The following is a 567,677-nucleotide window of genomic DNA, read 5'->3' as shown; positions in this document are numbered from 1 at the left end:
GGAGAGCTGGGCATTTACTTTGTGTCACAGACGTCCAACCAGAGGAACTTAGAGTTTTGGTTTTGTTTTGAAGTAAGAGAAGTTACTTTTTAGACGTTGTATTTCACTTCCTAGTCCAAACGAACTTTAAAAAGTCACTTTAGAGCAAATTACGGTTTTTTACAGAAGAATTAAGTGCCGCCTCTTAGTTTACGTAAGCCACTAAGTTAGCTTACCTAAAAAGCAAGTGTGGGGGGTACCGATTGCCTTGGGAGAAGATTATAAGGGGACCCACTAGCCCATCAAAGCTCATGGCTGGGGAAAAGTTGGGAAATTCTGCCAAACTACCTCCATGGGCACATGGAGTAGTCAAGATCCCAGCCCGATCTCCTTAGAGATTCCACTACAGTAAGCCTGTCTGCCAGTGGGGTGTTCTGACTAAAGACCCCTCGCAAGAATGGACAGGAAGAAATCCCCGTGGGGCATGGTGACTCACGCTCAGTGCCAGGTCTGTGCTGTGTGGGTGGAGGGAAGCCTTGGATTGCACCCAAACTAGGAACCCTGGCATGGTGAGCATGATTTGGGGGTAACGGCTGACCACAAGAGTATATGCCACAGCCTCGAACCGTGTGGGACAGTGCGGTGGCCAGTTCAAGGATCCGGACCAGTGAGAACATCAGCATGGAATCAGGTTGCACCAGACCAACGTTCAATAGAAACACGCTGTTTCGGGCAGAGGCAGAAATAATCCCAGCTAAAAACTGGGCCCTGCTCTCTTTCCAAGAGTTCCTTTGTGGGAGGGAGCGGAGGGGGAAGTTCCTGTGAATTGCTAGAGCAGGTAATTCCTCAAAGTTTTCCTATTCAGGAAGAGAAACAACTTATCTAGTATATGCAGACTCAAGTCTATTTTAACGTGAAAACTTACAGGTAAACCTCATCTGTACTCCCAAACTGCTATATTAAGCACAAATTACCCTTAATTTTGTTGTTAAATTGTCTTTTCAATGATCCCCCTCCCCCCAGTCATTGTCCCTACCTGAGGTTTCTCGTTTCCTTTTCTTGTTTGCTCCTAGGTCTGCAGCTGTGACTGCAAAATCATGTGTTTCATTGTTGGGATAAGGCTTAATTACCTCCCACTTGAAATAGAAAGGGTAAACTTGGCCAGGCACGCATCTAAGGTAATTAATTCCAATTTTCCCCTAGCCTCGGCATCCATCCAGGACTGTCAAGTTGATCACTTTGTCAATACATCTGAATACCCTCTAATCACAGTTCAGTTTCCCAGGAAGCCTTGGTTGTGCTGGAACTTTGTGCAGGGCGAGGGAAACTCCAGATTTGGGGATGGTGGAGAGGTGATGTCCTCAAAGGGCTGTGTCCATGTTGTTTCGGGTATCAGAACCCTCCCTTTTATTTACTGACCTTTCAATACCCAATCTTCCTTTTGCTCAATCCTCTGTACTGATTAATATAAAAAATTGGCCCCTATAACAGAGACACCAGAAGTAACAGCAAGCTTAAACTAGCTAGAATTTTATTTCCCTCTGTCATAAAAGTCTCGGGGGGGGGGGTGGTCCAGAACAGGTAAGCCAGCTCAGGGATGATCCAGGCTCTAACTGTTGCTCTACCATCCTCTACGCATGGCTCTTTGAGTCTAAAAGAGGTACTCCCTCTGCCCTCACCGCGCCCCACTCTGGAAACGGACAAATGCAAGAGGAAAGTAAGCGCCTCCCTCTAAGAGAACAGCCCAGAAGCGGCTCACAGACTCTACTTGTATACTATTGGCCAGGAGGCACTCACATGACTCTGCTTACACACTATTGGCCAAGAGTGGCTCACATGACTCTGCTTACATATTATTGGCCAGGAGTGGCTCACGTGACTCTGCTTACACACTATTGGTCAGAAGCAGCTCACATGACACTATTTACACACTATTGGCCAGGAGTGGCTCAGAGGACTCTGCTTACATACTATTGCCCAGCACTTAATCACATGATCACAATTGCAAGTGATTCTGGGAAATGTGTTTAGCTGGGTGCCCGCCCGCGGGGCTAAAATATGTGGATGCTGTAACTAGGGCAGGAAGAGTAGAAGGGTCCTGGGGAATGAAGGGTCCTCCCGACCACCCCCGGGAAGTGGATTTTTGATGAGCGTACGTGGAACTGCCCCCTGAGGAATGCAGAGGCACATTCTCTATTGCGGGTTGGGTTCCCAGGGAAACAGCCTCTGAGAGGAATATTTGTGTGCAGGTTCGTTCAGGGGTGCCTTGGGGAGCGACACCCGGGAGGGCATCAGGGATTGAAGGAAGCAGCGTTGGGTGTTGGGAGAAATACAGCTGCCACACAGTTGCCGAAAACCCCTCAAGGGATGCTAGGGTTGGGAACAGGTGGAGGAGGGAGCACTGAAGCCACAGCATTCATTACATCCCCCCCTCCCTTTCCCCACCAGCCCAGCCCAGGGAGCATAGAAGGGCATGGAATTAGCTTTGGCCAACCCAGTGCTGTCATCCAGCGTTGGCTCCTTCCGCAGGAAGCCGCAGTTACAGACAGTTGGAAGCTGTGCTGACTGTGCCGGCATGGGGACGGGCGAGTGGTCCACTCCTGCAGCAGGACCTCTGCTAAAGATCCCACTGCCCGATCCCCTACCCGAACCTGTACTCTGGGTTCTGGCCCATTTTGCAAGCCTGTTCCTCCAGGCTCCCAGACCTCCTGGATCTCCTAGAATCCTTACAATAGGCCCCTCTTTGGGATTAAGGCAGCCAGAGTCAGTATTTGGTCTTTGCAACCCAGAAGCTTCTAATCCACTGCACCTCCAAGGTGGGTTGGAAGAAGAATGTCAGGGTGTGACTGGGTTTTTTTTTTTAATACATTGTGGGGCCCAGTAGGTGGGATATAAGCCGAATTACCTTCACTCTTTCTTACAACTGCCCCTTTCCAACCAGCTCTGGGGACTTGTGTCTCCCCATCCTTTAGACAGATCTCATAGTTTTTGGTCACTTTCTGGCTTAAAAAATCCCAAACTATGCGCTGTCTGATAATCACACGCCCCTCCAGGCCTTCCTACTGAGGGTGCCCTCCCTCAGAAGGAAAGTCTTGGATAGGGCTTTCTAACAGCAGCTCACGGCCTCGCCCCTTCCCAGGGATCTGCATCTGGTCCATGGGGAGCACACTTTGCCTTACTAGACCCAACAAGGGCAGGAACCCCACCCCAGCCACCACCAAGACTGGTTCCCTGTGCTGCCCCATAGTCAGGGTAATCAAATCGCTAACTCTTTCCTTTAGACCTAACAAAAGTGAATAGTGAGGCACTAGTCCCCTTTAGGGTAGAGTTTGTCTAAGAGTTTGTCTAAGGGCACATCTTGCTCCTACTTTGTGAGGCCCAGGGAGCTGTGGAATGCAGTCTTGCCCTGGAGTCAGGGACCTGAGCTTCCAGACAGGAAGTGGTTTGCCCCTGGGGTATTGCTCACTCGCAGATAAGGAGGAAGCAGGTGACTGGGTAAAGCAAAGGAAAATGCGGCTTCCAAACAGACCTAACAGAGCCGGTCCAGACGCTGTCCTCTCCTTCCCTTGGCTCCTCATTGTACAGGTAGTGGAACGGAGGCCCAGAGAGGGAAAGTGACTTACTGGGTGTAACAGAGCACAGGAATAGGGAACAAGAAGGAGCCACACAGGTCTGTCAGAGTCAGGGCGTGTTACTGTGTAACGCTCACCCTGCCCTTGCTCAGAGTGAATCACAGTCTTCACGCACATCTGAATGTGTGAGCCTGGCTCATTGGTAATGCATCCCCTCGCCACAAAGTATCGAGTTGAGATTTTTCCACCATGCTAGCTAGGACATACAGTATCCAGCGTTCTGCCTTTCAGCCCCAGACTCTTCATTTACCTGCTGTGTGATTCCAGTAAGTTACTTAGCCTCTCTGAGCCTCGGTTTTCTCATCTATTGAACGAAGGTGATGATCCCTATCTCGCAGGGCTTTGAGGGTCAAATTCCTTCATTCCACAAATACTTTGTAAGCGTCTTGTAGCTACTGGAGATAAAGAAATGGACAAGGACAACAAGACCCAGACTGCTTCCTGCCCTCTAGGAATATGTGTCTAGGTGGGAGAGACACACAAAGACACTAAGCAAATTAGTCAATACGCTCTGGAAAAGATGCAATAGGATCGTGTTGACACGGAGTGAACTGGGAGCACTTTATACGGAGCGATCAGGGACAGGGTGAAAAAACAGAGCAAAGAGCCTGAATAGACATTTTTCCAAGAAGATATATGAATGGCCAACAGGCACATGAAAAGGTGCTCAACACTGCCAGCTGTCAGAGAAGGATAGGGGAGCCTGGGTGGTCCAGTCAGTCGCTTAAGCATCTGCCTACAGCTCAGGTCATGATCCCAGGGTCCTGGGATGGAGACCGTCGGGATCCCTGCTCAGCAGGAAGCCTGCTTCTCCCTCCGCCCCTCCCCCGCTTGTGTGTGCTCACTCTCTCTCTCCAATAAATTAAATTAAATTAAACCAGAAGGGATAGCACTTCACACCTGTTAGAATGGCCATCACCAAAAAGACAAGAGACACTCTCCTCAAGGCTCATTCATGTTATAGCATGTGTCCGTTTTCCTTTTTTAGGGCTGAATAAAGTTCCGTTGTCTGCATAGACCACATTTTGTTTATCCGTTCATCTGTCCGTGGTCACTTGATTCACTTTCACCTCTTGGCGCTTGTGAATAATGCCGCTGAGAACGGGAGTGAAGACGTCTCGCAGGTATCTCTTGAAGGCCTTGCTTTCTTGTGTTTGGAGTACGTACCCAGAAGTGGCATTGCTGGATCATACGGTAATTCTGTATTTAATTTTCGGTGGAAGCACCCTACCATTTTCCACAGCGGCCGCTCCATTTCACCTTGCCGCCAGCAGTGCGGGAGGGCTCGGAGTCTGCACGTTCTCGCCAACACTGGTTATTTCCTGTCCTTGTGATGCGTGCGAGGTGCCATCTCGCTGTGGTTTGAGCTGCGTTTCCCTAATATCTGTGCCTTTGCCGTGTGATGGGCACAGCCTCCCGTCAAGAGGCGGCGTCCGTGCTGGTTTACGCCTGACTTGGGTGGTTAGGATACCCTGCCACTAGCCAGCCTAGGCCAAAAGGGGCCTGACGCACATCTGCGCTCATCGAAACCCAGCTACTATGTGAACAAGCCCAGGCTAGCCCACCGGATGATGACAGGCATGTGGCCCAGTTACTCCCGTCGCCCAAGCCAACAGCCGGCTGGCTGTCAGGCACGGGCACGTGGCCGTGATCGACCTGCCAGCCCAGCCGAGCTGCCACGTGACTGCAGCTAGGGTCACCCAAGCTTGGTTCAGCTCAGAACCATCCAGCTGACCCACAGCATCATGGGTGGGTGTTCAGTAAGTGATTTTTTTGTAAGCGACTTATTTTAAGCCACTAAGTTTAGGAATGGCTTGTTATGTAACAATTGCTCCCTGACACAGCAGTGCCCCAGCTCCTGCCCCAGGGCTTCGTTCTCCACATTCTGTGGACTCTCCTGATTTAGGACAGGTGAAACCTTCACCTAGTTCCTGGAAGAAAGCAGCCCCACTCTTTCTCTGGCATCTAGCACATAGAGGTGGAAGGGCTCTTTTGGAATACCTAATCTTTTCCCCCCAGTTTCGTTCAGACGCAATTGACGCACGTCACCGTATGAGTCTCAGGGGTGCAGTAGAAAGGTTTGACTTTCGTACATTTTGAAGTGATCACCACAATAAGTGCAGTTAACATCCATCGCCTCGTGTGGATACAAGACGAAGAAATGGGGGAAAAAAGAAAAAAAAAGCATTTCTGCTTGTGATGAGAACTCAGTTCTCACCAGCTTTCATAGATGTCACACAATGGGGGTAACAATAGTCACCACGTCATACATCACATGCCTCGGATTGATTTATCGCCCACCTGGAAGTTTGTGCCTTTTGACCAGCTTCCTCCAATTCCGCCTTCCTGCCCTCTGCCTCTGGTGACCACACATCTTTTCCATAAGGTTTTATGCTGTTGTTTTAGGGTTCCACATCACAGACGTCATACAGTATTTGTCTTTCTCTGACTCACTTTCACTGAGCCTGATGCCCTCAAGGTCCAGCCATGTTGTTACAAATAGCAGGGTTTCCTTGCTTTTTTCTGGCTGCGTAATACTCCATTGCATATAGAGGTGCGTGTGTGTGTGTGTGTGTGTGTATGCACACACGTGCCACAACTTCTTTACCCAGTCATCCGTTGACGGACACTGAAGCTGTTTCCATGTCTTGGCTATTGTGAATCATGCTGCACTGAATGTGCAGATATCTTTTCAATTAGTGATTTCATGTCCTTTGGCTATATTCCCAGAAGTACAATTACTGGATCATATGGTGGTTCTATTTTTAATTTTTTGAGGAACCTTCACTGTTTTCCATAGTGGCTGCATTAATTTACATTTCTTACCAAGAGTACACAAGGGTCCCCTTATCTTCACATCTTTACCAGTATTTGTCACCTCTTGTCTTTTTGGTGACGGCCATTCTAACAGGCGTGAAGTGAGGTCCCTCCTGGTTTTAATTTGCATCTCCCTGACAGCTGGCAGTGCTGAGCACCTTCCCATGTGCCTGTTGGCCATTGGGGTATCTTCTTTGCCCCCCTCTTTTTAAGTAAGCTCTGTGCCCAGTGTGGGGTTTGAACTCATGACCCCAACATCAAGAGATATATGCTTCACTGACTGGGCCAGCCAAGCACCCCATTTGCTCCTTTTTTAATTGGATTTTTTTTTTTTTTTTTTTTGCTATCAAGTTGTATGAGTTCTTCATGTTCTTTGGCTATTAACCCCTTATTCGATATATGGTTTGCAGATATCTTTTTCCCATTCTGTAGGTTGTCTTTTCTCTTTGTTGATGGTTTCTTTTGCTGTGCAGAAATGTTTTAGTTTGGTGTAGGCCCTCCTGTTTAGTTTTAATATTGTTGCTTGCACTTAAGGTGTCATATCCAAAAAGTCATTTGACCTGGCCAAGAACCGTGTCAAGGAGCTTTTTTCCTATATTTTCTTCTAGAAGGTACATGATTTCAGGTCTCATATGTAAGTCTTTAATCCATTTTGAGTTAATTTTTGTGAGTGGTGTAAACTAAGGGTCTAGTTTCATGCTTTTACATATGAATATCCAATCTTCCCAGCACCGTTTATTGAAGAGACTGTCTTTTCTCCACCGAATACTCTTGGCTCCCCTGTCCCTCCAAATATTAGTTGACCAAATATTCTTGGGTTTATTTCTGGGCTCTCTGGAATCCCAGTCTTAATGATTGCTCTTAATGGGATGCCGTTGGTCCAATCCTCATGTGGGCCTGGAGACTCTCTGACACCCGTCACCTACTTACCTTCCTGTCTTCCCAGAAGGCAGCTAGTCATTAAGCAAGCGTGACTGAGATCCATGCCAACTTCTGTGTGCCCCTTTCCCAAAAGATGAATGAAAGTTAGGAAAGAGAAGAACTAAGTCTGGTGAACTCCCTTTGGATGCTGCTTCTTTCAGTTTCGAGACCCTCCATAGGGGCTGGAGGAATCTTTACTATTCATATGCTCCCAGACGGATCCAAGATGCAGTCTGGTCTGGGAAAGGAAGTCAGGATGCCTGCGAAAAGGCTCCAGCAGGTGAGACACCAGGTCAGATGTACATTTTAGGAAGACTCCTCCTGGTGGCCACGCCCCAGGTTACTGGGTTCACAGGGTTCTGCCACCTCACCCCTCCCCCTTCACCCTTCTCCCTGGTGGAGTCAGGCCTTGCCCCCGATTGCCCCCCTTGGGCCCTTGATGCACTCTTCGGTTGTCACACACTCATGTGCTGTCTCGTCCACCAGCGAGAGGCTCACCGAGAGCTCCCAGCAGCTAGCACAGGACCTAGGACAGCTAGTGTGGTGACAAGAGCACAGCCCATGTCCATCAGACTCCCAGGGCTGCACGCCCTTACCTGCCTCCCCTCCTTGCAAACCTAGCGCAGGTGGCCCAGGCGTCCTGCAGCTGTGTTTTCTCATCGTAAAGTGGGGATGACAATAGCTCCTGCTTCACCGGGAGTTGTGAGGTTACAATGATGGCAGCATTCAGGAAGCAATACATGGACGGGCGCTCGGTGTCCGCGTGTGTTTTATTGATTCATTATTAAAATAAAATTTAAAATTTTAATTCAGGTGCAATGCACGGATCTTAAATATATATGCATGTACTCATTCGCCGGATCAAAGCATGGAGCCTGTCCATCACTTCAGAAATGAGCTGTCCTTTCCCAGTTAATGTCCCTCCCCACTAGAGGCCACCACTGCTCCGATTTCTGAAAGGACAGATTGCTTCTTGTCTGTTCGTGGACTTCAAGGAAATGGAAGCATACCGTTTGCACTGTTTTTGTGTCTGGCTTCTTTCATTCCATGTTATGCCTTCGGGATTTGTGTCCTCACGTTTACTCCGGACTGCTACTCCATTTTTTGAATGCACCAGTATTTCCGCATCCTCCCGTTGATGCACAGGTGGGCTACTTGCAGCCTGGAGCTATTATGAATAAGGCTCCTGCGAACAGTTGTGTACAAGACAGGTTTTGCGGACATATCATTTACCTGGGTAAATCCCCAGCGGTGCAATTGCTGGGTCATAGAGCTGGTCGAATTGTGTAAGTAACTGCCAAACAGTCCTCCAAAGCAGTTGTCCCATTCCATACTCCCGCCAGCAAGGAAGGAATGTTCCAGTCGTTCCTCGGCCTCGGGAACACTTGGGGTTGTCACTCTCATTTGTTTCAGCGGGTCTGGTGGGTGGGAGATGGTGTCTCATTGTGGCATTACTTGACATTTCTCTGATGACTAATGACAGCAGGCACTTCTTCGTGTATTTACTGGCCATTTGTGTATCTTTTATGAAGTGTCTGTTCATTTTTACCCACTTTTTTTTTCATCACATTGTTTGTCTTCTCAGTATTGATTAGTTGGCGTTTTAAAATAAATTCTGGAAACGGTCCCTTTGTCAGATACAAGTATTGAGAATATTTTCTCCCAGGGTCTGTCTTGCTTACTCACTTTTTTTCACCTTTTAAAACAACTCTGGCGTGTAATTGAAAAACAACGAACTGCACATATTTTAAGTGTATCGACTGATACGTTTTGACATATATATGACATATATATATATATATATATATATATATATATAAACACGGTGAAAACCATCATCATAATCAAGACGCCACACCTATCTCACCCCCCCAAAGTCTTCTGGTGCCCCTCTTGATTCTTCCCTCCTGTACCCCCTATCGCGTGTCACCCATCCCCAGACACCCATTTATCTACTTTCTGTTACTATCAATCAGTTTGCATCGTCTAGATTTTTGTATAAATGGAAGGATACAGTATTACTCGTTTCTGTGTCTGGCTTCCTTCACTCGGCAGAATCGTTTTGAAATTCATCCGTGTTGTAGTGTGTCAAGACCTCGTGTGTTTCATTGCTGACGTGTTCCACTGTGTGGGCATACTGCCCTTCGTGTATCCACTCATCCGGTGATGCGCGTTCGGATTGCTTCCAGTTTTTGGCTTTATTAACCAAAGCCACTGGGAACATTTGTATATAAGTCTTTGTGACAAATGCTTTCAATTTACTGAGTAAATACCTAGCCCGAACATGCAGTAGGTGTATGTTTGAGTTTTTAAAAACTGCCAACTTGATTTCCAAAGTGGTTGTGATGTTTTTCATCCCCACCAGCATAGGGGTCCAGCTCCACCACAGCCTCATCACCATCGGATGGTCTCTTTCATCCTAGCCGTTCCGGTCAGTGCGTGCTGGTAACTCTCTGCCGTTTTCATGGGCATTTCTTTAATGACTAATAAGGTTGAGTGTCTTTTCATGTACTTCTGTGCCTCCCGTTTGTCTTTGGTGAGGTGTCTGTTCAAATCATTTGTGTATTTTCTCATTCGATTGCTTGTTTTCTTGTTGAGTTTGGAGGGTTCTTTCTGTATTCTGAGTACGTAGTCCCTTATCAGATGTAGGATTTGCCAATACCTTGGCCTGGTCTGTGGATCGTCTTTTCATTCTCCTACTAGAGTCTTCAAAGAGCAGAGATTTTAAATTCTGCTGAAGTTCGGCTTATCCATTTTTTTCTTGTTTGGTTTTGGTATTTGGGAATCTCTGCCTGCCCCCAGGTCACGAAGGTATTCGCCCGTGTTTTCCTCTAGAAGGTTTATGGTTCCAGCTATGCGAGATCTCAAGTTATTTTTTAGGTATGGATTTGATTACCCAGTTGTTACAGCATCGCCCATTAAAAAGTTTTCTTTTTTTAAAGAATTTTATTTATTTATTTATTTACTTATTTATTTGAGAGAGAGAGAGAGAGAGAGAGCGCATAAGTGGGGGGAGGGGTGGTGCAGAGGGCGAGGGAGAAGCAGACTTGCTGCAGGCTCCATCCCAGGACCCTGAGATCCTGACCTGAGCCAAAGTCAGACACCCAACCGACTGAGCCACCAGGTGCCCCAAAAAGTTTTCATTTCTTACTTGAATTACCTTATCATCTTTCTAAGTCAATTGGTTATAAACGGCAGGGTCTATTTCTGGACTGTCCCGGTTCTACAGATCTATGTGTCTATTCTTACATCAATATCTTAAATGCTTGATTACTAGCTTTACAGTGAGTCTTTCAAAAGTTTAAGACATCTGAATCTGTTCTTCAGAATTGTTTTGGCTATTCTAGACCCTTTTGCATTTGCATGTACATTTTAGGGTCAGCCTGTCAGTATCTACTAAACAGCAGCGCTGGTTTTGTTCGTTTCTTGGATTTGCATTGAAATTTTTGGTGAATTTGGAAAAAATGGACATCTTTAAATTTTCCGGTCCTCTAACACATGAACACACTGTATCTGCCATTTATTGAAATCTTTAATTTCTCTCACTGTTGTTCTGTAGTTTCCAGTGTAATGATCGTGCACTTCTTTCATTAAATTCATTTCTAAATATCTTGTTTTTGTTGCTATTAGAAATGGTGTCCTTTGGGGCGCCTGGGTGGCACAGCGGTTAAGCGTCTGCCTTCGGCTCAGGGCGTGATCCCGGCGTTATGGGATCGAGCCCCACATCAGGCTCCTCCTCTGGGAGCCTGCTTCTTCCTCTCCCACTCCCCCTGCTTGTGTTCCCTCTCTCGCTGACTGTCTCTATCTCTGTCAAATAAATAAATAAAATCTTTTAAAAAAAAAAGAAATGGTGTCCTTTGACATTCTTTTCTGCTTGCTCGTTGCTAATATACATAAACACAAGTTTTGTAGACCGATCTTGTGTTCTGCAGCCTTGCTAAATTCACTTAATTTTTCTAAGGTTTTTTTTTTATTTAAGATTCTTTAGGTTTTCTGTATACAAGATCATGTGGCCCGTGAGTAGAAAGAGCTTTATTTCTTCCTTCCAGTATGTGTTTTGTTGTTACCTTGCTGCACTGCTTAGAATTTCTGGATCGATGTTGAATAGAAGCGATATTACACATCCTTGCCCTGTTGCTGATGTGAGGAAACCCTTCATGTTTCACTATTTCCAGGTTTCACTAACACTAAGTATGTTGTTAACTACATGTATTTCATACATGCACCTTATTAGCCTGAAGATGTTTCCTTCTCTTCTTACTTTGCTGAAATTTCTTATCACAAATGGGTATTGGGGGGCATCGGGGTGGCTCAGTCAGTTAAGTGTCTGCCTTTGGCTCAAGTCATGATCCCAGGGTCCTGGGATCAAGCCCTGCATTGGGCTGGGCTCCCTGCTTAGCGGGGAGTCTGTTTCTCCCTCTTCCTCTACCCTGCTGATCGCCCTGCTTGTGTGTACGCTCTCTCTCTCTCTCTGTCAAATAAATAAATAAAATCTTTTTTTTTTTTAAAAACCACAAATGGATATTGAATGCTCTCAAATGCTTTTTTCTGCCTTGAGGAGATGGTCCTGTTATCTTCCCGTTTTATCTTGCTAATGGGATGATGTATACTGATTGAGTCTTGAATGTTAAACTTGCATTCCCAAGATAAGCCACTGGATTCTATTTCCTAATATTTTGTTAAGGATTTTTGTGTTTCTAGTTATGAGGGATATTGAACTGTAATTTTATTTTCTTATCATGTTTGGTATCAGGATTATGTTAGCCCGCTAAAAAGAGTAGGGAAATACTCCCACCTCCTCTATGTTCTGGAAGAGATTGTGTAAATTAGAATTATTTCTTCCATAAATGTTTGATAGAATTCCCACAGAGAAGCCATCTTGTCTTGAAATGTTCTTTGTGGGAAACTTTTTTATTGCAAATTTAATTTTTTTTAGCAGTCAAGGGTCATTCAGATTTTTAATTTCTTTTTGTGTGTGTTTTGGTAAATTGTGTTTTTCAAGGAATTTATTAATTTCATCTAGGTTGCCAAATTTATTAGCTGTTCATGATATTGAAGATTTTAATGCCTCCTTTCCATGGACAAGAAAGTAAAATGAGACATCAGTGAAGATATGAAATATTTAAATAACACTATCAACAAACACGTCTGAATTGGTAGGTATGGAATGTTTTGCTGAACACTTACAGGATACAGATTCCTTTCAAGTAGTCATGAAATATTCACTGCCTACGTACCACGTGCTGGTCCATCAAATACATCTCAAAAATTGTATTAATTAGGTATTAATCAAAATAAGCTGTTCTTCATACCTGTTAGGATGGATGCTCTAAAGAGAAAAACAGAAGCTAACAAGGGCTGGCGAGGATGTAGAGAAACTGGAACCCTTACGCACTCGTGTAACGTGATGTGACGGCTGTGGAAAACAGTACAGCAGTCCATCCAAAAAGTGCAAATAGAATTGTCATAGGACCCAGCAATTCCACTTCTGGGTGTATACTCAAAATAATTGAAAGCGGGGTCTCAAATCGCTATTTGCACACCCACGTTTATAATAGCGGTACTCTTCACAGTCGCCAAGAGCCGAGAGGTGGAGGCAAGCCAGGAGTCCAGCAGCCGGTGAATGGTTAAACACAATCTACACGTATGACGGAATGTCATTCAGCTTTAAAAAAGAAGGGAATCCTGACCGTGCTACAACACGGGTGCACCCACAAAAAGACAAATCCTGTACGATTCCTTTCATATCAAGTTCCTGGAGATGGGCACCTGGGTGGCTCGGGTGGTTGAGCATCTGACTCTTGGTTTTGGGTCCCGGGGTGATGAGCTTGAGCCCCATGTCGGGCTCCCTGCTCAGTGGGGAGTCTGCTTGAGGGTCTCTCTCCCTCTCCCTCTGCCTCTCCCCCTGCTTGCTTGCTTGCTCGCGCTCTCTCCCTCTCTCTAAATAAATCAATAAATACAATCTTAAAAAAAAGTCTCCAGAGTCAAATTCATGGTGATGTGAAGTAGAATGGTATTAGTCAAGGGCTCAGGGGAGAGGGCACTGGGAGGTGTTGTTTAATGGGGACGAAGTTGCAGTTATGCAAGATGAAGGAGTTCTGGAAAGAGACGGTGGGGAGGGTTGCACACGACTGTAATGTACGTAGTGCCACTGAGCTGCGCACTTAAAGATGGTGAAGAAGGTGGTTTTCCTGTTATGTTTACTGCAATTAAAAATAAAATTAGCAAGTGACCTACAAAATGTCAAAAATACCGGACTCTTAAACAAGCCACTTTTAGACAGTGATGAATGAAAAAGTCACAAGGGAATTTGGAAATAGTTTGAACTGAAAGCAAAAACACAGCATCTGGAATTTGTGAGAAGCCAGGAAAGCCGTGTTTAGGGGAAACTGGCAGCTCTTATGATGGTTCACTTTTGCGAGTCGGCTGGGTGGGGCCACGGTGGGGGGTGGGGGGCACAGACGTCCGGTCGAACAGTGTTCCAGGTGCGTCTGTGTGAGCGTGTTTGTGGGTGAAGCGAACATCTGAACCAGTACCTGAGTAAAGCAGACTGCCCTCCCCAGAGTGGGTCGAATCAATCAAAGACCGAAGAGAACAAAACACTGAGTAAGAGGGAATTTCGGTTGCCTGATTACTTGAGCTGAGACCTCGATCTCGGGTCCTCAGACCAGAACTTACACTTGGGGGCTCTTCTGGTCTCAGACCTTCAGACTCAGACTGCACCTACACCAATTCTCTCTTGGGTATCTAGCTTGTCGACCACAGATCCTGGGATTCGCAAGCCTTCACAATCATGTGAGTCATTCCTTATAATGAATCTCTTCATACCCACGTACACAGGCATACGTACGTATATACACGCATATCCTATTGGTTTGGTTTCTCTGGAGAGCCCTGCTAATACGGCTCTAAACAGTTATATCAGAAAAGAAGAAACTTTTAATAAAGTACAGAATGAACTCTGTAAGGAGAGGCAGTCCTGCAGTAAGTGCGTGGAAGAGCGGGGTGAATGCAGACAGCCAGGCTCCGGAGTCCTGGGCTTAACCCCCAGGCTGCCTCTTGGCTTACGTACCTTCCATTGGCTTGTGTCAAGCTTGCAGAGGACAGCAGTCGGGGAGAAGACGGTGTCAGTCTAATCCTGCGCGGTGCTCCCGAGGGCAGAATTTGGACCAGTAGATGGAGAGCAGCTCTAGCTAGCAGGGCAGATTTGGGATTGACATAGAATGCATGGCAGGCTGGGTGAGATGGCAGTGAATCCCTTGTCCCTGGAGGTATTCAGGAGCAAAGTCAGACAATAACCTGTCTCTACTCACAGTCGAACCCTGTAATTGATGTTCAAACCAGGATTTAATGGACACTCTTCAAAAAGCTATCATGTTCTGCCTAATTTATCTTGGTTCTTTTTTAAGGATTATTTTTTACAAGCCATAATTTTCTGGTTCTTGCTCTAAAGACCATGAGGCTATTTTAAATAGGAACATGGTCCATTTCCCTGTCTGAACAGAAATGTTTAAACAAATAAAATGGTTTTGCCCTCAGGAGTATGGAGAGGACATTCTGACTTCACCCCAATCTCAGCCCTCGAATACATTGGGCCCAAGTTCTGGGTCAGGCTCTGTGGGGTCACGGGCATGTACTTTACGCGCTCTTGGTCTCCACGTGCTCATCTGGAAGATGGGTATAATAGCGGAAGTGTGCGTTTGCTGGGTCTCTTCAACTACTTTCCCAATTGCTGTGTCCTCTGCTTTGATTTTCAGCGAGGATAAAAAGATCACAGATGAAAACAGCATCTGAGAAGTTAAAAGCTGAGTGCACACAGAGGGTGTAATTTTCTCCTCCCTGGGAGGGAACGAAACCCAGGATATCATCTCCTTAGCATCCCAGTGCGGCCCCTTTTTGCCTAAAGATACATTTAGTTCTGCGACAGGCAAACACTGTCCCACCTGAGGGATAAGAGACTGGCATTTGAGAACAACAAAATGTTTTTCACGGCAGCTCCTGGACAAGCTTTTTACTTTTCTTTCTTTCCTTTTTTTAATGACTAATATCCTTGGGTCAGGATGTCCCTGAGCTGACCGTCGCAACATAAAACTGAGACTAATTAGTGTGGAGATAATACAGATGGGTCCAGTTCCTGTTTTCATGGACATCTCAAACTCGGAGAATAAAAACCAGAAAAGAATTATAATTTTTAAAAAATATGTCATTGGGAATATCCTTGGCGGTGGCCTCATGTCAGGAGAACTGGGTTTCAATTCTTAGCCTACCCAAATCAGAAGAGACTCTTAACTCTAGGAAACAAATTGAGGGTTGCTGGAGGGGAGATAGGTGGGAGGATGGGGTAACCGGGTGATGGGCATTAAGGAGGGCACTTGAAGTAATGAGCCCTGGGTGTTACATAAGACTGATGAATAACTGAACTCTACCTCTGAAACTAATAATGTACTACATGTTAATTAATTGAATTTAAATAAATAAATTAGTTAATTCTTAGTCTACCCACTGAGCGGTCCTGTGACCCTTCAGAAGCCACTAATCTTGCTCAGTTTCCAAACCTGTAAAGGGGGTTGGTTTTACTTACCTACTGTGACATGACATAGAAAAAATAAATATATTGAGCTCTGCCCCCAGTTCCTGGCACAGAGCTCCTAAAACCTTTGTGATTTCCTATGTCATAAGAGTGCTAGGAACATCTTCGTTCTAATATTTGGTCTTGGACTCCGGTTCCTGACACAGAGCTCCTAGGTCTCTAGGCATGGCCTCGATGATGGAGGAGTGTCTTTTGTTCTAGTGAGGTGACTCTTGGTGGGTTCCTAGATGGCTTCAGGCTGGAGGCTGGTCCCCAGAAAGACAAAGCCATGCTTAGAAGCTTGGAACCTTCAGCTCCCCCCGCCCCCAAGCCTCCAGAGAGGGGAGAGGAGCTGGAGATTGAACTAATGATCTATCACGCCTGCATGATGAAGCCGGCACAAATACCCCAAATCGGGGTGTTCGGAGAGTTTCCGGGTTCCTGAACACACCCACGTGCCAGGAGACTAGCACGCTGCAATTTCACAGGGACACAAGCTCCTGCACTTGGGACGCTTCCTGACTTTGCCCCACGCACCTCTTCATCTGACCGTCCACGCGTAGCCTTTACACGAAACCAGTAAGTAGTTGTTTCCCTGAGTTCTGTGAGCCATTCTAACACACTGATCAAACCCAAGGAGCGGATCATGGGAACCTCGGGTTAGACCTGGTCAGTCTGAAGTTTAGGTGACAAATTGAACTCGTGATTGGTGTCTGAAGTGGGGACAGTCTCGTGGCACTGACCTATGTCCAGGTTGATAGTGTCAGGGGTGAATTGGATGGTAGGACCCCCGGATGGTGTAGACTTACCTGATATGCGGAGAATCCACACATCTGCATCAGCAGGGAGGTGTGGTAGCCGTGTGAGAGTGAAGTGGAAACCCAGGAGTGCTCTGTCTACACACCTGTTGAGCCGTGAGGAGGACATTATATTAGGAGAACAGCTCTAACCCTGCAAAGAGTTCAGCACCCAGCAGAAAAGGTCCATGCTGCTTGCTTTAGAAGGATCCATTGGGACACCTTTCCCCCACCCCCACCCTTACTCGACACTGGGTTGGTGAGTGTCAGATGGGTTCCCAGAATGTCCTCTGTTTTCCACTGTTTCTGGAGCAGCTTGCATTCTATTACTTTAAACTTTCATTTATTTGTGCTTACAGCCATTAGACATGTTCTTGCAAAAATCCAAACTCTAGGAAAATATATAGGCAGAAACAAAAGCCTCTCTGCTGTTCTATGTTCCACATGAAAACCTTGGTTGTCAGCCTTCCCCACTAAACTGTTAAAAGTTCTGGTTACCAGTTCAGATACGGGGAGGGAGCAATGCTCCAACGCCCACTCAGCGTCCTAGAGTTCAACTCAATTCGGACACTCCCTACCCAGGGATAGCACCAGATCCCACAGGTCAAGGGCTCAGTCCCACCAGACTGCCGTCCATTTCAAATGCCAATCGAAAGTCCAGGTTGTCACCTGTGCTTCTGATCAATGGGCTATAAATTAGAGATTCCCACAACCCACTCCTTGAGGGACCATTAATTTGCTGGAGCAGCTCACGGATTTCAGGAAACCTGCTTACTCACTAGATTGTGAATTTATTACAAAGGACAGTAAAGGAAACAAATTAACAGTCAAATGAAGAGATACCTACAGTGAGGTCCCAGACAAAGAAACTTCTGTCCTCACAGAGTTTGGGGCACAGTGGTACATGGAAGTGTTCTAGTCCCCAACCTGGATGCTCTGAACCCCCTCCTTTATTTTTATTTTTATTTTTATTTTTTATGGAGGTTTCATTTCATAGGCACGATTGATTAAATCATTGACCGGTGGTGATTGATTCAACCTCCAGCCCTTCTCCCCTCCCTGGAGGTCAGGAGGTGGGACCCAAAGTTCCAACCCTCAATTCCTGGTTGGTTCCCCTGGCAACCAGCCCCCCACCTTAGGTGCTTTCCAAAAGTTACTTCATTAACAAAACCCAGTTGTGGTGGAAAGGGGCTTGTAATGAATAACAAGACATCTATTTCACCATAAGGGCTCTGAAGCAATTTTGGGAACCGAGGGCAAGAGACCAAATATTATAACAAAAGTTGCTCTTATTGGTCAGGAGATTTCAAGGGTTTGGGGGGCTGTGAGCCAGAAACTATGGATGTAGACCAAATATATATGAGAAATATATTTTGATCATCTGAAAGATAAAATATGTATTTCCTATAAATTATTATATCTCATGCACTGTGAACACCCTGAGACACCATTTTATCCTTCTCTGTATTTCCCAATTCATCCATTGGAGGAGCGGGCACCAGGGCACTCCACAAATATCTGCTAGATGAATAAATGCTCCATTGACATCATTGTTTCCTTTTTTTTTTTTAAGCATGCTTTAAGGAGATGTCTAAAGTTAATCTTTCATATAGTTACAAGAGCTTGAAATCATTTTCCTCACGTGGTTACAAAAATTCAACTAAGGAAATTTTTAAGATCTTATTGGCTTCATTCGATGAATCAGGCAACATCCCATTTATTTATTTATTATTTATTTTAAAGATTTTACTTATTTATTTGACAGAGAGAGAGACAGCCAGCGAGAGAGGGAACACAAGCAGGGGGAGTGGGAGAGGAAGAAGCAGACTCCCATCCGAGGAGCCTGATGTGGGGCTGGATCCCAGGACTCTGGGATCGCGCCCTGAGCCGAAGGCAGACGCTTAACGACTGAGCCACCCAGGCGCCCCAGGCAACATCCCATTTAGCAGATAGGAAGGAGCTGTGCAAAATGAACGATTTTCATAGGCAGAGGGAATAAGGAAGTTATACTAGGCAAAAAAGTAGGTTGGTTATTGCAAGGGTTACCTTCCTGGAGGGTCTGCCATACCAGGCAGAGGACCGCACTAGGGCCGATCAGGCGATTTCTGACTGACTCGGTTTAAGATTCCATTTCTCAGAGAGCCAGCACTGTATTGAAGTCTCGGTTTAGTGACGTGGGGCTTAGCATAAGTGACTCTACTTGGGGCCTGTTGTCTTGTTTTCACCAACATGGTATTTCTTCCAAACTATAGCATTCATATAAAATTAGGTAAAAACAAAAACAAAACCCAAGAGCATCCCTATTATGAAATTTTATTGTGAATTTAATACAAGGGTCAATGAATATTTGGAAAATTTAAAACAAAAGAAGTGTCCTAGCTTTACCACCCTAACACCAAAAACATTTGTATTTTGGTATATTCTCTTTTTGGTAAGTTCTTTTTCGATTGAATTTTTAGAATCTATTTTTAGATTTTTAGACTTTATTAGATACTTAGAATTGAAGAAGATAATAGAAAATATACATAAGAATACAGCACCTATAATCCCCAAACTTAGAATTAATAACCATTAATATTGTATTTGCTTTGACTTTAAATTAAAGACGCAAACTATTATAAAGTTGACTGTAATCACTATCATGACTTGGGTGGAACTCCTTCCTATATAAACAATAGATAGAATCTTTCAGCTGTATTCCTGCCTTTCCTGCTCTCTGCTTTATCATATGGGGCTAGAAACTTCCAAACCACACATCCCTCTCCTTTACCTGCTGGTTTTGGGGCATCACTGGTGGGACTGTAAAGCCAGAGGCAGAAATGAACTATTGTTACTCTGTGGCGCCATCTCTGGTAGGCTGGTGGTACTTTCATCAGCGGCTGCCAAAGCCACGGCAAGAGTGTAGGCTTCTGCAGTCAAGGTCAAGGGCAGGACCTCTGGCAGATCAGCACAAAGTGTGGATTCTGAGCTTCAGTCCAGGGATGGGGCAGCCTCCTGATGTCTGAGTACTATAGCTTTTTTCCTGTTATTTCTCCATCCTTTTCAACATACTTGAAATCACTTATTTGCATTAAATACCTTTCTGCTCGAAATCGGTAGAATGACTTCTATTTTCCTGACCAGGCATGGATGGGTACAGTGCTACTGACGGGCATGTTCCTAAAATTTATGTAAACAGCATCATGCTACATACATATATCCTGCATTTCCTTAAAAAAAATAAAATTAACTACAAATTATAAAGATACAGAAAATGTTCAGTTTAACAAAAGTTTGCAAAGCAAACCCTTAAAACCATCACTCAGGCTGAGAAACGGAACACTAATGACATCGGAAATACACAATCCTTACAACTTGCATTTCCATGTGACACAGTGAATTTGTGACCTAACCGTGTCAATCTGTAGCTTTAGTTCATCTTTTTTATTTCATGAATATGGTTTACTCATCCATTCTTGTACTTAGTGAAATTAGAGATGCTTCCAGTTGGTTCACATTCACACAAAAAATCTTGCAGTAGACATCCTTCCTTACATCTCCCTGTACACGTGTGAGAATTTCTCTGTAGGCGTTTTATCAAACTGGAGTTGTAACCTATTAGTGTGGGTTGAGAAATCAAGGTAAGAGGTTTTAACCAATTTTTTTTACAGTTTTAGTAAGATGCATGTCACATATCATAAAACCCACTGACTTAAGACATATAGTTTTTTTAGTATTTCAGAGTTGTGAAATCATCACCGTAATCTAATTTTAGAATATTCTCAAAGCCCCCAAAACAAACCTTATGACCACTAGCAGTCATTTCTCATCCTGCTCCCCACCACAAGGCCCTCCCCAGCCCCAGGCACCCACCAATCTATTTTCTGCTCCTACGGATTTGCCTATTCTGGACGTTTCACATAAATGGAATCAGATGATCTGTGGCCCTGTGTGTCTGGCTTCTTTCACTCACCATAGTGCTTCCAAGGTTCATCCATGTTGTAGAATGTATTGGTACTTCCTTTTTATTCTCGAATAATATTCCATTGTGTGGATATACCACATTTGTTTATCCATTCATTGGTTGATGGATAATTAAGTTGTTTCCACTGGCCGTTATGAATGTGTGAAGGTATGTTGTCATTTCTATTGGGAGTGGAATTACTGGATCATATGAGAACTCTAGATGTTTACGTTGAGGAACTCCATCATTCTACATTCCCGTCAACACTATGTGGAGGGTTCTGCAATGACCCGCCTGAGCTCACCCCCCTTGTTTCATTAACCATAAAATAATTTGGAGATTATCTTAAACCAAACACATTTGAGATTCAACAAATGCAGAAAGAGCATTTTTGGAGCTTCCCTTATCTGATTAAAAGCAGAAACTTCTGGAAGTGAGGCTGCCATAAATCTCCTCTCCAGGGGAATTTTACTGGCCAGAAAGAAGGCAAAGAAGATCACTCATATCTACATAAACAAATATTGTCACAAACTTTATGTCCTGTTTGTTCCCCTAGAAACTCATTTGCTCTTCTCATAGAAATCTTTTCTTTCCAGTCCCTCTACCTTATTAAGTTAGGTATATAAACTCCCATCTTACACTGTTTAGAGAGTCATGTTTTTCTGTGAACTCCACATACGTATGTTAATAAGAGTTTTCTTTTCTCTTACTAATCTGCATCTTGTTAGTTTAATTTACAGGCCTCCAAGAACTGAACCTAAGAGGGTAGAGGAAAAGTTTTTCCTCCCCAACAGTTCCAATCTCCCCAGATCCTCACCAACACTTGTTATTGTCTATCTTTTTTGTTATAGCTGTCCTACTAGGTATGAAGTGGTATGTTATTGTGATTTTCAGTCACATTTCCCTGATGGGCAATGATGTAGGACATCTTCCATGTGCTTATTGTCCTTTTCTATGTCTCCTTCAGAAAAAATGCCTATTCAGGCACTTTGTCCATTTTTTAATTGGCTTATTTATCTTTTTTATCATTGAGTTGTAATCCAACAATTTTTATCATTGAGTTGTAATCCAACAATTTTTTAAAAATTGAAATGTAGAAGAATGCTTAGAACTGGGCAGGCATGTATTAAACTGTGCACTGAAAACATGAAATCTGGAATACACAACATCAGGGCAATCGCCTATAGGAAGGGTGGATACTGTTTCATGAAACTTTGGTTTTAGTCATACAAATGTGTACGGGAACTGTATTTCTTATTGTGGATTGCATTCAAAAAAGGTCAAATCCCATTATTTTAATATGTCTACTTAGGAGAGGACTCGCTGGGTCATAGAGTGTACCCACATTCGAGTTTACTCAGTACGGATCCCTGTTCCCCTTCTGCAATTCTGAGGGCCAAAAAATTCTAGAAACCCCTTTTTCTATAACTTTTCTATAACTTTTCTATAACAGAACAAAGTCCTGTGGCAGTGAATGACCTCAAATGAGCGACTGCTATTTGAAGTTTATATTTATCCCATTTAATCTGAATATTCATGTTTCACTGCAGACAAATTGATGTGTTGACATTGGGTGCTGCCCCTGAATTCATTAGGAATAGTAATGTAAAAATGGTATCTGTACCTTTTACTTTCAAAGAAAAAAAAAATTCCAAAACACATCTGATTGCAAAGATTTCCAATAAGAGATTGCAGTCATATGTACCAAAAAGCTCTCCAAATTGGTTGAACCAATTTACACTTCTTCCAGCAGCATGAGAGAGTTCATGTTCCCCCATCTTTGTTCAGACTTGATAGAGTCAGACCTTAAAAGTTTTGCCTGTCTGATCAGTGAGAAAAGACAGCTCAGGGCTGTTTTAATTTGCATTTTCCCTGGTTTTTGAAAGGGATGAACAGGTTTTCTTACGTGTACTGGCCATCTGGGTTTCCTCTACTGGGAATTGTCCACTCACATGTCTGTCTCTTCAGTTAAGATTTCTTTATCGTGGCTCACCGCAAATGGACGCCAGCACTATATTCAAGTAATTGTAATTTTCAGCTGTTGGAGAACTTGGATTTATTCTGACAAACTATTGGGGTTTTTTCCCTCCTGAGATAATAAATATAGACGAGAAACTAAGAAATTGTGAATAAGGATGATTTCTGCCTTTCTCAATACAAGACGTATTCAGGGCCCATAGTGTAAAAATGGCAGAAAAAGATTTTTCTTCTCCTCCCCCCAGATAATTAAATTTTGAACTCACTGAAGTTTCTACTGGATGCAAAACCTAAATTATTCAGGCGAGCCAGGTTATGACTTAAAGGCCACTCCGGTTTGCCACAGTCTAATGTGTAGCTTTGCGATGTCAATGTTGAGATAATGTCAACAGTTGAGCTAAATATACCTGGCTGGTCACTTAAATGATTAACTTAAGCAACTTCCTCCACGGGCAGGGAGGGAGACTGGAGCATCTCACCGGAAGTCACCCCCCCCCCCCCACTGACAGGAAGTCGCCTGCCCACCACAGGAAGTCTCAGGTGAAGGGTGACCGGTGGAAAACTGCAAGGTTGGCAGAGCTAAACCTGGGGCTTCCTCCTTCAGTGGACATAATGGAGAATTATGGAAAACCTGAAGTTCCTCTTGATTGCTGTGTTGGTGAGGCTGGGGGTGAAACGCGTTGCCTAATGCATATTTTGTTGTGTGGGTGTGAATTTTTATTTATGGTTTACATGCAGTCACTCATTGTGGATGAAAGGACTACACTCAGAAAAACGTAATGAGTAGAATATTCTGGCTGCATCTTAATCAGAATAAAAAATCATTCACACTTGAAGAGTCCTTTGCTATTACCAAATTTTTTTTTAATTTACTTGATGGGGGAGGGGCAGAGGGAGAGGGACAGAGAGAATCCTAAGCCCACTCCATGCTGATACCAGAGACCCGAGCACGGAGGCTCTATCTCACGACCCTGAGATCACGACTTGAGCCAAAAATCAAGAGTCTGACGCTTAACCAACTGAGCCACCCAGGCATCCCTACCAAATGCTTTTATATTAAATATATTCCTTGATATATATAATTTTTAACATTTTATTTTTAAACAATCTCTATACCCAATGTGGGGCTCAAACACAACCTCAAGACTGAGAATTGCATGCTCTACTGACTGAGCCAGCCAGACAGGCACTCTTGATATTTTTAATACTCCCTTGAGGTGGAAATTGTTAGTCCCGTTTGTCAGTCCAGAAAACTCAGACTCCAGGAGAAGAAGTGGTTTCTATTTACTTCACCTAAGGGGCAAGTCTGGGGAATAGGGCAGGGGGATAAGTTATAGATGGGTCTTGAACAAGGGCCACATACTCAAAGATCTACTGGGCTGGCAGGTAGGGAAATGATTAAAGCCGACTGGGAGGCAGTAGGGAGTGGTGGGGACTGTGGCAAACCAGAGAGGTCACAAAGCCTTCTTTTTAGAAGGTGGCCGCCACTGATTTCCAGCATAGCGTTGCCATGTGGGAATATAGGTAGGTCTGAGGTTGCCAGAGCTTCTGAACTTTCAACAAAGATTATAAGTCCAGGTGTTACATCAAATACTCTGATTTTTAAATGTTGGCAAACAATTCCAATTAAAGAAATCTGGATAGGTGTTTTTGTCAGTTGATGAAAGGGAGTAGAGGACTCCTAGCAGAGTAAATATTTGAATACATGCTGTTCTAAGCACTGTCCTAAGCACCCTGCATGTATTATGAATCCAATGCTTGTCCCAACGCTGGGAGGGAGATACTATGAAGGTCTCCACGTTACAGATCGCTGAAAGTATAACTAAGTAACTTTCTCAGGGCCACACAGCCAAGAGATAGCAGAGCCAGGATCTGGCCAGCAAGTGTAAGGGCATCAAAGTAAGCATTATCTGAAGGTGGGCGGTGGGAGTGGTCTGCTGTAGCGGGAGGATGCATTATCTACAGAGAATTTAAAAACAGGAATAAAAATGGACTGAAGGTCGTCTGCTTTTTATTTTTATTTATTTTTATTATTTTTTAAAGATTTTATTTATTTATTTGACAGAGATAGAGACAGCCAGCGAGAGAGGGAACACAAGCAGGGGGAGTGGGAGAGGAAGAAGCAGGTTCATAGCGGAGGAGCCTGATGTGGGGCTCGATCCCATAACGCCGGGATCACGTCCTGAGCCGGAGGCAGATGCTTAACCGCTGTGCCACCCAGGCGCCCCTGCTTTTGCCCATTTTTAAATTGGGTTATCTGTTTTGTTTTTGTTATTTAGTTACAGAATTCTTTAACCCCTTATCAGTATATGCTTTGTAAATACTTCCTCCCATTCTGTAAGTCACTTTTTCACTCTGTTGATCACACATCCCTTTATGCGTAGAAGTCTTGAAGTTTGATGTAGTCCAATTTATCTATTTTTACTTTTGGTACCTGTGCACTGTTGAATTTTAATAACATATAAGCTCTAAAATAATACACTTACAAAACTTACACTTTACTAAACAATGTGTTATACATGGATGTTAATTCAGAAAACTCCTAGTTACGCCGTTGCCTCCTCAGACACATGGATTTACCTCATGTGTTTGTTTCCAGAGTAAGTGTGTAACATTTTCAGCATCATTTGAGTTTGTTTTGGGGATAGTTCTTGTCTCCAATCCCTAAGGCAATACCATTCCTATGTTTACACAGTAATTTCAAAATAAACAATGATAGTATAGTGATTGTGAAGACAAAGAAAAAAGCCCTTTGTGATTCAGCCATTCTGTGCAACCACTTATAATTCTAATTTGGCTTAAATTTTATTTTAAACTTTTTATTATTTATTTACATATTTTAAAAAATATTTTATTCATTTATTTGACAGAGAGAGAGGCAGCAAGAGAGGGAACACAAGCAGGGGGAGTGGGAGTGGGAGTGGGAGAAGCAGGCTTCCCACAGAGCAGGGAGCCCGATGTGGGCTTGATCCTAGGACGCTGGGATCATGATCTGAGCCGAAGGCGGACACTTAACGATTGAGCCACCCGGCGCCCCTAAATTTTTTATTTTTTAAAAAGACTTACCCATTTATTTATTTTGGAGAGAGAGAGAGAGGCAGAGGGAGAGGGAGAGAGAATCTCAAGCCGACTGTGCACTGAGCGCGGAGCCTGACTAGAGACTCGATCCCAGGACCCCGAGATCATGACCTGAGCTGAAACCAAGAGCTGGACATTCAACCTACTGCACCACCCAGGCGCCTTATTTGGTTTAAATTTTAAAATGTGAAATGGAGTGCCAACTGCAAGGGGTGTATTTTTGATAAGTCCAAGTCTTACCCTATACTTGCACTATTTTACTTAATCTGCATATTAGCCCAAAATGGAAATTTATGTTTTCACTGTTATTCTTTTTTATTTAATGGTCAGTACACTCTAACATTATTCATTATTGCAACAGGCCACTATGTAAATGTAAGTTAAAAATGCATTAATGTAATTATCAATTCACTGTCTTTCCCTTTTTTGATGGTAATATTTATTTTACTTTTTATTAAAAACTTTTTTTTTTTTTTGCTGGCTTACTTAAAGTTCAATAAAACAGCAAGAAAAAATTTTCCCCAGCCATTATTATGTTGCATTTACTGTTCATTACTGAAAATAAATCTAAAATGATCCTCGCTAGGGTGTCAGATACGGGAGACACGAGATATCTAGATGTGTCCAGGCTGGGGGAGGGGTGTGGGAGGTAGAAGGAAGAGGTGACACTGTACGGTAAGAAGGGACATCTTTAGGGCCTGACGACCATGGGAAGGAGTTTGGATTCTCTTCCAAAGGCATCTGGGAGGCTCTGGGGGGCCGGCCGGGTGAGGAGTGCGCTGCGATCTGTGTTGACTATTCTGTGTGCAGCTGCGTGGCTGGCTGGGGCAGTTTTGGGAAGCCAGGAGTAGGATCTGCCCTCCTCCAGTTTGGGTGCCCCGGAGATGTCCGAGGACTCCCTTGTGTGTCCAGCCAGGGCTGCCAGTGTCAAGCTTCGCTAACTGGGATGATACACACGGGCCTGAGCTTCCGAGAGGGTCTGGCAGTGTGGAGCTGCAATCAGCTTACTAGGCGGTCCCGTGCTTGGGATGAAGGGAGGGAGGGGTGAGAACGCAGGGCTCCAGCAGCCCGCGAGAAGTAATTGGCTGAAGTGAATGCCCATGGATTCTGATGGAGGATGAATGTTGCAAGTGTGAGATCTTCCCGAGTGAGAGTAAACGCATGAACAGAAACTGAATCCACGAGCGTGTAGCTTGTCTGCACATTGATAAAGAACAGCAATTTCTATAATTAAATAGTGCCATTATCTTACACATGATGATGTTTTGGAAATCGTTTTGCAAAGGCTGAAGCCATTCCAATGCTCCCAGTCTCTTTCTTATTTTTTTATTTTTCCAAAATCCTGAATTTTCCAGCTCAGAGGCCCCCAAAGATTTGTGTTGGGTCCCCCTTTCCTAAATTTCCATGACCGAAGCCTCGCTGCAGACTCGTGCAGTAAGGAAAACCCTGCGGCTGTGGCGGGGGCCCACGAGTATGGTTCAGGGCAGGCTCACTCAGCAGACGCGTGGTCTGAAACACAGACCTCTGCTCCGAAGATAAAGGGGAAACACACAAATCACCAGGGGAGAAACAGAGATAAAGGGGGAACCTATAGATTAGAGGCTTATTTCAACCAATCGCAATATACGAATCTTACTCGGATCCTGATTCTTAAAACACAAACTATGAAAAAAGATATGACATTTATGAGATGTTGGAAATTTGAACTGACTGGATGCGACTGAGGAATTATTCTTAATTTAGGTGTGATAATAGTATTGTGGTTACAGTGTATGTATAGAAGGCTCCTTATCTTTTAGAGAGACACACACTGAAATACAGAAGAAATGATAGGATCCCTTGAATTTGTTTCAAAATGATATGGGATGGAGCCTGGGGTTATCTGCAGAGGGCACAGGATCGGCCATGGATTATGGTCATGGGACGGAAGGGTCATCGGCTTCATTATACTACCCTATCTACTATTGTGAATGTTTGAGATTCTCCATTGCAAAACTGAAAAAAGGTATTTTTGCAAAAAGATGGTGGGTAGGCTCTATTATGACAACATCTCACTAGGAAAAAGTTACCTGCCTCTTATTATTTTTTTAAAGATTTATTTATTTAGAGAGGCAGGGCTGGGTGGCTCAGTCGTTACACGTCTGCCTTGGGCTCAGGTCATGATGTCAGGGTCCTGGGATCGAGCCCCGCGTCGGGCTCCCTGCTCAGAGGGAAGCCTGCTTCTCCCTCTCCCACTCCCCCTGCTTGTGTTCCCAATCTCGCTGTGTGTCTCTCAGTCAAATATAGTTACTTATTTTAGAGAGAGAGAGGAGAGAGAGAGAGGGAAGGGGCAGAGGGAGAGGGAGAGGGAGAGAGAGCATCTGAAGCAGACTCCCTGCTGAGTGTGGAGCCAGTGTGGGGCTGGATCCCACAACCCATGAGATCATGACCTGAGCCGAAATCACGAGTTGATGCTTAAATGGCTGAGCCACTCAGGTGCCCCTTACCTGCCTTTTAAATGATCTCACCACCCTTACCACCCAAGGAGCAAGGCCCTTTGATTGGGCCAGTCTGTCTAAGTGCTTGATCATTATCCCTGTTGAAGGAGGAGAGCAGGCCTTGGGCTCTGAGCCTTTGGCAGGACACAGTGTCTATTTGTAACGTGATGGCATCCCTTTGTTTCATTGTATTTATTTTTTGGCTACTTCTGTTTTTTAAACCGATACTGGTTTTCTATTTACAGAAGTGACAACGTTTTCTTCTTAAATACATGTATGTAAACAATTTGATTTAAAGACAATAGTACAGAGGTGCCTGGGTGGCTCATGCAGCTGTGTCCAACTCTTGAGCCCAGCTTGATCTCAGGATCGTGAGTTCAGGCCCTATACTGGGCTCCGTGCTGGGTGTGGAGCCTACTTAAAAAAAAAAAAAAGAAATACTACAGGACGTACTCAGATATCGTAGGATTTTTTAGGGTGAGGGGAAATGACAGAAGTGTGGGAGGCACTGATACCAGTCACAGGAAATATTTCTTTATTTTATTTACCACACAGACAACCATCTAACACAAATCTGAGGTCCCTTCCATCCCGGAGGTTCTCTGTGCCTGGACCAAGATGGTCTGCTCAGGCCCACTGCCGCCTGGAATTTCAGATAAAGCACTTGACACAGAGAAGAGGGGCCAATGGCAGGCAGTGGAAACAGATCACACAGAGAAGGCTGGCTGCCAGAAAGGACCCCAACTGGGCCCAGACACATCCATTACTGGGTTCAGAGTCAGCTAAAACAAAGGAGGGGGACGAGTGTAAGGACAATCAATGTAAAGGGGGAAATTAAATGGGAAGATGTTTTATCCATCATTTTGTCATTTCCCATTGGTTGTTTTCTGCTGGTGGAAATTTCCTGACTGTCTGGAGTGAAGCATACAGGTGAAGCTGTGTCTACCCAGACGACGACGACTTCTTCTTCTTCTTCTTCTTCTTCTTCTTCTTCTTCTTCTTCTTCTTCTTCTTCTTCTTCTTCTTCTTCAGATTTTATGAGAGAGAGCTTGAAAGCTCACAGGAGTGGGGAGGAGGGGCAGAGAGAGAGGGAGAAGCAGACTCCCACCAATGATAATGTTTTACAAAACCAGAGGATAATACTGCAACCAGAAAACGGACACAGATACAGTCAAGATACCGAACATTTCCATCCCCACAAGGATTTCCCCTGTTGACCTTCAAGAGTCACATCATGCCCGGGCCCACTTGGCCAGACCCTCACCCTTGGCAATCACCCAGCAGCTCTCCATTTCTAGAACCTTCCCACTTCGCGGATGTTGCATGAATGCAATCATACAGTATGTAACCTTTGGGGATTGGCTGTTTTTCACTCGTAATCCCCTGGAGATTCATCTGAGGTGTCCATGTATCCATAGCTTGTTTTCTTACTGCGGAGAAGGACTGGGTGGTGTGGGTGGCCCCCAGTCTGCTTACCCGTCATCCACGGAAGGACCTCTGTGCTGTTTCCACTTTGGGGTTACTCTGAATACACCTTCTATGAACATTTTATGTACAGGTTTGTGTGAACATAAACCTTCATTTTTTTCTGGGATAAGTGGCCAAGAGCGTGCATGTTTGTTTTTAATGGATTAATTGCCATATTTTATAATCAGGATTTTTCACCTGGAAAAAAATCCATGTTCCTGATTTCTCTTCAATAATTGCAACATCTGGAAAGATGGGCCACAGCAATGCATGATCCTAATGGGCCAGAGAACTCCAGTCCCCTAATGCCCGGCCCCGTCCCTTTTATTTACTTACCTGCCTGGCAAGGCTCCTGGTTTACCAATTTAAGCGGGCAGAATTGGAACACGATGAGTTTTATATATATATACACACGTCTACAATTTCTCTGCTCAAGCAGAAAACACGGGTGGCCTATGGGGAAGGGTATCCGGTTATGTGACAGTGAGGGGCACTTTGGGGCCTTTTTAATTTTAACCATCTGACTGTATTACCTACTCAAAAATGAATAAAATGTGAAAACAAGAACACTAAAATTTCTTCACAGATACCCGCTCTGGTGCTGCTTTTCCCATACCGCCTCTTCCGTTTCTTCAGAGAAGAGAACGCATTGGAGTTTCCCCTCCCAGAGCACCTGGTTCTGCACAGGGAAAACCCCTAGCTCTGGGATCTAGTTTGCCCTAATGCACACATTCCCTGGTCTGCGGTCTTAAGGCTTTGACCCCAGAACATACCTCATCATCATCCAAAAGCCCGATGATCCCGGGGGGCAAGCACAGACACATGCTTGCCTCTCTGAAGTCCAGGTAGGTGTCCACGCCCAGCCCAGGGGCCACCTCCTCCAAGAAGCCTTCCCAGCCTGACCGAAACGCAGCGTCTCCTTTTGTCCCAGCAGTGGCATTAATGTGTGCCTTTCAGGTTACAATTCAGTGTACCCTTCCTGAACCTTTTACAAGAGCTGGGCTGGTGCACCCTCGTCCCACCCCCTTCCCGACCTCCCACTAGACTGCCCCCACCCCCACAATAGATGAACATTTTAGAGGCACTGGTGTACGCTGTGTCCTTGAACCCACCGCTCATGCAGGTCATGACAAAGACATCTACAAACCACAGAGCACACCATGTAGACTGAATTTAAGAGCTAAGTTTTCTGCATGCAGATGAATTCAGAGATGCCGAACTGAGGGGAGAGGGGCAGAGTGTGCTCTGGCAGGGTTGGTGGTCTAAATCCACCCTTTGGGTAACCTCCCTAGGACTTACAGAAGACAGTAGGTGTAGCGCAGAAAACAAGGGCTTTGGGATCTGAGAGCCCTAGCGCTGCCCTTCTTGGGTGATCTTTGGGCCACTCAATCCGTTTCCTCCTGAAGAAATGGGGATCATAATGTCTCTCTGGCAAGGCTGTGTGGAGATTAAAGTGGGAGGAAGCACCCAGCTGGCCCTCAGTGCTTCAGGAGGTCGCTGCCGCTTAGGGAACCCGGGTCCCTCTTCTGGAAAGTACGACCGGGACGAAGTGCACCTCGGCACTCCGCATCCCAGATTTCCGGGGTGCCTATCCCTTTGCGTGTTGACGGTCAGTCTCGCCCAGGTCCTGCTCGATCGCCAGGGGCGCTGAGCAGAGCCGAATGAATGACTGCACGAATGGCCGGAAGGCTCCACACTGGCGCCCAGTAACAGCCAGAGAGTTGGAAACCACGGGGTATGAGCGTGTAGACCACAAAACTGCGCAGTGATTCCCGCGAGGTCGAGGGGTGGCCGGCAGGCGCCCGCGTTCAGGCTGACCCCACGTGGACGCGTGCCCTAGCCCTTCATTCCCCGCCTGACCGTGGCTCCGGCGCGGGCCCCATCCCCCACGTGTCCCGGGGCGCGTGCCCCATCTCGTTACCCCGCCCGCACTGCTTGGCTCAGGGCGCGCGCGCTCCAGACCCTCCCTCCGCCCCGCGTGGTCGAGGGCGCGCGGGCCCGGGCCGGGGGTGGGGTCGCCGCGGGCTCGGCCTCCTCCGTTCCCGCGCTCGGGCCCTGCCGGGGCCCAGGAAGTGGCCCTAGGCCGCGGCCCTCGCTCCGCCTCCTCCCTCCCGCGCTTATCACCTGCTGGCCCGGCGCGCGCGGGCGGGGAAGGAGGGCGCGAGGGGGAGCGCGCGGGCGGCCAGGCGCCGGGTCGCCGGAGGTGAAGCGCGGCGAGGATGGCGGCGCGGGGCCGGGGGCTGCCGCTGCTGCTGCTCGCGCTCTCGGTGCTGCTGGCGCTGGGCCCCACCGCCGCGGCGGCCAAGCTCAACATCCCCAAAGTGCTGCTGCCCTTCACGCGGGCCACGCGCGTAAACTTCACGCTGGAGGCCTCGGAGGGCTGCTACCGCTGGTGAGGCGCGCGGCCCACGGCCGGGGGAGGGAGGGCCCTGGGGCCGGGGAGGACGGAAGGCGGGAGCGCGCTGCAGGTGCGCCGGCGCGGGGAGAGCGCGACCGCGGCTAGCGGGGCTGGTCCGGCGGGGCCTGCGGGCACGCGCGGCTGCCGGGCCGGGGCGGGCGCCGGGTGGGGCGGGGGGCAGGCGGGGTGGCCGGGCGCGCCCCCAGCAGGCCCGCGCGCAGCAGGTGCTCCGGCGCGCGCTCCCCGGGCACCCGGGCGGCGGCCAGGCGGCCAAGGCCGGCCCGAGCGACTGGCCGCGCCGGACTGGGCGGCGTGCGCGCGGGTTGCCGCCACTGCGCATGGCGCCGCCTGGGCCTCCGCGCCGCTCCGGCTGGAAGGGAGCCGGGCCTGGCCCGCAGCTAGCTGTCTGTTTGCGGTTTGTGCGCCAGGAGGGGCCCGAGAGTCGGCCTGACTTGAGCAAGGGCGTCCGATGCTGCGGAGGGCCCCCGGGAAGGCCCTACCAGGGATAGGGGTCTTCAGGACTTCCCCTGTAGGGAGAGGAATGCACTGGAGCTCCTGGGCCCGGGCCGGGGATGGGGGTCCACGTGGTCTTAACTTCACCTTCTCCAGGACTCCGGGTAGCTGGTGGTCAAGGCCCTGCAAAGCCCTGGTCTGGAGACGCAGGTTTCTTGATTTTGTCTAGTGATGGGGGAGTCATCCCCGGCGCCGGACTGGTGTGGGAATTGGGTTTGTGGAGAAGCCTGAAAGGCATGTGTGGGAAGAATAGTACCCGTTCAACCTCTCTGGGAGGAACATAAACCTTGATTAAAGGTCTTGGGGAGGAAACCCTAGGGACCCATTTTACAGATGAAAAATGAAATGCAAGGAATGATTGGTGATTCTCTCCAGGTTGTCCAGGGTGGGGTTAGGCTTTATGCTCAAAACTCAGGCTTTTTTCGACAATTCCCCCCCTGGCTTCCTGGGGGAACTCAGGAATTCTGCATTCATTGTGGGGGATGGGATCTTGGAAACCTCAGAAACTAATGAAATTAGAGCCCTCTGTTCCCTTTTTCCTCCTAGACAGAGAGACCTGGCTAGGCCCCTGGCCGGGCGGGGTAATGTGGTCCAGGCCTTCTGTCCAGCAGACTGAGAAGAATGCAGCTTCTACTCTGGTGGTTTGGAGACAGCCCTGGGTGTGACTGAGGCCCCACCCACACCTCACAGCCCCACCTTGCTTGAGATGCAAGGAGGCTCTCTGGCCGCTGGCGTCCATGAGACACTTCTGCCTCTCCCTTTCTTGACCTGTTTGATGCCTGGGTCAGCGTTGACGCTTACCAAGGCGTGATCGCTGTTACCGAGAACCAGATGTGTGTGTATGTTTTAAGTCTGTTTGCCTATCAGTCTGCATAGATGCAAGGATGGTCCCCAGAGTTCAGAGGAGCATTCTTCCTCGGTAGTACTACTTGCCGCTATTTATTTTTGGAAAGTCAGCCTCCTGAAATAAGGCCATGCTACGTCAGCCAATTGTATTTTGGGTTTAGTGCATTATGCACCTGGAGGGTCTCGTTCCTGGTTTGGTGTCAAGGCTGAGCTTCGGCTTAAGGTCTCCTGTGTCTCCGACTAGGGCCTTGTCTTGTATGGGAAGATGAGCTGTTAGCCCATACGTTCAGGAGATACGTGATCGTTCTCTGGTGGAAGTTGTCCTTGATATATGGGCAAGAAGGAGGAAGCCGGTTATTAAAAACAGCCGGCTTCAAATGAACCCCTTCGGATGTATTTGTATGCTACTTCCTTTGAGATTCTATAGCTGTCCTTTTTTTTTTATTTCCCCTGAAGTAACCTTTTTTTCCCCCAAGTACATTTTCTTTTCTGAGGGAGGCTGGTGGTTTTTAATTTACTTGTATAGTTTCTTAGGAGGAAGGGGGGAAAAAATTCCTAATCTCTTATGCATCAGAGAAGTGCTAAGTACCTTATAACTTGTTTTGCATCAGATGCATAATTTTTATTGCAAATGTGTGACTGCTTAGCCTAAGTGTCTCCTCAGAGGTGTTTTGTGGTTGTGATTTTCCCCTTAACTTCACAGGAAAATCTCCCATCAATCAAGCACTGAAAATACTTATTTTTTAGTAGTGCTGCTCCTACTTGAGTCCTCTGTTGCTTTAGTTTTTGAAGAATCTCCTCTGGAGATTTTTAGAGTTGGCATGCAGACAGGCTGTATAACCACAATTACCTCAACCTGGGAGGAAAATATCCCCTTCATCCAAGAAGTTCATTGTTAAGTCTGAGCTGAAGAACAAAAAATAACTGAAACTCTCCTGGACGGTGGGGGAATTTTTGCTCGATCCTTTGAACTTGGGGCCAGGCTCCGAGTTGACTGAAATCACCACGTGCCTCACCCAGTGGCTCGAGGTTCACTTTCCCTGTTTCTTGATTTTATGGCATCAAATAATTGGACAGTTTTCGGGCCCTACGAGCCATAGAGATCATGTAGTGTAACCTGCCCACATTGTCCTCTGAGCCTCAAGAAGGAGGGGCTCTGTGTGATGTCACATAAATACAGGTGGCCCCCGACTAACGATGGTTCCACTGACTTTTTCAACTTTACAATGGTGCAAAAGCGATAGGCATTCCGTAGAAACTCCCGGAACTTTGAATTTGGATCTTTCCCCAGACTAGCGACATGCAGTACGACACTCTCCCGTGATGCTGGGCAGTGACAGCGCCAGGCCAACCACGTGATCACAGGATCAGCCACTGATCCCCTCACAACCATCCTGTACTCATACGACTTTCTGTTTTTCACTTTCAGCACAGTATCCAGTAAGTTATGTGATACACTCAGCACTTTATTATCAAACAGGATCAAAGGATTCAATCAGCATCCAGCAAATAACACCGAGGCCGCAAGTCCCTGACTGGGGTGGGAATGGGGGCGTCCCTGCGAGCTCCCACACTATCACCACAGATCTTCCTCGACCTGTGATGGCGTTAGGCCCCGATAAGCCCATCCTAAGTTGAAAGTATCATGAGGTCCAAAGTGCCTTTAATACACCAAACATACCGAACACCATAGGGTCGTAGTCTGGCCTGTCCTAACTGTGCTGGGAACACTGCCGTGAGCCTGCAGTTGGGCAAAATCCTCCAACACAAAGCCGTTTGGCTGCTGCTGGGGGAAGGCGGCGTTGTGCATCCTCCCGGGTCTCCAGGTGAGGCAGGGCTCTTGGCCAGGGGTGGCTGACCAGAGAAGGCCCTAAGCGTACACCATGAGCTGCTGTGCTGCCCCCGGCTGAGGGGAGATGATCGGCCTCGTAAAGGGCACCCTATAGCCCTCACTAAACTGCTGTGCCCAGAATTCTCCCCCTTTCCTGTTCTGGGAAGTCTCCCCGGGGCACCGTGGAGCTGCCTGGCGTGTTTGCCAGGCTAGGTCCTGAACCAGGGTGCACTTCTCAGCCACGGGTATGAGGATTCTTGGGGAGGCAAATGGGAGCCCTTCTGGCTGTCTGGGTCCCCACGCAGTGGAACTTGTTCTTGGCGTATGTTGTGTCCCGCGCACCGCAGGCCACCCTTGGGAATCCGTGGGCATGAAGGAGCCAACAGCCCCTCTGTCCTTGCTGACCTGTAACCGCGTGAGGGCCAAGGTCAGCGGCTCCTCCTGGGGCCTCTGGGCCTGCCCCCAGTGTAAGGGAGCAGCCAGTCCCGTTAGAGCCTGGGGGAAAGTGGGAAAGAAAGGGTGAGGGGAAGGGTTTCCTCTGGCTCTTCCGAAAACCCCTCCACACACTGAGCCACGCTGGAGAGTCGTCCAGCCCGGCCGCCTTCTGCTGAGCTCCCGGACAGGCCCGAGGCTGTCCACATGCTGGCAGCTGGACAGGTGAGGAGGCAGGAGCACCCAGGGGAAACTGGAGGATCAAGCACTAACACTGAAACAGGGTCACAGTGTGTGAGCTTAACCCAAAAAGTGGGTTTAATTCGGCCAGAGGCCCACCCGTCCTCACCGTGGAGAAGCATCCTGCCCAAACGCCCTGCGAGGGGCGGGCGGCAAGCACTGGTCGGCACCACGTATCTCACTGATGAGGGCTGGGGACCCGCTTACCTGGTGATGAAGATTTGTGACTTAGAACTGATCCCGCCCTGTTCCTGGTCCTGGGTCAGGGGGAGTGAGGAAGCAGAGGGCGCGCTGCTTGCCTGGAGCCTGGAGCTGGTTGGGGGAGTGAGATAAGCAGCTAAGGTGAGCGGAATGGCTGCATTTCACGTGGCAGTAAGTCTGTGAAGAACATAATGCAGGGCGCCCTTTCTGAAGCTGACCCGGGACCTGCGCGGGTACGAGCCGGAGGGAGCAGCAAGTGCAAAGGCCCTGAGGAGGGGCCACGCTTGCCGCCGGAAGAGCACAGATGAGGCATGTGTGGTGAGGGGAAGGGCGAGGTTAGAGAGGTTGGCGGGGGCCGGGCCATGCGGGCCCCTGTGGGCTGTGGTTAGGAGACAGGGAGGGGCTTGCCAGGGTCAGGACTTGGGCCATGTTAGCCTGGGACCAATTGGTTCTCAGGGCCTTGCTCTCTGCTCTGCATCCGTCTCAAGGGCCGCCTGCAGCTCGGTTCCTGCAGGGCTGGTGGGGCCTTGCTCAATTCCCTTCAACGACCCACGGAGGGAGGTGCCGGGGAAGTGTGTGTTGACTCGAGTTGACCTGGTGCTGGGTTGTTTTCTTCCTGCTTCCTTTGCGGTCTGCCCTGCCAGCCCCTCTGGGTGGCTTCCTCCCTGCAGGCCCTGCTTCTGCCTCGGAGGGGCTGGAGCCCGCAGGTAGAGGGTGGGGGGCTGTGTTTTCCTCTGCCCCTCCCCCCACCTCTGCTCTTTGTACATCTCTCGCTTCTCCTTTCTGGACTCTCGCTTTCTGGCCTGACCCTCGCACGTCCTTGGGTTGCCCTGCCCAGCGCCTGTTCCTGTGTTCTGAGCAGTGGGGAATGGCTCCCCCAAGGTAGTGGGGCCCCACAGCGCCCAACACGTGGCGTGGGAGCGGCCCTCATGTCACATTGGGAATGGGAAAGAGTTACCCTTCCAAAATGCACTGTCAGTCCTTTAGAGTTCCTCAAAATAAAGGTTTATTTTTGGTGCCAGTATGCTATTTACCTTTTTTGCTTTTTTATAAAATTGTGGTGAGATACACAAATTGTAAAATTAACTGTCTTAATCGCGTGTAGGTGCACAGTTCAGTGGCTTTAAATATGTTCTCATCGTTGTGCTACCATCACCACCCTCTACCTCCAGGGCTTGTCCGTAATCCTCAACTGAAACTCTGTTCCTATCAGACAGGAGCTCCCCTCACCCCGCCCACCCCCACGCGGCCCCTGGAAACCACCATTCTGCTTTCCATGACACCTTTGGCTCTTTGCCTGTCTCCTGAGAGCAGGCAGATGGGCCCAGAACCTTTGCAGGCAGCGGTGCCTCCCTTCCCCCACAGTCTAGAAACATTGTTTTGATTCATGTTTTCTTTTTATGGTTACCTGAGATGTATGGCGAATGATATGGGTTTTCCATTTACACTAGTGATATAAGGTTTCCTTTTATTTATTTTTATTTTTTTATTTTTTAAAGATTTTTTAATTTATTTATTTGACAGAGATAGAGACAGCCAGCGAGAGAGGGAACACAAGCAGGGGGAGTGGGAGAGGAAGACGCAGGCTCACAGCGGAGGAGCCCGATGTGGGGCTCGATCCCGCAACGCCGGGATCACGCCTTGAGCCGAAGGCAGACACTTAACCAATGTGCCACCCAGGCGCCCCTAGGTTTCCTTTTAAAGTACTTTTTCTTTAGAGAAGAATCAATTTTTTTTAAAGATTTTTAAATTTATTTATTTGACAGAGATAGAGACAGCCAGTGAGAGAGGGAACACAAGCAGGGGAAGTGGGAGAGGAAGAAGCAGGCTCATAGCGGAGGAGCCTGATGTGGGGCTCGATCCCGCAACGCCGGGATCACGCCTTGAGCCGAAGGCAGACGCTTAACCGCTGTGCCACCCAGGCGCCCCTAGAGAAGAATCAATTTAAAAGAAAAAAAAAATAAGAAAAAGATACAAGAGTTTCCTGGCTGTGACTGGTCCGGGAGGGCAGCATGCAGAAAGGGGCCTGAGGTGGGGACGGGTGGGCAGACGAGCAGGCGTCCAGCCAGCTGCCCCGCAGGCCCGAGATGTGCGTCCACAGGCTTCGAATGTTGCAGAGGGGTGTGTGGCAGTGGGAACCAAAATAGCAGAACCAGGTTTTGGTTTTGTTTTGTTTTTTTTCTTTTGCTAATCCCTTTGTATTATTTCCCCCACTTAATCCTAAAAACGAAACAAATGACTACTCACTGGGCAAATGGGCAGCCACAGATTAGGAGCCAGTGTTTGGAAGAGCCACATTCAAAACCAGGTCATTGACCCCAGAGCCAGCTTGCTTCTGGGGTGCACGCGGAAATGTGCCAGAGCTTCTCAGCCAGTGGTTGGTTTAATAAAGCCAATGACACTTTGCAAAAGCAGTATGAAAGATATAGGTGAGGTAATGATTCAGGAGAGGGTTGAGGCCATCTTCTGCCAGAATCTGGGAGCCCAGGCCCTCCACATGGGCAGCCCCAGGTAGGGGCAAGCGGCCTTCGGCCCTGTTTTGAATAGTTGTGCATTCAGCACAAGGGAGTAGGGCAGTGTCCAGACCAGGAGTCCGGGACCAGGCTGGACTGAGCTGTTTTTCTAGGACTGTGACCTTGGGCTGGTGACTTAATATCCATGTGGAGGTCTCCTCAGGTATCAGATGGTTTTTTTGTATTATTTTTCAGTAGGCTCCACACCCAACGTGGAACCCAACACGGGGCCCGAACTCACGACCCCAAGATCAAGACCTGAGCTGAGATCAAGAGTCAGATGCTCAACCAACTGAGCCCCCACCCAGGCGCCCCTCAAATGGGGGTTTTAATACGATGTTTGGAGCAAATGAAACATTTGGGGTGTGTTTCGCTCTGTGCCTGACAGAGAATAAGCACCTAATAAATACAGGGGGCTTTTTGCTTTAAAAAAATACCAATAGTCTGAGAATGACATCAAGCAGTAAGCCTGAAAGAATTCAGGCAGGGGTATTTCTTTTGTCTAGACTCTTCTGACTATATGCAACAGGAAACTCAAGCCGAAATAGTTTAAATAAAACAAAGGACTGTTGCGTTGGCTCCCAGAACTGGAAGCCCTGGCGGAATTTGTTTCCCACTTCTGTCCTGCGGCGGTTTATGCAATTATTAGCAGGACCTTGGTTCTCCGTCCTCGTGTCTCAGCTTTGGCCAGGTGCTCTCCTGGGGTAGCAAGATCACACAGGTCCAGCCGTCCAGCCCCCAGAGTCAAGTCTAGTGGGGCACAGGCTACATCGCCCATTCTGGCTGCCTCACCTGGGTACGTGCTGGGTCTGAACCTCTCTCCAGTCTGGTGAACACAGAGCCCATTGGCCAGACCACAGCCACCTTGCCTCCTAGTGTCTGGAGGAGTGTGAGCACTCTGGAAAAGCTGGGTGCTGTTACTGAAAGAGGCAAGTGGAGGCTGGGCAGCCAAAATCCAACACAGGTCCCCTATGGGAATGACATCCTTGCCTCCTGCTCCATTTAGGACATTTGGTGAAATTAAGTTTACAATTAAAAACCTCCTAAAGAAAATTCCAAGCCCAGATGGCTGTAAATCCTATGAAACATTTAAGGAAGGAGTAGTACATTTTTATATGTATATATATATATAAACTCTCAGGAAAGAGACAAGGAGTGTTTTTTCCTAGGTCATTTTTTATGAGGCCAACATTCCACTGATTCCAAACCAGACAAAAACATTACAAGAAAAAGAAATCCACAGGCCAAAAGCACAAAATTCTTTCACAAAATAATAACAAATCAAACCCAGAAAAATATTAAAAATGGTGATGAGTCATCGTGACCTACTGGGGTAAATCCCAGGAATGCAAGGTTGGTTTAACATTAACAATCAGTGTAATTCACCATATCCATAGAATTAAAAGAAAAGCCATATAACTAATTGTCTCTATAGGTGCAGAGCATTCAGTGTCCATTGATGATAAAAATCTGTAGCAAACTAGGCATAGGAGAGAATCTATAACCTGATAAAGGGCATCTGCAGGATCTTGTACCAGAGTCTTGTGCTAGCGGCAGTGGGGGCAAGAAATGAACAAGCCACGGGCTCTGTCCTCACACTGTCTCTGAGGGAAGTTGGACAAGGAAGCGGGTCATTGTTGAGCCATTGCCTTGAGCCACTTGGGCTTGCTGATCCTTTTCTTCTCCCAGATATTCAAAGAGCCAACGTCTGCCTCTCCTTCAGAGACGTTTGAGGCTGTGTTCATGGTGCCCCCTCTGCTAGGCTTCCTCTGACCACCCTACTGAAAATCACGACCTTTCCTATCCCTGCTTTCTGTCTGCCCATAGCCCTATTGTGTAAGATCCTATATTTACTCGTTTTGTTTATTCTTCTTTCCCACTGAGATGTAAGCTCCGTGAAGGTGGGGATTAATGCATGTTTTGTACTTTGGTGTATCCCCAGGGCTTAGAACAGTACCTGGAATATGGCATATGACCCGGTAAATATGGATTCGATGAATGAAAGCACACATACATGCATGCATGCATTAGGGACCCCAAGGAGGACCAGGGGGGCTGTGGGGGCTGAGAGGAGAGGGGGAGGAGGCTCGGGGATGGGTCCATGGAAGAGCTGCCATTTACTGTGAGCCATGAAGGCTGTGCAGCTGGAGAGCTTGGAGAACGGCGTGTGAAATGTCAGGAACAGCAGCAGCAAAGAATTGAAGGTGTCAGAGCTGAGAGTAAGAGGGGGGGAGCGGGCTTCTGAGCAGAGGTTAGACTCCAAGTCCAGTGGCTTGGGATCTTGCCAGTGGTGTGGCCTTGGGCCAGCAACCCTGCCTTGGGCCTAAATCTTTGCTTGTGGTTCTGAGGATATCTGCTGTTGGGGGTGGGGGACCCACGATGAAGTTGTCATGGGGGCCCTGACAATAGGGACCAGGGTCAGGCTTCACTCAGGGAAGGGGATGGACAGGGTGAGGCATCAATGATCACAATATAGAAGGACCTGCATTGCCTTCCTTCCATCCTTCCTTCCTTCATTTATTTTTAAGATTTCATTTTTAAGTAATCTCCACCCACATGGGGCTCAAACTCACAACCCCGAGATCAAGAGCCACACACTCCGCCATCTGAACCAGCCAGGCGCCGCTGTCTAACTTCCTTTAAAAAGCAAGGTTCTTGTGGTCAGAATTGCACCAAAGACCCCTCATTTGGGAACCTCCTTCTGTTTCCTGAACTTGGGAGCTTACTATGTACAAGGCCCATGATGAGAGCTTTATAGTTTCTATCCCATCTAATCCACCCCAATCCTTTGTGGCAGGAATGATTTTTATTCCATTGTGTAGATGAAGAAACAGAGGCCCAGAGAGGTTAAATCATTTGCTTAAGGTCACACAGCTGGTGAGTGGCAATACCCCGCTATCTTAGGACTTCACCTTGCAGCAAGCAGCCTGCCACAGACGGGAGAACAGAGTGAGGCCTGTCTCCGGCACCAAGTGCTGCTTACCAGACTGCCCCAGGGCCACAGGGAAGCCCTGGGAGCCTGTCCTGGGGGCCCCGGGGAGTGCTGGTGTGGGGGAGGGTGGGGCAGACCTGCTGACCTTGAGATGTGCAAGCTGGAGCACCACGAATCCTTTCTGCGGAGTGGCAGCTAATTTAAACCGGGGGGGGGGGGCAGAGGCAGGCTCTTGGGCAGAAAAGCTGCACGAGCCAGGACCTGTTTCTTGGGTGGAACACGATGCTGTATGCAAATGAATTGGGCTGCGGTAGCAGGGACCTGGCTTCCGTGGGTGGCAGGTTACACGGTGGGCACCTCAGCTGTCAGGCCTGCATGCAGACCTGCCTCCCAGGCGTCGTTAGTGCTCGTCTGTCTCCAAGCCCTGCCCCCCGCCCCCCACCTCCTTCCTGAGGATCCCCTCGCGCCCTTGCCCGGGCTGCGTGCAGCCGCTATATTAGCTCTTGGGGCACGCGGTGCACCGTTCATCCTTTCCTCCGTCCCTCACGGGGGGACTGACCCAACCAGAGAGGGGACTTCCTGGTGTTCGGAGCTGTGGATATTGCTGTGCAATGTACCGTCCTGTGTTTCTGGAAACCTCGAAAATGGCAGCGGATACAGTAGCACCAGAGAGAAGGTGTGGCTGGCGTGGCGAGGCTCAGCCCCTCACTCTCCCTGGACCCCACCACCCCCCGCTGTCAAACTGCAGACACTTCCTGCCTCTGTCAGGCTCGGGCCTTTTTTATGTACGACCGGTATTGGAATTTACAACTTCCTACAAAATGGCTCACGTTTTTGGATATTGACATTGTCTTCAGTATCAACATCTATGAGTACATGAGTACTCATATATATTTGTTTTTCCTCCAACGCTTTAAAATGAAAGAACAATAATCAAAATACATTGAGTCCATTAAAAATAGTTCATCTGTGTAGCCTCTCCGGTGTTGTGTGCGTCCTGCCCTGGGGAACACACTCAAGAAGTGGGAGAAATATCTGACCTGTTGTTGCACGGACCTTGCTGTGATCCCTGGCCCTGCCACTTACAGCTGTGTGGCTTTGGGGAAATTGCTGCATCTCTCTGAGCCTTAGTTTCATTTTCCCAGATAGGCCTGCTGGAGGATAAGTAATCTGATGGTTATAAGTATTCAGCTCTGGGTTTAACACATGGTGGACAGTTGTTATCTTCTACCCTCTCCCTGTATTAGTAAGGATTCTCTGAAGAAACAAGGACCGGTGGTATACAATTTTGTTATATATAAAGAGATTTATTATAAGGAATTGGCCCATGTGATGACAGAGGGTCACAAGTTCCAAGATCTGCAGGGTGAGTTGGCAAGCTAGAAACCCAGGAAAGCCAATGATATAACTCCCGTCCAAAGGCCGGCAGGCTGCAAACCCAGGAAAAGCTGATATTTCAGTTTGAGTCTGAAGGCAATAAGCCAGTATCCCAATTAAAGGCAGTCAGGCAAGAGAAATTCTTAGTTGCCGGAGGGTCAGCCCTTTTGGGTTATTCGGGCCTTCAACTGATTGGGTGAGGCCCACTGGCATTAGGACAATCTGCTTTACTCAGTCCACTGGTTTAAATGTTAAATCTCATCCAAAAATACCGTTGTGGAAACACCCAGAATAATGTTGCTCAAGTAACTTCTTGGCCCAGTCAAGCTGACACATAAGATTAATTATCATCCTCCCCCAGCACACTTATATATTTTTTTTAATTTTTATTTTACTTTTTTAAAAGTTTATTTGAGAGAGAGAACGAGCAGGGAGAGGGAGAGGGAGAAGCAGACTCCCCGCTGAGCAGGGGTCCTGACAAGGAGCTCGATCTGAGAACCCTGAGATCATGACCTGAGCTGAAGGCAGACGCTTGACCGACTGAGCCACCCAGGTGCCCCCATATATATATATTTTAAAGTTTTATTTATTTAAGTAATCTCTACACGCACGTGGGACTCAAACTCATGACCCCAAGATCAAGAGTCCCATGCTCTTCCAACTGAGCCAGACAAGTGCCCCATACTTTCAATTTTAATCAAAAAACGGCCCCCGCGGGTCTTAGCGCTAGCCAGATCTGAGGTGCTCCTACCTGTCATCCCCACTCTTATCTCCTCCAGCACTCCCTGTCTCTGTCTGCCTGGCTCGGTGTGATTAACAACTGTGTCTCAAGAATTACCCGTCCTCCCTCTCTGGAAAAGGCGATTCATGTCTTGCCAGATTCTGGAAGCAGAAACATTCCAGAATTGCATATGTGTGGCCAGTTCTTCCATGCCCAGCCCCGGAAGGAGCCAGCCTGACTCTCCAGGAGCGTGTGTCAGTAGGGTGTTCTGAGCCCATCTGGAGAGCTGTGGGATGCAGACCGCACTTCTATGGAGCCGGGAGGGAACTCCAATAGCAGAAGACACCCAAATTTGGCCTTGGATGGCTTATGTCCCGGCCCTGGCCCTTGGCATGGCCCATAACCAGTCCCCTCTTCTTTCTGAGCCTCAGTTTACTTCCCTGTACAATGAGGGCACAGCAATAGTTCTCTAGGTTATGTCCACTGTCGGGGGGAAATGTTTGTATTTAGAAGTTGACATAGGACAGAGGAGAACAAAGAATAATCTGATGAATACCTATTCTCCTACCCTCAGAATTAGCTGTTGTCAACAATTTCTGTCCTCGTTTCTAGTCTGCGGCCGCTGCCCGGTGTTTTCACCCCCCACCCCCCCAACAGTTTCTAGTTGGAGTTTGAGTCCTGAGGGTACCTGCCCGACAAACACTTGCGAGTGTGGTTTTTCATCTGTATTCCGTTCCGACCTCACCATGACGGGGGGCACATCATTGCTGGAGTCTGTGCTCTTTTGTGCCTCTTAGAAGTCCGGCCGGAGCAGCAGGCCTCAGGATGTCCCAGAAAGAGTCAGGTAACTGAAAAGAGCCCTTCTGCTGGTAACAGAAACACCACTTGAGGCCCTCGTAAACCGCCCTGTAGGGGGCTGGCCTGAGCCCCTCCAGGCTCAGACGCGGCATCCCGGAGCCCAGAGAGAATTCATGGGCCACAGGAGTGGGCGGGGGATGTGGCACAGTCTGGGGGGGATGTGGCCCACACCCTGGCCGTCCGCCACACCTGCTCATGTTTCTCAGCACTTTGGCATTTCTGATGAGGTGCTTTCTGGCCCGCCCAGCTGCCCCGGGAGGAGGGAGTGTGGCTCCCATTGTCCCCGCTTAGCCGAGGCAAGCAGGTGCAGGGACTGGAGGCAGCCTCCCCTGTGCGGGATCCCGCTGTCTTCTGGCTGGGACACGGGGACAGCCTGCACGCTGCAGGCCCCAGAGTGGGCTGGGCGCCTCCTTCTGGGCAGCTGCGTTGTCTTATCTGGAGGCTGCACTTAGCGCCCTTGTATCAGCCCCAAGTGCGAAGAGGGGGAACTTTCTCAAGAGGTGCTAAGAGCACTCAGTGCCCGCCCACTCCCAGGCCGGTCCTTGGCAGGGCTTAGAAGATAGCCCCGGGACACGTGGTGCACCGAGAGTAGCGTCTGCCAGCCTGGCTGTCCCCCTGCAGACCGGTCCTCAGAGCTGGTGGTCCTGTGCCTTCGCCACTCTGCTCGGGTGGCAGTGAGAGCCTGCAGGGCAGCCGGGCCGTCTGTCGGCATGATGGCGTCTGGGATATGTTGGGTTACATCATAGGTATAGTTAAGATGAATTTGCCTATTACTTTATTTTTATTTTTTAAATTTATTTATTAGAGAGAGAGAGCACAAGTGGTGGGGAGGGGCAGAGGGAGAGGGAGAAGGAGACTCCCCACTGAGCAGGGAGCCCGATGCCCAACGCGGGGCTCGATCCCAGGACCCTGGTATCACGACCTGAGCCGAAGGCAGATGCTTAACCGACAGAACCACCCAGTTGTCCCTATTACTTTAAAAATATGGCTTTTTAATAGGAACTTAAAAAAATAGGGATGGCTTGGTGGAGCACAGGACTTTTAGGGCGGTGAAGCTGCTCGGTGTGAGGTTATGGACGGTGGGTACACGTCCTCATACGCAGACGGTACGACCCTGAGAATGAAGCCCCGCATACACTGGAGGCTCTGGGCGATAGTGATGTGTCAGTGTGGGTTCCCAGTTGTCACAAGTGTGCCCTCCCTTGAGGCATGTTGACAACAGGGAAAGGCAGTGTGTGTTGGGGGTGGGGAGAGAGTATGGGAGCTCTCCGTACTTAGCACTCGATTTTGTGCAAACCTAAAACTCTTCTTTTTTTTTTTAGATTTTTATTTATTTATTTGAGAGAGAGAGAGCACAAGTGGGGGGAGGGGCAGAGGGAGAAGCAGACTCCCCACTGAGTAGGGAGCCCGACATGGGACTCGATCCCAGGACTCCAGGATCATGGCCCTATCCAAAGGCAGCTGCCCAACCATCGGAGCCACCCAGGCGCCCCAAAATTGATCTAAACAATAGTCTATTAAATTCATTTCACCTGTTACTTTTGTTCACAAGGTGGTTAAAATCACATAAATAATGTGATCTGCCATACTTCTCTTGGACAGGGCTGCTTTCAGGCCCGCCTCTGGACTTAACCTGGCCTGGAGTGAGGGGTGCGGCGTCTCCAGCCAGGCACTGAGGCTGCCGGGAAAGGGCTGGGGGATGCGGGCGAGAGAATCTCCGGCCTCTCCAGCTTCACCTGGGCTAGCTCCGTTCTTCTCCATCTCTGAGGAGCTCGCTGCTGTGAGGCAGCGGGAGGAGAGGTGGCTGTCCCTGTTTCCTTCTCGAGGGGACTGAGATTCAGAGAGTGGGGAGGTGTTTTCAGCCCAGACCGGGAGCCCCGAGGTCTGGCCCCCAGGGGCCATTGAACAAGACATAGACCACACTTCCTCAAACGTAGAAGCAGGAAATCTGAACTGTCTTTTGAGGCAGACTTTATTTTTTACAGCAGTTTCAACTTCACAGAAATCGAGCCAAAATTACAGAGATTTCCCATACCGTGTCCCCTGCCACTGTCCCCACCGTCAACATGCATTGCAATCGGTGCACCTACATCTGCCCATCATTGTCACCCAAAGTCCATAGCTTCCATCATGGCTCATACTCGGCGTCGTACGTTCTGTGGGCTTGGACAATGTGTGACGACTTGGTCACCATATAATATACAGAATAGTTTCATGCCCTAAAAATCCTCTGTTTGCCCGTTTATCCATCCCTCCCTTGTCCTTTCTTTTTTTTTTAAATTTTAGATTGTGGAATAATTTTAGATTTACAGAAAAGGTGCAGAGATAATACAGAGATCTCCTTATACCCTTTACCCAGCTTCCCCTAAAGTTCACGGGTTCCACAACCAGGGACGTTGGTCTAGACTGTTTGCATGTCTCAGTTTTCCCGGGGAAGTTCTTCTGTTCCTGGATCCTGTCTGGGATCCCACATTGTCTTTCCTTGTCCTGCTTCCTTAGTCTCTTCTGATCTGTGTGAGTTTTCTAATTTTCTTGTTTCCACACTCAGTTCTGTGTGTGTACACGTGTGTGTGTGTGTGTGTGTGTGTGCGCACGCGTGTGTGGTTTAACGGCCTTTGAAAACTGTCTTAGAGGGGCGCCTAGGTGGCTTAGTCGGTTAAGCATTTGCCTTCAGCTCAGGTCATGATCCCAGAGTCCTGGGATCGAGTCCCCCATCGGGCTCCTTGCTCAGTGGGGAGCCTGCTTCTCCCTCTGCTCCCCTCCATGCTCGTGCTCGCTCTCTGTCATGCTCTCTCTCTCAAATAAATAAAATCTTTAAAAAAGAAAGAAAGAAAGAAAAGGAGAAAAGAAGACTATCTTAGAGTCGCAGAGCTGCTAGCAGCTCAGTGGGGTGCATCCCCAGCCTGCTGTGAGGCTCGCTGCCGCAGGCGCCTCCTCTCACCTTCTTGCCCGGGTGTGTGTCCCTGCCCCACTTTGTCGTCTTTCCTTCATCGCTGACATGCTCTTCTCTCAGAAGAAATCCCTCTATGGGGAGACCACAGTGCATTTCCTCGGGCTCGGGGCTCCTTCTGTGACGGCGGGGGAGCTGTATGTTCCGGTACTTTCAGTGGAGGTGTCGCTCCGTCTCCGGGCGCACCGCCAGCTGCCCAGCGTGGGTCTGTGATGTGCGTGCCAGGCCGGCGTCCTTAGGTGTGTGTGGCGATGCTGCCGTGCCTACCTGGCCCCAGGAGAGACGCTCGGTGACAAGCCGGAAGACTTGGAGATGTCTTTTGGCTGCGTTTCACACCATTTTTAACACCAGGCATTTTTTTAAATAAGTTTCTTTCTGAATACCCCAGATCGATGGTGTTCCAGGGAGGTTAAGCCAGGGGCTGGGAAGGAAGCAAAGACGGGCAGTGCCTGCTGTGTCCAGGGCACTGCGGAGTGCAGCCCCTAGCAGGGAGTGCTGGACACTCTGCACAGGGGACACCCCTTCCCTGGGTCCTGGGTTACACGGTAAGCCCCCCCCCCCGAGGGCAACACCTTGTTTCTGCTTGTAGAGTGTGCGGCGGATTAGATGGGGGACTTGCTTAAGATCCCCTGCTGGGTGCTTGCTCTCAGAGTGCATCTAAGCTCTTTGCCTGTGGCCTCCAGTGCCTCCCAGACCCCAGCTCCTGCCATCTCCTTTAAGGACTTTCCCCCCCAGTGTTATTGAGCTATAATTGACGTATAACATAGTATTAGTTTAAGGTGTGCAGCATAATGGGTTGATACATGTATCTGTTGCAGAATGACCATAGTAAGTCTAGTTACCATCCATCACTATACATAGTTACAGTTCTTCTCTTGTGTGGACAACTTTTTAGATCTCTTTCCTTAGCAAAGTTCAAATATGTAGTACAGTAGTGCTGACTATAGTAAGCATGCTGTACCTTACATCACCAGGATTTATTGAATTTACAACCAGAAATTTGTGTCTTTTGATCCCCTTCGCTGATTTCCTTCATCCCCCACCTCCGGCAGCCACCAGCGTGTTCTGTTTCTATGAGTTTGGTTGCTTTTTGAGTCCACGTGTAAGTGAGATCACACAATGTTTGTCTTCCTCTGATTTGGTTCACTGAGCATAACACCCTGAAGGTCCATCCATGTTGTTGCAAGTGACAGGATTTCCTTCTCTTTTTATGGCTGAGTAGTATTCCACTGTGTGTGTGTGTATGTGTGTATGTGTGTGTATGTGTGTATGTGTGTGTGTATGTGTGTATGTGTGTGTGTATCTGTGTGTGTATCTGTGTGTGTGTATGTGTGTGTATCTGTGTGTGTGTGTATGTGTGTGTGTATGTGTGTATGTGTGTGTGTATGTGTGTATGTGTGTATGTGTGTGTGTATGTGTGTGTATGTGTGTGTGTATCTGTGTGCGTGTGTGTGCGTGTGTGCGTGTGTGTGTGTGTATGTGTGTGTATGTGTGTGTGTGCGTGTGTGTGTGTGTGTATTCCACGTTTGCTTTATCCATTTGACCATCGATGGACACTTAGGTTGTTTCCATGTCTTGGCTATTGTGAATAATGCTGCAATAAACATGGGAGTACAGATATCTTTTCAAGTTAGTGATTTCATTTAGTTTGGATATATTCCCAGAAGTGGACTTGCATCATAGGGTAGCTCTATTTTTAATTTCTTTTTTGAGGAACCTCCATACTGTGTCCCACAGTGACTGCACCAATTTGCATTCCCACCCACAGTGCGTGAGGGTTCCCTTTTGCCCACATCCTTGCCAACATTTGTTATCTCTTATCTTTTTGATGATAGCCATTCTAACAGGTGTGAGGTGTGAGGTGATAATCTCACGTTGTGGTTTTGATTTACATTTCCCTGATGATTAGACTCCATATTTTGAAAAATTCTCATCGAAAGCCATTAGCAGCTTGGGGTGGTGGTTAGGAGCACAGGCTCTGGCCAGCGCCTCCCATCTCCTTGACCTCGGCCCCTGTGCATCTCCTTGACCTGAGTCCCAGGCCTCAGGTCGCACTAGCCCTCCTGTTCTGGGAGCGCTCCTGGCTGCTCCCGGCTGCTCCCACCTCGGGACCTTGCCCGAAACACCAAATCTTTGTGTGGTAGGCACTGAGAGGCCTCCCTGGAGCACCCTGTCTGCAGAGAACTATAATGGCACACGCTCACTCAGCACTCCCTGCGGATTATCCGCTCTGCTCAGACCCACTCCTTCCCATCCCGCCTCGACCCCGAAACTGTCGTTAGCCTGTGTCGTAGGTGAGAAACGCTGGCGCTGACCTAGGGTCACTCCCGCGGTCACGCCGTCCCTCCATCGTGTTGCTGTCAAGCCCTGTCTCTCTGTGGGAAGGCATAAGGCATCGCATAGATTTTACTGGTCTGTTTATGTGTTAGCTGCCTACCTCCCCATCTTCACCTTAATGTCGGCTCCGGGCACGCCGGGACTTTACGATTCTTGTTGCCTTGGCAGTCGGTGATCTCCCTGTTTGTGGGACTTACTTAGAGGTGGCTAATGCTGGGTGCCTGCCACGTGCCGGGCCCGGCCCAGAGGTCAGCAGAGATACACGGCGGTTCCTCCTCACCAGACACCAGAGGCAGTTTTCCCGCTGATAGAGAATTATTTCTAGTTCCGCAGACCATCTACCGAACATGGAGGTTACTCCCATGTGTTTGGTGTCCTGGTTAATTTCACAGTGGAAGCGTGCGTGCAGAAGTCCCCTGCACTCAGGCGGTCATGCTCTTAGGAGAGGGGTGTCAGGCAGGCCCCATTTCTCCCCAGCTGGGGAGATCCTGGACACTGCCCACCTCTATTCTGTGTTGGACGGTGGGACGGAGCCCCAGGTGGGGAACTCCAGCTTTGGCTTCACGGCCCAGCTATGCCTCTTGGGATAGCTCCGGAGGGTAAATAGCCCCAGAGGGTAAATTCTGACCTTCTTGCCACAGGTCATCGACCCGGCCGGAGGTGGCCAGTATAGAGCCACTGGGCGCGGACAAAGCACAGTGCTCCCAGAAGGCAGTGGTGCAGGCCCGCCTGTCCCAGCCTGCCCGCCTGACCAGCATCATCTTCGCCGAGGACATCAGTAAGAGCTTTGAGGGCCCTGTGGGAATCCCTGGTGGGGGCAGGAGACGGGAGACACCCCACTGAGACCTCGGCCACCAGCCCGCCAGTGAGCGAGGCAGTGCTCTCTCTCCTGTTGGGTCAGAGGATGCTCAGGCAGGACCCGCCCGGCCCCTCCCCCCATCACCGTGTCCTGTTTTCCCCCTCGGGGAGGCTGCCTTTCATTTCTAAATTATTGTTACCCAAGGAACTCCTCAATGGGTATCGAATCAAAATGAAAAAAAGGTTTGCAACACCTTTTACTGCCCATGTTTAATTTAACATATCATGGTTGTAAACTGCTTAGAAGACAATAATGTCATTTTCTGTCATGCTTCCTGCCATGTAACATAATACGAAGTTTTCATTTTTATGGGGTTATTTTTAATGGCTGAATACCATTCCTCACAGGGGGTTGTCCTGTAAGGGTCCCCTTCTGTTGGACATTTAGATTATATAGAAAAATAAATATATTTGTACAGAGAACAATTTTGGGTTCTTTTAAGTTATTTTCTACCAAGGATAGATTCCTAGTTTTACATATGAGTAGTTTATTTTTTTTTTAATCTTATTTATTTATTTGACAGAGATAGAGACAGCCAGTGAGAGAGGGAACACAAGCAGGGGGAGTGGGAGAGGAAGAAGCAGGCTCCCAGGGGAACAGGGAGCCTGACACGGGGCTCGATCCCAGGACCCTGGGATCACGCCCTGAGCCGAAGGCAGATGCTTAACGACTGAGCCACCCAGGCGCCCCTACATATGAGTACTTTTAAGGCTTTTGATGTAGTGCTTTCTAAGAAGGTACCAGGAATGGTGCACGAGAGCTTTTCTACGGTGCCTAGAGAATGGGCAGGATGCTTTTGTGTCACCTGCTGTTATTTTTACACTGGAGAATTCCCCGGGTAATGCCATTTCTGTATCTTACCTATGGAGGTAATAAAAACGTCTGTGTGCTTCCTCACCCAGCCCTTTCATTCTCTAGTACGGCCGATAGTCTTATGTAAAGACACCAGTGTAAGCCAGCAAACTGCGGGTGCAATCCCTAATTTCAGCGTAGGGACAAGCATTCAGAACAGTATTATCTTTCTGGATGCTACCTCCTCATAGTGTATCCTGCCCGGTCTTCTAACTTAATGGCCACACCCCAAACAAAACCAGAATTTCTCTGAGGAGTTTTCTCGCACACTGCTTTAAGGGACTGAGCCACCCAGGCGTCCCTCGCATGCAGCTTTAAATGCTGGTGCCTACGTGGCCAGAGTGCAAGAGGGGCAGTGAAAATGCCTCTGAGCCCTTACTCCGCACAGGTGTGTGCTAACTTTCAGAAGGCCCGTGTGCCGGTCAGCGGCTTGGACGCTGAGGGTCAGTGTGGTTCTCCCTGCTGCATTTCATGGTGGTGGTTTTGTTCGTTGCTCTCACCTTTGCCAAAGTGCGAGAGCACCTGACCCAAGAGACCCCAGCGGTCGGGGGGCGGTCGGGGCACCGTCTTGCGTGCTGACCCCTCCATTCCCGTCCCTCCAGCCACAGGCCAGGTCCTGCGCTGTGATGCCATCGTCGACCTCATCCATGGCATTCAGATTGTCTCCACTACCCGCGAACTCTACCTGGAGGACTCGCCCCTGGAGCTGAAGATCCAGGCTCTGGACTCAGAAGGTGAGGCTGTGCCCCTGGCAGTCTGCTTCTCTGTCCCCTCACGTCCAGCCCTGCTGTTCCCCAAAGGAGGACGGCTCCAGCCAGGTTGGCTGAGTTGGTGCTGGACCCGTCTGAGGGGCCCCCAGGCCCTCGGAGGGCTGCACTCCTTGGCCTCTGCGGCAGGGCCCATGAGATGAGAGGTTTGGCAGTCCCCGGAGGCCGATGCCGTGCCTGTGCCCAGGACCGTGCTGGGTAACGTGCATCTTTGGGAAGCTGACATCCGGTGTCTTGGAAGCAGTGGGAAGCTGGGAGAGGCTCACTGGGTCACCACGCTGGAAACAGTGGGAGTGTTCTCCTTGCCCGGCTTTGAGGGCTGGGGTTGGCTTCCTGGTCCAGACTGCGGGGCGCACACGTGCGCACGTGCCAGTTCACATCTCTGCTGGCCCGAGCACCATCATTCACTTTACCTCACTGGAGTCCAGTACTGGCTTGTTCTGGGGTTCTTAGACGATCTCTTCTTGGGCTGTCTTGGCTGCAGCCTGACCTCTTGGGAAGCTGAGCAAAGGGAAATTTGTAGGTTAAATTCCCGTCGGAGAAAGTAACTCGGCAACAGATGTCTTTCCGACGAGGGATCTCCCAAAACTTAAGCCCGGTCCTTGGTTCACCTTGTCTTTGAAATCTTCCCTGACCACTGCAGCTCCCTCTACTTAAAAATAAAATTCTCTAGATTAGAATTTCCCAGCCTAGGTAGTACCCACACTTGGGGCTGGGTGATTATTTGTGGTAGGGGCTGTCTGGTGCATTGTAGGGTACAACATCCCTGGCCTTCGCCCACGAGAGGTAGTAGAATTCCCCAAGTTTGTTTTTTTTTAAGATTTTGTTTATTTATTTGACAGAGACAGAGAGCACAAGTAGGCAGAGCAGCAGGCAGAGGGAGAAGCAGGCTCCCCGCTGAGCAGGGAGCCCGATGTGGGGCTCGATCCCAGGACCCGGGGATCATGACCTGAGCCAAAGACAGACGCCCAGCCGACTGAGCCCCCCAGGCGCCCCAGAACTCCCCAAGTTTTGCTGAGCAAAAGTATCTCCAGCCATTGCCAAGTGTCCCCTGAGGACAACATCGCTGTTCTAAAGCATTAGTCGGGTTCCTCCTTCCCGTCTCTTCCTTTACCAGATAAGCTGCCTTACCTCTCTGGACTGTTTTCTGGTCTATGAAATTGAGATTGTGGTGCTCATGCGGGGTTGCAAGGATTTGGTGAGAAGTGTGTACAGGGCTTAGCGCCGGGCAGCGCGGAGCGGGGCTCAGTGAGCCAGGTGGCATCTGAGTAGCTGTGCCTGCTGGTCATCCTGCCAGGTGCTGGGAAGGAAGGGCTGGCTTCTGCCCCAGCGGCTCAGGCTGTAGGGGGGCCCACATGCATCTCAGTAGCTGCTGCTTGTCAGCAAATCAGATGTAAGGCGACCCGGGGAAGATTGGATGTTGGGTGTGGGGGACAGAAGTCAGGACGGTTTCTTAGGGACATGTTTGACCAGGCCATGAAGAGCATGGTGTTTGCCCACTTCAGAAGCCCATTTGATTCTGGAGAAGACTAAACTCACAGCAGGGCGGCAGGGTGGGGCAGGCAGGATATAAAGGGTCTTATGTGTCCCACATGGGACTTGCACTTGCTCTTACAGCAGAGGGAGCTGGGGAAGGGGTTCGTGCCGTGAGATGATGGGAGCCCCTCTGCAGGGCTCTGCGGGGATGACTCATTGACCGTGGGAACAGATGACCAAGCTGGATGCCACACCGGGGCCAGGCACTCCTTTGAGCTCCTTGCATGCTCTAACCTCATTCACGTCCAGATCATGAGACAGAGGCACAGAGTGTGAACACACACACGTGCGTGCAGGGGGATGACATGTAGTTAGTATGTAGCGGAACCAGAGTCTGAGCTCCAGCCTCGTCCCTGACTCCACTCCCCTGGCCCGGGCTCAGCAGACTTCTCCTGTGAAGGGCCAGGGAGTACATGCTTTAGACTGCTGGCCAGACCGTCTCTGCTACAGCTACTCAGCCCTCCCACTGTCGCTCTAAAGCAGTCCTACAGGATGCATCGTGGCTGTGTTCTAATAAAACTTTATTGACCACCTGCTCTTGACCACTCTGTTTTATTTCCTGTCTTAAGTTACTTAAAAAAAAAAAAAGATTTGTATACCTTGAAATTCATCCATTTAAAGTATACAGTTCGATGGTTTTTAATATGTTCACCAAGTTGTACAGCTATCACCACTAGCTAATTTTAGAACATTTTCATCACTATGGAAAAGGACCCCAGTACCCCTGAGCAGTGACTTCCCGTTCTTTCCTCTCTCCAGCGCCTGGCAGCCACTACGTTTGGTGTATATAGATTTGTCTATTGTGGACATTTTCTATAAATAGAATCATACAATGTATGGTCTTTGAGCCTTTCTTTCACTTGGCGTGTTTTCAAGGTGCATTCCTGTCGTACCGAGTATTTCCGTCCTTTTTATGGCCAAGTGCCACCCCGTGGTATGGCTGGGGCACATTTGTTTATGCAGTCATCTGTTGATGGACTTTGAGGTCGCTTCCACCTTTTGACTGTTGTGAATAATGCTGCTGTGAATATTCACGTGCAATCTTCGTGTGGACGTGGTTTTTCATTTCTCTAGCTTGTATACCCAGGAGTGGAATTGCTGGGTTGCAGAGTAACTCTGTGTTTTCCTAAAAGTAATGGCAAAGACAGCAGCCCAGTTTTCTGGAGCTTTTGCTGAGCGCTGCTTCATTTGGCTTCTGAGATCTCACGGGGGGAAGGGTGGGGGCAGGACCTGGGGCCTGCCTGACTCTAAATGCCTTGCCCTTTGCACTGTAGAAAGAGCTTTTCTAGACCCCAGATGTTCTTATTTGGGTTGCTGGCCAGACAGGGAATATAGATGAAGACTAGGGGGCCGGGGGCAGGAAGCAATAGGGCATGGTGGGGAGTGTGGCAAATCCGAGACCATGGTCCCTTCTAGCAAGGCTAAGCCAGCCACCAGTCCCCAGAGGGACTAGGGTCCAGGAGGTCGGCTCTGTAGACTTTTCAAGAGAACTTAGAAGCTGGATTTATATGTTGCATTTCTTCATTTGAAACGATGGGAAATAACTCAAAAAATGTAAAAGCAGCATTGCCTAGGTAAAAGGAAAGCCGCAGCTCCTCAGAGATCAGACCTCAGAGCCACCGGTTTCCATCTCCCGCTGTAGCGCGGGACGCGGAACCAGACCTTGTACTTAGACCAGAGTGTTAGGACCCACTCTGAGTCCTGTCTCCAAAATCATTGTCCGGTCCCTGGTTGGGCTCACTTGTCCTGACATCCTGTCAGAAGGCTCACAGACAGCAAGCCGGACTGCAGAGCTATGGCCAGCTTGGGTGGCCTGCCCACTCCTTCACGCTGGCAGCCTGGGAGTCTTGGCATCCAGGCGAAGAGACAAGATGCTGCCCTTCATCCCCGGCTTCTTTCCCTGAAGAGGGAGAGTAAGAAGGAACGAATGACTCAGGTCTTGGGAGCGCACCTAAACTGTAAAGTCCTTACAGACCTGAGGGGTGGTGGTGTTACACGCTGCACGGAGCCTGTTAGGAGCCGTCAGAGGCTGGAGGTACTGTGGGAAGAATCCAAGTGCTTACCTGAGGCAGGTTTGAGTTCGCATCCCGGGAGAGCCCCTCATGGTCTGATCCTTTAGGTCTCAGTTTCCCTTTCCTGAAATGGAGGCATAACACCTGCTTTGCAGAGGGGTGCCGCTGAGTACCTTTTTCCCTCCCTCCTGGCCCCAGGCGTGAACTCTGATGCATTTCTGCTCCCCCTGCCCTCCATCTGCTCTTGCAGGGAACACGTTCAGCACCCTGGCTGGGCTGGTCTTTGACTGGACGATCATGAAGGACACGGAGGCCAACGGGTTCTCAGACTCCCACAACGCCCTGCGGTAAGAGGCGCCTCACCTTTGCAGGAAAGCAGGAAGGGGGCTGTCGGTTGGCTCCATGCAGGCTGGGGGCTTTTATCATCATCACCACCACCAGCAAGGAGCCCAGGGCAGTTCCCGGGATGCTGGCCAGCATTCCCCGTGACTGAGGAAGGAAGAGCATTTCGGCTCCCACAGCTGTGAGGGAACCTTGCTGCTTCTGCAGCCCCCTGGGGTGCGCTCTGTGGGACGTTGTCGAGGAGGCTGGCATGCCCAGCTGTGGAAGAGAAACCTTGCTCCAGATAATGGAAGCTGGTACAGGGTTCTGGGAAGTGTTGCACGTGGCCTCAGAGGGCAGCACTCCAACCTGGGGTGAGTTAAAGGGGAGACAGGTTGTGGCTAGGAAGGCATTCCAGCAGTGACAGCCCTCACGGGTGCAAGAGGCTGTGTTAGGAGATGGGCTTGTTAGGCATCTTGACTCCCTCAATCCTCCCAATAGCCATATGGGCTCTGTACCACCATTTTTGCCATTTTTCAGACATAGAAACAAAGGTTTAAGCCACTTGTCAGGTTGGTAAGTGGCGGAGCTAGAATTTGAACTCAGATCTATATAACTCTTCACTATCCAATATGGTGGCCACTAACCCAACCCAACCCTGGCTATTTAAATTTAAATGGGAGAAAACGAAAACTCCAGTTGCTTGGATGTACTGGCTCTGTTTCACGTGCTTGTTAGCTCTGTGACTAGTGGTTACTACACATTGCACCGAGCAAATGTGAAGCAGGAGTCCCGTTGGCCAGTGCTGGTGCAGACGCAAGGACTGGGCTCATATCCCCTGCTATCCTGCATTGCCTCAGGCCTTATTAAATAAAATTTTAAAGTCTCTTTTAAGGGAAGAGGGTCTAATTTTCTTTAATATTCCCTTATAATCTTTATAAAATTTTATTTTAATTTCAGTATAATTAACACACAATGTTATGTTAGTTTCAGGTGTACAATATAATGATTCAGCACTTCCATACATCCCCCAGTGCTCCTCACGACAGGTGCCCTCCTTAATCCCCACCACCTATTTCACCCATCCCTCCACTTACCTCCCCTCTGGTAACCACAAGTTCTCTATAGTTGAGTCTCTTTCTTGGGTTGTCTCTCTTTCTCTTTTCTTTTTCCTTTCCTTGTTTATTTTGTTTCTTAAATTCCACTTATGAGTAACATCATGTGGTGTTTGTCTTCCGCTGACTGATTTATTTCACTTAGGTTTATGCTCTCTAGCTCCAGAGGAAGACTTAATTTAAAAAACAAATTTTTTCGAAGATTTTATTTATGTATTTGACAGAGAGCGAGCACAAGCAGGGGGAGCGGCAGCAGAGGGAGAGGGAGAGGCAGGCTCCCCGCTGAGCAGGGAGCCCGATGCGGGGCTCATCCCAGGACCCTGGGATCATGACCTGAGCTGGAGGCGGACGCTCAACTGAGTGAGCCACCCAAGTGCCCCTTTAAAAATTTTTGCAGCTGTTTTCAGCTTACAGAAAAGTCGCAAGTAGAGTACAAAATGTGGTGTCCCTGAACCATTTGAGAGCCGGCCTGATGTCCCTAGTTATTTTAATGTGCATTTACTACCATTAAGGGCATTTTCTGGCATTTCCGCAACGTCATCAGTGTGAGTGAGGAGAGGAACACTGATGCCTACAGTCATCAGACCTCATTCACTCCTTGCCAGTCTGTCCCAGCTATAGCCTCCGTATGAGGCAAGAAACCCAGCCAGAGTCACCTGCGGTCTGTTGTCCTGTCCCTGTCAGCCTAGGACAGTTCTTTGGACTTTCTTTGGGACCGTGATACTTGTGAAGATTAGAGTCCAGTGATTTTGTGGACTGTCCCTCATTTCGGGATTATCTGCTGCTCCCTCCTGACGAGACTCAGAGCTTTGCGTCTTTGGCAGGGGGACCATGGAGGTGAGCTGCCGCACTCTCCTGACTGCCTCTTACTGTGATTTTGTGGGTCTATCACGGGTGACGTTCACTGTCATCACTTGGGTTGGGTGGTGTCTGCCCAGGTGCCCCACCGTGAAGTCACTGTCTTACCACCTTGCAGGTAATAAGTATTTTGTGGGCAGTTACGAATCTGGTCTTTCATTTACACCTTGAAAAGTCCAGCTCGGGGCTTCAGGAAGCATCACGGCTTAGCCCGTGCCTGTCCCCGTGGCAGACATCCTCACGCCCTGACACTGCAAGCTGGGTTGCCCTTTTGGGTCAGAGCTCTTTGGGGGGAATGGGACCCTCAGCGTTTGTCTTCTGAATGAGCTCTGGAATTTCTGGTGTCTCGCGAAGCCAGGAACCTGGGCCGTACAGTCAAAGAGACCTGGATTCCCGGCCTGGCCTGGTCACTTTCTGCCTGCCGTCGCCATCAAGGAACACGGGGCATCTGGGCGTCCGCACCTTCCTCTGTCGGAGGGAGGGGTTATCGCGGCTGCCCGTGAGGGTGGCTGTGCGGGTCAGCACGGTATTCGGAGCCCCTCTCTGGGCCTGACACACGCTAGATGTTCAGGGAGCGCTGGTTCCCTGCCGCAGGCCGTGCAGCCGGCGTGTTCCTGAGCTCCAGGCCCTCCGTCCGGGAGCTGAATGCTAAGCGGAATCGAAGGCACTAAGGCAGGTTGCAACCAGAGTGTCCTGGGTCTTCATTAAAATCAGGACGTGACACCTGGTAAAACCAGACAAGGAAATCAGTCACCGCGTGCTACAGCAGCCGGCAGATCTTGGGGAGAGTGGAAGCGTGTCCAGTGCGCTGCTCTCGTTGAAGCGGAAGGCGGGCTGACCCGTAAATCACGGGCCGCAGGACAGAGACTGCTGGGAAAGGGTCCCTCAAGCCAGCCCTGCTTCCCGCCTACACTGTGGGGTCACTGCATCCCTACTGCTCTCCCGACGTGGGGCTTCTCCCCCCAGCCCAACCCCAGGGACGATACAATGGATGTGATCCCCTCTTCCTGACACTGGAGGGAGGGTCACGGAGCACCATTTCCCAGTGGCCGGAGCTGGCCCAGAGGGGTGGGCAGGATGTCGCAGGGAACCCTGGGAGCCTGGAGGGCATTGCTGGCACCACCCCGGCTGGGTGTGTGCTCTCAGGCCTGCTTCCTAGTTTCCGTGGGCCTCACCTGTCACACCTGTGAGAGTGAAGCATTTTGACTAAGCAGGTGGTCCTCGTAGTTCAGGGTCTACCATAACCACCTGCAGATTATAAAGGCACAGCGCCAGACTTCGTGTGGACAAAGGCCTGGGCCAGGGGCCAAGATTCTGCATTTTTCACAAGGAGGTGGGCAGTTCTGACGTAGGAAGGTTCAGGGACACATTCCTAAGCAGCACCGAGTAGCGCACCACCTCCCGGGAGGTGCCAACAGACAGTGAATCCGTCAGGGTCTTTGCTTCCACAGTCAGGTCTGATGACACATTCCTTTTCCAGAATCCTCACGTTCTTGGAGTCCACGTACATCCCTCCTTCCTACATCTCTGAGATGGAGAAGGTGGCCAAGCAGGGGGACACCATCCTGGTGTCCGGGATGAAGACCGGGAGCTCCAAGCTCAAGGCGCGTATCCAGGAGGCCGTCTACAAGGTGGGGCCCCGGGGCTCGGGGGCACGGGGCTTCCCGGGGTGGCCCACACGCGGCACACACTCAGGAGTGCTACTGTGGAAGTTCCACTGCTCATGAAATGGGCACTTTGGGGTGTGATTCCGTATTTCTGTTTGTTGAGTTTGGTGTTTCGGGGGCCACAGCTTTCGAGAGAGGTAGTTGGGGGACCAGAGTGTACCATCCCCAGAGTCACGAAGTAGTTGGTCCGTTGTCACTTTTGAGGGAGGTCCAGGAGCAGTGGGATGCTCATTAACCCGCTGGTTTTCAACAAATCCCCCCGCCCCCGTCCCAGTGGACAGAGGCATCCAAGCATTTGGGGCTCTGAAAAAACTGGGGGCTTCCAGATATGTGCCACACTGTCTCTTCCTGGGCCCCACTTTGAGCCCCACTGGTGGTCCCATCTGTGGAGGGCTAAGGCTCCTCACCTCACGTCATCCCACCCCGGTCGGCCTGGCCCCACTAGCACCTGTTTCTCGTCAGCACCCGACCGCGGAGGGGGGAGGGGGAGGGCAGCAGAAAGGAGAGGCCCTGGTTCTTTCCCTGTTCTTGTGGGCACACATCTGCCCTGCCTCCTTTGAACTACAACCGTGACATCTTCTCTTCGTTTGCCTGGTCCCTGGAGCTCACGCGGGAGGGTGTGGTACTCCGTGCGCCGTTGAATTTCTAAAGTGACAGATGAGAGAACACCTCCTGATTCACTGTCTAGGGGTTTAGCCAGTAGGCCGGGGGTCCTGGAGGGTTTTAGAAGCACGGGACATGCCGTATTTCAGGGGTTCACCCTGTGGCACCCTGCAGTTACATGTTTGGAGACCGTTTGCCTCTTTGATTCTGGGCCCGAGCCCAGCCCGCCCCACCCCTGAGCTGGAACTCCCCCTTGTCCTGCCTGGTGATCCGGCACGGCCGGCTGCCCTGCCTCGCTGGAAAGCTCCCACCGCAGAGCCCAGGGTGCTTTTGATCTTTGGGTGAATCAAAGATGCTATGTAACTTACTAGTAAGTGAGGAAACCTGTAAGATGTTACAGCTGGGGCAAAGGAGAACCCCAAGAGTTTAGGAACAGAAGCAGGACCGGTCAGTATCCACAGGATGATAATGGACCGCACCTCCACCTGAGACAATGTATTTGCATTTCTGTGGATGAGTCATGCTCTTTGCTGAGTTTTCTCCAACTTGAAGAGTTGCCAAAAGATCAAAGGCAGGGGAAGGTGCAGGCCCCCCCAGACTTCAGTAACCCGAGGGGTGCGCTGGACTCGAGACTGGTGGTCTTTCTCCCATGTCAAGTCTCTCATGCCTTTTCCTGATGAGGAGGTCCCAGCATGGCGGTGGGGGGGGGGGGCATCAGACAGGGGAGGGCTGAGCATTCATCAGGGACATGCGTCTCTCCCCCTTTTCAGGTTTGCCCGTGGCTTCCCAAGCTCCCTGGCCTTTGGGCTTTTGTGGGTGGAGTCCCCGAGCCCCTGGTGGCCACAGTATCCGTGGATATCACTCCTCACTCTTCTTTCTGTGTAACGGTGATGATGGTACATTGAGCTATAACGTGCATAATGTAAAGTGACTTGCTCAGTACTGTTCAGTGGCCACTGAGCACACAGGGTTCCCCTGCGGCTTCGAGGGTCTGAAGGTGTGGGGCTCTGAGCATATTGCCTTGTTTTTTGACCCCTAACTTCTCTGTCCCCACATAAGCATCCTGAGGAGTTCAAAATTCTCTTCTCTTGCCCACACTGCTCCCCGTTCCCCAGCCCCACCTCACTTTTTCTTTTCTTTTCTTTCTTCTTCTTCTTCTTCTTCTTCTTCTTCTTCTTCTTCTTCTTCTTCTTTTTCTTCTTCTTTTCTTCTTCTTTTTTTAATAAGTAGGCTCCTTGCTGGGTGCAGAGCCCAGTGTGGGGCCCAAACTCACGACCCTGAGATCAAGACCTGAGCCGATATCAAGAGTCAGACACTTAACCGACTGCACCAGCCCAGCACCCCTCCCCCACCTCATTTTTTCTCCCCTCCTCTTTCTTCCAAGCACGTGCGCCCCGCGGAGGTCAGGCTGCTGATTCTGGAGAACATCCTTCTGAACCCAGCTTACGACATCTACCTGATGGTGGGGACCTCCATTCGCTACAAGGTGCAGAAGATCAGGCAAGGGAAGATGACAGGTGGGTCGCTGACTCAGCGTGGGAGTCGCGGCAGAGGCTCCCCTTTTGATTACTGTGGTAAAATACACATCATAGAATTACCATTTTAGCCATTTTTAAGTGGGTGGTTTGGTGGCACTGAGTGTACTCACGTTGGTGCACAGCCATCCCCACCATCCATCTCTGGAACTTTTTCATCTTCCCAGAATTGAAACTCAGTTTTCATTCAGCACTAGCTCCCCGTTCGTCCTCCCCCAGCCCCTGGCAGCCACCATCCTACTCTCCGTCTCTATGAACTTGACGTCTCTAGGGACCTCCTAGAAGAGGAATCCTGCCGTATTTATCCTTTCGTGACTGGCTTATTTCACTTAGCCGTATGCCCTCAAGGCTCGTCCATGTTGTAGCGTGTGTCAGAGCTTCCTTCCTTTTTAAGGCTGAATAATAGTCCGGTGTATGTATGTTCATATTTGTCAAATGCTTATCCATTCATCTGTCGATGGGCTTGGGGTGCCTCTGCGCCGTGGCTATTGTGACAATGCCGCTAGGGGCATGGGTGTGCAAGTATCTTTTCAAGATTCTTGAAAAGTATCTTTCAGTCCTTTTGGGTGTATATCCATCCCTTTGTTTTGACAACGTCAGAAGCTGTGAGCTTCACATTGGAGCAGGTTATGCCCTTGGTCAACCACAGACTGCTGGCCAGCCTTGGCCGGCCACTGCGCCCCCCCTTAGGGCTCAGTTTCTCCTTCAGATACCTGGCGGCCTTTCTGCCTATGCTGTGAGGGCAAAATTAATTAGCGGATGTGGATTTGTTCTGGAAATTCTAGAGTGCTCTGTGCCTGTGATGCATTGTATACGGTGAGTGTTCTTCATGCAGCCTCCAAAGAACGATTCCTATTATCATTTTCAAAAAAAAGCTTATGTTTCATGGCCAGAGCACAGGATGTCAAGAGTCACACATCTGTCCGAGGGCTTTGCAGGCAGGTGCCTCCCCAGGCTGGAGGGTCCCTCTGTCTGTGATGCAGGGTGTTGTGTAAGAACTGAATAGATGCTTCAGTAGCCAAGAAACTTGGGTTTTGTTCCATAGATGGCATGAAAGACACTGCCTCACCTGGGAGCAGTGGATCTGGTCAGAAGTTACCGTGGGGAAGAGCCCTCTGCCCCTCAGACCATGGAAGCTGAGAATAGGCTCCTTCTGAGTAGGAAGCAGGGCGGGGGCGCTTGGCCAGGGATCTGAGGGCTGCGCCCCAACCTGGGAGGGCAGTCGGCTTGGTTAAGGGTGGGTGATTTAATGAAGAGGTCTTGAGAGCTCACCCTGGATTAGTTCTGGTGTCATAGTCCAGAGGAATAACACATCCCAAGGCCCCCAGAAAACTGTGTCGGGGCACACGAAAGATAGCCCAGGGCAGGAAATACGAATGTTGCCTCCCTTTCATCAATGGGGAAGCAAGGTGGAAAATTCCTCCAAAAATGAGCACACCTGTGTGATTGATGGTTCTGGTTGACGTAAGCGTGGAGTGGATTCCAGATGGAAACCTTGAGAACCGAGCCAGCAAAGGTCTACCGTGAACTAGTCATAAAAATGGAAACTCTGGTCATTTGTTTTAGACGGATTGGGCTTGTTTTTTTTTAATTGAGATATAATTCACATCACTGTCATTTTAAACAAGTTGACTAGACAGGGAAGTCAGGACTGATGGCATGACCGGGACATGAATTTCAGCTTCTATCTCATGTGGCATCCCGCTTTGGTTTAGAGAATTCTAGGTTAGAGGCCAGTTACCTGGACTTATTAACACGCAGAAAATTATAACCCCACGTTTATTCTTTCTCTTTTTTTTTTTTCAGTTTTCCTTCTTTAAAAATGTAATTTTTCTTCTTTTCTTCCATACCTTTATTTCCCTTCTGTCTGCCTCCCTTTATTGGGTGACTCACGTTCTTGCAAGCCCATTTATTAAGCACCTACTCAGTGCTGTGGTCTACTGGAGGCTGCGTATACAGCCCGGATTCCTGCCCTCCTGGAGCACAGAGCCCAGCAGCCAGTTCAGTGGTTACTCTGCAAACATCTTACAGGTGGGGACAGGAGAGGGTGGAGAGGGGCCCTTGGAGCTCATCACAGGGGGATGTGTGTTTCCTGGAGGGCAGTGTTTCCAAGGGCGGTGGCCACAGGTCTCTCCCCTCAGTTCTCAGTCCTATTGGTGTTTGTACTGCTTGAAGATATGACTAGCATAGTAACCAAATTATCAGACAGAACAAAATGTGGGCAGGCCATGCTGACTGAGGGAATTGGTGTTGGAAAGAGTTTGAGCGAGTGGAACAGAAGGGACAGAAATAAAATGCACTGAGGCTGGGAGAATCACCTGAATAGGCTGGTGTCGGTGACCCAGGTGTCAGAGGGGCTTGGAACTCAGCATTCCCCTGAGCCGTGGCTGCCCAGAAATAGCTCACATGGGCTGCGTGAGCAGGGGCCGGAGCCAGAGGCGGGCAAGTGAGCTCTCCATCCTCCTGGGCTCAGATCCACCACTCTAGGAGCTCCATGGTCATCCCTGGAACCTACCTGGGGTGGGGGGGATTAGAAGCACATCCGGAGGGTCAGCCAGGGGTCAGGACGGTCACAGAGCCTGTCTCCTAGAAGCACGTGGGCCTCTCGGCTTACAGAAGGGAAGCCTCGGTGATGGCCCTTTACCCTCTGCAGATGGTAGATGGGTTGCTCTGGTGTCCCAAGAACAGCCTTCCTATTTTTACAGATAGACAGTGACCCTTAGCATCTGCAAAGCCCTCCGCATTCAGTGCTTCTCACAAGTAGCGAGTTCTGCATTATAAGAGGTATTTAAAGAGTCAAACAAGCCCCTTATTTTCATTGTCTTAGGATTTTGTAATTACGTTGTTGTGCAAGATCTTTTGTGAATCAGTATATTCATTTCCCAAAATGGCCTATTCGTTTGGAGAACTTTAAGTAAGGGAGGAAGCTAGTGCTTCATAAAACAGCAGGAAGGGATAGTGCTTCATTGCGCAACGGCGTGATCTTATTACGGCGTGGGCCCTTGATGCGCTGCTGCCGTGTTCTGAACATATCACCCTCAAGAAGCGAAGCCCGGTGCGGCCGCACTTCCCGCAGTTAGAGCACAAGGAGATGGGCTGTGTGTATGCTAAGGGATTCTCAGTTCCAGCGGGCACTGGAATCACCCAGAGGGCCTGTTCAAACTCAGAGCACCGGGCCCACCCCCCAGAGTTTGATTTAGCAGCTCTGGGGTGGGGCCAGTCATTTGGAGTTGGCAGGTGACACTGATGGTCCAGGGGCCACACTTCGAGAACCCTCTGCTGTAGGGCAGATTCTTGGGATCTTATTAGAACACACAGAAGACACCCTAACACAGGAAGTGGACCAGTTGCCTCCCTTTTAGAGTTCCCGTCGGAATTCTTAGGAATTCTAAGGATGTTCTAGCTGAAATTCCTCCTGGCCCTTGTCCCTGACGCCTCCTGGGGCAGGCCCTGAGCGGGGACCCAGGAGGAATGTGAGCAGGGCTGCGGTCTCTGCTCCTCCCTTCCTCTCTTTTGCTGGCGGGTGGGGATGTGGCCATGCCCACAGGCTCCGGGAGCAGGTTGCTTGGTAGGAAAGTCGACGGACAGGACTAGGAGGGTCCAGTAAAAGTGCTCCTGCTCTCTTTGTTTCTGTTTGTTTGTTTGTTTTGTTTTTATGTCCACGTAGCCACTGTATAGGACATCGTTAGTTTTCGATGTACTGTTCGATGATTCATCCTGCTGTCTTCGGTTTGAATCCCAGCTCTGCCACTTCCCGCTGGAGGACCCAGTGGGCTTCTTGTCTCGATTTCCAGGGCACAACCATCTTGTAGGTGTGGGCACCGGCAGGGCCCGTGTCCAGGGTGGTTGTGGGATAATATGGGGTGACAGGCCCGTAAAGCAGCAGGCACAGTCCCGTCACTTCTTTTTTTTTTTTTTTTTTTTTAAAGATTTTATTTATTTATTTGACAGAGATAGAGACAGCCAGCGAGAGAGGGAACACAAGCAGGGGGAGTGGGAGAGGAAGAAGCAGGCTCATAGCGGAGGAGCCTGATGTGGGGCTCGATCCCACAACGCTGGGATCGCGCCCTGAGCCGAAGGCAGACGCTTAACCGCTGTGCCACCCAGGCGCCCCTTGTCCCGTCACTTCTTGATTTTGCGGTCAGAGATAGCCATGTATAAAAGCGTTCGTGGTCACTACCCATAGGGTGTGGAAGACTGACGCGGAAGAGGCTGGTTTTGTAGGGTCCCTTATTTCCTGGGGAAATTGCTTTTCTTCCCGGCCCAGATTGAGTTCTTTTCCACGTGACCCCGAGCTGGGAAACCTTGATGGATGGTCAGGATAGCAGCAGAGAACATTCTTTGCGGATCCTAGACTGAGCTCCCCAAACCCGGTGGGAGACCATGCGTTAGCGCCTTTTCAGAAACCCCCCAGACGCTGCACGGCTCCAGTGAGCCCCGCCCCAGATGCCTCGGTGCAGCGGCAGAATTCAGTGAACCCCTGGATTCTGCAAGCAGCCCGCAATTGGCGTCAGAGGCTGTGCTTAATTAACAACAACAACAACAAAAAAAACAGTTTATGACAGTCACTAAAAAACTGATTGCTGCTGAAAATTCATGGGGAGTGTCAGTTTTGTCCACAGGCATGGAGAATAATGTTAAATTTTAAAGTGTTGAGAAAATTATAACACTGTATGCTAACTATACTGGAATTAAAAAAAAGTGGGGAAGAAACTAAGCAAAAAAAAAAAAGAAACAAAGAAAAATCAAGCAGTCATTCTGATGGCCGGGTCCAGGGATTTGGAGTGGGGCGGACGTACTGGTTTTTAACATTGCCTGTCTTTGCTCTTGTCTCCCCCACTTTGTTGTTTTTGATTCTGGGCGGCCAGAGCTGTCAATGCCTTCTGAGCAGTATGAGCTCCAGCTTCAGAACAGCATCACGGGCCCCGAGGGAGACGCGGGCCGGCCCGTGGCCGTCTTGGACCAGGACACGTCGATGGTCACCGCCATGCAGCTGGGACAGAGCAGCGTGGTCCTGAGCCACAGGAATATCCTTTCCCCGGCCCTCCTGCAGGTGCATGCCCTGCACAGGAGCTCTGCTGTTTAGGAGTCGTTTTTCTCCCGGAAAGCTTGGCGAGGCTAAAAATAACCCTGTTTTCCCTCAAGGTCTGAAAATCAGAAAGAGCCGAAATAGCAACACGGCTGTGTGGAATCGCTCACCTCTGTGGGTGACTCACTGGAGAGGCTCTGGATGGGGGGGGTGGCAGGAGCAGAGCCTCGCTCCTCGCCTCCGGAGCCTTCCCTGGCACGGGCAGCCTCTTCTGAGGCTGTTTGCACACCGGCGTGTGGGTTGTCCCTGTCCCGGCCTTGTTCGTGCGGTCTCCAGCGTCCCTTGCACAGATTCTCCTCTGCTAGTGTAAGAAGCGTGGTGTGGCCTCTGATTCGGGAACATGGCTTTGTTCTACTTGGCCTCAGGCTAGGGGGTTTCATCCTCTCGCCCATGCACGGGATGTCAGGACGGTACTCGAGCCACCCAAGCCAGGCTGAATCCCGCCAGCTGTTCGGTTTGCCTTCTCGTGTCTTGTTCCTTAAGTAAGAATGCAGGTATCCGCATGCAGGGTGCTTCCAGGTTACCCAACAGCACCGTCTATGTGGTCGAACCCGGGTACCTGGGTGAGTTCGGCCATCATGGGTTCTTTTGGATGCTATGGACAGGAGTTAAACAATAAATAAAGGCAACAGCAGCTCCCGGAAGATGCCTCACCCTGGCCAGCTCGGCCAGCTCTTGCCGGGGCTGCTCCCCGGTCCTTCCCGAACTGGTGTACAGAAACAAACAGAGGGTAGGCCAAGCTCGGGGTAGGTGGGCAGCGCCAGAGCGAGAGAAGTGTTTGGGTAGAGTCCGGAGGGCTCTGTCTGCTCCTGGTTTCTATACCAGGACTCTGTCCAGACCTGACTGTGGCTGTGGATTTTTGGAGGTCAGAGGCCCCAGTGGTCAGCTCAGTGACAAAGGAGCCCTAAAGCAAGGAGACACTTGGTGAAAGTCTCAGTGCGGAGGAAGGGGAGGCATTTGACCAAGAAAGGAAGGGAGGAGTCTGCGGTCATGGAGGACCCATGGGGGCAGAGCCTGGGCCCAGGAGCTGCTGTAACTGATGACTGTTTGAGAGATGTCCAGGACACTCGTGTCACCCCAGGTCATAGAGGTGATGCTCCCTTTGAGTTTCCTCCAAGTTGATGCACCTGTTGGGTGTACTGAATTGGTTCAGGCAAGAGACCATTTGACCGACATGCAGCAAACCCCTAGGTCCGTGTGAGCTTGCTGATTGGTTCAGGCCCGAGCTGACAATGTGGTAACACCAGGCAGGGTAGCCCTGTGGGTCTTAGGGGCTTCATTTATTTGGAAAGGCTTTCTTGGTACCCTTCCTTTCTCTGGCCTGTGCTGGGCCTTGGAGTTCTGGAGGAAGGAAGCTTAGGGCCTTGTGCTTGGTTTTGCAGGGAGAGAGCTGTATAAACAGATGGTGACAGTAAAGATTTAGTCAAGGGGAGTGCAGAAGAAAGCCTTCTGGGAGATGAGAGTTCAGGCAGGCATTTTCCAGAAGCTGCTTCTTTGTAGGTAGGTCAGCCTGGCAGAGGGAACAGCTCGGGCAAGGGTGTGGTGAGAGAGTGCGTGGCCTCACGGGGGTCAGCGAGCAGCCCGGAAGGCATCATGTGTGGGGGCACAGCTAGAGGCCTGGGAGGGAGGGCCACTCTCATGGGTAGAATGCACAGTGCCAGGCCTCAGAGCCAAGACCTCCTGTGGATTCAGAGCATTACCCACTGTGGATTCAGAGGACAGACCTACTGTGGATTCAGCTGTAGACTCACTGTGGATTCCGATGTGGACTCACTGTGGATTCACATGTGGGCCCACTGGATTCTGACGTAGACTCGCCGCGGGTCCGATGTAGACTCACCGCGGGTCCGATGTAGACTCGCCGCGGGTTCCGATGTAGACTCGCCGCGGGTTCCGATGTAGACTCACTGTGGATTTGGAGTGTAGACCTACTGTGGACTCGATTCATACAACTACTGAGGATTCAGAGTCTAGACCTTCAGTGGACAGGTTCAAACTGGAATGAGCCCTGGAGCAGTCAGTGTGGGACGGAGCAGTCAGTGTGGGACGTGGTCAGGGTGGTGCTGGGGAAGCCGAGAGCTCACCCCAGGTTCTGCGGGCTCAGCGCCGATGGTGGGCATTAGGTCTCCCCATGATTAGCAGCTGTTCTTTCTCCTTGGAGGAGTGCAGGCAAGCCGTTGCGGGGTCCTACAGGTAGGCCTGGTGCCATCCTCTTCCTCAGCGGCACGCCTCTGTGGCCCGAGTGGTCAGGCTTTGTTGCTTGCCTGTTTTGTAGGGTTCACAGTCCACCCCGGTGACAGGTGGGTGCTGGAGACCGGCCGCCTGTATGCAATCACCATCGAAGTGCTTGACAAGTCCGGCAACAAGGTCTACCTGTCAGACGTGAGTGCCTGTCTTGGGTCCCGGTGGGGTGTCAGTGTGGGATGTGTCTCTGGAGCGGCCCCCCCAAAGCCGCAGGGCCCCCACGCAGGCACGCCAAGTTCAGTGATTCCTGGTGGTGATGCCGGGTCCACAAGGGACAGCACTGTGACATCCCTGGGGCCTCTCAGGACTTAGTGAACCTGTGAGTCTGTACCCCCAGCCCTACCCCTGCGGGGCCCGAGTGGGGAGAAGGGCTCCAGGCAGCACGGTTCAAGGAGGCGGTGATGAGACAGCAGCGTCCGCCAGCTGCCTTCCTGCTCCCTTGTCATTAGCTGGAGACTTCACGGTGCTGAGAATCCGTCTCTTCCTGCTCTCTGGAGGATCTGGGAGCACCTCCTGACCTTTCCCTGCGGGGCTGGGAATACCTGTAACTGTCCGGAAGGCCCGGGTGATGTAGGCCAACCTCGGTTAGCTTTCTGGCTCTAGAAAGAACGGCAGACAGAGGCAGAGGGAGAGGAGTCTCGGCAGGTTTTCATCCGTCATGAGAGGTTCCAGGATCGTCAGTTGGAACGTCCGGGACCTTCCGAGTGGCGTTTGAGGTTTTAGAAGGAGGCAGGGTTCCCCCTTGGGCAGCTTTGCAGGTCATTGCTTTCCTCGTGTTATTCAACAAAGACTGTCGACCACCATTTTTTTGGGGAAGAAAGCTCTGACAGATATCAATGACCTTTTTTTGTGTTGGGTGGTTTCCTCGTTGGGACCTCAGGGTCTGAGAAAGCTGACAACAGTAGGCTTCGGGCTCCCTTGAGCGCCACGTGGGTGATCACAGCAGGAGCGTTGGCTCATCGGGCCATGCAGGGAGGGTCGTGGCTTGGGAGGGGGTCAAAGGCCAGAAGGGTCAGTCCCCGGTTCTAGGGCCTTGTCCAGCTTGTCTGCTGGTTTTGTTTTTTCTTTTTTAGAAGGTTTTTTTTTTTTTTTTTAAGATTTTATTTATTTATGTGACAGAGAGCCAGCCAGCGAGAGAGGGAACACAGCAGGGGGAGTGGGAGAGGAAGAAGCAGGCTCCTAGCGGAGGAGCCCGATGTGGGACTCGATCCCGGATCGCCGGGATCACGCCCTGAGCCTAAGGCAGACGCTTAATGACTGCGCTACCCAGGCGCCCCTGTCTGCTGGTTTTGGAGGCCTCTGGGCCTCAAGGGGCCCCGCGGCCCTGCTGGCTGCTCTTTGTGGGTCACGTTGCTCCTTTCCTGCATTCTGACTTTCTGACTCATCCCAGAAACACCTCTCTCACCCATCCTGCTTCCCTCCCAGAATATTCGCATCGAAACTGTGCTGCCTTCTGAGTTCTTTGAGGTGCTCACTTCTTCCCGGAATGGGTCGTACCATCACGTCAGGGCAACAAAGAGGGGCCAGACAGCCATTGAGGCAGCCCTCACCTCCGTGGTAGACCAGGCAAGTCGGCACCTCCCTTTCTCTGCCCCCTGTGCCCTCCCAGGCTGGACATGAGCCCCAGAGAGTCGGGGGCCCCAAGTTCAGCCTGGTGCACTGCTCTCGTGGGTACAGTGGGGGTTGCCTCCTGTCTGGGCTCATGGGGGGGTGTCTGATGGGGGGGCTTTGAGCTTTCCCTGTCCCCCGTGTTCACACTGGGTGCCCCTCCTCCTGTGCCCTTTGTCAGCTCTGTAAAGGTGAGCCTGCCCTTCTGGGATTGGGGCGGAGAACTTATTGGGGAAACGGTGTTGGGCCCAAGGGTCTAGCTATGCTGTTTCCAGGAGCCATGAGCATCCCTCTGGCTATTTTAGTTCTTGGGTCCTTTAAGTCTTTTCATTTTCCCCCTTTATTTAAAAGGCCAGTCAGTTCCAGGTATGAGCAGTTTCTACTGACTGGAGCATCGGCATGGATGTCCTCATCTTCCTACCCTGCACAAAGCCTGTCCCAGTGATTCCTATCAGTCTGTCACTTCAACCCTGGGGGCTTTGGGCAAAGTTGCTGCAGTGCCCATGCCTCAGTTTCCCCATCTGTAAAGTGGGGTAACCACAGCATCTCATCTGGGGTGCCGTGAGAATGAAATCAGGCAGCATTTACTTGAGTGGCTGTTACAGAGCCATGGAAAGCTGTCTCCATGGAGACAGAGAAGGCTGCAGGGTATCTAGCATGTTCCTTCCTGCTCCCCAACAATCACAGAATCTCTTTGTGACCTGATCTCCTGGGAGGGGCGGGGGTCTGCTTGACTGGAAGACTTCTAATGACCTGGTTGTCATGGTGACGTGCGGCACCCTCACCCCCTTGTAGGACGGAGGGGTCCACACGTTGCGGGTGCCCGTGTGGAACCAGCAGGAGGTAGAAATTCACGTCCCCATCACCCTCTATCCGAGCATCTTGACGTTTCCGTGGCAACCAAAGACGGGCGCCTATCAGTACACAATAAAGGTAACCGTGACACCCCACATCTGGATGCATTCCTTTGGGTGTTTCCATGGGATTGGGGCTTTTCGCCTATCCTCTTTCTTTTAATCTTACCTTCTAGTGGTTGGAGAGAATTTAAAATCGGAGAGTTTTAAGCTTTTTATATTTTCTGGGGTTTCTATCACAGCATTGTATTTTAGTAACCAGAAAAAAACCCCTGAAAAACAGAAAAGAAAGCATAATAAAGAAAACCTGGAATACAGATTTAACTTTCACCTGCATTTATTTTTGTTAAAAAAAAAGGATTGTTTTCTACAAGTAGTATAACTATCCCTGGAGAAAAATGTGAAATTCAAGGGAAAAACATCTCTAACTCTGTCACCTATCAAGTGTTCTTGGTCTCTGATATTCACATGCTCACCTGGCCTTCCTCGGCAGGGACTGATTCCCATGGGGGCTTGAGCCCCTGTGGCCAATAGAGTCCCCATCAGTCCCCGCTGCCTCCCTGGCAGTGATGACTGTCACTGGGACCCACTGCCTGTTCATGTACGTGTGTCCCCTTCCTGGCCTCTCTTGGGCTCCGGGGTGGTGGCTCCTGAGCCGGGAAGCCACCGGGCTGTCTCTGTTTCGTGGTGGACGACCAGGAATGGCAGGAGTGTGTACCGGGAGGGAGCGTTGCGCCTGGTCAGGGAAGCAGCTTCCTGCCCCTGACTCTGTGGCCCAGGGTCCTCCCGGTCCAGGCTGTAGGTGCTCCCGGGTCTGGGGCCACTGTCATGGGCGTCAGTAGGTGTCAGCCACAAGGCCCCCAGAATATGAGGAACAGAAACGAGGCAGGGGGGAGAGATTGAGGCGGGGAGGTGGTCTCCAGCCAGATGTCAGCCGATGCCATAGGCCTTCCATGGGGTGGGAGACCACTGACCGTGCGCGTTAGAGAGTGAGACAGAAGGACAGACAGAGAGACCAGGCGGGTGGACTGATCTAATGGTTTTCCTCTCCAGGCCCACGGTGGGAGTGGGAACTTCAGCTGGTCTTCGTCAAGCTACATGGTTGCCACGGTCACTGTCAAGGGTGTGATGACCACAGGCAGTGATACGGGACTCAGTGTGATCCAGGCACATGATGTGCAGAACCCGCTACATTTCGGGGAGATGAAGGTGAGACCTCAGGGGCCCGGAGGCTCAGGATGGTCTCTCGCTGCCTCCTCACATCCAGTCCTCAGGCTTAAGCACTTCAGCCCTCAGTCTTGGACTTGGTGTCGGTGGCGGGCAGGGGGATGGACGTGACATTCCCCCACCAGGCAGGGGGTGGGACGTAGTTGGAATTTCTGGAAGGGAGATCATAGAACACAGAAGACATGAGATCCTTAAAGTAGTCATTCTAGAAAACTCCTCAGACCCGAAAGTTCTGAATTTCCGAATCGGAAGGCAACCGAGTTTTGGTAAATTCACAGTGAAAGGGAGGCGCCGGACTCCACGAGACCTGGCTCTGACTCCTTTCCTTTCCCTGTACTGGGGCCCTACAGCTGGCTCTTGACCCCAAGTGATGCGGATACGACTCACTGAGCAAAGGCCTCGGGGCCGGGTGGGGGGAGTGGTCACCTGCGGCTGAGCCTCTGCCAGCCACGCCTCAGCCTCTTGACTTCTTGACCCTGCCCTCAACCTGCATTATTACTTCATTCAGGGCCTAAGTCAAAGCTGCACACACGGGGTGTCCAATCGCAATCTGCTCTTTCATTATCTGGGACGTGGATGGAGGGACGGGTTATTCTAGCCTTTTTATTTGGATCCGTATAGACAGACACACGCACACACACACACACCCCTGTCTAAAGACTGATCTTATTCTCATATAAAAAAGGTTGTTACTGAGACCCCTTAGCTACAGCATAATTGTGGAAATACGCAGATAAATTATGACCACCTTGCTCCCCCCCCCCCCCCCCCGCCAACCTTCTTTATCTCAGCAAATGCGCCACCTTCCACCCAGCTGCTCAGCCAGAAGTCTGAGGACAGTTCCTTGAGAGACAGTGTGTGTGAAGGGTAGAGCCTGCTTCCTGGGGGCAGGCTGCCCAGTCCAGACTCCACTGTGCTTGGCAAGTCCCTTAACCTCCCGTGCCAGGCTCTCCATCAGGTAGAGGTTGCTAGTAGAATCTTCTTAACAGGCTGAAGGAATTGATTTTAGGAACGTTTTTAGAACAGAACCTGGAGTGTGGAAAATTTTGTTTTATAGAAGCGTTAGCTGTGGGTGCTGACGCCTCTCACCGCATCCCGTGGCCTTCTTTACATTCCTCCGGCAAGCTGAGCTGGTACCTGGCTCAGGACCTTTGCACACGCTGTCTCTTCTTCCTGCAGTCATTTTCCCCCACGCTTCTGTCTGGCTGCCTCTGACATGCCTCTCAGGTCTGAGCTCCTGCGTCGCTGTATCAGAGGCGTCTTCCCGGACAGCTGTGTCCCTGAACTCACTCCAGTCGCCGGCACACTTGTCTCCCAAGCTCAGTCTTCTCACTGACGTGTCCTCAGTGCCCAGTGCCCAGCAGCGCTTAGTAAATACTGGCGCAGGCCCTTCCTCCCCCCGGAGCCTGATGACTCCCATCCACGCCCCTGTCCTCCAGGTGTACGTGATTGAGCCCAGCAGCATGGAGTTCGCCCCGTGCCAGGTGGAGGCACGTGTGGGCCAGACCTTGGAGCTGCCCCTGAGGATCAATGGCCTCATTCCTGGCGGGGCCAATGAGGTGGTCACCCTGAGCGACTGCTTCCATTTTGACTTGGTGATCGAGGTGGAGAACCAGGGCGTGTTCCAGCCCCTCCCAGGTAAGCCAGCACTGATGAGCAGGTGGCAGACAGGGGGATCAGGCCGGACCGCCTAAGTTCTCAACACGGGCTGCCCCAGATTCCTAGATGGCGGGCTTGAGGCAGCAGGGGGTTACAGCATCAGGAATGGCACCTGTCCCCTTGTCCACCATCAGCAATGGTCCAATCTGGCTCTTGCCCACTGTGTGACCTGTCCTGTGACTGGACTTTCAGAACCTCAGGTTCCACATCTCTAAAATGGGTGTCATCCTAAATAGAATTGCATGTCCTCGTGCCTATTACGGTGTCTGGAAGGTAGTAGGTGCTCAGAATACACTGTTGGTAGGGATTTTGGCTGGCAACAGAATCCTGACACCTTGGTGGCATGCAGGGTCTGAACCCCCCCCCCCCAAGCAGTCCAAGCCGTGCACATTGCCCTTTCCTCTTGGGCATGCCCTGCAGCGTTTCAGTGGTGATGTCGGTGGTGATGGTGGCCGCGGCAGTTAGTTTAAGGGACGTCAACCCTGCCAGGTGCGGAGTGAGCACTCGGTATGTGTGACTCATCAGACTGCCTGGGGTGGGGAGCCGTGGAGCTGTGGTTGGGCCACATGTCATATGAAGAGACTGGGGCTGCCTGGCTGCCCAAGGGCACACCAGGGCACAGGGGGATGGGATAGAGATCGGGGTGGGTCTGACACTGACCGTGAAGCCTTTTGTCCCCTGAGAAATGGTGCCTCCCAGGGGAGCCAGCCGGGGGCAGCAGGGGGTTCCTCTGTGGGTAGAGAAAACCAAGGACTGATGGTTCACTGAGGGAGGAGGAAGGTTTGGGCGGGGGTCAGAAGTAACAGGTGGGTAGGGTCTCTGTGGTCAGGGCCCAGAGGTGGGCATGTCCAAGGGCACGGGCACATACAGCAGCCCTGGATGGGAACTGCTGAATCATGAATCATAAAGGACTTGGACTTCAGGGTCTGGGCTGTAGGGAGCCACTGTCGGTTGTTGAGCAGAGGAGTGACCACTCGATCGTGAAGGGTTTAAGAAGTTTAGTCGGCAGCGGTGTTTGTAGGATTGCCTGCGGTGCCAGGCGGCTTCACGTGCCCCCGCTGTTGTGGTTACTCGTGGGGCCATGTGAACCCGAAGCTATGCAGAGGAAGGGGGCAGCGTCTCCGACAGGTCACCAAGCAAAACACGTTGTGTCCTTCCTTGCACGGTGCTGCTGTGCCCTCTCTGACCATCCAGGAGGAACAGCTTTATGAATATTTAAGTGTCCTCACTGAAGCGACCAGTTAGGATGGAGGCAGACATCAGTGTAAGGGAGAGAGAGGCCTGCCGATGGCTCCCCCTGTGGCACCCCCCGACAAGTGTCTGGGAGGAGAGTCTGCAGACCATGGCCCCAGGTGCTGGCTCTGCACCCAGGAGGTCCTGGGAATGAAGGACAGGGTTGGGAGCTCCACAGCCATGGGTCTAAGCACTGCTTCTTCTGTATATCAGCTGTGTGATGGTGGACAAGTTGCCCAACCTCTCTGAGCTTCGACTTCTCCATGTATAAAACAGGGATACTAACTCCTTACTTGCTGTGACAGTTACAAATGAATGTCCCTCAGCCCAGTGCAGAAGCATTTTTCAAGGAGTTTGGTTCTGAAGACGGCAGCCGAGACCAAAATCCTGTGGCATCAAAATTTCCCTTACAAAGCCCTTGAAATGTCCCTCAGTGTAGAGCTGATGTGGCGCTGTGAAGCCTGTGTGTAGGGTCCGGGTTGTATGAGAGCTATGTATCGTACAACCTGGAGCCCCGTCTGGGCAGAGGGGTGCTGGCATCATGGAAATCTGTGAGCCTAGAGACCAGGTGGGGACAGCAGATTGGGTGACATCTGTCTGGGGCACTGGAGACTCATGGGACAGGTGCTTGGGGGCAGAGGGGATCCCCACATTAGGGTTCCTTCTCTCCGTCTCCGTCTCTTTCACAGGTAAGTTGTGCAGGTTGAGAGGACATGTGACGGGACTCAGGTCCCCCATTCTTAGGAAGGGGAGGCCCCGGGCCCCCTGCACCCTCTGGGTCAGTTTGAGGCATCACCCTGTTCCTATTGGAGTTGGCTGCTGGGGTCCCATTTCTTCCTTGTCGTCATCATCGAAGCCCCCCAGAAAGTCCTGGGGCTGTAGGGACTGGAAGCCTCTGATGGAGCGTCTGGTGGAGCGCAGGGCTTTGGGCTTGGCTAGGCTCAGCCCCCAGGGTGGTGACCTCTCAGCTCTTGCTCCGCCCTGGCCCCTTCTCTGCTCCCGGCCTTGGCTGCTTTTCAGGAACCTGTTCACTGCGCACCTAGTAAGTGCTGTGCTCTGGGGGTTCCTGGTAAACACGAGAGGTGCGGTGTTGCCTCCACGGCCCACACAGCCTAGTGAGACCTACGGTGCCTAGGACGGGGTGCCCCCGCGGGTGAGCACAGGTGCCGGGACTTCCGTCCCACTCCTGGGGTGTCCCCGGCAGAAATGCCCGAACATACTCCCCAGCAGAAATGTGCAGAAGATGGGTGCCTAAGCCAGTTTGGGGGTGTCTGGGAAGGCTGCTTAGAGGAAATAAGAGCTGAACCCGAAGGATGAGGGCACAAACTGGGAGTGTCCTGAGGAGCATGAAGAGTATTTCGGGAGCCAGAGCCCACAGAGGACGCGGCAGGCTCCGAGTTCGGCCGCAGGTCCGTGCAGGTGGATCTCTCACTGCCGGGGCAGAGGCCGCAGGATGGGGAGAGCCTGGGACTCGGGGAGCACGGAGCCCTCCCACCGGGCGGGCTGGGGCAGAAGGCGGAGGGCGTCATGCTCAGGAGGCCCCTCGGCCGAGTGTCAGGACCCCCGTTCTCCAGCGCCCTCTTTGCAGCCATGCAGGGGACCGGGCGTCCTGGCTCGTATTCAGGGCCTTGTCCAGAAAAGCATTTGCCCAGCCTCCCAGCCAGCAGGGTCCACACTCAGACCTCGCATTTCCCCTCCACTGTGTGCAGTTGTGAACACAAATAGGCCCACTGGGCAGAGTTGCAGTTTCCCGGAGCTCGGGGGTGCTGCACGGGGACTCCATAGCCTGCCTGCCCGCCCTTTCTGGCGGTGCAGGGACTTCTGCGTGGGGCACAGCAGGCTCTGCTCCTTGGTCGCCCCAGCCTGGAAACAACCCCAGAGCTCATCAGCTGGTGAACGGATGAGCCAACTGTGAAACAGCCTGGCAGTGGAAGACTCAGCAGCAAAGAGGAAGCAACTCTCGATCACGGCACAGCATAGAGAGATTTCAGAAACATGCTGCGTGAAACCAGCCAGACGCGAAGAGCCCCTCCACCGCTGTGCAGTGCGAGGCAGCCTGGTCTACACCGAGAGAGATGGGTCATGGATGCGGGGCTTCTGTTTTGGAAGATGAGATATCCTAAAATTAGGGGTGATAGCTGTGCAACTCTGTGAATTGTGAGTGCCCTCTAAATGGGTGATTCTCTGGTACCTGAGTTATAGTTCCATGAAACTATTATTTAAAAAGAAAAACTAAACGATGGTGGAAAAAAATCGGAATGCCCCAGTGATTGCCCCTGGGGAAGGGGTGAGCGGGGATTGCCCGAGAGGGAGCAGGAGGGAACCGTGGGGACAGGTCACGTCCCGCATCTTGGTAGAGGTTTGGGTTTCACGGATGCATGTGTTTGTCTGAGCTCATGGCATGGCCCACTTGAGATCTGTGCATCTCACCTTGTGTAAATTTGACCTTAAGGAAAAAAAAAAAAAGAACCAGGAAGAAATATTGAACTGGAGATAATTATGCATAACTAAAGCATTTCGAATGAAGTGTGCCGATGCCTGCAACTTACGTTCAAATGCATTGATAAGTAAGATCGGTGGATGGGTGGGTAGGGGGAGGATTGATCTGCAGTAAGAGAAATACAGAGACACGTTCTTTGTAGAATCTAGGGGATGGGTACGTGGGGGTTCACAGTAGAATTTTTTTTAAACGTTTGGAAAGAAAACAGTAAGATACCGCTACCCTCCCCCTAGAATGGCTTTTTAAAAAATTGTGGAAAATACCAAGTATTGGCGGGGGTGCTGCGTAGCTTCTCATAGCAGTATGACTTGAAGCGTCCGTGTTGGGGGAAGGTACTTGGCAATAATGATGAAAAGCGAGCATGTCCATGGTCCTGGCAGTAAGGACTGGAGGCAAACATACCGCACTCTTAGGGACACACGTGACAGAAATGCCGGAATGCATCCGCCCCAGAAAACACGCACGCACGCCCATTCACAGCAGCACCCTGCGTCAAAGCCCCGCGCCGCGAACAACCCAGATGTTTGCAGTAGCAGGGGGACCTTAGCCGCTGTCTGTTCACACAGTGCAGTCATACTACAAATGTGGATAAGACGTCTACACCGTGCAAGATATAAGGAGGCCCCTCAGCACCGATATTGAGCTTAAGAGGGCGGACGCAAAGGAGTTTACGCTTCGTGATTCACTACGTATAAAACGCGGCAGCCGTGGGGGGCGCCTGGGGGGCGCAGTCGTTAAGCGTCTGCCTTCGGCTCAGGGCGTGATCCCAGCGTTCTGGGATCGAGCCCCACATCAGGCTCCTCCGCCATGAGCCTGCTTCTTCCTCTCCCACTCCCCCTGCTTGTGTTCCCTCTCTCGCTGGCTGTCTCTCTGTCAAATAAATAAATAAAATCTTTAAAAAAAAAAAAAAAACAACGAAAAACACGGCAGCCAGCAAAATTAAGCTGGCAGTGAGAAGTAACAGTGGCTTTCCTTTGGGAAGGGCTAGTGACCAGAAAGATCTATGGGAGATTCAGGGATCTAGGTCATCGTGTTTCTTGATCCTAGATACAGGGTGTGTTAAGTTTGTGTGTGTGGGGGGGGGCATCACTGTGAATTGTATGCTTATGCTATGTGTATTTTTGGTATGGGACTTATACTTCAAATTTTTAAGTTGCAAAAATGAGATTGCCTGTCAAGCCCAGGACGAAGGAGGGGCTGTCAGCCTGTCATGGTTTCCAGGCAAAGACAAGTTCACGGTGACCGTTTGGCTCTCTTCTTGCAGGGAGGCTGCAGCCAGGATCTGAGCACTGCAGTGGGGTCACGGTGAGAGCAGAGGTCCAGGGCTACACCACACTCCTCGTGAGCTACAGGCATGGCCCCACCCACCTGAGCGCCCGGATCACCATCGCTGCCTACCTGCCCCTGAGGGTGAGCCCGGGGTCCCTGCCCTCCTCCTCCTCCCCCGATGCGAGTAGTTCATTTGCTCTGGCAAATTCGTATTAAAACCCCGATTGGTCAGAATAGCTTTTGGAGTGGCTGCCGCTCCCTCTTGTCTGAAGTCAGGAAGGATGTGGAAGGAGCAGGGCCTCCCCGATGGCAGACGGTGAGTGCTAACGTGCGTGTGGATGACACGCTCTCTGCAGGGATCAGGACGGGAGGGCCTCTGGTCCACTCCAGAGCCATCCTGCCGGGTCTCCACGGAACCCTAGGATGGCACGGGGTGCCGGTTCTGGGTCTGGGAGACGCGGGTCAGGTCTGGATTCTGCTGTGTGCCTGCCATCAGGCAGCCAGCTGGAGTGTGAGTCTGTCTTCGTCCATCTGCGGCCGGAGGCAGCTAAAGTCTCTGCACTTGGAGCTCACTGCCTCGGCTTGACACTGGCTCCCCAGTTTGAGTCCGGGTCTGACACCAACTCTGTGGCATTGGCTAATTTAATTTTCTGGGCCTCCCGTTTCCCTGCCTGTAAAATGAGGCTACTACAACACCTGAACCATGGGGTTGTGGTGAGGGTTAGCTGAGCTAATGAACGAAATAGGCTTAGGACAGTGCCTGGAAGGTAGTGGAGTGCTCAGTAGGGTTCGTTATTAAAATGCAGATAAGAGAGAACCAGACCTTCCTCCCAGGGTGGTTGGGAAGGGTTCACACAGCGGCTGCCCTGTAGCAGGATGGCGGATCTCATGAGAACAGGCACAGGGAAGGTGAGTTGGCTTGTCCTGCAGGGGAGGCCAAAAGGGTTGTCCTGGGGGGCCTCCCAGGCTGGCCAGTCAGGGCCGCATTTCCCTGACACCCAGCGTCAGGCTCTAGGACAGCTCTGGTCCCCTTGGTTTGTGGTAGCGGGTTTCTTTCCCCTCTTACTCATTAGAAGCGGGTTCGGTGAGGTTGGATGGAGCCTTTCACCTCTGAACTCCTGGGTTCCCATGTCCCCAGTCAAGGTTTCCTGACTTGACGCATTATAGGAGAAGGATATAGATCTCTTCTTTTATCTTTTTTCTGTTGATTAATGGTTAAGATCAGATTTATGTACACATAACAAAATCCAAAACAGTGGCTTAGCCAATAGAGGGTTTATTTCTCTTTCACATGAGAACCTTCACAAGGGGATAGTGTGGTGGCTCCATAGTCATCAGAGATCGAGGTTTCTATCTTTGATCATTCTAGTACATGGCTTTCATCCTCAAGTTTGCCTTACAGTCTAAAGTGGCTGTTGGAGCTCCAGCCATCACATCTGCATTCCATGTAGCTAGAAGAGGAAAGAGCTCTCCTCCCAACTGAGTTAGTTTCTTCTAGTAACCTTGTCAGAAGTTTAAAGGAACAGTTTCTACCTGCATCCCAATGGCCAGAACTTAATCCGTTGGCCACACCTATCTTCAGCAGAGGCTGGGAAATATTTTAGCTGGACAGTTACCTATCCTATCAAAATGGGGTCCTTTCTCTAAAGAAGAGAGGAGTATGGAAACTGGGAAAGCAACTCTTAATGACTGCTTGTCCATTCACCAGTTTTCTCTGCAGATCATCCCTGGGTAGGTACACAGTTGGTACACAGCCCAGGCTGGGGAGATAGAGATGCAGGGAGAAATCCCACACTGTGCCCTGGGTGGGATTTCTGTGGGGAAGGCGGGTGCTCAGACAACTGCAGTGAGCATGGTAGAGGGAATGCAGAGCCCCAAGGGGGACAGGTCACCGATGAAGACAGAAGTAGAAGGAGGGCCTGGTTGCAGGAAGCTTGGCTGGCGAGGGCACTAGAAATAGTGTCTCTCGGGTGATGTAGGAGGCTGTGAAGGCTTCCTGGGTCAAGGAGGTGTTTGAATGCTGGGTTAGGCGTGGGATATTCTCTTCTTACCTAGCACTGGACAGCTGCTGAAGGTCAGGGGAGGACAAAATCAGGTCCACACGTAAGATGGGCACCGCTCAACCCTGCCCCTCGACGTACATGTAACCTCCTCTGTTTGGACCTTGGAGGGGCTGTGTTTGCCGGCTACCTAATTCTCTCTGCCGTCAGCATGCCGGTTACTCCTCGTCTGCTGCAGGGATTTGGCGTCCCCCGACCCACGTGCAGGTTACTCCCTGGGAGTCCCTCGTGCTTGGGTCTGGGGACCCCACCTGGCTCTCCATTCCCGCTGCATCAGTATGACTGAATGCAACAACCCTGAGCCTCTGGGACAGCCAGGTGCGGTGGGGCCCTAACTTCTGCCCGCCCCACCCCTCTCCTTCCACCTCTGGATCCTAGACCAAGTGTGAGCATCCCTGCGAGGGGGCGCGTGGATGCCGTCTGCCGGAAGTGTAGGCTGTCCGAGCGAAGGGCCTCCTGATGTCTAGACTCGCGCTCTTGTTCTGCAAACCAGGATGCCAAGGCCCCGAGTGGAGGTCTCTTCTGAGGTGCAGGGCCCTCTCCTCTCTGGGGCGGCCAGTTCAAATATCTGCGCTTTCACAGTCACCGAGGAGTGGCGTGGGATTTCTGAGGGTCCTTCAGCAGCGGTATTGATTTTTCACCTTTCTTCCCGGCACAGGGTTCTCTGACACTTTTATGCCCGAATGGGAAGAGAATTACACGTGAAGGTGATCTCTCATCATTTTCCAGCTGTTCATTCTAGGCCACGTGGTGCCTTTACACAGTCTTCCCCTCTGGGCTGGTCATGGGAAATAAACCCTTTGGCCGCGTTTCCAGTGACCTGCTTTGCCCACAGCGAAGTTTTTCTGGTTGTATTATTGAGACTTGGGGAAGGATAAGGCATCTGAGTCGGAGCAGGCTGGGTGAACTTGGGCATGTTTCACTTTGCTGGGATTCATGTGTTCTGTCTATAAAATGGGGATGACAGTTAATGGTAAGGACGGTGGAGAGCAAGGGCCGTTTATTGAGCATGCGCTGGACATGTATTTGGGGCTTTCGTTCATGGTCCCTTGAATCCACACAGTAATCCCGTGAGGCTTGGGCTCTTGTCGTATGCATTTTACTGGATAGGGAGGATGAACCTTATAGAGGTTAGCCTGCTTAAGGTCGCACAGCTGGCCAATACCAACTTCATTCTAGTGGTGGGGACAGAGAAATCAATGCCTATATGGAAAATGGTGGCAGGTAGTGAGAAGGGGGGTTGAGCTGGGACAGGGGGTAGCCAGGGACAGGAGGTTCTTTCTGAAGGGGTCAGAGAGGGTCTCCGAAGAGGCGAAGTTTGAGCAGAGGCCTGAGTGACGCAGGCCATGAGGCTGTCTTGAGGAGGGAAAGCCACAGCCCTGATGATGCTTAGCCAGTCACGTGCAGGAAAGGGCTCTTCGGATGGTTTCAAGACCTGGGCACGCAGCAAGCTAGAGTCTGTGGGAGGGGGCGCCCCGGGTTTTTGAAACTGGGTGTGTGTGTACACACGGGCACACGTGTGCATGGAGGGACGCCTGGAGAACTGGTAAGCAAGAGTAAATTCAGGAAAGCATCCATATTGTACAAAAAAAAACAAGTTCAAAGGATAGAATTCTCATTGACAAGTGATGTCCTGTCTTTGCTAAGGGTTTAGTGTAAGTACCCAACCCAGAGGACCTGTGCCCTATAGGCCTCAGCAGGTCATCACCTTGCCCGCCTGTCCCCATCCTGGAGGGTGGGTGCACCTTAAAGCTGTCCCGCAGGTGACTCCCATCCATACGGAGGTGGCCACTGGCCAGGGCACTGCTCCAGGGCTGGGGCTGCAGGTGACAGCCGAGTGGTCATCAGTCTCTACCTGTGAGGACTTTGGGCTCCGGGCATTTGGAGGATGGGGATCCAGCCACTGTGGGGGGTGAGCACATGGAACAAGCTGGGTGGAAGTTCAGGGGCCCTGGTGAGTGGGTCAGTGTAGACTCCAGTCCAGTCTACACTGACCCAATAGTCCTTATGACATCGCAGCAACACATTCTGGTCTCTGCCTGCAGAGGGGTCTGAGCCTGGGTGTTCGGCCCAGAGTGGCACGAACACTCAGGGCTTTAAGGGTTCCAGGAGAGGAGAGCCTGGGGAAGCCGGACCTGCACGTAACTCTGCGTGTTCTAGGCAATAAACTGAGGACTCACTCGATGTGTGTTAACAGCAGCCTCCACACTCCCAGCATGCTAGCCATTCTGCACTAGAAGTAGCCCCCGCCCGTGCAGACTCTAGTCTGACGCAGACGTGGCACCTGTGTGTATCCGTGCCCACAGCAGACATTGCTAATCGATCCTGGCGTCCTTGTTTGGCTGGTGCAGATTGCACCTTAGGAACCAGCTCCACACACGCCCACCCCCGTCCTGCCAGTGGTTGCAAGGCCGTCAGGGTGACAGGTATTTGCAGCTCTTGTTCTGAAAGATGTTGGGAATCGTGAGAGGTTAGGGGTCATTGAGGCCAGGAGCAGGGGACTGGTGCGGCTCAGTCATTGCAGCATTACAGTGGTCAGTCCGTCAGATCGGTCTGTTTCCATTGCTTCTCCGCTTTAGGGCTTGCTTTTTGGCGTTGTTTTTTTTTTTTTTTTTAATTTTGTTTTAATGCCTATGTAAGCTGTTTCTGTGGTTCCAAAGTTAAACCTATATCAGAAGGATCCTCGGAAGTCTTGCTTCCATCCCCTTATAGGGGAGTCAGAAGTTACACATGGACTTTCAACTGCTTGGTGGGTCAGCAGCTTGAACCCCTCCATTGTTCAAGGGTCAACTGTACATACAAATATCAGATTGTTATGCTATACACCTGAAACTAATATAATGTCCTATGCCAATCATATCTTGATAAAAAAGTGAATTAATTTTTTAAAAAGGGTGCACTTTTCTCTCCAGATGCGCCTCAGAGCATATGCTCAAACTTTTAGATTTTTGCTAATTACATGGTTAAGAACTAGTATCACCGAGTTGTCATAATTTCCTCCATCTTTTTTTAAACATCTTTATTTTCTACGTGGTCTTTCATTCCTCATACGGTTTGCTCACTCTGTGGATACAGAAGGAGACAGACACGCCCTACCTTTCACGAGCCCATCTCCTGGTGAGGGAGACAGACACCCAGACCCATCATTTCCTCAATGACAGCAGGCGAGGCAGGGGCCAGAGAAGAGACCGTCGGCCCTGGCAGGCTGGACATCACTGGGTGAGGGAGGAGGCAGGGGCTTCTTGAAGGAAGAAGTGGGTAGGGGGACCAGGGCAGCAGGTAGCTTCTGTGAGGGCCTGGAGACAGGCTAGACTGAAGGTGGGACTAGGAGAGCTGAGGCGAGTGCCAGGCTGGGGGAGCCCGAATCCGGACTCACGGAGCCTTTCTTTGAGGGCAGGTGGGGCTACAGATTGGTCTCGTGCAGGAGTGACATGGTCAGATCTGTATTTTCGGAAGGGACTTCTGGTGGCTCTTAGAGGCTAGAGTAGGGGTGTCCAACAGCGAGCCTGGCTGACAAATAAGGACTCGGGGCGACCTCAGTGTGACCCTTTGGAGCAGGGGATCAGACAAGCCCCAGCAGGGAGCGAGGGAGCAAGGCTGCAGGACGAGGGCCCCCCTTCTTTACACCCCCACTGTGTCTGAGGGGAGATGTCCTCGTGCGCAGCAAACCTCATCTTCCTGCAGGTGCTGTCCCCCTCCTGCTGTTTCCCACAGACCCTCAGTTCAGCCACCATCCCGTGCAGGGCGGCCCGGGACCCTGAGCACAAAGACCCTGAAAGCAGATGAGAGCTTTTTGTAAAAACAAATGTAATTCATCCTTCCTTTGTTGGGTACTTTTAGGACTTAGTGTTCACTTTCTCCTTCAACAGGTAATGACTGAGCACTGACTACGTGCTAGGCACTGTGCCAGGTGCCGGGAACAAAACGGGCAAAAAAAGCACCCCCCCCCCCCCGCCCCGGCCCCGAAGCTCCTCCATACGTTATAGAAAGTGTGGGAAACTCATGGAGTAAAGAGGAAAACAAGTCGCCAGCAAAGACAGGCCGTCTGCGGATCCCCCCCATCGTCTGGTGTATTTCTCTGTAGGATTGCTTTATGCTTTTTAAAACACGGTCGTGATCACACTACAGTCAGTGTTGTATCAGGCTCTTCATAAATACTGCTTTAGGGACCCGCGTCACCTCCTGTTGTGTGGACGGACCAGGTTTCCTTAACCAGCCCCGCGTTGTGGCTTTTAAATTATTGGCCTATGATTTGCTATAATAAATAATAGTGTGATGAAAGTCTCCTTGGCGTGCACTTGTTTCTCTCCTTCCTGTTCTGTCGTTAGGCTAGATTCCGGAAGAGTTCCTGGTTCAAGGACTGTGCATATTTGCAAGGGTTTTACCGATTGTTTTACAAAGAGGCAGATCAGTTTACCTCCCACCCCCAGCAGTATATCAGAATGAGCACACCGTTCCTTCCAGAGCACTCTTATGCTTCGGATCTGGCTGATGAGCAGACGGAGCTCCAGAGGGGGCTGGGGCTTGTCTGACCTCCGCAGGGGCAAGTCGGTGGCAGGGTGAGGCCTCCCCTGCACGTGTCTTGCAGAGGAATGCTGACTTTCCTTTTTCCGTCCCCAGGCTGTGGATCCCTCCTCTGTCGCCTTGGTGACCCTTGGCTCCTCCAAGGAGATGCTGTTTGAAGGAGGTCCCAAACCCTGGGTCCTTGAGCCTTCCAAGTTCTTCCGGAACATCACTTCCGAGGACACAGACAGCATCAGTCTGGCTCTCTTTGGGCCCTCTACCTCCCGGAATTACCAGCAACACTGGATCCTCGTGACCTGCCAGGCCTTGGGCGAGCAGGTGAGAGGGTGGCCATCCCTAGATGCATCTTTTCCAGAGGGAGGGGTGTAAAGTCCCGTTCCCTGAGTACCCTCCTGTGCTTAAAGCACCATTTCACAGACAGACAAACTGAGGGTCAGTGAGGTGGCATGCCTGAGTGGATAGGCAGGTTGATCGGGGTACAGCAGTTGGGGACCCTGCCAGTACAGGACAGCTTTGCTAGAGCTAGCTAGTGCCCTCTCCCTTTCCAATACTGGGGTGACCTCTTCTCTCTCTGGGCTTCATCACTGCCCGCCACCTGAGTGGGGGATGGGATGAGACCCAGGCGGGTCATCGTCAGGGGCCTCCAGGGTCAGGCAGATAGCATTAATGAGCGAGACTTCAGCCCAGGTTTGACAGATCTTTTCGGTGTTTCAAGATGAGCCAGGAACCCCAATATGTTTTTCGGTGAAATCCCTCAATTTTCGTTTCTCACAATGCTGAAAACCGGAGAAACTCGGAGACTGGGTGGACTTAGCACGTCTGTGGGGCTGGAGGGGGCTGGAGAGAGTGGCAGCTAGCCCATCCGGCCCCCGTGCCTGCCACCCTGGAGGCTCAGGGCCCAGTGCTCACTCTGCTGATAGTAGGGGTGTAGCCTGCCCTTCACAGGGTGTCCCGGAGCCGGGAAACAAAAAGCAAGGTGGGAGGCCAGCGAGGATCAAGAAAGATAGGAGAGAGCCCATGTCTTTAGGGAAGTGGAGAATGCCCTTGCACGTGCAATAGTGCAAAGACTGTCAGTTGCTGTTAAAACACACACACGCACACACACACATCACCCGAGGTACCCTTGTGAAGCTCGCCACACCCAGACTGCCTTGGTGTGAACAGAAAAGATGCACAGTGAAAGGCCCTGATTCCCACTGGCTTTGTTTTAAAAAAAAAATTAATTAAATATTTTTTTAAAAAATTCAGTATGAAAAATGATTAAGAAAATAAACTTAGTCCGGAAGTAAGTTAGAGAAGTGTCTCCTCCCTGGCTGGCTTGGTCACCCGTGTCCCCACTGGGCCATAGGAGTCGGCCCTCTGAGCGGAGGCACTTCCGGGCTGCTCCCACTCCCGTGCCCTGGGCCGCCACTTCCTTGGGGGCATTGCGGTGGAGGCCGAGGGCCTGCAGGTCAGTGTGGAAACCACGCCTTGTCCTGCCTCGTGGTCAGGAGGGGTGAGGGGCTCTAGGACCGGACCACTGGGTCCTTCGAGAGCATGTGTCCTTTGAGGGGCCTGGGGCACTCCCTCGGGATGGGTCATGAGCTGGGGTGCTTGCAAAACTCAGGCCTGGGCTTGACTTCCGAGGCCCCAGCTCTAAAAGCAGACTTAAATTTTCCTCTTTTGTTGCATCTTTAATTGTGGCCCCTGCAGCAGCCAAGTGAGCTTCTCTCAAAGAGAAGGAGGGTGCGCAGGCTGAGTCCCCCCATCCTCACAGGCTGGGCCCCCCGCAGTGCTTCCTCCGGTCCGTCTGCCGTGCAGGCCTCTGTCCATCAGTACACGCCCCCCTGCACCTGCACCTCATTGCAATGATCTTCCAGGTCAGCGTGGGCTCCTCATTTGAAAACCCACAGGCTTGGGGATTCGCTTCTACAACTATGGGGTCTTCGGAGGGTCCCGGGAAGCTGTGAGGCATCTCTGCTCCCCCTCCTCCCTGGGTCACGGAGTAGGCTGTGGTTCGGCCAGCATTTGTAGAGGGCACGAGAGCCCCTGTCCGAAGGCCTCTTTCATGTTGAGAGAGCACGCCCCCATGCATATGTCACTGGACCTTTGTAAGCCCCTGATGGTGCAGGTCTCATCTGCCCATTCTACAGAGCAGCAAACTGAGTCCAAGGGAGCTGGGTGGTAAGGCCAGACTCACAGTGGAGCAGGCACTCGGACTCTAAGGGCTCCTCTGCTCTACCAGGTCATCGCCCTCTCGGTGGGGAACAAGCCCAGCGTCACCAACCCCTACCCCGCGCTGGAGCCTGCCGTGGTGAAGTTCGTCTGCGCCCCGCCCTCCAGGCTCACCCTGACCCCCGTCTATGCCAGCCCCCAGCTCGACCTGTCGTGTCCACTGCTACAGCAGAACAAGCCGGTGGTAAGTGAGCAGTTCTCGAGGAGGGCGGCGGGTCAGCGCTGCACCCTCGCCTCCGTGCTCAGCCCCCCGCTCAGTGCCTGCTCCTGGCCGGCTTTTACATATCGGGGGGCCGAAGGCCCAGAGAGGCGAGGGGCTCACCTAGAGTCACAGATGCTCGTGGCAGTGCCAGGTGGAGGTAGAGCGCCTCTGGTCCCAGACGCGGCTCCCCTCTCTGCTTGGGGGCTTGGGGACGTTGAGGTGGGGCTGTGGTCTGTGGGCAGTGCGTGTGCGGTCAGAGCGGGGGCTGCTAAGGCGTGGTGACCAGCTGCAGCATTCTCCGTGGGCAGGGGGCACGTAGGGGGGCTGTGTTTCAAACGTAGACGTGGGAGGGGGAAGACAGTCACTTGGGGGTTGCTCTGACAAGCAGGGATGGAAGGTGAACCCCACAGGTCTGGTCCCCTTGGGCTTGTGGCTAGTCTAGCCCTCCACCCAGGACACCCAGAGTCCAGAAGACAGATGTAGAGGACTTTGAAGCCCTCCTGTTCAGGGTCAGGGGCACGAACACCTTCCCGGCCAGCCCCAGCCCCCAGTCCCTTCTCAGAAGCAGAGACCAGGCAGGGTGCTTTTTCCGCATTCCTTCACCACGTGCTTGTCCAGCACCTTCTGTGTGCCGGGCATAGAGCTCTGGGTTCGAGAATATAGAGTACTTAGGACAGGTGAGGCACCCGGAGGGGACAGGAGACCAGGAGGCCCACAGGTAGTAGACAAGAAGGACAGAAGGTGGCAAGTGCCGTGGAGCGTGGGAGGCGGTGCAGGACAGCTACCAGTGGAGGCCACGCCAGACGGAGCCACGAAAGGCCTCTGTCAGGAGGACACCTACCATGTCAGGCCCTGTAGTCAGGAGATGCTGGCCAAGAAGAGCTGAAGTTAGGGTGTCCCAGGCAGGTAGAATGGCGAGTGCAAAGGCCCTGAGGCTAGCCTAGGCTCTCTGCGTCCCTGCTGCCCACATGGTAATCAGAACAGTGGTATGTGCCAGGAGCTCTCACCTGTATGCCTCGTTCCCCATCACCAGGACTATCCGGGAGGCCAGGCTTCTTGCATCCCCTTCATGGGTTTGCCCATGAGGCTCAGAGGTAGGCAGGGTCCCAGAGGCAGAACCCAGATCTGCCCAGCTCCAAGTTTTCAGTGCCTCCTCTGTAGCCCCTGCAGCTGCTTCTCTCCTCCCAGCCCTGGCCTGGTGATCAGCCCTGAGGCATGTCTGGCTGCCCTCGGCCTCGGTGGCTTCTGAGGGGCCCTGTGTCTCCTGGAGCCACCTCTAGGGATAGGACCCTCTTAGCTCCTTGCTGTTTGCCCTGAGAGGACTCCGTGCACACGACGGAAGCTTTCCGAAGCTGTTTATGTGGGCCGCCTCTCCCACTGGGCAGAGAGATTTGGGTTTGACTCCCCTATGGGTAAAGAAGCAGCACAGCTTTGTGTCTGGGCAAGTACATTTCTTTGAAGCCCTGTGGGGGCTCCCAGACTCCCGTGTCTAGGACTTGGCAACGTTTCTGCCTGGCTGGTGTGTGTCTCTCTGCCTCTCGTCCTCCATGTCCCCTGCAAGTTCAGTTGACTTGTCTTCCTGCTGTTCTGGTGGGCTCCTGCCTTCTCTCAGGCTTCCCTGGTTGCTCAGCTCTGAGGTGCATGGCCGGGGGAGCCCCTCTGCTGCCTCCTATGCTGGTCCCTTAGGGGTCACTGCCTTGTCAGCAGCCAGCACAAAGCGAGGATTCTTTGTGCCCAGCCTCGGAGCCCTCTCCCACCTACCCCACCACCGGCCAAGGTGTACCTACCTGTGTTTCCTCTCGACAGGTGAGGAGAACCGGCTCCGAGCCGAGAGCTGCTCCAGAGGCTTGTCCCCACGAAGCCGCATTCACTCCTAGCTCAGGCCTGGGTGTTGGCGGCGGGGAGTGGATGGCTGTCACTCCCAAGCTGAAAATCTGTGTGTTCAGGACTGAGTTCTTCTCCTTGATTTTGGGGGCCCTTGAGATGAATGTCCTGAAAGCTTCACATTTTAAATCACTTTCATGTATTTAGCCCATTATCCCTGAAGAATATAGTCATGCTAAGTCTGGACTCTTCTGGAAAACCTGGCCTGTTGGTCCACTAGGTGTGAGGCCAGGAGTCAGACAGCAGCTGACGTCATTGGGGACTGAAGGCTGGGTCTGGATTCCTCCTTGAGTGGCCCTGGGTGACAGGGGTCTCCTAGGATTGTAGGGGACAAACGTGAGCAGACCGAAGGTGTTCAGAGTGGCGACTGTTAACGCTTCTTATCTTATTCTCTGCTTAGACCCGGCCAGCGTTCCCATTCCCTTGGAGCAAAAGCCAATCCCCTTCTGTGACCTACAGTCCCTGAGTCTTCGCCCCCGTTAACCCCCCCACACTCCACCCATGCTGGGACGCCCCATCATGCTGCGAACACCCCGGAACCTGCCCTGCCTGCACCCCTGACTTGCTGTTCCCCCTGGCTTGACTTCTGTCCTCTCCTATGGCCCCAGCCCTCCCTCCCTGCCTCCTTCAGTTCTTTATTCAAATGTTACCCCTTGGGAGGGCGTGTGCAGCCTTTAGACCTCACCCAAAGTTTTTCCCTTTCCTCAACATTTCATATTCTGGTTCCCTTCTCCCCCTGCCCCTGAGCTCTTAACATCGTCCGTTGCTGTAGAATTTGCACGTTTATTTCCTTCTTTGTGAGTCTCTGGACGAGGGCCCAGCTCGTGCTAGGAGATCAGTAATGTGATGGATGAATGAACACAGGAACGAGCACCCGTGCCCACATCCCCGTGTCTTCTGCCCCTGACTCTTGCAGCCCCAAATGCCCGGAGGAGCCAAGTGGGGTGCTGCTGCAGGAAGGAGGCTGGAGGTACGGGGAGTGGGGGGTACAGACTGGAGAGCAGGTGCCCCCTCAGCTCCAGCCCGTTCGAGCCCAGGCTGGCCACACCTTCTCATTATCGAAGAAAAAAACGAGGCAGATCGACGGGCATCTTCCTTGTCTTCACACGCGGGGTGCTTGCCAAGTGAGCTGTGTCTGGCTGTCTGTTGGCTGTGACCTCTGGGTCAGCGCAGGGTTGTCTCTCTTGACTGAAAGATGACAGTCAGGCAGCGGAGCACAGCTCTGAATGGGCTTTTGCGTGTCGTAGATCTCACTCGCCAGGAAGTAATGGACCTCAGACACAGAATTGCTGGGCCATCCATCAGGCCTGGAGTTGCCGAGCTATGAGCCGCTCGGGCATGGCCCCTGCGATTTATGACCTCACTAGGGGACCTTGAGAAAGATCTATCTGTGCCATGCATCCCGGGTGCAGATCAATTTAATTTTATACCTCTCCAAAGCCAGAGGCCACCCAAGATGTGTTTGCGGAGTAAATTATGGACGAGGCCAGACACCAGAACGGAGCTGACCCGTCAGAGTGACAAAGTAGAACCAGACTCCGGCCTGACCCCAGTCCTCGGCACGGGTCGTCCTGTGTTCAGCGCACTGCGGCTGAGCGCCAGTTGTGTGCCGGGAGACTGATTAGCCGGGGCTCGCGTGGAGCCCCTGCCCAACTGGTGCACCGGGGAGGGGACGCACAGTCAGGGAGGCCGCACACTCGCAGGGGAGGCCTGTGGGCTTTAACATCAGACCAGCAGAGTTCCACCCCGAAACCTGTGTGACCTTGGGCAAGTTGCTGAATGTCTCTGAGCCTCAGCCTTCCCGTTTGTAAAATGGGGATAATGTGGTTGCCCCAAACGCCCATTGGAAGGATCCAAGCATGCTTGGCACAGGATGTTAATGTCCTTCCCTGGGAGCACAGGGGGAGGGAAGGGCATTAGTTTTCCATCCAGGTTGCTTCTAGGGGAAAGAGTGGGACATCTAGAAAATGCCACTTCTCCTCCCTGTCCAGAGTCAACAGCTCCTGGCTCGAATCCAGAATTGTTACAAGATCCTTTGCATCCCCGGGGGATTGTGCTGACCTGTGCTGACCTGCATTTAAAATTTGCGGCATGCTTTGGGTCAGTGTTTGGGGGGCAGGAGAGCTAGAAGGACCTGGGGAGGAGCCCTCCTGGTACCCGTCAGGAGTTCGGGGATGGCCTCGGCCTGGACAAGCGAGGCTAGGCTACGGTCACAAGCACCCCCAGATCCCAGGGCCTTCCCACAGCACAGTTCTCTTCTCGCTTGTGCTGCACGTGCATCACGGTGGCTGGGGACCCGGCTTCGTGTCACTGTTCTTTTCCTTCTGAGACACAGCTGGTGGGGGGGAGCTGCCGTGTGGAATGTGGCCAGACAGCAGGAGAGCCTGGCAGGTCGCTTCGCCATGGAGGTGTTTTAGGTCAGTTTCCCCTTTCACCAGTCAAAGCGAGTGACGCAGTCACTCCTAACCACAAGGGCCAGAGAAGTAGAGCCCTGGCTTCTGGCCCCGGGCCTGCAGGAGAACCGGACGCACTGGTGACCACTGCGCATGACTGCCCATTTCCCAACTTGCACATCTCTTACAGTGAGCTGGGCTCTTTAAAATGATCTCATATGACCCTTATTTAAAACGGAGTCCTGGGAGGTGGGTTCTGTTGTGATGCCCACTTTACAGATGGAGAAACTAAGGCTCTGGGAGGTGAGCAGCCTGCCTGGGTGGTGAGAGGCCGAGGTTCGAGTCCAGGCAGTGGGACTCAGATGTCTACGTGCTTCGGGTCCCTGCTTCGCTCCCTGCCCCGCCTGCCCCCTTGCCATCCAGGTGGAGAGCGAAGGGGATGAACCAGCATCTGGGAGGAATGAAGCCGACTTGGCGTGGGTTCTCAGGGGTGGATTTGCTTGGGGAGCAAGAGGTAATGGTAGGGTGGTTAGTAATTCAGGGTTTGGAACTGAACCCTGTAGGTGTACCACTGATTTGCCAAGCCGCCTTTGATTTGTTCCTTTTCTTCCCTGGGACTCTGCTTCCTCCCCCTTAATATGAGGGTGACAGCTCCCATCTCACTGGGATATTTAAGGATCAGGTGAGAACTTGGCTCTGAAAGGAGCTTTGCAAGCTGAATGACTCTGGGACATTTTAGAGGTTGTAACTGGTGTTCCTATTAAACCCTTGGGGGCGGGGGTCATCCTGGAGGGGCTGGGCGTGCATGGGGCAGGGAGGAGGTGGCAAGGATTTGGGAAGGTAAGGCCAGGAAGGAGAGCAGCCTGGCTAAGGTGGTGGTGGGAGGGGGTGGGGCTCTAGGGCAGGGTCTCTTGACCTTGGCAGTGCTCACATTTTGGGCCAGATCCTTACTTCTTGAGGGCTGTCCTGTTCATTGTGGGGTGTTAGGCAGCACCCCTGACCTCTACCCACTAGATGCCCATTGCACCCGCCCCCGCAGTTGTGATCATCAAAAAGACATCACCAGGGTCCCCCCTGGGGGAGCAGGCTTGTCCCCTCTTGAGGACCACTGGCTGGAGTAGGAGGCCAGGTTGGACAGGGCTAGGAGGCGTCTCGACGGCTGGGCAGCGGTCGTTAGTGACTTGCCCCCACTCCATCACCAGGCCCCAGGGAGCCCCAAAGGCAGCCAGCCAGGTCCAGGGGCCCCGCGCAGTCAAGAGTGGCTGTGCCCAGTTCTGGGCCTGGCCAGGATGCGGGACTCTTGCCTCTTGCAGGTTCCGGTCTCCAGCCACCGCAACCCCCTGTTGGACCTGGCCGCCTATGACCAGCAGGGCCGCAGATTCGACAACTTCAGCTCTCTGAACATCCAGTGGGAGTCGACCAGGCCCTTGCTGGCCAGCGTCAAGCTTGACCTGCCCATGCAACTGGTGGCCCGAGATGACGGGAGTGGCCAGAAGAAGGTGCACGGTGAGCTGGGTGGGGAGCCCGATGACCCAGGCCGGGGCACAGAATGTAGTGAGACCCCAGGCGGACGGGAGGTGGGCTGAGGAGGGCTGGAAGCCACCGTTACCTGGCAGAGAGGCTCAGGGTCAGGGCAGGGGACTCTCATGTGCCAGCTTGTACAGATCGGCCAGCCTCCGAGACCCATGCTGCTCTGAGCCTCGCCGCCTGCACAGGCCCATCGGCAGCTCAAAGTCACAGCCAGCGCAGCTCCCCAAGCCACACCGTGGAACTGCGCTCAGGGCCTGTAACTCTTACGGCACACACAGCGTAAACAAACTCGGTTATGTATTTTTAGGACCAGAGATTTAAAACTGCAAATCAGAAGGAGGGAGGGGCTGCTCATAGGCAACAAGAGGGCAGAAACTGAACGTCTGCCCTCCTCTCCCTGGACTCAGGTTTGCAGGCCATCTCGGTTCACGAGGCATCGGGGACCACAGCCATCTCCGCCACCGCCACCGGCTACCAGCAGTCCCACCTCAGCGCGGCCAGAGTGGAGCAGCCGGTATCTCCCCGGGCCCCGGGCAGGGAGTCCCCGTCTCTGCTCGTGTCCTGCCCACTGTCCGAGAGTCCTGAGCCCTCTCTGTTCACTAACACATTCCCGAATCGAGTGCCATGGGCTCCCCTGAACAGCAGGTGCCTTCCTGCTGGCCTCCTGCCTCCAGCACCCCCATCCCCCACGCCTGGCACTTAGGCACTTGGCAGGATCCAACTCAAAGGCCGTCTGGCCCTGGCGCCTCGTGGCCCCTGCACACAGCTGTGGGAGCTCCTTGGGTGCATCTGTCCCACCTCTTCTCCCACACGGCCCTGACCTCACACCTCATCCAAGGACGTGCCTCGGTGGCTCGGGCCTCCATGACTTGGCACCCAGAGTCCCCACTGCCTGGGACGCCATCCCCCTCCTTCCCTTCACTCTCCCCACCCGGTGGCCTCCCACTTGTTAGTCCCAGCCACAATGTCAGCCCGTCTGCGGAGCGGTCCCTGAGCCCGGACACTGAGTAGCTGTCCCCCCACCGCCCCCCGGCATGGTATAGACGACCCCTACATACACACCATTGCCACTGTCTGCCTACCCTTGGGTCAAGGTCTGTTGAATCTTATCTTCCCACCCCAGCATCTCATGGGCCCCCAACAGAGGCGCTGCTTGTGGGTGCATATGAGGGGGGCATGAGAAGGGCTCCCCAAGAGTGGTCTTGCCTGGATGATCCCCACCCCATCGTGAGGGAGGGGCAGCAGTCACCTTGGGTTTTGTGTGGGGTGAAGGCAGTGGATGATGGCTGGAAGAAGGTGGGACTGGATTCCAGGAGACCCTAAGTGCCAGGATAAGGAACTTGAAGTTGTCTTCTGGGTAGTGGGGAGCAAGGGAGGCATTGGAGGGGGAGCAGCACTGAGGCTGGCCTGGGGGGAGGTGGCTCTCAAGGAGCATGCCTGTATGCCACTGGTGGCTCAAGCCCTGGGTCATCTGTCCCCGCCTGCCTAGGGAGTCCCTTGGCTGTGGGTGGCCTCACGGGCCTACCCCTTCAGAGCCTGTGGGCTTTCCTCTAGTGATACTGCCCACACCTTCACTTCCATGGTGTCTGAGAGTCCCCCCGCCCCCAAGCTGCTCCTCACGGCCTTCACAACCCACCCTAAGCTCTGACGCAGGTCGTTCTTTGCTCCCTTTTAATCCTGACCTTAGATTAAATTTGCATCATGGCCTGGGGGCGGTTGTGGGACCCCCCACCCCCCATCCCCGCCAGGGCTAGCACAGTGCTGGGCACAGGGGAGGTGCTCAAGGCGTGAGTACACGGGCGGTCCGCGCCGGGACGGGTCTGGCAGTCTCCCTGGAAGGACATGTGGCAGTATCATATCCCATACTCGGATGTGGGCACCACCCAGGGGAGTGCGGGTGATCTTGTTCCCTGGTGAGCCCACCCTGAGGACGCCCCCTCCGCTCAGCGCCTTTGCTGCTTGCCCAAACCCGGCCCCTCGCACACGACTCCGCAGCTGGCCATTTGCCGGGTGCCCCCGCTTTCCTGGGGGGTGGGTGCCAGCCTCGGCAGAATTACTGGATGTCTCAAAGGGATGTGGCCTCTTGGCTGGGCTTGGAGCACGATGGTTTTCCTGGGACTTGGGTCCCCAGCATAACGCGTGCCCTGGGGTGACGCCAGGACCCGGGGTTTCTAGTGCTGCTCTTTCGGGGGGCAGCCCGCGGGCTGGCCCATTGCCTTGGATCTGATGGCACTGCCTTGCCCCTCCAGTACGACCCTCTCGTGCCCGTGTCGGCCTCCATAGAACTCATCCTGGTGGAGGACGTGAGGGTGAGCCCCGAGGAGGTGACCATCTACAACCACCCCAACGTACAGGTACGCTGTCCTTTCCCTGCCACCGTGCCGCCTGGGCCTGGCCCACGGGGGCCCCTCGCCGCTGACCCCTGGGCTGACCCTTCCTCGCAGGTGGAGCTGCACATCAGAGAAGGCTCTGGCTACTTCTTCCTCAACACCAGCACCACAGACATCATCAAGGTGGTCTACCAGGAGGCCAGGGGCATGGCCACGGTGAGTGCGGGCCCTGTCCCCACGCTCCTTGTAATTCACCACTGGTGCCCTGGGGTTTAACAGAGTGGTTATTTCCAAAGTAGGCGCTTAGTCCTATCGGATGCAATCAGCAAGGTCGTCAGGGTCTGTGAATCATCGTTTGTGAAATGCCCGTCATTCGTGACTTTCGTCCACGTCTACAAACTAGCCGTACCATTAGTTACCTAGTGGTTTCCTGTCAGCCTTTTAATTAAAACGTGATTATATAAGTAGCACTAGAACAATGATAAGGAAGGTTGCTTTTGAAAGGTGTATCGGCTTTTTCTGTTTTCCCATATTCCTGTCTTGACCGTCTCCTGATTCTGGCAAATAGTGACTCCGCTGTGCCCGCGGCACAGAATTTAGCATTCTGCTTTTGTCGGGGGGTGCACCCTAAGTCTTCTCCCCTCGTGTTTCTGTGTAGGCTGGCTGAGTTTTTTTAAATATATTTTCTAAAGATTTATTTATGTGTTTCAGGGAGACAGAGAGAGAGAGTGGGGGGGTGGAGGGGCAGAGGGAGAGGGAGAGAGAATCCCAAGCAGACTCCATGCCGAGCTCGGAGCCTGACGTGGGGCCCGATCCCACGATCCCGAGATCAGAACCTGAGCTGAAACCAGGAGTCAGACGCCCAACCGACCGTGCCACCCAGGCGCCCCTGGGCTGGCTGATTATTTTTATGTCGTCATTTGCACTTAGCCATTCTCTCTTTGTAGAGCATTTCAGTTGTTTAAATCTTTTCATTTTTTGAAAATAGCCCTACAGCTGTAGCAAGGAGTAAAACCAAACAAACAGCAGTGTCCCGAATGTCTGCGTATCTGCGCCATGAGTTAGTTTGTACTCATGCAAACTGAACTTTCTTCAAAACAAACTTACTGCGGAATGTGTTGGACCACTACCGTAAGTCATAAACGCAGGCAGCCAAGAACACACATGTGACACCCACGCAGAGTAGTTAAATTGCAGCTCTGCTCTTGCCTTTGGACTGCTCCAGAAGTCCATTTCTCTGTTCGCATTCACTGACCATCTTGACACAGGGGGTCACAAAGTTATTTGCCTCTGGAGTGGGACAGGTGGAAGGTAAACAAAGGCCACGAGCAGGGTTTCCAGAGATGAGGAACATACCTGGAGGTGCTGTGTTAACTGGTCCCTGATGCTTAGTTTCAGTGTCAGAGTGTAGTAGGGAGTGGTGGGGACTGTGGAAAAGTGGAAAGCAGAGACCGTTTCTAACGGACAGCCACTGTGTGCCTCTAGCTGCCTTTTGTTTTATTTTTATTTTTTAGATTTTTATTATTTCTTAAAAGATTTTATTTATTTATTTGAGAGAGAGAGAGAAAGAGAGCATGCATGCACACAGGCAAGAGCTGGGGGAGGGGCAGAAGGAGAGGGAGAGAGTCTCTAGCAGACTCCATGCTTGGCGTGGAGCCCAACACAGGGTTCTGCCCACGGCCCCACGATCATGACCTGAGCCAAAACCAAGAGTCAGACGCTTAACAGACGGAGTCACCCAGGGACCCCACCTTTCGTTTTTGTTTTTTTATCTTTTTTAAGATTTTATTTATTTGTCAGAGAGAGAGAGCGCGCACACAAGCAGGGGGAACGGCAGGCAGACGGAGAAGCAGGCTCCCCCCGAGCGAGGAGCCCGATGCAGGACATGATCCCAGGACGCCGGGATCATGACCTGAGTTGAAGGCAGACACTAAAGCTACTGAGCCACCCAGATGTCCTGACCTTTTGTTATTTTTAATACCAACTTTACTGTGGTATAACTCACATACTATACAATTCACCTATTTAAAATATACAAGTCAGGAGTGTTTCGTCCACCCATAGACACGTGAAGCCAGGACCACGGACAGTTCTGGAGCATTTTCATCACCTCAGAAAGAAACCTCATACACTCTAGCTATCTCCTCCCTGTTGTTACTCACACACATACTCAAAAGAGTATTGGATTTTGTCAGAAGCTTTTTCTATGTCTCTTGAAATAATGATGTAGTTTGTTTTTGTTTTTGTTTTTAAAGATTTTATTTATTTATTTATTTGACAGAGACAGCCAGTGAGAGAAGGAACACAAGTGGGGGGAGTGGGAGAGGAAGAAGCAGGCTCCCAGCGGAGGAGCCTGATGTGGGGCTCGATCCCAGAACTCCGGGATCACGCCCTGAGCCGAAGGCAGACGCTTAACGACTGCGCTACCCAGGTGCCCCAATGATGTAGTTTTTGTTTTTATTCTACTGATACGATGTATTGCATTAATTGCCTTTCAGATGTTAAACCAACCTTGCATTTCTGGGCCAAATGCTACTTGATCATGATATATAATTCCTTTTATATGTAACTGGATTCTGTTTGTTAGTATTTTATTGAGTTTATGTTCATTGTCCTAGAGATGCTGGTCTGTGCTTTTCTCTCTTGTGGTTTCTTTGTCCTGTTTGGGTATCGAGGTAACATCAGCCTCACAGAATGACTTAGCAGTGTTCCTTCTTATGTTTGGAAGAGTTTGTGTAGAATTGGTAATAAGTACTCTTAAATGGTGGGTAGAATTAGCGAGTGAAGCCAACGGGACATGATCTTCTCTTCCTGGGCAGTTTTTGATTACTAATTCAGTCTCTTCGTATGTTACAGGTCTATTCACACTGTTCCTTTTTGAGACTGTTCTGGTAGGTTGGGTCTTTATAGGACCATTCAGGTTTTTGGTTTTTGGTTATTTGTTTTGTTTTCACCTTTTTTTACATCTCTCCAGTGATTGACCTTGGTCTTTCCCTGTGTGCCGGTTCAGTCCCTCGGTGAAGGGTGAGGAAGCATGTCATAATACTCCTGCTCCTCTCAGAGGCAGAGTCTCAAGTGGCAGAACCCCTTAGGTGTGTCTCTAAATCAGAGCAAGAAAACACTGTCTCTCAGCACCTGGGAACAAATGCGTGTCGTGAGAGGCAGGATGAGGGCTGCTAGAAGTCAGAGATCATAGGAAGCTGTCCCCAGAGCATTTTTGTTCCCTTTATAAAAGAAAGAATGATTCCCTGGCCATCCCTCCTGCCATGTAAATGAGAGTGCACTGTCACATCCTTCATATTAAAAGGAAAAGCTCAAATCGTAAATAATTCTGACTGCTGGAGATATGCCTTGCTTTGCTTTACTTCTGGAGATTAAAAAAGAACTCCCCTGTTATCAACAGGGCGCATGGGTGGTTCAGTCAGTTAAGCGTCTGCCTTATGGCTTGGATCGTGATCCCAGGCTCCTGGGATCAAGCCCCGTGTCAGGGTCCCTGCTCAGTGGAGGGTCTGCTTTTCCCTCTCCCTCTGCCCCTCCCTGCCGCTGGTGCTCTCTCTCTCATGCTCTCTCTCTGCCTCACATAAATGAATAAAATCTCCCCCCCCCCCAAAAAAGAACTCCCCTGTTATCAAGAAGAGGGAAGCTTCAGGGGCGCCTGGGTGGCACAGCGGTTAAGCGTCTGCCTTCGGCTCAGGGCGTGATCCCGGCGTTATGGGATCGAGCCCCACATCGGGCTCCTCCGCTATGAGCCTGCTTCTTCCTCTCCCACTTCCCCTGCTTGTGTTCCCTCTCTCGCTGGCTGTCTCTGTCTCTGTCAAAATAAATAAATAAAATCTTTAAAAAAAAAAAAAAAAAAGAAGAGGGAAGCTTCAAGTTCAGAAAAATGTGTACAGTGCCAGCAATACCTGGGGACACCTTTACTCACATTTACCTTACACCTTACATTTTGAGTAAGCCCGGAGGATGGACCTACGGCCAGAGAGAGAACTTTCCTCCAAGAACAAGAACTTCTAAGAGCCCGTGTTGGACTGGGCTGCCCCTGTAGGTAGTGAGTGCCCCGTCTCTGGAGGCAGCCAAACAGGAGCTGGGACACTTGTGTAAGACTCGAGAGTGGATTTCCACATCAGAGTCAAGTTTCCCCGGAAGACCTACGAGCCTATTCAGTCCCACAATGCTGCAGTTCTCGGTTTACCCCTGTGCCATCCCCATCAGCAGCAGACGCTAGGCTTCTCCAGTCAAGACAAGTACCGATGTCCCCGTTGTACAGATGGTCCCAGCAAGAGCCGCAGCAGATCTCTCTAGGTTGTGGGCTGGCCCTTGGTCGTGTGTCTCATCCGCCATGACTCTTGTGGAGTGGGACAGAGCGCCCAGTGCAGGCACACCCCCAGGGCAAGCCTAGCCCTGCGGGAAGCACCAGCAGCCTCCCATGTGGCAGGCCTCATAAGGTGTTCGGGAGGCACCTGGACCCCTGGGCTGTCTGCTCCCCATCGGCTTGGGCCTGTGCAGAGACCATTGTACCTCAGGTGGAGACTGGGTTCTCTTCCCTCTGCCTCTCCTGTAACCCGCCGGAGGAACTTTTCACGGAGCGTTGACAATTGGTGACAGATCCTAGCAGCTTCTCTGAGACAGTTGTTTCTGAAGGACGTTTACACATTTCTTTGGCATTTTCCAGCTGCTAATTAGCAACATTCTCATTTCCCTTAATCACAGAGACAAGAAAGCCCACAGCAGTTCTTCAATTAGCTCATAGAAAATGTTTCTTTCTTCCCTATTGATACACAGTCGGGAGGCAAGAATGGCTCCTGGGTGTGTTTCGGCTTCTGAGTGTCTCTAGAAGGGAGCTGTGGCGCTCTCACGCCAGGGCCATCGTGGAGGCTCTTCTGCCCACACAATGCATGAAGGGCTGTGCGTGGCTGTGCGGAATTCTGCTCGTACACTCCCCCCAAAGCTCTCTGCGAGGGGCCTTTGTTTCATTTTTGGCTGGCTTGACCCTAGGAGTGCTTACCTGATTTAAACTTAGGGTTTCTTTCTTCTCACCCGTTCTTTCCATTTCAAATCAAGTCCTCCATGCAGAACCCGTGTGACTAGAAGGGCAGGGGTAAAGGACCTACTGTGCGCCAAGCACTTCATCCCTTTAAGTAACGCATTCATTCTACAAAGACTGGGGGTCAGTGGTGAGCAAAGCACGAGCCCCGGTGTTCTCTCCATTCCTTGGGCCCGTGATGCATAGCCAGGCACGGCGACATTGTGTATTCAAGGAGCGCGTCAGGAAGGAAGATGAGGTGGGTAGCAGTGGCAGCTGCCGGCTTTAACTTGGGGGTGTCCTGCTTTTCCCCTGCAAATGACCTGAGGACAGACGTACCTGGATGGATTTTCATCCAGCAACCAAACCAGGGCTCTTCCCTGTGCCTGTGATTTCCCTGTGTTCATGGTCACCCCCTAGAGGTCTCAAGGACATCTTGTTGGGGGTATAGACCCCAACACTTGCACGGCACGTCCTGACCCCCCTTCCCCGTGCCATCGACAGGCACTCTATACTAGGAAACGGGAGCTGGTGGGTCCTATGGCGTTTGGAAGTATTTATCTATAAATGACACCCGTCAGGGGACAAGTCTGAAGCGTGTGGGGCCCGGGGAAGCGAGGAGCCAAGCCGGTGCGGCCGGAACCTTGGGGCTTGGCGGGCGCAAGCGGACCTCACGGCGTCAGCCCGCGCATGAGCGGAGCCTCCATCTGCTCCACTGCCAGGGTCTTAATGAGCAGTAATGCATTCATCGTCTCCGAAGAGATGACAGGGCTTCCCTCTGGGCTCAGTATGCACCGAAGTTCTCGGGTGGCACCTTCAACACTTAGAAATTAGAATTCACTCGGGCCTGGAGTTTCCCCTCCTCCTCTCCCACATACATGTTCCCCCCGAATGTCCGTCAAGAAGCAAGTGGATCCGAGATGGCTGGAGAAGCAGACAGGCAGAGGCCAGAGTCAGCAGGGGGGCAGGTCCCCGCTTGGCCACCAGCCGCCTGGCAAATGCCCTCCCTTCCCCAAGAGCGGTTTGTCTCCCAGGGGGCCTGGCGAGCTCTCCCCTGAAGTCTTGTTGGGCAGGGGCGAGGGGAGCTGATGTGTGCTGGCAGGGGGGCAGGCCGGGTCACGCAGCCTCTCCACGGATGGCAGCTCGAGGCCGTCCTCTGCGTCTGTCATCCGGAAGGTGGCTGGACGTCCAGCCTCTGGGAAATCAAGTGGAAGACAAATTGATTTCCCCTCGCCATTTTATGTCTTTGTTTAAAATGTGCAAAATGGTCCTTTTGAAGGAGAGGGAAAAAAGAACAGGAAAAAGCCCTCCATGCATTCCCCTGCGTGGGTCTGTCAGCCGCCAGTGCAACGTGTGATTTCTCGGTGCTGTGAAGGACACGCAGGTCCTGACAGCGGTTACTTCTGCAGGAGCATTAGATTGGAGCCTTGAATTAGGTTTTCAAGGAAAGCTCTCATTTCTCTCTCTCGATTTTTTTAATGAGTTTTCATTGAGGGAAAACGAATAAGCCAGGGTGAATCATCCTGGCAAAGCTGGAGGCCTGGTGCTTCCCAGACCCCACTCTGCAGCCCGGATTTCATACCAGACTTGGGTGGTGATGGCTCAAATTGCCCAGGCATCACTTTGGAATACAACCGTGATTTCCGCTCTGGGATCTTTGTTAATCGACTTTACGTCATGGTGTGGAATAACTCGGGCACGCCTCATCTGTGTTGGTGTGCCCTTGAGCTCAATGATACTGGCAGTTTCCAGCTTGGCCAAGCTTGCTAATGCTCTGTGCCCCCAGCTAACCGTGGGCTTGGGCCTCTGCCTCAGCTCTGGCCTTTTCCTGCCCTGACCTCCTCCCCTGCTCACGGTTCCATTTTGGTTACTGGGGGCATCCCGCTCTGGGAAGTGGCAGAGTGTGGTAGAAGGAGCCCTGAACTGGGAGCTTGGGTACCTGGGTTTCTTCCCCAGTGCTGCCCCTTCAAGGCTGGTTCCCAGCCTGTGTGGGCCTCACTTTCCCCATATGTGCATTGAAGGAGTTGGACCACAATCGGCACTTCCCAAAGAGATGAGGGTGTGTGGGTTTGCGACTCCCCCCTCCCCCCAGAATTTCTAGGTCTTCACAAAGCTAAAATTAAAGCTAAGCAAGCAGGCTGGGGTACCAGGTTTCTTTGCCATAACTACAGTGACCTAGAGCTGTGACCCTGGATCTTGGTCTGATCAATATATGTTTAGTGGGAGGTGAGCCTGTGCCAGACGCTAGGCCCAGCCCTGAGGCTACAGCCCGTGAGAAGACAGCCTGGGGGCGGACGGACACTAGGCTGTGGTCTCTGTCACTGCCTAATTACAAGCAGTAAAGCCGCACCAGGAGAAGTGAGCAGAGATAGCAAAGAAGCCTTAGCTGTCTAATTGGGGAAGACTTTCCTAGGACAGATGCTTAAGCAGAAGCCTGAAGGAGGAGCCGGAGTCAGCAGGTGAAGACAGGGTGCGGGGAAAAAGCCCCAGATTGTTAAGATGGGCTGTGTGGCCTGAGGCAGGCAGGCTCTAGCTGGCTTTGGGGAACTGAGCAGAACGGTGGCTGGAGCCTGACCGCAATGAGGGAGCATGGTTTGCAGTAACGTTAGAGCCATGGGCAAGGGCCAGCTCGTGCCAGGATCTTCTAGGACATGCGAAGGGTTTGGACTCACTCTCTGGGCTGCCTTTGCAGGATTTTTAACCTGGATATGATGTGATCACATTTGGCTCTCTCCTTAAGGTCGGAAACCTGCTTTCTTTACCCCCACAGGTTCTTAATATTGACCTTCTAGCTTTGCAAATACTGAATCACTATAAACCGCCCCTTCCTGCCCCCTGCCAAATGTCTCTACCACCACAAACTGTAGCCAGCAAAGCCAGGGCCTGACAGAGACAGGAAGCAGCCCTCTGGACTCAGCCACCAGCTCCATGGTTTACCCCCCACCTACCCAGCCCCCAGACCATCCAGTTGAGATACATGCCTAAGCAATACAACCCATCACTACAAGTGCGTGTGCAGTGTGAGACAGTGATTGTGGTGCGGTTCCTCTGGGAAAAGATGCTTCTGAATGTGGGGTCCCCGAAGCAGATGGGGAAAGAAGGAGGTTTAAAATGGGAGTGGGGAGTCTTTGCAGCGAAGACTGGAACACAGTAGCTCCGGTGTGTCCATCCACTCAGAGTGTTCACGAGGTCTCTATTTCGAACACGGCCAAGGCAGAGAAGAATGTTGGGATGAATGAGACTCACAGGGCTAATACTTGAGACCATGCTGGCCTCTGTGGTCTGTATACAGGTTCTGAGATACTAGGGGGCCAGAGGACGGCTCCTGAGTGAGGGTTTCATTCAGAAAGCTGCTATGTCGTGTATGGCACTCTTCTATTCCTGGAGCTGCAGGGGCAGGTGGCCTGCACGGGAGACATGAAGTCCTGAGTTTGAGTCCTCGTGTGTGTCCCATGGCCACTGACTGCTCTGCTTGGAGCAACTTCCGTTTTCTCCGTCTCGTAAATTGTACCAAGTCGAAGTAAATGCTCTCCAAGATCCATCCCGGTTCTACCATGTTACATGTCAAGCCCTCTCCCTGGCTGGCACTGGGGGCTCAAAACACAGAATAGACAGGGCAATATCTGGGTTAGGATTTTCCTTGTCCGCTGCTTGAGCCCTGGCCTGGAGGCCTCCTGGAGATGGGAGATCCCTCCGTGAGGGATGGGCTGATGCCATGAGCAGCTGCAGGACTGAGCATCCCTTCCAACATTGCAGGTGCACCCTTTGCTCCCGGGCATGTCGACCATCATGATCCATGACCTGTGCCTGGCCTTCCCGGCCCCAGCAAAAGCTGACGTGTACGTCTCGGACATTCAGGAGCTCTACGTCCGCGTGGTTGATAAGGTCAGTGGCAGCTTCCTGATAGGGCCCCTCACTGCTGGTTCACGGAGACGAGGAGAGTGGCGAGGCTGTGAGAGTTGTTTTCCTCATGCCTTTGCTCTTTCTCCTGGCTTCTGAGTCCCCGTACCCACCTCCTGGGCTGCTTCGAGCTTCTAGTGCTGTCTCGCCTCTGTCCCTCCTTCTGCACGCTGTGGAGCAACCTCTGTGGTCCGATTTTTATGCCAGTTGACATCAGGAGAGTTCATCTGTAAGTCGTGCCCGAAGTTGTCTCCTCCTTCGCCCCGACTTGGGACTTCCTGTCCTCTAGCGGGCGTAGGTACGAAGCAAGGCACACACCTTGCCGACGGTGAATTTTCTCTCCAGTATGTGGGTTTTGGATTCTTGGAATCCAAGTGGCAAATGAGTAAAATGCACGACTGCCAAGTGCTTTTGGAAAAGGAATACGTAATAGATCTAGGCTTTTCTTTAACACAAATAGGGACTTTTTATTGCTCCAAATACCTGAAGGAGCTGCAGCTAGGCTCACAGAGGGTTGCTGTCAGGTTCCTAGTTTCCTGACTGGAGAGAGTAGGAATTAAAAGGGGAACGTTTGAGCAGCTTAGGGTACTCGAAAAGCCAGTATTCTCTTACACAGCCTCCGATATTCCTTCTGTGGTCCTAGTTCCCCATCAGACTTCTGTTTCTTGACTAAGCATCTCCGACACTTCCTATCCTGAGGGTCTTGCTGCCAGGTGTGAGCCATTTGGTCAATGAGCACTTACTGAACTCCTCCTGTATGCCATCCTGGCTGCGTCTTGTCACTCTAACTAGATTCTTAGTTCTTTAAGAGTGGGGAGTGTAATTTATGCATCTGAGTATTCCCAAAGCCCCTTGTATACAGGAAGCACTATATTGATTTTTGTTTGTCGATTGGCTGATTGTCTGGAGCTCAACCTGGGTCTGTGGGTTTGAGGTTAGCAGCGCTTTGGCAGAAAGCCTTGGAGGGCCACCGATGTTAGAACTAGTCGCTCAAAGGCTACCCTGAGTCTGTCCCCCACGATGCAGGTGGAGATTGGGAAGACGGTCAAGGCATATGTCCGCGTGCTGGACTTTCACAAGAAGCCCTTCCTGGCCAAATACTTCGCCTTCATGGACCTGAAGCTCCGAGCGGCTTCTCAGATCATCACATTGGTGTGAGTCCTCCCAGGGGTCCAAGGAAGCCGTCTCAGAGACGGCACTGGCAGGTTCAGGGGAGAAGTCCCAGCCCTTCCCTCTGTTCCAGGGCCCTCGACGAAGCTCTTGACAACTACACCGCCACATTCCGCGTGCATGGTGTGGCCATTGGCCAGACCAGTCTCACGGCGACGGTGACTGACAAAGCTGGACAGCGAATCAGCTCGGCCCCACAGCAGATTGAGGTAAAGCTGTGCCTCCTCCCACCGTGTGGGATCCGTCCAGCCCTGGCTGCCTGCATGCGTGGAGTGGGAAGTGTGTCGTTTTGGCGGTGGGCTAGGAGTTCTAGGGGTTGTCCAGGAAGCTGCCGTGGAGAAACCGTATGAAAATCTCTGCCCTGCGATGTTCTCTGATTCAAAGGGAGCCCTCACCTGTCCCCGGGGAGGCAGCACCAGAGGGAGGGCCCTGAGGTACTTTAATCTCCCTCTGGGAGGGATGTGGCTCAGAGAGGGGGAGAGCCACTTGTCACATGGCCGAAAGTGCCAGAAAGGAGCGGCTGGGCGGAAGCTGCAGGCAGGAAGCTCATCCTGGCAGTCGGCCCAAACCGGGCTCCGAGGCAGGGGGCTGCTGTCGTGGCAGCTCCCGGAGCAAGCAGGGAGCTCCAAGGTCCCCTGGGGTCATCTCCGTGTGTGACTTGGGAGTATCTTGTGGCATTAGGTTTTCACAGGAGCCTCCCAGTCCCCAGGGGCCAAGGCAGCCATGGCCCCAAATTCACGTCCAGGTTTCTCCTTCAGCGGCAGCACCAAACTGCTCGCCTTCCTGCCAGCCTCCTCCGCGGGTCTCGTCCACACGGGGGCTGGCAGACTTCGTATTAAACTGTTCCAGAGCCGGTGCTTGTGGTTTGTGCCTCTGGATGGAAGGGCTCCTTTCTTCTGGCGAAGAAGAATTCATTTCTGCCTATAAATAGCACAGCCCTACAGAGACTAATCCTTACGCACGAAGCAGCCCCTTGGCCGACTGGCGTATGCGCTCACCGTCCGGGTTCTTCCTGTGCTCCTGCTAGGCGGGGACTGGGAGGGAGGCAGGAGGATGACGTTGGGCCTTCCGTGCTGCAGAGACAAGGGCGTCCTTGTCCCTGCCCCCCCCAAACCCCTCTTTCTCCATCTGACGAGTTTTGAGGGCACTGAAGAAGAGAACTATTCTCAGGCAATTTATCAGTAGAAATTGGAGATACGCGGGGAAAGGGAGAAGAATCCTGAAGGCAGTGGAATGTGCACTTTGACGTGCATCAGAATCCCCCGGAGGACTTGTTAAAAAAGATTTCAGGACCCTCCCCCCCATTCAGATTCCATAGATTGGGGTGGGCTGGAGAATGTGTGCTTCTGATGGTTCTCAGGCGACACTGACACTGCTGGTTGGGACCACGCGGAGAGGACCGTGCTGGAAGGGGGGGGTTTACGTGAAGATTTGTTGATTTTTGTGGGGCTTCAGGTCTGGTGAAATGAAGCATGGTTTCAAACAGCAGAACGTGCCCCAGGAACCGCAGATCCTTAGGCCCCTGGGGGGCTGAGATCCTGGAGAGGGGCGCTCGGGCTCCTCCCAAGCCAGCCAGGACCCCAGCCCCTCCCCAGTCCTCTCTCACAGAGGAGGGAAGTCCAGGCGCCACGTGACCCCTCCCTGAAAACATTCGGGGGGATTCTGCCCGGCCGCGTGAGCTCGGAACACACTGGCCCCCTTCTCTCTTGTGTTTCCACACGCAGGTCTTTCCCCCATTTAGGTTGATACCCAGGAAGGTGACGCTGGTCATCGGGGCCATGATGCAGGTAGGAGCCAAAGGCCACATGCTTGCCCAGCCCACCCATGGCCCCTGCCTGGGTTCAGGCATGTGCTCACCCCCACCCTGGGTGTCAAGAGGCTAAGATGGAGAGCTTGGGGGTGTTGGCGCCCTCGCCTCTGAGGATGAGACACGGGGGCTGACTGGGCACCGCTGTTTCTCCCCTCTCCAGATCACTTCGGAGGGCGGCCCGCAGCCCCAGTCCAATATCCTCTTCTCCATCAACAACGAGAGCGTTGCCGTGGTGAACAGCGCGGGGCTGGTGCGGGGGCTGGCGGTCGGCAACGGCACGGTGTCTGGGGTCGTGCAGGCTGTGGACGCTGAGACTGGCAAGCTCGTCATTGTATCTCAGGTAATGCGTGTGGGCTCCACTGGGCACACTACACCCACGTCCTTTAGTTCCCTCGGCGCCCCCTGCCCCCGGGCATTTGCTGCTACCCTGCTTCCCGATGACGGGCCTAAGGAAGAGCTAGTGGCCGGAGGCTTGGGGACGTGCAGACGGAAGAGAAGGGGTACGGCTGCCTCCGACATGCTTTGTGGATTGCAGTATGAGTTTTCAGGGGCGTGTGTAGCTCGGCTGCTGTAAGCGTGGACAGCTGGACGCCAGTAGGATTTCAGACCCAGACTTGTATTTCCAGGAAAAAAGGACAACCTGAATCATGTGCTAATCGCTCTTGCTCTGCTGGAGGTTAAGTTACTCCCCAGACCTCTTGGCTGGACTCGGGGACATTTGCGAAGTGCTTTTCTGGATCAGTAGAGATGTTGGAAGGGTCAGTTAGGGGAGTCCCCCCTGCAGGAGGGTCTTCCTGCCCCACATCGGCGGCCCTGACTCCAGGCGGGGGAAAGTTGGTCTCTTTTGTTTGTTTGTTTGTTTGTGTAAATTGGCTTCACATTCAACGTGGGGCTTGAACTCATGACTTTGAGACCAAGAGCCGCGTGCTCCACCCACTGAGCCGGGCAGGTGCCCTGAACACTGGTTTCTGAGTCTGATCGTGTTCCTTGTTTCCCGGGGGTGGGCCCCTCCTTGGGCTCCTCAGGGGAGATGGGAGATGGTCTCCACATCCTGAGCAGGCCCAGGTTCTCCCTGACATCCTGTGACTGCGGATCTCGGGGGGGCGGCCAGAAATCTGGGCTCTCCTGTGACTTCAGACAGCCTTGTCAGAACCCCGTCCCCTGTTCCAGCATTCAGGGCTCCCTGGAAGGAGTCCGTGGGCTCCCCTGAGGTCACTGCATCCGAACAGGGCCCCTAGGGGGGCTGGTACGTGCACCGACCTAGAGAAGGGGAGGCCGATGCGTCGTCCTTCCCCGAGGCTGACTTTGATCCGACGCTGAGTTCATTGATTTACTCCCTTTCGCAGGAGTTTCAGTGTCTCTGCAAGTGTCGCGCTTAGACCACAAAGTCTTTTTGAATCATGGAGGTAGATGGCCTGATTCTACCTATCGATTTTATAAAGACGACAAGAAAGCGTTGGGAATGTGGAAGCTGCCCTGTGGCCTATAGCAGGATTCAGAGAGACGTCCCGGAGAATAAGATGAAGGACCGAGGAGGCCTTGCTTGCTTGCTTTTTCCTTTCTTTTTTTTTTTTTTTTTTTTTTCCCTTCTAAAGAAAGGCTGTGGCTTCAGGAACTCGTTTATTTTTCTCCTCCTGGGGGCCCAGGTGGCTGAAATGGCAGCTGGCTGCAACTTTGGCCAGAGGGGCAGACAGCCATGCGTTTCCCTCCCGGCCACTTCTCTTCCTGGTCTGACCTTGCTGGGCCACCTCTCTCTGTGTGTCTCCCATCCGGCGCGGTGGGAGAGGAGCCGGGGGAAGGGCCTGGTGCCCCTTGGCAGATGGAGAGGCTGCGCCGCCAGCTCCAGCTGGAAGCCGTCTTCTTGAGCCCAGGCAGGCGGGGGCTCAGCTTGAGGCCCACGTGTCCGCAGAGAGTGTGGGGTTCTGCTCAGAAGCTCCCAGTTGCATCTGCCTAAACCAGGTCACAGATCCAGCACCCGTGGCCGGGGTATGGGCCGGGACAGGCAGAGGAGCCCGGGCAGTGAAAGGGACAAAGGGAAGGCAGGGAATGGATGTTTACCGAGCACCTACTAAATACCAGGCATCCGTCCACATCACAAGGCGGCGGATTCAGTATGAGCCAATGCGAGAAAGGCTTAAGGGGTTTAGTAGCCTGGGTTCAGCAAGAGTCAAAAGCACTATAAAAAAGCCTGATAAAGTTAAACTTTATTTTTAAAAAGATTTTATTTATTCATTTGAGAGACAGAGCATGAGCAGGGGAGAGAGGCAGAGGCAGAGGGAGAAGCAGGCTCCCCGCTGAGCTGGGAGCTCAGCGTGGGGCTTGATCCCAGGACCCTGGGATCATGACCTGAGCCGAAGGCAGATGCTTAACCATCCAAGCCCCCCAGGTGCCCCTAAACTTAATCTTTGACCGGATTAGAGTATAGACTTCAGAATGAAAGAGGTTGTAGGGTCTGCTCTAACTAGATTCTACCTGTGTCCTCCGTTTGTCCCAGTACCCTGGTCACTTACAGAGAGAAACATGCTAGATTTGGGGTTGGGAGAATCTGCAATCCTGTCCTTTGAGGGCCACCCAGAAGAACAGTCCCCAGTGACTGCCCCCAAGTCTCTGGACTCAGAGGACCAGGATGGGACCCCGAAGGGAACGGGAAAAACAGCGGCCAGGTCTCTGTGGGCTGAGCCACCCACAAAGCCCGGCTGCCTCGGGGAGAGGAGCACGGTGCTGGACATCTCGGGAGTGCCTCCTGGCCCCGGGACTCTACGCCGGCCTTGGCGAGGTCCCCCTTCCCTGGAGGGGTCCCTTCATGAAACACCCACTGCTAGCGCCTAGTCCCTACCGCAGCCAGCCTGAACCCCGAAGCCCTTTTCCTAGGACCTCGTGGAGGTGGAGGTGCTGCTTCTCCAGGCCGTGAGGATCCGCGCCCCCATCACTCGCATGAGGACGGGAACCCAGGTGAGGCGGGAAGCTAGCCGGCGCCCCCCGTCCGTGCTTGCTGTCCGAGCAGCCTCTCGGCAGGTCTCGGGCTCTGAGTTCAGGTTCAGGGTGAGCTCGGTGGAGTCGTGGCTAGGTCACTGTTCCCTCTCCTGCTCAACAGCTGCTGGGCCCTGGGTTCAGCTCCAGCTTTAGGAGCCTTCCCTGTGTTTCCTGCCCCAGGCCCCCCAGGTACTCTGTGTTTTCGCTCCCCCAGTGCAGAAGCTCCTTGTCTGCGTAACGTTTGCTCCCTCCAGTTCTGTGTCGGCACAGTTACTGAGTGACATCTGTGTCCCCTCAGGACCTTCCCCACCCTGAGTCCGCCAGCTTCCCACACCTGGAATAGCACCTGGCACGTAACAGGAGCTCACGTCTGTAGGTACCCTACTCCAAGCTTTCTGTGCAGTAATTCCTTCAATGTTCCTTAACGACCTGTGAGGTTGCCCCCCACGTCAGCTCTCTGTGATGGATGAGGAGACGAACACACGTAGGGAGCTACAGCCTTGGCCCAAGGTCACACGGCTAGTAAGTGATGGACCTGGAAATTGACCCAGGCAGCCTGGCATGGAGTCTGTTCTTGGCTTTTTGCAGTTTTCCTCCGCGTGTTTCGCCTAGCGGGCGCTCAGGAGCTGCGACTCCCGCCCGTGCCCGTCCCCCGTGAGCAGGGCCCCCCTGCTAGGTTGAGAAAGAAGAGCAGAGGCAGGGACCACGGGGCAGGGTGAGCCGTGCCGCTCGGGAGGCTGCAGGTACCCTGGAGCTCTGGGGGGTCACATCACAGAGAGGGGGTCAGTCCGACAAGGTGACACACCGTCCACAGCCCAAGGACAGTGTGTGGAGGGGCCAGTTCTGTCTTTTATTTGATCACTGGCTGTTCCGCCAGCCCTTCCCGCACCTGTGCTGGGTCCATCTCTGGAGGGAAGGACGGGGCGCAGCTCCCATGGCACAAGGGCGATAGGAAGGGACCCAGGCAGTGGAGAGGTAGTTCAGGCAGTGCCCAGGGCTTCGGGGGGCATGCTCAGCAGGGGACCTCCGGTTGCCACGGGCCTGGCTTCTCTCCTGCAGATGCCTGTTTATATCACCGGGATCACCAACAGCCAGAACCCTTTCTCCTTTGGCAACGCTGTGCCAGGCCTGACCTTCCACTGGTCTGTCACCAAGCGGGACATCCTGGACATCCGGGGGCGACACCACGAGGTAACTGCCCACCCAGAGCCCCCTCCCCGCTGTGTGCACCCGTGTCCGGAGCACGGAGCCGTCTCCCCGTACTTCTGCACGTGGGGTCTGCACCCTCACTCCCGGGCCACTCCTGGCCCCACTCTCTCTCTCAAGGCTCATCGGGACACCTAGCAGATGCTGCCACCACACCGTCCTCCCCTAATGTCCTTCCTCCCCTCCCAGTCCTCTCATGTCCAGGAATCTGGGCTCCTAGCTCTCCCTCCTCGGAGGCCTTTCCACTCTAAGCACGAGCTTGGTAAGCTGCACGGACGGCTTCGTGGGTAACTGACTTCGGGATGCAGCAAAAATGACAGCCTGCTGGGGAGGCCACAGAAGTTCTAGAACATCACAGGGTCTTGGTCAGGGTCCCCAGTCTGTAACTTCTGACCTTTTCTCTGAGGCGATGCCTGGCAGTCCCGGGGCTTTTTCAGGATTTACCCACGAGGGCAAATTCCCCTCCCCTTAGCCTTTCTTGCAGGGACCCTGGCCTTTCCTCAGACCTGAGAGCTGGAAGAAAAGCTACTGACCCCCTCCTTGTATTGACTGGAGCCTCCCTATGGGCAGGGACTTGGCGTGTGTTGCCCAGTGGGCCAGTGGAGAGATGGGATAGGGCGTGAGCCCTGGTGACTCCAGTCTGCCACCCCGGTGGGCCGTGGTCATGCAGGACCCAAGTGGGGGCTGGTTTGAGGAGGTTTCTTCTTGCCTTATCTGTGCACAGCAGGGAGGGGGTGGTTGGGAGGGTCCTAGGGCTTCCCCAGACTGTTCCTATAGCACAGACATCCCATTACAGGGGGGGCTTTTTAGGGAAACACTGCCAAGCCTGGCATCCCTCTTGGTTCATCACCCACTCTACACGCTAAAGGTTCTGAGAAGGCCTGCCCAGCTGGGTTGACCCACCTGCACCTGTGAGCCTTGCACAACTGTATGCTGCACGGTTGCTGGGGTTAGCAGGCCCCGGCCAGAGCGGGGAGGCAGAGCCTTTGAGGACGGGTGGGCAGCTATTGGGGGTACCGGGGCCCCAGACCCTCCCTGAGAACGTGTTTGGTGTCTATCCCAGGCTTCACTACGGCTGCCGGCACAGTACAACTTTGCCATGAACGTACATGGCCGGGTGAAAGGCCGGACCGGGCTGAGAGTGGTGGTCAAGGCTCTGGACCCCACCGCTGGGCAGCTGCTTGGCCTCGCCAAAGAACTCACCGATGAGATCCAAATCCAGGTAAAGGGCAGGGGCCGAAGCCACCGTTAGAGGGAAAGCAAGCGCCCCCACCCATCCCAGGCCATTCAGGCCCCCATCAGCCCTGCTACCACCCCTGCACCTGATCACTTCTCGGCCTGCAGGGGTCAGGAGTATATAAGGTGCTGTGGGAGCCCAGAGTTGGGGCTGCCCGAGGCCATCAGGATGGGGGCGGGTGGCCGGCAGGCCAGGTGGAAGGAATGGCACATACAAAGTCCTAGAGGTCTGAAATAGCTCAGTGTTTCCCCCAAATAGATAATTCTGCGCTCGGAGTCTGAGGCACCTTCATGGTAGGAAGAACTGGAAAATCATGAGGCATTCGCGGAATTGTCTGTGTTTATTTCGCAAATACTCACAGAGCGTTTAATGGAGGCAGACTTGCCTTTCGCCACTTCCCAGTGTCGTCTCACCTGGGAGGTGCTCCATGAAGCCAGGGGGGCACTGCTGCCTGATGACGAGCCTGCGGCCCAAGGGGGTAGGGGTCAAAGTGCCCCCTCCAGGTCGCAGTGAGTGGGTGGTGGGCCCAGAAAGGCCTGGAGGGCTGTGCAGTGTGGACGGCCTGGGAGACAGTGTGACCCATCGGTTCACAGATGGAAACCGAGCCTCAGAGAGGGAGGGGGTTGCTCAGAGCCCCCAGGGGTACACCACTGAGTCAGGACCTAGAGCCCAGTGGTTCTCCCACCTGGGGCTCGGCGCCCATGTTTCTCTCTCCAGCCTGCCCTCCTACCTCCCCTGTCCTTCGGGGACCCTCTCTAAAAGTAGGGAGGGGACAAGTTGCTTCTGAAGAGCATTTTTAGCTTCAAAGGGCCCCGTTCTGCTCATCTGGGACTCGGTAACACGGGATCCCTCTAGACTGCGAAGAAAAACTGAAGGTGGCCCCTACATATCATGAGAAGAGAAACAGAGTCAAGCCCCCGCTTGCGGATGAAATAAACCGGTTCTAACCTAGACGCTTACCCCTGCAGGGGTAAAGATTTTCAAAGAAAGAAACAACCATTTAGCAACCCCCTTACCTCTGCCTGTGTGCTGGCACGTGCACCCACAGACCCACAGACACACACACGCTCACGTACACACACACACACGCATACGTGGATAAATACAGTTACAAACACAGACCCAAATACAAAGATACATTCTTCCCAGTTAAAAATAAAATGAAATCATGTCTGGCGCCTCTCAGGATTAAAGACAGGGCTTTGCAGCTTCCAAATTCTGCAACCTCACTTGAGTCACTTAGCATCTCTGTGCCTCGGTTTCCCTAGCTGACAGCAGCTGGAGGTTTGAGTCCTTCAGAAACTTCGAGACGCTGGTTCCAGCCCACAGATGGATCTGCTTTGGCTCATGAAGTGCTCTGAAACAATTTTTATTTGTTGCCAGCATTTAAAAATAGGAAGATGTTGTCTAAAAACCCAGTAGGCAGCTTGTCCTGAAGATACGGCGTCTTGCCACGTGGCAGAATCAGCAGGCGATGAGAAGCAGCCTCCCCCTAATGGAGCCGGCCCCACGGCTCCCCCTCCTTGTCCCCCCTGGGGGGCGAGGCCACGGGTCCGTCGCTGTTGACCCTGCTGCTTGCACTGTTGCTTTCCGGACACTTGAGTTAACAGGAAAGTAGGATCGCTCTCCCACCCTCCCCTCCCTCTGAAGAGGGCAACAAAGCACATGCATTTAAGAAAAACAGGAGGAAACCTATTCGCGGGTGTGTTTCCCGTGCCGTGGGTGTGTCTGGGTCAGAGCCAGTGAGGCTGCTCCGTGCTGGGCACCCCCTGCCAGGTGGAGGGACCCTCCCCCCCGACACCAGGACCCCATCTCTCCCCCAGAGGCCATTTATCGTTCACCATTTAGGAAGTGCCGCTCACGTCACTACACGAATCCCATAGCTCTTTGAGATCGACATAGCAAGGATTATTGGTTTTAGACCCATTTCACAGATGCGGAAATCTGGGCTTATGTATATGATCAGAACATAGCAGTCCTGGGAGGGAGGGAAAATCGGACCCTTAGAATCCAGCCCATCTGATGAGATCAGAGGCCAGTGGGGGAGCTCAAAGCTGGGTTCAGCATCCAGGCTCAGATGCCAAGGGAGGTCCTCCCAAGGGCCCCTAGAGAAAGGGACTTGGAAGGGTGGTGGGCAATTAGGGTGCTTGTCGGGAGGGCTCTGGAGTTCCCGTGAGAGCTGCGACCATGGGCTGAGGAGCCGTGGAAGGCCTCGGAGCTCTTAGGGACTGAGGATCAGATTCGATCTGATTCGCTCTGACAGGACCAGGTTTCTCATCTGCTGGCCCGGCTCACTGACACACCCTGCCCCTGGCCCGTGCGGCTCCCGGAGTACGAACAGGGCCGCGGGTGAATGGGGGGTATTCCGAGGTGGGCACAGTGAGGAGCAGCTGAGCCAGACCCTGGGCCCGGTAACTCTGTACACCACCTTCCATGCCCACAAAGCTCCCCCCACCACGGGAACCTAGGGAGCGGCCGTGCTCCCTGACTTCGTGACGCAGCCGCCGCCGCGGTGCACAAACATGAGTCGCCTGCTTGTTCTCATCACACCTCTGGCCTCTCTTAAAAGTCCGCCCTTCCCATCCCATCCCCTGCTTCCTGGCAGGTGCCTGCAACAGTGTTCCTCCCCTCTGGGCCCCCTGGGTCTCCCTGCCAGGAGGGGAGCAGGGGCCTGGATGGGACTCCAGCGCATCCCAGGGAACAAAACTCGCCCTCCGTTCCAGGTATTCGAGAAGCTGCTGCTGCTGAGCCCTGAAATAGAAGCAGAACAAATATTAATGTCACCCAACTCCTTTATCAGGCTCCAGACAAACAGGTACGTGACTCAGCGCTTGTTTGCAGCTGGGCTGGGAAGCGGCGCTCCGCACCCCACGACTCATTTGTCAAAGTTGTCAGGAGCCGAGGGTGCTTCAAGCGAACTGCGTCTCTCGGGTGGAAGTGGGTGGGGCTTCTGCGTTCCTCTTTCTCTTCCCCGTGGATTTCTCCTGCTGTTCCACATCACATGTCCCTGTGGGTCCAGCTTTTCATCCCTGTCTCCCAGAAACCGTTTAACGCCCACTGCTCCAGTCCACGACCCCAAAGGGGAAAAGTACCACCTTGGAAGAGTTAAATTTTCAAATGCCCCTTTGTCTTCGAGACTTGCTGCTTGGTGGGTATCATTCCTGACCCAGCAGCACGGGCATCACCTGGGAGCATGGTAAAATGCAAATTCTGGGGCCCCCCAGACCTGCACTTAGCCAGATCCCCACTCAATGGGGACACACATCGGTGTCTGCTCGTGTAATTCCTGTCTTATATTCACGTGGGGTGCCTTTGGTAGCAATGACTTTCTTTGCATGTGAACGGCAGTTTGCAAAGGGAGGGCTCTGAGGACCACAGGGGTACTTGCATGGTGCCTGAAGCACACACATGTGATGTTCATTCAGCCCCAAGTGTCTAAATGCCAGGCTGTGTGCTAGGCTCCTGGACCACCGGTGGATGACGTTCTGGTGGGAAGAGAGGAGCACAGCATGGGAAGGGTGACAGTCAAACAAGGTCTAATGGTTCAGCCATAGCCCAAAGAAGGGCCTTCGGGGTGAGGACTTAGGGGAAGCATGTCAGATAGAGATGCTTGAGCTGGGTCATTTTTTTTAAGATTTTATTTATTTAGTTGAGAGTGAGAGCGCTTGAGCATGAGTGGGGGGAGGGGCAGAGGGAGAGGGAGAAGCAGGCTCCCCGCAGAGCAGGGAGCCCGACGTGGGGCTCGATCCCAGGACCCTGAGACCATGACCTGAGCTGAAGGCAGACACTTAACCAACTGAGCCGTCCAGGCTCCTTGAGCTGCGTCTTGAAGGGTGAGCAGGACTTCTGCAGGTTCCAAGGAAGGGGTTGGTGATGGGGGAGAAAGTTGAAGCAGAGGCAGTGGTCTGAACACGGTCTGTAGGGCTGCGTGCAAAGAGCGAGGTGAGGGGGCTAGCCCTGGGGGCGGAACACTTTCCCTTCCTGTCGTTTCTTTATTATATAGTAACGTGAAAGAGCATAAAACACGTGGAGTTTGTCTTCTACCCAGCGCGGGTCATTAGCAGCTTCACGAACCATTTTCTGAGCAAGTAGCCCATTTTCATCCCGTTCCCTGCCCTTGGAAATAGGACAGGGCAAGACCATCGCTTCCCTTTCACAGTTGGGGAAACAGAGGCCGAGAGAGGAGACACGAGGTGCCTCAAGGCACGCAGCTGTCTGCGGGGCGTTGGGACTCTGCTCAGTCAGGGCCCCGTCCTCTTCGCACCGTGCCAGGCTGCCTTATGTCAGTAAATGCGAAATAGTTTGCCCCAGAAACAATCTTTTACAGCAAACATCCCGAGCACGGGGTGAGAGAAGCTCAGACCTCAGTCTCTTCTCCCAGAAGCAGCACTCTCCTTGGAACCGTCAGTTTCCCACATTAGGTGTCCCGTGGGTGACTGGGGAGGCTGTAGTCAGGCTGCCCACCCAGGCCCTAATGCACGGTGGGGCCAGGATCAGGCCTTTTCCTTCTCCCAGGAGCCCTCGGGAAGCCCAGACGGCCGCGTCTCAGGGCAGGGACGCAGGGCCCCTCACTGTGACCTCTGAAAAACTGGGTCTGTTTGTTTTCCAAAGGGATGGTGCAGCGTCTCTGAGCTACCGCGTGCTGGATGGGCCGGAGAAGGTTCCCGTGGTGCACGTGGACGAGAAAGGCTTCCTGACGTCAGGGTCCGTGATCGGGACGTCCACAATCGAAGTGACTGCCCAAGAGCCTTTTGGGGCCAACCAAACCATCATCTTCGCTGTAAAGGTAGGATCGTGTTCTCCCCCTTTTTGGAGTAATAGCGTCGAGGTAAAAACTCCCCCTCGCAGGTGTAAAATGGATCTATTCACCTTCCAGCTGAGAAATCGTACAGAAGAATTTACTGGAGAATAACCTGGGGGCAAAGGTCCTAGAGGAAAAGCTATAGCATCTTCCGGATGTCAGAGCCGAAGTTCCTTGGAGGTTATTGATTGCCACGGCCTTGTTTCAGGGAGGGGAAACCAAGGCCCAGCGAGGCCTGTGATTTGCTGGGACTGGCACCCTGCGTCCTGACGGGGCAGCGGTGCGTGGAGCATGGTCGGTGCCCACAGCATTGACGGCGTGTGCTGGACACCCGGCACAGAAATCGTCGCGTTACGTACACGCGTGGCGGTGTGGAGAATTCAGTGACCCGTTTTACAGGCGAGGAAACCGAGACTCACAGTGGAAGTGAGTCAGTCTCGGTGGCTGCGAGGCCGGGTCTGGGCCCTAACCCACATGGGCCGGGCTCGGGTTTGGGTCCCCCGGCCTCATCACAATTGTTCCCATGGCCCCCTGCCATTCCATGCTCCTTGGTGCTAGGGACATTCTCCTTGGGCGACCTTGGGTCGGGTGCCCCAAATTCCCCTCCTAGCCACATGCTGAATCCTGAGTGACAGACGACATGTGTGACTTTGAGTTTAAGGGTTGGCCTGGGCCACAGACCTGCTTCCTTAATTACTGCCTTTTTGTGTCAAGGTGGGTGCCTCGCAGGGAACCCTTTGCTCTACTTTTTGAGTAAGTGGAAGTGACTCACTGCTCACCCTATTTCAGCTAATATGTATTGAGCACCAGCTGTGTACCTGTCACTGTACTCACTGATCTTTATCCCAGAAATCAGGTCTTTTGAGGGGGCGAACATTCTGGCCAGGACAGATTTTACTCGGAGTGAGGTCCAGTGAGGGGACCAAGGCCACATCTCTGGAGCTCGGGTTCCCTCCTCCCCGTCCTGCTTTCCCTGGCGCACCTGCAGGCTCCCAGCGGCCCCCATGAAGGCCTCCTCGGCAGCCCAAGCAGGCATTGCTTCCACTTCAGCGCCCGGAGAGCCAGGTTTCCCCCAGAAACCCAACATGCAAAGCCCAGGGGATATTTTCACAAATGTGAATAATGAGCTAATTTTTCAGTCACAGGCCTTGACTCTTGTAGGTTGGGTTTTGTTTTCCTCAGGCCGGCCTGCCGCGCGGGAAGGCGGGAATCTTGTCACTAGGTTGGGACGCTCAGGAGACCGAGGCCTTTCCTCTTGCCGTGACCCCCGAGTCGATCCAGCCCCCAGTCCTTCCCTAGGGGGGTTACTGGCTGGGGGCAGGTGTTTCGTCTTGGGGAGGCCGGTTCCCAGTGCGGCCACCACCACCCCTGCTCTGTCCTCAGGTGTCTCCGGTCTCTTACCTGAGGACCTCCATGAGCCCCGCCCTGCACACCCGGAACAAGGAGGCTCTGGCAGCCCTGCCTTTGGGAATGACTGTGACCTTCACGGTCCACTTCCATGACAACTCCGGAGATATCTTCCACGCTCACAACTCCGTCCTCAGCTTTGCAACCAACAGGTCGGGTGTGGGTGACGCTCGTTTCTCAGGGGAAGGGGTGCCTCCGTTCTACCTGGATGGCGACCGGACACTCTAGTGCCACCGAAAGGAGAGCTTGCAGTCACCAAGAGGAGGGACGTGCCACACTTGTAGGGCCCCAGGGGGAAGCCCTGGGCTCGGTCAGGAGGCAGGAGCGAGGGGAAAGCGTGGCCCAGAGCCTTTATGACTACGTGGCAGGAGGCTGTCGGTGATGTCCCCCGGTGAGCAGGAGGCGAGACACAGGTGTCGGGGTTTGTGGTTAGAGGCCCTGTGGTAAGACTTCTGGGTACCTGGGAAAGCCCACGGCAGGGGAGACAGCCATCCGGGCCATTGCACCGGCTCTGCGATCAGTAGATGCAAATCACTGGTCACAGACTTTATAGAGGTTGGTCACCCCTCAAGGTGCACCCCCTCCAGCGCTCCGGTGCTGGTGAGCAAGGAGTCCGACGTTCACTGCATCCACTATGCCTCACTGACGCCTCACCGTAGCTCATTTGTAGAGGCCCAGAGAGGTCAAGCCACTTGCCCAGGGTCACACAGCCAGGAAGTGGGGTTTGAAGACCAGGTCCCATCTGGCTCCACCTGCAATTCATTCTGGCTGACTCTTTCGAAATACAGCTGCAGCCGCGGGCCTCATGTGAGGAGAGAGGGCACTCTCCAGAGCAGGAAGAGAGCTGTGGCCTCAGTTTGGGCCTGCCGAAATCTCTTACTGGGGCTGCTGGAGCAGTGAGTCTCAAAGCGTGGTCCCCAGACCAGCAGCGCCAGCAGCACATGGGAGCCCTTAGAAGTGCACGTCCACAGGACCCAACAATCTGGGTTTTAAGGAGGTCGCCAGGCAATTCTAAAGCTTGAGAGCCGCTGCCCCAGGGGCATGCAGACCAGCTAAGAGCAGGAGAGAGAGGCATCAGGCACAGGAGGAAGGAGGACAGCTTGGGCAGGGGTTCTAGGGAGTGTGGGGGACAGAAGATTGTATCCAGGTGCGGGTGACCACTGCAGGTTGGCCTCCCCACGGGCCTGCAACACACGTGTCCCCTATTGCTCACATACCAGGGCCAGGCACAGGGGACGTAGCATGGTAGAAGGACCAGGGTTTGGAGTTAGACCCATTTTGAACCCCAGTTCTGCCCTTTGGGGGCCCTTCCCAGGCAAGGCAGCTCACCTTTCCAGGCCTCTGTCTCCACACCTGTCGTGTGGGGAGCCTGCCTCGTCCTCAGGGCCACCAACTGAGGCCATAGTCTCGAAGGCAAACTGTGGAGCTCTGTGCACGCGCTATGGGCCGTGCGTCCGTCTGGGACCTAGGCTTCCCTGGAGGAAGTGGAGGTGGGTCCTCCCACCCCCTCAGCTACCCCACAGAAGTCCTGCTGGCCTTTTTGTGGTGGGAGCACCTCTCCTGGAGACCAGTCAGGGCTCAGGGGTCAGAAGGTACGCTGGAGGAAGGGGATGGCCCTCAGGCCGGCCGCTGGTCTCAGCGCTTTACAGCCACTGACCTGGTTTCACGCTTACGTCGAGCCTGGGACACGGGTACGTTCTCATCCCCATTTACAGAGGAGACAGGGGCCAGAGGTCATGCCTCCCAAGAATGTCCCAGTTCACTGTCGGGAAGGGACTGGCAAGCGCTTTGAAGCTCACCTTGCCCTCTGGCCTCAGCCTTCCCTTCCAGAACACGGGGGGGTGGTGTGTTCCGGGCCACCCCAGCTGTGGGCCACGGGCTCCTCCTGGGGAAGAGGAGAGGAGGTCAGGTTCGTGTGGCCTGCAGTGGCCCCAGATCTGCGGCAGCTGCTTGGTAAACTCGAGCCGGAGGGACATGGGGGGCTGCAGTCAGCAAGAAGCTTCGCCAGGCAGGGGACCCAGGGTGTTTCTCCCCCCGGAGTCGGGCGCCTCTTCCCTGAGACTGAGAGCCTGCCTCCCCCTCCTGTGCCTAGGGACGAGTTTGTGCAGATCGGGAAGGGCGCCACCAACAACACGTGCGTCGTGCGCACTGTCAGTGTCGGCCTGACGCTGCTCAGCGTGTGGGACGCGGAGCACGTGGGCCTCTCCGACTTCGTCCCACTGCCCGTGCAACAGGCCATCTCCCCCGAGCTGTCCGGAGCGGTGGTGGTGGGAGACGTCCTCTGTCTGGCCACGGTCCTGGTCGGCCTGGAAGGTAAGAGAGGTGGCTACTGGCCGGGGAACCCTTCTGAGTCCAGGGCAGTCCCAAAGATGGGAGCGGGCTCCCGTCGTGAAGATAAGACAGAGCTCTTGGAGGTTCGAGAGCAGGCGTCAGAACCTGACAGGCCAAATCCAGCGTGCTGCCTCTTTTTGCAAACACGATTGCATTAGAACTCTGCCGCCCCCGTTCATTCACGTGCTGTCAGTGGCCGTGTTTACCCTGCGACTGCCGGCTTGAGCGGTGGCATCAGACAGACCTTCGGGTCCCCGCAGCCCGACACATGTACCATCTGGCCCTTTACGGAGCAAGCTTGCCAGCCCCGGCGCTCACGTAGTGCGGTCTGGTAGAGGTTTCTGCCACCGTGGAGACCTCCTGTATCTGCTGTCTAACACGGGGGGCACTCAGGATCAACCCTCGAAACGTGGCTAATGCGAGGGCGGAGCTGCCTGTTTCATTTGCGTGCATTTCGCGCGTGGTTACCGTGCTGGGCCGCGTGCGTCCACTGCACGTGCAGGAGAAGAGCAGCTGCTGGGCCCGCGATTTCCAGATTCCAGCCGCTCCCGCGCCACCTGTATATCCCTGACCGGCATTACTTGTTTTTTTGGTTTTTTTTTTTTCAAATGGTCTCCCTATTTTTTTTACCTAATTAAATTCATCTTAAAAGGAAGTTCAACACTGCCTTTCAAGAAAAACAAATCTAATTTGCCAGAAATAGAATGTGGTATATATTCTATAATGTGACCGGCTTTTAACTACAAAAGGCTGTCCAGCACCTGCTCTCGAGCCTGACTCCTGCTTTGTTTGCTAAAAAGGGATTGATCAGCAGTTGGGGGTGGGCAGGGGTGGTCCCGTGGGGAGGGCCAGCTCCCCGGTCATCCCAGGACAAGGGAATGGTCAGGAGATTCCAAGCAGGGAGGCCCTGGAGAGGAGGGAGGGCGGGAGGCTCACTCTGGGCGAGGCAGCAGCTGTGCAAAGAACAGGTGTGCTGGGCCTGCAGGTGGCCCCAGGTGGCCGCAGCCAGGAGCCTGGGGGAGAGCGGGCCTGAACCACGGTGTCGAAACTACGGGGTGGCTTCTACTCTGAAGGTGATGAGTGGGCCCCCGGGACAGCAGTGTGGAGCATGGGGGTGGCCAGGGCCGCCAGGAGGCTGGCACGGTCACCCAGGTGACAGGGTTTGGCCGCAGTATCGGATGTGGGAACGGTGAGTGACAGCCGGGGCTTCCTCTCCCAGGCCTCTCTGGAACCTGGAGCTCCTCAGCCAGCAGCGTCCTCCACATCGACCCCAGGACAGGCGTGGCTGTGGCCCGAGAGGCGGGATCTGTGACCGTTTACTACGAGGTTGCCGGGCACCTGAGGACCTATAAGGAGGTGGGGCTTCAGGGCATACGTGGCTGACCCTCTCGGGGTGAAACCCTGAGCTTTCTGTACTGAACGACTCGCTTTTCTCGAGAAAAGAAGCACTAGCCGCTTGCTAGCGGTCGGGATCCGGAGTCATGGGTCTGGGTTCCGCTGCCCACTGCCTCTGGGATTGGAACCAGCTCCCTTTTCTGCACAGGCCCCCACCTCCCCACTTTCAAAATGGTGCCATGACAAGGGCTGATGTCCTGGCGTTGCTGCCCCCCCCCCGGCTCCCATGCATCTGGTGGAAGGACGGGAACGTCCTCCGTGGGTGTCTCCCCAGGAGTCTCGGCGAGGGTGGGCCAGCATGGCGATTTGGCGTCACCAGCAAAGTTAAGCCTCCCCGGCAAGTCACCTCTTGAGTCTTTCTGGAGGCGAACAAAACCGTTCTCTCTTCTATTTATCTCCAGCCGAGAATGAATCCATGAGCAACGTTTGGCTGCATTCCAAATGTGTCTCATTTTAGAGCCAGTGCGCACGTGATCGAATCCAGCAGTTTAACCTAATAGCTCGCATATTTAGTGCCGGGGCTGTGCAGTGGGTGGGCCGATCCCAGTTAGGGGCACCTGGTGACTGGTGAAACCATGTTCTCCTGGGAGCGGCCGCCGAGAGTGGGCAGGGGCTGGGGCGGGGGGGGCTGGATGAGAGAGCATGGCGTAGGCAAAGGTGTGCCGGGCTCGAGAGCCCAGCCCTGATGGCCGGAACCTAGGCAGTTGGGGGTGGGGGGAGTGGAGGCGGGCATTGCAGTCGTGATCTACCCTGGGTTCCCATCCCAGCTGGGCCACGGAGAGGCTGTGTGGCTTCAGGTAAGTTACTTCCCCTCTCTGTGCCTTGGTTTTCCTGTCTGTAAAATGGAAAGAAGAGTGTCGTAAGGATTAGCGGTGCTCACATGTGTGAAGCACTTAGAGTGGCACTCAGCACGTGTTCGGTGGGTATCAGCTGCAGCTGTTCCTACTCCAGGGCAAAGAGGTGGAAGCTTATGCCAAACCCAGGAGGGATTCATCAAGGAATTTTTTTTTTTTTTTAAGTAGAGGGTGATACAGATCAGACGTGAGGTTTGGAATGGGTCCCGGTGCCTGGCAAAGTCTAGGAGCTCAAGGGAGAGGGCTGAGGCTGGGCCCTTGGCTGGCACCATTGGGTGGCCAGAAACTGAGGGTGGGTTTGGGGCAGATTGAGGAAGGAGGGTCCCTGGAGCTCGGCGACCATTTGGAAGTAGGGGTTGGGGTCTGGCTTGGGCGACAAGGTGGATGTTGGTCCTTTACCCTGACGATGGGGGGGGGGGTGCAGAAGGAGGGGCCAGCGTGGGTGGAAGATGAGTGAGTTGAGACACGGCCAACTTGAGGTGGTTTCAGCTCCTCTATGTGGGGCTGGTGGTGAGGCATCAGGTGTTTCTGGAGGTCTAGGGCAGAAAGCTGGAGATGGGGAGGGGGTCAAAGGACAGAAATGGTTCTGGAAGACCTGAGAGTGGATGGGAATATGCAGAACGTAACAGAGCAGGTGGGGGGAGGGGCAAGGCCTTGGGCCCCTCCGCGAGGTGTGGAGGAGGAGGGAGAGGGAGTGGGGAGAAGACAGTAGCATGGTGGGCAGGAGTCCAGGAGAAGATGGGAGGAACTAGGGCAGGAGAGCAGGTACCTACCAGTGAGTCTGGAGGCCAGAGGGCCAGCCCGTAGGCCTGCTTATGTTCTGCATCAGCCATGGCCCTGGGAGCCGCGTGGACTTTGGGGAAGAGTGAGACCCCATCCCTGCTCTCAGGGAGATCACGTTCTGGTAGAAATGAGATCTGTGGGTGGCAGGAAGTGCTGAGTGCCTGCCCAGAGGGGGGTAGACAGCCTTCTAGCCGGACGGGGTGATAGGAGCTGGGCCTGCAAGGGCTGATGGGGTCAGGCTCCGCAGGGGAGGGTGGGGGCTTAAGAAAGGCGCAGAGCTGGGGGTTTGGGTGTGGGCAGTGCAGGATGAGCGAAGGGGATGGGCAGGGAAAAATCTGGGAAGCCTTGAGTCTGGGGGGGCCTTCTCTACCCAGGCTGTGCGAGTGGCATCAGAGTCAGGGTGATTTATTTTGAATCAATGACAGTAAAGTAGAACAGTGCCTTCTCTCTTTGCCGAAAGACTAAGTAAAGCCAACTGGTGAACAGAGAAGTGATCGCAGCCGTCACAGGAGCCAAACTCTGCAGCCCACCCCAAACCATTGAGTGAATTCAGGCTGCTGTTCAGCTCTTGCTCTGCTGGTCGGGAAAAGCAGCCTGTTCCGAGGGAGAGGGCAAGGCTGCAGAGTCCGGCCCGGGGCCTGACCCCAGCTCCGCCACCTCTGGGCAAGTCTTTCAGATGTTGAGCCTCAGTTTTGTCCCCTGTGCAATGGGCCGTGCCTCATCACAGGCAGCAGGGTGAGGCCGAGAAAATGCCTGGCACGGAGCCCACACGTGGTCGGTGCTCAGTGCAGCTGCCTCGGCTCCCTCCCCAGATAGTGATTGGTGTCCCTCAAAGGATCGTGGCCCGTTCCGTCCGCCCAGGCCAGACCAGCTTCCAGGAGGCCTCCAAGGTGACCGTCACCGTGGGAGACAGAAGCTCTAACCTGAGAGGTAGAGAGTGAGGGGCTTGCGTGGTCTGGGAAGGGGCCCCGCTGCGCTCAGGGGCTCTGCTGCGGTTTTGTCTGCTTTTCCTACTCAAACTCACGCCAAAGCCAGAGAGAGCATTTAGACCCCCGCCGGCCGGTTCCTTCCAGCGTTTTAGAAAAGAGATCTTCCCGAAAGAGCCCGGCACCCAGAAATGGCCTGTGTCTGAGCTTTAGCCCTGGGGCACCCGAGTAAAGCAAGCCACACTTTACCCCCACTAATCCCAGAAGTAATGACTTAGCAGACCTCACTTCTGATTCTGATTTTTGTAATTACCTCTTCCAAGTCATGCATAGAACATTCGACCCTGTGTCCTGCCCATGACTGCCCTGGACAGCAGCCGTCAGAAATAAATACATCAATACGGGCTGTTTTTTGGTTGGTTTTCTTCTTCTTCTTTTTTTTTTTTAGCCACTTAACTGGCAGAATTAGCTATGGCTGCTCTCGTGCTGGTGGAGGAGGCCGCTTTACTGCACCCAGTAACCTCTCTTTTCCTACCCCAGTGCGCGGGCGCGGCACCGTGCGGTTGCCGAAATGATACTCAGTGTATTAGTGGGGAACTGTTGCCCTCCCGATGTCCAGAAATAAATTGCCCATTTCCTGCTGCTGACAGGAACAGACGACGTGCATTAGTGGGCCCGGCCCATCTGCTGGGCTGCCGGATGCAGGTTTTAGCACAGAGGCTCAAATTCAGATCTGAAATCGCCCACGATTCAGAATGACCCTCCTCTTCCCTAGAATTGTCCACAGTTTACTGTGGCGGCATCATGAAGCTTGGGACAGCCCTGGGAGCCCCGTGTGTGTCATTTTTCATTCCCTTTCCCCCCGGGGCCTGTGTGCGGCCTGCTCTCGCTTCCTCACTTCGGGGCTCCGCGGGCAGGTGTAGAGGCCCGGGTGGGCCTGGCCACACCCTTCTCACCCCCTTCCCGTCTCCAGGTGAGTGCTCCCCCGCCCAGATGGAAATCATTGACACTCTGCACCCAGAATCCCTCATTAGCTGCCAGCTGCAGTTCAAGCAAGACGTCTTCGATTTCCCAGCGCGCGATGTTTTCACGGCAGAGCCAGGATTTGACGCTACTCTGGGTAAGTTCGCAAGGGTTCGAACGGGAAAACTGGCTCCTTGGGGTGTGTTTGGTGCACCGTCCCTCTGCACGGAGGGGCCTTGTCTGTCAGGAGCGCAGCCCGGGGACTGATGCCACCCCTCTGGCCGCTGGCCCCTTCCGGCTACCGGGAGAGGTTGGCAGGCCTGTGCTGGGTGATGGCTGTCCTTCACAGCCCCCTCCACGCAGCAGGAAGAACGCATTTCCAAGTTGGAAAAGCTGGATTCGAGGCCCAGAGCCAGTGGGTGTTGAGGCTCTGTGAACTGGGCAGGATGGTGCCTTGCTTTGCCCTGCCCGCATGCCAGGGCCGAGCGGTGCAAACAAGTGATGTCTGGAAGGGTCCTGGTTGAGTAGTCGGGGGCCGTGCAGTGTGTCTGCGTATCACCGTTCCACGGCCCGTGGAGCTGAAGGCTGGTGCCCTGGGGTTGGAGTGACTGCCTGGCCCCCGGCATGCTGGCCAAGTGATGCTGAGTGTTCCTGACGCACCCTGAGAAGACGGGGGCCCTCCCGGGGCACTTCAAGGGTTCGGTAGGCTAGTCCCTGCGACCTGCTAAGCACCGTGCCCAGCACACTCTCCTATCGAGCCCTCAGTCGTAGCTGCAGTGTCGTTATGTTGGTGACTGTCGAGCATTTGGCTCGGTTTTCAGCTCCTTCCAAGAACATGCAGCCGGTCTTAATTAGGAGGAGTTAGCGACAGCACGACGCCGGGCCCTAAGCCCAGCCTGCCGCTCCCCGTGGCTCGGGTCAGCACCCAGGCCGCTGCCTAAGACGCAGGACGTACATCCTCAGGGCACGTCGTGCGGGGGCGAAGCGCGGGGCTGGGCACGGAGCAGGCGTCTGGGGTCCCGGGCCCTATTTACTCGCAAATGTGGCCCCATGAGCGCTGCGATGTTATTCCCACTTGATCGAGGGAAACCGGGCCAGCATGGAGGCCGACTCGCCGAGGGGTGCTTGGCTGGCGTGGGCACAGAAGGGACTCCAGCATAGGCACCCTGGTTCTAGGCTGGGGGGCTCTCCAGGGTCCCGCTCGACAGTGTCCATTTGAATCGTTTGTCTACTCAGGGCAGGCACGGAGCATCCAACAGGTACCAAAATAATCCCGATCCATGCCCTCCCAGAACTTTCTGCTGTATCTGGGGCCATAGGTCGTCCTGGGAGTCAGCCCCCACCGGCCTGTAGCCCAGCGTCAGGTCATGGCATCTGTTCATCATTTACCCACCATCCCTCCGAGCCCGGATGGCTGGGCCCTGAGGTGCAGAGCCGGCCCACGCCTTTCCACCCCAGGGAACGTTCTGAGAAGGGAGCGAGAGTGCAGGTTATAGAAGGGGTGTCCAAGCTGGGCCAGGGGTACCGAAGAGGGAGGTCCCTGGAGCGTCCCGGAGGAGGTGCTGCGTCACGTGGGCTCTGAAGGGCGAGCGGGAGTTGTGCGGTTAGAAAAGCTAGGAGAAAGTGTAGCATCAGGGCATGGGCGACAGAGGGACCGCGTGAGTCACCCTTGTCTCCGCAGGCCGGTACCTCTGCTCGGTCACGATGCACGGGCTCACGGACACACAGCTGAGGCACCTCAGCATGAAGAAGACGCCGCTGCTGGTCACTGCGTCCATCGCGGGCAGCCGCGTCCCCGGAGAGCACGTGGGCGCCGAGGTGCCCTTCAGCCCGGGGCTGTACACTGACCAGGCTGAAATCCTTTTGAGCAACCACTACACCAGCTCCGAGGTCAAGGTCTTTGGTGCCATGGAGATTCTCGAGAACCTGGAGGTCAGTGGCATCTACGCACGAGCCGGGGGCCTTGGAGAGGACTGGGAGGCAGGGAGGCCCAGGTGGAACGTGGAGGCCTGCACCACCTCTCTTTAAAATGAAAAATTTTTTTAAAAATGTAAATACGCCTTATCCTGTTCTTTCTTCCCCGAGCACTACCGTGCCGTGTGAGCCTGTATCGTTGTATGAGTGACTGTGATTTCTGCTAGTCTCCCCCAGGCAGGAGTTAAGTATGCGAGGCCGGTGTTAGCGTAGGGCTTCCCCAGCGTGTAGTAGGTGCTCCGCGAACATTTCGTGTGTTCAGCGAATGAGATCAGTGCAGGAACGCGCACTGACGTGGGCAGGAGGAAAACAGCTCTACTCCCTGACCTATCACGGACGCCTGCACACCTGGGGACAAGGCCCCGGCTCTGGGCCTCGGTGTCCCCATCTGCTAAATGCAAGCTGGAAGGAGATCTGGGGTGACATGGCGAAGGGGTTTTTGGCTCCTCTGTTTGCTTCATCCCTTGTCTCGCCGCAGTGAATGTGGCTGAACATTCTTGGAGCGAGACAGGGTGAATTCACTGCTGGTGACGGAGGGTCTGCCAGGCCCTGGGGTTGAGCTGCTGGCGATCGGCCATTCACAGAGCTCCAGGCTGTTCCCTTGGAAAGTTGGCGTTTAGTGATAGTTCATGTTAGTTTAGCATTTCTTTAACAAGCACTTGATTAGAATTCAATGATATTGATTTGTCCTTTCCTTAAAAACACTCCAAGTATAGACACTGTGCTCCTTCCCTGACTTTGCAGATTTCACGCTGTCAGAAGTACCCAGGCATCATCACCTGCCTAGGAAGTGGGCCTGGGGAGGGGTCTCCACCCTTGGCCTTCAGGCCTGGGCGGGAAGCACAGCACGTCAGGCAGAAGTGGGGGCTGCTTCTCTCCAGCTCTGCTGTCTCTCCCAGGTGAAATCGGGGTCCCCAGCCGTGCTGGCCTTTGAGAAGGAGAAGTCTTTGGGGCTCCCCAGCTTCATCACCTACACAGTCGGCGTCTCGGATCCCGCGGCCGGCAGCCAGGGGCCTCTGACCACCGCCCTGACCTTCTCCAGCCCCCTGACTAACCAGGCCGTCACCATTCCGGTCACCGTGGCCTTTGTGATGGATCGCCGAGGGCCTGGTCCTCGTGAGTCACGGGCCGGGACACGGCTGGGATGGACCTGGGTGAGGAGGGCTGGGCTGGGTGGTCTCGGCAGTTTGTGGGAACCTGAGGGCCTCGAGAACTGGACAACTCAAACGCAGAACACCGCGCCAAGCAAACGTCACTCATTCGAGCAGCCGTGTGCGCCTCGCTCCCCTGCCGGTTCTCAACACGGCAGCGAGGGATCCTGTTGAAATGTGACTAGACAGTGCCCCTCGTCTGCTCAGCCCTCTGCTATAGCTCCCACGTCCCTCAGGAGGTAAAGCCCGAGTCTCTCCAGTGTCTCGACAGGCCCCACACAATCTGCCTTCCCGACCCCTTTATGCTCGTCCCCCTTCAGCACCTTGCTGCAGCCACACTGGCCGTCTTCCTGTTTGGGGCCATGCGCGGACCCAGCTAAGTCCTTGGCATTCACTGTTCCCTCTGCCCAGGATGCCTTTCCCCCACACAGCCCCTTAGCCAACACCCCACCTCCATCAAACCAACCTTCCCTCAAACCTTCTCTGCTCGTATGGCAGGAAACTTTGGACCTTACTTCCACTCAAACCCTTTGCCTTCTTCCATAGCACTATTCTCAACTGTCAGCCTGCAGAACAAATACAACCGACTATGATTTCCACTGGTCTTCCCCAGCTAGAAGCTAAGTACTGTAGTTGGGGACAGCGCTTAGACCAGGGACTACCTGACATACACTGGGTGTTCAGTAATGGACGATTCATTGATTCTGTGGTCATTATTAGCACCTGCTGTATGCCAGCCCCTGTGCTGGGCAGAGGCCCGAGAAGCCCCCCACCTCAAATAGGGCATGGGTGATAAACACAGTAAGAAAGGAATGACTCTAAAGATGTGGCTTAAGAAGTGGGAGGCGCACGGAGGGGGTAATCTTACCTCTGACGGCTTGAGGGTGCAGTTCAAAGGGGCTGCTTACACCACGTCTGGAAGGAGGAGTGGCCAGGAGGAGGGCAATGCAGTCAGAAGGACCCTGGGGTGATGTGCGTGGTGAGGGGCTGGGCCATGAGGAGCCTTGAATGCCAGGCCGGGGGCTTGGGCTTTTTCTTGAGAGCAGGGAGGTGGCCTGGTCAGGTGTGGCTGGGAGCAGACTGAAGGGGTGGGACCAATGTCAAGGGCCCTTGAAGAGGCCACCATCTCCTTCCTGCCAGTCAGGGATGTGTCCTGACGCAGGACAACCCAGCGAGAGGGAGGCAGGGGTGCAGGATGAGGTAGAGGGAAATGGAAGAGGAAGTGACAGTCTGGGCCCCCGCGAGGTGGGGCCCCAGAGGAAGGGTGGCTCTGGAGCAGCTGATACTGGGCTCCCTTGGTGCATGGGCCTCAGTTCTGAGAGGGGCAACATCCCTGTCCAATGCCTTGCCCAACCCTGACTTCCAGTGTCACAAGCAGTGCAGCTCATGGCTTGACATTTTCAACACTGCCTTGCCTTTCCAGGCAGCATGGCTGCCTCCCGGGCAGCCCCCGCCCTCCGACTCCCCCAGACGGGTCTGTTCTTCCTCGGAATGGGTATGGAAACTGAGACCACCTCCAAGGAAGCGGGGCCTCGAGTGGAACTGGGTCGGTTCAAGTGGCCCAGGATGGAATAGGACAGAGCACCGGGACGCGCGCCCCACAGGACCAGATGCTGCCCCAGGCCTCGAACAGGCCATCTCACCCTCTGGCCACGCACACAGACATGAGGCAACTCTGCGCGTTGCTCTGGTGACTTATCTTTCCATTGCTTGCAGACGGAGCCAGCCTCTTCCAGCACTTCCTGGACTCCTACCAAGTCATGTTCTTCACGCTTTTTGCCCTGCTGGCTGGGACCGCTGTTATGATCATAGGTGAGGTGGTTCGCATCGTTCGTGTGCCCCGGCTTGCTCCCCACCCCCCACCCTGACTCTAACCAGCCACGTGGTCTTGCAGCCTACCACACGATCTGCGCGCCCCGGGAGCTCACCGCACCTCCAGCCCTCTCCCCCCGAGCCGGCCCTCGCCACAGCCCCCACTGTGAGTAGCCCACCCCCCCTGTGGATGCAGTCCACGGCAGGCCTGGGTCTGAGAGGGAGGGGTCCTGAGGGAGGAAGTGGACATCAGGACCCTGAACCCCAAGTTTCAGAAGCTCTGGCCCTGGGCAAGAGTGGCAGCTGAGGTGTGAGGCCCAGAAGGCAGATCGGGGAGCTGGTGAGGGGGAATGGTATGCCGGTCCTGGGTGAGGAGAGCTTTCCCCAGGCAGAACCATGCAGGGCGGTGGGCTGGTGGCCCGGAGGAAGCTGTCTCTGCCACTGTGCTCTCTGGGACTGGCTCCCCGCTGCTGGGACTGGCTCCCCACTGCTGGGACTGGCTCCCCGCTGCTGGGACTGGCTCCCTGCTGCTGGGACTGGCTCCCCGCTGCTGGGACTGGTTCCCCACTGCTGGGACTGCCTCAGAGGGCTCTAAGCTGGGTTGAGCCAGCTGACTCAGAGGTAAGGGTTTGGACAGTCCTGATGACGGATCTCCCAGAGGGAGAAGAATCATGAGGGCCATTCCTCTTCATAGTCCAGTTGTCTCTGGTGACTCTGAGGTCTGGTGACCCTGTATGGCTCCAGGGGACACTTCTCTCTGTGAGAAGTGCAGTGCCGACCATGAGGGCGCATGGCAGCCCTATGTCTTCTGTGTTCCATCGGAGGGTTCTCTCCCCTGAACAGGTGTCTACTGAGCCTAAGGGGGCATGGCCAGGCTTCAAAGAATCTGAATTTTTTGGACAAGTTTGTATATAGATGCGTTTTCCTGGGTGACAAGATCCGCATGCATCCTGGACCCCTAGAACAACAAATGTCCCCCAGCCACCCTTGCAGAGGGCACTCACCTTTTCTAACCCTGTCTCCCAGTGCACCCCTCCCTCGCACTATCTCTTGAACACTCCAGACTCTTCCGCTCACATGGGAATCTTTGTTCATGCAGCTTTCTCTGCCCAAGGAGCTGTTCCTGCCCAGATGGACAGGCCCTCCTCCCTGCATGCCCTGCGGACCCATGGATACTTCCATGTGGTCCTGAGACCCGCTACTTGCTCTCTCCCACAGGTCTGCTGTGGGAGGTCAGGGCTTACCCTCCAGGCCTCTCTGCATGTCCGGCTGTCACCCGTCCCTTGGGTGACATCACACTGCCGGCCTGGGGCTGCCTGGGGCATGCGGGGGGCGTGGCCGAGGTGGGCAGCCGACACTTCCATCAGGGGCCGTGGTGGCTCTGGCACTGAGGAATCCCTGAGGAACCCGAGCTCTCTCATTTGCTCTGTGACTCACTTCGACTCTTTTCACCCTAGATTTCGCTGCCTCGTCGCCGACGCCTTTCAACGCACTGCCTCCCAGCCGCCGAGCCAGCCCGCCGTCGGGGCTCTGGAGCCCCGCGTACACGTCACACTAGGCAGCGGGCCGGCCCTGCGCCCCTGCGTCCCTGCGTCCCTGCGCCCCCGCGGTGGGGACAGCCCGCTCGGCCCCGCCCCAGGCCCCCCTCGCTGCCTGCTCGGCTCTGTAGTTCGGGCCGCGCCCTCTAGTTTGGGCCTCTGCTTACTCCGAGGAGTTCCCGTCAGCTTTGGTTTGGTTTCGTTCTTAGCCTTTGCAAAGACGCTGGCTCATTCCTTCCTGCTGGGTTGTCTGGGGTTTCTGGACAGCATGCAGTCATGCTTTTCTTTCCCTGCAGTCCCTAGAACCACTCTCTTCTCCAGACTTTGAGCAGGCAGGAGCTCCGTTTCCTAGAGGGGGTGTGACTGCAGTGGCCTCAGGGAAAGGACTTTTTAATTATGTCTTCGTTTTTGTGGGGTTTTCCCCCCACGTGAAAACTTTACTATACCCCTAGTCTGGCTCCTGCTGGGAGATGAGGGGAGGGAACACACATGAGTGTCAGCTACGGGCCCCGTGACTGCCGAGAAGCCTCAGGAATGCAGAGACGGGGACCCCGTGCTGTCTCAGCCTCCCCGGGGGACGCTCAGGTGCCACGTGCGCTGTGACCGGCCTGCTTTCTGCCCCTCTGTGGGCCACTGTGAATTGACGGCCGCCTCTGGGCTTGTTTCCTAACCGTGGAAACGGCTCCTGGACGTGGCCGCAGCCCCATTGGGATGTCCTTTGGGGTCTGGTTCCTTCTCCTTCTCCTGGCTTCTCTGTGGAATCGTAGTTAGGAAAACGTCCTTGAGCCCGAGACCGGGATCTTTCCTTCTGTGAGTTCTTTGGGGAAGCCACTGTGTCCCGCCCAAGCACAAAGCCCAGTGTTACCTGTTCCTTCTTGTCCATCTCAGCAGACCTGAGCCTCTGGCCCGCCTGGCCCAAGCACTGGTCTCCCCGTGGCGGCCCTGCAGCGGGCCACGGAGCCCGACGTGGCCAGTGCGGGGGGTGGGCCTGCTCCCCAGCCCCTTGTTCCTTCAGCATCCGAGGCCTCCCGAACACGGCCCCTCCGCCCTAGGCCGAGGGCCGTGCCACTCTCAGGACGAACCGGAGATGCCCCCCAGAGCCAGGTACGCGTGGCCACTGTGTGCGGGGGGGATCATCCACTTTGACTCTGAGCCACAGGTGGGAAGCCGCTTCAGGCCTTTAGGGCTGGGCTGTACGATTTATTTTTGTAAAGCTGGAGACAGGACGAATTGTGCCTTTCATATTACTTGAGCTCAAACTGACAGCTTGGATGTAAATAGGCGCGTTTCTACTTGGTTTATTTAATAAAGCTCTCTCTAATTTCGTAAGAGGGGCGTGCTCATTGCCAGAATTGCAGGCATCCTGCCTGGAAGGGACCAGGCTCCGGTGACTTTGCTTCTGGTTACGTGGGCTTGAGGACCAGGTCTGTTCTGCTGCCCCTCGGTGTCACAACCCCCTTCTCTGGCTGGCCGCCAAGGCCTCCCTCCCGTGCTGTCTTCCCACGGCTGCCAGCCCGGGGCCCCCATGGTGCCCGAGGACATGGCAGCCCTGCCCACGCATCCCCAGGTATCACCCCGGCCCCCTTTCTCTCTCTCTCTCTCTCTCTCCCTCCCTCTGTCCCGTGGGCGCCTGTCACGCTGCAGCTCTTCCTTCCTCCTGTCCCCCTGGCTTCCGCCCCCACTCTCCTCAGAACCTGGCCCCCCTGGGATCACCCCTCCCCTCGCCGACTCTGCAGCCTGGACACCGTCCCCCCGCTTCCTGGTCCCCAGCCCCTCACCCACTCCCGCCCGAGCTTGCTCCCCTCGGGTAGTCCCCCGCCGGCCCTCCACGGGCTCGCCCCAAGGGTCCGAGGCAGGTTCTGCTGTCCTGTGTCGTGGGTGCAGGAATGGAGCAGATGCCTGGAGAGACCAGATGGACGCCCAAGGTGGCAGGCAGCCTGGAGGTGCCTCTGGTGGAGGCCACCTGTCCCCCACATCCACCGCTGACTCGGAGCTGGCGGGGGAGAGCGGCCTCAGTATACTCTAGGTCTCCCAGCCCTTTTGGCTGCTGGGAGCCAACACACGACTACATCGTAGGGACAGAATGTGAGCAACGGTGTCCTGTGCAGCTCATGAGACGGACTCATGGGAGCGGTGCCCCCCACACCATGTTGTCCCTCCCCCGGCTGAGCAGACCAGGTAGGGGCCACCAGAATGGCTAGGCCGTTGTCTGTGGAGCCTGTGCCCAGACCCAGGACGGCCTCCCTTGACAGGAGAGAAGGACACTCCCAACGGCCTCAAGATCAAGCGTGTCTTCTGCCGCAGCCAATCTCATCCCAATGGATTCAATGGCAGCACCTGAAAGCAAGCCCGGTGGCCCCGCTCTGTGCTCCCCCCGCAGGCCACACCCCCACATCTAGCCACCGCCTGGCCGGAGCTCTGCCCCCGCCACCGGGGACACACTTGCTCCTGCACGATGGAGGTCCCCTCCTCAGGCCCTCCTCACCCATACCCTACATCTGGCCCGTCTCTAAGTTCCCGTGAATCTGCCTTCCCCATGGCCCTCTTCTTGGCCTAGGGGGCCTCCCCCAGCATGAGGTCCCAGTTCCCCCACCAGCCTCCCTGCCCCAGCGTCTCCTCGTCTCAGCTGCCCCATCCCCACGTCCGGCTGCTCACAGATCTGACCATCACACCCCCTACACTGCGACAGCCCCGCCTGCCCTTGGGGGCTGCCGCCCCTTGGTACACACCTAGCAAACTGCAGTTTCCCAGACAGGCCCTGTGCCTTCACCTCTGCTCTTTTCCCTCAGGTTAGAAGCTGCCCCCCAGGCCCTGGGGCTTTGATACCAGCCCAGGCAGGGGTGGGTCCTGCACCCACCTTCTCCCACCTGCGTGCTCCCGCTCTGGTCTCTTCCCTACTCTGGGCCTCAGTTTTCTCTTCTGCAAAATGGGCACAGCAGCGCCTTCAGAGTTACCGTAAAAATCAGCAAGATGCCATGGGTGCGGCCTTCTTCTTAGGCAGTGGGATGGTGAATAGGGCTGCCCTCTATCCCGGAGGAAATAGCTGATCTGACTCTCAGAGGGGATGGTGGTGGAGAGAGAAGCTGAGGGGGAGGCCCCAGATCCCTGTGTACGGTAGTCCAGTCCTCTGGACTGAGGATCCCAGGCAATGGGGGTGACTGGGCGCAGAAGTGCTCGGGAGACAAGGGCAACTTTAGGATGCGTAAGCCCCTGTCGTGGCCTGCCCACTCTGAGAAGCTGAGTGCAGAACTCAAAAGCTAAAAGCGCCATCAGTGCCCTGGGCCTGGTTTCCCTGATTGGGAAATAGGAGGACACTGTCCTCGCGAGGCTCCTACGAGGACAAAATGAGCTGATAGACAGGAGGTGCTGAGTCCACATATGCCGCTGTCACTGTTGTTGGGGGAAGCTGGCACGGGGCCCATGAGGAGCCCAGATGGAGACAGAGCGTTGTTTGCAGAATGGCACGCTAGGCAGGAGGTGAGCGGGAGGGAGGGTGCTCCCCCAGCCCCCTGGACCTCTGCTGTCCTCCCTATGCTGTGTTACCATTGTCTGACCCCACTATCCCTTCCCAGCTGGGACCTCCTTGAGGCCGGTTCTACTATGGCCCCGGGACCTGGCACACAGGAAGACCTGGAAAGCATTCAACCAATGTCCTAGGTTCAGCACAGGGCCTGCCTGGTATGCAGCACTCAGTTTAAGCGTTGAAGTATTGCCTTCAGGGAGGCCCCCTCGGAGACACAAGACGGCTGCCAGATCCAGGCATCACATCACGTCCAGACATGGCAGCATCCAGAAGAGAAGCAGACAGATTCTCTCTGTCTCCTTCTAAGGACTGAAGACCTCTTTCCCGGAAGGCTCCTCAGCAGACAGGGAGACCCCTATCTGTAGCTGGGGTTGGCTCTCATGGCCACTCTGGTCCCATGTCTAGTGAGGACAATGGGGTGATCACACCCACGTATGGTGACCCTTCAGGGTTGGTGGGATGTCAGCATGTCAACCCCCTCAACTTCTTTCAGATCCAAATAGAAAGGTCCCCATATCTGCTCAGTTGGTTTTCTCTTGGATGATGGTATTTTCTTCCCTTTACCCATCTCGGATATTCTAGAGAGATGGCCAGACACGCAGGTGGGAGGCCTGGGCCTTCTTATCCCCAGAGCTGACCACCATCTTAAAGCACGTGCCTCCAGAAGCCGACCGACCTTGCCGGAAGCGAGTGCATTGACAAGGCCAGAGGACACAGCACGTTCAGCTTCCTGCGCCCAAACCATGCAACTTTCGCTCTCCAAAGGGTGCCAAAAAATGCTTTTAGCACCATTTAGCGCTAAAAATATAGTATTGCATATAGATTTCTTTTCCTCCAGAATTCCTAAGTTTGGACAAAAATTAACTCTCTGTATCTGCTTCTCTCTGCTTCTATGTGCGTGTGCGTGCGTGTGTCTTGGGTGCTCCGGAAGCACTGCATCTCAAGGTCTGATGGACTGGCTGGGAGAAAGCCCAGGACTTGGGGCATCCAGGACGGGTGGCAAAGGTCTAGGCTAGCGGGGAGTGCGTGAAGCTTAGAGATCAGGTGGCCAGGAGCGTAGGCCTACCTGCCGGGATAGAGAGAAATCATTCTACCCTTCCGGGCCGCAGCAGTTCCCTATTGTATAAGGTGGCCACCCTAACCTCTGTCCTGCCTGCCACCCTGAGCGGCCACAGCAGGAAGCAGGCACATTGTCGTCCCAGGCTTCTCCCCCTTCGCATGCACACCGTCTTGCGCATAACCGCAGAGCCTCCCCCAGAGGCCAAGTATATTCCCTCCCCATGGAAGTCGGCCGTGGTCCTGACTTGCTTTGGCCGGCAGAATACGGTGGAAGTGACAGCATGTCAGTTCAGAGCCTGGGCTTAAAGAGGCCTCAACCATCCGCTCACCCATCTTGTGCTTCTGCCATTGACATAATAATAAGGAAGTTCAGGTAACCGCTGGTCCAGGGAGGAGGAAAGACACCTAAAAGGGACCTGAAATGAGTCTGCCCATCCTGGATCCACTGACCTGCAGACGCATGACTCAATAAGTGACAGTTGCAGAAAACCGCTGACTTTGGGGACAGTTTGTTAGACAGCAGTATCGTGGCAGTAGGCGACTGATACAAAGCGTGATATGGATTCCCCTCTGGCTGAACCACTGAAGGCTAGCTTCCTGCCACTTGTCACAGATCTGACTGGTGCCTGCGGTGCGTCCATCCTTCTGGGACAGGGTTTTCTGGGTGGCCCTGGCCAATGGCTGGAAGGGCATGGGGCCACGCACTCAGGCAGGAGGCTCCAAGGACAAAGGGCACAGAAAGGTCATCTGGTGCAGGGCCTTCCCCTCTCTGAGCTCGATTTCCGCCATCTAGAGTGGGGACGCCATCAGCCACACGTTCAAGGTTGCCAGGGACTGATGGAAACATGGCTCCGAAAGACTCCTTGCTCCATTGGTGTGGGTCCTACACCCAAAGGAAAACCGCAGAGGTGGGACCACACAGGGAAGGATGTGTTTGGGATGGTTTGTTGAGCGAATACAAAAATGAGCCCCATGAAGGACTAAGTGACTTGTGGGTTTTCCACTGTCACAGGCTCTAGTTTTCTGCAACACCCTGAGCTTCAGGCCAGTGGGGAGAGGAACCAAGCCAAGAGAGGCAGGTGGCAGCTGAAAATCTTAAGTCCCTTTCACCCCAAAGGCCCAAGGCAGAGCCTCCCCAGCTACTTCCCCCAGCCACCTCCATGCCACCTGGACCAGGACCAAGCAAAGACAGGCTGGAAGGTAGCTACCTCCTCCCAAGCTAGACATGGCTCCCTGTGGCCGGTGTGGCTGTTAGACATGGCTCCCTGTGGTCGGTGTGGCTGTTAGAAGAGGCGTGGGGCCACCCAAGCAAGCAAAGCTGCCGACATTCACTGCACCCCCGCCACCAGACACATGCCAAGCCCTCTCCCATCTCTAGTTCACTTCGTCGTCACCTCAGCTCTTCACAGATGGGGAAACTGAGGCACACACACAAGGTTAAGCCACTCTTCTGGCGTCCCGCAACTGGGAAGGGGCAGAACCAGAATTCAGATCCATGCAGACTGGCAACAATGTTTGCTGTTCCACCCTGGTTCTTGCCTCTGCCCCTCTGGAATGGGGGGTGGGGGATCCCCGCCGGAGTGGGGAGTCTGTGTGGGCAGGGAGCCAGCGCCTGCACCCCCTCCCTTCCGAGCAGCTCTACTTTGGACTGTCTCATGGGTCATTTTATTTTTTCATAACGAAGAAAAGCCGAGTATAGAAAAGCACAAAGCATGATAAGACAGCCTCCTGTGCCTTCCACGCGCGGTGGGCAGCCGCGAGCGTGCGCTCCCGGGCTGCGGTGGTGCTGGTTAAACAAACAAACGACTACAAATATGAGCGGAATTTCATTTACCCTCTGCCTCCTCTCCCTTCCCTCCCTTCTCAGAGGCAGCTAGCTACCTTTATAAATTTGCAGCATATCCTTCCAAAGCAACTTTCATTGTTAATAATAAGCATCTGTAAATAAAATACTGCTTTGTGTGTATTTCTATAACTTTGTATGACTGTGACCACACTTTGTCTCACTCGGCTCTTGGTTTTTTCCCCGGATGTCATGTATTATTCTATCGTACAGCTTCGTTCCCCTATTGCTGGGCAGCAAGCTTATTTCTGTTTTGCTGTTCTGAACAGGGCTCCAGCAAATATTCCTGTTCGTGGCTCTGGGGGCCCGGGGGCTGCAGTGTCTCAGGGGGGGATGTCAAGGTATGGAGCTGCCGAGCTAAAGGGTATGTCCGTTATAAGTTTGCCTCAATGGTGCTAAATCGATGTCCAAAGCGTTGCACGAGTCTCACACCCACCAGCTGGACACAAGAGATTCTATCCCCCTAGCCTTGTCACATAGGACATTGTCATCCATGTATATTTGTTCTTGCTGGTTTGGTGGGTGAAGTTGAAGTTGTAAGTTTAATTCAAATTCTTGGATCCCTACTGAAGGTGAACTTTTTTGTTTGTTTATTCGCCATTTATATTTTTCTCTGTGAATTGTCTGTCCTCCACCTGAATGTTGACTTTTTTAAAAAACATATTTGTCACTCCAAAAGAGAAATACTGGGGCGCCTGGGGGCTCAGTAGGTTAAGCGTCTGACTCTTGGTTTCAGCTCAGCTCATGATCTCATGGGTCGTGGAATGGAGCCCCATACCGGGCTCCATGCTCAGCACGGAGTCTGCTTGGGATTCTCTGCCTCTTCCTCTCCCTCTGTCCCCACCCCCACTCATGCTCTCTCTCTCTAAAATAAATTAATAAAATCTTTAAAAAAAGGAGAGAGAAATACTATAAAATACCTATTCATATGTCCAATTTTGTATTCAAAGTATCCATTGTAACTTGTATTTTGTAATACCAATGTATCAATGTATCAGTTAACTGTTGCTTTGTAATACACATACCCTCCCCCCAATCTCAGTATCTTAAATTACTTCTCACGAATCCAGGGATCAGGTAATCTAGGCTGGGCCCAGTTGGAAGTGGCTCTGCTCTGTGTGTCTCTCATCTTCCTCCCAGGACCCACAGGCTGGGTGAGACATGTCCCTCTCATGGTGACAACCTAGATGCAAGAGAGCAAGTGGGAACACCACCCAGCTTCTTGAGGGCTAGGCTGGGACTGGCGTGCTATCATCTGCACTTCAAGTCACGTGTCTGAATCTAGAATCAGGGCTTGGGGAATAGACTCTCCCTTTGCTGAGAGGACCTATGAAGCCACGCGGCGTAGGGTGTGAAAGGAGGGGTGAAGAATCAAGGTCATCGATGCAAATTTGTCACAGTCGTCTTTTTTGTATCGGTCAGTGGCAGCTCTGTAGTCAAGATACACATCGATATTTTACATATCGATATTTCGTCTGAGGTCTTCTGCTTCTGAAATACGATTTTGAAACCTGTTGATCCAGTTCAATGCCCACATTGTACAGATGGGAAAACTGAGGCCCAGAGATGGGAAGGGACGAGGCCATGGTCACCTGAGTAACACACTGTGTCGTAGCCCCCTCCCCTGACTTTCGAGGTCCCCACTTGATGGTGCTGGCCACTGCAGCTAAGACAGCTCACGACGGTGTATGAACAAACCCCCGTGAGCGTTTTACCCTACGATTAATTCTCGAGGAACGTTTAGATCCACAATTTTTTCATCAAGTAAAGTGAGCAATCACAGTTAAAGAGTGAGAAAAGGAAGAAACCAAAACCTAAGACCATGGGTTTGGTGATAGTCTATTATTTTGTTAAGTTTTATGTTGTATGTAATTAGCAAATAAAATTCTGTGGACGATTTCATTAGCAGCCTCATCAGGTGACCACTTTCATTTGGGGAGTATTTACTGAAAGCAAATAAAGACCGTTTATAAGAACCCGGAAAATGGAATCTGGAAGACCCATTGCTTCACTGCCTTAAGGCATAATCACCCCAGAGCAGAGGCATTCCCTCCCTCGGGGCCCTTCCCCACGGAGGAGGGGTAAGGCAAAGCAGCAGCCGGTGAACCTGGTGGACCAGCTAGAGCTCCTGCCTCTGCCGCTGACCAGCCAGGTGACCCTGACCTGGGGTAAGTCACATCATCTCTGTCTGTAAAGCGGTGATTATAATATGACCTCCTCCAGAGGTCCGCCGTGTGGGCTTAATGAGCTCCTGAGTAGAAAACCCCCAATGCGGTGGGAGCAGATATGTGGTGCTTGAAAATGTGACCTCTTCTTCCTTCCTCTCCCTGGGTGGTCCCATACAGCCACCCTTGCTCTCTTGGGGACCACGACACTACCCTCTGGGAGCCTTTCCACAGCAGTCCCATCTGCCACCTGCCAACCGAGCAAATCAGTAATGAAGCCCGGGCTCGTAACCATGAGTGTGACAGGCCAGGTGGATGGCACGCCCGAGGAGCCGGCAGTGGGGACTGTGACCTGGAGTGCATGACCTCACCCACTTTGCTCCAGCTGCCCAGTGCGGATAAAGACAAGTGGGGCTATTTCTTATGGCTTTCTAGAAATCCCCAAAATCCAGCTTTGGGGAGGTGGGGTAAAACCTTCGAATTCATAAACAGTGGTAATCAAATTCACAGCTCAAGAATAGGAGAAAACAACTGGTGTGGGCCAAAGAAACCAGTTTTCAATCTGAATTTCATAAATGGTAAAATTCTCTGCGTATATCTCCACGCTCCCTTCCCGTGGCCCTGGCAGACATAGCTAATCGCTCTGAGCACTCTTTCCCACTCTGCTCAGGTAGGACTGAATCCAGCAGCCACAGCTGGTCAGCTGGTGTCGACAGAGGAGCCTTTCATCTTAGAGATGGAGAAGGACTGGTTTTAGTTCACCCATAATGAAAGCTGTGAAGGTATTAGCTTTTCTCTGGCAACATGCCTGGGATGGACAGAGAGAAAGGAAGAGACAGAGGGAGTGGCTAAAAGATGCTGTGTATGCTAGAAGATTTTTTACCCCTGTTCAAAATTATAGGTTTGGAGCCGAAGCATGGTAAAACGCAGAAGGAGCAGGTGACGGCTGCAGCCCCAGGCCCTTGCCTCCTGCCCACAGGTACCAGATGCAGTAGGCAAGGGGACAGCATGCGGGCAGGGCAGGGGGTGTTCAAACGTGCAAATGGAATCATTTTGTTGTTTTCAGGAACCACTGAAATGACATTTCCCATGAGTGGGAGAGGGGAATGGGACTTCATGGTCTAAATCAAAGAACAATTATCAAGGGCTGTTTCTTAGACACCCAGGTTGGAGCCAGATTCATGTTGGCTGCCAGTCAATAATTCTATTCCCTAAACCAGGAAAGTTGAGTTGCTGTTATCACCTCCAAGGGATGTTGGCCCTCTTTATCAATGCCCTGCTTGCCCGTGTATTTATTCTCCAAACATTTATTAGCTCAAGTTATGTGTTGGCAGCTTCCCAAGGAGCCAGGGGGGATGAGGGGGAGGGGAAGAGAGGACAAATCAGATGGGGTTTCTTTATGGAGGGGCAGGGAGGGAAACAGACAAGCACCTTCTTTGGGATGGAACGTGCTAGAACCTCAGAGAAGGGACTGTGCCAACTTGGTGGGTCGGAGGAGAGTCCTAGGAGGAGGTAAGTCAAAACCTGGGCTGTAACCATGGGCATCTCAGCAGAGGAACCAGTTTGAGCTCAAGGTCAGAAACTCAGGTAGGGACAGGAAGTAATGAGCAGTAGGAAGAAGCGTCGTAGCCTGAGTTTGAAACCTCACCTGTTTGGAATGGAGTCGTGGCATATTGTGCTGGGTATAAAATGCTCCCAGCCCCCAGACTTGGGGATGATGGCAGGTACTGATTTGGGATGGCTGGGATCACTGCATTCAAACCACAGGTTCCCTGTTCTCCATGTCTTGTAACACACACCCCCTCCCCCTTGGGGACACGTGGCCTGGACACATGGAGATGTTCTGAAGTCAGGACAGCCAAAGAGAAGTCAGCAAAATGGATTCTTTCCCATCTCCTGGGACTCTTTTTGAGATTTTTCACATTTTGAATTACAAAATAGATAAAACCCATTCAATAAAATTTCACATGATTTCAGATTCTGAGGAGGGTATTTAATTTGATAATTAAAATCTATCTTATCAAGTCATATCATAAAGTATTCTAATTGTGGTCGATCCTCATCACATTGCATCCTACAAAATGTTTAATACATTCTCTTCCCTATTAATAAAAGTATACCTTTAAACATAGGGTCAAAAGTCATAGACGCCAACTTATAAAGGTTGGGGGGGGATGGTGTTTTGTGAAAATTCTATGACCGTCAACAAAAAATTGCAAAACTTCTCCCATAGGCAATGGGGAGCCATTGATGGTGCCTGAGCAGGGGCTGATGTGCTGGGGCTAAAAGAGGTCTCCTGGGGTAAATGGGTGTGAGGGTAGAATTCCCTCAATGGTAGCTGACAGGATGACTGGTCAATCAGGGGAGTGGACGGGCTGTATCTGGGGAAAATACGCACCATTGCCTCACTCTGCCCCTTCGTCCTTCATCCAGTCTCCCCTAGGCTTCTGCTTCTAGTCCTGACTACTTGGCCAGTCCCCTCCCCTCTCTGGGCCTCAGTGTCCCTCTCAGTTCTGATCAGGTGCTCCGAGCTCCAAGGGGTGGAGGGTCCAGGGAAGGGGTAGCCCCGGTGCCCGGGTCCCAGCTTGCCCACTGTGCTGGGTCTTCAGGGAGTGTATCTGCTGCCCTCGAGGGACTGCCCTGTCCGTGGCGGTAGAAAGGTTAAACCTCGGAGAGGTTAGCCGGTCTGGGTGGACCCAAGGGCCAGCTGCCCGCCAAACCCTGGCCAGATTTAACCAACAATGACCACTGTGAGGGTCTGAAGGATGCAACAGCAGCTCCTGGCTCTCCCTGCCTGCCTCAGGACGTCTAAGAGAGAGACTAGTCATCTGATTGACAGCATGGGTGTCACCAGGGAGCCCCGCCCCAGACCTGCTGGATCAGAACCTGCATTTCACAAGACCCCCCAGGGGTTTGTATGCACTTTTCTAATTACAGGGTAATCTGAGCTAATTGAAGCAGAAACTACAGATAAGCAAGAAGAAAAGGAACATCACCTCAGTCCCTCTGCTGATTGCTAACTCCATTTGGATTTGCTGTGCTTTCTTCCAAGATTTTTTTTTTCTTTTATACATATGCATACAGAGAAACTGTTTTTCTTACAGAAATGTCAGCAAGCTGTAGAGATTTTGTAACCTACGTTCTTCGCACATGTAAATATATCACGGGCATCTTGCCATGTCCGTAAGTATGGGTCTGTATCCATTAGTCATTCATTAATGTAGACATCCTTTCCAACAAATTCTGAGCAACCCCTGTGTGCCAGGTGCTGTGCTAGACTCCAGTTCAGTAATTGGGGGAAAAGATAAACCGAGAATCACACCAATCCAGGGACCATTACAAATATAACGGTTCCTGGAGGACCCATGTTATTGGGGGATTTGACCTGGGCAGGGAGGGCTCCCCCAAGGAAGTGATGACTGGGCTGGGATTTGAAGAGGGAGTAGTAGTTAACCAAGTAAGGATGGGAGGGAAGAGTGATCCGGGCAGGAGGAACAGTGCGTGCAAAGGCTCGAAGCTGAAGGGGATGTGGCTATTATGGCAGAGAGAGAGCGGGAGGAAAATGGTGCGAGAGGAACAGCAGATGCCGGCGGAGGCCAGTTGCCTAGCTTGGATGCAGCACAAGTCACTAAACCTGTCCCTGGGGATGGGCGTTCGGCTTGCTTCTAATGTTTTACTGTTACAAGTGTTTCCAGTGTTTTACTGCTCGTTGAAATGAGCACCCTCACGCACGCAGCTCCGTGCACTTGTCTGATGATTTCCCTAGGATAACTTCCTAAACGTGGGCATGTGCTTTCCTCTGGGTGGGTCTTGAGAGTAGTTGGGCCAAAATCCCAACCTAGATGTAATTTCTGGAAGGCCCTCCATCAACCAGCCACTCCAATTCTATGGCTGTTCCTGCTCCAGTCCTATCAGTGGAGTCAACTCCAGGTGGCCTGGGACAGCACGAGATGGGAACCAAAGTCCTGCTGAGGACAAGAAGGAGAAAAGCAGCTGAGGTTCCCTGCTGATGGGAGGGATGGTCCTCACAATCCTGAACTTCTGTTACCCTCTCATCCCAGACTGCACTGGGCGTGGGGGCTCTGGGAGGTCTCCAATCTACTCCTGCGCTTCCAGAGCTCATGGTCCAGTGGGAGAGCCCAGCCGTAGGCCAGGGCCAGAGTGGGAGGAGTCCTGAGGAAGCTCAGAGGAGGCTCCAGCCTAGCGTGGGGAGGAGATGGTCAGGGAGGGCTGTCTGGAAGAGGAGACACTTGTTCAGGCATCTTGAAGAAATAATAAGAGGTTTTCTGGTGGACAAGAGAAAGAGCGAAGAGTTCCCAAGAAAAGGGAATAGCCTTGCTAAGTCGACCAGGGATTACATATGTGCTGGGGAGGCAGTGGTGGTAGCGGGGAGGGCCATGGCTAAGGTCAGGGGAGTGTTGAGGTTGTGTGACTAGGGCAGGGCTTCTGTGGGTCTCCTGTAAACACTTAAGTGAAGCGAGGGGCTGGACCAGGTCACCGTTTTCCATGTGCAGGCTCTGGAACCAGTAGGCCTGAGTTTAAATCCTCGACTCCACTTCTCATGAGCTGTGTGACAGTGAGCAAGTTGCTGAACCTCTCTGTGTCTCTGTTTCCTCAGCTGGGAAATGGAAGCAGTAGCAGTGCCTTCCTCATTTGGGCTGATTTGAGATTAAATGAGTTAATTAATAGAAAGTAGTGGGTGGAGTTCCTGGCACATACAGGGCCAGCTGGAGACCGAGGACAGGTCATTCACCTCCCCACTGGGCTTCCGCAGCTACAGTGTGGGCAAAATGAAGGCTCTCTCCCTGGGGTGCTTGTCCATATTCAACAACACCCAACACGTATGTGCCTGGGTGCCTGGCCCCCTGCTAGGCAGACCCGCTTCTCTCATGGGCTGACGTGTGGTGGAGGGAGACAGAAAAACCATCAGTTCGTAAGATCATCTCAGCAATCATGGCCAGCGCCAGAAGAAGGCAGATTGTAGAAGAGAGGATGATAGCAACGATGGTGTGACGCTCCCTCCGGCTGGTGGTGTCAGGGAGGACTTCTGCAACAGTGAGATTTGAGTTGAGATCTTAGTATCAAGGAACCAGCAAAGATGGGGCAGAAAGAGTGTTCCAGACTGAAGGAACGGCACATGCAAAGGCCCTGAGGTGGGAAGGCTAGAGGTGTGATTGTGGAAGAGCAAGGGGACCGTGTGGCTGGCTGCCAGATTTAGCAAATAAAAATATGGAACACCCAGTGAAATTTCTGAAATGAGAATTTCAGATGAACGGCAAATGATTTTTTAGTATAAGTATGCCCCAAATGTGGCATAGGACATACTTATAACTAAAAAAATCATTTGTCGTTCATCTGAAATTCCAACTTCTCTGGGCACCCTGTATTTCATTTGGCAAGCCTAGGCTGGAGGCGGGGGGGCAGGAGAGAGAATTGGAGGAGATGAGTCAGCAACAGAGGCTTGGCAGGCCTGGGGAGATGGCTGCGTTTTATTCTCAGGGTCATGGTTAACAGGGGCCGTGGCCTCCAGCCTCCAGCTCGGTGCGGGGGCTAACTGGTGGGCGTTCTCCACTTAATGGAGGAAGCATCTGTCGGGGACCCCAGAACAAGTGATTCGAGTCACCCACGTTGTGAAGAGCCCTCCAGAAGATGATTCATCCCAAGGAACAGACAAGAGTGCTAGGGCCTCACATGCTCCTCGGAGGCGAAAACATCCCTTATAGAAATGACAGGGGGGGCGGCGGTCGGAGGTAGTACGGGAGGGATGTTAAAATTAGAACAACCCTGTTCTCTTCATTAGAAATGCGGTCGGTGCCGCATGAATCTGTAATGGACTTCCTTGCAGCCTTCTGGAAGGGGGAGGCTGGACAGGGTCAGCCGTGTCCATGTTTACGAGGGTCCGGGAGAGGGTCCCCTGGGGGATGTGGGCCTGCCTGCTTCCAGGAGAGGCTCATGGGGAGGCGGGGGTGCTAATCCCTGCCCTGCCACCAGCGAGGTGATTCTCTGTGACCTCAGACATGCCCTGCCCTCTCGGAGCCTCAGTTTCCCCATGTGTACAGGAGGGGGGCCCTGTGCTGGGGAGATGGGGGGAGGAATCAAGTTCAGGATAAGATACTCAGAGATGAGGGCCAGACGGGGGCAGTGACTGAGGCGCCCTCCAGCGGAATCCGGGACTGTCGTGTGGGCTCTGCTGAAGTCACGGACCCCATGCTCGCTGAATGAATGATCAGATGAACGAATGCAAGTGGGCCCTTTGGCAAACCCCTTCTTTTCTGTGGGCGGGGCTATTTTAAGATCTCTGCTAGGTCCTGTTTGGCATCTCCACACCATGTCACGTCAAACATATTAAAAGACACCCACACGCCTCATTGAATAGAATTTATATATAACTACACAGCGCTGAGTTGAGATGCAATTGACTAGTTGACTAATGTTATGTTCTCCGGACATTTAATTAAACATTTATTCATTTTGACTTGTTCATCAGTGTGTTTTCTTTCCTCCCTTCCCCACTCCCCTTCTCAAACATATTCGTGGCCCCTGAGAGGCTCCTGGCTGCAGACTCTAGGGGAGAAGGCCTTGTCTCAGGGCCTCAGGCTCCCCATCTGTAAAAGGGGACAGTCGCATGTTCCTCCCATGGGGAGGGGGGTTGTTAAAGCGACACCCCTCAGAATTACTGCAGCGAGGGCAACTCTGAGTCCCTCACAGGGAGAGACCATGCCGGATGATTTACACGTTTCCTCGATTGTATGGCCCCCAGCATCCCTCAGCAGTACAGTTCTCATCCCTATTTTACATTAGAAAAGCAGAGACTTGGGGTGGGGCTGGGACAAGCCCAGCGGGGCCCTAACACCTCTGGAGACCAAGCCCCCAAGGTTGTTTAAGATGTGGACAGAAGCACACCAAACAACAAAGGATGACAGGGAGGGAAGGGTCTCTCTTCTCCAGTCCTTCTCATCATAGGACGGAGAAGGGCTCAGCTGTGTGCTAACGGGTCTTTAACACTTCTCTGGCATTTGCGAATCTAGAAAGAACAGGCCTCAACTCACAGTGTAGAATGACAACAGTTTCCATCCAGACGGTAACATTTCTTTTTCATTCTCTTTTATTTTATGGATTACCTTCTAATTATGGAAAGTGATACAGTTTTATTTCAGACTAAATATTTTGGTAAGAAAGCTTTTAAAGCAAAGATATTTTGTTAAAAAGAAGTAATTCAAAGAAAAAAATCAAGGAGGCATAGAGGTGTCTCCAGTGATGGCCAAATTCACAAAGGCAGTATTTGAATGACCAGATTTGGGGTTACGTGGGGGGTGGGCTGCCACTAACATGCTGTGTGTCCTCAGACAAGTCACTCTCCCTCTCTGGGCCTCTTCATTTGTCATAAGGGATTATTGGCCCCGACAAGCTACAGCACTAACAGGCTAATTCTGAAAGCTCCTTTCTCTGAAGGGAGGATGGAAGTCTTCCATGCAGGCCCAGCAGACAGGGGGCCAAGGGCACTTGGAACAGGCCTGAGTCCTGACACTCTGCTCTGTGCAATTACGCCCCGGGAGCTGGGGGTGCCAGACCTCGGGAGGGGCTTCAGTCCCACCTTGTTGTGTGCAGCTGCTCGCAGCTAGAGCCAGGGACCTGCTTGTGGAAGGTGGGACAGCGGAGGAGTGAGCACCCTCCCTGACTTACAGAAAAACAGCGTTCGCCAGGTGACGGCAACCACCAGCCAGCCCCATCCAGACGGACCGCAAAGGGCTCCTCAGCCACCTGGGCAACAGGCCAAACGGCCGGCCGGCTCTGAGGATTGGAGGTGAGGTGGGAGGGGGGCGGGCAGGGGCTCCACCCTGGAGGGAGCTCTGGCCTCGCCTCTCCTCTTGTAAATACAGGCAGCTGGGCACCGTGAGGGTCGCGAGAGTCCCTGCCTTTTCCTGGGGGAGTTGGAGACATGAATATTTATTGCAGCTGTTGATGTTTGGGCTCATTTGGCCACCGTAGTTTGTGTTTTTCATTAATCATAATTTCATTGTTTCATTTTTAAATTGGTCAAACTGTCTTTGTTCCCCTTTTACGCTGGTATTGCTTTAAAATGATGCCTTCTATCTCTACTTTTCTAATGGCTACTTGGATACTGTTAACGCACATACTTAGTTTCCTGCTAATGCTTATTGTTTAATGGTGTCTCTATTCCAACGTGGTCTTGGGGATGCTGACAACCTCTGAGGCAGGGATTCGAGAGCGGAGAAGGGGCGGGGGACAGTGTTATGGCATCTACCATGTACGTGCCAGGGGCCTTCCCGTGTATTTGCACATGTGACCCCATTTTACCCTCCGAGCAGCCTGGAAAGGGGGCTTAGACTCCCCATTTATAGACAAGGAATGGGAAGCTGTAAAAAAGAGTTGAGAGAAGAGAGTTGCCCTGGGCTTATCAGCAAGTTGGTGGCCAAGCGGGACTTCTGAGCCCTGGCTCTACCACTTTTCGTCTGTCTGTCTGTTTGTCTGTCCTGTCCATTACTTGTCTGTACTTAATAAAGGGTCAGGCAAGCTGGAGAGTGAAGACAAGGAATGCCAGGGGTAGGGGTAAGGGTGTGCAGGGGGAGGAGGGAACTGGCCCCTGATTCCTGCTGGTGAGGGTTCAGGATGTCAGGGAGCCCAGCAGAGCTCTGAGAAGGACCCCTGTGCTGATTCAGGTCTGAACTAGGAGCTCAGGGACTGTCCCCGCCTCGTAGGCTTCTCGGTCACTTATTCCCTCATTCATTCATTCATTCATTCATTCATCCATCAGCTGTTTCCTGAGCCCTTCTTGATGACAGAATGTGGGAGTGGAGGTACAGGGATTAATCAGACAGGGTTCTAGCCTGCAGAATGTGGTAGAAAGGAGAGGAAGATGTGAACAGAGAATGGAATACCCTGAGGTTATTCGTTTTCTGTCAGTTAATTATTATGGCTATATTTTGGAAAGACAATACATGTGCATGGGAAACAATATCGGAACTTTACAAAAGGCTAGAGGGCCAGTCTTCTCCCCATCCCTGGGCTACTGTCATTTTGTAAAAAGGTAAAATATACATGAGGAGGTATAAAAATTTCAGAGGCACCCACTTCCGGCACTATCTGGAGCGCATCCTTCTGGAACTAGTCTATACATATTCAAGCACCCAATCTGCATATTCCTTCATATCTTTACACCGTTACAAACGCCCATGGCTCCCGTTTCTGTGCCCGCCTTCTGTCACCTCCTCTATCCTGAGGTCACTCTCATCAATCCCTAGGGAGCCACCCAATGTCACCTAAGGCAGCAGAGAGTCCACAGAACAGACTCCATGATTCCTCAGCATGTGGGTGAGTTGATTGCGGGATAAATTCCTAATACTGGAGTTGTTGGGTCAAAGGGTGCGTGCATTTGAAATCTGGAGGACAGCTCCATTCTCCTATTGTCCTTCAAAGACCTTGTGCGAATTGTCACCCCAGCAGTGACTAAGAACGAGTGTTTTTCCCCCACAGCCCCTCAAAGTGGTGAAGACCATCTTTTAAAATTAGCAAGAAGAGGACAGCTCGGTGGCTCAGTCGGTTAAGTGTCTGCCTTTGGCCCAGGTCATGATCCCGGGGTCCTGGGATGGAGCCACACCCCCACCCCGCCCTGACAAGCCCCCTGTTGAGCCCACCTAGGGCTCCACACTCAGCGAGGAGTCTGCTTCTCCCTCTCCCTCTGCCCCTCCCCCTGCTCATGCACACATGTGAGTGCTCTCTTTCAAATAAATAAATAAAACCTTTTTTAAAAAATTAAAAATAAAAATAGCAAGAAGAAGAGCCAAAAGAGCCCTCAGGTAGGCTATTCAGAGAGGGCTTCTGGAGGGAGGTGCCTGTTGGATTGTGTCTTGTAGGATGGGTGGGAGTTTTCCAGTGTGGGGAGTATGAGAAAGGAGTACCTGGAAGAAGGAACAGCACGTACAAACATGCAAAGACATTAGAGCACGTGACATGTCCAAGACAAGGAAGGCAGCATGGTGGAGTGCAGAGGAGGGCATGTGGGTACCCGGTAACAGGGGGCACTGGCAGCTGTACCTTGACCGCTTTTCTCGGCACCCTCTATGATAGGGTATGAAAGAAGGCTTCATTTCAGGGTGAGGCTTTGCGAAATAACCAATAAACCACTGGCAGTGGTGCAGAGTTGGGGGAAACAACTCATAGAGAGCCTTGGAGTTCATGGTCAAGACCCCCTGCCTCTACCTCGCTGAGTGGCCTTGGGCAAGTCATTCTTGTCTTGGGCATCAACCTCATTGTCCGTATGGAGCACCCAGCAATTCACACGTGGCCTGTTGGTGGGGCCCCCACGCAGGGTTTGGGGAAGATGGCTGGTGCCAGTGCTTAACAGGCAGTGGCTGTCCTGGCATGCAGGGACTTCGGGTCTCCCCGGGCTCGACTCATCTCACCTCCCACCTCTCTGGCCTTCTGCACTCTGCCCATGGCCTTCCACAGCGAGGCTCTCCTTACTAAGCAGACACCGCACGTTTCAGCAGGGCCGCTCGCTCTTCACGCTTGCCAGGAACGGGAAAATGGGGTGGGAGCCCATGGCCCGCTGACCCCCCAGGTAGGCAGGTAGCAGTGGCCATAGAAGCATCTCACATCACCATCACCACCAGCAGGGGAGGGCCTGTGACGGTGCATGGGGGCGCAGCGGAGGGAAAGCCGCAACCGAGGACTGGTCCTGCCCAGGAGGACCTGGCTCTAGGATGCCGCCAAGGGGCCCTGGAGGCTGGGGTGTCCTGAGAGGGAGTCCCTTCCCTCATCCCCCCATTTTCCTGGCTGCAAGCCAGGCGAGGGCTTAGGGGACAGCCCCAAGAAGTGAGGGATGCGAGCCATCACTTCCTGAGCCCCTGTTGTGTGGCTGCTGCCATGTAAGCCATGCTTGCACAAACGCCCGCTGCTCACCTCCCTTCTCGTCTCCACACCCTCTGCCATGTGGCTTGGCGGCCCCTCCCCTCCAGAGGGCTGGGAAGGATTACCCTTCCTTTGAACCTGGCTGGCCTCAGGACTTGCTTTGGCCAAGAGAATGTGGCCAAGTGACGGGCCGGCGATGCCACCATCCACCTGGGACACCTGCAGCCGGGAGGGGCCTGCCTGAAAGGAGCTTGGATCCTTTGTATGAAAGCTCCTGCCCTTAAAATGTTGGCAACCGATTCGCATTATCTTCCCACACTGGACATCTTGGGTTGGAATAGGCAGCCAGCTGCCCCATTTGCAGCCTGTCCTGGGGTCCAGTTCAGTCATGGGGACTGAGAACTATAACTTAGCTGTGTCCCTCACAGAGGTTCACACAGCTGTTTCTTCAAGAGGAACCCTGATCTGCGGCTTCTGCGGGCCAGGCCCTGGGCTGGAGGTCACAGAGGCGCACTGAGGCGAGCCAGGCCAGGCTTCCCCCCAGTTACATGGAGGGCCTCAACCGAGCAGGGGCCCTGGGAGGGCGTCATGCTGAGCCTGGGGAAGCGGGGTCACCCCTCCCCTTTCACTCCCCATTCCTCCGCCCTGCCCCGGATGGGGACTCTGGAAGAAGCATGGCCAGTCTTCTTCTTCTTCTTCTTTTTTTTTTTTTTTTAAGATTTTATTTATTTATGTGACAGAGAGACAGCCAGCGAGAGAGAGAACACAAGCAGGGGGAGTGGGAGAGGAAGAAGCAGGCTCCCAGCGGAGGAGCCCGATGTGGGACTTGATCCCGGAATGCCGGGATCACGCCCTGAGCCGAAGGCAGGCGCTTAACCGCTGAGCCACCCAGGCGCCCCAGCATGGGCCGTCTTCTTAATCGAAGCCGCTCTAGTGGATGTCATAGGGTTTTTCCTCTTATAGCTTCATCGCGATACAATTCACATACCACACAGTTCACCCTTTAAAAGTGGACAATTCAGGGACGTTCAGCACAGTCACGGAGTTTTACAAACATCACCACATCCATTTCGGGACATTTTCTTTACCCCATAAAGAACCCTTCACGCCCCCACTACCCCAGCCCAGCCCTAAGCAACCACCAATCTACCTCCTGTTTCTGTAGATTTGTCTCTTCCAGAAACCATGTATAAATGGACTCCTACAACCGGCAGTCTTCTGTGAGGATTTCTTCCACTTAGCACGACGTTTGGAAGACGCCTCCGTAGTAGAGCACGTGCCAGTGTTTTATTCCATTTTATTACCAGATACTATTCATCGTACGGATATACCACGTGTTATTTACCCATTGACCCAGCGACGGGCACTTGGGCTGTTTCCTCTTCTTAGCTGTTACGAACAATGCTGCTGTGAACATTTGCGAAGAGTGTTCAGTTCTCTCGGCTATACTCCCAGGAGTGGAATTTCCGGGTCGTCTGGCTTCCCCGTTGCAGGAACTGCCGGACTATTTCCCGAAGCGGCTGAACCGTACGCATTCCCCCAGCAGCGGGTGAGGGTTCAATTTCTCTACGTCCCTGCCGACACTTACTGTTTTTACTATTATTAATTTGAATCAACCGAGTGGGTGTCAAGTGGGTTTGATTTGCATTTTCCTGACGGCTACTGAGGTGCAGCGTCTTTTCCTGTGCTTATATCTTCCTGGGGAAAAACGTCTGTTGGATCCTTTGCCCATTTTGTATCAGGGTTATTTGCCTTTTTATCTGTTGAGTTGTAACAGTTCCTTAAATACTGCAGATACAAGTTTCTTATCAACTGTACGATTAGCAAAAACTCTTTTCCCCTGTTCTGTAAGTTGTCGCTGCAGTTTCTCCATCGGCAGCCTTTGAGGCACGAACGTTTTGAATTTTGGTGCTGTCCAGTCGGCTTACTTTTCCTCTTGTTGCTTCTGGTGTGGGCGTCATTTATAAGGCACTGTGGTTTCAAGGGGCGTTTCTCTAACGACGGCCGATGGTGCGCCTTGTTTCCGTGCCTGTTTGCCACCTGGTTGTCTTCCTTGGTAAACTGTCTACTCAATCTTTTTGCCCATTTTAAACTGGACTATTTGTCTTGTTATGATTAAATTTTAAGAGCTCTTTATGTATTTTACAAAAGTCCTTCACTGAATACACACGTTGCAAATTTCTTCTCCCACACTGTAGCTGCCCTTTTCTTTTTCTCAACAGTGTCTATGGAAAAGCAAGGTTTTTATTGTGAGTCCAATTTATTGATCTTTTTCTTTTAAAGTTCGTACTTTCAGTATCATACTTAAATCTTGGCCAAACTGAAGGCCATTAAGATTTTGTCCTTTTTTCTTCCCCCTAGAAGTTTTATGTATTTAGCTCTTATACTTACGTCTACTTTCTGTTCCAAGTTAATTTTCATAGATGCAGTGAGGCATGGGTCAAGAGCCATTCTTTTGTGAGTGAATCTTCTATTATTCTGGCAACATTTGTTAAAAGACTACCCTTTCCATCATCAAGTTGCCTTGGTAACTCTGTTGAAAAACAACTGTCCATGTATGTGTGGACATCTATTTCTTTCTTTTTTTTTAATAATTTTTATTTTGTTATATTAGTCACCACACAGTACATCCCCAGTTTTTGATGCAATGTTCCATGATTCATTATTTGCGTATGACACCCAGTGCACCATGCAGTACGTGCCCTTGGATATCTATTTCATGGGCTCTCTTCTAGTCTATTGGTCTTTATATCTATCTTCACACCAGCACCAGTCATTTTGATCACTCTTGCTTTATAATAAGCCTTGAAATCAGGTAGCATAGAGTCCCCCAACTTTGTTCCTCTTTTTGGCAGTTCAAGGGGGACAGTTTGGGTTGGGCGGGACTACTTTGTACAGTGCATCCTAGGCCTGTGTCCATTAATACCAGAGTGTCCCCTGTCATTGTGATAATCAAAAATGCCCCTCCTGATAGTTCCACACATCCTGATTGGGGTCAGTACCCCCCCAATTCCCAAAGAGAATCTCTCACTCAAGGGAACAATAATCAGTGTTACTAATTAGTAAGACTATGGGATAGAGGAAAACAGAGCAAAACCTTCCAGGTTTTGAGGAAATTGATTTCGAACCTCAAATTCTATACCCAGCTAAACTGTCAATCGAGGGTGTGGGCAAAATAAATACTTTCGGACACACAAAGACTCAAAGACCTTCTTATAGGCAGTCATTGGGAGACTTGCTGGAGAATGTACCCTGAAAAATAAAAAATGATTCCAAGAAAGAGAATACATAGGATCCAAGAAACTTTGGACCCAATCCAGAAGTGTAATGCCAAGAAATCACCAATGATAGCCAGGTAGTAGGCCAAGGAAGCAGCCAACCCAAATTGTAATAGTGAATCAGAGAGCTCTCGGAGGCAGGTTTTTTTTAAGAAGAAAAACGAATATGCTACAACAAATGGTAATATTAAAAAAGGTGGATGATCTTACTGAGAAGCCGAATGTGGATAATCACAATAAAAACGAATAGATGATCACAATAGGCACCTCCTTCCCCTCTCTCCTCCTTCACATTTTTGTTACCTGTATTTTCTTTTGAATGTATACTTACATCTTTTTCTCTGAAGCTCAACGTAAACTATTTGGCCTTGTAGTTATATAACTTTAATACTGGAAAAGCCAATTATTGGCTTTTCAGAGTTTAGAATCAATCTATATACAAAGCAGGGAGACCTTAATTAGAGTTAGGGAATAGCACGTAAAACCCACGAATGATAACGAGGTAAAAGTAGTGGTGTGCAGACAGGGTCAGGGCAGAAGGGTGTCCCAGACGGTTTCCCAGGGAAAAACTGAGATACAGGTTTGCCTGTAGGAGATTTAGTGGGGAGCGGTCTCAGGGCTAGCTCCAGTGAGGGTGCAGAGAAACAGGACTGGGGCGATGGAGAAGCTGGGCCGTGGTACCATCCTGATAGAGATCTCAATGGATCCTATTGGGGCCCCTGGAGCTAGAATGATCCTGCAGAGCTGCACAAGTTCAGGCAAGGGGGCTGAGCCGTGTAATCTTACATGGACCTGTCACTGGGTAAGAGCTGCCCAGGAAAGAGGGGACACATCCTTGGGCAAGGCAGATGCCATCAGCACAGGGCAATTTCCCAAGAGGGATTCGGTCATGAGCCGTCAGCTGCCCGTGTGCCTGGCTGATGGGGAATGAGGGTCAGGTCCCGAAGGGGATCTGGGCATCCACAACAGCATCCACTGCAGTGCTCCAGCTCTATCATTGTCCGCTGTGGGACTTTAAACAAGAGATAGGGTCTCAAACTGGATGGTCTAAATTTTTTATGACTGCTTTGCTTTGCCCATGATGTCAAATCACCCTCACTTACCCCTACCTATCTGCAGTGGCCAGCTCTTCCCATCAGTGTTCTTTTTTTTTTTTTTTTAAAGATTTTATTTATTTATTCGACAGAGATAGAGACAGCCAGCGAGAGAGGGAACACAAGCAGGGGGAGTGGGAGAGGAAGAAGCAGGCTCACAGCAGAGGAGCCTGATGTGGGGCTCGATCCCATAACGCCGGGATCACGTCCTGAGCTGAAGGCAGACGCCTAACCGCTGTGCCACCCAGGCGCCCCCCCCATCAGTGTTCTTATGTGGGGAGATCATAAGAGACACCTGGGTGGCTGAGCATCTTGCTGGGAAGAGAGGTCAATTAGCTCACAACAATGGGGTCCAGTGGTGGGGATCCAAGCCGGGGAGACCCTAGTGTGTGACAACAGAGCTTGTCATAAGACAGGTCTTGGTGGACCATCTTCCAAGGTTGAGACTACGTGGAAGAGGTATGTAAGCATTTCATTCCCCCTATGATTCAAGGAATGTGGTGGTGGGGGGACACTCCCTAGCTTGGAGCATGGTAGAGGTGTCCATAGAGATCTCTGTGGTGGGAATCTTTGCTCCTAGCTCTCAGCTTCTTTGACCCAAAGGCGAAGCTCTCCTACTGACATGTGATTAATACTATTAGGTTTATGCTGAGTCTCAAACATGCTGAGCACGTGTTACAACCACGGCAACACCTTGCCCCTTGTCTGCACTGCCATGCACGCCTCCCCCAGCTCCATGTTCACTGAGGTCTCATGGAATTTTCCATGGTAGGAGTATTTACACCACAGAAATCAGCAACTGCTAAACAGTGCTTTCTTCTGATTGTTCCATGCTCACTTAGCACACCACTGCACTCCTCCAGGGGTGTCTGTCTCCTTGGGGGGTACTCCAGGACAGCAGGGCCTTGTCTGTGTCATGGATAGTGTCCCCATAGCCTGGCCCGAGCCATTGCTCACTGACATTTGCTAAATGAGTGACCAGGTAACGCTCTTTGAGGAAAAGGTCTTTGGGGAAGGGAAGTCTTCGTTCTGGTTGTGCACCTGTGTGTGAGCCGGGAGGGCTGGTATATCGGCCTCATTGCTGGTGGCAGACTCTCTTGTAACCACCAGTGGCGGGGATTTGGCGCTAACTGGAACACCCCAGAGTGCCAAGAATGGAGGTCAAGGAAAACGAGGAAGATGGAGGCAGATGGCGAGTCAGCAGCGGCTCGTTCCGTTCACCTCTCCCATTGCCTAAGGCTGAGGAGCTCAGTGATAGGAGCTAGAAGGAGGAGAGAAATGCATCACAAAACTCGCCATCATTCCTGCCACCCATGGGGGTTCTCCATTTATGCTCTGTGGGCATCTCTGTTTGGTTCAGGGGGCTGAGGGATGGCAGGTCCAGAAGGAAAGGGTCCTGCCCAGTCCTGGGGTGTAGGCGCAGGTCCCCTGAGGCTCCCACCTCCGGATTGCCTATTGTCGCCTTCTGCCTTGGCCTTGCCTGGAAGCACCCAGGAGTTAGGGGTGGAGCCTCATCCCCTCAGGGTGTCCAGCACCCACAAGGGCCTGGCACTGACTGGGCCCTTTGTCTGCTGAGTGGAGAGGTGGCAAGTTTCAGAGAGGAGGGAGGCAGTGTGGAAATGGAAATGAGAGGTCAGCTTCCACCTGGAACTGCTGGAAGGAGCCTCGGGGGGTGGCAGTGGGGTGTGAGACAGGCAAACGGGGGTTGGGGCTGGGAGAGGGGTCTGCTGCTCCATCTGCTCACTACCTTCCTCACTGACATGTGCCAGGATTTAGAATTGAATTTCCTTCCCTCCCAAACACTGGCAGAGGCCCCATGCCTGACTCTGGGGTCAGCTGTCCCCCCCAAAAGTCCAGAGAAGCGGGGGGCACCTCCCTTTTGGGGAGGCTCCTGGAGTATTTCTAAATAAGGAAATATTAAAATAGGATTGTAAATATATTGGTATATTTTAAATGTATAAATTGAAGTGATAAAAACTTTTACACCTACACACACAAATAGAAAGTAATATTGTGTTGTTCTGAGCATCATTACGGGATTTATAAAAATGATATTCATTTGTAAACCACTACAAGTGCAGGATTTATAAAAAATAATATTAATTTCTAGAGGACTATTACTGGCCTAGTAACAAGGGCCAAGTTTAAAGTTAAGTGTTGAGTTTTCATTCACCAAGGTGTGTGTATAACATTTTCCTGATGGGATATTTCTTGAATTTGAGGACCCCAATAAATGGCCCTACTGCTATTCTCTCCCTCTCCATAGGCCATGCCCAGGGGATACCCAAGGAGGGCTTAGGGCCTTGGAGGGCCTCCATGCAGGCTCATCCTCTCCGAGAGGTACAGAGATACCAATAAGCATGGGTATGGAATATTGAGTCAGCCAAGCCAGCGTAACACTGCCCTTAACAAAGAAAACAATACCATCAAAATGTACATTATTGTAGGGTTATAAAAACTTACGAGATGTAGCTAAAGCTTTACCCAGAGGTAAATTTATAGCTTTAAAGGCATTTGCTGGACAACAAGAAACAACGGAAATCACCTAGCTCTTCAAGCCAAAAAGATTGAAAAATAAGTTTAGTCCCAAAGAAATGTGGAGTATGAAAATGATAAAGGTGACCCAAAGTCAAGAAATAGAAAACATTAGTGAGGAGACAGAAGCTCAGAGACAAGACAAGCTGCCCAAGTCTCAATGCCAGTGTCTGGGTGAGTCGTTGCCCTACAGCGCCATCAGCTCCCAGGATCCCGGGGTGCAATCGGAATGACCATGCCCGAGCCTTGACGGCTCTTCCGGGGCAACATCTTGGAGGCTCCGGGGCCACCAAGCTTTCAGAACGCAGAACGGACAGTCTAGGAAACTTGCGTGGGCCTCAATAAAACCAACCCAGGGGTTAGGAGACTGATCAGTTTTTTTTAATTCAAAGTTCTGAGTTTATTAGCTATTTTTCTACTCACACCAAAACTCGTTGCCTGATAGTAGTATGAAGATACAGTTTGCCGAATTTTTTAAAATGAAATGTATACATCAGAACTGCTAGGGGGGGGGCGGTGAGGAGGTAGTCGTCCCCTCGGGGCGGCGGGGCGCGGGGCGCGGGGCCCGGCAGGCGGCGCCCTCCCTCCGTCGCGCCCTTCCTCCCGCCCGCCTCCTCCCGCGCCGGCCGCTCGGGCTCCCGCTCCCCCTCGCGTCGCAGCCGGCACTTTGCAAAACTCCTCGCCTGCCCGCGGCGGCCGCAGCTCCGCGCCCTGCTCGCCCCGGCGCGTCCGTGGGGCAGCGGGCGGCGGAGCGCGGCGGCGCGGGGAGCGCGAGGCGCGGAAGCGCCGGGGGCGGGCGCCGGCGGAGGCGGGAGCCGAGGCGGGGCCGCGCCAGCCCAGCGCCGCCGCGCCCCCCGGGCCGAGCCCCGCGCCGCGCCGAGCCGCCGTCCCCGCCGCGCAGCCATGGCCGCCCCGCCGCCGCCGCGGCCGCCGCCGCCGCCGCCCCGCCGCCCGCTCGCCTGAGGCGCTGCCGGCCGCCGGGCGGGGGCCATGGCCAGCGCCGCCGAGCCCCCCGGCAAGGCGGCCGAGTACCTGCAGGAGCTGACCCGGATCGTCGCGGCGCAGCAGGAGCTGCTGGCGCGCCGGCGGCGGCGCATCGAGGAGCTGGAGCGCCAAGTGGCGCGGCTGAGCCGCGAGAACGCCGGCCTGCTGGAGCGGCACCGGCGACACCTGGCCGCGTGCGCCCGCCGCCCCGACCCCGGCCCCGGCCCCGGCCCGCAGCCGCTCGGCGTCATCCCGGAGCTCGGCGGCCGCCGCGACAAGTAAGCAGGGACCGGGGGTGGCGGGCGTGGCGGGGGTGCGCGAACTTCTTGGGGGGGCCCGCTCCCCTCGGGGCCGGGTGGGGAGGCGGGCGGAGGCGGGGAGGGTGCCCGGCCGGCCGGAGGTCGCACCTGGGGACCCCCGACCTGGAGCCGGACCTCGGGCGGGGGGATTGGGCTCCCCCCGGAAACAGGCTCCGGGGCGCTGCCCAGCGCTCCCACCGGCCGGGCTCCGCGGACGGACGGCTCCGGACTCGGGCTCCAGCAACCCCCGGGGCTCGGTTGCGGGATCGGCCTCGCCACGGGGTGCTGTCCGCGCGCAGACCTGGGGCTCTGGAGAGCGGGGCCAGAACTCCTGATCCGGAGAGCCCGAGACCCAGTGGGAAGGGGACGCGGGAGGCGCAGATCCCGCCCTCGAGCGGGCCTGGGTCACTCGCGGTCGCCGTCCCTCCGGGAAGGACCCCGTGCTCCCTCTAGTCCGGGATGCGCAGAGCTCTCCTCCCTCTGGACGCCTCCGTCTCTTCCTTCGCGGCTGGGGGGTTAATAGCCCGCCCGCCTCACCCTGGGATTACCCTGGCTATTTCGGACCAAGGATTAAGCGGGGGACAGGATGGGGGCGGGATTGCCTGGCCGCGCTGGCCCCCAGCGTCCCGGGCGAGCTCGTAGCTCTCGAGAGGCAGTGCGTTCGCCTCCCAGCGGTGCCTAAGTCGGGTGCGGGGCTCCTCTCCGCCGAAGTCCGGGCGCCCATCTGGGGCGAAGCAGGGGGCACGGGGGGCTTAAGGGGACTCCGGGGTCGGTTGGGTTCCTGGGTGCTCTGAGCCTGTCTACCTCGCTGTCCTTCTGTCTTCGGGACCACCTGGCCACACTCCATGGTTTGGACCCCGGGCAGAGGAGAAAAACACTGTGTTAGGAGCGAGGGATGGCGGGCTGGCAGTCAGCAGCTTCCTGAAGGTTTCCTGCGAGGCTGAGGCCGGGGCGGGGTGGGGGGGGTGGGGGGGGGTGGGGGGGTAGGCAGGGATGATGGGGGAGGAGTTGATCCTGACTCCAAAATTCTGCAGGGGGGGGGTTGAGAAGGGGAGGGGCTCCTGATTCGCCTCCAGGTACAGTCACCTGAGACCTGGTGTCTCCCCCACCTTGTGGGGCTGTGTCAGGATGTGACCATGGGACAGAGGATGCCTGCCTGCCCCTGTGTGTCAGGCACCGGTTCTGGGCAGTGCTTCTGGCCTCTGGTGGGCTCTGAAGAAGGAGGGCTCTGAGGGTGAGGTCAGGGAGTGGGTCAGCCTTACAGCTCTGTGGTGGCAGGGCCGGTGGCAAACTCCTGCTTTCTGTTTACCCCGGGAGGGAGGAGGGAGGCATGTGGATAGCTCCTAGCTGGTGTCGCTGAGAGAAAGCAGAGACCCTGCTGCCACCTCCCGGTGCCCCGCCCCTGGCTTTCTGCTGTCACTCCGTCCCTCCCACAGCGGTTGTGGGTCGCCCAGTGCTACTTGCAGGGGACTGAGCTCTTATCCCCCACACAGGGCCTGGAAGAAAAGCTGGGGGCTGCCCCGGTGACGTCCTCAGCAGCTGAGGGAGGCGACCCACAGGGGCAGGGATGCACGTTCCACTTTCCTAGGCAACAGTGACACACGCTGCTGGCAGATGCCTCCCGGCGCCGTCCTGGGGAGTGCATTCCTTTCTTCTCTTCAAAGTCACCTCTGGTGACCAAGTGTGGGACGGGAGGATTCGGACAGACAGTGAGTCCCGCTTGCTGTGGGGAATCCCCAGGGTCGCATCTGGGCGGTGGCCTCAGAGTGGGGGGGAGCCGGGACTTTCACAAGTCCCCAGCTCTATCACACTGGCTTCCTTTGCTGAGACGCAGCCAGAGCCTGTGATGGCATCCCCTTTGAGAGGAATGGTGGCCACACCGCTACCAGCTAAGTTCCAGGTCAGGGGAGCTTCTCCAACTTGACTGTGTCTACCTCATACCTGGGGATCTTGCTAAAATCCAGATTCTGACCAGCAGCTCTGGGGCAGGCTCACCAGCTCCCAGGAGATGTGCTTGGGGCTGGCGCCCAGACCGCATTGTGACAAATGAGACCGTGTGGTACCAGCATACAGAACAGCGGGCTCCCTCACGATGGAGCACGCTGGGCCCATTTTCCAGCATCCACTCCATTTCCCAGCCTTTCGGGGGGGAGAATGCTGGAGCCCCCCTCTCTTCACAGGAGACAGTTGGGGGGCGGTGGTATCATACTTGCCTTCTCAAATACTTGGGGTGTACGGGGAATGAGCTGAGGGCTCCTTTTCCACATGTGGGTTCACGGTGCCCACCACCCATCCATGTAGCAAAGTGATGCCTGAGGAGCATGGTATGACCAACCTCCTCGAGAGCAGCCGACTTTTATGAAGTGCCTACTGTATGCAGAGCTGTTAGTGATGTACTCGGAGAGACAAAGGCGAGAGCAGAGCAAAGAGGAAGAGAGTAAATAGTTCTGCAGAGGGAAGGGACACAGGTAGACTTGGGTCCCACGGCCGGCTCTGCACTTGCCAGCCAGCGACCGTAGGACAAGTCACGCTTCCTCACGTAGCCTCAGAGCTTTTTGTTAATGCACATTATATGGGGGTGATCACCGCTGCCTCCCATACCTTTTCTGATGGTTAAGGGAAGATAATGGGCATGGAAGAGACTGGTATACAGTAGGTGCTTAATGCATTTCAGGCTCCTTTTTTTGTCAATCAGTTTCTCCCTTCTTTGGGGCCAACTATGCACAAGCAGGAGGTGAGTTAACTTCTTGACAACCCGGGGGAGACCTCCCGGGGTCCGGCACGGCAGCGGCTGTCCAGAACTCAGGGTGAAGTTGGGGTTGGCCACCTGTGATTGAGCGAGGAACCCCTGCGCACGAGCTTCCTGAGGCGCCAGGCAGTGCCAGGCCACAGCTGGGGGATTACTTCCTGCTGGGGCACTCGGCTCCACTTTCTCCCAGTGCCGGTGCCCCCTCCCAGCAGGGACACTGCCAGTGTCAGTGCCCGGGCTCTCCTGCCCGCAGACAGGGGTCCTTGCAGGCAAGGGTGCGTTGAGCGTGTCAGGCTAAGGCAGGCCTGGCTAACCTTTCTTAAGCAGCCACCGGCCACTCTAGCTCGAGTCAGGAGCCCCTTGCCCCCTGCCACCACGTGGACAGGCTGCCCCTGCATATCCAGAAGGTGCAGTGTCCCCCCTCTTGCTGGGGGACAGATAGACGCAGGTGAAAGATCAGGGACAAAGGCTTATCCTGGGACAATAGTCATCTTGTACCACCTCACCCAGGCATGGTAGAAACTTTCCAGTCCAAAACTTTTCAGCTTTTTCTCAGAAGTCCTCTGCTGAAAGATAGCATCGTGCGTTTCTCAGCTATTGGGACAACGGGATGATAACAGGGAAGAAAGAGAGTGCCTTTGGTTATGTGGGATTATTTAGTTGATTTTGTCTGACATCAGAATTCATATCCAGCGTGTAGTTGGCTACATTCTAATGATGTTTCCGGAACCACCCCCTCCCACTCGAGGTTCGGGCACGTAATAGATGCTCAATGGATATCTGTGGAGGGGATGCAGGCAAGCGGGACTGCTGAGAATGGCTGTGTTGTCCTTCCGACAGTGAACTAGAACTTGAGCAGGACACCGGTGTTGGTGAACCTACAGAACCCGGTCTCCGCGTAGCAGGGCTGAGTACGCTATGGCCAGAGCCCCGGAGCGCCTCCGGTGTGGCCCGCACTGCTGTGGGGCTTTGCGTTTACCGGTTCACTGCATGGCCACGTCCCTCCTACGATGCGGAAACAGTCGCTGCTCCCGTTTTATGGATGTGTAGACTGAAGCTCAGAGAGGTCATGTGACTTGCTCAGGCTTTCCTACCCCTTAGTAGTGGAGCCAGAATTGGGACTCAGGTGGTCCGGCCCTCGCCCACCACCACCCACCGTCCCTGCTGCAGAACGATCAGATGACCCCCGGGATCCTGCGTGACCCCCAGCCTCCAGCGCCTGGCTTTTGTCCTGCCATGTGGGATCCCGTCACCCAGTCTGGGTCTTCAGCATCCCCAGGGGTGGCGGTGAGAGGGGCAAGGTTTGAACGAGTTGACCCCTTCCAGCCTCTCATCTTCCAGAGTGTTCCGGCAGAAGTAAGCCCCGGCCCCCCCCCGAGGTTGGAGAGAGGGCCCTGTGGAGCAGCCTCCCTCGCGTTCTCGTCCCCTCCAGCCCTCAAGCGCTGTCACATCACTCCGAGAGGACGTTTTTCTGAAGCTCTGAGTCGGTGACTCACTCTGGGGGAGGTTTCCAGTGGCATTCAGTCTCTGTTGACTTACCAACCGAGCGCTCTCCCCAGGTGTGCGGTGACATTAACTGTGATGACGGCGCAGGCAGGCCGGAGGGGAGCTTACGGGTGACCCGTGCAGAGGGGGCGGCAGGCAAGAAGTCATGATGTAAGCTGTACTTGGGGGGGTCCTGGCAAGACACCTCCGAAAGTGTTCTGTTCCTCAGAGTTGCCGGAAGTCCTCAACCCGTGGTCCAGGCTCTGCCGACCAGAGAGCTTTGTGTCCCTGCCTCCTGTCCCCCTCGTAGTTAGAGTGGGGACCACGTGCAGGCCAGGAGAGGCCTTGAGGGCTTTTCCTGATGCGAGAGGGTGGCGGCGAAGGTGGCAGAGGGAGATGCTGTGTTCACAGTTTCAGGAAATAACGTCCTTGTTCTCCCAGCCGAGATAAAGCGGAGTATCCAGTGCCGGCGAGGGTGTCGCTGGGCCAGAACGAGCTGCAGCGTGCTCCGGGAGGCGGTCCTGCTCGGACAAAATGTTTGCGACTCCGAGGGCCCAGGGCGAGCCGCTCCTGTGTTCCCAGCAGATGGTAGAATCCGCAGAGAGCTGAGGAGAGTGTGTTTCTCTGAAGTTCTCTCCCAGCCGTCTGACAAGCTAAGCAAATGATTATTTTACAACCTGGAAAATAAATCGGGAAATGCTTCTTTATCTGGCTCGGCTCGAGAAAAACAGGGAGCAGCACTGTGTGTGAGAGGAAGCCAGGACCTGCTCCCGTTCCCACGTCCGCGTCCGCCTCCACGCTGCGTTCCGGCCTCCCAGAGGCTGCACAGATCTTGGGGCCCGGCCCGGGTGAAGGGGGGGTGCGACATCGGGGGTTTGGGGGCATCAGCCTTATTTGTCGGCTGGGTGGCTACTTGTCAGCTCTTTCATCTACGACAGCGTCTAGACAGCTGATGCTGGTTTTTGTTCTTTGCTCTGCTTCTGTGGGCAAGAGCACCGCCTTGCCGAACTTGGGAAGGGCCGTTCTGAGCTTGGCAGGGTAAGCGTCAGCTGAGGAATTGCCACAGAGCTGCAGAAGGCACAAACACGGGCAGGCCGGCTGGGCAGCAAGGTCTGGGCTGGGGGAGCTGCACTGACCTCGCTGACAGGGGGGCAGAGAAGTGGCAGATGCGGCTGGGAGGCCGTCTGGGGTCCCACTCGTAGCCTGGAAGTCCCGTGGGCCTCGAGTCCACCACCCCGCACCCAGCGCAGACCCAGGCCAGGCTGCGGCTGAAATGGCCCCAGCTGGGAGCCAGGCTGCGCCGGCAGGCGACCTCACCAAGCGGCCTTCGGACTTTGAACCCTGCCCCTCCGCAGGGCCTGTGTTTCCGGCAGGATACACCAGACCAGTTCTTAGAAACACTAAGTGCTTCTGTGGTAATAGGTGAAGAGCTACGGTCTTGAGTGTTTCAAATGCTCCCCCCACCCCAGCCGCCCCGGCCTTGCTCTGGGGACCCTCCAGGCCACCCGGTGACCAACACCTGGAGTCCAGCCCTGCCCTGGCAGCGGGAGCACACGATCCCCGTCCTGCCTCGGCCACCTCCCGGCAGCGTGGGCTTTCCAAGTAAGGCAAACCATCGCCCTGCCCTTGGCCTCCTGAGGCCAGTCTGCCCCCAACCCCTGCCGTGGAAAATGGGGAGGGCTGCTTCTAAACAGGAAGATGAGAGTCCGGCATTGCAGAAAGTGCTCGGCATTAGAGAGCGCGGTGCATGGGAGCTCCAGGGGCAGGAACAGCTAGGGTATTGAGAATGCTTTTGAGGCTTATTTCCCCTCATTTTTATTATGAAAATTTCCAAATATTCAGAGAAATGGAGAGAACTGTACAAGGCAGAACACCCTCTCTGGATCTGCAATGGAAGTTTTGCACTATTTGCTGTATTTCCTGCCTGTCCATCCTAGAGGGTATTTGGAGCCATGTTGGTGGGGAGCTAACATTTATGGAGCGCCTGTTGTATACCAGGAACCAGGCTGAGCACTGCACATACGCTGTGCTATGTGCATGTCCTTTTATTCACTAACTGTTGAACACTTGGGCAGCTCAGCCTGATTCTTGTCCTTGATCTGGGCAGCTCCCATTCCACCCCTGACAGGGACAGAGACCTATAAGGAAGGTTGCAGAGATATTGGGCCAGGTTAGGAAGTGGGGTCAAGTGATGTGCAGCCCCAGAGCAGGAAGCAGATGGCCACCCTTGGGTATCAACAGGGCCTTCCTGGAGGAGGTGACATTTGAGCTAGAAAGAGGAGGCAGAGGATGGTATCAAGGCAGGGAAATAGCACATGAGAAAGGGGAGGTGAGAGATGCCTGGCAGGTTTGGGGGGTGGTTGTGGGAGGTGTTGTCAGTGGCCACGCCAGGCCTGTGAATGGGGACAGTTGGGCCAGGTGAGGTCCAGACAGACAGGGACCAGCCCGGGGCACTTGCTTAGTACCTAGATTTCAGCCAGGTTGGAGAGGGGGGGAAGAGGCGGAGTGATGAACAAGACTGGCTCACCGCTCCCGAGCTGTGCTGTATGTGAGCCCTGAGTGTGAAATGCTTGGCTTTGCTTCTTGGAGGAGGCAAGATGCAGAGAGGAGTAAGACAGAAATCCTGGGGTTTTTTGCACCTAAACTTAGAATGCTCCGATTATAGTCAAAGCACAGTGATAACCGAGCCCATTCCAGGTGCCGTGTGCTGACACGTCCTCCTTGGCGTCTCCGTTGGCAGGCTCACCCTGTGACAGCTGTGAGCTGTTTTCACCCCATTTTGCAGATAGGAAAGCTGAGGATCCCGAGAGGTGAAGCAGGTTGCCCGCGGTCACCCAGCGTCAGAGGTGGGATTGGCACGCAGGGCTGCCTGCCTCGAGAGCCCGTGCAGTTCACCGTCACGCTGCGTAACTTCAAAGCTGTTTGCTGCTTCATGTATATGGTTCGCGAAACCTGGAGCCGTTTCCAGATCTGTATGGTCAGCTCCCCCAGACAACCCAGAATGAACTCCAGCACCGTCGCCTACCCAGGGACAGTTCTGGCTTTTCCCCTTTGGGTGTTAGAATTGGCCTCGCACTGTTGTGGTCACCTTGGAGGAGTGACTTCACTGCCAGGAGCCCAGATTCCTTTTTGGCAGGAAGAGGGTGGAAGCCGGCTGCTGGTGGGATGGTCGTGGGCAATGGGTGTGCACGTGCAGGGGAAGGGACTCTCGAAGCTGTCAGGCACCACCCAGCCAGTGCCAGGTGTTCTGTTTTAGGTCGGTGCCACTTCCCCACTCCAAACCTGTAGGCATTTGCCCGTCTGCTAGAAAGCTGCTCACGAAAGCCACCTTGGGCCTTTCTCCATGTGTTCATTCATCAGAACTCGCCGGGACGCTTGGTCCTATGGGAGGTCGGCATCTGTGCCCCTCTTCTGGCTCTGCCACCCCCCTCCCCACTCCCTGAATCCCTTGTTGATTTGCATGGCTTGTTTGCTCTGTGTAGGTCCTTGCCTGAAGAGTGTCAGACCTCACAGAGAATCAGGGCACCTGGGCCTGGCCCTCCTTATCCAAACCACAGGGACCAGGGCATCCGAGGAGGGTGTCCTGGATTGGCAGGTCTGGAGGAGCTGCTCACGGTGGGTCATTTGCAACCTGCCTGTGAAGTGTCTGAAGAGACAGGCCTCGATGAGGTGCTGGGTGAAACCCCACTGTCTTCCTGGATGGTCTCAGTGCTCAAAGGAAAAGTCTCCAGCCTGTATCCAGTGGGACTGGGGCAGCTGCTAGGCACCCTTGTAGGGATGTCCTCTAGTACAGAGTGCAGATTATTTGGAGATAGGTGGCAGGGGTCTCTGGACAGCCTGAAATTGAACATGAATGGGCCATGGCCCGTGTGGTCAGCCTTATCAAAGATAAGACTCTGATGGGGCTATGGCCTGAAGACTGAGCTCTTCTTCCTCCCCCTTAACATGTGAAATGCACCTCTGTGAGCCCCAGCTTCATTTTCTCTAACAGAGGACAGTGGATCCAGGGGGTCAACCAGATCTCCCTTTGGAAGTTTGCCGTGAGAGGGGAGCACGCCTGGTGTGGTCAAGGTGCAGTGAGGAGTCAGGTGTGTCCGGAGCAGAGTGAGCAAGGGGGCAGGACAGCAAGGGAGAGGAGGGGTGGGCGATGCGCAGTGGGGCGTGGGCAGGGCGAGCAGAGCTGGAGAGGCACAGAGGGACTTTGGGAGATAGGTGTCCCTGGGGTTGCTGTGCAGAGGAGGGCCGGGACTGCACCCAGGTGTGGGCAGGACCCCTGTTCCTGGGGAAGGTGGGGGCCAGTGAATAGGAGGTTGTGAGAGGTGCGTCGGGACTTGGGGTATGGGGAGCTGGGAGCTTGGCCCAGGGTGCGGGTGGAGCTGAGCAGAAGCACAGGGGTTGTGGAGAAAAGGAACATGGTCCCATCCTGTCCCCTCCCCCAACAACTACCTGTCCAGATGGGAAGGAGAGAGCATTGCTTAAACGGAAGGAAAGGCTCCCGATGGCGGAGGGCATGTAGGTCTTTGTTGCCTGCAGTGTTCTTGGACTCGTGAGTGAGTGGGGGCCAGCCGATGTCCCTGGACCCTTCCTCCAGCTCTCCCCCCTCACTCACCCCTCTGGAGAAGCAGCCCAAGCAAGGTCGCTCAGCTCCCCCAGGGTGGCTGGGGGTTCTAGACAGCTCCTGGTCGGGGTACGCACATAGTACATCCTCATACATAGCCAGGACACTCCCTCCACTGCGGTCTGGCTGTATGGCCTCTGGCCAGTTACTTAGCCTCTCTGTGCCTCAGTGTTTTCACCTATAAAATGGGGTTATAAAACGTCACCTCCCTCAGAGAGAGGCTGGGAGGATTAAATCTGTAATACAGGTAGAGCAGAATATCTCTCATCTTCGCCAATTTTTGTCGCTGTTGTTCCCTCTTTCCTAGGTGGCGAAGAAACCTGACGTTAGAGGAAAGTCGCGGGATTTAGAATCCAGTGACTGGGTCTTGGCATTTCTCTCTCTGTGGTCTGACTTGTACATATGTCACATAGCTGATCATGACTCCAGGGTCTTTGTAAGACGTGCTGTCATCATCCCTTTAACCTCCAGTTCAAGGGGGGAGACTTACATTGTTTCAATAGGGTGGAGGACTCCCCACGAAAAGGCAGAGCCATCTAGAATGTTCTGCCCCCCCCCAGCCCATTACAGGCTCCCATCTCTGTCTAGACTTCTTCAAGGCTCTGCTTTCACCCAGCTCAGCACCTCTAAACCTGGAGGTGTATAAAATCCTCCACCCACGAGGGGCGTGCAGGGAACCGACCACCCCCACTCGAGGCCCACCGATGGGCCAACGTGCTCCCTCCCTGGCACCTATTGTGAGCCCAGGCCCTGGGCGAAGGGCTCCGCAGAAGCCACGGTACTGGGGCCTCGCCACTGCCAGCTTTCCGTGGTAATCACCTGTTACCAGATGATCCTGCGGGGCTGCCGCGAGGACCGAGGTAAACGGCGGGAGTGGAGGCGTTCTGAAAGTCTTAACCCGTTGTGTGAGTGAATGCCTCCTCACCCAGAGACGGAACGTGAGGGATTATCGTTACCAACCTCCATCGGTAACACATAATAATTATGAGTGGTTTCTGACAAACGCTTGCTACAGCTCGAAGTACCACTCTTGTCCCCATTGTACAGGCGGGGAAACGGAGGCACAGAGAGGCGAGGGTGCTGGGGTGAGTGGTGGTTTGAACAAGGATGACTCAAGCACGTTCCCCTAAGCGCTGCCATCTAGCTGTGTTTAGGGGACTTTTTAAATTTCAGCCCACTGGGTTTGGAGAATATCCTTTGTATGATTACAGTCCTTTTCAATGAATCAAGACTAGTTGTTTTGTTTTGTTTTGTTTTTGAGAGAGAGAGCATGTGCGCAAGCAGGGGTGCACAGAGGGAGAAAGAGAGAGGCAATCCCAGGCAGGCCCTGTGCTGAGCGTGGAGCCTGACCTGGGGCTCCATATCACAACCTGAGATCATGACCTGAGACAAAATCAAGAGTTGGACGCACAACCGACCGAGCCATCCAAGTGCCCCGAATTCAGACTCAGTTAAAGGGCTGAGATATGATCTGTCCCGGAGAATATTCCAGGTACTCTTGAGAGGGATACTCACTGGCTGCTGGGAGGTGTTCTGGGCCTGTCTGTCGGGTCTGGTTGGTTTCCAGCGTTCAGGTCCTCTGTCTCCTGTTGGCCTTCTTGGGGTCCCGTTGCTTGGAGCACGCATGTTGAGAAGTATTGTGGCTTCCCGAGGGACCGACCCTTTTGTCCTTTAAAACGTCTTCCTTTGTCCACAGGGGCAGTTTTCATCTTCAAGTCTCTGTTTGGTATCTGTAGCCACTCCAGCTCTCTTTGGATTCCTGGTCTCAGGGTATCCCTTTTTCCACCTTTTTATTTCAACCTCTTTGTGTCTTTGAATGTAAAGCAGGTCTCTTAGCACATAGTTGGATCATGTGTTTTAGTCCATTCTGCCAGTGTCCCCCTTTTGACTGGAGTGTTTAATTTACTTAGACTCAATATAATCATTACTAAGGTAGGGTTTCCATCTGCAACTTGGTTATTTACTTTGAATACGTTTTATATCTTTTTTCTTCCTCTGTCCTTCTCTTACTACCTTCCTCTGTGTTGAAGAGCTCTTTCCCGATGTAGCACTTAAATACCCTTGTTTTAGTATGCAGGTGACTGTTTCGAGCATACTAAGACCCATCTGAGAGGCAGAACATCCCACACGTCCTCTCCTCACCCAGAGAGAATGACGGCAGGGGCAGGAACCAGACAAGAGTACGTTGGTCGTGGAGCCTAGAAGTGACAGGCCCCAGGGGAGGAGGCTGCCAAACAGGGAGATGGGGACACGGGTTGGACCCGGACAAACCGTGTGGGCACTGAGGATCCAGCCCAGAAGCGCCCATGGGGACAGGACAATGAATTCTTTGTCTCTGGGGTGCCTAGAAGGGGCCCTGCCTCGGGGTGGGTTTTAATGAATGTGTGGAAGGAAGGAAGGAAGGAAGGAAGGAAGGAAGGAAGGAAGGAAAGAGAGAAGGGAGGGAGGGAGGGAGGGAGGGAAGAGAACAGACGGACAGAAGGACTCACTTATCTACCAGTCAGTCTACAAGCTCTGGTCCTCTGTGGCCGTGTAACAACTCTCCTGGGATTCCGCAGGTCAGCGCTCGGGCTGGGCTTTACTGGTTGTGTCTTCTGTTCTCTTTGTCGGTGGAAGTTATGCGGTGGTATTCACGTCCCAGATGAGCTGGTCCGGAGGGTCCGGCACGATTCACATACCTATCTGGGACCCTGTGGACAAGTCTGGAAGCCCGGGGCCGCTGGAGCTGCTGATGAGAGTGTCCCCATGTGGCTTCTCCCGCATGGCGGGCTCGGGGAGTCAGGCTTCTCCCCCAGAGGCCCAGGGGTCCCAGCGCCAGGGTTCCGGAAGGTCTGGTGGGAGTCGAGAGGCTCTGTGGGACTCGCCCCTGGGAGTCCTGGAAGGCCACTTCCGCCAGCTCCTGCTGGTCTCAGTGGGAGGAAGAGCAGGGGTCTGCCGCTGTCCTTAATCTGCCGCCTCTGGTTTGCTCAGGGCACGTTGTCCCTGCCCCACCCTGAGGCTGGCACAAGTTTGCCTCGTAGCTTGCCCGTAGGCGGGGCCCGCGCTGTGCTTCTCTCTGCGGGGAGTGTGCAGCCTGTCCCGCCCCGTCGTGGCGACCTGTCTGTGTCGGGTAACTTAGCAGTGGCCGTGCGTCCCGAGGGCCTTCTCATCGTACAGTTCAGTCGGAGACCAGCTCCGAGGAGCCTAGGACTTCCCCAGCTCTGCCGCCCGGTCAGAGACGGGGGCAGGGGACCCGAGCAGGCCCCAGTCCCCCACGCAGTTCCTCAGGGAATGCTTGCCCACTCTTGCCAGCACCCCCCGCACTCTGAGCTGTATTTTTAACTCCTGCCATATGGCGAAGCAGCCAAAACATCCAGGGAGGAGAAAGGGGGTCTGGAAGAAATCATCGCCGCTAATGCGTTTTGGGTAACTGCAGTCATTAAGAGCGCGCCGTTCTCATTCCCAACGCTCTCCCGGCATTGCGGGCATCGGGAGCGTGGCACTCCTATCATCCGTGGGGGCAGAGGGGGCTTCCCACAGACGCGCTCCCGTCCTGCCAGGGACCTCAGGGGACGCCCCGGGCAGGGCCGTCACGCATGGGCCTGGCCCAGCTCTGGGGAGACAATGCTCCCCAAGTGCGCTGAGCCCTGAGCTGCCGCTCGGGGAGCACTCAGGAGGTGGGCACCCACTCCCTCTCCTTCCCATTCCTTCCGGGCCTGGTCCTCTCACCACATACAGGTTTCTCCGGCTCAGAAACCGCCCTGGGTGGGGCGGCCAGGTGGCCGCGTGGACTCTGCACTGCCACCCGCGGCAGACGTGTGCTCTTGTCACACCTTGGTGCCTTTGCCCATGCTGTTCCCTCTGCCTGGCATGCCCTTCCTGCACCTCCATGCCTGCCTCCAGAAACGCCACATGTCCTTTAAGGACCGGCTCCCCTCTCAGAACTTTCATGATTTTATACACTTTGGAATCAGCCCTCTCTTTATGTTTCTTCTTGCAGGCCTGGGTCCTCCAGGAGCCTCCCGGCTGACTTCCCACGACCATGTCACACTGGGGTTCCTGTCTCTTCTCCCTCTGGGCAAACAGTAGCCAGGTCCCGCTCACCTTTGGGTGCCCTCCCAGCAAACTGCTTACATTTAAAATCAGATATTGTAGATAAATCCATGATTGTCATATGGACGAGTCTGGGGTCTCCAGAATGGAGTGTGCCCACCCCTGGGGCAAAAACTGCAATCCTCTGAGGTACAGGAAGAAAGTGGTGGGACTTCTATTTCCCTTGATTGTTTAGTTTCATCCCTCAGTGTCATTTTGGTGGACTCTTGGGGATACGTGTATTATCAGTGTAGCTGTGCCTCCATTTACTGTGTGGATGTATGTTCGAGCTCATTAAAATGTCTAGTGGCGGAGTTTCTACCGCTTTTCTCCTCGAGGCAGCTCCTTTTCTGGCACTGGAGATCTCCACCATGAGACTGGTGAAGTAAGCATTTATTGAGCACCTGCTGTGTGCTAGCTGATCCCTTCCCCCCCTTTTCTTAGAGAGAGAGAATAGGGGGGAAGGGCAAAAGGAGAGGGAGAGAGAATCCCAAACAGACTCCCCTCTGAGCACAGAGCCCAATGCAGGGCTCGATCTCACGACTCTGAGATCATGACTTGAGCTGAAATCAAGAGTCAGACGCTTAACCGACTGAGCCACCCAGGCGCCCCCAGCTGATCCCCTTTTTATCTGCACAGCTCCACTTGAGAGATGAGGAAACTGAGCTCAGAGAAGTGAAGCATCTTGCTTGGGGTTGCACAGCTGGTAAGTGGCAGGGCCCAACGTGAGCTGTGACTCCCAAAGTGGTGCTCTTTCCATTCTGCTCTGTGTCTGGGAGTCCTGAGGCCCACCGCTGGCCAAGCTCTTGGGCTCTGCCCGTGGGAGGGCAGTGGCAGTGATGGGAGCCTCCGGAGTGGGCAGGCCTGCTGGTCATGGTCTGGACATTGCATGCAAAGTCTCCTCCCTCGTCGATAGGACTCTGTTGTCTACCCAGAACCCTGAAAGCTGCAGCCCAGGAGGAGAGGACATGGATGGATCTGGAGGCCAGTGGCCCAGCAGGAACAGCACGGTCCTCTTGTTTAAGAAACATGCGGACTCTCACCCCCAGGGGCATAGCGCAGCATGGGATGGGGTGGTGGGGGGGAGCTGATTCATCCTCATCTTCCCAGATCTCCCTTCACCAGATGCCAAAAGGCCCGTCCCCCTCAGCTGGAGGAGAGCTGAGGGATGGGAACAACAGCCTTTATCCCGCGAGAATGTCAGCTCCTCTTCTCGGCAAGGACTGCTTTTATTGTAAAAGGTAGTGTCTTTAATCTCTCTACTGAACTGGAACTTCAGGTCCAATCCAGTAAGTGGTTATGGAGCCTTGTGCGTGCAGACGTGTGCCAGGGAGGGGGACAGGTCCAGGGGCACAGGGAGGAGGCCTCACATTCTGGTAGCGAGGCAGGTGCCCTCTGGCCTCTCCCCTGTGCAGGGGGCTGTGAGGAGAGCCTGCTGGAGAGACTGCTGGGCTGGGGGAGGTGAGGGAGGGTGTTAGAAGGGATGGGGGCCCCAGAGAGTCTCAGAACCCCCTTCCACACTGCCCTTCAGGGACTCCACAACCTGGGTTTTACCTGTGTCCCTCTAGGAAGGGATTGGCTTTCTTTTTCTTCTCAAGGTGACAGCTTTGGCTGAAGCTCACAGTTTTTCTCCCTGAATGGTTCTCCTTTGCTTTAATTTGAGTGAAACAAACCACTTCCTCCCCAACACATGAGCTGGTGGCCAGCCTGTGCCCCCAGGTTTAATGGAAAAGTCCCTCAGCTGGGGTCTGGGCCTCTGGGGCCTGTGGGCTCAGCCCGGCCTGGCCACGCCCCAGGTGGAGCTTGGCTTTTTGTCTGTAAGAGGCCAGTGCTGCTGTAGGGAGACCCATGGTGGGGCCTCAGGCACCTTCCACAGTTGAGAAACCCTCTCAAGCAGTGGTCTAGACGTGGTCTCAGTTGCACAGGGAGGTCAAGGGCCGTGGGGTCGATATTGGACGCAGTCACTTCTCAGGCCCTGTTTGCCAAGTGCGGCTCGATAGACAAAAATTGCCAAGGTGGTGGGGGCACGCAAGTCTGGCTTCGGAGACCGGCTCTGTCCTGAGCAGCTGGGGAGAGTCTCCTCATCTGGAAAGGGGGCATAAGAATAGGGAACAGGGCTGTCCACGTGGCACAAGGCCAGTAAGTCCAGCACTGGCTGTAGGAAGGCTCACTCTGTAACAGTCCACAGTCATTATTATTTCGGAAATTGTGGTAGAATACAGACCGCATTTCTTCTTTTTTTTTTTTTTAAGATTTTATTTATTTATTTGACAGAGAGAGCGAGTGCGCACAAGCAGGGGGAATAGCAGAGGGAGAGAGAGAAGCAGGCTCCTTGCTGCGCAGGGAGCCTGATGCGGGGCTCGATCCCAGGACCCCGGGATTATGACCTGAGCTGAAGGCAAACGCTTAACCGTCTGAGCCACCCAGGCACCCCTAGACTGCATTTCTTAGCCTCCCTGATGTTTAGAGATGGCCCTGTGACTCTGTTCTGGCCATAAGTGTGGTGTGCGGTTTCCAGGATATGTCTTTTAAAGAAAGGACGAGTCAAAAAAAAGAAAGGAAGGAAGGAAGGAAGAAGAGAGAGGGAGAGGGAGGGAGGGAGGATGGATCTCTTGCCTCTTGCTCCCTCCTGTTGGCTGGAATGAGAATGTGATGGCTGGTGCACAGGCAGCCATTTGTGGATTGTGAGGACAAGGGCTACACCACAGGGGTGCAGTGAGCTGGAGGGAGCCTAGCTCCCTGACAGCCTGGAGGAACTATAGCACACAGCCTGGACTGCCCACCTCCAGGCTCTTACATGAGAGAATAAAACCATGTGTTTAAGCTCGTGTTAGTACATTTGGTTTTGGCCCCTCTTAGTCAGTCCTAAGGTTACAGTGAAGGTGGTTTTACAGCTGTGATTTGAAGATATTTGACCACATTTCTGGGAGTCTGAAGCCTCAGAGTTTGAGTCATTGGAAGTGGAGGTGGGTCCCCCAGGGACCCTAGTGTTAGGATTGTTGCTAAATTTAATCTTCTTCAGTGGATGAGGACCAGTTACTTATTACAGTATGAGTCACAGAGGCAGAGGATTGGCTGACTCAGGCCCCCCGGACTCTAAAATTAGTGGACGGTGGCATCCAGGGGAAGTGATGGGGGTCGGCAGGGTTCTCTCAGTGGAAGAGTCTATGGGTTAGCTGGGTGGCTGCTGTTCTGGTCAAGAAGAAGGGGAAGAAGCTGGCCTTTTGGAAAGTGGGAAGGTGGCACCTGGGTGCCTCAGTCAATTAAGCATCCTACTCTTGATTTCGGCTCAGGTCATGGTCTCAGGGTCGTGAGTTCGAGCCCCGCATTGGCTCTGCACTCAGTGGGGAGTCTGCTTGAGATTTTCTCCCTCCCTCTGCCCCTCCCCCTGCTTGCACACACTCTCTCTCAAAATAAGTAAATACAACCTTAAAATATATATATTTAAAAAAAAAAAAGAAAATGGGAAGGTGGACAGGTGGACAGACCTTCGGGGAGGAGGAGGGGCACCCCAGCTGTAGCTCAGCGCCCTCTGGTCCTTCTGCTCCCAGCTGCCCACTGGGAGACAGACAGGCAACAGACCTTGATGGGTTGTGGTTGAGGTGTAGAAGCAGAGACAGAGGGACAGAGGGAGAGCCAGGGAGAGACAGAGACTGAGAGATGTGTAGGCAACTGCCTGTCTGGGACTCTCCCTCTCTCTCTTCCTTCCTTTCTTCCCACATGTGTTGAATTAGTCATTGATTTATTCATTTATTCATTCACTTAACCAGCACTTGCTGAGCCTCCTAAGTGCCAGCCCGCAGCCCGGGATGCTGGAGTCAGCCCTCAGGGGGATGTCTGCTGCTGTGCAGAGCTGGAGGGGGGGCGGAGGCGCGCCCATCAGAAAACGCTCCCGCCTCCCGTGTTGGGCTGCTGTCTCCGCAGGCCGGTTCTGAGACTACTGAGAGTCATTGTAAGAGTCGGGGTGAAAGCGAGACTAAGTCCCAGATGGGGTAAGGTGGGCAAGGGGGTGCATTTTTATTGTTTGCTCCCAGCCCTGCCCCTTCCCCTGTGTCCCAGGTGTGCCTCACTGCTTCCCCTCCAGCCCCCAACCCCTGCATCCTTACCTAGCAAACCAGATGCTTTCACAGGCAGGGGAGGGGCCTGCTTTGATTTAAAAACCAATTTGAGTTTAAAAAAGAGGAATTGTGACAGGCAGTGAGGTGGGGGTTGGGCACAAAGCCTCAACCTGGGGGCCTACTGAGTCAGCTGCGGGGGGCCGTGGAGGGCTGCTTTACGAAGGTGAGTTTGGAGCCAGGCTTACTGGGGTCCCCCTGGTCTGCCGGGCCGGCGCCGGCTCGGCTCAGCGGCGAAGCCAGAGCTTTGGGGCTATTTATATCCACTCCAGCAAATCTTTTGATCTCTATGATCCTGCGCAAAGCCCAGTTGTGCTGGCTTTTGCATGCCGGTCTCCTGGGTCGGTAGGCCCAGGGACAAGGACTGACTTCAGAGAAGGGCTGGGCTAGAAGGACCTCCTCGTCCACACCCAGACTCAGGGGGGCTGAGGACTTGGCGAGAGTCACCAGCTTGCGTGTGCCAAGCCCTGTGCTCTTGTCTCTCTGTCGGGTGGGGGGGGGGGTGGCGCTGGTAGGGACCAGCCTCACTTGAGCACTTACTCTGTACCAGGTCCTTTTTTTTTGTCCAGAGGGGTGTTGTTTATTTTATTTTTAAAAAGTTGCGACAAGGGGCACCTGGATGGCTCAGTCAATTAAGCGTCTGCCTTCAGCTCATGTCATGATTTCAGGGTCCTGGGATCAAGTCCCTGCCCAGTGGGGAGCCTGCTTCTCCCTTTCTCTCTGCCATTCCCCCTGCTTGTACTCTCTAGCTTTCTCTGTCTCTCAAACAAAATCTTTAAAAATAAAAGTGTGGCAAATACACATAACGTACAATCTACCACTGTGACCATTTTTAGGTGTCCGGTTCTGTGGGTTAAGTACTGCCCAGTGCTGGACAGCCAGCCCCACCAGCCGTCTCCAGAACTCTTCTCATCTTGCAGAACCGAAACTCTGTCACCATTCATCACTAGTTCCCCACCTCTCCACCCTTGACAGCCACCATTCTGCTTTCTGTCTCTGGGAATCGGGCTACTCTAGGGACCTTGTATAAGTGGGACCCTACAGGATTTATCTTTCTGTGACCGGCTCCTTTCACTGAGCATAATGTCCTTGGGGTTCATCCATGTCAGAGCCTGTGTCAGAATTCCCTTCCTCTTTAAGGCCGAATAAGATTCCAGCGTATGGATAGACCACACTTGGTTTATCTGCTCATGTGTTGATGGACACGTGAGTTCGTTCCACCTTTTGGTTATTGGTTTGACTGCTCTGAACATTCGAGACCATACTTGCAATTCTTTTGGGTGTTTGCCCAGGAGTGAAGTTTCTGGGTTATATAGTGATGTGCTGGAGACTTTCAGAGAGAAGAACTCAGCTCTCATGGAACTACTGAGTGAAGTGTTCCTGTCTGTGTTTTACAGAGGAAGAAACTGAGGCAGAGGAGTGGGAGGAGGTGGAGATGGGGGTTTTGCAGGGCAGCCGCATGATCCTCTGTGTCCTGGTTCTTACATAGAGAGGCTCATGGCCTGCTCCCTCACTTCCTTTTGGGAAGGGGACCCCCCTTCCCTCAGCACCCTGTCTGAGACTTGGCTCTCCTCCGCCGATCCTTCCTCCCGTTTTCCTTCTTGGCACAGATCCCCTGCACACCATGCTCTGGATGTGTTTGCTTCTTACCTGCCTCCCCCAAAGGATGCTGGCTTCACGGGGGTAGGATTTTGTTGTTTGCTCATTCTGGAAGCCCCAGCTGCGGCACACAGTAGGCCCACAGGAAAGACTCACCGAGTGATCGACGGCACACAGCAGGCATTCTCTCCCTTTCTCGCTGCTTCTGCACAGCCTTGGCCCTTGCTGGAGGCCCTGCTGGAGCCTCTGGCAGCCCAGCTGAGAGGCCCTGCACCTGCTCCCGGGCCTGGCCTTGTCCCCCCACCGGCAGAGCTCCTCTCTCTGCACCTGGAGCAGCTGCCAAGGGCAGCCCAGGCCTGGTGGCCTCACGCCAGTCCCTGCCTGGCCCTGCACTCCGGTCTGACAGTGATGAACATCCCTCCATCACTCCAGTTATTAACTCGGCTTCCGACGGGCTCTGGCTGCTCGAGACTCAGGGGTGCTGTTTGGTGGTTGGGAGTGTCCCCGACGCACTGATCCCATCTGCAGTGTGCAGGCGTCCCCACCGTGTGCACCGTGCAGTGGCTGCGGCCACAGCCCTCCCTGCTCTGTGCCTGACCATTCATTTCAACCCCCGTTCCGCCTCCGATCATTCCCTCCCCCTGGCGTGGCGGCCGTCCTCGTCCTCCTGTGCTCTTCCAGGTCCCTGTCCCTCTGTGTCTGTCCTCAGCACGCGTAGCGATCTGGGTACGTGGTTCTGGTTTGTCGTGGGCCCCCCTCGACCCCCCTCACTCTCAGGAGCTGCGGCCAGGGCGGGCCTTCCCTGGGGAAATGCCCACGGCCAAGGGGGGGGGCCTCACCCACACAGCACCCGTGACCCCTGTGGGTCACACAGCTGATGGCTCGCCTCGAGGCAGGACGTCTCTGGTGAGTTTACTCTCCGGGCCCCGTGGGTCAGGCAGGGACAGCCCCTGCTGGAGCCCCCGCCCTGCCTCGCCCCCTGACGGGCTTCCCCTGAGAACACCCTCAGTTGACACGGCCCCTGCTGCCAGAAACTCACGCGGAGGCATCTCATCTTTCTTATGTCACTCAGTTCTGTGTTTTCAACGTGTGTGTCAAGGCTGACGTGTAGCCAGCGGGTTGCTTCTCCCTGACCAGAGCCCTCTGGGGGCAGGGAGCGGGGCGTCCCCCACGATGCCCCAGCCACTCCCTTGGGGACAGGTGCCAGGCTGCCCCCACAGCAGGTGTCCCCTCAGGGCCACGTGAGCACTTCCTGCACAGGAGGAGCCTCTGGGTGCAGCTGCTGGTCACAGGGGCCGCAGTACCCCAAGCAGGCTGGGGGTGTTCTCCAGACAGCGGCACCGGGCTGAGCTCCAATAGCCTGGCTGCGTCTCCGCGCCCACTCCAGGCATCGGCCCCCCGCCCCCACCGCGGCGTTTCTCAGTGCCTCCCGCCCCCGGCTTCAGAGCTGTCTTTGAGGGGCCCTGCCTCCCCTTCCGCCTGCTGCTCAGTGGGGGCAAATGGCCCCACCCTGTAGGGCTGGAAGGAGGACCCGGTGCCCTGCAGGCGCTCAGGGAGGCCTGCTGCTACCTGCCCACGTAAGCACTGCCTGGGCGGGTCGACCACCAGGCAGGCAGGCAGGCTGGAATTTGTTTCCAGGACAATGATTTTGTGGTGTAACAGTACAGACTGTTCCTGTAGCCAGACTGCCTGGCATCCAAGGCCAACTGTGTGACCTTGGTGCACTTAACTCCTCTGTGCCTCAGTTTCCACATCTGTGAAATGGGGGTGATGACCGTGCTTCAGAGATCGTCCAGGGCAAAGGCGTGCAGAGTGTGAGCACAGAGACCCTGGCGTGCAGGGCGTGGTCCGCACACGCTGGCCGTTCTTGTTACTGCTGTGACTAGTGTCACTGCCCATGTCTGTGAGTGACCCAGGGTACCTGAGGGAATGGGGGGCGGCTGTGGGTCCTCATTGCCCCTGACATCCACACAGCGAGGGGCCGGCCTGTTGCAGACCTGGCTTTACGGCCACAGGCCAAGATCCTTATCCCCGTCACCTGAGTTTACTGCAGTGTGTGCAAAACCGGCTGCAGGTAGTCATGGGAGCCGCCGATTCTCCCGGGATAAAATGCACTGGTTTATGAAATTTGCCTAAGAAAAAACAGAGTGGATATTTTACAAACCCATAAAGCCCCAACATGGGGCTCTTTTACACTGGCTTCTGGCTGGACCTGCCTGGAAGGCCCGGGGTCACACTTAAAGGCTCGGAGTGCGGAGCGCCGTAAATTACCAAGGACATAGAGCCGTCTGCCATGAATTCACGGGTGTGTTGCCCTGGGGAGGCTCACCTCGCACTTTCGGGGTAAGGCTTTGGCTCTGTCAGCGTTCCTGGGGCTGCACGTCCCAGGCCTCTGCCCCCTGACCCGGCTCTGCCCCAGGAGCCCAGGGGACAGAAGCACCAGTCACCACAGTGCAGGAGGTCGCAGAGGGCAGGGAGGGCTGGGGCGATGTGGGGCCATGACATAATCCCAACAGAGGCCTCCCCCACCCGATGACCCTGCAGAGATGCCCCTCACCGAGGCAGGGGGGCTGGTCTCTGTCGCTGTGCATGGACCACACATTGGATATGGTTGCCCCTGGGGAAGGGAGTCATAACCTTGGTCCAAGATGACTTGCAGAAAGGGGCTCAGGTGCAGGATTCAGGCCCCCTGCCAAAGGGGGACCTCGGTGGCCACCACAGCATCCACTCTACCTGGTCAGGCTGCTCTTTCCACGTGCAAAACAGAGGGCATCTATTCTGCTCGGAAAACCCCTCCCGTGTTCTTCTCTGAGTGGGCAAATCAGGCTCCCCGGACTCTGTGCAGATGACAGATACATATTTTTAAAACCTGAATTAGTTGCCAACGTTTACAGATCGGGAGATCTCACATGAAGCCTGAGATTTCCAGCTTTGCCTGAACACTGAGCAGGGCCCCCTCCCTTGCACGGGAGGAGCTCCGGCTGCCCGGTGGCCAGCCCCCCCGCCCAGACAGCACGGTTCCCACCGCCACAGGTGCCACCTTTCCTCCGGGCCTGCCGGGGGGCTGTGCAGTCACGCCCCTGCGGGCTGCAGATGGCTTTTCCGCTCTGTTCCTCACTACTCACTCAGCCCATGTCTGGGAGGGGGAGTTCTGACTGGGTACCAGGCTCTGCACTGTTGCCTGGGTCTCCCTTCCTGGGGAACTTATATTCTAGTGGGGGGCCAGGCACAAAGAGAGAAGCAGGTCAGTGTGGATTGGAATGTCCGACGGGGGTGGGGGTGGGGTGCCAGACCCAAAAACTAAGCAGGGCAAGGAGGTGGAGAGTGACGGGGTGCAGTTTTAGGCGGGCTGGTTGGGGAGGGCCTCTGGTGGGTGACCTTGAGCAGAGAGCAAGGGAAGTGAGAGGTGTGGGGGTCTGGGGACCGGGGCCTGCCACTCTGGAGGCTCTTTGCACCCCCCACGTGGCTTTGTGCCACCGTATGCTTGCTCAGCCCAGAGACCCCACTTCCCCTCAGCTTTGAGCCTCCTCCCCTAGGAGGCCTCCTCGTTGGGCCTTGTCCCCAGGGCAGGATGGCTGTCTGTTTCAATGCCCATGTCATCCACCTGGAGGACCGTGGGGTCAGGGTCCAGGTCAGAGCTAGCCTCTGGGCCATCTTGGTCTCTACATCTAGCACAGAACGGAGACCTGAGCTGGACATCAGGTAAGAGGCAGCTGTGGGTCAGGTAGGCAAAGTTAGGTGCAGGTGCCTCTGAGGGACACTGGTTCTCAGTCTGCTTGGGACACCAGCACTGGGGCAATCTTCAGAACTCGAGCATTTGGCCCCCATTGCCAGATGTCCCTGTTCTTTGTTTTTGGTTTCTTTTTTAAAAAAGATTTTTATTTATTTTTATTAGAGAGAGGGAGGGCACGAGCAGGGGGAAGGGCAGAGGGAGAAGCATGCTCTCCCCTGAGCAAGGAGCCCAATGTGGGACTCGATCCCAGGACCCCGGATCATGACCTCAGCCAAAGGCAGACGCTCAACTGACTTTTCAACCACACACCCCCGATGTACCTGTTTTGACCAAAAATGGTCCCTCAGGGAAAAACCAGACAGTCTTGCCCCTTACTGGGTGTAAGTCAGCGTGGGTGTTGTGGGGACAGGAGCCCACGGTGATTAATGCCAAGTTTTACATACCCTCCGGGTTTCCGCATCACTGAACAGGCTCCCCTCCTCTGGCTCTCTGCAAAATGTCAGCCCGGGGAATTAGGCAGCCCATACCTTTCTGGTTGGCTTCCAAGTAGCAGAAAATGTCAGGCCAGAGAACATAGTTAACTAGCATCATACAAATGAAGGCTCCTGGGTTGAGGACTGCACCTTTCCTTCCCTCTGCCCTCCTCCTCCCTCTTCCCTCCTGTTTCCTCCCGCCTTCCTTCCTGAGACCCAGCACCTGGTTTTGCCGGCGGGGGCAACTTTTGCTAGAACGCGGTGCGTTCCTTGCGGAAGTCTCCCTGCCAGCACGACTGTTCTAATTAGTCATATTTTGAAAGCAGATCTGCTTAATTGCAAGCAGTACTAAATATTGGTATATAAATAAAGTCATTAATAACCGTATATGCAGAAACTTCTCCCACTGAGCACCACTGCAGCCAGGCCCCGTTGACCAGTCTCTTGGGTGGTCTCGGCTGGACAGTGGTGTCTGCTGGCCCCTTCGGCATCTATCAATAATCAGAGGGTGACAGAAGGTGCAAGTGAGTCAGGGAGGTTCCCCGCAGGAGGGGTAGAGCAGAGGGGGGTGGGCGTGGGGGTCTGACCGGAAGAGGCGGTTCCAAAGCGGCGAGTTTTCAATGGCAGCAGAGTGGTGTAATGGGTCTTCTGCAATCATCAAGGTAATAAACACTTAGTAAACAGTTGTGGCTTAAACACTGCATTCATGAGCACGCCTCCAACCCCAGGCAACCAGCGGTACTTTCCGGGTTCCCCATTTACAGAACGCAGGTGATAACATCTATCCAGCACTTGGTGGGTGGTTCACTCCTTGGTAGGTCCCACAGCAGTTACTGAGCACCCACTGTGTGCCGGGTCCTGTCCCCGTGGAAAACACCACGTGCCAGCGCCTGCATGGCGGAGGGTAGCGCAGGTGAAGGGGACAGGTTGGCAGGGCCCAGGGCAGCTGGGGCTTTGCAATGATAAGGTCCAAGGTATCATTTTAGAAGACCTCCCCGGCCAGGGTAGGAAATAGACCACAGGGACACAGGGCGGGGGCCGCAGTGATAGCCCAAGAGAGAGATGATGGGCCTTGGGCTAGGGAGGTGGGGGAGGGGTGGTCAGAAGCCCAGATTTGGGGGCCATGGGGGCAAAGCCCACAAGACCCATGGATGGGCTGGTGGGGGGTGAAGTTTGGAATCAAAGAAAGCTCCCTGCGTTCCTGGCTTGAGTAACTGAGTGGATAGTTGGTGTGGCAACTGCGTGTGTTGGGGGGGGGCAATCCAGGGCGTGGGGGGAGGGGCGTGTGAGAAGCCTCACTTTCCCTACTGGTCCTGCTGCTCACTGGCTGGAGGCCCCTGCCTCTGTCATCTTCTCTGGGTTCTAGATTTGAAAAAAAAAAAAAAAGGGCTGTATTTATTGAGAATATTTTAGGTTTACAGAAAAATGGAGGCGTCCATACAGGGTGTTGGACTGTTGCCAGGAACACCCCTCCCCCCCGGCCCCCTCCGGTTCCCCCAGCGTTACCATCTCGCGTCGGCGTGGCGCCGTCCTGACGGCGGCTGAGTCGGTGCGGCTGCATTGTCGGTAACCCCAGCCCACAGGTCACGTGAGCGTTCACTCTCGGTGTTACACTCTGTGGGGCCGGACGTGTGCAACGGCACGCACCCACCGCTGCAGTATCAGCGAGTGTGTTTCCTGCCCTAAACGTCCCCTGTGCTCCGCCTGTTCGTCCTTGCCTCCCCTGAGCCCCTGGCAACCTCTGATCTTCTTACGCCTTCCAGAGGATCATACAGCTGGCCTTTCCAGACTGGTTTCTTCCACGCAGTAATATGCCTTTAAGGGTCCCCCAGGTCTTCTCATGGCTTGGCCGCTCTTTTCAGTGCCGAGTAATATTCCATTGTCTGGATCTGCCCCAGTTTATGTATCCATCCCCCGCTGAAGGACATCGTGACCGCTTCCAAGGCTTGGCGACTAGGGATAAAGCTGCGTCAATACCCGCGTGCGGGTTTTTGTTTAGACGTACGTTCTCAACTTCTTGGGGTAAATACCAAGGAGTGTGATTGCTGGATCATATGGTGAGAGTAATTTTAGTTTGGTAAGAAGCTGCCAAGCTGTTTTCCGAAGTGACTGTACCGTTTTGCATTCCTAAGTTTCCAGAGTTTTGACCCCTTTGAGGGGTTGTACGGGATCTGAGAACTTCACAGACCCTAGTGCGTGCCCCACCCCACCCCCAAGCCCCCTTCCAGTCTCCGCAGCCTTCTCAGACCATGTGGATGGCATGGAGAGCAGAACGTGATGGTCTCAAGCAGGCACAAACAAGGAAAATGTGCCCGGTCTCTGAATCTGCTTGCGTCGCATGGGGCTGGGAGCAGGGAAGGTTGGAGGGAAAATCAGCAAGTGCTGGCCTGTGTTTAGTCTTCCGTGGAGGCGAGGCAAATGCACTTGGTCAGTTAGGGGGCTACGTAAGGCTGAGCCGGACCAAGTACCCCCCCCCCCCAAGGAGACCGCAGCGCAGGTGCTTAGAACGGTCTGAGAAACAGGTGCAGGTGTCCTTGGAAATACCCGGCCTTGCCGGAGGATAATGTCCGTCTGTCTGTCTTATACACTCAGGGGGAAAGCTCCTCATGGACAGCTTATATATACATATCATGATAAAAGACCACCCTTTTGGGGACATTGGTCCCAAGTCCCCAGCCGTGGGGGGTGTGCCCCTGCGAGAGGATGGTATTGTCACTCTCGTCATCATGCGATGACTCAGCACTGCATCCCATGAACTCCGTGCGCACCAACAAGGTAGTAAGCAGTTTACACACTCTCATTTAACCCTCTCGACAACACGGAGCAGCAGGTTTTAGTCTCTGTTTTATAAACAGAAAGCTGAGCACAGAGAGGTTAAGGAACTTGCTTGTGAACACGCCGCAAGTTGGCTGGGATCGGGGCAGAGTGCCTGCTCTCGGGTTGGGGAGCAGAGAAGGAGGGAGGGGCTGCTTGGCGGGTGGGGTGGGGCTCCCTGGCCTCCTGCAGGGCCCCCTGCAGCTCTGTACCCAGATGAGGCCTTCTCAGCAGGTGCTCTCACCCCGGGGTCGTCTGCCACCTCTGTGTGCTTTGCTTCTCTTCAGGGCACTTACTCTCTGACGTGCCTGACAGTGTGTCCCCGTGGGTTCTGTTTCTGGTTTGTGTTCTGTCCCCTCACCTTGGCCTGGCCCCTGAGGTGGGGGTGTCTGTATGTCTCCTTCCTTCTGTATCCCCAGGGCCTGGCCCAGAGCGAGGGCCCAGTGGCTGTTGGCTAAACCAATGATCCTGAAGGCTGTATGGGGCTTGGTGAGATCAGTTCAGTTGAGAACAGAGCCCCAAGAATATAGGTCTTTCCCCGAGCAACAGGCAAATGCCTGAGTCCAGAGCCCTGCCCGGGCACTACCACTCGGTGGCTGTGGACAGGTCACTGCACCCCCTTGGCATTAGGTCGCTTAACCCTCCGGAGGGGATGAGGGTGGGATGAAAGTCATGCGTTCTATGGTGAGCACTGATATTACATAATTATAATTATGTATTAGTATGTAATACATAATTATACAATATAATTAAATAATATAAATTATAGGATTTTTTTATTGTGGTGAAGTATGCATAACATAAAATGCACCATCTTGGGGCTCCCGAGTGGCTCAGTCGGTTAAGTGTCCGCCTCTTGCTTTTGGCTCAAGTCATGATCTCAGGGTGGTGAGACAGCCTTGTATTGGGCTCTGCGCACAGCGTGGAGCCTGCTGAAGACGGCCTCTCCCTCTGCCCTTGCCTGCCCCCACCCTCTCTCTCTCTCTCAAATAAATAAACCTTTTTAAAAAAATGGACCCTCTTTTTTTTTTTAAGATTTTATTTATTTATTTGACAGAGACACAGCGAGAGAGGGAACACAAGCAGGGGGAGTGCGAGAAGAAGAAGCAGGGAGCCCGATGCGGGGTTTGATCCCAGGACCCTGAGATCGTGACCTGAGCTGAAGGCAGATGCCCAATGACTAAGCCACCAGGAGCCCCTAAAAGTGGACCCTCTTAACCATGGCATTAGGTGCACTCACACTGTTGCACAACCGTCACCGCCATCCGTGTCCAGAACTTGTCCATCTTCCCAGACAGAGGCTCCGGCCCCATGAAACCCACATTAATCATGGTATCGTAAAAGTCTACTCTTATTTTATTCTGAGGCAACTTCAGCTCGGGGTCCACCTGTTTAGGACAGAGGTTCTCAGCCTGGACTCCCCAAACATTCTGCACCACGTAGTTCGTCGTAGTGGGATCCATCTGGTGCACTGTAGGGTGTGGGACAGCATCCCTGGCCCCGACCCTGCGGACGCCAGTGGTGCCCCCTCCTCAGTCTTGACGGTGAGCAGTGTCTCCGGATGGCACAACGCTGCAGCGGCGTGGGGTGACCGAGCCTAGAGATCTAGGGCAGGGGGATGACGACGAGCCTTAGTGACGCCGCACACACTGGGTGCTGGAAATACCGGGGGGGGGGATTTCAGGGGCTCTCACCACACACACAAATGGCAGCTGTGGGGGTGGGGGCCTGGGAAGCAGCTTGACTAGTCCTCGCTACACTGTGAGTCCGTATGCCGGGTCACCACGTCGTGCACCTTCATGCATATCCTTTTTATTAAAGATATATAAATAGTGAGGAACGAAGGTCTGCGGACACATTGGATATGGTTGTCCCTGGGGAAAGGAGTGCCCCCTGCGTTGGGTTGGGAGTTGCCTCTGCCTGGGAACCACCGGCTTAGAAGTTCAAAGCTAGTTGGAAAGCAGGCACCCCATTTTGGGGAGCAAGTCAATCACGAACACAGCGCAGAGTTTGTTTTTTCAGTCGCCAAGAAGAGCCCTTTCTTCTGTTTGGCTCCTTGAGCTCTGTGGCCCTTTGCGTGGACTTCCGCCTGTGTTGGTTGAAGCTTTGGCCTTGAGGCAGGCTCACACTGAGACCGTGAGTGGGTGCTGGGGGCACTCACATTCAGGCACCCATTTTTCCTTTCAAATACTGGCGTAGGCCCTGGGCCAGGGCGGCCCAGCCCCTCTCCATGGCCACACACCCTTGTCCCCGGATGGGCAGGGACAGGCCTGTGTCGCCCACGGCAGACCATCCTCGGGACCCAGGCTGTGGCACCGATGCGGTGTTCTCTCCCTCCCTTGGGCCAGGCATCTCCGCCGGCCGGCTGTCGGGTGAACCCAACTGGTTTGGAAAGAAAATGACCGGCTTCTGGTTTTTCCCTTGTGACCAGAAGACTAGTCTTTAATAAAAATGAGTGCAGCCTCTAGAGCTGCCGGGAGTGGAGGTTTGGAATGGCCCTTCTAGATGTTTCTGAGAGCAGGTCCACCGTCCAGGACAGTTTCGCCGCTGGTTCCAGATAGTCGAGAGCAGAGCCAGGGCGAGGGCTGTGCGGATGTGACTCGTGCCATGCAGAGCTTTGTCAGGACGTTGGGTGAGCTGAAGAAGGCCGTGTGGACTTGTGACACTTGTGACAGGCCTGTCCCGGGGACGCAGGGGAAGGGTGGTTACCCTGCAGCCTGAGAAAGCGGAGCAGCCCTGGGCCTGGGGCTCCTCATCTCTGGCGTGGGGCGGATGGGGTCCCAGAGAGCGTTCCGGGGTGCGGGTTCTGCGCCCATCACGGGCAGGGTCAGTACGCACGAGCAGACCTCCCAGAGCCGTGGGGAAGAGGGAGGAAGGCACATGGGAGCTGCCCGTGGAGGTGTGTCGTTTCAGGGATTTACTGCCAGAGTTTCTGCTTGGCTCACCCTCTCCAGCCTGTCACTGTGGGGGCTTGAGGCTGTCCTTCCTCCCAGCCTCCAGCTGGGGGTTTGTGGCTGCTGAATCCCACCTCCTGTCCTCCTTCTCTGCAGGGATGTCTCACTGACACCTTTATTCAGAGCCTTTTGGACAGTCTCTGTTCAGCATCGCTCCAGGCGCCACGGAGCTGGGAGGAGAGGTGGCTGAGGCAGGGGGCCGGGGGTCCACCGCGCCCCCAGGGCACTGCCGGGGCATCCCCATCCACTCGTCCCTGCAGATTCAGCCACTGGCACCTGCGGCCGGGGCCTGCCAGCCCGCCACGGAGCAGGTGTGGCTGCACCAAGACCGTCGTGTACTCTAACGTGGGCAGATCGGCCAACGACGAGCAAAGATACAGACAGGACCCGCGAAGCCCGGCTCGACCTATAGGCAAACACGCCCAGGTGACTGCTGTCACACGAAGCCCCTCACCTCAGACGAGAAGCCGAGAGGTGGGCTACCGTCCTGTGTCTGCCGGAGCTCAGATCCTAGGGTCGCCTGGCAGCGGGAGGCATCAAGGGGCCCCAGTCCAGGGCATGTCACTCTGTGCGTTGGGATGGTTTTCCATTTCCGGGGGGACTCTGGGGACCAGAGCCATGGGACACGATCATTCCCATGCTCGGGGAGCCATGGCGTTGGGTTACCTTCGAGCCTCATGCATCCTGGCCTTTGGTTCCCTGCCCTGTGGCTCTGGTTGTGCGACGGCGTTTAGAGTGCCTGTAGCTTCTCCCACACGCACTGAGCTACCCAGAAAATGAGGCTATTGGTACTTCAGAAATAGAGCTGCTTAAGAGTATCGTTACATTTATCGCCCCTTGTGTGCTTCCATTTTGCATTTTAGAAATCAAAGGCTGACTGTTCCTTATCTAATATTTTGATGGATGGAACTTTTATGAAAACGGAGTTGAATTTAGTTTTCTCTACGGCACCATGGAAATGCGTCCATGATAAAGAACCGCTGAGGCTTCGTGCGACCTTGGTGCAGGCACTTCCAGCCTCTCCTCCGTGTCACTGCGCCCGGCCGCCACCGGCCAACCTCCGCTGGGGATGTGAGCATCTTACGCTGGTCAGGACGGGGGAGATTACTTCCGGGGAGGAGTCGGCTGCCTCGTGGGCCTCTTGCCCCTTCTCTGGGCAGCTTTGCACTCTCGGTGGAATCTGACATCCTGGGTTCATATCTGGGCTCCGCTATTTATGGTGTTCGCTTCTGTGCCCTTCGGCAAGATACTGAATCTCTCTGCCTCAGTGTCCACATCTGTAAAATGGGGATAATCATGGCCCCTACCCCACAGGGTTGCCTGGGGCTTAAATGAATTAATATTTACAAAGTACTTAACATAGCATCTGGTCCAAAGTACTTAACATGAGCACTGGATTTCCTGTTTGCTACTATTGTACTTATTAAGCTTCGAGCTACCTAAGGTCAGAAATCCCCATTTTGGGCTTTGTGGTCTCAGCAGTCAGCAGTGAAGGGGTGCATTTGTTGGATCTCCTGCCTGGCCTCTAATTCTGGCATGAGGTGCAGGAGTTGTTGCTCCAGCTTCCTTGGTGGGTCCTCCTTGCCTCTTGACTCAGGAATCATTTGCAGCCCTTATCAGGACCTTTGTCTTCCTTAACCAGGCTCCAGCTCCGAACAGGCACATTTCACTCGTTCAGATGCTGGTGTATGAACACTGCGATTTCAGTCCTCTGAGTGATGTCTGTGAGCTACTCAAGGTTTTCCTCTGCATTTTGCTGGCCGCGAATCACAGCAACATTTAAAATATTCCTGAGTGCTTAGGTTTTTTCCAACAAACATCATTCATTTGTTCATTCAAGAAGTATTTATTAAGCATTACATGTGCCAGGCATCATTCCAGTTGTTGAGTAGTTACAGCAGTGTACAAAACAAGAAAATCCCTGCCCTCATGGGCTCACATTTCAATGGGGAGAAACAGATAATTGAGATAAATATGGACAATATTTAGTGTGTTTGAGAGGAAATGTGATTAGGAGAAAAAGAAAGTGCAGGCAAGGAGAGCTGGCGGGGGGTGGGATGTTGTGGTTTTGGGTAAAGTGAGCAGCAAAGGCCAGAGTACTGTAAGGAATGACCTGTGTGCATCTCTGGGAAGAGCGAGTCAGGCAGAGGGCACAGCCAGTGCAAAGGCCCTGAGGCTGGAGGAATGTTGGAGGAATGGTGAGGAGGCTGGTTGGCTGAGGGTGAGTGAGGGGAGGGAAGTGGAGGTGAGAACACAGAGGTCAAGGGAAAGAGAGTCCATAGAGGACTCTCTAGGGCTCTCTGGCTTTTATCCCAGAGAAGAGGAGCCACAGAGGCGTGAGACGTGATCTGGATCTAAACTGCCCTGGATGCTGCGTGGGGAAGAGACCCATGGGCAGGAGGGTGGAGGGCAGAAGACCCAAGAGACCACTGCAGTAATCCAGGCAAGCCATGATGGTAGCTGGCAAAAGGGGCATCTCCTCCATGGTCGCTGCAGACCCGAGGACCTGGCTTGTCTTTGAATCTGCAGACCTTTTGCTGTTTGCTCTCACCCTGAATGCTGGTGACAAGCCCTAGAGAGGCCAAGAAGGAAAAGTCCTATGTGTACATTGTCTGGGGCAATGTGGAGCTGCTGTGACTGGTAGCCATGGCAGGAGCAGACAGGGTACCACACGTCAAAACACAATCTCCAAACCTCCGGTGTGCAGGAGGCCGAAGGGGCCTCACTGGGCAGATTGAGAGACGGCCCCAGAGAGGTGAGCTCTCGTAAGGCTTTTTGGGGCCAAAGCTGCCCTAGAAACCTGGGGATCTCTGTCCTGACCCAAGAGAACGAAGGCAACGGGCAGCTGTTTCTCTGCGTCGGGGTCTGCGCGTGTGCACCGCCTCTTCCCGTCCTCACCTCCCCTGGGACCTGGGCTCTTCCACCCCCGTGTTCAGAAGAGGAAAACGAGGCCCAGACAGATGGAGTAAGCCGCCTAGGGCCACACGGCAAGAGCGGGGACTCGAACCCAGAGCTGGCTGACCCTTCTTCGCTGTCCCACGCTGGCTCCTGGAGTCAACGGAAATAAGCGAGAGTAAGCTGACGGCAATGACTGAGGTATAGAAATGAACTCTGTTAAAGGGAATTGTGATGAAGCCACAAGGAAATCCCCCAAGAAAATGCCCTTCCTTTCTTACGAGCAGACATTGAAGTCCTACCCTTTAGCCGGTGGAGCTGGGACCCGACAAGCGATTTCAGTGATGAGTGAGACAGCTGCCCGCAGTGTGGGGACGGGGGGTGGAGGCTTTACTCGGGGAAGAGAGGGGTCAGAGGTACGGATACCGGCGGCTGAGCACTGGGGTCCAACCCAGCTCTGTGCTGACCAGCTGTGTGGCCTCGGGTAAGTTACTTAACCTCTCTTAGCTTCAGTTCTGCATGTCTACTATGGAGGTTATAAAAGTGCCCATAGAGTCATGGTGAAGATGAAAGCCCTGTAAGTAAGGGGCTCAGAACAATGCCCAGTACGTACTGATCACTCAGTAAATGTGGGCCATCGTCATTACCGGGGTCAAAAGTCGTCTGAGGAAGCAGGACGCACTGTGTGGTCCTGAGACATCAGGAAGGGCTCTCCAGAGAAGGGCACAGTAAGGATGGGGCTTGAAGGGTGGGGAGGAGCCCAGCAGAGAGAGGTGGGTACTCCACAGGGGAGTCAGGAGCAGGTGTGGGGGGCAGGATGGACACATGAGCCTGATTGCCTAGGGTCTGGGCGCAGGTAGGGGTGGACGGTGGGAGGCAGGAGAGGTGAGCCGGAGCAGCCTTGAATGCCCTTGGAGAGCTTTGTCCGGCACGCAGTGATATGGTGAGACCTGTTGTTGAGAAGTTCAGGGGGAGAAGCCCAGTTTCCTCCCGCACTAGCACAGACTCTGACTTTCCAGTGGCCACAGAGACGTGGTGGGGAATTTGGAAAGAGCACCAGTTTCTCAGTCCAAAGCATTCCCTTCCTGAACTTCTGAAAGGCTGATGGAGAGGGGGATCCCCCAGCCCTGGAGATTGCAGGGGGCACTGTTTCCCAACCTGGGGCATTAGGACATCCAAACCCACACCGTCGTGAGCTGGGCCTTGACCTCAGCTGGGATGGTAGGAAGGACTGTTAAGACCACAGGGTCAGTGAGAGTGCCTGAGGGCCCGAGGATAGCCCCTGCAGGTGCCTTTCCTAGGGCGTCCTCGGCTGTCATATTGCTCATGCCTCTGTGGGAAGGCTGGGACGAAGCCTTGTGTGGCTCTGGAGGTGGCTGAGCCAGCCCAGAGGAAGCCCCCAGAACCCACCCCCTCCTGGCCCTGAAGCCTCTCCTGGGAGATCCACATGGAGACCACGGAAGCTCATTATCAAATTTGCACTTGACACAGAACTGAGAAGTCTGCTAATGTGATGGAATGAAGACTGTAAGTGGTTTTGACACCCCTAACTGCGGGGCGAGAGCTCATGTAGTGAAAATTATTGGAGATAAATATCTGGCCCAGCTTTCGGTCAAAGCAAGGAAGTGGGCCCCTTGCTTACCTGACACAGTGAGGGCAGAGACAAGGTGAGCCCTTCATCAGGCGAAGCAGGGGTGGCCAGCCGGAGAGCCACCCGCGGCTTATGTGGGCCCCCAAGGGTGGTGAGGCCACAGGAGCCTAGATGTTCATCCCAGGGCCCGGGCGTGGGCCTTGGGCTAACCCAGGACAGACGGTGAGGACTCCGCGTGGGAGGTCCAGAGGAAGAGCTGGGGCCAGGGGAGAATGTGACCGAAGCCGCCAGGAGGTCATGTTATCTGAGAGAATGGAATGGAGTCCAGGGCATCCTGGCGGCACCTGGGAGGGGTGGGGCCCTGGGCAAAGCTGGTCTGGGCAGTTATATTTATTAGGGAATTTTTAGTAGATTTTGGAGGTCATGGTGGCTGTGGATGAATTAACAGCTTCCCCCTGCAGACTTCACTAGCGCGTTCTGAAGGGAGGGGGTGTTTGACCAGAGTCTGCCCCCAAGCAGGCACCAACAGCTGTGCAGCCCATCTGGAAGCTCAAGGAAGTCCTTCTGGGTGTTTGAAACACACTTTCCTGAAAGGCTCACCCAAGGCAAGCAGGTCAGTGTTCCAGGGGTAGGATTTGCCAAGCAGCCCCCGCCTGGGTCAGCAGAACCGTGAGAATTCTCCCCATTCCCCCACTGTCAGAGTCGGTCCGTGCTGGGACCCAGCTGTGTAGCCCCCTCAAGGACACGGGCTTCTTACTGGCTGTTCATACTCTTTCATATGGGGGACGGGAGTGCGTCTGCAGGATTCGGGCAGGAAAGCCATCACGGGGCTAGCGAGGGCCCATTCCCACTGCAGCCGTGCCCACGAGCAAGCCGCGGCTCCATCTGTGAGACCCTGTTCCTGCAAGTGCCTCAAGCTAACTAGCAGCACCTCCGGACTTGAGTGGAGGTGCAGAGAGCCGGACACACACGGAATTCACCTAGGGAGCGCGGCCCGTGGCTGCAGTTGGGCTGACCATGTTGGGAGCAGGCGTCTCTGAGTTGGTGCGCTGTGGCCCCCAGGGCCTGACTCCCACATGGTAGGGTGTCCAGGCTGAGGACTTTAAAGTCGATCGAAGGCTCTGTAATAAGGGGCTTCCGAAACTTCCATCACCATCTTTGCCGATCTGTCCTTCCTTTGCATTACTATTTCTGTTTGGTTATTGTTTTGTTCTTTTTAATTGTGACAATATACACATAGCATAAAATTTATCATCTTTACAATTTTTTATTAAAGTTTATATTTATTTATTTGAGATAAGGAGAGCGGGAGCCGGGGAGCAGAGGGAAAGGGAGAAGCAGGTTCTCCGCAGAATAGGGAGCTGAACGTGGGGCTCAATCCCAGGACCGCGAGATCATGAGCTGTGCTGAAGGCAGACACTTAACCGACTGAGCCACCCAGGCGTCCCTACCATCTTAACCATTTTTAAGTGTATAGTTCTGTGGCCCTTGGTATGCTCACCTTGTGCAGCCATCACCACCATCCATCTCCAGAACTTTCTTATTTCGCAAAACTAAAACTCCATATCTGCAAAACAGCATCTTCCCGTTCCTGCTCCCCAGGCCCTGGCACCCACCATCCTGGTTTCTTTCTCCAGGAGTTTCACTCTGAGTCATTGAACCTCAGCCATCCCGGGCTGGCCAGCCTCCATCGAGCCCCTCGCTGACCGCAGACACAGACAAGATGAGCCAAGGCCAGTCCAAGACACGCACCAACCTGTGGACTCATGAAAGGTGACAAATGGTGGCCGTTTTAAGCCACTGAGATTTGGAGCAGTTCGTTGGGCGGCAGCATCATAGCAACAGAGGGCTGGGACGCCGTGCTCCCCGGGACTCTGGACTCCGGGGGGTGTCCCGCTGAGGTTCTTAGGGCCCTTCAGTGGCGTGTGCAGCCGGGAGCTCCCGTTCCCTCCCCGCCCCCAGAGCAGCGCAGATGGCCGGCTCCGTGACGCCTGTCACTGTGCAGTGTTATTTGGAGTTGCTGGCCTGCTTCAGTCTTTGCTGGGTGGGGGTGATGGCGGGGAGGCCAGACGAGATGGAGGTCTTCCTCAAAGTGCCCTGCTTACCCGAGACAGTCCTTTGTCTCGGGTCGATCACACGCCTGAGACTGGAAACGCAGATCCGTGTCAAGCGTCCGGGCTGGCTGCTCACAGTTGCCCGTCGAGGCCTGGGTCACACCTTTGCTGAGGTCAGTAGGCTAGCTGTCCAGTCTTTGGGGTTACGTGATTCTGACACAGTGGGCCTCCCCGTTTATCTAGACAGCAGACATTTATTTAGCCCCACTGTATGCCAAGCCCAGGGCCCGACGTGCAAATGATTAGGCAATTTACATTTCCTGAGGATCCCTGGGGTGTTGTGTGCAACCGTTGCCGTCTCACCTTTTCCCGCACTTTTGCAGAGGAGCTATTTCTGAGTGTTAAAGGAATAGACAGCATTGTATTTAATTACCAGCTGCTTTTTTTTTTTAAACCAGCTGCTTTTTTAGAAAGCAACAGCATGTTGTCGAGTCAGACAGGCGGGGGGCCGGTCTTCAGCTCTGGTCACAATGTGGGGCCACCCTCTGCCTGGCTCATCGCTGTATCCCCAGCACCTGGAACAGTGCCTGGCACAGAGCAGACACAGCACACATGTGTGCGGAGCAAACGAAAGGACATAACATGGCACTGAATTTTCCTCATCTCCGAGTGTGGCCTGTGAGGCCTCATGGGCAGACAAGGAAACTCTGGCCCAGAGGGACAGTGAGCTGGAGAGGCAGCAGAAGGGGAATCCAGTGCCCTAGGCTGCTTCCCACTCTGCCGAAATGCCTCCCCAGAAATATAGAGAAGGCCCAGCGAACAGCTGCAGATCCAGACACTTCTAGGAGGGAGACTGGGGGGTAAGGGGACCACCCACATCGGTTTATCCCAGGCAGTGAAGACGAGGCCTGCACAGGAAATACATCGGCCCATGATGCTCAGATCCACTCTTAGAACTTGTCTTGGGTCCTCAGAGGCCAACACTCGGGAAGTGGGGCTGCCCAGCTGTAGGTCCCCAGCCGTCTCTCTGCTGAGCGCGTGTGCTCGACTTCAGCTCCTACCCGCTGCGGGTGCTTCTGCGAGCGGCAGAGAGACAAGGGTGGGCGCCAGGCCAGCCACCCCTCCTTCCAGCCATCTGGAACCGAGAACCACCCACAGGAGGAAGGTATTGCTCCAGAAGGGTCTCTCGGAAGCTCCCTCTCAAAGAGGCTCTTATCTGGCCTTGGACAGGGACGGGCGGTCTGTGGCTGAGGGGGCCCCAGTGGGGTTCCAGATGTCCAGATGGCCCTCCGTCCGGTTGCTGGCTGGCTGGCGGCTTTTGGTGGACATGCCAGTGCCTGGTCAGGGGCAGCCGAATCCCTTTCTTCCTTAAGGCCGGTGTGCCACAGTGGTCGTGAGTCCCCTGCCCAAGGAGCTATGAGTTCCGCTGCGCAGCGGGGCCAGCACAGGGAGGAGTGCCACTGGGCGGGCAGGAAGAGGCGGCCACCAAGGAAGCGTGGCGGAGGGCCTGGCCCCGCGAGGTGAAGATGCAAGTCAGGAAACATTCTGAGCACCTCTCTGTGCCCAGGCCTATGCTCACGGCCCTTCCCTGTAGTCTCTCTTGAGCTCCTCCTGCCTTGCGACTAGCTCCGAGCTTCTGTGCGGGAGAGTTTTGAGGCCTGTTGGAAGGAGTCCACCAGGCAGGCCAGTGGGACACTTGCAGATTCTTTCACCATCCCCATCGCTGCTGAGATTCAAAGATTCCCATCGGGCCCCGACACCTGCCTGGACACAGGCCCTCCACGCCCACCCCCCAGTAGGTCACTTGAGGAACTTTCAAGGGTTCTTTGCCTGTGCGTGATTTCTACCTCACATATGGGTGTAAAACCTGGCGTCTGCCTAAGATGGAACTCCGGTCCAGTCTTGGCGAGTAAAGCCCGTGAACAGCTCAAAAAGGCAAAATGCTACATTTTTAAAATGAGCTGCTTCTTGAAGAAGCAGGGGCGCCTATCAGGAGTGGGGTGAAGGGCTGTCACCAAGTGACTGTGCTCGTGTAGCCCACTGAGGGCGAGGGCAGAGTGCAGCCAGCGTGCCCCCACCCCCCCGAAAACCCCGCGCAGGTGGACTGACACGGGGACACGCGCTGGGATGGCTGGGCGTGGTGAAGACCCACATCGTAAAGCCGAGGCACCCGCTGTGTGCCGTTGGCTGTGTGACGTCCCCCAGCCAGAGGGCCATCCCCGTGCGCCCATCTTGCCTGTTGGGGTAGCGTGGGCCGCGTGCTGCCAGCCGCCAAGGTGCGTTCTGTGAAATTTGCATCCGAAAGATCAGCGAGTACGCTGGTGATCACCTTTGCCAGGACTAGCCTGACTCCCACATCTTGCAGTTTGGGGCTCCGGAAAGGCCACGTAAATTACCCAGGTCACGAGGACCTGGAGCCCAACGCCACCCCAGCACCTCCTCACACTTCTTTTCTTCCATAGATATTTCTTGGGTGCCCCCTGGGGCTGCCAAGGTGAATGTGGCACTGTCCCTGCTGTCACACAGGGGCTGTCTCTTTGCCCCGTGTGGGTGGTTTTATTAAAAAAATACATACATACATACATATACACACATACGCACACACACACATACACACACATTATCATCTATGTTATTGTGGTAAAATATACACGTGAAACTGACCAACCATTTTAAAGCACACAGGTCAGTGGCGTTCACACTGTGGTGCGGCCATCACCACTGTCCGTCTCTAGAACTTTTTCATCTTCCCAAACAGAAACTCCGTACAGCTTTCATTTTTAAAAGCACTAGTCCACAGCTGCCTCTTAATCTGTTGGAGGTCTCAGAGGCTCTTGCGGCTTAGCGTGCGTGCGTGTGTGTGAGTGTGCGAGAGAGAGGGAGAGAGAGGGAGGGGTGTGCGTGCATCGCGGTTGCGTGGAGGCACGATAGGCTCCCACTCGTGTCTTAAAAGGCCCAGGAGAGGAGAGCAGCTGTGGGCGGTGCCTGGCCCCGTGACTCCCGAGGCAGGTCAGTCCCTGGTCTCCCAGATGAGGAGTCGGGGCGGCAGGGTCTGGCTGGTTGGCCGTTCAGGGTACAGTGGGAGCCAGGGTTGACGTAGGCTCACCTGATTGTGAACCACGACCGTCCCGTCTGCATGTGGACACTCGGCTCAGTGGTGTCCAGGGTGCCAAGGGCCACAGCTCAGCACTCCTCGTGGCAGGTCTGGGAGGGACTTCGGAAGTGTTCGGGGCCTGGCCAAGCGATGACAGGGCTGCCTCTGCCTCTGGGGGCCCGTGTGGAGCTTCCGGTCTCCTCTGAGAAGCTGAGCTGGGGTTAGAAACATGTGCTCAGAAAGCAGACGGGGTGCTGTGGTTGATCTAAGTTCCACAGAGCGCTTTCCAGGCAGGTACAGATGAGGACACAGACCCAGAGCGAAGCGACTTTCCGAAGCACGCACATCTCCAAGGGCGAAGCTGTGGCCCAAAGGCGGCTCTGCTAATTGAAGTCCTCTGTGCTTCCATCGTGTTCTGCCGCACAGCCTTGGAGCAGTTCTGCCCCAGAGGACTCTCCTGGGATGTGCACGCAGTCCAGCGCTGTGTCTAGGGTGGGCCAGGCCCCGCGGCTACTCCAGAGCGCCCCCTAATGTTCACGTTCCTACGTCCATGATTTTGTCATCTGCGTGCGCTCACTTGGAGATGATTGGCGGCAGATGGCTGAAGGGGTAAACAAAGGTTGTCGGAGGGAAAGTTCAGAATGGGGAACGTTTTGCATTTGGTCCATGAGTCCTGACGCTGTAAGGAAGGCCAGCAGTACTCGTTTGTATGCAGATGGGGGGCTGGGGCTGGAGCCCCAGGAGGGTGAGGGGTGCTGTCACCATCCTCCACCGGGCAGTCGTTGTCAGCCCAGTGACTCTGTTCGGGATGACCCTTGACTCAGTGCTATCGTGCCCCATGCAGGTGGATCTTGCACTGAAGTGGTTTCCAGATCTCGTGTATTTTAAATTGTGTATCAGTAGAACACTGTCTCCAAATGTATGGAACCAGGATGTATACATCAGAGGACAGCAGACGTGCGCTGGGACAGGGCTAGGGCAAGGCCTCCCCTGAGACGGCCGCACCCTGGACCCAGCCTCTAGGGCAGCGCAGCGGGACAGCCCTCCACCACGGGGAAGCTCCTTCTTGGGCAGGAGCATCAGGGAGTGTTCACAAGGCATGGGGCAGCCTGTGGCCAACCCAGGGCCCTCCAGGGCAGGCCCTTAGCCTCAGGCAAGCGAATCAGCCCTCAAAACCTGGTTGGGGAGCATTTTGTCATGTCTACAACACAGGCTCTCACCCCAGGATATTCAAGGAGTGGGGGCAGCATGGGCTGCCTCCAGCAGAGGCCAGAGGCCCCAGATACAGCAAGCCAGCCCACGGGGCTGATGACAGCAACCCTGTCCCTCCCACTGGGTCTCTCTCTACTCCCAGCCCAGGCCCAGCACGGAGGCGGTACCTCCATAGGTCTGCATCTCCACAGGGTGGTCACGGCAGAGGGAAAAGGTGTGTTCTTGCCTTGAAAAGATGGGTTGGCACGGGGCTTTCAGCTCAGTGGGAAAAGGTTCTGCAATCCGAAAGTGCCTGATGATGGGGTGAGGGCCTATTGTACAGTAGTGAGCCTCCCGTCACTGTAGTGTGTGCAAGCAGGGCCTCATGTCCATAGCATAGAGGAATGGAGGCTTGAAGGGTGTTTGCCTGGGCCTTGGGAGGCCTTGCTTCCCTGCCCCTCTCCTCCACTTTCTCTACCAAGCTTTTCTCTGGAGGAAGCGTGCTGTGGTTATTTAGAACCTGGGTCTGCAGCCACTTGGCCTGGGTACCAATCCCGGCAGCGCCCATGCTGTGAGCTCTGTTTTCTTCATCTGACAAATGGGGCTAAGGGTGGGACCCACTGCATAGGGCTGATGTCAGGGTGGAGTGAATTAATACAGGGCACTAGCTTTCTTCTTTTCTGAAATCTCTCCAGACTGCCCGCGTGTTGTGAGGTGGGAGGGCAAGTTTGGGTACCCTCAGAACCATAGTTCCGCCGTGAGTGGAAGCAGGGCAAACTTGGGCCCCACTGCTGGCAGAGGGCCCACCCAGCCCCTGGAAATATCAGCTGAGCAGAGAGGGTGGCCAGTTTCATTTGGAAAGCTGGATGATGGGGGTCGTCAGGGGGGTTTCCAGTCCAGCATAGCCAGACTCTAAAGGACACAGCCCTGGGGGTCGGGGGGGCCTGAGACAGCCTTTGTGGCACCCTGCTGCAGATCTGGACTTGGATCTGCTGACTCGCCCGGCCCCTCTGAAGGACTTGTGTCTCTGCTCTCTGGCTGCGAGCTTGCAGTGAGGTCTCTTGCCCTTGAACTCTGCAGGGGGAGCCGTAGAACAGCAGTGAGCGAATGTTGGTGGTGCCAGGCCCAGTGCTGGGCTCTCCGTGCACGGTCACGTCCACCCTCACCAGGTTCTTTAGGGGGAGACCCATTCCCCTCGTTTTGCAGGAAGCAACGGCATAAAGAAATTGTATCTCTTGTTGAGCCCCCCCCCCCCCAATCTAGAAGGCGGTGTTACGGGACCAAAGTAGGTTTCTGCAGACAGAGACGGCACCAGGTGGAGTGGCCAGGCAAGGTCACTTTATTTGTACAAATAAGGAGATCACGGGATGATTTCCCAAGCCAGGCCTCCCCAGACTAGGGAAAGCAGGCTCCTTTCATTAGGGTTTGGGATGAATATTCAGACGGGGATTTTAGCATTATAATGAGGTGGAGGCACTTTCCTGCACTTTCTGATTCATCTGCACAGGCAGCTTCCCCAAATGTTTCTTTTTCTGTTCCAGCAGTTCCTTAGTTTCTAAAAGGTAAGATCGACAGTTAGGCAGAAGCTTCTAGGAGTTTCCTGACTTCAGGAGGTCAGTCTGAGTTCAGGGGGTCAGTCCTGAGTTCAGGAGGTCAGTCTGAGTTCAGGGGGTCAGTCTGAGTTCAGGGGGTCAGTCCTGAGTTCAGGAGGTCAGTCTGAGTTCAGGGGGTCAGTCTGAGTCCAGGGATTCAGTCTTGAGTTCAAGGGGTCAGTCCTGAGTTCAGGAGGTCAGTCTGAGTCCAGGAGGTCAGTCTGAGTTCAGGGAGTCAGTTCTGAGTTCAGGGGGTCAGTCTGAGTTCAGGGGTCAGTCTGAGTCCAGGGATTCAGTCTTGAGTTCAAGGGGTCAGTCCTGAGTTCAGGAGGTCAGTCTGAGTTCAGGATATCAGTCTGAGTTCAGGAGGTCAGTCTGAGTCCAGGAGGTCAGTCTGAGTCCAGAGGTTCAGTCCTGAGTTCAGGGGGTCAGCCTGAGTCCCGGGGATCGTCCTGAATTCAGGAGGTCAGGGCAATGACAGCAGCAGGGCCAGGCCTAGACCCAGGCCTTTCTGCCTATGGAGCCTCTGCTCTTTCCATCCCAGCCCTCAGTCACCAGTCACTTCAGAGGAGGGAGAGGCAATGTGAGAACAGGACAGAAGGACCAGACTCACCAGGGTTGTCCTGGGATGTGCACACGCCCCTCCCTGCGCCCCCTTCTCTCTCTCTTTCTCTCTCTCTCTCCCTCTCTCTCTCTCTCGTTTACTGCCCACACCTACAAATAGCTAGCACTCTGCATTAAGCCCGTAGTGGCAGAGATTGGAGACATTTCACAAACATAAGAATAACCTGCTCAGACATCTGTCACCGTGACAAGGAGCTCAGTCCTCAGCTGCACAGGCCACCTGGGGTCCTGGATGAATGTCCACGGGCAGGGACCGGCAGGCTCTCTAAGCCTTAGTAGAGGGGCCGGCCTTAGTGGCGGCGGTCAGAAGGGCACTTCTGGAATCCCCTCCTCTCATATTTTCGCACCTCCAGCTGGTTCAGCAACCAGCCCCATTCCCCCCCCCACCAGCACCCCCATGACCAACTTGGAGTGCTGGTCGACTGTGGAGATACAGGCCCAGGAGCAGGGGATGTGTACCCAGAGAGAGTCCTCCGGGGCCATGTCATCTGGGGTTTTTGTTTCTGGGGGGTGGTGTGGGGTGCACAGACCCCAGTGTGGATAGTGATGTTTTGGACGGATCTGGGCTCTCCCCACCTCTTAGCCACTGGAGGCAGGTGCCTTACGGTCTTTGTAGGACTTGCACCCTGAAATGAGGTTGATCACATAACCATGACACTAGCTGGGGACGGGTGCATCGCTCTCAGTCCACAGCAGGACGTGGGAGCTGGGCCCTGGGACCTCCCTAGAAAGCCAGGTCTGGGGCCGGGGGGAGTGCCAACCAAGCCACCCACCAGACCCCCTCTGCTTGAGGGGGAGGGGCAGCCCAGCCCCACTACTTCTAATGGGAGCATCCCTCTGAATTCTTCTCTGGCTCTCGGATCCCACAGAGGAACCTGATGGATCTCACCCCTCAAAGAAAATCAAATGCACACACATCCAGCCTGCGTACTTCGTCGGATCCCCAAAGTCTGGCCCTAGGCGTGTGACTCAGAGCCCCCAGTCCACACGTGGAGCCCCTTCTACTCCCATCTTTTCCCAGTGCCTCAGCAACAATCCATAGCTCGTAGCTGACTGCTGGCAAACTCAAATCACATTTCAAAATAAACACCGTGTGCAATGGTCGGGGAAAGCGCGCGAGAGATTTATTAGCTTTCATGGGGTGAGAAACCGCAAGGAGTGGAATAATAGGATACATTTCTCATTAGTTGTAAATGCCGGAAAAGAATTAAGGAACACTAATATTTTCTGTCTTTAATCAAGCACAACAAGAATTGTGAGGTGCAGGGGAGGGCAAGGAAGGAGAAGCGGATTTTAACGTGTGCGGTTTGGGTCCTGGGCGCCCACTGGACAATTTCACTGTACCCTCGCTGTCACTGAGACCCCAACTGCCTGGGAGTTGGGTTTTTTTTTTTTTTTTTTTTTTTTTTTTTGGATCCCAGCCAGCCCAGCCCCTAGAACGATGGTTTAGGGTGCCGCAGTAATCCCTCCAGTCTAGTTGCAAGAATGTATTAGTGTCTCCAGCACTAGGACAAGCTGACAAGGAGGGCGAAGTCAATTTAGAGGAAATACGCTGCACTGCCCTGAAGGGAGGATGGGGAGGGGCTCCTGGAGGGAAGAGGAGGTCTGTGGGCTTCCTCTTGAGAGGTGTACCCACATGCGGCTTCAGCTGTGGTCTTGGGTCCCTTCCCGTGGAGCTGCACCCCAGCTGCACATGTGCGGAGGGGCGCGGTGCGCGAGGCATGTGAGGCTGTGACTGCCCGGGGGAGGCAGGAAGGCAAGGACGGCTCTGCCAGTCCGTGGCTGGGGCCCCCACACCCCACCCTGGGCGCAGGGTCTCTCCGGGAGCCCCACAGCCCTGCAGGGCGGTGTGGAGGGCAGAGGGCGCACCTGTCCTCTGAGGAGGGGCTGTGGGAAGGATTCTCAGAGGAGGGACGTGTAAGAAGTGCCCCAGAGCCGGGCGGTGTGGGCAGAGCAGGTCTGGGGAGGCTCACAGGCGCTCTGGAGGTGGTTCTGGGAGAGCGAGCCAGGATCTGCCGGGGGACTGAGAAAGGGGGTCCCCGTTCAGGAGCAGCACGAGCAAAGGCACTGACGGTGCCTGCCATGTTGAGTGTGTGTGGTGGAGGGGCACGGTGTCCGGGGTGTCAAGGGCAGGAGCTGGGAGGGAAGGGGGGCTCCATGCAAAAGGGCAGGCAGGGGTGCTGGTAACGGGCTTGTCACAAGACATCTTCCCCGTCACCTGTAGACAGATGCAGGGACACATAGACACAGGGACACACACCACACGCAGGCACACAGACTCAGTCTGTGCCAAAGTTTTGAAGCATCTAGTTAAGACCCACCCCGTCTTCCAGAGCTAGAGGAAGCTGGTATTTTTTTAAAGATCCCGGAAGCAACATTCAGAGAGCGTCTGTTTCACGTTGTCAGTAATAATAACAGCAGACACATAAAATAGTACGCGCCGGTGCCAGCCTCTGTTCTGAACACTCGGCACACTTCACCTCACGTCACCCTCCCGGCCACCCTGTGTGGGTGGCTGGGTACTAGAATGACTCCCCTTTTACAGGGGAGGCACAGAGAGGGCAAGTGCCCTGCCCAAGGCCACACAGCTTGGAAGCAGTGGAGCTGGGATTTGAACCCAAGGGGTATGCCCCAGAGCCCACGCTCTTCCCTGGGGAGTTGTGTGCCTCTTGGCTTTGTTTCTCAGGGAGAGGACAAGGATTCTTTAAAACAAGAACTAGAAAATAAGACAGCAGGCTAGTCGGGGCTAATCTGTGAGGATGTTAATGAGAGGCTGAGAGAAAAGTCAGGGAAACGGAAGGAAGGAAAGGAGGCGTGGGCGGGCGCCGTGTGGAGCCGGAGTAGGGTGGAGGCCCGGCCGTCTCAACCATTTCAAGCGTCCGGTTCAGGCGCATTAAGTACACCGCGCTGTTGTACAACCATCCCCACCATCTGTCTCCAGAAGTTTTTCATCTTCCCAAACAGATTCTGTCCCCATTAAACACGAACTGCCCCTTCCCCTCCCCAGCCCCTGGCAGCCACCACCCTCTTCTGTCTCTGAGTTTGATGACTCTGGGAACCTCGTGTGAGTGGCATCCTACACTGTCCTGTTGGGACTGGCTGCTTTCACCCAGTATGGGGTCCGCAAGGTTCATCCGCAGCGGGGCACACGTTGGCCTGTCCTTGCTTTTTACGGCTGAATCCTATTCCATCGTAGGCAGAGACTACACTGCGTTCATCCATCCATCTGCGGACCCACCTCTCGGCTCTTGTGAACAATGCTACTATGAATGTGGACGTGCACGTATCTCTTCAAGTCCCTGCTTTCCATTCGGATAAATACATACCCAGAAGTGGGACGGCTGGGTTGCTCATACAGTCATTCTTTAATTCTCTTAGGAACCGCTGTACTGGGCATTGATGTTCGAGGGCCTCCTCCCCTCCTCCCTTCAGGAACCCTGTTCTTGTTAAATGTTGGTGCCACCCAGCCTGGCCCCAGGGGTTCTCGCCTTCCATCTCCCCCACCCCAGGACCCTGGCAGGGCAACCTGAGTGTAATTAGGTCCAGAAATCCAGCTCTGAGAGCTGGGGCCAAGCAGGGCGGCTCGGAGGCCCATGAACAAAGTCCCCCTTGCAGCTGCAGGGACTCTGGCTATCTCAGCCCTGGTTTGACATCAGGGCTCTGTCTGGAAGTGAGCAGAGGACAAACTGAGGACCCTGCGTACACCATTCTGCAAGCCCCGTCTCTCGGCGTCTGGCTGAGGCTGACGGTGGCATTGCTGGGTCACACCATCCTGGCAAATGGCGGGAGGGGGGCTTGCAGGCGGGGCAGGTGCCGAGGTTCCCCAGCAGGGATCGTGGGAACAGGTTACTCAGTGGGGCAGGGTGCAGGGGTCAGGAGAGCAGTGATATTTTGTGCGTATTCGCAATGGGCCCGGGGCTCGGGGGCGGGGGGTCTCCTGAGTCTGCGGGGCCTGAGCCCGGAGGCTGCGTCTAGATCCACATGGGGCTCTCCGCTGGATATCTGCACGCAGGGCTACACCGGGCAAGGCCCTGAGCAAGCTCATCCTCTTCCCGACCCCGTCTCACCCACACACTCACCCAGGCCAGCCCCAGGGAATCATCGGGTCCTACCCCCTGCTCCCCACTTCACCACTCACCGCTGGGTTGTGGGTCCTTTACATACCCCCCAGCACTCCCAGCTCCTTCCCTGCTGTTCCGTGTGGCCCGGCACTACTTGCAGTCAAGACTCTTTTATTTCTCCCCTGAGTTATTCCAGCCGCCTGCTCACCTGTCTCTCTGCCTCTAACTCCATCCCTCACCAACCCCTTCCTGTTCCCAGGGTACGGGGGGCGAGCAGCAGCCTTGGGGTGGCCGTCAGCCTCCGTTACCCGACTCCTGGTGCAGGGACGATCCCCATCCTGGAGGGGCGGGCTGGGGTGACTGCCTGTGCAGAGGCTGGGGGTGACTGGCATTCATGGGTGCAGACACACTGGACGTACAGCAATGTGTGGGGAGGCCCCAGACTGGAGAATTCTCCTGGATGCCTCATGACTTTTGAACATCCCAGCAGACCTTCATGAAGGGAAACTGTGCCCTTAATGCCCTGAGCCTGGACCCCGATTTCCACCTAAGTGCTGACGTCCCAGGAACACAGCTGGTCTCTAAATGGTGAGAAGTTGTACTTTCTTTTGTTTTGATCTTGACTGAGAGCTGTTCATGATTTCAGAAAATCACATCACCTTGGCAACGCCCTCAATGGCGTCAGAGCCTCCATCTGACACCTGCCCGCTGCTGACCGCCTCCGTAGCGGCCAGTGTTGATGTGGACGTCACTTCTTTGCCTTATCCCACAGCAGGGTCATATTAGACCCTGACAAGTTGCGCTGACATTTTAAAACCTGTATTATTTTTGTCATAAATCCTTTTCCTCTGATTTCTACTTTATAGTACAGTTAGGGCACTGTATTTTTTTTTTTTAAGTTATTTGGTGGGCATGCTATGTCAGCTGCGATTTTCCTTTCAGGATATTAAAGGAGGGGCATGAAATGTTTGCTCCACCAAATGGACTGCTCTGATTGGGCTGGGACCCATGCACAAGCCCTCAGTCCCCCACTGTCGCATGGTCGAGGGGGAAGCTGAGGCCCAGAGAGGCCAGGAGAATGGGCCAGGTGCCCAGCTAGCTGGGTGGAAAAGCTCAGGTGTGAGGACAGCACCACTAGGGCTTTCCACCGGCCACCCCCAGCCTGCCGCTGCCCGTCCTCGCTGTTTGGGAGAGGGTGCAGCTGGCCCACCCTGCCCTGCATCTCCCTGTCCGTGCCTCCTCCCCATGGCCTCAGTCCCTCTGGTGGGAGGCTGCCCCATGCTCCTGAGCCTGGCGGGAGGGCGGTGTGGGGCGAGGCAAGGTGGGGAGGCCTCTGGGTGGGGGAGCAGGCAGGTGGCAGGTCTGATGGTGAAATGGCCGGGAGGATGGTCTGGAGTCAGCGCCACGGGAGAGACCCCAGGCTCACTGCCTCCACAGACAGGAGACTATGTTGAGAGTCACCGGCTCGTGGGTGACCCGGTCTGCCTGCCCTCAGGACCTCACTGCAGGGCAGAGGGTGTGTCTGCTCTGGTAGAGACGGTGACGAGGCTGCATCTCTGTACCTGGTGTCCCGCCCAACACATGAGCTCCATGGCAAAGGATTCGTCGCCCACATCCTGGACGAGGTCTGGGCTGCACGGCTGGCCAGGGTCACGTGTCAGATCAGACCCCCAGCGCCACTCCCCTGCTCGGTGTGATGGTCCGCTAGTCACTAACTCCTGTGGGCCAGCAGACCCCTGTGCTTGGTATCAGGAACGCTAGAAGTTTAAGGGAAGAGTGAGTGGATGAGTACACGAGTGTGAGTCCCCTGCCACCTCCCCTCCTCGGAGGGGCCCTGCGACCCCTTGGCCATCTCCCCCTGTGTCCCTGCACTGGTCTGCAATCACCCACGTGACGGTCAGCTCCCAGCAGCCTGGGACAGCTCCGCCACGCTGCCTCGACTGCTCGTTTGTGTCTTGCACTGCTGTTTAAGTGGTCACACAGGAGGCCACGAGCACCTTGAGGGGCTGGGAGGGGGGCTGCCGCCCCAGTGTCCCCGCGACGGTAGCACCTGGCCTGCGGACCTCAGTACGTACGTTAGCGCCAAACAGTCTGGTCTGTGATCAGCGTCGTACTGTGTTAGCATTTAAGCGCAGTGCGTACGCACCACGTACGCATCAGACGGCAGACAACCGTGCTGTAACACTGTGATGCTGAGATCTCGGCCAGCCAAAGCAATAGCCTAGCCTTAAAATGGGCAAGAAACTGGTCTGAGGGCTGCTTAGGGCAAAATGAGGGGTTTGAACCCAGGGACTCTAGGACCTGACACCACTCTGTGCCGTCCTATGTTGACTGTGTGAGCGCGCACACGCGTGTGTGTCAGTGTGCACGTATACACACGGTGCCAACTCATATCACAGATTCATTTATTTACACTGGTTCTGTACTGTATGCTGACCTCGTGTCAGGCACCCAGGCTGGGCTCTACTGGTAAAAATAAAAAGATATTCTTAAAGAGAGTTCTCAGATGAAGCAGAAATTGTCCTAAGTGCCAAAAGAAGAAAATTGAATGAGACAGAGGGATGAAATTTTCAACATGGAAGGCCTTGCCGAGGGAGTAGCATTTATAATGAAGCCTGAGGAAAGAGAGGGAAGGAGCTTATCCAGTGGAGGGAACAGTGTTCCGGGTAGAGGAACAGCATGTGTGAAGGCTTTCGTTTGGAGAATTTAATAGGTTGGTGAGGCTGGAGCATGCAGGGCAGGGGTAAGCGAGAGGAGCTAGGAAGGGGGGAGGGAGCAGGAACAGATTACTTGGCACCTATTGGCCATGCAAAGGAGTTTGGTAATGTTTTAAAACAGGATTTCAATTTTTTAAAAGACGTTAAGATCTTTACAAGTTAAAATAAGATTTTGGCTCTCCCAAGTTCCAAGATAGATTTCAATATAAAATCCATAAAAATAATTGCTGTAATTGCCAATGTTGACTCTTCACTAAGCATTTTAGGCACCTTGCCTTTCACTCTGCCCACACCTGCACAAAAGGTCATTATTGTCTGTAGTGTCCGGGATGAGAAAGGGAGGCTCTGAGCAGGGCAGTGAGTTGCCCATGGTCACACAGCTGGGCTCAGGGCTGGGACAGGTGCATTCTTCCAGAACCTTCTGAATGGAAGGGCTCGAGGAGTGAGAGGCTGGCCATGGGGAGGGAGCGGTGGGCTTGGCCGTGAGGGAGCCAGCTCAGTTTCCAGCCCACCCTGCCCTTTGTGGAATCTGTCCTCTCTGATCCTTTGTTTCCTGTCTGTTGGATGAGGTCTTTGATGACTTTGCAGCTTCTAGCAAGTTCTTACACCAATGTGATCCTGCAAGCCTTGTAAAGGAAAAGCAACTCTGAACTTCTTCACAAATGGCATCAAACCATCAACTTGTTCCCAGGTGACAGGTCTGGGACACTCGGGAGGTCTGGGAGCAGAAAAGATGGACTTTTCAGTTCATTTATTAGCGAGAGCCAGACTGCGTGGGGCCCGTGGATGAGTAATCACAGCTCTGGCGACAGCCGCCGACTCACCGCGGCCAGTTTGGAGGTGAACACAAGCTGCATTCCGAGCATGAGGGGAGCCCGGCCATGGGCACATGGTGGGAGTCGTGACGGTCAGGGTCAGAACGTCTTCTCCTGGCCTTTATCCCTTTTGGAAACTGAGGCCAGGCTGGTGGGGCTGGGGCTGGGCTCCAGGGTGAGGAAGCAGGTAGCAGAGGGAGGGCAGCCCGGCTGGGGGTATTGGGCCTCAGGCCTCGGCATATGGGGGGCTGGCCCCAGCTGCCACCGCAGCTATGGGGGGAGCCCTGCCCAATGCATGTGCCCTTGCAGCTTCCAGCTGGGCCTGTGACCACCCCCCCCCCGCCCCCGATGTGTGGACATCTTCCTGTAAAATGCTACTTTTGAGAGTCCCCGAGGCCGTTGAGCTGGATGGCCTGGCCTCCGGTCTCACTCCTGCAGGTCTGTGCTCAGAGCTGGGCCCCATCACAGCCTGCTCAGAAGTCTCCCCTTTGCCCCTGGCTGGGAGTTGTCCAGACTCTTCAGGGCTTCATGTAGCAGAGCGCCTGGCACAAAGCAAGCACCCCGTAAATATTTTCCTGCTGAGTCCTGGGGGCTCGCCACACCCCTGCCCTGCCCTGTGTGCTGTTCACATATTAACTTATTTTGTCCTCTGAGTGTCCTTGACTGCTCTCTCCCTCCCACACTCATCTCATCCATCAGTGAATCCTTCCAGAATCCACCCGCAATCCCACACCCCCACCCCTACACGGCCCCCACCTGTGCCACACCACCACCAGCTCTCCTTTGCATTGCGGCCTTCTAAATGGCCTCCCTGCGCTGCTCGCAGCTGCAGGGGGCCTGATAAAACCCAAGTCAGCCCTCATTCCTCTCTGCTCAGCACGCTGCCGTGACTCCCGCCTTACCCAGGGTAAGAGGACACAGGCCCTACATAGTCTATCCCTGTCAGCCCTCTGACCTCATGTCTTCCTGCTCTTCCTGTTGCTCTGTCTGCTGTTTCCCACTAGAATGTGAGCTACAAAGAGGACAAGAATCTTTGTTTTGTTCCCTGACGGGTCCCAAGCCCAGGACAATTCCTGGCAATGGTAGGTGCTCAGTAATTATTTACTGAAGGAAGAATAATGACCCGAGGTAGGTACAGTTATTATCATTTTGCAGATGAGTAAATTGAGGCACAGGGGGATGCTGTAACTCAGGGTCGCACAGGTGCTATATGGCAGACTTGGGTTCAGACCCAGGCAGGCCGGTTTTAGAATCTTTGTTTTTAATTCCTAAGCTCTGTTGTCTGTCTAATTAAGAACTGTTGAATTAATGAATCGGATAGCCTTTCTAGATTCTTCTCGCACCCTCTGCACTAGATCATCGAACATTTCTAGCTTTTGATTCTCTTTCCTACCTCCATTCTTTTGCCATGCTGTTGCATTCTTATCAGAATGCCTTTCCTTGTAGAGAACTCCTATTCATTCTTCAAAACCCAAGCTAAATTGCTCCTCTCTCTATAAGGCAGTTAATTTCTCTCTTTTCCTTGCTTTCATTGTCCTGTGGACATACCTTGGTCAGGTTCCTTAGAACCCACCTGTTTATGTGTCTTTCTGAATCTCCATTTAATTTGAGTCTCTTCATGGCCAGGGCCTTGTTTTATTTTCTTTCTGTCTCCCAGCCTGTGTCTAACACATTAGGGGCCTAATAAATATTTGTTGAATGTGTGACTAGAAGTGTTTCTGGCACTTACCACCTGCCAAGTGAAGATACGCATATTCAATCCTGTTTATGATGAACCTTCATTTTAACACTGTCCATATGTTTCCAAGAGAGAAAAATGGGCCCAAATCATAACGAAGTCTAATAAAATCCTATCCAGTGATGACTGCCTGTCATTCATTTAGAGGAGAACACTTCTGGTGAAACTCTGCTCTGTCATTGGTGTGTTAAACACAAACACTTAATGTTACCTGATATAAGGTAAATAGACCCTCACGATCAAAAGGTATTGTGAGGGCTATAAAACTAATTGGTCATAAGCAAAGTCTACCTGGTTAGGGGATAAAAGGGACGTTAGTATCCCAGTGGGGTAATAGATATCCTGGTGGTCATAAAATGCATTAACTTCTATGGAAATGTGTTAACCAGAGGTCATAGGTGTGAGCAGTAGGTTGCAAAACCCTTTCTCCTACGTGACAGTTTGCCCTTTGTTTAACTTTCTAGCTGTTGCCCTGGGAACAGACAAGGCAGACTCTCATCTCTGTCTCTGGGCAGCATTGCTTATGGTCCAAGGGCTCCTGCTTGATAAATTGCATCTGGACAGGCTGAGGCTCTAAACACCTGATGGGCCCCCATGCTTGGGCTTTGCTGAGCACGGTGGCTCTTGTGCTGGCTGCGTCCCTTGCGGGGAGGCTGGACACTTCGCTGATGGAATTATTCATAGAGCTGCTGGCTCCCGTGGGGCCGCCCCGAGGAGGAACACTTGAATCTATCCTGCTGGCAGGCTGCGTTCCTGTCCCATGCCCTTCTTGGTGGTTGGTGGCCTAAGATAATTGTGTGATTCTAAACGTTGAGTTGATCTCCAGACACTCTGGTGGGTGTTGCAGAAATCTGCTATAATATTTACCTAATTCGGTATCAGAGAGTAAGGAAGCGGTGCTTCATAAACACTTAGGAGTCTACATGAAAAGCAGTTTGGCTGCACGGTAGACCCGAGGCCTGTTGTGTCCAGCCCCCTTTTCCCCACTGCACCCTAGACAGCAGGGAGCCCTCGCCAGGGCTGAGCCCAGGGCCCAGCGCTGGTGAAGACCCGTGGTTCTGGCACTAACCCCCCAGCACAGACTAATGCCTCTTATAGGCCTTTCTGCGGCTCCCCTTGGAGCCTGCTAACTAGGTGTGGCGAGAATCCTTCTGGCTGCACCTTGAGGGGCTGGGGGCAGGCCTCTGTTTTCTCCCTCCCTCTGCCTGGTCTGGGCTGTGGAGGGGACTCCCAGCCAGGGTGGGGAGCTGAGCATACTAGTTCTAACAGCAATCCCCCCAACTCTTGCTCCAAGCCAGCCCTGGATTGCATCGTCTTTCCCCACAGAAGCCTCCCCACGGCCTCAGGGGGTCAGCATCCTTATTGTCTCCATTTCTCAGATAAAGAACTGGAGGTTCAGAGAGGTTAAGTAACTCACTCAAGGTTCCTCAATGGGTGTGTGGCCAGGGGAGGACTCAGCCCCAGCCACCCAGCTCCAGAGCCTGGCTCTGAATCCCTGCCTTGTGCTGACCTCCCGTTCTCATCCAGAGCTAATTAATGTCCTGTAATTCTAAATCAACTCTGTCTTAGTAGGTGGCTCTGGGCAGTAAATTTCTAGGGCACAAGATGTCTCCCTTCCTTCCTTCCTTCTGCCTGAATCTGTCAGTTCAGAAAATGCTGAAATGGGCCAGGTGTCAAATCTGGAATGGGGCCCAAAAATTAATAAGCTTTTCCTCTTCCCTCTAATGCCTTTGTTTTGACTTCCTTTTGCAGAGAGCCATGGTCTCCCTGGTGTCCCAACCCATCTCTGGTAGGCAGAAGCTTGCATTCTCAGATCTGGCAGGACTGGGCGGCAGGGCAGGGCTGGGCACAGTGGGAGGCCGGTTTGCGCATCCTTCCGCGGGAATACTGGACTTGGGCTGGCCCATCTCCCTGGTCCCTCCCCAGCTTCTGTCTGATGCGGAAGGCCTGCCAGCCCCAAGGGATTGGGCCACCAGCAGTCCCCATGCATGGGGCGGGTCTGACTTAGTGTGCAGGAAAGGCTTTTCACTCATGGGCACTGGAAGAGGCTGTCCTAGGAGGTGGCGAGCTCCCCTTCCCGGCAGGCAGGGAAGCAGAGGCTGTGCACCGCTTGGCTATGAGGCTGGAGAGTTTTCATCTCCCCGGAAGCACCTGAGTCTTTAGAGTCACTCCTCAACCCAAGCTTCTGTCCTTCTAGGATTTCCTCCTGCAGCCCATGTCTCTAACCCAGAAGAGACCAGTTATGCAATGAAGCATGCATTTTTCCATTAAGAGAGAACATTCTGGGGGATTATTTACACAGTATGGAGAGCCAGGAACAAGAGCTGACCACAGCACATGTATGGGGAAAACCAAGGGGTCTGGAGTGTGGGGGGGGGGAGTTACACCTTCCCCTATCCCCGCCCAAATCTCTGCAACAGAGTCTTCTAGAACAACAGTTCTCAACCTCTCTCCCTGAAAAAAGATCCCTTGTTTTGTTGTTACCGATCCATTGCAATGGATACTTTGGTCAAATACAAGATCCCACATTGGTGTCAGGACTCGAAAATGGCTGCAGACGTTTCTGAATGCGGACTCTGTTTCTGTGCTTCCTCCGCTGTGGTCCTGTAGCCTGGAGACCGGCCATCCCTGACAGCTCTGAGGAAAGCAGAGTTTGGAACAGCTCCGCTTATCTCGTCCCTTGTCTGGTCCCTGAGTTCACTGGCATATTAATAGTTCCCAGGAGTGCTGTGGGAAAGATACATGCTCACCAGTTCCCAAACCTGGTTGGTCTTGGGATGCTTTTCCATGGCCTGTCACAGCTCATACTGTACCTCGGAGTTAGCTTTGCGAAACTTTCTCTGGTTGGCGAGGGCGTGGAGAAATGGAGACCCTTGTGCACTGCTGTGTGCTGCTGGTGGGGATGCAAAATGGTGTAGCCACCGTGGAAAGCAGTATGGCGGGTCCTCAAAAAGTTGAATGCAGAATCACCATGTGATCCAGCAATCCCACGTCTGGGTTTGTAGCCCCAAATAATTGAAAGCAGGGATTCGAACAGATACAAGCACACCGACGTTCGTAGCAGCGATATTTACCACAGCCAAAAAATGGAAGCAACCCAAGTGTCCATCGATGAATGAGTGGATCGGCAAAATGTGGTCTGTCCACACGATGGACTGTTATTCAGGATTGGAAAGGAAGGGAATTCTAACACAGGCTACAGCATGGATGGACCTTGAGGACATGGTGCTCAGTGAAATACGTAGTTACAAACAGTGAGGAGGTCCCAAGAGGAGTCAAATCCACGGAGAGAGAAAGTAGGGGATGGCTGCCACGGGCTGAGGGAGGGGAACACGGGAGAGTTTCAGTTTGGGAAGATGAGAAGGTTCTGGAGATGGATGGTGGGGATGGTTGAACAACATGAGTGTCCTTAATGCCACTGAATTATGTGCTTAAAATGGCAAATTTCATCTTGGGTATCTTTTTTTTTTTTTTTTAAAGATTTTATTTATTTATTCAACAGAGATAGAGACAGCCAGCGAGGGAACACAAGCAGGGGGAGTGGGAGAGGAAGAAGCAGGCTCATAGCGGAGGAGCCTGATGTGGGGCTTGATCCCATAACGCCGGGATCATGCCCTGAGCCCAAGGCAGACGCTTAACCGCTGTGCCACCCACGCGCCCCTCATCTTGGGTATCTTTTAACCACAATTAAAAAAGAGACAGAGAGAGAGAGAAACCCCTCTGGGGTTGCAGGGATGTAGGGCTGGGCAGGCTGCTCCCTCTCCCTCCCATTCCTCTGCTCCTGGGGCTCCTGTCCCTGGGTAGGGTCTGGGCCTGGCTGAGGAAACTCAGTCATCTCCGGAGCACGTGAAATTGCGAGACCGGGCAGCTGTCTGGCCCTGGGGTCCTTTAAAATGAATCTGGTCACCGTGGGCGCCGAGCTTCATTTTCCAGATCGCTAATTGAAGGCGGAACGTCCCCGTCTTGTGGCAGATGCTGGTGCCAGCAGCTCCACACGGAGGAGACCTGGCCCCTTTGATTCAGTCCCGAGCCATATGCATCCCCGACTTCAGCAATGGCAGTACCGTGCAGGGCTCAGGGGGCCGCCGGCCCACTCTGGGCATCTGTTCCCAGAGGCTCTGGGGGCCTGAGTTTTGTGAGCTCATTGGGGGCTTGGACCCAACGTTGCATGGGGGCGTGGGGTGCCAGGTGGCCAGGGTGGGCTGGCAGGGTGGGAGTGGCAGCTCTCCCGCTTATTACAAGGGTGGACCCTCCACTCGGGCTTGCCCGGAAGCTTCCCCACGTGCCTCCCAGAGGCGTGAGGTGTGAGGGACTCTGTGTCCTGAGTCTCTGGCCGTGTTTTGTCCTTGCAGCTCCTCCCCCAGCTGCAAGAACAGTATCATCCTTCTGGTTGAGCCAGGTGGACCTGCCGAGAGGCGATGGGCCAGAGAGCAGGCAAGCATGGGACCCCGTGTTTACCCCCAGGGGCCACGTCCAGGCGGGCACAAGTTGACCCCCCCCCCAACTTGACCAGGTTGGGAAGGCCTTGCCTCTGCCCGCAGGGTGTGGGACAGTGCTTGGGCGGAAGCAGCTGCCCCTTGTCTCACCATCTTAGTTGGTCTCTTTTCCTGTGGCCTTCCTGTGGTGTTGACATCACAGGGTCATTCCAGTGGCCGACCCTGCGGCATGGTTATGCGCATGACCTCAGAGCCAGACACTCTGGGCTCACTCTGGCTTCCCTAGGCACTGGCCTCCCTGCCTCCCTCGGACTCATCACTGCGTCTCTCTGCTGCTTCTCTTCCCTCCTGAAGAGCAGGGGAAGCAGCTCACGATGTTGTTTTGAGAAATAAGTGGAATAAATGCCTGTGGAGCATTCCCATAGCTGGTAGCTATTAATAGTAACAGGAGTTTGGCAGCAAAACCCCATCCATGCGGATCTAGATGGAGGGAGATGTGAGGAGTGGCTTGGCCAGACTGTTAATGAGGCCGATGGAGCCGTACGTCTCCGGGCGTGGGCATCCAGGTGGGCATTGCCCTTCACATCTGGGGAGGAAGTGGTCCTCTTGCAAGGGTTGACAGGAGCCGCGCAACATTTCAGACAATGCTGCTTTTCAGGGAACGGCTCCTGAGGCAATACCGTAAACCAGAGGAGTAAGTCCGCTGTTGCTTTAGGGCTGGGCCTTGCTCTAGGCCAGAAAATGGGCTTGATTATTAGTCGTTTGCTTCAACGGGTCATTGTAAAGGCATCCTTCTCTTTGGGCACCCAGATGTTGGTAAAAAGCCACCTTTCTCCTCTGCGGTGTTTGCCAGGTTTGAGATTGAAGGACGTGGTGCGGGAGCTGAGCAGCGCTGTCCCTTTGGAAGGGCCAGTTTGCCCCAGGCCCCAGGTGGCCTGGTTCTCTCGTCCACAAACACATTCGCATCCCCAAGTCAAGTTTCCCAGCTGTTTTGGGCAACCTCAGCATTATCGAAATAAGCCATGAGCAGCTCCAGGGGCCTTGCTGAAACGAATGCTAATCTTTGGACAAAGAAAGGCCATCTCCCTCCTTGTTAAGGGTGCCAGGCCTCTCTTGTTGCCCCATGACGGGCGGGGACAGTCTCCCAGGCCGGGTGGGTCCAGCAGCGGTGGCCAGTCCTTGGGCAAGCATTGGTGCTGCTGGCCAAGCAGAAAGCCTGCCGAGCATTTGGCAGTGTCTGCTTGCTGTTGAATTGTTTAACATCTTAATGAGTCCATTTGTCACGTCTTCCACTGGTCCCCCTGGGGCCCGCCGGGCGGGCGGGCAGTTGGTGAGGTGGTAATGAATATTAATGAGGCAGCATTATGTTTGGTGTGTCTGCTTAATGTTCCTTCCCACCAGGATGGGGCTGGGTTGGGGGGACACTTCCTCAAAGGCCACATGGCCATGCCATCTTGAGGTCACCGGGCAGTTTTCCAGTTTGGGGAAGTCCCTGGGGGGCCAGGGGGCCGTCCATCACTGTGAGCAACTCCAGGGAGGGATTCCTGCCCCTGGACAAAGTGGGCGCCATGACCGTGTGTTGAATGAGCCATCCTTGAGTCTGCTGTCAGCTTCTTCTTGTTGGTGACCTTGGAAACAGGTGTTACGAATGCCACCCAATTCAGAGGTGCTTGGGTCCAATGCTGCTTGGACAGGTGTGGAAGTACCCCTGCTCTGCCCTGCTCTGCCCTCTTTCTGGGCCTTGGGGTTCCTCTCGGTGGCTTCTGAGGGAAATGCTCTGGAAAGTGGTGTTAACGTATAGATGGACTGTGGTACGTCTATACCACGGAACACTACTCAGCCCTGAAAAAGGAATGAACTACTTACTGATACATCGCATGTCATGGATGAATTTTGAAAACGTTATCCTCAGTGAGAGCAGCCCATCGCACAAGACCACCGTCCGTCGGGGCTCCGTCCTCAGCAAGGCCAGAATAGGCAGGTCTCTAGAGACAGGAGTAGATGGGTGGTTTCTGGGTGATGGGAACAGGATGGGCTGTATATAATTAGGTCCGAGGGGTCTTACTGGAGCAAGAGAGTGTTTTTAAACCAGTTTCTGCAGTGTCTGTGCCCCTCAGTAGGGTACTACAAATCACCAAACTATACAACAAAGCCGGCCAACCCCCCACCCACCCTGAGTCACAGTCCCTCGGTGTGGCTGGATAAAGAAAGAAAGTCACTAAGAACAAAATGAAGAGTCATCGTCCATCACGTGGGAGCACACCCCCCCGAGCCTTTCTCCTGGACGAATACTCTGTCACCACCCTGAGTGAGCTCATGTCGGGTCAGCGAAGCTTTGTAGCCTGCTCACTCTGCCGACTTAATGATATGCTGTGCCTGACACCAACTGTTCTAGGTCGAGGTGACCCAAAGTCCTCAGGAGAAAGGGTCAGAAGCGAAGCTAACTGTGTGTGTGGAACACGCTAATGAACGCGGGTTTTGAGTCTCTGAGAGGAAGAGCTGCTTCCATCCACCTGGACCCACTCTGCTCGCTCCCCTCCACCATGCTCTGGGCCCTGGAAGGACGCCCTCTGTCACTGGCTCCCGTGCTGCTGACCTCCTGCTGGACACACCCAGGGAGGCAGGGACACAAGATCAGCGGGCAGGATGGGAAAAGGCTGGAGTACTCATCCTGCTGGGCCAGGGGGAGGCTGTGGCTCTGGCCCTCTGTCCCCAGCCTTAGCCCCCATTGAGAGGGTCTCCCCTTGCCAACCTTTCAGGCTCTGCAAATGCCCCCTCCCCTGTCTCTTAGGACGAGGGCCACTCCTGACTCGTGCCAGCCCTGGAGGCGTCAGCGTCTCCGGTTGGCTTCCCTAACCCGAGCCCTTCACGGAACCTGCTCCAGTGGCCCCTTTAGAGGGCCTTTGTTCCCAAGGGGCGGCATACGTGGAGCGTATTTGACCTCGTGGCTCTCATGGAGGTCACAGGGGCTGGTGGCGTGAAGGACTCCCTTTGGGGAAGGTCATTCCGCAGTAGCATTTTGGTGGCCACACCATTGCCCATGTCACGTGTATATCGTTATCTATTGAATCTGTGGGTGAGCGGCTGGTCACTGTCAATATTTTTTTGCGTCTTTGTGCGATGATTATGTGCTTTGGATAGATTCCTAGAATGTCTGAAGGAATGCCCACTGAAATGTATTTCCAGTAGATATCAGACAGAGCTCTTGAAATTGGCCCAGCCCCAGGGCCAAGACTCCACCACTTAGAGGCACCGTCCCCTGGACCCAGCCTCGGGGACATTTAGGAATTGTTAAGAAAACAGGCTGAAAACAGCAATTTGGTTTGGGGGACCGGTGTATTCTGGAGCCTTGATGACACCTGTTCTGTGAGCTCACAAGTGGGTGAGTGCCCTGGGCCAGAAACCACAGGTGTGGTTGAGAAAACTGATTAAGCCCACGTGGTAACAGTCCCACGCTCGGGCCAGCTGTGTGACATTGGCCGTCCAGGGCCCCCTCTGGGCTCCGAGCCTCCTGGAATTGTGGGGACAATTGAAGTGAACTGACCACGCCAAGCGCTCGGCCCAGCCATAGTGGGGTAAGATACAGGGGTTGTGTCTCTGACCTTCTTGAGCCATCGACACAGCCCCATGTCGATGCTGCCGAGAATGTTTCATAGTATCTCAGCTTTTTTTTACCTGTGTAGCTTTGCTTCTCCCCGCCCCCAGCCTCAAAGAGGCATTTATGAATGCCCTCACATGTGCAAAATGCTCTGCCTACTTTTTATGCCTCGGAAACTACTTGGGCTTAAAATCATTTTAAAATAAAAATCTTGCTGTTTGCTGTCCTTCGCTCTTCCGAGGGAGCCTGGGGAGGATCAAAATTACCTCGAAGCTGCCCGGTGGGATCGCTGTCCCTGTGCGTGTGTCCGGAGCGCAGGCCCCAGGCGGCTCTTGCGGTGGTGAGCTAATGGTTCTCGCTAACCTAACTGGTGTCCTTGGTGATTTCACCAGGCAGCAGCATGTGGCGCGCTCGGTGCTCTGGGCATGTCCGCCAGGCGGCCCTTCTGCACCTTGGCTCTGGTTGATTTTGGAATCTCTCTCATTCCCCAAGTTGAGGGGTTTTCTTTCATCTTTCTCCACGTTCCTGTCTCATGGGCCATGGGAGCCTTTTCTGAGGACTGTCTCTCGGGAACTAAGGGTGTGCAGGTGCAAGTGAAAGTGACGGGCGAGTCAGGAGTCACCTTCTCTTCCGTTGCCAGACGGCGAACGAGGAGCTGAGCCCTCGCCATCTGCTCCTCGCCTCCTCCCAGCCCTTGGGTAGCATCCCCAGCATCAGCTGCTCCGAACATTCCGTAGACACTCCTGCATTCATTCTGCCAGCCCTCAAGCATGTCTTCGGGTGACTCTGTGCCAGGCACTGGGGCTTGCGGTGCAGTGAGATACCTGTCCGTTCATTCAGCCACTCACCTGCTCATTCAACTAGTGTTTATTCGAACCCCGCTTTAGTCTCAGATCTCAGTTACAAACGACAGACTCTTTTCTTGCAAGTTTAAGCAGAGAAGTAAGTTATTGAAGGATATTATCGGGTGCTCTGTGCCAGCCAGGAGGCCCGGAGAAACTAGCTACGTGGTCAGGAACAGCACTCAAACAGGACTGCAGTCTGCTCCCTGGGGACCCTGCCCCACTGGGCTCCCGCTGTGCCTCTAGGCCCCAAGCATCAGTTGTCTCTCCTGCCATGGTCTGTCCTCTTGCCAGGATGGATTCCTTACCTTGCAGGCTTCTGGCCCAATTACTGCACAGGGGTGCCCAACTGGCAGAGCGAGGCCCCATGTTGCTCTTGAACCACAGTGGGGGTTCTGAGAGCGAGTTTCTCACTTGTGCCTTAGAGAAGGGAAGGCTGACAAGGAGAGAAGTTCCCCAAACTCAGCAATGGGGTGTCGTGGCCAAAAGTCACCAGCGAATTTTGCGGCCCCAAACAGGGTGCATAGAGCTGAAAAAGAGCCCTTGGCAAATGTGGTGTGGACAGTAGAGAGCCAAGTGGGACATGCATTACGGATCCTCTGAGCAAGAGTTTGTGTTGATGACTTAGGGGCACAGAGCATAACTCAGTCAACCTTACCTGCGGCCAAGGGAGGGTGGTGCTTTGCAAAATGAGATATGCAAATGCATAATAAACAAGCAAAAAGTACTTGACCTTGTCTGTAATCAAGGAAATACACAATGAAGGATATTGACTGATAATATCAAGTGGAGCCACAGGAACTCCGTGCTCGTGCGGGGGCAGTAGAAATGCTGGGGGAGGTGTTTGCCGTTTCCTAGTCAAGGTAAATTCATGGCTGCCCTGTGTCCCAGCAGTTGCACTCCTTGGGTTCAGGTGTCTACTGGTTAGCTGTCTTCCCTGCTCGTATGCATTTACCGTGAAGGTGGAAACACTTTGCACCACTATGCCCCAGTACTTCCTCTGCCTGACTCAGGCACGCCATAAATATTTGTTGAATGTGTACGGAAAGACTTTCAAGTTTGTAAGAAAGTGAGGGGGAAATCCAGAATGAAGGAAAAACGATCTCTGAGAGAGGTGTTTGTCCGATCAGGGATTTGGGGCTGTTTGGCGGTAGGGAAAGGGACACTGGAGAAGAGGGACCAGCACAGCAAAGGAGGGAGGGGTCAAACTGCCTGGGTCGGGGGCCTGGAATGGGGGCCTGGATCTTCCTCACACAAGCTGTGGGGATGACAGCGTAGACTGAGCTCTGTGGATGTGATCGGAGGGGAGGACATTGCAGCAGGAGGAGGCCCAGCGGAGGGCTGGTGGGGTCTGGGTTCTGGATGGAGGGAGGGTCTTATATGAATTTGGGGGAGGTAGCATCAACAGGGCTTGGCAGTGCGGGAGTCTGTGATGGTGCTTGTCCCCGGTTTGGGTGCCGGGGGGTGGGGAGAGGGGTGATGGCCATTCCTGAGATGGCCTGGGGATCTGCGTGTTTTCCATCCAGCCATCTCTTACAGCAGGGTTCAGGTCCACAGAGGGGACCTGGTCATGCCAGTGAGGTTCTCAGGGCATCACTTTAATTTGCAGTCTAATAATTACTCAATGTGCAGATTGATTGGATTTGATCAGGTTTAATATGATCTTTTATGGTTGAAAACTTGACTCAAAGTGAAGGACATTAAGTTTTCAAGGAGCCCTGGGCAAAATCCTTCCTGCACATTCATGTTAATCAAGAGTGAGGGTAACAAGCAGACCCTACAATTCACGTGGAATTGCAAGGGACCCAGGACAGTCACAACAATCCTGAAAAAGAAGCACAGGAGGATGACCCCACTTCCCAATTTCAAAACTTACTACAGGGGCGCCTGGGTGGCTCAGTCAGTTAAGCATCTGTCTTCGGCTCAGGTTGTGATCCCAGGGTCCTGGGATTGAGCCCCGTGTCAGGCTCCCTGCTCAGCAGGGAGTCTGCTTCTTCCTCTCCCTCTGCTACTCTCCCTGCTTGAGCTCTCTCTCTCTCTGTTAAATAAGTAAAATCTTTATTTAAAAAACTTACTACAAAGCAATGGTAATTTAGGCTACACGGTACTGGCATAAGCATAGACATGTAGGTCAGTGGAATGGAATTGAGAGTCCAGAAACAAATGCATAGATCTGTGGTCAACTATTTTCCACAGAGTGCTGAGATCATTCAGTGGGAGAAAGGACAGTCTTTCCAACAGATGGTCCTGGGACAACTGGATATCCACATGCCAAAGAATAAAGTTGGAACCCTACCTCACACCATAAACAAAGACTTCCTCAAAATGATCCGAGACCTGAATGTGAGAGCTACAAGTGGTAAAACTCTTACCAAAAAATCCCATGAAGTAGATCTGTGTGACCTTGGATTTGGCAAAAGGGTCTTCTATAGGATATCAAAAGCATGAGCAACTAAAGAAAAAATAGATAAATTTAACTGAAGTCCATCAATATAGGAAACTTCTGTGCTTCGAAGAACACTCTCAAGAACGTGAGAAGACAACACTGAGAATGGAAGAAAATATTCGGAAATCACGTATCTCGTAAGAGACTTGTACGTATATAAAGAGCTCTTAAATTCAATAATAAAAAGACAAGTAACCTAACTAAAAAGTGAGCAAAGCAACAACAAAAAGACAACCCATTTTTAAAATGGGCTAAAGACTTGAGTAGACGTTTCTCCAAACAGGATACATAATAGCCAATAAGAACCAGAGACGATGTCCGACATCTTTGAGCATTGGGGAAATGCAAGTCAAGACCACAGGGAGATACCGCTGCACACGGAATAGAAGGGCTCTAATCAAAAAGACAGGCAGTAACAAGTGTTGGTGAGGACGTGGAGAAATCAGAACCCTCTTACACGGCTGGCGGGACCGCTCTGGAACACAGCCTGGCAGTTCCTGAAGCAGTTGAAAGGAGTTACCATATGGCCCAACAAAGTCCCTCCTAGGTAGAGACCCAAGAGAAATGACAACCTATGTCCACATGAAAATTTGTACACAAACGTTCACACCAGTATTATTCACAATAGTCAACACACGGAAACAGCTCAGGTGTCCATGATGAGTGACAGACGAGTGGATAGAAAAAATGTGGCCCATCCGTACCATGGAATATTCTTCAGCCTTGGAAAGGAAAGGAGTGCAAGTGCATGCCGTTACCTGGATGGACCTAGAAAACATGATACCAGGGGAAAGCCAGACACAGAAGTCCACATACGATCCCGTTTATATGGAATGTTCAGAATTCGCAAATGTAGAGAGACAGGGGTAAATTGGCGTTTACCAGGGGCTGGGGTGTGGGCAAGGGAAGGAATAAAGGGTTTCCGTTTGAGATGATGAAAATGTTCTGAAATTTTGGCAGTGGTCACACGACTCTGAACCCACTGAAGGCCACTGACATGTACATTTTGAATGGGTGAATTGTATGGTATGTGAATTATACTTCGATAAGGCTTTTTTTCAAAAAAGAACAAGGGTGAGCTGCTCATCCTTAAAGGTATTCAAGAAGCATCATCTCGTGGCCATCTCTCAGGAATGCTGTAGAAGAGACTCCTGACCTTGCTGGGGGCTGGACGGGTGACTTTTTAAAACACTTTGTTGAGATACAACTTTTCAATCTTGACAGCCCCATGGGACTTGGCATTCTGTGGTTTTCTTGAAAGGCCTTCTATGTTGTGGGTTGGTACAGGCAGCTATGGAGGGGGGGCAAATAAAGTAGGGGAATTGCTGTGGCCTTGACCTCTTTGATTGATCTGCTAACCAGGAGATCAATGGGATTAGTGATGTATTCGGGGCAGTAAACACCTGCCGGGTTCTGCTGAAGCTGGCTGTGGAGATCTGGGGACACAGATGTGGATGGGCCGCTGACCTCAGACGCACTGCAGCCCATGACCAGCTTTCTAAAGTCCTGGAACATCGGTTTCCTTGTACATACAGTGAGGTTGCTGGGAGCCTCATGGAGGGAGCCGTGCAAAGCCACCCTCTCAGCCAGCCAGGCCCTTCCTTTCACCTGATGCCCCGTGCAGGGACAGTCCTGTGCAGTGGAGCCATCATGAGGGCACGTGGAAATGCCCCAGGGCTGGCCACTGGGCAGGGAGTCACTGCTGCGGAGACGGCTGTGCTCTCCCTGGCATCTTGGGCAGGCCAGATGAGGCCCTGTCCTTGCCTCAGCCTGTCGATGCGGAAGCTGGAGGAGAGGTCTATATGGACACGCAGTGAACCATCTCCATGGCGGACAGAAGGACCCAGATGCTTGGGGCCCAGGGTCAGCACAGGTGGTGCTTGCTCAGCAGGGCCGTGTCTCTGGTGAGCACACCCAGCTGCACTGCTGGGGGCAGAAAGCTCATGACCTCTAGGCCGCCTAGTACTTGTGCGAGGACGCCTGTCCCCTGTGAAACACACTCTCTCTGGCGAGTTGCGTTCTGCCAGTCATTCGGGAAGGCATTGGATTTGCAGCCTCGCCCCGCAGTGGGAGAAGTGTGTGTGTGGTCTGGCAGAGACCTTCCTCCGATTTCTAGTCAGGACGGGGGGCTAGAAATGGGACCTCTTTGGCATTTGTCCTGCTTTTTGGTTTATCAGTTTTAGGAGGGTGTGTCCTCTCTCTTCCCTCCTGCCGGCCTGCCTACCTGCTACAAATATTTACTGACTCCATGCCAGACTTGCACGTGGGAGATTCGGCTGTGGATGAGGGACAGGCCTACCCATCCAGGTGCAGAGGCAGTGGGAGACAGGGACCAGGCCGGCGACCAGCTCTGAGTGGGAATTCTACCACCCATTCCAGCAGAAGGAGGCCGGGAAGAGAGAGGAAGAATTCTCGGTCAGGGTTGGGAAGGCCTCACAGAGGAGGTGATCCTTGAGTGTTGAGTCAAAAGGTCTCTGACAGAGGGCCGGACGGCCGCCGGGAGGAGCAAGTGCCCAGGCTTGGGAGCAGGTGGGAGAGGCTCGGGGAAGGGGCAGTAGGACCAAGGAGGACGGCGGCCTGGTCAGAGGAGCACTGGGGCCTGCGCAGATTCCTGTCAAAGTGCCCTTTACGTTGACTGTGCTGGGCTTTGTCCTAAGCAGCGTTACTCTGAGCTCATGAGTACGATGGGCCTGCTGTGTATTTTTCTGAAATGAGAAAATAAACACATCAACATAAAACGTTCGTCTGTGTGGGTGCCACCTGTAGCCTTGGCAGTGCTCTGAGTGGTGGGGGCGGTGGGGGGGGGGGGGTACTGCTTCTGAGAAGGCTTGGTTTCCCGGTGGTTTGGGAATGGACTGCATGAGAGGGGGACTCAGTGTCTAAGAGCCTTTGGGCTTAGCCTGACCATTTTCCCAGCATTCTGGAAAGTGGAAGCTGGAGGCCAGCTGGGAGCTGCCGTCCCCACCATCCCCCTGGAGGCCCTGGCTGGGGGTAGGGAGGGGGCATGACTCTGGGCTGACGGTGCCGACCAGGGCGTAGCTGCCGGGGCCAGTGCTGTTTGTGTAATCCTGGGCGCCGACTCCGATGGGCTGACAGACAGGGCTCCTCATTGCCTCTGTGTCCCGCATGCATGGGCCAGGATCTGTCTACACAGATCTGTCTAGAACACTGCTGGCTTGCTGGCCTTTTCACCCCAGAAACTGGTTTGCCTGAGCTGCTGCCCCGAGGCTCTCTCCCAAGCTGTGTGATTCACTTGTATTCGTTAAAATTTGCTGGAGGCACGTGGAATGATATGCTTATTTTTCCTGTTGGTATTCACAAAGTTGGTATTTATCGGAACCTCTTGTGTGGAGGGCTCTATTATCTCATTTAATCTCTCCAACAATCTTGGCAAAAGGCTCAATTATCCCCACTGTACAGATGAGAAAACTGAGGCTCAGAGAGGTTCAGGAGCCTGTCCCCGAGGTCACACAGCACAAATGTGACTCAGGCGGCATTCAGGTTCTGGACTGCCTGATTCCAAAGTCGGGGCTCACAGCTACCCCTCAGGGCCTCTCAGAGGTTGGGCATGCAGCCCTCAGGCACTCCGAGCAGCCCAGGGCCGTGTGGGGTGTGGTAGGTGCTCAGGCCAGATGGAGAGATGTGGAAACACGCAGCGGGAGGGGAGAGGATGTGGCGGTGCGGAAGGCATTCCAGGAGGAGGGAAGTTCAAAGGGCAAAGGCCTAGAGGTGGGGCAGCTCCATTTGAGTTGGGAGTGGCTCCTGAGCCGGGCTGGAGTGGTAGCAGAGCACTGGGACCCCCGCCTGGCCCTCGGGGATGTGCTAAGGAGATTAGTCTTTCTTGGGGGGCCCTTGGAGAGCCAACGAGAGTGACTCATCCACCGGCCCCGGGGGCTCCAACTGTGGGAAGGGACTTATCAGGGGAGATGACTGAAGACCCTACCTTCTGAAAGGGAATCAGGATGGACACCTGACCCAGAGTCAGGGTTTTTGTGAGATGGCATGGGGCAGGGAACAGGTGGGTCTGTGGGGGCCCAGAGAGCAGAGTAGGGACCGCCGGCAGGGGTATCTCCTCTGCTCCTTCCTAATTCATAAGTTTTACGGAACACACGTTGTTGGCAACAATGGGTTCAGGAACAAAAAGATGAAGAGCTCACTGCCGGGGAGACTTCCTTGCTCAGCGCTATCCGGTAGGCAGTGAGGCCCCCGTCACCACAGGCATGAAAGCAGGGGCCGGATCGTCACTTCTCCAGGCTGTGCTTTTCCAGCATGCAGTGGTCAAATGGAGGTACATGGCTCTCCAGCTCTTCTGTCTTTTCCTCACTGTGAGCTCCTGAGAGTGGAGATCGCTCAGTCATTCATCAAACCTGTACTCCATACCTACCCCGTGTCGGGCACTGTGCTACCACAGGGAGCTGAGCACCCAAAGCCCCTACATTCTGGGGGACTCTTGTCTCTTTGTCCCCAGTCTCCAGCCTCAGGCCACCCCCCTGGGCACTGGGAACAGAGCGGTGATGCTCGTTGAGTCAGTCTTACCAGGCGGGGTGCGTCTGCGGTCTGTTCCACTGTGATTGTGGATTCACAGCCTGCTCCCCTCCCGCCAGACCTCCCGGACCTGCCTCATTAACCAGGCAATTGTCATTTCAGTCCAGAGCAGGCCAAGCCCTTGGCGTGGGCGGCATTTGTTTAAAGGGCCTTGGGGCCAGTCTCCTCCACCTTCTCCTCCCAGGAAGGTCTCCACTGGGGTGGAAAACATGCAGAACACACCCACATGATTCCCGAGGATTCCTGAATGTCCGCTCTGCCCCTTGGAGATCTGCCACCCCGCCTTCTCCTTGTTAGGCAAAGTCAGAGCAGAGGGGCCTGAGGCCATTAGCGGGCTCTAGACACTGTGACATGGTTGGCCTGCAGTTTTCAGGGGCCAGGCTTCATCTTGTAAATTGGAATCATCTGGAGTAGTTGCTGGGGCTCCCGGGGTTAATCTGCCCTGGCACTGATTAGCTCCTGCTCCCTAGGGCTGAGCACAATTATCCCAGGGAAGGAGCAGGTGGCCCAGCAGCTTGGAGCCTCTGCAGAGTTGGGGCAGGAGACTTGGAGGTTGGGGTTCCCCTTCATCCCAAGGCAGCACGGGGAGGTGCAGACCCCACCAGCTTCATGCAACACTTCCCACCATGAGCATGTGGGAGAGTAGATGTGGGGACAGAACTGAGGTCCTTGCATGTCGCCTGGGGATGAGGGCAACTTCCCTTAACTGAGAACCTACTATGTCCTGGGCGCTTGACACATGTGTTACTTCATTGGATCCCCCAGCTGGGGGATGTTAGTAAAACCCCCATGTTACTCATGGGAAAACTAGGGCTGGGAAGGTAAAGCTACTCCACCCGCATCGCATCCCTGCCATTTGATGGAGCCAGGATTGGAAACCCAGCCGAGGGGAAACCCACCGGCCAGGCTGTGCTGCCTCCCACCCTGGCTGAGGATCCAAGGCTCAGAGGGGTGAAGCGACCTGCTCAAGGTCACACAGCCATCGCATGACATTGCCGGGTGAGCTTCCGCTGCAGGATATCAAGTGAAGCCTGGAAGATGTCTCGGCCGCATTCCTTTGCCCACGGATGGCAAGAGGACGGGAGCTGTGGCCCTAGGGAGTGTGAGGGGCAGGTGGCTCCGGGGCACAGTGTCTGGAAAGCAGGAAAGAAAATTCCTAATGGAGAAAACACAGCAGCGTCCAGCACAGGCCTGCCCTCCCTGGGCTGTTAGGAGGACGTGCCGTGAATTTGGAGAGGCTCTGCCACGAGGCTGCTGGAATGAGAACCGCCCCCCCCAGCACAGGCCCCCCTGGAGACACTCCCGTGTGGTCCCCTGAGGAGCTGTGGAGGTGGGAGCAGTTGCATGCAGGGCCCAAGCCCCATGCAGGGTGAGCAGGGGAGGGCGTCAGGGTGGGCCCAGGCTGCCAGAACTGATGCCCCACCGGGATGCCCGAACTGAACTGGCCTAGTGGACCCAGCCCAGCGGGGCCTGGGGAAGGATTCCATGGGCCTCAGCGAATTGCGACCGGCTGCTTCACTGGACCCAGGAAAGAATACATCGCCGGGGATCATAGTACAGGCATGTTTCATCTGTGCTCCTCTAGCCACGTGGAGAGAAGGGGAGGGTGGGAGGGGGTGGGAAGGCCGGGAAGAATAGTGGACACTGTTTGCCTTCACTTCTGGCTCGTGCCTGCCCAGAGTCAGGAGACAGGGTCTCTAGGTTCCGGTGCCGCCTCGTGCTGCAAGCTTGTCTCCTGCTGAGTGTGGCTCCGCTGTCTGACAGCACGTGCTCCGGCCCCTGAACGAAAGCCAATTGTTTCATCTGGGTTCAGCCAGAGAAACAGCCAGCACTGCTGAAGACAAATGGCCCTGGAGACATCTGGCAGCTGGAGTGTAGGTGATGCTTGGGGTCGTACACTCATCCGGGGAAGCTGCCGGTCAGGGCTGATTCACACGCTGCTTCCGTAGAAGGTTGGTCCGGTTATGGTTCTTGTCGCCCCACTGCCTTCTGGTCAGGTGTGACCCTGCTGCGGGCCTGGTCCAGCTGCCCCGCCTTGACTTCGATGTGGCCTTTGCCTCCTGGGATGGCCCCTGGGCACCCGATGTGCAGAGCGGTAAGGGCTCAGAGGGCAAGTCCTGCCAGCTCCTCCCCCAAGAGGTGGACACGGAGCAGTTGGAAACCCAGTGTGGGTCTGTGTGGGCAGCCTGGGGAGAGCGGCAGATAAAACAGGGGAAGGGGGAGGCTCGCCTTGAATCAGCACACTGTTTGGCAGCCACCCACTTCCCTTCAGAAACTGTTCATTGGTTCCCTCACTCGAAACTCTCTCGCCCTGGCTGCGGGGCAGGCATGAGCTGACCTGAGAGGCGCAGTTGAGCCCATGCAAGAGTGTGTGGTGTGTTTGACACAGGTGTGCTTGACGCCTTGGGCTGCGGGAGACGAAAGGAGGCATCGCTGAGTGGCTTCCCGAGCCTGGGTTGTTTCAGGTGAACAGGGGTTCACCAGGTGGACAAGGAATGAGCAGAGGGAACAGCAGGGCAGAGCCAACAATGAGGTTAGGGTCTGAGAAGAGTTCTGGGGACTTGGGGGGAGAAGATGCTGGTGGCCAGACCCTGGAGGGCCCCATACACCCTCTGCATTTGATGCTTTCGCCTGCAGCGGTGGGAAGCAGGGAAGCTGTCCCTAAACCCGGGAAGAGTTTCTTCCCCCAAGTTATTCTCCAGCCTGACCTGTTCATTTAGCCTCGAGTGGCAGTTCCAAACTCAGTTAACAGTCACTCTTTATTTTGCTCCCATCTCTGTCTGGCCACCTACCCACCCAGACTCCCCTAGGTTCCAAACTACTAGATACTATTAAAACCCTGAATTTTTAAGCTGCATTATTTGGCAAACTGTTTAATGAGTCCGAGGAAGATGTCCTTAATAGAAATATACGGCGATTTATTCTTCAGTCAAGATGTGTTTATTGAGCACCTACTGTGTGCCAGGCTGGGAATACAGCAGTGAGAAAGATGTGTTCTCTCTGCGTACTTACGTTGTAGATGAATGGAGTCAACACTTAAGTAAAAAGGCAAAGCACAATGCTCTGCAGGGGTGATGTGACAACGTGACTGGGGTGGCAGGGATGGTTGATGGTGGTCACGGAGGGCTTCCTGGGGGAGGTGAGGTGTGCACAGCAAATGGCAGGAGTATTGAGAATATTATCAGTAAGTTTTACCTACCCATGTGCTCTTCCTCATCCCAGCCCTGCCCCTCCCCAGGTGACCACCGTCCTCAATTTTTGGTTTTTGCATTACTCTGGTTTTGCATTACTACATAATGCATGCAAAAGTATTTTTAAAGATTTTGTCTCTGATTTAAAGGGTTTTAGTAAGGTATATTTGCAGATTAAAGGGCACACGTCTTAGCTGCACACTTGTTGGGTTTCTGCACTTACATACATCCGTGTGCGTACCACGGAGGTGAAGACCGACAGCCTCTCCACTGCCCCAGAATGCTCCGTCGGGTCCCCTCCCGGCCACTGGCTCCCCGCCCCACCCACTGTTCTGACTTTCATCAGCACGGATTAGTTTTGCGTGGTTTTGAACTTCACAGACATGGAGTCGCTCCGCGTATCGTCCTTTGCCTGACGTCTTGCACTCAACTCTATGTGAGAGGCACACATTTTTGTGTGTAATTGCAGCTGGTCCACTTTCACCGCCCCCGTCAGTATTTTGTGACTTTCGGTGGCTGCACGTGCGCGCATCTGCTGGGTACGCGCTGGGGGTGGGATTGCCAAGGGCTTTCATAGAAGCAATTTTCCAGCTAGCTTTCTGCATCCCCACCAACAAAGAACGAGGGTTCCTGTTGTTTCACGGTCTCAGCAACATTTGGGGTTGTCGGCCTTTTGGCTTTTAGCTGCTCCGATGGGTGTGCGGTGGAATCTTGCTGTGGTTGGATTCGAGCGTCCTGTCACAGCTGTCGCCGCCGTAGAACTTCCTCCTTATGAGATGCATGACCCAGTCTTTTGCTTATTTTTTTTTATTGGGTTGTCGTTTTGTTATTGAGCTGTGGGAAGTTCTAAACTATGTGTATTATGGATGCAAGCCCTTTGTGAGATGTATGTATGGCCAATGTCCTTGTCTTTCTGTTTACGGTGTTAGGATGAACAGAGTTTCTTTATTTTACTAAAATTCAGTGTGTATCTTTGCATGATTCTTTATTGGTGACCTAGGTTCCTTGGACACCACTTACTTTTTCATTTCCTTTGAATCCTATTTTGAAGTATGTGTCAGGCACTATGCCAGGCATGGAGGGTGTGGTGAAAAAGATCCAGTCCCTGCCATTCAGACACCCACAGCCTAGCAGAAGACAGATGCAGCGATGACATCTCAGGGGATAAGGGTGGTGACAGAGAAAACCCTTAGGACAGTGGGTATATAGAGGCAGATCCCCTAACCCAGTCTGTGGGAGACATAGAGGGCTTCCTGGAGGAGGTGATAGCTGAGCCCTGAAGGATAGAAAAGGTGAGGCAGGCAAGGAGGAGGATGAGAAGGAAAGAAGGGAGTCCAGGCAGAAGGAATTACTCATGTAAAGGGCAAAAAGTTCCGGAATGCCCTTCCCTGGCTCTTCCAGCCCTCTGCAGGCAGCCCCAGGATGACTCAAGGTTACTGCACTGGGCCAGAGGATGACTTGGGAATTTGGTTCTCACCCTCTGTTGCAGACAGAGCAGAGCCTGGATGTCCTAACAAGCACTGCACACAAGTCTCCCTGAGCTCTGTGCCAGCCTTCCAGGCATGGGAAGAAGGGGCAGGACCCCCAATTCTTGACCCTTCCACTGTGCCTGGGAGAGAATAGCAGACCCATGGGGAGAGAGTGAGGGTCCATGGCCACCATATCAGAGCAGACACAGCATCCACACTGAGATGCCCAGGCACGTGTGAGGTGACAGAATGCGTGCAAACACATTCAAGGATAAAACAAAGCAAGAAAGATGGAAGGAGGGGAAGACAGAGGGAAGGAAGGAAGGAACGGATAAATAACCCAACACAGATTCGTGGTTTTATAGAACATGGCTCTTAGGAGAATCCTGCTGAAATCTTTAGGAGTGAAGTATCATGAGCCTGGTAACTTATTTTTTAGCAAAAATAAAAAGTGCATAGATAAGTATTTAACTGGGTGTTCATGGTATTAGGTTGAACCATGAAATTACTATTTTTATAGGTCGAAAATGGCCACATATCAGCAATTTCATATGGTTCCACCTAAAAGCTATTTTCCAATCATGCTCTCTAAAAATTTTTGTAATGTGAGGTTAGAAAAAAAGAATCTCACCTTGAAAAAAGGACTATAAATGAAATTTTCTCATAATTGCTTCATGCTATAAAGCAACTTAATAAGAATAGCAGTTGAGGAGCTCAAAAAAATAGAAGATTAAAAAAAAAAATCAGGGCGAGATGAAAAGGGAGATTGAAGGACCTAAGGAAAAAATTGAAGATCAAAGCAGGATTATTAAGGACGAATAAATAAATTAGGAGCAGCGGGGAATAGAAGATAGACTGCTGAAATGGAGAAAATGTCAGAAGCGGAAGACTTAAGATAACCGGGAGTGAGCGCAGCTGGGAAAGAATGAGGGGAAGAGATAAAAGCAATTAGCGGAGAGGCAGCGGTGCGGTGCAGGTAACGCCCGCGACCCTGACGCTCAGAAGCTCAGGACGCTCCTGGTGGGGGGGGCGGCTAACACTCAGGTGGAAAGAGCATCCAGCGCTGCACTACAGATCCGACAAGCCCTCCGTGTTCTAGAAACACCTGATCAGACATAGCCAAGTTCAGACAAGAGGAGGAATTCTCCAGGAGTCTAGGCAGGAAACACACATTACCTGCAGACATCTGAGGATAATGGAGAAATGTCCACAAAGTCTCTGAGTTGGGGGGGCAGGCAAGGGAGGGTGTATCCCCCCAAGAATAACATACACGCAGCCTTGCTGTTGTTTATGCGTAAAAGCAACGCGGGGACTTTCTCAGAGATGAACACGGGAAGTGCATTCGGTTCACGGATGAATCAGAACGAAGAATCCAGGAACGGAGAAGCCGTGATGAAGGGCGGCGGTGGCCGTTTAATCCATTTCAATACAGGGTGACGACGAAATCCAGTTATGAACAGAATGTGAGTTTGAAAACTGGATGATGTAAAAATACTAGTGGAATTCAGGAAAATCGGGAGGAGGGGGAGGGGAGGGAGTGGCGTGAGCGCGTGAGTGTCCTGATCTTGTACCTGCTGTGGGCAATGCCCGCACCTCGCCCCGCTGCGTTACCTTCCACAAGGTGGGGGTTCCTCTCTGTCTTGCTCACTGCTGGTCCGCGTTGCCACAGAACAGTGCCTAGCGCATGGGTTGTTGAACCGATGGATGGTTGGATGGACAGATGGACAGATGGATGGACAGACGGACAAGGTGACTAGGAAGCATCTCCCATACAAATGTTGGGCCCGTTTAAGCCATGTGGCCTCAGTTTCATAGTCTTGGGGCGTGGCGGGAGTGAGTGTTTATATTCCGGTCCAGTGGTTCTGGGATGGGCTGAGTGGCTGATCTAGTCTGGCCTATCCCACCTGCGATGGACTTGTGGCACACAGTGGTCCGTCCCCTGTGTTTCGGGGGGTCCAATTTTGAGATAGATAATATGTCGCCTTTATGCTATGGTCTTATTGTTCAGGACGGGAATGGGAAACGCAGGCTGGCCTGGTTCCTCCCGGGTGCCAGGAAGAGCAGGGCTTGGGACTCTGTGGGCCACGAGAGATTGTGTGACACCAAAGAGCAGGGAGAAGGACAGGGAGCCGCCCCTGCTGAGCTGAGCTCCTGCGACGTGCCAGGCACAGCTAAGAGGTTTTCACCTGCCCCTCGGGCCCCACAAAGCTCCTCAAAGCCGAGCATCACTGTCCCCATTTTGGAGATCAGAAAACCGAGGCTCGACATCAGCCTCCTCTCACTGGCTTCGAACTGCCTGGGTAAGTTACCTCACCTCCTGGAGACTCAGTTTCCTCATCTGCAAACCGAGGATAAGAAGAGCGCCCGCATCGTGGGACTGTGGGAGGCAGGAGCGCGACAAGAGCTGTGCAAGGGCTCTGCAGATCGCACAGCCCGCTGTGGCCGCCACCCTGGCTGCAGCCATGGCCCAGCGGCTCTCTGTCGGGCGTTCCCAGCTCCAAGCTCCAACGGGCACAGCCGCTCACTCTAAGGCCCGATTCCTTGCTGACTCGGTGGCTCTGCGGCAGGAGCGGCTGGCTGAGGGCTTTCCTTATCACAGTCCTGCCCGGAGGCCAGGGGAGCTGCTGGAGGCCGCCTCTGCACTCTACAGCCCGCACCAGCGTTCTTCGGGTTTGCAATCTTCCCTGACCAGCGGGGACTTGCTGCTGCAGCCTATTATGGTGGAAATGCCAGCTCCTCACTTTCGAAGACGGGACAATACCCACCAGGGAAGGGGTTTCACAGATGGACAGGGAGAGGGGGAGCCCATTTCTACCATCAACGTGACCTGGACACAGACCTGGGGACTAGGGAAGGAAAGCTGAGCACGGGGGCTGGGCGAGGCCCAAGCCCCCACAGACACCCGCCCCCAGAGTCCCTGTCTGCTCACGGGCATGTCTCTGCGAGCTGGCACGGGCGCCGGCACGTGGTGAGCAAACTTGAAAGGAAGGACGGACAGAAGAAGGAAGGCTTGCTCTTTGGACCTGGGGCATGTGACAGAGGTCAGTGATCCTCTGCTAATGGGCAGGGCCTTCACTGTCCGTTCACTCGGACTCCTTTGTTACCCACTTACCATTTGCCAGCAAATGGGGCCCCAGACTTAGTTTAAGCCTGCCGGATCGTGTCTGTGCATTTCACCAACTTGCGTGCCAAATCCGTTTTTGTTGCCACTGCTGGGGTGAGGTCTCTTCGTTCTGGGGACAACTGACCCTTCTACTCCTGCGTGCTTCCTGTGTCCCACACGCTCTGTTCACACCCCACTCCCATGGCAGGCTTGGAGTGTGGGCATCTCAGAGATAGGATTAGGAGCCTGCAATCTGTGGGCGCCCCGACTAGAAATTTGTCTAATGCTTGTGGGCAGAGAGACAGGTGTATGGGGGTGCTGGGGAAACTGAGGCACCCTCACGGAGAGGTTTAATGAAGGGACAGTTTGCAGAGATATGAATGACGTCAAGGAAGCCAGCAGGGCTGATGCAGTGCTGGAGATGAGCAGCAGTGGGGAGCCAGCGATGTGCTTGCACGTACGCGTGTATGCGTGTGTGCATGTGCAAGTAGTGTGTGCACGTGTCCGTGTGTTGCCGATGGAATCCAGTGAGCACCGTAGCTCCAGAGAGGGCCGCACAGCAGGGCCTGTGTGCGTAGGGAGGGAGCACAGGACACATACCCCACCCAGCCTCTCCTTCTTCTGCTCCTGCTGGGGCCCCCCATTGGCTGAAAGAGCTCAGCCAAGAACACAGGGGAGGCTGGCTGATTCCGTCTGTGGAAATGAGCCTCCCGGGGTGGACTTCCAGCTCCATGTCAGGACTGAGCAGAAGAGTCATCTGTAAAATGGCCATAGTAAGAGTACCTGCCCTACTCTTTGCATCTTCCCCGACTGAAACGCTGTCCCCACCGAACACTGACTTCCCATTGCCCTCCCTGGAGTCGCTGGCAGCCACCACTCTACTTTCTATCTCTAGGAATGTGACTGCTCCAGGGACCTCAGGAAAGTGGGACCCTACAGGAGCTGTCTTTTTGTCACCGGCTTCTTTCACTGAGCACAGTGTCCTCGGGGCTTGCCCATGCTGTAGGCTGCGTCAGAATTTCCTTCCCCTTTAAGGCTGAAGACTGTTCCGTCGTATGGGTATTCCACATTTTATTTATCCATGCATCACTAGGAAAAGAAATGTTGATGGACACTTGGGTTGTTTCTGCCTCTTGGCTATTCCTATATACACGGGTGTGCAAATGTCTCGTCAAGTCCCTGCTTTCCATTCTTTTCTGCCAATACGCAGAAGTGGGATTGCTGGATCACATGGTGATTCTATTTTTAGTTTTTTTATTTCTAGTTTTAGTTTTTTGAGGAACCACCATACTGTTTTTCATAGTAGCTGCAGCATTTTGCATTTCCACCAGCAGTGCCCATGACTTCCAATTTCTCCACATCATCGCCAACACTTGTTACTTTCTGGGTTTTGTTTTGTTTTGTTTTGTTTGATGGTAGCCATCCTAATGGGTGTGAGGTGCCAGCACAGACTTTTGTACACAGTAAGGATGGACGGAGCGGCTGTTCATTGAGGCGAGACTCCTGTTGGTGGCACTTGGCTACCAGTTAGCTGGAGTATCTCTATGGGATAGAAAATAATATAAGACTTCTTTTAAAGTGCTCTGTAAGAATTTCCCTTCTTGGGGCCCCTGGATGGCTCAGTCAGTTACGTGTCTGCCTTCGGCTCTGGTCATGATCCCAGGGTGCTGGGATCGAGTCCCGAGTTGGCAGGCTCCCGGCTCAGCAGGGAGTCTGTTTCTCTCTCTCCCTCTGCCCCTCCCCCTGCTTGTGTGCGTGATCTCTCTCTCTCCCAAGTAAATAAATAAAATCTTAAAAAAAAAAAAAAAGAATTTCCCTTCTTTCCCCATTTGTCCTCCTAGTAGAGTTTTGATGCAACAAAGCTATGCAAAGAGCCACGGCGTTTGTGACGGCAGGTGAACTGACTTGCAACACAGATGCATGGCGTTGAGGCTGGTAGTGGGGTGCTTTGGTGTGGTTGGTAGACCCCACCTCATCTGGTTGCAGTGCTGGAGATGAAGATGCTGTCTCCCGTACCGGGAAAGCTTTGCTGTTAAACCATCACTGGGGAAAAGTGTGGTGCTTTTGTCCGGGACGCCTCTTGTGACGCGAGGGCTGCCCTTTGCACACAGAATCCTCTTAAATCAGCCCTTCCTTGTGTCCCCTCTCCTGGCCCCCTGTCTGGCTTTGAAACGACAGACGAAGATGGCCCACAAGAGCACAGGCGGAATTGGTGGGTGCAGGGGGAAGTCGGGGGGCCCTGTGTGTGACTTCCAGTCACCTTCCTTCCTAGCTGCATGTCTTGGGCAAGCTGATTTCTGTTTCTTTGCCCACTACCAGTTCTGTCTACTGCAGAATGACAACAGCCTAACTCATCTTGCAGGTGTGTTGTGAAAACGATATGAGATCATCCTAGATGGTTCCCCCCAAAGGTGAGTTGAATGCAGTAGTGCACTAAGGTAGGACTCAGAAAGCCTAGAATGTTCCCCCGTCTTGCACATCCTTTTGTTTCTTGGCCTGTGTTACAGTCTTCTACAGTTCACTCTCTCACTCAGGATCTCATTTGATTATTCCAAGAAATCATCACCTCTGATTTAGAAATGAGGACAAGAAAGCACAGAGAGGTGTAGTGACTCACCCAGAATCACACAGCAAGGCAGTAAGTAAAAAGAGCAGATGAAAAAATCCCTGTGCAGGATGGAGTGTGAGGATGTGAGGTGTTGGTGTCGGCTGGGGGCCTGTGTGGTGATCCGTCTCCTTGCCCTACCACCTCCCCGACTTAAAGCATCCCCAGTCCTGAGAGAGGAAGCCGGGGGCCTTCTTACCCCCACCCCTGCCCCAGAATTACCTGCCAGGCGGGATTCAGACGCACATGGGTCTCCCCCTCCCCTGCCAGGTCTCAGCTCTGGGACCTTGGGCTCTTGGTTCACCAGCTCAGTCTCTTCCTCTGAAAAAGGCCGGGCTTTGAATTCTGACCAAGGTCGTCTTTCTCAAGTCACCGGTGGTGCTTACAAAGTAATGCCTCATCATCGTTTCAGATTTAGAGGGTCCGGGAAAGCAGAAAGAAGAAAATAAACCTTGCAGGGCTCCGCTGAGCCAAAGCGAATGCCCTTCCAGTCTGCTTTCCACACATTTCTAGTTTTCTCAGAGTCAAAACAACTTGGTGTATTCCCCAAGAATTCTAGAAGGCCGACTATCCACTGTGTCGCAGTCCGTATTTTCTTCATCCATTCATCCGTCAAAGGACACCTAGATTGTAGGTTGTTTCCCTATCTTGGCTCTTGCGAACATTATTCAGCCGTAAAAAGGAGGGAATCCTGCCATTGGCGACAACGTGGATGAACGTGGAGGCCATTAAGCACAGGGAGATAAAGCAGACAGAGAAAGATGCTATCACTTATCTGTAGAATCTGGAACAAGCCCCAGACCCAGGAGCAGAGAGGAGGGTGGTGGTTGCCAGGGACCGTGGGTCGGGTGGGGGAAGCGCATGGTGTGGGTCAAAGGGCACACGCTTCCCGCCATGACTGCGTTCGGAGGATCTAACGTACGGCGCGGGGACTGTAGTAAAGACCCTACTGTATACTTGAAAGTTGCTAGGAGAGTGGATCTTAAGTATTCTCACCACAAACAAACAGAAAGGTAATTATGTGAGGTGATGGTTGTGTTCATTAGCCCGAGTGTGGCAAACATTTCATAGTGTGTACGTGTATCAATTCATCACCTTGTCCTGTCAGTTGTGCCTCAATAAAGCTGGGACAGAAAGAATTCTGTGGGGTTGCTTTTGCCTTCAATGCCAATTCCTTGTAGGGAACGGGGTCTTCTAGGGGGGCTTTGACTCTGGGCGGAGGGAAGTACGCCCTTCCTAGTCCATGGTCGGCCCAGCTGCCTCGGCTGCAGGGGGACAGCCTGCTGAGGGCAGAGAGGTCTGGGGAGGGGGGTGTCATTCTGGATCAGCGGGTGCCTCGGGGCAGCAGGTGGGACACCAGGTGGCCCCTACAGGCTTCAACAAAGGAAGTCTATGTGACCCCCTGAGCAGAGGGTGTGGGGCCCCCCATTCTGGGGCTGGGCAGAGAGGAAAGCCGAGGGCAGAGTTGGCCGGCTTTTGCAGTTGAGAGGGAAGACGAGAGGCAGCCTGGAGGCAACGTGACGAAGGACAGCCAGTGCTGGTGGCCCACAGGTCTGGACTGGATCTGGGCCCTGAGTCACCTTAGACAAGCCCCCGGAGTGTTCTGAGCCTCAGTTTCCTCAACTGTAAATGGGGGAGGAGGAATCCAGCCTCGCCGGGCTGTTGGGGAATCTGAGGTGCTGGCCGTGAAGCCCCACTCAGGGTGCCTGGCGCGGAAGGGGCCATTACTCTGTGGCGAGGCTTGCGTGTGGTCCTCACCCCCGGGGTGTCCCTGGTGAGGAAGTTGGGGGTGCTTGGCACCTGCCTCACCATGGAGGTTTGACACGTGTCACGTTTCTTTTTTGTTTTTTAAGATTTCATTTATGATGGGGCACCCGGGTGGCTCAGTTCATTAAGCATCTGCCTTCGGCTCGGGTCGTGATCCTGGAGTGCCAGGATCGAGTCCCACATCGGGCTCCCTGCTCGGCGGGGAGTCTGCTTCTCCCTCTGACCCTCCTCCCTCTCGTGCTCTCTCAACTCTCTCTCTCAAATAAATAAATAAATAATATTTTTTAAAAAAGATTTTATTTCTAAGAGAGAGCGCACGCACGTGCACACATGCATGAACAAGGGAAGGGGGAGAGGGCGAGAGAGAGGGACAAGCACTCTGCCGAGTTCGGAGCCCCACACCAGCGATCCCATGACCTGAGATCATGACCTAAGCGGAAATCCAGACTTCGATGCTCGACCAGCTGAGCCACCCAGGCGCCCCTGTGTCACATTCCCGAGTCCTAACAGCTGAGGCCTGAGTCGTGAGCCCTCACGTCCCCGCCGTGAACCTCTCACAAGGACCGCACCAAGTGGCTTCCTCCCCTCTAAGAAGGGGTCAGACGTCATTTTCTCCCGCTGGCTTTCTCCCACCCCACCCCGCTCTCCCCCTCACCCTGGGCCAGGGGTGACCTCCCAGCCCGTAGCTGCCTGTGACCCAGGGCTGATCCCGGTCTGTGTTGTCACCTGCCCCCACGGGTCTCTCCCCACCGCCACCAGCAGACAGCACATGGCTATTGAGGCACAAGCGACCAGACGCACTGTTGTAACGTCAGCGTGTTTTTATTATCAAAGAAATAGAAAATGCTACAGAAAGTTCGGAAAATAAAGGCTAAAAAAATGGGCCCATCCGTGCCTGGGTGGCTTAGTCGTTAAGTGTCTGCCTTCGGCTCAGGGCGTGATCCCAGAGTCGTGGGATCGAGCCCCGCATCAGGCTCCTCCGCTGGGAGCCTGCTTCTCCCTCTCCCACTCCCCCTGCTTGTGTTCCCTCTCTCGCTGGCTGTCTCTCTGTCAAATAAATAAATAAAATCTTAAAAAAAAAAAATGGGCCCATCCGCCTTTCACAAGCACGGCTGGTATCACTTTGGTGTATTCCGTCCTAGTATATTTTTTCCTCTGCATGCTTTTTTTCCCCCAGTAGCAGAAAATTCGGGGTTCTGCTTTTCTTCAGTAGACTAATAACCCCCACTGTCTTGGCCAGGTGCGGGGCTGAAGCTTTCACATACCCCATGTCAGAATGCTTTGAGCGTAGTTAGTCTTCACCCCCTTTCGTGGCCAAGTAGCACAGGCTCGGACCATTGACGTGATTCGCCCAGGGTCACATGGGAACAAATGGACACAGCCAGCGGGCGTCAGAGCCAGAATGGACAGCCAGGCGGCTGTCAGGGTCCCGGCTCTGAAGTTCGCGGAGCTGCTCACCAGAACATGGGTATTTTCCCGTGCTGCCCACAGGACTGTCTGTGGCGACAGAACATTCTAGCTGGTACCGAATTTGCTTCCGACTCTGGACTGAGCGCCTTCCTGTGGCACGTGTGCCTTGGTTGGCAAGTTCTCAGGCTGGGTGTCCACCAAGGCCACACATATGGTTCAGCCCTGGTTGTAAGCCTCACGGAGCTCCCAGGAAGATGTTAACCGGTCAGCTTGAACCTTGGAATTGCTGTTTAAATGTTTAATTTCACAAGGATGCAGGGCTTATGCTTTTGCGGGGAAGAAAGACACACGGGCCATAACAGGCAGAAGGAGCAGAGAGTAAATTAACTTTCAATGTCTGGATAAGCTTGCGGACTGCAAGAGTAAATCACAGAGGTCCTCTGTGGGGGGAATGAGTGGAAATTGTTAGAATCAGAGAAAACAGACAGGCCACTTGACCCTCGGCCATTCTGGATGGGCTTGGCGCTTCTCTGCACCATTTGCCTCTGGGCTGGGGTCACCCCTTTGTCATTTCAGACTTCATGTGTTTGCAGAGTAGGAGCCCTTCCCAGGGCGTAGGGAAGACCCCTCTCAGCAGAGAGGCCATGGAGGCTGGGACATCTCCGCATCCAGACATTAAGCTGCAGCCACCATGCTCTGCTCCCTGCCCCATGACCTTGGGCAGGTTGCTGAAGCCCTCCAAGCCCAGGGTCCCCCTTTCTGCTGACCGGGGCTCACTCCTCCCGACGTCAGAGCCAGCCTTGGGCTAAAGCTTGAGGAACCGGCCTGCAGTGAGGGGTGATAGGTGCAGCTGGCTGGCAGGGCAGTCTGCACTTCCCCGATGCCCCTCTTGGGTGTGTGAGCTGTGAGAGCGGGGCTGTCCCAGCAGCCTGGGGCAAGGTGGTGGGCCACCAGGGGGCTCACCCAAGCTTAAAAGCTGGACCTTCATGGCCTCGATATGACATCAAATCACCAAATACTTTCAGCAAACAGCTGCTCAGAACATCAGTTCCCACTGCTGCCACAGGAGACCGTGGACTGTGTGACCTTGACCTTCTTCACGCCCTCCCTGGAATGCAGTGTGCCCACCTGGAAAAGGGGCATACAGATCCCTACCAGATTGGGATGTCACCTCCCTGAACCTCGGTCTCCTTATCTTTAAGATGCGGCCCCACCTGGTGACTACCTCATCCAGTCACGATGACCTCGGGGCCTGAGTCTAGATACTTGTCAACATGCCACTCACTAGAGCGGTTTTGTCATGGGGGCCCTGGTCATTCCCCAGCCAGTGACACTGGAGGCCCCAGGGACCCTTCGGCCAAGCTGGAAGCAGGTTCCTAAGTCATGTCTGTAGCTTTGCTGGGCAGGCGGTGTGAGGGGAGGGCCAGGCCCTAACTGCTGGGCTGGGAGGGCCTGTGCGGAAGCCCGCACCCTCCCTGCAGGAGGAGACAGGGGCCAGGCATGGTGCTTCCTGTCGGCCAGATAGGAAGTCAGGGGAGGATTCGCACAGAAAGCTGCTTCCCCGAGCCCCAGGCAGGGCAGGCATAATCCAATCGGCCGGTGCGCCTCACCACCCACCCCACCCCGCCCTGACAGGAGGCCGCCCTTCGTGAACATGGCTCCTTCATGCCGCTGTAGGCGCTCTGCGTGGGTTGGCCAAGTTGATTTTTTAAAATCCCATTTGTGTGCAATGAGCAAGCATTTCCCATTCTAATGAAGGAAGACATGGGTTCATTTGCATCCCCTGGATCTTCCTCCAAGAAACCCATTAGGATTTCTGCAGGGTCCCCCTGAGAAGCCGACAAATCTCTCTAGCACAAAGAGGAGGCTGCCTTTGAAGTTCTTGCCATCCCAGCCTGGGAGCCGCAGATGCCCAGGCCCCGGGGGCCCTCCAGCTCCAGGTCTGGGTGGGCCTCAGGGGCAGGGGTCCTGTCTGCTGCAGGCCTCAGGATTCCCTCCGTGACCCCTGCGTGTCTCTGCCTAGTTCTGGGCAGAGTCCACAGCCCTACGTCACCCCCACCCAGATCCCGGTTGTGGCTATTGGCTCTGCTCTGTGGACCCACAGACCACCTGCTCCCCAACCCAGGACTCCCCCCACAGCTGCTCTTTTCTGGCTCTTCTAAGATGGGTTCTCCAGCCCCCTGCCCCCTTGCAGGGTGCAGTCTAGAGCTGACCACAGGCTGCGTGGTGGGGCGGGGAGGCCGAAGGGCATGGACAAGGTGGTTTGCTCCTTCCATCCCAGGAGTCTTAGCCAGGACACTGATGCACACACAAAGAAAAGGGGTGTTCACTTAAGGCTTACCTTTTCCATCGTGGTGTGTGAGGGGATTGGGAACGCACAGTCATCGGTTAGGAGGGAAGCAAGGAGAGCTGGTCGGCTGTTCACATGGCCCTCCCCGCACCCGGCCACTCGGCGGTGGGGCAAAGTGAGGGCTGGCCGGAGCAGGTGTGCCGAGTGTGTAAGGCCGCAAGGACAGCGGGCCCGATTCCAAGGCGCAACTTGGCCTGGGGAACGAAGCTCCCAAGCCCGCGTGCCTTCTAACGATGGCAGTTGCTATATTCTCTTTCACGGACCCTGAGGGTCAGGTCGGCCTCAGCTCCGCAACAGCTGGGCCACCAGCTGGAGGACTCAAAGACTCAGGGTGACTTGGTCCTGAGGCTGGGGTCATCTGGAGGCTTTGTCACTCTCGTGTCTTGCTGACGACGCTGGTCATCTCGGGGTCTAGCAGAGGCTGTTGGCTGGGACCCAAGCACCATATGGTGTGAGCTTCCTTACAGCATGGTGGCTGGGTCCCAAGGGTGAGAGTCTCAAGATAGACAGAGGGGGACGGAGGGGCACAGAGACAGAGGGCGAGAGATGGGCCGTTCAGTCATATCCACCACCACAGTCAAGACGCAGCAGTTCCATCCCCACAAGGTCCCTCGTGGTGCCCTCATTGCAATCACTCTCGTCTCCTTCCCGCCCCCCTCACCCCTGGCAACAGCTCACGCATGCTCCGTCTCTATAATGTTGTCATTTCGAGAATGTTGCATGAATGGACTCATACAGAATGTAACCTTCTGGGATTGACTTTCTTCACTCCGGGTAATGACTCCAGGATCCATCCGAGTGGTCCTGTGTCTCAAATTATTCTTTTTGACTGCCGTGTAGCATTCTGTGGTACGGATGGACCACGGTTTAACCATCAACCCGGAAGGGCAGCTGGGTTGTTTCCGGTTTGGGGCTGTTACAAAGACCGCTCCCGCGAACATCTGTGGAGAGGTTTTTGGGTGAGCGGAGGTCTTCGTTGCACCGGGCTAAATGCCCAGGAGTGCAGTTGCTCTTTGTGTGGTAGTTGCACGCTTCGTTTTGAAAGAAACTGCCACCCTCTTTTCCAGAGTGGCCGCACCGTCTTTCCAGCGCATTCTCTCCAGCGTTCAGCGTGGAGCTGTTGTCCCTTGCCGTCGTTACCGCAGGCCTGTGCGGATTTCCCACCGTGGTGGTGCTCCGTGTTCCTCTAAGGGCTGGCCATGGTGACCGTGCTCACGCGCCCATTTGCCTCTTAGCTTCTGAGGTGAAGTGTCCGTTCATGCCCATCTTGCAGTTGAATTGTTTGGTTTTGCCCTGTTGTGAATGTTGCAGACGCCAGTCCTTGTCGGATGTGTGGTTCACGGGTCTCCTTCCCAGTCAGTGCTTGCCTTTTCACCCTCTTCAGAGCGTCTCGTGTGAGGTAAAAATGTGAAAGGTTTCTGAGGCCCAGCGTACTGACTCTCCCTCTCATGGGACGTGCTTTTGGTGTCAAGTCCAAGAACCCTTTGCTGAGTTCTGGTTGAGGTTCTAGGTCCAGGTCCATAAAACCCAAAAGGTTTATGAATTCAGTGTTCACTTAAGCCCATGACCCACGTAGAGGTCATTTTCGTATAAGGCACGAGGCTTAGGTTTGCAGTTTGCTTTAATTGCCTGTGAATGTCTGAACTTGAAAGTCCCTCGGTGTCCTGCTTTCCACTGGTCTGGGAAGGTGGGAGCACGGACCCCACCCCTCAATCTCTGGGGAATACAGTCCACCACGGGGGTGTGCCCTTGGGTTTCTAGGAGGGCCCCGCTCCTTTGGGACTGCAGGTCTGTGATAGGCTTCAGGGGATGAAAAGATTCCTGTAGAAATTAGCCTAGAGCCGAGGGATGGAAAGTGGGTGGGCAGTTACCACTCAGGTCCGGGCAAGGAAAAGGCCACACAGCCAAGGGGAAACCGAAGAGAGGTTAGGGAAGGGATACGTTACAGGGGTGTGGCGGTGTTGGTGGAGCTGATAAGGGACACCTGGGGCCTGGCAATGCCAGAGACATTGCTTCTTCCCGGCTGAGGGGGCTCAGGAGGGGGCCATGTTACCAGAGACCAGTGACTGACCCAACTGTGTTATGGGCTCAACTGTGTCCCCCCAAAGTTCATACATGGAAGCCCTAACCCTTGTACCTCAAAATGTGACCATATGAGCTAATACAGACTGGAAGCCAGTTGGCCATTGGTGGAGTCACGTGGTCAGGCCCTGGGTGTGGAGCAGATGGACAGGGCCGGGGCTGTCAGACAGTGTCTAGCACAGGAGGTCAGGGAAAGCCTCGCCCAAGAGGTGGGGTTCAAGCTCAGACATAAGTGTAGCCTCTTAGCTTGTCGAGGGTGCTGGAGACACCTCAGCTCGGCATGCCCCAAACTGAACCGATGGCATTCTGTCCCCAGCCTGCCCAAACCTGCGTGCCTTCTCTCCTCCCTCTCTTACCATAAATCTGCCAGCCCGGCTCAGCCCTCCTGACCTGCCCTCTCTGGCTGTCCCCTCCTTGCCCACGGAATCACGGAGAGCTGCCAGTTCTTCTTCCAGAGCTCTCAAATGCTTCTATGACCCTGTTCCGTGTCGTGTCGTGTGGCCTCCGCCCCTGCTGTCCTTCCCCGCCTCCTCCGCTCTGTGGCCCCAGCGATCTTCAGAAAACCACACCCTGGTCTTTCCACTCCTTGTGTGTGCTCACCAGTGGATTTCAGCACCCTGTCCCCCACTCCTAAATGCGTAGCCAGAAATGGAAAGGCCTGTTCCGCAAGCAAAGACAGACGCTGCCACGGACCAGACGTGGCTCAGAAACACAAGGTCGTCAGTGGTCCTGAAGCAGTGAATCTGCTGAACTCCGGATTCAGATGCCTCAGAGGGAGCTAGCGGGTGGCTGGGACCAGAGCTGGCCCGTGACGAGTGAGGGACAGGCACCAGGCTCACTGTGGGAGCCCTGGGCAGGACGGGTCCTGCTGGCTCAAAGGAGGGGCTGAAAATAGGTGCTCTTACCACACTGCAGGGAGAGGGGTGTCTCTCTGGCCACCAGAAGCTGAAGGTAGGGGTGCGGCTGCAGGGCCAGGATGGGCCAAGCCGCCGGCTGGCCACAGGTGCAATCCGTCGATGTCACTGTGGAGCAGGGGTCCTGGGTGCCAGTGTGAGACCTGGTTCTAGCCCTGACTCAGGCTTCATGGGCCGGGGAGGGTGCTGGTTTGGGACAGCACGCTCTGGGGCCAGGGAAGGCTGAGCAGGGTGGGGAGTGGCACAAGGCCACCTCAAAGCCACACGAAAGGTCTGTGAAACAAGGGACAGTTGGGATCTGTGTTAGTTTCCTGTGGCTGTCATAACCAAGTGTCCCAGACGGGGTGAGGCAGGGCTGAAAGCCACCGAAGTTTGTTCTCTCAGAGTTCTGGAGGCCGGGAGTCCAAAACCAGTGGGTCAGCAGGGTTGGTCATTCTCAGGGCTCCAAGGGAGAACCAGCTCCGTGCGTCTGCCTCCTCGGCTCTGGGGGTGCCAGCGCGCCTCGGCGTTCCCCGGCCGGCGCCTCCGTCACTCCCGCCTCGGCCTGGGTCTTCACACGGCCGTCCTCCTGTGTCCGCATGTCATCTTCCGTCTGGGCACGTCTCTGTCCAGATCTCCCCGACAGAGACACCGCTCATATGGGGCTGGGGACCCACCCAGATGACCTCGTCTTAACCAAGTACATCGGCAGCCACCCTGTTTCCAAATAAGGTCACAGTTGAGGTTCTGGGGGCTAGGACCTCAGCGTGTCTTTTTGGAGGAATCAACCCGCAGCAGGATTCTTTAAGAGAGAAGGGAGGACTAACATCCAGGAAAAGAACAAACACTTGTGAAATCCAAACAGAAAGCAGAAGAGACAGGGATAGACAGATCTGAAATAGGACCAGCTAATCACCCTAAAAATTAAAAACTCATCATGGGAATGAGAGCTGTAAGCCTCCATAGACAGCCAAACAACAGATCATCAAAGAGAAAACACTAGCTTTGAAATGAGTCCTGAGGAATTCACCCAAAGCGCAGCCCCGGGTATCTCTTTATCTAAGAATGTTTCTTGAAGAATTAAGACTAAATCTATGAAAAGCCAGGTTAGGGACTTGGACGCCAGGCTGAGTGGCTCTGATGCCGCAGTTCCAGAAGCTGAGATTGAGGGAGGACTAGGAGGAGCCACGGACGGGATCATGTCCCAATATTTTTGAGACGAATGCAAACACAAGTCCTCCTTAGGTGAAACACACACACGCAGAGCAGAGCGTAATAAATTAAATCTTTCTGGGACTTCCCATCGCCTTGTGGTAAAATCCAAACTCTTCCACGCAGCCTGTAAGACCCTCCGGTGCCTGCTCTGGGCCCACCTCCTCAGACGGAACCCCCTGGAACTCCGAGCTCCAGCCACACTGAGTAGCTCCAAGTTCTCTAAAAGCATCGTGCTGTTCCCGCCTTCAAGCCTTGCTCATTCTGTTCCCTACTCCCAGGAACCCTTCCGGCTCTTCTCCCTGGAAACTGTCTGCTTCTCCTGTCCAGGCTCAACAGAGAGGCTGCCTCCTTCAGGCAGCCCTCTCCGACCTCCTGGGTTGAGTTAGGATTTAACTTCTGCCCTATATTTCGATCCATTACACAGTTTTCAAATTGTGGGTTCACTTGTCTCCCCAAGAGTGAGCTGCTCCTGGGTTTCTCAGCTGCAGCCAGCCCATATTTTGTTTATAGTACAAAGTACTATTGAATTGCAAGTTACTATTGTAATAAGAACGGTAATAATAATTATCATTATTACGGTCTTGGGCTTTGGGGCGGCTGGAGGTTTGTTTCTAGGTCTTGTGTTTGCCTGAAGGGCCTCTTTCCTGCCAGTTAGAAATGGATGGTTATTACAGACAATTGGTCTCCTGCCTGTGCATGGTTTTGTTTCACTTTGTTTTGTTTTAATCCTTGGAATGAAAGTTAGACCCTGTCTAGCCCCTTATGGGGGCGTCCTTAAGCCATCAATAGTCCTCGACGTTGCTTGTCATGGAGCAAGCAGCCCCGTTCGCAGGCATTGCCAGCACCGCACACCGCTTCTTCCTGATGCCGCTCTTCTCTTTATGGCAAATGCAATTAATAGGGATGAGCAATGGGAGGACTTCACAGCATTTGGGCAAGGATGGCAACGTGTGTGTGCATTTGCAATTGAAAGAGGACCCTGACAGCCGGCGTTGAGGTGATGAACTGCACGAGGGCTGTTTCCAGAGGCTAACAAAATGATTCCTGGCATCCTTCATAGGCATGGAAAATTCTGCAGCTCCCACCCCTTTTGAAGGGGCTTTGGGGGCAGGAGGGTGGGGAGTGTGTCCCTGCCATGCCTGCCCAGCCAGGAGCTGCACTTGGCTGACAAGCCTCTGCTCAGGGGGGCCGGCGCGGGAGGTGAGGCCGGAGCAGCCCCCCAGGCTGGAACACAGGGTCACATAGCCAGCAAGGGCGGGGACAGCCAGGAAGCCAGGAGCTGGCATTTCAGGGTGAAAGGCCCTGCGTGGGTGGGGCGGGGAGGCAGAGAGGCAGGGGGACGGTCCCCACCCTTACATGGAAGAGTGAAAGTGATCCGCAGCTTAAAGGTTATCGCCCAGAAGCACACTGTTAGTTTTTGTTCTCAGAAATACTTACTGACTTTGTAAAGTCTGTGAGTCAAAAAGGATGTTGAAGCATCCGGGGAGGACCAGGCCAAATGACCTCAGGGACCTTCCAGTCCCCAGCATCCAAGATTCTCAGAGATTTAATAGAAAAAAGGAGAAATGTAATAACAGAGCTAAAGAATGTTTGCACCGTCTTGCAAATAAGAAAGATAGTATTGTGCTCTTGTCTCTGGCCCTGGGACGCAGCGGCTTCTGGAGGCTGTGTGCCCTGGGGTTTGTGGGTGGGATGGACTGTTACCAAGTCCGCCCCTCCCAGAGCCTCGCAGCCACGAAGAGGGTCCTCTCTGAGAGTCAGGTGTCTGGGGCGGTTGTGCCGTGGGGTGGGGTATGCAGCATCATGATGGGCGTCCGGGCTTGCCCTGAGATCCCCAGCCCCCACACTCTGCCTCCCCGAGGGCGCCCCCTTGGCTGTGAGTCCAGGACACCAGCCTATGCGTGTGTGTTCTCAACGCTGTAGGCCTCAGAGCCTGCATCGGAGAGACCTCTCACCCCAGGCCTACCGGAGGGCAGACACTCAGAGAACATTTACAGAATAAACGCCACTCAGAGAGCACCCTGGGATAGAAGTGTGCTCTGAGGGCATTTAATAAGGGTTCTAGAGCACGGGCCATTCAAAGGACCGGCTGTGGCTCTCTGCTCCATGGCTTAATTTGGAATCATGGGGAGGTCCTGGGGCCCCAGGGGAGCAGCGCCTGACCGGTTTGAGGCAGCTGCTCTCTATCCACTGATATGCTAGTGTTCCCGGAGTTTTACCACCAGGACGGCTGTTCTGGAAATATGGCTTGCCTGGCACCAGGACCTTCAGGACAGTAAATGCACATGTGCTCGAAAGTCCAGCTAGAGATAGCACTTGGAAACACAGCTGTGGGTGTGCCCTGGGGCTCCCACGGGCAAACCAGATCAATCAGATGACGGGAAGAACCTCGGGAACGTGAGGAGGATGGTCCCAGAACACGTCTCGCTCTAGAAGGGCTTGGCGCCCAGGTCTGAGCTAATATATGAGGAGGCCGAGGAGATAGCAACAGGGTGAACCAGAGCAGGGATGTCATGTCAGGATGCCAGGAGGAGGGGCATCGGTTTGCTGATGAAGCTTCTTGGACCACATGTTCTGCTCAGCACTGAGGCACGGTGGAGAAGGGCCCAGAAGCGTCCCATCAGGGCCCAGCCCAGGAGATGTCTTGGTTCTAGACAGGCTGTGCAGGGACTGAAGATACAGCGTAGGCACTAGAGGTCTGAGATGGGGAGTCTGGGAAACTGTCTGAGTTCAAGGTGTGCCTCTGTTCCCAGAGTTTAAGGTGTGCCCCTGTTCCCAGGTGCCGGCTCAGGTGCTCAGGGTAGGAGGGGCTCTGCGCCTCCTGGGCAGTTTCAGAACTGGCTCTCAGGGGCAGTCAAGGGCAGGAAAGAACTGCAGTGAAAGGGGTTGGGAGTTAGCAGCAGGGTGAGACCCGGGAATTGACTTAGAGGAACAAGACCAGGTCCTAGGGTGGGCTGCCTGCTGAGGGAGAGGGCCAGCTACCACCTGGCTGGTGTCCTGGGCTCTGGCATTTGGGGGCTGGGTGGGGGCCGCAGGCAGGGCCATGAGTCAGCCTACTGCTTGAAACCCCACTGCCTGGTATCCCGACCTGGGACGGTGGGTGTTGCCATGCAGAGAGCCGGCTTTTCCAGGTTTACCATTCAGCTGTTTTGGCTCCGGCTTCCCTGATGCTCCGGCCACCAGCTCGTGGTGTGATGACTCAGGATTGCTTGGATGCTTCCAACAGGCAGGACTGTCAAATCCCACTACGGATGCCTGAAGGACACACTCGACCTAGCCTCCGTGTGCTGTTTCGCCACCCTTTCCCAGTCCAGGGCGTCCCCCCAGCTGCACAGCTCCCTGGCTGTGTGACCCTGGCGAGCCATGCCACCTCCCTTCTCTAAGTGAGAACAACGGTGGTCCCTCTGCTAGGGCTGTCAAAGGGGCCCGGGGTGCCTGGCTCTGTGCTGGGCATCCGAGGTGCTTTCAGTGCCGGCTGCCTGGAATTTGCTCTGGGGGACCTGGGCCTTCCTGGGTGGTTGTTGCCATTCATGTGGCTCTCGGGGTGCCCTGGGCAGCCCAGGAAGGGGTTCATGGTCGGAACCTGTGAGCCAGGCTGCTGGGTCTCATGCGTCTGCCCTGGGGGTGTGCTTCTCCCGCTGCAACAGGCTCAGAGCAGGCCACTCCTTTACTCAGAGTGCCAACCCTGTACCTTACCGATGCGGGGCTAAGGCAATGAACAGGACACATAAGATTCCTGTCCTCAGGGGCCGACATTCCAGCTGGAAAGGATCACTGGTGCACAAATTAAGGATGTCGTTTCCAACAGCGCAGACCCCATGAGGGAAGTCAGCCAGGACCCGGCAGAGGATGTCTGGGTGCTGGTCTTCTGGGGAGGTGGCCTTGGAACTGAGACCTAGTGGGGAGGGCTCGTGGGGGAGGGAGGAGCAAGACCTTCAGAAGGTTCCAGACCAGGGTGTTTGGGGAGGGAGGCAGGTGTGGGCCCATTGGCTTGGAGCAGGACTCTAGGCAGCATCTGGGGGGCAGGGGATGGGGCCACTCCGGGCAGTATCTACTCGTGTCCCCAAACACAGGGGCATGCTGTAGGGCCATAGGGAGAGTGAGGCAGAAGTTCATTAGCACAGAGGGAGTCAGAATCATGGGGCACAGGCAGGAAGGCTGCAGTGTGGGGAGCTTGTGGGCTGTAGGATCCCTGCTTAGCAATTTTGGGCCCCCTCAGCCTACCCAGGGATGGGGTGGGACTGCTGCAGGGTGGGCTTAGTCCTGGACAGTCTGGGCTAAGGGACGGAAGGAGCTGGGGATGCAGGGGAAAGACAAGGAGGAAGCCAACATGCAAAGTCTAAACTCCTCACGAGACGATGGTCGCAAATTTGGGTCCCCGCTTGAAGCAAGTGGAAGCGCTCTAGCTTGTCAGCCCGAACAGAAACCCAATTCAAACGGACGTAAGCGCCCACTAAAATTCCCGTAGAGGAATTGGGGGCCTATAAAAATTAAAATTGCAAACAGCTTTCAGCCTTGATGGACCCAGGGGCACAAATGCCGGCCCTGTGTCTCTTTCCCTCTCTCACTTCCGTTTGCAAACAGCTTTCAGCCTTGAGGGACCCAGGGGCACAAATGCCGGCCCTGTGTCTCCTTCCCTTTCTCACTTCCGTTTGCCTCTGGTTGGCTTCTTCCTCTGGAGCCTCTTTCTTTGTCGGTCGGGTACCTCCAGCTTTGCAGTGAGGAGACACCTATCAGCAGATAGAGCCCAAGGCTGGGGACTGGCGTGGCTTTGGCCTTTGCTCAAAAGACACGGTAGTTTCGCGTTTGAACTCTGGAGCCAGACAGCAGGGTTCGGGTCCTGGCTTTGCTACTTTAGAGCTGTGTGACCTCGGGCAAGTCACTTAACCTTTCTGGGCCTCAGTTTCCTTTTGTGAAATGAGGATAATAATAGCACACCTACCTTATAGTGTTTTTGGTGTAAGGATGGAAAGAGCTAGCACATGAACATTTCTTCAAACAGTACCTTATCTTTGAACCAGTCAGAGTGACCAGGAGGGCAGGGCTGATCAGCTGAGCTGGCAGATGCCGGTGGCCAGGCACGGAGGGAGGAAGAACCCCAGGGATTCCAATTCCAGATCCTTCAAAAGCTTTGAGAGGGAGATCTGCAGACCAAGAGCGGTTGATATACTCCAAGGCGAAGGGCATGGCTACAGATAGGACACAAAGTTAGGGTCGGGAACCACAAAGGATGTTTCTTTAAATACAAGTGTTTATTGAGTACCTACTAGGTGCCAGCCATTGCTCTGAGTCCTGCGGTTTAGCGGTAAACATCGACAGGAGCAGTTACTGCTCTCCTGGGAGCTACATTCTGGTGGTGGGAGGGGGCAAGGCGGTGAATGGACAATGAATGACATAACAAAAAAATATTCATAATTTAAAAATTTATAGTCCATGTGTCATATTAAAATCATATTCAGAACACATTCAAGACCAGTAAGACAAATCTGTTCATCAGGCATTTACTGAGGGCTCGCGCTGGGCTAGGTGCTAGATATATGGGCCTCAGCCCCCTCAGTGGCCCTGCTGCTCCCTCTGCATCTGTCTGTCTCATGACACCACCCGTGCTGCGGGAGGAGTGGTCTGTCTACAGGTCTGTCTCCTTAGGTAGATCAGGCCAAGACCCACGAGGGCCTTGATGCGTCTCTGCTCAGTATAGAGCCCATAACAGATGCCCAGTATGGGTTTGTGCGATGGGTGGATGGGCGGGTGGATCAGTGGATGGCTGGATGAGTGTATAAATGATGGGGGATGGATGGGTAGATGGGTGGAAGTTATGGATAAATGGGTGCGTGGGTAGGTGGGTATATGGATAGCTGGTAGGAGGATGGATGGATGGATAGAAGGAAGGAGGGAAGGATGGATGAAGGAGCTTGTCCTCATACCACATTTGCCAACCAAACTCTTCCAACCTCTATACTTGGACTAAAGGGGCGGCAAGTCCAGGGCATCTTGATATAGGAGATTTTTATAACATCTGATCTGATGCCTTCAGGGGATTTGGATTCTCTTCCTGGGATTAGAAGTCTCCTTGGAGTTTTGGGGGGAGGTCCTGGAGAAGACTGGATTCCAGCCAAAACCTAAATTCTCATGGGAACTTGGGTCTATCAAGGGTTTGAGTCCTTCCCAGGTGCCCAAGGCACTGCGCCATAGATGGGGAAACACCACTCAGCTATGTGCAGAGTGCTGGGGCCAGCACCTCCTTGCTGGGATCAACCACGGTGACTTTTTGGGTCAGCTCTGCCACATCCTTGGATCGTCAGAGAATTGGCAGTCCATTCTCCAGACACGTACTCCATACATGGAAATGCTGGAGACATTTCAGCTGGGCTGACAAGTGGGTCCTCTCAGAATGCCAGGAGCCTCCAACCCCAGCTATGGATTCTTTTTTTTAAGTAAGAAAAGTAGGCAAGTCTTTAAAATGTAAAAGAGCCCAATTTCCCAGCTTTTCCCACCCCCAAATGACTTCTTTCCAGGTGTGGGGTATTTTAAGCAGTTGTAAACACCATTTTTGTCAGACTTTTCATTTCTGGTAATGATCGTATTTATACAAATTCTGTCACTGTTCCTTCCTTGATCACAATTCATGGTCTAAGAAAAGATCTCTTCCAAACTCAAGTTTTAGGGTATTTATAGACCTTCCATCTAGAGGCAGGCACAGTGCTGGGCCCCATGGGGATGACACGGGCCTGGCCTCCCCATCAAAGCACTGCCATTTCCGTGGGTGGCAGGTAATCTACAAGTAAACAGGATGTCATTTCAAGTAGTGCTAAGCGTAGTGAAGGAAAACAAGCCAGGGAGGGCGTAGGAGTTATGGGCATTGAGAGCTTCTCTGGGACACACTGGCCAGGGGTGGATTTCTTGATGAGATGATATTCGATCAAATCTGGTATGAAGAAAGGGAGCAGGACACATGAAAATCTGGCAAAGGGAAGAGCAGGTGCAAAGGCCCTAGGCAAGGAATGTGCTTGGTGCATTCAAGGCCTTGCTCCAGAAACAACAGTAGCTTTAGAAACAAGGAGAGGAATCTCTGGGGGGCAGAGGCAGGAAAATAGAAAGAAGGTTCCGGGAGAAAGAGCAGGGTGTAGGAGGGTGAGGGGAAAGTAGATTGTATGTCCTCAACTGGAACCAGAGTCCAGAAAGAAGACACATGGGCCGGGCCTACACAGGTGGCTGCAAGAACTCTGTTGCAAGTGACAGAAAGGCCAACTTCAACAGACTTTTAAAAAGGTGGGGAGGAGATTTGATCCACATATCAGTTCTTGGAACTGAGAATTCCGGGATGAGGTCTGGCTTCAGGTGTGGCTTAATCCGAGGGTCAGACAAATTCATCAATACCTCGTGTCTGTGTGTCTGTCTCTTCCTGTCTGGGCTCACTTGTACCATGCGGAGGCTTCTCAGTCAGATGCCCACCCTGCGTTGAGCACTGCTGTGTGCCACGTGCTGTGCTCGGCTCTAAGAAGGCAAGGATGGGTTAAAGCTGGGCTGTGGGGCTGACCTCGGTGGTTTGAATTCCATGAACACTTTGCGTCCGGCAGACTCAGGTCAAAGGTGGACCATGTCACTGCCTCCTGCTGGGGCCTGGGGATGGTGTTTAAGCTCACTCTGAGCCCGTTCTCCCAGCCCCACCCATCAGGGTGACTGGCAGGAGCAGGTTAGATTACATGTCTGCAAGCTCCTATTCAGGGGATCAGGGGACCAGGGGACCAGGGCAAAGTGAATCCTCCATGAAAGCAAGTTTCCTTTCCTCCAAGAGGGAGGAAGGGAGGGAGGGGGAGCTTGATCCTTTAATACAAGGATTCACATTTTAAGAAAGCAGCTCCTTCTTAAAGTTACATGTGAGGACACAATTGTCATATTCTTATGGAAGAATACTCATATTCTAAAAACAGATCCTAATGACCAGAAGTTGTATTACGGTGTGAACTTCCTTTCCAGAAAGAGTTTAGCTGGGGCCCTGCCTTCCAAGCTGAGATGGGCTCCAGAGCTCGGTGCTTGCTGCTCATGGCCTGGCTGCCGGCAGCCCCTCGAGGCCACATGCCTGGTTGATGCAGCTGGGGGAACCTTCCAGAGAAGATATGCTTATTCCCCTCTGTGCCACTTGGGATGAAGAGAACAGAGCAATAAACTCTCTCCCATTAGTGCTAACAAGATTTGCTGAGCACCTCTTTTAAATCCTGCTGAATGTGTCAAACTGGGCTGAAGAAGTTTATAAGCCAGAGTGAGTTATGATGTCAAAGCCCAATGCCCATTATTTCCTCTGAAGGATTTTCCCAATGGACTGGGATCACCTGGGGGCAGGTGCCCTGCAGCAGTTCTGTCCTGGAAAGGAACAAAGAGAAATATGCCCAGAAAAGTGGGCCAGGCAGTTGACATCTAAGCCAGCGACCTAAACATGCCTGGTCCTCAGAGGATGGGTCTCCTGGCAGGTCAGAAGTGCTTTCCAGCAATTAGGATGTGGTGGAAGCAACATTTGGCTCTAAGGTCATCTCTGCTGCCCTGTGATCTTAGATAACTCCCTTTCCTCTCTGAGCTTCATTTTCCCCATTTGAGAATCCCATAGCTACAGTAATATTTCAGCCTTTATTTTTGGATGTGTCTACCCATGAAATGGGCTGTCTCCCATACATAATGATCTCCCTGTTTGTGGAAGAAATCAAGCTGCAGTTGCAGCTGTGATCATACATTGTACATTCATAATCAAATATTTGCTGAGGTGGCACAGTGCTGGGCCCTGTGGTGAGTAAGCGCAGGGGCTCTTGTCCTCCTGGAGCTGGCGTTCAAGGTGGAAGACACGGAATAAACAAGTACACAAAGAAACAAGAGCATTAGGTAAAGCAGGGTGTGACAGGGTGTGACCAGGGCAGGGCAAGGGTCAGAAAGGCTTCTCTAAGTCAAGACCTAAAAGGTGAGAGGGTGCCAGCCCTTTAAACAGCCAAGGCAGAACATTCTAGAAAATAAGTTCTTTTGCAAGGTCCAGGACTGAGGAAGTACTGGCTCAGACAAGGGTGGAAGATTGGGAATGTGAGGATGTGAGCTGTAGGTTTTTGCAGATGTCCTTTGTCAGACTGAGGAAGTTTCCTTCTATTCCTAGCTGGTAGAGAGTTTTTGTTGCAAGTCAATGTTGAATTTTACCAAGCCTTTTTTGTCCATCTATAGATATAATCATATTTTTTCCTTTAGTTTGTAAACATGGTGAATTCCATTGATTAATTTTCAAATGTTGAACCAGTCTTCTTTCTGAATTTTATTCACTAGATTTTGTTAAGGGTTTTGTGTCTTGTGTTCATGAGGGATCTGTAGATTTCCTTGTGGCGATGCCTTTGTTTGGTTTGGGTATCAGGGCAAATGTTAGCCTCATAAAATACAGTGGGAAGTGATTTCTCCCTTTATATTCTGGAAGATTTTGTGTAGAATTGGTGTCATTTCTCCCATACACGTTTGATGGAATTCACTAAGATTAGGATATAGGACTATTCATGCTATCTGTTTCTTCTTGGGTGAAGTTGGACAGTTTGTGTCTTCTAAGGAATTCATTATGATATCTGAGTCGTGTAGGGTTGTCCCTAGTACTTCCTATTGTAAGTTATGTGTTTTCTCCTTTTTTTCTTGGTCAGTCTGTCCAGACCAGGGGTTAGCACACTATAGCCTGCAGGTGAAATCCAGGCCATAGCCCGGTGTTAAAATTTAAAAAGAAAAGAAAACACAAGCAGAAACATGGGATAGGGGCTATATGTGGCCAGCAAAGCCTAAAATATTTATTATCTGAGTATAGATTCTGGCTTGTCCTCTGGATTGCATGATTTTCTGATGAGAAGTCTGTCACTCCTTTCTTTGGTCCTCTACCGTTACTATGGTGTTGTGTTTTTCACTCTGACTGCCTTCAGTACTTTTTCTTTGTCTTTCTTTACCTTCCAGAAGTTTGAATATGATGTGCCACGTTCTTTGTTTTTCTTTTGTATTTACCTGCTTGTTGCTCTCTGAGCTCCTTGGCTCTATGGTTTGGTGAACGCCATTCACTGTGGAAGTTTTTCAGCTATTATGTTTCCCAGCATTTTAAGTAAGCCAGAACTCACATCCTCTCTCTTTTTGGAGGTGCCTACCTTTTCTTGGATTTTGAGTTTATTGGTTTCCGCAGCCTGAGCTCTCTGATGAGCAAGGAAATGTTGTGAATTAACCTATCGCCTGGCTTGCCATCATTATTTTTTTAGGGCGAGCTCTTTCTAACACTCTACATTGTAAGCAGAAGCTGGAAGTCCTGGCTTGGCTTTTCTTAACTTTATTTTTTTCAAGATAGTTTACGGTGTGTTGTCTTCCAGAACTTTCTTTCCTAGTTCCTGATTAAATAATGGAGCTATATCCAGGTTATTGCCCATAGCTGTAGTCAGTTTACTTTCACTGCTGCAGAGTATTCTGTCGTGATTTGTTTATCTATTTTCCTGCTGATAGGCACTGAAGTATTTCCATTTCAAGGCCCTTTTGAATGACAGCATTCTGAATGTTCTCGCGCACACCTCCCAGGTTACACAGCACACTCCTGGGAGTGGAATTAGTCATAAGATAGGAGGTTTTACAACTTAAACCCATCCACTGGTAGTGATCAGAGTCCCTGCCAACACTTGGAATGACCAGACTTTTTATTTTACCTGTCTAGTGGGTCCCAAACGGCATCTCACCATGGTATCTGGTTGGATGTGACCCTGATGGCTGGGGAGGGGGGGCATCTCCTCGTGTGTTTACTGACCATTTGTTCTCCCTCTGGGCTCATGGATCTTCTCTGCTCCACATCAGAAAACCAAGACCTCTACCTCGAGGGTCCATCCCCCTGGCACCTATGTGGGTAACTTACCTCACGTTTTCCATTAGCTGTCACCTTTTGAAAATCATCTTTTAGGGCTCAACCCAAATCCTCAGAATCCTCTCTACCACCACCCTGCTTCACTTAGTAGCACTTCCCAGCATCGAAAATGACCATTTGTGTATTTGTCTGTCTGTTGACTTTGATGCCCAGGATGCAAATTCCCCAAGAGCAAGGGACCAGGTAGCTGTCTAGCGCCAGCATCTGGCACGTGGTCGGCACTTGGATGTTTGTTGATAGGAAGAAATGAATGCATGCATGAGAGAGACTGGCCAGGACTCGGGTAGCCTGGGGAATCCCGGAGATCGCTGGCATCTGATGTCTGTCCCCAGGGCCTCATGACCCAGGCAGGGTGTGTGCCACAGTACAGACATTTCAGCACCACCAGGGGACACGCCCACCATCCACGTGGTGGTGGCTTTCTCCCCCAGCCCCAGCCCTGGTAAGACACAGGCTCCCACTGGTCACGTGGTGGGGGTTGTGTCTGTCGCCTCTGGTGTCAGCAGGCGGGTTTCGCCCGGGAGCAGCTGTGCAGTATGTGGAGGCCCCTGCCTTCCTTGGATGGGAGGCCCTGTGGCCAACGGCATGGCCAGTTGTGTGGTTGGTCGTGTGCACTGCCGAGTGACCAACAGCATGACCGGCAGTGTGGCTGGCCGTGCGCACCAACAGCGGCTCGACCCACAGAACGGCCGGCAGGGGACTCGCACAGCACAGACAGGGCAGGCGCTGCAAGGTGTGTGGTGCTTCTCTGCTGAAAGACCATCCGCGAGGGGCCTCTCTCACCTCACCCAGGGGCCGCAGGAATAGAGTCAGAATAGAGACCCGACAGCTTCCCCGGGGCGGGCTGGGAGTACGTGGGAGGGAGGGACCCACGTGGGTGCATGCAGCCCTCACTGCCTGGCTCGCTTCCGACATTTCAGGGTTAATGTCCTCCAAGGAGACAAAGCCCTTTCTGTCTGAGCCCTCAGGTTCGTGGGAGGAAGGGCCCCGCCCCTGGTGTTATTCCTGGCCCTGCTCTGCGCAGTTCCCGGCCTATCGCATCTCTGCCATTCGGAATCCTCAGGGGAGACTTCTGTTTTTCCCTCGGATCAGCACGGAGATAGAGAGAGCAAAGTGGCTCCCATGGCTGCTGGCTGGCCTCGCCCCCCTGCAGGTGTGTCGCCTTGGGACCTCCGCTGGGCAAGCCCTCCTGCTACAGCACCATCCTCGAGGGGACCACACATTTCTGTGCTGTTGCTTTAACAGCCTCAGCGAGATGCCCCTCACAAACCGTAGTGTCCCCCCATTTAGATTGCGTGGTTTTCCGTGTATGTGCAGACTTACGCAGCCATCACCCGCTAACGAATTCCAGAACGTTCTCATAACTCCCAAAAGAAACACCTGCCCATTAGCACTCACTCTCCACTCCGGCATTCCTCAGACCCTGGCAACCGCCAATCTACTTTTCGTGTCTGGAGAGGTGCCTGTTCCTGAATGTTCCGTGTAAATGGAATCATACACTACGCAGCCCTTTGTGTCTGACTTCTTTCACTCAGTGCAGTGTTTTCGAGATTGATCCATGCTGGAGCATGGCAACACTTCTTTCCTTTTTATGGCCAAATAATACTCCATTGTGTGGTGGGCCCTGTATTTTTTTTTTAGCCATTCCTCAGTTTCAGCTATTTCCCTAATTTTGAGATAGCTCAGGGAAATGATGCATTTAAAAAGGAGTCTATGTGCTTTCACTCTTTCAGGCAGGACAGGCGCCCTGGGTTTCCGGGTCTGTCGACTTTGCTTTGGCTTCGTTCTCTCCTTGCTTCCTGGTCCTTCAGGACGTCCGAGGGCCTCACACAGCTCCGCGGGGAGGTGCACCCTGTCCCACAGGCACCACCGTGGGGCCCACTGCTTGTTTGGGGCTTGCTTCAGGAATGAGAAGCTGAGAGCCATATTGAGCACTTGTCTTTCCGGCTGCTTTGCAGGCTGGTCAGAGAGCCCACTAAAGCTTCCCAGTTACCCCAGTTGATCTCACAAAATGGCAGGGCTCGAGCTGGGGCTGGGGGTGCCAGGAGGGGGCTCTCACAGGGGCTGTATGGTGGTCTATTGCTGTATTGCAAGTTACCTAAACCAAGAGGCTTAGAACCTTGATAAACACGTGCCGTGCTCGCGGCGTCTGGGGCGGCCCGGCTGAGAGGCTCCACGGGGCCGCCACTCCGCTGCTGGCGGGGGCTGCGTCATCCGGACACTTGACTGGGAGGGAGGACTCGCCTCGAAGCTGGCTCACCCATGTGGTTGTTGGCAGGAGGCTTCAGTCCTCCCCACTCTTCCTCTCCAGAGCCTGTCTGAGGGGCCTCACCACATGGCGTCTGGCTTCCCCAGAGCTAGTGAGGTGGGGCAGCGACGTCTGTCATGACCGTGAACTACCTGCCACCACTTCTGCCACATTCTGTTCATTAGAAACAAGTCACTAAGTCCAGCCTGTGTCCCCCCAAAAAAGTGGGGGGGGATTCAGTCCCACCTTTTGAACAGAGGAGTGCCAAACATTTCGTGGACACGTTTTAAAGCCACCTTAGGGGCTCAGACCACTTATTGGCTAACCTCCATACTTGGCAGCTATAGGAAATGACATCTCGAGGAAGGGCCTTGCCCAAGGTCACATAGAGAGTAGGGGCAGAGATGGACTAGAGCCTAGGGATCAAAACCCTTGGCCCAGAGTGAAGGTAAGTTTCACAAGTGAGATGGGAAGGCCTATGGGAAGGTGGTGGAGGATTCAGTTTCCGCTAGGTGGGTCTGAGATGTCCGTCAGACATCCAAGTGGCTGTGCCGACGCCACTGGATATGCCCGTCTCCGCTGGGGGAAAGCTCGGGCTGGCCACGTATGTTTGGTTTTCAGCCCACATTGATTCTCCTTGGAGGTGGAAACCCTCTTGTTGAAACAGGAGGCAGAACTTTCCTGGAGTTGGGCAGGGATGAGGCATCTGGCAGGGACAGCGTGCTGACAGCACAAGGCTTCTGGGATTGTCCTCAGAGCCCTCAGGAGTGTCCCACGGGCTGGCTCCAGCCCAGAGAGGACCCGCAAGCCCACCCCCCACCAGCAAGAGGCCCCTCCTGGGCAGCGGGGGGAGGCTGCTCTGGGTCCCATCCCCAGGACCTGAAACACAGGGACTAATGTGGGGACCCGCATGCTGCCAGGGCTGGGGGGGTGGCGGGGGCTGCAGGCGCCCCGAGGCTGGGAGGGTCCGAGGCACCCGTCTGTCTGGGGTGGGTCTCTGGGGCCAGGTGAGGGTCGGTGGCTCAGCCGTGCCACTGAGAGGGACACAGAGCCGGGGTGTCTGCCCCCCTCCTCCCTCACTGCTGCAGCACATTAAAAATTCCCCACAAGGTGCCCAGTCAAAGAGAGTATTGGATTTTGTTTCAAGGTGACTGACTGATCCAGAACTGAAATGGAAGTGGAATCCTAAAGGCCTGGGAAGGTTCCCAAATTTTGTCAGCACTAGATCATTCCTTCCAGACTCTTCTTAGGGGGAGAAAACCAAAATGCCAGCCAGTTGGGTTAAAACTGGCCTTTCAAGGAAATCATTTGAAAGGGTTTTTTTTTTTTTCCCTTCTTCCTGGAAATGCATGTGAGGCCTTCTCCAAGGGCGGTCTCTGCCTGCCGTGCAGGGCACACGTCACACGTAGGCTTTGGGGTCAGAGAGAACCACCCCAAGAGAGGAGCATCTGTTACTCCCAGTTCTCAGATGGGGAGACTGAGGCCCGGCGTGCTGAGACACAGGGCCAGGAGGCCACAGAGTCGACCACGCTGGCATGGAGCCAGTGCCACTGCATACTTGCAGCGTGTCCCTGGGTACGACGTCACTGTGCCTCTGTGCAAAGGGGATAGGGGCAGTCCCTGCCCCGCAGAGTTACTGTGGGAGGACAGAATGCCGTAACTGAGACACAGCTCTCGGAACATGCCGGGCCGTCACCTGCTCTCAAGGAGTGCTCATCGTCTGGTCGTTGTTATTTTCATCCCCATCGTATCTCCTTTGCACGCCACTGCCAGATGGCTCCCGTACTCTTTCTGGAACTCCATTTTTATCCTGTCCCTCCTCCGCTCAAGATCCTGCTGTGGCTCCCCAGGGCCCAGACATTCTTTTTCAGTGCTGTAAGTCCCACACACGGCGTTGCTATGCTTTCCTCTCTCTTCATTCAACAGCTGCTTATGGAAGACAGACCTACTGTGCGCCGGTCCTGCTCCCGCACCTCTGGAGGTGGTTGCAATCGCTCACCAGCCGCCACACTCCCCCGCCCACCTTGGTAGGCTGGGGTCTGAGACCCTTGCTGTCCTCAGAGGACTCGGCTGGGGAAGGAGGGAAGAGAAAAGTGGCAAACTTTTTTCCCCCAAATGTCATTTGAACAGTAAGAGTGTGTCCTACCCGCAGATGCGACTTCCTTGTAGCATGGCCTGTGCAGGAGCAAATGCAGACAGTGTCCCTGCCTGCAGACAGCTGGGCTGGGGCATGCATACCCCACCCTGGGTTCTGGAGGAGTGAAGACACCTTTTGTGCTCTCTCCAGTAGGTGGTTGCCCTCAGGTCTCTTTCCAGAAACCTCTTTGATTGCCTCCCTGATCCCTCAGCCTGGAATGCTTGACTCCGCCTCTGCCCCCTCCTCGCACACCTGGAGCCCCGAGCAGGTGGCTGTCTGCTGAACTTTGCTGACATCCTTCTCAGGCCCCGGCACGGAGCTGGCCTTTGCACATGTCTCATGTGAGGTGGTGAGCACCCGGCAGCAACAGCACGTGTAATGAGGAATTCTTTTTATAATTTTATAAATCTATAATTTTATTTTTTAATTATTACCGACAACCCACAGTCCGTGCTCAATTGACCGGCACTGGCCAGCGAGGAGGTTTCTGCACTTGGACTGCCAGAAGAACAGTCAGGTCTTTGCATCCTGGCACCTCCTGGTGGCCAATGAGACCCCGGTAGACAGTCTAGTCCCTCATTATTCTGCGGGCCCTCTGCACCCATCCAGACTCTTGCAGACTTCCAGGGACAGGGAGCTCTGTTTTTCAGGCACAACATTCCACCTCGAGATAGCTGTAGTGATTTAACAGTGTTAGTGATGGAAAGCGACAATTTCTGCCTCCCCTGGTGGGGACGTTGTCTCCCTTGGGGACCCTGACTCTCCCTGCTCCTCTTTCCTGCGGCAGCAGTGCTGAGACGGAGGGGCATCGCCTCCGGGCACTCCTCACCGGCGAAGGGTCTCCACTGAGCATAATTTGGTGATCCCCCCCTTCCCCCGCTCCCCATCACCACCACCTGAGACCCAACCAGTGTCATTTTTCAGGCAGGTGGGAGAGTTAGCTTTGGGCTGGGCTCATTTTGGCCGCTGAGAAAAAGTACCTTAGGGGAACACAGCCTCCAGAATGGCACATCTCACTGACACGGTCCCATCCCTGCTGCTTTATTTGACGACTGCAGCAGGGACTTCGCAGCAGAGACGCCCCTGGACGCCCACGGAGGCCGGATACGGGGGGATTAAATCAGCGCTGTTGAAGATACAGCTTTTGCTCAGGGTTTGATAGGGCCTATCTGAGTATGTAATTCTTATTCTAAATCCATGCTGCCTTTCTGCAAATCATCTTGTCCAAAAGAGTTTGTGATTCTCACCAAGGGGGCAACAGAAGCAGTTAAAGAGGCCAGGCCGCTTCGATTGGGCTGTTTCTAAGGTTCCAGCTCGCTGCCTTCCGCCTGACCCAGGCCGTATCGATTGTTCTGCCACAAATACCTTTTACAGTTGAACATTTACAGAAGGAAACCTTTGGGCTCCTTACCGCTGGAGCAGCGAGGCGGCTGATTACGCACGCTGGCCTGAGCACCTGCTGTCTCCGCAGTGGCCTCCGGGCACCGCGCGTCTGTGGACTGTGGCCTCGTCGGTCGGCACGCCCTTCTCCACTGGTGATGTCCTGATTCAGAGCGCTCGAGCTGCCCTCGCCTCTCCCTGGGAGATGGAAGCTCTTTGGAGATTTTTAATAAGGGCAGTCAATGCCATCTGGACTCATTAAAGCATTCACCGCGATGCGAGGGGAGGGAACGGTGCGGCCATTCACTCATTCATCTCCTTCTTCATTCAGAAACATTTCATGTATCACCCTTATTTTTTATTTATACCCATCTTATTCCAAAAACCCCTTTGCTCCTTCCTTCTGTGGTTTTTCATATCCCCGCTTTACAGACTGGTAGCTCGAGGCCCAGAGTGAGTAGGATTTGCCAAGTGTCACACAGCAGGGAGGGTTGGGGGGTGGCTCTAGAACTCCAGTTCCAGAGTCGGGTCTGTGTGTCCACCGCCAGTGCCCGCACTGCCTGCGGAGTCCCCCCCCAGGTGGCCCCCAGCAGATCGGAAACAGTGCTTTTACTGCAGGCTGTCCCCATTGGCTGGCTCTGGGACGCAGGAAGCAGCACTGTCCACAGAGATGTTGGGTTCTGCTCTGGAGTGTCTGCTGTTATTTGGAATTGTGAGATCTGGCTCTGAACTCCAACAACCGATGCTTGTGGTCCTTCCTGGTTCCCTCTCGCCTTCCATTGGCGTTTGTCCTGGTGGCCCTGCTTTCCGCCCTGCCATATCCCACCCTCCACAGTGCCTCCCAGGGTCCAGGCCTGTTGGGCCATGTGCCTTCTTGCAGCCACCTTCTCTCTGTTCCTTCAGGCATGGCATCCCCTCAGCCGGGCACAGCCTTCCCACTGAGAGAACACATTCTTCACGGAACACTGTTCACTGAACACGTTTATGCCACATCTGCCGTGTACCAGTGTGACAGTGGCAAACACGGGAATTCACTCAGGGGCTCCAGGGGCTCATTGCTAAGTTAGCTGGGAGCTGGAGGGGGAACAGGCATTATCCAGGCCAAGCGAGGGGTGAGAAACAGGGAGGACTTACCTGTGCAAAGGCCCTGAGGTGACCAGTTTAAGGTACTCTCAGATGTCCATGTGAGTTCAGTAGGATAGACAGTGTCCATCCTACCCATTGACTCAGGGCCAAACCCTGCCCTTTCCTACCCCAGCTTCCTTCCTGGGCTGACTTTATAGTTGGAGACCTCGAGTCTGCACCCTGCTCTGTCACTACTTATGGCTGTGTGGGCCAGGGGCTTCCCCTCCTGATGCACACAGTTCCCTCATCTGTGAAATGGGGGAGAGGCCGTGCAAACCATAGGCTCTGGGGAAGTCTGGATGAGTATGCATAAGGCACCTGAAACAGTATGGAACACTACTCAATGCGCACTGCTCTTTCCTATTGTTATGATCATTAGTACTCCTTTTGTTCAAAGCTGATAGGACATTCAGAGGCAATATTCGCTAGTGGATAAGGTCACAGGCTTGCTTTGCTGTTGTATTTGGGAATCACGTTAAGTGCCTGCTGTGTGACCTTGGGTGAGTCACTGAACCTCTCTGAGCCACATTTTCCTCTTCCACAGAATGGGGAGGATAATTCTAAGAGAGCCTCCCGGTACGTGCTTGCACACGTTGGCATAAGCAGAGACTGTGTACCTGAGACCGCTCCCCTGGGTTACGCCAGGGGAGTGCAGTGGAGCAAGCAGGGATGGAGGGTTGAGAGTGCAGGCACAGGGGACACTGTGGACGTGCTCTTACACACCTCTGGACGATTTGCTTTGTTTGCTCCAGTGAGCATGTGTTCCTTTTGCAATTAAAACAAAGGAGCCTCAGAGAGCGGAAAAGTTAAATGAAGTAAAGATACTGCCTGCCTCCTGGGACGTCATGTGGTTTAAATGAAGTCAGTACGTGTAGTGATTGGAATGGGCCTGGTCTGTGGTACCTGCTCAGTGTGAATGTTAGTTGTTATAACAGCAGTAATAATAATAAATCAAATAATAATAATTATTATTACTAGAACCATTACTTTTCAAGCAGCTCTGCAAAATCATTAACATAGGTCATGTAATGGGGGTCCCCTTTCATACTAGAGGTCTGGGGGGCTGAGAATCACATCCTAGGGAGGAAAGTGAGAAGCCCCAAGGTGGTTCTGGGCAGGGTGCCAGCCCCCAGGGCAGCCCCCACACTCTCGTCTAGTGCTGCCAGCTTTGGGGGCTCCTCTTCACTGGGATGGGGAGAGCATGTGTCCCTTCAGTCTTAGGACTGGGATGCCCTGGAAAGTCTGAGAAGGCCTGAGGGGCAGGGAGGGGATGTCTGGGTGGAAACTGAGTAGGGGCCAAGCAGGGGAGCCGGCAAGTGTGGCATCCAGCCTTTGTCCAGCCTTGACAGGTTAGAAGGCAGGGGACACAGCTCCCTGAGGCCAAGAGATGGGGGTTGCTCTTAGGAGCTATGGAGTGCGAGGCTGGGAGGCGTCACCCTTCTGCAGACTGGGACCCCCAGCACTGGCCCAGGGAGAAGCAGGAGGATTCGGTTTTATTTTTAAGATGAAGAAGTCCTTAAAAGAGTCCTGTAAGCATTTCACAGAATGGGTCTCTGTCGATGTCATTTGCATAACAAGTATCTAAATCATCAGTAATGGGGAGGAAACTGCAAACAAGGACGAACAGAAACATTCTGGAAGCAGAGCCTTTGAGTACCTATTTCAAGTCTATACACAACGCCCTCCCACCCGCCTGCCCGCCTGCCCCACCCGTCTGAGCCCTGTGTTTGGAGTTCTTGAAAAAGGGAGGGAGAAGGAGGGAAACAGCCTCGGGTGTGGTTGAGGGTTGGGGCTGATCGATGCCTTGTGGACCTAGAGCGGAGAACTTGTATATTTTTGAGCCGTACTTTTTAAGAAAAAGAACCCAGAATTATTTGTCAGATCTAAGGAGAGGCCATACAAGTGAGTGCCCTGCGATATCAGCCCCTGGGGCTCCCCAGGAAACCTGCCTCTGGCGGTGAGTCAGACCCAGGGTTGTAGCAGGAAGACCTTTGTCCACAAGTCTTCTGTGCCCCAGCAGCCTGTGTGACCTTGACCCAGCCTCCTGTCCTCCACAGATCCCACCAGACGATGCATTTGAAGTCCCTCTTCATACACAAGAAGGAGACAGCAGCAACACTGAGGATTTCCTCCTTGGGGACAGATAAATGGCACAGGCTTTTTAAAGACTCCGGATAGGCTGCTGAACCATATTTAAATGCTGTTTCGATTCATGCACACATTAAGCTACTTTATAGCTGACTAATGCGTCTCTTATTTTTATTCTTGTTTCAAAGCTAATTGTGTATCATGCAAAGATGCCAATAATGTGGTAAAACCTCCTATTCGACTAGAGCAGACCTCCTCTCCGTTGACTGCAATTCCTCCCCACCCCCCCCCCCCCGTGATCCACACTATTCTGGCCTGAACTGTGAGTGTGATGTGTGTGTGCGTGCACAGTCTTGGGGTTTCTCTGTCGGCAGTCCCCTTCCCTCCGTAGTTCGTACTGAACACACTGACGTGCACAAGCATCAGTGCTCGAGCTAGCTTGTTGCTTTGATGGCTTTGGTCATAGCTCCACTGTAGCCCACTCCTGTCTAAATCACATCAGCATCAGGTCTGGCTTGATCCAGGGGCTCAAAGTATGTTATCAGGAGTTACCTCAGCCCTGCTTTCCATATTGGTCTCCCTGTCCGGTCAGTTTGCTGCATGTAGCAGCCCTCACACCTCCCCAAGGGGAGAGAGCTTCTCACTCACAAAGGTTCTGTTGCAAGTCCCGGCGTGGGTTTGCTTGGGCCCAGGTCACATGTCCAGCATTGAACCGGTTACTGAAACAGGATGAAATCCACTGATTGGCCACATCTAGGTTATGTGCTCACCTTTTGATTCTGGTATTACAGAGAGTTAACATCCCCCCAGATCATACAGACTAGGAAGGGCTGAGGGGACAAGGTCTTCCAAGGAAAAACAGAGATATTGTTGGCATGAGGAAAAAGAGGGCAGACAGGAAAAACAGTCACAGATGTCTCCTCCCACATCCAGGGCAGTGGAGCATCCTAGGATCTTAAGGGATAAATTCACCCCACAACTAGTCGAAAACCCAACTCAAAACCCCTAAGAACCACACATAATACCAAGTGTCATGGAGCCTGGAACTGAGAACCAAATGGAGGCAAGACAGTGAAACCAAGCTCAGGCTTTCCTGCTGGGGCTGCTGGCCTGGGTAGCTGGGGGCTGGACAGAGGCACGGGTGCCCAGAGGCTATGTCAGTATGGAACCCAGACACTGGTAGGAAAGAACAGGCAGGAGAGCATGAAGATGAGAGCCTCTGGGGGAATCCTCCTGGGAGTTTGTTAGAAATGCAGCTCCTTGAGCCCCATTCCAGACGTCCTTCAGCAGAGTCTGAATTTTGATCCGATCCCCAGTTGATTCATGTGTGCTGCTGGTCTAAAGACTCATCTCTTGTTTCTTAGCCCTCACATTCAATGTGGTGGGACCTATGTTAGGTCTTGAATTCAGACTTTCTGGAATACAGTGTGGTCACATGTATGAAGGAGCCTTAAAAATATCCATGCTGTTTGAGGGAGCCAGTATTTCTTCTTCTGAGGCTGTTACTTAACAGAATCACAGAGGCAGAGACAAAGGCTGTTATGTACAAAGATGTCAATTACAGTGTTGTTTATGCTTAGAAACTACTACACGGTCATACATGGGAAAAGCAAAGTCAGCTATGAGACATTAAACATTGACCATGATGTTACATTTGAAATATTGCTTTAAAAGAAAAATGCAGGGAATGGGCAGGGAATGTAGTGGTAAACCAGACAGACACAGTGCCTGCTCTCTTGGAGCTGACATTCTACTGGGGAAGACAGACAGTAACCAAGTGGATGAATGAGACTGTTTCAGACTGGGACAGGTACACCGAAGGAAGAATGGGGTAATGTGGTAGAGAATCCCGGATGGGTTTAGAGGGCTATTTAAATAGGGCAAACAGGGAAAGGCTGTCCCAGGAGCTGGGATTTATAGTGAAACCCAGAAGATGAGAGGGAGCAGGCAAAACAAACATGTGGGAAAAGATCTTTGTGGGAGAAGGAATAGGAATCATCAGGAGCTGGGGTGCTTGGCTGTCTGAGGGATATCACGGAAGATGTGTGGCTGGATCAGGGCAAGCCAGGAGGAAACTGGATGCTGCTTCCAGGAGCAGGCCCAGACTCCTCCGGCCTCAGAGGCTGTGGGTGGAGCGTGTGTTTTGTTCTTAGAGCAGAGTGTTATAACAGTAGATGGGGAAGGGAAGTGATATCAGTAAGATGGGAGCATACAAGGTCCCAGCCCTTATTTCTCCCACAGAAACACTGATTTGGCAATCATCTACAGGCAAAAATACCTTTGTGAGAGCTCTGGAGTTCAGTTGAAGATATCAGCACCCCAATGGACCACAAAATCCAAAGACTGGTTATGTTGAAAAGAGTAAAAAGAGAAGTTTCATTTTGCACCACCCTTCCCTGAGACCAGCAAAACTCAGAGCCAAGAGAGATTCCCCCAGCCCATGACTTCTCCCATGGGGAAAAAAAAAAACAAGTGAGGGTCCAGCTCCCTGGCCTTTGGGGGCAATGTCCAAAAGTCCTGCTTATCTTAGCCCACTAGAACACTGAGGAAATAGGTATGGTTAGATCATCTGAGAGCAGCTAAGAACAAAGAAAAGGGCAGAGGCTCATAGCAACTAGCATATATATCCCCAAACCACAATCCCCCTCAGATGGTGCCCCATATACTCCCCCAGATGCCATGCAGATCTCAGCAGCCAGGAAGGATCTCAGCAACCAGCTTGACTCTGCAGGGATGAGAGAAGGTGCACGACTCCCAGACTGCTCCCTCAGCAGGGAGGGACAGAAGTGGAACTTGTACCCAATGTCCTGGCATTTTGGTGCCCTACCCTATGGAAAAGGGGTGGGTGACTCTTGGCACTCGACATGACCGTGTAGGTTAGGGAGAAGGCACAAAATCGTAAGACATACCTTTCAGAAGGGAGGGAAGGAAGTAGAACTTGCATCCAGTGCCCTGGCATATCTGGTTACTGCCCTAGGGAAAAGTAACAGGTAACTCTGAGCACCTGGCATGGCTCTGTGTGGTTGAGAGAGGCACACAATCCTGAGATTACCTCCTCAGGAGGGAGTGGGAGTGAAGTAGGCATATCCACAGTAAAGGTTTGAGATAGCTCCAGAATCTCTAGGAGGCTGTCTAGGAAGGTCTTTTCCTCTCAAAGCCAGTCCATAAAGGCTGGAAGGGATGACTACTTCTTCCAATGTGCAGACACCAACACAGGCTATAAGGATCACAAAGAATCAGGGACACATGACATCACCAAAGGAAGAAAACAAGGCTCCAGTAACTGACCCCAAAGAAAGGGAGATCTATGAATTGCCTTACAGTAACTTAGAAATCATCATCTTAAAGAATCTCATTGAACTATGAGAGAACACAGATAGACAACTAAAAAAGCAGAAAAACAACCCATGATCAAAATGAGAAGTTCAACAAAGAGAAACCATAAAGAACCCAAACAAATTCTGGAGCTAAAGCATATAATGCCTGAGCTGAAAAAATTCAGTAGAGAACTTCAGTAGCAGACTTGATCAGGAAGAATCAAGAATCAGTGAACTTGAAGACAGGATATTTGAAATTGTCTGCTCAGAGAATCAAAATGAAAGAGGAATAAGAAAGGGGTAAGAAAGCCTATGGGACTTATGGGACACCATTGAGAAAACCAGTATAACATAATGGGAGTTCCAGAAGAAGAGAAAGTGAAGGGGGGCAGAAAGCTTATTTAAAGAAGTAACGGCTGAAAACTGCCCAAATCTAGGGAAAGTAATGGACATCCAGATTCATGAAGTCCAAAAGATACAAAATAGATTGAATCTAAGAAGGTCTATACTGAAGCACATTAAAACTGTCAAAAGTCAAAGAGAAAATTTTGAAAACAGCAAGAGAAAAGCAACTCATCATATATAGGAGAACTCCATTAAGATTATCAGCAGAATTTTTAGCAGAAACCTTAAGGCTAGCAAAGAGTGGAATGATATATTCAAAATGCTGAAAGAAAAAAATCTGCCAGTCAAGAATACTATACCTGGTAAAACTGTCCTTTAAAAATGAAGGTGGGATCAAAACTTTCCAAGACAAACAAAACTTGAGGGAGTTTGTTACCGCTAGACCTGTCTTACAAGAAGCACTAAGGGGAGTTTGTCAAGTTGAAATGAAAGGTCACTAAATAGCAACACAAAAGTATATGAAAGTATCAATCTTACCAGTAAAGGTGAGTAAATAGACAAAGAACAATGCAATACTGTAATGACTGTACATAAATCACTTTTAACCCAAGTATAAAAATTTAAAGAGAAGAGTATTAAGGATAAGCTATAACTACCAAAGATCCGTTAATGGGTATACAATATAAACTATGCAAATTGTGACCTCAATAACATAAAGTATGGTGGGGAGGGGAGTAAAAGTGTAGAGTTTTTGTATGTGATTGAAATTAAGTTGTTAGCAGCTTAAAATGGACTGTTCTAACTCTAAGATGTTTTCTGCAAGCCTCATGGTAGCCACAAAGGAAATACTTAAAGAAGACACACAAGAGAAAAAGGGAAAAGAGGCAAAGCATTTAATACCAAAAAATCATCAAATCACAAAAGAAGACAGCAAAAGAGTAAGAGAGGAACAAAAGAGCTACAAAAGAGACAGAAAATGATGAACAAAATGTTAATAAGTTCCTTGCGTATCAATAATTAAGTGTAAATGGATTAAACTCACCAATCAAAGGGCATAGAAAGATTGAATGGATAAAACAACAGGCTCCAACTATATGCTATGTACAAGAGACTCACTGTGCCTTTAAAGACACACAAGGACTGAAAGTGAAGGACTAGGAAAAAGATACTCCTTGTAGATGGTGATCAAAAGAGAGCAGGGATGACTATACTTATATGAGATAAAATAGACTGTAAGTCGAGACTACTATAAGAGATAGAGAAGGCATTCTATAATGACAACAGGATTAGTTCAATAGGAAGATGTGATAATTATAAATATATACACACCCAACATCAGTTCCTAAACATATAAAGCAAATATTGACAAATCTGAAGGGAGAAATAGATAGGCATACAAGAATAGTGGGGGACTTTAATACCCAACTTTCAATAATGGACAGGAAATCCAAACAGAAAATCAATAAGGAAATCACAGATTCGAACAACACTATAAACCAAATGTATGTAACAGACATATACAGAACGCCCGACAGCACTGAATACACGTTCTTCTCAAGCACACACAGAACATTCTCTGGGATAAATCACATAATAGGTCACAAAACAAGTCTTCACAAATTTAACAAGATGAAAATCATCCCACGTATCTTTTCTGACTGCAATGGAATGAAACTAGAAATCAGTAACTGAAGAAAATGAGGAAAGTCATAAATACATGTAAATTAAAAAACATATTCTTAAACAACCATTGGATCAAAGAAGAAACTAGAAGGGAAATGAGAAGATATTTCAAGACAAATGAAGATGAAAATACAGCATACCAAAACTTTGCAAAAGCAGTACTAAGAAGTACCTAATAGGGGCGCCTGGGTGGCACAGCGGTTAAGCGTCTGCCTTCGGCTCAGGGCGTGATCCTGGCGTTGTGGGATCGAGCCCCACATCAGCTCCTCCGCTATGAGCCTGCTTTCCTCTCCCACTCCCCCTGCTTGTGTTCCCTCTCTCTCTGGCTGTCTCTCTCTCTGTCGGATAAATAAATAAAATCTTAAAAAAAAAAAAAAGAAGTACCTAATAACACTTCCATTAAAAAAGAAAAATCTCAAATAAACCACCTAACTTTATACCTCACGGTACTAGAAAAAGAAGAACAAACACAACCCAGAGTTAGCAGAATGAAAGAAATGATAAAGATCAGAGCAGAAATAAATGAACTAGGACATAGAAAAGTAGTAGAAAAAAATAAATGAAACAAAGAGTTTGGTGTTTTGAAAAGAGAAACAAAATCAACAAACCCTTGGCAAAACTAAGAAAAAAGGAGAGAGGACTCCAATAAATAAAACCGTAAATGAAGAGAAGGCATCACAACAGATGCCACAGAAATAAAAAAGATAAACTATTAGGAACACTTATAAGCCAATAAATTGGACAACCACAAGAAATGAATAAATCCCTAGAAATATAGAATTAGGAAGAAAGAGGAAGTTTGAACAGACCAATAATAAATACGAAGGCTGAATAAGTAACCAAACACAAAGGAAAATGGGACCAGATGTCTTCACAGGTGAATTCTACCAAATATTCGAAGAATTAATACCAGTCTTCAAATGCTTCCAAAAACTGGAAAGAGAAGCATAGTACTCATAATACTCAGTTTGTGAAGCCAACATTACCCTGGCACCAATGCCAGACAAAAAATTAGAATTACTGGGATGCCTGGATGGCTCAGTCAGTTAAGCGTCTGCTTTCAGCTCAGGTCATGATCCCAGGGTCCTGGGATCGAGTCCTGCATCAGGCTCCTTGCTTGGCGGGGAGCCTGCATCTCCCTCTATCTGTGCCTCTCTTGTGCTTGTGCTTTCTCTCTCTCCCTGACAAATAAATAAATAAAACCTTAAAAACAAATTAGCGCTACCGTATGATTCATCAATCCCACCTCTGGGTACGTATCCAAAGGAAGAGAAATCAGCATCTCAAAGAGATAGCTGCACTCCCATGTTCATTGAAGCATTGTGCAATAGCCAAGACGTGGAAGCAAACGAATGTGTATGGACTGATGAGTGGATAGAGAAAATGTGGTCTAGAATCTCAATGGAATATTAGTCAGCCTTTCAAAAGAAGCAAGTCCTGCCGTTTGCAGCAAGATGGGTGAATCTGGTGGACATATGCGAAGGGCGATAAGTCAGACACGGAGAGACAAGCACTACATAATACCTCTCAGATGAGGAAGCTGAAATAGTCAAATTGATAAAAGAAGAGAGTAGAGTGGTGGTTTCCAGGCCTGGGGAGAGGGGCAAATCGAGGGCACGGAGTTTCACTTGTACAGGATGAGTAAGTCCTAGAGATCTGTCTGGCACAGTGCTTGTCATAAATAATGCCATTTTATACATGTAAGACTGTTGTTGAGAGGGTAGATTTTAGGTTGTGTTCTTATCAGAAAAAAAATAAAAGAGGGTAAAGGAGGGGATGGGTGTGCTTATGGTGTAAGTCATGATGGTTTTACAGGTGTTACTTATCTCCCACGTCATCAGGTCGTACGCACGAAATCCGTACAGCTCCGTGTAGGTCAGTTAGACCTCCTTAAGGAGGTCAAAAAAAGAAAGTAGAGAGGACCCCGATTTGGTCCAGGTTGCTGAAGGCCTCGGAACAGGGCCAGTGGGACACATTTATAATCCACATTAAGTGAACAAAGGTGGCCCAGAATGCTACAGACTGTCTTTTGACTGTATAAAAAGGTAGAAAACAAAGCCTAGAGATAGACATGCAAATATTACAGCCGTTACCTCCAGGTGGTGGGATTACAGATGATTTTTTACTTGTATTTCTTAAGCTTTTCTGTATTTCTTCCACATGAGAAAAAACAATAGAGGTGATTTTAGAATCTGAATTTGTGCCCGTCACAGTGATTCGTTGCAGACAACAGAAGCCAGTTTTTCTGGTTTGAGCAGAGTGGGGCTTATTCCTGGGTGTTCAGATGGAGATTCCAGGACTACCAGGGGAATCAGCTTTGATGCACCATGACCAGGGACAACACGGCCTAGACAGTCACCTAACCCTGCCCGAGACTGTTGCCATGGGCACAGCACTGCCTGGGATGCTCAGGCCCAGACACTGGAGCCCGCTGCTGTGGGAGAGCCAGAACTTTCTGTTCCCTGCCAGCCAGGCACCTCATCTCCACCACGCATGGTGCTCACATCCACCTTCCACACTTCGGGCAGGCATCTGCCCAGAGCAGCTGAGACCTCCTGCAGAACCCTAGCTGCAAGGGTGTCTGGGAAATGTAGGTTTCAGTTTTTCCAGAGACTGACTAATGTAGAGCCAGGCCTGGAAGGAGGGGATTGGCACGCATATTCAATGAATCAGTCTGCAAGTTCCACCACGGAATCAAAACAAGAGCAACAAAAATGGTCACTTACACCCTTCTGAAAGCCACATGAAGGCTCAGATCGTCCATTGTATTGTCTTAAGGACAGCAGGAAGCTTTCTCTTAATCCAGAGAGCACTGGCCATCGGAGCCCCTAGCCCTAGCCTCCTCAGTACACAGTGGCCTGCCTTCTCACTGCCTGGGGATTTTTCCTGCTGCTGGAGACCCCTTGGTCACTTGTGCAGCAGGCTGAAGCGTGCGGACTTAGCGTCTCCAGGAGACGTCAGCCAGTGCCCCACTGCCTTGTCTCTTGGCTGGGAGAGCTCTCACTGTCCCAGGGCTTCCTGGTGGACTGGCTTCCTGTCGTCCCCAGGGGTGGGCTCCCGCAGTGGTGGGCTCCTGCACGGTGGGCGGCCTGATAACACCCATGATTAACTGCAGTCTCTTCCTTGTCTCACTTCCCTACCCCCTTGCCTTCACCTCCCATATAAACTCCTGGTGCGTCGGGGCAACGCCAATGAAGGCGTCGTGGCCCGAGCATGCGCACATGTAAGCCTCAGGCTGGCTCCCGGAGTTGGTTTAACAGGTGTGAGGCTGCATCTGTGACCTTGCATCTGTTCATACCAATCTGGAAAGTCATCCTGTTCCTGGTTCTCACCCTCTCTGGCAGGGAACCAGAGGGCTCCAGTACGCTCCCAGCCACCTGCTGCCTCACCCACGCTGATGCACGGCCGTGCCTGCACAGAGGGCATCACCCTCCCCAGAGTTCAGCCCGACCCCTTTCTGCCCTTTCTTGCCACATCATTTATTACTCCTTCTGCCCTAAGACCGTGACAATATGCCGTGAGGTTCAAATTTGAACCTGGGGTTCTGAATATGCCATCCTTGGTTTAAAAGGGGACCGCTGTGCGCTGCTGTTAGCGTGGGAGTTTGCAGTCAGCTCCGTCTTGGGTTCACACAGCAAACACCTCCCGCAGCCTGCTGGGCGCCAGGCCCTGTGCTGGGCTTTGCTGCGCAGGGATGCGTCCTCTACTAAGGAACCGCCCTTGCCTCCTGCACCGCGGGTCTGCCCTAAGTAGCTGCGCAGCAGCCTAGGGGCAGGGAGCGCGCGTCCTCAGATCGCACCTTCAGGCAGGGGGCGGGGGAAGCAGCTTTATCGATCAACCACTTCGTGTCGCGCATGCGCTTTGTCTCCTTACAGCATTCTTGGGGGCTCTTAGCATCCCCAGCCCACAGATGAAGAAACTGAGGTTCATAGAGGTTGAGTGACATTCTGAGGTCGCTTGGCAGCAGTAAGGGGGCAGTGCTGGGCCCGGGACTGGGAGGGTCTGACTCCGCATCTGTTCCTATTCCTGGTATGTCCTGGCTTCTCAGACACGGGACATCCCAGAACGATGGGCTCCTGACATCGCTGGGTCCCTGCAGCTCAGCCATTTAACCAGGAGCCTCTACGTCGTCTTAGCACTGGAGACTCTGCAGGGCACCTCCAGGTCCCTTGTCCTCATGGAGCTTCCCCTTATTGAGGAAGACAGACACAGTAAGCAGACACAGATAAGATCGCTTCAAGTGGGACTGAGCGAAGGCTCCCCAGCCGGTGATGCGAGGGAGGAGGATTTTCCACTGCTGCGTAACAAACGACCCCAACCCTTAGCAGCTCACAGAGGCAATCGTTTCTTGTCTTGGCGTGCGGGGGGGTGGGAGCCTGGGAGCAGCCTCTCTGGATGGTTCTGACTCAGCGGCTCTGAGATCGCCAGCAAGGCGTTGGCTGGGGCGGCTGTACCTGTAAGCTCACTCGTGTGGCCGGCGGCAGACCATCAGGTTCTTACCACGTGGGTGTCTCCACGGCTGCTCACAGGACAAGGCTTCCCCCAGGGCGAGAGGTCAAGACAGAGATGAAGAGTGAGACACACACACGCACATGCCCATGTGCACTCACACCCATGCACGTATGCACACCCGTGCACACACAGCCCCTGCTTGCTTTTGTTTCTGTCGCAGCTCTGATGAGATGGAAAATAAACACAAAACACGGTCCTCTGCTGCTGCTCCTGGGGATGGCCCATCCTCATGCCTCTGTGGCTTGCGTTGGCTTCAGGCTCCCTGAGGGCAAATCTGGAAAGGCTTCCAGCTAACAGAGGGCACATCTGCACCTGGTTGCATCCCCTGGCGGGGGAAGCAGCACACCCTTCCGTTGGCCATTCTGGTTTCCATCAGCCGCCAGCTTGGGGGGCTGTGGCCTGTGTTGGTGTGTGCTGATGCCACTTGAAATTGCTGGGCAGGGAGTCCACGGTCCTTCTAGAGCAAGGGGTTTACGTTCAGGCATCTGGAACACACGTGGCTGGGAAATACCTGCTTTTCATGTTATTTGCTACCAGTGAGAGCACAGGGGAGTTTGGGCGCTGCCAGAGACGCCCACCTGTGACCACGGCCTGGAGGTTTGAGGAACAAAGCAGGGACTCATTCCCCCTTTTAAAACAGCTCATCACTTTGTTGAACCGTTGTTCACGTTTTCCATTTTGAAATCGTGACTTACACACGCAGAGGGCATACAAAATCTGTGTGCACATGCATGTGTTTGTGTGTGGGTGCGGTTTAAAGATTCACTCCGGTGTAGGCAGCTGTATTCAGCACCCAAGCCCAGCAGCCTGGAAAGCCCTTAATGTTCCTCTGACAGCAAGTCCTCTCTGGGGGGTGACGCATGCCCTGACTTCTTGACAGTCACGTCCCTGCTTGGCTTCACGGTTTAACTCCCAGCTGGGCATCTCTCAGCTGAGGCACTGAGTTTCGCCTGTTTTGCTTCAGTCCGATGGATCGTGACGTGTGCCCTCTTTGGCCACCTAGGCCACTCGCCCTGCTGCTGGGGGCGGCCGGGGCTTGTGTTCCCCTGGCTGCTTGGTGTCCCTTGTTTTGTGTGGCTGGGCCACATTCATCCATTTTCCTGCCGTGATGCATTCCAGCTCGGGGCTCTGGGAGCACCACACCTCGGCCATGATGTGTGCCTCACTGGTGTTTGTACCTCGGAGCACAACTTGTGGGTCAGGGGGTGCTCTTACTTTCCTGGGTAACACCGTCTTTTCTACAACGGAGCACTTATGTGTGCCAGGCCCTGTGATGATGTGGGGAAGCGCGGAGTGGTATTAATCGAACCGTTATTCCAAGAGATCTCAGCTGCAGACTGGCCCCTGCTGTGGGGGAGGGATGGGCTGCTTGAGAGGCCTAACAGGGAGGGAGGCCTGGCTGAGTTTGGAGAAGGTGGCCAGAGATGCCCCCGAGTGAGGGACACAGTGGCAGAAAGTGACTGATAGTCAGGGGGTGTTAACTACATAAAGGACTGCAGGCGGGAGGAAGAGTGTGTGCAAAGGCCCTGAGGCTGGAAATCCATCCGGATTTCACAGTTTGAGCAAGGCCTGTGGGGACAGCTCCTCTGTGCCGTGTGTGACATCAGCTGAGGTTTTGCTCACGGTGGCTGGCAGCTGGAGACTCAGCTGGGGCTGTTGGCCGGGAGCCTTCCCCTCCCTCCTCCCCCTCCCTTTCCCCCTCCTCTTCCTCCCCCTCCCCCTCTCTGGCCTCCCCTCCTCCTCCACGTGTTAGCTTGGGCTTCCTCTCAGCATGGCAGTTGGTTTCTTAAGAGCAGGAAAGCAAAAGTTGCCAGTTCTTTCAAAGGTTAGGGCTGAACCTGGCAGGGGCGTCATTTCTGCCATCACAGAAGTCACAGAGTCCACGTACAGCCACTGGCCACTCACGTCACAGACCTCGTCTTTTTTTTTTTTTTTTAATAAAAATGGTGTCTATTTAAGGTGTACCACATGTTTTGGTATACATATATACAGTAAAATGACCACTACAGGCAAGCTGACTAACGTGTTCCTCTCCTTACATAATTGTCTTTATTTTTTGTGGTGCAAGCACCTGAAATTTATTCTAGCAAATTTCTAGTACACCATCTGCCCTTATTAACCATAGTAACCATGCTGTACGTTAGAGCTCCACACCTACTCATCCTACCAAAACTGTTTTTCCAACTTGTGGAAAACTTCAAACACGCACAAAAGTAGGCAACACAGTGTCCGGACTCCCCCCCGCCGCGATATATCCAACTTCAACAATTATCAGCTCACCACTAATCTTCTCTGTATTATATATTTTTCAATTTTTTAATAACACAGCACATATACTGAAAGTGTTTGTGTCGTAAGTGTGCAGCAGGGTGGGTTTTCACACCGTGGGTCTCCCAGGAGAGACTCTGGTACCCAGTTCCAACACGTGTGGGAGGGGGGCGAGTGCCCACACCACCAAGCCATTCTCTAACACCCACTGCGTGTCCTCTGATTCAACCCAATTCTATCACTCTCTACCCGGAGATAGCCTCAGATCCCCCACATGAAGGGCTCAGTCCTGCAAGACTGCTCCCACCCCCACTTCAGATGCCAGTCGCAAGCTTAGCTTGTTACCTGTGCTTCTGACCAACTGGCTATAAATCAGAGGTTCCCGTGACTTCCCCCTTGGGTTCAATTAATTTGAGTGGCTCACAGAATTCAGGAAACCAGTGTACTCACTACAGTACTGGCTTCTTCTAAAAGGACGTAACTCGGGGACAGCCAGGTCGGAGAGATGCACAGGGCAAGGGATGGGGCAGGGGCGTGGAGCTTCCCTGCCCTCTGGGCACACCACCGTCCCCGAATCTCTGTGTGTTCACCAACTGAAGCTCTTTGAACCCCATCCCTTTGGATTTTTCTGGAGGCTTCATTACGTAGACCTGACTGATTAAATCATTGGCCGTTGGTGATTGATTCAACCTCCAGCCTTTTCTTCCCTCCCTGAAGGTCAGGGAGTGGGACTGAAAGTTCCAACCGTCTATTCTTGGTTGGTTCCCCTCACAACCAGCCCCCATCCTTAGGTGCTTTTCAGAAGTCACCTCATTAACATGACCCTAGTTATGGTGGAAAGGGGCTCTGAAGTGATTTCAGGGACTGAGGACTAGAGACCTAATAGTGTAACAAAAGATGTTCCCATTGCTCTCATTGCTCAGAAATTCCAAGGGTTTGGGGGTGCCTGTTGAGTCTGACTCTTGATTTCAGCTCAGGTCATGATCCCTGGGTCCTGGGACCAAGCCCCAGGTCAGGCTCCCCACTCTGTGGGGAGTCTGCTTGAGATTCTCTCTCCCTCTCCCTCTGCCCCTCCACCGCACGTGCGTTTTTGCTCGCTCCCTCTCAAATAAATGAATAAATGTTTTTTAAAAAAAAGAAAGAAAGAAAATTGCAAGGGTTGGGGTGCTGGGAGCCAGGAACTGTGCACAAAGACCAAATATATGAGACACACATTTTGGTAATCTGAGTGACCAAATATATACTTTTTATTAATCGCGATTTTGCCCCTGGGTAACCAGGACCTGGATCGGGACACAAACATGAGCAGCACCTACAAGCCCTCAGGGCCCCCTTCCGTCATCCGCCCAAGGAACCTCCACCCTGACCTCTAACACGACAGAAGGGGTCCGGTGTGCTTGTCAGCCGTTGAGGTGCGGCAGGAGGGCACCCCCATGCTGGCTGGTCGTGCCACTGTGAATTTACACAGCCTGCGCGAGCCTCAGTCCCTCTTCCGCACAGTGTGGACCACGCTGGGCCGGCCAGCGTGCTGTGAAAATCTGTAGCATGTGTCACGGCAGACGTAGGAAAGGACGTGGGATGCTCTCCTAAGATCAGCAAGGCCGGCTCAGTGGGAGAAGCCATTCCCCTGGGCTTCAGTGCTGATGGGGCCATGCAGCTAGTCTGCAAAATTACTGAAAAAGGCAATTTGAAAAAAAAAAAAAAGACTTTGGGTTAAGTGTGTTTTTATTTCTGTAGCTCGCTGGCAGTAAAATCCAATTTGGGACGTCCAGGGATTAGATTCCCAAACGTGCTTGCTCTAGCCCTTTGCTCCTTCAGACCCTGGGAGCCCGGCTGTGGCTTTAAGCCCTTCGCTTCGAGGATTTGAATCCCCAAGTCCCTTTGCTTTGGTTTACAGAGCGCGAAGGCACCGCTGTCAGGGATGCCGTGTATTTCACAGGCTCCGTGAAAGTTCAAGTGTGCGCGATACGATCTAATTGTCCAGTTCCTTGACATTCAGGCTTGTCTCCTTTGTAAAGTGGTGTAATTGATTTCTGGGTACTTGAAAATGGAGCTGGTAGTGGGGCTATATGCTGGAAATACCAAGTAGAGGATGCAGGGAGGCCAGCTGCACGTCCCTCACTCATTCCTTCCACAGCGGCCTCACGGGGCCCAGGGCACAGAGTTCTGGAGCCACAGGCCCCCCCTCTGGGAGTGATGATGACAGCCAAGGTGATGTGCACTGGAGGGGGTTGGGAAACCAGCCGAAAGCTTCCAGGAGGAGGTGGTTTTCAGGGTGGAGTTCTAGGTCAAAAGCCCAGCAATGGCGCACCCTGGGGACTGGGGCTGGGGGCAGTCTGCTGAGGCTGGAGAAGGGCTCCCAGGGTCGCTGGGGACCTCATGGGTGCCCATATCTAACGTCCTCATGCGGATCCCCCATACTGGAGGGTACTTACTTGCATTCTAAGTGTGTGTTCTCTCTCTTTGCAGGTCTGAAGGAGAAAGTTCCCGGAGTGTCAGGTATGTGGGCCATCAGCCTCCGCATGAGCTTCTTGCGTCCGGGGAGTGGGTGGCTTCCATGAAACCATGTGCTTTGATTTCTCTCTGATGAGGTCTCACCAGGTCAGAGCCCTGCTCCCTTGCCACTCCTGGCCCTGGCCTGCCACCCGCGGACCTTGGCCATGCTCTGTCTGCTAGCTTCATGTCCGAGAGCAGCAAGAGCCCTGGTTTACTGTGCAGGCTTTCCTGATTCTGGAATGACCTTCCTGGAGGTCACCCTGCTTGGGGGTTGTTTCGTCCCCTCAAGGGCTGTCGTGGTGTCTGGTTTACCTAGACTGTGACATATCGAAGACTGGAAGCTTCTCAGTTCAGACAGCCCCCGGGACCAGACTTGGGATGTTTGGTGGAAGGGCAGGCTCCTGCCTGCCTTGACTGCTGCAGTATGTCTCCATGGCACATGGAGCAGATGATGCTTGCAGTTGAGACCCTGCCTCTCTCCTCCCCCACCAGTGGAGGGTAGGGGGTCAGCATGGAGGGGGGTCACAGCGGGGATACTGACTGGACCGAGGAGAGGGGCTGGTAGGCACCAGAACCCCAGGGTGCTAGTGGTCTAGCCCAGGGGGCTGGGGCCAGGTCTCAAGGCTTGAGTTGGGGGACCAAGAAGGCCATGAGGGATGGGAGATGATAGGGTGCTGATGAGGGTGGGAGAGGGGAGGAGAAGCAAGGAGGCCATTGAAGAGTCACAGGGGACGCCCAGGCCCCTTGGCAGCAAATGGGATTTCAGATTTGTGGCTGGTTTGAATCGCACTGTGACCAGGCTGGGGAGATAAGAGGCTCATCCTGGGCCTGGAGCTGGGAGTTTCAGGCTTGGGTGGGGTCCTCTAGGCAGTCTGGGGAGAGAGAAATGCAGATGGATGATGGTGGCTGGGTCCTGGGGAGGCTCCAGGAAGCAGCACGGGGAGGTCCCATTCTGTACTCGTGCACTTGGCTTTGGCTTAACCCAGGAGACATGCGTGGTGGTCCCAAGCGAGGGAGGCAGAATAAGGGGCAGTGGGAGGGCAGGGTTCCAGCAGGAAGCAGAGGCACACTCAGGGTGAGGGGGGTACTGAATAGAGTGTCATACAAGGCCTACGAATGGGGTGAGGGCCAGGTCGCCATAGGCCTGAGAACGGAGAGGAGATACGCTGAGAGATGGAGAATGGCCAAGGCCAGGAGATGCCGGAGGAGGGCCTGCTGGGCATTCTGGAACCATGGCCCACCCTGAGTATGTGCAGCTGTGAAAGCCGGGGGAGGGTGCCCTCGGTGGGCTGATGGGGGAAGAGGCCCCAGGTATGTTGTTTCGTGAGCAAAGCAAGGGGCAGGAGAGCGTGTATCTCGCATTACATTTTGAATAAGAAAAATCAGATATAAGAACACGGTTTCTTGCTTGTAAAGTTTGCATAGGTAAGTAATGGCAGGAGACACAAGCAGTTATTAGAATGGTCCCTTGGGAGATGGGGAGCAGAGTGCGGAGGTTCAAGAGCGGCTGTGAGCCTCCTCGAAGTGTGTACTGTGCTGTTGCTTGAGTTTGGAACCACGCAAATGTCTTAGCTATCCAGATATTTGTTAAAGGTGAAGAGCTGTCTGAAGAGAGGGTGGGGTGCCGAGGGGTAGTGAGCATCCCGTCACTGGGGTATGCACCAACGTTGGAAGGGGATTCACGGGGGGAATAGGAAGGAGAGGGCCCTCAGCCCCACTCTCCACTGCCTCTCTCTGCTTTAGGATCTGAGCCCCCGCCCCCCTCTGCTCTACTCACCCGGAGACCAGTGGGCCTTCACCTGCAAATTCAGCCAAGTTCCTAATCGAATGGGTGCTGGGAGACGTGTGTGGGGTGGATGTTTAGCCCTAAACCCCCTGCCTGCCCACCCCCTGGGGGCTGTGTGTTGTGGGCTCTCGGGAACCTGGTTTTGCAGGGCAGGTATCGGACGAGAGCCCTGAAGCTGGAGCGTGATACCCCGCTCAAGGGGAAGGGTGGGAAGGACATATCGGTGAGGGGACAGCACGGGCAAGGACCTGTGTGGAGAGAATAAGGAACGGCCTGGGAACGGGAGCGGGGCACTGTCTGCAAATTGGAACATATGTTCACAGCTCGAGCCAAATGGTTCTCAGCAGGACACCTAGAGATGAGGAGCTGGGCAGGGAAGAAAACCGATGGGGGTCCAAGCAGAGAAGGCTGCATCTCAAGTTTTTCTAAGGCTCAAGAACCCAACCCCGTAGCGACTTCTCCTGTGCTGTGTAGACTCTTGGGCACAGGCCCGGCGACCTTTAGGACTCCTGGGAAAAGCCACTGCTGGGACTTTAAGATGCTGTTGTCAGGCCTTGACTGCATCTCTGTCCTGTGCCAGGCGTGTGTTTTGGCCCCCAGGGAGCTGTCACCGCAGGGGGTCAGGCCTCTCTCTGCTCACTAGCACAGGGTGGGTACAGAGGCACAGAACAGGAAGCCCCCCAGATGGTTCAGATCTGACCCACTCTCTGTGCTTCGGGTTACTACCCCCGGACAGCTGCAAACTTTGTTTCCCAGGGAAGAGTGGCCATGAAGTGTCTTCCTAAAGGGACCCTGGTCTTCTGCCTAGTGTTCTCCCATGGGGGGGGGGCACCAGAAGGATTGTTCTAGAACTCAAGTCTGACAGTGACTGCCCCGCCCCCCCCTTCACCCTCCAGGGAGCCCCGTTGCCCAGCACCACAGCTGTGGCTCTCACTGAGGCCCCTGGGGCCCGGCACCTGCCACCTGCACAGCCCAGTTCCCTGCTCCTGTCCCCCATGCATCTTCTGCAGCCACCCAGTGGTGCTGCTCACCGGTTCTAGATGCATCCATAGATTCCCTGCCTGCCTTGAGCTTCTGTGGGACTAATGCCGTTTCCTCTGCCCCCTCCCCTCGGCAGACCCGAGCCTTTCTCAGAACCCTCACATTGCTGCCTCCCCGAAGCACCGAGGGGGTCATGGCTGAAGAGCCCTTCCCCTGCTTGCGCTCCTTGGCTTTTTGTGCTTCCTTCTGATACCCCTGTTCGCGTTGGTTGCTGTCCTACCGACTTGAGCCCTTAACCCCCCACGCAGAGTAAGGAACCTGGGTGAGGCCCCCCGGTTGTCTCCCAGCACAGAGCACAGAGCAGGCACCAACAGGCTTAGTGGACTGAATTCACCTTGGTCTCACTGGGAACCCCGGGCACAATGCCTTGTCCACAGAACGGGTACAAATTAATGTTTGCTTAATTGGATTTAGAACTCATAAATATTTTCAGGCCATAAGATGGAAGGGGGAAAAAATTGGACCATCTACCCTGCTTAGTGGATAATGCCCCCCCTTGCTTCATCCCCCTTTCCACAATAAACACCAAAAATCGTGGGCAGAGGGGGCTACATTTGACTCAGAAAGGCAGTGCCTGGATGTTATGATCCCAGCTAAGGTCTGGACGGCCACCAAGAGTTGACGGTCTTTGCTAAATGTTAAGGAAATGAACCCTGAGAGACCCTCCTTGGCTGACCCGCCCCCCACCCTGAGGCCCCTGCTTGGCAACGTTTTCTCTTTACGCTGCAAGGACAGACATGCGGACATGCGCCGCAGGCTTTCTGGTGGGCTGGTGGAGCCCCCCCAGAGCAGCAGGTTCGGTTTTTGCCAGGAGAAGCCTGTTTGCGGATGCGTGCGCGCTCCTTTTCCCCGAGGCGAAACATTTGCAAGATCAGATGTATTCATTTTCCACAAATGAAATGACTCAGTTTTGACCATTTTGCAAACGTAGGACTTTGCTCCCTTGCTCCCAGGGCGCGTGTGTCTGTTTTCCACTCCATTCTGGGGGAGGCTGCCGACGCCCTCCACTTTGAACCTTGTAATGATTTATCGGTTGTGGGGAGGTGGGAAAAGAAGAGCTTTGCAGAGTTTGGAGTTTGAAAGAATGAATAGCTGCACAGAGGGCCCAGAGAGGGTGCTGATACAGTGTTTGAGGTTCAAGGACTTTGTTCAGCACAAAAGCCTTGTCTTTTGTTTTTCCGCGGTTCTCATTAACTCCCTGAAATGAACCCAGCCATGTTCACTAGCAGGAACAAGTACCATTTAATGAGTGTTCACTGTGGGTCGGGGCCTCACCTCACCTGCACAACCAACCCCACCCCTTCAAGAGAGTTATGGTGAGCCCCATTTTGTCTGCTCTGGGAAACGAGGCAAAGAAATCCTTGAACAGCTCCCCTAGATAACAGGGCTTTCCTATGCAGACCCGAGTCTTGACACCCAGAGCTTTTCCAGTTCGAATAGCCTTCTGGTGCTTGCGGAATATACAGATTTGCAGGCTCTGTCCTTGCGGATTGTAACAGGCGGCCTAAACACACAGCCAGGCTGTGCCTGCCTCAGAAGCGTGGGCGGATCAATCTGCAGGAGCACTAAACAAGGTAGTTCCCCTAGATCTCCCCGGGAGGGATCTTGAAACATTGACTGGCATTTCCCAAAGGTCCCAGCCAGCAAGTTTCTCAGGACCTTGAGCAGCCGGTGAAACCTGAGGGCTGCTTGTCTGGGGAGCATGGGAGCTGCTTCTGGAGAAGGTGGGCTCGGTTACAAATGTTGTCTTAATTGGAACTAAGACATGTAAGTGAAAGCAATTAGTCAAAATTAATCCATTTTCCTGTGAACATCTCCCATCACTCCGTGCCAAAGCAAGGCAGCCTTTGTAATTAACTGGGCCATTTGCCCCCCTCAAACCCAAAATGAGAACATGCAATTTATTTTGTGTGCAAGGAGGTATGAAAATTGCCCAAGGTGGCAGACAAAGCTGGGGCGTTTGCGGTGCTGGGTAAACAGAGTTGAACTGTCACCTCCGGGATGGAATGAGAGCTGGCTCCAAATCAGGCAGAGGGGCTGGGGCCTTCTGGGTCCACAGGTGCTGTGCTAAGGGCTGAGCGGGCGGCCGCGGGAGGAGAGCAGAAATTTCTTAGCACTGTGGATGGGAATAGAGGCACTGGGGTCAGACGATTCTGAATTAAATTCTTCTTCTCCTCGTCCCTACCCTCTGTGTCACCATGGACCAGACACTGAGCTCTGCAAGCCTCAGAGCTGACACTCTTTCAGTCTTTACTGAGTACCTACTGTATGTGTAAGCGAACCCAAGTTCATCCGTCTGATGTGCGGCCAAGACCATCGCTGAGACATCAAGCATGCAGCGAGGAGAGCGTTTATTCCAGAGGCAGCCAAACTGGGAGATGGGAGGGAAGCCTGAAATCCACCCCCTGCCCCAGGAGGAGAGTCAGGGATACTTAGGGGCAAAGGAGGAAGGTCTGGGTAGAAAGTTGCAATTGTGCTTTTTTGTTCTGTTAACCCTTTGGTTGCTGGTTTCAGTCCCCACTGTCTTTTGTTCGGTCCTCATCCTCGAGCATATTGGGACGATGACTGCTCTCTTTCCTTCCCACTACAGTGGGGTGAAGACTGGGGTAGAGGAATGGAAGCTTTCTGCACTGGTCTGGACTATTCTAAGTACTATTTGTACTTTGGTCAATAGTTCTTGTACTATGTTCTATCGAGGGTTTTAGGGGAGGGTGATTGTGACCCAGTAGCGTGTTGTGCTCATGGACTGATTTCTTGGACCAGCTCTCCCTAAGTAGTAGTAGTTTCAGGTCCATCAGAGGCTCACAGGTCTGAGCGGGGTCCTTTTCGATGTTCTCCCTCTTCCCAGGTAGGGAACCTGTGCATTCTCGTAATTCGGGTGTGATGGATCCAGGGCTGACTTCCCTGTAGTTTTCTGAGGGTGGCCAACAGCCCCTTGAAGGATGTTGTCCAATGAGGTTGGAGCTGGTCCTCTGGGGACCTGCTCTTCAGGTCCTTGGTGACACCTTTTGATGTCACTAAAGGATTCAGGCAGCATAAGGCCACACTTGGGAAGAACGTCAAGTTGCTGGAAGCAAACTTATGTATTGACTGTACCTGATAGTATAATTCCCTGATGTGAGTCCTCTGGGAACTCCTAAGTCATGAAAAGAACGTGGAAAGTCATCCATATAACATTTCACAGCGGCTACTCTTATGCAAAGCAGGGCAGATGGCAAGGCTTTTTCCCCGAGTTAAGTTGGTGTCTTGGCATATCTTTGCCGTAATTCATTTTTTCTGTTTTTCCAGTCAGTTGGGATCTCCAGGAGGTGTGTGATTTCCATTGAGTGTCCAAGGCATCGGACGCCATTCATGTGATTTTTCACTCCAGTGTCGCTCCGAATTATTAGCAGCAGTCTAAACCTGGGAATGATTTTGCTTGCAGGTGTTTTGACAGCTTCTGAGGCCCTGGGGCGTCTGGGTGGCTCAGTCGGTTAAGCATCTGCCTTGGGCTCACGTCATGATCCCGGGGTCCAGGGATTGAGTCCTGCATCAGGCTCCCTGCCCATCAGGGAGTCTGCCTCTTCCTCTACCCATTCCCCCTGCTTGTGATCTCTCTCTCTCTCTCTCTCTCTCTCTCAAATAAATAAAATCTTTAAAAAAAAAAAAAAGAAACTTCTGAGGCCTTCTCTGAACAAAGTGGAAAAGCTTCAACCCAGCTTGTAAAGGTGTCTGCAAATATTAGCAAATACCAAGAATCATCTGTTGTTTTTGGCATCCTGGTAAGGGCCACCTGCCAGTCTTCTCCAGGTTTGGTGGCTCCAAGCTGTATACCTTTTAAAACTGGCGGGGGCCCAGTCTAAGGATTATTTCTAGCACAAGTGGCATGTTTCTAAGCAGTTCTCTGAAGATTGGAACCCACAATATACTACCAGATCCACTGAAGAGTAACATCTTTCTCATAATGGGTGCTTTGGTGAATATGGCCAATTATTTCTTCCATAAGATGTTCTGGAATAAGGATTCGTTACACTTCCAGCCAGTATTAGTGCCAGCAGGGTGTCCAAATCCCCATTCCTTAGTTCCTCTACTGTCCTCCAAGGAATATTGGGATTGATATTTAGTTAAATCTACGTTTGGTCCTAAAGCCATTATAGAGGGTGTTGGAGTCTTTGTATGGGCTGCCAGCATGGTTCCCTTGGGCAGTCGTCCAGTTTCTGGCATGCTTGGCAGTGGACAATAGCTGATGGGTCACCCCTGCATCCAGCTCTTCGTTGTCTTTGATCTGTGAAACCATCCCCATCCATGAACACTTCAAAGTCTGGATTTTCCAATGGCAGATCGTCCAGTCTGGACGGCTGCAATAAGCTTGTTCAGTGATCCGTGTGTCTCTGGTGATCTTTCCGAGTGGCCCCTATAGCACAGGCATGGAGATGGTCTCCACGTGGGCCATTGTGGCAATTTTCCTCTGACGTTTACTTTGGGCTGTCGAGTTAGTTTGTAGCATTTCAGGAAAAAGGACAGCTTTAGTTCTCAGTGATTCAAGTCAAGACAGTGGGAGAAAACTGGAAACCTTAGTTTGGAGAGTTATAGTCAGATATTCAAGGAAACCAGAAGAATTCAGGACCCAGCCCAGTGTTACAGGCAACCAACCAACACTCAAGGACAGTTCATCAGAACTAGAATCCAGCACCTTCAAAGTGTGTTACTGAAACAATTTCTCTCTGTAAGAGTCACCCTCATTTCCACCAAAGATAGCCAAATTAAGACTAAGTCCTTTGTAAAATAAGTCCAATTTTAATAAAGTTGGCCTGTTTACATAGGTGTAGAAACAATGGTGATTGGTCAGATAGGTTTGGTTTTTGTTTTTAATCTGCTTTGCTGGATTCTTTTTTTTTTTTTTTAACACTCTTTCTATTTTAAAATTTATTTAAGTAGGTTCTACACCCAATATGGGGCTTGAACTCATGACCCCGAGATCAAGAGTCACAGGCTTTACTGACTGAGCCAGCCAGGCGCCCCTGCTGGAACTTTTCATAAGGAATGTCAGATTGAACTTTTAACCGCCTCTAAAGGCTAGGAAGCCAAGCCAAATACTTGCCATCAGACTTTGCCTGCAACACCCATAGATTTGGGTGGATTTCTCTCTTCTCAAGGTCCCCAATATATCCTAAGGATCCTGCACCTGCCAGGAAGTGACCTTTCTTTTTTTTTTTTTTTAAGGTTTTATTTATTTATTCGACAGAGATAGAGACAGCCAGCGAGAGAGGGAACACAAGCAGGGGGAGTGGGAGAGGAAGAAGCAGGCTCATAGCGGAGGAGCCTGATGTGGGGCTCGATCCCAGAACGCCGGGATCTCGCCCTGAGCCGAAGGCAGATGCTTAACCGCTGTGCCACCCAGGCGCCCCAAGGAAGTAACCTTTCTTATTCACCTGGTAAAGCTGCTGGAAACTTTGTAAGCAAGGTATCAGGTGATTTTTCCAAGGGGCTTCATTGGCTCCATAAAGTCAACCGCAGTTCCTCAAAGCTGTCTGGTCATATCTGAGTCGTGGATATCTTCCTCAACTATGACATTTCCAGTCCAAGCCTTGAGAATATGACCAGTGTTTCCAATTGTGTCCTGTTACAAGGAGAACAGATTCTTTGACCTTATCCAAGTAAATACATTGCCATGAAAATATAAAAATACTCACTGAGAGTTTCTGAATTCTGGTGGTATCAGGTAGAGAGGAAGAGATGAATGTTTCATATCTGTTTACAAAGAAATACTTTTTTTACCAAATTTCTGTAAGTCCTAGGCAGGCTTCAATCCGGAAGAGCAAACACTAGAGAACCAGCAGTGTTTCAAACAACGGTCTGTTTAAATGTAGGTTCCCCATTAGTTCTGGAAATTCTTACTCAGTTTAGCTTTACAATCTTAAAGGGATCAGAGACCTGTATTTGTCAATACGATGCAGTTGACAAGGAAATTCTGTGACACACGGTTCTTCAATAATTAGAATTACAAGTGATGACATTATACCAAGACACGTCAGAACCTTAGGAATTGTATAAAATTTCTAGAACAGTTATAGCACTCAACCGTACAATCTAGCCTAAGATGGGTTTTCAGTCCTTGTTTGGCAATGCTTCCCATGTGATTGGAGATAGCAAATGAACAAGCCTAATTAGTCATTTAGAAGCTGAATTTTTGGAAGACTGCCAAATATCAGAAGATTTTAAAGCACGTGCCTAAATAGGATTACGGATCATTACAAAACATGATACTTGACTTAGCCAAGGGGACAAGAAGAGATTCTCAAGGCAAATGCAGAGGGTTACAGTTGTTAACAAACCTTAACTCTCTTAATATTGAGCAGACTCAACTTTCCTAAGTAATCAAAGACCTCACAGAGACAAGACATAGAAACTTTGTTTTTCTAGGCAGCTTAAAGATAAAGAAAAACCTTTGTTTATAATTTAGATCGATAAGAAGGCCCTGTCATAGGAACAGAGAGAAAACCCAAGTTCCAGTCTTCCACCAGTATCCTTCTGATATTAAAACTCATTCACTGCAACAAGGTACATTTTTAAAAATGCATGCAGTCCCTCCGTTTTCCTCTGTGTCATCTCCCACACTGATATAGACTGACTTTGACAAGGACATCCAGGGCACCGCATGGAGTTCTTGTGATGGGAGTTGGGATGTGCTGACCAGCATCTCCAGCAGGAGCGAAGGTCTCCCAGCTGTAGGAAGGCTGCCAACAGTCCTCAACCCTCAGACGCCGTCGGGGACGGCCTTGACTGCAGACAGCTGCCTTGGCAAGGGCATGCCCCCTTCCCAGGTGGTCACATCCAAGGACCGTGATGATGCTCCAGCCCCTTTGACCTAATTTAAGATGGCTCCGAAGGGCAGTCCAACTCTTGGAACTCCTCGGAGAGTCGCCTACGGCTTCCGTTGGTGTTGAATCACCGCTGAACTTCCACCCGATCTTGTTCTCTTGCTCTCCCTCCGCTTCCCCAGGTGTGGAGTACTCTTTCTACATGCTAATCTCCATAATCTCAGTCCCGGCCGTGCATAACATTCCTTCCTCGAGATTCCCTTCTCACAAACCGTCTACAACTTTCCTTTTTACATTCATTCGGAGTTTGCCCTAGGTTTTCCCTCTTCAAGTAACCAGTCTCACTTTTCATTGCACACAGAGTTGTTTCCCTGATTTTTCCCAGGGGTCTCGATTACATTCATTGAAATCATTTACATCTGTGTATTTGTTCTTTGCTGGCCCAGAAAGCTTCATTGGCGTTAGACAAAGTTCTTTTTTCTTCTCTGATGCATTTTGCAAGGGAGATAATATGAACTTGCTTGACTTTCAATAAACACAGGCAGAATAAAAATTTGTACTTAATGGCAATTCTAAAGGCATATCCATTTTAATTAAACAAACAACCTTAAGTTAGCTTTAATAGCAAATGTTTTCCAAGATCACATGAACCGGAGAAATAATTTGGGTGAGTTTCTATCTTTCCGAGTTTTAGAATAGCCAATCCTTATAAGCACTTGCCTTTAAACCAACTACACAGGGCACTTCCCCAAATTAATTTTAACAATACCGCCTGGAGGTGGAGAAAACATCTCACATTTACAACATATATGGACACACCTACAGACACAAAAGCAAGATGCAGACAAAATCTTAAGGCCCAATTTCCAAATCTCCCCCCTTTATAAAGCATTATCTAGCTGCAAGATGGTATTATAATGTATGGGTCCATTAATTGGTCATTTTTCTCAGGAGTCTAATGAATCTTGTGGCCCAGCAGAGTTGCAAAGAAAGATTGCCCAATTTTGGAGTTGTGGGCCGAGGCTCTCGGAAGGGGTCCATATGTGTTCAGCCTGATTCTGGAGGCACTACTGGTCCTCTCCTTACACAGGAAAGAGAAGGATTTCATAGGAACCAGACTCGAGTCACTGAGCTAAGAACTCATCTGGCTGGAAGTTTTAATTTTTTTTTTAAGATTTTATTTATTTATTTGACAGAGAGGGAGAGAGCACAAGTAGGCAGAGTGGCAGGCAGAGGGAGGGGAAAGGCAGGCTCCCCGCTGAGCAGAGAGCCTGACACGAGGCTCCATCCCAGGACCCTGGGATCATGACCTGAGCCAAAGGCAGACCCCCTTGGCTGGCTGGATGTTTTAGAAAAATCCTCTGGTGACTGTCTGGAAGTGGGCCAGAGATATCTGGGGGGTGTCAAAGCAACACCAGCCTGATAGAATTAGTTAGGTAGTGTTCTTTCTCCTGAACTTTTTGGGAGAGTTTGAGAAGGTTGGTGTTAATTCTTTCAGTGTTTGGTAGAATTCACCAGTGAAGCTGTCAGAGGCGGGACTGGTTTGGTCAAGAGGTTTTCAATTACTGACTCAATCTCCTTATAGTTCCAAATCAATTCCGATTTTCTCTTTCTTTGTGATTTAGTCTTGGTAGGTTTTATGTTTCTAGAAATTTGTCCATTTTGTCTGGGTCCTCCCAGTTGTTAGAGGACACTTGTTGAGAGCACTCTGGTCCTTTCTGTGTCCCTAAGAGTCAGTGGCGATGCAGTCTTGCAGCCTAGCAGTGTGTCAATTTTGTTGATCTTTTCAAAGAAACAACTTCTGGGTTTGTGGATTTTCTCTTCTGTTTTTTCTATCCTCTGTTCCATTTATCTCTGCTCTAGTGTTTATTATTTCCTTCCTTTCATAGCTTTGGCTTTTTCTAGTTTCTTAAGTTGCATAGTTATGGTGTTGACCTGATGTCTTCTTGATTTTTCTTTTAGGGGGGTGGGCAAAGGGAGAGAGAGAATCTTAAGCAGGCTCCATGCTCAGGGCAGAGCCCAATGCGGGGCTTGATCTCACAGCCCTGAGATCATGACCTGAGCTGAAATCAACAGTCGGACACTTAACCAACTGAGCTACCCAGACACCCCTCTGTCTTTTTTTAAAAGATTTTATTTATTTATTTGAGAGAGAGTGTGTGTGAGAGAGAGAGCACAAGCAGGGGAGGGGCAGGGGGAGAGGGAAAACCAGACTCCTCTGCTGAGCAGGGAGCCCGACACGGGGTCAATCCCAGGACCCCAGGATTACGACCTGAGCTGAAGGCAGCCACTTAACTGACTGAGCCACCCAGGCGCCCCGTCTTGATTTTTAATGTAAGTGTTTATAGCTATAAATGTCCCCCTTAGCACTGCTTTGTTTTCTGTGAGTTTTGTTGTAGTTCATTTCTTTCATTTCTAAGTATTTTCTAATTCCCTTGTGATTTCTTCTTTGACACATTGGTTCTTTAAGAATATGTTTTTAGTTGTCATAGATTTTTGAATTTCCCACTTTTCCTTCTGTTACTGATTTCTGACTTCATCTTATTGTGGTTGGAAAAGCGACTTTGTATGACATCTATCTTATAACAGCTACTGAGACCTAACTTGTGGCCTAACCCAAGGTCCGTCCCAGAGAAGGTCCCGTGAGCCCTCAAGAAGGACGGGTGTGCTGTCGTTGGGTGCAGTCCTGCATGCGTCCGTTGAATCCGGTTGGGTTATCGTCTTGTTCAAGTCCTCTGCGTCCTATCTTCTGTCTGGTTGTTCTGTCCATTATTCAGAGTAGGGTATTGAAGGCTCCAACAATTATTTTAGAACTGTTTTTCCCTTCAGTTCTGTCAATTTTTTCATCATGTCTTTCGAGGGTCTCTCGTTAGGTGTGTAAATGTTTATCACTTCATCTTCTCGCTGTGTTGGACCTCTTAGTTAATACACGGCCGGCCTACTCTTTCCGTGACACTTGGCACGGATCGTCTTTTCCCGCTCCTTCATGTTCAGTTTTTTGTGTCTTTGGATCTCAAGTGTGTAGACAGCAGATAGTTGGATCATGTGGTTTTTTTTTTTTTAAGGTTTTATTTATTTATGTGACAGAGAGACAGCCAGCGAGAGAGGGAACACAAGCAGGGGGAGTGGGAGAGGAAGAAGCAGGCTCCTAGCCGAGGAGCCCGATGTGGGGCTCGATCCCATAACGCCGGGATCACGCCCTGAGCAGACGCCCAACGACTGCGCTACCCAGGCGCCCCGATCACGTGTTTTTATTCCTTCTGCTAATCTGCGGAATCTATTTACATTTAAAGTAATTACTGATAAGGAAGGACTTACCTCTGCCCTTTTGCTCTTTGTTTTCTATTTGCCTTCTTGCTTTTTGTCTCCCATTTTCTGCATGACTGTCTTCTTTTACGTGTAGTTGATTTTTCTGTCTAGTGGAACATTGTATATTCCCTTCTCATTTCCTTTCATGTATGTTTTATAGCTCGTGTGTGTGCGGTTACCACGGGGTTATATTTAACATCCTAAAGTTACAGCGCCCTCATCTCAATTCATACCAGGTTAACCTCAATAACATGAGAACTCAGCTTCTCTACAGTCCTAACCTCCCCCTCTTTCAGTTACTGAAGTCACAAAATAACATCTTTATGCATCGTGTGTCCAAAAGCATAGACCCATAATTAGATTTTTTTTTTTAGATTTTATTTATTTATTTATTTGAGAGAGAGTGAAAGAGTCCGAGCAGGGGGAACAGCAGAGGGAGAGGAAAAAGCAGACTTCCCGCTGAGCAGGGAGTCCAATGTGGGACTCAATCTCAGGACCCTGGGGATCATGACCTGACCCAAAGGCAGACGCTTAACTAACTGAGCCACTCAGGTGCCCCTAGGTTTTTAACTATATTAGTCTCAGGGCATGTGGGTGGCTCAGTTCATTGAGTGTCCAGCTCTTGATTTCGGCTCAGGTCATGATCTCAGGGTCATGAGATTGAGCCCCACATCTGGCTCCATGCTTGGCGTGGAGTCTGCTTGGGATTTTCTCTCTCCCTCTGCCTCTTCCCCTGCTCCTATGCTCTCTATTTAAATGTTTAAATATATGTGTGTGTGTATACGTATGTATCAGTCTCTTAATGTAGAAAACACATAGAGCTGTGAATCAAAGTTGTAACAGTACTAACTTTCATAATTGCCTGTGTATTTACTTTTACCAGAGATTATTCCTCCAGAAGGCTTCTTGAGTTATTGCCCAGTGCCCTCCCTTGCCTTTCAACCTGAAGGACTCCCTCCACTGCAGCCCTGGTCCAGTGGTCAGGGCAAGTCTCTCTGCTTCAGTTTATCTGGGAAGGTCTTCTTTTCTTCCCCATTTTTGAAGGACAGTTTCACCAAATGTAGGATTCTTGGTTGACAGCTTTGTCCCTTCAACACTTTGAACACCTCAACCCAAGCCTTCTGACCTCCAAGGTTTCTGATGAGAAATCTGCTCACGACCTTATTGGTGAAAATACGACGAAAGCAATCTTCCTCTGAGCTTCCGAGATGTTAATAATGACCCTTATTGCGTTTTATGCAACAGAACATTTTCCTATAGTATCGTGATGTCTGTTAAGTTGTAGCAGCATTTTGAGACCAGAGTTTAAACCAAAGGAATTGAGTTTTTGAAGTGTAGACACGATGAGGTCTTTAAATTGAAAATTACAGTTTTTGTCAAACTGGAAATGAAAAGACCATGGAAGTAGCCTACAGATTTTGATTTCTAATAAAGTAAATATCAATCTTGAAAAACCCACACAGACACAAAGCTCTCTGGGATTTTTTTTTTTTTTTTTTTTTTTGAGTTAAAGGGTCTTGGGAACAAAAAGTAAGGAAACTGCTATGGTTTTATCTGTAGCCATGACTGGTCCCTGACTCGGCCTGGGTTTGTGGTCTGTAGAGCTCAGGGAGCTTTGGTGACCTGACCGACTTTGACCCTAGTGACCTTGTTTCCTACCTTTTTTTTTTTCCTTTTTTCTTTTTTCTCTCCTCGATTTTCTTTACTTTCTTTTTTCTTATTTTTTCCTCTCATTTTTTCTTCATGCTTTTCTCACTTTTCATTGTTTTGGGGTTTTTTTCTTTTTTTGTCTTTACTTGGTGTGAGGGTTTGAGTACAGCGAGCAGAGGTCACACCGTTGGCTCGGAGAGTAAGCATAGTGTCGTTAGTATTATTAGCGTGGTCGGCGTTGTTCGTATTAGCGCGTTTCGTACAGTCTGTACGGTTAGTTAGCATAGTCAGTGTTGTTAGTTAGCCTAGTTAGTAGGCATCGTTAGCATTGCTGTGTAGTATTGTCGGTGTAGTCAGCCCGTCCCCGGGCTCGGGGCGTCACGGCCGTTTCTGTGGAGGAGGAGAAGCGTACTGTGTGCGAGTTCCTCGGGACCATGTGTGAGGGCAGCTTCGCCGCCACGGAGTTGGCCCAGCACCTCTTGGCCAGGACAAAGGTGACTGTGAAGGTCATCGAGAACACCCAGCAGAACACCACCGGCCTCCAGGGACTTTTTTGTGAAGCCCAAACTATGAAGGCCTTGAATGCCCCCAATATTATGAAGTCGTGTGAGGGGACCCACACTGAGAAAATATTCCTCGTTTGAGACTATGTAAGTGGAGGAGACCCGTGTGACTCCTTAGTGCACCACGGCTGAGTGACCGAGAAGGGGCTCCAGGCAAACTCTGCCGGCTGTCGTCGGGCGTTCGGTATGGCCACCAAAAAGGTGTTGTGTGTGGAGATCTGACACCGGAGAATGTGCTTTTTGTTGGGGAGCTGAATATAAAATTCACAGAATTTGGCCTCGGCATCGAGTTTGCTGGCTACAAACTCAATGCTTTCTGAGGTAGCCCCCCTTTTGCTGCCCCAGGATGCACCCCGCGCTGAAAATATGACGGCCCTCCCATGGATGTGTGGCTGGGGTGGTTTCGTATTGTTCGAGCACTGGGTGCCCGCCTTTGTGGGGGAAGACTTCTGGGAGCAGCAACAACAAATAATTAAGCAGGGCGGCTACATTCCGGTATTTATGTCCCTCAGATGGGAAAACCGCTTGACCACATGGATGACCATCGACCCCAGCAAGAGAGGAAGGTTAAAAGATGTTATGAGGGGCGTCTGGGTGGCACAGCGGTTAAGCGTCTGCCTTCGGCTCAGGGCGTGATCCCGGCGTTATGGGATCGAGCCCCACGTGAGGCTCCTCCGCTATGAGCCTGCTTCTTCCTCTCCCACTCCCCCTGCTGTGTTCCCTCTCTCGCTGGCTGTCTCTATCTCTGTCAAATAAATAAATAAAATCTTTAAAAAAATAAAATAAAATAAAAGACGTTACGAAGGACCTCTGGGTAAATATGGGGCAGGGGGAGCAACTGAGGCCTTACAGGGAGCCATCCTGTGATGACAGAGACCCCAGGGTGACTCAGGTGATGGCAAACATGGGCTACGGGTGGGACCAGATGCAGGACTCCTAACAGGCTGGAGGTGTGACCACGTGATGGCCACCTCCCTGCTGTGAGCTCTAAGAAATGTGAGGCCGAGGGCCGCACCCTCATGGTAAGGCCCTCCGCTTCTGCTGACCCCAACAGCCACAGTCCTTCCCCAACCCAGGAGGTTCAGCAGGCCTCAGAGGCAGTAAAAAATACTGCCGATGAGCCACTGTATACCGGCCTCATTCTTCAGTGGAGGAAGCACAGTGGCCTGAAGGGGACCAGAAGACAGAGCAGAAGGACAAAGTGCCTGACAGTGCCCTACCGAGCCTAGAATCCAGGACCACCAGCCCCAGCCCAACCCCCCAGCGGAGCCCTGGGGCCTCCTCCACCCACCCCCCTGCACCAGCAGCAGTAGTGAAGCCCCAGAGGGAACCAACTGGCCCCAAGGTGTGTCCTCAGAAAGAGACTCCACCTCCACCTCCACCCCCACCCCCACCCCCACCCCCACCCCCACCAAGGTCACGGGGCAGCCTGATGAAATGACCCCAGTGCCTCCATCTGGTCATAGCCGGGCCGGCAGAGGGCAGTGGGAAGGGTCTTAGACTTGATTCTAAGGCATCTTTGTTTTAGACATAAGAACCAATGTCACAGAAATAGAAGTCAAGCCACTTTTCTCTCCAACGGCCAGGCAGGGACCAAATGAAACACTGGAGCAGTCGAGCCACGATCCCAACCTTTGAAATGGAGGGAAAGATGCCGAGCTCCGGGAAGCCCAGCGACATGGTACAGGAGATCAGCCAGGGCCTGAGCCCAAACGGCCGCAGTTGGGAGCGATGCAAGAGGTGCAGGCTGGGTGTGCAGGGATGCTCGAGCGAGGGGACGTGGTCCCGGGGACAGTGCAAGTGTGCACAGTGCCGCAGGGTTCTCTGCACGGGATTCAAACCAAGAGGGTATCCCTGTGTCTGGCCTACAAGACGAGAGGCCGCCGTAGCTGCAGGTGTGTCCCTCTGTCCCCACCTGGGTGAAGCTTCAGAGACTGCACTGTTTTTCTTGAGGCATTTCTCCCCTCCCCTCCTCTTCTCTTAGCTTCTGTGTTTGGGGAAGAGGGGGGGTTCTTCCAAATCGTGTAATAATTTGATGCTCCAGAAAGATGTATCACAGGTATCCTGTTTTGCATCCTCCCCGCACAGAATCGGGGCTGCAGACATTCCAGTTTGAGAGGCGTGCAGTGATATAGAACTTGGGAGTTCATCAGAACAACTAAATGGGGAAATGATGAGAGAATGATCCCAGGAGTATTGCAGGGAAACGCAGAGATTGTGCATTGCTTTCTATGCTAACATTGCCCAACATTTTCAGGGGGACCAACGGGAACATTTGGTCCTGTGGCCTGTGTTAGTTATCACCAAGAGTTCACAACAGGGTAACAAAGTCCCGTGAACCAGCCTGTGTGGGGAGTCAGAAGTGGCGTGGGGGTGGGCCTCCAAAGTGGCTTAGGGGTCCCTGAACCTGGCAGCTGAGTTTCCTGACTGGAATGCAGGAGTCTAGCTTTTCCACTTTCCCCATCTGGGAGGGACCCCACCCACTGGAAATGGGAGGAGGCCTTCCAGACGGAAGGAGGCTATGCACATACAGGACAGAGTTAGGGGGAGGCAGGCTGGGAGTGGGGGTTTGGACCAGCACCCCTATTTCCAGGACCACCCCCACTGCATTTTGCTCTGCAGCTACAAACCTAAATGTCCCCTAGCTCAGGGCCTGGAAGGCAGTCCATTTTGAGGACAACATTCTGCCAATGAGACTCTCTCCTCCTGTGTGCTCAGGGCCTTTGCTGCTGGGCCACTGGCTGCCTCTGGTCTCATTAGCCGAAGAGTTTTCTTAGGGAGGGCCTTCATGGTCTAAAGAGTGGGTGACCCACAAGCAGGGAGCCACGTGACCGTGGCTGCATATGCACAGTGGGGCTCTGGGTGGAGAGCCGATTTGACACCCACTGGTGGGTTTGCAACTGGTTTCTGAATTACGAGCTACTTACTGCAGTTTGTCTGTAGATGATCTCTCATAAAACATGAACTCAGGGAGGGAGTGGTCAGCGGTGGGAGAAAACACTCAAAGGGAGGTGGCAGACATGTCATGGGGCTCCCAGTGGCACTGTCCACCACTCCAGGCATCCAGACACCTGACTGAACGGAGCAAAAGCCTCCAGAGTTCCCAGCGTCCTCTGCAGCTCGGCTGGTTGTGTGCCCAGGCTCTCTCTCCAGGATGGGAAGGGAAGTGATTTGTACTTCTGGGATGTTTCCTGGCAGAGAGAATCAGGCCCTTTCTGCTTCTCCCCCTGTCCTGCTGCTGGGATCGTGCACTCCATCCTGGCCCATGTGGACAAGGGCAGCTGGTCTGGGATGACAGGGCATCAGGGAGAGGAGCTTCCTGGAGCAGCCCGGCCCTGGACTATCTGCCTCTGGACCAAGCAGGAGAGATGCAAACTTCCATTCGCCACTCGCATGGGTGGGGGGTGGGGGGGTGGGGAACCTTTGTTACAGCAACTGAGCCTGATTCTAACCAGGACAGCAGTCTCGGAGGGGACTTTTCGGGGGGGGGGGCCCTCGGGTCAGGCTGCTCCCTGAACCACAGCTGTCTGAAATTTTCCTCCCTCCCTTCCGTGGGGTGACAGTTAAGCCCCGCTCCAGCCCACTCCCCTCTCCAGTCGCGTCTCTGGAAATGCACGAAGATCGATGCCCCCAATGAGAAGAATCGAGCTAAGATCTTCCAGGGACTGACTTCACCTTGTTCTTTCCTCCCACACTCATGCATCCCCGCGCTCTTCCAGAGACGTAGCTTGTTGTGAAATATGCTGACTCTTTCCCCGCTAATATCTGCAGCTTCTAATTAAATAACTCGGGGAACAGGCCGTCTCACGCATGGTGTAACTTGATTATTGCTAGAAAGATGAGCGCGGAACTGACAAGTTCCCTGCTAAGCTGACGAGTTTAAAAGCTGAATTTGAGAAACCCACAAATTCCACGCACAGTAGGAAGGTAGAGCCCGGGACTCGGCCTGAGCTCTCCATCCGCGGAGACAGATATCGAGGATTTCCCAGGTGCCTGGTCTTGTCAGTGTCATTTCTTACGCGCCCTCCACTCTCATGGAGCCTGCCCTTTTGGGGGGAAAAAGGAATTCTAATCGTATTGTAACAAAGTATACAGCTCATTTGTTTGTTGAGTCTTAAGTGTTTGCCAAGGGTCTCATAGGGCTGGTTTAAAATAAAATGTATTAAGAGAAAATGTGAGATTCAGTGAAGGCCTACAGATCAGGAGACGATGGCCCTGAGAAGAGTGTGTTTCAGTCCCCAGAGGGGCGACACGCCCCACCCTCAGGGCCACATGGAGGAGCGTCAGGAGGAGGGACAACTGTGGCAGGAGACTTGATCGTGGGTCCTGCGGGAAGGAACAGGCGAAGGCGGGACGCGGGTTTAGCATTGGCTAGTGGGGATAATTTCGGGACTCTGGGGCATGGGGGCCGTGGCGAGTTGTGTGGCATCGGGCCCTGGGGTGATTCCCGCGGGTGGAGAGTGGCCCAGAGTAGGAGAGCCTGACAGAGAAAGGAGGTGGTGGGGTGCGCGCTCTGGATTGGTTGGTTTGTATTTGGAGAGGGGGCCCTAGAAGGAGGCTTCTCCCTGGGGGCGGGAGGAGGTGGTGACAAGCGAGAGAGGCCAAGTCAAAGTGACTCAGAACAGGGCATGTCAGGCATGTGCACGCAGGGCTCCCTCAGCTCACCTGTCACCTCCGCAGAGGAGCCTTTCCTGCCCACACGACCGGGGAGGCTTGGGGTGGGGGAGGCTGCACCGTAGATGGCGTCTGCCCAGCCGTCACCCACTTCATCCGTGCGGGGCGTTCGGGCCCCGCCCCGCTCGGCACCGGCCGTGGCTCCGCCGTCTGGAGGGGGGTCCTCCTCACAGGGGGCACAAGGTCCTGCGCCATCTCGTCTCCGACCACTGTCCCCCCCGCCCAGCGCTGGCTGGCCCCTAGCTTGCTCCAGCCGCACCCTGGCTCTTCTGAGCTTCTCGAGTCCCCCTGTTTCTTCTGTAGCAGGTACCCCTTCTAATGTGCCGTGCCCTCTGTCTCCCCCCACAGTGGCGGCACCACAGGGGCCGCAGAGCTGTTGGGTTTCTTGTTTTTTGGGTTTTTTTTTGTTTTTTGTCTCACTCATCGTGCCTACAGCCTAGGTCAGTGCTGGGCACATAATAGGGGCTCAATAAATAACGAATAAACAACTCTTATCACTCCCCAGAACATTCTTGTTTGTAGTCGACAACATGCACTCACCCAGGGCGCATTCGCTGAGGCCCTAGCGTGCCAGGTTGGTTCCAGACATCGGGGCACAGCAGTGGCTGAGGCTGGCAGAGGTCTCTATTCTCACGTAGCTGACAGCTTAGTGGGAGAGATGGATTAAAAAAGAAGTAAAATACACACAAAGCCAGGTGGTGGTATGTACCGTGGAGAAAAATAAAGTCAGGAAGAATGTTTGAGCAAATTCCTGAAAGTGTTTAGGAAGCAAGCAATGCACTGGGCAGGGCTCCAGGTTGAGAGGACAGCAAGTGCAAAGGCCCTGAGGCCCCAGGGGACTGCCTGTGTGAGAGTCTTAATTATTAGTGTGGATTCTTAGTTTTGTCTCGAGTCTATATTTTGTTCATTTGGTAATCCTTGGTTTCACCTTTCGAGCTAATTAACCTGAGTCTGTTATCAATCTGTTGAACTCAGCAAGTTCTCTTCCAGTGCTTTAAAGTGAAAATGGGTGCATTTGGGTCAAGTTAGCACGTGTTTACTGAGTGGCTTCCCTGGGCCCAGCTGTATGGGGCATCAGGAAGCTGTGAAATAAACATGATGGTCTCTGCCTTGACAACCCCAGTGAGTGAATGTCCCTGATGTCCTCGAGGTCCTTCCGTTCTGCCCCACCCCTTCTCACCTGGGTCGGGAGCTCTGACCCTGACGCTCTATCCCACCTTTGTCCCCTGTGTCTAGCTCTGCTTATCCGGGTGACTGTGACTGCCTCCTCTCCAGGAAGTCCCTCTTGGTGAGGAAAGCCACCACCAGCTGGAGCCTTGAGCTGGAGGCTGGGCCTTTCTCCACTGCAACCTTCCAATGTCTGTCACCCCATGATCCCACCACTGTGGGGCTCCCCACCATCCACTTCTCCCTCTTCAGCCTTGGGCGGCACACCAACCGTCCCCTCTTCACAAACCCCCAGGAGGTGGGGACAAGGACACGTGGGGACCCAGAGGCCACCCAGGAGGAGTGTCCCAGAGCAGAGGACAGATAAGGGCTCTGAAGCAGCCAACTCAGGCTATCATGGCAGTGAGAGAGCCATAAAGATGGTGAGGCAGTTATCACACCATGGCCCCTCATGACCCCAGGTGCCCTGTGTTTCCAGCCTGACCTGGGCTGGCTGCCTCTCCTTGCTCCGTCAGATGGACACCCATTCATTCATTCACTCATTCACTTATTCATTCATCATGTATTCCCATTCATTCACCGTGGCTAGATGATGGTTCGTCCTTGGAGACCCAGTGCAAATGTCACCTCCTCCTTGAAACCCTTCCTGATTCCCACCCCCTCCCACAGCCACCTCTGACCTCACCGAGACCCCCTTCCCCCACCCAGGCCTGTGATCACCCTCTGAGTCCTCTCCAGCCCGTGAGCTCTGTAAGGGCTCTGGGCCAGATGCAGAAAGGGGCTCAGGGGCGCCTGGGTGGCACAGCGGTTAAGCGTCTGCCTTCGGCTCAGGGCGTGTCCCGGTGTTATGGGATCGAGCCCCGCATCAGGCTCTTCTGCTATGAGCCTGCTTCTTCCTCTCCCACTCCCCCTGCTTGTGTTCCCTCTCTCGCTGGCTGTCTCTGTCTCTGTCGCATAAATAAATAAAATCTTTAAAAAAAAAGAAAAGAAAAGAAAAGAAAGGGGCTCAGAAAAATGTGAGGTCAGAGAAAACACTGAAGAGACACAGGCCACGTGTGGGTCAAGTTCACCTCCTCCCTTCCTCTAGGACCAGGAAGGCTCCATCATTAGTAGGAACTAAGGGACCTGCTCTTATTCCCATGCTCATTCAGACCCTTCGCAGTCTGGATTATTTTTTTTCAATTTTAATTTATTTGAAACTTTGAGGACATGTCATGATGGTACATCTCCGTAATGAGAAACTTAATTACCACTTCAAGGGCGGGGATCCATCTGTTGTGTCTGAGCCAAGACGGGACAATACGGAAGGGCAGGATGTTGAGGAGAAAGCTAGGGGCTGGGCCTCGGGCAGCGGGAGACAGATAGATGGAGGCAGAGCTGCCAGGACCTGGGTCAAGCCAGGAGTTGGTGAGAGTCCAGGAGCTTCCACAGGTGGGGGCAGGGGCTCCCAGTGTCACCTTCTGTCACACCGTGATGCTCCTGCCTGAACATGCGAACCCTGTTTCCCACACGGTATCCCACTTGGAGGTCTTTGCACAAGCTTTCCTCTCCCCACCAGCTAGCAAAACCCCTCACCCTTCCAGACGCTGTTCTTCTGGGACATTTGTTGTGACCCTGCCTGTCCACTGCCCCCCACCTGTACCCTGACACACGCACCCCAACTACACCTACTCACCTGATCGTAATGCCCGAGGATGACCAGTCTCCTGGGGACACGGTGTGCTCTTTGGGGGACAGCTTCATAGACTGGCAGCCCGAGGCTCTAAGCCCTCTAAGTCTGTGTGACCTTGGGCAAGTCCCGGTGTCACTGCAGATGGGTCTGGCCACGGCCCCTCGTGGGACACTGCACTACAGGCGCTGCTGGAGCTGGAGTGTTGGGCTGGGCGTCTGCTGCCGTGTGCCCTGAGTGCTGACCTTGGACCCTGGCCCCCAGAGCTGGGGTCTGCTGCAGACCCGATGCCCAGGCCCACCCTCTCTACTTTCCCGGGAGCCTCATGACACATGTCAGCGTCCCCTTGGAGGGGTGCCGAGTATCAGCACTGGGAGTCTTCCCTGCCCAACAGCCAGACAGCCATAAAAGGACAGGGACGTTTCCTGAGTGCCGGGCTGGGTTTGAATCCTTGCTCTGTCCTTGGCTGAATCCTCCTGTCCGCGTGGGGCTGGAACCAGCAGCCTATGTCACGAGGCTTCGGGGAAGATTAAATGTGCCAATATGCACAGAACCCTTGAAGCAGAGCCCGCAGGTGGGGAGCACTGTGGCACCGGAGGGACTAGACCTCTCCTCTCCTCTCCCCTGCGTGGTGGAGCAGGAGACGCGGTGGGGGCAGGCCTTATGTTGATTCTCCCCCCGCTCAGGGCCCGACAGGGCAGTGCTCCGGCTGGGCTGTCCTCTGCCCCTCCTGGGTGTCCTCACTCCCTGCTCCTTGGTTGCTGGAAACTCTGCTATGCGGGCACCGTCTTCAGGGGCCTCTGTGCCTTGTCCCGCCCAGCCGGCATCTCCCCCGGGGGTTATTCCAACATCCTCGCCCCCCAGCCCAAGTCCCCACACCGTAAGCCGTGTGGGGTGTAAGTGAGGAGATGCTCACGCTCTGTGCTTCCTGGACAGTCTGGGAAGCTCACTATCGCATCCAGTCCATGCTCTGAGAGCCCAAGATGGGCACAGGGTTGGGACGTTCATTCGCACGCTAACTTGTTCAAAAATTCTACGTACCTACTTTGCTGGGTGATTGCAGTGGGGACAGAGAGTGGAGGTGAACACAGGCGAGCCGGACAGAGAGTGCACATTTGGGTGCAGCATGAAGGGGGGCGAGCGCGCGCTGGGTCTCATAACCCTTCTCAGCCTTAAAATGGGGACAGCGACGGTGACCAACTGCCTATTCCCAGTTCACCAGATGAATCAGAAGGGGAAGAACGTGTGACAATTGAGGAGATTTTGTGTGCTGACACGTTTGTCACGAAGGACATTCCAGAACTATGAGGCATTTGAGGAGACACATACTAAATGGTCGTCTGGATCAATATTGCCTTAAGGAGAACACGTGCGCATTCTCACAATTGTGAGGTTTCCTTTTCTTCTCCATTTTGGTCACCAAATAATACTACTGTAAATGTGTGTGGTTTTTTGCAGTTCACACGGTATTAATATGCAGGAGTACTACGTAAATTTAAAGAAGTCGTAAACAGCATTTATTATGTTAGTAAAAAACAAAAAAGAAGGGCACCTGGGTGGCTCAGTTGGTTAGATGTCTGCCTTCGGCTCAGGTCATAGTCCTGGCGTCCTGGGATCGAGCCCCATTTCGGGCTCCCTGCTCAGTGGGGAGTCTGCTTCTTCCTCTCCCTCTGCCTGCTGCTCCCCCTGCTTGTGCTCTCTCTGTCTGTCAGATAAATAAATAAAATCTTAAACAAACAAACAAACAAACAGGGCTGTTGTTGAGGAGAACTGTAGCCCAGTCCACTGCTGGACGCTGTCCTAAGCATTTTAAACAAATGAACACACTTAATCCTTATGAAAGCTCTAGGAGGTAGGTACGAGCAGGTACCCCTTTCTGCAGATGAGGAAACTGAGACATGGGGTGGGAAGGTCCCTGCCCCAGATCACAGAGTCCAGGCTGTCTGGGTCTGGCCCTGCTCCAGGTGTCCCGTGCCTCTGTTTACCCTTCACTGTGACCCACAGCCACAGCCTCACATCAGCATGCTTATTCATGTGGGTATCGTGGGGGCTCGGGGGGATGGTTTTCTCTGAGTAGTGCTTTCTCATGAGGCCAGCGGCTCAAGGGGCTGTGGCGTGTACAGGACACCCAGGCCTATACCCAGGCTGGCCACGTTGCGATCGATGTTTGTTGAGTGAATACCTGAACTCTGCATGTAACGTGTGGCCACCATCTTGTCTCCACTGTGCACCTGGCTGCATGGCTCTCATCTCCACCAGGTCCGCTGCCAGGGACAGCCAAGGGAACTGGAGCTGCTGAGCCAGGGACAGGGAGCCTCAGGGAGACCTGTGGCTGCCCCACGCCTCTCCTGGGCTATCCCAGGCCAATTCACAGGGAGGTCGAGCCAGCTGCCAGGAGCATCAGTGTGCTCCCTGTGTCTGGGGGTACGCAAGTAGGTGTCGAGGGGTTATTTCCTGAGAATGACTTGGCATCCGATGGGGCACTGGGGATCAGACCACTTGCAAAGTCCCTTCCAGGCCTGCACCCTTTCAGACAGCGAAGAGCCAGTAGTTCGAGATACGGGCCGTGGGGCCTGGGTTATAGCAGAGCACCCCTGCTCTGTGATCTTGGGCAAGCAGCTCCCCCCTCTGGGCCTCATGTCTGTATCTGTAATAGAGAGCTAATAACAGGCCCCCCCAGGAGTGCTCACTCCCAGCTGCTCTCTTCACCGTCCCTGTCATCACAGAGGAAGGGAGGAAGGAGGCCCGATGCAGTGGCAGGGTGGCACTGGGGAGCCCCAGTCACATCTGCTCCACTCCCCACACCCTGCATGTCCTGCCTCTGAGCCTTTGTGCACGCTGTTCCACCAGGCACACCCACATCCTGTCCTCGTCCCCAGAAGATCAAATCATGGTGATGCTCTGAAGCTACCTAGATCCTGGCCCCTCTCTCCCATCAGATGTACCCCCTCCTCTCACTGAAACACAGTCCACAGAGCTCCCAACCTAGGACCAAGTACACAGCAGGCGCTCAACACACATTTGGGGCTGAGGGTCCCGCTCACTGTCCTCCAGCGTCAGCGCATACCCACTCTCCTTCCCATGGGCACGGCCCTGGGGGAGGCCAACTCCAGCCCTTCCCCTGTCCCCACCAATTGTCAGCACCGAGAGTAAGTGCTCTTGGGCTCAGGGCGCTGAACTGATGTGCTGGGTGTGTGCGGGGAGGCGAGGAGGCCCCGTAGCTCCGCCTGCCACAGAGCCATGGAAGCAAAGGGCAGCCCCCCAGAGAGCCCCTCACCAGGACGCCAGCCACCTGCCGGCCTGCAGGCTGCTGCACCCCGCACCCAAGGCTGATTCTGGGAGGGACGAAGGTGTCCCTACACATCCACAGGGAGGCCCCCGCGGTGGGGGTGGCACGCAGAGGTTGTGGAGGGACAAAGCATCCGGAGACTGGCTCCTGTCTCGGGGCTGCTGCCCCTCAGCCCATCTCTAATGGAGCCACTTAAACTAAGAGCCAGGAACTAGGCCTCAAGGGCCAAATCTAGACTTTTTTTTTTTTTTTTTAAGATTTATTTATTTTGGTGGGGGGAAGCAGAGGGAGAGAATCTTCCAGCAGACCCCCTGCTGAGCGTGCAGCCCGACACAGGGGTTCGATCACACGACCCTGAGATCATGATCTGAGCCAAAACCCAGAGTCGGACGCTTAATCGACTGAGCTATCCAGGTGCCCCAAAATTTAGCTTTTAAAAAATTAATTTTCACAAGTGTAAATTGGAAGATTTCAAATGAAAGTCGAGGTGTGGAGCTTTTCGTTGTTGCTGTTTGGTCTGACCTGAGAAGATCCAGCCAGCCAGGGGGGACGTTCCCTCAGGCAGTTCTCTCCTGGGGCTGAGCTGAAGCCCCCCCCACCCCGCTCCCCTGGACAGAGCTTGTGTCCCCAGCCCCCCCCCGCAGTCCCCACTGCTCGTTAAGCCTCCCCCCAACTCTCCGGGCCCAGCCCCTGGAGGCCTCTGAGTTTGTGACCCTCGCGGTAGCCCTGTGGCGCTTCCCTTGCTCACCCGGGTACGAGCCACAGCGGGTCCAGCATGCCTCGGCCCCTCTGAGAACGCAGCCCTCAAAGTTGGCCCTTCAGAGGCAGCCGAGGAGGGGCGGAGGTGGCCAGGCCTGGGACCAGGGCCTCTGGGAAGTGTCCCCAAGGAATACCATGGCTTCTGACTCCCAAAGCTGCACATCCTACCTGCCTCTCGCCCAGTCCTTTATACATCCGGACCCCCACAGGCATTCTGCAGACCCCAGCCATGCCCTACCAGCTGTGCGACCTGGAAGCTTCCCTAACTTCTCTGTGCCGGGCTTTCTAAACCTGACTCCTAGGATTGCCGTGCTTGGCACACAGTGGGCCCTCCATCAGAGAGCCAAAGCCAGTGCTCCCAAAGGGACCTGCTCTTACATGTGGAAAAGCAAAGCACGTGTGCCACGTGGCGCCCAGAGCTGCTCCTTGATCAGCGAGGCTGGTGCGACCCAGCTGGTCCTCCTGCCCCCTGCGTCAGGCCTTTCCCTCGTCCGTGACAGTGACGGCGACTAGGCCCCAGGAAGGCTGAACTGAGCTTGTGTGACCTGGGCGAATTCCCTGTTCCACACAACTGGGTTTCCAGGTCGTTTCAATAAGGACCAGAACGCCCCTCACTCCTGTCTTAGCTGCAAGCCCCCAGGGACAGGATTTACCAATTGCCTCACAGCTTTCGGGCTGGGAGATGTGGATTCCAGGGCACACACCCCTCTGCCTAATGACTTAGGGGACTCATGCCCACCCACCCACACTCCTCCACAGGGTTAACGATCCAAGGCCAAGTACAGCTTTATGGGAAAACAGCCCCGCCCACCGCTGGAAACACTAGTGTGAAACGTGGAGGGTCCCAAGGGCCTGGACCCCCGTCCACCCAGAAAGCAGGGCTTGAGAGTGCGGACTACCTGTGGCCAGTGTTGGCTTTGTACCAGAACAGCAGAGCTGAGGAGTTGTGATGGAGACCGAGACAGAGTGAAAGACTCATTTTATGGAGAAAGTGTGCCGACCCCGCCCGGGGAAGACAGGGATCACAACAGCAGTGACAGCGTGCTGGGAGCACACTCAGCCCCCACCAGTTCCTCAGCTTATCTGGTGTTACCTCACTTAATCCCCCCACCTAAGGGGCAGAGATTTCAAGAGTCCCATTTTACAGATAAGAAAACTGAGGCTATTTTGCTTTTGATAACTAACCAAGGGTTCGTGCCAGCTTCCAACACCAGTGTTCTGATTTCAAAGCCATGTCTCACCCCCTGGTTTATAGAAGGGGTGGGTCCAGGCACTGGGACACTCCGTCTTTCACAATGCACAGCCTCGCTGCAGGGCCTGCCATCCCAGAGGCCACTGGATTAATCCATTTAATCAACTTACTCTAAACCCCCTCGACCGTTGACAGCAGCTCTCCCGGCTGCCTGACACTTTGCCGGCTGAGGATTCCTGGGTGAATGGTCAGCACCCACCCACCCGTCCTGCTTGGTCGGACAGGCCCCTCCTGGCCTTGTTATTCTAAATCCTCAGCTCATAATTCTACAGAACTGCATTAAAAGAGGCCTGCTCGCCAGTGTGGCACCGGGAGTTTGGGGTGGCCTCTTATACTGAAGTTGACACATGAAAAGGACAGTATTTATGTCCATAATGGACTCAGTTTAAAGCTCAGAAACTGGTCCCAGAGCGAAGGAAAAGCTGAGGCTGAGGGCTACAAGAGAGTGGCCAAGGGGCTCGACTAAAGGGTTATAAATGTGTAATTTAATTAAAACAAAAATCAGCCCCCTAGATTCAAGTTTGCCCTTTAAGGCCAGAGTCGGCCAACCTGGCCGCCTGGGCAATCCCAGGATGTGATTGCCTGGAATGAGGGCCTTAACTAGGGGTGCTGTCCTCTCAGTCATGGGATGGGCTGGGAGGGCCTCACCGCAGGGCACCTGCCCACCTGTGCACCCCTATGAATTGTGTGGTCCCTGCGGGTGCAGGGCATTCCTCGAGCTCAGCTTGGAAGGCCCCAGGTCATGACGAACAGATGACACATTTGTGGGGTCACACATGTGTGCCCTCTGCATGGGTGAGCATTGCACAGAGCAGAGCCCTCCTCCCTCCACCCCCCTCCCCCTCCTCTTCCTTCCTGTGCCCCTGCGTACACCCCATCCCGTGAAGCACTGGAGTGAGCAGGAGTTCTGAGTCTTCTTGGGTTTTGCAAGCACCGTGGCTGGGATGGCGGGGTGCCCACTCTGAAGTCATGAAGCAGCATGGTGGGCTAGGAAAGGCAGAGGCTCTGGGTGCAGATCCCACCCCACACCTCATAGCAAGCCCCTTACCCACTTCCAGCCTCTGCTTTCTCTTCTGTAGAGTGGGACACAGTCGGCCTCACCCTCAGAGCTGGGGGCATTCTGGGTAAGTTAGAACACAGAGCACTGAGTCATTTCAGGCACCCTGGGGGCATGTGGCTGGAAGCCAGGCCGAGGGCAGGTGGACAGGTGAGGGTCATGGGGTCGCAGATGTGACAGGGTAGCTGTCTAAAGGACCAGGCTGAGGGTATGCATTCTAATATCCAGAGGCAGGTAGCTGCAATTAGCAAATTCATTAATTAAGGTCATGTTTACTCTCTCTTGTCAATTGTAATCATCTGTTTGAACAGAGGCCTCCAGAGTTTTATCACAGGATGGCTCTGCTCAGTTCCTAAAGCACACCTCTACACACCTGCGATTTTCCACCTGCCCCGGAACTCACTCTCTTGCTTGGCATCTCTCAGCAGCTCCCATTGCCTAGCGCCTGCCCCACTCCAAGCCAGAACTGTAAAATGAGGCCCTGCCCACCTTTCTCACCTGTGCTGTGTTCTTGTGGTCATGAACCATCAGTAATCCCGAGCACCAGGCTGTCTTCCACACCTCTGCACTTTGCATGTGCTGTTCCTACTGCTTTTCTGTTCCCTTAGCTTTGAACCCTCAGCTCCCTTGTCCATTTGTCCCTTATGGCTGGGTGGTGTTGGATGCTCACACAGTAGCCTTTGTCCAGCCCAACCTGCCTTCTTCCTGTGGATGCAAAACTTGGAGGAATCAGGGTTGGTCCAAGCCAGACATGGCAACCACTTTTCCTGCATCTAGTGATTGGTTGGGGAAAGGGCTCAGGACCCAGTTCCGGCCAATGAGATATTTGAGGGAGTCTTATGGGGACTTCCGTGAGACATCTTCCTTCCTGAGAAGAGGTGGGCAGGGAAGAAGGTGCCCCCTTGCTTGAGTGGTAACTATGCAGATGGGATGGCTGGAGTGAAGGCAGCCACACTGCAACCGTGAGGGGGTATTAACAGAACAATTATTCTGTTAATGGTAGAATAGAGAGGTGGGTGGCATCTGAGTCACTGATGACATTGTTGGGCCACCAGACCACCTCTGGACCCCCCCCCCATCCCTCACATCATCATTAAATATTAAGTGTTAGATACCTTTGTAGTTTTTAAGCCACTCTTGGGGGGGAGTTGTCACTTCAGCCAGACATATCTAACAGATAGAACCTTCTAGTGTCAGTTAAAACTTCTCTGTTCTTAACTAGTTCCCCAGCAGACCTGGGTCTCTGCCCCTGTCCCTCCACTCAGCTGCACGAGAGCAGCTTCTGAACTATGGTGCTCTGCCTGGCTGGGTGGCCCGTTCATATTTGGTCTGTGACCACCTCTGGGACAGGTCTCTGCATTTTCTTCTCTGTGCACCTTGAGCCTGCACACAGTGAGCCTTCAAGACACGTCAGGGACTCGCCACACCCCCGTCACGGCCAGAAGCCTCCAGCCATCATAAAACCTTCCAGTTCACTTTGGCCCAAGCACTACCCCGGGGGCTCCTACAGCCCCTTCAGGGTGAAGCGTGAGGTCTTTTCTAAACAGAGCTTTCCAGCTGTCAGCTCTTGCTTCATGTGTGCCTTCAAGTGCTGAGCTGTTGATTTATTGTCAGTTCGGCCTCTCCTGCAGCAGGCACAGGAGGCCACCATGCAGAGAAAGGAGTGCATGAGCTGAGTTTGAAGGAAGACATAGGAAGGGCAGTGACAGAAACATCCCGTTCCAAACTGAGTGAGATTCTCTGCATGTTCTGGAAAAGACCTCTGGTGTGCAAGTGGGGAGTAGGGTCCCCCAAGGCCCCAAAGAAAGAGATGTCCCCAGGCATGGTGGAGGGGTGAAGGCATCCGTAGCAGCTCCTGATGCTGGCTGTGAACGAGGGACTGCCCTGTGGTCATGTGGGAAAGCAAGGGAAAGAAAGGGATTCTAGCTTCAGGGAGCTGGGAGGGTGTGTGGTGCTGGTGAAGGAAGTTCTCCTTCCTCCCTTCAGTGCGCATGGCTTTTGTGAGTCTTGTAACAGCCACATGACAGTTACCAAGCCTCGGGCACCCAGAGTCTACCAGGCGTGGGGCTGGGTATCAGAGCCGCTGTCACATGGACAAGCCACATCATGAGGTTTCCTGGGATGCAAGCAGCAGCATCTGGGTTTGCAGTCTGGCTCCACACTTCCAAGCTATAGCCCTGTCACCTCCTTCCTCGGAGCCTCAGTCACATCCTCTAAAATGGGGTCATCCATTGCTACCTTAATGGGGTCAATCCCGTGAGGATTAATTTGGATAATGTGAGTTGCCCAGCCTGTAGCAAGCCTCCAACAGATACAGCTTGAATCCATTTGGATCTCCAGGTTAGACTGGAATTTTGCAGTGTTATCTGGAAATCCTTTCTTTCTTTTTTTTTTTTTTTAAGATTTATTTATTTATTTATTCGACAGAGAGAGACAGCCAGTGAGAGAGGGAACACAAGCAGGGGGAGTAGGAGAGGAAGAAGCAGGCTCATAGCGGAGGAGCCTGATGTGGGGCTCGATCCCATAACGCCGGGATCACGCCCTGAGCCGAAGGCAGACGCTTAACCGCTGTGCCACCCAGGCGCCCCCTGGAAATCCTTTCTTGAAGCTAGCCTAAATCCATACTGTCACAATTCCAGGATGCTCCATTTAGCCAACTGGAAGGAACAGTCAGATTTTTTTTTTGATAGCCAGTAACAGAAAACCCAAAGTGGCTTAAACAAGCAATCAAACAATGCAGGAGAGAATGATTTATGTAACTGAGAAGCCTAAGGGCAGACAGCTTCAGGCAAGGCCGTACCTGGGTGCTTGATGACACTGGCAGGAATCATCTTTCTCCACTTCTTGGCTTTGCTTACTTTCCTCTGTGCTGGTGTTATTCTCAGTTGGGCTTTCCTATTGGGAAAGCAAGATGGTCATCAACAGTCACAAACTGACATATCCCTTCACCCCAACAGAAATAGAACTTTTCATTCCCTATGATTACAACTCTGAGATCTGATCCATTGGGGTCTCATTGGTTACATACTGAGACAATCACTGTGGCCAGGGAGGATAGAATATGCTGAGTGGCCAGACTGAGGTCAGGTGACCACCCTCCCTAATGAAACCCCTGAGCTGTTCAGCCTGTTTTCCTGGGTGGGAGATTGTGTGAAGCCTGAGAGAACAGAGGTTAATGTTCCTCTGTGTTTAAAATCTTGGGTTGTGCCTGCTCATATCCTCTTCCCACACTCCACTGTCTTTGTGGCAGCACTTCTTCCCTTCCCCGACTGCTTCCTTCCATACCATGTCACCCATACCAAAAAGGAACGAGACTTCCTATTTGAATTCAGGATTCGGGGTCCACTTCCAGCTTCAAGATTTTTTTGTGTGTGTCTCATTACAATCACTTCTTCAATCAGCAAATGTCCACTGAGTATCTACTATGTGCTACTATGAGTTTTCAGGATTTAATTATTCTGGGTAGTGGGCAACAGCCAGGAGCCTTCCAAGGAAATGAGTTTCATCTGAGCAAGCATCCAGAGGTTAGCTTCCAATCCCACAATGCCACTCACTGTGTGGTCCTGAGGGAATTCCTTCCCCTCTCTAGGCTTCTCTTTTCTAATCTGCAAAATGAGGCATTGGGAAAATTGGGATCCTGGAGGCCTCTCAGCTCTGATATACAGTGGTTGGGTGTTAGAAGTCTCTTCTGCTGAGTCAGCCTGTGAGCACCATGGACAGCGACCATGCCACTCCCTTGGCAGCAAGGGGAGCGTTGAGGTTGCTGTCCGTGGTGAGCTGAGCTGAGTCCACAACCACACAATTCCGTGTCTGAATCTTCCTTTTCTTGGCTAACAAGAGCACACAGGGCAGAGGAGTATCTGAGGCTTCTGTGCCTGTGTGACCCCAAGTTCCTGTAAGGTTGTCTAATGCTGCTGCTACAGAAATTCTCTTTTGGGATGTCTGTGAATCCCAAGCCCTCCCACACTGAAAATCAAGTTTGGAACTCTGAAAAGGAAGTGTAGGGAGGCCACACAGAGGAGAAGAGAGGATGCCTTATAGAGGTTCCATGGAGCCCATCCTTCATCTGCCTCCCTCTCCCTCCCTTCTTCCTCTCCTGCCCATTCCCCTTTCTCTGCTACAGCTGAAATTGGTCGTGGCTCCCTGGAAGAAGAGAGATGCCTGATGTGTTGGTAGGGGAGGGAGGGAACTTTCTGATACATGCCCAGTGGGGAGACCTTTCTTCTTCTGGTTGAGTCTAGGTTCTCTTCATTCTTTGAACACTTGGAGACATAAATTAATTCCCCTGGTCACTCTGTCATTCATTTGTCAGTTCGCTCAGCTGCTCATCACCTTATTAATCCATTTGTTCCCTTCTTTATTTAGCTCAGCCTTTTTTTTTTAAGGAAGAAGGGAGATTTATTATGAGAACACAGAGAGCCCAAGGACAGGTAGAGAATAGAGTACCTGGTCTTCCCAAAAGACAGGAGCCAGCAAGTGGTAAGATATGAGAAGCCAACTCTGCTACATTCTTTCAACATCCTGGGGTTACATGCTCACTCATGCATGCTTCTCTTTGTACATCCCTAGACCTTCCCATCTTTAAAATCTTTTGGCTTCTCTACATTTCCACTGCCATGACCCTAGTCTAAAGTAGTCTGACTCTAGCCTTTTTTTTTTTTTTGGCCTGGAAAACTGAAGTGGCCTCCTAATTTTTCTCCCTAAATCTCTTGCCCATTTCCACTCTGGCTGTAGTGATTTGTTAGAAATGAAAAATGTATTCAATAGATTCCATTGCTCCTAGGATAAACATCAAAATCTTGAGCATGGTGTGGAATTGGATTACCATTCTCCCACATTCAGTGCCCTTTATTGTGGCGCCCTTCTCAGATGGAGGATTATACAGCACTGCCCATGTTGCTCTCAGGCACGGGAGAGGGGCCGATGAACAATGAAAGAAATCTGAGCACACACTTTAAGAACCACTGAGTGATTTAACAGTTTTCTTTCCCTGCTTCCATGACAATGGCAAAATTCCAGATAGAGACTGCTCTGTCAGCCTGAGTCCAGAGAGGAAAAGATATGAAGGAGAGCCACATAGGCATGTAGCATGAGACATAAATAAACCTTATCATAGGCCACTGAGATTTGTAGAATCATTTGTTACACAGCATAACCCAGCCTATCCTAGCTGATGCACATAATCTATGAGCTCTTGCTCATTACCACATTGCTTTGCTAAAGCATCACTGACCTTTCAATACTTACACAAGTTTCTCCCTCCCACCTTAGAACATTTGTCTCTTACTCCCTCTCCTTGGAAAGTTCTTTACTCCCATTTTTGTAGAGTTGACATTTAGTCACCAAAGAGATCTTGGCTTAGCTGTGAAGTACTCAGGAAAGGGTTGTCTGATCTGTGTTCAGAGTACCTTGACTTCACCTTCTTTGTCATTAGATATCTTTCACTAAAAACTATAAGTTCCAGGAAGACAGAGCCCAGGTGTTTAGGTGATGCATTTTTGAGGCCCTACTGCATCCCCACAATGTACCAGGGCCCATGCTGAGGGGCTGGAGGTAATGGGGTACCTCAGCCGTGAGTCCAGCTCCCACAAACCTACCCATGACGGGGGAGACAGATGCGCAAGCAGCAGCATTTGAATCCATTATGATCATTTTAGCAGGAAATGAGTATTAAGAGACCAGAGAGGGTGCCTGGGTGGCGCAGTCGTTAAGCGTCTGCCTTCGGCTCAGGGCGTGATCCCGGCGTTCTGGGATCGAGCCCCACGTCAGGCTCTTCTGCTGGGAGCCTGCTTCTTCCTCTCCCACTCCTCCTGCTTGTGTTCCCTCTCTCACTGGCTGTCTCTCTCTCTGTCAAATAAATAAACAAAATCTTTAAAAAAAAAAAAAGAGACCAGAGAGAAGGCAAGTGGACTTCCTGGAAGAGGGGGCATCAGAGACAGTTTTGAGGAATATTTGGAGTTGTCCAAGTGGGGAGCTTCCTGAGGTAGAGAGAGACGGGGGGATCTGATGGAGGGATTGTAGAGCAAGGAGTGATGACCAAAGTTTCCAAGGCTTGAAAGAGGATGAACCCAGGAGAAGTTGGAACTAGAAGTAAACAACTGGCATCTGTACTTCTGAGAACACAGGTGAGCATTCCTGTTTCAGCGCCTTTGCAAGTGTGTGCTGTTTGCTTCTTGGAGTCTGTTGATGGTGTCTAAGATAATAGCAGGTTTCAGGCGCTTCCACACAATGGGTGTCAGTGGCAGACTCTGATCTGAGGGTCTGGCAGGCTACGTGTGGGCATGTGCTGTCAACTTTGTTCCAGGACAGAGCAGCAGGAAACACCTTTGTCTTCACTCTGCTCATTGGACATGTCTCGATGCCTTAAGTTCCCGTCTTTGTTTTCTAAGAACTCGCCACAGTTCTTTCTAGTAAATCAAGACTTTCTGTGCACACAGCCCAGCAGTCATTTAAAATTTGCATAAGATGAATAAAATGAAAGAGAAATGAATCACCAAGGCCCCATGTCACTGAATATAATGTCTCTCAATATGATCTCGATATTAAAAGAATCTGCAGGTAGCAGGATGAAGCCAGATGCTCCATGATTAGGGGCTGTGGTCACTCAGCACTCCCCTGCTTTGGGGAGGGAAGGGGTTTCCACACAGGACTGGGGTTTCAGGGCCCTGATGGAACATGGCAGAAAAGCTTCCCTGACTCCCAGAAGGTGGGAAGGTGGGCAGTGATGCTGGAAAAATCTCTCCCCTTTGTGGCCCTTGATTTTCTTGTTGCTAGAATAGAGAGTGAAGTACCAGCTTCCTGCCAACTTCCCTGGCTGTGAGGCTCATACAATAGGCAGGCAGTTCTTAAAGAAGCCCATTTATTCTGAGGCATTGTGGCTGCTCCTGATGGTATTATTATGATTTCCATGCCAGTTGTGAACTAGACCCTGATATGGGCTCCCTACCTGGAGGGACAGACACCCACAGAAGCTGGGCCAGACCCAGCACACAAGTTCTCCTTGAGAAAGCTGACTTCTGTGTTGTGGCCGTCTAGAGGAAGGGATGTCAACTCTCACCGAGGAGGAAGGAGGTGGAGCAGTGCCACCAAGGAGGAGTCTTGTGAGCTGAGACCATGAGGGAAGGAGGAGGAGGGCTGGCAGAGGGAAGCACAGGAGCGAAGGCCTGCAGGCCCAAACAGGCGAAGGCAGTGAAAGGAATGCCATCCTTCTGCTTCAGAGGGCTATTTGGATCAGGCACAATGGGGCCGTTTCCAGTACTCTCTGGACTAGAGGGTGATGATGAGCTCCTGCCTGGCCCTCTGTTGGTTGAGCTGTTTTCACGTCCAGCACAGCTCACCAGCATATGGTAGACATGAGCCTGCCCACGCAATAGATGGGAGCAAAAGGCCTGGTCAGATGGTGGGTGGGCAGGGGCCAGCTGTAGCAGACAGGAGGCCACAGGAGTGGGCACCATGGACGCTGAGGCTGTATGCTGCCAGGGTCTGGCTAGGGTCTGCTCCAAAGCCAGTGAGCTCCTCCCTAGGGCCACGGCCTTTCAGACTAGCTAGTACCTGCTGGTGAGGCTTCAAAACTTGAGGGCCAGAGCTGGATGGACTCTCCAGATCAACAAGTAGGTATCATTTAGTGCCATCTCAAATCGACCAGCCCGCTGGGCCCAGGTGAGAAGGAGTCCAAGGCTGTGTATGTGATCCATGTGAAGTAGTGCTGCAATCCATTAGCAGTGTCTGCACTGGGGGAGGAATGGGAGACTGGTGTTATGCATGCCAGCCATTTATCATTCCTGGTACACCCCCTTATTTTGCATATGGAGAAACTGAGGTCCAAAGGGAAGAATGTCCTCATACAATTTCTGGTCCTTTCACCTCCTGGTTTGGCCTCTCCTCAGACCTCTTGGTACCCACTGTGACACAAAGTGAAAACAGTGAACTGTGTGACAAGGAAATCATACTGGATCTGTCTAGATCCACACCGTGTTCCTCTTTTTTCTCCTTTGCCTGTGTCTATTTAATATTTAATGTGTTTTGTACATGATCAAGGATAGCAAAGCTCATCTATGAGTCCACATCTCAACTCCAGAACTAGAACATTCCCAATGGCTTCCATCCATGTGTTTGTGTCTTATCCCACCACGGAGGTCACTCCTTATCTGCAATTTTGTGTTTGTTCATCATTCCCTTGCTCATAGGCTTGTTGAATAAGTCTAAACATTATATTGTTTGTTTCTTCTTGAGCTTTAAAAAATTGTTTTCTATACTTGGATTTCTAAAATTTACACTTTTTTTACTCAACTTTTTGCTCTTTCTAAGCTTTAGCTATGCTGTTGAGTAGCTGTAGTTTACTTTCACTAGTGTGAAAATGTTTTGGTGACTATTCTGCAGTTTATTTTTGCATTTTCCTGTCAATGAGTATTTGGGTCGTTTCCTTCTCCCCCCCCCCACATTATTAACAGTGCTCCTATGAAATCTTCTTGTACATGCCTTGTATAAATTCGAGAAGTAGATTTGCAGGGTTACAAGGTATGTGAATTGGCAACCTAACAAGAAAATGCCGAAGTGATTTTCAATGTGGCCAGACCCATCGTCACACTCAACCACTACATATTCCAGTTGATTTATATTCTCTCAAAGCTTTGGTACTGTCAGATGTCTTACTCACTACGAGTCTGATGGGTCTGAAATATCTCACTGGGACCTTAACTCGCGCTTCCCTGCATCCTAGTGAAGTTGAATAGCTTTTCCCATGCTCATATGTGCATCTGTTTCCTCCTCTAAGACATGCCTGCTGTGATCTTTTTGCTCATTGCTTCTCTTCTTCTTGTGGGTTTGTAGGAGTTCTTTGTGTATTCTGGATAATAATCCTTTGCCTGTTGTACATATTCCAGAAGTCTTCTTGCTTTTTGTGGTTTGTCTCTTCACCAGTCATTTGGTAAAAACAAATTTTTAGTTTTACTGCAGTCAAATCTACCAATTTTTTTATGCTTAGTGAGCTTTTTATACCTTCTTTAAGAAATTGTTCCCCGGGTGCCTGGGTGGCTCAGTCGTTAAGCGTCTGCCTTCGGCTCAGGGCGTGATCCCGGCGTTATGGGATCGAGCCCCACATCAGACTTCTCCGCTGGGAGCCTGCTTCTTCCTCTCCCACTCCCCCTGCTTGTGTTCCCTCTCTCACTGGCTGTCTCTAGCTTTGTCAAATGAATAAATAAAATCTTTAAAAAAAAAAAAACCAAGTTGTTCCCAACCCTAAGTTTGGAAAAATATTCCCCCAGAGAAAATTCCTCTTAAAGTTTTCTCTTTCAAATGTAGATTTTTGATGTGTCCGGAATCGTTTTTGGGGATGTGGCGTGAGGTAGGGATCCAACTTCATTTTGCCATATGGATACTCAGTTGTCCCAGCACCATTTACTAAATGGGCTTCCTTTCTCCAGTCACATATCAAGAAGCATTTTTAAAAACCCTAAGTACTGAGGCCCTCAGATCTTTGACAATTTGTAGCACACCCTGCAGTCATGCCTCTTGTCTGTGTATTCTCCCCTTCTCCCTCTTTTTACCATTGCAATTTCTGGTATGAGCAAGTGCCCCAGTAAGCCCTGTGTAGCCATCCACGGATGTCTTTGTGAGAATGAGGAAACAGGAGCATAGACGAGGGGCTGAGTTTGTAATGACAACTGGGGTGGCTCAACGTGGAGTCTGGCTCCAGCTCTCTGAAGGCGGGTACTGTGTTCCTTCCACTTGGTGTCTGGCTGTACACAGTAGGGCTGGTAGGTTGGGGCCTGGAACCCTGGGGCTGGCAGTAGAGCAATTAGATCTGACAGCCTGCCTTTCCATTTCTGTCCCACGGGCTCCACTGAGCTGGTGTGACAGTCATTTGGGCACATTTCTCCTAAAGGCCTGAGAAGCTCTTGCTGCTTCTGCTTCTCACCCCTGTCATTTTGATGATGAAGCACCTGAGGTTTAATAGACTCCTTTCTCTCACTCCCTGCCAGCTCCTTACCTGGTAAGGGGATAGAGAGCTCTGAAAGCAGCATTCCATCACCCTTAAGCCTGGAACAGAGTTGTGTCCTTGCCGGGAAGGCTCCTCCTTTGTTCTGGGGGGGGGTGCAGAGTCATGGCCTCTGATGTTGTTAATAACAGCTCACTTCCACAGCACTTGTGATATGCCAGGCTCTGGTCTGAGCATGCCGTGGGGGCCTCACAGCCCTGTAAGGAGGCATTGTTTTTACACCCATCTTATAGATAAGGAAGCTGAGGCTCAGAGCCATTATGTAACTTGCCCAAGGTCACGCAGCAGGTCAGTGAATGAGCTGGGATTTGAACCAAGGCAGTCTGGCTCCAGACTCTGTGCTCTTTACCACAACACTACACAGTCCCTTCAGACCCTGACCAGGCCCCCAGCTCTGCCTCCTGGTTACTGGTCTAAGACCCCAGTGCCCATGGGGCCCCTCCCAGAGTGTAGAAGAGCTTTATGCCTGAGCCCTGGATCCATGGTGGATCTGGGCCTGCCCTGAGCCTCCCTGGCCCTGGAGGATGCTCTCCCCAGCTTCTGAGGCTAAGCCGGACCACCCGTTGCTTCTCCTGCCTGTTGCAGGGGAGTCCCGGCTCCCAGTTAGAGAATTCTCTCTTTTGCAGGCTCTAGCAATTCTAAGAAGGGCCCTAAATGCTGGACCCTCAGTGAGAGGATTTTAGACAGCAGGAGCTCCCAGGTAGACCCAGCTTTTTGGAGCCTCCTGTGTCCCAGGGAACAGATCTCTGGGGCCACCTCAAGACAAGGTATTTTTGACAAACGTGTGTCACCTGCACGAGGCTTGTAAGCAGTTATGCCAAAGCCATAAATCTGGGCTTGCACTGCTGAGTAAGGCACCAGCTCCTAGAAGTGGCTAAAGCACATCCCTGCCATTAGTGTCCCTGGTGATTGTCAGGCGGTGCTGGATGGCAGGCTGCGTCAGGGCACATGGGCTGCTAGTCAGTGGCTCTATGCTATGAAGGTCCCATGGCTGACCTCTTTCTCAGCACGCCACCCTCCCTTCATAAACTTCACTGGGTCCCAGTGAATGTCTCACAGTATGGATGTTATTGCACCAGGTCATGCTAAGTGCTCTGAAAAGGATTAAAGCAGGAGGAGGGTGCAGAGAATGACACATGCCATTTGGTAAAGAGAGATCTCTGGGTTGTTTGGCAAAGCCTGTTGGAGCAGAGGCCTGAAGGAAGTGGGGAGGGAGCTGTGTGGGTGTCAGGGGAGCTGTGCACTTAAAGGCCCGGAGGTGAGGCTGGGTCTTGTGGGTTGGAGGCAGGTGTGCCTGGAGTGCAGTGAGAAGCATGAAGCTGGGAGGGGCGTGGGAACAGGGAGCACTGTGTGGGTTGGCAAGGAGTTTGGGTTTCACCCCGAGTGTCATGGGAAGCCACTGGAGGGCTCTGCGTAGGGCCAGTAAGCAGTAGAAGAGGCCAGATGGCTTGGGCATGGCCACTGCCAGGCGGACTAGTTATAACTGTGCTCACTGCAGCTCAGGGTCCAGTCTCTAGAGCAGAGCCCAGGGGACAGCAAATAAGAGGGCCAGGTGAGAGCCCCAGGGCCAGCCAGCCCATCTGTCTGCAGCCAGGTCTCTGCCTGTCAATCCTGCAGCCCATGTGCCCAGAATTCTGGGGTACCTGTATCAGTCAGCTTCTGCTCCATAACAGCCACTCCAAAACGTAGCAGCTAAACAATGGCCATTTACTTAGTTGAGCAGCTAGCTGGCTGGGCAGGTCTTCCAGGCTCTCTCAAGCATGTGTGGTCCATGGCAGGGACCGGCCAATTGTCGGCTTGCTGGGAGGACCAGGAGTGGTGGCACTGGGCTTCATGTCTCTCATTCTTCCAGGAGGCAGCTGGGTTTCTGCACATGGTGGTGGCAGGGTCCAAAGAGGGTGGGCACTCAAGGCCACAAGGCTCTTTGAGGCTGATATGTGGAATCGGCACGGCATCATTCCCACATTCCGTGGGCCAGGGCAGGTCACAGAGCTGGCGCAGATTCAGAGGCTGGGGGGCGGGGATTAGACCCCACCTCCTGATGGGAAGATCTGCCCAGTCACAGTGCAAAGCATGTGGAGACAGGGAGGTGGAGAAATAGAGCTGTTTGTGGATCAACCACAGTGTCCCTCATTCTTGAGGGAGGAGCAAGGGAGGTACCAGGGCCCCAGAACAGTTGGCCGTGGCTGTGTCTGTTTCCCTGAAGACACCAGACCCGTGACTGTCCAGGACTGGGTGGAAGAAGATCAAACCATTTGTTACTTTGTCACTTAATGCCACCAGCCAACAGAGATACACTCATCGGTCCCCATGGCAGTGTCTTTCTCTGGAATGCTTATACCCAAGGACTGCAGAGATCACATGGACCATAGCCCACTTTTGGCACCAACTTTTCCAGGAAGCCCTCTGGGTCTCCAGGCTTCCTCTGGACTGCCCCAGGCTCACCTGCTGGCCCCTGTCACAGCAAACAGTGCACTGTGCAGCCATCATTGGTGCATGTGTGAGTCGGAAAGTCCGGGGCTTGAGGACAGAGCTGTGTCCTGCTCACCCCAGATCCCTGCAGCTGGGAGGGACACTGAGGAATAGGCCAGCGAGGTGTGGATACGGGAGACCTGCATTCAGTGCTGATTTCCCTGGTGTCTGTAAAGGGAGGGGAGGGTCACAGTCCCTGCAGCTGGAGCAGTGGGGATGGGGGCTGCTGGAACAGACGCTGGACGCAGGGCAGCAGCAAGAGTGCAGTGAGGCGAGGGCAGATCCCACAGTCCTCTCGCAGACGGGCAGAACTGGGACTCAAGCTTCGGACACAAGCACCAGGGCAGGAAGGCGACCTGCAGGAGAGCATGCAGAGAACCCACTTTGAGCGTTCAAGGGCAGCACTGGACAGATGGAAAGTCAGGCAGGGCCTGCCACCCCTGCGGAGAAGGGAAACATCAGCAACCTTTGACAATAGTTTCCATATACCGGAGTTTCTATTGCCTGAATTCCAACTTACCCAAAATAAATAGTATTAGCATTAAAAAAGAAAAACAAGCCAACTAGGAGGTGGCAACTCTGAATGCATTGGGGTGTCTGTGCCATCACCGCATGGGAGAAAAATCTTCATCACCTTCTGGTGCACACCAGAGACGAGGGAGGGAGGGGGCTGGGAGGGGAAGTGGTCTGCAGGAGGTCGCAAGGGTGCACCTCACTGGGGTCCACGGTGGGTTAAGCCAGCCAGGCCTGCAAGTGTGCCAGCTCCTCCCGCCAACCTGGCATCAGCACCACTGCCCCAGGCTGGGCTGGGCAGTCTCCCTCGGGGAGGGAGCTTGAAGCTTTTACAGTTTGTAGTTGTCTGTTGTATTTAGAAACTCAAGCATCTCAGAGTCATAAATTACCTTGAACTAGTTTGCTAACCCGTGTGACTCCGTGCAGCGCCTTTTGCAAAGGCGGCCAGTTATATAACTGGCTGAGTGAGGCCCGGCCCTGTCCCCTCAGCGAGGCAGTGCATTCTGGGTCTGGCAAGGGGGCCGGCCACCCAGGACCGCGGGGCGCATGCAGGGAGGTGCTGCGGGCCTGTGCAATTCACCAGCATTTCCGTGGAAACGCACTCCCAGCGAGGAGCCAGGGTTTATGAACTTATGAAGCTGGACTCTCACTCCCAGAGCATGGTCATGGGATCTGTGCCACATGGAAGGGGCAGAGAGCACCAGCTGGTTCAGCACCCTCTGTGATATCCCTGCTAGGGGATCAGCTCCTGCTTGCACCCTTCCAGGGACAGGAGATCCTCACTGCCTGAGACGTGTCACACTGACAGGAAGTTAGCTTCCTGCTCATTCCAGCTCTCTCTTCTGGGGACATGCATGAATCCATGCCTGCGACAGCCTGGACAGAGTGGGAGGCTGTGGTGACAGGGCTCCTGGGCAGCTGGTATGGCTCCCCCAACCTTCCCTCCATGGCTACAGCCCTCTGGTGCTAATGGGGCAGCTGGTTAGACATGCAGAGTGTTATCCCTGTACTGCAATTTCATTGGCCATGCCAATGTTGACATAAAATTTTAATATCAAATTATGCAAGAGAAACATGTCTCATTTTCTTATCTCTAAACAGAGCTCCAGCCTCCTCCTGTTTTTGCATTCAGAAAGCAGAGAGGTGACTCACACATTCTGGGGTCGTGCGGAGGAGATTCGGGTGTAAAGGGAATCTCTGCTTGTAACATGGGATCAAATTCTAGGATCCTCTGGGTTTCCCTGAAATTTGCTGGGGAAACAAAACCCATCTGATGTTCAAAACCAGGCTTCAAACAGAATGGGACAGCTGAAACACCCCCAAGATGGGCAAAATACATGGAATAAGTTGGAAGACACTGAACATCAGGCAACAAAGAACAGTGATTCCTGAGAGGAGGGAGACACACAAAGTCATCCCTGGGGTGCTTTGAGCATCTGCCTTGAGTGAAGGTCCTGGCCCAGCTTGGCAGCTGGCATGTGTGTAGTTGGGGGGGTCGAGGGCAGAGCCCAGAGAACTCTCTGAATTGAAGAGATGGAGCTGAGTGTCTGGGAAGACCAAGGCGGCTAGGGCTCATGAAAGCAGGTTCTGGAGAGGACTGCACTGCACAGAGGGAGAACTTGGGACATCTGCAGAGGGTCCCCCTTGGCATTCAGTGAAGTATTGGCTAGGACATGTGTGAGAGAAAACTACCAGAGCCCAGGGAATTAACTACTCAAAAGGAGCCAGAAGTAGTGCAGTGCCTGGCATCCACCTGTGGCCAAGGAATAGTTCCTATTCTCACCAGCCTGACCGGAAAACCTCATGATGCCTGGGACAGCAGCCAGAGGATTCTAAATAGGCTTGCCACAGGAGTGAGAAACGATTAGCCCTAAACCAAACACTGCTGACTCCCACCTAACAACCTTAAAAACAAGACACCAAAGGATCACACTGCTTCCACATAACTTAACCATGACCCAGAACAAAACTCAAGATGATTTAGAGGAATACAAAAATATCCAGCAAGGTAAAATTCACAATGTCTGGCATCCAGTGCAAAGTTTTCTGGCGAAAAGAAGCAAGAAAATATCACCCATGTGAGAAGAAAAATTAGTCAATCAAAACTGGCCCAAAATAGATACTGATGCTAGAATTAGCAGAAAAAGCCAATAAAAGTTATTATAACAACTGCATTCCATATGTTCAACAGGTTGTGTATTAACATGCAAGATGTTTTTTAAAAAAAAACTTGTAGAGATTAAAGCTCTAATGCAGTTACAAAAAAAATATTCAAATAATTTTTAAAAAGGTTAGGAAAAGAAGAAAAATAGAACAAAGAACCAATGGGATGGAGAGAAAACAAATAGATGTAAACCTAACCACTTCAACATTCATATTAAACGTAAATGGTCTAAGTACCCTAACTAAAAGGCCTAGTGATTGTCAGATTAGATGTTTTTAAGAAGCAAGAACTAGGTACTGCCTACAAGAAACTCCTTAAATATAAAGATACAAATATGTTAAAGGTGAAAGGATTGAAAACATGTAACACACCAGCCACAAGAAAATTGGAATGGCTAAATTAATATCCAAGTAGATTTTGGAGTGAAGAATATGACTAAGGACAAAGAAGGTCATTCCATAATCATTCAGGGATCAATTCATAAAGGGAAAAATGGCAATCCTAAATCATCAGAACAGATGTTCAAAATACATGAAGGAAAAACTGATCAGACAAGTAGAAATAGACAAATCTATAATTATGGTTGGAGATTTCGGTATTCCTCCTTTGATATTTGATAGAACAAGTAAACAGAAGTCAGTAAGGATATAAAAGACTTGAGCAGCAGTATCGCCAATGAACTTGACCTGTTTTGTGCTCCACCCAACAGCAGCAGATACACATTCTTCTCAGGTGCTCCTGGAAAATTACCAAGACAGACAAAATTCTGTGTGATTAAACTCATCTCAATAACTTAGAGAGGATTCAGGTTATATGTTCCATGACACGATGAAATTATAAATCAACAACAGAAACTTTAAATATGTCCAGTTTACTGTACTGATAAAGCTGTTTAAACACCACACACACACACACGCTTCTGACCTCAAATGGAAGTTTCCCTTTAATATTGAAAACACTAAATTTCATCTTTTAAAAGCCTTGAGGACTTGTGCAGTGAGGAGGGTCTCCTTTTCCTCTCATGATTTTGTGTGAAAATGACCAGACTGTTCCAGGGAGACAAGTAGCAGAGCCCTTCTCCAGGCAGCCAGGTGCCTTCCAACAGGACCACGCTGACAGGGACACACTAGGCCTAAGTTAGGACAGCAGCTCTCTCCTTAATGAGAGACTGTTCTGGCAGAGCTGGGCCTCAGAAATCATTGGTTATGAGCCCACCTTACAGGCGGAGAAACTGAGGCTCAGGAGTAGAGCATGGTTAACCATCTGGAGTCCTAGAATTCCCTGCTTTAGGGTGAGCTCCGCAGGGACCATCATGACCCCCAAAAACCTGCCCCCCCACAGTCACAGCTTGCTAAAACCTCCAAGTTGACCTGGTCCATAAATGGGGTACTGATGCTCTGCCGTCACCACCCTCTCCGCACCCCAGAGGCTGCTCACCCTCACAGCCTTGCAAAGCGGCCATGCACCTTGATGCGAGCCTCCTTAGGGCAATGAAGGGCTTGCCAGACTGGGGCACAGATGCTCACTGAGCCTATGAGTTCTGACAGTGGCTGGGTCAGCTTAAGGGGACAGCAGCATCCCTTAGGCGGCTGTTGTCTAAAAGCTGCCATACCCCAATATAGACAGAAATAGGGTATGGCTGTGTTCCAGTAAAACTTGACTTACAAAAGCAGGCAGCGGGCCAGATTTGGCTCAAGACCCGTAGTTGGCCAATCTTTGTTCTACATATACCAAATCCCGTGATAACCCAGATTCGTCGGTCTGAACCCAGGTCAAGCGACAGCCCCACCACAGGTCCCGGGGCAGAGCAGGGCACCGGGCCGGGGCGCACAGAACTGAGCCTGGTTCCCTGTCCCACCTCACACTGTGATCCTAGCAACTTGCTCACCTCTCTCGTCCTCAGTCTCCACACCTGAAGCCTGGGTCAGGGGAGCACACTCAGGGCTGCTGGGGTCACACCACCATGTAATGGAGAAAGGCTGGTTGGATGGGACTTGGACCCATCTAAGGACTCAGCTGGCTTCTCTGTTCTCACCAATCATTGTTGGTAGAGAAGCTGGTCCCGCCAGTTCAAGAGTCACAGGCCGCATTTTGACGTGAGCCCTCCTGGGTGTATGCTGGCCACCAACTCAGGCCAGTCTGACATGTGGGGCCGACGGCGGCCACAGGCCATGTCCCTTTGCAGCCCCTCAGCTCATGGCTGTCTCCTCCCACATGGCCTTTGGTGATGCTTTTACTAGAGGACAGAGGAGACTGGCTTTTCCAACAGATGCTGTTTGTAGGTTCAAAATAAATTGCAGTGAGGCGCAAACGTTAGCAATGGACTGCCTGCCCTCACCTGCACGCCTGTGTTCATCACCACCCGGTAATAACCTTACAAGGCCTTCGGTACTGAGCTCACGTAGCTCAGAATTAGCCTGCGCAAAACCTTCTTGGCTAGGTTTTTCTTAATCATTTGCTCAGTGGGTGTATTATTTGACATGTAATTGTCTTCCTGGGGGAAATTAATTTTCAGGGCCTTGAATGGTCTTTATTAAAATAAAGCAGTAAATTCCAGCCCTGCCCCATGAGGCCTGCAGGAGCCTCACCTGGGGAGCGTGCATGAAGACGCTCCTCCCAGCGGGGCCGGGTTGCCAGCCTGCGTCCCTGCAGGTTTTCCAGCCCCTCGTCCTTCATCAGATTGCCGCAGAAGGAGCTCCTGGTGTGTCCCAGGAGTGGATGCTGCCAGTCCCTCGGGACGATGCAGGGCCACATCCTGAGCTGTCCGGTAATGGGGCACGTGACCTTGTCACGGTCCTCTGCTCTCTGAGCTCCAGGGTCTTCGGCAGCAAAGGGAAGCCACTAGTGGGGAGCTGGCGGTAATGCTTTTCTGGGGAGCCTGTGCCTGAGCCCCGGCTTGGAGGGCTCTGGCAGCACCTGCAGGACACGACGAGTGGTGCGCAGCCCACGTGCTGCCCCCCCCCCCCCCCGTGTGTGTCTCCTGAGTCTGTAGCTGTGCTCCGCTCCTGGTTCCTCTCGCTCTCTCTCTATTCTCTATGCGTTCATTGTTTCTTTCCTTCCTACCTTCTTTTTTTTTTTAAGATTTTATTTATTTGACAGAAAGAGAGAGAGCACACGCAGGGGGAGAGGCACAGGGAGGAGAAGCATGCTCCCCTGCGGAGCTGAGAGCCTGATGTGGGGCTCTCAGGGGCTTGACCCTGAGATCAGGACCTGAGCCGAAGGCAGACACAACCAACTAAGCCACCCAGGCGCCCCTCCTTTCTACCTTTAATCCCACACCCTGTGCATTCTCCATTGGACTGCCAGAGGGATCCTGATAAAACCCTGTCAATGCAAGCCACTCCTGTGCTCAGCACCCTGCCATGGCTCCCTCCTCTCTCACGGTCAGAGACAGTGTCCTCCCCATAACCCGCATGGTCCTGATCATCTGCCCTGTCACCTCTCTACCTTCAGCTCTTCCGGGGCTCCCTGTCATCCACTGGGTTCCAGGCATACTCCTGCCCCAGGGCCTTTGCACTGGCAGTGCCTTCTGCCACTCACTCTTCCTCCAGATGCCTATGTTGCTCCTCACCTCCAAGTCTTCACACGGTTTCATCACCTGGGGGCCTTCCCTGAGCAGCCTGTTTGTGTTTGCAGCATTGACCCCTTCCCCTGAGATGGTGCTGCCATCCCCAGTGCATGTCCCTGTATGCCAGGTTTGGTTCCTTGTCCTCTCCCTCACTGGAAGGCGAGCACCCTGCAGGCAGGCCTGATCCAGGGCGGGAGTGAGGAGCGCTTGCCTGCCCCTGGCTGACCTGGATGGTTTCCACCCAGCCCTGAGAGACGTGGCCTTTAATTTGGATGGAGAGTGCCTTTCAGCCTCCCGTGGCCTCCGCAGCGCTGTGAGCCTGGGCGGGGAGGTGGGGGTGTGTCAAGAGGTCTGCACACGCCCAGCTCACCAGGCAGCCCCCGGCCTGTCCCCTCCGTGGTCAGAGCCAGGAGTTCTGTGGCCTGACGCAGTGCCCAGCCCCAGTGATACTCCCCCGATCCAGCACTCATGGGGTGGAGCCCCCACTTCCTGTGGACCGCGCACTCCTAGCCCCATTCTTTCCCTTTTGCTCTTTGTAGTTGTCACTGCCCCCAAACCAGGCCCCCAAGCCTGTCATCCTTCAGAGACAACACCAGCTAGTTTGCTCCTCTCTGGCCACCCCTGGTTGTCCTCTCAGGACTGGCCTTGTCTTTCTTGTGGCTGGCCACCCCGGACCTTGGCAGGTGGCATCTCAGAGCACATCAGCTCATGGCTGCACAGCTCTGCTCAGGGCCTTGCTCCCTGGGGCAGCTGGCACCTTGTCCCCACAGGTGCTAGGAGGGTTCCTATGACCTCAAACTCCATGCCGAGTAGGGTCGTTCATTCAAGTCTTGCCCTCTATCCACATCCATTCAGCGTATAGTCACCAAGCTGTCTGCTCTGTGCCCGGCCCTGCTGGGTGTGCTCGGAACAGGATGAAGCCCTGTCTCCATGGGGCTGGCCTTGACCTCTCCCAGCCTTAGGGTCCTCCTGCGAAATGAGAATAACATTGGCTTCCGAGAAGGCTGCGAGGAGGAAATGAGACAGGTACAGGACGGCATCAGTGAGACATCAATGAGACAGGTGCAGGACAGCCCTCTGTAAAGGGCCAGATAGAAACTATTTTAGGCTTTGTGGGCCATACAGTCTGTCATTGCCCCAGTTCCCGCACTTGCCCCAGCCAGTGATGATAGGTCAGCGGTGGGTGTGACTGTGTTCCCATGAGACCTTACTCTCCAAAACAGCAGGGCGGGTGGTTGGATGTGGCCCGGGGGCCATGGCCTGCTGACCCTGAGGCAGAGTGTCTGGGACGGGTGCAGACGGAGCGGCAGCTGCTGCTATAATCTTGATTGATGACGATGGTGGTGACGCTGCCCTCCTCCCGGACACAGGACCACAGGAAGGACCTCCCAGGGTGGCAGGGCGCTGGGGGTAAGCAGGCACGAGGTGAGGTTTCCAAAGAACCCTCTTCTGTTTCAGTCTGTGGAAGCCTCATTCAGCCTGGGGTTCCCTGGAGCCGTGGTTAATCCCTAACACGGCGAGATAAGATCGCAGAGAGAGGAAAGCTAGGACTTAACTCATGGCTGAGGTCTGCCAGGAGGCTCTGTGGAGGCGGCCGATTTCATCCTCTGGACCGTGCTGGGTGCCACCACTTTGAAGGCAGCCTGGGCTGGGCCCCGGGGGCAGCTGGGTGCAGGCAAGGGCCCCGCAGGTCTCCTGCATCCTGCTTAATTGCCCGGGAGACTCCTCTGCTGGCCCCGGCCTCCCTGTCCCCCTGATGCTCCGAGATCCGTCTGCTCGTTGCTCTCTGCAGCCCCATCTCAGATTGTGTCCAGAGTTTTTCTTAATTAAATGTTTGCCTCCTCCCTCTAGACTGTGAGCAGCTCCTCCTTCGGGAAGGAAAGAGGAAGGATTAACATTAATTGAATGTGTGCCATAGGCAGCCTCTGGGAGGAGTACAGGGAACCCAGAGAGGTTACACGCCTGTCCAAGGGCACACAGCATAGGAGCCACAGAGCTGGGATCTGGAGTCAGGACCTTCCCTCGCTCCCCTGCCCCACCTGCCCTGTGTCTCGTCCTCATAGGAGAGGCCAGGCATGAGGAACACAAGTCGGAGTCAGAGAGACTAGGGCTGAGAATATTGCCTCCCACCAAGCCTCAGTTTACCCATCTACAAATGGGGCACAGTGATAGTCGCCACTGCACAGAGTGGAAAGAGGGAGAGAGGGAAGGAGGGAGAGGGACAGAAAGTCCTCGCCCTGTCTCTTGGGGCGTGAAGGTCACTGCTGCTGCAGACTGCCCAGCCAGCCCTGTGCACACCCTTCTCCCCGAGCTGGAGAGGTTGGCAGCAGGCCTGTGCCAAAGGAATGCCTTCCAAGGAGCATGCCACCATGGCCTGAAGAGTTCTCAAAGCCTTCCTGGGGGATTGGAGAGCAGCTGGGGGTCTGTCCTTTGCTCCTACCCCAGTCCTTGGCCATTTCCCTGGCGGGACCGCAGAGAAACCAGGAGGTGATGCTCGGCTCACGAGGCAGGGTGCGATGGCCCTCTGTGCTGACAGTGAGGCCAACAGAGATGCCTTGCTGTCCTGGGAAAACCAGGGCCCGCGCCGTGTAGTGAAATGAGGGTTCCAATCCACGCTTAATCCCGGCACCCAATCGTCAGCCTCATCGTCACCCAGCACAATCAGTATATCCACAGCCACCCTCATTCTGCGCCCACCGGAGCCACTGCCCACGGGCTCCGCAGCAGGGGTTCGGTTCCCTGGGTCCCTTTTGAGGATGGGGTTGGAGGGAGCAAACAACGTGTTCACATGGGCATATGCTTTTAATTTTTTATTTACTTTGTGATAAAATCTATGTAACACAAAATTTACCATTTTAACCATTTGTAAGTGTGAGGTTCAGGGGCGTAAGTACATTCACACTGTTGTGCAACCATCCCCCACCATCTGTCTCCAGAATTTTTCCACGTTCCCAAATTGAAACTCTGTCTCCATTAAACGCGAACTCCCCATCCCCTTCCCCCCGCCCCGGCAGCCACCGTCCTGCTTTCTGTCTCTGTGAGTTTGACGCTCTAGGGACCTCGTGTAAGTGACATCATACAGTGTGTGTCCTTTTGTGACTTGTTCATTTCACATGTATGATGTCCTCAAGATTCATCCGTGTTGTAGCATGTGTCTGAGTTTCCTTCTTCTTTAGGAAAGAGTAATATTCTATCATGTGGAGAGACCACAGTTAGTTTTAGCCACTCATCCAATGTTGGACACGACTGGTGTCTACCCTGCAGCCATTGTGAGTCACGCTGCTCTGAACATGTGTACGGATGTCTCTTCGAGACCCCGCTTCTAATTCGTTTGGCTATCTACCCAGAAGTGGAATTGCTGGATCGTATGGTAATTCTATATTTAGTTTTTGGAGGAACCGCCCTACCGTTTCCCACAGCTGCTGTACCGTGTTACACTCCCACCAGCAGTGCACAAGGGGTCCATTCCCCCCACATCTTACCAATGCTTGTTTTGGTAACGACCATCCTAGTGATATAAAGTGGTATCTCACTATGGTTTTGATTTGCATTCCCCGGAGTTGAGCATTCTTTCATGTGCATTTTGGTCATTTGTATATCTGTTGGAGCCCTTCACCCATTTTTGAATTGGGATTGTTTTTCATTGTTGTTGATTTTTAGCAGTTCTTTATATATTCTGGACATCTATCTCTTATCAAATACTTGATTTGCAATATCTCCTCTCATCCTGTGGGTTTTCTTCTCACTCCATTGATATGTCCCCTCATGTACAGAAGTTTTTAATTTTGGTGAATTCTAATTTAACTACTTTTTTTCTTTTGGTGCTTGCATATGTTTTGTCTATGATTCCTTTGGTATCATATCGAAAAAAAATAATTGCCAAATCCAGTGTCATGAAGCTTTTCCTATGTTTTCTTCTAAGGTTTTTTATAGTTTTAGCTCTTACGTGTAGGTCTTTGATCCATTTGAATTGATTTTGGTATATGGTGTGAGGTATGGGTCTGACTTTACCCTTCTGCATGTGGAATCCTATTTCTGTGGCACCATTCCTTGAAGACCGACCTTTCACCATGTAGTGGTCTCCGCCCCTTTGTCAAAGACCATTGGACTGTGTATGCAAGAGTTTATTTCTGGGGTCTCTGTTTTCTTCTGTGTTTGTAAAGTTTTATTGGAATGTGGCCACACCATTCACTTATGTATTGTCTATCGCTGCTTTGGAGAGAAAGCTGGCAGAGTCAGAGCAGTTGTGACAGAGAAACTTAGGCTCTCAAAGCCAAAATGGTCCAGTCTTGTCTGCTTGCAGGGCCCCTTCGCCCTCCCTGGGATGTGAGCTCTCTGGATGGCTTCCTCCATTCCCTGCTTCCCCACCCCCCCGCCCAACCAGCAAGCAGAACGAGGTCCACCACGTGGCAGGTGCCCCGTCAGTGTCGTGGGTTTGTTGCCCTCTGTTGACTTGAGAGGGTTTTCGATTGCCCCTGCCTTGGTACACCTGCAGGCACATAGTGGCAAAGAGGTTAAGGTACTACAGGAGCCCTCATTCATTCTCTAGAGCCCTTCATTCATTCCTTAGCAGCCCTTCGTTTATTCCCTGATGGCCTTCCTTCATTCCTGAGAACCCCTCCTTCCCTATTGATTCAGCTAGAGGAAAAACTGAGGCGTGGTTGAACGGTTGGGTTGAATGTTTGAACAATTTCACAGCCTCCTGGAGGCTCCCTGCTGCACCAGATGTTAACCTTTTAGTTGCTGAATTGTGGGAAAGTGGGGAGCAGTTCCATGCAGGCAGCCAGGTAGTGGGAGGGGGCTCAAGGCAGCAAATGCTTATCAACCAGACAAGGTTGTTTTACTGCTTAACAGCCCTCAGTGGATAGTACCCGTGACTAGTACTGATGAAAAGGGCCTACAGCAGGCCATGGCCCATGGTCAGTGCCCACTCCAGGTGCCTGGCCCTGGGCATTTGTCGCAGCCACAGATGCAGGCATAGGGGCCAAAATGTTCTGACAGCCTCCACTCCGGCCACCAGCGTGTGCTTAGCAGGCACGACAACGTGTTATTGTCCCTGCTTTACAGAGAGAGGGGAAGATTAATCTACGGCCACAGAGGGGATGGGGACACCCCACCAGAGGACCCAGACCTTTGGAGGACACTGTGACTCAGTCCCATTTCTGGCGAGGCTCTCATCCTGAAATAGGGCCCTGCCGAGCATCTGGCCAGGCAGAATATCCCAGAGTGAGAAGGAAAAGGACTTGGCCAGGGGAACAGGAAAGAAGGTGGGGGGTGGGGAGTGGAGGAGGGGAACAGGCTAAGTTAGGCCAGACCCCCACTCAGCTCAAAGATCACCCCTGGCTCCTGGTGAACAACAGAAGGAAAGCCAAACCCCATGGCCCTCCGTGCAAAGCCTCACCGAGCTTTCCAGGGTCTGCAGCCCACCTGCCCAGCACATCCAGGGCCTCACCGCACTGCCCAGCTGGTCCCCTCCTGCTTATCCCACTTCTCATGCAGGCTTCCCTGCCTCTCCTGCTGCTGGGGCTATGGGGACCCCCACCGGGCCCCCCCCCGGCCCTGCCTCCTCCACCCCCCTAGCTGAAATACCACCTCCTCTGCGAATCTCCCCAGTACTTAGCCGTCCTCTCTGGCACTCCACCATCTTTCCAGGTCACACAGTCTTAAATGTTTTACTTTCAAAACATCAAACCCATGGAGAAACTGGAACAACGTAATAAATCCCCCTCTAGAACTTTGCCTGGGCTCCCCAGCTATGAGCATAGCCCCTCTCTGCGAATACACACCCGTGTCTCCCTTTGCCACCCTGTAGGCTGTGGATGCTGTGACCCCCACACCCCAACACCGGAACACAGGGCCACGGTGCTGGACAGCCGCACCCAGGAAACACAACGCACTGGTTCGGTAACTTCATCCACAGCGTTCGTTCACGTTTACTAAGCAGCGCATGACCATGTTCTCTGTAGGACTAATTAAAGCTGTAAAGGGGCCGAAGTGCCTTTTGGCCAGTGTCTCCAGCCTGGCCTCTTCCATGGGTACCCTCCCTCCGTTTGAAGTGTATCCTGGCAGAATGTTTTGGTGTGTTTTCGGGTGCACGCAAGCATTAAGGGGATGGCGTTCTGTGTGCGTTTTCCTCTCTCGTGAATAGAATTACACTGAGTGCAGAATGTTCTTCAGCTGCCTTTCTACTCCCGGAGCTGCTCCCCGTGTTATCCTGTGACCTCCTCGGTGTGTCTTTGCCCGTCCCCCACGGAGGGACGTCCAGCTTGCTTTGCCTTGCTTTGCTTTGCTTGGACCAGCCCTTATCACGTCAGCAGTGCAGCAGGCTCCCAAGGGACCCCCTTGCCACCGGCACCCACCCCTCACATTCCTGCAGGAGACCCTGAGCTCGCGGAGGGCGGAGGTCTCGTGCCCTCGCCGCCCCATCCCCCCACCGCCCCACGTGAGGACAGTGCCCGGCTCAGTAAGCAGCACGGAGAGGCGATGTTTGCAGGATCCTGCTTCTGCGCCGTACTCTCCTCTGGGTGCTGTCACCTCCCTCATCCTCCCCGCATCCTCTGAGGGGGCCCGAGGGACCTTCATTTTACGGATGCACAAACTGAAGCCCAGAGAGGTCTCGGAGCTGGTCAAGGTCACAGGGCCGTGAGGGGCAGGCATGTTGGCTCCGGCGTCTATGCATTTAACTGCTGCCTCTTCAAAATGTTGAACCGGCTCCAGTGAATTGAACCCACCAACCCCAGCAACCAGGTTCAGTGTGTGCCCTGCCACTACCAGCACATGCCTCCTTGTCTTACCCTGAACTTAGGCAAAGGGGCAGCAGACCAGGAATCAAGTCCTGCTCCGTGGCTCCCTCCAAGCTGTGTGACCGAAGCTGGTGGCTTGCCGTCTCTGAGCCTCGGTTTTCTCACTGTGAGAGGGGCTGGCAGCGGGATCCTCCTGGTGGAGGCTGAGGACGCACCTTGGAGAGTGCCCCTGCAGCTCCGGGTAAACAGTAGGAGCCCAACACGTGGGCGTCCCTCCCACTGAGAGCAGTTTGGGGCCCAGCTGCCTGCAACCCAGTGACGGATGTTCCGGGGCTACCGCCCGAAGCCAGAGCAAGTTTATGACGCTCTAGCTGGTGTTGAATCACAGCAAGATGAAAATCTGGCAGATTCAGACACTGATTCATGTGACAACATTGTCTCACGTCTCATTTGTCTTTCTCTGGCTTGGGTGGTGATGCAGGGGGTGGGGCCTCCGCTCCTGGGAGCACCCTGACGGCCCTCAGGCCCCCTGCACCTGCCCCAGGCCTAGAGTGTGCCAGGTCTGGTCCTGGAGGGAGAGGGACGTGGGCACGGGTGTGGAGGGACTCTCCTAACCGTCCACCAGGAGGCTCCCTCCTTCTGAGCAGCACGGCCACGCCTGGCACAGCCCACCTTCTTCTGCCGGGTAGGGCGCCTGGCCCACCTCGGGTGCAGTCAGCCCAAGAAGCCCTGTATCCGCGATGGCAGATGCTCAGAGGTGTCCGAGTCACCTCCACTGAAGCGTCACCTCCTCGGGGAAGTCCTCCCTGACCACCCTAGACAGACTATTTCCTTCCTAGCTCTGGGGGCTGGGGCAGAGTTTTGCCCACGTCTGTCTGCTTGTTGGTTGGTACCGTCACCTGCATAGCCCTCCTTGTGCTGGAGACCTTGCCAGGCCGTTTACAGGTGTCAACAGTCCTGACAGCCTCACTTTTCAGACGGGACCCAGAGAAGTTCAGGAGTGGCCCAGGTCACCCAGCTCATCAAAAGCGGGACTGGCTGGGAACCTGTGCGCATTGCTGTCTATGCTGCCCTTCTCACCGTGGGACTCCGGGGGCGAGCTGGCAGGCGCCCAAGCAGTATTTGCGGACTGTTGCACTACCGAATGCAGGTCCAAGTGCTGGGGGCAGGGGCGGGGGCGGGAGGAAGCTGGTAACTCTGTACATCATGGGCACCGGGAAAAGGTGCCGAAGGACACCAGAAGTGGGGGGACACGTCGGCTTTGCCTTAGAGGCTGAGTAGGAGTCCTGTGGGCAGATGGGTGGAAGGAAGGGCAGCCCAGGCAGAGGGAAGGACAGGTGCAAAGACAGGCAAGTGCAGGGAACAGCAGTGAGGATGGAGGGCTGCCCGTGCGTAAGATGTAAAGGTGGGGAACATGGCAAAACCGAAAATCCCTCAGCGTGTTAGCTCGGGCTGCTATGAAAAAATACCACAAGCGGGGGCGGGGGTGCTTAAGCGACGGACATTTCTTTCTCACAGTCCCGGAGGCTGCAAGTCCGAGGTGAGGGGGCAGGTGAGTTCAGGTTCTAGAGAGGGCTCTCTTTCTGTCTTGCACTCGGCCGCTTCTTACTGTGTCCGAGAGAGGGGCAGGGGTGTTGGCCCCTCTTTGTCAGAAGGACTCTGATCCCATGGGGGCTCCACCCACACGGCCTCCTCTAAACCTGATTGCCTCCCAAAGTCCCCACCTCCAAGTACCATCCTACTCTGGGGGTTCAGATTTCAACATATGAAGTGTGGGGGGACACAAACACCCAGCCCATAACACTCAGCTAGCTTAAGCAGAAGGAGTTGTAGTACAGGGGGTCAGGGGCTTTACCAACATCACTGGGAAGTTGAGGCACAGGCTCTCAGTGGGGCTTCAGGAACCAGCACAGAGCAGGCCTACAGAACTGGCCCAGATCGGCCTCGGCCACAGTCCAGACATTAGGGGTCAGGAGGCTGCCAGCTGAAGGATCAGGAAGCCACCATGGCTGCCCCTTACCACCCAGGAAGCTGGCAACTTGGCCCCCAGATGCTGCTGGAGGAAAAGCCAGACCCTCCATCCAAGGCATGTGGTAGCCACGGCCGAAGGATAAGAGCAGGCAAGGGCCTGGGTGGGGGGGGTGCGCATGTTGACCCCTGGCTGTGCTGGAGAGGGGGCTGCAAGATCTGGAGAGCCCAGGCCAGGACATCCCAAGTCCTAGCTTCAGCGAATGAGCTCTCCAGCCTCTGCTAGGCGGGCAGGAAGTTGGTGCAGGTGCTCTCCCTCTCCAGCACTCCTCCCCGGGCGGTGGGCGCCCGGGACTGCTGTTTCCTTACCTGCTTCCTCGGCTCTCATCTTCCCCTTCCTCCAGCCCCTCTGACTTCCGCTTAGGGATGGCAGCTGGGTGGTAATTCCCCCGGCCATCCTCATTGCTCACTGCAGGGTAAGCGCTTTAAGACGGGTTCATCCACATCGTCCCTTTAACTGGTGCCCTGCCCCAGCCAGTGTAAATCTCCAGACCATAAATCTGCCAGCCAGCTGAGGCTGCAGCGTGTCCCTCCTTCTGCATGTCCCAGACACCCAGCAGCCTAGGAACGGCCTACGACGGGGGCATCAGGCGGGTTTTCATGTTCAAGGGACAAGAAGAGCTTTGGCCAAAATCACCCACAGAGAATGAGATACAGGGTCAGGGTAGGGGGTGTAGTGGAAGCTAGAGCCAGGGCAAGGCGGTGGCGGGGGTGGGGGCTCACGAGCAGGAACTGGTGAACAGGCTTTGTCGCCTCTTTCGGAATAACTCAGCTACAGTTGTATGGATTTTCTAAATTACAAAATATGTCAAACCTAGGGAAAATAAAAATAAGAGCCTATACTTATACAGCACTTCCTATGTGCCCAGAACCATTGTAAACGCTTAATAAAGAAAAATTTCTCTAATACTCATAACGACCCCTTGAGGCGGGTTCAGTGTTTTCAAGTGAGGCACTGAGCAGTTCCCGCGGGACCGCCTTGGGAAGTGGCGGAGGCCAGATTTGAACCTGGGCAGTGTGGATGGAGCGTCCCAGACATTCACACATCCACCATCCAGACTAGCTGGCATTGGTATTTTGCCTTAAAAAGATGAGTGGGGGACCACTGGGTAGCTCAGTTGGTTAAGTGTCTGTCATGATCCCAGGGTCCTGGGATCAGGCTCCCTGCTCAGCTGGGGAGCTTGCTTCTCCCTCTCCCTCTGCCCCTCCCCCTGCTTGTGCGTACTCTCTCTCTCTGACAAATAAAATCTTAAAAGAAATAACAAGAGATTGGGTGGGAAGGAGTGGGGGAAGGAGGGAGAGAAAGGTAGTGCTCTAGGCTGCCCCAGCCCCTCCCAGGGCGGGCGTTCCCTCACGTCCGTGTGCATTGACTCTGGAGTCCCCATGCATTCGAGGACCGTGGTAGACCTTGTCTGTACCCTATTCCCCTGCAACCCATACTCCAGACAGGACCTTCCCTGGTTGCTGTTCTGGAGGTCTGCGTCCACAGTCAGGGCCCCAGAGGGACATGTTGGCCATGTGACCCCTGAACTTGGAGGAGGCCACACCCTCCCAACCTGCATCCTGTCCAGTGTCCCTCACGCTTACCTTCCGGACATCTCCCGCCTCCGGGGCTATAGCCTGCCTCTTCCTCTACCCCGTCCCCAGCAGAGGGGCTGTGCGTCCGTAGCATGCTGCGTCATTTGTGACTTTTGTACAAGTTCTGTCAGACAGCACTTGAACCTGCTCTGTTTGGATCACCGTGGTGTTTTCAAGTTTAGTCTGTGCTAAAAACACCGGCAGAGCAAAGAAGCACGTGCAAAGTTGTGTCCAGTGGCTTCTCTACCTCGGAGCCATTCAGCTCAGGATTCTCAACTCCGAGGGATGGGTTGGTGAGGGAGGCTCCCACCGAAGGCTGACTCACGGTGGGAGCGAGGAGATGCCCTCAAAAGGGGGGTGTTCGCCAGAGGGCAGATGGGTGTGCATGGCCGAAAAGTAGCAGAAGGGGCATACTCGTTGCAGCCTGGGAAACGCGGGCTGGAGGGTGGTGTGGGCGTTCGTATCGAGGGTCCCCACAGTGTCCACAGTTTTGACCCATACTTCTGCCTCTGGGAACGCTCCTGAAGGAACTCCTCATAGATGGAAACAGGGTAATGCCTGACCCTATAGCTCTTTGACCACCGAATATTAGCAATAACACTGATGGTTAAAAATAGAGCCTTCATCTCATAATTTACCTCGCGGCCATGTATTGGAGTAGAAGGGAGTCACTAAAAAGTAGGGGCTTTTTAAAAAGATTTTATTTATCCATTTGAGAGAGAGAGAGATAGCAAGAGAGCACGAGCAGGGGTAGGGGCAGAGAGGGAGGGAGAAGCAGGCTCCCCGCAGAGCAGGGACCCCCCACATGGCGCTCCATCCCAGGACCCCAGGATCATGACCTGAGCCAAAGGCAGACGCTTAAGTGGCTGAGCCACCCAGGCGCCCCAAAAGTAGGGTTTTTTTCAAATGAGGTGGCCGGATGCCCATGCAAGAAGCGGCAGGCAAAGCGAACCCCTCCAGGGCGATGCGCAATTAGGTAGAAACAAGTGGCTTGAGGAAGCAACTAGGGGCGCCTCGTTGCTGGGCGCCTACCAGCTGTGTGACCTTTGACAAGTGACTTTGGCAAGAGCCTGTTTAGTTTCTTCACGCAGAAACTGGAGATGGTAATGCTCCCCTGCTTTGGTTCCTGGGAGGATTAAACAGGTGGAAAGCCTCTCACTTGCCCGCTGCCTTCACTCACCTGAACGGTTCCTAGAGGGCGTGGACTTTGCCATCCGAGTGGGAGGTGGTGTTGCTTTCCCAGCCACTGCCCCTACCAGCCCTGGCTCATCTTTGTCCCCTGGCGGTCACCTGAGGCATGCCACATCTTCTGCACATCAGAAATGGCAAAAGTGGGGAGAGACGGCAGGGGTAGCGGTGGAGGGGGGCCGCCAGCTTTGTGACGTCTCACCTGCTCATGGTTGCTTTGGGCTGGCCTTTCATTAAGATAGAAGCCTTCTCATAAAACCCCCCGAGCCTTCCACTATTTCGTTCTGGCTGCTAACTCCGCGCGGCTCGTTAGCTTTAATGCGCCGCGGAGCCGGCGTTTGGCGTCTCTTCTCAAGCAGATCCGAGATGATGTATTTGGGGGAGATGTTGCAAGGGCGCAAACCCCGGGGTATGGGACCGCTGTCACGGCTGTCCACCAGCACGTCCGTTTGGTCACTTGTTTGAGGAATGTCCTTGGAGTGTGTGCTCGGGGTTTGGCCGGGTGCTAACCACGGGTGTGGGAAGGGGACAGAATTCATCTGACCCGGGGGCCTCTTGCCTGCAGGAGACACCAGGCAGTGCCGATCCATGAATTCTTCCTTCGTCATTCGTCCATCCATCCTGACACTCACGGACCCGACCGCTCACGGCTCACCGGGGTTAGTCGGCTGCGCCAGGAGGCGGCACTGCCCCACGGTTAGGGCTGGCTTCACTGCCCCGCCTCCTGCTAGTTGGCCTCAGTTTGCTCATCTGTACAGTTTCGTGCGATTGTGCTCAGGATTAAATGAGATAAAGAGCTCAGAACCATACCTGGCATATAGGAAGCGCTCAACAATGGAGACCGATTACCCCAGGCCCCGTGCGGGGTACAAAATACGGGGAAGGAGCAGGGTCCTGTGCCCTGAGGAGCGGGGGTGGGGGTGGGGGGAGGCTGGGAAGGCAGGTATGCCACGGCAGAGTCACAGTGGAGTGTGGGCAGTGGGGGCCCAGGGGAGGGGTGACAGTGGAGTGGGGGCAGTGGGGGCCCAGAGAGGATATTCATTGCTCTCTTAAGAGTCCAAGGAGGACAGGCAGCCTGGATGAGCCCAGGGCTCTGCTCCTAATCACCGAGAAGACTGGCCCCCCTCCCTCTTGTGGCTCTGCCATTCCCTTGGGGTGGAGGCTGGTTCTCCACCCACCCCCACGGGGTAGGGAGAGGGTGTGAGCAGAAGCTGAACGCTCTGCCTTGGCCAGAATTCACTCATGAAGTCATTCTGCACCGATCAGCCGCATGCCCTGGTGAGCTGGGAGGGAGCACGTGGACCCGGGGAGGGGACGGCAGGAGAGTGGAGGGAGGGACAGCACCCCGTGTGTGCGTGGGGGTCATATAGGTTTTGGTAGCTGGCTGGTATTTTCAAAGCCAACGTCAACTTGACCTTGGGTTGTACGGGATGCACAATGTTCCCGAAGTCTCTTTCCTCTCTCTTCTCTGCCCCCGCCGGTTGGGGGTGGGGGTCTGAGGAAGGAGGTGGTGGTGCCTGAGCAGCACAGAGCTGCTGAGCCTCCTTCACTGCAGCACAAGGGAAGCTGGGCCGTGTGGCTACCCCCAGGCTCTGCTCTTGGCTCATGGTGGGGCCTGGGCAGGAGAGATGGGTGGGGTAGATTCTGCGGTGGGGAAAGGGGGTGGGAGCAATCAGGGGTGGCTTCCTGGAGGAGGCAGCAGTATTCTGGGTAGAGGGGGCAGGTCTGAGACCGGGAAGCATCCTCAGATCTGGAAGTCCACTCTGGATACAGAGGGGCCAGACCGTGAAAGGCCTTGAATGCCAAGCCAAGAGTTCGCCCTGAAGGGGGCAGAAGTCATAAACTAGCTTCTGAAAGACTGCCTCTAGCCTGCAAAATGTGGGTTGAAATTTTTATTTTAAAAGCTTTATAACATTGGGGCGCCTGGGTGGCACAGTCATTAAGTGTCTGCCTTCGGCTCAGGGTGTGATCCTGGCGTTCTGGGATCGAGCCCCACGTCAGGCTCCTTCGCTAGGAGCCTGCTTTTTCCTCTCCCACTCCCCCTGCTTGTGTTCCCTCTCTCACTGGCTGTCTCTCTCACTGTCAAATAAATAAAATCTTTTTTAAAAAATTAAATAAATAAATAAATAAATAAATAAATAAATAAATAAAAGCTTTATAACATGATGACTTTTGACATTTGAAAATCGGGAGATTCCAGGTGAAGGCTGGGTTTCTGTCTTCTCTTGATGTCTCAGAAAGTCTGGCAGTCCTGGTGGGTTCCCTCCTTGCAACCACAGGCTGGAGCCCCCAACAGAGCCCTCCCACTGGTTCACCCCTGCCCCCACCTACCCATCGCCCTCACTTCTTCCCCAGCAGGCGGCCCCTGGAAGCCCAGCCCCTGCTACATGTGGTTATCTGGGTCAGCCTCTGGTGGTGGCCAAAGGGAGAGATGAAGGGGAGGGGGCCATGGTGGACCTACACCTGCGGCCGGTGAGAGCAACCGAGCCCAGAGCCAGGACTGAAGGAAGGAAGGGGATGGGAGCAGAGAGGCTGGGGCCGGGAGACTTGGGACATCCACTGACTGAGGTCTGGTCCCCGGTGTGCACAGGAAAGAGAGGGTGACCCCCAGGGTGTCCTTGCCCAGTTGTTGGGTCAACAGTAACCCACTTACCTCTTTGGAAAGTTCTAAGATTCTACATAAAACAAAATCATGGCCCTGCACCCTCCGCACAGATGACAGAGAGCCCCAATACAACAGATTGGTGAGGATGGAGGCGGGCTGAAATCAGAGGGTCCCCAGTAATGGCCCCCAAGTTGTACTCACTGGGAGGCTTGTCACCTCTGGGTTCCCCCAATGGGGACTCACCCCTTCTCTCCCCTTTATCCCCAACCGGAAACACTCCAGATTTGGGCACAAACTGGTTGACTATATTGTTTCAAAGAAAGCAAGGAGTACAGAATGCACTCATTTATTCACTGAACAGACACATTTACACGATTGGTATATGTCATGGAAGTTACATGGGATGCGGGACCCAGTTCCTGCCCTTCAGAGCTGACAGGCCACAGGGAGCAGGAAAGGGAGAGTGGAGTGGGGTTCCAGAGTCAGATAGGCTCAAAATCTCAGCTCTACCGCTTCTAGCTGTGTGACCTCGGGCAAGTCACTTAACCTCTCTGTGCCTCAGTTTTCCCACCTGTAAAATGAAAACGCTAGTAGTGCCCACCTCAGGGAGTGCTGTGAAAATGAAGTAAGAACATTTAGTGAATCTTCTAGAACACTGCCCAGTGCAAATGGAGTGTTCTAAATATGGCAAGTATTACTGTTTACGTAACAATTTCCTGAGCCCCTATGGTGTGCCAGGCACCAGGGATAGAACAGTGCTGGAGACAGGCACAGGCCCCTGCCCTCATGGGGTAGTAGGCACCTGAAGGATGGACAGGCCCCAGGAGTGGGAGGCGGAGTCTCCCGGGGATCACGCTCTGAGCCTGCAGCTGCTGGCCCCTCCTGGTCACCTGCCAACCAGACCGCCATGGTCCTGCAGCACCTGCAAAGCCTTTGCACTATCTGCTCCAAAGGTCCACTTGCCCTGACTCTTGCCAGCTGGGGGGTCTTAGGACACTGCCTTGGCCTCTCATCATCTGCTTTCTTTCTGTGAGGGAGGACCCAGTCCCTTCCACGGAGGTTCCGAGAGGAGCGGGGGACAGAGTGGGTGTCACCAAGCCAGCGGCCTCAGCTCCTCCAGGGACAGGGGAACAACTGGCTGGCTTTAAACACACCTGCAGCTCCCCTGTGGCTCGTGGAGCCTCGTGGCCTATGGTCTGCCAAGGCAGCCCCAGGAGGGTGATCTATTAGTGTCTCGGGCGTGTTGGAGGGGGGTTAATTAAAAACGTGGCTGGGAGATGAATTTCTGGAAACACAAATTGGAAACCAGTGGAAGTTATTGATCTGCTTAATGGGAAGCCGATGGTATCTGAGCGTGCAGACAGCTCTGGCTTAGGGAGGTGGCAGGAATCGATGCGGCCCCTTCCCTGAGCTGGTCGGCCCTGGGCAGGCTGGGAACATGGGTTGCGGAGGGGCTGCTGAGGGCGCCCAGCCTCCCGGCGGCGGGGGGACCCAGGCTACTAGTTCTGGCTCAGAGCTGGGAAACCAGCGGTGTTTCTGCTTGGGGTCAGAGGAGCTCCTAGGTGGACAAAGTAACAAACGTCTTCCTGCCTCAGTTCTCCTGTCTGGCAACTCCCGAGCCCTGGTGCTATTGTAAAGTTCGATGCAAAAATAAGTGGGCGTGGCAGGCACCGTCCTCGGGGCTGGGGACACGGTAGGAAATATACCGCCTCAAGTCCCAGTCCTCCCGGAGCTCACATTTTACTGGTGAGACACACAACACACCGTCTGTGCACTATGCAGTTCTAGGGAGAACGTGTGTGCGAAGGCCTGGAAGGGGGAGCACCTGAGGTGGCCTGCAGGTGACAGCTGTAGCCCATGATGTGCATAGGACATCACCATGGCAACCAACGAACCCCCTCCCCCAAATTTTGGACCCCCACCCCATTGGGGGCCTGCAGCACTGCTGTGGAGAACCCCTGATGTGTGTATCTGCACAATCCCTGCGGCACCCATGTTTTTATGCCCATTTCACAGATGAGTAAACTAAAGCTCAGAGCAGCTCGGCCAGGACCCAAGGCCACACCGCTAGGAAATCGGGCCTCCAGGGAGGTTCTTTACCCTAACTCATGGAGTGGGCATGGCTCTGTTCCCTTGGTGTCCCCCTTGGTGTTTGCCGGCTTGCCAGCCTCGGCCCATCTCGGGCCACGCCGCTCTAGAATGTGTGAGGTGACCGTTCACCCTGCCCTTGGGGAGTCGGTGCCATCGAGGCGTGGGTAGAGTTTGTTAAGCTCTGGCTGATGCCTGGGCTTCTGTCTCACTCCCCCCCCCCCCCCGCCCTCCTGAGACCGGAGTCATTTTGAAAGCACTTACTCATGAAACGCTCTCCCAGGATCTGGGTGGGGAAGATGGTCAGTGTTAGTCTGTTTATTGATTCCTGGACTTTATAAGGGTTTATCTCTGAAACAATAAAATTAAGGATGGCCTCCAAATTTCGATCTCCAGCCTGTACCTCCCTGCCCCCTGAATTCCCATCTAGGCTTGAGTGTCGGTGACCCCTCAGGCACCACCATTGCCCCCACACCCAGGGGCCTTCTGGGTCTCCGTTTCCTTTCTACTCTCTCAGCAGCCAGGGGCAGATTTTAAAAGCACAAACGGCATCATGTTGCTGGTTTGAAACCTCCAGTGCCTTCTCTTACACTCTGCATAAAATCCAGGCTCCCCGTCACACCTGCTCTGCCCCCTCCCCAACCTCCTCTTCACAAAGCATTCCCCTCCAGACAGTCTGTTCTCATTGCAGCTCTTCAAGAGCATGGGGTGTTCTCTGGCCTCAGGGCCTTTGCACTTGCCACTCTCTATCTGAACCACTAGGACCCCAGGTCTTTGCATGGCTGGTACCTTGTGGCTGTCCAGGTCTAAGCTCAAAGGTCGCCTCCTTGGGAAACTCTCCCTGACCACCCCCGGGCACATTCACAGAACTTAGTGCCCTCTCAAAGTCTCTTTAGTGTGCACCCCTTCCCCCACGGTAGCAGGCACCATCTTTCCTACTGACTGTCCAATTCCCAGGGCCTAGACTGGGGTTTGGTAAACGTTTGTATAAGTAATCAATGAACAAAATGTGAGGCTCTGCAAAATTCAGCCAGAGACACAAACTGACTTGGGCTTTGCTGGATTTACCCATACTTGGTGGCGTTGTGCCCAGTCTCTGCACTACCTCTTCCGTCCACCCCAACCACCGACCTGAGGATAGGTGACCCTGTGGTCTCCTCAGCCCCTGGCTCAGTCCCAGGTCTGAGGGCGGAGCTCGGGCAGATATCACGGAGGCCGGTCTGCACTGAAAACCCAAGCCTGCTGTGTGGGTGGAGGGAAGCACCTTACCCTGAGGCCAACCCCTGCCGAGGGAGCACCTCCTGCAGCCACGGGGTTAGGAACTTGAGGATGAAGGTTCACCAGGCAGATAGGGAGAGAGGGAAGAGGGTTCTGGGCAGAGGAAACAGTGTGTACCAAGACCTAGATGTAGGGAAAGCATGGTATAAAGAAAGAAGAGGAAAAAGCCAAGTACACCTCAGCTCATTGCCGAAGGAGGACCATGGTCTTCATCTGCTTTATTTGACCCCCCTGCCCCTCTCTGGAAGGAGTCTGGTGGATCTTCACTCAAGGTCACGGGGAAGACTTCTCCCGGGGCTGTTCATACCAACCTCCTCCCTGCTCTCCCTGTGCCTGCCATTGCCACCCCACTGTCCGTTCTCAGCATAAAGCCAGAGGGGCCCTTCTTGTCCTCTCCTCAGAACCTCCCAAGGCTCCCACCTTAAAGGAAAGACCAAGGCCATCCAAGGCCTGTGCCAGGCGATCCTCTGACCCCTCTCTCCCCTGATTCTCCCCACCACTCCCTCTGCACCAGTCACACCAGCCTCCTTGCTGATCCTGGAACACACCAGGCACACTCCCACCTCAGGGCCTTTGCACGTGCTGTGCTCTCTGCCAGGAACCTTGGAACATAACCACCTCCTTCACTGATGGTTCTGCTTTTGTGGGGAGATGAGGTGAATGGGGCCTGAACAGTGAACACTTCAAGGTTGCAGGGACTTTCCTGGCATCCAAAGTTGCCGGGGCGGGGGGCTACCTTTTGGGAAACACTAATATCTGTTTTCCTAAAACTTAGGGCCAAGGAGCCCAACTGGAGATGGAGCCCCAGGGTGATCTGGAAGCGTCCATTTACCTCAGCCTGGTTAATTCCTATAAATGCTGACCTTTGCTTCCTAGAATATTGAGCTCCACCACTGACATGAGTTAAGTGGGGTCCCTGCGGGCTACCAATGTGTGCGCCAGCATTCAGGCGTGGGGTCACAGCTACCTGTAAGCCCTGCAGAGTGCCATCTCCGCTCTTTCTGAGCAGAGGACTGTGGGGACTTCTTGACCACCCAGGGGACCCGAGCCTGAAAAGCATTTGTCCTGCTAGCTTTGAGATGATGCAATTCTTAATGATTTTAAAATGCCAAATCCTCATGAAATGCGGTCCTGCACACCTGAAACTTCATTGCTCACGCCCCACCAAGTACCTTCCAGCATCCCCAGGTTGGGGTCTGATACGGCCCACATGCCTAACTCTGGCGTCAGCTTCCCCAGATGGCTCGCTCGGCCCCCTCCTTCCCACCCCTCCCACGGCTGCACGTGGATAGTGTCCCGGGTGGCAGCACAGGCAGGCTAGTCCAGCCGTCACCCATTCCTGGCCCCAAAACTACGCTCAGGTCTCTGCTCAAGTGTCATCTCCTAACCCCCCTCCCCATCTTATCCCAATGCCTTTTCCTTCATTGTGCTGATCGCTACCTCACATATAGTTATTTTGTAACGGCTTTATTGATGTGTAATTTACATGCTATAAAGTTCACCCATTGAAAGCACACATTTCAGTTCGATTTAGTATATTCGAAGTTGTGCAACCATCACCACTATCTAATTTTGGAATGTTTTCATTGCCTGTAAGCCCATACCCATTAACAGTCATTCCCCATTGCCCCCCATTTCCCAAGCCCCCAGCAACCACTTACCCATTTTCTGTCTCTGTGGACTTGCCTATCCTGGACATTCATATAAATGGGACCATATGCTCTGTGGTCTTTTGTGACTGGCTTCTTTCTTTTCTTTCCTTCCTTCCTTCCTTCCTTCCTTCCTTCCTTCCTTCCTTCCTCTTCTTTCTTTCTTTCTTTCTTTCTTTCTTTCTTTCTTTCTTTCTTTCTTTCTTTCTTTCTTTCTTTCTTTCTTTCTTTCTTTCTTTCTTTCTTTCTTTCTTTCTTTCTTTCCCTTTCTCTCTTTCAAGATTTATTTATTTTAGAGAGAGAATGAGAGCAAGAGAGAGCGTGCACATGAGCAGGGGAAGGGGCAGAGGGAGAGAGGATTCCAAGCAGACTCCCTGCTGAGTGCAGAGCCAGATGCAGGGCTCGATCTCATGACCCTGAGATCATGACCTGAGCCGAAACCAAGAGTCAGACACTTAACCGACTATGCCACCCAGGCACCCTGAAACTGGTTGCTTTCATGTAGCAAAGTGTTATTTTTAGTCATCCATTTCCTCCTACCCCAGGGCCTTTGCAGGGCTGCTCCCTTAGCCATAAACATTCTTTCCCAGATATCTCTGTGACTCCCTCCCTCATCTTCCTCCTCAGCAAGGTCTTCCCCAACCCCTGTGTGAGTAGGTAATCTCGCCCTCTTCCTGGCCCTTCCGACCTTAGCGCCTTTCTTTTCTTCAGTGACCTTAGTTCCTCTGACATTCCTGCACTTCCCTATGATTCTCCTATGATTCCCTATGATATGAGCCTCCCCAAAAGTCAGGGACTTGTCTTGCTTTCTGCTGTGCCCTCAGTGCCCAGAGAGTGGCTGCACATCATTGTTTCTCAGTCGGTATTGGTTGAATGAAGAAATCCCGGGGTCTTCTCTCATCCTCTTCACCTTATTTGGAGCCAGCCTAGGGTCCAGTGAGGCCATGAGCCGCCTTGGGGCAGGCAGATGTCAGGGGCACCGTCACCTTAGGATGCTTGGTTTTGGCCTCCAGAAGCCACCACAGCGCTCAGGGGATCAGGGACTGAGGTCAGCAAGGGCCTTAAGTGTCAGGGGTCTTCCATGCCCACGAGGGGCAGCCGGGCCTCTCCCACAACGCCATGGAGCTGGCCACGAAGAGAAGGGCTGCAAACAGGGCTCAGGCTCCAGCCTTCCCCAGTGACAAATGGCTGATAATTAATGTTGGACCTGCACGTTATTAATCAATTTAAAGTTGAGTGCACAGCCAGAAGCGATTCCAAGAAAAAAAATGTTCAGCCCCACATCCTCCTCATTCTTACTCATCAATCACCAATTTTGCAAGCAGCTTATTAAAATGTAGAGAAAAGCGTGGCTAGAGAAATAAAAGGCCCTTAAAGGCCCAGAGATGGTTTATCAGGGTTTTGCAGATGTGGATACAGAGTCGGGCAGGGGGGTGGCAGGAACGGCAGAGCTAAGGGGCCAGGCCCCCAGTTCCCAGAGGGAAAGGCAGAGGCTAGCACCTCAAAGATGAAGGGCAGTGGTGTGAAATCCAGAAAGGGCGAATGCCAGTCTGGGAGCACGGCCAGAGGCTAGGCCCCCAGGTGCAGGAGCTGGGGGTTGCAAGGTGTGCGGCCAAACAGAGCCAAGATCTCACGTGCGTGACTTAGTGACGGGCGGGCCCCGAGCCACGTCCAAATGCAGGCCAGGCAAAGAGCATCATTTTGGAGTTTGGCAGATCTGGACTCAAATCCCGCACTTTTCCCGACCAGTGGTATCGGAGGGTGAGTCACCGTCTCTCTCTGAGCCTGTTTCCTCCTGAGCCCTAAGGAAAGCAGACCCCTCTCAATGGTATGCAAAGATGAACAGAGGCCATGTGTACACAGCCCTGGGAGACGTTAGGCACAGAGTAGATGCTCGGTAAATGGTAACTATCACTGAAGGCCCAGAACTGGTCACCGAGCACAGCTGGGGGTGCTTCTATACCTGCCTAGGGCATGAAGACAGAATTCTGGGTCTAGAGCCAAGCAAGTGTGCCCTTTGCCAGGACCGTCTTTCAAAGCACCAGGAGGCTGCTATGCTTTTGCTCATTCTCTTTCTTTTCTGGTCTCCTCCCCCCCCCCAGGGAACTCCTATGCATCCTTCAAAACCCACCTCATATGGCACCTCCTGTGTGCTGCCTTCCCAGTACTGAGTCAGTTCCTTGCCTTCTGCATTCCAAACATACTTGATTTTTGCTAGATTGTTAATCCCTCCTGGGAAGGGTTTGAGCTTTATGCAGCCTGGTGTGCAGAGACATAATAAATTTTATTAGATGAATAAGTAAATGGATGAGTGAATAAATGAATAAACCCTTCCCCCTGCCCTGATGTCACTTAGAGGCCTGTCCCTCACTACCCTCTGCCTCCAAGACGGGGAACTTCCCAAGAGCCAGAGCCTGGCCTAGAAGTCTTGTCTTTGACTGTCTGCCATTGCCCAGGTCAGTTCTTGGTACATACTAGGTACTCAAAAGATGTCAGAATGGCTGAGAAGGAAAAGAGGAGACAGGAACACTGAGCCCATGTTGAGTAAGCCCCTACTAAGAGTCAGGGGTGGTGCTGGGCATTTTGGCCTATAAGATCGTTTCCTAGCCTCATACCAAGCCCATTGCACAGATGGGGAGACTGAGACAGAAGGACCCAAATATGTGAAGGAGCCAGAATTTAAACCACAGAGTCTGAATGACTCTTGAGAGTTGCTGCCACCCCACTGTGATGCCTTCCAAAGGCGTTCAGGCGTGCACGCGTGAATTAATGTGTAGCCAGATAAATGAGCGAACTACGGAGTTCTCAGGGGAAGCTTGCTGCCTTCTTCCTCTGTCTCCCTCCAGTCCCTCTGCCTCCTGCCCAAGCCTCTCTCCTGTACAGCTGGCTCAGCGCTTTTATTTGGGGCTGTAGAATGGGACCTGCCCCGCCCCATGCCTTTGCGGGGCTCCCACCTCCCTGCAGATTTTCCTGCAGGCCCCCCTCCTCCTGCCCCCCTACCTTGCCTTGCTCTGCAGCTGCTGGCCCCTCCCGCTCCCCTGCCAATCAGACCCCCATTGTCCTGCCACATCTGGAGTGCTCTGCAAATTGCCAGCCCCAAAATCCTCGCTCAGCATCCTCTGCAAGAAGACGTCCTCGCTTCATTCACAAACACTGGTTCCTAAAAGGCTGGTGCTTGTGTCCTCAGCATCCCCACTGGGCCTACCTGGAGACTTGGAGTGGCAGAAAAAGCCCCAGATGGCTGGGGTGGGAGGGGGTGTCCATGATTATCAGTGAGCAGGAAGTAGGCTTGGCCTCTGGGAGGCGCAGGGCATGCATTAAGTAGGGAACGCATTTTCTCAAATATCCTTTGCTCCATTGACCCCCAAAGCCTGTGTTCCTGCCTCCCTGATACGTAGTGTCTCCCTAGTGGGGCCGCATGGATGTCAGTAGGAGGGCTGTGAACACCCACCCCGGGCTACCTCTCGTAGCATGCGGACATCATTGAAGTCTTTGTTTATGAACAATCTAAATGTGTCCCCCCCTCCCCCGTGGGGAGGTAATGATTGAACTCAACTCTCACCCTCCCTGCGGGGGGACACCGTGGGACTTAGGACCTGGGGGGGGGGGCCTAAAATAATTCCGGTACTGAGCCAGAGACAAGACCCTTCTGGACTGGGAAGGACATTGCCCAGGCAGTCAGGGAGGGCCTCCTGAGCATGTGACATTGAGCCAAGAACTCAGTGATGAAAGGAGCCAGCTATGGGCTGGGAAGCAGAGGGAGCAAGTGCAAAGGCCCTGAGGCTTAAGAAGTTCACTGTTTATAGGATGGAAAGAACAGTATGCCTGGAGCAGAGGGAGAGAGGGGCTGCGGGTTGGGAGGTGAGCCCAGGGGGATGAGCCGGGGCCCCAGCATGTAGAGTCTGAGGGACGTGTTGGTGAACCGTGTTCTATGCACAGGGCTGGGGACGGGTATGCCCCATTGACCCTTAGGAACATGAGAGAGCAGAAGGAATTTGGGTTGTCAGAGCCAGAGATGAGGAGAGGACATTGTAGCCAGGGAGTAAGGCATGGGCATGGACGTGGAGGGGAGTAGTGGTCTCACGGGCAGGCTTGGGAGAGAGCCACGTCCTTAGGGCCTCTCCCGTCTCCTTGGGTACTGAGGATTTTGCAGGCAACTCTTTTCAGGACTTTGTAGCAGCCACACGTTGCCCTCTGCTGGGATGTCTGAGTATTACACCCTGTGACATTGGGATTGGACCAACCCCGGAACTTCTCTGAGAACTCCATGGGAACATCCCTGGGCTCCAGGGTCCTCAGGCCTGGCATGGGCTCCCAAGGGCTTCTCCTGCCCCTGATAGCTGCTTGCTTTCTTAGCCCTAGGGACAAGGTGCTCACTCCTTTTTGTAGTTGGCTCCAACCCTCTACAGTGCAGATCGGCTTGACCCCAGGGGGAGTTGCGGGTGGCTACCTGGTCTCAGCTCTGCTCCCTGGGTTTCAGGACTGCCTGTGGGGCCTAAGGGGGCTGCACTCCCCTCCCCTACACTGCCCTGCTCCAGGCTGCTCTGTCCAGTTCCTCCAGGCCCAGCCCACCCTAGCCCTACCCAGGCTGCCTTATGCCTGTCCGTCCTCCGTGTGGGAGCTCCTGACCAAAGAGGCCCGGCAGGAGCTCCAAACAGCTGCGGCTCCCACAGAAGATGTGGCTTTCTCGGGGAAACCCCTGTCTTTGTTTCCATGTCAGAGCCACTCAGTTTCCCTGAATCCAAGGGCAGCTTTGACAAGGGGCCAGGACTTGAGGAATGGCTGGACGTGGACACAGGGGTGGGAAGCTGACTCAGAGAGGCCAGCCAGGGTGAATCTGGGGCTTCTCTGGAGCATCATGGGGCCTGTCTCACATGGGGCTTCCAGGACATTCCATGACTCAGTCCCTGCCTCTGCAGTAGCTACGGAGGAGGGCATTCGCAGGGAGTCCAAGAAGCACGGCAAGGAGGGAGGGAAGTTGGCCAGCTTGGTGGTGAAGGAGGACCAATCCCTTGAGTAAAAAGCCCAGTGACTTTATCCATCCTGAAAGCAGACTCATTCATTCAGCAACTATTTTTTGAGTACAAGCATAACCATTTTAGTGTCCTTTGTAGATACTGCTTTTTTTTTTTTTTTTTTACAAACTGAAGGTTCGTGGCAGTCCTGCTTTAAGCAAGTCTGTGGGCCGCATTTCTCCGACAGCGTTTGCTTGCTCACTTCGTGTCTCTGTGTCACATTTTGGTAGTTCTTGCAATGTCTCGACCTTTTTCATTATTACTGTATTTGTTGTGGTAATCTGTGACCGGTGATCTTTGGTGTCACTGTTGTAACTCTTGCGGGTGTCACGAGCCATGTTCGTGTCAGGTGGGGAATTTAATCGAGTGCGTGTTCTGACTGCTCCACTGACCGGCCATTCCCGGCTCCCCCTTCTTCTCCTCGGGCTTCTCTGCTCCCTGACACACAATCATATTGAAATCAGGCCAGCTAATAACCCGACAGTGGCCTCTAACTGTTCAAGTGAAGCAAAGAGTCACATCTCTCACTTTACATCAAAAGCCAGATATGATTCAGCTTGGTGAGGAAGGCATGTCGAAAACGGAGACAGACCAAACGCCAGGCCTCTTGCACCGAACAGTTAGCCAAGTTGTGCATGCAAAGGAAAGGAAAAGAGCTACTGCAGTGAACACACGTGGTAAGAAAGTGTAACGACCTGAATGCTGATACGGAGAAGGCTGTAGTGGTCTGGAGAGAAGATCGAACCAGCCACAACATTCCCTTAGCCAGAGCCTAAAGGAGAGCAAGGTCCCGACTCTCTTCACTTCTGTGAAGGCGGAGAGAGGTGAGCAAGCTGCAGAAGAGAAGTGTGACGCTGGCACAGGTGGTTCGTGAGGGTGAAGGCAAGAAGTCGCCTCCGTAACATGAAAGCGCAAAGTGAGGCAGCGAGCGTTGATACAGGAGCCGCAGCGGGTCACCCAGGAGATCTCGCTGAGATCATTCGTGAAGGTGGCGGCACGAAACAAGGGATTTTCAGTGCAGATGTAACTGCCTTCTAGGGGAAGAAGATGCCATCCAGGACTTTCAGAGCTACAGAGAAGTCAGTGCCTGGCTTCAGTGTTTCAAAGGACAGACTGACTGTCTCGTTAGGACCTAACGCAGCTGGTGACTTAAAGGGGAAGCCATCATTTACTAGATGAAAATGCCAGGGCCCTGAAGAATGTGCTGGATCTCCTGTGCCTGTGCTCTGTGCCTGGAAGAGTAGAGCCTGAGGGGACAGCACAGCTGCTTACAGTGTAGTTTACTGAATATTTTAAGTCCACTGTTGAGACCCGCTGCTCAGAAGATTCTTTTAAAATAGGACTGCTCATTGACAATGCACCTGGTCACCCAAGAGCTCTGATGGAGATACACGATGAGATTACTGTTGTTTTCATGCCTGCCAACACAACATCCAATCTGCATTCCATGGATCAAGGAGTCACTTTGATTTCAAGCCTTCGTTTAAGAAATACATTTCCTAAGGCTGCAGCTGTCACAGATAGCGATTCCTCTGGTGGATCTGGGCAAAGTAAAGTGAAAACCTTCCGGAAAGCGTTCACCATTCTAGATGCCATTAACAGCATGTGTGATTCATGGGAAGAGGTCAAAATATCACCATGAACAGGAACTTGGAAGAAGCAGATTCCAACCCTCATGGAGGACTCTGAGGGGTTCAGGACTTCCCTGGAGGAAGTAAGTGCAGATGTGGTGGCAACAGCAGGAGAACTAGAACCGGAAGTGGAGCCTGGAGACGTGACGGAATTGCGGCGATCTCCTGATCAAACGTGAACGGATGACGAGCTGCTTCTGATGCATGAGCGAAGAAAGTGGTTTTTGAGATGGAATCTACTCCTGGTGGAGATGCTGTGAACACTGTTGAAATGACAACAAAGGATTTAGACTATGACATAGACTTGGCTGATAAAGCCGCGGCGGGGTGCGAGGGGATGGACTCCAATTTTGGAAGAAATTCTGCTGGGGGTAAACTGCTATCAAACAGCGTCGCGGGCAACAGAGACATCGTTCATGAAAGACGAGTCCAAAGATGCGGCAAATTTCATTGTTGTCTCATTTGAAGAACCCACCGCAGCCTCCCCAGCCGTCAGCAGCCCCCGCCCTGACCAGTCGGCAGGGGCGGCATCGAAGCAACACCCTGAACCAGCGAAAAGCTGCAGACGGACTGAAAGCTCAGATGATGGGTAGAACTTTCTAGCAACTAAGTATTTTTTAACGAAGGCATGTACACTGTTTTAGACACAACGCCATCACACGCTTGATAGACGATAGTGCAGTTGACCCTTGAATAACACGGGTTTGAACCGTGTGGGTCCACTTATATGTGGATTTTTTAGGACAGCACTCTGAATGTATTTTTTTTTAAGATTTTATTTATTCATTTGAGAGAGAGAGAGAGAGAGAGACAGCCAGCAAGAGAGGGAACACAAGCAGGGGGAGTGGGAGAGGAAGAAGCAGGCCCCTAGTGGAGAAGCCTGATGTGGGGCTCGATCCCAGAACGCCGGGATCACGCCCTGAGCCGAAGGCAGACGCTTGACGACTGCACCACCCAGGCGCCCCTGTATTTTCTCTTTTTTATCATTTTCTTAATAATGATTTTTTTTCTTTAGCTTACTTTATTGAAAGATTTAGTGTGTAATAGACACAACATGTGTGTTAATCAACTGTTTATGTTACTGGTAGGGTTTCTAGTCAACAGTAGGATATTAGTAGTTAAGTTTTGGGGGAGTCAAAACATACATGTAGATTTTCAGAGCCCCTAACCCCCGCATTGTTCAAGAGTCAGCCATGTGTGACACCTGGGTGGCTCAGTCATTAAGCGTCTGCCTTTGGCTCAGGTCGTGATCCCAGGGTCCTGGGATGGAGCTCTGCATCGGGCTACTTGTTCAGTGGGGAGCCTGCTTCTCCCTCTCCCTCTGCTGCTCTCTCATGCTTTCTCTCTGTCAGATTTTTTTTTAAGATTTTATTCATTTCTTTGAGAGAGAGAGAGAGCATGAACCGGTGGGGAAGGGCAGAGGCAGAGGGAGAAGCAGACTCCCCGCTGAGCAGGGACTGACATGGGGCTCGATCCCAGGACCCTGGGATCATGATCTGAGCTGAAGCAGACACCTGACTGAGCCACCCAGGCGCCCCAACACATTTCATTTATCCACTCGTCAGTCGATGGGCACCTGGGTCTTTTCCACTCTTTGTCCACTCTGGGCAACCCTGCTGCCAACAGTCCTGGAGGGGTTTTGTGTCGACACGTGCTTCCAGATGTTGTGCGCACCTGCCTCGGAGTGGAACAGCCGGGTCCTGGGATAACTCCATGTTTAGCAGTTGAGGCACCGCCAGACTGTTTCCCGCAGCGGCTGCCCCACTCACACACTCCTGCCAGTGGTGTGTGAGGGCTCCTCTTCGCCACATCCTCTCCAGCGCTTGTTACTGTGTGGTTTTTATTTTAGCTGCCCTCGTGGGTGAGGAGTACTTTCTCGTTGTGGTTTGGATTTGCGTTTTCCTAATGACAGTGATCCTGAGCGTCCTCTCATGTGCTTATTGGCCATTTGTACATCGTCTTTGTAGAAGTATCTGTTCAGAGTCTTTGCCCCGTATTTGCTTATTTTGGGAAAAACAACAAAACAAAAACAAAACAAAGCAATGCCTGCACAGGAAGCCTACCAGAAAACCTAATAGCAGTGGCTGTCTTTATGGACGGGAGCCACGGAGCTGAGAAGGGTGGAGTGGAGGCAGGGACCAGACTTTTCACCGTAAACCTTTGCCTTTTGCGCTGTGGAATCCTGCAAATGTACTATGCAAGGACATGTTTAAAGAGCAAATGTGAACAAAAATAACCACATCAAGTCATCCAAACCAGCCCTCGGCAGCCCCCAGAAATGATATCTGAAGCTCAATCCGAGAAACCCATTTGACTCCTGGCCGGCGCGGGTAAGCGCGGTCCCCCTTCCCTGCCCGAGGTCCTCATCTGGGCCATTCACGCTGCCAGGAGGGAGCTCCCTTGATTTCCCTCCTACGCAGATCATCGTCCCGCCATGCCCCCTCAGCCACAGCTCACAGAAAAACCACCGTGGGGGAAGGCAATAGGAATCCAGCACGGGCGATAGGGACGTGGGCCGTGAGAAGGGGAAGGACAGTGCGGTCGCACGCACCGCCCTGCAGCTGGGCGTTTTTGGTCCAGGCAGCCAGGGGAATGGTGCATGCAGTCCCAGCGCTTCTGCCCTCAGTGCCCTCGGCCACTCAAGCACTGAGGGCTGTGAGCCTCATGGACCCTGGGTTCCAGATCAGAGCTCTCCCACCAGCCACAGGGTGGGAGGTCCCCTAGTGTGTCCTCTCACACCCAGCAGAAAGGCCAGGACACACGTGTGCCCAGGCGATGTGTATTGACCAAAGGAGCCCTGGGCAGTGGTATGGGGGGGAGGTGTGGGCCAGAAGAGGACCTGTGCTATGTGCCAGGACCTACCCTGAGAGAGGTCTGCGGCGTCCTCACCCTCCACACCTCGTAGACGCGTCCTGCGGGAGGGCTCCCTGACAGCAGCAGGGGCAGATGCGGACACGGAGAGGGACAACATGGGGGATTTGTCTGAGCGCCGGGGCTCACTGTGGAGCTGTGCCTTGAGTTCAGATTTCATTTACTCACCCATTCCGTGTTTTGTTGAGCAACTGCTGAGTCCCAAACACAGGGAATATAGCAGTCAACAAAACGGATAGAAACCTTATCTTCATGGTGCTAACACAGTAAGGGGAGGAGGGGACCGGCCAAAAGCTAGTATACATAACTGAAAATACATCGTTATTGTTAAGTTGTACAAGTCAATGGTTTACAGTGTAATCACTCAGTTGCACGACCATCCCCACAATCGATTTTAGAACCTCTGCATCACCCCCAAATAGAAACCCTGTCCCCATGAACTCACTCCCCACACCCCCAGATCCCACACTCCTGGCAGCCTGATCTACTCTGCCCCAAGGGATTTGCCTATTCCAGACATTTCTTATCAGTTGAATCATACAATCTGTGGTCTTCTTTGACTGATGTCTTAGTGCAATGTTTCCAAGGGTCATCCACATTGTAGCCTGTGTCAGATTTCCTTCCTTTTTATGGCCAAATAATATTCCATTTGTATGACAGACCGTGTTTGTTTATTCACTTATCTGTTGTTGGGTGCTGGGGTTGTTTCCACTCTGGGGAAAGGCAGAGTTTTGACGGTGACAAGCACGAAGGAGAAAAGGCACGGATGGGGTCTGACTGTGTAGTGGGGAAGGGGTGGGGCAGGACCTCACTGAGGAGGGGACCCTGAGCAAAGGCCTGGAGGAGACAAAGCCGTAAGCAGATAGCTGGGAGAGGAGGCAGCCCCGCCGAATCAGGGCTGATGTTCAACAGGTGCGCACCTCTGTTCAAATGTTGAAAGACTTTCATGCCAGTAAGTTGAAGACCACTGCCTGAGCCCCCGGAATGGCCCCATGGCTGCTGCCAGCTGTCCAGCCCCACTCCTGGCCCCCCTCACAGATCCCCAGGACTAGCAATGAAGGAGTTACTACTTAGCATAGCGGCAGGTGTTTCTGAGTGGTCAGGGTCAGTACCTGTTGTTAAATAGTTTTAATATTCCCCTGGGTAAAAACCACGGCACATGCAAAAGCCCTGGGGCAGGAGAGGGCCTCATAGGCTGGAGGGAAGAAGAGGCCATTGCGCCTGGGGCACAGTGAGCAAGGGGGAGAGGGCCAGAAGACAGATCGGGGATGATGCAGGGCCTATGGATCATTGCAAGGACTTCAGTATTTACTCTGAGTAGGCGGGGGCCCTGGAGGGTGTCGAGCAGAGCAGTGAGCATGTCTTGCTTACTTTTAGCCAAAGGATCAAGTCTGGCTGCTATCTGTAGATAGGCTGTCGAGAGCCAGGCCAGAATCGGGAACTAGGGAGGCTTCTCCAGTCATCCAGGGCACAGAAGGTGGCTGGAACCAGGGTGGGCTATGGAGGCACGGAGAAGCCAGAGCAGGTGGGGGAGGCATGGGATATGAGAAGGAGAGAGCAAGTGGCAGGGGGACGTCGCCTTGCCAAGAGAATGAGACAACAGGAGGAACAGGTCTCGAGGGAGAGGGGGATGCTGATCTCACACTGGCCTAGAAGTCCTTCCTGGGCCTTTGGTCCGGCATTAGCAGAGAGGTCAAGGTTGGAAACAGAAGTGTGGGCGTGGTCAGCAAAGTGTGGGGTTTACAAAGTGTGGGGTTTACAAAGCCAGGAGGCCGGATGAGACCAGCAGGGGGTGAATGCGGACAATAAGTGCAGGGACAAGGGGACAAGGAGGAGCCAGGGAGCCAGGCGAGGCACTGGGAAGGAGAGAAGAACCAAAAAGACATCGTCTCATTTACTGCTGTATCCCAGCACCTAGTAGGTGCTGGCACATAGTAGGCACTCATGCAATAGGCATAGAATAAACAGACGCATGGACGGCCAGCTGCTCTGGCCCCTTCGCTTCTCCCGCTGGTGGGACTCCGCCATCGGTTCATTCACCACTGACCCGATGAACATCTACTGTGTGCCGTGGGGGCTCAGCTGTTTAGAGGACAGATAAAGGAGCCGGCAATCCAGTGGGAGAGACAGACACTGAACGCACAAATCCATCAGTGTGTCGTACGTAAAACCTCAGGGGCGCTCTTCCATGAGATCTGTTTCAGACAAGTGATCCTGGTTTCCACTTCGTGCAGGGAAAGAAAGTTTCCCTTTTAAAGGCATTCAAGTTAAAAAAAAAAATCTGCTTAAAGCGAGCCCTTGCTTGGCTGCTGGTATACGGAGCGCCCGCCCGTGGCGCAGCGTGCATGGTGGCAGAGGCTCGGGACTGGCCCACGGACTCCTTCCCTGCGAGGTACGTGTTATCACCCCATTTTATAGATGCGGAGATGGAGATAGAGAGGTGAAGGGCTCCTCCAGGCCTCCCGCCTGCACTCAGGGCTCTTTCTGCACCAAGAGCCTTTTCTCCTCTGAGCGGCGAGTTTGGGAGCTCCCCGAAATAGCTGGGGAACTTTCCACATGCAAATATTCCATCCGGTCCATTAACTAAAATCGCAGCAAATAAACTATAATCATAAGACCTATTATTAGTGCGGCTGCGCAAGTAATTAGCCGGTGCAGATTTAGACTGTGGGAAGAATGTTCGTCTGGGCTGGAATTTTTACCAAACCCGCAAAGGTTGAGGCACGTGGGAATAACGAGACAACAGACTGGTACCCACGTTCCCTCCGATCCGGTGGGCATGAGCCAGGTAGTGTGGTTTGAGATCATCCATTCTTTCAGCTGGCGAACATTTATTAAGCACCGACTGTATGCCAGGCCCCATCAGTGCACTGGGAGAGGCTGTGATGACCGAGTCACAGGTGGTGACTCTGCCACTGGGGACCCAACATTCCCTTGAGGGCAGACAGATGTTGAAAAAGAAGAAAAAACAACTAAGGGGAATGAGTTTAAATGCTCTGGATGAAATAAAATGGGCACGGGGTGGGGGGGAGAATATTTCAGCAAGGATGCTCAGGAAATGTCTCCCAAAGAGGTGATCTCTGAGCTGAGACCTAGAGAGTGAGCTGTGCAGAGCTCTGATAAAGGGAACAGCATGTGCAAAGGCTCTGAGGCAGGAGCAAAGTGGCATGGAACAGAGCAGGCGAAGGGATGAATGTCAGCAGGTGAATGGGAGTGGCAGAGCCGTGACGCCAGGCCAGGCATGTGGATTCTATTCTGAGGGCCATGGGAAGCCAGAGCAGGGATCTGATTTGTGTTTGTGCAAGACGATATGTCGCAGTAGGACTAGGCCGCAGCCCCAGCTAGGCTAGAGAAAGGTCCTGACCCACCCAGAGAAGACTCCCTCCAGTTCCCACTCCCGGGGGTGTCTCCATATCCTAGCTGCCACCAGACCCCTCGCCCCAGGCTGAACCAGCATGGAGACCGAGACAGGCCTCTCAAGGCCAAGGACGCTTATGTTTAGCATGTCCTCCCTGAGCTCAGTCTTCACTGAGTGGGAGCTATGGCAGGCACATCTCCCGTAACCTTCCTGTGCTCATTCTCCACAGGGATCTGCTTTTCCCATTTTCCAGGGTAGGAACTGAGGCACAGAGATGGGCAGTCACTTGCCCAAGGTCACACAGCAGGTAAGCGGGAGGCTGAGATCTGCACTGAGGCCTGAGAGCAGAGTCCACGCCTGTTGTGCCCCCGGCTTGTCCCACCCCAATCTGCCCTGGGGACAGCCTTCATCAGGCCAGATGGGCTGTGTCTCTCTGAGTAGGGTGACTCAGGACCCCAGCCCCCTCACACGGGCCCCCTTAGCAGTCCAGGTCAGCAGCCAAACCAGCCTCCACTGGCCTAGAGAGGAGCCGCCTTCCAAATCCCCTCTCTGGTAAGGACGAGCAGGTGACTGGCAGAGGGAAACTCAGGCCCAGAGCCAGCTGGAGGTGTGGGGGGAGGACACCACAGGACCCGGGCTCCCCGGGGTCAGCCTCGCTCGTGGTCAGCCTCGCTCGTGGTCAGCCTTGCTCGTGGTCCTCCCTGCAGGCCCAGCCTCCAGGTCTGAGGCTCTATAGGAAGAACGTGGACAGCTGCCCCTTCCCTCTGGAGCCCAGCAGAGCCTCACGCAGGCCAGGAACGAGTTTTGTAGGGACGTTCTAGAGGGAACCTCAGGTTTCAGGTCCAGCCTCCATCCCCATCTGTAACGTGGGGTGAGGACACCTGGGTCAGAGGCTGCAAGGGGACTCACTGGGGTGCTGTGTACGATGCAACTTTGAAAACTCTTATCAGGGGCTCAGAAAGGGGCTTTGTGGTCCATCTCAGGTGCGCAGTTCAGTAGGACCCACTCAGGGCCGCAGCCAGCACCCAGCAGAACACATCATGCCCAAGGGTCACCCTCACCGTGTCCTGATTTTTTTTAAAGATTTATTTATTTATTTTAGAGAGGGCGTGCATGCCAGTGAGCAGGGGGAGGGGCAGAGGGAGAGAGAGAGTCCTGAAGCAGACTGCCTGCTGAGCGTGGAACCCGACATAGGGCTCCATCCCACGACCCCGAGATCATGACCTGAGCCAAAACCAAGACTGAGCCATCCAGGTGCCCCCACGGCGTCCTGATTTTATGACCTCTGGGGATGCTGGTCACCTTTGTGCTCTTCCTGGCGCGCCGCCTAAGCCACTCATTCGGTCCCCGTACAGCCCTGTCTGCGGGGTGGGGATGGATCCCCCGTAGGAAAGCCAGCCTGAGAGGAGCTAGGACGTGCCAGCGCCGCGGCAGGCAGGGGAGCTGGATTCAAACCCACGTCTGACTCCAAACCTGTGTGCTAACCCCCGCAGAATGCAGTATTTTCCCCTTATTCTAGTTAAGCATGTTGTAGAAATTATGGAAAATCAATTAAAATGAAAAGGGAGATAAAATTGGCGGGTACTTCCACCACTCAGAGGTACGGACTCTTAATGGTGGCCTGTTGGCATGTTTCCAGGTGTGTTACACTCACATTGCAGGGTTCGTACCAAGTACTTTGGTCTAACTAACAACTGCCAACGTGATTGCGTGCAAACGTCCGTTTTAAAGGCTATATGGTGCCCAGCAGTTGCAGAACCGTGTGTTTGTGGCCAGCTTTAGTATTTGTTCGGGGTTTTAGTTTGTTTATTGTTCTTGTAAATAACGCCGTGATGAACATCGTTAAGCACGAAGCTTAGTGCTTATTTTGGATTCTTTTTTGCTAAGAAACGTCATGATGTTATGTCAGGTCCTTGGGGAGGCAGGGGCAGGGCCTAACTCACTGTGGCAGGGACAGGGCAGATGGTGGGTCGCCAGGAAGGATCGGCGGGGTGGGGCCGGGGCTGAGGGTGAGCGCGCTCACGCAGGGATGTCAGGGGAAGGCGTGGAGCTGGCGCCTGCGGGCAGGGAGCTCAGCAGCTTTCTTCCCACCACTCCAGCGCTCCGTTTCCACGTCCTGCACTGGCTTTGTCTTCTTCCCATAAATGTCCACATGCCCAGGGCTCTGCCTGGCTTTCCCCCTTCACCCCCACTCCCTCCCCACCCCTCTCTCCTGGAGCTGTGCTCCAGCCGGGGTCTTACAGCCTTCCGGATGCTTCCCCCGGGTGTCCCTGAGGCACTGTGCCCCAACACATCCAAAAGGAGGGGGCTGTCTCTCCTTACACCCTGCAACTCCTCCCGTGACCCCATGTAGGTAAATGGCCCCACCATCCACCCAGTGCCCAAGCTAGGAGGCTGGGTGTTGCCTTTGACCCTGCCTCCCCATCATACCTCACCCACACTTCTCCCCAGTGCATTTCTTCCACCCCATGCTGTATGCGGGGCAGAGAGAAGTGCGGCTGGCTGTCCACCACAGGCCTCAAGATATGCTGTTCCCTTTCTCCAGAGGCACTGTCCCCTGCCTCTAACATCTCCCCTTTGAGCCCATACCCCGTGAAGGGATTCATTTATTCACATATCCCTCCTCTACTCAGAATCCTTCTGTGGCTCCCCATTACCCTCACAATGAAGGTAAGTTGACCCTCATTACTGTGCTTCTCACCTCCGGGACTTTACACCTTCTGTTCCATCTGCACGTATGCCTTTCCCTGCACGGTCTGCCCAACAGGCTTCTGGTCCTTCTGTTAGACTCAGCTTCAACACCCTGCCTTCCAGGAAGCTTCCATTTTTCCCTTCCTATATCCCTATACCCCTATATCCCTATATCCCAAGTTTTTTCCAGAAACTTGGCCCTCCTGCTCCTGCATCACTTTGTATTCTGTGTATGCTTCCCTTGAACGGTCACTCAATATTATACTATTCACTCGGAATAACTATTAGAAGGCACATGTGTTAGGACTTTCAGTTGTAAGTGACAGAGGCCTGCTTCAAACTGGCCTAAAGGAAATGGGCTCATCGGCTCACATAACCTCAAAGCCTCAGGCACGACTAGAGTGAGAGGCTCCCGTGCTGACACTGGATCTGTCCTTCTTCTGCTCTGAGTCTGGCTTCCCCCTGCATTGGCCTCCTTCTCCAGGGGCCCCATGGAAAGTGCCAGCTCCTATCTTTGAGGTTTAAGTTTGAGCTCAAGTTCAGAGCCTCTCTCTCCCGACAGACCAGTGAAGTCTGGGCCTGCCTGTCGTGGGCCCGGCTTGAGTGCCATGCCTGTTCCTGGGAGTAGCGTCAGCCCCACCTGAGCCCCAAACACTGATCAGGGTGCAAGGATGATTGACAGGAGGGGAGGCGGCTGGGCGGGGAGAGGGGCTGGCTGTCCGCCACAGGCCTCAAGACCTGTTCTCTTCCTCCAGGCAGGACACATGGCTTTCTCTCACCTTAGTCCCCCCACTGTCGAGACTGGGCCTGGCCCAAAGCAAGAGGTAGTCAGCATTCTATAGATGAAGATGCAAGTGGATGGAGAATTAGTGCTGCTTTGTGGTCACGGAATAATCATGGCCCTAGGAGCTGGGGGCTGGGCAGTGGGCAGCCACACTTACTGGTCCCCAACCACACACACACACACAGCCCAGCACTGCTTTGTGGATGCCCGTGAAGACCCGGGAGGAGACCACCCTGGAGACCAGCCTGTGGCGATGATGTAAGGTGGCCATGGAGGGTTGCTGCCCCCCTCATACAGGCCTGAGGCCCTTCCACTCTGTTTCCAAGGAGCAGTGCAAATCACCAAAGATAGACCCGGATAGACACACACGCACGCACGCACACACACATAGAACCCTCCAGCTAAGACAGGCAAGAGGGCTTCCTGGAAGGGAAAGGGGCAGCTCCAGCCCCACAGGGACCATGAACAGCCCTGGGACCTTCCCCCAAACACTGCCACCCTTATTACATATTCCTGGTCTGTCCTGACCCAGCTCACGAGCAGGGCCTTTCCCGCTGCCTGCACAGACGCCCGCCCTATGCTCCCCCTGCCCGCTGTCCCCAGCATCAGCATGGGGGCTCCCAGTTGAGGACCCTCAGACCCCTGAGGCCAAGAGAGGGCCTCAGGGGGGCAATTCTTCTTTCAGGACCCTATATATTTGGATGTTTGTGGGTGGTGTGACTGGCCCGGCAAGTACACGGCGCACCACAGCGACAGAAAGTTTAACTTTGAAATAAAAACTATTTTTAGATTTAAGAAAAATGTTAGTCAAATTAGTCAGAAAGGTGAGAAATGGGAGGTGCTGTGAGGTCGGTTTGGGGTCCACTGGATGCTCTCATTTCAGCTGGGGGCGTGGGGGGGTGGGGAGGTGTTAGCCCGGTCTTCTAACTCCAGTGCCCAGCGAATTTCAGTTCTGTGAACGTCCCAGCAGCCCAGCCAGCTCGAGAACAATAACCACAATGGCTAACACTTGTAGCGCCATGGTCTAACGGCCTTGCAGCTCTTAACTCCTTTAGTCCTTACCTGGAGGCAGAGGGAGACGCCCTGTGAGCCTCAGTGCATAGAAGGGCTACCTGCCCAGAGTCACGTGGCTGCTGGCCCAGGTCCCTCCCAGCCTTGACCACCAGACTACATGGCCTGCTGAGAAGGTGCAGGGCCTTGGGGGGCAGTGGAGAGGAGGAATAGCCCCTATTAAGAGAGGGTGGGAGCCCACATCCCAGGGCACACTCAGACCCATCTGGTCCATCCTGCCCTGCTTTGCCCCACATGGGCCTCAGGATGGCCAGCACCTGGCCAATGGTGCATCTCGTTCACAGTCACTCCCATCCTCCATCCCGCTGGGGGCCCCTCGCAGGCTCATGAGTGGAGGCTCAGAAGGGCAGAGGCTGTTCCCAGCACTCTCAGCTCCTGTGGGTTTTCGCCCTCTGGGTGCGGAGGACACAGAGTCCCAGCCCTGCAGAAGGGACACACCGAGGCGCACCTGACTCCCATGCCTCCTCTCCCCCACCAGCACAGCCCAGACGCAGCGGGAGCGTCTACAGGGAGTGTCCTCCTGGCCACGGCCCCCTCACTCCTCAGGGGCCTTGCCGACTCCATGGACAAGGGCCGTCCTTGGCCAGCCTGCCCCAGCAGTGGGAGAGAGACTGGTGCCAGCCAGCCAGCCCCGTGGCTTCCAAGGCTCCATCGGCCAGGGCTCCAAATGGCATTGAGAAGCAGCAGCTGTTGTCTCAGCGGCCTGTCAGGGACCCCTGCGAAGGCCGTCCTGGGGCCAGGGGCTGGGCTTTTCCCCTAGGACAGAGGACAGGGCACTGGGGTGGGATTCAACGCACTGCAGACATGGTGTTTGCCAAGCTGCTGGGAGTCCGTGCACGTTTACAGAGATAACTGCCGGAGCCGCTTCCCCCTGCCTCGGCCACAGTCACGTGAAGAGCAGGGGTGCAGGCTCGAGCAGGGCTGTGCACGAGCCTGCTGGGACCCTCCCAGCTCCAGGAGCCCGGCCCACAGCTGGGATCAGAAAAGCCTGGGATCTGGCAACTCAGCAAAGAAGGATCTGTTTTAGAAATTCCCTCTGGGGAAAGAGAACTGCAGAAAACGACATGGGATGGGATTCCATTTGTGTAAAGTTTGGAAACACGGGCAAGCTTTCCTGCCCTTTCTGGGCACCTCTATGGGTAGGAGCAAAGTATAGGAACAATTGACTTCGGAGTGAATTTGCCGTGGGTGTATCAGGAGAGAGGGGCTGGGGAGGAGAGAACACAGGTGGTGATGGGGTTTCCATCAGATTTGTCACATCCTCACTCCTGTAATAGGTGCTGGGGACACCAGAGCTCACTGCAGTTATCTTTATGCCTTTTGGTCTCATGAAACTAAGATTTAAAAAATTTCATAATTTAGTAGGATAAACCATTTTCTAGGCTCCATGTAATCCTTTATATTTTCTATAGGCCTATACATGTAGCTATATGCATCGCAAACGTTCTGGAAGGATGTGCTCCCAACAGAGGACATCAGTTACCTCTGCAGAGGTGGGCAAGGGGAGTGGCCCAGGGGATTTTCTTTTGTCCAAAGAGAAGAGATCTTTGGGTTATTTGTGCAATTAAGGTTTTGTTTCTTTACAATGTAAAGCTTAAGCTAAAAGGGGAAAAAAATCCAGGATTTGAAAGAGTTATGATTCTGAGCTTTGAGGGTCAGAATGTGGATGGTTCTGTGTTTCCATGGTTAGACCAGTTGGTGGCCTGAGGACCTGAGGACGAGGGCTGGGGCTCCACACTGCCCGCATGGAAGAGGTTTGATCCCTGGGACTCCAGAGCTGCCATTCTAGAAGGAGCTGTGACCTGAGGGTCTGTGGATGGTGTGCTCCAGCTCTTTCTGTCCTACCTCTTCCCAAACACTGTTGTGCTCCTTTCACGCTGGGGACAGATGGGGGCACATCGGCAGCAGGGTGCAGGAGCCAGACACTCCCTGGGTGAATGTGCCTATCAGCCGGCAGGTTGGAATTTTCCAGTCGGGGGGGGGAGTCAGCCACCTTTTGTCAGCCGCTTTCTCATTCTGGTTTGGGTGGCTTCCAGGGGTCCACAGTGACAAGGTGGGAGTGGGGCGGTGGGACTGCGGGTATTTCCAGAGGGACCTCGGGAGTGAGTGGTGTCTGCCGCTGTCCCAACACCAATTTCCGCCAGGCCTTGGCTCCGTGATTTTTGGAGACTCCCTGACGCCTGACCCACCACCATCAGAAATCAAAACAGCCCAGGTGTCCTGTAAACACTTGCCTACACTCTTGGCATTTGTTCCTGAATCCTGAGGTCTTCGCCATTTGCCCTATTTTGAAATTAACAACATAACATAGAAGAAACAGACATGTACATTTGTAAGGAAGACGGGCCGGAAAGCAATGAATGTGCAGATGGGGGTCATGCCCGCCTCCCAACCCCCCACCGCACCCCACCCCCCGGCCCCTGGAGGATCCGCAGAGCAAAAAACCCAGGAAAAGGGAAGATGGTGCTGGCTCTGCAATCAGGGGCTGTCTGGGCTCTGAGCGTCAGTTTCTTCTTCTGGAAAATGGATGTGATCAAAGAATCCTCACTCTGAGGAGGCTGTGAGGAGAGTTGCTAGGGCCCGGGCTTCGAGTGGGCTCTGCTGCTGTGTAGAGGCGAGACCTCTCTGCGTGGGGGTGGCAACCCACCTATTTCGGAAGGTGCCTCTGAGGAGTCACTAAACGTCGGATCCGACAAGACGACTCTCGTGAAGCCCTCATGGTTGTCATTGTTGTTATGTTTGTGTTGTTATTAAAATCTTGTGCAACTCCAGTCAAGAGAGATGGGGGTGGGGGGATTGCGGGATCTGTAACGTGCTAAGCCCCCAGAAATATGAATTACGTCCATGACTGCATTCTTCTCAGAGAGGGAAGTCCACAGTGTAGGAAGATGGGTCATTCAAAGATTTGCTTCCAGAGGGTGAATCGGGAAGCGTCGTGGTGCAGTTCTGATGCATTTACCACAGTCACTCGGCTGCCCAGCTCTACCCCTGCTCCATACGGGGCATGGAGCCAGAAGAACTGGGTCCCAGGCCCACCTCTGCCACTCAGTGCTGTGCAACCTCAGGCAAGTCACTCACCTTCTCTGAGCTCCATTTTCCCCACTGTCAGGGAAGGAACAAAACTCAAGGATGCAGCGTTCCTCCTTCCCCTAACTTCGGTGGGTCTGAGAGTCCAGAGAGAATAGGAAAAAGGGAATGGCCCTCTGAGCTGCCAACCAGAGGCGGGGCATTCATACCTCTTCCCTCCTGTAATCTTCCCAGTGAGGAACTTTGCAGGTGCTTAAGAGCCAGATTCCCCTGGCATACCACTCACCAGCTGTGTGACGTGGGGGCAGCTGCTAAACCTCTGGCTTTAATTTTCTCCCCTTAAAATAGGATGATAATCTTCTCCTTCACTGAGGTTGTCATAAGGGTTATAATGGACATAAAAATTATATATGTGTATATATCTGAGATGGGTTTGGGATTCCTGATTTACAGATGGGGCATCAAACTCTGATCAGTTAAGCACCAGGTAAGAAAAGAGAGAGAGAGATCTGTGCATGAAAAAAAAGTGAATCCGGGAAGGGAGGATGGATGTGCACCTTCTCGCCTTCACCTCCTTGTGGCTCACCCACTCCAGCCACACTGGCCTCCTCAATGTTACTCAAATACACTCTGCTCATTTCCAAAGCAGGGCCTTGACACTAGCCTTCCCTTGGCCTGGAATGCTCCTTCCCTAGTTCTTCCATTATTCAGGGCTCAGCCCACATGTGCCTCTTGGAGAGGCCTTCCTTGAGCACCCCCTCTGATACAGAAGGCTTCCTCCTTCCCTCCCACTATCTGCCTCTCTTCTCCTTCTTCTGCTTTACTTCTTGTCCTCATCCTTACCATGTAAAATTATGTATTTGACTACATGTCGATTTCCTATTTCCCTCTTGGGATGTCAATACTGAGAGCATTGCCTTCTTCATCACTCAGTTGCTGGTCCACAAGCAGTGCCTGGCACGCGGAAGGTGGTCAGGGGTGTTTGTTGAATGAATGAGTGAATGATCGGGCACCACAGCTAGACCACAAATTCTCCCCAGGACATGGCCGGCACAAATAATATCAGCTGCGCCTCTGTGCAGCTACTGCGTGTGACAAGCCCTCTTGGAACCCCTGTGACGTAGACGTAATGATCCCACTTTACGGTAGCATAAATCGAGGCTCCCAGAAGGGAAGTAGCTTGCCCAAGGCCTCGAGGCCCTTAGGAGGCAGAGCCAGCCTTGGAATCGGTGGGCCTGACTCCAGGGCGCCAGCCCGTGCATTCCATGGCGTGCATGTCTCTGTGCCAAAGGCAGAGAAGGCACCCTGGAAAGCAGCGTCATCGCAGGCTCCGGGCAGCGCGTGCATTTTAGCAACAAGATTTCCAGGTTTCCAGCGCCAGCCAGGAAGGGACCGGACAGGCTGCGGTAGCCTCGCACCCGCACGGGCGCTCTCCATCGGGCGGGTGACTTTGCAGCGAGGGCGCCGCCGGGTGGCCGCGCCTGATGCTGCAGCTGTCATGGTGACGAGCGCCTCGGCGATTGGTCCAGCGCGGCCGCACTACGTTGCTCCTTGGGCGCCTGGGGGGGAGGCTCGCGAGCGCCCGCCCCTCCTCCGGATGCTGCGAGAGCAAAGCGGGCGCAGATTCCCCCCAGCCCTCCCCTCCTCCGCGCGCTCAGCCACCCCGGATGTGCGGGAGGGGAAAAGCCCGAGGTGGTCCCAGGTAGCAGCGAGGCCGACGCCCCCGGCCAACCTGGCGACCATGGTGACTGGACCACTTCGCAGGCTTCTGGGCACGGTGTGAGCCCTGCTGTGGCCGGGGCCCCTCGGAGCCTGCTGCTGCCACCCCCTGCTCCCGCCCCAGCCTGGGCGGAGGAGCCTGCCACCCCCGGGAATGTGACTCGCCCCTCGATTTAATTTCATTCCCTTCCACTTCTCGAGAAGCCTGAGCATCCGGCTGCTCCCCTAACCACGCAGAGCTTTCCCAGCTGGAGAGAGAGGGGGGGGAACTGCCCCCAGACAGGATGGCTTGCAGAAGACGCTACTTGTGAGTATATGTGGCAGGTTTATGCCTGAGACTTGGGGCCGGAGGCCAGAGGGGCCCCGGCTGAGCTTGGAGCTGGAGTGGGGGCTTGGTGGGGGAGGGGCGGGCTGCCATGCAGGTGGCTTGCAGAGGGAGCTGGCCACCGGGCAGGGGTGTCAGTGTTTGTCTCCTGCAGCAGAGGTGTTTGTTGGTGGTGACGAAGAGAAAAAGGCTGTTAGTCAGCAGGTCTCCATTGGGCTGTGAAATTCCTTATCTCTGAAGGCAGGTCATCCCCCAAATCCATATACAGGGTCTTCAACGCCACTTCTTCCATTTTGGCTTTTGGTATCGGCCTCAGTGTGTCTATGGGGAAAAGCTTCTTGTGCCCAGCTGCTTCGTGACCAGCGCTTTAGCCAGGCCTGACGGAAGGTTGGGGTGGGGACAGGATGCTGTGTCCTCCGTGGACAGGTGAAGGTCCAGCCCGCCGTCCTGAGCAGGGACATTGGTGTCCTCCTGTGCCGTGCAGGTGTTCTGTGGGCCAGCGACAGAGCGCTTGTCTGCTGGGCCCACAGCCAGCGGCAGAAGCTGTCAAACTCTGCACGGGGTGGTGACATCACGGGCCCGGGTATTTATGGAAACCCAAGCCCGTGCCTTGCTAAGCTAGGCTTCCCGGGGGGCGCTGGATTAGAACGCCGGCTTCCCTTGCAGCTCTCTGGGGCTCTGCGCGGTGCTGTTCTGGGGACAGAAACCTTTGGTCTCTGGCCTTGCAGGGTCCCTCCTCCAGGACTTGAAGCTACAGGGGTGAGACACAGCTCCACACCTCCTCCTGCCATGGGCAGCCTGCCCAGGGCCTCTGCTTTTCGGGTCTGTTCCGTGACCACAGATCTTGGAAGGTTAGAGAACCGAGTTGGACCCTTTTGGGCTGGGCTCAATCCCCAGGACTAGAAAAGAGAGGCCTGGAGCATTATGTCGGGGGACATCTTGGGGGCCACTCCAAGGCCTCAGAACACTGTAGCGTGACCAGGACCTGTGGAGCCCCCAGTTAAGCAGCACCCACCCCACTCCGTGGAGGGATAGCTTCTCAGTAATGGAGCGTGAAGGAAAATAAAGATACTTCTGGCCACTGTGCCAGCAGGCCCAGACAGGAGCCCCAGGGGGCGATGACGGTGGCCTCTCCCTATGGTTCGCTGTGATTGTTCCTTTGCTTTTTTAGTGGAAAAGCCCACAGGTTGGTTTGTTGATGTGAGCAGAACACCCCGGCGTTCTCACTCCCTGTGACAAGGCCCCAGCTGTATTTTTGGAAACAAATAGTAAATCCTTCCCCAGCATGGCACAGCCGCCACTGTTCCTGGGAACAGGTCCTCCCAAGGCAGCCGTCTTCTTCCTGCCACACCTTTGCCTGGGCTCAGCAGCTACTCAAGCCTGTCTGCTCGTGATTTTGCCGGGGACACGGTTGCCATACAAGTGCCACTACTCATCCCAATACAGGTAGAGGCTCATCCGGTCTGCTGGGAGTCCTGGACCCTGCACTCTAACACATAGCCGTGGTGGGTTTGTCCCATAGACTAAGCCTGTCCTGCCGCTTGCCTGGGAGAGGGGCTGAGCCGGTACAGAGGGAACCTCTTGGGGGGCTCTGTACCCCCTGCCTCTCATTCGTGTGGGTCTTTTTACGCTTGTCCGGCTCTCAGGCTCCCATGGCCTGTGGCGTGACATCCAGAGTGTTCCCCCAGGTGCTACCACCAAACCTGTGGGTACTGAAGGTTGCAAAGCGGCTGGGGAGTAGGGGTGACCGGACAGGAGCCATTGCCCCGTGGTTTTTATGTAGAGATTGGAGCTCCAGAGCAGGCCTGCTTGACCAGACTGCACAGTGGGCCCTGAGGGCATATGTTCGCTCCCCCACTTCACCCTCACCTAGAACCTTGGCTCTCCTAGCACCTGCTATCCAACCTTTGTTCCTAGGGCTTTTGACGTGGGGGGGGAGGCGGTGGCGGGGATGGGAAGCTAAGTATGTCTGGCTATTTAACTTTCAGGACAGCTGGAAACTCAAGCACAGTAGCATCTAGCCGACACCCCACTGCACTGTTGGGTGCCAGAGCCTTCTCTGCCCCATCGGCTCTCACCAAGCGCTATAAAGTAGGGGATTGTTGATCTCATCTTACAGAAGAGGAAACTGAGGCTCAGGGAGGCTAGGAGCTGGGCCGAGGTCACATGGCTGTTTCCTGCTGTATACTGGGCAGCAGTGTCCCTCCCCTGGTACGCCACAAGCCAGAGGTGACAGGCTCGCTCCAGTGTCCCCGTTCATGGCAGGATCAGGGTGTCTCCTGTCTTCCATTTTCTTGTCCTCCAGCCCCGGGTCCCACGGAGTGGGCCCTAAGAGAGTGATATGGAATTGGGGCTCTGTCTGAGAGCGGGCACCCGCTTGGGGTCTCGGTCACTTACGGTGGTGTCACGGCGAATGGAATAAAGGCTGACAACGAAAACGGGAGATTTCTTAATGAAATGGGGGGAAATCACGAGGACTCGAAGAATCAGCTCCTTAATCAAATTTGCTAACAACTGAGGTCATTACTGTGCTGACAGTTTAATTAATGGTGTCTTAATTAAGGTCAGCCCCCTTCCGACTGTAACTACACGTGGCATGGTAACCGCCGTCTTACGGGCATGTCACATCCTGCCGCTTGAACACGGGAAGCTAGATCCCATGCAAACACTGAAGTTTGCAATGAGTGTGAAATACAGAGCTGCTGGGGGGCGTGGGCGCCGGAGGGGGGCAGTCTCCTGCTCATGCATTCGTTCTTTCACTTGCTCATGCATTCATTCACTCTGCCTGGAGCTCCTGTGACCCCTCTCTCCATTCCTTCTGGGGTTTTTCTCCAACCACCAAATCTATCGTATAGAGCCCGCCTTCCTGCCCAGCACGGTCTCCACCCGCCCGCCGCTGTGTCCCTTGTTGGTGGATTGGTTCATCTTCACCACTAGAATGTCGGCCGTACCAGGGCAGAGAAGCTGACGGTGTGTTAGCTGCTGCTACCTCTAGCATCTAGAAAGGCATGGGCATACAGTAATTGCTCAGTAAATCTTTGATGAATGAATGAATGACGGATCTGTGCCGGGCACTGCCCTAAGCAGGAAGAGCTATTGCTGAGTAAGAAAGTTTCTGCCTTCTGGAAGCCTGCCGGCTGGTGGGAAAAACACACATAAACAGACAATACCAATGCAGAGTGCCAAGGGCCGGGATGGGAAGAGGACCCAGAGACAGGGAGGGTAGCCACATCCTACAGCGGGCACGCAGGATGAACGGGAGGGAAGGGCTCTCTGGTACGCAAATGTTAGGCCACGATTAAAGGCATCGCTGGCATTAGCTCATTTGACCTTCACAGTAACCCTGGGAGGTGGGGCTGTTAACCCCAGTATATTGACAATGCCACTGAGTCACCAAATAACACCCCAGGCAACACCCAGTGAGGGGGTAGAGTGGGGCTTAAAGCTGGACCCCAAAGCCCAGCTCTAGTGTTCTGTTATACTGAAGGCTTTTAGTGAAAGTAGTTATGTCTGGCCTGAGTCCCAAATGTGAGGGAGATGATGGTGACAGATGACACTGTTGATGTGGGCAGGACCCAGGGCAGGAGTCATATGGAGTGCCAGGAGGGGACTCTCTCTGCAGGCACTGGGTCGTGGGGAGTCATGGAGGGTTCTGATCAGGGGTAGGAACCATGGTTACATCACTGGACTATAGGGGAAGTTGAGGGGAGGCTGGACAGGCTCTCGACTGTTCTTTTCCCATGCCCATAGCAGGGCACACGTGTCCCCATAGAACAGTGACATGCCGTAGGATGTCAGGTCCCCTCAGACCTCCACACCCCATTTGGACGGTTAGGAATATTGCAGGGAAGGTAAGAAGGAGTGCGGCTTGCTCCCAGCAGGACGCTCCTGAGAATGCCCCTGGGTCAGGGTCAAACTGGTTTTGTGACTAGCAGGGGCCTAGGCGGCATTGTTGATGGGTGCTGACTAAGCACCCACCGGCCTGTGCGAGGCCCCACTTTCCCTTGCATGCCTCACCCCACCTGCTCGCCGGCTCCTGCTCTCTCTCTCTCCCCCTCACTCTCACTCCTGCCCCTAAGGCTCTGAGGCACTGGCCCTCCCAGGGTCTCACAGAGCAAGAGAAAGACATTCCATTCCTGCTCTGCCCCAGCCTTGCTTTGTGATCCTGGGCAGGCCTCCTGCCATCTTTGGGCCGGCGATGTCATCTGGAAGCAGAGAGAAGCAGGGTCCGCTCTTGGTGGCTGTCACCGACACTGGCACGCTCAGGAGGCTGGGAGGAGAGAGGCCAGCGGCCGCGAGAAGCGGGAGCTGCATTCCAGATATTCCGGCTCTTTCACACACACCCGGTTCTGTCTGTCACACGCGGTCGCTGTGGGGTCACCGTCCACACACAGGTTCATTCTCTCAACTCAGTCTGCGCGCCAGGCCCGGCGGGGAGCTTCCTATAAACGGCAGCAGTAACCAAGGCCGCAGAGTTCTAAGCCCTGGAGAGATGGAGGGAAGAAAAGAGGGGGGGCCCTGCTCGCACACTCCCCTTCTCTGGCTCCATGGCGTCCGGCTCCTCCTGCTTCTCCTGTCCTGCCCCGCCCCCACCGCACACCCCAGTGCTCTCAGGAAAGCTTGCCCTTCCTGGTTCCTCCACCAGAAATGCCCTTTCCCCCCCTCCCCCCAGACCCCAAGATCCAACTCATGTCTCTTTCTTGACTCCCCCAGGCAAATAGGTCCCCACGCTGAGCCCCTGCATGCCCGGTCCTCCCCTTCGCCACCGTGCAGGCCCCTCTGTGGTCACCAACTACCCACTCCTCCGTCTTCCCCATCAGACCGGGGGCTTCCCAGGCAGGGCCCGCCTCTGTTTCTTAGCACCCCTGCAGGCCCTGGTCTGGCAGAGCACCAGTAACCTTTTCTTAAAAGGGGGGATAAAATACACATAGCATAAAATTTACCATTTTAACCATTTTTAAGTGTGCCCTTCAGTGGCATTAAATATATTCACATGGTAGTCCAACCGTCACCACTGTCCCTCTCCAGATTTTCCATCTTCCCAAACTGAAACTCTGCGCCCATGAAACACGAACTCCCCAATCCCCCCGCCCCCAGTTCCTGGCAGCCACCGTCCTACTTTCTGTCTCCAGGAATGTGACTGCTCTAGGGACCTCATGTAAGTGGGATCGTACGGTGTTTGTCCTTTTATGACTGGCTTATTTCACTGCCCATAATGTCTTCGAGGTTCATCCATGTCGTAGCCTGTGTCAGACCTTCCTCCCTTTTAGGGGTGAGTAATATTCCATTGTATGGGGAGACCACATCTTCTTTATTAAGTCACCCATCAGTGGACAGTTGTTATTGTGAATAACACATGCTATGAACATATGTGTGCTAATATCTTTTCAAAACCCTGCTTCTGATTCTTTTGGATATATACCCCAAAGTGGAAACACCGGCTTGTATGGTAATTCTATATTTGATTTTTTGAGGAACCATGATCCTGTTCTCCGCAGCAGCTGCCCCATTTTACATTCCCACCAGCAGTGGGGGAGGGTTCCGGTTTCTCCATTTCCTTACCAATACTTGCTGCTCTGTGTTTGGGATTTTTTTTTTTTTAAAGATTTTTTTTTTATTTATTTATTCGACAGAGATAGAGACAGCCAGCGAGAGAGGGAACACAAGCAGGGGGAGTGGGAGAGGAAGAAGCAGGCTCATAGCGGAAGAGCCTGATGTGGGGCTCGATCCTGGATCGCCGGGATCACGCCCTGAGCCGAAGGCAGACGCTTAACCGCTGTGCCACCCAGGCGCCCCTGGGATTTTTTTATAATAGCCATCCGCACGGCGTGAAGTGGTCTCTCACTGTGCTTTTGGTTTACCCTTTCCTGATAAAGGCTGAGCGGTGCAGCCTCCCCACCACCGATGGACCGCTTAGCCCCATGGACCCCTGGCATGGACTCAGGAGGGCTGGATCCGGCTGGACACCCACCAGTGCCTCCCCTGATTTCGTCAGGGTGTCTGCCCCAGGACAGACGGGAGATTAGGGGGCTCTGGGCCCCCCCAGAACCTAGTCCTCCAGGACATATGCAGCCCAGGGAGGCTGGGCCCTTTGGGGGTGACTGGCACACAGTAGGTGCTCAAAAATTTTTAAGCACACAAGCAATACCCACTTCAGCCCACTTTTTGTGATTATTCATATAATTGAGAGGTAATTCATCCACATGGTACAAAAACGTCTGTTCACAGCGCAAAGTCGGACTCCTCCTCCGTGTCCCTCTACCGGAGGCCGCCGTGGTGTCCACCTTCTTGGGGTCCTTCAGAGAAGTTCTGCATAGGTACACATGTGCTTTCTTACTGAAGCGCCTCGGCTGCAGAGCCAGTTACACAAAGCAGTTCAGTTTCCAATCCCTGCTTGGCAGTTCTGGATTGGAGCCAATTAAAAGCTCAGTTTGGGGACCCCTGGGTGGCTCAGTCAGTTCGGCGTCTGACTCTTGATTTCGGCTCAGATCACGATCTCGGGGTTGTGAGATGGAGCTCCGCATCGGGCTCTGTGCTCAGCACAGAGTCTGCTTGGGATTCTCTCTCTCCCTCTCCCTCTGCCTCTGCCCCAGCATGTGTTCTCTCTAAATAAGTAAATAAATAAAAAATCTTAAAGAAAATAAATAAAAAATCTTAAGAAAAAAAAAAGTTTGGGGAACATGGTGTCCAGCTAGGCCTTAAAGGAGGCAGCCGTCGCCTTCTGGGGGGAAGCACTGACCCGCCAGGTCCGCGTAGCTTCGCCGTCGTCACCTTGGCTGACTCCGTGCAGATCTGTCCTGTTGAGCACACGTATTAGCACCTGTCCAGCAGCGGGCCTGGGCTAGAGCCTGGGGAACAGCAGCCCCTGCCCTTGGGGCGACAGATGCAGGTGGAGCGGTCAGGGTGGGGACAGAGTGAGTGCGGGGGGCTTTCAGCAGGGACGCACTGCCTCCGCGGGGCCATTGGAGATGTGGGCGGGCAGGTGTTCTGGGGGACTCGAGGAGAGGGGTCTGGTCGGCAGGGACCAGAGAGGCTAGAGCCCTACAGTGTGGGTGGCAGACCTGCACAGCCAAGGACCTGCGGATGTCTAACCGCCTGTTCGTGGGAGTGAAAATCCATGCGTAGGCAACCGAGCCTGGGACCTCACTCCATTCGACAGCCAAACCACAAGATGCGTTTCATATGATTTTAATATACATTGCATTTTCCAGGAACGCGACTGCCCTTCTTGCAGTCGGGGGAAGATCAGACTTTGATAGGTTCAGAGCTCTGCCAAGAGCTGTCACCGTTCAAAGGATCATGTCACTGAGGGCAGCATGCCCCCATGGCAGCGACTTGCCAGCAACCCCCTGTGTCTACCTGGGCTGGAGCCACCGCCGCCTAGAGAGGCGGGCGACCGACTTCCTCGGGACGCCCTGTGGGACAGCCAGACCCGCCGCTGTCATGCCTGCTGCCTGTCCCTTCCTTATGGTTACTGTCCTTCTTTTCTCTCTGGATGGTTGACGTCTGTTGTACAATAGCTGTGTACAGACAAGCCAGAGGCACCAGGTTAGGCTTCTAAAGGGCGGGGGGTTGGCTGGGGGAGGCTTGTAACGGAACCATGCCGTGGCTCGCCTGTGCGGGTGAGGATAGAACCGCACACGTGACAGCAGCGCACGGAACGGAACACGCATCTGCACACGTGCACACACGTGCACGCGTGCTCACACACGGGCACGAGTAGGAGTAAAACGGGAAATCCAGGATGGCAGACCCACGTCAGTATCGGTGGTGATGTTGTCTACACTTCTGTAAGACGTTACCATGGAGGAGGATGGGGCAAAATGTAAACAGGATCTCTCTGTATTTTTTTCAACGACTACAAATGAATCTACAATTGTCTCAAAATAAAAAGTTTAATTTTTAAAAAAGGCTGAAGATAGGTGTTGGATCTAATGGGCTGGACCCCTGGTGACCATGAGACAGGAAGACGGGCAACCCCCCAGTCTCAGTCCTTCCATGAGACGCCTGTGCGGTCCCCAACCTCTGCTGGCCCCCCTCCCTGACAGATGACACCCCTTGACCCCTTCTCTCCAAGGTGGCACCCAACCAGGGGCCCTGGGACCAGCTTCCTCCCCTTCCAGAAAAACAACGTAAGCCCCTTTTGCTGCCAGCTGGGGCCTCGTCAGCCCTGGCGATAATTTTGAGACTCTGGAACTCTCCGCAGACATCCTTACTAAAGCCACCCTCCTGAAGTCTGGGCTCAACCCCACCGAGAGGCTCCCTTCGGGTGGGCCTGCCTGCTCCCCTGTGCCCGCTGACCACCGCTCCCTCCCGCTCAGCCTCTTCCCGGTGCCACCTTCATGAGTGATAATACAGCCACCTCACTCTTCCCTGCCCCTCTGGCCCCGCTCTCTGCCTCCCACCGAGTCACAGGGAGCTGGGACAGACACAAATCAAACATTGATTCAAATGCCATTTGAAGACAAAATGTAACCCAGCGAACTAAAACTAAAAGGTTAAGGGAAGCAAGTGTTTTTGATGAGCCTGTTGTCCTGCAAATTGGCTTTTCAGGGAATGGGCTTTTGGCAAACTGACTCATCACAGGTTGAGGGAGAGCCGGGACGAGGCCGGCGAGGCTGGCCGTGGTGGGTTCGAAGCCAGATCGAGTGTGGTGTCAGCTCTTGGCCCCACCCACCTGGGATCTCCGGGGCCAGACTCACTGGACAGACCCCCCAGCTGACCGACTCTGGCCTCCCCTGTCTGGTTTACTTGATTTTCTGGGGATGAGCTGGGAACATGAGGCCCAGACTGGAGATGGCCCGTGTCTCCCCGTCTCTAGTCACGCCTGACCTTATTGGACACTGGTGCCCTGGCCTGTCCTCAGAGGGACAAATCACCCAGTTGTGACAGGGTCCCGCCGGAGCAGCCTCAGAGCTCAGCGGGCAGCCAATCTGAGCGTGGCTAATTGCAAGATGTTTTATTGGCTCTGGCGGTTTCATTCCTCGTCAAGACGGTCCCGGCATCTGTTTGGAATGGTTAATAAGGGAAGTGATGCATTTTTAATCACACAGCCTTCACTGCAATTCACAGCCTGTCTCTCGCAACGCTTGCTGGGCCCTGAGATAACACAGAGAGCCAGCCTTCCTCACACTTGCTCTCATAATCCAATCAGAGAGAAATGCCCAGCTTCACCCAATTGTCACCCAGAGGGCTGCAGGCACCTTCCGGGTCCCTCAATCCCCCACCCTGGGTCGACTCCGGGCCCTGACCGTCTCCAGGGCTGCTGGGTGGTCAGGCTGCCTCGGAGGAGCTCCCTGAGACCGGGCAGGCTCAGCAGAGCTGAGGGGCCCAAATATCGGGGTTCTTGAGGCCTTTTCCGATACCGCCCACTGCCACAGGGCCCAGCCATCCTCCAAGGAGCTGCTTGGATGGAACCCCGTATTTGCTGCCCAGTGGCAGTGTGACTTGGGGCAGATGGCTTAACCTCTCTGAACCTCAGTTTCCTTTCCTGTAAAATGGGGCCAATAATTCCAACTTTGCAGGGTGGCCATCGGGATTCAGTGATGTAATAAAGCACACAGTGGATCTGTCACCTAAAATATCATTCTCGTCCCCTTCCTTCCCTGGATTCTCACTGCACAGGGAGAGGCTTTGGGGCACCCTGGGGCTTAAGAAATACAGACATCTGGGAAGGGGAAGGAAGCCAGGCTGGGGCTGGGGAGTGTGTTAATCCAGGAGCCTTTGGGTCGCAAAGGACAGAAACTCCAGTTAGAAGATGTGAATGGTTACTACCAGTGCACAGCCCAGGGGTCTGCTTCTGTGTGGCTGAATCCGGGGGCTCCCATACTCTGGTCACCATCTCCCGCTTGCCCTGCCCTGGGTCATGTTCCCATGTGGGGGCTCTGGGGCTCGCAGTCATTCCTAACACTCTCTCCATGGCCCAGGGGAGGCCGTGTGCCAATTGGCCAGCCTCTGTCTCTTGGCTCCCCCTGGAGCTGGGCCGACAGGGTCAGCCCCACCTGGCCCACGGCTCTGGGGGTGTAGAAGGGGGATTCGCATGTGTGTATTTGGGGGGGGCGGTAAACTGAGGCTACAGACAGCCCGCTGAGTACGTTTGGAGTCAGAGGGCAGCATAGGCCAAGCTGGCGGCCTCAGCTCGGGGTGGGCAAAGGCACACAGCTCCAGAAGCCACAGCTAAGCCCCGGGGAGGCAGGCCTTCACCCAGGCAGCTGACCCTGAGTGCCAGGGGCTGTGCGGATGGGAGGACGGGGTTTGCAGCTGGGGTATCTGCACGACTCTCCAGGAGCCCCCGACGCTCAGGACCAGCTGGCCTTCCGCGGCAGGCTGCCATGCCTCCCCTTTTCTTGGCCAACTGGGGCCTACAAACAAGAACCATTTTTCTTACCATTTCATCTGTCCTCTTTTCCCAGTAGTATATATTAAACAACAGCAACAAAAATTGTTTTTAAGGCTGCCTAGGGCACTGTGTGTTTCCCAAAAAATCATCTGTTTCAGATGGACCTCGCATCCTTTTCACCAGCCCCCCGGGCAGGGAAATCCTGTCTGTGCTTTGCCCCCCGGGGGAGGAGCCGCGTAGGGAAGAGGCAGAGCGAGGGCTATGGGGGCAGGCATGCCCCACATCTGTAAAATGGGCCATTCTTGGGCCCCCGAGGCCAGGGTGAGGACTCTTGGGGGTGACTGCAGACAGCACACAGGGGTTCTCAGGCGAGAGCAATTGTTTAGCAAGGGTGAGGGCTTCGGATGGCCTGGGCTTCTGCAGCTGGAACGAACAGCACCCTACGTTTGTCCACAGTGCTTCCCAGTGTATACAGCACTCACCAGGGGGCACCTGTGCGGCTCAGAACCACCCCAGAGCCAGAGCAGGGCTGGCTGGCCTTTCCACAGAAGAGGGGCCTGAGGCTCCAGGAGGCACGGAGCTCATCTCAGGGTCCCTGTGGGCTGAAGTGTGGTCCAGATCTGGGTCCGGGGCTCAGCTCGTGTGTTCCCTGGATCAAGTCTGGGTTCTCCTGGTGCCCTCCCTCCTGGTCTCAGAACTGCTGCTTCCTCTTGGAGCCTAGGGCTGAGGATCTGCCACCCCCAGCGCCCCACGGGCGGGGCGGCCTGCTCTGCTGGACATGCAGGGTGCCCCCCCTCCCAGCAGCCTTCCCAAGCCAAGCTGTGCATATGGCTTTGCCTCGCTCCTGTCCTTATTCCTCAGACATGCCCTGAGCCTATCATCAGGCCTCCGGCAGGTGTCCCTGCCAGGCAGCCTCAGGTCCAGACAGGGACATGAGCCCAGAGAGGACAGGGCTCTTCGCTGGGTCACCCAGCCCAGCAGTGGAAAGCCAGGGTATGGACTCGGGCTTGGGGACGGCAGGGCCGCTCACCCCTCTCCTAGGGCCACATCTGTCTCACTGACATCGCACATGTATCAGATCATAAGATCTCCAGGCCAGGCCCAGAGCCTTCCAGCCTCCCCCTCCCTCGCCACCTCCCTCCAGCCACAGCCCCCTCCTTTCTGGGCTCTGCAGCTATCTCTGCACTGACTGAGGGACCAGAGGGTCCCTGGGGTGCTGTGCCGAGGAGATGGCACTTCAGCCAGGCCTTAGTGACAGGCCAGAGCCTGGCACAGAGCAGCCCTCAGTGTTTGTCAGGTAAGAGAACGACCTGAAGTTTGTTTTCTGTTTCTTTTTCTTTCATCCAGAAAGTGCCCCATGTCCAGAGGGCGCCCCATGCCAGGCCTGGGCTGGGAAGGGCGGGCATGATGGAAAAAGCCGGAGGTGGTCCAATGGGAAGGTCAAGGGGTTGACAGAGCACAGTGCCCACTGAGGCTCAGCCTGAGGCTGGGCGGCAGGGAGACTACAGTATCCAGGATCTGGCTTAGGGTCTGGGTGGGAGGCAGTGCTGTCACCAAGATGGGCCCCCAGTATGGGGGCTGCTGGTACAGAGAGCTGCCTATGGGGCAGCCAGGGAGGAGCTGGGGGAACACCTAGCTGGGTGTTCTGTAGGTTGGAGTGGGGGGAGGTCAGGGGCTGGGACAGACCGCCAGTAGGGACGCCGCCCCTCCATCCACGCCTCGGCTCCGCACCCCAGGGCTCAGCCCTGCCCAGCTGGCCAAGGACAGGCTCTACCTGCTGCTACTGCAGCCACCAGCCTGCCCCGTGGGCCAAGAACACCCAAGGCCTTCTGCCTGGGCTGTAGCCATCTGCCCAGAGAATGCTCTGTGTCCCGAGCAGAGACAAGACGTGCGGGGAACAGACCATGCTGTGATGGCATCTTGCCGCCCCTGAGATAGAAGCCCCCACCCCATGGCCTTCGCCCTGAGCTTCCTTCCTCTCCAGCTGCTCCCTCTCGTGAACAGAGGGTGTAGGTTAGGGCTCCCCCTTTATCCAGAGACCACCACACCCCTGGATCCAAGGGCGGGCAGTGCCCAAGAGCTCTGCCTGCAGACAACTCCCCTCCAACGGCTTCAGGGCCCTCTGCAGCCCTTGAGAAACTGTCCCCCATACCGAGCTGGGGTCTGCCTGCTGCTGCTGCGGACTGGGGTCCCTTGTCAGCTGTGCAGACCCGACCCTTTCTCTCCCTCCTGCCCCACCCCCTCTCCAGTCTAGTCTGCCCTGAGGTCAAGAACGGCACCCCAGTGCCCTCTCTTCCTGTGTGACTGGGGGCAAGCCCCTTCCCCTCTCTGCACGCAGCTGGCCGTTCTGCAAGGTGGGGGTGATAATAGTACCTGCTCTCAGAGTGTTCGGAAGGACAGAAGCCACATGCCCAGTGCTCAGCACACAGCAGGCCCTCTGCACGTCGTGGCTTCATTGTTGCTGGCTACTCTGAGCCTCGGTTTCCCCGTGAGGTTTACAATAAAGCACCTAGCCCAGGGCCTGGCCTGCAGTACGTTCTGGAAATGGTCTTTGTTGTTTTTAACTTTCATATAACTGAACTGAACGAACACACCCAGTTCGCAGGAAGGAGTGGCAAATCTACATGAAAAGAGCTTACAAGTGGAACCCGAGCTATTCATCACCCCAGGTCCTAGCTCCCCGCTTTCAGTTGAAGGGAGCCTGGGGGCAGGGTTGCCTTTCATGTGGTTGTTGAGTGCGGCCTTCGAGGCGGCAGTAGCAGGATCACATCCCAGCTGTCTTGCTCACCGCGTGACCCTGTGCTTGGTGGCCTGAGCGCCCCACCCCGGGGTACTCCCAGCTGCTGGGAGGGTCTTCATGCTTGTACATATGCACAATCGTGTGTGTGCACACTGTGTCGTGCATGCATGTGTGTGTCTGAGAGTGTGTCTGAGAACAGGGTGCTGTTCAGGGGCCCCACATCGGATGTGGAAGGGGACACGGTGCCCACCGAGGTCCATGGCTCTGGGCCAGCCCTGCACCCAGGAGGCAGGCACTGTGCCCACCCCACTGCTCCAGGGTCAGGGGCTTGGGTCAGGGAGGGCCCCCAGCATTCCCCAGCCACAGAAGACAGTTGCCCTTCACCCCTACACAAGGAGACTTGCCCCCTTCACCTGCCTTAGTCCTCAGTCTGAGGTGGCTCAGGGGGCACTACTCAGCTCCAGGACGTATTGTTAGGGGAAAGCAAGGGCAGCGTGTCCAGGAGAAGACCTCTGTGTGAGGAGCAAGCCTGTACGTAATACCTTAGCTAGTAACACCTTAGCTATGCACATATGCGTCTGTGTATATCCGCATAAAGACATTCTAGAAGGATACCCAAGAAACTGCTGACCGGGGCTCCCTGGGGGCAGGGGGAGCCTTGGTGGGGGCGGGGCGGTGGGGAGGGAGACTTTAAACTTGATATCTTTTCTATTTATGTTTGAACCGTGAGAATGTGTTGACTATTTAAAAGTTAAATTTTTTAAATGTGTAAGTTGCTGAGTTTGGGGTGAATTGGCTTGTTTTCTGGCTATCCAAAACCACACCCCCCCGGGCCTACCCCCAGCCCTGCAGGGGAAAGATACCCTCCGGCAACACACGGTTCAGCAAATCTTCCCCACTAAGGTTGGGCGGGGTCAGAAAGTTCTCCTGGTTGGGGGTCAGCTGCCTGGAATGACAGTGGATGAGGGGAACCATGGAGAAGAGGGTGGGGAACAGAGCCCTAACGACCCCGGTCTGGGTCTGGGCGGGGTTGCTTACCAGCCGAGAGGCCTCAGGCCTCAGGCAGCTGTGAGCCCCTCTGAGCCTCAGTTTCCTCATCTATAAGACTGGGGATAAGAAACCCGAGCGGCCCACAGGCTTGTAGATTAAATGAGATCCTGTCAGCACCCACCCAGAAGAGCCTGACGCGTGTTAAGGGTGAGGCTGAAAGCCCAGGAAGGACCCTCCAGGAGGGCCAAGGGCACCCGGTGGGTTTGCTGGAAGCGGCGTCTCTCCTGGAGATGGGGTGGTGCCCGATGGTTCTGGCAGGGCAAGGAGTCCAAGTTGGGAGGGACTGCAACACACCGCCCCCTCCCGGCCTCTGTTGGACTAAAGCATCTCTGCGCTCCCTGCCCATCAGCAAATTGGGCCTAGGAATGACAGCATGTGGCAGTCCCAGATGCAGTGCCAAAGGCCCTGGGGCACAGGCGTGGCCAGGCTCCGAGCCACAGGCTGAGGCCTCAGTCCACTCCCCCAGGCAGGAAGGACTGGACGTGCCCTCGCCAGCTGCCCTGACCGGTAGACACCTTCTGCTGATGTCTCTGCCTTAAGGAGAGAATCCCTGGTGGGACCTCTCGGGTGGCAGAAGAGGGTGGGATGCTGGAGTGGTGGTGTTGGGGGTCTCAGTGGCCCTCCCTCGCCAAGCCAGACTTCATTCCTGCAGCAGAGGCCTGGCCTGGCCCCTCGCTCCCCAAGAGGGACCCTCACCTTGAATGTGCTCCTCTGGTTTCCACCTCGGGTCTTTCCCTTGCTTTTTCTTTACGCAGAGCCCCGTCCTTCTGAGCCAGCGTTCAATCGTCACTCAGACCTAGGCTCCGTGGTCGCTTCTTCCTAGGGGCTTTTCTTGGCTTGTGTCTAAGGGGGCCCCCACCCCATCTCACACGCCAACTTCTACTTTCTGTGCTGGTCCAAGTGACCCTGTTTGCATGCAGCTTGTCTCCTTTTCTTGTCCTCGCCCTTCCTCCACCTGGACAGTGCTACGTCTGTCTTCTTCACTCTGTATCGCCCTGCGCTCTGAATAGTGCCTATGACCATGTCTGGGAGCCTCTGTTTTCTCAACTGTGAAGTGGGGATACAGACATCTCGAGTTGCAGGCTGGTTGTGAGGGTGATATGAGTCAGTACTAAGCTCTTAGAGAGCCTGGCCCAAAGTGGGGGCTGTGTGGTTAGTATGCGGGATGCATGAATCACTGTCCCAAAGTGGCCCGAGACCCCCCCACCCCCAAAGTTAAGAACCACTTCTTTAGACAAACTCTCTTATGGTGCAGATGGAGAAACTGAGGCCCAGAGAGGGACTGGATGCACTCCAGGTCTCACCCAGGGCCCCTGCCTGGTCATCCAGTTGTCTCTCTCCACGCCTCTGTCCAGGGGAGTTGCACAGAGGCACACTCCCCCCGCCCCCCCTGCCAGCAGGGAGTTTTCCAGACTCAGGCTGAGCTCCTGGGCAGAGCTTCCTGGCAGGATAGAGGGGCATGGAGGCCAACCTGGGGACAATCGTCTCACTGTGCCTCTGGGTAGTGGGGCCTGAGGCTGGTGGGCAGGGCTGTCTGGGGCCCAGAGCCAGGACAGGAAGGCCGAGGGTGGGTGGGCAGGAGCCCTCTGTGGCCTTTTCAGAGGGAAGCCCCAGGAGGGGCGTGGGGGACTGGGCAGGACAGCCGGGGCATGAGCCAGCATGGCAACACCTTACGTCTGTCTGGTTTACAAGGCTCCTCCAGTCTGCAGCTCCCGGGGCCTCACGCTGGCCTCTGAGGCAGAAGATCACAGATGAGGAAGCAGAGGCTGAGACAGCGTCCCTTAGCTCCTGAGACCAGAACTGGGAACCCCAGCACGTCTGTGAGCACCACTGTGTGACATTGGGCAAAAAGCCTCACCCCTCAGGGATAAGGGGATGAGACAACAGGGCAGCCTGGCAAGGAAGAGGGTCACTGCTGGGTTCAAGTCCCAGGGCCAGCCCGCACCTTCTCTGTGTCTTTGCTTCCACACTCCCAGAGAGGAAGGGTGACAGCACCCCGGTCCTGGCCCTGAGGTGCCTTTTCCCTGGCAGCCAGAGGGCCCGCCGTTGCTCTCACAGCATCTGTGGCATGTGTCAGCTGACTCACGCAGACGGGGCACAGCGTAGGCATGGGGCAGGTTGGCGCCCTGCACCTCCTCCCTCGCCCTCGTCTCTGCCCCAAACAGAGACACTTCTGCGGCCCTGAGAATGGCCAAACGCTCGCCGTCGCTGCTGCTAGGAATGTGTTGGTCCAGCCTCTTGGGTCAGCATCCGTGTGTACCCAGAAACATAAAAACATTCCCCCCCGTGACCCAGAAATTCCAGGAACGGGTCCTAGAAGAACACCCCAGCCTGTGCACAGAGACCGTATTGATGGGACGGTCCCGCAGCCTTGTTTACCAGGACCGGAGAGATGGACCCGAGCCCAGCACCCACCTGGGGCGGCGGGGAACCCACAGGGGTTCCAGGCGGCTTTCCAAGGGGTGACGCGCAGGAATATTTGAGACCTAAAAACACACTCAAGAGAAGCGTGGAGCAAGGGGGTGGGGCGGGAGTATTTTATAGAACAGACTGTGTTTTTGTGTAACCAAAAAACATATATGCCCAGTCACGGGCACACATTTAGAGAAGTCCCGGCCAGAAAATATTCTCAAATAGTTACACTGGTTAGTCCCTAGAGAGCTGGACGGTGGACGATTTTATGTCCTTGCTGTGCTCTGCTGTTAGTCCTACAGTCGATGCAGTGACCATGTATTGCTTATTTAATGACAGGGAGGGTGGGCTGCGGCCTCCCACGCCCCTTTGGAGAATGACATAAATTCCACAACTGTGTCTCTTCCGGGGTCTGTGACAGCTTGGAGCTGCCTGGCCTCAAGTTCCCTCCGGGGTCGTGAACTCATCCCACACATGGACTTAGCCACCCACTGCTTTCTACAGACAAGCCCACTCGTAGAGGCTCCTGTGGGCTTTGAGCTGACTCCCTGGAGTGGGGGGCTCCCAGGAGGGGTCCCCTTCCATGCCCTCTGTCTCTGCTCTCTGTTTTCTCCCCATTCCTTCTCAGGAACAGACAGCATCCCCCTCAGGCCTGAGACACAGTAGCTCAGAGCCACCTGTGGCACCCCGGACCCCACCGTAGAGCCCTCCAAGTATCCCTTCCAGAAAGCACAGGCTGCCCAGAACTCTTGCAGCAGCGACCAGGTTCTTTTTAAACTTTCCAAGTTCAGAAGTGCTAGGGGATTAGCTGGTTGTCTATTAAACCCATCTGGGGAGATTTTAAAAATGAAGGTGCCTTCACCAGACATTTCACAGAGAAGATACACGGGCGGCAGACAGATGGAAGAAACAATGGTCAACGCCACGAGTCGTCCGTGAAATGCAAACTCAGCCCCCGGTGAGATCTCACTGCATAGCTCTGAGAGTGGCTGAGATAAAACATCATGGCAGCTTGAAATGCTGGCCACTCTGGAAGGCAGGTGGCAGTTTCCTGTCAGAGTAAATGTATGCTCTTCATGGGACCCGGCTGTTGCACTCCTGGGCATTTATCGCAGAGAAACGAAGACTTAGGTTCACGCAGAACCCCGTATCAGAATGTGCGTAGCGGTTCTATTCATAAGGGCCTCCAAACTGGACACGAGCCAGATGTCCTTCAGTGGCAAGCGGACACCTGCCGTGTGTCCGGGCCGTGGGGTCCATCCGAAGGAGGGGATGAGTTACTCAGCAACTCAGATGAGCCTCCAGGGAACCACACGGAGTGAAAAGCCAGTCTTAAAGAGTTACGTGTTGTACAAGTCCATTTTAGAGCGTTCTTGAAATGGCAAACTGACGGAGACAGGGAACGGAGGGGGCTTGTCAGCAGGGAGGGGCTGGGCACGAGAGACGGGCGTGGCTGCGGGGGTAGCACAGAGCCTCGTGGTGGAACCGTCGTGTCATTGATCACGGTGGGAGTCACACCAAGCTACGCGGGTGCTAAAATTACACGGAGACACGCATGCGTGCACACGTACACACACGCACGTGCACGTGCTTGTCTCACCGGTGAAGTCAAAATAACCATTGTGGATGGTACCTGTGCCAGCCTGGATGGTGACCGGTGGTTGTGCAAGATGTTAACACTGGAGGAGGCTCGGGCTGGGGGTGCCGGGGACCTCCCAGGACATTGTATTTGACAACTGCCTGTGACTCTATGGTTATTTCCAAGTAAAGATTTTAAAAAAACAAAAAACCACCCACAGTGCAGGAACACACCCCCAGAGGTTATATGACTTAATCGGCCTGGCTTAGGGCCCAGACATCAGTACATCAGTATTCTTAAAAGCGCTGTCCCCACTGTACAGCCTGGAATAGAAACACCACTTCCTCATTCAGCAGAGGGAAACTGAGGCCAGAGAGGGGAAGGGGCTTTCCTGAGGCCACACAGCTGCTGTAGGGTGCCTGAAGGGGCCTCCAGCTACAGTAGGTCCAAGCTCTGGGTTTTTCCTGCTGCCCCAGGCAGGGGCTGAAACACGCGGGGTTTTTTATGTAAATTTTTACTGAAATCCAGTGTACGGCTTGTTGAATTGTCACAGGCAACACACTCATGTTATCAGCACCAAGGCCCCAAAACCCCAGATGACCCAGCCCCCCAGACTCTCCCTCATGGCCCTGCCAGCCATGGCCCATCCCCCATGGGGCCCTCCCCTGACTTGTTCCAGCACAAAGCAGTTTTTCCTGTTCCTGAACTTGGTATAAACGGCTGGGTGCTGTTTCGAAGCTCGCATGGAGAGGACTAGAGCAGCCAGTTTATTCTGCAGGAAAGGAAGTGGCCTCTCCGGGAGCCCAGGACAGTAGGGCTGGGGGCAGGGGGTTCCGAGAAAGGACCGTCCCAGGGCAGTCGCCTTGTCCAGGGTGGCCGGGAGGGACAGTTTATCCACTGCACCGGAACTGCAGACAGGAGGAGGAGCCGGAGCCCTGCCTGGCTGACTGAGAGCCCTCTGTCCGGGCCTGGTCCAGGGTCCCCTGGGCAGGGGGAGGTAAAGCAGCTCAGCCCTCCAGTACGACTAGTGGCATTGAAGAAGCCACCTCTCAGTTTCCCCACATATAAAATGAGGGTTTTATATATGTGGATAAAACAAATGTCTATGAGTACAGAATCAGTGGTAACGTAACACATCAACATTCACTCACTGTTGGTATTATACGTTATATGATATGTTACAGAATATAAGGTATCTTGAGTAATACACAGATCTTCTGAATCCTAGCTATCTTAGTGATAGCTGGCGTTTATGGAATGCTGGCTCTGTGCCCGTCATTGTTCTAAGTGCTTTGAATGTGTGAGCCAGTTGACTCTTCCCAAAACATTACAGTTGAGGATACTAAATTGAGGCACAGAGAGGTTCGTTAACTTGCTTGTGTGCGACAAAGCTAGGATTTGAACCCTGGCCTTCTTGGCTCTAGAACTCGTGTTTGAACACTTAAGGCCTAATATCTCCGTCTACAGGATGACACGTATGATGATAGCTGTGCGAGTGTCTCAGATAGGCACGCACTGGTGCTTCCTGGTTTACGAAGCGCTTTTGCTTTCTGGTCTTTCCCCTCATCATCCATGGGAGGTGGAGCTTACTGCCACCCCTTGTTCCAGAGGAAGCAGCCGAGGCTTAGGGTTTCTGTCACCACCAAGGTTGGAACTGTGGTGTGAGCTCGGGTGATTGGTTCCAAAGCAGGTACGCTCAGCCAGGTGGCCTCTCGTGTTCTCCGAACACCCTCGCTCTAGGCCTTTCCTGCTCGGGTGTGGGCCTCTCTCCTTGGCAGCCAGGCTGAGCAGCAGACAGTGGGGAGCAGAATGGGCCTCAGTTTGTGGCTCCACGGCTGCGTGGACCCAGCAGGGCACGTGGCAGAGGGAGGGTCTCCACTTACAGCCAGTCCTAGCTAGGCTGTTGGCGGGTCAATGAGACTCCAGGAGGGGGACTGCTGAGGGGTTCAGGCTGCCAAGGGGATCCCGGGGATGGGCACAGACGTGGGTGGGGAGGAGTGGAGAGCCCAGGCAGAGGCCACTACCTGCCACAGGGATTCAGGCTGGTCCACGGCAGACCGGGTCGGCCCTGTGTGACTGTTAGGGCCCCTCAGCCCTGTGGGGGTGGGTCGTGTTCAGCAGACAGTGCCCATCTTCACAGGTGTACTTCTGTGACAGTACTATCTGGCTGAAAAATATCGTGGACCCTTCCACATCTTGGAGCCGTGTGTCACAGTATGGTGGCATGTCACCGTACCTCCCTCACGGGCTCCACTGAGGACGAAAGGAGTTGATTCCTGGGAAGTATTAACAGCAGTGCCTCCTAGCACAGAGGAGCTGCTTCAAATAGACTCGCTGTTATTCGGGAAGTGGGAGAGGGGAAAGGAAGGAAGGAAGGAAGCAAGCAAGCAATATGCTTAGGAGGTCACAATCGGCAAAGAAGGCTGCACGGAAGAGTTGACACTCGAGCAGGGTTTTGTAGGGTGAATAGGAGTTTGCTGCAGGCTAAAGAGGCAGGAAACAGAATGGTGTTCCAGGGACAGGGTGCCCCGAGCTGCACTTGCCTTGTGCCTCATGAGGGTTGTGCAAGAGTTAGATGGCGACATGTGTGGAAACAGTCCCGAGCACTAGGTGGGTTCTCTGCGGCCGGCCGGGATGTTGCTGGGTTCTCATGATGCAGTCAGAGCAAGACCAGATCTAGGGAGCCGAACCCCTTTGCTTGTGTCAGGTGGCTCTGCGCCTGGACACCTTGACATCACTTTGTGTCCCTGTCACATCACATTAGTATTTCGTCCCATGGCACGTCTGCTTCTGAGGGGCCAGTTGTTGGGGGAGAGGTGCTGAGCACTGGGTCCCCTTGTCTGGACTAGGGGCTTCCTGAAGGCAGGAGCTCCTTCCTCACCACTCCCAGTATGGGTCCTGCTGCGGGAGCGATGTAAGGCCCGCCAGCCAGCCCCGCCCTCCCCCCCCCCATCCCGGAAAAGCCGTCACCCACCAGAGCAGACACAAGACAGTGAGGAGTCTGGAGAAAGGACTGGATGGCATCCCGACACCACCCATTACATCCTCTTTTCTTGCTGAGCTTTGGCAAGGCCTCGTTGACACAGGCAGAGTTGCTGAGCCCACGGTGCGTGGCCCTGGGGTGGGCTCTGGCTCCAGGGGAGAAGGGAGCTTGTCGGTAGCCTCTGCAGCTGGGGTTGGAGAAGGAGGAGGAACCTGGGACAGGGCTCTGTTTTGGGGAATCTAACCCGCTGAATATGGGATCCAGCAAACCAGCAGTGCTTTCGCTGGACCAGAACTGCAGGTCAGTGTGGGGATGTGGAAGGAGGGTCAGCCTCCTAAGGGCAAGTAGGTAAACCAAGGCTGAAGCTCGGATGACCCATGGCAAGCACGCAGTGTTGGCTCAGAATGGCAAAGCCCAAGGCCAAGCACAGGCCCACAGGAAGCAGGGGCCCTGGACTTCTGAGGTATCACGTGGGGGAGGCGTGTGCAGAATGGTCACAGTGGGGAGGTGGCGTCCTGGGAGGACAGGCAGCGTGGCATGGGAGGAGAGGTGAAGTCGAGGGACACTGCCTCCAGGGGTATGTCCAGTGTCATAGCAGCCACTCTCCAGGAGGGCAGGGAGCCAGGCTACACCCCAAGGCCCCAAAGGCCTAGGACACTGGCCATGTCCCCATGCACAGCAGAGGCTCGTGTTTCTCTATAGTCATTTCAGGTCCATTATTTGCCCCCATGAACGATTTACTTATCCCCCTTTTTGCAGATGTGGAACTGAGGCATGGAGGGGTAAAGAGACTTGTACCAAACCCACGGCGAGTGAGGGTGGAGCGGGGTCTGACCCCAGGTTGGGCTGGCCCTGGGCCCAGATCCAGAGCTGGACATCGAGTCTGGGCATGGCATTCGTGAGCCTGGCCTGTTGTCTACGAGGTCTCCGATGGAGGCCTCTTTAGGGACAGAGCATGGTGGTCCCAGCCAAACACACCTGAGTCCCAATCCCAGCCTAATCCCTGTCTCAGAGCTGGTAGACCCTGCCCATGGTTCTTCCCGGCTCCGAGCCTCGGTATCCTCAACCATGATGAGGCTAAGAGGCTGCCTCACTGGCCACTGTGGGACCTCGGGCGGGGCTCCCTCCCCTCCTCTGACTGCACCTGCACTCACCACCTCTGACCCACCATTGATAGCAGGCAACAGGATTGACTAGTCTCCTCAGTGGGGCCGGCGATGAGCAGGACACACAAGGCCCTGCCTGGAAAGACAGGCAGCGAACAAGCACGTGAAGCTCTGAAAGAAATAAAGCAGAGTGATAAGATGAGAGCATAAGGGGCAGGGCTGCTACACACACTCCAGGAAGTCCTCTCTACACTGGAAAGCGAGTGTCAAATGTGGCAATGGGGGCCGAACATCCCAGGCAAAGGGAACAAGTGCAAAGGCCCTGGGGCAGGAATGAGATTGTCATGTTGCAGGAACAGCGAGGTAGCAGGATGGTTGGAGGTGGGGGTAGGATGAGAGGAGGGTGAGGAGGCAGGGACCAGCTCATGTGTGGGCAGGGTTTGTCAGGGGCAGGAGGCCCCCGTGTGGCAGGCCCAGACCCCCACTGGGTCTCTGACTACAAGGAGCTTCAGGCTGGAAGACTCCCTGCGGGACCTTGGGCCTTGGCTTCTCCAGTGAACGGGGAGCAAACTGGACTGGATGTTGCCGAGGGTCCTTTGTAACTGAGCTCTCTGAACTGGCATTTGGGATAGACACAGGGCAGCTTCTCGTCTGACCTGTCGGAGGGAAAGGAAGCACATGGTTTCTTGCATGTGGGGGCCAAACACGTTTCCCAGGGCTGCTACCTACCCCAGAGCCTGTCCTGGGACCACCCAGCGTGGCCTGAGCTGGCATGCCACTGGGAGCGTTTGTCGTGCGGGGGTCATGGGTAACCCTGTCTCACTTTTGCCACCTCAGGAGCTCCCTGGAGACCGGAAGCAGCCTGTCCACTGACCGCTACAGGTACTGTCGCTCCCTCCCCTCGGGCCCGCTCTTCCCATCGGCACCGAGGGGGGGCCCAAGAGGCATCACGGGAAATTAGTCTCCCCATTTAGCCCTAAACCTCCCCCCAGGGACCAGAGGTACTGCTGACGCGTCCTCTGAGAACCAGTCCAGCGAGGAATGGTCCCCTGAGGACTAGGGCTCAGTTAATGGTTCCTCTGAGATCTAAGGCTGGGGGTCCCTCTGAGGGCCAGTCTGCGGCCCCCAGTTCCCATGACAACGGGGCTGCAGCCCAAGGGTGAAGCTGATGCTTGCTACTGGTTTTCGGATGGTAGTTGGTGGGAGCAGGGGTGTCTGAGGGCCTCTGCCTCGGTATGGGTTTTATATCTTGACATTTCCATAAGATGTCTTTAGAAAAAGACGTTCTCTAACTTTACATGGGAGGGTTGGAGACCGAGCCACAGAGGAAGGTCCCGTGGATCAGAAGTCAGCCAATCTCTGCTCACAGGCCAGGGGCACAAAAGATAAGTCACAGGCCGCTGGTCCTGGAGTGGGGTTGGCGTGGGGAACCATGTCTGGTGTAGCAGCGTGAGGCAGGGAGGAGGGGACCGGGCCTCGTTGGCTAGAAATAGGCTGGTCGCTTGTGAGGAGTGGTTGCTGCCAGGAGGCGGCATACTTGGTGACGGTCCACAAGGGTGGACGTGGCCCAGCACGCAGAGCCAGGAGGGGTGAGGCAGAGGGTCGGGCCGAGCCGAGTCCCACTGGGGAGCCTGAAGGGAGGCCCACAAGATTGTGAGCCCCAGCGCTGGAGACCCTGCAGGGCCTGGGCCTCCTGTGCTGGGGGTAAGAGCCACGGATGCTCTGCTGGGATGGGATGGGCACGGCCACCGGCTCTGAAACCCTAAGGCTGCCTGAGGCTGTGAGAAGGGCGGAGGGGTGACCATCGGGTGCCGCTTCCTCGAGCCGTCCTGGGGCTGACAGCCGCCCTGGAGGGTGGACAGCGCTCACACACGCAGACAATCCCGCAGGCACGTGTGATGCTGACAGGAGTGTGCACGTGTGACGAAAGCCCACAGTAGCCCACTTCACCACCGCACAGAACTAATAGCAGCCTTTGACAGAAGTCGCTTGTTCAGGATTCCCCGCCTGTGAGCAGAGCCGGGACGTGAACCCGGATCCTGCCGTGCTCACTCCCCAAGGGCACAGTGCACTCCTCACCCGCAGGGGCACACTCACACGCGCTGCGCCCAGCACATTTGCGCACCCCATTCCTCGGGCCGTCACACCCTTGCTCCGCACGGGCTCGCACCACGCACGGCCACACCACGTTTTCACGCACTCACAGCCGGACGCCCCTGCCTGGCTGGCCCGGGGTGCCGGGCAGGTGTGGGGGTGTCTGTGGCAGTACGGGCTGAGCCCAGGGTGACAGGTTCATAAAACTCCTGCAAAGCAGCTGAGCCACGGGTTTCTCTGAAAGCCGCCCGCATTTCACACGGCAGCGTGGCTCCCCCCACTTTATCCACTCTGCCAGCCCTAGTCAGCACTCTGCTCAGGGCCAGGCGGTGAAGCCTCTAGAATGAACGGAGGGTGGATGTGGCTTTTGTCCCGGAGTGTCTGGGGGCTGGAGAGCGGCTGTCACACGTCCCCTGCTCCCCTCAGGTTTGACCCAGACCCCGCTCTCTCCAGACCAGACAGGAGGTCGTGGTCAGGGAATGGCCACGGTAACCACCACCCCCTGAGGCTGGGCACACTCGACCTCAAAGCCAATGACCCAGGGCCTTCACAGCCCTAGAGGACCAAGCTAGAGGTCAGAGCAGACACCAGGACCCCTCGGCTCTGCCCTTTCCCCCTCGTCCACCCGGCTCTTATTTCCTGAGAACCTATGGGTGTCGGGTGCTTGCGATACCGTGGTGAACAGTGCGGCTGCCTTTGCTGGGCTACTGTGTCGGGTTGGGGGACAGGCTGCCAACAAAGGAATCGGGCTTTAAAATACCGTGTCAGGTGGTGGTAAAAGCTATGAAGAAAAATAAATCAGAGTAAAGGGGATAAAGAGTTATAGGAGGGTGGTCAGGAAAGGCCTCTGTGAGGAGGTGCCGTTTAACCAGAGACCAGAAGAGGAAGAGCATCCAGGAGGTGGGGGTGACCAGTGCAAAGGTCCTGGGGTGGAACACGCTTGGTCCATTTGAGGAACAGAAAAGAGGCAGGTGCTAATTGGGATGTGCCCCAGCCCTGTGATCTCGCAGTCCCACGCATCCTGTCTGCTGATCCTCACGGCAGCCTTGGGACCCAGGCAGAGCCAAGCTCCATGCTCTCATTTCACAGATGAGGAAAACTGAGATGCAGAGACCAGAGGAATATTGGTGCCAGACCCAGGCCCAGGATCCAGGGCCTCCACCGACCCTCTCCCACCAGCATCTGGCCTCTGCGCCCTTTGTGCGTAACAGAGTGGTGGGGGCCTCGGGGAGACCTGGCCCTCGGGTGCCGGTGGAGGAGGTGCCGTGCTGCCCGTCCGTCCCACGGAGGTTCCGGAGGCCCGAGCCGCAGCTTGGGAATTCAGAAACAAAGGTCTCAGCCAGCAATTGCCTCCTTTCAAAGGCACAGCCGGCTTCCTCTGCCACAGGCGTGAGAGGGAAGCTGATGTCCTGGTTGGGGGAGAGGGGCGGGGCGGCCCTTCTCGAGGCCTGTGCTACCTTGGCAAACGGGCTCGTCACCCTTGGCAGATGGCCACGGTCACCCTCCTTCCCCATCTGCCCCGCGGTTATCAGCCCGGTTCTCCAGCGGCTGCTCTCTCCCCAGCCCTGGACAGTGTGGGGCTTCCTGGGTCCAGCTTGGGCCCAGACTCAGGATGCTGGGTGTGCCCTTTCCCTGGCTGGGCCTCCCACCCCCTGTTTGTACAATAGGAGCCTTGGACGAAGCCGTTTCGAATGCCCTTCCTGTTCTAACCGTCCACGATGGGATATTTCCGGGGGAGGTAGCCTGCGGGGCCGCGTTTCTCCACTACGGTACTACTAACAGCTGGGGAGGGGTCGCTCTCTACTGCGGGGCCACCCTGTGCATCAGACGGTGTTGAGCAGCGTCTACACGCCACTAGATGCCACCAGCACACCCCTCCCCAGCTGGGGCAACCCCACATGTCTCCAGGCATTGCCGCATGGCCCCTGGTGGGGAGGCGGGTGGCGGCAAAACGGCCCCTGGTTGAGAACCACTGCTCTCGAAGCGGTATGCGTGCCAGCGCCAGGGAATGCCCTCCTGGGGCAGGTGACTCTGTTTTTTGGCTTTGTCGGAGCACGGGGCTGGGATCAGGCCCCTGGTTCCGCACGTGGCCCTCAGGAGCCTGGCAGCCTGGCTCCACACCAGCTCCCATCTGAGGCTGCCGTCTGCCGGATATCACCCCTCATGCATGGCACAGAGTCTTTTCTGAGCCTCAGTTCCCTCATCCCCGAGCAGGGGTGTCGTAAGGACGCCACGGGACCCCCGCCGTGTGCAAACCGGGGACCTGGAGTAGCAGAGGGGGCAGCGTGCTGTGCCTAGGAGGGCATTTCGTGTGCGAAGACCCTTCCATTCTGCTTCCCAAGATCCTTCACTCCTTCCACTAATGATGACTGCGTGCCCGTGGGGAGCCCGGCGTGGGGCTGCGCCGGGGGCTGGGCGGCGAAGAGAGAGAGAGGCAGGGGCCCTGCCTGGGAGAAGCCCAGGAGATTCTCGCACTGCAGGCAGCACAGAGCCGCAGAAAACAAGTAAACACACAGGATCGCTTAAGAGGAAGGCACGTCCAGGGGAGCAAATCACACAGGGTGCGGGATCATTTCGGAGGAAGGCACGTCCAGGGGAGCAAATCACACAGGGTGCGGGATCATTTCGGGGGAAGGCACGTCCAGGGGAGCAAATCACACAGGGTGCAGGATCATTTCAGAGGAAGGCACGTCCGGGAGAGCGGTGCGGGCTGAAGGAGGCTCTGAGGAGGTGTTGGAAGGTGATATCTGAGGGTTGATGAGTCACTGCCCCAGGCGAGGGGGCTCCTCCACCAGAGAGCACTGCATGGGGAGACCTGAGTGTGTGGTGGACCAGAGGATGTGAAGGGGGGCCGGATCTGAGAGAGGTCAGACCGTCAGCAGGAGCCAGTCTATCAGTCTGGAGTTTGGCCTTTATTCTGAGAGCAGCATGGGGCCACGTGAGGGTGTGGAACAGAAGAGTGGCATTTTAAGGTCCCTGTGGCTGAGGACCACAGGGAATGATCCCTAGGGCTGTCGGAGCAGAAGCAGGACCCACTGGCAGGGAGGGGGAGAGAGGCCAGGCCCCGTGCTTCTGCTCCATCGCCTGTGACTGCCAGGTCCTGGGGCCACAGAGCCACCCACTCTGCCCATGGCCCCCCTGTTCCTGCCCAGCAGCCCCTGGCTTGCCGCAGCCCCTCAGCCCAGCCGCTCCTCTCCCTCCCGCCCTCCCTTGCTAGCGACAGGAGTCCCCTCCTGGCAGCCAATGAGCAGCTGTCATCGAGGTTCCATTTTAGATTTTATCAATGTGTCCCCGTCGCCCGGGCAACCGCTCCCGTGGCCCTGTCAGTCTTTCTCCGCCTGCCTTTCAGAGCCAAGCTGCTCCCACCCACACCATGTGGCGAAGTGGTGAGTTCTCGCTCACACAGGCCGGACGGGATTCCACCAAACGTAATTGATCTGGGTATCAAGGTCGGCGTTTGTCTGTCATTTCGCCCCCTCCTCGCCTCACGCCCGGGTCTTTGGGGCCGGAGCCACTCTGGGCCAGGCAGGCGGGTGGGCGACTGCCCGGCCAGGTGCGGGTAAGGCCACCGAGTGTCCGGGGCCTGGCTGGAGGAAGGGGCTTTGAGCTGCCATCAGGAGCCCCAGCATCCAGGCCCCCCCAGGATGACGGGCCGGGGGCCCCTGCCACTGGGCACAGCCAGGGCTGCCTCGGTTTGCCCTGGGGACCCCCAGGGGAACCCCAAGAAGAACCAGCCTCCAGAGACAGCGGAGGTCTGAGACTGGCCGGGGGAGCAGCACCGAGTTGCTAGGCTTTTGTGCGCGCTGCTCTTTGTATTGGAGGCGTGTGCTCTCGGAGCCGGCTGGGCAGGGCCGGGCCATGTGAGCGGGGGCTGCGGCGGGACCAGGGTGGGCTGGAGTGGCCAGGCGCCCAGCTCCCCCCAAGCCCTTCTCCGAGTCTCGGTGGAGGAGCCGCAGTGGTCCAGCTGGAGACGGAAAGGTGAAAATGCTCAAGTTCAAGGCCTTTTGCCTGGATTACTGGCAGTTCCTGTGTCTGCAGCCGCTGCATGGAGTCTATAAAAGGTACGTGGACCCTCTGTGGAGGACCTCTGCCGCAGGGCAACGGGCTGTGAGTTGAAGTCCCCCCCACACCCCAGCCTGCCAACTGCAGGGCCGCCTCAGGTCGGCCCAGGGTCCCCGCCACTGACCAAGGACGGCGGTGGCGTTTGCCGCGGGTCACTTTGCAACTCGGCTTAATTGTCCTCTCCTCTCCCTCTAGTCCTGAAACTGGTAGGCTTTCTTCAGGGAAGTGCTCACCCCAGAGTGTTCGGTGGCCAAATGCTGTGTTTCATTGTTTCTTGCTGCTGGGATCAGCCCTGGAGTGGACTGGATCCGGGGCAGGTGTAACCCGTAGGAGGGCAGCCTGGCCCTGTCACGGCACATTCCCTCCGGCCTAACGCGGGGGGCTCATGGGATTCTCAGGCGTGACTGCCTGCATCGCAAGCAGGAATTTAATATCTATTTGGGGAGGCCGAATGGGGGATCCCTGGCTTGGAGGTCAGGAGACCAGAGTTCAAGTCCCTTCCCTTGCTGTGTGACTCTGGACAAGTTGCTTTCCCTCTCCGAGCCCCAGTTACCCCATCTTTTGGTGTTTGGAACTGATAATAGTGGCATTTGGGGACCGCTCCCTGAAATGATGCAGGCTGCAGACACCACGAGCCCGAATGTTAACAAACCCGACTTATCTTCTGCACGTGTGTTCTGTCCGCACGCACACCTTGGCCGAGAAAAGCCGGTGCCCAGGCCAGCAGGAAGGGCATTGTGGGCCCTCCCCCTGGTCGCCTTCAGTGGCATGTCATGAAAGACCTGGGAGGAGGAAATTCGAATACCAGCTATTCTGAGGGAATTAGTTTTTCCTGATTTCACACTCTGTGAAGTCCTCAGCTATTAGCATGCGAGCAGCTCTGGGAAAGCAGGGGAGCTTTTCTTTTCTCTTCCAGGGGCTTTCTCCGAAGGGGGCGGGCCTTGAGGGTCTCAACGGCAGCCTCAGAAAGGAAGTCCCTGCTCTTGGGTGACTGCCAGGGAACAGGCCTGTCCTGCATCTGATTAGCCGCGGGGCATCCGAGCGGAAGGCCCCACCAGGTGGGATCCCCACCCTGTGCAGGTGGCTGAGCCTCCGCCCTCACCCTGGGGAGTTTGTTGTTAGAGCCTCGGGGCACCTGGCATGTGGCTGCTAGTTATCAAGTGACAGGGGAGGGTGGGGCACTTTACGTGCTCCTTCGTCCTCAGCCCTCCTGCTAACCAGACACTAAGCCCCACTCTGAGCAGGTGAGCCAGGGAGACTGCAGGGCAGGCCGCCAAGGACGTGGGGCCACACGGTTTGGACCTAGGTCTCTCTTGTTCCAAGACAGTCTCTCTCGAGCGCTCCTCAGCTTGAGGCCGTGCAGCACACCAGGGCCTTGGAGCCGGAGGGATGACTGAGGCACAGCCCTGCCCCACAGGGCCTCAGGTGGAAAAGGTAGGAATAGCGGTCAGAGCATCGACAGCGGAGCAGGGTGTGGGGGCTTCACAGAGGAGGTGACGGCTGAGCCGGCAGTGAAGAGTCTGGAGAAGTTGGCAGGGCTGAGAAGGAACAGGTGGGTGTTCTAGGCAAAGGGCAAAGCACGTGGGGAAAAACCCAGAAGCTTTCAAAGGGCAGATGTCTTCAGGTGGTAGCAAAAGACCATGGAGCTAGGAGGGGGTGCCAGGGGCTAGAGTCCAGGACCTGGGGCTGGGCTTTGTGCTGCACACAGTGAGGACCCCACGAGAAATATAGGGAGGGAGTGACAAGCTGAGTGTCACCTCTGGGAGTCCCACGGTCCTTGTGAACGGCCTGGCTCAGCCTCCAGGGGGAGCTGGAGATGGCCCCTTTGGCTCTCCCCCCCCCCCCCCACCGTGGGAAGTTCATATTCAGAGTTGGGGCTCTTTTCCCAAGCCCCTACTGCAGCCAGAAACAAATGGGACATCGTCCTCAAGGAACTCCCAGCCTCCAAGGGGAATAGACCCCCTAACAAGCCATGAAAATTAAAGATGGGAGATAGAGGTGGCACAAAGCCACCAGCAGCATGAGGGAGGCTGTCTGGGAGAAATCAAGGAAGTCTTCTTGCAGGACGTGGCATCTGAGCTGGTTGTAGGAGTGGGATTTTTTCCAGACAGGGAAGGGCAGAGAGCATAGCTTAAACAAACAAGGAAGTAGGACGGAGCCTGGCATGGTTCATAAATGGCCAAAGCTGAGGCTGCAGCGTAGGGTACCTATAAGGGGATGAGCCTGGAAAGGAAGACCGAGTCGGTGACGGTAATGCTGGAGCTCAGTGAGCACCCACTACGTGTGGCGTCCCGTTCCAAGCCCGACTCTGCGGCATCCCAAACAAGTGAGGCATGTGGTTCCCATTTCCCCGCTGAGGGGAACCTGAGGCACAGGAAGGAGAAGTCGTGTGCCCAGAGTCCCATGACCTGTCAGTGGGACCATGAGGATTTTACCAGGTGGTCTGGCTGCGGAGGTCGCTCGCTGCCCGCTGAAGAGTCCAACTGTGCGTCCCAGCAAATGAGATGCTCAGGGCTGGGTCAGTCCTCTCTCCGTCCCCAGGGAGTGCCCATAAATAACGGCGACACATCAGTCAGGGAGACAAGAACTTGGCTTTATGGTCAGACCTCGTCCCGGCAGAGCGCTCAGAAACTCACTTTCCCTCCAAGCCTGCTCCTGTACGATGTGGGAGGGGTGCTAGCCCACCTCGCAGGCTCCTGTGGGGGTTGACAGGGGCAACTCCAGGAAAGCACTTAGTAGGGCCGTAGGAAATGGTGGCTGTCCTGGCCCACACAGACCCGCCTGCCTAGGAAGGGTTTGCAAACGGAACCGCTTGGCTTTTTCCTGATGCCATATTCCCTTGTTTAAAACAGCGACCCAAAACTTTAGAGTATGAAAAGGATGTTTTGCAGACAATGCATAATTAACCACTTCTAAACACAGGGTGTGCCAGGCTCCCTTGAAGCTGTTAATTATTCTTCATTAGAGATCTTAAATTAATGTAAAATAATCCTGGAGCTCTGCCAGAGGCTGAGGCTGGGGGAGGAGCCGAGCTGCTTATTTCAACTAGAGAATGGAAGAATGCTGTAGGGCACTTGTGCATTCCGCCGGGGGGTGGGGGTGGGGGTGGGTGGCCCTGTGAACCCTTCAGCTTTGGCCAAGAGGCCACTGTGGGAGGACACGGAACCCTCCCCCCAGTCGCCAAAGCCCAGCAGACCTCGGGGTATTCTTGTTCAAGAAACAGGTGCAAAGAACATAGAAAGTAGTATACCCATCGCCTGGCTTCACAAATAAACTGTTACCAATGTGGTGGGTGGCCCCTGTGGACCTGCCTCAAATCCCATCCCCCCGCTCAGAGCTAAACCTAAGTAGTACGCCGCCGCCACCCCCCCCCCCCCCGTTTCATCTATTTCCCACGCATTCTTACAACTTTGCTAACACAAAAGGCTGTTTTACATGTTTACTTCAGCTATATGATGTAATATGCAACTTGCTTTTAAAAATCTTTCAATTGCAGTAAAGTACGCATCACTTAAAATCGACCACCATAGCCATTTTTTAAGTGTCCAGTTCAGTGGCGTGAAGTGCATTCTCACTGTTGTGCAAACATCACCACCATCCATCTCCAGGATATCACAAAACTCTGTCCCCATCAAACACCAGCCCCCCGTTCCCTCCCCTGCGCAGCGCCTGGCAACCCCCATTCTACTTTCTGTCTCTGAATCCAACTACTCCAGGGACCCCATGTAAGTGGGATCATCTAGTGTTTGTCCTTTTGTGGCTGGCATATTTCACAGAGCACCATGTCCTCAAGGTTCGTCAGCTGTAGCGGACTGCAGACTCTCTTTCCTTTTCAAGGCTGAATAATATTCCATTGTGTGTAGAGACCACACTTCGTTTACCCACTCATTCGTCCGTGGACACTTGGCTTGCTCCCACCTCTTGGCGATTGTGGATGATGCCGCTGTGCGCACGGGGGTGCAGCTACCTATCTCCTCCAGGCACAGCCTGCTTCTTTCACTCAACATTTATTGGCAACATTCGTCCATGTTGCCATGTATAATTCCCATTCATTGATTTTGGTTGGTGTATGGCATTCCGTTGTTCGACTCTGCCGTTGTGCCGACATCTGTTCTGCTGTTTGGACGAATTAGGCGGCTTCCCATTTTCCGCCGTTACAGACAGAGTTGCGATAAACGGTCTTGGACATAGCTCCTCGCTCCCGTTTGCAGAATTTCTGTAGGGTTCGTACCAGGGCGGTGTATGAGTACTTTAAGCCGCACTGAGGTTTGTGCGAGTGCTTTCCAAAGTGGTGGTAACAGTGTGCACCCTCGCCAGCAGTGGGTGAGAGTCCCCGAGGCTCTACACGCTCGCCTGCACTCGGTATTAAAAGCCAGATGCGTTGGGGCGCCTGAGTGGCACAGTGGTTAAGCGTCTGCCTTCGGCTCAGGGCGTGATCCCAGCGTTATGGGATCGAGCCCCACATCAGGCTCCTCCGCTATGAGCCTGCTTCTTCCTCTCCCACTCCCCCTGCTTGTGTTCCCTCTCTCGCTGGCTGTCTCTCTCTCTGTCGAATAAATAAATAAAATCTTAAAAAAAATAAATAAAATAAAAGCCAGATGCTATTTTTAATGTCAAAAGGAGAGCAAGAGACAGAGAGGAAGAGGAGAGAGCGCTGTAAATGGTGTGGGACTCCACCCGTAGTGCCACACGGCCTCAGGCGTCCTGAAGTGGAGGGTGAGACACACATGTGCTGTTCCCTCCGTCTGTGTAGTTCCAGGTCCTCCAGAGTGAGGGATTTTCAAGAGTGATTATAACTCTGCATGTTCACTTGCTCCCAGGCTGACTTGGAGCCTCGCCTCTGAGCATACTATGGGTGTCTGGTTACAACTGTAGGACGACTTCAGATTAGACCCCCTCTCAACTTAGTTCCTGATGGGCAGGTCTCACTGACCACTTCTGCTGGAAATAACCAAGGCCAGGTGTATCAGAACCAGAGCGTGGAGAAACGCACTTTGGAGAGCGCTCCCTCAGCCTCGGCCCCCGTGAATGAACTCCGGGTGTGCCCCCAGTGTGCAGCCCAGGCGGCCAGACAGGCAGACCTTCCAGGGCTGGTCAGCACACTTGTCAGCACACACCCGAGTCCCAGACCTCAGGGCTCGGCTGGAAGTTCGGTCTGTGGAGGAGGAACATGGCAGTGAGACCCCGGATCCTCTCCGACTCGGGGAGAGCGTGCAGGCTCTGAGGTCAGGCCGCCTGGGAATCCCATCCGGCTGGTCCCTTAGACAATAATTATTACTATTATTCCTCACTTTCCCGGAGTGTTTATATGTATCTCCATGAATCCTCCCAACAGCCTCATGAAACAGATACTGTTATTTTCCGCATATTTCTGACAACGGAACAGAGGCCCGGAGAGGGTAAGTGACCTCCCTGAGGTAACAGAACGTGGCCAGTCCAGCCCAAAGGTTGGACCCCACTAGGCTGCCCTGCTTCACTTCCCGTGTGTGCCGTTTCTCCTGCTCCAGTAGCTACGGCTGTATCACAAATGACCCCAGACTGTAGTGACTTCAAACAATGGCAGCGTTTACTCTTCCCCTGGATCTGCAATTTGGGCGGGGCCTGTTCTCGTCCCGTCAGATGGGGCTTCTGGAAGACCCGAGGCTGCGTTCCTTAGAAGCCTCCCCCACGCCACCCACTCACGCAGTCCCCCGTCTTGCGGTTGCTGCTGGCTGTCAGCGGGAACACCCCCTCGGGGCCTCCGCACGGGGCCTGGGCTTCCTCACGTCATGGCGGCTGTGTTCCCAGAGTTAGCAGCTTTCTAGAGAGAGAGCCACGTAGATGGTGTGTCACCTTTCACGACCAGGCCTCAGAAGTCATGAGGCCTCACTTCTGTTGCAGTCCACTCGCTGGGGCCCCACAGGGTCCTTCCCACGTCCAAGGAGAGGTGACTCACAGCCCACCTCCTCACCAGGCGTCACGAGGTCCGGCCCAGCCTGCGGGGCCATCCTGGGAGGTCGAGTCTGCCATGGTGACCATCCTAAGCACTTCCCCATCCCAGCCCTCCCATCCTGAGCTGAAATGGGCTTAGGAAGAGTGCCTAATAGGCGTGAAGCCACCTGGGACACAGTTGGCACTTGATACATTGCAGGTCTTTTTTTCATTAATGAAAGAAGTTTGAAGAAAATGTGATTATTATTCAAGAGAGGGAGTGATCATTTCAACTGGGAAGGCGAGGAGGGTTCTCGTAGAGCTGAGATGGGTCTTGAGGGATGAGGAGGGCTTTTGCATTGACACAGGCAGGTCAGTGCCCAGGGCAGAAAAGGCACAAAAACAATATGAGAGTGGTGGTGTGTGAGTGCTGTTTCTGGTAGAGTCTTTGGTGGCGAGCAACAGAAATCTCCTGTGGCCATCTAGAACAAAAGTGCCCAGAGCAGGAACCCCATGCCCCCCGGGTGCAGGCTCCCTGCTAGGAAGAAGGCTACCTGCACCCACAGAGCCCACGGCCATAGGCCTCCACTCCAGGCGGAAAGTCTGATTGGTCCAGCTCAGGCCATCTCCTGCCTCGCAGCTGTGCTGGGAGGCCAGGGGGAGGATCTGTCAGAAGGAGCCTCCAGGGACCCCTTGGCTTCCTCCCCCACCACAGGCCTTTGTGTTCCTCCCACCCCCAGCAGCACTGCACTGTCCCTGGGCTCTATGGGAGGGCTGTTAGGAAGGAGTTGTGTGCTGGGTGGTGCAAAGTGGCCTGTGTTCCCTGTAAGCATGGCCTCCTCGTTCAGGCACTTCCGCTGGACCCATCGAGGCCTGGGTGAGGTACACACCAGAGGCTCCGTTTGACCAAATTGTCAGGGGCCTGGAGGAGCTTGTCTTCAGCGGAGTAGTCAGTGAAGCTTGAAGAGTCACGGGGCCGGAGCTGAACCCAGCTCAAGTTCCGAGAGAGGAACTGAGCCCCTCGAGCGGGACGAGGCTGCCTGCCTCCATCCACGGGTCCTGGCCGGGCGCGTCTAGAGGGCATTTAAAGCAGATACTGCAGGTGTGGGTAGTCTCCAGGGCTGTGGTCTTTCACGCATGACCTGTCCTGGCAGCCTTGTGTCTTAGCAAGTTCCCTCTGGTGGCCAGAGGGTGGGAGAGAAATTACTGGGCTCTCGAGGATAAGCACTTTTGTCTCAGTAATTGCTGGATTTTGCACATGAGATGATGCATACTGAGTGATGGTCTGCACCCCCACCATGTCTGGGCAGACATCAGATGGACGGGTCCACCTGCCTGGGGAAGGGCATGCCAACCTGAGGGGCCCCAGGTGCCTGGGCACCTCAGAGGAGGACAGAGCTCATCCCGGAAAGCTTACAAGCTGGGTCCCTTCTCCTGTCAGTGCTTGTTATGGGGTCAGTTGTGCCCCCCCACCCCCACCACCCTGTGCCAAATTCATATGCTGAAGTTCCAACCCCAGTAACTCAGAATGGGACTGTATCAGAGAGAGGGTCTTTATAAGGGTAATTAAGTTAAAATGAAATCACTAAGATGGCCCTAATCTGATGTGACTGGTGTCCTTATAAGAAGAGATTAGGACACAAACACACAGAGGGAAGGCCATGTCTGATGATCACCTTGACATGGCCATAGGTGTCCAGATATTTGTCAAACGTCATTCTGAATGTCTCTGTAAGGGTGTTTCTAGGTGAGATCAACATCTGAATCGGTAGTCTGAACAAAGCAGATTGCCCTCCCCAGCGTGGGTGGGCCTCATCCAATCAGCCGAAGGCCTGAGTAGAACAAAAAGGCAGAGTAAGAGGGAACTGTTCCTGCCTGACTGCCCTTGAGGCCTGCCTCTGGACTCACACCGAAACCTTGGCTCCTCCTGGGCCTTGAGCCTCCCAGCATTTGGACTGGAACCCACCGTCAGCATTCTAGGTCTCCAGCTTGCTGCTGCAGACCTTGGGACTTGTCAGCCTTCCTGATCACATACGCCAGGTCCTCACGATGACTCAGCGTATGTACACATACACACATCCAGTTGCTTCTCCGCCTCTGGAGAACCCTGACTAATACACCACGTGGGCACGCGGGCAGAAGAGGCCATCCACACGCCAAGGACAGAGGCCTCGGAAGAAACAGCCCTGCAGACACCTTGATCTCAGACTTCCAGGCTCCAGAACTGCAAAAAAATATATGAGTTTCTGTTGTTTCAGCTCCCTAGTGTGTGATGCTTTGAAATAGCCCACTGCTGTAGGACCTCTCTTTCTTCATCTGGGAAGTGGGTCCAAGGGCCCATTCTCAGGTTTATCGTGAGACAGCCAAGCACAAGGTGTGTGCACACCCTCTGTGCGCTCGGCAGAGCCGACACATCTGGTCGGGGCTGGGATCTGGGTGAATAGAGGAAGGCATTCACTGCGGGCACAGAATTTAAGCGGGCACCAAAAAAACCTCAGCAATCAAGTAAAGAAACTGTCAGAAGTGTATCTAAAGACAGGCTGGTGTTTGTTGCACGATGCGCATTACCGCGCCATGCGAACAGCCATTTCCACAGGGGCTCTGGTTTCTAGGCCCTTCAGGCCAGTGTGCCCTGCAGAGTGGGTCTATGCGGGTCAACAGCGATGTGCGGAGAGATAGCGACTGTGAAGCTGTATATATAATCATTTTTTAAAATTTTCAATCCTTATTAACTTTCTCAGGTTGAAAATACAGCCTGCTATTTTGGCAAGTATGTATAGGGAGGCACATTTTTCTTTTTGCACCAGGCTGTAGCTGGCCCCGAGCCAGCCATCCACCTGCTGCGTCATCCACTTTAAAGCGTCAGGCTGGGGGTTCGCCTTGGAAGGCCGTCCTGAGAAGGCATTTCCCTCTGGATATCTGCAAAGGAGGCTTAAGAATTAGGGATTGTTTCTCCAGAGAGGACAGCATTAGGTCATTTGGCAGCTCTGAATAAGATCTGACGATTAGATAGTGGTCTTGAATCAATGTTAATGTCCTGACTTTGAAAACTGTGTGGTGGTTATGTCAGAGAATGTCCTTGTTTTAGGACAGACACTCTGAAGTAGCAGGGGCTTCCGGTGGGCAAATTACTCTCAAGTAATTCTGGAAAAAACAAATGTGTGTGTGGTGTGGCTAAGTGTGTGTGTGTGCACGCTCGTACTTGTTTATGTGTGGAGAGAGAGAGAGAGACAATATGATAAAACAAAATAGGATACAGTGTTAACATGTGGAGAACGTGGGAGAAGGATACACAGGCTTCTTTGTCCTCTTCCTGCAACTTTGCTGTAGTCTGAAAGTTTTAAAAAAGTGTCAGGAGTTGCTGAGGGCTAGTTCACGTGCTCACACTCTGGCTTCTTCTAGAGCCCCCTGACTCCAGATTTCCCCCCGCCCCCGTCTCCTTCCTAGTCCTTCAGGCCCCAGCTGGAATGCCACCTCCTCAGAGAGGCCCTCCCTGATCACCTTGTCTGGCACAGCACCATCCTGTCCTACTTGTCATCTTCCACGTCCCCCAGTTTTGTTTTCCTTTTCACCCTCAGCAACATCAGAAATTATCTCACCATTTGCCTGGTGTTTGTCTCCTCTGCCCCCACCTCCAAATGTCAGCTCTGTGGAACTCTGTCTTGTTCATCCCTGCCCCCTCCCCCTCCCCGTCCTCTGTGCCTGGCACACAGTAGGTGCTCAATAAATATCCATGAACAAGAAAAAGGTTAGATGATCATAGAGCTGCACGTTGGGAAACCCAGAGTCTCGTCCTTCCTGGTTTCCCCCAAAGACTTGCCAAGGGACTCTGGGCAGTGTACCACCCCACTCTGGGCTTCCATTTCTTCATCTTGACCCCAGCTCTAAAGCTTTTGGACCATGTGATGCAGAAAGCCCCAAGCTGCTGCGCCATCTCGGCATTGGCCAGCTGAGACCCTCTCCGCTGCCAGGATGATGAGGCAGGGTGGACCTGCTGCCCCAGGCTCCTCACTGCTCCCTCTGTGATGGAGGAAGAGCAGAACAAAATGTGTTTCGCAGACCTTACCTGTAAGGCCCGTGTCCCCGTACAGTGGACCCACAATTGAGAGTGTGTTCACTTCTCTCCCAGGGCTTCTTCCTAACAAAGACAGGGCGGATTTTTCGCCCAGCGCCTTTGGCAGGAAACAGTATCTGCCTGAAATTGAATAACATTGTCTTGTTTTCATGGTAACCTTCTACTTACAGCAAGTGATACTAGTTTTCCATTTGGAAGGGTGATATAAAGTTTCCTTTTCAAATGAATGCATTCAGGAGTGAAAGCCAGTTAATTGGGTATTTTGTGCATTATTTTTAATTTATTATTGAAATTTGAAATCTGGATGGAAGCAGAGATCCCACAGCAGGATCCCACCATGAATTGCCTACCTGCTCCAATGTCACAGCTTTGCCCGCTGTGTTTCATCTTTCCTCCACGCGTTCCACACCTGTTTTCGTGTTCAGCTTTCCCAGATGGTCTCCAAAAATGTCTTTCTATGGTCAATTTGTTCAAATCAGGATCCTGATGCAATCCGCACCCTGCATGTGTCCATTGAGTATCCTTATTTCTAGAAGCTCCCCTTCCTTTGCCATTCATTTGTTGAGGAAACCGGACCGTTTGCTTTAGCACCCCCTGCATTCCGTTTCTGGCTGGTCGCTTCCCCCACTGGTGTCATTTCACCTGTTCCTCTGTCTCCCGTAGTTCCTGTTAACTAAGGGAGAGATCGAGGCACTTGATTAGACTTGCTGTTTTAAGCCAGACTAGCTATTTTAAGCAAGTTGATTTTAAGGGAAAATATTAAATAGTAGTAAATGAAATACCAGCATGTCCACAGAGAGAGTCTGCGTCATGAGGGTGGGATGAGGATGGATCTAGGAACTGTCTATGAAGAAAGGAAAGCAATGGAGGAGACTCAGCCAGCGTGCTGACCCAGACAGGGCAGGGCTGAGGCAGTGGATGAGAAAGAAAGGAGGCAGGAAGGCCATGGAGGAGATGAGGTCCTGGCCCAAGGTGGTGCAGTCCTCACCAGTTCTCTGAATGAGTTTCGTGTATGGACACAATCAGTCAGGGGGGGCTCCTGTTTGAGGTCCCTTGACCTGCATGCCAAGATCCAGGAAGTGAGGAACCAGGCACCAAAGAATTTAGGCCCTTCAGCACAGGATGGGCATCCCAAGGAACAGCTCTTCTCCTTTGCCTGAGAAGGACCTAGGGAATTGTGTACGGCCAGCAGCAAGTGGGATTTAGGTCAGGCATAGAGAGGGACGTACCCACCAGAGTAGGAAGGTCGTGTTGCACAGCGGTTACAATGTGCGTTTTGGAGCAGAATTGCTTGGGCTCAAACCCTAGCTCTGCCATTTCCTATTTGTGTAACCCTGGGCATGTTTGTACACCTCTCTGTGCCTTAGTTTCCCCACTCTACCGATGCGATAATAGTGGTACCCACCTCACGGCTGGGCCTAAGGATTCAGTGGGCTCACCACACGTAGGGCCCCGCTATAGTAAGCACTCAACCACCGGGTATTATAATCACCATTGGGTGAGAGTGAAATCTCTCCCTGGAAGCGTTAGTGATTGCCACGCCCAGCATCTTCAGAGACTAGAAGCTCAGAAGAGCCTTGCTTTATGTTCGTGACCCTTCATAGAGCTTGTCCAAGTACACTCACACAGCCTTGGCTCCTCCGATGGGTTTGATCTTCACAAACGCCCCCCGAGGCAGGTTTTGTTCGCTCCCTGTTTGCGGTTGGGGACAACAAAGCGGGGGCAGAGGTGGTATGAGGAATGGGTTATAAAAACCCCATGGCCGGTGCACTCAGTGGTGTGGAAAGGTCTTAGTCAGAACCTGTGTTCAGAGCCCCAGATTTTCTGTTCCCTAGCTGTGTGACCTTAAGTAAGTCACTTAACACCTGTGACTCCATTTCTCCATCTCCAACGTTAGGAAATGGGACCGGGGCCTCCATTGCTTCCACTGTCTGATCTCCCTCCATAGCAGGTGGTGACACAAACCCTGAAGGTCCCTGGTACAGTCGGCCTTCCCCAGGGCCAAAAGGGAACGGAGTCACAAGTCCCAGAAGAGAGAAGCCAGGAGGGCTGGCTGTCGGTTTGACTGATTGCCGATGTCAGTCCCTGCCCTTTGGGGCTCCACATGTCCCACAGCCAGGCCACCATAGCAGGTCCTGAAAAGACATTCCAGAAGAGTCTCCCCGCTCAACTCCCACCCCGGATACTTAGGAGCTTCCCAGGATCCTGTCTTTCCCTCCAGCAGCAAAACTTGAAAAGATCGTGCAATCATCTTTGTACTTCCTGCCCCCCCAGCCTCAGGGGCAGGTGACAAACACAGGCTGGACAGTGAGCAGGGCCAGCCCCAGATCTCAGCCTAGGCAGCGCACATCCCTGCCCTGGGCCTCAGCTTCCTCATTTACAAAATAAAAGGCAGACAGATCAAGTGAAACATTGTTCATTCATTCATTCAGCAGATACTCATTCATTAGCTTCTCCTCAGGGCCAAATTGTTTGCCAGGCCAAGGGAAACTAATGAGCAAGTCCCTCCCGGTCTGGACTTTTCCCTGCTCAAGGGCTGTGGGGAGCCACGGGCATCTCTGGAGCTGGACCCATCATGGGCAGCTTCCTGTAGGACATGGCCGCTCAGCAAGCCTTGACAGGTGAAAAGGAACAAAGAGTACAAAGAGCACAAGAGGTGACCTGTGGGCCAGACACCCACAGATGGACTTGATTCGACCTGCATGGGATTAGCCCCAACGTGGCATTTCAAGTCTGAATTTATTGCAGACATGTAGAAGTCAAGAGCTTTTAGGCAAACATCTGGATTTCTGACTTCTGAAAAACCAGAGCCCTCATGTGTACCGAGGAACGGTTGTCCCTTTAGATTGCATGGTCCCCAGCCCTCTGTCCCATCTGACCGTCCCCCACGGCTCTCCCCCACCAGCTGTCCTCATGTCCCCATTGCCACTGATGGAACCTCCAATCCCTGAGTTGTTCAGGCCAGAAACCCAGGCGTCATCTCCTGCGCGTCTTTCTCTCTCGCCCCGTATCACATCCATCCGCAATCCCTACTGGCTCTACTTCGAGAATGTTTCTAGACTCCAGGCACTTGTCCCCACCATCTGGGCCACCTCCTGGGTCCAAGCATCAGCTGCTCCCTGGTCCTTGCCCCCCACAGTTTCCTGTCTGCACAGCAAGCGAAGCGAGGCCCTGCACACCCAGTCGGGAACTTGGACACAATGTAACTCACGCTGTCCGAGATGGACATGGCAAAGCTCTTCTCTGGCGTCTTCCCCGACACCCAGCCTGAGTCAGCGGCCATCTCTGCCTGTGCCCTGAGCCCTTAGTGGCCTCCTAGGCCTGAGACAAGATGGCAGAAGTCAGTTGGCCAGATGCCCTGGGGACTTGGGAGCCCACCAGGTCTCTCGTGACCCAATGCTCTTAACCACCTTGGGCCTCCATTTTCCCATCTGGAAAATAGGGGCATCCCAGCACCCCCTCCATATAAGGCAAATGCTGCTTACGCAGCAGGGAGGTTAAGGGTTTTAACGTTCAGCCACTTGGCATGTGTTGAATGTCTGCCTCATGCCTGGCCCTGCTCTGGGCACCACTGGAAATCTGTAGATATAAATGATGGGTGATTCATTTTGTTTTCAGCCTGAAGCAGGAAAAAGAGCTCTGGCTTTGGAGTTGGATAGACAGAGCTGGGTTTAGAGATCATTCTGGACAAGGCATCTGAACCTCAGTTTGTTAATTTGTTTAAAAAAAAAAAAAAGGTAGTGAGCGCCACTCCTCGGAGTGGGGTGGGGTGTGGAAAGAGCTAAGCTGCGTGGGTATCTTCCCTGCTTTCCATGGGCTCTCAGGGCTGGGAGGGAAAGGGACGCAGACACAGGCCATGTCCATGCAATGTGGGGCTTAGGGACCAGAGTGGATGTGGGGGGGAAGAGGAAGGAGCCCAGGAGAGCTTATCGGGTGTATTTATTTGCTTGGGCTGATTACTCCTCCCACCAGCTCATCGGCCCTGCGTGACTCCCCCGTCCTCTTCACCAGGGGTATCTGGCAGTAGCAAGGCAGTCCATTCGTGTTGAACGGATGAAGGAACGAACATAAGATAATTGGCTTCCTAGAGGCGGTGGCCTTGGTGGTGGGACGGGGTTTCGAGGGTTCACTAGCAGTGTTTGTACGCAGTGCTGGCCACCGTGGGGCCACACGCAGAGGCAGCAGCAGGGTTAAGAGAGAACCGGGAAAGGTGTAGCACCGGGGCAGCCAGCAGCGGGGAGGCCTTACAACCCTGGGCCTGAGGGTGGGGAGAGAAGGCAGTTACATGGAGCAGGAAAGCTGTGTACAGAGGGCCACCTGCCAGGCACGGTGGCTGCTGAGGGGCAGTGAATACCCTGGCCGCTCCCTCGCTCCTCTGCCCCCTGCTCTCCTGCCAGGGTCTCCCCCGGCCACGGACAATGAGAACGGCGGCACGGGAGCCTGGTGGTTCAGTGCACGGGCCAGAGCGGAGGAGACGGTCCATCTGCGGGGCTTTGGGAGAGTAACGGGCCCAGGTATGCAGAACTGTCCAGAGCGGGGAGGCTTGGAGCCAGGAGGCCTGGGGTGTGCCTGGAGCAGGGAACGCTTGTGGGTATCAGGAAGCTCGATGTGGGTGGCAGATGGCAAAGGGTCTTGCCGGCCTCACTGCGGTTTGGCCAGGAGTAGGCAATGGCCGGCCGCAGGGAGGATGTTGGGTTTAAAACGAAGCTTATGATAGCCGGTGGAAGACAGGCTGATCAGGGACAGCACTGGGGAGGCCACACAGATATCCAGAGAGCAGGGAGGGGGCCGCTGTCTGGCCTCATAAGCCCCACTGTCACCTCCAGCCCACTGCCAGGGACTAGAGTAGAGAGTGACCATTTTGTGGACAAGACAGGCGGAAGTCAGAGGTTGGGGGTAGGGGCTGTCAGAGCCCTGAGACCACAGACACTCCTCACCAGACCAGCAGAATTGACAAAGCCAGCTAGGCCCAGAGACTAGACCGAGGCTCACAGACCCTCCCTGGGCCTGCCTAGGAGGGCCACCTCCCACCCTCAGTCCCCCTCCCCACGAGCAGGGTCCTCCCACCGCCCTCCCTTCTGGTGCGGTTGCGTCCCTCCAGCGAGCACAGGCCCTGGGCTGTGTTCTGCCCTCACAGGCCAAGTTCACCATGGCATCGGCATCTCCCAGGGAACAAATGTATCCTTTTCTTTGCCTGGGCGGCAGTGACTTCATCCCCAGTGGGCCGTGTGAGTCACCGCACAGAGGGTGGAGGGCCGGCCAGCTCTCCGCTGAGCCTGGCCGTGGCCGCGTGGCTGGGGAGAGGGAAGAGCTGAGGGTGTGAACGCTTCCACGCACTTTCTCTTCCTGCCGTGGCCCCCCGTGTCCTGCAGGGGAAGGGGGGGGGACGACATCACTGGGCACCTAACCCATGCCCAGCCGTGCCGGGGCCTTTTGCAATGACAGCCACCGTGAGCTCTGCTGGCCTGCGAAGATGGCCCTCGGACGCTGGGTCCCGCACCCAGGGCCACACGGTGCTGTGAGCCCACATCACTCTTCCCTCACCGTAACCAGGAGAGCAGGGATGCTTATTCCCCTTTTGCAGAGGGACAAATAGAGGCTCAGACAGACGGGATGACTAGTGTTAGGAACAAGGGAGTCAGAGGTGAAGGAGTCCGTCCCCATTCTCAAGGACAAGCTTCCACTGGTGATGAAGACGGCGGTGTGCTGAGTCAGCACTCAGGAAGCCTCAAAGCGCTGGGAGCCTCAGTTTTCTCACCCATAAAATGGGGATGATGACAGCCACCCCTCAGCACTGTGAGAGGATGTGAGGAGAGCAGTTGTGAAGGGGCGCAGCACCCCCCCAGGCCACCGCCACCCTCACCCCGCCGTGTGACAGTCTCTGTGCCATCAGCACCCTGCGACGTTGGGGAACAGCTCAGGTGTGAGGCTGGAGCCGGCTGACAGCAATGGCGTGCGGGCTGCCAGCGCCTTCAAAAGCAGATCTTCAAGGGCCACCGGTGAGGGAGTGCGGGAGATGGCTCAGCGGGTGGCCCCTGCCGGGTGGCGGCAACACTAAACTCCTTCCTGCCTTCAAGCTCTTCCCTGAGGCTTTCTTAACCCTTCATGGGTGCCCCCCACCCCCTCACCCATCAATCCAAGGAAGCGGTCTTCAGAGAAGCAGGCAATGCTCTGGCAGCTGGGGACAGCCGCACCCATCCCTTCCCTGTGCCTTAGTTTCCCCATCTGTGAAGTGGGGGCAGGAAGCCCTAGTGTGATGCTGTTGGAAAGGAGGGGCACACGGGGGTGCAGCCAAGGGGAAGAACAGAGCGGCACCTGGACCCTCCAGAGGTTTTGTGGCAGGGGTGTCTTCCAGGACAGGGACTTGGAAGGGGCCCGCACGGGGGCTTGCCCCCCTGTCCTGAAAATGACACCTCTCTCTGAGATCACCTCCAGGGCCAAAGGTGCCACCTTTCCCTTGCTACCAGGTACCCACCATGACTGGTGTCTCGCACAGAGCAGGCATGGGAGGGGCATATGACAGATACTCCTCCCAGTTGAGTGGTGAGGGGCCCTGGTACTAAGCCCTGCCCCAGGGGGTCTGCCCCAGAGCCTGGGGTCAGAGGGCCCAGGAGCCATGAGAAACCAGAGCCTAGCGGGCAACAGGAGGGCATGGGGCACAAAGACAGAAGGCTCAGATGTGCCCGGGATGTGACAGGCCACAGATGGAATCCTGGGGGCCCAGGTGAGAGGCAACGGGCTGATAGGGAGGTTGGGACGAGGGTTCCGGAACATGCTTCAGGAAGAGAAAGAGGTGTCTGCAATCACCTATCCTAGCTCTTCACCCTGTGGGGACCAGGGGTCAGTCCAGGCCAGAGCGGAGTGAGTGAGGGGATGGATGGAAGGAAGAGGAGAGGATAGGCAGGTGGGCGTTTGGGAGGGAAGAGGGAAGGGAGATGGGAGATGGGTATGGATGTGTGAACGGATGAGTGAGTCCGTGGATGGTGTGAACAGATCGCTGGTAATGGAGACACGTACACAGATGCTGCCCCCACCCGCTGCAGATGTTGAGAAAACTTCCCCAGGACAGGCCGGAGAAACTCTTGAATGGAGGCCCTACTCTGTGTGACACAAAGAAGTGAGGCTCTGCCCCAGGGAGAGTTTCCTTAGGTCAGTGGAGGCTCAGGATGGACTAGCAGCCTTGACAGATAATGAGCTTCCCATCCCTCGGGGGGTTCAAGCTGAGGCGGGGCAGCCACGTCCCCAGGGTGCTGCGAAGGAGCTCCTGTGACAAGTGGTGGGCCGCTGTGGTGGCTTCTGATGAGGAGGAGAGAGAACGGGGGTTCCCGGGCCCCCAGGGAGGCCGCAGCCTTTGTAGAAGCTAATGTTGCTTTCAGATAAAAAGTTCTTTCCTGGGGCGCCTGCGTGGCTCAGTCGTTAAGCGTCTGCCCTCAGCTCAGGCCATGATCTCAGGGTCCTGGGATCGAGCCCCGCATCGGGCTCCCTGCTCAGCGGAAAGCCTGCTTCTCCCTCTCCCACTCCCCCTGCTTGTATTCCCTCTCTCGCTGTGTCTCTGTCAAATATATAAAATCTTTAAAAAAAAAAAAAAAGAAAGAAAGAAAAGAAAAGAAAAGAAACCTGTCTTGGGGGGAACAGACAGGCATGTACCTGCTGATCCTCACTGGAGTCCTGGACGTCCTGCCCAGGCCAGGGGTCCGGGGACAGAGCGAAGCTTTGAGCCGTAGACCCAGGCTCAGGCCCAGCGCCACCCTCCCTGACTGTCTGTAGGCAGGAGATGCCCCCTCTGAGCCTCAGTTTCCTTACAGGTGAAACGGGGGCCCTGGTGGGCACTGACCGGATGACACTGGCAGCTGTCCGTAGCTATACCGCTGTACGCCCAGGGCCTTGCAGGGTGCGGGGATCTGGACCCACCTGGCCCTGGGGAACTTGCTGGGGGCTGTGGGTGGGTAGAAGTAGGTTCTGTGAACACTGACCTCGAGCTGTGAGTCATTGTCTCTGGGGGCTCTGCCTGGGAAGCCCCAGCTGCCTGCCCTGGGCTGGGCCCAGGAGCAGCTGTCGGGGGGTGGGGAGCAAGGGCGGGGGCTCCAGCTGGGACCCCAGTCTGGAAATGCCCCAGACCCAGCTCGGGCCCAGCCCCCAAGGCTGCTCAAAAGGGCTGAAGCCCTCCAGCCCCCCTCTACCCCCATCTCTACCCAGAAATGCTGCTCCCGGAGCCAGACTGCCACAGCACGAAGCCCACCTCCCCGGCTTCCTAGGGCTGTGACCTGGGGTGAGTGACTTGCCCCCATCTGTGCCTCCGTTGCCTCACATATCAGACGGAGCTGATAATCAAATCCACTTCATAAGGCCATTGGGAGACCTGGATGTGTTCTTTCTGGCCCCGTGGAGAGCTTAGACCCGTGCCCAGGAGTTCATGAGCCCGAGGTGGTCAGGGAAAATTAAGGTCAAAGGGGCTGGCCACACACAGCATTATCTGTCACACAGCAAGGAAGTGGCCTGGCCAGGCCTGGGAACTTTGTCTCTCCCAACAGATGGAGACCCTCGTGGGCCAGCCACTCACCCAGGAAGCAGCCCTGACTTTGTCTTTCTTTTGTCTCCTGTACACCCCAGGCTTCCCCCAGGAGCCAAGCAGGCAGAGCAGCCCCTTTCGCTGTCCTGGCCAGCTCCTGGCCCGATGCTTGGGGTGGGCCGGGCTGCTGGGCGAGTGTTGGGTTTAGGCCTCTGGGGAGATGGGGGAGGATGTGGGCCCGCCCTCGCCTCCCCGCCCACCTCCCTCCCTCTCGGGCTCAGCCTCTCCCGTCCCAGGCCAGCCTCTGGACACAGGACCGGCACTTTCCCTCACCGGGCAGACGCCCCTCACCCGTCCCGCCTGGAGTGACTCACTGCTCCCCTGGCCCACAGCCACTGCTGTCTCCTGGCAGGAGGCAGGCGCAAGGTTGTGCAGAAGCTACGGGGTCTGGTGCGAGAGGGCCACTCAGCCAGGAGGGTCTGCGCACAGCAGCCGGACCGGCCAGTGCACAGAGGCTGGCCTGGGGACAGCAAGGCCGGTGGCTGGGACTTACGGTGGCCTCTGGGAGCCAGCGCCTCCCCCTCTCCCCTGGCTTTTAGGCCTTGTCTTTCTTCTTCCCACCATGAAGAAGGAAGTGACCTGAGAGCCAGCAAAGACAGCCAGCCCCTGGCTGGGAGGAGACCAGGGTCGGAGGGCCGTGGCTGTGGGTCCCTCGGCCGCTGGCTTTCCCAACTAGCCAGGCATGAAGGGTGGCGGCAGCGCCGTGTGGAGCCTTATGTGGAAGTACTGCATCTCCGTGAGGACCCTCAGGTACCAGGGGACGTGTGTGCGCGCGTGTGTGTACGTGTGTGTGTGTGTGTGTGTTTGTGGACACGGCTCTGCCCGGCCATCGCCTGGTGGGAGGGGAGGCTGGGCACCCGGCTGGCCGGTTTGCACGGACTCTGCGAGCTCCAGGACAGCTCCAGCCCGGGGGGAAGCAGAGATGGAGGGCAGAAAAGGTCATGCCTGGTGCCCTCCGGAGAAACTCAGAGTCTCTAGTGTGGAGGGAGGAGGGGAAGAGCATGGAACAGTAGTCAGGGAGTGTGCGGGCATTTGGCCGGGACCCGGCGTGCCCACCGAAGGCTGCCAGGGGCAGGTGGGGTATGGCGGGCAGACTCCCCGGGGTGCACGGAACGGGCGTTCGTTACATAACACACTGGCACTGGGCACAGCTGGGTGACCTTGGCCCTGTCCCCTGGCCACTCTGAGCCTGTTACTGTCAGTGAAATGGGGCTCACACTCGCTCCTTCGGAGTGCAGCGTGGGGCGATGTCGGGTGACTGTCCGGGGCCGTTGCCGAGGGGCTGAGAACTCAGCCCGGACGCAGGCCCCAGGCTGCCCAAGTTTAAAACTGGCGTTGGCGTTATCAGTGGCGTGAAGTGGCCACATCTCTGTGGCCAAAGCTTCCCACCTGCAGATCCTTACAGGCTTAGTGTGAGGCTTCAGTGGGGTGGTGTACAAAGAACAGGGCCTGGCGCCCGGCCAGCGCTGGGTAAGCCTCAGGTGTGATCACCACAGCTCTGGCTCTCGTCCTTCCCCTTCGCCGGATGGCCGATGGACGTGTGCGTGGAGCGGAGCCGCTGTGCACGCCAGCGCGCATGGAGGCAGAGCAGGGCCCTCTGCCCCCTGGGGAGGGGGCCCGTCCTGGGTCGGCGCCAGACCCCGCACCCGCTGAAGGGATTCAGACCAGGGAGCCGGAAGCTGGAAACTGTGATCTCGGGCAAGGCTGGGTCTTGTTTGTAACGGGGGATTAGGTGGGGCCAGGGTTTGTATGGGAGGGGCTTGGAGGCAGCTGCTTGGAAGACAGCTCTTTCATACCACCTAAGGGCGTATTTGTCACCGAGGGGAGGTTTGACAAAGAGTAAGGGATTGGAAGATTCTCCCTCTTTCTTCCCACCCTTATCATCTGGTTTCTAAACTATATAAACTTTCCCTTCCTTTCTTCCTTCTTTCTTTTCCAAAATATTTGTGATCACTTAGAGGAAATACCTACGATAAATCAAATAAAACCTCAGGACCGGGATAAGCACAATATAGAACAGAATGTCATGACCTAGGAAGAAAAAAGTAGCATGGGACAGAGATAAGCAGGGTTCTGAGGTTCTTCTGCTGAGGTGAAAATTGCTGCGCTTCCTGGCAGCCAAAGAGAAAGGGGAAACCTAGCGCCTCAGCCCGCACTCACCGTGGTAGGAAATCATCATTACAGTGGCCGCGGTTGTCTTTGCTGCTGGGTGAGAGGGTCTGGGACCCTGGGCCTCTGGCCTGGAAAGGTGGGTGGGTGAAGGTGGGAGGCATGGCAGGGATAGTCCTCGGGTCTGGCTCTGGGAAAACAGGGCAGACAGTGAGGGATGAGGCATTCTCTTGGATGCGGATGTGGCTGGCTGTGGGAACAGAGAGAGGAAAGCTCACCCCAGCAGTGAGTCAGGGGCCACCTGTCCCTCCTTAGACCCTGGGATAGACCTCGTCGGGTTGGCGCCTCGGCCAGGCAGGCCAAGGCAGGGGGTGAGTCTCCGGACTGTGGTGAGTGTGCTGTGTGCCTTCCCCTCCAACCTCAGCTCGATTTCCCTGTGTCTCATTCTCTCCTGCGGTTTCCGGGGATTGGCACTATGGAAACCTCAAGTGTTGTTTACAGGGTGCAGGGGGTCCAGCACTGGGAGGCCCTGCCATGCTTTGCCAGAGGCTCACCCAGTCCAAGGAGGAGTAGCACGGCCTCACAGGGCCTGGTAGACCAGCCACTCCACGCCTGCGTTCCCTCATCTGCAGAGTGGGGATAACGGCCCAGGGGATAATTACCAGTCAGGGCTATGGGCTGGAGCCTTATGTGGCTCATGCTACGTGCTCCGAGAGTGTTTTTTGGCCCAGTAGCCCGACAGTGGAACTGGGCAGGCCCGTATGGCAGGGCTGGTATGAACACTGGTGGGGTGGCCGTCTTACTCCCAAAGACAGCACCAGGTGGGTGTGGACACCATAATTGGCACTGGGTTGGCCCCAAACCCCCACTTAGCACCTGTCAGTGCAGCGTACCTCCGTGCTTAGCTGGAGAAGGTGGCCCTCAGGGAGCTCCAGGAGACTCGCTCGGCTCTCTGGACCCCCACCCCGTTTTGTTGGGAGGCCACCAGGAGGGCCGAGGTGACTCTCCGAGTCAGACAGACAGATGGACAGAGCAGGCGCTCGCTGGGATCCCAGCCCCCCTCAGCAGCCAGGGAAGACCTGAGTCAGCAGGTCTGCGGCCTGAGGCGGGGCTGGCGGCAGCCACAGTGACAAATTGGAGGGTTGCAATCGGACAGCACATAGTTTTCCACTCGCGTCTTCACATTCCCCTCCGCCCGAGACTGTCGCCCCTGGCCCAGACCCGCTTACATCTGGAAAAGCAAGAGGTGTGTGCGGGGAGCAGGCTGCCGGCTGGCCAGCCAGCCCTGGCCCTTTGCCCAGCGGTTCAGTGACTGCAGCCCAGAAGCCGGGGGCAGGGTCTCTGGGCCTTTGGCCCCAGATCTCCAAGAGAGAACACGACAGCTAGGAGCGGCGCGCACCAGGGCCCAGAGCCAGCGGAGCTAGGTTGTTCAGATACGCATTTTGGGGCGAGTTGCTAAAGCCCTCTGGGCCTGTTTCCTTGGGTGGTTCTTGGGAAGATCGCAAATGGGTTCCGTTGGTGGGCTCCCAGTGGAGCGCCTCCCTGTGATGCCTGTCCCCTTCGTCCCCCTGAGTCCCAGGGTCACAGTGCAGGAGTAGAGAACGCCCGCTCGGCAGTCAGGCCCGCCTGAGTTCGAATCCCGGTCCAGCGCCTTTCTACGGTGCAAGCGGCCTCCAGGGCTGTTGTGAGATTAAATGAGTTGAGGCCGTGGGCCTGCCCGGGCAGGCTAGGTGCTGCATGGTGGCTCCGTCTCTGAGCAAACACCTCTAAGCTCCTGTCTGTCACGGGCCTTAGTCTGTGGTATCGGTAATCCTCAGCCTCTGGGGCCGGGCTGGAAAATCACTTTTGCATCTGGTGTTATTTTGGGAACAGCAGATCGTTTTGTGCCTTGAGGGCTAATGGGGCAGGGGAGCTGCCTGGTGGACAGAGGCAGCCCACTTGGGGTGCTGGTGGGGGTGGGGCAGGGGGTTCTGCTGAGCAAGCCCCACCCCCACCCTTCCCCTGCCGTGGTGCGTCTGGGGAGGAGGGCTGGGAGCAGCTGGCAGCCAGGCTCTGGGAGCTTCCAGGGAGCTTCCTGGACAATTAGCCATCTGATGCCCTCTGCGGGAGGCCGTGTGCACACACCTCCTGGGACAGGGAGCTCACCGCCTCCCCGCCTGGGCGAGGGCTGGGCAGCTCTGATGCAAGGAAATTCTTTCCCACTTGGAGCTGACACCCCTCTTCCCATGATGTGCCCCCACCCCCCGATACACACAAACACACACTGGGGGGCCCGGCCCTGCTCTCCGGGCCCCCAGCCCATCTGCTTCCCTGTCCCGGGAGAGCCTGTAGTGGCCAGGATTCCCTGAGGCTGAGGACAGGGTCTTTAGTCCCCTCCCCACGTCCTTCCCCTTCTGGACAGGCCCCGGCTATCCCTGTCCTTCTCTGGGCAGGGTCTGGAGCTTGGGATGGGATGGGATGGGATGGGATGGGATGGGAGCTCCTAGGCAGGGCTGACCCAGCTGCCACCACCCCTTGCACAGACACTGCCCAAAGCACACATGGACTCTTCTGGCAGCTGCTTTACCCTTTCGTACATGGGACTTACCGCCTCAGCCCTGCAGGCCTGCCTTCCCCTTCCCCTCCCTTCCCCCTACCCCCCGCCCATCCCCATGCTGCTCTATGGCCCATCGCCCCCATCTAATTTTTGTGTGGGGTTGAAGACCTGTGCCAGGTGCTCAGTGTCCGGCCTCACATCTAGCCAGTTAATGTCCACCGTGTGAGAGCCACCATCCCACTGGACAGAGCAGGAACCTGGGGCTCGAGGGCCTCAAGCTGCTGGTCCCCAAGCTGGGTCATGGCTGAGGCCTTTCCTGGCGAGGGCAGCAGGTGTCCTCTGACCCGGGCAGGGAGATGGCACCGGCATCTCCCTGGAAAAGCTTTGTTCAGTCGGCCGATAAATATTTGTTGGGCCCCTGTTCCACATCGGGCCTGTGCCAGACGCCGGGATATGGCAAGGAGTAAGGCAGCGAGCGGCCCAGGCCCACGGAGCCGACGTTCGGGGCAGAGAGGCAGTAAGCAAGCAAACGGATGGGAGGTGTCTTCGGACAGGAATTACAGGCAAGAAGATGAAACGGGGAGGGTGGATTGAGTGACTGGGGCAGAGAGGGCACGGGACCTGGGTGGTGAGGAAAGGCCTCTCCCAGCTGCCCACGGGCTGCAGAGCACGCAGACTGAATCTGTCCACACGATGGAATGCTACGCAGCCACGGAAAGGAACGAGGTGCTGCTACGCGTCACGACACGGAGCCACGTCGGAAACATTATGCACGTGAGAGAAGCCGCTCACAGAGACCACTGGCAGTGGGCCAGCCCACACAGGCAGGAAGTAAAGCAGCGGTTGCCAGGGGCTGGGGGCGAAGGGCTGCGTAATGCAAACAGGGTTTCTTTTTTGGAATGATGAAATGCTCTAATCTTAGATTGTGGTGATGTGTGCACAGCTCTGTGAATATACGGAAATCGTTGTGTGCTGAATAGGTGGATTTTGTAGAACGTGCATTAGATCTCAGTAAAACTGTTTTAAGAAGGAGAAAGAGGAAAGCAAGCCCTGTCGGAGGGAGTGGCATTGAGTTGAGAGTGGCAGGGAGGAGGGAGCTTAGGAAGACCTGGGGGAGAGCATTCCAGGCGGAGGGAACAGCAGTTGCAAAGGCCCTGAGACTGGAGAATGGCCGGTGTGTTTGTTTGAAGAACATGGAGGAGGCCCTGCAGGGGTCCAGGAGGGAAGGAATGGGCAGTCCCCAGAGTCTGGCAGTGCCAGATCCTTGTGAGGACTTGAGAGTTTACTGGGGTGGGGGAGAGACAGGGCAGGGTTTAAAGCAGTATAATGACATGATGTGCTTTCTGTTTTAAAACAATCACTGGAGTTGCTGTAAGGAAATGAGACTGTGGAGAGGGAGGGGTGTGGGCTGGGGGGACGTGACACCAATCAGGCCGTAGTGGCCACTGTCTAGAAGAGAGACGATGATTGATACCCAGAGGAGACAGACTGGTAGACGATGGCAGTGGGAATTCAGATGGGAACAGATCCCTCCCAGCTGGGGGTGAGGAGGCTTCCTGGAGGAGGGGCCAGGGCGGGGCCTCAGGGAATGAGGGTGGGCCAGGCAGAAGGGCTTTCCAGGGGGAACCACCAGTGCGGGGGGGGGGGGGGGGGGGGGGGGAGCTGAGGGCACGGAGGCCATAGGGAGATGAGGTGGAACGTCCGGCCCCTGCCACCCCAGTCCCGGTTGGGCCGGAGCTGCTTTCAGAGTAAGTAGGACAGCGTCTCTCCAGGTCCACCTGTCATGCGCCTTTGTCCCGCCTGCTCAGGCTGGCCCTCAGTGAGAGTGTCAGCACCCCTGTGGCCAGAGCCCCAGGCTGGGCAGGCACTCCGAACAAAGCAGCCTCACCAGAAACTCCAGTGGCCTGAAACGCGATCGGCCACACGAGACTGGCCAGGGAGGGAGCTGTATTATTAATTGACCAGAGTTTCTGGGGCCTGCCTGCTGAGGCCATCCGGACTGGCCGGACCTCGAAGGAGCCCACTGGGCAGTGAGTGTCTGGGGCCCAGTCAGAGGTGGGCGGGGGCCCCAGGGTGCCTGGCACCCTCTCCCCAGGGCGTGGTTTCCTTGATGCTGGCTGAACAGGGAGGAAGTCAGACGTCAGACCCTGCAGTGGGGAGGGCCCAGCGCTCGTCCCCAAGGGCCGTGGAGGCAGGCAGGGTGCTGGGGCTCCAGGAAGACCTCCGCCCTCTCCCCTGTGACACTGTGAGTACAACCCTCTAGCCTGGGGGAGGGAGAAGGTCTCAGCCGCCTGAGAAACTTGTGAGGGGCTGCTGATGGTCAGGGCAGCCTGCTGTGGCAGGGTCTCTGGGGCTCTCATCGGGGTGTTCAGTGTTTCTCCAAATGTTTTCTGTGACTTCTCCGCACTGCCTGGATGGCACAGAGGCCCACCCTGGGCCCAGAGAGCCTCAGGTGTTTCCCCCCAACACCTAGGAGGGCAGCTTCAGCTGTGGGAGGGAAGTTCTTTCACTCCCCTGGGCATTAGCCCAGCCCCAGGCGCTGGTGGGGGTGGAAGGTCTAGGGCCCCTCTTAACCACCCTGAGAAGGAACCACGCCCATTTTCCAGCTGAGAAAACTGAGTCGCACAGAGATTGCACATTGCCGAGGGCCCCTGCAGTGGCGTTGGTGCAGTTTCTTTCCCCGCTGCCGCCCCCTCACCCCACAGAGCATAAACTTTGAGCACGAGAAGGCCCAGGGCAGAGGGAGCAGAAGCTTCTTTCCAAAATGATCCAGAGTAGAACCTTGAGGATCTGTAGATCCCCCAGGGCCGGGAGGGCCTTCGGACATAGTCCCCAAGTGGATGGGCAGCTCTGGATACACAGAATGAGAGAGATTCAGTGAGCCTCTTTGGTGCTGTCCCTTGGGAAATCCCCTTGAGAAACATGGGGGGGCCTGGGGCCACCTGCCCCTCAGGGAGATTCCCCACCCAGCTCTGCTTCCCCGTGGAACCTCGGTACAGCCTTGGAAAGGACAATAGCTGGCACGCTTTGGTTACGTGGGAACTCAGGCACAGAGGTGTTGGGAGATCTGTGCATGCCCCATAGCGGGTATAAGGTGGGGAGTTGGGGCTTGAACCCAGAGTGACTCCGAGCCCCTCAACGCATCATGCAGTCTCTGTCTGGGGTGAATGATCCCATGACTATCCTATCACTAGGTCTCAGTTTTTCCGTCTGTAATGGGTCGGAGTCCAGTCCTAAGGAGGAGGCTGTCTGCTCCACTGGCCTCCGGGAGTTGGGGCTGGGGTCAGGGTAGGCTTGGCCACAGGAGTGAGAGTTCCCAGGGTGGCTCTGTGTTCTCAGGTCAACAAAGCCTTCCTCTGACACATTGGTAGAGCCTCCTGACGACCCCAGTGAGCCAGGGAGGCCGTGGGAGGACCCCGGGTGGTCAGGCCGCTCAGAGCCCAGGGCTCTGGCCTCCAGTTCAACAGTCTCCAGCAGCTACCTGCCTTTGTTGGGCTCCTGGGGGCAAGCTGGGGAGGCTGGCCAGGTGGGTGCCAGCACCTGTCCTGGAGGAAGGCCCATTGCAGTCCTGAGGGTAGGGCCGAAAGAGTGGAACCAGGAGCCAGGACAGCTGGGCTCACCTGGGATCCAGACAAGCTCCTTTCTTTCCTGAGTCCTCTGTGCTCACCTGTGAACAGCCAGGTGGAGTCGGGAGCCGTGAAGCATTCCGTGACTCTGCAGGGTGTCAGGCTTGTCATTCATTCATGAAGGCAATCATTCGACAGACTTGCAGAGCACCTGCTGTGGGCCAAGCACTGTCTTGTCTCTGGGGCTACAAGAGTGCTAAAGCAGAGGAGGCAGCAGGAGGAGGGCGTGCATGGCAGGGGACGCGTACCTGGTTGGGTGTGTTTTGTTTTCATAGATACATATCGCCTGTTGGGGAACAAAACCAGCCAGCATACCAGATTCATGAGTTCATAGATACCAATGCTTAGGATGAAGCAGTTACCAAATGGAAAAGCGAGTGGATCTGGAATTGATGTGGAGAGCAGGCGGTGGCCAGAGAGGGCCGGAGTCTTGCCCACGGGCTGTGGGCTCCTGGGGCTCGCCGCAGAGACGGGGGTGCGGGGGGCTGAGCTTTGCTGTCTGCCTAAGGGCAGTCCAGGCTTTGAGGAGAGACGTGGGACTTCCACAGCTGCTCCTTCCCTTGAGCCTTCTGGAAGTCCCCAGACCAAGTCCCACTTATAACATGACTGTTTCAGCTTGAATCTGCTCACACCCGACAGTCACACTGGACCTCTGCTGACCCTGCGAGCGGGCTCCCGCTGTGGAGATGTCGGCCTCCGACAAGCTCTGGTTTGGGTCCTGGCTCCGCACGCCCACCTGCATGAGTCTAGTCAAGCCACAGGCCTTCCCCGAGCCACCAGCTCCTCGAGCATGAAAGATTCTTTCATGGTACCAAATAAACTCGGGTTGATGGGTCCTCTCCGCCTGTCCCTTCCCCTGCCACACCGTGAAGACCCTGAATCCTTCCAGGCACGAGGATTTTCCTCAGGCCTTCTCCCTGGGGATTGGGCTTGGGTGGGACACGGGGTCAGGAAGCCAGCTCGGGCCCTCCCATCTCCCGGGGACCTGCCAGTCTCATCCTGTTGGGAGCCCCCACCCCTGGGCTCCGAGTGGGCAGAGGCCATGCAGGTCTCCTGCCCCCATCGTTAGAGAGCTAGAGCAGTATGGCCTTTAGAACCCCAGCACAGATGCGGGGTTATTGCCGGGCTGGGAGGCCTGCCAGCCATGCACGCGGCCCCCGAGCTGGGGAAAGGGTCTGCTGAGCACAGCATCTGCAGGAGTCAGACGGGTGAGGGCAGGTAGGAGGGTTCATGCTGCAGACTCCACTCAGAGTCCTTTAGGGGCCAGGTCAGTGTGAGGCACTCTTGGGCCTTCTGCCTGAGTCTGTGAGGGAGGGTCATGAGCCCCTTTTGAGGGATGAGCCAACCAATGCCCAGAAATCCGTAACAGTGTAATTTCAGCTGCTTCTGGGAAAGAGGTAAAAGGAGTCTGGTCAGCCGGAGTGAGGTCTCCAGGCTGTAGCCGGCCTGCGGGGACCATCAAGGCCATTGTCAGCTGGGGCTTGGACTCTAGGGCCATGCAGCAGGCTTCTGGGAAGAGACAGGCTGCTGAAGTAGGTTGAGAGCCTAGACTTTGGTATGAGTCTCAACTCCGCTAGTTTCTTAGCTATTTGATTGGATTAGCCTCAGGTTAGCCTCAGTCTGTCAGTGAGGACCCTTCTAAGTGCTAGTGAGAGGAAATCCAAATCAAACAGGCTTAAGCAGAAGGAGGGCTTCATTGGTTCATGGAACCGAAAAGTCTGGGGCAGGGCCAACTGGCTTCAGGAATGGCTGGATCCAGGGGTTCAATTTATGTAATGGGTTTGGACTTCTCAACTCTTATCTCTGCTTTCCTCCCTACTGGCTTCATTTTGAAGCAGGCTGCTCCATGTGGGGTCCCCAGCTTCTGTGCTTGGCATGTAGAGAATTCTCCCCAACCCAGCAACAGGCCAGCTTCAGGGGCCAGGCTGCCACGAGCAACACACTATCTCTGTCTTAGGGATGTTGACAGTACCCTGGGGGAGATGGAACAAAAAAAGAGGAAGTACCATACAGGGTGATCAGAGCTGAGACCGGTGTGCACTCCAAAGCCCATGGGACACCAGAGGAGGAATGTCAGCGTTCACGTCTGGATGGGCCCCCCAACGTCTTCCTAGAAGAGATGACAGCTGAACCAGATTTTGAAGGCAATGGAGGCATTGGTCTGGGGAATGAGAAGTGAGGGAGCCAGGAGGCTGGGGTTCCGTGTGGAGTCCAGGTTGCCTCAAGACCCACACACAGTGGGGCTGGCCAGGCTGTGGAGTTCTGGTGGGGCTTAGCGGTAGGGATAGGTGGAGGTGGGGGCGACTGAGGGCAGGGGGTGGGGGCAACGGAGCCTACATGTGGGTGAAAAGTGGCTCTGGCTTCAAGGCAGCGAGGACAGGAAAGAATGAGCACTTAGTGAGCACCCGCTGTGTGCCTGTAACTTCCATATGTTGCCTCATTCTGGCTGCACGACACGCCCTAGGGTTACCTCATCCCCACTTCACAGAGAATGAACCAGGTGCCAGCACAGAGCACCTTATCTAAGTCAATCAAACATGTTTCCCCACAAACTTCGGATTTTGGACATACCAGTTGGCCAGGCTCAGTGGTCTCTGACCGGCCATCGAGAGGCTACTGGGATACTACCCATGGCAGGGACATATGGGGAAGTTACTGTGTTCAAAACAGTTACATGTTGAAACACCTTCCCGGCACACTAACCACTGAGACCTCTATCACACAGGCAGCCAGAAGCAAACACAGTGAATCCGAAACCTGATGGCCGCAAAATAGGGGGCGCGTCATAGCCAGGGGCCGGGCATGAGCTGTGAAGCCAGAGCCCCCCGCGCTGGTGGGGGTATGCAGGGCCACCTGCACATGAGCGAGCAGGGCAAACCAGCTGGACGTTGAGCTTTAAGTGGCAAATTTTTAACCCGCTTCTGAGCTGCCCCCCACACAGTGTGTTCACTTGTAGCTGAGGAAAGCCAGGCAGAAGAACACGGGCGGGGGGGAGCAGGAGGACGGGAGACCAGGTCCCAGCCCCCCATTTGGTTGCTATAACCCCTCTGAGCCGCAGGATCGTCTGTGAAGTGAGGGCATGCCGTGGGCAATGACATAGAAAGAGCTCGATAAATGTCAAGGATTATTAGCCCCAAGGAAAAGAAATAGTCTCGTTTAATGATAACATTTTAAAAATTGCTGTTTTCTCAAGCCCAGACTTGATCTAACTGGGAAGTCATTTGGTTCAGACTATAACAGCCCCCCAACCAAGGGCAGGCACCTGGTCATTTGGCCCTGTGTCTGCTGGTCAGGCTTCAGGTTCAGGAAATGCACTTGGTGAGTTAAAACCAAATTTTGAACTTGTCAAATCTTAATTGATGCAAGGTATTCGTCTTTTATTTTTTAAAAGATTTTTTATTTTTTTATTTGAGAGCGAGAAGGAGAGAGCGAGAGAGCACGAGCAGAGGGGAGGGACAGAGGGAGAAGCAGACTCCCCACTGAGCAGGGAGCCCGACGTGGGGCTCGATCCCAGGACCCTGGGATCATGACCTGAGCCGAAGGCAGATGCTCAACCACTGAGCCCCCCAGGCGTCTCCAAGGTATTCATTTTTTAAATGAGATGGTAAGACAAAGCTTTTTGAAGAGGAAAAGGAAATAAGAGTAGACTATACCCTGGTGATAGAGTTTGAGAGTGGAAGGAGGCCAGGGTAGTGCCATTGACATTTTGGAGCGGTGGAGGGATATTGAGAGGAGTTTTCTGGGGGAGGTGATCTCTGAGCCAGGTCTAGCGTGTGAGTGGCAACACTGGGCAAGTGGAGAGTGGGGGAGAATTTGGGGAGAACCTGTAGGTTGAGTGTCCATGGTGTGTTTGGGGAACAGCCGTCAGTCTTGGGTGGCACGGAGTCTGGAAGGATGAAGCCCAGAACTGAGGCCCGAATGGAAGGCTGGTGGGGCCCAGAGCCCAGAGTGCTAGACTCAGTGGGCACAGAGGAGCCGTCCGGGGTTTTGAAGCAGCGAGGTGGTATTAGCCAGCACTCTTTTGGTTGCACGAAACAGACCACAAAAACAGATGGTCTCAAGCCAAATGCTGAATTTATTGTCTTCTATTTCTGTAACAGTGAGGGCTTCAGGTACAGTTTGATTCAGGGGCTCAAACTCTATCTCCAAACACTGGCGTCTTTTTCTCTTTCTTCATCTCTCATGATTTCACCAGCAGAAACAGTTCCAGCAGAACTCCCAGAACAGACTCTCACTGGTCTAGCTGGGGTCTCATGCCCATCCCTGGGCCTGTCACTCTGGCAAGGGGATGAAATATTGTAGAGTCAGGGAGGACTCGGCTGACACAAACTAGATGGACTAAGAGTGGAGGAGGGGGATTCCCCAAAGAAAATCGGGGTGCCTCACCTGAAGTGAGAAGGTGGCTGGGCAGGCAGAAACATCCAGCATCCCCCACTGTGAGCTGAGAAGACCTGCCAGGCGCTGTGCTAAGTGACCCAATGTGTGACATCCCTTCGTGTCAGCCCCATTAGGAAGGGTTTCTCATGATCCCTGTTTTGCAGATGAGAAAACCGAGGCTTAGGGACATAGAGTGGCTTGCCTAAGGTCACACTGGTAGCAAATGGCCTCAGACCCCAAATCTGCTGGACCCCAAAGCCCGGGCTCTTAACCATCTGCTCCACTGCCTCGAAGGCATCAGATCTGAGCTCGAAGCTCAGTGTGGCTTGCCCAAGGCTTGCCCAAGCTCCCTGAGTGGAGGATGGGAGCTTGAGTGGAGGACAGAGTGGCAGGGGGGAGACCGGAGGCAGAGGATGGGGCAGGAGGCTGGTGCCTCACAGAGGGGAGGGGAAGGGGCCCTGAGAGAGAGAGGTGCAGTGTGCCCCAATGCACTGTCAGCCCTAGTTTTCATTGTTGTTTTCTTATGTAGATAAAACAATTGATCTAATCAGCAGTATATATGTACACACACACACACAGCAATTTGTGTGTATGCACACGTGTATATGTATAGACACACATGTGCACACACACATGAGCATGCTAATTAGTGGGCCTTCTAGTTTCTGTTCCGGGCAACCTTAGCAGGAGGATGCAAGGAATGAGGCTTCTGGGACTGGAGGCTGGACCTCTGCTCAGGCTATGGGCACAGGGGCATTTCCTGGGGAATTTCCGGAGGAAGTGGTCAAAGGGAAGTAACCACCCACCTGGCTCAGGGCCAGGGTGGGGAGCGGGTGGGATGGGGAAACAGCCACTCCTCACTTCCCTTTTCAGCCCTAAGGCTTCCCAGGCAAGAGTCCCGCCTCCTTGATGACATCATACAGGTCAGAGTTCATTCTGTCCACACCCTCATTGCACAAAGGGAAAACTGAGGCAGTGGGGGGGCACAGCATGCCTCACCTTTGTCATCACCCTATGGGGAAGCCTGGCAGCCTGAGTACCCAGCCTAGATGGGCTGCTGCTTTGCTGTATGACCTAGGGCAAGTCACAGAGCTGCTCTGGGCCTCAGTTTTCTATCTGCAGAATGGGCCGGTAATTACCTCCCAGAGTGGACAAATGAACAAAGCTTGGAAGTACGTGGGTCAGTGCCTGGCAGGTGGCAGTAAATGTTGGCTGTTGCAGCTTCTTCCTTTGCACGGTGAACTCTCCTTTATGCGGCTGTAGATCCTAAGAAAGCTGGGCCCAGGACCCAGCTTTTTTCTCTCTCTGAAGATGTATTTATTTAAGAGAGAGACTCTCAAGCAGACTCCCCACTGAGCGCTGATCCCACGACCCCGAGATCGTGACTTGAGCCAAAACCAAGAGTCGGGTGTTTAACCAAGTGAGCCCCCCAGGCGCCCTGAGATGGGTCTCTTTCTGTGTATAAGCTGTGTAGTTTGGGCAAGTCACTTCACTTCTCTCGGCCTCCGGTTGCCTTATCTAGAAAACGGCTTACTAATCACCACCTCAGCGGTCACTGCGGAGATTAACAGAATGTCCGCCCCTGGGATGGGATTTTCTGGTGTGTCTCCTTCCCGCTGGGCGGCTGGACATGCCCCTGCCTCCGTGGCTCCTCTTTCTGCCCTGGGAGCGTACCAAGTGAGCTATTCTATTAATGAATCATTCAGCTAGTGTCTACTGAGCACCCACTGTGTGCCAGGCCCTGCTGAAAACAGTGAGGAAGTCAGACCCACATCTCCTCCCCCTGGAGCCGTGGCGGGGAGGGAGACAGGAAATAAGTAAGCAAACAACTGAAGGAGATACTTTCAGGCATTGCAGTGAGGAAGATAAATGGGTCGATGGGGGGCAGGGAATGACTTGGTGGAGGCCATTTTAGTCAGATGGTCGGTCAGCAAGAGCCTCTCTGAGGAGTGCACCAGAGGACAAGGAGGAGGCCAGTAGAGATGGGGGATGGGGCTGGTGACAGAGGGAGAGCAGGGTAGACAGCCACCAGGGAATTCAGACGCAAAGGGGGGGGGGGCTTCCAGCATCCCTCCCCGAGAAGGGAGTCTGGCTGGGCCGGTGTGAGAGCCTGAGGGTCCCATCTGGGGGATATTCTATCTCATGCGTTAAGCGTTTGCTGGAGGCAGGGCCAGCTGAGGCCCACCTGTGAACGATGATGGGGGGATGATGATGGGGGAGAGAGGATGTGTCCGGCAGCATGGTGGTCACGAGCCACCTCTGCTGCTTGCCCTTGGAGCCCCTGACTGAGGGTGGCAGGTGGTGCTGGTAGAGGGGGACCACAGGGAGAGGCAGCTGGGCTCAGCCCCAAACTTCAGAACCTCTAAGAACCACGTAAGTAACCACATTTTACCTTCAAGTGCTGTCACAACCCCAGCCCGGACTTCCATGTGCCCAAGACAGGCCGCCGCCCCTCCCCGGAGCCCTGGCCTCTCTGGAGACACAGGGACACAAATAATAACATCAGCTGGTCTGGGGGGAGCATCAGCGTGTGCCGGCACGGTCGGGCCCTTCACACAGATCATGTCGTTTTCTGGTATCTGGTGCTGTCACGGTGGGCTTTCAGCGCTGGGGGGGCCTATTGGGTATGAGTGAGACCCAATATGGAAAGACTTTGTAGCTGGTTTCTAGGATGACTTAGGATAGGAAACACTCTTAATGTCCAAAAAAAAAAAAAAAATCTGGTGCTGAAATCCTAAAGACGTCTGTCCCTAAAACGTGCTGCCCTAGTTTGGGCCCTGTCGACACTGGCTGGTTCGTGGGTATAAAAAGCAGATGCTGGGGGGCACCTGGGGGGCTCAATTGGTTAAGTGACTGCCTTCGGCTCAGGTCATGATCCCGGGATCCTGGGATTGAGCCCCGTGTCAGGCTCCCTGCTCAGCGGGGAGCCTGCTTCTCCCTCTGCCTGCTGCTCCCCCTGCCTGTGCTCTCTCTCTGTCAAATAAAATCTTCAAAAATAATAATAATAAAATAAAAATAAAAAGCAGTTGCTGGCCGTGGCACACTGAAATCCCCCGACTGAAGTGGAGACGCCCCCACTAACCCAAAGGGGGTCTGTTTTTCTGCAGCACTTGTAACACCCCTACTTCGTGGAGGAGGAAACTGACAGTGAGGTTAAGTCCCCTAGCCACGTGCAGTCAGTAATGTCACGGATGGGATCTGAACCGAGGCTGGCAGGACCCAGAGCTCCCAAGGGCTTCACAACGCGCCCCCTGCCTGCTCTGTCTGCCTCCATGATGAGATGAGATGTGCTCGCGGAGGCACCGGCACCTTCCTGGTCCACTGGGTTCATAGAAGGGTGGTGTCCCTCCTCTCTCCTATGGCTGCCCAGCAGGTGCAGCAGAGAAAGTCAGAGCTGGAAGGCCTCGAAGAAACCATCAAGCCATTCTCCCACAGGTCAGGGGACTCTGTGAGCTTGGCCGGGAGGGGCTGGCAAGGTGGATCCCGTGACAAGCTTAACACACTGGGGGCTCCTGACCAATGGTGATGGGGTAAGAGGTGGGGCCCCAGAAACAACATGAGACACCAGAAGTCGTGGCCCAAACTTCAGTCAAGAACTAGGTAACAAGCCACGTTTCATCTGCACACACAGATGTCCCAGATAAGCAGGCCGCGGTGAGCACCTCGAGGCTGCGACATGGCGCCCTGACACACTCGCGGGGTGACACGGGAGTGCAAAGGAAGGAGCCAGGCGGCCGGAGGCTTCCCAGCAGCCACCGGAACAACATGCCCTTCTCTGAATGCTGAATGTGTGTCGGGCCCTACTCGGTGCTCATTTAATTCTCTCAGCAACCCCGTCAAGTAGGAATATCCACCCTGTTTTGCAGATGGGGAAACTGAGGCCAGCCAAATCACTTGTCCACATTCCTTGCTAGTTGGAAAGTGGCTGCATCAGAATGGGGACCCAGATTTGAACGTGCCTTTGGAAATTGGAGGGTCGACCAGTGTAGTGGGTCAGATAAGTGGAGAGGTGTTCCCATGCTTCCCACCCCGGTGTCTGCCCTCCTCCCAGGTGGCAGCTGGCCCCCAGCGGGTGCCCCCACTACTCCATCATCTGGAGGCTGGATACGGCTGCTGGGCCAGTCATGGGAGAAGGGCCCCATCTGGTGCCTCTGACAATATGTCCACTGAAGGTGGAGTCCTTTGCTGACAGCTCCGGCACCCCCCACCCCCATCCTCACTGCACGAAGATTTGTGATCCCTGCCTGTGTTGTGGCAGCCGCCTGCCGGCATCCCCTTGAGTTGGGAGTTGGAGGAGTGTCTGTGGGGTATCTGCTGCCCTCAGGGTGGGGAGCCGAATAGCAGGGAAGACCAAGAAGCTGGATCTGGGGGAGGGCAGGGCCGGGTAAGGGTGGCTTTAGGTGAATATCTTCATAAATGCGCCAGGAGCAGGATGGTGCTGACCTAGAAACCCTCTGCACCCCGGCTCCTCCGGTCCTGCCTGTGACCGGTCGGAGCCTGCCTGGCCCAAGTGCAAACCTCAGGGCAGCTCCCCAAGGCTGCCTCCCTCTGGCCCCACTCAAGTCTCTGTCCTGTTAAAGGACAGATAAGTTCCCCTGGGAGCCTCAGAGATTGCTCTTGGACACCCAGGCTCCCTGCCCAGGGTGCAGGGAATGCTTCGGGGCTGTGGTTCTGCTCCTGCGGCCACGGGCTGGCCCTGAGCTGACACTCACAGACAGTCTCACTACCGATGAGTGTAATGTACCTGTTTCGTTTAGCTGTGTAACAAACCAGCCAAAATGTAGTGACTTACAACAGCAATGATTTCTTCTTGTGTTTAGCTGTGTAACAAACCAGCCAAAATGTAGTGACTTACAACAGCAATGATTTCTTCTTGTGCACAATGATTTCTTCTTGTGGGTTGGAAAATCTGGGTGGTTCGGCTGGTCTCCCGGGGCTCACTCCTTTGCCACACTTGGCTAGAGGGTCGGCTGGGCCTGGAAGGTCCAAGATGGCCCCACTCACATGTCTGCAGTTGGTGGTGGGGCACCCCAGTACCCCTTTACATGGCCCCTTGCCCCAGTGGGCAGCCAGCTTCTGTACCTGGGGTCCCTTCCATTCCCCTCCACGTGGCCCCCAGTGGGCATCCAGCTTCTATCCACTAAGGTCCAAGGGCAGCGTTCCACAAAGATGAGTATGGAGGTGCAAGCCTCTTGAGGCACACGCGGCCTCAGAACCGGCCCAACCATCGCTTCTGCCACATTCGAGTGTACAAAGAAATCACGTGACCAAGGGGAAGGGACATAAACCTCCCTCTGGGTGGGAAGGGGAAGGGACAAGTCCCACGGCAGAGGGGCCTGGGCGCCAGGATGGGGGGAATTTGTAGCCCTATTTTGTAATCAGAGCATATGTTATCGTTAGGATTTTGCTGGGTTCTTCTCTCACAAAGGTTAGGCTGAGCAAAGCAAGTTCTATACGCATTGTACGAAGGCCCCAAACCAGCCTGGTAAAATTACCCTTGAAGACCTGTCGGTTGCCCATGACATACAGAGTCCCTGGTTTATATACCCACCGGAAGTGCGTGGTCCCCAAGCCAGACCAGCTGAGGGAACCAAGGCTTGCTCCGGCATCCAGCCTTCGTGGGAGGCGGGGACCCACGAATCCCTGCTGGGAGTGCAGTGGCGCCAAACCACTGCTCACTTCAGCGGTCTCGTTCTGTGTTACTGGTAAGCCCGTAGAGCTGCCCTGCCCCAGAAGGAAGCTACCAGCCATATGGGGCTATTTCAGTTTTAACTAGTTACATGAAATTTTTTTTAAACTCAGTTCCCCATCTGCACTAGCCCCGTTCCAAGTGTTCAGTGGCCACACAGCTAGCAAGGGGAGAGCCAGGAGTCAGCTGGCCTGAGCCCAGCTCCGCCCCCTTCATCTCGCTGCCCTCCTACCTGCCCACCTTGGTGGTCACCCTGACCTTGTGCTGGCTGCTTGGGACCCGGAAGGGATTCGGCCTTATCCTGGTCGCTGCTCTTGAGGGGCTCCCTCCCAGTCTCCTGGGGGCAGGAGATCTGATAACACATGGTGCCAGGGTGTGAGCAGGACCAGCCCTACTGGGCATCCGTCCAGCCCCTGGCTCCCAGCCGCCCTGCCCTCAGGCAGCCAGCACCCAGGGTGTGCTGAGTGGGGAGCCTGAGGACCACCCCCTCTGGAGCCAGCCCCTTGCTCCAACCCTGTCCTCCCCACTGTGAAGTAAGGGGGGCTCTAAGTACACTCTCCAGGCTTTTCCAGTAAAAGCAGGATGCCTCTACATCACTAAAACTTGGAAGAAACCTCCCCACCCCCATGTTAGTATCCATGGCTGAAAAATTACAATAAGCCACCAAGAACCCATTTCAGATGAATTTGAAGTCTATGAATTTTATTCACAACAGATTCTATTTTGGTTTGAAACATGTTAATGTGTGAAACAGTATTTGTTTGGTCTACCAGCAGCATTGGGTGTGCATATGGGATGTAAGATCCCCTAAAATAATCCAGGGGCTCCCAGCTTGGGAATCCCCGAGACTTCCAGGATCGGAATGGGGGGAGGGGCACCTCATGATAGCTCTGCCTGGCTAGCACTCTGGCCAGCCCCTTGCTGGTTTTTGTGGTGGAAGGAGAGTGAGGTTCTCCCTTGACACCCTGTCCCCCCCCCCATTCGTACACCCCTCCACACTCACAGCCTGCAGCCACCCTCCCTAGCAGCTGTTTTTCTAGTTCTGTTCTGAGCTCTGCCAATCTGAGGTGACCCAGCATTTTTGCCTGGTCCCTCTAGGCTGTGGACCCCAGTGTCCAAAAGCTGGGACCCTCTTTTCTGTGGGGACAGAATTTGACTTCCTTATTATCCAGAGGAATGGAGATGATTCAGGCACCTGCTCTCCAGACTGGGCCCGGACAGAGCAGAGGGGTTTGCACACCGCCTTCCTCCTCCTGCAGGACCCTCCCCTGACCCCAGCTGAACATCAGTGCCATGAGGGCAGGGACATTTGTATGTGTCCCCGCTGATTCCTGGCACATAGCAGGCACTCAAATATCTGTTGGATGAATGAATTAATGAATTAATGCAAGCTGAGGGGCACACAGGCATGTGTCCCAACCCTGCCTTCTGGCTTCTAGCTATGTCTTTGGGGGATGGGGGTGGGGGATGATCTCAGAGACACGTGATGAGCAGGGGGCAGTCCCTATGGGAGCTGTGTTCACAACTAGATTGGTGCTTTTTCTCCTTTTCGAATCCATGGGTTTACTCTCAGGGGTCTTCCGGTTCCATGCAATAATTTTTTTATGTGTGGATTTTTTAAGAGTTGTAAGAGTTATTTCGTAATAATTTCAATCTACAAGAAGACTTGCAAGAATAATACCCAAAAAACAAAAAACAAAAAAAAAAACCAACCAGCCTTCTCCCCTGCACCCTTCACCCAAATTCATTATTACTAATGTTCGCCAGATTTTGCTCTCTCACAATAGTGTTTTCCCCCCAGAACTATTGGAGAGGTCATTGCAGTCATGCAACACGATGACTTTTACTCCTGAATAGTACTTTGGTGTCTGTTTCCTAAGAACAAGAACATTTTGTTACGTAAACATGGTTCAAAAGTCAAATTCAAGAAGTCTAACACTGACACCAGACTGGGATCTAATATACAATTTATAGTCACCTTTACCAGTTGTCTCGGGAATGCCCTCATGTCAAGGTTTTCCCTAATCCAGATCTTGCATTACATTCGGTCACCACTCATTCTCCAAGATGTCATTGATGTCCCATAAATTCATGATTATTAGAGATATTTACAGAGCTGTATAAACGTCACAATTTTATTCTAAATTATTTCCATCACCCTGAAAAGGAGCCTCATCTCTAGTCCCCATCAAGGCCGTGTCCCTCTTCTAGCTCCTGATAACCATAGATGTACTTTTTGTCTCTAGAGATTTGCCTTTCTGAGCATGTCGGTATCAGCGGAATCATGCAGCGTATAACCTTTGTGCGCGGCTGCTTTCACTTCGCCTCCTGTTTTCCGGGTTGTCCGGGTGTCACACGGAGCAGCCCTTCATCCCTTTTTATGGCTGAATAATAGTCCATCGTGTGGATAGACCCGGTCGCCGGACATTTGGGTGGTTTCCGCTCTGGGGGTTATTATGAATAATTCTGCTACTAATATTTGCATACAAGATTTTCATGGGGACATATGTTTTCCTTTTTCTTGGTAATATCTAGGAGTAGAATCCAGGGGTTCGTAGAGTAACTGTTTAACTTTGTAAGAAACACCCGATTGTTTCCCAAAGTGCCGGCACCATTTTACTTGCCCACCAGCAGTGTAAGAGGGCTCTGATTTCTCCACATCCTCGCCCGCACTTGTCTGTCTCTTTGATGACAGCCATCCTAGTGGGTGGGAAGTGCCACCTCGCCGTGGTTGTGATTGGAGTTTCTCTGATGCCTAGCAATCGTGAGCATCTTCTCATGTGCTTCTTGGCCATTCATGTATCTCCTTTGGTGAAATACCTCTTCAAACTTTTTGCCCATCTTTTAAGGGTGCTGTGTTCTTGTTATTGAGTCACAAGAGTTTTTTTATATTCTAAATACGAGTCTTTGTGGGGTGCTTTGCTTTGCGGGATGTTTTGGTTTTTGGTTATATGATTTGCAAACCTTTTCTCCCAGTCTGTGGCTTAATTTTTTGCTTTCTTGATGCTGTCTTTTGAAACGTAATAGTTTTTAATTTTGATAAAGTACCACTCTATCAAATTTTTCTTTTATTGCTTATGTGTTTGGTATCCAAGAAATCATTATATCTAAGAAAAAAATCTAAGATATTTTTGTATCTAAGAAGTCATTTTATATCTAAGAAATTATTGCCTAATGCCAGGTCACAACTATTTGCTCCTATGTTTTCTTCTAAGAGCTTTATAGTTTTAACTCTTACATCTAGACCATTGATCATTTTGACTTAATTTTTGTGGATGATGGGAAGAGTCCAAATGCCTCCTTTTGCATGTAGTAGACAATTGTCCCAGTGCTGTTTGTTGAAGAAACTACACTCTCTAGTAAGTTCTTGACACCTTTGTAAAAATCATTTGACCATGATACAGTTTTTTCAATGTCATTTGCATGAAGATAAAAACCCCCTTCCATTTTAACAAAAGCATGTTCCCAACCACCTGGATGACTTTTTCTCTGAACTACCCAGGTAGATGAATTGGATATTTTTATTTTGAGTGGATCGTGGCTTTTTCTTATTTATTTGTAAGAACTCTTTATATATTGAGGAGCCAAGGGAATAGTATGTGCAAATACTCAATGTTGTGAAATAGCACAGTGTGCTGAGAAGGCATTAAGTATAGCCTGGCTCTGGGGGAAGCTGCTGCAGATGTGGCTGGGCCAGAAGGCAGAAGCCAGTTTTGATGCTAACCTGAGAAGCTTATGTAAACAAACCAAAGTGAGGTGGCTCCTGGGTGAATCAGAAACTGCACCAGGTTGAGTTGTTGCACAAAGAAAACTTCTATTTGCAGCAAATAAGGAGATCACAGGGAATGGTTTCCAGAGCTGTGACTCCCCGAGAGAGGGTGAATGTGTTCCTTTTGTTTAGGGTTAGGATGAATATTTTGACAGGGAAGCCTCGTTATCCTGTGTAGAGGCGGACATAAGGGAGCACGTGCCTAGACATACATTATGTAACATATAATGTATATAACATATAATGAGGTAGAGGTAATGGTACGTCATACCAGAGGTCACTCCTCGGTCCATCTGCCCAGGTATGAGTAGGGGGTTTAGCTCAAAAGGTCTGAGTTGTCTAGGCCAGTGGGAGGTCTTAGCAGGACAGTCACCATGGCCTGAGGGCTGGTTTTGGGTTTCATTTGCCTGTGTTAAGAGGCAAACCGGAGGGGCGCCTGGGTGACGCGGTCCTTAAGCGTCTGTCTTCGGCTCAGGGCGTGATCCCGGAGTTCTGGGATCGAGCCCCACGTCAGGCTCTTCCGCTGGAAGCCTGCTTCTTCCTCTCCCACTTCCCCTGCGTGTGTTCCCTCTCGCTGGCTGTCTCTCTCTCTGTCAAATAAATAAATAAAATCTTTAAAAAAAAAAAAAAAGAGGCAAACCGGAAAGAAGAGCTTAAGGGAAAATGTAAGACAAGCAGGTGGGCAGTGTATGTCAGATCTTGGGGTCTGGCTGGTGACACTTAGACTTTATCCTCCAGGTCAGTGGGAGCCATAGAAGGGTTCTAAGCAAGGGAGGGATGTAATTAAAGCTGTATTGTTGGAAATTGCTTTAAATAAGAGACATAATGGATGGAGGGAAGGGCTACAAGGGTAAATTGAGGCCAGAAAATGCAAACTGTTTGAATGTCCAGCTGAGGAGTGTCAGCTTGGTTTGGTGGGCAATGGGGAGCCACAGAACATTCTGGGTGATGACTGGGGGTTAACCAGAGAGGCAGTGGGGATGGAGGGCTGTCTATGAAGGTGGAAAAGAGCAGGACTGAGGCCAGGGCTGATCTCTGGATGGGGTAAGAGGCTTGGTTTCCCAGCATAAGGCTTTGCCCCACTGACATCTCAACCCCACATGGGTGCCTAGGACTGTGTCATCTGTCCCTACTCCCCAGAACTGACCTCCGACCCAGACAGATGGGATGTTGCCAGGGGTAACCTGGAGAGGAAATATGAACTAAGAGTTTCCGGGCAGGGCACCATGAGTGGGAGAAGGAAAAAGGAACAGCATATGGGCATGCCAGGAGGGGTCTTAGAAGACACACAAGCCGCCATCCCCAGGCCAACGGACCATTGGCCTCTGCTGCCACAGGTCCAAGGGTGGGGAGCCCCCTACCTCCCCAGCAGCCATTCCATAGCTGGTTGGCTTATCTGGTGAGAAGGTTCTGGGGCTGGCATGGCGTCAGAGCTGTAAGGAGCCTTGGAACTCTTATCTCGCGCTTCCTGTCCACTAGATAGAAGGGGACCTTGAGGCTCAGAGGGACATCATCCTGCACGGAGGTCACATAGGGAGTCAACCCCAGCTTGTGTCAGAGCAGGGCCTAGAAACTCCCCGCCCAGTTTCACAAATGATTATTTTTTTTAACCTACTTTTCAGAAACCGGTAGTATGTGCCTGTAGCGCAAACAAGACAAAACAAAACATTTCAACAGAACATTTCAGTGAAAAGCCAGGCTCCTTTCCACCCCGTCCCCAATTCTCCATGCCATTCCTGAAGGCACTGCTGCTCCCGTTTCTTAAGCGTCCTTGTCAGAGATAATAGATGCATGTACCAGCATGTACAGGAGACCCCCGTCTTTTTGACACGGAAAGTAACATACCATACGCCGTACCGCACCTGCTTTTCCCACTGACCGGATTGCCTGAGGTCAATCATCATCATCCCAGTCCATCCCAGCAAAGCCCCGCTTGCGGGTCTTCATACCGTTTCCGTTTGCTTACACAGAATACTGTGGACTATCCTTGAATTTTTATGTTTGCCTGCTGGAGACCTTTGCCACATCACCCTTCAAAAGTGTGGCGCTACCTTGCCCCTCACCCGACAGTGTTGGTGAGTGCATGCATCCCCCCCTTCAACAGCAAAAGTATTACCAAACTTGTTCGTTTTTGCCAACTTGGTAAGGTTACAAAAAGTGACGGGTATGTTATATTTTGACTTGTATTTCTTTAATATGCATTTAATTACAAATGCGATCGAATCTTTCCATGGACTGCTTGTTCCTATCCTTTACTCTTTTTTTCTAGTTGGTTCATCATCTTTTCCTATCGATTTGAAAGAGCTCTTTCTGTATGAGGAAAATTAACGTTCATCTCGTTTTCCTCAATTAACTTCTGGCATATGCACTGCAGATAATTTTTTTTTTTTAATTTGCCATTTGCCTTTTTTAACTTTGCGGTATTTTTTATTCTATTCAGAAGTTTTAATTTTTACATAGTTGAGTTGATCAATATTTTCCTTCATGGTTTCTGGAAATAAAAATATTTATACAATGCACTTTGACACAACGTTTTTACACAGTATCATGGTTAATCTGCACAGCAGCCTTTGAAGGGAGACAGGGTGGAGATTTTTATCATTAGTTTCATTTTACAGATGAATTCAAGTGAGGCTCAAAGAGGTGATGAGACTCGCCCAGGCTGAACGATTTCTAGAACCCTTGCTGTTCTCACTTCCCTCCCCTGCCTTCCAACCTGCCAGGTAACTCACTCCTGGCACTGCTAACTAAAGGAGGTGGCTTCTCTCATAGAACATTTTCAGATATTAAAACTACAAGCATCTCTTCTTCCTTTCTAAAAATATTTTTGAAACTATAAAATGAATTCATAGTTCTTAAAAACAAAACCTCCAACATACAGAAGAACATAAGAGGAGGTTCGGGGTGGGGACTCATGCTTTGCCCCAAAAGCCCATCCCCCAGGGTGCCCACTGTCGGGTTTGCTGTGAGACAGGGCGAGGAAGAGCCACTAGGAGCTGGGCTGTTCCTTATTTGTCTGTCTGTCACCAGTGCCTTGTATACTTCAGGAATGCTTTAGGTGTTCAATAAATGCTCCAAGACAAGAGACTGAGGTGGTCAGGCCCCCCATTTAGACTGTAGCCGCATAGGCCTGCATTCAGACACTTAGCAGTTGTGTGAGCCTGGAAAGGCGAATTACCCTCTCCGTGCTGCAGTGTCCTTGTCCGTAAAATTGGGAGAGTAGTAGTACAAGTAAGTGTAGTAAGTCCCATAAAGTGCTGAACCTCTGATCTGTCTGTTCCTTCCTGAATTCTACAGTCTGCTACTCCCACCTGGCCCCGATATCCAGGGTCATGAGATATCAGAGCTGAAAATCAGGCTCCTTCCCTCCCAGAAGCTCAGAGAGGGGAAGTGCCTTGCCCAAGGTCACACAGCCTGTGGGTGGCACGGCGGGCAGAGACTCGAGTCTCCTGACTCATTACATCACTAAGCCAGCTTCCTCACAGCTGGACCACTGCAGACGCGTCCCTCTCGCCTACTGTGTCGCCCCTTTTGGCCACCAGGGGACGCTTCCTAAAACACAGCCCGGACCGCTGACGTCCTTGCTTGCTCCAAACTGGTCGGGGGCTCCCTGCTGCCTAGGAAAGGAAGACGCCTTTTTTTTTTTTTTTTTTTTTTTTTGGTCTGGTGTTCAAGGCTCTCAGAACCCGCCTTCTCTCCCCTACACACTGGGCAATGCGCATTCCCATCCTTGCTGTTTCCTAAGCATACTCCTCCCCGGAGATGCCACCCCCTTCCTGCCTCTTTCAGGCCCAGCCTCTCCTATTTATGCCACTTCTTCCCCACGGATTGGGTCCCTTTCTCAGACTGTGCCACCCATTTCTATGACAGTTGCCACACCACTGAGGCCCATCCCCAGCATTCAGTTGGTGCTGAGTCAATGTTCACTGTGGAATAAGGCGTGCAGCCGGCAGGCCGGCAGGCCGAGATCCTCCTCCCGAACTACTACGAGGAGCGCGGGTCCTGGAGGGGCCTCAGGGGGCGTGGTGCCAGGGTGGGTGTGAACAGCCCCCACCCGCTGTGCAGCCCTGGACCAGTGGCTGCCCCTCTCTGGCCCTCAGTTTTCTCATCTGTGAACTGGGGAGGCTTCGGGGAGGGAGGCTGGGCATTGCGTGCCTGCAGGGGCTGCAGTTCCCCGGGGGAGGGGCCAAGGGACTTGGGGTGAGGCCGCGGCGACTAGGTGTTTGTTTAGGGGTCTTGGGGAGTCTGAGGGAAACGCTGGGGCCACAGTGCCCCCTCCAACGCGCCTGGACTGTGTGTATCCCGCTCCCCGGCCCATCGGCTGCAGAGGCCCCACCGACCCGAGCGCCCTCAACTCGTCCCAGCTCGGGTGACGTCGGCGGCCGGGGCGGCACCCGTCCTCCCCACCGCCCCCCACACACACCTTTCAAAGGGGGAAACTGAGGCCGGGCGCGGAGAGGCCGCAGCCAAGGTCACGGCGCGCGGTGGTGGCGCGGGCAGGAGGGCCGGCGGCGCTCGGGCTCCGGCTCCCGCTCGGGCTCGGGCTGCCGACGCCCCCGGGCCACCACCCCCCCCCCCGCGCGCCCAGCCGGCCCGACGCGCTGGGGCCGCGCCCGCGCTCCGCTCCCGCCGCGGGGACGGCGCGCGCTCGGAGGCTGCAGGCGGACCCGCGAGGTAGGAGGCGGGCCGGCGGGGGACGCGCGCGGCGGCGGCCGGTGCGGTGCGGTGCGGTGCGGGTCTAGCCCGGGGCTGGGGGTGGCGGGGGCCGCGTCCAGGAGTCCCCTCCGCGGAGAGGCCTGGGCGGCAGCTCCGCCCCCGAGGCCGCGGCTACACGGACGCGCGAGCAGCTCTTGAGAACCGGGGGGAGGGAGGGGTGATCGCAGGCGATTTTGCGGAGCCCGGCCGGGGAGGAGGTTCCGAGGCCGCAGTGGCGGGGATGACACTGGTCTCCCGGTTGTAGAGGTTGAGGGAGCAGAGGCCGCCGGGCTTTCGGCTTTGGGGGCCGGGGTTACTCCGGCTGCCCGGAGGGCCTGGGGTGCGTCAACGCCAGTCTTTCTGAGCCGGGGCTCTGCGGGTGTCGCTCTCCGGGACTCGAGCGGTGAGGACGCAGGAGATTCAGCCTCCGCGGCTATGCGGAGCGTTTATACGAAACCTTGTGAACGCTAAAGGCGCGATCTTGGGGGGAGGGGAGCTCAGGGTGCTCCATTTCCGCGTCTATGCAGTTGGCTGTCTCCGCGGGGCGGGGAAACGTGAATCCAGGCCCCGAGGGTCGCCAAGCGAAGCTGTGCCCCCTACCCCCGCGCCGCACTCCCTCCCTCCCCTCCCCGCTCTTCCCCGCTCCTGCCTCCCGGCGGAGAAATCCCGCCACTGTGTCCTAGGTCCGGAGCCTGCGGGCGGGAGGTTGAGGCATCTCAGGAATTCGCTGGGAGCCAGATAGCGGCGTCTAGGGAGGGAGTGAGGAGTTTGGGCTGGACTGGAGGGGCTGGGTCCGAATCCAGCTCTGCCCCTGACCCGCTCTATGACCTTGGGCAACCCCTCCTCCCGCCACCACGTGGGCAAGAGGATGGTTTTTATAACTGGGGGCCGCTCTGGGTCAGACCCTAGGGCCCGGCAGCAGTCCCCTTAGGTGACGGTGCTTGAGCACTTGAAACAGCCCTCGTCAGTCTTTGGACCCAGTCCCAAATGGGACAGGAGGCAGCGGCGGTCTGAGAACTGAGGGGGTTGTCTCAGGTGTAGGATACCTTGCCCCACCTGCCAGTCTGAGGTGGGACCCTCCTGGGCCAGGGGGCTCTGGCTATGGGAAATCCCTGCCCTGTCCAGAAGGGCTGCCCTTGGGCAGTATAGGGGGCTGGGACAGCTGGAGAGGTGAGTCAAGGCTGTCCCCACCCCCACCCCAGTCATGGGGAGCACCTCCCCCCCCCATGTTTCTGCCAGGGAGTTGCCACTTTAAATTGCCGAGCTCTCAACTGTCACAGCTGATCTGTTCCTGGAGCAAACGGAGCAGAAAGACGACAGTGGGTGTCCCCTCCCCCGAGCCTGTCCACGCGATCAGGCTCATGGGGACAGCAGTCTGCTCTGCCTGGTCAGCTCTGTACATTTTGCTCTGAGCATGCTCTATAATTGGGGGGGGGGCGGGGAGAGAAGTACTTGTTCTGCGCTAGGAGCAGGAGCCTGGCTATGCACTTTGACAAGCCGCCGCTCCACTCTGTGGTCAGTGCCCACAGACCACCCACGTGCTGGCCTGTGCAGCCCCCTCAGAGCAAGTCTGAACTGAGGTGACACAGAAGTGCCCCTCTGGTTACTCTCCTCTGCCCCCAGCATTATGCCTGGCCCCTCCCTTGGGCTGGTACGGTGGCCAAGCTCCTGAACCCATGTGCGGCCAGAGCCCAGCAGTTGGGTTTGAAAGGAAAGAAGAGAAACAGCCCCATCCCTCTAGCCCCCCACCTCCACCCCCAGGCAGGAAAAGATGAGCTAGGAGGGACTCCGGGTACCACGATGCCCACAGTCTGGCCACTGAGCATCAGAGCTGGAGGGGGCATCCTAGGGCCTATCCTTTGTTGGAGCTGGAGAAACTGAGGCCAGAGAGAGGCAGGAATGTGTTCAAGTTCACGCCGTAGCCCACTGTCCCCAGCTCTCCAGCAATCCAGCCATCCTTGGGGAGCTGCTGCCTAGGGAGCACTCAGAGGACTCTGTGTTCCCACAGAGGTCCCTGCAGTGGAGGGACAAGGAAGGGAACTGGTGCCTTCCTCTGCAGGGGACTCCTGCACAGTTCGCAAACATTAAGTAATCTTGGTCTCATGACCAGACTTGCCATCGTCTGTCAAGGCGGCTTTGGAAGGGCGCATGCTGCCTGCCCTTCCAGCTGTAGCTCTGACCAGCCTGCCTCTCCTGCCCACCCCGGACCTGCCGGCCCCACAGCAGCCCCCCTGCTATTTAGTTATGCCCCTTCCCCATTGTGCAGAGGGGAGTGCCAAGGCCAAGCCAGAACTTGGGACCCTTTGTGTCTTCAGCTTTCTCCCCACCAGCATTCTGACGACTGGGTTGGGGAGTCAACTAGCCTAAAAGAGCCCAGCCAGCCCTCTGTCACCGGGGTATGGTCTCATCACTCCCGGCTGGTGTTTCAGAATCAGGGGAGGGAATGAGATTGTTTGTTCCTGTTAGGAAAGTGTGTTTTTGCATAAGAGAGGTTGGGCAAAGGCCTGTCCTGTTGATGAGATCTGTGTGGACTGGGGATCCCCCCGCCCCCCGCACTCAGTCCTGTTGGTGAGATCCGTGTGGACTGGGGTTCCCCCCACCCCTGCACTCAGACCTTGCCACGGGGAAGTGTAACTCAAACCTGCTTTGGGGAGCAGCATCTTCTAGTACCCCCAGCGTTCCCTCTGGACCCAGCCTTGTCCTGTCCTAGCTCCCGCAGGAATGCACCCACCCCCACCCTGCCACCTAGAAACCTCTGTTCCTCCTACTCTCATCGATGTCACCGCTGCAGCAAAGCCTGCCCTGAGTCCCTGTGTTCTCCCCTCGGGGGAGTGTGCAAGGGGCATAGGTGAGTCACCAGCCTGCAGGAATCCCTTCCTGCTCCCCCGGGGCATCCCGTTGAGCTACCACAGCACGTGCCAGCTTGGGAAGGCAGGACACAGGCAGCCAAGTTCTCGGTGACTCTTCGAAGAACTGTGTGTATGTGGCCTTCTGATCCAGCTTGATTGCAATTCAAACCCAGCAAACATTTTTTAAGCATCTGCTCCTTGCCAGACCCTGTCACGGTGGCTCTCACATATATTATCCCATTTCATCTGCAAAACCACAGACCCATCCATTTATGTGTATGAAGGTTCTGGAAGCATAATACTAAAACAGTGATGTCAACCCCACAGGCCAGCGGGAAGATGTGGAATGCTGCACCCTCCCACCTACTACTACTGACAATCCTTTCAGTTCCTTGGGCCCTAGAACCTCACGGTTTGCCAGTTTTCGTGCCCAGATGCTCTTAGGGAGGCATCCCTCCCGGAGGGGTTCTCAATGAGCACAGAGTCCGGGCTGACCCACATAAATCCACGTGACATGTGTGATGGGATGTAATGGCTTGGGCCTCCCGTGCTGCCGCTCTGGAAGGTAATCCTGGCCTGTGCTGTGTCCCATTCTTTTGGGATGACACAATCACTCACGCCTGAATTCCCCAAGGGCAGAAAGGTGGCTGAAGCACCTCGTTGGCCCCAGTGCCGGGGGCTGATAGAAGGTTTTTTGTGCTCAACTGAGCTGGGTCCAAACAAGAAACAAGCTGCCTTAGGAGGTAGTGAGTTCCCTCCCTGGAGGTATGCAAACGGACGGTGTACAGAGGATTTATGTATCAGTCGGTTTAGGGGCCCCAGAGGATCATTGTAGCTCCAAGACTCCCAGAGCCAATGATTTTTTTTTTTTTAATTATCAACCGAGGGCTTGGTGAAAGCTATCAGGATAGTAATATAGGTTTGTAAAAAATGCTAAGTGCCCGGGTGTTTTAATAAAGCCAGTTGCCTGAGGTTAGTCTGGGAATGGTTCGTTATTCGGCTCCTCCAGATGCAGAACTAGGGCCGGCTTTTGGACTTAGCCGGGGGGCGTGAGGATTTGGTATGAAGTGAAGCAGTACGGAGATTGTCTTCTGGCAAATCCACGAGCTGGACTGGTTGGTCAGTATCGGTCACACTGTTGGGAAGCTTGAAGGCAGAGAGCTGGACTCCGTTACTCTGGACAAGTCCCTTGCCCTCCCTGGGCCGAAGGAGTTTGGAAGAGACCAGAAATCACTTTGGAAGCTGTAACCGGCACCTAAAAGAGGTAGGGGTGGGGGGTGGGCAGGAGGGGCTGAAGCACGTGGATCCTGATTCGGGGGTCCTTTAGTGGACTGGCTGAGGGCCAGCCTGCCTCTGGGGCTGGGTTCAAACACGAGCTCTCCACTTCGTAGCTTCATGACCTGGGACGACAAGTCACTAGGCCTCCCTGAGCCTCAGTTTCCTCCTCCTGAAGATGGGGTGATGATAGTGCCAGCCACCTAAGACCGTTATGAAAGTAATTCTGAGAAAGTGTGTCAATGTCATAGAGTTTTTTCATTTTCTCCTTTGGGGATACCACAGGAGCCACTAAGTATTTCTAGGGCCTCCAAGTCCCAAAGAAATCCCGCTCCATTCATTTATTCATTCGACAAATATTTACGGAACACCTATTTTACCACGGGAGCAAAACAGACAAAAGCCCTTCCCTCCAGGAGCTTGTCCTCCAGCTTTCACAGCCCCACAATGAATAAGTAAGCGAATAAAAATTCCACAGAGCACCGAGTGCTAAACAGAATGAGTCTGCTCCGACTGGTGGTAAAGTTAATTTGCAATGGGAAAATCCTCCCAAAAGGAAGAGGAGAGAACCCTGGTTTAAGACCCGGATTCCAGTCCTGGCCCCGACTTGCTCTGCAGCCTTGGGCAAGTGCCTTTCCATCTCTGATCCTCCGTGCTTGTCTCGAAAATGAGAGGGTAGGAGGAGCCCTTTCAGCTCGGATGTCCCATGTGGCTGTGGTGGCCGTTGTGTCGAGGTGTGGCAGGTTGTGGCAGGTGCCTGTCCCCTACCCATACCACACAAATGTGTCTGTTTAAATGTGATACGAATCTGTCCCACGGGACAGTGAAAAGACACACGTGCAGCAGCCGAAAGAAAAATGAGACAAATATACACGTGCCTACCACCTGGGTCGAGAAACGGAGCGTTGTCAGAAGCAGGCCTCCCCGCACCCCTGCGCTGTGTTCATCCCCAACCGTTACGCCTCCAAGATCCTCACCATTTCGACTTTTGTGATTATAATGCTCTTATTCTGGCTGTCTTAGCACCTCGCTGCACGACTCTTTACAGCATCATTCTGTTTTGCCGGTTTTCTGGTTTTCGAGCTCTCTGTAAACAGCCTGGGGTCTAGGTACTTGTTTGGGTCTGGGTCCTCGGGCTCGAAGTCGCGGCCGTGTGGCTCGTCCGGTCCTAAGTGGCTGTGGTGAGTCCTCGTCACTGCTGTGTACCGTTCCCCGGTACCGCTAGGCCACAGCTGACGTTTGCGCTCTCCCGCGATGGACGCGTGGGTTGGTTTGAGTTTGGGGCTGCTGTTCTTGAACCTGTCTGTGTCCTGATGCGCAGGACAGCCATTTGTCTTGCGCATTACCTCTAGGGGGGCCGGAAAGTACACTGCGTGGTTATTCCCTCCTCTGGCGCCCCTTCTCCCTCGCCCCTTCTGTTATCAGTCCTCACACGTTTCTCACTGTGATGTTAATTTGCAGTTCCCGGATTGCCGATGAGATTGGGCCATTTTTGCATGTTTATTGGCCATTTCGATCTCTTCTTTGGTAAAGTGCCTGGTCAAGTCTTTTGCCCATCTTGGGCTGTCTTTTTATTTTCTCGTTGATTTGGGGGGGAAGTTCTTTAGGCATTTGAGACTTGAATCCTTGATCATTTACGTACATTGTAAATATCTTGCCTTTTTTCCTTTTTCTGGAGCGTTGGGGTGAATGTCTTCATTTCAGAGTTCTGACTTGAAGTAGTCAAATGTATTTTTTGCTTCATTATTAGTATCTTGTGTTTTAAGAAATCCTTTGCTACTCTGTGGTCATGAATATTATTGTGTATATTTTGCATTAGCTCTTTACCCTACCTGGAATTGATTCGTGTATGGTGTGAAATAAGGGTCCCATTCCGAGTGTGGGCATGCGTGCACTCACACACACCCACGTACACACACACACAGCATCACCCAGCACCATTTGGTGACAATGGGCCCTGTTCCCCATCTGCCCTGCCTCCCCTTCTGCATACCGGTACCTGTCCCAGGAAGGTAGGCAGGAGCCCAGGACCACAGGCTCTGGACAGGAAGAGCCAGCAGGAGCGTGGTGACCAGGGACAGCCCCTGAGGGCAGGGCGGGCTGGGCAGGCAACCCTCCCCCACCAGACCAGCTGCCACTCCTGCCAAACAGGTCTGTGGGGCTGTGGGTGTCACGTGTCCCGCTGGCGCTGACTAGGGCCCTGGCGGATTAAGCACGGGCTGAGGGCTTATGACCCACGCTGGCCACTGCACAGGCCGGGGAAGGGCTGAGGGAGCTCTCCTACGTGGGCCGCAGAGGAGGCCCCAGAGGCCAGCGAGGCTGTGCTGTTTGTGGCAGGAGGCCCCCACCCAGGGCACTGGACCAAGGTAAGGGAGGGCCGGGTGATCCCCGGCCTTGTCTTCCCAGCCCAGCTCTTGAGTACCTCCGTCTAGAAAATAAACATCCCCTCCTAAGCTCTTTGAATCTGGGTCTGTTGGAGGCCGCGAGAGGTGGGAGATGGAGGGGCCGCAGCCTGCAACAAGGGCCTGCCACATCTCAGGCCGCCACGCAAGCTCACTCGAGCTCACGCACACGCTCAGGCACCCTGCCCACCCGTCTCCCAAGGGGCTCTGCGTCCTCCTCAGTGTCCAGGGCATGCCCACTAGAGAGGAGGGGTCACTGCCAACCTCCAGTCCACCCTCTGATCCCGCTGCCTTTCCCCGGGCAGTGGCCACTGCCTGGCCTGGCAGGACGCAGCCTTACTGCTCGTGGAGTTATCAGGGCAGGGAACGAGGGGGGGAGTGGGTATGGGCCGAACACCTTCTATGCTCCAGGCACCTCCCCTTGGGTAAGCTTCACTCCTACCAGCAAAACACGAAGACTCGCCCATTTAATAGATGAGGAAACTGAGGCCCGGGCAGGGGCTGTGGTTCAGCGGGGGCCTGGGCTGAGAGAATAGCCCTGCCCCATCTCAGCAGCCTGCCTACATGGCCCCGGAAGTTGCAGGCTCTGCTCCCGCCACCATCACCGCCGCCACCACCACCGCCGCGGGCGGACTCCCCTCGGTTGCCTGACGAGGCACGTTGCCTCTGGAGCAGCGTCGCTCCTCCCCGGGCTCCCTGAGAACTTTGGGTCCCTGGGAGGAAGTTGAGGCCAGGAGCGAGAGCCAGACTAGGCTAGTGGCTAACACTTTAGGCGATGTCTCCTGGTTTGTGTAGTAGGAGTGACAATAATAGGGCCCGCCTCTTCGGGTCAGTCTGAGGCTAAAATGCCACCATGCACGAATGGGCCACCAACATGGCCCAGCTCCCCGCAAGCAGAGGTAATCTCAGCTTTGGGGGGAAGCTCAGTACCTGAGCTCCTTCCATTCTCTGAAATGCTGAGCTCCCAGCCTTTTCCTTTCTTCCCGGGCCTTTTATTTTTTGGTTTATTTCTATGAGTTTGATATGTGCTTAGGAAAACAGGGACATGGTGAAAATAGTCAACGTTGTAAAAATATACAATGAAAACTGCGTATGCCCCCCCACCCCCACTCAGAGCAAACATGAAGAGCATTTTGGGGGTATCCTGCCGAAAGTATTCAGGAGCTGTGTGTGTGTGTGTGTGTGTGTGTGTATTCCCTGCACTGTCTTTCAAAGAAAACACCCGGTAGCTTGCTCTGCACCCATCCTGTGGCTTCCCTCTGGGCCTTTAAGTCCACCCACTCGGCTAGAGAGCCTGACTGCCCCCTCCCTCCAGAAGGCACACATATTTGTGGACGCTGGCACCAGATTTTCCTCGTCAGCAGGACTCGAGGGAGGCTGTAGCCTGGCACAGGGCAAACAGGGGGATTGTTGAGTTACAAAGAACGGTCCCTCTGTGCCCGGTGAAGGCCCGAGTTGGAGAGCAGCTCCCCCCTCCCCCCCACTCCAGCAGATCTGGGTCTGGAGTGAGGGTGGAGCCTGGGTGGAGCCTGGGGACCTGGCGTGGGCCCAGCCTGGCTGCCAGCTGGCCATTGGGTGACCTTGAGCCAGCCCTGGCCTCTTCGGGGCTCCTGACTCAGTGCAGAAGCCCAGGACATGCGGCAGCCTCTCCGAGAGGACTGAGGGTCTGTCTTCTTGAAGACCCAGGCAAACCACGTCATTCATCCCACCTGGGCTAACACCCATGATGTGGGCTGGGGTTTTCCCGGCCTTCCTGGTAACCTTTTTTGGTCCTCCCTGAGGCAGCTTAAGTCAGTGCTAAGTTTTGCCGATGTTTTCTCAGTGGGCCTTGTGATTTCTGAACCCACCAGTGTCTTATCTCTGCCATGTAAATCTCCCAGAGGGCTTTTTCTGGGGCTTTCTCTCTCCCAGGGTCTGAGAAAAGAAGGCAGCTGGTGGCTACATGTGGCCACATGTCCTGCATGCTAACTATAAAGGCTTACTGGAAGGGTTCCCTGCCCCCTTGAAGGAAGAGCAGGATCCACTACTGGTGTCAGGAGGGCGGCAGGGACCAAGGGTCACAGTCACCTAGTGGGGCGGAGCTCCAGGCACTTCTAGCGTACAGATGTTCAGGTTGTGCACTGTGTAAGGGCACTTGGCAAAGAAAGAATAGTCTTTCCTAGCATGAGCCTCAGAGGCTGTGTCCACCAGAAGAGGGCGCCTTTTACAGATTCATACACACCGGAGCCCTGCGTGCTGGCGGTAGAACCAGCCTTGAGCATGCTCACTGGCAAAGGAGAGATGCCTAGGTGTGGTGGGATCTCCTCCCCACCTATACAGCCTTCCCACGCTTAACTTTCTAGAATCTCTGTCCAGGACTCTTGGTAACCTCAGGGGAGAAGGAACTCCAAACACTGTCCTCCCATTTGTGTGAGCAGCTTGAGCAGACCCAGCCGGGTGAAACCTCAGAGGGAACTGGGCCATGTGCCTGGCCGCAGGGGCCACAGAATGGCTTGACTCGAAACAGACCCGGGTTCCCATCTCAGCTCTAGCTTTTCCTGGCTGTCTACTCCCTGTCAGGACATCTGTGCACAGACCCCTACTTTATCGTCCGTTAATATCCACCCCCCCCACACCCTCCCCCAGAGCTCAAGGATGAAATGCCTTTACCTCTGTGCCTGGCCCCTTGAGAAATGAATGTTTTATTTATGAAGGCATGTTAATTTTGGGCCAGGGACTCACGTGAACTAGACATAATTCATTTCATCCACAGGATTTCTCAAGCATGTAGCATGTGCCAGGCACTACACTGGGGCTGAAATAAATGGTGAGTCCAGCAGACATGATCCCTATCCTCATACAGTTGTCCAGCGTCGGAGAGGGAAATGCTCTCCTGCAACGTCAACCAGGTGCTAGGAGGAATTGCTCAGTGGGGCCTGGGAGGAGGTCAGGCAAGGCCTCCCCGAAGGAGCTGAGGCAAGAAGGTGGAGTCGGGGTTAAGTGGGTGAAAAGAGAGAGACATGTGTCCTGGACAGAGAAACTAGCATTTGCAAAGGGCCAGGGACAGGAGCCAACCCACTGGGTAAGAGGCTGAGGCAGAGTAGGGAGGGCAGAGGCCAGATCTGCCTCGTGGGCATAGCAAGGAGTTTGGTGCTTATTTTGTAAGCAGTGAGGAGCCAGGGTTTGAAGCAGGGTGGTGCTTTGTTGTTAGATTGAAATGGTAGTGAAATGGGTTTGAGTCTTGACTCTGCTTCCTGACCCAGCCCTCCTTCTGTACAACAAGGAGGGTTGCAGAGGAGGGTGTCTTAGGTTGTTCTGGCAGGATGGGAGAGGTTTGAATGAGGAACCTTAGGGTGGAGTCCAGAAGCTGACTCAGCTGCCCCTCTGCACACCTGTCCCAAGGCTGGGGTACCACGAGGTCCTGTTGGCTCTGTCCTGGGGCTGGGAAGGCCAGGCTGCAGTTTTCCACAAGGTCGACAGGTGGCGCCAGCCCTCCAGCGGTGGCAGGTGAACTGGCCCGGCCAGGACCAGCCTAGCGCGAGGTGGGGTTTGGGCCACTCTAGTCAGGGCAGAGCCAGCCACCCTTGCCCCTGCTCCTCGCCTGTACCCCAGTCTGACAGACTGCTGGTTCGGTGGCTTCAGCCCACAGCTGTCACCACCCCATCTTTGGGGTGTGGCCCACAGCATGTCACCACCTACCCCTCTCCGAGGATGGCTCCGCCCTCTGTGCCCTGAGCTGTCTTTTTAAACCGATCTTAATTTGCCACCAAGCCCAACCTGGGGACCGCTGGGTGAACCCCCACTTTGCAGGGGATATCTGGGGTCCAGACCTCTGCTCTGCCCTGGCCAGTGAAATGCAAATGATAAGGTCCCAGCTTCACTGGGTGGACAGGGCATCCCCAAGTCAGGTGTGTAGAGCGCAGAATGAGTGCCCCGCAGTTAGTGTAGCTAGAACGAGACACCCAGCCCCTTTCCCCTGCTTCACTTGGCCCCCATACCTTGCACTGGAGTTAAAGCACAAGAGGAGCCAACGCGTGTTGAATGAAGAAGTCCGCTTTCCAATCAGAGTCTGCATCCCGGACGGGGGACTCTCAGGGCTTGGGCCATCGGTGGGTATCAAATCCCAGCTCCCCGTGTTCTGGGGTGTGATCTTGCATCTTGCACAAGCGCTTGGGTACATCTGGGCCTCTGTCCCTTCTGTAAGGTGCGGACTGTGCTTTCTCTATGGCTGCGAGGGTTGCCGAATGGGGCGCAGAATCAGTGCTTGGGCGACGGCAGCTGCTGCCACCGCGAGGACCCCTCACTGTCCCTACAGAACCGTGCGGAACTACAGGTGGTCACTAAGGAAAGCCAAGGGGCAGGGGGAGCTAGAGCCTTCGTCACAAGCAGCCTACAGCAAGAGGGGATTCACTGAACGGTAGCATTATCCCCGACTGTCGAGGACAAATGGGAAGCAAGCCTGGAACAGGGTCCCTCCTGAGGGCAGGAGGCAGGACCCACTAGGCATGCCTCCCAGGAGGGAATGCCTGCTCGCCCCTACTTGGGTACCCGCAGGCAGGGCCGAGCCCGTGGGAGGCCCCCCGGGGGGCAGCCGCCACAAGATGCAGCCCCCTGTGGGAAGGAACAGGAGAGATCTGGGGAGAAGAAATGGCCTCAAGGAAGACAACTGGGGTCCAAGCCCGGTGCCCCCACTCCTGGCTTCCCATTCCCGTGCACGGCGGGGATTACCCTTAACCAGGGTAATAATTACCGTGGACAGAGCTGACATGTTGAACAAATTGTTGTGTGCTTGTAATTACAAATTGCATTTCTAACACTCCAGGGGTTTCCAAACCTTGATATCTTTGCTATTAACACATAAATTATACTCATTTACGGAAACTACGAGAGAGACCAAAATTGTCTGTGGGCCGTGTTGCATAAGGGATGCTCATTACAGATCCACTCCAGGAGTCGGGGGCGGCCCCGTCTGGGTCTCAGGGTTTACTCTTATTCCATAGGGTCACGTTCCCTTAGCAGCCCAAGGCCCGCTTAGCTCAGAGGCTCCTAGGCTTTGCCTGCCTAGCCTATGGGTTGGAATCCCAGCTCTGCCACTAGGAGCTGAGTGGCCTCAGGCATACCATTGAACCTCTCTGTGTCTCAGTTTCCTGGTGGGCTACATAACAGGACTTGATAGCCGTCCACAGCGTAGTGTTGACCACGCTGCTGACACCTGCCCGGCATACGGGAGGCTCCCTGGGGGCCTGACACTTGTCTCTTCACAATGTAAGAGGTGCACGGGGGGATGGCAGCCAAGTCTTACTCCCAAGAGGATAGGAAGACGGCCTTGACCTCCCCCCTCCCCAGCCCCTACTGCCCCACCTGGCCCCTCCCCAGCCTTAGGTGGCGGTAAAGTCACGACATGCTTAAAGGTCTTTCTTGCTGCAAAAAGTGTATTCTCAGATCCCTGTTACCTGCCTGGCAGGTGGAAGTGTGAGGCCCGGGCCGTGTGAAATGATTCCAGGCAAGCCACAGACTCAGCGCTCAGTGGCAAGGAACAAAATCCCATGGGACCCAGGAGAATGTTATTCTTCTCCCAGGGTTCTTTCAGCCCCGCCAGTTACTTCAAGAGCCAAGTGTTGGTCGGTGCTAGTACGTCTTTAGTGCCTCTTTAGCACTCAGAAAAAGGCTTAATTGTATCTTATTTTTATAAGCATTATATAGTCACGTGGTTCAACAGTTAAAGATATAAAAGGTACACAGTGAACAGTGAACCACCTTCCCAGCCCTGTCAAGTTCCCCCAACGGTAACCACTGTCCAGAGATAGTTAATGCATATGTCAGCGTGTGTGTGTGTGTGTGTGTGTGTGTGTGTGTATTCCTCCCCCTTCCTTTTTTACCCAAATACAGGATTCGTCACTTTACTTGTTTCACCCAGCAATACATCTTGTATCTTATTCGCTGTCAGGATATAAAAAGCATGCTTCTGTTTTATGGCTGCCTCCTGTAACTCTGTGCTTGCTAATCTCTGTGTTAAACCCAGAGCAGGCCGCCAGCACAGGCCTTCTGCTGATAACAGGATCCAAGCAGGATTTTATAACAGTGTTTTAGTTTGGGTGATTTGTTTTTATGGGAAAATTCAATTTATTCTCAGTGAGACATTTTTTTTTTAAATTGACGGAGAAGATAGAGTTTCCCTGATATAAAGCATAGTGTTAGGTAATTGGTATACCTGTGCTTTGTGGTCATTGGGAAAACCAACCTGGGGATAAATCCAGGCCACTCCTGCCAGCAGAATTCTACCTCCTCACCCTGGGACTCATTCCGCACACTTCACACTCCACAGACATGCAGAACTACGATTATAGTTTCCCAAGCTCACCAAGCCTTTGCCTATGCTGTTCCCTATACCTGGAGTGCCCTTCTCTTGCTGGGCCACCCCGTGAATTCCCATTCATGCCACAGGTCCCAAGACAGGCATCACCTCCTCCGGGAAACCTTCCCTAAATGGCCATCCCACCAGTTCACCGTCAATCCTGACCTTATGCCAGGTGGCTCCCCTGCCGTACTGATGGCCACTTCAGTGCCCTGGCTGGCGCAAGATTCCCAAACTGTGGCAGGCGTCAGACCCACCTGGAGTGCGGAAATTTGCACTCGCCACGATTCCCAGCTGAGACTGCGACTCTTGCTGTTCCTGGAACCACCCTTTGAGAACCACCGATGGAGTAGCGAGAACACAGGCTGAGTGTCAGCATAGGTGGGTGCTAATCCCACCTCCATCATTTAGCGGTTGTGCGTCTTTGGGCAAATGACTTAGACTCTCTGGGCTTCAGGGCCTCCGTGATAAACCCGGGTGCAAACCCACTTTGTAGAGTTGCTGTCAGGATTATGTGAACTCGTATGGGAACAGGGCTGGCACCAGTGATTGTGATTTGCCTGCAGCCCCCTTACTCACCAAGCTTCGGAAGGCAGGGCCCACGTCGGTTGCCTCTGCATCCTCGGAGATTCCCCAGCCGGTGCCTGACACGTAGCAGGTAGGCATGAATGTTGGGGGCAGTTGAACGCATTCAGGAATGCACATGTTCTCAGTTATGGATTTAGTCAAACAATGAATCAGGCGTCACACACATCCTGCGTCCGTTAATTCCCAGTCAGCGGAGTTAGGTCAAGCTGGTTGCAGTCTTCCTCCCAGTGGGATAAGAGAAGGTGTTGTTTAAATCAATAACATAAAGAAGATTGCAGAGGGGAATTTTTAACCCACTTAAGAGAGGCTGTTGTTTTAGGAGCACTTAGTGGCATCCGTCTGCAAAACAGACGTCCCCGGCACTTGTGATGAATGAACGTATCTATTCATTAAGGCAGAGGGCCACTGGGGCCTTGCCTTGGCTTGGCACCCCTTCCTTAGCTGTTCCGCGGTCGGAACGCACTGCTCAGGAGTACGCAAGCTCCTTCCCTAGCGGCTCCCTGGAGTGCCACGCGTCTGAATCGGGGGCGGCCACATGGGATGTTCCAGAGCAGAGCGAGGGCTTGCAGATTTCCATATTTCTTCCTCGATTCCCTCACTTTACCTGCCCCCTTTAATACAGATGGGCCCCGGTATAAGCAAAGCTACCAGGAAAGAAACCCAAATATGTCAAGGATGATCATTTGCTTTGCCAAAGGGATGCGTCTTTTTTACAAAATCTTTAGCTGATGGTTCCTTGAAGTACTGGGCACACTGGAGATGAAAATTGGTGTTTTTGAAAGACCGTCTCGCCCAGCCCTTCCATAATCTATCTATGGGGGAAATAGGGGCATTGGCTCAGATGGAATAAGACAAGGGTGAGAATGGGGAGCGGGAGGGGGCCTGCCGTTCCCTTCCCAGCTCACAGGCCTTGCCCCATCCGTGTGGTTGTCCCTGAATGAGAATGACTGTGGTTCAGCATGGCTTACTCATTTATCAGACGTTTATTGAGCACGTACTGTAGACCAGACGCCATCTGGATACTCGGGATACAGTGGTAAAAAAAGTCCCCTCCTTCACAGAGCTTCATTCTGGTGGAGGAGACAGACGGTAAACAAGTAAACAAGTAATTAAGTAAGAGAAATACAGGCTGAGAGATGGGCTTTGAAGGGAATTAAATGAGATAGAATGGGGATGTGCCTTACCTGGGTGTGTCCCAGAAGGTCCCTCAGGGGAGGTGACAGCAAGCCAACCACTGTCCATTGGAACACGTGTGTGCTGTCTCAGAGCCCTTCATGTGTGGGGTCTGTCTCCTTCCCCAACTGTAGGCCTGGGGGTGGGGCTTGCAACCACAGATTTAATTCATCCCTGGTGGCAAGCTAGTTCCAGGGGCCCTCTGAGCGTGAGCGCAACCCAGGGGCGGGTTTGTTGTGGGGGGAAGGGAGAGGCACAGGCAGCTGGGGAGGAGAAGGGAAAAAGGCAGGACCGCTTGCCCGATGTGACCCCACCTGGGCCTCTGGGATGCCTCAGCAGAGCTGGCAGAAGCCTCAAGTCCTTCCTGGGGCCTGCTACCACCATGCGCTCCAGCTTCTCCCCAGCTGCTCTCCACTCCAGGGCGCAAGTGGGGCCTTCCCCAGGAAGAGCAAAGGGAATTGGGATTTGTGACCAGGATCCTGGGAGCTGGCCGGGTGGGGGCAGTATTGGCAGAACTCTTGCTAAGGGCCAAGCACTGGGTATCTCACTAAAGTCTTTATAACAACCTCAGTGGTACGCGTTCTTATTCATTCCCATTTTACAGAGGAGGAGACTGAGGCTCAGAATGGCAATGCCCAAGACCACACTGCCAATAATGGGACAGAGCCAGGAGTCTGACTCCATAGCCAGTGTGGGGCGGTGAGACGGCTGGATTTGCTTTTGTTACTTCCATGATATCAGCTGAGAAGGGAAACTGTCTGCTGCAGGGGACATCTTGGAACTGGACCTGGAAGACCAAAGAGAACAGTGTTGTAAGCATAGACCTGGGAATCAGACAGCCATGGCTTCGAATCCTCACTAGCTGTTTGCCCTTAAGCAAATTCTTTCACCTTCCTGAGCCTCTGTTTCTCTGTCTGGCTGATTGGATGAGGATAGTAATAGTGGTATGTTCCTGGGAAGGTCACTGTAAGGCTTAAATGAATGATACGTGTAAACCGTTTGGCACAGAGCCTGCATTCAATAAGCACTTTGTGTCGGGGGAACACAGGGCAGGTCTAGCTTTGTGATTACATTCATGGTTTAGGGGTCAAACGGACCTGGGCTCTAGGTGTGCGGCCATACGTAAGTTACTCAGCCTGTCTAAGCCACAGAACATCTGTGAAATGGAAGGCTGTCGAGGATTAAATGTGGACGAGGTTTCTTCTGTAAAGTGCCCGATCCAGGATATGCGCCCGTGAGGGGTGGCCGTGGCTATCTAGAGAGGTAGTAGCCCCAAACTTAAGAAAGAGGCAATAGAGGGAGGGAGGTGGGCAAGGGAGCTCAGAAAGACCCGTACAGTTGTCCAAGATGCAAGACTGAACATCAGATGTGGGGGGGCTAGGCTATGACCCTGACAGGTGCCCTAAGCCATGTCCCTCTCTGGGGACAGTGGTGGAGCAGGGGAAGGGACTGCCAAGCTCGGAAGGCCTCCTGGGTGCCCGGCCCTGGCTAGGCAATTACAGGTGTTCCTGCCAAGCCCGCCCCCACACCACCTGCAAGGAGGGTTTACAGGTGCACACACTGAGGCCCCAGGAAGCTAGGTGACTCAGCCAAGGTCACACAAGGGGGTCAGGGGCTGGGATGTCCAGGCCCGCTGGCCAGAGGGCTACCTCTTCTACCAGGGACAGAGAACTGCGGTGGCCTGTCTCTGTCTCTGTGAAGGGGCCCAGAGGATCAGACCTGAGGGTCTGGCCGAGTGGCTTCCCTGTGCTACCGGCCAGGGAAAGGGGGGTTGAGTTGGAGGGGCTGAAGTGGGGTCACTTTGATTGTATCCTAGGGCTGGCAGGGCCACCTGACGGGAAGCGGGAAGCGCAGTATGATTTCGAGGGCAGTGGGGCGGGGTGCGGTCAGGGAAGAGTCCTTCGCTGATGAAGGGAGCAGCTCAGCTATTTGCTTCTAAATGTCTTCCTGATGTCGTCAGGCCTCTTGAATCCTGCGAGAAGACCGGCAAACGGCCATTTCCCATCCACTTGAATAGAGACCCGTAACTCAAGTAGTGGCACTTAGAAGCCACAGGTCTGTTCTCCGCTGGCCCTGCCCCCTAAATCCCAGGACAAGCAGCTCAGCTTACCTGGCTGGGCCCAGCAGAGGGGCCAGGACGGATGGAGGGTGCCCACAAGAGTAACCAGACTGAGGAGGGATGCCATCAGCACCTTCTTACCCATGGCCGCCCCTCCCACCTTCCTTCACATTTACAACAAACTATCACCCACTGTGTGGCAGGGGTTTGCAGTGAGCGCTGGGGACCTAGAAACAAGGGGTGCTCTGGGGATGCAGTCTAGGACGGCTTCTTGGAGGAGGTGATGATTCCTGACCGTTTTGTTCACATTGTCAGTCACTGAGCACCTGTCATGTGCTAGGCTTTTCAGAGCTCCTATAAGGCCACCCAGGGTTGGTAAGGGATTTCGATTCTTCTTGCATCTGACCCTGTGTCCTGACTGTGTGGTTCTGTTCTTGCAAGCCCTCCCTGAGGCTCTTTCCCTCACAGCCTGGGTTAATCCGTTTGTTAACTGTTGGCGTAGCACCTGCATCTAATTTTTATTGTTCATTTAAAGACCACAGGAAAACAGCCTCCTTACACCTCAAGCCACAATGGTTCCCTGACTCTGTGGTCTGCTTTGTCAGAGCGGTGGGGCGGGAGCTGCGGAGAGGAAGTCAGATGACCAGTTCTTGGCGGTGCCTCGGAGTGACTTCGGGAAGTGCTCCCCTCTCGGTAGGCCGCAGGCTCCTCACCTAACGGGCTGGCAGCCCTGGGTGGTGGCCACTGTCTGCAGCCCTAAAGTTTAGGATATGCTAACATTAAAGCCTCTTTAATCTCACTGTCATGGTCCGGGTCTTGGCCAACCCAAGTACCACTGAGTTTTTATGGTTGTGACTCAACTCTGCTGGTGGCTGGTCACATGGAGCAGTGGTAGTGTCCCTGCCCTTAAGGTGCCCACAGTCTAGGTGAGTCCCCCCACCTGGGGGACAGAGCACTGGGAGGGGCTTCGAAGAGAAGGTGACGTTTGGGCTGAGTCTTAAAGGTTGAGTAGGAGGTTGCCAAGCAGATGAAGAGGGTAGCTCGGGAAGCGGGAACCGACACCTCCCCCACAGCCCGGCTGAATGTTAGACTGTGGGGTACTGTGGCCTGGGAGGCAGAACACCTGGGCCAGTGTCATTGTGTCTAGTACACACCCCAGGGCGCATCCCTTTATCACTCTGGGCCTCAGTTTCCCTGTCTGTAAAATGGGGGCTTGGGCTGCAGGGATGATCACAGAGCTCCCTCCCATGCCCAGCATCCTGGCCATGCTGTAGGGATGTTTGTTCAGTGTTACGAAGAGCAACAGATGAGTGATCAGCTGGCACTGAGAGGGGAGTCGAATGGGCTTTGATTGATTGATTTTCACGGCTGTCAGAAAGACATAGCCTACTCAGAGGAAAAGGAACCCAGAGTGGCCTGAGAGGTGGCTGAAGTACTGTCTGGAATTTGAGGTCTTTGGGGACTGGCTCTGGAGGGCCTCAGAGTCTCCTACAAGATGCTAGAAGACCTCTGATCCCGTGGGTTGCCATGAATTTTATTGATTTCTTTATTGCGGTGGCTTTTTTGTTTGTTTGTTTTAAAGGTAACAAACACTTGTTTAAAATTTTGAAAACTATAAAAAGGCATAGAGTGAAAAGTCCTCTCTTCTCCTTCCCAGCCCTGTCCCAACAAGACTTCAGGCTTAGAGGGCAGAGGCCCATCCCCAGGAATCTCTGGAAACCCCAGTTTCCCTTCCCAGAGGCAACCACTGGTCCATGTTTCTTGGATCTTCTTTAAGAAATTGAGTGGTTCTATGATGCTATATAAGCACACTAGGGGTCTACATATTTTCTTGTAAATACGTATCACAGTTCATTGGGCTTTTAATCACAGTGCCACCTCTCAGATCCTTTCCTGTGTGTATGGTGCTGCCGCCATCTTGTTAACAGAGGACTCCACTGATGGGTGCACTGCCGTGTTTTTAACCAGCCCCACTGAGGGACGCTGCATGTCTCCTCCTCCCTGTTCTGCTGTTACAAACAACTAATATCCTTGGACCTAAGTCTGTACACACGGGCAAGGAGCCCCGTGGGAGTCATTCCTAGCAGTGGATTGTCCCATCGTGTGGCCATCTTGTCTGAAGGTCACCTGGCCTGCCCTGTGGTTTTAATCACCACCTTCCCCCCGTGACATTTGGATTCTGCTCTTCCAGATCTTGTCCACGGCGGGCCTGCTCCAGGGCACTGGATCTGTCTGGACAGGCAGGGTAGCTGGTGCCAACATGAAACTCCCACAGAGGAGGTTCATTTACTGCAGGGTAGAGGAGCTTTTTCTGTGGAGGGCTAGATATAAATATTCTAGGCATGTGAGTCATCTGTGTCCATTGTAACTATTCGGCTTTGTTGTCGGAGCACAAAAGGATCTGCAGACAATACGTAAGTGAATGAGTGCGACTGTTCCAATAAAACTTTATTTTTAAAAAAGCAGGCAGTGGGCCAGATTTGACTCTCAGGCCAGATTTATTCAACTGCTGAGCACCTCTGTGTCCCAGGCCCCATAGGAGGCGCGGGGGATGCTGCGGAGAAGGACGCGGGCCTGACTCTGGCAATAGCAGTACGGCTCATTGGTGTGATGCGACAGCAAGGGCAGGGTAAACCCCGGAGTGGGTGAGACGAGTGTCTAACTTGGACTAGGGGCTGGTTAGGGGTGGCTTTCTGGGAGAGGTGACATTGAAAGGTGAAATCCAAAGTCTTAGCCATGAGCCAGGCACAGAGGGACTTTGGGGCTCTGAAAGAAGTTTTGTATTGCTGGAGGTGTGGTGAGCATGGAGGGCGTATGACGAGCAGTGAGGGCTGGAGAGGTGAACCTCAATCAGGGCACACAGGTCCGGAGACAGGCTGTGTGGAGGGGCTGGTCTTCATCCTGACAGCTCTGGGAGAGGGACTGCAAATGTTGGCCTTTTGGGGGGGGGCAGGGTGCTACATACATGTCTGGTGTCAGAAGACAGGGGGATGGGGTGATGAAGTTGGGTCATGACAAGTGAAACAGGCCAAGGCAAGCAACTCAGGACTGAAACCCAGCACAGTACAGTGGAACCAAACATTTTCATGACTTTCTTGAATCCTATACCCCTATATATGGGCTCCTGCGCATCCCTCAAGGCCCCGCCCCAAAGTCCCTTCATCTTTGGAGCCTCTTGTGGAGCAGAGTTACAGGCCCCTTCCCCCAGATTATCATAACATCATACTGAGGGACACTTGTCACATCAGTGTCTCCCATTGAGACCTCAGACGACAGGCACAGAGTAAGCACTAATAAATGCTTACTAAATTAAATTAAACAGCAAGATGAATTCTCCAGGGTAGATGTGGTCCGTGAGCCACACTTTACAGTTGAGAAAACTGAGACTCAGAAGGCTAAGCAATTTGCCCAAATGGAACATGTAAGAATTTGGCCCAGTATAGCCGTTTTAGCAGAAAAATTGGCTTTCTCTGCCTCTCCAGGCTGGAACTTTGTTGTTTGCCTCACGATTCCCTAAATTATTAATCTGCGAGGCAGTTAACTGAGCAGAAGCAAGAGGCATACTTTGTAGGAAGATAAAACAAAACAAGAGAATTAAGAGGCATTTGGTTTCCAGGGACTCCATCCTTTGGTATTCCAAATGCTAACAGGGAAATTCAACCCCCTTCTTCTAAATCCCAGCCGGAACAATGTCGCCAAGACCATCCTGGCAGGCAGCTAGGCCGTGGGCCTGGACAAGTGCCTGGAATTCTTGGAGAATCCAGGTCGTGAGTCTGTCGATCGGAGCCTGTGTCTGGAGTGCCCCAGCAGCTGGGCTGGGGGAATTCTCTTGGCCCCATTTATTGCAGCCTATTTTTAGAGGGCTGTTCAGGCTGGGGTGGGAGTTTTCCACCACCACCCCCCAACTGGACGATTTCAACCCTATCCTCTCCTACCTCCCCCTCCCCCCAGCCAGGATGCAGAACGTGGTCACAGTCTTTAAGCAGTGTGTGTCAGAAGTCTTCTCTTTCTGGAACCCTTGCGTAGGTGCTTTTGTCCAGCTTTCTGATTCTAGCCATCCTGGTGGGTATGAGGTGCTATCTCATTGTGGTTCTGATTTGCATTGCCCAGATAATTAGTAATGTTCAGCATCTTTTCATGTGTTTTGGCCATCCATATATCTTCTCTGGAGAAGTGTCTGTTCAGATCCTTTGGCCATTTTTTAATTGGATTATTTGCCTTTTTATTGTTGAGTTGGAAGAGTTCTTTATGTGGCATGGATACTAGACCCTTATCAGATATGTGATGTGCAGATATTTTCTCCCATTCTGAGTCTTTATTTATCTTTAATGTAGCAAAGACAACATCAGAAGCAGAGGGGAGAAATGTGGAGATGGGCAGTGAGGGGCACTGGATTCCTGCTTAGCCTGTTGCCTGGGAGCCCTGGCACACTAAACTGGGTCTAGGGACGGCCTTTTCCTGTGCTGCAAGCTGGGCCAGCCCAGCCCTCTTCCTTCACTGTCCCCCACCGCAATCCAGTTTCCCCATCTGGGAAAGCACTCATCATTAGGCTCTTGGCACCACCTCCTCCCAATGAAAGACTCAAAAAAGGCACAAGACGATGTTCCTGCATTAGTGGCTTCCTACTTCTTCCTGACTTCCACGGATGTGCCAGGTTTCTGGCCCTCCAGGAGATGGACTTGCAGGTGGGGCAGGTGGGGTTTTGATTGTGTCTATGTCCGCTTGATGTCTCCCAACCACGTTTCGGCATTCCACAAGTGTGGGTGCTAGGCTCTATGCCTGCCTTCATGAAGCCCAAAGACAGATAATAAACAAGTAAATATGTAAACTGAGAACAGCAAGCCATGATTGCTTATAGTAGGGAGAAATGAGCAGCCTGGAAGAGAAGGTGAGGGAAAACCTCTTAGAGTTAACCCAGCTAAGGTGAGCCTCAGTTTCCTCTTCTGGAAAATGGGGCCACTAATAGCTCCACTTATATCACCATGTTGTCTTGAGGACGAAATGTAGGTAAAGAGCTCTAATAGCGAATCAGGATTACAGTAAGCCAGCCATGGGGGTCTGAAATTTGTCTCTGGGTGAGGGAAGGGCAGGGTGTTGGGTGGGCTTCGGGAAAAAGAAGCTGCTTTCATCAGATCCTCACCCAAAAGTCCCCAAATGGGTGTCCCCAGCCTCAGGATAGAACCCACTTTTTTCTCTGGGGCAGGAGCATCAGATCCCCCAAGCCACACCATCCCGCGAGCAGAGGTCTCATTTTATAAACTGAGGCCAAAGTCAGGATTGGCAGAGATTGGCACCACATCAGCAGGGCGGGCTACAGTTGGCTAGTTTGGGTTTTGTATTTGCTGTGCTTACACGTTGGGGAGGAAGATATGAATATTTGGGGACTCTGTCTTGGAGGGAGTGCGCAGCCTTCCCAGAAAAGGGCCTAGCTTGCGGGTACAGGGGATGCTGCTACCTGAGAACCTCGCCGTGGGGATCCTCCCTACTTGGCACTGCTCGCCCCGCCCCTCCGCGCAGCCCCGCCCGCCGGGCGCAGGCCGGCCTCCGGCCCCGCCCCTGGCCCCGCCCCCTCCCGGGCCACATTCCTCTGGCCGGGCCTCGCTCTGCGCCAGGCGGGCGGGCGGCGGCGGCGGCGGCGGCGGCGGCGGCGGCGGCGGCGGCAGCGGCGGAGGGGAGGGTTTGGCCGGCTTGGCGCTGGGACTAGGGCCGGGAGCAGCGGGAACCGGCGGGCACTGGGCCGGGCGACCCGAGGTGGTCGCGTGGCGGGTGGTCAGGTCTCCCGGTGGTCGGGTGTCGGCCCCGGATCTGCCACCCCAGCGGGAGTCGGCAGCGCTCGGCGGGGCCTGAGTCCCGGGCGCTCGGCCCCGTCAACTCCCGCGGCGGCCGCCATGTGGTGCCTGCACTGCAACTCCGAGCGGACCCAGTCCCTGCTGGAGCTGGAGCTTGACAGCGGGTAAGGGCCCCAGGCGGGGCGGGGGGCGGGAGGGTGGGGGAGTGGGCGCCGGGGCTCGGGCGAGAGGGCCTGGGCAGAGGCTGCACGGAAATGGGCTGGCGGGGCAGGGTGGGGGTGCCAGCAGAACCCCCGCCGTTGCACAGTTGCGTGTAGTGTGTTGTGGGTTTGTGAGAGAGCCGCGTCCTGTGTTGTTGTGCAGTGGTTTGTTAGAGCCTGCCAGGGCTGTAAGTGTGTGCCAGAGAGGCTGCGGGGCTGGGTGTGCCGGAGTGCGTGAGACTGTCAGGATGTGTGTGTGAGAGAGGGAGCAGGACTGAGAGTGTGGAGTGTGGCTGTAATAGTATGTGTGCAACCAGACCCGGGACCTGAGTTTGTGCGTCTGAGAATAAGAGATGCTGTCAGGACAGGAGTGTTGTGTGCGCGTGCGTGCGTGTGCATGCTTGCTCCCGAGTGACTGTCGGGTCGGGAGCTTGTGTGTGGGTGAGTTTCTGTGGGAGAAACTGATGCGAGTGGGCATCTGGTGCCAAGCGGGAGCCAGTGGACTGGAGTTTGTGAGTCGGAGTGTGGCCGGCCGGCGTCTGTGCTTGCGTCTGGTTGAGGAGGGTTGAGGCTGCCAGGGAGTCTGCCTGTGGGCCTAGTTGTGCGAGCCCCTGGGCCTATATCCAGGGTTACAAGTCAGCTGTGCCAGGGAGACCCTGGGCAAGTGTGTGTGGGGATGAGGGATTCGTTCATGGGCTGTGCGCAGGTGGTCCAGGTGTGCTTCAGGGGTGGGGGGGACCTAGGAGTTCACTGGGGAGGTGGAGATCCGTGTGGCTGCTGCTGTTGTGTTGAGTGAGGCTATGAGGGGTCTGCTGGTGTGATAGGGTGTGTGCATGTTTTTAATGTGCCTGGTGCGGTCGGGGCTGGAGTCTTGAAGGGGGGGAAAGAACGTGCGTCCCAGAGACCAACCCTTTTCTGCTTTGGGACTGTGGGTGGCTGCCTGAGTGTCCAAGGGCCCGTATTTATGGAGAGAGAGTGTGTATGTGCTGGGAATATCGATTTCCTTGCTCGGCTCGCCAGCACAGCTGCCCCCTGAGCTGTCTGCAGGCCCCTTGGAGGAGACAGGCTGCGGGGCCGAGAGGATTTGTTGACAAGCTGACTTGGCTTGTGTCGGGCCCCCTGAGGGTTGGGGGGAAGCCCACCTGCAGCCGTTTGATCTCTGAGTTCAAAAATTCTGCAGCGTGTGTCTGGCAGTTGCACTGAGAACATGCGTATGTTCCCCTCTGCCCCCTCCTCGCCCCAGGGGCCTGAGACTCTGGGCCCGAGGCTCCGTGTGGGGTTGTGGGGGTGCGGTTCCCAAGAACCCGTCACTTCTTGTGTCTGGGGCGGAGGCTGGGCAAGCTGCAGCTGCAGGGCCAGCTGTCTGGAACCAGTGGCATCAGTCCGAGAACGGGGGTCACGATATTCATATCGCACACATGCTACTGTCTTACGCAGCTGTCCCACCCGGTATCGCATTCTTGTCATTGTGGTTCCGGCCTCCCCATATCGCAGGAGAGCAAACTGAGGCTGAGTGTTAAGTCTTGTCAGCGCCAAGGCTCTGCGGTTTATGGAGTACCTGCTGTGAACGTTCCCTTTCTAGGCACCGGGACATAGCAGTGAGCAAAACTCAGAGTGTTTGTGCTGGGACCAGCAGTCGCGGGGACACAGTGGGGACACAGTCGGCATGTTCCGCAGGCTACATCTCTTCTCGCGCTCCCAGCTGAGAGAGACTGAGGGGTGTCCCTGGCACCCCTCCATTAGGACCTCTCCAATATCACCCTTCCAGGGATTTTGGGATGTTCATAGTCACCACTTTGGCATGTTTCTCAGTCCTGCATCCCTTCTTATTGGAAGTCCTTCTTTGTGTCTACTCTAAATCTTCTAGCTGCAGGGAAGCCTGCTTGAGTCCTTTTCTTGTCAGGGCTGGTGATGAACAGCTGCTCCCCTGGTCTCAGAGCACGACCAGGTGTCCTGGAGATTGAGTAGCCCCGCTCCGGCACCACCCGAAGTTCACCCCTCGGCCTCACAGCAGGTGGATCACATTTGCTCCGGAGTGCCTGGTATGCGGTTCCGAAGAAAGGTGGGGAGGGGGGTGGAGAATCCACCCAGTTCCTGGCCTGTGGAGGCTTCGCCAGCCACTCCTTGGCCTGGCCGGCTTGTCCCCCACCCAGAGTCCTCCCAGCTGGCCATCTCTCCCTCTGTAAACCCAGGAAGGATCCAGCACTCCCCAGAGACCTCAGGAGACCCCCAGTCTGTAGCAGGTCCAAGATAACCCCCTCCAGGCCCAGCCACACCACCCTGTAAGCACAGGCTTCTCCCTGACAGCATGCATGACACCTTTGCATGGCAGCACCGTGATGCTTTGCTGTTTGAGACCCGCAGCAGCCCAGGTCTCTCCGTAGCCTCCCTTTGTAAATGGGCAGGTTAAGATAGGGAATCCAGTGACCTGACCAGGCTGTTACAAGGGGAGCCTGGAGTCGAACCCAGATGTTCTGTTGGAGGGCCTCTGGAGGGCCCCTGCCAGCCCTGCCAGGATTTTCAGGCTTTTGCTCAAGGAAGTCGGACTATGAACTAGCTGTGCTAATATTTACACAGCCTCAGTTCAAAAACATGGACAGGACTGACAGCTGCACAGTCAACCCGTGTGATGACTGGGCAAATAGGTGTTTCTGGAAGGGATTGAACAGGACTCCCCGGGCTCCAGGAGCTCAGGATATACGTGTCTGTGTGCACACATGTGTGTGGGTATCACCTGGCCGGACTCTGTGGAACGAGGGATCTTGATTTGCCAGGAGAATCTGTGAGGCCAGAGCAGTCAGGGCATCAGCAAAGAAGGGCTCAGGGAGGCAGAGACTTCGTTTTAAATCCCAGCTCAGCTTCGTGACGTTATGCAAGTTACCACGTCCCTCCGAGCCTCAGTTTCCCCCTCCGTGGAAGGGAATGGTACCCTGCTTCACAGAGATGCTTGAGGATGTGTCTGACAGCTCTCGCACTGCTGACCAGCCCCAGGCCTCCAGGCCGAGCCGCGATTGTCCAGGTCAGCACTCTGCTCTTCCCGCTGCCAGTGACCCATGGGATTTTCTTCCTTCCCCTTTTGTAGATTTCCTCTGAATTGTGATGACGCGTGGAATATCTGCCCAGTGGGCTTGCAGCGGGCCGGAGGCTGGGGAGAGCTCCACAGAGGTGGCCCGGGTCCCCTGTGAAAGTGTGTGTGTTTGTGCCGTGGGGGAGGATGCTCAAAGGCTGTTGGATGTGATTTATCATTTGTCCTCAAAAGCAAATCATAATGACTTTAAAGGCCATTAAGGCTCTTGAAGAATTAATTGGTGCAGCCTTAGAGAATCTGGCCGCTCCCGCTGCCTGGGCTGCTGCCGAGGAGCAATGGATGGTGATTATGGTGGAAAACATGGCATGCTGCCACCTGGACCTGCCACTCTGCTGGCTGCTGTGGCTGTCCCCCTAATTGGGCAAGTGCCCCCTTTAAGCCCTGGGACCTGTGTGCTCTGACGCCTGCCCAGCACGGTGCCCGGCATCAGTGAGTGACCGCACCCACGGACACACGCATGCTCTCCTGGGCTTGGGGGGACTTTGTTCTCAGGAGCGATGTGTACGACCCAAAGAGCACCCGTTGCTGCCCTTCCTGCATTCCTTCATTCACTCACTAGCTACTGAGCACCCACTTTGTGCCAGGCCCTGGGCTAGATGTAGAGGAACCAAGGTTAATAATGTGAAACCGTGTATCACTGATCCCGGACAGGCCTCGGGTCGCACAAAGCCTACGCTGCCTCTTCCCAGCTGTGTGGCTTTGGTGATGTGGCTTCCCCTGTCTGAGCCTTGATTTTCTCATCCATGAAATGGGGCTAAGAAATACCTCCCCGGAGGGGATGTGCAGCTTTGCCTGGTGACTCACACCTTTTAGACGCCCAGCAAACCGTAGCCGGTAGCCAGCAACACCAGCATCATCGCCACTGCTTCTCATGAGAAGTGACTTCTGAGTTAGAAGTGGTTCCTCACGGTCTTCTGTTTTGCCGGTTTCTGGAGCTACGTGGCTTTTTGTGAGATCCCTTGTCCTTGAGGGGCTAAGGCACAGTCCCAGCTGCTCTGACTTGAATACCCTTTTATGCTTTGTTTGAACGTAGCTCCGGCTTCCCTGCTCCTTGATGGGAAGGGTCATTCTTTCCATTTTAGTTCCTTGCTTTTCGCCTTCCTAACATGGTGACCGTTTAATCTGAACCGAAGGCCCAGATGTAGAGCCATACCAAGAGTCCCCTCCTTGTTTGTCTGGATGGGGAAACTATGACCACATTTGTTTTTTCCTCTTTGTTCAAAGGTCAGTATAATAATAGTAATCGCAGTGGTTGCCATTCAGCTCTGCGCAAAGTGTTTAATTCTCAAAGCAATCTGTGAGTAAGGGCCTCTGTCCCCACTTGGGGAACAGTTGGGGGACGGTTATGTGACTTGCCCAGGGTCACTGGCCAGTAAGTCTCGGAGCTGGGACTTAAACTCAGTCCACCTGGCTCTGGGGTCTACACTTTTCATAGCCAGGCTGTGCCTCCTCTGGGATTAAATAATCTTTAGCAAAATCTGTCACCATCATAAATGCAGGCTTTTGTGTCTTTCCCAAGCCATAGAACAGGTGTCTGGTATCCCCTGGTGTCAGCATTTCCAGAATATTTCCAAACGTCCCAGCCTTGGGCTGGTTTGAGGACCACCCTCTGGACTCTCCTAGTGTCTTGCCAGACCCCACAGACCCCAAGAGCTGCTTCCCCATACTCTCTGGCCAGATTCTGAGATAGTGCCCTTTGGCCCCGAGGACTTGCTCGTTCTGAGGGTAGCACACTTGCCCCAGGCCAGCCTCAGCATGGAGCAGGGTCTCGGCGACAAAAGCCAACCATCCCAGACTCTCTGCAGGACCAGTGCAAACACAACCAGCTTCTGCATGGGGAGGAAACCCAAGGCCAGGGCCTTTGACGTCATTAGAGGACACACATGCGTGTGGGCTGCTGAACTTGCTCCCATGAGAGAGGAGAAGGACTGTTAATGAACTGGAAAAGTTGGAGGAGTCCCCAGCTACGAGGCAGCCTCCTCATTCAGGTTCCCCAGAATCGCCTGTTGGCTGAGTTGATCCATGTCTGTCCACCATCATGAATCCTTTCTCCCCAGTGGCTGTTTTAAAAGATGGAAGCAAATGGTGTTTGCTTCTCTGTTTCTGGCCGAGAGGCTAAGCTAGGTGGTGTAAGAGTGCAATGCGTTAGTGCACGTGAAACATTTAAAACGGGGCCTTATTGTGTTATAGTAAGTACTCAATCAGTGTTAATTATAATCACTGTCGTTACTATTTATCCTGATAATTACTAAGCTTGGAAGGTCTCTCCCTCCAGAGACCTGAGAAGAGCTTGCTCTAACGGGCGGTTGGCATTCAGCCTCCCTAGAAGCCCTGGCATCCGTCACCTCCTCCCATCCCCTTTCTGGGCCTCAGTTTCCCTTCTGTGAAGGGAGTGAGCTTCGTGACACTTATGGTCATTTGCTGAGGGAGGGTGTTTGACCCAGTGTTGGCGGGGGTTGGGGGGTGGATTCTGTCGCCAGCCTGTCTGTAACCCCAACCCCAGCTCTGCTCCTCACACTCTCTGTGATCTTGAGCATGTTTCTTGGCTTTCTGTGCCTCGGTTTCCCCATTTGTAAACCATGGGTGACAGGAGGCGCTCATGGAGTTGTTGTTAATTCACATGAAGTGCTTAAAGGGCACACAGTTAATACCTAAGAGGTGGTAGCTTTTAGCTGTGACATCAGGGCTGCCGAGTCCGAGTGTGCTGAAACTGGACCCCATGGTATTGTTCAGGACAGACGTGTTGTTAGATGGGAATGCATCACCTCTCCTTCTGGCCACAGATGAGGCCAGTGGTAAGAGCAAGAAGGAGGAAGAGGGGTGGGTAGTTGGGGGGAGCCATGCGAGGGTAGGGTGCTGCTCACGTGCGGGGTGGTGGAGACCAGGAGCGAGACAGGTCACAGACTTGGTGACAAGTGACTAAAGCCCATAGTCTTGTGCCTGTGCTTGTAGCCTGCTAAGAGAGAGTGGTCCAGAGTGCTTTGGAAATCGCTTTGCCCATAGATTGGAAAAATTGCAAAGTAAGGTGACTTGGCTCTCAGCTAGAGTGAAGATTTCTTAGGACGGGCAAATGGCCTGTGCCAAGAGTGATGGAGAGACCCCTTGGGGACACTTGAGGAGTGGGGACATTGAGGCTGGTGCCCCAGCCCTGTGGCCCTGAGATGGGGCAGGATGGTAATGCCTCTGGAGTTCTCAGCTCGTAGCCTGTGCTGAGCTCTGGTACTTTGGGCAACTCTGGCATCCTGGTCCCACCTGAGGCTGCTTCCAGTGCCTCGTGGGGCTAAGAACTCCAGAGCCTGGCCTAGGGACCCTCACAGTGCTGCTCTGCCCTCCCCCGCCTGTTCTAGCCACGAGACAGAGAGGCAGCTGGCTGCAGTGGAAAGATGGTGGCATTTGGGCTGGAGAAACTTGGCCTGAGTCCCACTTCTGCCCCTCTCTGAATGAGTGGCCTGGGCAACGTGGCCCCCTCTGCGAGCCTTATCTGTCAAGTGGGGATGGTGGAGGGAGAGGCAGTTGTGGGTAACAGACACAGCAGGTGCCTAGTACGTCCTGGCAGAAAGGGGAAAGGGTTCAGCTGGCTTTGGGCGAAGCCACGACTGTTTTTGATGGGTCTAGAGTTGGCACGGGTATGATACTGGAGCCGGAACAGGCTACAGAATAAAAATAAAACGATAATATCTGACACTTGCGTGGCCTTCGAATTTTACACACACTTACCTTATTTGAACCTGCCCAGAGACTTACAACGTTGTTGGTATTATTCCCACTTTACAGACAAGGAAACTAAGGCAAACATGAAAATCATGTCCGAGCTCTGCAGAAAGTAGATTCGGTATTCTGGTTAATGTATCTCTCCTGCTCCCTGACATTGCTGGGGCAGTGGGGGGCTTGGGCCTTAGAATGGTGGGTGAAGCAGGGGCAGAAAGGTAGAGGAGTGGGAGAGGACCTGCAGGACCCCACCAGGCGCCAGCCCTCGGATGGGCACAGAGGTGCCTTGCTTGTCGTTTGGCAGAGAGGACAGAGGACACCCTTGGGAGCTCTGGCAAGTGGCCTTGAATCCCGGAAATGGTGTTTGCCAGCCCCAGGAAGTCATCTGGGTGTAAGAACTGTCCTTTCCTGGGATGCTTTTCCACGGAGAACACGAGAAAGAAGGAGCTAGAACAGTGCCGGGCGTACAGGTGTTCAGTAAATGCTGGTTGTCTCTATGGTTCTTATCAATTGCTATCAACTACAGTTGTTGTGCCTGCCGTGATTTCCCTGGGTAGGCCCTGGACTGGACCCCGAAGTGCAGTGAGTCCCGTGCAGGGGGTTGGAGAGGAAGTGTTTGGGGAAGCAGCTCTTTCCTCTGCTGTTAACAGAGGAGGAAGAGGAGGGGGAGGTGCGGCCACACAAACTCCAATTCTCTGTTCCTTTGGGGCCATTGACTTTTCTAAGAGCCATCATTTAAATGGGCAGGGTTTGGGATTTAGTTTTTGTTTTCCTACTTGATAAAAAATGACCCGGGAAGGCCTTGAGGAAGGTAATGGATTCTTAGCACTATTTTGAACTTTTCCTTATGCAATCTTTTAACTTTATACAGAAGTAGAAAGAATGGTAGGATGACCCCCATGGGCAATTGTATTTCGTTGCTCCCAGATTATTTCTAAGCACATACCAGACATTTTGATGTTTTTAATCAGGGACCTGTCCTGTGGAGGTGGAGATGTCGAGTACCTGGGGGTGGGTTCCTGGACAGAGTCGTAAAGTTCCCTAAACAGCCCTTGGCTGTGTCGGCCCGACTGAGGAACCCAGAGCCTGGTCTGGCTTTAGCCCTGAAGACCAGATGATGCCTGCTGCATTCAGGGAAGTGTGTGTTGGAGGCCCTGTGTCTGCAGGTGGCCAGGGGAAGCCAGGCCTGTGCATCCCCCTCAGGCAGGGCCCTCCTGGGGGCAGGGCTTGCGTCAGGTCAGAAGTGCCCAAGGCATCTGCCTTTATGCCTTGGCTCCCTGGGCAGGACTGGGGCTCTCTGCCAAGTGTCCCCACAGGCCCTGCCTCTGCTGCCCTCAATGCCCCTTGCCTGGTGGTAGAGTCGGGCAGTGGCACCTGCCTTTGCCCCAAGACAGTTTGGCCCCTTACCTCGCTTGGCCTCTGCACACTCTGAGCGCTCTTCTCTGGCTTAAGAGACCAGGTCCTCCCGGGTTCCTCCCACCACTCCATGGCAGCACCGCGGTTCCCTAAGCCTCGGCCAAGGCCCTCTTTTCTTCTCACCACACGGTCTCGTGCATCCTGCAGCTTCTAATGGTGCCACTTTTGGAGCCTGGCACATAACAGGTCCTCAGGAAATTTTAGTTGCAATAGCTATACTAGTTGCAATAATATTCTAATATATTCTTAGGAATGTATTATTACTACCCCTGAGTCCCACCCCAGTCCTGCTCTGAGCAGTGACCACGCCCTGTCCGCTCACCCCTCGCTGGCCTCAGGTGCAGAGGCTGGGGTTGGTCAGATGGTCCGGTGCCTACCTTCTGAACGAAGGGTTTTTTCCCCACTGTTGCGTGCTCATAGCCTTATACCCCTCCCTTCATCCCTGGGGCCCCCGTGCACTGTGGGGAGCGACAGTCCTGTGTTGTGATAGTAGCAACGGCTACCCTGAGCACGTCTGGGTGGCAGGCCCCAGGCGGAGGATTTCTGTCTGTATTATCAGTCGACTGTGAGGTAGACAGTACCTCCATTTGATGGCTGAGAAACGGAGGCACAGAGAAGCCAAGTCGCTTACCCAAGGCCACACAGCCCCTCCCTGCCACATGCCAGGCAGTCAGTCTACGGGGGAAGGGCTGTGTGCCAAAGCTGCAGGTGTGGGAGGTCGAGGCAGGGTGGCATCCCCTACCCTGAGCCTCCGTCCTTCCCCCAGACCCTTTCTGCGTGCCTGCTGTGGTACGGGGTGCCAACGAGGCCAGTGCGGGGAAGGCCGTGGTGCTGCGGGTTTAGGTCCCGAAAGAGCAGGAGGAGGTGGGGGGCGCTTTCCCCGCAGAGGGCAGAGCATGCAGAAGGTGGGGTGTGTGAGGTGCTTGGCCCACTGCCTCGGTCAGCCTGCCCTCTACTCACCCGGTGTGGGAGGTATGTGCGCCCTGATAGGTTACGTGGCCCCTCCGTACCTCAGTTTCTCCATCCACAGAATGGGGAGAGGATTCCGCATCTGCCTCAAATGGTGGTTGTCTGCAACACCCAGAGGGAGCCCCATTGTAAACTCTGGACTTGGGGTGATCTGTTGCGTCAGCAGAGGTCCGTGGATTAACAAGTGCACTATGGTAGGGGGTGAGGGGTGTTGAGAATGGGAGAGGTTATGTGGGGAGGGGGCACGGAGAATATGCGAAATCTCTACTTTCTGCTCAGTTTTTCTGGGAACCTACAACTGCTTTCACAAATTAAAATCTGTTCTAAAAAGTTGTTACAGGGCGCTAGGGGTTCGTTCGGTGCAAAGTGCTCAAAGCGTCTGTTGTCGTCGTGATGGTGTTCTTTGCACGTCATCAGTTCATCCAGTATTTCATTCAGTCACTTCATACGTGATTTTGAACCCCTGGGTGCAGAGACGCTAAAACGTGCCCCCCTCCTGGGGTGAGCTCACAGTTGGCCAGTGAAGTCCTGTGGGCTCTCGTGGGCCCCGCTCCCTCTGCCACGGTTACCAAGTGTCTTGGGGAGGGGAGCAGTGCACATTGCCATGGGCCAGAAGTCACAGCCCCATACGGCTGCGGCATGGGGGTGGAGGGGTCAGCGGGATGGACAGCAGGCTGGGGTGTGGGCAGGGAGCCTGTGGGAGGGGAGTGTCGGCGCCTCGCTCAGAGGTTTGGACCATGACAAAGATTTGATGCCATGAAAGACGTAAACGATTTGCATTTTAGAAAGTGCTTTCTGGGGTGCAGGCCCCCCCCCTTGCGGACAGCTTAGTGTTGGTGCAGGTCTGGGGTGGGACTGGAGAGCTGGGCCCAAGGTTGTCCCAGGCTCCGAGAGGCCCGCACGCCTGGCCCTGGCCGGCAGGGTGGGCCGGAGGCAGCAAGGCCAGTGCGACGGGCGTCTTCCTCCTCTGCCCACACTCTGTCCCGGAGCCAGCCTCCCCAGCCTGTGCCTCCCGCCCGGCACTCCCGGGGCGTCCCTGGGGCCCGGCCCAGCCCTGTCTGCTGGAGCCTGCCACAGAGAGCTGCTTTATTTGAGTCCATTTTGCACGTATGGAAATAACTAGAGGCCTCTGTATTTAATTTGGCTCAGCCAGGAAGATTTTTGGCCGTGTGTGTGTGTGTGTGTGTGTGTGTGTGTGTGTGTGTTCTGAAAAATCTTTCCGAGTGAGCCCCGGGGTTGGAAGCTCGGTCGTCTTTATGCAGTCAAAACCAACAAGCACCGCCCTGGCTTAGCTGGGGGTGACGGTCTGGCAGAGAGTGAGCTGTAGGAAATGACCAAAAAAAAAAAAAAAAAAAAACAACTCAGAAAGGGAAGAGAGTGATGCCATACACAGATGAGATCATGGTCAGGGAAGCTGTTTTGTAACCTTTGTTGCTTGAGGCCAGGTAAGCAGTGGGTAGGATGAAGGGGAAGGGGCTTCCAAAAGTATAAAGCTCCATACAGATCCACAGGAGACGTTTCTGGTTTCCCAAGCAGGCAGTACCGAGTTTGGTGATGGGCTGGAGAACACTCACCCCGAGCCTGTCTTTTTGGCCTTGGCAATCCAGCAGTCTCTCCATTGAGCCCTTCTCTGATCAGCGGTGTGTGGTCCACAGCAGAGACGCCCCATGTGTCTACACGGGGGTCTGCAGTTGGCGAAGGGTATCTCCCCCCCGCCCCCCCCCCACCAATTCCCACATTCCTGTTGCGCAAGTGGGGCAGGAGAATGATACCCACGGCAAAGAGGAGACAGCCGGAAGCCCAGAGACGTGAGGTAACTTGCCCCAGGTCGCTCAGCCCGGAAGTGGGGACCAGGTCCCGTCCTGGTTCGATCTCCTGCCCGAGCTTCCCCACGCTCTGTGGGCACATCTGGAGCCACAGGGACATCGTTCCAGATACAGAGACGGGCAGAGGGGGCTGCCAACCCCAGGAGACCACCTACGAGTCCAGTTGGAGAATAAACTTCACCATATGGAAGTAAGGAACGAGGACATCTGGGAAATCAGGGCTTGATGGCTATGATGACCGTGTGCTTCTGGATCGTGCCCAGTGTGGTGGCATTACTTTGGTAGAGTCTTGTAAAAGTTAAACGGAGGACGCCGCAGAGCGGAAGGCCTTGGCGTTCCCGCTAGTTATGCAAAGCTGTGGGAAAGCTTGGATCCGGCCCCTCGGGACTTGGTGTTCTAAATCAGGTTCCTTGGGAATGACTGAGCCCGGAGCTGCAGATCAGACTGCTGCTCTTTGAGAGGGGTCCTCTGCGAGCCTTGGAAGCAAGTGCAGATGCCTTCAATAGTCAGGAGGGTGATGTGTGGGGGAGGAGCAGGCAAGCGTGGCGGGCACTAGGGAGTGGTGAGGACTGGGGCAGGGGAAGACCATGTGCCGTCTGGCTGTGGCTATCCCCAGCTCTCTGTCATCAAGCAGGACTATAGGCCCAGTATGACCAGATCCTCAACTGTTTCTCTCCCCAAGAAAAGTCAGAAGTCTGGACTTTCATTATAAAAAACCTCTGGATGTTAAATGTTGGTGATTTATTGCAGTGTGGGGGGTTGTTTGTTTTTTTAAATACTCTTTGGGCCTGGGGCTGCTGAGCTGGAGCTCTGTACGGAGACCTTGTGAGCCCCTTGCATGGAGGCGCGTGTCTTCCAGAGAGCTCTGTGAAGTCTACAGTGTCTGAATGAGGAGTGGCGGTGTGGGCACCGGGCCTCCCACCCAGCTGTCCCGGGGACAAGGCCCAGGGTCCCGGATGGGTGGGCCTCACCCCTGCCTTTGTCCTGGCCCAGATAGCACTGGGGAGAATAAAGGGCTTTTTCACAGCCTGTCTGTGGAAAGGCTGCCCGTCTTGGGTTTGACTGCAGGCCTGGTGTTCGAGGCCTGATTTTCCTCTTGGTTTGGGCCTTATCCCTGGTTTGGTGCTCCGGTCCCCAGACATAGGGTGAGATCCCAGGCAGCTCGAGGACCTCTGCGGGACTAATGGTGATGCCACTGTGAGCGGCCCCTCGCCAAGCAGAGGCCCTGGCTGGGCTATCAGGCAGGGTGTTCGTGTCCTCATGCAGAGCTTCATGGCTCCCCTCTGCCAGCTGGCTTTCAGCCGAAGTAAGAGCGCACATTTGCCAACCTGTGGCGTGAGACTCTGCTCCCGCTTCCTGTCTGAGGCCCCGCCAGCGCCGGCCTGGCCCCACAGGCCTCCCGGGGTTATGGAAGGTGGGCCCAGGGGAGCTGAGCCAGGGGTGCCGAGGGGTGAGACTGCATGAGGCCTCTGTTCCTTTGTGACTCGGGGTCTGGAGAGCAGTGCTGTGGGTGTAGGTGACGTATCTGTATCTTGGAGAAACTTGCCAGTCCAAGGCCCAGCTGCCGGGCAAGGGAGTGAGTGTGGACACAGGTCCCTGTCATGGCTGTGCCATGTGTCAATGACCCAGCTTAGCTTCTCTCCCCTCCAGGCTTACAGATGAGAGAAGAGTGAGCCCCGCCACTGGAGGGGAGTGAACCAGGGGCCCAGGTGACATGCCAGGGGACAGTGGGCTAAGGGGGCACCGCCCAGGGGGTCCGAGAGGAAATCAAGAGGGGTTCGGTCCTATGGCTCCTGGTCCAGGGGAGAAGGTTGTGGGGCATTGCTCCTGGCACAGAGCTCTCTATTTGAATGCACGAACAAGTGAGAGATGCCGCTTCCCAGGTGCGTATGGGCTCCCTAGTCACTGGCAGCATCACTCGTTCGTTCCTTTGTTCGTTCATTCATTCATTCATTCATTCACCCAACACATATTGACTGAGCACCTGCTGGCACCAAGCCCTGCTTGAGGCCCTGGGGAGGCCTGATAAGAAAGAGAAGCAGCACAGGCAGCCCCACCTCCGCCCTTCCCAGTCCCACTTTCTCCTGGCGAGAGACGGACTTACAGATTAGAACGAAGGGGAAAAGTGGTCTGGAGATGTGCGGTGAAGAGAACGAAGAGTTCGACATGACAGAGGCAGTGGAGGTGGCACGTGTAGTCGAGAACACCCCTTTTCCTTCCTTCCTACCAGGGCGACCCCTTTCCCCCACGTCTGCCGCGTTCTGAGCTCCAGGGGATGCCCCGCGCACCACGAGGGGCCTCCCCCAGCCCTGCACCGGGCACCGTGTTTCTGCACAGCCAAGACCCTTTTCCTGATGGGAGCCCCCTGAGTCAGGGACATTCAAGGGTGATCTGCTCGCAGGTTCGTGGGGCTGCCCTCCAAGCCCTCCCTGTCCCCAGGACCCTGACCTCTAATCTGCGAAGCCCACTCTCGTCCTCCGGGCTGTTTTAATGGGAGTGACTCCCAAGCCACGCAGTGGGACAGTCCAGCCTGTGTCCCGCAGGCAGGCAGACAGATGTTCTTTATGTTCGGGAGTGAGGCCTGGGCTGGGGAGACTGGAGCCACCACCTCCCCGGGGCCCGAAAGATACCTTGGAAAACATGTTGACAGGACAGGGCGAGGGCCTGGCCGCGTGCACTGGCTTCACAGGACAGCAGACTTTCCTTCTTCCCTCTGGCTGTGCGCTGATGAGAACAAGCCCCATCTGAGGACGAGCGCTGCTGAAGCCCCTCCTGGATAATTCCCTCTAATTAGGCAGGGCATTAGCTGTCTGCAGGGCTCCTTGCCAGGGCACCGTTCACCTGACTCCACCATGTGGCCTCAAAGCGGCGGCCTGCCTCCCCCCTACCCAGGCCAGGCAGGTGGGAAATTGAGGCTCAGGGAAGCTGGGGTTGGAGATCCCCACCATCACTCACGTCATCAGGATGGAAAGTGCCTTGCAGCGCCGTGCAGGGTGCTCGGGATCAGACGGCAGGGAGCAAGAGTCGGCTGCCGCCACCATGCCCTGCCAGCTTGGGCATCGTGCAACACGGTCCCCTTCCTGATGTGCTCGAGCGGTCCGAGAAGGCCCCGCCACTCCTGACTGCGGCCTGCCTCTCCCCGTGCCGCCTGCCCGCCCCGCCAGGAGCCACGGGCAAGCTGGGGGAATGCTGGATGTTGGTACCGTAAGCATAGCTCTAAAAATAGCCTCCCACTTTGAGAAGTTCATTGTTCAGAGTCCTATATGTTTATACATATATAAAAGCCACTTCTGGAGGTCTCAGTGCCAGGTAATTAGAGATAATACCGTAACCAGGAGGTGTGTCTGGGCCAGACCTTGCCTCGGCCTCGGCAGGGCAGGCCTCAGGGGGAGAAGTTAGCAGGAGGGGGTTTGGCCTGGAGGTCGGAGGGCAGTCAGCAGAGAGGCAGCTGGGCACCCATGGTAGGGTTGCTCTGGGAACAGCTGTTCTGGGCTCAGGGGCCACCTGAGAGGTCTAAGGGGTCACAGGAGCCAAGAGATGTAGGGATGGAGACCAGGGGTCAGTGGTAGGGGCTGTGGGCCCACTCCCTGCAACGGGGCACAGGGCTAGAGGGAACTTCCCATTTTCTCGTGGTTGAGACCTCGGGCTCCTGAAATTGTCACTGCCTAAGTCCTGGCTTGCTGCTGGGTCAGGCCCCCTCAGCAGCCCACTGACCCCGTCCTTGTCCCTCAGGGAACAGTGAGACCCCCCCAGAGGAGGGGCCCCAGCTGGCCTCATCCTCGGCTGCCAGCTTAAATTTCAGTGACCCCAGCCCGTGTCCAGTGCCCTCTCCTTCTGGTAGCTCCTCCCTGGGCCCCCCTCTTCTGTCACCATTCAGATGTGCCCGGGTCTGTCCCAGCTTTAAAACCAGTCTTCCTTGCAGCCCCCAGCCCCCTTCAGCTGCCACCCTGACCCCACTGTCTTCTCAGTCACCACCCTCGAAGGCTTCTTCTGTGCCAGCTCCTTTCCTCGCCCCGCCACAGCCCGACTTCTGACCCTGCTCTGTGCCAGCCTTGTGTCGCCCTGTCCCTGCTCCCTGCTGCCTCAACTGCTCGGTGATTCTGGCCTCACCAGCTCGGCATCAGGATCCTGAGGACTCTTGTCCTTCCTCTCATTCCTCCCACAGGTGTCTCTGGCTTTTCCTCATCCCCCACATAGATCTCGTCTCACTGTCACCACCTAGCTGTGACAGTGCTGGCCCCCAGGCACTGCCACCTCCTCCCTGCATCCTTCCCTGCTCACCCGGCCTGCAGGTGCCGGTCCTGCCTGCCCCTCCAAGCATGCCACACTGACCTTCTCCAGCCTCTGTGGACGCTGCGGACACCCACCTCCGCCCGCTCAGCCTTCGCCCCTCACTGCCACACGGTGCTCCTCCTCGGGTCCTGGCTGGTGGTGCAGCCCTCCTCGGAAGCCTCCCCACCTCCGGCACCAGGGCACGGGCTCCGCTCGCCATCCTGCAGCGCCAGACGCGTCCTCTGTTACCGTTCCGAACACGCCCGTCGTTATTAGTTGCATCCCCCAGTGTGCCCACGAGGACAGGGCTGTGTCTGTCTGTCCACTGCCACACTCACAGTGCCTGGCAGGGGTCTGTCACCTACTTGGCATTCAGTACATGTTCACTGAATGAAGCACCAGAGTTCTAACAGAATCTAGTTCCCCATCCTAGTGGGGAAGCCCCAGTGCTCAGGACCTGACATCCAGGCAGTCACAGCCCCACGTATAGTGGTATGGTGGCACCGTTAAGTGCTCTGGAGAGAAATGATTTGGGGAACGATAAGGGAGGGCCGGGGAGGAGGATGGCTTTTAAATGAGGTGAGCCGAAGGAGGTGAGGGAGTGAACCAGGTAGGCACCTGAGAGAAGAGACATCAGGCAGAGGGAAAGGCACGTGCAAATGTCCTGAGGTAGGAGTGTGCCAGGAGTATAGAGTGACAGTGGAGCTGGGGTGGGGTGGCCAAGAGGCATGGAGGGAGGGGGGTAGCAGGAAGAACATTCGGGTCTCATGGTCTTCTGGGTCACTCTGAGGATTTGAGCTCTAGATCCCAATGAGATGGGAGAGAGGAGGGATGTGGTCAGAGTTGTGTTTTAATAGGATCCCAGCTGCTGTCTGGAGAAGGGTGGAAGGGTGTAGTAGAGAGGCTGTGGCAGCAACACAGGGAAGAGGTGCAGGCGGTGCAAAGCGGGCTGGTGGCAGGGGGCAGGCCAACGGGTCAGATGTTGCCTCTGCCGTGAGCTGTGATGGTGGAGCCGGCAGATTTGCTGACAGATGGGAAGTGGGGTATCAAGAAAAGAGGCTTGCCAGGAGTTGCTCTCAGACTGTTGGCCCGAGCCACTGGAAGGGTAGTTGCTCTCAGCCGCGGTCGGGGAGGCTGCCAGAGGAGCTGGCTGGGGTTGGGGGAGCACAGGCGCTCTGAGAGGGTTCCTCGTCATCCAAGGGGTGGTGCTGGGCAGTTAGACGTTGGGGTTTTTAGGGTGCTTTTGTGATTACTGCATATCCTCATTAAAGCAAATTTGGTAACTAGTGAAAGCAGGAACCCACCCGACTCCCCTCCCACCCCCCTGCCCTGGGTACCTCTTGGATGATCCAGAAAGCTCGTCACCCCCCTCGCTTTAGATGTGGAGCTCTGTTGGGAGCTCGTTGGGCATGTGTGGCTCATGCGGACTCACACCCGCGGCCCCTCCATCCCCGGCCTGGACACTGTCTGGAGGCTCTGAGCACAGGGATCAACCTCTGAGTTGTCTCCTTGTGAGTGTCTCCTGTGGACTCGTTCTCGTGGCCTCTCCTAGAACTGCCACTGGCCCTACAGGCTAGGAGCACATCCCTTCCTGCTTACCACTCTCTCCTGAGGACACTTCCTTCTGGGTCCCATTCGTCCTGACCCTGCCCCCCAGGGGAGACGCCCAGCAACCCCTCCCGTGAGGGACAGAGCTTGGGGGAGTTCCTGGGTGTTCTTAAGTCAGCTCGGTCACCAGCCAGGCATCCGTCCTCCCCAGAACCCCTTCTAAGCTGTGGTCCAGGCTGTAAGGCTGTAGGCTTCTGTGGGACTGCTGCATTTCCACCACCTCCTCTCCCCACCCCGACAAGAGAAGAGGGTGTGGATAGCCTCCGTCACTTCCCTGGGGAAGTCTTCTCTGTCCCCTTCTTGCTGGGCATACCAGCTGTGTGTCCCTTGGCACACTCACTCTTCCCTTGAAACGCACCCGTCTGTGTCCTTGTACCCTGCTCCTTGTGGCCAGGCCTGCCTTTGGGGGCTGCCTCCTGGCCCGGGGACTTTTCACAGAGTGGGAAGGACTAGGAGAATGTCGCACCTCTGAGTCCTGGCTCTGCTCCGAGCTCTGCAATCTTGGGCAAGCCATGAATCCTCACTGGGTCTCCTCGATGCAGTCATTGCAGGGATTAAATATGTGGGCAGGGATTAAGTATGTGGACATGGCTTGTGCAAGGGCTCCCCTGTGGCACAGTGCATGAATGTATTTGTGCGGTGACCCACCCTGAGCCACGGCAGTCCCTGAAGACTGGTTTTCTAGACCCTGCTGGAATACCTACTCTACCCCCTGAGGCAGCCCCTTCCCCAATAGCTGAACTGCTAAAAACCTCTACTTCCCTGAAGCTCCCAGGCTGCATTCACCCCGCCTCTGGTCCACGGACCTGCCTGCTCCCATTGCCCCAGGATGGCCCTGCAGAGATCTAGGAGTTGTGGCTGGCCCTAAGGCTGCTTTTCTCCAGCTGAGCCCTCCCTGCTCTTGCTCAGAGGACGTGGCCTCCTTTCCCTTCCCACCCTCACCTCCTCCCCAGACCCTGCCCTAGTCTGTCCCCATCCCTCCCTGAGGACCTGGAACAGAGCAAAACCGTCCCCTTCCCTGGCCTGAGTGATAAACCTCAGTTAATATGGCCTGGGCGGCAAAGAGCTGTATAAGCCCCACAACAGAGCATGTGAGGGCTGGGAATGAATTGTCCTTTCCCTGGCCTAGACTCCCTTTCTAGAAATCAGAAACCCTAAGAGCAGAGCGTGGGGGAGGCCACAAGGCCTGGAGGCATGGGGGCATCCGTATTTCAGGAGGCTGTTTGGCTCTGGCCCGTGCAGACTGCCAGCAGTCGGTGTGGACCAAGGCTCCTGGGATGGGCATTTAACCACAAACAGGCTTTCAGAGCCCTGCTTCCTCCAGCGGGGGCCCCAACCCGCTCTGAAGAGGGCAGCTTCGCCATGTGATACGACCGACCGTAGCTGACCACATACAGCCCAGGCTTATTTCTCTCATGACCGTGCACAACCCCAAGAAACCCCAGGCTCTGGGCCCCAGCCGTAGACCCCCAGCATGTCCACTGCATACTTTTCCTCTGGGCAGCGGGGTGGCCGAGACACCCACTTGGGGTCCAGTCCCAGCCCTGCTCTCCTGCATGGCTAACCTTGGCCCAGTGACTCAACTCCACTGAGCCCCAAGCCCAGAAGGCACAGCCCCCTCCTCGCTCCCAGGGATGGTAGTTGGGTTACAGGCTCTGTCTGAACACTCAGCACAGCACCTGTGCCCAGGTTTACAGAGGGGAGTCACTGCTGCTGACCCACCTGGTGTGTGTGCGTGCACGTGTGTGAGTGACTGAGAAGTCCCACAAGCACAGTGAGTATGTGCAGACTCAAACCACGCTGCCTGGGTTCTAGCCGTATGACCTTGGGTTTGAGCTTCACCTCCTCGCCGTGCCTGCGGGGTGGTTTAGAGAACGAAGTGAGTTACAGAACGCTTAGAAGACCGCTCACTATAGAGACATTAGCTGTTATACCAGCCCCTGAACAAGAGGGTCCCTGCTTCCGCCGTGCCCCCTTGCCTCTCTGCCCAGAGTCTCCTCTAACATTTTTCTTGAGAAAAGTCATTCATGACTTCACAGGCCATAATTAGAGACATCCGTGGCCCGAGTGGCCAAGGGCCCCCCAGCCCTGACTCACTCCCCAGCTAGAGTCAGGACGTGGCGTCTGGGCCATGGGGCCCGGGTCCCTTCCTGGGACTCTCCCGCCCTTCCTGGGGCCTCGTCACCAGCCCATGGCCAGAGGCGGCTGTCTGCGCCGAGACAGGCCCCGCTCGCTGCAGGCAGAGGCGGGTGACACTGGCTCGCACACTGGGCCTGTCTGCCCCCCACCTCTAGCTGCCGGGACGTGTAGGTTGGGCCCTGTCAGTCAAAGAATAATCAGAGACGGCGATTACAAAGTGTCTTTTATAAGTCAGGCAGTCTTTTAAGGACTTCATCTGTGTTCACTGTTAAGCCTCATAGCAGTCGTGTGAAGTCGGGACTCTGCCCCCGTTTTACAGGAAAGGAAACTGAGGCATAGAAGTAGTCCTGCCCACGGTACACAGTTGGTAAGCAGCAGAACCCAGACATCTGATTTCAAGGCTGCAGCAGGGAGCCTGTCCAGCCCCTTCACTTGGTGGAATGCTCAGGGATGCTGCCTGGGAAGAGGGGAACTTTTCTAAATGTTCTTAGTTCTTACGCATTGTCCTAGGGCAGTCGGAAACTCTGGACGCTGTTCTGTAGAGATCCAGCCTTTCCCCACATAAGAATCACACCAGCCTCCAGCAGAGGAGAGCATGTTGGGAAAACTGGAGAAGGGGAGGAAGAGGTTGGGGTCACTTTCCAGAGACTCAGGGCTCTGAGTCCCCAGGCCAGCAGGGGAGGGCTGGGGACACATCCATGCGTAGTTCCAGCTGTCACCGGGACAGCTGTGCTGGGCCGGGCCCACCTCTAGAGCCCCACTGTGCACCTGTGGCCCTTTCTCTCAGGAAGGAGCCAGTCTCGGGTCCTGTCTTTGCGGGAGGCCAGGGCTTTAAGGGACCAAGCCCTCATGGAGCAGGACTCTTGGTGGGGGGGAGGGGGATAGACCCCCACACTGCCTCTTTCTCCAGGTAATCTACACTATGACAGAGTATGGGAAAGGGGGCCTCACTGGGGGGGGGGGGAGGTGGCCCTGTGCAGGAAGTAGGATTTGAGCTGGGACCAGAGTGTGGCCTCTCAGAGACAGACCGCTCCAGTGAAGGGCAGTGGGGAGCCACAGGGTGGGAGGACACGTTCAGATGGTCCGTAGCGGCTTCTAGCCAGTACAGGACTACTTTTGCTCTATTTCTGGCAGGTGTCTGACCTGCTACAGCTTGCACACCTCCAGCGACAGGGAGCTCACCACCTCCCAAGCAGCCCTAACCACGTGAGAGCATTCTTTGTCAGGTTGGGTGACCTTGGTCATGGTTCTGTCCACAGAAATCTCCCTCCTCCTCTTGTCAGCCTGTCAGAGGCTTGATGATAGACATCATCTCTCCCCTCTGGCTGCTTTTCCCCTGCCAGGCAGTCCAAGCTTTTGGTGAGAGGTGGTTTCCAGACGTTTATTCCTGGCATACTGTAATTTGGGGTTGGCAAGTAGAGTTCATGCCACGCGCCAGCTGGGGTCAGTCACGTGGAGCGCTGGGTTGGACGATGTGCAGGACGGAGTCTGTGATCAATTAGCAATGTCTGCCAGACGAAAGTGGGGCGAGCAAGTGCCCCAGGTTTGTGATCTGCCCTCTAGGGCTCTAGATGGTCGGTCCGTGCAGCACCCAGACACGGTCCTCTGCCGTGACCTGACACCTGTAGCGGGCCACAGGGCTGTTTTTGCTTCTGGCTTTGTAAACTCATGTTAGTGACTGGCTTCCCAGCTGTGTCACAGCATCGGCTCACGTTAAACTTCTGGTCAGCCAAAAAAATCTTGTCTTTTTCCTAAGAACAGCCATCAAACCGATCTCCCCCCAGGGCTTGACATTGTTTCCATTATATGGATATATAAGTAATTTAAATCAATCCCTTGTTGACGGGCATTTATATTATTTCCAAATGTTTATAATTAGAACCAACAGTGCAGTGAAATTCCTTGTATTTACCTCTTCGCAGATTCACTCGTTTCCTTAGCGTGACTATCTAGAAGAGGGATTACTAGACCAGGAGCATCTTCTGGGAGTGCTGGGCAGCAGCCTTCTAACTGTCATAGAATGTTCCAGAAACTCTAAACTGTCAGAGACTGTCGGGCCCTGGGAACAGGTGCCCGCCCCGCTCCCTGATTTGCATATGGCCCAGGCGTCTGAGAGAGCCCATGAATGCCGTTGTGTAGTTTCGGACGCACTACAGTGTTCAGGCCTGGCTGATGGACCCAGGTTGTGGAAGAAGCTTCCCCAAGGGAGCTGACTTTGGTGATGAGACATTGAGCTCCAGTCGGGAAATCACCGTGGTGAAGAAGCAGTGTGCAGGGTGGGCTGCTGGTAGCGGGGGGGGGGGGGTGGAATGGGCTGGGCCGGTTCCGGTGGTTCCCTGACCCCCAACTCCCTGCTGTGTCAGGTGTGGACATCATAAAAGCAAAGATCTATGGGGTGTCTGATCTGCTGTGGGGAGGGAGAAGATGACTGTTCTGTTCACACTCCCCCAGGAGGGAACTGGGGGCAGAGCTGAGTACTAAGCAGAACAGGGGACCTCAAGGTGTTGCTGTGAGTAAAGCTTCTTTACGGGTTCTGCCAGAGCCTCTGCCATATCGAGTGGATTTAATAATTGTTTCTAGCTAGTACTCTGAAAAAGTTATACCAACTTAGACTTCTGAAATGCCTGTTGCTGACCATACTTGTCAACGTGAACCAGCTAGCTGGCTCAGATGAAGAAAAGACTCTTTTTATGTCTGCTAGTGTGTAGCGCCTGATTATTTTCTGGCTTAAGGTGGGTTCTTAAGCCACATACAAGTGTTCACGCAGAGTCACGCAGTTCTCACTTTTTTCCGTCCTGTACTGGAGCGCAGTGTCCATTGTGACGTCATCTGGCTGCAGGAGGATGGTCTGGCCGTGTCGATTCTGATGAGTGTGGTCTGAGGTTGGTTGTGATTTTGGTGGGGCGGAAGGCCTGCCACACTGCACCAGTCAAGGGGATACCGTTCATGTAGATTCAACAGGACTTGGTGATCGAGTGAGTGGGGCAGGGGCCGGAGCTGGCGGTGGGGGAGGGACTGAAGAGATGACACCCGGGATCCTGGCTTGGGTCACTGTGTGATGATGGAGAAACGCATAGGAGGTCTGGCAGGGATGCTGTAAGAAGCCGCTCCAGGACGCAGCCAACAGCACACAGGGGGAAATGCCTTCACTCTTTTGGCAAGTATTCACTGAGCACTGTTAGCCAGGCACATATGTTGGCACTTGGGAAAAACACCAGTAAGCAAAACAGACAAATTACCTCCACCCTGGTAGAACGTATATTCTGACATGGGAGATAGACAACAAACCAAAAAACATGGTAAATATATTATGTGTTTTGAAGTGATAATCATCATCGAAGATTTAAAAAAAAAAAAAAAACAAAGAAAGAGACCAGGACTCTTGAAGGGGAGGGAGGTGTGATTTTGAATCTGGTGATGGCAGAGATCGGGGGAAGAGTGTTCCAGACAGAGAGAACAGCCGGTGCAAAGGCTCAGAGGCAGGAGCATGCCTGACCCCTCTGAGCAGAGAGGAAGGAAGCCAGTGAGTCAGGAAGTCAGAATGAGCAAGGGGGGGAAGGAGCCAAGATGAGAGCAGCCAAGGTCAAGCATTCAAGGACATTGCAAGGACAGCATCTTCTAAGTATGATGGGACCAGGGGAGGCACTCGATCTTATGTTTTGTCAGAGTCACTGTAGCGGCCGTGGGGAAGAGAGGCAGGGGGACCATCGAGGAGGCTGTCGTGATAATCCAGGGAGCAGTGATGGTGGCCTGGACCATCTGCTGGGAAGTGGGCAGAGCCCGGGTGTGTTTGGAAGGTAGGGCTGATAGAGGAGAGGAGGCTGGAGGTGCCGTTATGGCGAAGAGAAAGGCTGCAGGTGACCATCAGACCCCTTCCCTTGGCTGTGAGGGGAGGCTTGGCCCTCTCTCCCTAGCATGTTCTAGAATCTGCTGGTTTAAGACAGTTGGGAGCCAGGTAATGGCCAGAGCCAGAATCCTGGACTGGCACAGCCCCAGAGAGTGCTTGTCTCCCACCAGCCACCTACGTCCCTGTCATGTCACAACCCACGTTGACATCCTGCTCGTGACCCCAGCCATTGAGGCAGCCAGGCCCTTCCCCACTGCCAAGCAACATGGAGCCCTTGAGTTCAGTAGCTTGTCACCTGCCGCTCTTTCCTCAGCCCCTTCTGCTCCAAACCACAGCCACCAGGGAATGATGACAACCTCTCAAATTCACAAACTGACCCCTGCCCCACCCCCACTGCTGTCAGGAAGAATGCTCCTTTGCCTGTTCACTGTTACTTTGAGGCCCAGTGAGCAAGTCCTAGGTAGAGGGTTGAATCCCCCACAGCCATGAGAGGTGGACCCTGCTCCTTTATCCCGGGCACGTCGGGGCAGCACGGTGAGGGTCCCGGCCCACCGCCCCCTGACAGAGCTGCCATGAGGTGCGACAGAAGAGCTTCCTGCTGTGGGGACCTGCACAGAGACTGCCCTTTGGTCTCCCTGTGTTTCTGTAAACTCAGGGTTGTGAGACTATTTTAAAACCTTCTGAGCAGAGCCCCGGCTGCTTGTCTTCAAGGATGAGATTTTGTTTCCTGTCAGCCTGTTGCTTGGAAAAACAGACTCGGCCCCTGACTGACGCGTTTCCAGTATGGGGGATGTGTGTGTGGAACTAGTTCCTTATGAGATGCTCCCAGGCTGCACAGAAAAGTTGAGGCAGGGAGGCGCTTGGGGCCAGAGCGAAGGCGGGGGCCTTGGGTTGCCTGTCCGTGGGTGGGCTTGCTTATCGAACACCTGCAGGTCTGATAGAGGGATTCCCTCTCTCTTCCATACAACTACTGATCAAGCCACCAAGTATTTATTGTGAAGTATTGTTCAAAGCTTTATCAAAAGAATGGGAGAATTTTTAGCTCTGCTGGTCCCCATCCTTCTCCCCTACCTGACACATATATACGGGGCCCAAAGGAAGCCGCTCTTGGGTAACTGATGTCGGGAGAGTCGTGAAGGGTGGCTGTTCCTCTGACACCTTAAAAGCATTGAGTCCATCCCACATGAATAATGGACAGGGAGACAGGCCTTGAAATGAGGGGTGACCCACCCTGAGTTGCAGCCATATCAAGGCAGAGCATGCAGAGCTCTTCCCCAAGGAAAGACCTTTGTCACACTTTAGCTTCTGGGGAGCAGGATGGGTTGTCCTTGGTCGCAGGGCACCCATTGCATGTCCTCAGAGGCCAGAGCCAGTTGGTGGAGCGGAAGTCCCATACTATTCTTGAACTACGTGTTGGAAGGCAAGTGCAGGGATTTGCAGCCCATCCCTGGCTCGGGGCAGAATTGGAACCACAGGGCAGGCTGCTTCCCTCTGCCCCCACTCTGAGACTGTCTCCCCCAGGAGCCCATGAACAGTCACATTCTACACTCACAGGGAGGCCCTGCCAGACCTTGTGATGTGACTGGAAGCAGAGTGGGGCAGGGGGTAGACCAGTTGTTCCCAAGGCTGTCGTATGCAGGGTGTTTCCATTGGTCTGAAGACAGGACCATTGAGGAAGGACTGCAGCCTGGGAAGGGGTGCTGCGTTCCCTTCTCTCTGCTGGGCCCCTTCCAGAGAGTCCCCCGCCCTGGCCCCAGGGATCAGAGGGTCTTTAAAGGTTGAGTGATATCCTGCAGGGACAGGGAAATGGCAAGGCTTGACCGGAGAGGCTACTGGAAGCCGTGTTAGAAACAAACTTGCCTCTTTGTGCCATACAAAAGGCGGTCTACAGCAGGAACCAATGTCCGTTTTCTGAGTTCCTGAGTTTGGGATGCATAAGCCAGCCAGTCCCTCTCAGTCCCCCCAGTCTGGCACCTGGAATGTTGAGAGGGATGTGTCTGCGTCCTGGGGATGAGGTTCAGTGAGGTGGAGGGGTGCACACCGCCCCCCCCCCAGGTCTTGGAGTCCCACCAACTTGGGCTTTGATCTCAACTGACCCACTCACTACCTGTGCGACCACAGGCAGGTTCCTGTACTTCCGTGGGCCTCGGTTTCCCCACCTGGAAAAGGGAAGTTAGTGATTCTTTGCAGACTGGTTTTGAGATTTAGAAAAAAATGTATGTACAACACTGTATTCATTCCCAAGCCTGCCGTAACAAGGACCACAGACCGGGCAGCTTAAACAACAGACATTTATTTTCTCCCTGTTCTGGAGGCTCGAAGTCCAGTATCAAGGGGTCAGCAGGGCTGGTGTCATTGAGACCTCTCTCCTTGGCCTGCAGGTGGATGCCTTCTTTTTTTTTTTTTTTTTTTAAAGATTTTATTTATTTATTTGACAGAGATAGAGACGGCCAGCGAGAGAGGGCATACAAGCAGGGGGAGTGGGAGAGGAAGAAGCAGGCTCATAGCAGAGGAGCCTGATGTGGGGCTCGATCCCATAACGCCGGGATCACGCCCTGAGCCGAAGGCAGACGCTTAACCGCTGTGCCACCCAGGCGCCCCAGATGGCCGCCTTCTCACTGAGTCCTCATGTTGTTGTCCCTCTGTGCGTGTCTGGGTCCTTATCACCTTCCTCTTCTTAGAAGGACACCAATCACGTTGGATTAGGACCCTGACGGACCTCATTAACCTAACTCTTTGAAGACCCTATCTCTGACACATTCTGAAGTACTGGGGGTTAAGACTTCAAGATATAAATTCTGGGGGCACACGGTTCAGCCCATAACAAACCGCCAGTGCCTGACCCCTAAGTAGGTATATATGAAAGAGTTACTTTAGTGAATGTCTTTCTAAAATAAGAACGAAAAGTACAAAAATTGGTGGTTTACTTAAACGCAGGTGGTGGGAGTGAGGGAGAGAAGGTGACCACATCCATTTCGTTGGTTAGCAGATTTTCACTGGCCACGTACTCCTATGGGCCAGGCCCTGATGTAGGCACTGGGGCTCATCAGTGTGCATCGTGGGTCAAACCTCCGTCCTCGCAAAGCTGACGTTCTCATGTAGCAGATGGACAGTAAGCAAAATCAATCAGTAAAGTGTGTCAGATGCCAGCTGGCAGCACGGGAGACACTGTGGGGCTGCCTCTTGCCCGTGGCCCCCTCCGGCCTCCTGGCTCCCTGTTGGGCCCTGGGGTCTGGTCTCCTACTCACAGCAGGCCTCTCTCGTCTCTCTGTCCCCTGCAGCGTGGAGGGCGAGGCCCCCAGCAGCGAGACTGGCACGTCGCTGGACAGCCCGTCGGCCTACCACCAGGGCCCCCTAGCGCCCGCTTCCAGCCTGAGCCCCGACCGCTACGAGCACACATCGGTGGGAGCCTATGGGCTGTACTCGGGGCCGCCGGGACAGCAGCAGCGCACACGGAGGCCCAAATTGCAGCACTCTACCTCCATCCTTCGCAAGCAGGCCGAGGAGGAGGCCATCAAGCGCTCGCGGTCTCTCTCTGAGAGCTATGAGCTCTCCTCCGACCTGCAGGACAAGCAGGTAGGCGGGGCCCACCGCACGGGGACAGGCAGCCGGGCAGATGCCCGGCCCTTGCTGGGGCGGCCTGAGGCAGCAGGAGGCTCAGCTCTCGAAGGCTGGAGTCCCACGCTCTCCCGCAGACTGAAGTCTGGTTAGGTGCCCCTGTGCTGTGAACATGGCCTTCACCTCGGCCCAGGCCCCCCGTCTTGCCCCGCCTGACCTGCGGAGGCTCTCGTAGTGAAGGGATTGGAGTGTCAGGACTTGGCCTCCACCCCACTCTTCATCCTCATGGCTGTGCACGCAGGTTAGGTGGCCAGACGCTGAGCATCTGAGGTCCCAGGAGAGGCCTGAACCTTAGGTAGTCCTCAGGAGGAGTCCCCGAGGAGAAGGGCAGGAGGTCAGCTTACAACATAAATAGCACATGCTCCGAAAAGAACACCAAGCCCATCCACAGCCAGTGGGCGAGGTTGCTTATTATATCCCTTTGGTTTACAATTCTGTGTTCTCATGGGAAACGGCCTCACTGAAGGCTCGCTTCCTCCCGCAGGGGCCTTGGCCCAGACCCACCGTGGGGTTGGCACCTGTGTGCAGGGCAAGGAGGGCGCATGGCCTGCCCGCTTGGCTGGGCTCCGGGAAGGACTAAAATAGCCTCTCGGGGTTGAGGGAGAGGCCTGTCCGGGGGGGGGGGGGGGCAGAAGGAATGAGCCATCACTGGGCGGGGGGCAGAGAGCTCCCATTTCCAGGACCTCAGGAGTGTAGGCACCTAGGAGCTCCTTGAATAAGAATTCTTGGGTGAAACCGAAGGCAAGTTTCAGGCTTTAAGAGAACCTCAGGCTGTGGCAAGCAGCCGTGCAAATATGCAGGGCGAGGCTTCTCTGTCCAGCTTCCGTCAGCTCCTGGGCCGGCTCCTCGTAAGTCCTAGCTGGTCGCATCAACCCCTCGCCTTGCCACCCTCCACTCCCCGGTCTTCCTACTGGTCTTTTACAGAGCAGAGGTCTGGGCCTGGTGTGGCACCTGACTTCCAGGAGCGGTGCGGGTACTGCCCTGGAGGGTGGGTCTTCCTTTCCCCCAAACCCCGACAGAGTCCCCTGCCAGCCCCCTCCCTTCCCTGTTCTCAGTGCTACCTGCCTCAGCCCTGATTCTTCTCATCCTTCTGCAGATGGCCCCTTGTCGGGCTGTGGGAGCAGATACCGCCCCCCCCAACCCCCGTGGCACTTGGCTCTGTGGCCAGGCCCACAGCAGGGGAAGACCACCTCTGTTCCATTTATCACTTACACCCAGATCCAAAGTGGATCAGAAGCAGTCGATAGTAAAAGACCTCCAGCAGAACTGTTGAAAAAGACGTGAGGAAGGTGAAGACCTCACAGAGGCCTATGGAGATAATCACCTGCTTCATACGGCCTTACTGTGGCTGCACCTGTTCCTTTTGATCCCACCCACATGAAGCAAATGCCCCCCGTGTGCCAGACATTGTGCTGGGTGCCGGGGAGTCAACAGTGGACAAGGCGAGGCCCTAGCTCTTGAGCCGACACTTTGGTCCAGAAGATGGACCCACAGGCAAGTTAGCAATAAATTCCAGAGTGTGATACAAACTCCAGAGATTATGAAAGAGGGGGAAGAAGTGGAGTGACTGTGGGAGGTGACAGCATCGGATAAGGGCGGTGGGGAAGGCCTCCTCAAGGTGGCATCTGAACTGAGTGTTTGAGGAAGCAGTAACCCCGGGTGCAAAGGCCCTGAGGCAGAACAAGGGCAGCAGGGAAGAGGTGGTGAAAAGGTAAGAGGGCCACGGAGCTGTTGAGCTTCCTGGCAATCAAACAAGAGTGGGAGTAGGACAGATTACGTGGGAACTGCCAGGTAAAGATAGGCTGCACAATCCCACAAGGAGTTAAAGTCGGGTCACGCAAAGTCCCGTTTAGTGAAGGGAGCCCTCTGGCTTCAGGGCCTCCTCACCTTCTGGTGGTTTCCTATCAATGAGAGCAGGAGTCCTGAGTCATCAAGAGGTGGTAGTTCTGCTTTGTGGAAGGGCGTTCCTCTCTGTTCCCTATCCCTCCCCTGCTGTTGAGAAGGGTCCTCTTAGAGGGAGAGTGAGGGCTAGGGGTCACTCCGCATCACGTCACTTCCCAGAGCCTCTGTCCTCCGAGAAGGGGGATCCCAGAGCCCCTCTGCAGACTGGATGTCACGTGAGTATCGGGTGAGGGCGATGTACAGCAGGTGAGCACATACAGATTGGATTCCCTCCCCTGCACCCCGATAAACTTTCTGACTGGGCCTCGGGTCCGTTGTGGCCTAGAACAAAGAACAACCATCGTGAGTCTGGGGGATGCAGAAGAGCAGGCCTGGGTCAGTGTGTCCTCCAGGGAAGACCAGGAAGGAGGGACTGAGAGGGGCTTTGATGACAACACAGAGCCAATTTCTGCCTTTCCAAAGTCCCCCTTCTCCCCCCATCACCCTTCCCCCAGATCTGGGGAGCCAGTCTCAGACAAACAGGGTCGCTGCTTAGTTTTCTAGGTCCAAAGTCAGCAGGAGAGAAAGAGCCCTGAGTGAGCCCTGGGCTTAAGCTGGTGGCCCTGGTGTCATGACTCCGCTCCCAAAGGTGACATGAGGGGGGCCAGGCTACCAGCCTTGAAGGGCAGAGAAGAGAAGGCTTCCCAGAGCTCAGCCTTGGGCCCTTTATCGGCCCCGTCGGCTTTCAGAGCTCCACTCAAAACCCCCAAAAAACAAAGTCTGCTTACAGATGTGGAAGTGAGGTCATCTCTTTGGATGGTGTTCAGTAACTTCAGGGCAAGAGAAAAAACAGACCCACCCTGGCTGACTCTGGGCCCAGAAAAGTCGTTTTGATCCACCCCCCCCACACACACACACATTACCCGCTCCTCCTATGAAGGGAGCCACTCTGCCCGGCCTGCTGTTCCCTCTCCTGTAGGGCCCAGAGAGCTGGCGCGTTCAGTGTCCAGGGGGAGCTGGCATCCCTGACGTGGGTGGCCTCCCAGAGCTGGGAAGCAAGGGGACCAGGACCTGCACTGGGGTGTGGGAGGCTCTCAGCCCTCTGTTCCTGGCCCACCCCACAGCGGCTCTGAGCGACCTTCTCCCCCGACTCGGGCCATAGCGTGGATTTGCTCAGCATCTGTTTGGCTTTGTTTCAGTTAGGTATGGGACCTTATCTCTCTGTGCCACCTGCTTTGGTGTGATGCCCGGCATGGCATAGGCAGGTGGGATCTAGACAAGCAGGGTGTGGTGCTTTGCCTCCCTGGCACAAGTGTGCCTTCCTCCTGAGGGCCTTAGGCCTCTCCTGGCCCCACACCAGGTGCCCCCTCTGCCCAGCACCCCCAGAGCCCTGGCTCGGCAGAGAAGCCAGTTCCTTATCTTGAATTTTCTTTGATTCCTACAAGGCAGGCTCCTACTTTATGGGCATGTTTTCACTCAGGAGCGAGGCACGGGGAGCAGCCCGTGGGGTTGTCCTTGATCACCAAGGCATGAGCCTCATGGCTTCAGGAGGCTGGTGTGTCACACAGGGGAGACCCAGGCAGTGCCACCTGCCTGCAGCCCTGCCCCATCCCTGTACCTCATCATGGAGAGGGACCATCGGGGCCTGGGGTGCCAGAATGAGTGCTCGCTCTGGAGTCTGGAGGCCTCTGGCTGTGAGCCGGGTCTCTCCTTTGGGCCTCAGTTTCCCCATCTGTCCAGTGAGGGGAGTTGGGGACCCCATAAACTGTAAACACGGTCCAGGAATGCAGCTGAAGGTCTTCCAGCCCCAGCTTGGGGCTGTGCTGAGCTTGGCATGTGCTGGGCACTTGTGTCTGTCTCGTCAGGTGCTCAGCAGGCCTACAAGGTAGGGCTGAGTACCGTCCCCACTTTACAGATGAGGAAGCAGGAAGTGCACGGCCCCAAGGCTTGCTCGGAGTAGCACAGCTAACGAGGGGCAGGGCCAGGATTAGAGCCCAGGCATGTGGCCTGGAAGCCTGCTCCCCGCTACGGTGATTCTCTCAGGCCTGCCTGAAACTCAGTGACACCACGCCCCCCAGCTGGTAAGAGCACATGGTTGCTGTTGTAAAGAGGAACGGAGTCCAGAAGCCTGCAGCCAATGCTCAGCGTCCAGGATCTCACTGAAATCTTTGGCAGGTCTCTTAACCTGCTCGTGCCTCGGGTTCCTCCTCTCTGGAGGGGCTGCCTGCACCTCTTCCAGCATCTCCCCAGTTTTGTTAAACCACAGGCCACAAGATGCACTGGTGCCAAAGGCTTCTGTGGCCAAAGAAATTTGGGAGCGTGCCACCTTTTAAAGGTTCTGGGAAGTCCTGCGGGGAGCATCCTTGGTTTCACTTCAATGTGGGGCTTCTCCGAGATCTTATTGGACCCAGGGAACCCCTGTTTTGCACAACGTCACAAGCATGCCTCCGCAGTTGCCATAACCCACTTTGGGATGTGCCGAGGCCGTTCCGGATGGTGCTGCTGCGGAGCCGGGCAGCGGGCACAACCGTGGGTGGGCATGGAGCCGTGCCAGCACACGGGCTTGTGCTCACTGATGTCCTGTCCTTCCGCACCCCCCGACCAGGTGGAGATGCTAGAACGCAAGTATGGGGGCCGCCTCGTGACCCGCCATGCGGCCCGCACCATCCAGACGGCCTTCCGCCAGTACCAGATGAACAAGAACTTCGAGCGCCTGCGCAGCTCCATGTCAGAGAACCGCATGTCGCGCCGCATCGTGCTGTCCAACATGAGGATGCAGTTCTCCTTCGAGGGCCCGGAGAAGGTGCACAGCTCCTACTTCGAGGGGAAGCAGGTCTCGGTGACTGATGATGGCTCTCAGCTGGGGGCCCTCGTGCCTTCCGAGTGCAGCGACCTTGGCGAGCCACCCACCCTCAAGTCTCCCGCCCCGTCCAGCGACTTCACGGACGCCATCACGGAGCTGGAGGACGCCTTCTCGCGGCAGGTGAAGTCACTGGCCGAGTCCATCGACGACGCCCTCAACTGCCGCAGCCTGCACGCCGAGGAGGCGCCGGCCCCCGACGCCGGGCGGGCCCGGGACGCCGAGCCCAAGCCGGCCCTGCACGGCGTGGACCACCACAAACTGGACGAGATGACGGCCTCGTACAGCGACGTCACCCTGTACATCGACGAGGAGGAGCTGTCACCGCCCCTGCCCCTCTCGCAGGCGGGGCACCGGCCGCCCAGCACGGAGTCGGACCTGCGGCTGCGGGCCGGGGGTGCCGCGCAGGACTACTGGGCGCTGGCTCACAAGGACGACAAGGGGGACACGGACACAAGCTGCCGGAGCACACCGTCGCTCGAGCGGCAGGAGCAGCGGCTGCGGGTGGAGCACCTCCCGCTGCTCACTATCGAGCCGCCCAGCGACAGCTCCGTGGAGCTCAGCGACCGCTCAGACCGCAGCTCGCTCAAGAGGCAGAGCGCCTACGAACGCAGCCTGGGCGGGCCGCAGGGCAGCCCCAAGCACGGCCCCCTGGGCGGTCCCCCCAAGGGCCTACCCCGGGAGGAGCCAGAGTTGCGGCCCCGGCCCCCCCGGCCCCTGGACAGCCACCTGGCCATCAACGGCTCGGCCAACAGGCAGAGCAAGTCGGAGTCCGACTACTCGGATGGCGACAACGACAGCATCAATAGCACATCCAATTCCAACGACACCATCAACTGCAGCTCCGAGTCATCGTCCCGTGACAGCCTGCGGGAGCAGACGCTCAGCAAGCAGACCTACCACAAGGAGACCCGCAACAGCTGGGACTCACCCGCCTTCAGCAACGACGTCATCCGCAAGAGGCACTATCGCATCGGCCTCAATCTCTTCAACAAGTGAGTGCCTGCCAGCCCCGCGGGAGGGAGCGGGGCGGGCCTTCCTCTCACGCCCCAGGGCCTTTGCGTGCACCCAGGGTTTAAAAGAGCATGTGTGAGGGCGCGACATGGGGCTAGGGGGGCCTCTAGCAGCACCTGGCACAGCGATGCTGTCATAGAGGGGACTGGAGCCTGGTGAGTGGGGGGCCCGGCCCCCTCCCAAGGGCCCTGTTGTGGGGAGAACAGAGTCTCCCAGGCTGAGCAGCAACCAAATGAGGGGTTTCTCTGTGACCAAGCAACATGGGGACAGGGGTCAGGGCCCTGTCAGCCCCTAGAGCAGCACCCAGCACACAGTAGCGTCTCAGGAAATGTGAATGTCAAGGCTGACGGCGCTGTGTAACGTGCCCAGCCGTGAACACCAGGCTCGCTCGGGGGTTTGGACTGGATTCGCTGGGTGGTGAGGGGCATGAAGGTCTTTGGGCAAGCGCATGATGGGGTCTGAGTCTGAGCAAGGTCTCCCAGGGCAGGTACGGGCTCGGTTCGGCGGCACACGTCGGGGGACGCAGGACACAGGTAACCTGGTGCTGACAGAAGTCTCAGCAAGGTCCTTTGGGAGATGTGTGAATTGGGTCTACTGAGTGGCCGCTCCCCACCGGGAGTTCTAGAAAGGTGCTGTGGGGGCAGTCCTGAGAGCAGATTTAAGGAGGGAGACGGGTATTTAAAGCATGCTATTCTTAGCACAGCCGAAAATAGCTAGCGGAAGGAGAGGAGGGCCGCACACTCCCTTGGAAGGGACGCTGGCGGACTCTGGTTATTAAACCTCATATTTCACATCATTTCCATCCATGGGGCCTCTGGGATTGGGGGTCATGAGACGTCAGCCTGGCGCTGACTCCTCCAAGGCTGGGGACACGGCCAGACTGCCTGGTGGTGACGGACACACACCCGCTGCACTTCCCTGCTCTCTGCTTCCTCTTCGAGATGGAGGGAGACTTGGGGGCACTGTTGAGCCACCCCTGCTACAAATGCAGGTGCTGCACTATCTCAGGGACCCAGAGAGGCCTGTCCCAGAGGGTGGGTGGGGAACAGCACACATCCATGCGAGCAGCCAAGGGGCTCTGGGTCACTGGTCCTCACTCAGCTGAGAGCTACGAGTCTCGAGCCCCTTGCATCTGCACGGGTGCTCTCTCCCGAGACTCCCATCAGCCCATGGTTCACGGCCCGTAGGGACAGCCTCACCGCTGCACGAGCTGTGGCCGGAGCAGCACATCAGCAGGAAGGGCCCTGACCTGCTGAGCCCATCCTGAGCTCTGTCCCAGAAGTCTGCTTCCACCTGCTTCTGGGCATCGCCAGCTCCCAGGTCGTCTTAGACCCATGCCAGGGCCCTCTTTTTGGGGGAGCTGAACTGACTCGGGGGCTCCCTTAGTGCCCAAGCCCACCGTGTCCCTGTCAGCTTCCAGGGATGTCCCAATGTAGGGGGTCCCAGCTGTGTCGACAGGTAGAGGCCAGAAAAAACAGTCCCTCCACCAACCAGCGTTGGTCTGTGTAGATTCGCTCTAGCTCTGTTTTTAGTTATGTGCGCGGCCCAGGAACACATTCCCCGTGGAAAATGAAAGCCTTCCAGTTAGGATAAACATTCCCTTTGGCTCTTGTCATTTTGGAGTCTCTCCTCCCAGATCTCTATTCCATGCATGTGTGGGCTCTTAGGAACTGCAGACAGCCGTGGCTCACACCCGGGCTCACACCCTGGCCTTTTGTCTGTACAGTGGGGCTGGGCCCAATAGTGTCCACCTCGCAGGGTGTGAGTTGTAAGGAAGCAGGTATGTGAAGTGCTTGGAGCAGCCTGGCACCAAGTAAGTCCTCTCCCAAGTGTTAGCTGCTGTTGCTGCGGCCTTGCTGACATTATCTGGGGCCTGGGGTTGTGGGCGTCATCTTACTGGGATATCACCGCATGGCTTGCTGTTGGAGATCCCCCCCGCCCCGCCACCGTCAGTGTGCATGGGCCACCTCCCGCCTGCCTACTGCTGTGTAGTGGTCCCTGGTGTGGCTCTCCATATTATTGACCTGGCCACTTGCTTCCACTTCTTCGTAATTACCAACCATAGATGACAACGAGTGTGGATCTATGCTTTACATACACTCCCAAGGGAGTCTGTAGGGAAGCCAGCTGAAAGGATTATGGAGGCTTAGGTAGGCACGGTTTTCACTGAAAACTTACTCTTTAGAGGGGGCTCTACCCACTTCCGCTCTCCGCAGTTGGATCTCAGAGGTCCTCTTTCTCCCACATGCTTGGCGACACTCAGTGTTATCCCCCCTCAGTCAAAGGGTAGAGATTGTTGTCTCTTGATCATTTCAGTTTGCATTTCCCAGCTTCTAAGATGGAGCGATGGAGCATCTATATGTGTCATGTCTTTTTTTTTTTTTTTTCAGTAATCGCTACGCCCAGCGCAGGGTTTGAACTCGCAACCTTGAAATCGAGTTCGCATGCTCCTCCAACTGAGCCAGCCAGGCATCCCCAGTTCATGTTCTCTGCTCATTTTTCTCTTATTTTCCTATCTATCACTTGTCTTTGAAATCTTTTTCTTTTCAGTTATAATCGCATATGGTAAAATTCACCCTTAAAAGCGTACAGTTCAGTGGTTCTCAGATATACGTCTTTAACTTTGTGCTCTTTCATCTAACAAAAGTTTTTTAAAATTTTTTGTGTTTTTAAAATTGAGATAATTGCCATCCAACGTCAGTTTCGGATGTACGAGGTAAATGATTCAATTTTTATGTATATTGCAAAATGATCACAAGAAGCTGTTACCATCCCTCACCACACATAGTTACGAATTGTTTTTTTCTTGAGAGGAGAACTTTTAAGATCTACTGTCTCGGCAACTTCAAGTGTACAATCCGCTGTTATTAAGCACAGTCACCCTGCTGTACAGGAAGGTTTTAATTTTAATTAGCTAAATTCGCATTTTCTTGTTTTATTTTGTTGGGTTTCATGGTTTATTTTAAAAGGGACTCTGCCCGTGGGGGTGCCTGGGTGGCTCAGTCGGTTAAGCGTCCAACACTTCATCTCAATTCAGGTCACGATCTCACAGGGTCTTGAGTTCAAGCCCTGCACTGGGCTCCACACTGGGCATGGAGCCTACTTAATAATAATAATAATTATAATTATAATTATTATTATTATTATTATTATTATTATTAAAGGGGGCCCTGCCCCAAATCATAAATATAGTTTTAAAATATTTTCTTCAATATATTTGCATGCCCTTCAGGACTTTAAGTTGATATTTGTTTTGGAGAACCACACAAGGTGAGGGATTCCAACTTTTTTAAAGATTTCATTTATTAATTTGTCAGAGAGAGCACAAGAGCATAAGCAGGGGGAGCAGCAGAGGGAGAAGCAGACTCCCCACTGAGCAGGGAGCCTAATGCAGGACTTGATCCCAGGATCCTGGGATCATGACCTGAGCCGAAGGCAGACGCCCCACCGTCTGAGCCACCCCAGCACCCCCAACTTTTATTATTCTGTAGAGATTAGCCAGTTGTTTCCAAACAGTTTATTCAACAGTCTGTCCTTTCTTCGTGGACTTGAAGCCCCATCTAATTCCCCCATGAATGGGGCCTTTTCATTCATTCAGCAGCTATTTACTGAGCGCCTGCCACACACCAGGCAGTGTTTTAGGGCCTGGGACAGATCAGGGAATAGAACAAAGATGCTTGCGCAGCTCCCCGTTCACGGTTACGGGGCCCGTTCATTCCTCCACAAGCATCAGATTGGGGTTTCACGTGTTTTCTTATTAGAGCAAAACCCCCTCTTTTGTTCTTTTTAAAAATTGTCTCGGCTCTTTTGGGTGGGTATTCTTCCGTGTGAATTTTGGAATCGCTCATTAAGGCCCTTGAGCAACCCCAGCCAACCTGTGCCCTTATTGCCTTCAGGTCAGAGAAGCACTCGGGGGCAGGAGGAGCCTGGGTTTTTACAGCGTTGCAGTCCAGCCACTACTGAAATTAAAGTTCACTGAAACTTGACCCGAATCCAGTGCCTCCGGCGCCCTAGCCACAGCGCAGGTGCTCACTGGCCACACGTGGCTCGCACCGTTCGGTCGCCGCAGATCGTGCTCGTGGACGGCACTGCTCTAGGGCACTGAGGAGCAGTCAGCGGCAAGTCCGGCTCCACGCGGGGTAGGGGGCAGGGTGGGGTGGCTGGCCCCCATGGCAGGTACCCGTGGACTCCATGTGAAACGTGCCCCCTGCCCACCAGGGAGGCTCCGGGGCTGTGAGAGTGTGTTACAGAGCACCAGGCTTCCTCCCGGCTCGGCCCTCGCCACCTCCTTCCCCAGCCTCCCACCCTGGCCCACACCCCCGACTGCCTCCCGGGCCCACCCGGCCTTCCAGATAGCTGTCAGTCCCCACCCCCTTCCAGTAGTAAGTTTCCTGACATAGAACTTCAGCAACCCCTCCCCCGCAAAAGGGTACATGGAGGATCTGAACGACGCCCGCAAAGTGGGCGAGCGAGGCTGTGAGTGGGGAGGGAAAACAAAACATGAGAGCGAGAATGTGAGGCAGGCGGGCAGGGAGGGGCATTCCTGGGGCCCCTGGAGGAGGCAGCAGTCTGCCCGACATCTAGATGTCCCTCCAAGCACCTGCCCTTCACAGGCCCTGGGCCACTCGTGGAGTTCACAGCCCCAGAGGGAGGGTGGGGGTCCAGGGACTAGAGGCAGCCCCAGCCCTGCCACACACCAGCTGCAGGGACATGGCAATTCCTTGCACTCTTGGAGCCTTGCCAACTACATCTGGAAAATGGGCACAAGGTTCCTGCCTCCCAGGGCGTGGTGAGGATTAGAGCTAGTAGAACCAAGAGCCGTGCCTGGGGCCCACCATCAAGAAGGTGCTTCTGGGTGGCAGCTGGGGCTGCTGTGTCCAGAGCACAGGGATGGGAGCTTCCAGGAACTCAGGCTGTAGGAGGACCCCACAGGTGGTTTGGGGGACGGAACAGTCGAAGGTAGTGGCAGTGGCTGATAGTTCCGTGTGCTTAGCGTGTGCCAGGCACTGTTCTACAAGCCGTTGTGCTGTAAGTCCCGCTCTCTGGGGTAGGGACTCTTACTAACCCCACTGTGCAGATGCGTAGACTGAGGTTCCCAAGAGGGTCACCTGTCTGAGGTCCCACAGCCAGTGGGTGGGTGGGTTGGAACTCACACCGCTGCAGCCAGCTCCAGCGTGGGAACAGCCACGACACGTGGAGCCCCGTGCACCCCCATCAGCTCACTGGGCCACAGAGGTAAACTGAGAGCTCAGGAAGCAAAGCCATACCACCCATAGGAGGTCCACGGCCCTGGAGCAGAGGTTGTTGGGCCACCACAGCACCAGGAGCCCGGGTCAGTACCCCCACAGCCCTGATGGGGTCCCCTGTTCCTCTGTTCCACACGCGTGCTCAGGGATACAGGCTTCACTGTGTCGGTCTCCTGTTTTATGCCCCTCTCACTGGCAAGAGCCCAGGGAAATATAGCCCTGGCCAGTTTTGTCCAGGTGGACCTGGCCAGACCTCTCCCACCTCCGGAAGACGGTGCTCACCCCCAGAGCGGCCCTATGATGAAACAGGTGCCCTCATCAGTGAGTGATCACCTCGTGTCTGAGGGGCATGTGGGTTAAGGCCTCAACAGCCACTCGGTGTGATGGTGTGCTTGGACTCCTGCTTGGGCTGCGAGCTGTTCGAGGGTGCCCCCGAGGTCCCTTCCGGCCCAGAGAGGTAGACCTCCCTTTCACCTAGGTCCTGGCCCCTGGGGTCTGCCAGGTGCCACCCTGCTGTCGTTCCTTTCTGCAGGACGGAGGCGGAGAGCCCTGGTGTGAGTCTGGGGTGCTCCGAGATTCCACCCTTCCTGCATCCCTGGGCGGTCAGCTGCTCCCTCCCTGCGTGGGAAGCAGGCTCAGAGGCGGCAGAGCCGGGCCAGCCTCCTCAGTAAGCAGCAGAGCTGGGGGTGGGCTCCCGATCTGCTAGCCCCAACTCCGTGCTCGTCACGTGTGATGTGTTTCTTGTGATTTCATGAAAATATCAATGACAACAGCAGCCCATCTAAACATACATTAGGGCCCAGGCGCTGTGCAGAACCCTTCATGTGCGTCAGCTCACTGAATCCTCGCAGTGACCCTGGGACACTCGGCTCTAGGGAGCCAGGGCTCAGAGAGGTCAGGTGCTAGCTCGAGGCCACAGAGCCAGACATGCTGGCTCCAGGGTTCCGGTGAGCTAGAGCTATTCACTGCTGCTGGTAGTGCTGACAGTTGAAAGATCGGCTGCCTTCAGGGCACTTTGAGCTGCTAAGGAGGAGGCTGGGTTCCCATTCCCCTGGACATGAGCTACCCATCCAGCCCGTGCCCCTCACTGCCCTCACAGCCCTGGGGGTCCCTAGCCATGTCCTGGGTCTGGGGTGGCTGGTGCTGAGTCTCTCGGGGAAGAAAACCGTGCCAGGGCAGGCCCCGCACAGCAGACAGCCATGATAGAGGGTAATTCCTCCACCTTTTCTCTGTAATAAGGGCAAGCCCTGTTCAACTTGGGCTCCCAGCATCAGGAAGAGCTTTGTAAAAATCAGAGCTGCATGAAATACAGTCTGAAGGGGTAGTGAGCTTGCTGGCCCTGGAAGTATGTGAGCAGATGGAAGGTGGCCACTCCTTCGTAGGACACTGGGGGCATTTGAGCCTGGATTGTCCAATCGAAGGGCACTTCCAGGCATACAGGGATTGTCCAAGTACCGAACTTGGTGAGTCCCTCCTCCCGTGGTCAGCTGAGACCAGTCACGGGGTTGGCTCAGCTTCCTGACCGCAGAGGGTCCTCGGGCACTGTAGGTAAACAGATCCTGTGTGGGTCTCTGTTAAAATCAGGGCCTTCTCCATTGCAAGTGACAGGAACCCAGTCAGACTGGTTTAAGCAGAGGCCTTACTGGTTCTGGACCTGAAAAGCTGTTGGGCATCTCCTGGCCGTTTTCCCCAGACTCGTCTCCTGCCGGTGCCCCGCCAGGGCAGGAGGCCTGCCAGCCGTCCCAGGCTCATGGTCCAGCCTCACAGCAACCCCAGCAGGAAGAGAGCTTCTCCTCTCTCATCAGCCCCTGCTGGCTCGCTCCGAACTGCTTACGGTGGTCAGCAGGATCCGGGGCTCTGACTGGCCAGGGGGAGTGAGGTCAGCCCGCAGAGTCAGTGGGACAGAGTGGGTGGGGTGGGAAATCCGGAAGCCAGCTCGATGCCAGGCAGGGAGGTGTGGACAGCCGCCCACTTTACGTCTCTTCAGCTACTCGGGCAACTAGAAACGACAGGAGAAGCCCATTGTTGACCCTGTAGACCCCTGCTGGGACAAGAGCCTGCAAAGCACTCAGCTCGGGGCTCCAGCAAGTGGGTGATCCGTCAGTGTGGTGCCCAGCCTTGTGACCGCCCTCCCTGGAGCCCCGCAAGCTCGGCGTCCCCACTGACTGCTCGCAGCCCGGGGACAGGAGATGCACGTGAGAGACGCCACTGGTGTGGTCTGCACACGCTGGCCTGTCACCGCCAAGTCTGAATCAGCAGCTGACGTGGAGGAACGCCGGCCTCGCCTCGCGGCCGACAGCAGGGCCCAGCTATAGACTGTCCCACACCAGCCTGCCCTGCTGATGCCTTTCAAGGACCCTTGACAGTGGGGCCCAGAATGCAGAAGCAGGTCAGGTGTGGATGGCACAAGTGTCCCCCACTGTTGACGCTGGGCCCTTAGAGAAGCTAGCGGGCTCAGCAACTGGATAGACTGGCTTTTCAGGAGCAGTGATGGTGGGGAGGGCAGAGTGAGACTTTGGGGGGCTTCTCAGAGCAGAGGAGTGGGCTGAAACTCCCGGCACGCTTTCTGTCGCCTGGCAACCTTGGAGCCCAGTTATTTGACCTCTCTGTGCCCTCTTTTCGTTATGAGTCAACTACGGCTTTTGCATTGACCATTCTGTCTAGCGGGGTCCCTCTTCCTGGCTCCCAGTTCAGTGGCACCTCCCCAGGAAGGCCTTTCCTGATCATCCCCCCACCTTCCTGCCAAAGTCCACGCCTTCTCCAGGTCACCAAGGCACTGCTTGGGTTTCGTTCTGCGTGTTGGTGACCCTCCTCTTGGAGCCATACGACCAAGACTATTTTTTGAGGGCTTAGAGGCATTAACTCATTTAACCTTCACAGTACCTTTGCCGTGTGCACTGTTGATGTCCCCGTTATTCGGACAGGAAAGCTGAGGCACGGGGAGATTAAGTAACTTGCCCAGGTCCCCCAGGCTGTTTAAGTGGAGCTGGGTGTGAGCTTGGACCTCTGGCTCCGGAAAACATGCCTGTGACTCCTGTACTGTGAGTATTTCTATATCCTGGGAGTTTATTTCCCTCCTTTACCATGCTCCAGCTAGGGTGTTTTTCAAGGATGGGGACTTTGTTGGCTTTTTGTGGGTTTTTTTAATTTTTTAAAATTTTTTTAAAGATTTTTTTTTATTTGTCAGAACGCACGCACAAGCAGGGGGAGCGGCAGGCAGAGGGAGAAGCAGGCTCCCCGCTGAGCAAGGAGCCTGATGCGGGACTCGATCCTAGGACCCGGATCGTGACCTGAGCCGAAGGCAGCTGCTTAACCGACTGGACCACCCAGGCGTCCCTAGGGATGGGGACTTTGGCCCACAGGCGTGCTAGCACAGCCCCTGGCCCAGAACAGGTGCTCAACAGATGTCTGTGGAATGAATGAAGACGTGAATCCAGGGGCAGAAAGCCCGGATCTTGTCCTGAAGGGGTTGGGAGGCCCTGGAAGGTTTTAAAACAGGGTCCTGATGACACCGGGTAAAGCATGCCTTCTCCAGGGCACGTTTTGTTCCTCCTCTGTTGGGTGTGCTCTGGGTGAGCCAGGCCCTTGCTGGACCTAAGGTTCGTGAGCCGGCTGAGCCCCAGTCTGTGTCCTCTTCAGTCTTCAGGACCTGGGGTTCCGGACAGAAGTCCCACTGCACCCTCATAAAGAAGCGAATGTAAAGCCACAGCTGGGGAGGGAGACAGAGCCCCAGCACTGTGTCTGTGCCCTGGGGTGGAACTAGACTCCACGTGACCCGGTTTCATAGCCGGACTCACCCTTCTTTGCCAGTCTGGGTGGGCCCCGTCGCGTCGGCACCCGTCACAGGCCGGCCAGGCGCTGTTCTCATCAAGTCTCTCCGGGACGAGACAGCAGGGGCGTCCTCCCGAGGTGGGCTCCCTGGTTACCTGCGGCAAGCGAAGGTGCCAGAAAGGATCCTGTGGCTCCCATAGGAAGTGCCACGCATCCCTTCTCGCACGGTGCCTTGGCCATAGTGTGTCACCCAGTCCCCTAACTGCCACACTTAGTGGCAGCACTGATGACTCATCCCCTCGCATCCCTTCGCCGAGCAGGTCACTGGGCATGACGCTTAGCAAGATCTAGGGCATGTGCCCCTTCAGTCAGCAGGGAGCTCTGTGAGAGAGCCGTGGATCTAGGACCCCTGCCTGGCAGGGCCCTCAAGGGCACCCTGTCAAGGTGGACGCGGCCAGCAAGGTCCCGACAGGCAGGGAACTCATATCATCAGACGTCCAGTGCACTGGCTGAAGAGGATGGTGAAGGCCGGGCCACTCCCCTGCATAAAGCCATCCAGAGGCTTCCTTGGACAGCCATATTCATCCTGACCCTGGAGCTCCCAGCCTGGCCTGCACCCACACCCCCCAACCCCAGCTCCTTACCTGTGCCTCCTGCCACCACATCCTTCCTCTCAGCTGCTCAGCGAGCTCCTGGTCACACTGGTCAAGTCCCAATGAGTTCAGATTCTTTCCTCCTGTGACGTCGCTGTGCAACCCGCCAGGTGGAACCAGGCCCTGCCGCATTTGGTTCAAACTGGATGACAATATTCCGCAAATATTGTCATCTCTACCCTCAGGCAGTGCACTGTAGCCTGGCTGCCTGCGGGAGGCTCCTCGCTGAGCTCTCGCACCTGGGACCTAGCCTTGCTCCCCGCAGAGCAGCCAGCGGGAGCTTCTTTTTTTTCTTTTTTTAAAAGATTTTATTTATTTATTTGACAGAGACAGCCAGCGAGAGAGGGAACACAAGCAGGGGGAGTGGGAGAGGAGGAAGCAGGCTCCCAGCGGAAGAGCCTGATGTGGGGCTCCATCCCAGAACGCTGGGATCACGCCCTGAGCCGAAGGCAGACGCTTAACGACTGCGCCACCCAGGCACCCCTAGCGGGAGCTTCTTAACCATGGACGTCGGGTCCCATCACTGCCCGGTTCATAACACACTGGGGCTTCTCATCTCACCCAGAGGAAAACCAGATTCCCCCGTGGCGTGCACGCGCTGTGGGAACCGGCCTGCCCACCCTGCTGCTCTCTCCCCTCCCCCAGGGCCCCTGCTCTCAGCCACCCTGGGGCAACTTTCTGGTCCTGGATCCTGCAAAAAACCGTTTGTCACCTCAGGGCCTTTGCATTCACTTCTGCCTCCACCCAAAAAGCTCCCTAAGCACCTACGTCACTGCCCAGTGTCACCTGCTCAGAGAAAGCCTCTGATTCATGGGCAAGTGCCCCTCCCTTTGCCCTCCAGCCATCATTCAGTCCCTTTGTCCTTCAGACCAAGGATGAGAGCCTGCCATTGTGGGGTGTTCTTGACCAGCCCCACTCACTGCTGTCATCCTGAGCGGTACCTAGCAAAAAGTAGACTCTGGGTACTTAATCTGTGAAGAATCCGCATTCCCATGGCCCCTCGTAAGACTCCTTCGTGCGGTGTGTCCCACTCTCCCGCTGCGTTCTCTTCCTCCCAGGCGGAGGAGCCCATATCCTCAAGTCCGAGATGTGTGTGACGCTGGTGTGTAAACACAGGAGAGGGCAGAGTGGGGAGGGCAGCCAGCCCCCCAGGGAAGCGTCCCGGGCCTGGATCTGGGCCCTCTGTTGGGGCCGGCCCAGGCTGGGTGGCTGACGCGGTGCCTGAGTGGGGTGGCCCGGCGCAGCTCTCCAGTCATGGCCACACAGGAGCACAGGCCCAGGAGTGCCAGATGGCCTGATTTTTCAAGAGAAGCCAGAAATCTGGATTCTGGATTGAGCTCTCCTAATTTCTACATGTTGGCAACTCACTAACATTCCTTTCACTAATGTCGTGCAAGCTAAAGAAAAGACGTCTGTGGGCTTGCTGTGGTGACCTCTGACCTAGAAGTTGAGGAAGAGGGAAGTGGGCATGGGTTGGGGCTCTGTGGGGGCTGGCGTGGAGCAGGGCAGGGAGGGAGCGTGAGCCGAGTGGCTGGAGAAGCCTGGGACGGGGCAGCTCTTGGTTGGCTACCCCAGAGTCCTGAGGAGGAATGGGGTATGTAGCAGGGGTGGGGGAGCCGTGCCAGGGCCCAGCTGGCCAGCGGCCACTCCCTGCCAAACTCCTGGAGGTGATGTTAGGGTGTGTGGTCATCCCGGGGTAAAAATAGCAAGGTCACCTTGCAGAGGGAGCTCTGCTTTGCTTGCAGGTAGAAATATAGTATGTGCTGGACGCTGCTGTCGGCCAGGAGCCGCATGTTTATGGGGACAGGTGGATACCCGCTCTCGCCGCCAGCCTCCTAGGGGATAGCAAAACACTGATCTGTACCTGCTGGCGTGAGCCGTAGGGCCCGGCTCCCCCCACCCCCTGCACGGTGCTGGATATACCACAAGGGTTCCATAGCTCCTCAGGCCCTTCTGAGGCTCTTGGGTTGGCACAGGACACCTGCTTTCCGAGGGTCACACACGCAGCCCCCTCACACCACCCAGTGAGGTCTGCCAAGCCTGTACCATGCCATGGACCAACAGGAGGACAGAGGCCCAAAGGGAGGAGAGGGCCAGCCTGGGCCCCTGCTGAACCCTTGAGGGGGCCTCCCTCCACCATAGGCCAGCCGGCCCCGTGGCTTCCAGGGCAGGTGGACTCACTCAGCCCTGCAGGCCAGCCCAGCCCTTCCCAGAAATGCTCTTTGCCAGGAAGGGTCAGTGCTGCACCTTCACTTCCTCTCCTCTAAATTGGGGCTAGGTGCTTCCATGGTGCTCACTGCACACATCGTTCCAGGCACCTGACTCTCTCAACTCAGGAAGCCCTTACGACAAAGGTAGTTGAGGCTACTGGCTGGTCACGCGGTTGTCAGGCTCCTCAACAGCCCGGGTAACAAGAGCGCCAACCCCCAGGAGGCGTGTGGAAAGTTAGTGTGCGTAGGGTGCTTAGACAGTGGTGCTCAGAGTAAGGCCTCAGTGCGCCTTAGAGACTGTTTGCCGTCGGGGGGCGGAGGGCAGGCCAGTATGTGCAGGGCAAGGGCTTCCGGTCTGCCTGGCAGTGAAACGCGGGGCAGTGACTTCCACCCAGAGGGGCGTTTGGGGCAGTGCGGAATACTAGGGCGGTGGGGTCGGTCCCTGCTCCGGCACCCGTGGCCACACCGCTGCTGATGGCCCAGTCCCAGGCCATGCCTGGTGCAGGGTCTGGGCAGTTCTGAGTTCCTCCAGCGGAACAGGACAGGGCACCCGGAGTACCCAGGGAGGAGGGCAAGCCCGGAGGGGTTGGGGCAGCCGGGGCTGAGCCTGTCTCTCGTCCCCGCACAGGAAGCCTGAGAAGGGCGTCCAGTACCTCATCGAACGCGGCTTTGTGCCTGACACGCCAGTGGGGGTGGCGCACTTCCTGCTGCAGCGCAAAGGCCTCAGCAGGCAGATGATCGGCGAGTTCCTGGGCAACCGGCAGAAACAGTTCAACCGAGACGTGCTGGAGTGAGTTCCGGGGCTGGGGGGGTGGGGGTGTAGACGTGCGCGTCAGGCTTACCCTGCTCGCTGGCACATACACCGAATCCTCCCCTTAGCTCTTTCTTGCTCCTAGACACACACAGACACCCCACATTGTTTTGCACGTCGTACCCTGCCAGGCATACGTGCATGCTTCCACCCTCGGGCTGTACAGTTCACACGCTGCCCTGCGGGCCCCCCTGCACGCACCCTTGGCCCCTCCATCCCTCTCCAGCAGGGCCAAGCCACCGCAGCACTGGGGGGTTAGAGGTCTGAGCTCACTCCCCCAGCCTGACTGCCAGCGTCCTGACACACCCTCAGTGGGGGATTTAGAGGGGAACAGGGAGCCCAGAGACCCCAGTGCCTCCCTCCCCTGCGTCTCTCTCCTGCCTCTCCTGGCCGGGAGATCTGGGGGTGAGAGTCCAACCATGGCTGGCAGCCACGGCCCTCCCAGCTACTTGGAACTCTGCCGAAAACCAGGTTTCCAGCTCCCTGGGAACTCTTGGCAGTTTTGAGAAGCCCTGTCCAGCTCGTACCCCAAATCTCTCCATTCCTTCTTGAGACTGTCCTAAGTAGAAAGGCCTCCTGTGCTTGGACCCTTGGGTTTATAGACCAGTTACCGTGTATGGGCCCTGCCTCGTCCTCAAACACGTGGGGGTGGGTGTTAGGTCTCACTAAGCCCCTCTCACAGAGGAGGAGCCAAAGCTTCGGGACAGGACGAAATAGGGTAGCTCGGGACCCAAGGGGGCTTCCCCAGGCCCGCTGTTGAGGATATTCTGACCCGGCAGCTACACACCGAGATGTAGGCCGGGAGCAGAAATCAAAGCGGAATAAAGAGCAAACCATGAGTAACAAGGGCAGTGCCTTGCACCTGTCCAGCCCTGCCTCATCGGATGAAAGAACGACGTCAAGGGGGTGGGTGGCCGGCCTTCTGGGGCCAGGCGGCTCTGCCATAAGGAAGAGCCTGGCCACCTGTGTGCCAGCCATGTCTACACTTCCCTGGAAGGAGGCGGGCAGGTGCCCGGGCCTCTTTTGCAGGTGAGGAAACCCGGGCTCAGGGAAGGGCTAGCCTGGGTGCTCCCCACCCCCACACACGTAGACTCACATGACACGTATGTATCGTTCAGTCACACGTACCCCCAGCACACACGCGGACACACAGGCCACAGTGAGCCACGGCCTTCGGCAGCAGCTCTAGCTGGCACCCAGCAGAATGGCGTCTGAGCCCTTCCTTGGCCAGGCGTGCACACCGGGGCTGCGTTCTCCCGCTTGCGGTTTCTGTTCCGGCTCCACAGGAAATCCTGCTGCATTGTTCCTACGGTTAGTGCCCCTCTCTGCCTTTTCCACCAGCCTCAGGAAGCAGTTCAGGGGAAAGCAGATGGGGTCCTTAGTGAATTGGACCTAAGACTGTCTTGGGCCAGCCCTCCACCCCCTGCAGCCATTCCTGTGCTCCCCCCAGGCTCGCCCCCACCCCCAAGCTAGCTGCTGGTCCATAGGAAATCCGTGCATTGTTCTCCCCCATCAGAAAATAGCAGCAGCCTCAGGAAGCAGCGATCCTCACCCCCCACCCCCGACCCTCCACACCAGGCGTCCAGCTCAGAGGCCAGTCAGCAAATTACCCTGTGTGGTCCCTGCCCTCCCCCACCCGCTCCGCAGCAGCCTTGAAGGGTGGCACCCCAGAGCCCTGAGCGCTCAGAGAAGATAGGGGGCGCCACAGTTTATGCCAAAGCCCATTGCACCCAGCAGAGCGAGGGCCCTGGCAGTGCGGATTAGGCCCCCCATGGCCGAGGCCTCTGCGGCACCACCGGGGGTGGCCGTGGCTTTGTTACAGATAGTTACACTGGACACCACAGCCTGCTGAGTGGGTCGCTGGTGCGGACCCCACCTTCTCCGTTCGGGGGTCTGGATCAGAGGACAGAGCATGGCATGCGGAGGGCAGGGCTGGGATGAGGGGAACCAAACAAAACCTGGTTACCAGCCGCCTTTGCAAGCTCCGCTGCCCTTGGCGGATTGGCAGATGAGGGCAGCGCAGGGCCGCCAAGGCGCCCCTTGAAAAACAGCCAGCAAAACCCAGGCACCTCCCCCCAGAGCCCTCGGCTTGGAGAGATGGGCCCAGTGTGCAGTCACTGCCCAACAAGTTAGTGGCTGGCCTCTACGTCCTCCTGGAGAGGATGGGCATGCGTTGCTGGGTCCCTCGCCGACAGCCCGAGAAGGCTCGAGCAGTACGTGCTGTTCTGTGCCCTGTGTGGTGTGCACGCTGAGAGCCATTCATTTCCGCCCCGAGGGCCTTTATCAGGAGCGGCCGTAGGCTCTGGCCCCTCTGTAGAAAATGACCCACAGAGATCCAGGCACCAACATTTTCCTACAGGGGGTCTGTAGACTCCCCCAGAAGCACAGGGGTCTTTGGGCTCTTATCCGAAGTGTGTAGTGATTGGAGGGAGCCAGGCAGAGGGCCCTTCTGGACAAGAGGCGGCCAGTTCCCCTGGCTTTGGGCAGCTCACGGCCTGCCCGGCACGGACTCCCTTTATGCTCTGCCCCCGACAGGAAGGCCGGCAGGGGCTGTGCGGGCAGCAGACCCTCATGTGGCCGTGGGCTCTCGTTTCAGCTGCGTGGTGGACGAGATGGATTTCTCCGCCATGGAATTAGATGAAGCCCTCAGGAAGTTCCAGGCACACATCCGGGTCCAAGGGGAGGCTCAGAAGGTGGAGCGGCTCATCGAGGCATTCAGGTTGGGGTCAGGGCAGGGCATGGGTGGGTGTCAGGAAGAGGAAGTTCCCGGCGCTGAGGCCCATGGCTCAAGGCCCAAATCCCCCCTCCAGCCCTGTCCCCTAAGCAGGGTCAGGTGGCCCTGGACGTGCCTGGGGAATGAGGCAGTAAGTAGCCCCTTCTGTGTGCCAGGGGCTGTGCTGGTTATCTCTAGAACCAGACTTTTGGACAGTCTGTTTCTCCGGGTCCTCGAGAGCATCACTCATTCACGAGTGCGTGTTGTCATTCTCTGCCCATTCACAGAGGGTGTCCTATCTCACACACCGACTCAGAGCACGAGCTGCAGAGCCAGATGGCCTGGCTCTAACAGCCACTCCGCCACTTATTAACTGTGTGACTTTGCACCGGTTACCTAACCTCTCTGTGCCTCATGTCCCTGCCTGTAGAGTGGGGATCCCAAAAGCACCTACCTGAGACCACTTTGGACATGTGGGCACACTTAGCCCAGTGTCTGGCACAGCAGAGAGCCCACAGTCAAGGTTGGCTACCGTCCCATAGTCATTCTTCCCAGGACTGTGTGCACGGTGGCTGGGTAGGAACATCCATCCCCACGCCGGGTGCGGGAGACACGGATCAGCCACTGACGCAGCCCTCGGGGCTCATCACCAGTGATGGGGCCAAGGTGGGAAATGAGGACACAACAGGAGGACAATTTTGGGGCCTTGGGAGGGGGTTGTTCAGGCACTTCCTTCCAGGAGGGCTTTCTGGAGGTGGTGGCACTAACAGAGAAGACAGGATTGAAGCCAATGTTGTCTGAGCTCCAACGGCTCCTGCCTTAGTCATGGCACCCCATGGTTCCTCTTTTCTGGTCTGCCCCCCTCACCCACCTCCTCCCTGAGCCAGGTTCCTTTCATCTCAGGGTCCCAGGTAGCAGGTTCAACACCCACTGTCACATCCCCGTTCCAGGCAGGGGAAGACAGTGGACTCGGCCCTTTAAGGTACAGCCTTAAAGATGCCCACATCCCATCTGCTCATATCCCACTGGCCAGAGCTTGGGCACCTTCTGGGCTGTATCCAATTCTGAGGGAGACGGGGTGGGTATGTAGTCCTCTCCCGCAGCAGCCGTACCAGCTAGATGACAGATGGCTGAGGTGTAAGTAGCGTAAGGAGGAGCACGTGTTACCCCCATTGACCAGATGTGCAAACTGAGGCTCTGAGGGCAGGGACAAGCCTCAGCCGTTCAGTGCCGGGGCCGGAGCAGCGGCCGCCGTCCTGAGGGAGGGGCAGACCCGCATCCTGCCTACCAAAGAGGTCCTGACCCTGCTCCCTGTCCCGGCCCCCAGCCAGCGGTACTGCATCTGCAACCCCGGGGTGGTTCGGCAGTTCCGGAACCCAGACACCATTTTCATCCTGGCGTTCGCCATCATCCTGCTCAACACCGACATGTACAGCCCCAACGTCAAACCCGAGAGGAAGATGAAGCTGGAGGACTTCGTCAAGAACCTGCGAGGTGAGCTGGCCTGGGGGCTCAGCCGGCCTCTGAGCACGTGCCCGGCCAGGGACAGGGCAGAGCCGGGGGGCTGGGCTCCCGCGCACCCCGTCCTTGCCACCGGGACCCGGGGTGAGCCTTGGTTCCACAGACACAGCACAGACGGCCGTGAAGAGTGCTGACTGCTGTGACCGTCCGCGACACGCACGGTGGGAGCACAGCCTGGGTCTCGTGCTGCCACGGGCCTCACTCGTGGAGGAAGGATGCACAGGGGTTTGACAGGTGGAGGTGCCGGGGTGGGGTGGGGGGCTAAGAAAGCTTGGCCCAGCACGGGCGGGCCGGTTACGGGCCACGGAGGCTGGATCAGGGGACGTGAGGGAGCACAGTCTGGAGCCCAGGTTCTGGGTACCCTGGGCAGGCAGGGGCCAGGCAGAGGGGCTGCACACCCTGTCCACATCACTGCTGTGCCCCCCTCTCCTACGCTCGACATTCCTCGTGGAACTGACTTGCGTGTGTGTGTGTGTGTGTGTGTGTGTGTGTGTGTGTGTGTGTGTGTGTGTTTAGAGGAACTTTCTATCATCAGTATAAACAGGAAGCCCGTGTCGTTTGCCGCACTTAGGCAGTGACAATAAAAATGAATTCAGTGGACAAAAGCTCCACAGCTGCTGCTGGCCGGGCCCCAGGGCTGAGGTGCTAAGGTGGGCAGCGGGAAGGGAGGCCTTCCTGGTGTCACTGTGGAGGAAAGGAATTGAGAAGGGGACAGCTGTCTCCCAGGTGGCACCGTGTGAGCGGATCACATGTCCTCGTGTGCCTGGAGTCCCTGGAAGGAAGAGGAGGGACTGTGTCCCTCTCCAGGGGAAACACCAGCTGTAACAGGCTGAGGTCCCCTCAGAGAGGGTGTCAGGTGTCTGTATACATACGTATGTGTATAGAGATACACACACACGCACATTTTTTTAGAGAGGGAGAAGGAGGTAGAGGCAGAGGGAGAGAGTCTCTTAGCCAGGCTCTGTATCCAGCATGGAACCCAACATGGGGCTCAGTCCCACAACCCGGAGATCATGACCTGAGCCGAAACCAAGAGTCAGACGCTTAACTTGACTGAGCCACCCAGGCGCCCCTGAGGGTGTCGTGTTTTTAAAAAAAGGAAAAAGCTGGTTGAAATCAGGCCCAACTCTGTGAGCTTGTTGGGCCATTTAAATGTACTCCTGTTGTCCTTTTTTCCTGCACAACCCCTGCTCTGTCACCCCCTCTCCTGGGACAGAATGACCCTCCCGGGGTTTGAGCTGTCCTAGCACGCCCCCTGGTGGCAGGCGCCCCTGCAACAAGCCAGCTAATGGGCTGCCCAGCCAGAGCTGGCCGAGCTGCCCCCTTTTCCCACCTGGGAAGTCAGAGAAGCCCAGGGACGGGGGCTTGGTTCAGACCACCCAGACGATGGCCATTCCCTGCACTGAGCACTCAGGGTGTGTGGCCCTCTGCTAGGTCTAAGGGATGCTGTGGGCCCCCAGGAATTCAGGCCTTACCTAGAGGTTCTAGGAAGCTAAGGAGTCTAGGAACTTCCTTAATGGCAAGTCAGCACCAGAGCGCAAGAGCACGACCATCAGATGCTTGGATGGGGCGGGGATGTGCGCTCCTCTGTCAGCCCTAGACCTCACTCCTCACAGGGCTGAGCCCGATTCCGGTCTTCACAGAGTCCTACGAGGCCCCAGGGTGCAAAAGCAGGCTGTACACTACATGCTGTTGGCGACCCCAGGGGAGTTGTGATTTGACTGTGATTTTTTTTCTGCCCGGAAACCTCACCCAAGTAATTGGGAGCCCCCCGCCCCCCAGATGGGGAACAACAGGAGGAGCCAGAAATGATCAGCTCTGAGGAAAGAAGGCCAGGGAAAGGATGGGGTTACTGGGTCAGATACTGCCAGGCAGCCCCCCTTGTGTCAGTGTGGCTTTGTGGTTTGTATCCGCTCTTGCACGTGACCATCCCAGCCGCCGAGGGTTGGGGGTCATCATCCCACTTAGCAGAGCAAGCTGCTGGTTCTGTCTTCTAAGCCTGGGCCTTTCCCACCGTTCCCAAGCCAGGAACTCAGGAGTGTTCTGTTCCATCTTCCTTGTGTTCCAGAAGGGTAACCGAGGCGCAGAGGGAGGGGATTCGCCCAAGATCACACAGCAAGCGCATGTCAGAGGGGACGGGACTCTGGTCTCCCCAGGCCCACCTGGTGCTCTGCGTTGGGCAAACATCCAGCTTGTTCTTTGTAGAGGAAACCTCCCCCCGCCAACATACACTGCACACATTTTTCTCTGTAATTGCTCACCCCAGTTCACCCAGCAGCAGGAGCACCTCTGGGGGTTGGAAGATGGGTGGGGGACAAATAGCTCACCAGCACAGAAGCCAGACGAGCAAAGCTTTTATTTTATTGATACTTGTTTTTAAATTCTTTACCCTGATTTTTTGAATGGGTATTATCCTCACATAGTTAAAAAAAAAAAAAAAAAAAACAGAAAGTAATACAGCCTAGCAGTCACGTTCCTTGGTATTTACCCAAAGGAGCTGAGAACGTATGTCCGCACAAAATTCTGCACACAGATATTTATAGCAGCTTTAATTCATAGTTGCCAAGACTTGGAAGCAACCAGGATGTCCTTCAGTAGGTGAACGAATACGTGAACTGGCACATCCAGACAAGGGAATATTATTCAGCGCTAAAAAGAAATGAGCTATCAAGCCACGAGAAGACCTGGAGGAACCTTAAATGCATGTTACTGAGTGAAAGGAACCAGTCTGAAAAGGCCACACACCGTGTTATTCCAGCTGTACGACATTCCAGAAAAGGCAAAGCCACGGAGATGCAAAAGATCAGTGGTTGCTGGGGGTTGGAGGGAGGGAGCGTGAGTCGGTGGAGCCCAGGGGAGTTTTAGGGCACTGACGCTACCCCTCTCACTCCACAATGGTGGATTGGTGCCATTAAGCATTTATTATCGAATGCACAACACCAAGAGCAAATCCCAGTGTGAGCTGCGGACTTTGAGTGAACGATGTGTCAGGGTAGTTTCACTGATTGTAATAAATACACCACTCTGGTGGGGGAAACTGGTAATGCTGGCGGGGGGCAGGTGTTACGAGGGAAAAAGTACAGCTATTTCCCCTCAATTTTGCTCTGATCTTAACTGCTCTAAAAATCAGTTCTAGGGGTGCTCAGTTGGTTAAGCGTCTGCCTTCAGCTCCGGTCATGATCCCAAGATCCTGGCATTGAGCCCTGCATCAGCTTCCTGGTCAACAGGGAGCCTGCTTCTCCCTCTGCCCCTCCCCCTGCTTGTGCACGTGCACACTTTCTCTCTGACAAGTAAAATCTTCAAAAAACACACACAAACAAGTTCTAAAAAATAGTCTATTTAAGAAAAAAAAAAAGCAGGAAAGGTCTGTGGCAGAGCCCCTCCCATCCCTCCCCATGTGCCCAGGTCATTCTGACCCTGGTGTACCGCCCAGGGCTCCTCTGCTCACGCAAGTACCAACGTGCATGACTAGTTTTACCCTGTTCATTTGGCACCTTGCTTTTCTCATTTAACAAATCTGAGAGAACGGTTCCCTGTCGGTTCCCTGTGGCCTTGCTCATTCTCCTGGCGGGTATGTGGTATTTCATTCCCCTCCTGTGCGGGGATGGGCTAACCAGTCCCGTAGTAATGGGTAAATGGGTGAATCCCAGTCTTGCGCTATTTGGAACCCATGCTGCAATGAGTCACCTTGTTTGTGTATCCTGTCCCAGGGGATAAATTCTCCCAAAGGCAGTCAGTGGCCCGGAAGAGGTTTGAGTGTATAATTGTGACAGGCAGTAGCAAGTGGCCCAGTGCAGGGGCGGAACCATGCCCCCATCCCACCAGCAGTGTGTGAGAGGCCCCTTCCCACAGCCTCACCAACAGTGCCGGTTACCAAACCCCTGGATTTTCGCCAGCCTGCAGTCTGAGGACTGGTGTGGGTTTGCGTTTCTTTCCTGACTGGAGCTGAGTTTTCCTCACAGCGGTTTTTCGGGGTTTAGCAGAAAGGGTGCGTGCCTGTTGTCAGAGCAACCCGGGTTCAAGGCCAGACCCCCAGCTTCTGCGCACGTGATGTGGGATGACAGCTAGCAACAGGTGCACGGGATTCTCACTTTCTGGGAAACACCAGGGCTGCTCTGGCTTCCTCACAAGATCTCCGGTGCTCTTGGTGGCCCACTTCAGCTAGGACCCCCAGCTCAGAGACTCGGTCACATGGCTAGTCAGGGAGGGATAAAGCAAGAACTTGGACGCAGGGCTGTTAGCAAGCTGATGTTCATAAAGCCCTCGGAGCATGGCTGTGTTGGCCTGGTCCTGGTGGAAGGATTCTGGGGCACTTTATACTGGACTGAAGATGTTCAGTGGCTGTGGGTCCAGAAAGCCTCTGGTTCTGTTGAGGACTGGGGAGAGCGATCACTATTCTGATTGGGTTTAGAAACTGGTAAATGAGGGGTGAGCCTGGCGCACGAAGCTGAGTGGTGCCTCCGCCACCCAGGCCCCGGCCCTCCCTGACACCCGGCTGCCTCTCCTGCCCAGGGGTGGACGACGGTGAGGACATTCCCCGGGAGATGCTGGTTGGGATCTATGAGCGCATTCGCAAGCGGGAGCTGAAGACCAACGAGGACCACGTGTCCCAGGTGCAGAAGGTGGAGAAGCTCATTGTGGGGAAGAAGCCGGTATGTGGTGACCCAGCGTCCCTGGCTCCCTCACTCTCACCCACCCCCACTCCATGTGACCCTGACCCGGCTCACTGGCTTCATCTTTGGGCCTTTTGGAACCCAGCCCCTTAGGGGCAGGGTGGCGAAATTAGCTCAGGTGTAGGGTGGCTCCTGCTATTTGGGAATAACAACCATTGGCTCTGGGTTCTATTTAAAGAGAGTTTAAAGAGAGTCCGCGGCTCTTAAACCAACAGCCAGAGCTGTGGGTGGTCCCTTAGTGCCCCGGGAACGCCTCCATTGCTCCCTCAGAGCTCTGGCGGCGAGAAAGTCTCCCCAGCTACTACTGTGGGTGGCATATCTGGACAGAGGACGTGGGAGCCGCAGGAGGGGTGCTTACCTACTTGGATGTCGTCCCGTTAGCGCTCTCCAGGCCCAGGTGCATTGTTTGAATCATTAATATCTTTGTTTGTCTGTTTCATGTTTCCCGCATAGATTGGATCCCTGCATCACGGGCTTGGCTGTGTGAGTATCCTTCTGCTTTTACATTCTGGCTGATATCCCGCCCTGGGGGTGGCCCCCGTGTCCTTTGTTCACATCACTGCATCCCCTGGCTCCCAGATCCATGATTCTAACTGCTTGAATTAATTTCCGGAGCGATAAGAAATTTGATTTTCATAATTACCCCAGCCTCGAATCTCTGCAGGCCCAGAGACTACAGCCTCCTGGGGAGGGTTGTGCCATTGGACCAGAGCAGATAGTCTCCTTCCCTCTCATCCCGGCCTGGCTGAGCACTGAGGCCAAGGCTTGTCGCCAGACCCAGAGGCACTGTGCCTGAAATAGAAGATTCCTCCCCACCCTGCTCACGCTCTGCCCCCTGACATTCCACTTGGGGCAAGTTTGCCTGCTCCCCGCAGGTGCTCCTGGATGCACGGCTATCCTGGCAGTCACGTGGCGCCTTCCTTATGCGTCTGTCTTTCCCTCTCCCCAGGCAGCCCTGTGCTGCAAGAGTCAGCATCACAACCCTGTCTGCTCCCCCCTCTTCCCAGCTTCCCCCAGAGAGAGACCACTGGATACTGCCGTGCCCGGCCCTCACCCGCCTCTCCGGCCCCACCTGCCACCATCCTCTCCCCTTCTCACTTTCGCTCCAAACAGGGCCGCTCCCTGAGCACGCCAGCCTGAGCCACGTGCTCGCTCACATCTTCCTGATGCGCTGAGCTCCGGTATCCCTGCACCAGGGCACCTGCTGCAGAGTGAACCCTCCCTGCCTGCTGTGACACTACCCAGCCCATCCTGGCCCTTTACTAACTTACGGTCTCTTGCGTGAGCCTGGTGCTTTCAGAGCCATAACCGGGCCTCCCAGAGGGCTTGTCACCATAGCCCTTAGACACCGTACTTTGCACCTGGCCTTGAGGGTAGCTTGGACTTCGGCAGGGTGGGGGCTCACAGGAACCCGTGCTGGGGATGTTCAGAGTGGGGACCCCAGCCAGGCCCCACAGAGCGGTGGCAGCTGGCTCAGGATTTGGGATAAGGTTTTTCAGGCATCAGAACCATCGGGATTCTCTAGGAGGGACCCAGAATCTGCTCCCGGCTCTGAACCTTCCCCATTGTGTGGCTGAGAGAAGTTGCTCAACCTCTCTGTGCCTCAGTTTCCTCATCTAGAGTAGACAGTCTCTGGAGAAACCTTTACAGAGACTACTGGGCTTATGTCTGTGACAGACACTTTATGGGGACTCAGGGATCAGGAACTTCTCCCTGGGGCGGGGGGGGTCTGCCATGTAAGCGTGATGCTGTAAGAAGTCTGGGACCTGCCTGAAGGAAAGGAAAGGAAAGGGGAAAGGGGAAAGGGAAAAGAGGTGTCATGAGAAGCAGGGGCGTTTTCCACGGCCCTTCAGGAGCGCTCCTGAGGAAGAGCGGGGGAAAATTGCTAGGAGTCCAAACGTGTCTGCTCTGCTGTGCACAGTTGGTGGGAGAGGGCGTTTTCGAATGCCAGGCCCGCAGGCAGGGTTCTGAGCTTGCGGGCCAGGCTCCAGCCGAGTGGCAGGGGGCTGACGGCAGCGCTTCCCTCCCCACACAGGTGCTCTCTCTGCCCCACCGGAGGCTGGTCTGCTACTGCCGGCTCTTTGAGGTTCCAGACCCAAATAAGCCCCAGAAACTCGGACTGCACCAGCGAGAAATCTTCCTGTTTAATGACCTCCTGGTGGTATGTGGTTCCCCACAGCGTGCCGTGGCTGGGAGCGCGGCTCAGGGCGGGCTTGACCCGAGGCTCCGGTCTCCGGTCTCTGTGTGGCCGCGTCTGCTGGTGCTCCGGGAAAGGCACACGCTGCGGGGGGGGGGGGTGTGCAGGTAACAGGATGGGAGTTAGCCCCATGGTCTTTGGGTTAGCAGAGGCAGAGTCCAACTCACAGCACTACCAATGAACACAGGGCTTCACTGGCTTCTGGAAAAGCCCAGGAGGGATCTGGGCCTTCAGCCCCAGCTATTCCCAGAGGCTCAAACTGTGTCAGCGGGACTCCTCATTAGGCTGTCTCTCGGCTGTGTGGGCTCCCTTCTCAGGCAGCCTCTGTCCAAGAAGGGAGTGTCAGCCCTGGCAGCTGCAGGCTTCATCCTGCCCCCGCCTCCCTTGCATCCCCGGCCACCAGTGAGATTCTCTTTGTAAGAGGCCGAACCAAGGTCTCACTGCTTCCTGGGCCACTCCCGGGGGCCAGGCAGGTGTGGTGCTGTCTCATTGGCTAAGCCTGGGTCACTGCCCACCCCCAGAACTAGTGGACTGAAGGTGGCAGAGAGGGGGTTCCCCAAAGGGAAACTGAGGAGCTCCTGCCTGGAAAAAAAGGTGACCTGGGTGCTGGCCACTGGGGATAAGGATGTCCCTGCATATAGCAGGCGAACCTGTCCTTTGGGTGTCTGTCTCCCGCATGTCACAGGTTTCTTGCTAGAGGCCCTTGTCCCTGATCCCTACCTGAGAGCCAGCTGCTCCTCTCAGATTAGTGAGGTTGGCGTCTGGACCTGTGGGTTTCAAGTCCTTTGTTAAGAGTCCCCGACCTCAAGCAAAGTCACTTCAAACTTCTGAGCCTCCATTTCCTCCTCCGAAATTAATCTTTCAGGCAGTTACAGTGCTCAGGTGGGGTCCTGGGCCTAAGTGCCCGGCCCGGCGCCTTCAGGGTCCTGTGCGATGGCATATCTGTCACCTCTGTGCTAGTTTGGGGGCGTCATTGCCAGCCAGGATGACACCTGGTACTTGTAGGAACAGAAGCCAGCATCCATGTCAGGATATGCATGGGCACGCAGCCCTTTCCTGCCCCAGAGGCCTCCCTAACATCTGAATTGCTGAAAAGGTTCACATTAGGCCCACTTAGAATCCTGAGCTCCCAGAGCTGCACCGGGCAGCGCGGAGTATGTGACTCAAGCCTCTGTCTCCGGCTACCCCCAGGTTACCAAGATCTTCCAGAAAAAGAAGAACTCCGTGACGTACAGCTTCCGACAGTCCTTCTCCCTGTACGGCATGCAGGTCCTGCTCTTCGAGAACCAGTGTAAGTCTGTGCGGGGGGCCTGCTGTGGCCTGGCCACGAGCATGTGCACTGGAGCCCTCGTCCACGCGTGGCCATGCGCCCTGTGGCAGGAGACAGCGTCACAGCTCTCGCCCTGTAGTCAGGAAGCGCTGCGCTCCCCAGTGATCTCCCCTTCTGCCTGGTTCCCAGAGGACAGCACCGCAGGGTGGCTCTCGCACGCATGCCCTTGTTCCCACGTCACCAGTGGAGAGCAGCTTATAGGCCAGGAGTGTGATAAGCGGCAGTAACGGGGAAGCATTTAATAATGTTGTGCATGGTGGCTATCACATTTACTTTTTCTGTTCCTTCTGTTTATGGGTGGTAAGATTTTTTAATTTAGGGCAGAATGCATTTGTGTCACTAAAATGTTGCTGGGAAAAAATCAAGTCAAATGGCATAGGTTAAATGCAGACAGAAGTGAACAAACAGGCTGAAGTCACGCCCGAGGAGGGGATGTAGAGGACAAGCTGTCAGCCCTGAGCGGAGAGCCGGGGTTCGCGTGCTGCTCTTGCTCTTAGCGGCTATGTGGCCTGGCTGGGTAACCTCTCCGGGCTCCATTCCCTTTGTCTATAAAGTGGAGTGATAGCAGTGTCTGCCTCATAGACTCAGCTGAGTCCGTGCACATGAAGTACTTAGAACAGCTCCTGAAACAGGATTTCTTCTTAGCTGCTGTTGGAAAGTCTCCTCCGGGTATGAGTGGGCCATGGGGCCTACGGATTTTGGGGGGGAGCTGACACCCCCACTGACTTCTTCTTTTGACCTGGTCCTTCTCCAGTACCCAAGCCCTTCCCTTTTCCTCTCTCCCTCTTTGCCCCATCCTTGTTGGAGTTCCCTGAGCTGCAGGCTGAGCCAGACCTCCTGAGGGGGGGCGTGGGGGTTTGGCCCTGCTGCCCTGCCCATTCTGAACCAACCCCGGGGGAGGCCTGCGCCCGTGGAGTGTCATGGTGTCTCCAGCAGCAGGGAAGCCCTCGTCCTCTCGGACAGGTTGCCAAACTACCATCTGATCAGCTGGCTATCTGCAGGTCAAGAAAGTACCAGGGGCCTTTGGCTGGGCCATCCCAAACCCCGAGGCCTGAGGGCTTGGATTTGGGGCCCTTTACGCCTTCCCTGTCCTAAAGGGAACTGGCACCTGCTGTGCCCCCGAGGAGCCCAGGACGCCGACCCTACCATCTCCCCACCTCCTGCTCTGTCTGCCACACCCCAGGCTGGGAAGCCTGCCTTGCCTTGGTTTCCACCAGGCGGCCCCGGGGAGGATGGTGCTATCCCACATCGTCCTGACCAGCAGGGCCCTCTTGGAAGGAGTGGCGGTGGTCGTGTGCTCACAGCAGTGGGCCCACCAGCCTGAATCCTCAGGCAGAAGCGGCGCCATCATCGTTTTTAGATTCCCAGGGCTTAGCCCTCAGTCCTGGACATAAGGCGCTGGCAGGAGCCCCAGCGCTGACACTGACATTTCTGTGGGACGTGTCTTCATACCACGGTTCTCAGAGTGGAAGCCATGGGTCAGTCCCAGCTCAGTTACTTTATATTCTGTTTATAGATTTATTTTTTAATTCATTGAGCTGATACTTAAATCTTTATGTTAAACTTTTAGTTATTTTCGACTTCTCTTAAAACCTGGGATTTAGGGGCGCCTGGGTGGCACAGCGGTTAAGCGTCTGCCTTCGGCTCAGGGCGTGATCCTGGCGATCTGGGATCGAGCCCCACATCAGGCTCTTCTGCTGGGAGCCTGCTTCTTCCTCTCCCACTCCCCCTGCTTGTGTTCCCTCTCTCGCTGGCTGTCTCTATCTCTGTCAAATAAATAAATAAAATCTTTAAAAAAACCAAAAAACAAAAACCTGGGATTTGGCATTGCTAGGCCCGCATTCCCAGGCAGTGGTCTTGGGCTGCACACCCCTCTCCTCATTCGCTCTGTTGCCCTGAGATCTTATGTGGTTTGCTTCCTACGTTTAGGGAACACACTTGGGCCTCTAGGCATTTGAGTTCCTAGCCTTGACCAAGGTCTGAGCAAAAGTGGGATTGGTGCTTGAACCGAGAACCTGTAAACACCCGGTGGCTGATGCTTAATTCCCACTGAGAGAGGTAGTGCCAGGGGACCAAAATCACAGAGACCCCATGAGCTCAGAGGTGGCACCAGGCAGGTCTGAGCAGAAGGATGCCGCCTCGGCGTGGAGTGCCTTGAGCACGGGGCACCCATGACGCATCCGAGGGGACTGAGGGTCTGGAGGCCATTTGGCAGAGAACAGAGCTCAGCGTACCCTCAGAACTGTCCGAGGTGACCGGATAAGACTCCCCACGCAGCACGGGACACTACCTCTGACTCCTCCTGGACTCCACCCCTGGCCAGTCTCCCCAGCTTCAGGCAGTGACCAAGGACCTTGAATTGAAGGGTCCAGGCTCCATGACCTTCAGGCTGAGGAAGAATGGGGGCCCTGGCCTCGGCCTAGATAAGCCAGATCTGCCCCCGACTTATAGACGGAACAACACGGACCCAGGTCAGGAGATGGGGATTTCCTGGCAGTCCCTGTGCTCTGCTGTGTGGATGCCTTTTCTTCCTGGCTGGACACATCCTCTGAGAGCCTGGCTCTCAGACTTCTTAGTATTTTCTTGAGCAGAAAGGAGATTGCAGAGACCACACAGGGACCCATGCGTTCTTCCCTCCTTCTCCTTTGCAGACTACCCCAATGGCATCCGGCTCACATCTGCTGTCCCCGGAGCAGACATCAAAGTGTTAATAAACTTTAATGCTCCCAATCCTCAAGACCGGAAGAAGTTCACCGATGATCTGCGGGAGTCCATTGCAGAAGTCCAGGAGATGGAGAAGCACAGGATAGAGTGTAAGTTGCAGGCCCCCTGGGGAGGAAGAGCCAGCAGCCCCAGCATCTCTGGGGACTCTGTGAGGCGTCGCCTGTCCTTCCCACAGCCCTGTGACAGGCCAGCCCACCTGCCCTGGGCCAGAGGAGGCGGCAAGGGGAGGGCAGCAGAGGCCTCTCTGTGAGAGCCAGGGCTTCGGCAGCCCAGGCCCATCCTGCCTGTGGGACCACATGGCTTGTCCTACGAGGGTCCTTGTTCCCTGGTCATCCCACGAGACAAGCGTTCCCAGAGTTCTGGAGCTGAGCTCTTTGCACTTTGGTGCGGTTACTATTTGTCTTCCACGTCAGGGCCCAACTGACTGAGGGGTCACAGCCGAGCCCATCCCCTGGGTTCCATCAAAGCTGATTATAATCCCTTCCTCTCCTGGCCCCAAGCCTCGCTCCCTGGAGACACAGGGCAATGCTTAGCCACAGGCCCGGGCCAGTGAGTCTCCTTGTCGGCCCTCAAGCCTGCAAAGTGACTCTTCCCTGCAGACCCCAAGGCCCTTGCCTCTCCAGCCTGCCCTCCAGGATTTCCTTCTGGCTCCCCTTTGTGAAAGACAGCATTCATACCTTCTCTTTCCCAAGACAGCCCTGGGCCCCGACTTCTCCCCGTGCCAGGCAGATGGCACCCGGGCACAATGCCAAGCCTGCACAGAGGGCCCAGTTTCCAGGCCCACCCCGGGCTGTCCCCTCAAGACTGTGCTCCCCTCATCAGTCCCTCGCCCCTTCTATTTCAGCTGAGCTTGAGAAGCAGAAGGGCGTCGTGCGGCCCAGCATGTCCCAGTGCTCCAGCCTCAAAAAGGAGTCAGGCAACGGGACGCTGAGCCGGGCCTGCCTGGACGACAGCTATGCGGGTGGTGAGGGCCTCAAGCGCAGCGCCCTCAGCAGCTCCCTGAGGGACCTCTCGGAAGCGGGTAAGAGCCGGGCCGGGCCCCCCTTCCTAGCCCAGCGCATGCAGGACTCAGACCGGGCCGCTGGGGCACGCATCGTGCGCCAGGAAGGGCATGCAGTGGTGGCCGGTGGCGGCAGGGCTCAGACGGAGCACTTTCCCGTGACCATCCCCAAACCGTAGCAGCATCTGACCACGCAGAGCGGCCGTCCCCTGAAGGCCAGAGGAAACAGGACCCACTTGTTAAGGCAGGACAGCCAGAAGATTACCCCCATTCTCCCTTTCTCCTTCTAGGGGTTTCGTTTATTCTTTTATTTATTTTCCGGAAACTGCTCTCACACAGAGCGAGCCAGGCCCCGCTGATGGATGTGTCCCTTGTCCTCTGTGCTGCCGCGTCCCTGTGTTTTATGCTGATGAATGAAATGGAGTGAAGCCCTCTAAACTGTGTCTGGAGACCCCTTCTCCCGCTGTCCCTGGTCTTGCTTCCCTCACAGAGGTCTCCCTTCCTGGGACACCCAGGCCCCCATCCAGCCCAGAGGTGGTGGCTGTGGCTGCCCCTGGGATGTCGGCTGCCTGGCAGAACTGTGATTTTTGTTGTTGTTTCTTTGTTTCTGTGTGTGTTTATTTGCTGCCAGCCTCTAAACACCCAAGCAAGCAGCATCTCTTCAAGCCTCCCAGATTTCCCAGGGCAGGGGGTGCGCTGAGAGCATCAGGGAGCCGCTATGGCAGCCCTCACCTGGCCAGGTCCTCTGAGCTGGGGCCAGCCGCCCGTGAGCGTTGCTCCAGCCTGCTTGGCCTGCAACGCTGCCAGAGGAGCGGTGGAGTGACAGCCCCCCGCCCCCCAGTCCTGCCTAGCCAGGCAGCTTCTTCTGGGAGGAGGCTAGGGCTACAGTGGAGCGAAGTTTGCTCCAGGCTCTAGGAGCCTGATTATAGGCCCTGGTTGGTTGGAGAAGACCCCGTCAGGCCGAGATTGGGCCACTACCCTCCCAGGGGCTCACCCAGCCCACCCTGCCTCAGGCACTATCCTGTGGCCAGCTCTGGGCCCTGCTACGAGAGCCTGCCCAGGAACCCATCCCGCCCCGGCCCCACCAGCAGTGCTGCCTCCCTGCGGCTTATTCATTGCCCAGAAATTTCTTTTTTTCTTTTTTGTTTTTTCTTCTCTTTTTTTTTTTTTTAAGTTGGATTTTTTTCCTTTTGCTTTTTTTGTCTTGTCATATTTTTTTTTTCCATAGTAAAAATCAGAAATCCATTGCCAGCATGAGGGTTAACCCAGAGTTTCTCAACCCCAGCACTCCTGATGTTTAGTGCTGTGGGGGGCTGTCCTGCACACTGCGGGATGTTTAGCAGACCCCTGGCCTCTAGCCACGAGTTGCCAGGAATACCTCCCCCAGTCACAACAGTCAGTAATGCCTCCAGAAATTTCCAGGTCTCCTCTGGTGGGGGGGGAGCCAAAAATCACCCATCGTTGGCAAAACTGCCCCTGGTTGAGAACCACTGGTTTTCCCTATGGCTTGTTAAACCCAGCTGAACATAACTGGGCGGCTCTGGGCCTCTGCAGGCTGGGGGCTGGAGCCTCTGTTTGAGTTTGTGCAGTGGGTAAGCCCTGGCCTCTCTGTTCCCTGACGCAGCGCCCGGAGGGCTGAGGCGTCTTGTCCAGCGCCTCAGGTAACTGTGGCTCTGTTGAAACTGAGGCTCCCACCATGGCCTGCATGGCCCTCATGGCCAGCCACACCTGTTCCAGGTCCTGGGGGTCAGGGAGAGCGGCATGCCCAGGCCCATGGCCACGTGAGAGACAGAGCTCTGAGGTTTGGCTGCTTTCCACTTATTGTTCCTGTTGCCATTGTCATTTGGGCATTCTGAGCTAAGAAAAACTCTAGGGATGGAGTCTTCCCAGGAGACAATGAAAAGAATCGCCAGGGAAAAAAGCCCCCGCTACCCAGGAAGCTTGGAGGGCGAGGCAGGGGGTGTTGGAGTGCTGGCGGCTGCCACGGCCCCAGACTAGGAATGGGCCACCTGGGATCTCTAGAGGGAGACTGGCCGGTGTCGGCAGCCATCCCGGAAGATGCTGGGCTCGGTGGCTGGAGACAAGGAGTTCCATGCCCTGGACTGGGTCGGGGTGCCGCTCTCCAGAGGCAGCGTCACTCCACCCACCGTGGCCCCCACCAAGATGAACTTGTGGAGAAGAGGCAAGGCCTCAGGGGCACCGTCTCCCCTCGGGCAAGCTAGCACTCAGCGGTTGACATGTCCACACTCCGGGAGCAGCTGCCCCGGACCTGCGATCACACATCATCCCAGGAGAAGACACACCTCAGGCCGAGACCTTGGAGACCCTGGAGGCAGTTGCGGTCTGACCCACAAGACCTCCAGGAGCCCCTGACGTTCTGAGAGGTAGAGGGAGGGGCCCGAGCCACGAGGTCCCACCCAATACTCTCCATATGGTCTTCCATCGCCCGGGACCCTGTGTTCATTTCAGTGGCACCAGAGTCCTGCTGGCCTGAGATCAAGGACCTATGAGGACCAGGGACACAGGTGTGACTGGGCCTTAGCCCCTGGCCCAGATCAGTCAAGTCATGGTGGACACTGTGCCCAAGACCCCCACGTTCTCCTGCCCTTCCCAGTCAAGCTACTCAACACCAGTCTCCGGGAAGAGGATGTCTCCCAGAGGCCATAGGACCCACCTGCCCCTGTTATTGCTCTGGGGCTTAGCTGGAGACCTGCCATGTCCTGTACCAAGGCAGCCCTCTCAGGGGAGAGTTGGGGGCTCCTGGTGACCAGTGTCCAAAGCAGCATCGGCTCAGCCACCAGCATTGTTAAGGGCCACAGGGTGAGACCCTGGGTCGAGAGCCCTTGCTGCATCCTGTGCCAACACTAAGAAGCAAGGGAAGGCTGTGAAGAGCCATGCTGGGAGCCGCTTCTGGATACGGTTCCCGATCCTGGCCCTGGTTGGCCTGGCAGGGCCTGATCTGGCTCTAGCAGAGGCGCTGGGTGGGGTGGGGCTCCCCTGTGGCTGGTGCAAGATCCCAAGAGAGAGGGAGGGCACCTGGAGTCCGGTGCAGGTGAGGGATAGCGTGGATGCATGGGTGAGAGCCACTGCCCGGGCGCACTTCACCTCCATTAGTACGTAGTGTGTGCCTGTGTGCACACCCCAGACACGGGTCTACAGTGAGCGGGTGTCTGTGGGGTGTGCCTGTGAGTAAGGGGCTCTGGGACCTGGACTGCGGAGAGCTCCTGTAGGGATACCCCACATCTCATGCCGATTTCAGAAGTTGAAAAGATGAGTTCTAAGAAGCTTAACATCACACAAAGACATCCAAGATAAAACTATCCAAACGCCTGGCCCACATGGGGCAGGAGGAGGAGCAGAAAGAGGGTTTTGTTCTGCTTCAGACCAGATACCATATGGAGCCCTCAAACCTAGCTCCAGGCCTGGCTTAAGTCCCACGGGGAGAAGCAGGCCAGCTGGAAGACGTTGCTGGGCACTGGCAGGGGGGCGGCGATGGGCTGGCCTTCCCGTGTCCCTGGTTTTCAGTCAGGGCAGTCCTCTAGGCCTAGAGGGGCTAGAGAACTGACTTTAAAATCCCGAAGACAGCAGAGACCTGACTCTTGGCATTTCGGCATGGTGCCACGATATCCCGAGTGTCTGATGCTCATGTCCAGCCCACTCGGAAGAAGGGGCATGCCCATTTCACAGATGCAGAAACCGAGGTAAAGAATCGAAGGAGCACCAGGTGGAGTCACCTCTCCAGCCAAAGGGCCTCCTCTTGCTCTGTGTCTCTGGACCACTGCATTGAGACAAAAAGCAGGAAGGGAAGAAGGTCAGCCCCTCTTCTCATACCAGCTGAAAGATGAGGATACGTGACCGTCATCTTTTTTCCAGCTGGGAATAAGGGCCACATCCTATTTGGTTCTCCCTGGTCCTCAGAAACTGGTAGAAAACCCTCTTGCCCTAATCTTCTATGTGGCCCTGTCCTGAGCGAGCTCTGAGGCCCTCTCAGCTTGCTCCCAGAGTCAAGCAAGCTCCCAGCTGGAACTCAGGTTTGGGGGTTAGCAGACAAAGCAAAGGGACCAGCTGTCCCCCGAGTCTGCTGTTGTATGCCCAGGATCAAGGCTGTGTCCCAGACACAGTGGCCAGAGCAGCACCGGCTCAGCCTCCAGCATTGTTAAGGGCCACAGGGCAAGACCTTGGGTCGAGAGCCCTTGCTGCGTCCTGTGCCGACACTGAGAAGCAGCGGAAGCTGTGAAGAGCCATGCTGGCCCCTTCCAGACATGGTTCCTGATTCTGGCCCTGGCTGTCTCTAGGAGCCAGTACGCTCGGATGCCATGGTGAGACCTGAAGGACCCACAGACCCATTCTCTCCACCCAGCACATGGCCAGGGTGTGGGCCACAGAGAGGTAGCAATCTTTCCATCTTCCAGGCTCCTAGGCTCGGCCTGCGTTCAGCTCAGAAGGCAGCATGGCCAAGCTTCCCAGCCCCAGGGGTGGACAGGCAGACCTGGGCGTGAATCCTGCTTGCTGTGGCAATTGGACCAGTCAGGCCACCAACCAGAGCGTCCGTCTCCTCCTTGGCATGGGTGGCTGTCCTTCATTGCCATGGGGCTTGACTGAGAACGAACGTGCTCGGCTTATGGCCAGAGCTGCACAGATGGAAGCCTACAGAACATCAAGTGGGAGGCCCCTCCTCTGTTCCCTCTTCCCATCTTCCTTCCTGAGAGCCGGTCGGAGACCAGACCCCAAAGCTTGGGCACCCACCATTCCTGCCAGCCTCAGCGTCCTGCAGAAATCCATGGAGACGGCCTCCGGAGGGACCGTGGAGGCCAGGACCCTGGGCATCCAGAACCAAGAAGACACAGCCTTCCTCTGACATAGTCAACGTATATTGAGCGCCTACTATGTGCCATGTGTTGGGAATATTACAAAACCTTGGCAGGGAACACTGACAACTGAGGGAATGCTTGTAGCATCCCAGGGCGTGGTGCCCCCAGAAGGGAAGCAGGACCCTGGGCCCTCCCAGCAGCCGCTGACCCTGTCTCCTGCCCCTGGCCAGGGCACTGCACAAACCAAACAGACTCCAGAGGCACAGGCACATTTGAGCCACCCAGGAGGAAAAGACAGGACGCCAGTTTAGTTTCCTCCTAACCATCAACCCCACCCTGCCTGCGAGGGGGGCGATGTATATGTGTGTACGAACATGCATATACATACGTATATGAAATCCACGGAACGTCAGGGCTGTGCAGGACCACGTTTTGTTTGTTTTGAGCCATCGGAGAAGCTGCCCCTGTCCCGTCATCCCCTGTTGGGGGACGTCCCCACCCGTGCACGTGCCTCAGCCCACCCGGAGGCACTGCGTCCCCCCAACAGACCGCCAGTCTAGGAGAAGGGGTGTGAAGTTGGGGCTGTCTGAAAAAGAATTTATTTTTTCTTTAAACCCCCCCCCCTTTTTTTTTAACTCATTACTGCCCTGCCGCCGGCTTCCGTGCGGAGCCCGTCCTCCGACCCCCACCCGGCCCGCGCGGCGCTGGCGGCGGCTCAGGGCCCGCGGCGGCGGCGGCCCGGCCTCGTGTCCGTGTCTAACCTCTGGTATTGCGTGTTCTGGGCAGGGAAGCGAGGGCGTCGCAGCAGTGCGGGATCGCTAGAGAGCAATGTGGAAGTAAGTAGGAAGCACTCGTGTGCTGCCTCCCCAATCCTTGGTTTATATCTGTTGTCCTTTGTTTCCTCGTTTTCGTTCTGTTTGCTCTTCCTCCCTTACTGCACAGAGGCGCAGACACGCCCCGACCCCACGCCTGCAGCAGCCCCAAGTGCATGCCAGCTTCTCCCGCCTAGAATCGTCCATGCCTCTCACCGCTTGTTGGGGCCGGACCCGTGGGGGGGTGGTTCTGGATTCTGTGTTTTAGTTCCTGCTTAACCCTGTCCCCGGTGGCCCCGAGCATGGTTAACATCCCAGCTTCCCGGCACTCCCCCACCCAGCCCCGGGGTCCTCGCCTGCCGGCACTGTAGGGCGGGAGGCACCGCCGCCAGGCGCCCATGCACACTCCACCCACGCTGTCCTGGGGGGGGGTTGCCGATCTCTTGACTTCCATGCTCCGCCATCCCCATCGCTTCCTTCCTGGAGTTTCGATTGCTGTGTGTCTGCAGTCAGGGCACCGTGGCCTTGCGCAGCTAGCTCGGGGGAGGAGAGCCGTGAGAGAAAGAAAAACTCAGTGTGGATTTCATGAGATTTCATTCATCTTCCAGCCATCTCGATATTACCGTTCACATCTTAACCTCAGCTTGCAGACCTTTTTGTTTCCTTCTTTTTCCTTGTTTGGTTTGCAGTAGGTAGCTGCAGTGAAATGCCTAGGCAGCCCCCCACCCAGAACAAGGTTCCCCAGAGCCCCTCCTGCCCCTACCGCTAGCTTCCCAGAAACCTCGGGGCCCACGCAGGCAGAGCAAATGCCCTCGCACCCGTGGAGAAGACCCAGGAGAACATAGGGTGCAATCTCAGCAGGAACGGGGTCCTTCATGCACACCAGCCCACCCCAGTCCACTCCGCACACGCCGCTCACAGGCACTCCCAGGCCAGTCATCCTGATCCGAAAGCTCAGGCCGCCTTCCGTGTCAGGATGAGAGCAGAAGTCACACTTGTGCTGCTGCTGCTGCTTTGACCAGACAGGAGGGCCCCTCGTGCCCTACCCCATCCCCACGTCTCTCAGTGGAAGGCCACTTCCGAGTCCCTGCCGGCCCCTAGTAGCATGAGTGGAGGTGAGACTAACCCAGCCTCACCCAGCCCCGCCCTCTGCAGCCAGTGAGTTGAACTAAGGCTTAGCAGTCAGTGGGTGAACTTTTTACATTAAAAAAAAAAAAAAAAATCATTCTGACATAAGTGCTTTAAGGTCTTTTAATTTTGATTTCTATGAATTTCCTTTTTAGGGGTCCATCATTAGCAGTCCTCACATGCGCCGGAGAACAACATCAACACGAGAGTGTCCATCTCGCCCACACCAGACTATGCCTAATTCATCCTCTCTCCTGGGCTCCTTATTTGGGAGTAAGAGAGGGAAGCCCCCTCCCCAGGCCCACGCGCCCTCAGCCCCTCCACAGCCACCCCCCCACCCACCGGGCCTGCCCCACCCGCAGCACTCTGTGGTCAGCCATCACCAGGGGCCTGTCGAGGGCCCGCCACAAGCCCAGGTGCATGGGCACCACACCCAGTACTGCCACATGCAGCAGAACCCGCCCCCCTACCACCACCACCACCACTACCATCCCCCCCAGCACATCCAGCACGCACACCAGTACCACCACGGCCCCCACGGGGGGCACCCGCCCTACGGGGCCCATGTGCACAGCCACCCACCGCTGCCCTCGGCCCATGCCGGCCACCCGAGCCACCCGGGCCACGCGGCACACCACCACGGGCAGCCCCCCGCCCCGCCGCCCCCCACCAGCAGCAAGGCCAAACCCAGCGGCATCAGCACAATTGTGTAGACAGCCTGGGCGGGGTCCCAGACTCCCTGGAACAACTGCACACCACACAGAGTCATGCCCAGGGGCGGCCAGCCTCAGACCAGACCCAGGGCACTTCTGTTTCCACCTCTCCCCTCTGCTCCCCACGGCCTGGATGGAGCCCCCTGAGCCCACGGGGCTTGCGTTGTAGGGAACAAAGCTCCCGATCGCACTTAGCGTGGGCGTCCCGGGTTCCATCCACTTCAACCCCAGGGGTGGGCCTCGGCCACCATCAGCCTTGAAAACGGTGCCACCGGCCACGTAGATGTTGAACTGCCCCCCACCCCAAAGCAGCCCTCAGCTCTGCTCCCTAATTGTACACGCATATGAAAACCCAGCCTAGGAAAAGAAGAAACGAGACACAAAAACCAGAGACAGAGCAAAACAAAACAAAAAAGACCCCCAAACTTGCTGCATTTATTGCTCTTTTATTGACAATGGGCAAAAAATTAAGTAGACCTGATATGGTTGATGAAAATAACGTAAGTAAACTTTATATAATATAAATATATAAATATATAAATATATATATATATACTGTATAGGTAGTATTTGTGTGTGAAAGGAAACGTCTCAGTCCACAAAATTAGCAATATAGACTTTACAAGGAGCTCCACTTACCTGATAGGAAGACAGTACCTTACATGAATGTGTGAGCGAGAGTAAACCAAAAACGTAAATGCTAGGAACAAATTCAGATACTTCCATATTTTCGTAAAAAGAGAAGTCCCTAGGACTGGCTAAAATCTTTACGCGATCATTACTAACTGTGCCAAGTAACATAGCATCTAACTGTTTAAAAAGTCCAATATTGCTTTGTATAAATCCTTATTTTATTAACAGAAAACTATCATAAGTACTCAGTATTATAACTGCTCTGTTATTTCAGGTAAGCAAATAGATAAAATGCAGTAAACTCTACCGTAGCAACTCGGGACAACTAGTTAGGAGCTGGTTGTCTGAGGATATTGGTTACACAGATTCTTAGACACTTTAATGGCTGCGATAACTGTGAATTTCCATGATCCATATTTCTTTTATATGCATATGATTTAATGCACACTCATTCAGAGTCCTCCGAGGGGGGCACCCATCCACGGCAGAAGTGTTCATCTCCAACATGAAAACGGCCAGCTCCCATCCTCGTCTCCCCAGCACCATAACTTAACCATCTTGTCTCCAACCGCAACAGCACGAGCCCCCGAGCGAGTTTCCAGCGGGGAACCGCTCTGAGCCCGAAGGCTGATGCGAGCATGTAGCCACCCAGGGCGGTGTGTGTGTTTCCCGTCTTGTTTTCTGAGTGGTAGCCGTGATCGTGATTCCATGTGGCCATGTGCTAGCCCAACCCCCCGTGTCATCACCGTGGCCCCTCTGACCCCGGCCGACGAGTGCCCGCCCTCGCCAGCGAAGCCCCCGCTGCCTTCTCATGGTCCAGTTAGCTGCCAGGGCATCACATGACTCTCAGCTGTGCTCTTGTCGCTTCCGTGTTGTGGTGACACCATCCGCTCCCCCGGGGCCGGGCGCCGCACGCGTCCGGTTCTGTGACCGAGTCACCCACGGGCCGTACTTTGTAGTTTCAGCCTTTCGAGCCACTGCAGCCGCCAGTGCTGTGCTCCTAAGCCGTGGGACCCGAGGACTGCCCCACGGCCCCTGCCCCTGCGGAGAGCCCTTTCAGAAAGGGCGAAGCTAGTGCGGGACTCTGCGGGCCGCGGGCTCCGCGCTCCGTGGATGGCGTGGCGCGCCGTGGCAGACGGCAGGACGACCGAGGGGAGCCCACCTGGCCGGCCAGCCGGGGCAGGGGTCCTGCCCGTTTCCCTCCCCACCCACCCCTTTGTCATATCATCAAGGCCACCATACCAGCAAATCTGCAAAGCAAGCACTTTGTTAATCTCCACAGAAAGCAAATACAGCAATCTAGAGTTTAGCCTTTTTTTTTTTTTGGAAGAAGTGTGACTTTAACCTGCCCACCTTTATCTTCCCATCGGTGTCGTGTTTCTCTCCCGGGCATCTGCCCGGAAGGAGAGAAGGAAGGAGCACGGGTGTGTCTGATTTGGTCCAGGCCAGGCTGGCGGGAGGCTCCCCGCTCCCGCTGGCTCCTAAATTCTTTGGTTTTCCTGCAGAGTCAGGCTCCCCGAGGCATTCTCTGTCTTGCAGTTTCAAGGATGTTGTTCTGACCAGGAAAAGTCGAATTGTACCGCATGCCACCCGGCGTCAGTCGTGCGAGGCCACACTCTATGTGTTGTGTATTTGCGGACTGTATCAGTGTTGCTGTTGACAAATAGTTAAGTAAAGTGATAACGTATGAGATATGTCGGCTTTTCTTCACCCTCTGTACCAATAGTAGAGCCTAACTGTAAACTCGAGGTTGTTCCAGAAAAGATACAGGCTGTTTGGCACCAGATTGCCCTTTCCGAAGGGACGACCACTCATGAAAAAGAACAGATGGCAAAGCCAGTGATGGCGGGGGGGCTCTGTCCATCGCCGTCCTTCGTGCTCCCCGGGCCGTTCAGGACCCTCCCCTCCAACGCTGCCTTCTGTGTGTCTTGGAGCTTTGTTGGGGTGTCACAGGGCCGGATCTAGCGAAAGGGGGCTTCTTGAACAAATTGTTTCTCCCCGTGTTTCCAACTTCACACTGTGTCGGGCTCAGGTCAGTGGGGTTGCCTCACTCTTTGTGTTGTAGTTACAAGCTTATCATGGGAAGTGCTTCCAGAAGGTACCTTGTTCTATTAAGGAGGCTGGAGCCATGCTGCCCAAGTCTCGTTTGGGCAGCAAAAGCTTCTGACAAATTGCTCTGCGCCCCCCTCCCTAGTGTTGCTTTCACGGGACTGTTCTTTCTAGACCCCAGCCTGCCACAGAGTCGCAGCTGTGGGGGCCTGTCGTCCACCCCCCAACCCGGGACAGGCGGCAGGAGGCTGAGCACTGTGGGCTGTGTGTGTCATCCTTCGCCACTGTCAGGACACACTTGGGACGTTTTTCTCAAGTCGCACAAATTGTTCCAATTAAACAGCAATTTCTGACAGGATCAGGAGACCCGTAGCAGAAGCAGCTGATAGCATCACAAAAATCTTTTCTGGGACAACAATTAAATCATGTATTTGTATTTTTTTTAAGTTTACAAATGAATTGTACAACAATGTAAAAATAAAGTTCATCCTAATATGATGTGCACATCTTGCTTAAAAATGTCTTCAGTCACCCAGTGTAGAGCGATTTTTCCATCCCGCGCTGCATGCAGCAGAAGCCTCTTGTTTTCCTTTAAAATGAGCTGCAAAGACAGTCAGCAGACACTTCAACATGACCCTAGGTGTTGACTCAGCCTTCCGTACGAGGCTGTGTCTCTACAGGTAAGCATGCATCTTACGGTTCCGTTGTAAAATATCACCCTTCCTGCCCGGAAACGGAGTGATTCTGTAACAACAATAACCAAGGCAACCGAGCGCGAAGCAAATCGGTGTGAAGTGGGGGTGGTGAAAAGGGACAGGCGGGAGGAGCCGTGTACCCCTTACCCGGCGGGCGCGCACCTTAGCCTAAGGGCGGCCACATCGAGGTCCCACGCGGGACCGTCTCCTCCTGGGAACTGTCGTTCACCTTCTAGTTGTTTTAAACGATTAGCATCAGGTCTTGAATGCAGACCGTTCGCAGACGTCGAGAGACACCTCGCTCCCAAGAGGCCCGGCACCCGCTGTGTAACTTTGGGCAGGAAAGGAGTGCTTGTGTTTTAATGTGCATTCTGTTTGTGAGTAATAACGGACTCTATTGATGTAAAACCATAGCTGTGATCATGTGGAGAAATCAAATAAATCCTTTCAAACTCTCGGGTTTTTACTTTTTCTGAAAAGCCCCGCTGTTTCCCTGTGGACACCGAGAGCTCTCCAGTGGAGCGCTTGGCCCCATCCTTGTCCTGACCATGGGGGGGCAGTCGCTTTCCTGGAAGACCCAGGACTGACTTTAATCGGGTGCTGCCGTAAGACTTAAAGGTACGCGTCACAGCATAGGCACGGATGCAAGTTTTCAAAGGGATATAAAATTTCTGGCAACTTCCAACAAACTAGGTGGTTCCATTGAGCGAGAGAGGAGCTGGCTTCTTTGGAGTGTTGAGGTGAACTGGGAATGCCGTGGGGACAGCCAGTCCCCAGATGCTGGAGGAGAGATGATTTTACGAGGTCAAAGCAGCCCGTGTTTCCATGCGATGGTGAATGCCATGTGCAGAAACCAGGAAGGTGAGTTCTGGTTCGCCTGTGAGAACATGATGGGCTGGTACGATTTCTCCTTTCCCGGAACCAAATTCAGCGCCAGAGAATACTGCCTTCGGGTTTCCATCTTGTACCGTAAATTGAAGTGAAACTGGTAGATCTAATGCGTGGAACACAACAGAGGTAAATTTTAGTGACCAAAATGAGCTGTGGCCCACCCCTCATAGAGAAGTGACTTGGGATCCGAAGAGGTTCTCAGATTTCTGCAGCTGGGCAGCCATTCCTTTTCCAGGCCACTCCAAGGCCCTTCAGGAGTGTGAAGCTGGTTATTGAAATTCCCCGAAACACTTTGCTGTAGTTTTGGGTCTGAGTCCGCACGGGCTGCGCTCACCGGCCGCTTGGTGTAGGGGAGCTGCTAAGCCAGCGGATGGAAGTGCCGATTCTCTGGGTTTTGCCTTTGTCTCCCCCACCAGATTGTGAGCTCCTTGGGGGCGAGGGCTGCATCCGATCCGCTTCTCTGTGTCCGGTGACCAGCACAGGACTGGTCTGGTCAAAATGCATCTGAAAATGAACTGATGGTTGCAAGGGGGAGACGGGAGGGCCCAGCAAACCCACTGGCCGATCTTAGCTTGTGCGAATCACCACCACCATCAAAAATTTATGGCAGCCTGTTTGCCCGGCCCTTTGCTACCCTTGACATTGAAAAGTCTGGCTGGGGACACACATGACACAGCCAGACTTCCACAAGAGTGGTTCACACTGGCCATTTCCAGCCCCCACATGCTGCACGTTTTTAGCCCTCGTTTTTTTTTATTTTAATGTTTTTTTATTATGTTATGTTAGTCACCATACAGTATATCCCTGGTTTCTGATGTAAAGTTCGATGATTCATTAGTTGCGTATAACACCCAGTGCACCATGCAATACGTGCCCTCCTTACTACCCATCACCGGTCTATCCCATTCCCCCACCCCCCTCCCCTCTGAGGCCCTCAGTTTGTTTCTCATAGTCCATAGTCTCTCATGCTTCATTCCCCCTTCTGATTACCCCCCCCCTTTCTTTATCCCTTTCTTCCCCTACTGATCATCCTAGTTCTTATGTTCCATAGATGAGAGAAACCATATGATAATTGTCTTTCTCTGCTTGACTTATTTCACTTAGCATTATCTCCTCCAGTGCCGTCCATGTTGCAGCAAATGTTGAGAATTCGTTCTTTCTGATAGCTGAGTAATATTCCATTGTATATATGGATCACAACTTCTTAATCCAGTCATCTGTTGAAGAGCATCTCGGTTCCTTCCACAATTTAGCTATTGTGGACAATGCTGCTATGAACATTGGGGTGCATAGGGCCCTTCTCTTCACTACGTCTGTATCTTTAGGGTAAATACCCAGTAGTGCAATGGCTGGGTCATAGGGTAGCTCAATTTTTAACTTTTTAAGGGGCCTCCACACTGTTTTCCAGAGTGGCTGTACCAACTTGCATTCCCACCAACAACGTAAGAGGGAATCCCCTTTCTCCACATCCTCTTCAGCAATTGTTGTTTCTTGCCTTGTCTATTTTTGCCATTCTAACTGGAGTAAGGTGGTATCTTAGTGTGGCTTTGATTTGAATTTCCCTGATGGCTAATGATTTTGAACATTTTTTCATGTGTCTGTTAGCCATTTGTATGTCCTCATTGGAAAAGTGTCTGTTCATATCTTCTGCCCATTTTATGATTTGTTTATTTGTTTCTCGTGTATTGAGTTTGAGAAGTTCTTTGTAGATCTTGGATACCAGTCTTTTATCTGTAGTATCATTTGCAAATATATTCTCCCATTCCGTGGGCTGCCTCTTAGTTTTTTTGACTGTTTCCTTGGCTGTGCAGAAGCTTAAGCTTTTTATCTTGATGAAGTCCCACAAGTTCATTTTATCTTTTGTTTCTCTTGCCTTTGGAGATGTGTCATGAAAAAGTTTGCTTTGGCCGATGTCGTAGAGGTTGCTGCCTATGTTCTCCTCTAGGATTTTGATGGATTCCTGTCTCACATCGAGGTCTTTCATCCATTTGGAGTTTATTTTTGTGTATGGTGTGAGAGAGTGGTCAAGTTTCATTCTTTTGCATGTAGCTGTCCAATGTTCCCAGCACCATTTATTGAAGAGACTGTCTTTTTCCCACCGGATGTTTTTTCCTGCTTTATCAAAGATTAGTTGCCCAAAGAGCAGAGGGTCCATTTCTGGGTTCTCTGTTCTGTTCCATTGGTCTATGTGTCTGTTTTTGTGCCAGTACCATGCTGTCTTTGTGATCACAGCTTTGTAGTATAGCTTGAAATCCGGCATTGTGATGCCCCCAGCTTTGTTTTTCCTTTTCAACAGTTCCTTGGCGATTCGGGGCCTTTTCTGGTTCCATACAAATGTGAGGACTACTTGTTCCAGTTCTTTGAAAAATGTCATCGGTATTTTGATCGGGATAGCATTGAAAGTGTAGACTGCTCTGGGTAGCATGGACATTTTAACTATGTTAATTCTTCCGATCCATGAGCATGGAATATTTTTCCATCTTTTTGTGTCTTCCTCAATGTCTTTCAAGAGTGATTTATAGTTTCTAGAATATAGATCCTTTACGTCTCTGGTTAAGTTAATTCCAAGGTAACGTGTGGTTTTTGGTGCTATCGTAAATGGGATGGTTTCCCTAATTTCTCTTTCTTCAGTCTCATCATTCGTGTATAGAAATGCAACTGATTTCTGAGCATTGATTTTGTATCCCGCCACATTACTGAATTGCTCTATAACTTCTAATAGTTTGGGAGTGGATTCTTTTGGGTTTTCCATATAGAGTATCGTGTCATCTGCAAAGAGAGACAGTTTGACTTCTTCTTTGCCAATTTGGATACCTTTTATCCCTTTTTGTTGTCTGATTGCTGTTGCAAGGACTTCTAGTACTATGTTGAATAATAGTGGCGAGAGTGGGCATCCTTGTCGTGTTCCTGATCTTAAGGCAAAGGCTTCCAGCTTTTCCCCATTGAGAATGATATTTGCTGTAGGCTTTTCATAGATGGTTTTTATGAGATTGAGGAATGTACCCTCTATCCCTACACTCTGAAGGGTTTTAATCAGGAAAGGATGCTGTATTTTGTCAAATGCTTTTTCTGCATCTGTTGAGAGAATCATATGATTTTTGAATGTTTCTTTCTGGATAAAATCTAAGACACTGATAAATTTGCGAATGTTGAACCACCCTTGCATCCCAGGGATGAATCCCACTTGGTCATGATGGATAATCCTTTTAATGTACTGTTGGATTCTATTAGCCAGGATCTTGTTGAGGATTTTGGCGTCCATGTTCATTAGGGAAATAGGTCTGTAATTCTCCTTTTTGATGGGGTCTTTGCCTGGTTTGGGGATCAAGGTAATATTGGCCTCATAGAATGAGTTTGGTAGCTTTCCTTCTGTTTCTATTTTTTGAAATAGCTTTAGGAGAATAGGTATTATTTCTTCTTTGAATGTTTGGTAGAATTCCCCAGGAAAACCGTCCGGGCCTGGAATTTTGTTTTTTGGAAGGTTGTTTATCACTGACTCAATCTCTTCATAATTAATTGGCCTGTTTAAAAAATCAATTTCTTCCTGTTTCAGTCTTGGTAGTTTATAGGTTTCCAGAAAGGCCTCCATCTCTTCCAGAATGCTTAATTTATTGGCATAGAGCTGTTGATAAAAGTTTCTAATAATCCTTCCAATTTCATTGGTGTTGGTTGTGACCTCTCCTTTTTCATTCATAATTTTACTAATTTGGGTCCTTTCTCTATTCTTTTGGATAAGTCTTGCCAGTGGTCTGTCAATTTTATTAACTCTTTCAGAGAACCAGCTTCTAGTTCTGTTGATCTGCTCTACTGTACTCCTGGTTTCTAATTCATTGATTTCTGCTCTAATCTTGGTCAACGGCTTCCTCGTGCGTGGATTAGGCCTGTCCCTCTGTTGCTGTTCCAGCTTCTTGAGGTGAGAATATAAAAACTGCATTTTAGATTTTTCTATTCTTTTGAGTGAGGCTTGAATGGCTGTGTATTTCCCCCTTAGGACCGCCTTTGCAGTATCCCATAGGTTTTGGACCATTGTGTTTTCATTCTTGTTGGTCTCCATAAATTGTTTAAATTGATTTTTGATTTCCTGGTTTATCAAATCATTCTTGAGCAGGATGGTTCTTAGTCTCCAAGTGTTTGAGTTTCTTCCAAATTTTTCCTTGTGGTTGAGTTCCAATTTCAAAGCGTTGTGGTCTGAGAATATGCAGGGAATAATTTCAGTCTTTTGGTATCAGTTGAGACCTGTTTTGTGACCCAGAACATGGTCTATTCTTGAGAATGTTCCATGGGCATTAGAATAGAATGAGTATTCTTTGGTTCTGGGGTGTAGTGTTCTATATATATCTATGAGGTCCAGCTCGTTGAGTATGGCATTCAAAGCCCTTGTTTCTTTGTCGATTTTCTGCATGGGTGCTCTGTCTATTTCTGATAGTGGAGTGTTGAGGTTCCCTACTATTAATGTATTTTTATCTATATGTCTCTTTATTCTGGTTAAGAGTTGGCTTGTGTATCTTGCTGCTCCCCTGCTGGAGGCGTAGATATTTATAATTGTCATACCCACTTGTTGGATACATCCTTTAAGAATAATATAGTGCCCTTCTGTGTCTCTAACTATAGTCTTTAGTTTAAAATCCAATCTGTCTGATATGAGAATTGCTACCCCAGCTTTCTTTTGAGGTCCATTGGCGTGAAAGATGGTATTCCATCCCTTTACTTTCAGTCTGGATGTATCTTTAGGTTCAAAATGAGTCTCTTGTAGACAGCAAATGGATGGGTCATGTCTTTTTATCCAATCTACAACCCTGTGGCATTTCATGGGAGCATTTAGGCCATTTACATTGAGACTGATTATTGAGAGATATGATTTTAATGATGCCATGTTGCCAGTAAAGTCTTTGTTTCTATAGATTGTGACTTTCTGTTCTGTATCACTCTTGGGGCCTTTTTACCTTTATAGAACCCCCCTTAATATCTCCTGTAGGGCTGGTTTCATGGTTACAAAATTGGTCAATGACTGGCGATTCTGGAAGGTCTTTATTTCTCCATCAATTCTGAATGACAGCCTTGCTGGATAAAGGATCCTTGGCTGCATGTTTTTCTCTGAAAGAGCTTTAGAAATGCCCCCCCCCAACCCTTTCTGTCATTCCAGGTCTGTGTAGACAGGTCTGACGTAATTCTGATACCTTTGCCTTGGTACATGAGAAATTTCTTTGCCCTGGCCGCTTTCAATACTGTATCCTTGGATCTAATATTTGCGAATTACACTATGACGTGATGTGGTGTAGGTTTGTCGTGGCTGAGCTTGGGAGGGGTCCTCTCTGCCTCTTGGACACGAATGTTTGTTTCCCTTGCTAGATTAGGGAAGTTTTCAGCTACAATTTGTTCAAATATCTCTTCTAGACCTCTGTTTTTCTCCACCCCCTCGGGGATGCGGATGATTCTGGCATTGGAACGTTTCATTGAGTCAGTAATCTCCCGTAACCTACATTCCTGAGCGTGGATTTTTTTAAGTCCAGCTTCTATTTTCGCTTTCTCTTCTACTAACCCATCCTCCAATTTGCTAATACGTTCCTCTGCCTCATTCACCCTGGCCGTCAGAGCCTCTAGTTTTGACTGCATTTGGCTCATAGAATTTTTAATTTCTGCCAGATTCACTCTCATTTCCACCCTTAGAGATTCTATATTCTCATTAACATTTTCGTTAATACTTTTTTCAAGTCTACACATCATCTTGACCATTGTTACTCTGAATTCCATTTCTGATAATTTGGTTATATCCATATCCATTAGTTGTGTGGCAGAGGCCACAGACTCATTGTCTTTTCTTTGCTGGGGGGATTTCTCCTTCTCGTCATTCTGATGAGGAGAGGTTGCGGGGTTGTCCCGAGCCCAAATTATTGTCCGGGACCCAGGCCGTGCGCCCTTGTTTTATAGGGATCTTAGGGATGTGGGCTTCTTGATTTTTCAGGCTGCCTTCTGGGGGAGGGGTCTGCCGGGCCGATACTCAGGCAACCCTGTTTGGGTAGAGTCTCCGTGTCCCCTGCGAGGGGGGATGGGGATGGGCACTCCCTGAGCCGGTATTTCCAGGCTTTTGTTCTCTGGCGGCTTTCCCTGGCGGTTTGCTCTGCCTCTTCTGAGAGTCAGAGCAGCAGTGGCCGAATCTCAGCCTCTGTCTCAGAACAGAGGGATCGCGGCCCGTTCTCCACTGATGTTCTGGCCACTTTAACTCCGTTACTGTTGGTGCTGCTCAACCCTGCAGCGTCCCGGGATGTGCGCCCCACACCCGGCGTCCCAGCCCTCACTTCCAGGGCCGGCGCGTCTCTGTCCTTTGTGTTTCTAGCACCACCAGCCGCCAGCCGCCCCCTTGTGCTCCCGGAGCTCCCGGTCTCAGTCTGGATCCAGTGAGCGCACCGGAGCTCTGTTTCAGTCTGGTGGTGCGCACGTTCCCGGCTCACGGTCTCAGTCTGCTGTTTTGCGGGTGCCAACCGCGAGTCCACCCGCTCCCCCGTGCAGGTGGCTACCGCTTCCCGGCACCCGAATGCGGCGGCTCCCTCCCCCTTCCGTTTATCTTCCCATATCTGTGCGAGGTTTCACGGCTCCCCGCTTCGTACCTCAATACTCAGCGCTGGAGATGTTCATTTGTAGAGATCCAGATGCATCTTCCTGCGTCTCAGGCTGATTCCGTGGATGTTCAGGCTGGTCTGGTACCTATCCAGCTCGACTCGGGGGACCAGCTGAAAGAGGGGTCCCCTACTCCTCCGCCATCTTAACTCCTTCTCCTTAGCCCTCATTTTATTTGACCTCTGGGCAGCTTTCAATACTGTTCACACATATTCCTTCTTGAAACACTGTTTCCAGGGCGCCTGGCTGGCTCAGTCGGTGAAGTGTCTGCCTTCAGCTCAGGTCATGATCCCAGGGTCTTGGGATTGAGCCCCACATAGGGCTCCCAGTTCAGAGGGGAGCCTGCCTCTCCTTCACCCTCTGTCTCTCCCCGCCACTCATGCTACCTCTTGTTATCTCTGTCGCTAACTCTGTCTCTCTCAAATAAATAAAATCTTAAAAATTAAAAAAAAAAAAGATCCTTAACAAGGCCTTCATGAGGCCTCAGTGATCTGACATAACCCTCACTTTCCCCTTGCTCTCCAGCCTTTCAGATGCCCAGACAAGCTGTTTCCTCCTGCGGCTGGGCCTATGTAAGTGTTCTCTCCCTTCCCCCAAAGGCGGGATGCTTTTCCTCCCATCTTCATTCAGTTAGCTCCTACTTCATCCAACAAACTTTAGTTCAGCCATTACTCCCTCTGAGATGCATCCCTTGTAGTGAACACTTTGAGACAGCAGATGTCACCAGATCAGAATAGTGGTGGCTCTTGCACCCTGCTGTCATCTCAACACACAGCACAAGCAGAACTGCTGTGAATGTTTGTTGAATGAATAGACAAACACCTAGGACCAAAGACAGAATTTAGTGCTGAAATGCACGATACAATTTAGTGGCTCAAAATGAGATCAGAGATCTAGGGAAGCAGCATGGAGCCAGGGTGCCGGGGAGAGGCCAACCAGTCCTACTGGCGTTCCTCACTACTTCCTAGAACACTTGGGGCAGTGGTTGGAGGCTTTTAATCATTGTGTTTTAGCTTTCACCAAATGTGTTCTAATATTTAGAGCATTTGGAGAGAACAGGTTCATACAAAGCAGGGAAAACCCTCACCTATAATCCCACCACCCCAAAACAGTTCTAATCATTAGGTCTACTTGCTTTCCATCTTCTCTCCATGCATATTCTGAGTTACCTGGTTCAGATCTTCTATATATGTCCCAAAAGGTTTGTAAGTGTTCTTTGGTGCCTGTCCTTAACAATAGTTCACAAGCAAAAATATGGAGGAAATGCCAGATTAGACAAAGTTAAACTGGTTTTTTACAACAGGACTTCTCAGAGCCTTTGAAAGGATGATGTGCATTATGAATCTCTGAAAGACACTCTGTGCCATGTTTCCCAAACTTACTGAACTGTGGAACTCTGGCACTCTACAGCATAGAGTTTAGTGCAAGTTTGTAGGTGTAAATTTTAGTCTTTTTTCCCCTTAGTATGAAAGGCTCATGGTTTATAATGTCTGCATAATGGCCCAGCATATGGATGTTTCCTGACGTACTTGACATACAAAGAGTGTTATTTTGGTGAACAAGGAAGAAACAGAAGGAAATCCTAGAGTTTCTGCATGGATTTGTTGACTCTGGTAAGGATGTGAGACCTGGAAAAGTTGGACACCCCTGAATCTAACTTTAGTGCTGAGTTCCTGGGATGAACATTGACACCAGTTTGGCAACTCTGGATAGCCTTGTGTCAGCTCAGATGTGGCTCCATTCAGTGTATTCAAGTCAGTGCCCACTTCCCAAGGTAACCCGTCCCACTTCCCAGCACAGAGTGGGCTGTAATAAAGATTTATTGGCTGGCTGATGGCAGGGATGTCGTGAAGGAGTATTTTCTTCGCTTTCTGTTATTTAGGTAATCACGGCCACCTCAATTGGAATTTCTCCCCACATCCTTTAAGAACTGTTCAGGGGAGGAGAGAATCCAAGATGGTGGAGGAGTAGGAGATCTTAGTTTCCTCTGGTCCTGGGAATTAAGATAGAGAGCTATCAAATCATTCTGAACACCTGCGAACTCAACCAGAGATCTAAGAAAAGAATAGCTGCAACTCTACAAATAGAAAAGCGACCACTTTCTGTAAGAATGACAAGACAGAAAAACTCACCCCAAAAAAGAGAACAAGAGGCAGTACTGACTGCCAGGGACCTAATCAGTATGGATGTAAGTAAGATGTCAGAATAGAATTCAGAATAACGATTATAAAGTTACTAGCTAGGCTTGAAAAAAGCATGGAAGACACTAGAGAATGCCTTAAGAAATAAAATAACTAAATTCTAACCAACTCGAAATCAAAAAGATTATTAATGAGATGCAATAAAAAATGGAGGCTCTAACTGCTAGGATAAATGAGGCAGAAGAGAGAATTAGAAATATAGAAGACCAAATGATGAAGAATAAAGAAGCTGAGAAAGAGATAAACAACTACTGGATCATGAGGGGAGCATTCGAGAAGTAAGTGATACAATAAAACGAAGCAATATTAGAATAATTGGGATCCCAGAAGAAGAAGAGAAAGAGAGAGAGAGGGAGAGGCAGAAGGTTAATTGGAGCAAATTATAGCAGGGAACTTCCCTCATCTGGGGAGGGAAGAAAGCATTCAATTCCAGGAGGCACAGAGAACTCCCCTCAAAATCAACAAAAATAGGTAAACACCTCTCAACATATGATAATGAAACTTGCAAATCTCAGAGACAAAGAGAAAATCCTGAAAGCAGCTCAGGACTAGAGGTCCATAACCTACAGGGGTAGAAACATAGGCTGACAGCAGACCTATCCACAGAAACCTGGCAGGCCAGAAAGGACTGGCATGAGATATTCAGGGTGCTAAGTGAGAAAACAATGCAGCCAAGTATACTTTATCCAGCAAGGAAGTCATTCAAAATAGAAGGAGAGATAAAAAGCTTCCAGGAAAAACAAACTAAAAGAATTTGTGATCACTAAACTGGCCCTGCAAGAAATATTAAAGGGGATCCTTTAAGCAAAGAGAGAGCCCAAAAGTAACATAGACCAGAAAGGAACAGAAATAGTATAGAGTCAGTCACTTTACAGGTAATACAATGACACGAAACACATATCTTTCAGTAGTTACTCAGAATGAAAATGGGCTAAATGCCACAGTCAAAAGACACAGGGTATCAGATTGGATAAAAAAGCAAGACCCATCAATATGCTATCTACAAGAGCCTCATTTTAGACCCAAAGACACCTCCAGGTTGAAAGCGAGGGGGAAGAAAATCATTTGTCATGTTAATGGACATCAAAAGAAAGCTGGGGTGGCAATCCTTAGACAAATTAGATTTTAAACCAAAGACTGTAATAAAGATGAGGGAGGCTGCTATATCATGATTAAAGGGTCTATCCAACAAGAAGATCTAACCATTGTAAATATTTATGCCCCTAACATGGGAGCAGCCAATTATATAAACCAATTAATAATGAAATTAAAGGAACACATCAATACTATGTGTTGGTTAATTGAATTTAAATTTTAAAAAATAAAATCTTTAAAAAATAATAAAATAAAATAAATTTTAAAAAATAATATAATAATACTAGGGGACTTTAAAACCCCACTCACTGCAACGAACAGTTCATCGAAGCAGAAGATCCACAAGAAAACAAGGGCTTTGAATGACACCTAGGACCAGATGGACTTCACAGCTATATTCAGAGCATTCCATCCTAAAGCTACAGAATACACATTCTTCTCGAGTGCACGTGGAACATTCTCCAGAAGAGATCACATACTGGGTCACAAATCAGGTCTCAACCGGTACCAAAGGATTGTGATCATTCCCTGCATATTTTCAGACCACAGTGCTTTGAAACTTCAACGCAATCATAAGCGGAAGTTTGGAAAGAACTCAAATACGTGGAGGCTAAGGAGCATCCTACTGAAGAATGAATGGGTCAACCAGGAAATTAAAGAAGAACTTTAAAAATGAAAACGAAAACACAACTGTTCAAAACCTTTGGGATGCAGCAAAGGCGGTCCTAAGAGGGAAGTATATAGCAACACAAGCCTTTCTCAAGAAACGAGAAGGTTCTCAAATACACAACCTAACCTTACACTAAAGGAGCTGGAGAAAGAACAGCAAATAAAGCCTAAACCCAGCAGGAGAAGAGAACTAATAAAGATTAGAGCAGAAATCAATGAAATAGAAACCAAAAGAACAGTAGAACAGATCACAAAATGAGGAGCTGGTTCTTTGAAAGAATTTGATGAGATTGATAAATCCCCGGCCAGACTTATCAAAAAGAAAAATGACCCAAATGAATAAAATCATGACTGAAAGAGGAGAGATCACAGTCAACACCAAAGAAATACAAACAATTAAAAGAACATATTATGAGCAACTATATGCCAACAATTTAAGCAATCTGGAAGAAATGGATGCATTCCTGGAAATTTATAAACTACTAAAACTGAAACAGGAAGAAATAGAAAACCTGAACAGACCTGTAACCAGCAAGGAAATTGAAGCAGTAATCAAAAATCTCCCAACAAACAAGAGTCCGGGGCCGAATGGCTTTCCAGGGGAATTCTACCAAACATTTAAAGAAGAACGAATGCCTATTCTTCTGAAGTTATTTCAAAAAATAGAAAAGGAAGGAAAACTTCCAAGCTTGTTCTATGAGGCCAGCATTACCTTGATCCCAAAACCAGACAAAGACCCCACCAAAAAGGAGAATTACAGACCAACATTCATGACGAACATGGATGCAGAAATTCTCACCAAGATACTAGCCAATAGGATCCAACAGTACATTGAAAGAATTATTCACAAAGACCAAGGGGATTTATTCCTGGGCTGCAAGGTGGTTCAGCATCCACAAATCCGTCAATGTGATGCACGACATCAATAAAACAAATGTTAAGAACCATATGATCCTCTCAATAGATGCGGAAGAAGAATTTGACGAAGTACACTACCCTTTCTTGTTTAAAACTCTGCACAGTGCGGGAATAGAGGGAAGCTACCTCAATGTCATAAAAGCCATCTATGAAAAGCCCACAGTGAATATCCTTCTCAATGTGGAAAAACAGAGAGGTTTTCCCCTAAGGTCAGGAACATGGCAGCGATGTCCTCTGACCACTGTTGTTCAACAGAGTACTAGAAGTCCTAGCCGCAGCAATCAGATAACAAAAAGAAATAAAAGGCATCTGAATCATCAAAGAAGAAGTCAAACTCTCACTCTTCGTAGATGACATGATAGTCTATGTGGAAAACCCTGAAGACCCCACCCCAAAATTGCTAGAACTCATACAGGAATTCAGCAAAGGGGCAGGATATAAAATCAATGCACAGAAATCAGTTGCATTTCTAGACACTAACAATGAGACAGAAGAAAGAGAATTAAGGAGTTGATCCCATTTACAATGGCACCAAAAACCATAAGATACCTAGGAATAAACCTAACCAAAGAGGTAAAGGATCTGTATCAAGAAAACTATAGAACACTCATGAAAGAAACTGAGGAAGACACAAAGAAATGGAAAAACATTCCATGCTCATGGATTGGAAGAGCAAATAGTTTGAAAATGTCTACGCTTCCCAGAGCAATGTATGCATTCAATGCAATCCTTATCAAAATATCATCCACTTTTTTCACGGAGCTGGAACAAATAATCCTAAAATTTGTATGGAACCAGAAAAGACCCCGAATAACCAAAGGAATGTTGGAAAAGAAAACCAAAGCTGAGGGGCGCCTGGGTGGTGCAGTCGTTAAGCGTCTGCCTTCGGCTCAGGGCGTGATCCCGGCGTTCTGGGATCGAACCCCACATCAGGCTCCTCCGCTAGGAGCCTGCTTCTTCCTCTCCCACTCCCCCTGCTTGTGTTCCCTCTCTCGCTGGCTATCTCTGTCAAATAAATAAATAAAATCTTTAAAAAAAAAAAAGAAAGAAAGAAAGAAAGAAAGAAAGAAAGAAAGAAAGAAAGAAAGAAAGAAAAAGAAAACCAAAGCTGGTGGCATCACAATCCAGACTTCAAGCTCTATTCCAAAGCTGTGATCATCAAGACAGCATGGTACTGGCACAGAAACGGATACATAGATCAGTGGAACAGAATAGAGAACCCAGAAATGGACCCTCAACTCTGTCGTCAACTAATTGACAAAGCAGGAAAGAATATCCAATGGAAAAAAGACGGTCTCTTCAAAAATGGTGTTGGGAAAATTGGACAGCTACATGCAGAAGAATGAAACTGGACCATTTCCTTACACCATACACAAAAATAGACTCAAAGCGGATGAAAGACCTGAATGTGAGAGAGAAATCCATCAAAATCCTAGAGGAGAACACAGGCAGCAACCTCTTCGACCTCAGCCGCAGCAACTTCTTGCTAGACACGTCTCCAAAGGCAAGGGAAACAAAGGCAAAAATGAACTATTGGAACTTCCTCAAGATAAAAAGCTTTTGCACAGCAAAGGAAACAGTCGACAAAACCAAAAGACAACTGACAGAATGGGTGAGGGTATTTGCAAATGTCTTATCAGATAAAGGGCTAGTATCCAAAATCTATAAAGAATTTATCAAACTCAACACACAAAGAACAAATAATCCAATCAAGAAATGGGCAGAATGGGGCACCTGGGTGGCTCAGTTGGTTAAGCGTCTGCCTTTGGCTCAGGTCACGATCCCAGGGTCCTGGGATCAAGCGCTGCATCGGGCTCCCTGCTCCACAGAGAGTCTGCTTCTCCCTCTCCCTCTGCCTGCCACTCCCTCTGCTTGTGCTCTCTTTCTATCAAATAAATAAATAAAATCTTTAAAAAAAAGAAAAAGAAAGAAAGAAATGGGCAGAAGACATGAACAGACATTCTCCAAAGAAGACATATGAATGGCCAACGGACACATGAAAAAATGCTCAACATCACTCGGCATCAGGGAAATACAAATCAAAACCACAATGAGACACCACCTCCCACTGGTCAGAATAGCTAAAATTAACCATTTAGGAAACGATAGATGTTGGCGAGGATGCAGAGAAAGGGGAACCCTCTTACGCTGTTGGTGGGAGTGCAAGCTGGTGCAGCCACTCTGGAAAACAGAATGGAAGTTCCTCAAAGTTTTGAAAATACAGCTATCCTACCACCCAGCAATAGCACTACTAGGGATTTACCCCAAAGATACAAACGTGGTGATCCGAAGGGGCACCTGCACCCCAATGTTTATAGCAGCAATGTCCCCAATAGCCAAACTGTGGAAAGAGCCCAGATGTCCATCGACAGATGAATGGGTAAAGAAGATGTGGCATATACATACAATGGAATATTACTCAGCCATCAAAAGATGAAATCTTGCCATTTGCAATGACGTGGATGGAACTAGAGGCTAGTATGCTACGTGAAGTAAGTCAATCAGAAAAAGACAATTATATCATCTCACACATGGAATTTAAGAAACAAAACAGGATCATAGGGGAAGAGAGGAAAAAATAAAACAAGACGAAATCAAAGAGGGAAACAAACCATAAGAGACTCTTAATCGTAGGAAACCAACTGAGGCCTCCTGGAGGGGAGGGGGGAAGGGGATGGAGTAACTGGGTGATGGACATTAAGGAGGGCACGTGATGTAATGAGCGCTGGGTGTTATAGAAGACTGTCAAAGCACTGACCTCTACCTCTGAAACTAATAATACATTATATGTCAATTAATTGAATTTACATTAAAAATTAAAATAAAAAAATAATTGTTCAGGAAAAGAACAGATAAAGTCACCCATGGCTCAGACCTACAGTTTACCAGGAAAGAGCGGAAACCATGCATTCTAACGAAAAGTCAGTGGGACCAGCTACATCTTCGACTAGCAGAGCTGACGTCTGGTAGCAGACCAGAATATACATCCCCGAGGGGAATACAGGGAAAAGAGAAAACGGTACGGTCCCAATGGCAGTAGAAACAGGTAACATCTAGGTCTCGTGCCATAAGGAAAGAGACCCACCCTGCATGGACAAATGCTGAGAGGAGAACTGAGACCCAGTGGAATCAAAAAGAAAAGCTATGGAAAGGTTTGGAGTCAGAGGTGGCAGAAGACACTGCTGGAGAGGAGGGGGCACCTTGGCAATAGATTTCCTTTGGAGGCTTGGTGGTAAAGGGAAAGAAGGAGTTAAGACAAAGCAGTGTCAAAGAATCAAAAGACAGACTTTTTAAAAGTGTCTTATCAAAGGAAATTACTAAATGAATTAAAGGAAATTGATAATTAGCCAAAACTGACCTCAGGAGAGAGAGAGAGAGATCTTAAGCAGACAAATTCCCATAAGAGAAATGAAAAAGTAGCAATGTGCCAGGCCCATCAGGCTTCATAGGGGAATCCTTCCAAACCTTCAAATATGAGATAATCTCAGTGCTAGTCAAACTATTCAGATTACAGTAGGAAAACTTCCAAACCCTTTTAAGAAGCTACTAGAGCAGTGTGTCCTAAACCTGATAAAGTTTGCACAAATAGTAAGACCATCAGTGCAAAATTGTGAATCAAATAATAGCAAAACTCTAATGGTACATTAAATATAAACTAATGACCTTCATGACCAAGTAGGGGTTTATTTCAGGAATGCAAGAATGGTTCAATATTAGGAAATCCACTAATCTATCATTTTAATTGAAATAAGAAAAAAAAATCCTATCAACTCCATGTTGCCAAATAGCCTTCAACAAAATCCAGACCCATTCCTGCTATGTAAGGTACTCACTAAACGGATACTGTGTTAGCTTGATAAAATGTATGTACCTTGGGGCGCCTGGGTGTCTCAGTTGGTTAAGTGACTGCCTTTGGCTTGGGTCATGATCCCAGGGTCCTGGGATGGAGCCCCATGTCAGGCTCCCTGCTCAGTGGGGAGCCTGCTTCTCCCTCTCCCTCTGCTGCTCCCCCTGCTTGTGCTCTCCTGCTCTCTCGGTACCTCTATCGAAAAGCCATCACGTCACTTAACAGAGAAACAGTGAATGTATTCCATGAAAATCCGGGGGGAAGTGTAGAAAATGCAGGTAACCAGTGTCTTCTGCTTAAAGTCGTAGTGAAGATTTTAGCCACCACAATCAAAAACAGTTAGAGGCATGAGACTTGGAAAGGAAGAGGTAAATTATTTCTATTTAGAGGAAAAAACTATAAGGAAACTTAGCAAGATCATTGGATATAAAGTTAATAATAAGATCAACAGCCACATGCATATTTTAGAAATCAGACCAAGGGGCCCCTGGCTGGCTTAGTCAGTGGAGCGCACAGCTCTTGATCTTGGGGTCATGAGTTCAAGACCCATGCTGGGCATAGAGTTGATTTAATTTTAAAAAATTAAAAATCAGAACAAAAAAATGGGGGGAAATACATATATGTTCAGGATAATTTTTTAAATGCCTGGGAATAACTGAAAAAATAACCAAAATATATATGAGGAAAAGATTAAAGCTACCAAAACCAAAAAACTAGAGTCAAAAAATTGAAAACATTCCCCATTCTTTTTTTTTTTAAGATTTTATTTATTTATTTGAGAGAGAGCGTGCACAAAAGCAGGGGGCAGGAGGCGGGAGGGCAGAGGGAGAGGCAGAGGATCTGAAGCAGACTGTGCTGAGCTCCGAGCCAGACACAGGGCTCAATCCCATGACCCTGAGATCATGACCTGAGCCGAGACCAAGAATCTGATGCTCACCTGACTGAGCCCCCAGGGGCCTCCATTCCACATTCTTTAATAACAATTTAACATAAGGATGTCCAGTGTACATGTTGCGTCCCTCAGGCAAAATTTCAGCTGGTCAGAGTGGAACAACAAGCCATCCTTCCCAGATGGCCTGAGTCTTCAAGTGTCCTGTTTTGTTTGCTTAGTTTTCCGTTAAGCATTGCTAACAGGTGCCCCAGGGAACCCCCTTGGTTGCACACATAATCCTTCTTGCCCCATTGTGTTGCAGCTGCTCAAAATTCCCCCTGGATAATTGGGGACGATCCCTCTAGCCAGCAGAATAAACCCCTTTGCTTCCTGTTGGTTCAGGGGCAATAAGGAGCCCCAAACGGCCGGGTGAAAGTCTCATCTTGCTAGTTCGGAGAATCTGCTCTTTCCTTTGGTGGAAGTAATTCCTCCTTGGGAGTAAAGACCCCCAAAGCAGCAGAGCTCAAAGTTGCCAGGACAGAAAGTAACATTTCTTTTTTTTTTTTTTTTAAGATTTTATTTATTTATTTGACAGAGAGAGACAGCCAGCGAGAGAGGGAACACAGGCAGGGGGAGTGGGAGAGGAAGAAGCAGGCTCACAGCAGAGGAGCCTGATGTGGGGCTCGATCCCAGAACGCCAGGATCACGCCCTGAGCCGAAGGCAGACGCTTAACGACTGAGCCCCCCAGACGCCCCAGAAAGTAACATTTCTGTGCAAGGGTTCTAGGTGTAATGGTGAGAGGGGCCGCCCCCCCTTCTGCCCCTTCATGTCGGCACCTGTGTATTCTGACCATGGAGGAGACGCCAGCATGTCGTGCAGTCTAGTTCAAAGTATGTCCTGCATCCCGTAGCACAGAGCCTGTCCTTCCAAGGCAGTGTCCCCCGACTGGCTTTGTAACTTCCAGGAAGCCATCCCATCTCTGAATTAAGCCAGCTGCTCTTTGGTGATGGTGGATACATAGCAAAACCGGTTAGGGTTTGCTCTTTTTTTTTTTTTTTTTTTTTTTTACTTTTTTGGTTTAGTTCTATTTTTGGACATGTAAAATGCATGGTTCAAAAATCAAAACCGCATCAATTTTCAGAAAATCTCGCTTTCATCACCATCCCCTCTATCCCTACTCCACCCCTAGCTGATCCATGGTTAACTGTTTTTACTAGTTTCTAGGAATATCATTCCAGTGTTTTGTTGTGCAAAATTAAGCAAAGATACACATAATTTCCCACCCTTGCCTCCGCAAAAGATAGCACACCGTGCACACCGTTCTGCATTCTGCATTTTCACTTACAATCGCTCCATTACGATCAACTTACTGACTTAGGTCCAAATCATCCTTCTGGCTCTGTGATAATGGAGCTGGAGTCTACATTGGCCACCTGGCATGATGTTAAGTTTGGTCGATAGAGGGCGCTGGAAGGGCGCTGCCGGAGGAAGGGGATTTCTTCCAGGTTCTGGCGTGTTTCTGTCTTCCTTGCATGGCAGGCGACTCAGTTTTTCCTGTTTACAAGTTGCAGCTGGCAATGCCCTGCGTACACTCTTTAGTACATCTGCACCCTAGAGGGGAGTTTCCTGCTTGCCATTCTTGGCCCGAGGTTCGCTGCCCACCAGGTTCTGCCCATCTGCATCTTGATGGGAGGTGTCCTGCTTGCCGCTACCCGCCCGTGGTTACCCGGCTCAGGTTGTTAACTGAAGTCCAGCTGTGGTGCAGGACAACCGAGTGGACTGCAACCAGACCTTCTCCAGTGAAATGTGAAGTACCGTCTTGGGAAAGAGCCTGTTCCTACCCCGAGGTTTGTTTCTTCCTCAGACATCTCTTTCAGCCCCTCGGCATTTGTTGAGAGTGTTTTCTATCTCTTCTTAGTATATAATCTCCTCTAGTTACAAATTCTTTGTATTTAACCTTCTCTGGAGAAATCACTCTGTGGTTTCTGCTCCCCGGACTCCGGGGATACCAAGTTGGTGCCTTAAGCCATTCCAGGAAGTAGACCCACGATGATGGGCTTTAGGGAACAGGTCGTACGGAGCGTGGACTTGAGCGAAGTGCTGAGCGCCTTGCCAATGGAAAGCGGGGTGCTGGCAATCGGTGGCCCGCGGTGCCGTCACAATTGGTGAAGCTGTTGTGTGTGGTGGGTTGTGATGATTGCCAACTGAAACAAGCGCCTTGGGGCGGGTGGGTTTCCCTGTGTGCAGCGCTGGATCGTCTAGAGAGAAAATGGTAAGCGTGGATTCTTTAACTCTCAGCTTAGGGTCTGAGAACTCAACAGCTTTTATGACAGCCCTAAAAAAACCCTCTTATTTCTTGTAGCCACAGGGCTGGCATTACTGAAAAGCAAGCGCAGATAGAACTGCGTGTGTTGCTGGGTTGACGGCAACAGTTGAATCCACAGCCTTGCAGTTTCTTATGTGAGGGTTAGGGCACTCATTGGGAAAGGATAGGATCCTGAGACTTAGAATGGGGACATCTGGTTGGACCTAGATGAAACTGAACTCTTGAATCCCCGTGTCACTCTGAGCCTCCCATGTCAGTGGAAGTATCTTCCCCGGCTCCGCTGAGACTCTCCTTCCTTTGCCTGAGAGCCCTTGGATACCCACCTGGGGCACATTAAAGAGATGCTCATTTTCCCCCAGACCCGTGACAACCACCACCTGTTACGGTAAGACCCATAAGTAGGGTCATATCTCAGCCTGTTCCTGGAACACAAGTACACATCATGACCCAGGAGGACATTGAGTACACGTCCAAAGAATTACGAGATAGACCACATTTTGTTTATCCACTCATCCGTCGATGGACATTTCGGTTCTTTCCATCTTTGGGCTATTGCGAATAGTGCTGCCATGAACATTCATGTACCGCTGTTCGAGTTTCTGTTCTCATTTCTTTGCGATATATACCCAAGATATATACCCAAGAGTGGAATCGCTGTGTCATGTGGCAATTTCAAGTGACTTTTGAATCCATTATTTTGACTGCAGCGCTCAGTGGGATACAGTCCAAGGACAAAGAGAACTGCAAATAAACCTTAAACTTCACTCTGTTTTATTATAATTAGTAATGTTGTTGTAAGTTGAAACTACTTTATGTACACTGTTAGATAAAGCAAGTAAGTAAATATATTAATCTTAATAAAACTGATATTTTAATATAAGTAGAAAGACACAAATCAAAGTTCAGAAAAATTCTATAACGTAAATTTAATTTGGAATTATTAATAATTAATTCCTTATTTTAAAAAGTAGACATTTCTAGATCTGTCCATTGTAGGAACCCCATAGTGATGGACTGAAATTGGATATATTGGAGTGTATTAGTTATTTTTCATAAGTTTTCTTTATTTAAGTCTTTTCTACACCCACTGTGGGGATCAAACTCCTGACCCCAAGATCAAGAGTCACATGCCCTTCTGACTCAGCCAGCCAGGCACCCCTGCATTATTCCAGGGAACTTCTTAGCTGATGGTTCTGGCGCAGGGTTCTCACAAGGTTGCAGTCACAGTGTCAGCCAGGATTACAGTCCTCTCAAGCCTTGACTGGGGCTTTCAGGCTCACCTACGTGGCTGAGGATTGGGCTCTTTACCATGCGGCCCTCTCCATAGCACCGCTCCCAGCATGGCAGCCGGCTTCCCCCTACAGTGGGTGATCTAAGAACCAAAGCAGTGCCACATGGTTTCCTATGACCTAGTGTCAGGGACACAGGGTCACTTCTGACTTATTCTGTTCATTGGAAGTCAGTCACTAAGTGCAGCCCACGTGCAATGGGTGGGAATTACACTCGGTAAGAATGGGGACCACCCTGGAGGCCGCCTATCATCGTCTACCCTCTAGTCTCCAAGGATTCATGTCCATTCCACACGCAAAATATGCTCACCCCACTTCCCCAAATCTCATCCCATCATCACACCGGCTCAAAGTCCATGATCTTGTCATCCAGGTGCAGACAAGGCTCTTCAAACACAGTTCGTTTGTTTCCTGAACTGAAGAAATAAGTTATCAGCACCCCCACCCCGGAAGCATACACGCCGATACACGATGGTGAGATAGGCATAGGGTAGCCAGGGTAGAGCTATTCATAAAGGGGGGAAATGGGAGGCACACAGCAGTCGGTGGTCCAAAGCAGTTTGAAACGCAGCCAAGAAAATGTCGGAAGCTCATTGACTGCGACTTGGTCCTATCCCTGCCTTGGAGTGACTCTCCATTGCTCTTGGCTCTTCTCTCTGGGTCATCCTTCCTTTTTCGTGAAAGGTAGTATGTGTTTGCAGCTGTGTGATTTTCTCAGCCTGTTTTCTGCCAGTAGAATTTTGGATGTCCAATGATCTCTTTTCATTTCTTATAGTCTCTGTGCCTTTTGGACAAGGGCATGAATCCCAGGAGGCAGGGTCATGGAGGACCATCTTGGAGGCTGGCTACTACTTGGTGTAAACTCAAGTTTTTCAATATAGAAAGATAAATATGGAAATAAATAGAGAAGTAAATATGTCAGAAATACATATATTCTGTGTTCACTGAGAGGAATGGGGAGCATTGAAGACCTCAGTAGCCATGAGTGTACCTAGTATCCTGATCTTGGCTTCTGAACACTATTCTCCGTGAACAGGAGCCAGGGCTCCAAGGAGTCATGGCTGGTTCCAGGGCAAGGGCAGGGAGAGTAAAGGTGAGCCTGGAGCACTTCATTGTGCCAGAAAGTAAGAACATGCTCAAAATGGCACAGAAGCCAGCTTGAAAGGGCCCCTACTACACAAATACAGGATACTTTGAGTTTTTAAAATAAGTAATTATAGTACTGATTATAGTGATCATTGAATAAAATAGGAATCCGTATGACCAAGTTAAAAATGAATGAATTAAACATCTGATAAGGACTGGGATATTTACAGAGTTCAAAGTAGTCGGGGTGTCTGGCTGCCTCACTCAGTGGAGCGTGCGACTCTTGATCTCAGGGTCATGAGTTCAAGCCACATGTTGGGTGTAGAGCTTACTTTTTAAAAATGTACCTTCCTACCACCCTTTTGTTGGTTGCAATATCATTTACAAGTAGCCAAGATAAGGAAGCAGCCCAAGTGTCTGTCCACAGGTGAACGGATAAAGAAGATGTGGCATACGCCTACACACAGTGGAGTATTAGTCATGAAAAAGAATGAAATCTTGCCATTTACAACCACATGAATGGATCTAGAGGTTATCATACTAAGCAAAGCACTTTCCCACGACAGACTTATGAATTACAATAGGAAGAAGACCAGCCTTTCCATAAAAAAGCCTGGCAGATACCACCTAAATCATGCACCACCCAGGAAAATACAGTGAGAAGAACACAGCATTATTTCTGTGACATTCTTGCCAAAGATGCTTGTTCTGAATAATCAGCCTGTAGGCTTCAAAAATACGAAAGTAAAAGTGATGGAAGTAAAGGAATGGCTGAGGCACTTTTCTAGATTGAAAGAACGAAACGCAACACACGGTTTTGAGGTTTCATTTTTATTGTAAAGGTCTTGCCAGGATGACTGGGAAAAAGCTGAAGAAGGTCTGAGGATTAGCTCATGGTAACACATCAAAAAACAAAAAAGAAACCAAAAAACTCTCCCAGGCACTGCGCTGGCTGCTTTCATCCGTGTCCTAGCTTTACGTCCTCGCATCACCCTTACCTTAGAGGAGGAAAGTGGCTCGGACGGCTTGTCGCCTGGGCAAGGTTAGAGCGTTAGTGGGCCAAGGAGCAGGAACAGAAACCTACTTCTGTGAACAGCTTCGCAGATTTCCCTAGAATGAAATATTCGCATTAGAGTTTGTGGGAAATACTAAAACAACCTGGCAGGTGATTTTGTAATCGTCCCTTGAGAATTCTTATTGGCAGAAATTCCAATAAAGCGATTAATAGCAACAAGCATGATTTTTTTTAGATCTATTTTATCTTGTTAACTTATTTTGAATAAGTAATTCATGCACATGGTACAAATGTCAAAAGGAACAAAACAAAAATCAAACAGTAAAATGGCCTTCTGTATTCCTCCTTCTCCCCAGCCTGAAAAATCTCTCTCCCAAGACAGCTATCGGTACCAGCATATTGGGATCCCTTCCGGAGATAGCCCTGCATAGAATGCATGTGTGGTTGGGGAGCCCTCTTGTTCAGGTAGATTGATATTTTATTCCAATATAAAGTCTATGAAGATCAGAAAGTGCTTGCCAGAATATTGAGAGAGCCACCAAGCTTCAACACAAGCTCATTATTCACTCCCAGCCGTATTTCATCAGCTTTGTGGATCTTATCGATAGAACTTAGCTTCCAGTTATTCTCATGGATGATTACAGATAAAGAGCCCCAGACTTTTCCCAGTTAACTCATGTCTGAATCTTCTTAAGTGTCAAGAGCTAACCCTCCAGGACTGTTGAGTCGTAACCAGCCCAGGGTTCCCCTTACCCCTTCCTGTAGTGGATCCCCTGTCTCCTGCGTGTCTGGCCTTTTTCTCAGTCTGTTCCTTTGCTTTGATGGAGCATTTATCCTCCAGTGGCTTCCTGAGAAAGGATGCATACATGGGAGATAACCTATCTGAGCCTTTGCATGTCTGAAAAATGCCTTTTTTAACATGAGAGACTATGGACTATGAGAAACAAACTGAGGACTTCAGAGGGGAGGGGGTGGGGGAATGGGATAGACCGGTGACGGGTAGTAAGGAGGGCACGTATTGCATGGTGCACTGGGTGTTATACGCAACTAATGAATCATCGAGCCTTACATCGGAAACCGGGGATGTACTGTATGGTGACTAACATAATATAATAAAAGATCATTTAAAAAAAAATAATAATGAAAAATGCCTTTTTTCCCTCACTTTACTGAGAAATTAACTTGCAGATGACTGCCCAGCAGACTTGGAAAGGGACCCATTTAGCTCTTCTCAAACACCTCTTACCCAATCCTCTGTATTCTAGCCATTCCTTACCCCTATTTCAGGGGATACTAGTCTTTCCAGTTCCTGAGATTTTGAGAAATCTGTAGTATAAGGATTGTTCCTCAGCTTTCTCCACTGCTAGCTTAGGGTTTGGCTGTATGCTAAGCCGCTGATGACTTGTCCATCTGTTGTCCATCGTCCAGGTTTTTATTGTGTTGTCTCCTCTCCTGTTCTCTTCAAGTTTAAGGATTTATCTTTTGTGCTGTTCTCGTAAAAACCCTTGTTCCAGTTTTAGTGGGAAGGGAGCAAAAATAGGTGGAAGCGTTCACCCAGAACTCCAGCCTGACTTTTAGTTTTGATTTTGTGTATTGAAGATGATTATTAGGGTGTATTTATTCTATTCATACCTTGCCTTTTTCCACAAAGGATTTTGTAGTGGGGATGTTATTTTGGACAGTGTCTAAATCTCCTTCCTCAAAAATGTTTCCTGACCCCGTTATTGTATATTGCTTGTAAACTTAGAACCCATCAGAGACATTTGTGTAGTTCTTTTCCTTCAAAAGCTGAGCTTTCGAGCATGCTGAGAAGCACCTAGCTGCTTCCGTGTACCGAGAAACACATTGTCCACCAGGACACAATAGCTTTTTCAAGGCATTTGTATTTCTTGCTGGTCATAAACAAAATGCTCTTCCTTTTCAGTTCCTCACAGTATTCTCTTAGGTCCTGTAGCCTTGTCTGGCATCGAAGCCGCAACAAGGGAAAGGTTGTAAAGGAGAAACACCATTGCGCCAACTTTGGATCGAAAATCCATCCTTGGGATGCGTGGGTGGCTCAGACGGTTAATCATCCGCCTTCAGCTGAGATCATGATCCCAGCGTCCTGAGACCAAACTCTGCCTCGGGCTCCCTGCTCAGCGGGGAGCCTGCTTCTCCCTCTCCTCCCACCCTTCACCCCGCTCTCTCATAAATAAATAAAATATTAAAAAATAAAACAAAATCCATCCTTTACCCCATAGTCGTCCTTCTTGCTTTTCAAGTTAAAACACATTTCATATATTTGGAACTCAAACTAAACTCATTATCCTTAACACCCATAAGGAGATAACGTACTTTACAACAACCTATCATGTATATTTACAATTAGTTTTTATTCCCTTAAAAATCAGTTTGGTAGGGGTGCTCGGCTGGCTCAGTCGGTGGAGCATGCGACTCTTGAGCTTGGGGTCATGAGTTCAAGCCCCTCCCTCGGGGTAGAATTTACTTAATAAAAAAATTTTTTATAATAATTTTTTATTATATTATGTTAGTCACCTAACATCCTAGTTTTTGATGTAAAGTTCCATCCCTAGTTTTTGTACATCCCTAGTTTTTGATGTAAAGTTCCATGATTCATTACTTGCGTCTAACACCCAGTGCACCATGCAATATGTGCCCTCCTTACTACCCATCACCGGCCTATCCCATTCCCCCACCCGCTCCCCTCTGAAGCCTGAGGGCTTCCTTAATAAAAAGTTTTTTTAAAAAATTTTGGTATCCGGGGTGCCTGGGTGGCTCAGTCCTTAAGCCTCTGCCTTCGGCTCACTTCGGATCACGCCGGCGTGATCCCGGCGTTCTGGGATCGAGCCCCACATCAGGCTCCTCCGCTATGAGCCTGCTTCTTCCTCTCCCACTCCTCCTGCTTGTGTGCCCTTTCTTACTGGCTGTCTCTGTCAAATAAATAAAATCTAAAAAAAAAAATTTTGGTATCCATGGGGCGCCTGGGTGTCTTAGTTGTTAAGCATCTGCCTTCGGCTCAGGGCGTAATCCCGGAGTCCTGGGATCGAGCCCCACATCGGGCTCCTCTGCTGGGAGCCTGCTTCTCCCTCTCCCGCTCCCCCCGCTTGTGTTCCCTCTCTCGCTGGCTGTCTCTCTCTGTGTCAAATAAATAAATAAAATCTTTAAAAAAATTTTTTTTGTGTCCACAGAAAAAAAATGCTGGTGTGAGCATACTGCTTTATCTTACCAGCTGAATCCATACACTTCCCTGGATTTTGTGTTGAAGCCAGGGAGGTACTTACTCATTCACATGTGGCAGGCACTGAGAAGAAATAAACCTTCAGTCTCGGGAATATTTCCTAGTCGATGGCACCCCACATGGCCCTTTCACTGTGGCCTGGAATCCCAACCCAGATGTCTGACAACTCTGGCTGGACATCCTGAAACCCCATTGCTGTATGCCTTTTGTAGGGCAGTGCTGGGCATTTCAGAATTGACAGACTACAGTCTTGCCAGCCATAGAATATTGGATCTTCAGGAGAAAAGAAGGGAAAAACCTATTAATCACAATGTATTGCAGGAAAAATATAAAATTAGTTCATCAGACGAGTTTCACTGACTTATCTCTCCTGTAGATTATAGCTGGAAGAAAAATGAATCTGAGCAAGTGCCAAGTTCCAGTAAGTGACTAAGAGGAGTAATTGTCTTTAAGAGGGAACAGACCCAGCAATTCAATAATTTTTGACTTACTGCCAAATCTCCACCGTCCCATAATCTGCATTTACAAGCTCTGGGAACAACGGAGAGGAGTTTTTCATGCACTCCATTCCTTTGATCGTGTGTGAATATATACTCCAGATCCTTCTTGGAAGCAGGCAGGGTGGAAGTGATAAATGAAAGAACGTGCAGAACAGAGCCGATTATCCGTCTCTGCGGAGGGAATCACATCGTCATCTGCTAGGTGTTTTATTGAGCTTTCATGCCAGGCAAACTGTATTCTTAACCAACTCATGCCGAGTGAGCATTGAAAGCTTTTTGAAGTGCAGGCACTGACTTGGGAGACCGCACGGTCTCTACGTTCT

The 567,677-nt window shown here is 53.7% G+C and overlaps 2 protein-coding genes across 11 annotated transcripts; both read left to right on the top strand.

Annotated features, from left to right (window-relative positions):
• Window positions 1-31,750: 31,750 nt before the first annotated feature.
• NUP210 (nucleoporin 210) lies at window positions 31,751-135,602 on the top strand. The gene is made up of 40 exons (XM_045812304.2): window positions 31,751-32,049; window positions 50,448-50,584; window positions 52,120-52,251; window positions 56,083-56,179; window positions 59,607-59,757; window positions 61,781-61,913; window positions 66,800-66,958; window positions 67,515-67,583; window positions 69,296-69,402; window positions 70,690-70,830; window positions 71,668-71,805; window positions 72,780-72,935; window positions 74,393-74,591; window positions 79,610-79,755; window positions 86,295-86,516; window positions 88,423-88,596; window positions 94,205-94,397; window positions 94,829-94,935; window positions 96,671-96,775; window positions 96,866-96,967; window positions 105,531-105,659; window positions 106,701-106,828; window positions 106,918-107,053; window positions 108,569-108,631; window positions 108,815-108,994; window positions 111,526-111,606; window positions 112,687-112,818; window positions 113,897-114,055; window positions 116,794-116,885; window positions 118,682-118,856; window positions 120,255-120,430; window positions 122,371-122,591; window positions 123,829-123,965; window positions 126,454-126,571; window positions 127,541-127,687; window positions 129,212-129,462; window positions 130,404-130,620; window positions 132,372-132,467; window positions 132,550-132,633; window positions 133,925-135,602. Exons 1-40 carry the CDS (start codon window positions 31,877-31,879, stop codon window positions 134,023-134,025), a joined length of 5,664 nt encoding a protein of 1,887 aa, XP_045668260.2. The 5' UTR covers window positions 31,751-31,876; the 3' UTR covers window positions 134,026-135,602.
• Window positions 135,603-161,364: 25,762 nt separating this feature from the next.
• On the top strand, window positions 161,365-541,248 carry IQSEC1 (IQ motif and Sec7 domain ArfGEF 1). Of its 10 annotated transcripts, XM_087866742.1 has the most exons (16): window positions 161,365-161,636; window positions 283,062-283,091; window positions 395,514-395,558; window positions 495,011-495,305; window positions 499,834-501,083; window positions 513,611-513,772; window positions 516,390-516,512; window positions 517,834-518,000; window positions 522,540-522,679; window positions 523,154-523,183; window positions 524,736-524,861; window positions 526,089-526,188; window positions 528,879-529,040; window positions 529,796-529,972; window positions 535,549-535,598; window positions 536,858-541,248. In XM_087866742.1, the coding sequence occupies exons 1-16, from the start codon at window positions 161,365-161,367 to the stop codon at window positions 537,413-537,415; spliced, it is 3,687 nt and encodes a 1,228-aa protein (XP_087722868.1). In that variant the 3' UTR covers window positions 537,416-541,248. The 10 variants fall into 10 exon arrangements, with proteins under 10 accessions (XP_087722868.1, XP_045668262.2, XP_045668269.2 ...); XM_045812306.2 differs by lacking the exons at window positions 161,365-161,636; window positions 283,062-283,091; window positions 395,514-395,558 and adding an exon at window positions 419,631-420,136; XM_045812313.2 differs by lacking the exons at window positions 161,365-161,636; window positions 283,062-283,091; window positions 395,514-395,558 and adding an exon at window positions 426,158-426,276.
• The last annotated feature ends 26,429 nt before the right edge of the window (window positions 541,249-567,677 follow it).

Source organism: Ursus americanus, chromosome 14, assembly GCF_024610735.1.
Source record: "Ursus americanus isolate L20-20 chromosome 14, mUrsAme1.1.p, whole genome shotgun sequence".
Taxonomy (NCBI): domain Eukaryota; kingdom Metazoa; phylum Chordata; class Mammalia; order Carnivora; family Ursidae; genus Ursus; species Ursus americanus.
The sequence above is the reverse complement of the archived record's forward strand: the minus strand, read 5'-3'. Positions and strand labels throughout refer to the sequence as shown.

Bases quoted from the DNA above. Each gene is read 5' to 3' on its own strand.
- NUP210 (XM_045812304.2), top strand. From the start codon at position 31,877: ATGGCGGCGCGGGGCCGGGGGCTGCCGCTGCTGCTGCTCGCGCTCTCG. The intron at 114,056-116,793 runs GTAAAGGGCAGG...CCTCCGTTCCAG, and splicing joins CCGATGAGATCCAAATCCAG to GTATTCGAGAAGCTGCTGCT. The intron at 129,463-130,403 runs GTCAGTGGCATC...TGTCTCTCCCAG, and splicing joins AGATTCTCGAGAACCTGGAG to GTGAAATCGGGGTCCCCAGC.
- IQSEC1 (XM_087866742.1), top strand. From the start codon at position 161,365: ATGGCCAGCGCCGCCGAGCCCCCCGGCAAGGCGGCCGAGTACCTGCAG. The intron at 495,306-499,833 runs GTAGGCGGGGCC...CCCCCCGACCAG, and splicing joins CCGACCTGCAGGACAAGCAG to GTGGAGATGCTAGAACGCAA. The intron at 526,189-528,878 runs GTAAGTCTGTGC...TCTCCTTTGCAG, and splicing joins CCTGCTCTTCGAGAACCAGT to ACTACCCCAATGGCATCCGG.